Here is a 484,745-nt window from a genome sequence, read left to right on the forward strand (position 1 = left end):
ACCGTCTTGTCCTTCCTTTTTTCTCCTGCTGTCTTCTGTCTTTAATCCCACACAAGAAGACCCACATCAGTGGTCTGTCAAGTGTGCGTGTGTATGAGTGTGTGTGAAGATAGATACCAGTTGGTTTCATCGACTGCCTAGGTGGCAGAGTAGAGATGCTGAAAGCGCTGGAGTCCTGCCAGTGTGCCTGAATTTAAATACAGCTGGTTGGTAAACGCACACTGACAGAAGGAGACTACAGTGTCTGTTTTGTATCCACATGTCCTGCTCACAAGTGTCCCATCACTGACTTAAGGGCAGTAAGAAAGGATTATTTTCATTATCGATCAATCTGTCTGTTTTTACAATGAACTGATTCATTGTTCAGTCTGTAAAATGCCAGAATGTCCTACCTCGTTAAGAGAACTCTTCTCTTTCTTTCCTTCTTCTGGATTGTCTTTTAATGTTTCACTGGAACCTAAAACAAAGCGCCCCCATCAATGCAACCTTCCTTTTTGTTTAACACAAGGCTGTTTTTTTGGTATGAACACCCAATGAAACCCAAAGACATGCAATTTACAATGATATTAAACACATAAAAGCAGCAAATCCTCATGTTTGTGATGCCAGGACTAGTGAAGTTTGGGCCTTTTTTGCTTGACTCATAACTTAAAAAGGTGTTATTTGTGAGAAAAGTTCATTTTTGACCTTCAAATAAAAAATCGATCATCAGAATGGTTGAGCGTTAACTTTTCTGGAGATTAAATGCTCAGTTCAGTGTAAAAGACTTTAAATTGTAAAAGTCACCAAGTAAAGTAGACTTTGAGTTCTACAAGCTAAAGTGTTTTAACAACTTATAAGTATTTTATTGTAATTCACTGGTTACTCAGTTTTATCACTTTTGATTAAAGAAAAGTCACTTTGCAGTTGATCCCCACTCAAGGTCAGTTTACTTGTTCGGTCTGGAACTTTTGATCATATCACATTGTCCTCATTGACAGATAAAGTTGGCTTAGTTAGTGCACACTACGGTTTTTCAATCTTTCCAATATTCTGTAAAGTAAAATGATAATTGTTGGATTTGGGATAATTCTTCCTCTTGTCATTTCTGCCCCTGGGTTATTAGGCTGTACATTTTCCACTATTTTCCCTTTTCCGTGAGATTTTTTTAGACAAAATAATCATGAGATTATGCAAGAAAATAATCAAAGGATTAAACGGTAATAAAAACAATCATTAGTTGCTGTGATCCCTGTATCCTCTGGCTGACACCACTGTTTGCCTCCTATCTGTATCCCACCACTCTGCTGACTGACTGGAAGCCCATTTTAGACCTGTCTTTACCGCACACAAACATTTCCTCCTCAGTTCTTTATTTCATTTTTTTTTTTTTTTTTAACAATATTGCACCAGCACTTTCCTTGGCATTTGCATTGTGATTGCTGCCTGCAGGCAACACCTTTCCTCTTTTATTCCCATGGCTAATACGTATTTATATAGGAGTTTCTGATGTTTCACTTCCTCATCAAACAAGGTAACGATGCCAGTACTGTAAGCCTCTTTCATTCATCAAGCAACATTGGCATCAGCTGAGTGATAAATCCACCCAATAGCATGTGGGTGGTATGGGCTGCGTTCTCTGGGTGGTCATATTTGGGAAATGTGAAGTCCAATAAAGGTGTATAATTTAAAGGGCACTTTCACCAAGCGTATACCAGATGTACACAGAATGTCCTGAGGTAAGCAGCAGGTCCAACACTACATGTTGTATTTACGGTCTTCATATTCACTTTGGCAGGTCGGGTTAAAATTTAATGAATTTCCTTGGGAACGATTTGCAAATAAAGTTCAGCTCTTCCAGAAAATTACCATTTGGCAGAAGATTCCCTTGTGTTACTCGAGCTGGGAAGAAAGACAACGCACTCATTGTTTTGCTGGAAGATTTCCTCCAGACATCAGCGTTGGTTTTTCACTGTACGCAAACAGCTTATGGATCAGAGAGGAGTCCCACCGAGAGGAGTGAGTGACAGAGGGCAGCGGGGAAGAAAGAAAGGAGCGAATGAGTGTTCTGGCTTCTTGACCTCTTAGCATAAGAAGTCTTCTGAGTTCAAACTCCAGTGATTACAAGCTGAGCTGGTATTTAAAGTGGCCCTACCCCACCCCTCCCCTCCTCCTCGCCTCCACCCCCCCCGACCCCCCCCCCCCCCCCATTCACTTCAGACTCGTGTGAGCTGTGTGTGTATGTGTGACAATGTCTACGACTTGAATATAAGAGAACATGCTATATGAACCTTTGTGTGTGTGTGTGTGTGTGGGGGGGGGTGTGTGTGTGTGTGCAGGGGTTTAGTAGAGTAGGTGGGCAGGGTCAGGGGTTGCCTGGTGGGGTTCTGGAGCCGGTGGGCCTTCTCCATTGTTCAGGCTGAAGGAGCCAAAGGGGGGCAACGAGTATTGATGCCGAAGGTATTGCCTGCCTACGGTAGGGGGTTAGCAATAAGTGTGTGTGTGTGTGTGTGTGTGTGTGTGTGTGTGTGTGTGTGTGTGTGTGTGTGTGTCCCCTTATATGTATGTGGACCTTTGCTCCAGGAGGAACCCGCAAGGGGCGGGAAAGGGAAAGTAATTACAGATGATATAGGACCAAAGGGAGGAAATTGATTAAAGAAAATGGGTGACCAGGAAATAAGCAGGGATCTTTGTTTTCCCTTCAATTAAACTGAAATGTCTGAGTGGTCTCTCTTTGAGCTGCATGTGGTGGAGCAGGACTGTTGGGGGGATTCTTACTGGAAGTTGGGGGGTTTTACAGAGGCGATGTCGATAGATGGATGGGTCCCCTCTGGAGGCCGGCGCTCATGATGGCCTCCATCCGCTGCTGCATTCATGTGATTAAAGGATATTAGTTGTCTGCATTTGATAGACTTGAAGAATTAAAGGACAGTTTCACCTGCTTATCAACTTATTGTCATAGTGTTGGCCATCAATGAAGCACAGTCTTCAAAATCATTAGTTTTTTATCATTAGTCATGCAGGTGTACACAGTGCAGACATTAGACCCTGCCACCTATTACTTGTTGAAACTTTACAATACCTTATATTGCAACTTTACACATGTCCAACTTTCAGCTGTATGTTGTGACAAAACCGTGCTTATGGTCTGGCCAGGCTTAGGCACAAACCCCCACTTGGTCAGGGTTAGGAAAAGATGTTTTGGCCAGAAATACCTGTTTTGGTTGCCACAAACACAGCTGAAGATGTCCCACGGTTTGTCCCCACAATCAGGCCTGGAAACTTTCCTGAGGTCTGCTCAGAAATATCCATTGTTGACACACTTCCAAGTGTTGAAATGCTGTGGTCCCTTGTCGAACCCCACATCATCACCATGTAATGTGAGCATGATATGACACTTTTTGCAGAAATGTCAATATTGTTAGTGACACGTACAAATGTGGTTTTGCAGGAACGTCAACACCAGTAATCATCGTTGGCTGTATCCCTCCAACAAACACGTCTGAGTGAATTAAAATCAACTGGAGTATAAATGCGGACAATAGTGTCTCTACCTGGCTGGAAAAAATGACCCAGAGTCTCCCTTAAGAATGTCAAGTGGGTCTCATGCTTACAAATGTTGGTTCCACACCTCAAACAGCACCATTCCCGCTGCCTCTTGACATAAAACTCAGATCAGACAGACTTATTGCTTCAACTGTGTCAACTGTACTTTTTTCCTGTGATATACCCACTTCTGAGTTTACCTCTATCTGTTTTTTGGGGGGTGGCTGTGGCTCAGAGGGGGAGCCAGCATCTTTTTATTAGAAGGTTGCTGGTTCAATTCCTCTGGTCTGCATGTCAAAGTGGCCTTGGACAAGATACAGCACCCCACTCCTGATGTGCTGGTCGGCACCTTGCATGGCAGCCACCGCCATCAGCTGAATGTATGTACGAATTACTTCAAGTCCCTTTGGACAAAAGCCTCTCCTAATGCCCTAAATGTAAATGTTTTAGATAAAACGCTGTAATTGTTGTCTGACTGCTAGTGTTTTGCTTTGTTTGACATTGTTCTAGCATTGTTGTCCTGTTCTCAGATGTGAGCCAACACTTTGTTGGGTACCGTAGTATCATTATGAATGAAAACGATGGCCCAAACTTGAAAACATGATGTGAGAAACACGTAACAAAATGAATTTTCTTTTAACCCTTTGCGATCAGACTCTGGGAGAAAAATCAAATTATATTTGCTGTCGATTTGTCACTTTATCCCTGCATGTCTTTCATTGCTTTTCAGTGCCTTAATGAAGTACGTTACCCTGGCACTTTCTAACTGATACTGGTGAGCTCGGTGTAATCGGCTTGAGAGGTCAGCAAAGTAAAAATCTCCTTTACAGGCTGGAATCCCGATGCCATTATTACACTGTTAGCTATGGGTTTGATGGGTTTTATTTTACGTTTTGTTTGGAGAGCAGGATTTATACTGATCAGATTGTGCTGATGAAATAAAGTAAATTGAATTCAACTGAACTGGAAAGAAGTGCGGGTTCATGAGCATGTGGCTAAAGTTCACCGTACCCTCGTTTTAAACTTCCAAGTCATCCCTCTCTCGCTTGCTCATTTACTGTTGCTTCTCTGTTTCTTGCTTGGCAAATGTGAGTATACAGTATGAATAGTTTTACAAGGCCAAGGGAGAAATAACAGTGTTGGGTGGTGGTGGTGGTGGTGTGTGGGGTGGGGTGGGGTGGGGTGGTTGTGGGGGTGGTGGGGTAAAGAAAGAGAAAACAGGTTGTCAGTGTGGTTGAACAGCAAAATAGCATTTTCTCCCTCGGGCTCAGCCTCCACAGATGTTTCATTCAGGCCCCATGGCAGGGCCACTCTAAAAGTGCTCCAGCCCCGACACAATTCAGCTCCTTTGTGAGCTGAAGGAGAGAAGCTCAGCCCACTGTTTACTGCTCGTCCAGTCCCCCCACCCCCTGTCCCCCCGTCCCCCCTTGTCTAACCCCCCTCCTCATGTTAGCAGGCGGAACAATTGGGGAGGGCCTTGCCCAGAGCTGGGGCGGTGTGGCAGGTCAACAGAATGGGCTGTGAATCCTGTGCCTCTGAATCCTCCGGGTGGGTGGTCCGGCTCTCTCCCCTCTCTGTGTCTCTCTCACACACATAGAAACACACTCTCTCCTCTCCTCTCCTCTCCTCTCCTCTCCTCTCCTCTCCTCTCTACTCTCAGTGATTAGCTCATCCACCGGGCCAGGCCTGGTGCTGGTGCCTGGGCTCTGTGATGTGGTGATAGGTGGCCCTGAGAGGAAGCCAGGTGGGGGTCCTATTTTTTTTTGTTTTTTTTCTTTGAATTTTTTTCTTTTCTGGATTAGCGGACTCCCAGTCCAACTCGTCACTGCAAGCGGGCCCCGGACAGACCCGGTCAGGCCAGTCAGGCAGGAGGGGCCTGCGGTGGCCCACGTGGAGCCTGCCAGTGACTGGGTGGCAGTTAACACTAATCCCGCTGCTGATTACCACTGGCATGGGGAAATAAACAGTAATAAATGAACCTACAAGGCTGAGCACACATACAACCTTGCAACAACTCTGCCCACACAAGACAAGTAACGCTGACACACTTGTAAAGCGGCACACACACATTTATAGACAGTCAAAAAAATGGCAGTATTTCAGCAGCTTTTTTTATGTATACTTGTTAAAAACAGTAGAACAAGCAGACAGTTGGTCACCTATGTGTTCATACAATCATTAGACATGTCAGTTCATATAATAAAGGGTCAGTGGTCATTTTGTGAGGTACAAATTTTCCCCAGTAGCATAGAAATATATAAGTGAAGCTATTCTCTCCATTGCTTGAGCAGTAGAAACAATTTCTATCCAGTCTGTGTTAGAGATTCGGCCTGTAGCCATTTGTGTGTTGCAGCTTTTCTTAGCTGGTTTGGTCTAAGATTTAGTCTTTTGGCCTATAAAATGCCAGGATAGTGAAAAATACTGGTTATGATATACCAGAGCAAGAAAGATGTATTGGTCTGTTTTTTATCCAACCAACAATCCAAAACCCCAAAGATATTCATACACGACCAACATCATATCTTCACATTTCACAAGCCGCAACCAGTGAGACACAATGTCTTCAGCCACCACACCACTAAACGCACCACAATGTCCCTTAACAACATTAACATTCATCTTTAGAAAACTTTTTAAATTGTATTTTAAACCCACTGCAGTGCAACTTAATGTCATGATTCCTATATTTGTTCCATAACATTAGAGTCAGGGAACAAATTCAGGTAAAGTTGAAGTTAGTTCTACCTTCAGCAAGGCAAGAGGGCGGCTGTCTCATCCCCGTGTGGCGTCTTTCCCCTTAGTCACAGCAACATCTAGTGAGCAGAAGATAGTACTGCCAGCACTGGAAAATTTTCCTATTTTGCAACAGTTTCTTAAGAAACTATGACATACAACTGTTGATTGTATCTGTACAGTGTGTTGGTTGGATGAAATTGAAAACATAAATTGGCAGATTAATACTTTAAAAACTAAGATGCAAGATTTGTTTTCTCTCACAGATGTTAAAGCAATTTACCAAAGTGTTCAGTTCATGTTGACATTAAACCTTTTGTCAGACACAATAACCCACATCTGCTACCTCTCTTCTTGTTCTGCAGTGAGAGGAGAGTCTGAAGCAACCCAACCAGCAGAATGTTTCCTCTTACGTACACCATTTGAGCAACACTTTAAAGCATCCTGCTGTGGTCAGAGGCGTTGATCCTCTTTTTTAAAATTTTTTTTTTCTTGGTTCCTTTAGATGCATGCGACGCTCTGAGGCATTCAGGAAGAAAGGCAGCGTTTGAAAGCATCATCCTCGGCCAGAGAGCTTTGATGTAGGTAGAGTTTGGTCATTTTTCCTAACAGCTGCTGCCATCAAACAGACTAGAGATGCCATCCATCGGCCTTTCCTTCTTTATACTGGGTGAGGCTCCCTCTGTTTTTGTGTGTTACTTACATGCACCTGTTACACTGTAGCTAACACGAGTTCAATTCTGTTGTCAGTATGAAAGTGTGATGTTCTGTCCAGGTGAGGAAAGTAATTGTAGGAGGTAAGAATGCAGTAAAAAGCTTATATAAATGCTTTATTTCATAACGTGTCGTGTGTCTGGGTAAAACACAAGGCAAGCAGGGCCACACCTTAACATACAGTACTTACACTGCTGCTTCCCTTTGAGGTCTCACTTACTGCGATTGCTGTGAAGTACTGTACTGTGAGTCCTGTGATTTAAGGCTGGAGTGCACGGTCAGGTTCCAGATCGGCAAAGAAATTACTCTACAGTTTGTTTTGTGGTTATTAAGTACTTATTGTGTATACGCGGAGTTACAGAGTAATGTGAAAACATAAAACAAACCAAGAAAAACTTAAAGAAAGTTAGTTGAATCTGATGGTAAGAACTAAAAGTAGCCATGGTTTTTCACGCTAAAACTCATTTTTGGATTGTTCACCCGAGGCTGTGATGTTTCCTGCAGGTTTGGTTGTTGCTTCTGCCACAGCAGATGAGGCGACAGCATCCAACACGACTACCAGCGCTCTAGATGTACCTGCTAACCCAATCTCTGTTAATGACAGTAGCCCAATTACTGTAGCGGCCACCAACGATAGCGATATCAATAGGACCAGCAGTAATCCCAGTGTCTCCAATGACACCAGTAGTGTGAACGTCACCAACACCGACAACACCAACAACACAGACAGCACCAACAGCACCGACGCACCCTCAACCACGAAAGGTGAGAGCTATTATCTACCCCCCCCCCCCCCCCAAAAAAAACAGTTCAGTTTATTGTCTCTTCACCATTCTTTGTCTTAACTTTGTCCCTATCTGTGTAATTGTTTGCTTCACTGATTCAGGTAATGACACTTCTAATGTTGACCAAGTCTCCCAGAGTACAACGCCCACAGCTAAGCCTGAATCACCTGGTCCCCCTGAAATCACACCAACTCCCACCACGATGACAGATAAGGAAAAAAGTGAGTTGAGACCACAGATGAATAAACCAGAATGATTGTTGTTAACTGATTATTTGGGGCTATGTAGATTGCCGGGCTCACACAGACAACTCAAAATTCAATATCTGAGTTTAAATCAGATCCAGTGATGCATATTATTGATAATACTTAAAAGCCCAATCAATCAATAGTTTCATATAGCAGTATTTTTTAATGAACAACATCAACAGGATCAAAGGGTTATATACGATGAAAAGTGTCCTACGTAGTAACAGACGTGCAGAGAATCATCACCGAACTCCGTGGCTCTCCTGTGCTCTATGGAGAGTTTTAGCATCATTTAAAGCAATAGTATGCAGAAGCTGGCATATTGTTTGATTTGGTGCCCCCCACAGTTTGTGGGTGCAACACCACCGTCACGAGTTAACAGCTCTCACCGCTAGTAAAAGAAAAAGAAAAGCTCTCGTGCTGATGGATTTCATAAGTTTTAGTTAAAATGGTTATCATATATAAACAGGAATACTTAGAAAGAATTCCTATGTGGTATTCTTTCATGTCGGTATGTTCCCTGGTGGTCTAGTGGTTAGGATTCGGCGCTCTCACCGCCGCGGCCTGGGTTCGATTCCCGGTCAGGGAACTAGCTTACTGTTCTGTTTGTTTTGTTACATTAGCCTGATGTCACCGTTGCATTTTTAGCTCCTTTTGCTGCCCCCAAGTGGCCACGAGGATCTGTTACTGCAGCTTTTAGTTGAATGTGACTGTTTTATTAACATAAGGTGACAAATAACAACTCATTTATCCCAACCCTAAACTGGCTTTATATGAGCATTTTGACGTCATTATTTGATGTTAGTTTTTGCTCTTTTAAAAAGGTCCATTATCTCTTTTTGCACTGCTTACAGCCACCCCTACTCCGTCAAGTAAAGCCTCAGGCGACAAAACTGGTGAGTGACATCAAAATGTATAAAACCATGATAGGTTTTTGAAGTTATAGCTATACTTTCAGTTTGCTTGGATTAATCTCGATACTTCTGTCTTTGTATTATCTCCCTCAGGCATTATTATCCTCATTGTGATCATCCTCGTAGCTTTTGTAGTTGGACTTGTCTGCTTCTTCGCGAAGAAGAGAGGAAGGGTAAGTAGAGTAGCCTTTTGCGTCCTCTCGCAAACAAAGACTAGGTAACATTTTTCAGGTAATATGCACAATTGCTTTCTTCCCGAGAGCTAGATGAGAAGCTTAATACAACTCTCACGCCTGTTTTCTAAATGTGAAGTTAACAACCAGCAAAGATGGGACACAGTTCGCCTAAAGCTTGCTAATAAACACATCATATGATGTTTGTTTTATCTGCTAAGCTGAACTTATCAACCAACCAGTGGCTCTATTCCCAAAATGGCAAATTATTCCTCTCTTGATTAAGACATTGAAGCAATATTTAGAATATAATGTGTTTTTTTGTGCGAGTAAGTACAAATCCCAGGTTCCTGTAACAATAATCTGATATAATGTATCTTGTATCTCATATCTTGAAGTAAAGACAGACGTGTGCAGAAGTCAAAGAGCGTTTAACAGAGCTCAGAACAGTAGCATGCCAAGCTAACGTAACCGGAACCAGAGGCAATGTTCTGCTAACGCCTGGCCATTACTTGCAACTGGCTAAACCTCTGTGGAAGTGGCTGATGTGGCTTATGGAAAAAAGCAAGCCAACGTTTTCGCAGGAAAAATCAGCAGGCAACAGCATCAACACAAGATAGCCAACACGATTTAGCTAGCTAGCTTACTAGAACAACGGCAACAAGCCCAGGTCTGCGTCTTTCATGAAGCCTTTTATTTTTTTTTAAGCAGATGGTGACTAAGAGCCAGTCTGGCATTCATTTCCTCATCTTAGCTCTCTCCGTCTATGTCCTCTTCGACCTGAGTCCGGTTCCAATCTGCTCACCAAGGTCTAGTTATTGTGACCATTCTGTTGCGGTACTTGGAGCTGTGTGTGACACAGTGCTGTCAGCGGTTGTGTTCTGAGTTCGTACAGGCCTCAACCCAAGTTAAATGGGGCAAACAGGCAATTAGAAAAAACGGAGTGGCTGAGACAGAGATATCATTCACCCTATTACAAGTCAGGGAAGTACCCCAGTGATTTTGAAGCTGTTACAAAACGTTACTTTAAAATGTGTTTTTCTGTGTGTGTTCTGAATCCCTTCTTCCCACAGCGCTACTCTGTAGACTTCACTTCCAGACCGGATGAAGCCAACATCCCTCTCAGCACCATTGATCCCGAGGTGCCTGCTGATGCTGCACCTCAGAACGGTTAGTTCAACACAACCACTTGCATCAACAACCATATTACAGAGAAGATTTGACATTAACAACACTACAGTAAACAAATTGTGCTGCTCGATGGTTTTATATATATATATATATATTCCTCATCCATGTACCCTTTCAGGTCTGCAAACCTTTGCAAGTACAGAAACAGAAACTGCTGCAGAGGAGGGAAAAGAGCCAGAAGAACCAGCAGAAAAACCTGAGGTGAAGGACGAGCCGAAAGGTAAGAAACAGTCCTGTGACTGATCAGCAGCTCGTATTGTGTTGTTGCATCTGTGAAGCTCAGAGAAACAAGACAAGACAATAGTTTAGGTTGTAGCAAATCAAGTTGTGAACTTAAAAAAAAAAAAAGTGCTGTGGGCTAATTGTGTACAATTATCCTTCCGCTTTCTTAACATCAGTTAACTGAAGAAAAGGAAGTACAGTTTGTGACAGCTCGCTACTCGTCAGATTAGCACAGGTAGTGGCTGATAGATTCCTGCAGCTATAAAGTATACTTAAACCAGAGTACAATGCAGAAATGCAGAAATTGATTTTTCACCTTAATACAAAAGAAACCCAACAGATTTTTGGTTTTTACTTTTAGGTTTAACTTTCTGAAAGTTGTCACCACAACATGTGACTGTACATCAACTGATTCTAATCACAGTGAGTGTGAATTTTATCAGGAAATGTGAAAAAAAACAGCAGAATGACTCACACAGTGTTTGAAAAAAAGCGTGAATGCATCTAGATCAGTTCACAGAACATTTTGAAATGTCTGTGAGGGTAAAGTGTATACATCGTCGCACTTTGTTTCCTTCCTTTGAAAGGCGACAGGCTGAAAGTGCCGCCTGCATTACTCGTGTTCACCACTTGATGGAAATGGAAGCCAAGTTAACAAATTCCATGCTCACTCAGTTTGCCATATGTGTTGCCATTTAACCATGAAAATGAGAGTTGTTCTGTATGATCCTGATTCTGATTTTAAAAAAACACGTTTTATCTTTTTCTTTACACGTTGTAATCCAGTAATAATGTATAATCCAGGTACTGAGCAACAAAGCCTAAATATTTGTGAATTCAACAGAATCACTTATTCTATGATTTCTACTTCATATACTATATTTTTAATGCGCAATACATCATTATTTTGTTGTTGTTTTGACATTTTCATTGGATTTCTGAGAATGAGCGAAGTGTTCCTGTCCTACTTTAAGGTGTCTGCAGGCTGAACGAGAAAGGTAAAAGGGTAGAGTTCATGTCAGGGCCTGCCTCTCTGCCCTGAGCCACACTTTGTCTAAACGGACAGCGCTGACGGCCACTTTGAAAATCCTTTCAGATGGTTCCCTTCCTCTCATGGGAAGGAAATGTTATTTGTCAGCCTCAGATCAAGTGGGCAGCCAGATTTCTGATAAAGGTACCTGGGTATGACGAAAATCGGATTTGTCTGATGATGACTGCTTGTCCATCGCGTTTAACTCACTCGAGTGTTTCAATTGGTGAAGCGAACGCTGAAGAGAGCACACAGACATTTAGCAAATTGTGATTACAACATCTCTGATGAAAATTTCCCCCAAAGTCATTCTTCTAAACCGCCTACGTCAAATGTCTTGACATGTGATAAAACTGAAAAAAAAAAAAAAAAAAAAATCACCACGCCTCTGTTTAACACCTCAGCCACAACCTCAAACACCCCACTTTGTGCAACTACCGGTGACCTCATGGAAACGCTCACGCAGTCTGCCATTGATGTCAGCGCCCTTTTGACAAAAGATTTATTTGGGTTGATATCGAGTTAATGTGACCGTAGTGTTGTGAGCAGCACTAATGCCAAATACCATGGGCATCCATTATGGAAGCTGTTTGAAATGTTCCTGACTTGTTTCCCTCAGTGACGAAAGGCGTTTTTTAAACCACAGAATGACAGAAGCATGAAGAGAAGTGCTGCTGCGAAAACAAAATACCCTTCAGCAAAATGATGACTCAATGATTTAAAGTAACACTGGTCAACTAGTGTAACGTAAATGGAAAATCTGACTACGGGCTTCCACAAACAACGAACATGCCTAAAGTGTGAGGATACAAAAGTGACCAACAACAGGCCAAATATATCAATAGTTAGTCAACTTTCTTTTTAAAAAAAATCAGAATTAGTGCAACACATCCCTGAGAAATGATCTTGTCAGAAAAAAAGTTAAATCATCCATATGAATGAATGATCAGAGGCCAATATAACCCAGATGCCAGGAAGTTCCCATTTGGATACAGTTAAAGTAGGGACTGCTAGCCGTTTAGCTAACTTCGGTGCATTTAAATTTGTTTGAATGTTGATTTAAAGGATGGTGTGGAACTTGTTGTTAGTTTCCGTTAGCAGTAGGGGTCGACTGATATGGCATTTTCAGTTTCGGACTTATATTCATTTTGCAGTAAAATTCAACTGTTTGTGTCAAAATTTCAAACAGCCACTGATTAAATAAACCTAAGCGCAGCAACAAGTACTGTTGGTAAGTACAATTTTGAGCTACTTTACTTGAATATTTCCCTTTTCTGCTACTTTAAAATAGACAGGCAGATAGCCAAGTTAGCCTCGGGAAGAAATACACCTCTAAAACAAATTCACTTGTATTTCCTTTGTCTAAAGGTTGAGGAGTGTCTGGAGTCCAAAGTTTTATTTAGCTCTTCTTTATGGCTACACTTACAAGCCAAGCTCGCTGTAGTGTGTAGGCTATACGCACACAGCGGTGCTTAAGCGGTGACCTAAAATGATAACGCTAACATCCCGGTGTAAAGACTACAATGTTCACCATTTTGGTTTAGCTTCTTAGCATGCTAACATCTACTAATTAGCAATAAGCACAACTAGCCTACAGAATGTTATTAGTTTATTACTTGGTCATATTGGCCCATTAGTATTATTTATCAGATGATGGTGTTAGGGTAAATGTCAAGGGTTCAGCATGGATATCTGTAGCAAATTTCAAGACAGTCCATCCTATCGTTGTTAAGATATATACTTTGTGCTACACCTCAACGGCACCCAGCTGTTGTCTCCCAAGTGTTAATTAGCAAGCTTTAGAGGTGCTGGCAGGCAGATTCTTTTTCCGACTTTGGAGACAGCCAAGCTAGCAGTTTCACCCTGCTTCTAGCCCGTAGGCTAAGGTAACTGCGATCTGGCTCTGTTTGACTATTAATACATACACACTAGAGTGGTATCAGTACAATCTAACCCTTCAAAGGAGAGCATACAAGGAAATTTCCCAAACCATTTCTTTCAAGGACCGACTTCAGACAACATTCCCAGTCTCAGAATGAAGGAGAACACTAAGCTTATAGTCGGGTCAAGAGTCCACCTGTGATAAAGAGTCTAGTCATCCAGCATAAACCAGACAGACATGATGGTTCTCTGAAGACTGGAATGATGCCCGAGGAGCCATCTCACTCATGGCAGAATTATGTCTAGAACAACGGTCACCTTCCTCTCCCCTTCATCTCCGCTTTCCCTCCACCTAACCCTGGGTCAGATAATGACGGGGCCGCACTACTTTCCCACAGCCTCCAACAGCTGCATGGCTGAGGCTCATTAGGGAGCTGGTCAGTAATCAGCCGGCTCATTACCAACATGGTGGCCCCGCTCAAATGCCTTTGCCTTTGCCTTTGCCCGAGAGAAATCCTCCCCCCCCCGACTGTCAGAGAGGGCAAAACCACTTCAGGCTAAATGGGTGGAAAACACTGTTATTATGTGGGTGTTGAATACAGAGCGCAGTCGACTAAATATGAAATATGCAATGTCATAGAAGATTTAATGATGGAGAAATGTCTCAAGAAAGATTACACAATGAATTCATTGCAACAGTTTTAACTTCCTATTAAAATTAAATAACATAAATTGTGTTTTTTTTCCACTAAGCAGATCCATGCCAGGGTTGGAAATTACATTACATTCACTGTCAATCAGCTGTTTGGTCTTTAAAATGTCAGAAGAAATTGGGAAAAATGTTTCCTAGAGCTCAAGATGACGTCCTCAAATGTCTTGATGTTCCTAAAAAGCAAAAGATATTCAATAGTTCACAGCCCATCCACGCTGTTTTCACTCTCATGTGTCATACTATAATTCAGAGTGGAAAAACAGTATTGATGTTCTGCAGAACCTCTGAATAAAGCATTGTGCTGTGCTTTTCGTTGTCCTTCACAGCTGAGGCTGATAAAGCTGCCATTGATCCCAGCACTGAGTCTGCAGCTCTGCCGCTGCCCCCCGACAGCTCTGACGACAAACCCAAAGAGGACGTCGCTGAGGAGAGTCTTCCTCCTCCTCCGGCTCCTGCACCCGTGGAGCCGACCGTGGAGGAGAAAACTGATGACGAAGGCGCCATCTCCAACAAGACCTCAGTGGAGTCGCTGAAGGAGACAAACGAGAACAACAGCAACAACTCTGACTTCAGCCAACAGGGAGGTTGGTATTTAAAGTTCGTCCCCTTCAAATGGTCGCTGACATTCAGAGTCACGCAGAGTTTACAGTGCACATTCATTTATTGATTGTGTGTCTTCATCTATTCAGATCTGAAAGAAGATGGCAGTATCCTGTATAGTTTACAAAATTTACTGTAGACTCACATGATGATGTCGCACCCGTGACAGCTCCCTTGCCACGCTCGTATCTCAGTTTCAAACTTCCTGCGACGTGTCATTTCAACACATTTCCCCCTGACAAAAAAAGAGAACTTGCAGCTATGCGTCATTCACTCTGTTTTTTTTTCCCCAGGTAATTGTTTGATTGCTAAAATGTACATTTTTCTGAGACACGTCCATATTGGAGAAATTAGTTGCTGTGTCCCCAACATACTGGCTCAAAATGATTCCCTCCTCATGGTGCTATACTGTTAGAAATTGGAAGTCAACAGAACTTTGTGTACTTTCTGCATTAAAGGGTAAATCCACATATCAGAAGTCTTTTGTGGCTCCAGGGGGAAGCTGCATGTAATCTGACAAATTGCCTCCAGTGGTACAGTGGAACCAGAGATATCACCTTTTTTTATTCCAAGCATTCGTTTTCCTTTTCAAAACAACACCCTACATTACCCACAATGCAATGGAGCCATCAAGCGACATCACTGGAGGTAGTGAAACAGAAAGGCAGCTTCCTCTGGTGTAAAACAAAGCTTTTTACTACTTTTTACACATGTGCAGTAAGACTCCCCAGCACAGTGCATTTTTATATCATGAGGTTTAAAGTCTTCCTGTTGGTACCTTAGCTCATGATTCACATCTTAACATCTGATTCACCAAATGTCAACGCCTTGTTATTTGTGCTTTAACCAGATACCAAGTCAGACAACATCTTCTGGGACATTCCTCTCAACAGTCCACTGTGAGACACGCTGCCTCTCTGCCCCCGTGCTGTTCTTCAGGAACTCGGTGAGAAAGCGTTGGACTCTGCCGCAGCTGCTTCACTGCTCAGCCAGCTCAGGTGTTGGTAAAGGGAAAAACCCCGACCCTGACCCGCAGGTCAACAGTCGCTGTGCGACCACTGGGAGTGCTGTGTTACAGCTTCCTGTCCTGAATTCAGATATTAAAAATAGCTGAGTCATAACTGTTAAATCTAAAATTATAAGATGCGCTTGTCCCCACAATTGTAAATCACTCTGACAGTCTGACATCCAGTCGTTTATAAATACACACATCTAAAAACTGAGCCTCCCTGCTGGTTGAAAAAGTCAGTATCACAACATGCAGTATATCACTCTTTAAAACAGTTTGCTTTTACTTTTCATTGCTCGTCCCATTAATTCTTTTTAAAGGATTTCTGTGCATTAAGTTGCTATAGGTCTCAATCCATGCTCATTTACTTTGTTACCCTTTTGCTTTGTCTACACAAAACCACTTCTTTTGTACCAAAAACCGAATCTAAGGCTTTCATTCCGTCTTTCCCCTCTGGTTCCTCCTGCTCTCTCTTCCACTGATGGATGAGATTCTTCCTACACGAGTGCTAACACGGGCCCTCTCAGTCTAATCATCATGTGCTGCAGGATGTAAGGCCCACGCCTGCACCTGCACTCCCTCTCTCTGGCTATCTGCACAGAAAACACTCAGGGCCGAGGCCTGGAGCCCGAGGAATTCACGCTGCTCTTAACAGCTGATGATAAGCTCACATCTGAGAACCAAACCGCTCAGATGCCGCGTGTGAGCGGTCACGGATCATCTACGTTCTCTCAAAAACACCAGCTTCAGAAATCCCAAGCATCCCCTCTTCAGCAGAGGCTCTCAGTCGTAGGTCTTTATCTCTAAATACCCGCTTACATAGTGAGTGGTACGCTTTTACGATAACTAAACATGAGGGCAATAACCGTGAAATCTAATGAGGCATGTATTTGTATTCTAGTCATACATGTGATATGAAAAATGCACCCAAACACACATTTTACACAGCATTGTCATAGTAGTGAATGCACAGGTATTAGTAACAGCATTATATATGTTCCATTAAGCTTTCTAAATAAGCCATGACAGTCTGTGCACTGTATGCGTAGGAATAATCAGAAACATGAAACAGAAACATAAAAGTAAATGTTTGGCTGATGGTAAGAAATAATAATAATAATGCCAAGGTCCTGAAACTGAAGCAGCTAAACATAATTCAGTCTTTTAATTATTATTATTTGATCATATTTCTGCATTTACTATTGTGCTCATGACAAAATGTGATATATTATTCATATCATATAATATATGTTGTGTGATGTGATCAAGTTTTTTTTTCTCTTTTTGCTTCTAAAAAATAATATCAAATCCAGAAATATATGACATATGTGACTAATAGCTATATGTTAGTAAAAATATTGGATATCTCAAATCCTCTATGTTCAAACATGCTTTGCTGTCAGGAAACTAAAATCAGGATCATTCTCTCAGGACTTAAAGTAAGTTAACACTTTGCGTTTCCTCCGTTAACTTTCAACCAAAATCCACAACCTTTACCTACACCTTACAAAACCGATTGTCTAGTCTTGACTTCAACAAACATTGAATCCAGTGAACCCACCAGCGCCCTCGACACCCATCCTATGTCTACTATATCGTGCAAAAATGCAGCACTTGCCTGAACATAATCCAGGCAGAAACTTGTGTTTTGCAACACAACATTTTTGGGAAACAATACGTCAACGTAATTTATAGGTTTATGGCTTGCCTCGAGTTACTTTTGTTATTTATGTGTTACGGAGGAATTCTTCATAGAGTTGAAAGAAAAAACTAAGACGTTTGATCTTCTAAGGTTTTCAAATGTATTTGTCATTACAGCATGGTCATGTTATCCCCTCTTTATGATTTTTATGTCTTCACCTCTAACTCAATTTGAGTCCTGGAGGAGCTCATATTTTTGCTTTTTTTTTTTTTTAAATTGAAGTTTGCCTTTCTTAATTTGAAAAGATCAATTCAACACAACTTTAATATTCAATGATATTGATTCTATGAAGTGCAACTAATTATAACATGATCCAAGGTCAAGGAATCAATAACATGTTGACCTTAGTCGCAGTGATGTGTGGTTTCTAATAATTCCTGTACCTGACAGCATGTAACATAACAGCTGCGTAAAACCTGCTGGTAAGCTGTCGAACGTACTATCGATAGGGTTTCAGTTCCTTGTTCGTTTTAAAGCTGTTAGACAAAGTTATCTTTGTCTGTAGTCTGGAGGTGATATTGAAGTTCACCTCACAGACCGAATGAATGAATGAATCATGTCTCGAGTCAAGTGTGAGAAACTGCGAGAAATTTAACGGCTCGCAATTTGGAAATAAAAGAGAGGAGTAGAAGGAAAAAGTGAACTCTTCACTCATCCCCACCTGGTCTGGGGAAGTGATGAGCAAGCTGGAAAACTGAAGTTGAAAGGCTGCTCAGCGTTCTGCAGTTGTGGATAATGGATATGAGCTGACAGGCCATAAACCTAAACCAGCATAATTAGACCTGAGACTCCACTGTGTTATTTTCCAGTCAGAGCTCAGCTTTCATGTTTTGATGGCTAATGTCGGAGGAAAATGTCCACACCGCCTGGGATGAATATTTGAATATTTCACAGTGAAGAGGAGGCAAGTGAAGGAGAGTGACGGACTGAGATTTAATTGCGTGAGACAAACAAGGCTAGTAGTTACGTCAAAGCCGCTCGTTTCTATTTGCGGAGGCTCTTTTTGGAAGGGGCAGAGACAGGTCAGGAGACGAGGTTTACTTTTCTTTTGTTCTTTGTGTGTGGCTTCTTTCAGTGTCGTGATAAAGACTTAACACTTTCCAATATGAGTTGACTCATTTTGACATTGGAGCTATTTGTCTCCTTCTCCTGCTTCCCAGTGGGGGCAGAAGTCATAATTTCCTCGGGTGATACTGCAGGCGTAAACACAGATTTACGGCTGGCGGGATGACAACGTGACATGTGTTGAACGCGGGATCTTTATCTCAGTAATAACAGTGACGGGAAGCTTCCTGCTGGCGAGGTTTGATGTGGTTCAGATCGGCAGGTTCGGCCGTTCCACCTGGGCAGCTTTACAGGAGGGAGGGACTGTCGGAAAAAAACGCTAGGCTGACACTCCCATCACAATGGGAGAAGAGAACAGCTGGTGGAGGCCGGTTCTGCCTCTTCCTCTCACGACTTCCTACCACAAGATTTTGGGTCAGGAAACTTAAAAACTGCCGTTGCAAAGTGGTGAAGATAGCTTTCAGACTCGCATGATTAAAGGGGTGTGTCTGAGGGATCCGCTGCACATGCAGTTCTGAGGCTGAAGAATGAGTCATCACTTTTTTTTTTTCTAACAATTTTGGGGATTTTCATGTTCTAACAGAAACATAGGGATTTTAATTGCTTTGTGTTTATATACCTTTTTTTTTTACTTACCTTCAAAGTAAAGCACAGCCAAGTGTGCAAGACATGTACGTGCAGTTAAAAGTGAAGACAGGCCCTTTGATGGAACTTCACATTACATTATTTAAGTGTCCGTATCTGAATTCCACGGCTGAATCGACACACGATACGTACAATACAATACGCAACACCAGAACTTGGTGCCGTTCAGCATTAAGAGATATGGACAAAGAGCTATTAAAGTGTAAATACAGGCTTATGACAACCTGCATTCTTTTAAAAAGTGAATAAGACCTGAGATGTAATATCCAAAAGGAATGTTCAGTAATTGGATAATCACCAGTTTCGCATAGCAAGAAATAAAAAGAGCCGCCACGTTCATTCTCGTCGGTGTTTTGGGATATACAGTGACGCTCAGACACACCCTGAGATGAGAGCATGAGAGATGCATTCAGTTTGGTTCTTTCATCAGTGTCAACCTACAGCGCTTTGTAAGATGATAAGATGATCCACAGCGCTGGAACATGCCTAAACACTGGAGCAAGGTTAGATCAAGCCCATATCCAGGTTGCTTACAGCATTAATTGATTCTGTTAATTGCCATTGTCCACTTTTTTTTTAAATTGTGCTATCTCTGAAGGGTCCTTTCACTCAATCAAAATCCCATGGTAACAAGATGCTTATCTGCATTCTGAGAGCCATTAGTACCATTTATTTGAATTTTAAATGGCCTGGATTCAACGTTCTGTCGCCTGCACCGATAAAGGCTCGAGTGAGTGAGCATCATGATGGGCAAGCTAGGTGGCTAACCTATCTACTCAGATAGTGTTTAAATTAAAGTTGCAGTTTTACTGTAGGACGTACTGTGTTTTTTGGACATTTGATCGTCGAAATTGTAACGTTACGTGGTAGCTTTAATGGAAATAAGGTGTTAGTAGACAGAGCTGTCGGTAGAGTATCCTGCACATCCTGTGGCACAGGTCAAGCTGAACAGTTCAGGTTCACTTGTTAAAGGTCCAAAGTTTGAGTAATAAATGTTTACTAGTCATTCCAGGCATACAAGTGACCGCTATTGATCAATATAAATCTGCCAGAGTTGTCTGGCCTTTGACTTGTGAGGATGTCGCTCCCACCTAACGCCCTGTCAACATATTAGAAACTGATCCTCCAACAAAACAGTGCAGGGAGACGATCTGATTGTTCCGTCCAAACTATTCTGACACGTTTGTTTTGAAACTGAGCCCCTTATGAGGTCATGGTGTGCTTTTGTTGAAGAAAGAGGTCAGTGTGACAGTCTTTAAACTATAAGCATGATGTCATTACACATGTACACCAGGCTGATACCTTCATTTGTGTCTGTAAGCTTCCGGCTCTTTATCATAACCAAAGGGTGTGTCCTGGTCCTGCTTCGGTTCCTTGAACCGCGAGGCTCCTGGGTTGAAGTCCTCACCAAAGGTCAGGTCAGACAATCCTAATGAAAGGGTACACAGTGACTGCAGGAGAATAATGTGGCCCCAATGTCAGAGTCAACTGGCTCACATTCTTCGCCTGTCACTGAGCAAGTCTCTGCAGAGCTGGCTTTTGCGGCGGCTGCTGTGATGTGTTGATACATTTCAACAAAGACCGCTTAACATGACGGAAGCTGAAAAAAATGGAAAACAATATTTGAATGAAACATAGGGGCTCGTTCACCATTGAAAATGTTATTATTTGTATTATTTTGTATTATTTTATATGCAAGGATGAATTACTTCATTCTGAATCAAGCTAAGTTAATTCCAGGTGTTTGGAGGCAAAGTAAAAGTGAGCTGTCCCTGAACCTGACGTTCTTACTTTCCCTGATGCTCACCGTTACATCTTTATATTTTAAGACATGTCAGAGTACGTCAGGCCTTGACCTTCCCTGTTTACACCGTACACATTTTACAACAAGAGTGTCACATTTTCTAGATTCCTCCTTTGTACTTCACTTCACACTTTCGCTTGTGGCCCGCAAAATATTTATAGTGCTTAATTTAGTAGCGCGTGTTTCACTTCTCTGCGCCGTGCTCTCGACAAAGGAAACAGAGGATGGCAGGGGGGCTGCAGAGTGATAACAGTTTGTAGAGAATACAGAAATAGTGTCAGTGCTTCAGTCACATGAAGTGGAGTCACAGTAGGTTAGTCGTGAACAATCACATCCTTGACATTTTTTGATCTGTTGACTGTATTTTTCCTGCTCTTACCCAGTGCCTTATGTATTTTGTAACTCAGCTAGATAGGAAGCAGCTGTCTAGTTTATGTGAAAATGACAAGTTAGACTAGTTTAGAAATTTGTCATAATCACCTTGTGTTCAAGCCTTTTTAAGCCTTCTTTATGCTGCCGATTGCCTGGAGATGAGATTAGATGAACGTTAGCATGACGTCTCTTGTTTTGACATCACCCAAAAATGTGTGTCTGCAGGGCTCCACAGAAAATCGTTTACTTCTCGGTTCATTTGTAAAATAATTAGTGGGCTAAAATCTTTTTTGACATCATTGAAACAACTATGAAAGCAAACAGCAGGCGGGACAGTGGGTTTGGGGCTAAATGCTAGCATGGTCATAGGGATAATGCTCACATGCTGAGGGGAGAGGGTAAGGCATACTGGCCCACCTTGAGACATCAATGATAGGGATGATTTCAAACCCAAAGCGGGGTTCTGAGGGTCCTACCCCGAAAAGATTTGGGACTGTGTCTCCTGCATTCTGGTGACATTTAAGGAATGAAAAAACACAATTATAAGTGAAATTCAACAGTATTTATGTCAAATAATTTCCATTTTACTTTAAATTATTGGAAAACAACTCAGATTAGTTCATCCTAGAGTCTAAACCAGCATAAACCTGACAGCATAAAGACAAAAATGGGAGTGTCCTGGGAAAATTGGCGCCAGAGGAATATTTTTTCCCAAGAATTTACCCTCAAAGAACCTTCAATATCTGTTCCCAATGAATGCTGTCCATCCCATAGCTGTCAAGATATTTCCGTATAAACCAAAGTGGTTTGCATAGCATGAAGATGTAACCAATTTCAGTTCCACGCGCCCAGGTCTCACAGCAGCTGACCCTCTCAGTGACCTGCAACTCCCCCAGAATTCAAACCCCATGAGGTCTACAGTTGTACGGACAGTTTCCTCTCCTGTTGTCCTGCTTTAGAAACATTCCTGGCCTGGCTTTGCGCAGTTGGCAGGACTGCTGTGATCAAGAGGCCCGCTGACAGATGGATCTTCATTCACCTGCCGGTATCGCCTCCGGCATCGGCTGCACATTCCTCAGGCAGTGTCGAGCTGTCAGAGTCACACCGTGGCTTTATTACGTCTCAGTCTCTCATCATTCACACGCAGTTTAAAGTGAGCTCAGGTGGGATCTCAGATGATGCTCGGCGAAAGTTCCAAAAAAATGTTAAACCTGTAGTTTCCTTTCATGTGACGTGAGCTGACATGCGGACGTGTTTGATGTTGAAAAAGTCCATGTGGAAAGAAGGGAAAGATTGCTAAAGATTCTGCATGTTAAACCTGATGAGAATATATTCCACATTCTGCAACACCACCAGGCATTAATACAAGGTAACAAGTGGCACTGTACACAGATATTATTATATGAATATCACAACTTTCCATGATTCAACCAGACTGATGAAAGGGGCTGAGGGAGATACCTCTTTGTAATGTTGAAATTAGAATATAAAAAATCTCCAGTCATGAATTAAAGCAACAGTATGTAGAAATTGGCTTTTTGTGTGCGATTTAGCCCCAAAATGACAAACCGATTACACAATCACGCATATAACAAGCTCGTCTAAAAAATGGTGTTGCTGTGTTCTTAAAACTTCCAAACTGAAATAGAAATTGAGTCCAAGATTTGAAGATCAGATCAACAGATTATGGACGCTTTTAACCTGTTCAGTCTAATCACTTTGAAGACTGCACACACCACACACCAGTGTGGCTCAATAATGAACCAGGATCTCTTTTCTGGACTGGAAAACAAATCAAAGAGTATTTGCGGAGACAATGGTAACAAAGGCAGTGAAGTGTTAATTATTCAAGTATTCATCTTTTGGGGGCAGAACTAGCCCAGATACTAAATAATATATTTGGTGTGTGAATTCTGCTGTTTTTAATCAATATTCTTTTAAAAAAGACTTAAATATAACAGGTGATCCCAAGTGTTTAAAAGTTGTGTGTTTTAAATGGAATTTGTTTGAAATATTTGTAATAATTAAAGCTGAGCCATAAATTTCCATCTGGTATGAAAACACATCCTTCTGTGTTGTAGTTCAGGAAACTTAACCTTGAAGTTATCAATCCGTCAGTTCTGATGCGTTTTATCGCTCCAGTTGTTCTGACTTCTGTTTTCTGTTCACGCCCCCTGTTGCACAAATAGCTGCAATAAAGACATTCGTCACTCTGCAAAATACACACGAGTTGAGTCCGGTGACACATGATGCAACGCTCAGCTGTGTCCGACCACACCAACAGGGATTTTACAGGTGGAGCTTTAAGCAAAATCAAAAACCAAAATTTCTTGTTTGGTTCGGATGCCACGTTAAGTAGAGGACAACACAAAAGAACTTACTTAACCTCTAAAACCGTTTTCACAAAGTGTCATTGTTTCACCTGAAAGGCATTTGTGGGTTTTGTAGTCGTGGGTGACTGCAAAGGCCGAACATCCTCGCTTGGGATTCAGTTGAGCATTTTCTTCCACACTGCTAAATCCTCCGTGGAATGCCCGATCTTTCAGCAGCCAGGTTTCACTATCGGGGCTAACCAGGCCTCCACAGATCCCTATCTATCCCCGTGGCTCAACTCAGAATAGCTGTATAGACTGAGATCAATGTGAAGTCTTACCTGCAACCTGAGCCTCGACGGTCACGTTACTGGTCTAAAACCAAACGTCTTTATATTGGATGAAGTTCAGATGAACTCAGGTCAAATTTAAGATAGTCGGGGGGGGGTTAGTTAGCGAGAACAAAATACCACCTTGAAATAAACGATTGGATTTGTGCAACCAACCAGTTGAAAGACTCAGAAGCTGCGCTGAAGTGAAGGCTGCAAAGAGTAAAAAGAGCATTAACGGAAATAGTCATTTGTATATTTATTGAGACAAATATTTACATGAGTCTGAGGTGATGAATCACCGTCCTGTTGTCACGTCGGCCTCGGGGGCGACACTGTTTTTTTGCAGCCCCATAGTGGTTAAGCGTAAATCACATCAATAGAATCAGAGCGGGATTATGTCAGTTATCCTTTCCCTCAAACAGATGTTTCTCCATGGAGGTCAAAGGTCGTGGCAGAGGCCACATAAACTTGGCCAAAAGCAGACGTTGCCATTGAAAAAGCAGGTGATTGCAGGACATGTGACTGTGGGACAGGATACATCGTTTTCATCATCCTCTGCCCTTTTTTTTCTCTTTCTCTCTCGCTCTCTTTCAGGTTGAAGAGTGACCGCAGTGGAAAAAGGACACTTCTGTTCATTGCGTGTCGCCTCCCCGCATCAGAAAACAACATTTGTTGCAACACTGCAGGTTTTTCAAAGTTTCAAAAGCTTATTAGGTATTTTACTGATGACTGAATCCATTTGCTTAACAAATGGTCACAATTTTGTGAATTTCAAGACTAAATGTTAATATTTTTGGTTCAACTGTAGCACTTCCTTCTAAGCATTTATAAGCGGTATATAAAATCATGGTAAATGGTTTCTGACAAGCTGTAATGTAGTGTTGATCGTTTATTTGTCAACAGCTGTATGTCATCCTGTGGAAACTGGTGTATAAACTGAAAATGAATAACAATACATGAAAAAGAGTTGTAATATTATAGAATACGTCTTCATAGTTAAAGTTTGAATTGATAACAACTTATATGAAACTGCTTATAATCCTTATAGCTGCTTACAACTACATTGCAGTTTGTTGCAAACCATTTAATTAATGTGCTATTCTGTTTATAAATGAATAAATAGGGAGACGTAAAGTGTAACAGATGCAGTTAAATAATGTCTTATTAATGGTTACTGAAGAATGTAAATATACAAATGCTCTTATAATGCTGTGTAAGTCAAGGGTTCATTTGCAAAAAAAACAAGTATTTTCATTTTGATTTCTTTTCCTAAATAATGCTTTTGTTTTCATTTTTGTTATGTTATGGAAAAACAAGCATTATACTTTGTATATTCACTGCCAACTCTCCGGCCCAAGAGAACCTCGAATGCGGGTTCCGTACATGGTTACCTAAAACTTCTCTTTACATTATATACACTCAAAAAACTATTTCCTAAAAAACATTGCATTTATGTATTTCAATCGCATTCACAAATCAGATCTGCTTAAATTAAGTTATTCATTTATGCAGTATTATACATAAAAGTAATGCATTACAGATGGATTATTTTTATGTAAAGTAACATTGTATTAACTTCATTATTTAAGATTAAGTTGTTTAATTCATTCACATCAACTCAACACGATGATTTATGTTGAACTAATCTGATTGAAACACATGAAGTCAGTGTTTTAGGAGATTTTCTTCTTTTTTTTTTTGTTTCTTTTTTGAATTTTTGGTCACCTAACAGTATTTTTGGTATTTAATTGTAAAATATGGTAAAACTATAAAATAATATATGAATTAACAACACAATATAGGGTTGTAAGATTTGAATCAGTGTTGAAGGGAAGAAATATTATTGTTGTAAATGCTGCATTCTGCTTTTTAATGCTGTTTAAATTCAGAGGGTGTTTAAGTTTCCGTTATGCTAGAAAATTGCAATGATGTGAATGTAATTTGACTGTATTCATTAAAAAGGTATTGTAGCTATGTTTTTAATATTGATTGTGGCTGATACATGTAGGTTGGGCCACATTGTGTTTGTTCGTTGTTTGTAGCCCTGATGAAGACCTGAAGGTTTTTTTTGTTTTTTTTTCAATAACTGCTTTTTTATTGTTTCAGCCACTAAAATAAAGACTGAAATTCCCTTAGTTGTTTGGGCAGGTTTCTTCTTGTTCTAAGTGCCTGGATTGCCTCTGGTTTTTGATCATTTACCACCAGGAGGCTGAGAATTTCACAAAAGTTTAGCAACCCCATCAATGACAAGAGCTCTGGAGTGAATCGATCAAATATTTTGTAGGGTAGGCTACTTTGTGCTTCGAAAACCATTAAAAAATAATAATGTAACCATCCTATAACATCACAAAAGATTCAACAAAATATACAAAACTTTATCCACGAACAATATACACATGGCACCCACTGACATAAGTGCTCCATCGACTTGAGAAGAAATGATTATTGGATCAGTTAGCATTTGTCAAGTCCGGGATACTGTATTTCTGCTGCTCCCCTGCCGACTTTTACCAACCGCTGCTTTAGATCACCCCTGTCTCGCTTTACTCGAAGTGCCAACACGAGTTCCAGGTGCAAACACATTTAGTTCAAAGCGACTATGTTAAAAGAGAGGAATGCCCCGCCACTCCGCTGCCCACATTCATGGGTTGGTAGCTGGCTTTCTGATTTTGGAACCGGTGTTGTCTAAGAGAGGATGTGTAGTAAGGTCATTATAGGTGCTAATTAAACTTTCCAGAGAGACATGAATGGAGGGTGAATCATAGTTCTATCACGCCGTTTGTCAAACATTCAGCTCAGCTCTTCCACTGCTATTTCACACACAATCAAAGCACAATCGATTGCTGTGCGGGTTTTGAGCTCATCACTGAAGGACTTGCCTATATATATCTATATATGTATATATGGATCTAGATTCCTGTTTAATTTCATGAGCCATATAATATTTTTATAATTTCCATCTACAGTGGTGTGTTGCCCAGTGTTTGGTTCTGATCCAGCTACTATATCCAGCCTGTTTCCATGGGCTTCCGCTCTCCTTTAAAGACAAGTGATAGCACCGGCCTATATCAATCTGCCCGCAGGATGCTTTAATCCTCCATTAAGCGGATGAAATGTTGCACTGAGCCTGCGGTGCAGCAGTGACGGCAGGAGCGGATCTAAAATTTGTGCGCTCGCCCCTCAAACCTGACCGCAGTCATGGAGACCCTGCACCAAATCATCCAGTGCAGCGGAACACAAACCTCTTCCTCCTCGGAACTGGATCCAAATGTCTCAGGTCTCAGTATCCTCTATTTATACGCTGTGTATATTTACAACGGGCCGGATGATTAGGATGCTAGCGCGTAGTGAGGAGAATGTGGGGGGGGGGGCTGCAATCTTCTTCGGCTATTCTAAGGAGACAAGGAGTTGATCGGGGGTGAGACATCGCCCTGATGTCAGAGCTTGTTTTCAAAAAGAATCTGTCAGAGCTACTTTGGTGAGCTACTTCACACATTCTGCACTTGATCCTTTGAAATATTTTCCCTTATAACCTTAATATGATGAGGTGAGTGATACCAGTGAGGTTGAGATCTCTATTGAACAGGAGCCAGCGAGAGGAAACGTATGGAGGGAGACAAGCAGCAAACATGTCACCCATGCAGTCAATGCATCACATCAATAAAATCACATGCATCACATCAATTACAGTGACTAAAGCGTCAAGCTTAGACAGATGAGATGTTTGAAATAACATCATGTTTGGGATGCAGGGGTTCTCTACCTGGATGTTATCGTGAATCGATATTGTAATTGGTTCTATTACACAGTTCATTTCTTGCCCAAACTACTTTTTCCATATAGTTCACATTGAAGAGGATGAAATCTCCTGTAATGAAACACAAAGCGCAAAGATAAACCATTAACCGTGGATCTGCCCTCCACAGAAGTCAATGGGCAAGATTTGCGAATCGCCTGCAGACAAAATCAGATTTTGTCGAATGCCATGCACAAAATATGAAAGTGTAAAGACCTGGTTTTTGCATGAAAATCAATGAGACCAGTTTGCGTCTGCATTGTGGTTCACAATATCCCATTATTTCCACACTCAAAGTCATATAGGCACTTCTTGAACTGCATGTGGACACAGTTATGTGTCTGTTCTGATGCTGCAGATCTTTACCTGTAGTTGACCTTCTGCACCGGCTCTCGTGCACACACACACACACACACACACACACACACACACACGCTGACAGTGATACATATCTACCAGTGTCCTGCACAGCTGGATCGAGCGTCATAGGCTGTATGAATGATTGAGATGCTCTTGAGAGATAAACGTTATGGATACGCTCAGAATGTGAAGAATGATCACTCGAGCGTTTGCCTTTGAGAAGGAAAAACATCCATTAAAGCTTCTGTCAGTGTGCTGAGACGTGGAATGTTGTAATGATTTAAGTTTATTCTCTTATTAAACACTTGAAACAATTATATATTTTTATGTTGAGTATTTATGTTAGACAACTCACAACTGTGACATGAGTCCATGAGGATGAGTCAGTTGATGAACCACTGATAAACCAAAATATGCATTTGTTGACCTGGTGATAAAGTGCTTATCCTGTGAAGAAATTGTGAAAACAGCATTGACATGTCATCTTTTAAGATGAAATGGTACATTTTTTCTAGCTAATGGATGCCAATTTCATGTTATGTTGATCTCCACCTGTTGAATGTATGTGCAGTATTCACTCCATTGCTTGTGTTTATGTTAGACAAGTCACCGTTTTCTCATGAGGTCATATTTACAACCTGCGATCCATGATAGCAAATGATGATGGATGATCGTTGTGATGGTAAAACCAGCTTTGTTTGGTTTGTTTTGTGTTAGCCTGTGTTTCATTTTTGTCTCTCTGGCTAAAAGATAAACCCGACTCTTGCTAGCTTTCCTGTGAGGTTGCACTTATAGACACTGTAGTCCTTTGAGCTAAATGCTAACGTCATCAGCATGCTAACGTGCTCACAATGAAAATGCTACCATGCTGATGTTTTGCATGTATGTTCACCACGGTGCTAGCATGCAAAACATTTGATAATTGGTACTACAGTTGAGGGGTAATGGGCACAAACACATTTCGACCTGATTGTGGCGTCAACAAGCATTAAACCAACAAAAAACTTTGTCTTCTAAGTTGATAGGGCTAACTAGCTAGCAAAGAAGGAGCAACATTATCTTTGGAGTTGTGTTTGTGTCTACTTGATGAATGTAAGTCCAATATTCATCTTATTTTAACTGTTTTTGCTCTGTAGTTTTACCTCCTGATGGAAATATCGGGCTATTTATTTATTTTTAGAGCTTTGCTGAAAATGTACTTCATCCGAACATTATTTTAAAGATGAGAGTGAACCAAAGCAACAAGTTGCAGCAGCACAGCTGAACAATGAGATGATACCTCTCAGGCCGTGGGGAGCTGTAGGTCGTATGTTTCTCTGAATGTTTTTCACTACAAGCACATTGCCAAATTCATTTGATATAGTGCTATTGACAAAATATTGCTGCTTCACGGAAAGTTATCACAAATCATAAGGGCACACGAATGTCAATCTATCCAGATGTTTTCAGGTGAAGCATATCAGTCGGCCTGGACCAAAGAAGGACTGACAGACCAGCAATGCCAACCTCAGAGCACAGCCGAAAAGACTTCCAACCACGGTACTGATGTGTGAAAAACAGGACGCCTCATGATTAATGTATTATCAAACAAGGAAAAAGAGAACTCATTCTCCTAAAGAGCCTGACAAAAAAGATGACCTGAATAATCCGGATCTGAATGAGGCTTCAATTTGACGGACGTAACAACTGCACCGAGAGCAAAGAAAGAAAATCCCGACCTCTCCCCGAGTGGCTGTTAGGGAAACAGGAATGGGATCTACTTGGCTTTTGTTTTCCATCTATCATGAGGTCATTACTGCCTGCTGTCATCGTTAGCTGCCCCCTGGATGAAGAGTTTATGCTGGGCAGAAGGGCCTGGCCTCGACCCAGCCTCTCTCTCTGTTTACCTTAGATGCTCATTAAAGGCATGTCGTGCTTTTAATATCTAAATCGGACAAATCCAGACTAATGGCTTGATGAATGCCAGTCTTCTGCTTGAGAGAAGACACATTTAGCAGCTGTTCTCCTTTCCTTATCAACCGATCACTTAGAGCTGGAGAGATCATTCAGTTTCATTTAAAGGTTCAGGGAATCAAAAGAAAGAGATTTTAAAGTCATGGTCCAGATTTGTCGTTTTAGTTCCTCAGGTCTTGATATTTAGCCATGCACTTCTTCGCCATGGGAGCAATGTGAGCGAAATCCAGGAGTAACAGAGTATAAAAAGCTTGGTGTGTTTGTTTCTATAGTTACACCCCGCGGTGTGTGTGTCCCCTTTTTTATTCTTGGCCTGTCAAGTGAGGAGGGCAAGATTTATTTAGGGGATGCAATGAAAAGTGTGATACAGAATGCCTGGATGCATATGGCATCTCTGCTATTTGGCCCACACTTAGAGGCGGAAGGTTGCTGAGTGATTCACAGTGTTGTCCTAAAAGCATTATCGTGTCCAATAAACAGGGGAACTTTTACAGAATCGTAATTTCATTTATAATAGTTACGGTATCAAATAAGATTTAAATATTAATTGCATCTTTCAAATGATGAATCCTGCAGCTGATTTTAAATCTTGCAGTCTTTTGCTCCTGGAGATTAAGTCATCATAAGGCCTTGTTAACGTGATCACTTTACAGTTGCGTCTACGTATTTGAAAAATGTAACCGGCCGTAAGATTTGTCCTGCTGCGCCGTGACAAATCACCGCTGACATCAGTGGCAATCAAACTTTCAAAGGTTTTTAAAAATGCCAGCTATTGCGATTGAAAGAACTGTGTGAAAATGTTCGAGCAATGCGCACGGATCGCTTCATCAAGTGTCAGGCCCGACTCAAAAAGATGATCCATAAAAGGCGACTCGGTATTTTTATCTTAACATGACCTTGTGCACCATACTGAGTACACATTCTCACATTCTCACCGCATCCAGTGTGACTGCTTGATTTCTCCACGCTGTGCTTCGTCAGTATCCCTGCCGAAACAGCCCGTTTGATGTGTTTTCTTCATACATTTGTATAAATAAATTGAATTATGACACTAGAACAATTTTAAACATTTACTTGGGATACAAAAGTTTGTTTCTGCCCTCATGAAATATATTTAATTTGACCCTATAAGAAAAGAGGAAGCGTTTTCTAAGATAATGTATAATGCGACAAACAGCACAGTACTTTTTACTTCATCACATTTATTTGATAACCTAAGCTACATTAGAACCAAAGAAGAAGAAGCTTTGCAATAAATTTCCCAAAAAAGAAAAAGACCAGATCCAATAATTAGGCTGGCCATAATCAGTCGACCCAAAGTATACAGCAGAAACATACATGTGAATATATGTGTAATTTACCTTTATTTAAACTTTTGAGAGTTAATGCCTTAAAATTGCTTTTGATACCTCAGTACATTTGATGTCAGCTACTTTAAGACATCCACTCTATTTCTGTGGACAACTTTCACTTTTAATAGAGTTGTATTTTAACACGATATCTTTAAATTTCTTCAAGTTTGACACTTGGGTTCCGACTCCCGTCTCAAAACTCATCTGAGAGGATCCGAGTGGTGTTTTGAGCCGTGTTGTGTTTACTCTGCGTGTGTGAGACCAAACAGCGTCTATACACCTGTCCTGCCAGCTGATGTCAGGTTATTGTCCCTCAGTGTGGGACCAATGGCCACTCTGGTGCCGAGGCGTCTCACTGACACAACCTCAGAGGAGCTTTGGAGGATCACTTCACACGAGTCATGTATAGTCTGATTGTGCTCCATTTTTTGGTTTGTTGAAGCCTGAGTAAGAACTCAAGTCCTTGCGGAATTATTGGTATTTGACCTAGATTTGTCGTACTTGTACCCCTCAGCTGAGGGTTTTAAGAGGTCTGGGTGTCCACTGCAGAGTTATTCCCCTCAACCTGCGCTGGGATGCCAGATTTGGCCTTGAAATAGAGACTTTGATGGTCCTGTTATTAGTGATTGCTCACTTCATTCACATAGTTCTCATCCTGATGCCGTTTCACCCAGCCTCTAAAACAGGTTGTTAAATCACACAGGTCAGTGATGATACATCAGAGCATATTTAGCTGACCTCACAATGACATTTTAAGCAATTGCACAAACACTTCATATGGAGCAATGTCTTCATTATGCTTGGTGCATGGCATTTACCCCTCAGTGCACTGGTGCAATACACTCTGTACAATTAAATTCTTGTGTACACAGTAATTACAAGTGAATCATGAAGATATAATGGAATGATCAACTAACGCAAAAAAATTGTTATTTCCTAAATGTGCAATAAATACACTTTTAATTGTGTTAAATGTTAAATAAAATAGAGACAATAAAACAAATTTGATCACACAAGTTTAAGTTAGCTTTTGTGTTTAATTTTTGTCCCCCACTTTTCCTCAGTGAGAGAAGGGCAGAGGGGTGGGTGTTGGTTGAGGGAGCACTCTCACAGTCTCGTCCAATGGTCTAGCTTAAATTAGCCATGGGGGCAGGAGGCTCCCTCCCTGCGCTGACTGAAGGCGGGGCCTGCGCCTGTCACTGTCTACTGTTTCATTATTACCTGCACAGCCCTGCAGCATTCACCACACTTGTGTCTCTGTGTGGCCACACAGAAACAGAGAGAGACACAGAGGACACACTCCAAGGCCCAATTCATCAGAGAGACTTTTCTGTTTTTTATGCTTTTTCCCCACGTGGGACAAGAATCTGCCTGCTACTGCTGACTAAAATAAACTGCAAGGCAACTAGCAGCAGATATGGCTGCTTGTCTGCACAATTCCCCACTTTCACAAAAGTGGGCACTTTTGAGATGCCTGCTTGTGACATTTGCTGTCAGCTTTTCTTTAACCTCAGTAGATGCAGAGCCGTTTGACCCAGCTCACCTTTATCACCACAGATCTGGACCTAATGAAGACAACATCATCATTGCTAACAATGGGATCAGGGTGCCTTTTGGCAGGTCTGTGTTTCTGGACCCTCTGAACGACTTGGTAACAGACGTGCAGCCTGGTGACCGCTGCCACATCACAGTTTTGGACAATGACCCACTGGCCCAGAAACCTGGGATGCTGACCCCCAAAAAGTTCCCCTGTTCGTTCGGACCAGATGAAGTGAAATACACTCATTTTGGATCTCGGAGCCCCAGCAAGGATCGCGTGAAGCTGCAGCTTCGTTACGACTCCCAGACAGACACAGTTATCATCCCTTTCATGCTGGAAGTTGAAGTGGTTTTCCAGCAGCTTGAGATCCTCACCAGGAATATGCCTCTTAATGTTGAGAAGCTCAGCGGCGACAGCAACCCTATTGACAAAAAGGCTCTGGAGTTTTCCTTTGAGGACGAGGTCACACAGTGTAAGATCACCACTCTGGTCGGCGAAGGAGGTCTTCCCAGGTATGGCACAATTTTGAATAACCCGTCAAATGGCCTGATGGTTGACTGTGATGAGTTTGTGAAACAGGGCATTCGCTATAAGCACACAGCTAAAACCAATTCACCAAACAGAGACTATATTCCAATGATGGTAGAGCTGCAGGATAATGAAGGCAACACCATAATGCAAGAGTATTTCCAAATGATGGTTAGAATCAGAGAGGGTGCGGAGAACACCGCTCCTAAACCCAGCTTTGTTGCCATGATGATGATGGAGGTTGATCAGTTTGTGATGACAGCTATTACAAGCGACATGCTGGCCGCTGAAGATGTTGAATCAGACCCAGACGATTTAATCTTCAACATTACTTCACCACTGAGCCCCGAGCAGGGCTATATCATAAGCACTGATGACCAGAATCTGCCAATCACCTCTTTCTATCAGCGAGACATCAAAGATCTTAAAATAGCTTATAAGCCACCCTCAGAGGACTCAGAAGTAGAGAGGATTTTCCAGCTAGAGTTTGAAATCGTAGACACCGATGGCGCTGTATCGGATACATTTGCTTTTATGATTGTGGTGAAGCCTATGAATACCTTGGCTCCTGTGGCAACCAAAAATACAGGGCAGCTATTGTTTGAAGGGCAGTCCCGGGCTCTCTCCAGCTCCCAGAATTTAGAGATTAGTGATGAGGATAACCTGGAAGATGTGAAAATAACTGTTGTCGATGGCTTGAAGCATGGAGACCTGACCGTACTCGGTGCTCGCAGGAAGTTCTTTACGCCTGCTGATCTAGATGCAGGGATTGTGGTGTACCAGCACGATGGCAGCGACACCTACAGTGATAACATTATTTTTAGAATGACTGACGGCACTAATGAAGTGGAGTTTTTGTTTCCAATCACTATTGCTCCCACTGATGATGAGCCGCCTATAATAAATGCAAACACCGGCCTGGTGCTCTTCAAGAATGAAGTCATGCAGATATCTCCCTTCATCCTGAGCGCCACAGATATTGATTCAGAAGATTCCACCATTAAGTTTATCCTGGAGCCGCCTTACTCCAATGTAGGGGAGCTTCTGCTGAGGCAAGTGGAGCCCCCGTCTGACCCGTCTCTCTGGAAGTTCAGCGAGACAGATGAGATGTTTGAGCAGGTGGTGACTGAATGGTTTCAGCAGGATATTCTTGATGGAAAGCTGTTCTATCGTCACATCGGACCCCATAGCACCACCACGGTCATTGATCACTTTGTGTTCCGGGTCCAAGACGATAATGACCCTCCTAATCAATCAGGCGAGCACATGTTTACCATCAAAATCCATCCTGTCGATGACATCGCCCCAGAGCTTTTTCCAGGCACCACCCTTCACATGACAGTCCAAGAGTACGAGCTGACGCACTTCAAGAAAAAGTTCTTGTGTTATAGTGATCTTGATTCAGATGACAGGGACCTTAAGTACACCATTGTTAAGACCCCAACTGACACCGATGAGAACAATCCAGGCCCCTTAGGTGAAATTGTCCTGACTGACAGCCCTGACACTGTAATTACAGAGTTCACACAGGCCCAGATTAATCACCACAAAGTAGCTTACAAGCCTCCAAACCAGGAGCTGGGCATCACTCCAAAAGTGGCTCAGTTCACATTCATTGTGGAAGACACTGCTGGTAACACAGCAGAAGGACTTTTCACCATTTTCCTCCAGCCAGTTGATAACAAACCCCCACTTATCACCAACACAGGGTTCACTGTTATGGAGAGAAGCACATATGTCATCACTAAGAAAGAGCTGCATGCCACAGACACAGATACGGACGATGAAAATATTGTCTTCACCGTGACCCAGATTCCTGTGTATGGGCAGCTGCAGTACTTTGGGATTGAAATGTCAATCAGCGAAACATTCACACTTGAAGACATCGCAAGCGATCGCCTGACTTACACCCATGGTGGAGAGGAATCCCTCAGTGATGTCATCAAGCTCGATGTCAGTGACGGTTTTCATGAGGTCCCCATCATCATTAAGATCACCATCGAGCCAGTCGATGATGAGTCCCCCACGATCATGCTCCCAGAAGGTCTGCTCGGAGCATCCATCGATGTATTGGAGAACGGAGCAACGGAGATTACAAGCAATGTCATTCAGGGCCGTGATGAGGACACAGATGACCTCGTGCTCACTTTCATTGTTGAGGAGCCTCCAAGGCTGGGTGAAATCCTGGTCAATGGCGCTTCTGCTGAGAGATTCACCCAGGAAGACATCATTAACGGAGCAGTGGTGTACGTTCACACATCCGGTGAAATCGGACCACTCAAAGAACACGACTCCTTCAACCTTACTCTGTCCGATTTGTCAGAGCAGTGGGTTGTCGGCGGCAACAAGGTCCAAGGTGTGACCGTTCATGTCACCATCCTTCCTGTTGACAGCATCCCACCTATTGTCAGCGTTGTGGAGCAATTTGTTGTAGTGGAAGGAGAGAAGAATGTCATTACTCTGGACCACATCCAAGCCGAGGATATTGACACTGACAATGATGATATCCTGTGCACTATCATCGTCCAACCAACATCTGGCTATGTTGAGAACATCTCACCAGCTGCAGGCTCTGAGAAATCCAGAGCTGGAACGGCCATCACGGCCTTCAGCATCAAAGATGTTGGCCTCGGTCATATTTACTATGTCCAAAGTATCCACAAAGGGGTTGAACCTGTGGAAGATCGTTTCACCTTCCGCTGCTCAGATGGCATTAACTTCTCTGAGCGCCACTTCTTCCCCATAGTCATCATTCCAGCCAATGACGAGAAGCCTGAGATTTTCATCCGTGAGTTCATAGTAATGGAGGGCATGAGTCTGGTCATTGACACGCCAATTCTGAACGCGGCTGATGCTGACATCCCCGGGGACGAGCTGCACTTTGAGATCATCAAAAACCCCAAGCATGGTTCGATCGTTCAGCAGCTCAGCACTGGCACCGTCTCAGTGGAAAAATTCAACTTGGAACAGATCAAAGAGGCATCCAACATTGTCTATGAACACGATGACTCAGAGACCAAAGAGGACAGCTTTGAAATTAGGCTCTCAGATGGTAAACATAAAGTGGAAAAAACAGTTCTTATCATGGTTATTTCTGTCGACGACGAGACACCCAGGATGGCCATAAACGACGGCCTTGACGTTGAGATTGGCGAGACAAAAGTCATCAGTAACAGGGTTTTGAAGGCCACAGATCTCGACTCTGAGGACAAAGAGCTCACATATGTTGTGCGTTACGGCCCAGGCCAAGGATACCTCCAGCGTATAGGCAAGTTTGGTGATGTCGGAGGTAACATTACCCTCGGGATGAACTTCACACAGGACGAAATCGACAAACAGCTCATCCAGTATGTGCACACGGGCCAGGAGGGAATCCGTGACCTGCTGAAGTTTGATGTCACAGATGGCATCAATCCCCTTATTGACCGTTACTTTTACATCAACATCGGAAGCATTGACATGGTCTTTCCAGATGTTATCAACAAAGGTGTGACACTAAAAGAAGGAGGGAAAGTAACTCTTACCACCGACCTCCTCAGCACCACTGACATCAACAGTCCTGATGAATATCTCAGCTTTAGCATCACAAGAGCACCTAGCAGAGGACACTTGGAGAGCACCGACCACCCAGGTGTTCCCATTTCCACCTTCACCCAACTGCAGCTCGCTGGAAACAAGGTCTACTACATCCACACCTCCGACGATGAGATGAAAATGGACAGCTTTGAGTTTGAGGTGACAGACGGTTACAATCCCGTCTTCCGTACCTTCAGAGTGTCCATCACTGATGTAGATAATAAGAAACCTGTCTTGACTATAAACAAACTGGTGGTGGAGGAGGGAGAAACCAAGCTTATCACCCCGTTTGAGTTGACAGCTGAGGACAGGGACACCCCCGACAACCTACTGCGATTCATCGTCACCCAGGTGCCGGTGCACGGGCAGCTGCTTTTCAACAACACCAAACCAATCGCTACCTTTTCCAAGCAGGACCTAAACGAAAACCTTATCAGCTACAGGCACGACGGCACAGAGACCACCGAGGACAGCTTCTCCTTCACTGTCACAGATGGCACGCATACTGATTTTTATGTCTTCCCCGACACTGTGTACGAGACACGCAAGCCACAGATGATGACTATCCACGTCAACACTGTGGACAACGGTGTGCCCCAGATTGTGGTCAACAAAGCTGCTGCCTCGCTGAAGCTCCTCCAAACAGGCCACCTGGGCTTCCTGTTCACCAGCAAGGCCCTTCGATCAGAGGACCGTGACAGCAACCAAAGAGTCCTGAAATACACGGTGTCTGAGGCGCCCCTGCATGGCTACATCATCAACACCGCTCTCGGCAACGACAGCATCAAGAGCTTCACACAAGGTAGGCTGAAGTCCCGCCATCTAATCTTTTAACAGAGTTTTGAACATTTAAACTAATGCTATTAACAGTGGATTCAATGACCCTGTGTTATATGAAAAAGCTCAATTACAATTTGACGCTGCAGCTACTTTTTCACCTTAACAAAACATTTGAGCATTATTCACTTGTGTTTTGGTTTAATGGCTTGCACATTTAGTATTTTGGCTCAGTTTAACCTTCTCACCTGATTCCCAGCAGTAGCAGGAGGCTGTTTTCAGCAAAAAAAAGCTGTAATAGTGCCACTGTACACTGCCTGCACAGCACTAAACAGCAGATAGACAAAGTTAGCAGCTAATAAGATAATCAGATTTACTGTGCAATGATACTTGGAGCTTATAAAACAATTATTAATGATACTAATATGAATGCAACTATCTATAGTAATCATAATAACTACTGCAGCTTATATTTCTGTAATTGATGTTTCTGATAAAACAGAAAGTCGATTTATTAAAAATATCCATTACAGAAATATGATTTTACTATATAATAGTATCCTGAATGCTTCAACACACGTCACCCATGGCCCATATCACTTTAATTGCAGCTGAAGGGATGTAACCAGAACCTTGTAAAAGTGGCTGTCATCTTAACATTTTCAGCTAACACTCTATCTCTCTATATTTGTCATACCAACAGCTGATATCGATGACATGAAGATCTGTTACGTGCTGCTGGATAAGAGCAACGCCACGAGTGATATCTTCTACTTCACAATCGAAGACAACGGTAGGAATACTTTAATATGTCATACGCGTGTGCACTGACACCAAATTTACTTTGGAATCATTTGCCCGAAGGCTCCTCACTGGCTTGATCTGTCTTGTAATGGCTTCTTAAAATGAAAACCCCCTTGCGCTCTGTCAATCTCCCAAATGTTTGCATCACAAAGACTTAAGGCAGTTGGCCATGACTGACACCCAGTATAGAGCCACCGTCTCTTTGCGCCCGACTGGAAAGGGTACCAGGTTTAAAGAACAGGGGTCAAAGGGGACTAAAGCCAAACACTGACTGTGGGTCGGTAAAACTGACAGAGGAGGGGCTACCTCATGCTCTAAACTTTATTGTTAGAGTACAATAGGATCCTTTCCCCTCAGGGCAGGTTCAAATGTCTCCTTTCATCCTGTGCTTGAAGTGACCCTGAAATGCGCAAAGGTGTAGGAGTATTTAACAAGAGTATTTGGCAATGAAAAGGGTCGATTGCTGCCTGAATAGTGTCAAAAATGTGTTTGCAAGTCTGTCTATTCCCTGAATATTATATTTCCTTATAGTCCCCCTGTCATATGTGCCCTGCTTGTTAAATATTATTAATACCTACATGTATCTGTGAACAAGTTTCTTCTCCTGTTCATCCTAAAGAATTCTCTTTAAATGAACCACACGTGCATGGCACAGACGATGACGATGCACTGTATTGGGCTTGTCCCCTCTAACACTTTGGTAGATTTCCTTGAACGACGTCGTAAATATAGAAGATGCAAAGCAATAAATGCAACAGGTGGCGTTTGGCTATTTTCAGTATCAGCTATAAAACACAAAACAAGATTTGGAAATGTAATCAATGCAGCAGGGAAAGTGGAGTCTATAATTACGCTGGATTGAGGGCCGTGTCGGTGATAATACCACACAATCGCCATCAGGGCCATTGAGAAGGCAGGACTGGGAGGATGTGTCTTTTTGTCAAATTACTGTCTTTTCGTCAGCAAAGTGAAGTCTCTTATTAGCGTCAGCTGGCTCCCAGTAATTAACTTTTTCCCCAGACTGTTAGTGAAGTAGGTGATAATTAACTTGAATAAGCATCAGTAGCTCTGAAGGTGACTTGTTCAATCTATACAGCTCAGCAGTATTATTATTTCTTTACCTGACATTTGCGAGCTATCAATCTGCATGAAGCGACGCTGGTTAGCATTTTCTGTCTTTAAATGGAGGTGTAGCCACAGGAAGAGAGCGCAAGGGCTTCAATTAGCTCAACAGTCACTTTTCATACATTGTTTAAGCTTCCAGCCGAGTCCGCTGAACCAGGTGCAGCGGTGCAGGCTGGGACATAAAACAAAACCCTGTTTCTGGATGACCATGGTTCACATGTAGAGGCCACAGACGGCGCTGCTTTCAGCTCGCACTATAACAAGCTAGTAATTAATAGCGTATACATACATTATTCCACGTAATAGATCAACTTGTTTGCATAGGCCCACCTGCGCACTCGCTCACATAGGCACACACACACACACACACACACACACACACACAGAAACAAACACACAGGCACATCCGGAAAAAGATCAAATAACAGATAAAAAGTCACTTAAGCCAGGCGGGGAATCACTAATGTGAAGTGTTGAGGAGGTGACTCCTGGGGGCAGGCGGTATTAGCCTGGACGTGCAGGGACATGCAAGGGGAGAGCATGCGGATGGTCAGCCTATCTGCTTATCAATCTAAGTAGGTGAGCTCTTTGTGTGGGAAGCAAAACTCTGGGTCTTTAGAGATTTGCACTCAAGATAATCCCCTGAAACAGGGCTCTGTCAGCCCACTTAGTGTGCATTAGATAAATGTTTAAGAAATGTTTGCCATTGAAATGATTACAATTTTGAAGTGTGTAATACAAATACTGGCTAATTCTTTGGAGATACCTCTGTTGTAGTTTACAATGAGAGACCGACAGAGACGTAAACTAGCGCTGGATCCAAACAGTGACTCCCTGATCTGCGAATCTCCCTCTGTAACGCTTTTTTTTTTTCCTTGCTGTAAGTCAGGCTTAATTGTTCTGTTTTCAAACTATTCATCTAAGTAAGTTCTTATGTTTAACATAAGCTTGTGTGTGACCTCATTTTAGCTGCTTAAGGGTCTCAGCAGCCTGTAAAGGGTACCTGCCACTACATGCACTGATGCTTCACAAAATCCAACTCATTAAAACCTCAAGAGTATTTTAGCTTTGGTACACTTTAAAGGCATAAATGTTGCATGTATGTGTACTATGTACTGTGAGTATGCATCTGCAGATACACTTAGATCTTAATCTGAGGCTTTTAAGTATGTCTGAAGCAGCACTAGCGCGTGTGTGGTCAGCCACAGCTGAAGTGTGTCTTAGAGGTCAGGAGTGGACCCATTCAGTTTCACGCCGAGGATCTCAGCGTGGACCTGCCCGTCAGCGGTTAAATTCCAGACTTAGAGGAGAGAGTTGGTGTCGCTCTGTCAAGTCAGGGCACAACACGCAGGCGTCGGGGCTGATGACCTCTTTGCAGAAATGTGTTGAAGTTGCCTAAATCATTTACATGACAGAAGCAGAAAAAAACAGTGAGCACAGCTGAAAGAAGCTGCAATGCAGAATTCAAGTTTGGTCGTCGAGTCATTTATGATTAATTAAGTAATATACTGAGGTTGTACACTGGAACATTTGAGTCTTTTTGTGCCTAAACCTACCAGACATTAGGCACAGCACTGTCACAACATAATCATTATCGTGTTTTCATTTAGAATATCTGTTGAATTCTCACAAAACAGTTAGAAAAACAAATGTAGCTGTCTTGCCGTGGTGTGACAGTGACCTCAAACACAAACTGTAGTTCAGCTTGGGTGATTCCATCTCGCTGCTGGGAATTTCTTGTGAAAGAAAAGCAATAACCTGCATGCGAGTGACCCGGTCAGATACTCCCTGAAGCCATTCAAAGAGTGGGGCTACTGAGGCAATAAATACTTGTTTTTTACAAGTGGATACACAGCTGGCATATACCCTTGTCCATCAGACCTGGGCCCGGTGAGCCACAGGCTAAGAGAAGACACCCTTTACATACTGTCAGACGTGTTGAGACGTCATCTCTCAGTCTTAATGTCAGATCTTTAGATTCTGTAGTCAATTGGTCTTCAAAAATCCTGCCTCGTCTTGCCAATCTTAGGCGCAAGATAGCCTCCGATTTCACAGCAGTACTAATCAAACTCTGCTGATTACAGGCTGAGAAGAGAAAGAGAACAGAGCCTCTGCATTCACCGAAGTTGACTCGGCATTCTGTGCTTTTTGCAATAGCAACAATATAGTCTTCCAGCAGCGGAGAGGGATCATAGACCCCGGTGGGTTGAGTGTTATGTGATCATTCAGAGCCGGGAGAGGAATGCACTTCCTTGGAGACTCCAGACTCCAGGGCCACAGACAGAGCAGGGCCTGGAAGTGAAGTGGTATCCCGAGCAGACAGGTGTGTACGTGAGAGGGAAGGCTCCGGCGGGGGATCCCCTTTCAAAGACCCCCGTCACCCCACTCTGAGCTCCCGCAAGAAATCCAACCCAAACGCAGATAGCCCGATAACCTGCAGGCTTCCATTGCGAAAGGAGCCCGGGGCACATCCCCAGAGGGCGCAATGATATCAAGAACGGGAAAATGAACGCAAACGAGATGGATAGTTTGTATACTCTTGGCTGTACGACGGTTCGACTTCTGTGGATTTCCCTCAGCACAGTGGGTGTACTCTGGTGTACAGTGGGGGCTGCGTGCTGACTGACACGGCCATGTTACACCCTGACTTCCTAACTGTGTTTTTGGATCTTACATGTCACCCGTGTCAACAGTCACCAGGAGATTTACTGGCTAATGGTGCCACAGTCGGGGCCCCCTGTGATGGAGCTGAGGCCTCTCAGTCCCCCCGCCACCACACCCCACCCTGTTTTCACCCTTCCTTTTTCCTCCCCCTCCTCCAAGATGTGGTGTGTTCATCTTTTTACCTCTTCTCCATTTCTTCTCCTTTTCTTTCCTTGCAGGGTTTTCCCCCCCATATCCCTCTCAGTGAACCTTGTGTTCACCTAGTTCTCCGTCTTTCTTTTTCTTTTTTGTCCTTTTTCCTTCGTCTTTGATTTATTGTGGTCAGAAGGCTTCAGGGGTGGGGGAGTTATGATGTATGGCTACAGCAGTTATTCTTATCTGCTCTCATATGGCAAAGCTGTTGCTGCCCCTAGCCAAGCTGTCATTGAGTTACTTGCTTCCCCTGTCCTTTTCTTTTTAGTCAAGCTAGCAGCGTGGCCTCGGGGACGGCAATGTTGTTTGTTCAGATTCTGTGTCAAATTGCCTGAAACATCCCTGCAACTCTTGAAATGATTTTCTGTAAGATTTAGTGCAGACATCCATGATGATCAGAGGGCGATACCATTTCTTTTACTCTTGTGGTTTTGAGTAAAATGCCTTGAAGACAACTGAATTGACTGTCATGGAATTCACTTTAGATGTTTCTGTCCCCCTTGCGATGAATTTTGATATCTTTGGTCATCCACTAATTTTCCTTTAGTCACATCGCCATACTTACTTACTTACTTACTTACTTACTTACCTCAACTTTGAACATTTACTCGTGTTCAAGCCCTGTTGGCTCACAGAACGTTGTATCAGACCATAGACAGTATATCAGACTTGCACTTTAATAGATAAATGGTTTCGATCGGCCCGTCAAAGCCAGGACGGAGGAAAGTCTCAGAGTTCTTCTTCTCTGTCAGCACTGGAGAAAGGCCTGGTTGCCCCATTTCTTATTTTGGTATTGGGGGTTTAAGACTCTTTAAACCAATCACAATCATTTTGGGCTCACTAAAGTAGTGATAAATAGTGCTGGGGGGAACTTGATTTACATGCTGGTACACAAGCCCTGTCATTGATATGGCTAAATCCCTGCAAATTAAAGTTAACAGCTCCTAGGTTACTAAGGTTCGCATCATTAGCCACCAGGTCAGTGTTAGAGTAACTCGCCAGTTTCAGCACGTAGGTTGCCAGCATGGAGGTTGTAGCAGAAAGACACAGATGGGAGAAAGAAAAGGGGAATAATGTCTCAAATAGACACCCAACGACAGAGTTTATAGCAACAGTCCAGTACCATAGCTTCTGAGGAGGCTAAACATCTGAGCGTGCTGCAGAACATTATTGGATAACGTCTAATCTGTAGCTTCTTTTGGTTATCCCCGCTTTTCATGCATCCCTATATATCATACTACAAAAAGTACTTTGACGAAAGGGAGCAATTCCACGCATCACATTTGCTATGTTTTGAGATGGATCCAAAGTGTCGCAAGCATCTGTGTCACTATGCCAAACGGTACAAGCAGGGGTCAAAGAGGATGTGGCTGTCAAATCATGATTTACAACATCCGGCAGCGATCGAGCCACTGTGATGTGTCGATTTACAGCACATGCTGCCGCTGTCCGGAAGGAATGATAAGAGTTATTAATATATATAATCATGCAGCATTCCTGACACGGATACTTGGGATTACTGAGAGGAAGTTAGAGCTTCCACTATTTGAAAAATCTCCTTCCGTACCTAAGATGTTAAAATGATGTTAAAATTCAGCATTATACTTGCACTCCACTACAAATTAGGGGCAAATATTGTACCTTTTATTCCACTTCATTTATTTGATGATTTTAGTTACTGATGGTTTTAGTACCATATTTTTCTAATTCAGTTATTCTGAAGAAAAATGCTGAATATCAGTTCTGATGATTGACCGGGCAAAGAAGTGGTCAGCTCACGGTTTACATAAATATATGTGTAATTTAATATTACTCTTTTGAGTAATGGTACATTTAATATTAAGTACTTCAAGACTTTTACTCATGTACTAGTTAGGATGGGGACTTTTACTTAACCAAAGACATGTTTTAACACAATGTCCATACATTTGCTCAAGTATGACTTATGGGTACTTTTACAACACTGTTTAATAGACCATACTTAAAAAAACGGTATTTGAATGCCTCGCATAGCTGACTGGAACCTCCCCAGTATTTATATCAAGATGATTAATGAGGAAATATAATAATGGTGATGCTTGTCACTTGATGAGGATATTCTTAGAAGGTTGCTCTTCCTTGCATCATGCTGGTGAGCGTCAAAGCCTCACATTGACCTTCCTCTCCGATCATATCTCCGATCTGACCCACTATCCCACTGCATCTATGTATGGTGTTTTTGCAGGGCAGAGTTTTTTAATCAAATTCTCCACCAATATACCTTACCCTTTGTTGCATGCCTCTATGTGACTTACAGTGTTAAAATAAGCCGGGCAGCTTTTAATGAAGATCTCAAGGGCATCCAGTGAGTCTCACTCAGGTCCTAAATCAGGAAAACATTATTGTACTTCTCTGATATTTTCTGCCTGCCCTTGTCAGTGAAAATCATCAATCACGCTGGAGTTAATTTATGAAATGGCCGCTAACAGGGACATTTAAAAAACATGTGCGGCCTATAAAAGTTTTCAACCCAGCAGAAATTATGATGATTGTCAGTTTGAAAAGCTAATGGAAATGTGAGCCGAGCCGGGTGGCGACTGTATGTATTGGATTTGATGGCCAGTCTAATATTGTACGCGTGTCATAAAAATCGGACCGTTAATCATGTTTAAAATCACGTCAGAGCGGCTATTTTGACTTCTGTTTCCGCACAGGTCTTCTCTTTGAGCGAAGTTGAGCCATTTTCTCTCTGCGATGCCCTGGGAAGTCTGGCATCTTGATTATTTGCTGGTGTGTTGAGACTCAAACTGCCAGCCCCAGCGTCAGTGTCTGACAACATCTAACAATGGAAGTCAGAGAAAAAGGGAGATTCCTCTCTCTTACACTGGTGCGAACAATGTGGAGGCAGGCGGAGAGGCATGCCATGGTGGTAGATCTGGCCCACCCAGACTGCGGCCTGCTGTCCCCCTCAGTTGTTCGTCCCCTCAGCGAACAAAGCCGACACAGGGAGGAAGGGGAACGTGGAGAGAAAAGGGGGGGAGGGAGGTTCGTGGAGTACAGCTGTCACTCTGCTCCACATTATCTGGGAGTCTGGCGGGAAGGAAGGATTCATGACACACAGAGAGAGAGAAAGACAAAGGCAAAGAGACATGGAGAGGGAGCTTTGATTTGATGCTCTTGAGCTTGTTATTCCTCTGTCTGACTTCATGTTATGTCATGAGTTAACAGAGAATTAGAAGATACTTGAAAATGTCTACGAAAAGATGAGGGAGGGTGAAGAAGAGCGACATCGAGGGGACACTAGTTATTCTGGACAAAAGTAACCACCTGTAGCGCTTGTACAGCACAGAAACAGCACCTGTTGACCACACAGCGTAATAAACCCCACTGAGTGGTCCGGAAAATGGCAGATGTTACTTGTTCACTGGTCTCCGCAGTTCTGTTGGCCTCAGTGCGGTGTGGGCGTTCCTTGAATGCTGAAGGTTAACTATATTTAGTGTGTTAAGGAAAAAAAACCCACAGATTTCTTTCTGTTTGATGTGGAAACACAAAACTCGCTGTTGCTGTGGAGACTTTCAAGATGAGGCTGCACGTGACTAAATTAAAGCATTTGTTTTCGAATTGCAACAGATTTCAGCAACTACTAGTGAGTCCATCTGCAGATGGTTGGATTAAACTTACCGAAAAGACAGATCTGACTTTACTCTTTTATTGACAGAAATTTCCACCACACTACTTTACGCACGTTATTATACAATTCCACAGTGAATATCTGTAGACATCGTTCACACAGCAGCCATTTTCCTGTGACATCACACTGGCAAGCTTAATTGCTTGGATCGTTGTATGCTGCTGCTTTCTAGGTTGCGAGCCATGTAAACATTGGGAAACTGACAAATTGTTGTCAGTCACCACTTCCTGATTGATTGCTAACTGATAGTGAAGATTCGGAGGGACATTGGGCCATATTTCAATACAAAACAGCATATTTAATAACCTATTAGCCAGCGTTAGCATTTAGCGTTAGCACTTTCTTACTATTCAATTGCATCTAAGATGTGTGTTGATATTTTAGAATAAATACACACTTTCTCATGGTCATATCATGTGACACGATAAAACAGTCATGTTAACTAAGTGGTGTTAGCATATTGCTAACGTAACTTGTTGTCTAACTGAAGCCAATGTTTTTTTTATATATGTTTTCCGTATGTTGTTTTACTTTGAAATATGGCCCGATATTTTCATCAGATTCTTATGGATACGATGACCAGTCCTGCATTCCCATTATGTCATTTCACATGTCATGTCATGTTACACCTGTGCCTCCGGTTACCATGCAGGTATCAGGTAGCACTTTTTTTCCAATGAGTCATTGCTAAGGTATTCTGTTTTGACCATACAACGAGTCAATTGACTTTTGAAGTAAATATGGTCAGTGTTTAAATACTTGTGACAATATTTTCAGAAACTTTTATCATCCCGAGAAAGGACTTATTACTGCTTATTTACAGTTTATACAGTTCATACATACAACTCCCAAACGTTGGCAAGATAGCGTGTAGTTACAGGAGTACAACACGACAAACAAATGCTAAAGTATTCCCATTATCAGTACTTCTAAGCTTCTTAAAATCCTTTGTTTATGGGCTCTATAGGTGTCTGTTGCATCGCACAATATAGATAAACAAGTTGTGAAATGTCAAAGGAGAGGCTGTATTCTTGTCTCATTCATAAAACCTTCGTTGTTTTACTCCTTGTAGCGGTGCAGAAACCTAAAGCTGTCCGATTGCTCGATGCCAAAACAGAGGCGGCTTTTTGTCTCCGCCGTGTTCATTTGATAATCCGCGATGATATCCGCTGACTAAGCTTCTCCTCGTATCAGCTCCAAGCAGGGCCGGCTGCCAGGACACACTTTCTCTTTCCAGCACTGCAACAATCTGATAATTGAAGTTTGTCAAAGACAAAGACAGACATCAGGCCTCATCTAGGAGTTGTCGTGAACAGCTCAGCCATTCATGACGTGCAGACCGAGCAGAAGTCGTATTGGCCAGATGTTTTATATACATTTACTGTTTCTGCACTGAACACAACTAATTCACACGACACGATTTCTAAATGTGTCCCTCTATGCGTGAAGTGTTGAAACAACTGAAGAATCTGGGGCAAGCAAAAAAAGACACATGTTTCCTGTATTTTTAGCCGTGAGTGTTGGAAACTTGAGCATGGTTGAGGGTACAGTAGCGGTGCCCGCTGGGCGAGTTCGTGTGCTCCATGTTGCCTGCAATCATTTGACCCCGCTGTCCTCTTCAAGTCTATTCTGTATGGAGAAACTGCAAAGGACTTCTATGTTTACTGTCCCGTCTTCACATTTTCCAGCTAATGAAGTGTTGTCATTGCTGTCATTGTCCACTTGTTTGCTATGATTTCCATCTGAACGTGCCTCTGCGTCTCGGTGGCTTTGGGTTGCCCCTGTTGTGACTCGGCCTGGTTTGGCTCCAGTGTTGACATGTGGGTTCGAGGAAGTGGCCCCCTTCCCGTCCTGAATACCCACACTCCACCCCCCCGGTGTTTTCATTCTCCTCAGTCATGCAGCGTAAAGACTGCAGCCGCATTCGTCCTCACTGAGGCGCAACTGAGCTCACTGCTGGTTCATTGTGTGGACGGGCAGATGCTCCTCGCCATTGTTGTCTTTACTTTTTTTTTTCTTTTTTTTAAAACTGCTTTGACAGGTATGATATTCTGCTTACTATTTGTGGAAGAATGGACCGCTGAGTCTTTCCTCTGACCCACTGACGTCCCCTCGCTCCTCTTAGTCAGGTCAACAGGGCCGCTGTCAGTGTGACCAGCAGTGCACGACTAAAAGGAGAAAGCCCCCCCCCCTGATCCAAGAAACCCACTGATCTTGACCCATTTCTCATCCAAAGTCACAGGTCACTGGGCTCATCTCACCGATGGATAAGACACTCAAGCGCTTTTGCCGCTGTTGTTAAAACAAAAAACAAAAAACAAAACATCCAGACTGTGCGGCAGAACCTATAATCTTAAATATCTCTTAGGCAGTCAGTAACACGTCAGTGACCAAAACTGAGCTGACAGTTTGAGGGATTACATGAGTCATGAGATAGTATGGATTAAGGACAGGATTGGGTGTAAAGTTGCGGATCAGTGGCAGGTCACTCTGAGTGTTTTATGAGCACAAACTCTGTGACAGGCATTAAAAAGTACTTATGCTACATTGTAGGAGTCCTGTGATTAAAATGAGTCAAAGGAAAATCAGCATATCTGGGTTTTATTTATAACAAAACAAGTTTTTTTCTTGATTTGTAGAGTAGGTAGTGACTAAAGCTGTCAGGTAAATGCAGCGGAGTAAAAGGTTTAATATTTACCCCCGAAATGTGGCGGATTAGATACAAAGTGGCACGAACAAGTACCTCAGATTGTGCAGTAAATGTACCTTGTTTACATTCCTCCACGGGGTAGGAGAGTATCTGTCCTCTGTCTGGTCCCCCTTTTAAGTCTCTAACAGAGCCAGAAGAAATCTTGCTGTCCTGAAAACACTAAAAACGTCACCTTGTTGCAAGACGGGAGAGCAGCAGAGCTTGAACGTGACGGGGTGAGGCAGATTAAAAAAGGGGTCAGCTCATTAAAAAAATATATCCTTGGACAAATTTTTTCCGTAAGCAGACCGTGTGTATCTGTGATCTTACCCCACTTAGGGTTTATAGAATGAAAGAGCTTTAAGTAGAAGTGGATGAGAAATCAGAGGAAATAAGAAGCAGGTCTTCTCAAGGCCCCGTGAAGTGAGGTTTAGGGAAGCCCCGGGATTAAGTTATCATGTTTCCCTTCCAAAATTAAAATGCCCCTTTGATTCGTTTTATCTTTGAGCCCGGAGGAGATTGACGCTTATATGCCTCAGTGGCTCCTAACGTGAACTTAATAGATTGTTTCCTCATTGTACTGTGCAGCGGAGGACGTCTTTCAAATAAAGACCTGCTGTGATAAGCTCCTTTTTTTTTTTGTCTTTCAGGTGGAAACAAACTGAAGCCTCAGCCATTCCGGCTCAACTGGGCCTGGATCTCTCTGGAGAGGGAATACTATCTAGTGGACGAGGACGCCAAATTCCTGGAAGTGACGCTCAAACGCAGAGGCTACCTGGGGGAAACCTCCTTCGTCAGTAAGTGCTGAAGGCCGTTTGTTTAACATTTGAATGGATGTCCTTAACTTTACGGATTAACTCTATGGATTATTTTTTATTTTTTTACTTTGGTTTCCTTCTAGTGTCATCATCAGACTTTGTAGTGCTCCTGTTCCTGTCAGGAATTAATTGACATGAAGGATGATGACACTAAACAACATGCCCTTATTAAACTGACAATTTAACAAAGAATTATTGCCCCTTTAGCTGTTTCCGGAGCCCGTATGATATTATTTATGTGCAGTTTTAAAGGGCAGCCATGCTATAAACCGTCATCACATAACCCTCCCATTTAAAAATCTACGCAGATTCATGTTAAGGTCCTTGCAGGATGTCTTTCGTTTAATCCCCGCAGCGAAACTGAAGGAAACTTTTAAACCAGCACCACACCAAATAACAGCGCTTGGTCCCAAAAGGTGCTTGTTTGACTCCTCCGTTGTCTGAAAGAGGTGCGACTGAGAGCACATATAACCTTTCCTAGGAGAGGTCACGAGGAAATGTCAACATGCTGGTGGTTGTGGCTGCGTCAGACGTTTGCATGCAACAGATTTATCACAGCACCGTGTCATCACAAACGCTTCTGTCTTTGAAGATGTGAGAAAGGAAACCACTGACAACGCCTATAAATAACATTCATCCCAATCGCCAGAATTAATGTTGGCATTGTATGGAGTCTCTTTTATGCTTTGACAACACTTTGGTGAAGGTCTGCTTAAGTTAAAAAACACTTGGGTTGAGGCGAGGAAGAGATCCAGATTTGGGTTTAAAGACTCACTTTTGTTGCCAGAACACTGCAAATGTTGTCTCGAGACAGCAAATGAGAAAGTCTGTTTACATCTCTGCATCGATGCAGATTGTATCCATGTATAAATCAAAGCAACTGAAACTTCTACAGTATCTACAGTATGTAGATCATTATATTTATTGTCCGGAATTTGATTAGTGAAACACTGCAGGAGCCATGTTGACAAGACAACAGCTCAAACGACTCTTTTCACATCCCTTTCCTTCAGGCATTGGCACCGTGGATGGGACAGCGGTGAAGGACAAGGACTTCCGTGGCAAAGCCCAGAAGCAGGTCCAGTTCAACCCCGGCCAGACGACAGCAACATGGAAGGTGAAGATCTTCACAGACCAGGAGTTTGAAACCTCGGAGACCTTCGAGATCCAGCTGTCAGATCCAGTCATGGCCGTGCTGGAGTTTCCCGACACTGCAACAGTCGAGATTGTGGATCCTGGAGATGGTAGGAATCCAGCAATCAAGTTTTACCACCATAAACGACTTACTGAATCAAAGACATGAACAGCTTAGAGAGTTTCGCGTTCGCGATCACTCATCAGGCTGTGGTTGTCTTTCCACAACAGAGTCGACGGTCTTCATTCCTCAGGCAGAGTTCAAGATTGAGGAGGACGTCGGAGAGCTGGTAGTGCCTGTGCGGCGCTCAGGAGATGCCAGCCAGGAGCTCATGGTCGTCTGTTTCACTCAGCAAGGTGAGACGAAAGTGTCTGTAATTACTGTCTTAGAAAAGAAAGGATCCCAAGATTACATGTAAAGACACTTTTAATTTAGATAAATGTAGGTGACGCAGTAAAAGTAAATGTGGGAGCGCGCTAACCCACTTTTTCCTTAATTATTATTTTCACTTGCTATTTTCTATGTATTATATTACATAACATTATCTATATGTATGTATTTTATTACCATTTCCCTTTAAGATCTCATGCTACCAGCACTCCCGCAGGACTAGCTGAAGTTTCATGTTTACTGTCTCGTCCTTTCTCTCCTCCCATAATTCCTCAGCCACGGCCACAGGCACCATACCGAGCACCGTGCTGTCCTACTCCGATTACATCACCCGGCTGGAGGACCACACCAGCGTGCTGCGCTTTGACAAGGACGAGCGCGAGAAACTCTGCCGCATCATCATCATCGACGACTCCCTGTACGAGGAGGAAGAGAGCTTCAACGTCAGCCTCAGCATGCCCATGGGCGGGCAGGTGGGCGCCAACTTCCCGACCGCCAGGGTCACCATCCTGGCAGACAGCGATGACGGTGAGCCTAGTGGGATTTACCACAGTTTCTCAGGCTTGCAAGCTTCATGGGTCTCTGTGGATGGATGGATGGATGGATGGATGGATGGATGGATGGATGGATGGATGGATGGAAGGATGGATGGAAACAATAAATTCCTGACCCTCAAGTTTAAACTACCAACTACCAACAAACTTACACATGCTTTAGTAAATTCACATTTATAGACTTAAAAGCAGATAAAATGCATTTTGTCTTGTGTAGTGGGCTATAAAGATGCCAGATGGGCTGATTTATGATCAATTCAAACATTATTTTTGGAAGATGCTCTTTTCTTCAAGGATTTACGGCAATTTGATGTCCGACTTTGGGCTCTAAATTGACTTGACTCTGTTATGCACCATTTTTATATATATATATATATATATATATATATATATATATCTGTTAGCGTTTGGACAAGAAGCCGAAACCCTAGTGGAAAGTGTGTGTTTTTCAAAACCTTGCGCATATGCATAGACCAGGCCTGAGTTCTTGGTGGCAGTTATGGATGATCCTGTTGCTCCGTGACCCTTTGATGCTCTGCACACCATTAAGCCACCAAAGGTGCACAGACAGCCCGGTGACACCAGTCGCCAAATCAAAAGCCCTGGATACTGTACTTGCCTTAATGGCTTACAGAGTAAGTTGAGATCCATTACCCCTCCTGTGCCGGGGTCTGACTGCTTTGTTTACATTCTCTGCCTCATTTATCCACCATGCTCCGTCTGCCTGTGTCTGTCTGTCTGAGTGTTAGAGACAAGATAACAATGGACAGGTGTTTAGGGGGAGAACGGCGTGTAGCTGGATGTTATGCTACACTGTAGGCAGTCTGGCAGATAAAAGGACTTTAAACCTCGCTCTGCTCCTCGAGCGACCTCCGTCCTCATTGGCATTCAGGAGAGCTCAGGGGAAACAGAGGGCATCCCTTTGTCTGCAGGGGACCAAAAGGCAGGTGGTGGAGAGAGGAGGGCTATGCAGGGAATCCAAATGACTGGCATGTTTTTACTCTCTCCCCTGTTTTAAGGTATTCAGGGCTATGCTACCTGATGCCGTCACAGATACTCGTCTTACTAGATTTCAACTTGAGACAACGGGTAGTTTTTTTAAAAGCCGTAAATCACAAATGTGACAAAACTTAATGCTCAGATTCTTAAAATCCTTTAGGCCCCTCTCGTCTTTCTTTTACCACCAGTAACAGCCAGACTCGTGTTGTCATTTTGTGCTCCTCACACTCCTCCTCTATATCTCCGACCTTTCACCGGGGCTAATTTCCTGTACTCACTTGCTGTAGCGACAGACCTGCTCGCAGAGCAAGCATCCCTCCCGCCCAGTTTGGAGCAGGAGCACAATTGGACTTTATGTATAAATAATCAGCGTGCATTCCCAGACATGTGAAGAGACAAGAGAAGACTCCTCAGTGTAAACTTCTATTGTGGCATACTTCTTGGTGGGTCCTAAAGTAACACCCCACCATAAATCTGGTTCAGTGTGTGTGTGTGTGTGTGTGTGTGTGTGTGTGTGTGTACTACCATCTGCCTGCCTGAGTAAACTTGTGGTTTGGACTCTTTCCAGCGTCGAGCCTCCATTGTTACCGTATTTATCTGGGTCTTCCTCCCACTGATCTTTGAGGTTGCCATGTTGGCACTCATTCCCCTCACACAACCCCCTCCTTCTCATCCTCCCTATAGTACTAAATAGCCGGGTTGGAGGCTGAAAGGCATTGAAAGTGTGCCAGGAATCCTCCCCTCAGCATCAGTTGTCTGTCGCAGCGTCAGTCAACTTCTATATCAACCCAAGATCTGCCAACTCTGCCCACGGACCAATAATTGAACGCGACTACTACGCGACAGGAACATAACCTGCCAAATGTGATTTACGTATATAGTATATGTGTGAATACTGTCTTAAATAAATAAATGTATAATAAATAAATAAAAAATATAAATGTCACTTATTCAGCAATATCTTAGCTAACACTCGACACAATAAGCTCATGTTTGTCTCTACCAACACCAGGGTGTGTTTTATTGGCAACTGATTCTGCTAAGAGAAATAATGGACAGGTTTGGGGTTGCCAAGTCATGATAAATTCCTTGCTTACCCCACACTTCCTTTTCCTTTTTAGTTTTTCTACTCATCAGGATGGATCTATGCACACACCGTTTAGTTGGTGACTTGAAACCCTGATATTTAGTAATACTAATCTTTAATCCTGCATTATTACTAGAAAACAAAGAGATGTTTCCCAAAGTGGCAACTTGAATGTTGCTCTTGTTGATGGCTAATAGCTGATCTACAAAACCTTAATAATGTGCTGAGTATTAATAGTTTCTTCCACTAATTATGATTTAGAAACCCCTTTATAGAGGGTGCCCTTAAATTTCCCAGTTTCTATGTTCTTCTCTTTTTTGAGTCTGAATTAGGTCTGAATTTGCGCCTCCATCACTTGATCGCTGCGACCACTGGCTGGACAGAGTGTGATGACAACACACTTTATGCAGAAGTGAGGAGAGATAAATTGGCAGAGTGACGCAGAGGTCAGAATTCCTGCCCTCTGTCTTTGTAAAGAAGATGGTTGCCTCTGTGTCTCTGCCAAACCCTCACCATACTGCTTATCAGCCGCTCTATCATCAGAAACGGGGAACATCCCTCTGCGCGTACACACCCTAGTCCTAGTCTTCAGGTGTATCCGCAGCCCTTTGGCGTTGACTTCAGACAGAGCCGTCTGGATTTTGATGAGCGGGGGAGGGAGGATAACAGGGATGACAGCTCTCTTCCTGTGCTGAGTCAGAAATGAGGGTGTTTGTTTGGCTCATTCAAAATATGTCGTCTGAATGTAAAACTGACCAAAAAAAACACCCAACCTGGACTAAAAGCTGATGTTGCTCCGTCCTTCTAACAAGGGGACGTTTTGTTCTCACAACCAGGAAAAACTTGTGAAAATACAATATTCAGATAAATAAATGAATTTATAAATGAATAATAATATTTCTGTCTTTGATTTGATTGATTTCCACTCTCATAGAGCCCTCCCTGTATTTTGGGGAACCTGAGTACATCGTGGATGAGAGTTCGGGCTACGTTGAGGTGAAGGTCTGGAGGACTGGGACCGACCTGTCCAAGACGGCCACCGTCACCGTCCGCTCCAGGAAGAGTGAGCCCGTCTCTGCAGAAGGTGCGCTAAGCAGTCCGACACAGTGGCCAACACGTAGTCACGACTTCATCAAAGGCCTCGCTCATGGGTTTTCCTCTCTGTCTGACAGCTGGGCTGGACTACGTCGGCATAAGTCGCAACCTGGACTTTGCCCCTGGAGTGACCATGCAGACGTTCAGAGTGACCATCCTGGATGATCTGGGTCAGCCAGAGCTGGAGGGGCCGGAGACCTTTGACCTCGTGTTACGGATGCCTATGAATGCTGTGCTGGGAGAACCGAGCAAGACCACCATCACCATCAATGATACGTTCACTGACTGTGAGTGCCGGACAGACATATGAAACCTTATTATGTGAAGAACGTCCAAACCTGCAGTAACATTGCACTCTATTTTGTTTGAGTTGCTTTGAGTCAATTAGTTTCTTTTCATCTCCCTATTGAGTATTTATAAGCAGTGCGTAAATGAATAATAAATGGTAGGCTGCGCAATTCATTATAATATGATAAAAATCAAGTACAATGTCCAAATCACAGAAGCAATTCTGAATAATTTATATTTGAAATACTATGTTTTGCAATATATTGTTAGAGGTAACACAATAATAATATTATTATATAAATTATGTATATCATATACATTTACAATCCTTCAAAAATACACTTTAAAAAATCTGGTATGGGTCTAAAGTTGGTTTAGCAAATTTATGAATAATTGATCCAATTTAAGTCTCAAGATTTGACTTATAATGTTCTTAAACGTGTACTAATTGTTTTTACACAGTTTTTATAATCATCAGTTAGGTTGATAAAATAATAATGAATGAATCTTGAATCCGGCTTTACTTAAAAACGCTGAGAGATTCTCCTGTAACAACTTGACTTCTGTCTTTGCAGTGCCCAAGGTTCAGTTTAAGGAAGGGAGCTACAAGGTGGACGAGTCCGACGGGGAGGTGACAGCCATCGTGTACCGCAGTGGAGACATCAACATCAGGTCCACGGTGCGCTGCTACACCCGCCAAGGCTCCGCTCAGGTCATGATGGACTTCAGCGAAAGACCCAACACTGACGGATCGATCATTACTTTCCTGCCAGGTGAGACCTCCCCTCTGCTCCCTAAACGTCCCTTTATATCCTGCAGCAATTAACCTAAATACGTTAACCTTGCCTCGCCAGGGGAGAGCGAGAAGCCGTGTGTGGTTAGCCTGATGGACGACTCCATCCATGAAGAGGATGAGGAGTTCCGCCTCGTCCTGGGAACTCCCAAGAGCAAGTCTCAATATGGAGCTTCTATCGGGGAGCAGAAGGAGGCGCTGGTCACCGTCACAGATGTGAAAGACAGTACGTGCCAAATAACTAATTCAAACAAATGTAAAAAAAAATAATACAAAAATTGGACATCTATATATCGTAAAAAAAAAAAAAAACAGGTACAGTTACAGGTAGCAAAATTGATTTTGTGTGTTTCCTGTTTTGGTTCAAGAAGCCAAAAAAATGTCAGAGTCCAATCTAATTCTAACTTTCTTCCTGTTCTAGAGCCCATCATCCGTTTCTCTGAGATCAAGTACAGTGTGCGTGAACCGCAGATCAAAGGTGACGTGGCTGTTGTGAAGATTCCTATCCTGCGTGTTGGAGACACCTCCAAGGTCTCAGTGGTGAGGGTGCACACCAAGGACGGCTCTGCGACCTCTGGAGAGGACTACAACCCGCTGTCAGAGGGTGAGGACCTGCTTTAGTGCCTTGCACATTTGCCCCCTGATGTGAACTCGTTTTTTCATCGTTGCTCAATTCACTGTCTCTGTGTCTAAGACGTCGAGTTCAAGGAGGGCGAGAAGGAGCACTTCGTTGAGATTGAGATCCTGTACGACGGCCAGAGAGAGATGAGGGAGGCCTTCACCGTGCACATGAAGCCGGATGACAACATGGTGGCTGAGATACAGGTGACACAAAGGGCCACGCAAACAAATACAAACCAGTAGCAAGTTGTACATGCGTGCACGTACAGTGCCGCGTATCCACACACGTGAGAGCATGCGCCCTGTCATGTCAGCCTGTGTTAAAATAGCCAGGCAGCAGCTGGCATTGCTGTCAGCGCGCCTTGAACCACAGAGCCTTATAAAAAGCTTTTCCCTCTGGAATGAGATGCTGATGGGGAATGTCCCAGCAGAGCCAAACAGTAGACACGCCTATAAACAGAACTGGGACATTCTACCCATATACTGGACGTCAGACCTGTTCGGCTCGCATGACCGGTTCAGAGATGTTGAGTATCAAAACCTGAGGAGAGGAATGGTAAAAAATGTTTTTTTTAAAAATGATGTTGTACTGACAGATTTGTTTTGACACTGGTTCACCTCCACGACATTAAGATACAACCTGTATATTTTTTGCTGAGGCGTGTAACTACATTATCCCAAATGTTCCATAATTTTCGAGCAAGCAAAACACAACTAAACACAACATAACGCTTTGTCCACGAACATCTCTGCTCATCAGTGACGGTGGTTGTCTAACAATGAAGACAACAACTCCCATGACCCCGTGATTTTGAGAGAAGTGGTGTGCCGAAAATATATATATTGTGGTTTTTCTTGGAGTTGATAGTGTTCAGTGCAGTTATTTCTCAGGTTTTGAGGAGTCTGACTGTTTAACGTGGCCTTTCCTCCTCGTTCCAGATGAACAAGGCCATTGTCTACATCGAGGAGATGGACAGTGTGGCAGATGTCACCTTCCCTGCCGTGCCCCAGGTGGTTTCCCTGCTCATGTACGACGACACAGCTAAAACCAAAGACCAGCCCCACCCGCCCAATGGATACCCTGTCGTGTGCGTGACGGTGAGTGCAATTCTTCAGCCGCTTTCGGGAGCCACAGACACATACACACACACCTTCGGATTTGTTTGATCACTCAGTTGCCGTCTGTCTCGTCATCTCTCGCAGGCTTGCAACCCGAAGTACCACGACTTTGACAAAACCGGTTCCATCTGCACGGCGGAGCACATCAACGACACTCTCACTCAGTACCGCTGGCTGGTCAGCGCCCCCACCGGGTCGGATGGAGTGACCAGCCCCATGAGGGAGGTGGACACAAATACTTTCTTCACCAACACCAAGTCCATCACTTTGGATTCGATCTACTTCCAGGCCGGCTCAAGGGTTCAGTGTGCGGCGCGGGCTTTCAACGCCAATGGAGACGCCGGCCTGGAGCTTTCCAGCCCCATTGCTGTGATCAGTAAAGAGGAGGGTGAGTGAGGGACTGAAGGGAGAGCCGCACATTTAGTATGCTTTGTATCAAGATCATTGGTCTAACCGGCTTCCGACTCCCTGCAGGAATGTGTCAGCCTCGTGTCCAAGGCACTGTTGGAGCTGAACCTTTCTCTGCTAAGATCCGCTACACCGGTCCAGATGACCCAGACTTCCCCAACCTCATTAAACTGACTGTCAACATGCCTCACATGGACGGTGAGCAGTACACATTTGTTACTTCACATCACTGGTAAAAAAAAAAAAAAAACACCCAGAAACTTAACAAGCGCTTCACTCTTCATAGGCATGTTACCCGTCATCTCCACAAGACCTCTGTCCAACTTTGAGCTCACCCTCAGCCCGGACGGCACGCGCGTGGGCAACCACCGCTGCTCCAACTTGCTGGACTTCAACGAGATCCAAACCGGCCACGGCTTCATCACGGATGCAACGAAGAACCCCGAAATCATCGGCGAGACTTCGCCCTACCAGTACAACCCGGTCATGCGCTCCACCAACTCGCTGCGCTTCTACAGGAACCTCAACTTAGAGGCCTGCCTCTGGGAGTTCACCAGCTACTACGACATGTCAGAGCTGCTGAATGACTGCGGAGGCTCCATAGGCACAGATGGACAGGTAGGACGGACATACTGGAGATTTAAACGTTAAGATCAGTGGATACACTCAGAGAGATAAAGTAAATATGTGCTGAATGTATGTCAGCATCAAACTACAGCTACAGTCGTCATTGTTTTGATAGAGAAAAAGTGTCAGTGTCAGAAAATGACATACTGTGTTTTTAAATTAAATGATGAACAATCCAAATCAACTAAGTGGAAGAATGAAACGACCCCCTGAGCTTCTATTGTTGAGCTAATGTTAATGACAACTCTGGCGTGTACCTGGGCCGGCTAAATAATTACAGGTGAGCTGGCCGGCAGCAGTGACCCTCCAGCCAGCACTGAACACAGTCATCAAGCTTGTAGAACCACATAGTTTCACCGTGCCACTTTTCCGATGTGATCCTTTAACCCACACAGAGACACTTCTGTATCATCTCTTGTTTAGGTGCTGAACCTGGTCCAGTCCTACGTCACCCTGCGTGTCCCTCTCTTTGTGTCCTACGTCTTCCACTCTCCGGTGGCTGTGGGAGGCTGGCAGCACTTCGACCTGCAGTCAGAGCTCAAACTCACCTTCGTGTACGACACGGCGATTCTGTGGCAGGACGGCATCGGCAGCCCGCCTGAGGCTGAGCTACAAGGTGTGTTCTCGACCCAGCGCTGCTCCCTGCCGGTGCGGACAGAGGTCTGCGTGTGAAACACTTGTCAAACCGTGTTCTCTGCTCTCACAGGAGCCATGTACCCAACCAGCATGCGTATAAATGAGGAGGGACGTCTGGTGGTCAACTTCAAGACGGAGGCTCGCTTCAGGGGACAGTTTGTTATGTCTCACTCAGGTAAGATCGGCGCCCGTGCACTCACATACATCTCCCGAACCTATCACTCTATACAGCGACCTCCTATCGGGTTACCCTGTGGCCCGTATCCTCTCTTCATCTATTTCTGGAGCCTCCACATTAGGGGTCCTTCCTGTGTGAAAGTACCAGGGGTCATTTCGGCAAATGTCAGAATGACCCCGCAGCGTTTTGCGGCTAGGAAGCGAGTGACACGAACAATGTAGAAGGTCACTCCTTGGATAAAAAAAGGCAGACACCGTCGCTGGCTCTAGTTCGGATAGAATGCAGCTTTGAAGATTTACGACAGCATACACGTTCGTTTTCAGGAACCAGCGTGTCATCCATGGTGATGTGCGCCGACCACCCCGGGCTCACGTTCACGCTGTCCCTCGTCAGGACTGAGCCGACTTACAACCAGCCCATGCAGCAGTGGAGCTTCGTCTCGGACTTTGCCGTGAGTCCATATGCCGTCACAAAATTGCGGCGAAACGATTCTAAGCTTCATCATCAACATTCTCTCTTTCTCTCTGTGTGACCTGTAGGTGCGAGACTACTCTGGCACCTACACGGTGAAGGTGATCCCCTGCATTGCGTCACCCAATGGCGAGTTCAGCATCCCTCCTGTCTGCCACCCGAGAGAGCCGCTGACGTTTGACATGGACATTCGCTTCCAGCAGGTCAGCCTGGGTGTCCTGACGAAATAATCCGTGGACATCATGAGAACGCAGTTGTTTTTCTTTTTAGTATGACACTGCAAAACGACCATCTAAATCATTTAGACTGGTCATTCCTAACTTTTCCTATTTCCTAATAATAATAATAATAATAATAATATGAGTACAGAACAACTGATAACCTACAATTATCCAGATTTGTGAACGCAGTGATGCAGCATGTGATTTGAATTCATTTTGAACAAATCATATCCTGTGAATATTGCTTCACAGTTAACTTTTCCTGATATATTAGGAGCTTTTCATAAGATTGTCTGTCTCTGTTAAGAATTTTTTCGAATTCTGAACAATCAAACAAACTTAATTGGCCTCTATTTTGACAGATTCGGTGTTGGCTTGTGTTCATGTCTTCGCCATGCCCTTAACTTGAGCCACATTTTCAGCTTAAGTTGCTGGCAAGGCACCGCTGATCTAATAAACTTTAGGCTTTAAGTAAGAATGAGGAACAACCTTTTGTTATCTTCTGATAACAGGTTAATTTATCTCGTTATCTCAACTTAGCAAAGCTTGTTTTTTGTCGAGATACTAAGACCAATGAATCTCATGAGAAAAAGCTATTTTTTAATCTCGAGATTAAAAAACAATTCACTAGAGAACCTAAGATAAAGGAAGTTCAAAATAATAGCACCAAAAATGACAAGATATAGTCCTACTGTGAACATTTTCCTACACCCCTTAAAATCAAGAAGGTCTTGTGACCTCTGTGATGCGTTGGCGAGCCCTAGTGGTAGACTTTAAAATAAAGTAACAAGGTTTATTTGTTTCCAGTGACGATGAAAAATAGGCGCAAACTAGAATAAACCAGTTTAGGAAGATTCTCCATCAGAAATGTTGATTTGCCAAAGAAGAAAGGCACATGATGTCACCGTCATGGTAGATACTCAGTGTTAACAAACATTTACTATAGAATTACTTGCTAAGATGGGTCGTTTCTCTGCCACTTTCATTAATCCTCATGATCTGCTCTGTGACCCTGCTCTGTGCTGCAGGTGAGTGACCCGGTTGCAGCCGAGTTCAGCCTCAACACTCAGATGTTCCTGCTTTCCAAGAAGGAGTTGTGGTTGTCTGATGGCTCCATGGGCTTCGGAGAAGGAACTGACGCTGCATTCTCTGATGGTACTACAACACCGCCACCTAATGGATTTTGGTAAACATCACAGCTGAGGAACATTAACACTTGAGTCCCACTTACAAATCATCTGTCCTTTCCTTCAGGCTCCATGATCTACGGCCGTGTGATGGTGGACCCAGTCCAGAACCTGGGCGACTCCTTCTCCTGCAGCATCGAGAAAGTTTTCCTCTGCACCGGAGCAGACGGCTACGTTCCCAAGTACAACCCCACCAACAAGGAGTACGGCTGCCTGGCGGATGCTCCCTCTCTGCTGTACAGATTCAAGATCCTGGTAAGATGCAATGGATCCTCAAGAAAAAGAAAAAAAAAAACATTTGAGAGTAGTGTGGAAGAAAGAAAGTTGAGATCATATCTGGTTTCTGTGTGTGTGTGTGTTGTACAGGACAAGGCCCAGCCGGAGACTCAAGCTCAAGCATTTGGTGATGTTCATTTTAAGGCCACACTGGCTCAAGACACACCCGGAGCTCTTCCTCTGGTCAGGCAACCGGGATCGGATGGCTTCACACTCTCCTCGTCTCCGCTTTTCCAGGTCTGTGTGGTTCCTGAAATACAGTATATTCATGCAGAGCATTAACGAATAAGGAAACACACTCAAACATGTTTCTCCGGCAGGTGGCTGCTGGTCGAGAATGGTTCATCCACACCATTTACACCGTCCGCTCCAGAGAGAACGCCAACCGCAACATTGGCAAGCGCAGTGTGGAGTATCTCCATCACAGCGTGTCCTCTGTTGAGCAGCCAGAGGCCGCCCACCGCCAACGGCGTGCCGTCCGTGATGCCTCCGAACTGGCTCTGACTCAGGACATAGGTGTCGAAAACAACCGGGGCACCAACTTACAGCACATCGCTCTAGACCGAGCAGACCGCATGGTGGTCAGTCAGCGCCAGCCCTGGTCCCCTAACCGCGACTCCCTGTCGGAGCGCCCCTTGCTGGAGAGTTCTGGCAGAGAGCCGGCAGACACCTCCACCCTGCCCATGTTGGTGGGCCTCGCAGGTCTGATCCTCCTCATCTGCCTCATCGCCACCATCGTGGTCCTGCTGCTGCGGCGCAAGAAGAGGGAAAAGAAGACCCAGTTCCCTCCTTACACCACCTCGTCCTCCGCTGCCTACAACGGCTACAGTCAAGGCTCTGCGAGCATGTGGAGCAGCTCAGACAGCTCTGAGGTCTAGATGTGGACCCTCCCGACCTTACAACACCTGCCCCCCCCTTTTTTTTTTCAAAAAGACTGCGATAGTCTCCTCCACCGTCGTGCCTTCAAAGCCCAGCCATTGTAACACTGAACAGAGCCCAGTACAACCTGTGGACAGCACAATATGTCAGTGTTTAGGGCCTAAATGCAGAGAATGCACCAGAGTCTTCAGAGGCGTACTGATCTCTGATTGTGGTTAGTTCTTGCTGAAATGTACTAAAGGTTTCTGCCTTTTCTGCAGCCTGTTTTTAAATTTTCATGGATGTACGCAGAAACCCCTCAAAATGATTCACCCGCTTCACTGATTGTCAAGTTGTAAAATATCCCGCTTTATTCAATGTTTGAGAATGCATGAAAATCCCAATGTTGCGATTATTACCCATGAGTAAAAGGCAATCTTGTTTAATTTTAATTAAGTAAATAATTTTCTATGTTCCTCCTTTTAAAATAACTACCAAGTATTTTTTTTTATTCCTGTAATTCACTGTGTTCATTATTCTGTTTTGTGGCGAGTAGAGCAAAATGGACTGAATGTTAGTTGAAGCTGACCTTAATGAATGATAATGTGATAAATGATTTTTAGTATTGATATTTCACTGTCGCGCTTTAAGAAGCCTGCAGTAAACCTGCCCACTGCTGAGTCACAATACCAATATGGTGTCATTGAAAGGGATTGTAAATGTCATTTTAGTTTTGAGAATGCAGAAATTAACTTTTCTTTTTCTCTCTCTTTTTTTGTTTTTTAAACTTTTTTCCAAGTCAATGTGGCTGAAATCAGATGCAAAACTTTCTGTGTACATAACAATGTAGGACTATGAGAATAAGGTATTATTACACCCTGGCGAAACTTGAAAAATTATGAACTATACGTCTTTCTGGTTTGTTGATCAAGTCCTGAGTTAAAAAAAAAAAACACAAGTGCAGCATAAAAGTTATAATTGTTCTTCTACAGGTGACAGTATATTTTAATGTGCCAATTGTTAGCAGACTTTTATGGCTTCTGAATTTTGTGTCAATTTCAAGAGTTTGGATGTATGTACACTTCAACTGCCAAATATTAAATGTCCTTTTTTGAATCAGTGTCTTATTTACAAGAATGCAGACATTTATGTAAAAAAAAAAAAGGGAAGTTTATTTGTGACGTTCAAAAAGACATTTTCTACTTCACATAGGAAGATAAAAGAACAAATGTTTCCTTAAAAATAAAAAGGGTACATATTGTTTTGAGCAATGGAATGTGGTACAACCAACAGGCATAAATACATTTATTTCAATTTAGTACTAGTAAAAAAAAAAAAAAAAAAAAGGACTAGCAAACAACTAAACCAGCACAGCTGCAGTGTTTAGGTGAGTGTAACAAGGCAGGCTTGTAAAGGAGCACTTCCTAAAACCTAATACCACGACATCAGTCCATCAGAGGGTTTTTACACAGTACATCATCACAGCCTGCAGAGCAAACACAGACACTAGGACTAACGATACCGGAGCTGGCTGCCGCACTCCATTTCTCAAAGTCAAGTTAAGAAGCCGTTCACAACTTGAGCTTTTTCCGGCGTCCGCGACCGTCTTGGGTTCCCTCTGACTTCCGTTTCTGGGCCTGGTTGGAGGAGAAGATTATTAGTGATTTCTCATGGTGAGGGTTTCACAGTAGGAGATTTCCACAGTATAAAAACCCTTTCAGAAAATATAATTATTATTCTAATTATTAGTTTCAATGTCCTTTTGGTTAAAAAAAAACTTTATTATAATGTCACCAATATTTCCTGACAAACACGATGCTTGAGAGACACCTTAAATATTTGGATTGTTTGTATCTTTAATAACATGCGGCATAATTCAAAACTGTCTACATGCAAATGTAGGTCAGGTTTCATACCACAGTAAACCTTAAAACTGGTGCACTGCTGCAAACCTGTTCTTGAGCTACGATGTGATTATAAAACATTATTACTATAAACTTAAATGACTCAGTTGGCATCAATTAACAGGTAGCTTTCTCCTTGTGATATAAAATGAATTTGTAACTTACCGATGCACTCTTTGGGCCCCGTTTCTTTTTCTCAGCCTTCTCCCTCTCCTCGAGCTCCATGTTCTCCCTCTCTATCAGTGTGATCAGGGTGTTGCATCGCCTCTGGAGCTCCTGCGCATTAGCAACCATAATTTCAGATTTTAGGGCAACGTTATTGAAACATCATTCATACAAAACAGGAGAAATAGTACAGAGACGCTTAAATGTACCATGGCAGTCCTGGATTTGAGGAACCAGTCGAAGCGGAACTGAGGTGAGTTGCGGATGCACTGACGCAGCTCGTCATACACGCTCTCCTTGTCGAAGCCCAGCTTGTGAAGCATACAGATGAGGAAGCGGTCCTCCTCCTCTGTGTAGTTCTTCCCTTTGTTGGTGCCATAGGAAATACGGAGCTGATGGAAAGGAGCCTTGTAGCGTCCGATCTAGGCATGGAGATGAGAAACATATTGAGGGACCGTTAATTAAATCAGGAAGAGCAGATAGTGTGAAGAACATAATTAAGGGATCAGACTGAAACTCAGAGTTAAAGCGTTAAAGACAAGGCTTGATGAGACAGAGCCAATTAGTTGGTTTAATCAAGAACTTAACGGCCGAGTGGTTGACGGTCAGCTACCTTTGAATCCAGTGCTTTCTTTATGCTGATCCTCCTCTGGATCCTGGCCTCTCCTCTTTCTATCTGGGCCATGATCTTCTCGATATCCTGCAGCTCATTACAGCGCTCCCAGAATACAGCTGGAGGAACAAACACACACATGAAATCCTTGAGTATGTAAAAAGAAGTTTGGAGTAGTCTGTGCACTTGAGGATTAAAAAAAAAAAGTGTCATTACCTGAATATTCCATGACTTCTTCTGGAGTTTTCCCCTCAACCTCTCTGGCAATGTTCTCGATGTCATCTCTGCCCCACTTCTCGTTCGCCTTGATGAACTGGTTGAAGTCGCGTTTGTTCCAAATAGTAAATCCCTGAAATAAAAGGTTGATCAAAATGTGCAGATCCACACACATTTAATTTTGACTTGCAGCATATTATCCACAGATGGATTGTATTTACCTGTTGCAGCAGGTTCTCCTTCTCCTCCAGCTCCTCCTCTGTGAGAGCTTCAGCCTCGTCAATCTTTGCCTGCTCTTCCTTCTGCATTTGGGCTGAATTTGGCATGTCTGGATTACGGGGAACCTGACGAGAACATGCCACAGACTGATTTAGAGACCTATTCCAACCAAATTTTAACAAAGAGTCTCGTCTTAAAAAAAAAAAAAAAAAGTACCTTATATCCTATGGTCTTCCTGTAGAACAGAATTTCCTTTTCTAGAAGCTCAAAAAGACGTGGAGGGAAGAACTGGAAGTCCTGGACATTGGGCTGCTTGGGAGGACGAGGAGCCTGGGGAAGTCAACCAAACAAAGGTTATGCCATGAGCAGGATAAAATGCCACCCATCATGAGTACAATGTGACTACACATTCTGTTGCATTATTGCCTTAAATCCTGAGGGGGAATAAAAAGCAATTTGTCCATACCTTGGGTGCTTTGGGCTCACTGACTCGCAGAGCTTCTCTGAAGTAGGCATCCACAGCATAATTGGCTTTCCTTTCTCTCTTGGGTGGCTCAATCCAGTTGGTAATGACCTGAGTGAAGAAGCAAAAGTAGAAAACATGTAATGACTCAAAGGTTTGTGTTGTCAGAATAAGGCAATTAGAGCTGCAATGATTACGCAGTCAAAAATGTCAAAACACAAGCTGGTTCCAGCTTCTTAAATGAAAGTATTTGCAGCATATCTTTGTCTAGTTGGATATCCATGACTTTTACTGTCATTTTTTATTGTGAATTGGACAAAAGAAGCAACCTGAAGATGTCGATCTGGGTTCTAGGAAATTGTAATGAGAATTTTTCAAAATGTTTGACATTAAATAAACTGAAAGTTTAACTAAAAGTGACAATAATTGGCAGATCAAAATAAAATAATTATCTGCTGCAGTTCTAAAGGTGATTAAAGACTTAATACCAACATTGTTAGCCTTTTTACCTTCTTCTTCTCTCTATAATCTTCCCCTTCAAATGTGTACACGCTGCTGTTCTCGGTGTCCATTGTGAAGTTTCTCAGAGTGCTCTCGCCCAGTGAAGACAGCTTCTCCTTCATCTCCATAGTCTGGAATATATCAAGATCGGAGTTATGGCAAATTAAAAAAGCTGATACAAACCATAAAACACTGTCCCATAGATTTGCCTTGATTTCCCAGACTCACCTTCCTTTCACCTCTCTCCAGGATTGCATCAATGTCATCATCTGTGATCTCACTCTCTTTGGAGGCGAACACATGTGTGGCACCATGACGGATGATGGACAGCATCTCATCCTTGCCCAGCTTGTTAGCGCTAGGATCCACAAGTCTCCCTGTTGAACAATAACAAGATGGCTTAGTGGTTCACTTAAATCCATTCTGTACAAACATTTGACTTAAGGCTACTGATAACGACGGGTTACCTTGCTGGATGACGATGGAGTCCAGGCGAAGTTTCATCTCGGCCCTCTCCACGATCCTCTCCTCCACTGTGTTTTCAGTGATGAAACGGAAGACGCGTACCTGCTTCTGCTGACCGATTCTGTGAGCTCGGTCCTGAAATAAAGGTAACGTAACTGTTGAAGTCAATGCGATACACCGCCCACTCTAATGTTACAGGCAAGCAACATCTGATTCTGTAACTCCTCACTCCTGAATGAGCAATACTAACCATGGCCTGGAGGTCGACTTGTGGGTTCCAGTCTGAGTCATACAGGATGACGACATCTGCTGTGGCCAAGTTGATACCCAGTCCTCCAGCTCGGGTGCTCAACATGAAGATGAACTTGGAGCTGTTGGGCTCATTGTACGCATTGATAGAGATCTGAAAACAATATGAAGATAAACTCACATTTTACTCAACTAATTTAATGTTTCCTGGGGAAAAAAAAACCATGGTAATCAGATGACACCTTCTTATTCAAGAAAACAGCACTGCACCTGTCTCTCCTCGTGTGGCGTCTGTCCATCCAGGCGACAGTAGCCGTAGTTCCTCCACATACAATAGTCCTCCAAGATGTCCAGCACCCTGGTCATCTGACTGAAGATGAGCACACGAGAACCTAGAAAGAACAAAGAATATTAGTGGTTTCACACAGTTCTTAGACTGTCTGAAACAATCTATTATATGAATGTATAGACAGACCACAGATGGGCTTCAATCTATTCTGTCTGATCCAAGTCAAGTAAAAGATTACAAAACACTTGAGTATTTTCTTATTATCCCTCTGAACACTTAAAAACGCATATTCTCCTCTTCTTTTCTCCTTTTTAAATTGGGCTTGAAAATAAAACACATTGTTTAAATGAGACCAGTGGCCTTTTTATCTTGTGATCCCTGACAGAAAACACATTCTTAGCGGTTCCATTGAGTAATTCTTCCTTGCAATCTCACACTATTATTATCTTCTCACAATATTTTACAACAAAAACAAAGTTAGAGGTTTGTTAAAAAAATGAATACAGATCTGTGTAGCTCAACATCTTCTTTCCAACCTCATTCAACATCACATGATCGCTCAGAAGGTGCCCCGCCTTCACTTCACTACCTAACTGTATATAAAGTGGTTAAAAGAAGCTCCACTCCACTGAGCTACTTACACATTTAAACATGAGGAATAGCAATGTAATAATGTCATACTTTACATACAGCATCAGACACAGGGGACATTTTTCTGCAGAACTAAGGCTATTCATTTGATAGTTTAAGTACATTAAGCTGATCATAGTACTTTTACTTAATTAGGACTTTCAATTAAGTACTTAGTAGTATATCTAACTATAAATACTATAAATGTCATGTAATATCATCATGGCCATCTACATACCCTGCTGCTTCATCTTGGGTAGCAGCTTGTCCAGCACCACCATCTTGCCGCTGTTCACTACAAGGTGGAGGTCAGTTGTGTAGGGGGGACCAGGCTCGGCCCCGTCAAACAGGTACGGGTGATTGCAGCATTTCCTCAGCTGCATAAGCACGTTCAGCAGACGCATCTTGTCCATCTTGCCCGCAGAGTTCAGAATGTCAATGTCCTTCATCAGAATCTTGGTGTACCTGATGGGTTGTGACACGAATTAATATTACATACAAAACGTACAAGCAGCATCCAGGTTAATTCAAGCTGTGTGCACCAGTGAAGATGAGACGTACGGTAATTTAACGAATGATGCTTACCACTCTCGCTGCATCTTACTCAGGCCCACATACATCTTGATCTCTTTTTTCGGAAGCAGAGTCTTCTCTACGTCAGCTTTTATACGACGAAGCAAGAAAGGACGCAGTACCTACAGATAGAAAAGGTGGATGAAGAGAGTGCTATGATCTAAATAAGAGTGACGCTGCTTAAAATGTACATAGTAGTTGGAAAGTGACACAGGGAGCATTTAATACATACAGTGTGAAGACGTTCAACCAACTTCTGATCACCCAAGCAGTTGTTTGTGTCGAACCAGGAGTCGAAGTCCTTGGGGAAAAATGAAATTAGTGCCAGAATACCAACCACTTTTCTTTAAAACAACAGATTAGAATCAGGTCATTACAATGATTAACTTCTGCATGAACGTGGCCCTTGCAGTTACATCCTCTGACAATAATGTGAATTCCAATGAGATTTTTACCTCTGCTGAGTTGAAGACATCAGGCAACAGGAAGTTGAGCAGAGCCCACAGCTCGTGGAGGTTGTTTTGCAGAGGTGTTCCAGTCAGCAACAAGCGATTGGTGGTCTTAAATTCTCGCACAATTTCTGAGAGCTATAGGGGGAAATAAAAGTAATTTTTGCCTCATTAGCAAACCTTGTAAAACACTAGTTGGTTTTGACAGGTGTAAAGATCCATTTGACTTCATAAGCTGCCTGACCTTTGATTTTTCATTCTTGATCCTGTGGGCTTCGTCGATGACCAGGTATCTCCAGTTGAACTTCTTGAATACTGCCTTTTCAATGATGAGCATCTCATAGGATGTGACACACACGTCCCATTCTCCAGGCAGCAGCACGTCTCTGATCAGGGCAGTCTGAAATCAACGCAAAACCATTTTTGTTTTGTTATTTCTACCAGCTTGTTCACAGCTTAATATTGGTTGGAAGAGTATCACACAGCATACAACATTTGCATATTGGTGTCAGCGAGAATTTGAATTAACAACCGTCGAAGAAGTTGGAAAAATTGGCTACATCCCTCAGTGACAGTTTCTCTACTCTACTAGCTCAATAATTGATTAAATAATTTGAGTATTTCTTTAAAGGAAAAAGTCAACCTTCTCTTAAATGTGAATATTTTCTGGTTTCTTTCATCCTGTACAGCAGAAACTGCATATCAAAGGTTTTAAAGGCAAACAAATAAAATGATCTGAAGTGTTTATAAATAATTCTGGAAGTCAAGCTGGCATAACTTGGAATACATGTGATTCACCTAAATCTTACATCAGTTGTTTTGGCATAGGTCCAAATCTTTGAGCCCACACTAGAAACTTTATTTCATCACTTTTACACCAAGTACTAGAGCTAAGATGTTGTATGGCTCACCAAACTAATTCAGCATCATAAAATAAGCACATTTATATCAAGAAAACAGGAAACATTACAGTAGAATATCAATTCATGGTGAGCTTTTCCAGTTACGTTATGTGGCTTCTCGGACAGTTAAGATATTTTGACACAGCTTACCCTCTGTTCTCTGTCTCCTATCAGGCAGACTGCACGGAGAGAGGGCACCCATCTCTTGAACTCATTCATCCAGTTGTAGAGGGTGGACTTGGGCACCAACACCATGTGGGGACCAGGAATGTTTCTGTAGTGCTTCATGTAACCCAGCAGAGCAATAGTCTGCAGAGTCTTTCCCAAACCCTGTGAGTGTGAGATGGAGCGGTACATGTAAGAATGACAATATTGTGAGATTAAAAAGAAAAAAAATCAAGAAAGTCATTGTTTCTCGTCTTGAAAATCTAGGAGGCAACAGTTTTTACTTTGGCAAAGTACTGACCATTTCATCGGCGAGGATGCCGTTGATGCCGTTCTCATACAAAGAGATGAGCCAGTTCAGACCACGGACCTGGTAGTCCCTCATTTTTCCTGTTTTGACATCTAAAATAAGAGACAAAAAAACCCATAATCAACACCTCTGCTGATCATATATATTTACCTTATACTCAGGCTAAATTAAAAACAGATGAATGCTTACAGGAGGGAGAATCATCGAAGCGAGTGCAGACATTAGTAGTCTTGGTGCTCTCGCTCAGAAGCTCTTCATCCTCTTCTTGCTCTGTGCGGCGATGGCGATTGCTGTCAAACATGAAAACAAACAATATATCAAACTAACAATGGGAGTAGACCTCCTAAAATAAAATAAACCCGTTTCCTTGGATGTTTACTCACTCTCCAGCCGACAGCAGGTTCTGTTTCTCATCTTTCTTGATGCGAGGGCGTCCAGGCTTCATCTTCAGAGGGGAGGTGGGGGTCTTCTGCGCGGCTGGTTGGATGAAATGAGCAAACAGCTCTGTTTGCTTCAACAGGTACTCAAATCTGTTGGTCCGGTCTGTTTGCTATACACACAGGAAGACAACCTTGTTAATCTATTTATCCAAGAACAAAGCAAAGAGCGAAGAAACTTCAGTAGTAAAAAAAAAAAAAAAGGCATTCTTACCACTTTCTCCTCATAACCCGGAATCTCCTCTTTAGTTTTGGATGAGGAGGGGGATGCATCTTGACCATCAGGCCCAGCATCTGATGATGACTCTTTTCCAGCATCTGAAGAATCTGACTTCTCCTAGGGAGAAAAACGTTAACAGAAAACAATCTTGTTTAGTGGCTAGCCTCTAATCAGTCCAACAGCAACAGAGGAGAACAGACTAAACAAACCATCAGGGATGCTCTGTGGACTCTAGAGCGGAAGTTGGAGGGAGACGCATTAAGAAAAAATGCCTGGCTATCATGGATGACATCTTCCAGGAGCACTATCTCAAAACAACTGGAGCGCAAGTCAATCACTGCAGTCTCAGTCTTCTTCTGCTCTACTGTCAATTCATTATTAGACAAGCCCTTCACACTGTTTTTTGCTGCATTATATAATCCTAACACTGTTATTTGCAGAGTCAAGACAGCCAAAAAAGCAGGTTAATAATAACATTTCCTTTGGAAAGACTGACATATATACAGAAAGCGAAACAAGTTATGTTTGAAAGATCTGGGGACCATTTCCTTTTGCTATGAAATGTATGTGGAGAGGAGGAACCTCCTAGTATGATTAATCTAAAAGACGTAATTACATGTTTTGGGGATCTTTGAGTGTCCAAAAGTTCGCTTTTATTATGAGGTATCGTAGGCAACAAGTCCAGTTGCCTACGATACAGCATTTAGACTGTGATCTTGTACTTCTACTAAGGTTTCTCTGCATGGACTTAAAACAGCGTGCTTAATCCTATCTGATTTAGCTGCAATCCTTTAAAGTTGTATCGGATCCAAATGAAAACTTGACACAAACTTAAGCGGAAGCAGCATCCCTCTCCCGTTACAAAAGCCATAGCTGTCCCAGTGAAAACAAAGACGCGGATGGGACAGCTGAACCGGCTGCTGCTGTCTAACCAACATGTTTACACGACTTTTTTTTTTTTTCTAAAGGGTTATTCCTATCACAAGCAACTCGCCGGGTGAATTCGGCCTGTGGGTAAACAAAAGGCACGCTGGGACTTTCAATGGGACAATCGATGCGGGGCTAGCGGCGCTAAGCTAGTAGCCCGAGCGCTTATGAAACGGGCTGGCCTGTGTGCTGTAACGTTAGCTTCAGCCCCGAGTGGCTGGGACCGAGCTGCCGTTGTCATGAGCTAATGATAGCACCGCCGCTGCTAGCTAACTAGCTCAAACAGCCTGTGTTAACAACACTGGTAACTGAAAGTTTAACGCAGCGGTACATGTGAAGGAAGCACGGATGGGTATCAAACAGGGGGTTTCGGTGGTCATGACTTGTGCGACACGTCTGTGGAAGGTGTACGCGGTGCTAGGAAGAGACAATGCCCGGTTTAAACCATCTTACCTCCGCTCCTCCGGCTTCTTCAAGTTCAGTCTGTTCTTCTTCCCGCTGTTCCACGCAGCTTAGGCTTTCGGACATTTTAGTCGAATTAACACTTCGCCTCAGATAAATCGTCCGTTATTTGGTGCCTTGTGTGATCCCGTATAAGAGTCGCTGAAGATTTTCCGAACTTTCTCCCGAAAAACGACAACTATCTTGTTGTTTATAATGAAAGACACACCGGTTGGTCATACAGGCAGCACGTTCGCGCTAGGAAGCTTGTTGTCGAGTACCCGCGTTCACATCGCTCTATCGCGAGACTTGGTTATGCTATCTTCAGGGACTGTTGGGAAATTTGTGGTGGACCTCAGATGTGTTTAAATTCCCTTTAAATCTCGGATGAAAGCAAGCAAAACACAGAAATAACAAAAAATTTCGACGACATCAAATTTGATTATGCTATTATTAGTAGATAGATTGTTTGGTTAAACAGACAACAGTGTCAGCCTGACCGTAAATAAAACAAGTCAGTGCATACATTGTAAAATATATTGACTTTCCCTCTTAAAAGTGGAAATAATTTAACTGCATGCAACAATCGAATGCAAGTTCTCCAGATTGTGCAATATAAACAGAAGCTATTGTGCACTATAAATAGAATCTAACGCTTTTACATACATTTTACAAGAAGATCATTATATTATATATACTTTAAAGTCTGAATCTCGGCTTGATTAAAAAAGTAACACTGGCAATATGTAGATAAGCCATTGTACCGCACTTTAGATCATTTAAAATTGTATTATAGCTTGTTGATCAGTCAACTAAGCGCATACATTATGTACACATTTGAACTCATCATGAATACATTTTTCAATGTATATCTAAAGTAATTTGCAGTAATATGTGTCACTATTTTATCCCCAGTTTACTCATCAATTGTCCTTGTGTAAATAATTTTAAAAACAAAGAATATTCATAAGGATTTTACATTTTTATATATCTATTTCACGGTACACATTGGACCAAAAGCCAACTTCAAGGGAGATCTCCTTAGTTCAGACGAACGACAAGGGGTACGTGAATGCAGCACGGCGATTAAACAGAAACTGCTCAGAAATTACCCAATACCTTTGTGAGAATTTTACATCATTTTACTTTAGTCGCGCAAAATGTCTAAAAGGATAATTTACTGAGAACTACTGACTTCATTACCGAAAATTCATCAACTGCGTAACAGGCGCTGTTAAGACGAAAATTGCTTCACCTAAGGGTCCTACCAACATATCTGTCTACAGCAATGACGTCGGTGGTAGGTTAATCAGCTGATTTTGAGCGATCGAATGGACCAAAATAACACGGTTTTATCTGCTAAAAGAGGTTTAACGTCAGTCCACAATTGACGATGTTCTGATCGGACACGGCTGACATGCGTTATTTGGGTAAGTACAGATCGTAGAGCTTCTGAATCGAGCGTAAACATGGCTGTATTTATGCTAAGTCAGAGGGACCTGTCGTTACACAGCTAATGTGTGGCCTGTTTCGGTTCTTTTGTTCCGTTTTGTCGTTGTTGGGGGATTTTTCGTAACAATCATCGCTATGGATCGCGACAGCTGGATCCGATGACATATTCGCATTTAGCATTTAGGAGACGTTTCACCTGCCGGACCTTTAGAGAAATCCGCTACCGTTAGCGTTAGCATGCTAGCCGCCTAGCACAGATAGCGGTTGGTTGCTGTTGTTGGTGAGATAATGCGGGGGTCAGGAGCGCAGAAGCGTTACTAACGTGTAGTTGATGAAACAATACTTAATTTGAGTGGGTTTTCTAACGTTAGACATTTAAGAAACAAACACTAAAATCACATCATAATTAACCATCGCACCTTTAGTTTAGAAAATAACGCTAATGGCCAAAACCGATTAAAAAAAAAAAAAAAAAATCCTGTGACAGCTGCACTGAAACTACCTCAACCATACAACAGGAAAGCATATAAAATTAAGTATTTTATTTATAAATATACATGTTTTTATTATGTATATGTTTTTTTAAGTGGTTATTTGTGTTCAATGTGACTCTGTATTCAAATAAAGTCATTACTGTGTAAGGAAAACTTATTTTGCTCTACAGTTTTGACATTGATGAATTGAATGTGGTAGCCCATTCAAAAGATTAGCCAGTCAATTAGATGACTAATCAATGGAAAATGAATCTAGAAGAATTAAAACAAATATTTACTCTTTCCAATCAAAAGTGTTCAACTTTAAGAAGCACTTTCTACTATTTCCTGACACCTTTGAGTCATATTGATTAATGATAATGATCGGTTCACTTTGTCACCAATTGAAATGAATGTGTTGACATTTTTTGTGTTCTGCCATAGTGCGATTTTTTTCCTGCTCTACACAGCTGTACACACAAATACAAACTAATTATGTTGTACATTTGTGCAATATGTAGAGACCCAGTCATCAGGTGATGTGAAGCATCTTCCTCGCCTCAATAGTCCCATCACAGCAAAGCCTGTGAGCTCCACATTCCAGTTGCAGCACGCTGAAGCCGTGTGGTCTACCTGTGAATGCCTGTGCTTTTCAGTGAATGTGCGCAGCGTGTGGACTCCGCCGTTTGGAGTAGAAAGGAATCCATGGAACAATGGAGTATTTTTGCACAATGAGGCACTGGTTTGACTTGTGTTAGTAGGACAAGAGCAGGTGTAACTAATAACAATATAAATACGGCCCATGACGGATTTGTTATTACTGTTGTCAAGTGTGAGTGCAGAAGGTAGAAGGACCTTTTTTCTTTTTAAACAAGTGTCATTATTTCCTGCAGATTTCCATCATGGACAAGATTTTGGAGGGCCTTGTGAGCTCCAACCACTCTGTACCGGTGAAGAAAGCCATTGTGAAGAAGGTCGTGGAGGCAGCAGAGAAAGAGGTGACTGAGGAGCAGTGTCAGTCCCTGTTCACGCTCACCACCCGCCTCATCTTGCTCGGTGAAGATGCCTTCCAGAGGCAGATCGGCCTCCAGGTTCTGGATGCTTATGCACGTTACCACCGCCTGGAGTTCGAGCGGTTCTTCAGCAAAGACTTTGTCCTGAGTCTTCTCCAGCAGGGCTACGGCCAGCTGGACCGCAAAGACCCGGCCATTATAGACTACATTCACTGCTGCCTTCGGCTGCTCATCAGCTGCCCCTCGGTGCTGGAGATCTTCGGAGTGATCCAGGTGGAGGTTTTGAGGATGGTGTGTGAACGTCCGGAGCCTGCCCTTTGCGCCCGCCTGAACACTTTACTGTCAGACTTTGTGCAGTGCATCCCGAGGGATAAGTCCGGCGTCTTGTTCTGCCAGCAGCTGGTCAGGACCATCAGTTACTTCCACTGCTTTGCCAGCCAAGAGCGGGAGTTGAGAGAGTATGTAGGTCAGGTGACAAAGGTTAGCACACTGCTGCAGAACATCTGGAAGGCTGACCCAGCAACGCTGCTACCTTCGCTGCAAGAAGTCTTCGCTATTATCTCTTCCACAGGTGAGACTTCTTCCTCTTTCCCTTGCTTATTTTCCTCAATGGCAGTGATGCGTGGGATTGCATTTTAGAGGACCACAAATGAAACTTATTTCACGTCTTACACAAGAACTGGCTCTATTTTTCTCTCGAGTGACAGCACAGTGGATCCGTGGAATAGTTACAGATGTCGTATGTCTATGAACACATTGAGGTTTAAACCATAGGCTTATGTTGCCTACCAGTAACTGAAAAAGAGTATTTGGCAGCATGAAGCCCAGACTTATGCCCTTTCCTTCGATACATCTTGGCTTTAATACCAGGTTTTAAGTGCACAATTGAGATCCCAGGAACAGTTTCCCACCTTCTACTAAATCTACTGATTCAAAGAGGCCCCCCCCCCACACACACACACACACACACACACACACACACACACACACACATACACATACACACACGAGGGCAAACACTGATTAAGCATTCTGGGAGGAAGCTGAGTTCCATCTCCTGTCGATGGTACATTTTAGAGATCTCCTGAGCCTACCATGCAGCGTTGCAAGCGAGTGAACTGTGAAGCAGCGCGAAATAAACAAACAGCAGGCAGCAGTTTCGATTGAAGGGCCGTGTCGACGGCACGCGCCAGTGAGCGATGCAGGCAGAGCCGCTGTGAGCTGTAAGGTCACCCTGCCTCCATTTCAGTGACAGTTTTCAGGTGAACTAAGCTTTCTAAAGTCTTACTCATGCTGGGAAAGTTGCTGTCAAATCCAGATCTTCTCTCCTCTTCGCTTATTTTACACAATCACTTTAACATTGTATAGAAAATACAGGACATTTTGCTATGTAGTTTTTTAAAGTTTTCTCTTTGCCACTGTGTTATTCATATTCATAATCTAAATATTCTACTTCACTCAATATCGATAGATACTGAAGAACATTGATTGGTAGCGGGAGTAAAAAACGTCCAAAGGGACAAGACTGGCAAATGTCTTGACAGGAGACGGACAAAACAAAGGCAAAACTTAAAACTTGATGTTACCAAACAGCTCTTCCATAAATACAAACTTTGTGAAGTATAGACTTTGGGGTGCAGCCAGTGTTTTTTTTGTCAGTTAATGTGTAGATTATTTTCTTTCATTTAGGTAAGTCGTTGACAACTACTCGATTGATCGTTTCAACTCTACTACGGACGGTTTATAGTTTTGTTTCATTTTTGAGGCCCAAGTTTCTGGTGGTGTTGCTCTACATTATACCACAGCTGTAAACTTTGAGTGAAAATTCACGTTTGCACCCCTGATTTAGTGATATAAAAAGACAAGTTAGGCTTGTGTACTCATGAAGCATTTCTACCCTGATTTTTGTTTACATTTTCTTTTTGCAGACCCCTCCTTTGACCCATCCATCGCTCTGGCCAGCCTGGTCCAGCACATCCCAGTCCAGATGATCACAGTGCTCATCAAGAGTCTCACCACAGACCAAAACGTCAAAGATGCAAGCATGACTAAAGCACTCTGCAGGTGACGTCACACACCTTATCGCCCAGGATCAAATGATTTGTTTTATGTGCATCATTTACACCTTTAATCTTCACCTGTCCATCCAGGATGATCGACTGGCTGTCCTGGCCTCTGGCCCAGCATGTGGACACCTGGGTCATTGCTCTACTCAAAGGACTGGCTGCAGTTCAGAAGTTCACTATCCTCATAGATGTTACCCTGCTTAAGATTGAACTGGTTTGTATTCAGAACTCCTCATTTTGATTTATTGTGAACCTCAGCAAGAGAGATTTTACGCATCTTTTTAGAGCTACACAGATGTTGGACTGCAGTAATAATCAGAGTAGATTGCAGATATTTTATTATGGCTTGTGAAATGACTCACTTGAATTATCGAAGCAGTTCCCCAGACAATATGAATGTTTTAATGACATAAAGATCTATTTTTTTCAACCCGTAGGTATTCAGTCGTCTGTGGTACCCCCTCGTGCGGCAGGGGGCGCTAGCTGTGCTCTCCCACATGCTGCTGAGTTTCCAGCACTCTCCCGAGGCCTTCCATTTGGTAAGGGATCTCCTGACTCCTCACAGACCATTTCCCCCCTCATATGGCCACTTTATTGGTTTTCTCATTTTCGTCTCCTCTGGTTTAAATTACTTCAAAGCCGCATAGACTTCTTTTCCCAGAACCCCAGGCTCGGCGCCACTCGGCCACTAATGATGTGTGAAGCGCTTAAATGCCGAGCAATGGCCCTTGAGTTGGCCGATTTCATTAGTATCTAAAAACATGAATAGTCTCAAAAATACCCTGTTAATGAGACGGAACATGGGTATCCCTATGTGCAAGTCCCCTCCGGCTGACCATGCTGTAGATTTGCGCGATCAATATTAGCAGTGGTACCGTTCAACTTTCTCAACACTGCAATGTCCTCAACTTTTTCTTTCTTTTTCTCAACTTTTTTTTTCTTATTCTTTGATCTTCAACCCGCCCTCTCTCAGGTTGTTCCACACGTGGTGCATCTAGTCGACTCTTTGAGGACAGACGGTCTCTCCACCAGTAAAGCTTTCTTGCTGCAGTTCACTGAGCTCATACACTGCATGATGTACCAGTACTCCGGCTTCCCTGACCTCTATGACCACATACTAGAGGCCATCAAGGTAAAAGAGCGGGGGACACCTCACATTAAAAAAAAGTTCACATAAACATAGAGTAAATACATGATAGGAAGACATACATTCATGAAGTGTAAATATATCGATATTGTTGATTACCACCTACGCCAGAAGTTACATTGTATAAATAAAGCGGAGTTCACTTTACCTCTTGTGCTTCCTCCTTCTGTTATGCAGCTGATCATTTCAAATTGTCTTCTCAGGATCTCCCAAAACCCGGTGAAGATAAGATCAAGTTGGTGTTGAATCAAAGTGCCTGGACCTCCCAGTCCAACTCGTTTGCCTCGGGGCTTCTGAGGCAAGCTGGGAAGTCTGAGACGGGCAAGACCGGCCTGGTCAACCTTGGGAACACCTGCTACATGAACAGCATCATCCAGACCCTCTTCATGGCCACAGAGTGGGTCGCGCATGCAAACACAACACACACATACACTTGTCACATTTGTATACCATACTCTACAAAGACATAAACATGAAAAGTCTGCCTGTAACTTTGTGGGTTTATTTTTTCAGTTTCAGGCGGCACGTTTTATCATTACCTCTAAATGGCTCCAACACGCTCATGAAAAAGCTCCAGCTGCTCTTCGCATTCCTTGCACACACTCAGGTTAGTGTTGTCTGCTGTCACAGATCGCACAGAAAAGTATTACCGATGGCAACAGCAATTGATTTCCGAGTTTGTGTGTGCGATGCATGTGTGTTTCCTGCAGAGGGCAGCATACGCTCCCAGAAACTTCCTGGAAGCTTCTCGGCCTCCCTGGTTCAACGTGGGCTCTCAGCAGGACTGTTCTGAGTACCTCAGATTTCTTCTGGACAGGTACAGTCGCACTGCAAGCAGATCATATCAGTCAATAAGAATAAGATTGTGTCGTGTGAGCATTTAAGATTTTGAAACATAAAATGGCTTCTCCTTTATGGTTCCCCTTTGCAAGATGATTTAAAACGGGCAGCGTTGTGCAATGTTTGTGTGTCCTTACTACACACTAAAATGTCCTGTTCACCGTTCTATGTCTGAAAATGCACATGATTTTACAGTGCATGTGTTCAGAGGCCAATCCCTCAGAATCATTTTCTTCTCTCTCTGTCTGAGTAATAAATATGCACATCTGTAGCACTTCGGTTAACATTTTTACCAAATTCAACTGCATTGCCCTCTCTTAAGAACACATTTCTCTAAATGATGTGACTCAGTGCTTTCTGTTTCAAAGGAACATACATGGTACCCTATGACAGCAGTGACACAAATTTAAAATCAATTCTCAGCTGTGTTTTCACCTCGTACGTTGGGTGTCCCTGTCTGTTGATCTCAAGGTTACATGAAGAGGAGAAAACCATTCAGGTTCTTGAATCAGCTAAGCCAAAGATCGCCGCCTCTGTTGACACAAGCAGCAAAGACCCAACAGGTCAGACTTCTCCGGACGTGGGCCAAGAATTCTCTTTGGATCCAGCTGAAACCAAACCTGGGACTGACGAGAGGACTTTGATAGAAACGATGTTCGGTGGGAGTCTGATCACAGGTATTCGCTGTTTGCAGTGTAACTGCATCTCTGAGAAAGAGGAGCCTTTTACAGACCTTTCTTTGGCCTTCTGTCCTTCTGCCACCTCTCAGGGCAGCCCTCAACCCGAGGGGCCCTCGGAGGAGCCCAAGGTTCTCTGTCAGGGATCTGTCAATGGTGGCAGTGAAATTCCCGAGCCAGGCTCAGTCAAGTCCCCGGCTAGCAATGTCCATTTTGTGCCAGCGACAAATGAGCCTCCTCTCTCTGTGCCTGACCTGGTGAATTATTTCCTGGCTCCAGAGATTCTGGACGAAGAGAATGCCTACTTCTGTGAGAAGTGTAGCTCCCTCCAGCGGGCCGAGAGGACCCTGAAAGTGGTGTCGGCGCCTGAGTACTTAATCCTCACCCTGCTGCGATTCTCGTATGATGCCAAATGCCATGTCCGGAGGAAGATCCTGGAAAACGTCACCATCCCGCCACTCATGAGACTTCCTGTACATGCCCCCTCAAGGCCTACACAGTGTTCCTCTTCTACCTCCTCTCCGCTGCAAGTGGATTCTCCCGAGAGCAGCGAGAATCTGGCAAAGAAGCTCAAGCCGTCTCAAAAAGATGAGGAGGACGAAGAGAAGGAGAGGATAGATGGATCGGAGCACACAAACAGAGGAGGGGAGATGTCAGTCCAGTCGGTGCCCTATGTCCTCAGCTCCGTGGTGATGCATTCTGGCGTGTCGTCCGAGAGCGGCCACTACTACTCTTACGGTCGCAACATAAACGGAGCAGATGGAGCACAGCATCCAGCCAATCACTTCGCCCTCAAGGAGGATTTGGGAAACGGCCCGGCCGAGTGTAGCCTCTCCACTTGCTCAGCTCTCTCAATTCCTCCTGAGCAAGAAGACAAACTAGCTAATAGTAGCCAGGAGGCAAGAGATTGGCTCCTGTTCAACGATAGCAGAGTGACATTCTCATCCTTCCAATCAGTGCAGAACATTACTAATCGCTTCCCCAAGGACACAGCTTATGTGCTCATGTACAGGAGACAGGAGCTGCCGGGGCAGAGCGTAAATGGTGGACTGATGGCAAATGGAATGAGAGTTAGCGCTGAGCCTCCGCTGCAGAAAGATCTGCTGGATGCTATTATCAAGGACAACAAGCTGTATTTACAGGTATGAGGGGGGAGGTGGAAAACAAACATAGTCTCCCACACACACATCATGTTACCATTTGAGTTCAGTCTCTATAAAAATGTACCAATAAATGCAAGCCAACTATGAGGTGATTAGCATTAGAGCATGAGTGTAATCCGCTGCTAAGAATTTCAGTGGATATTTTGGCTGAAACGCTGTGCTTATTTTCATGCTTAACATGCATTTGACGTTTAACATCATTTACCGCGAACCCCTCTAAGTGTGAGGTTGTTGCGGGAGTCGAGGACTGTGCATGAGTCTCTCAGGTGGAAAGAAGCTGAGGGGAAACAGACAGAACTTTCCCAGATAACTAAGAGCCTGCACAGTACAGCAGACTTTTTTTTTTGCCTTCGACTGAACTCGAAGCCAAATCTGAGCCGTCCTGTTACCAGACGTGAGGTGTAATTTCACGAGTCATTGAACAGTGCAGTGTTGAGTTGACTTTCCGTTGCGCTTGCATAAAATGATGGGAGTAAATCGCCTCTAGGGGGTGCTGCAATAATGTTAACTGACAACACTGATGCACTCTGAGTCACGCAGACTCCGCCTGCGCTCCCTCACGTAGCAGAGGTTAAGTATTTGTTTTAGTTTGCACCTAAAGATAATCTAACGTGGAATTATTTCTCGTTCCTCAACGCTGTCAACAGGAACAGGAGCTCAACGCCCGGACCCAAGCTCTCCAGGCCCCTTCATCCTCCTGCTCTTTCAGGCCCAACGGTTCAGATGACAATAACCCACCGGGGAGCTGCGGCCCATCTGGTGGTGGAGGAGGAGGGGGAGGGGGCTTCAATACCATTAGTAGACTGGTCTTCTGAAAGAAAAAAAATGCGGCGGGAAACTCAGGTGAACTGGCCCTGAGGGAGTCCTGAACTGTCACACCTTAGATGCGATGTGCTTATAACCTCGTAAAAAGACACACACACACACACACACACACACACACACACGTGGAGCATATGCACTGATTTTGACCTTGGGTTTGATTTTCTTTTTAATTCTCATAGTTTGATCATAAAAGTCTTTATACAACATTTTCAGTCACCATTTGATAAATTCTTATTTATTTGGATTATTTGTTTTGTGATCTCAGCATTGTAATCTTGCATTTATCCTCATAATTTTAAAAACCTAAGGTACAGTTCTGTTTCCAACGAAGCGAGGATGCTGTGTAAAACATTATCTAAACAGACTGTGACTCTTTTGTAATCCTTTTTTCTTTTTTTTTTTAAACATAAACTCACTTGAAAACACCACACCACACATATATCTGCTTATTCTGAAATTGATGCCAGGAACACATTTCAAACATGTTTGGACAGGGGCAACACAATTCTGAGAAAGTTATGAATGCTCTACAAACACCTGTCTGGATGACTCAACGGCTTTAACAGGATAGTGTGATGATGTTCACCACTTTGTGAAACAGATGACTGTGTAAAAGATATTCCTACATGGTCTCATGTTAACTGTAATCGGTAAAAGTGCTTCATTTGTCAACATTCGCATTCTGTTTCTATTTACGTTTTACACAGTGTCACAATCTTTTTGGAATCAGGGATGTACAAAATACTCATTGACAGTGTGTGTGTGTGTGTGCGTGTGTGCGTGTGTGCGTGCGTGCGTGCGTGCGTGCGTGTGCTCTCTCCTTCAACAGAAAGAAATATGGCTACATATCATTTGATAGAAATAAATCCGTACATGATAAATCTGTAAAACTTGGTTCAGTTTAGAACATGTTCATATCATCTTGCCTGTCAGAGTGTTTGTTGTATTACCTCACACACAAACACACACATACACACACACACACACAGACATATGCAAATACATGCATGTGCAGTGCACAGTACAGAAGAAAGCATTCAGCTGTAAGATAAAGACTGTTTTGATTCGTCATAGTTCTGAACACACAGCTCACAACCTTTTTGTTGACTTTTCTGATTTGCATGCAGCTTTCCTTCACGAGCTGTGGAGTTTGTTTTTTCGAGATGTTTGAATCTTTCTTGCCGTGTGCTTTGGTGTTTTATAAGTTTCATATCCCATGCAATAAATGTACATATGACTTAAAAGTATCGTTCTGAAGAATCATGGAATACAAAACTATATGTGGATAACTATTTCCAAGATAAAGGCATTTTTAATATGATTATTTAATGCTGTTCTACCACTAGAAGAATAACTACATCGGTAACTGCTTGTTTAAACATATTTGACAGGAGTGAGCTGTTTGATGGCATATTTTAATGTATTCCTCTGATCTGACCATTCAGGGAGACTTGTTTTCATGCTGATTTTTTTATGTGCCTTTTGATATTTAATGCAGATTTTTGAAGAGGACTTTGTTAGCTGGAATGTGTTAATATTCATGATGGCTTCACTTTTCCTGGAGTGAAAGCAAATCAGTATCTGTTATACTGTCTAACACCACCAGGCAGGCAATTAAAGGTGGTGTTTTTTTAAAGTGGTGTTCTGGCAAAGAGGTGGGCAGATGTTGGGGGGACTAAACTCTAAATGTAATGGATAACACGTGATGATACAAATGCATAAAAAAATCAGAGGGTATGACTATTAAAAGGAAATTAATAAATACTCAGTTGAGCAATGGCGAGACAAAGCAGTGGGTGTTCTGTAGAAATCTAAAATACCAAAGGTATTGCTCAAGTGTACCTCAATGTCTGTGTCACCTTGCGTCTCCACTGCAGAGAATATATTGACCACTAGGAGTCACCTTTAGTACTAAGTCTCCACTTGAATAGATCACCTATTGTACATAATTTATATTCTTCCTTGCAGTATATACAGACCCTGACATCACCAGTGCCGAGTAACATATTACATTTTCTTACCAGTTAAATGATTCAAGCTGAAAATGGTTAAATGTTCGATTCAGTGCACTATTGTCAATTTCATACAGCAAACCTCAAGAATTCCACTCAGTAAAACATGCAAATGTTTGGTATGTGAGTGACTTTGTTGATTAAAACAACTACAGAACCGTACGTTGTTGCATAATTCGTCAAAACAAGCACATGCGTCATCCCGTTTCTGCTTTGCTTGCAAAATGTGTTTTTGCACGAATGGAAGTGAGCATAAACAGCAGCAACTGAAAAGAGAACTGGGAAATCACGTGCAATCACATATTGTGCCCACAGACATAGGACAAATGTCAAGCATATTGTTGAATAGCAGATTATCTGAAATGGTGCCATTTATTAGTAATCAGCTATTGATATGGTAAAAAACTATTGCAGTAGCACTAAAGCTTTCAAAGGGCACTTGGACGGGGAAAAAAATCAATGATTCTCAATTATTAATCAACCAAACCATTACTTTTCTCCTCACTTTTGTGCAAGTGTTAACTCCTGGGGACAGTACGACATTATAATTCTCTTTCAGTGTAATGTCATGTTTGGATTGTATCACATTTACGCAAGGTTTAGGTTTCAAATGCTGCATACTGTATGTGCACGTGTACATTTGGCATGATGGGAGATAAGGCCTGGTTTGTTCATCTGATGTGGGTACAAATGAATTCCGCACTACAACAAGAGACAACATTTAAGAAACAGCCTCTCTCTCTCACACACACACACACACACACAAAGGCCAATTAGACATACCAATTTCACAAAACCCCGATGCATCAAGAACATGACATACAAAGCCTCTTAGTGTTGTAATTCGTTGTGCTAAATATATGGTATCATGACAAAGAATTCACCCACTGGAATCAGTGTATCTTGTCTATACAGCCTTTAATTGCTCCCTATTTCCTCATCAATACAGTGGCTGTTGAAAGAGGTAATATGCCTGTGTGCAATGGCAAAGTCATTAATCGTAGACTAACAGGGAACATCCTTTGGGGGAAGTGTTTACCATTACAATAGCATTCCAATAAGATTCCTGAGATACCATTCTGTGTCCACGGGAAGCATGTGTTTGCTAGTGGATTAGACCAGTTGTAGGTGTTCAGTTCAATATATTGATCAGATATGGTAAACCAGATCAATATTAGACTAAGAAGTGTAACCTTTTTCTTCCCTCTATGTTGTTGGGCAGAAGCACTACAGATTTAACCATTTTAGAATACAGTTTAAAATAAAATCTTTCCCAGCTTAGTTTGAAGGCCATGTTAACGATGTAAAAAGACAGAAAATAGAGTATTTTTGTGAAACAGTTGTGTCAAGTGTGCAGTGTGCTCCTTAATATAACACTAAGATCAAATGATCTTTGTGGCGCGCCTTCAAGGAATAAACACGCATTGTGGATAGTGTAGTTCAGACGTGCAGACGTGTTTGGGACCTCTCCTTTCATAGTGAAGTGGGTCGCTTCTTTGTCCTTTCTTCGGCTGACTGAGGCCACTTTTTGTATTCACCCAGGGGCGCTCACAGCTCTACAACATCATGTTTCATCTGTGAAACCGCCCCTACGGTCATTTGTTATTTAGTGGGACGGAACACAAACGATTTTTGGACTACATGTCCCATGGTTGAAGGGCTACAGTTTTCCCTGCACGCCGCCGCCTCCCCATTCCGTCCTCCAAAACGATTGTTAAAGCGCGCGGAGCTACTAGGATGCCGCATCCGATGGGAACTTTCAAAACAAAACTCTCAATAAGGAACGTGAAGCGATTTTTGGGATGCAGTGTGCGTTATTAACATGAAAAAAAAAATCGAATGAAGATTCTGCGATCCACAATTAAAATACATTTGTTCTTTAAATTAAATGAAATCGATAATTGGCACAGCTAGCCATTATTTTTTTTAAAACATGACACAAATGGGCATTGGTAGTAAGGGCTGCTACATTTTGGAAATTCACACGTAACTAAATTCACTCAACATCAGTTCGTTAGCCGTTAACTGACGTGCCGATCAAGCGCAGTATTTTGAAAGCAGGATCACTTCATTTCCGGCTTCTTGTCGTTCGTGTCCGTTAACTTGACGCCGCCATGTTCCAGAGGAGGGTGAGTTGAGGGAAAGACGGAGCCACCCTGTCAATCATAATTAAGGAACCATGGGAGTAAACTGGTAGGGAAGCTCGGCGAAACCACTGTGTTTACGGTGAAGATTGTTCTAATTTTGCGCAAAAAACCCCCGACAACTATGCACCGGCACACTGTGGGACGTCTACATCTGATCTCGCCAACTGGGAATCGCTCCACTTTGACGGGAATTAGCATGAAGCGTTATATATAACAACAACAAAAAAAACTTAGCGACTTTCAGTTGCCTGCGCCTATTTTTTTTTTTGCCCCCACGGCGTTCCAGTTTAAACAAATTACCCAAGTCACCGTTGATATTTGTACAAAAGGCGGTGCCGCGGAGGTTTTTATGAACTCCAAGCTCAGGATATACCCGCTTATTTGACTACAACTCGTGGAAAAAATCTGGTCTGTGCATTTCAGAGTCCTGCCTTGTCGGCGAGTCGACTTTCGAAGGAGGAGTGACGGTATTTATCGCTGTTACAAACACTACGTTTGAACTTAAAAAAAAAATCTCTCTCTGTACAGTTGAACTTCGCCGTTTGAGCTTTCTGTTGTTTTCTTTTCATGTTTTATTCTCCCATCAGGTACGAGAAGACACTCCCAACCAAAAACACAAAACGAAGCCAAACACAAATCTCCGCTCCAACTCCAGGGAGAGCAAGAAAGGAGCAGATATGAGTGGGGGAGATGTGGTGTGCTCAGGGTGGCTGAGAAAGTCTCCTCCTGAAAAAAAGTTGAGACGTTACGTAAGTGCACCTTATGTCCTATTTCTTACACTGTTAAAAACAAAAAAAAAGTAACCTGACAGACAAAATGTGCCAGCTTTACCTTGGATACTTTTTCATGTGCACTGTTGGGCGCAGTGACGGACATGTGTAGGCCTCAGCTTGTGTGTGTGTGTGTGTGTGTGTTCGTGTGTGTTCATTTAAACAATTTTTAAGTTTTGCCCTTTCCTGAGCCTGGGGTTATTCTCTGATCTCCGTTCACTCTCTTGCTCTCTCTCTCTTTCTCCTGTACAATAAGAGTGACTTGCCCCATGAGTTAGCAGTTCAGGAGGCTATTGTTGTGCTCATTGGCACTTCCACAGGGGCTCACTGCTGTTGTTTTGGGTCAAACCTGAGACTTCTTCAATGGCTGCTTCATGCCACCACGCGTTAATCCAGTCTCACAGCGTTTTACCTCTGAGGATTTTGAATTCCTTGCACCAGTAGCACAATGCATTGATCATCCTGGGGAAAGCAATAGTGTGCAGTCACAGTCGGCACTCTCCTGTGTCAAAGGTGGTAGACGGTCATGCCAAGGGTTAAATGATTTACAAAAACAGCTGCGGAGTACATCAAAGGATTTCCCCATTCCTGCACATTTAAAATGGTGTTTGTAAAGCTGTTAGATGTGCGTAATGAAGTGTTGAGAAGCTGTTCGTCAGAGCTAGTGTAGCTATTGATGTTTACAGCCCAACCACATATTCAGGCTCACAGGGGTCACAAGAACAAAAACCATTAATATTACACACTGGCAGTGCATTACAACTGTTTTGCATGCGATTCTCTCTGCTTATTTGTTGTGAGTGGTTGACTACAGCACTGATGCATAAGCAAATAACTTCAGTCACACCCGTTAGCTGTCAAGTGTTTGCACTTTCCTCGAGGATCCGTGGATATCTCCATTATTGATCTTTGAATTACAAGACCTGCAACTCCAGAAGGAGGGATGTTCTCACAGAAACCACAGATCCAATGAAGTGTTGTTGTTGTTGTTGTTGTTGTTGTTGTTTTTATATATATATTCGGAGAACAATTAAACTAAAATCAAGCCAGAAAGCATGATTTTTGCAGGCCTTTTTCACATTCAATAGCTGTTTGATGAAGAGGAAGTCAAGAATCCTAGTCCAGTTGAGAACATTTTTTGTGTTCATGGTAATCTCACACAGCTTCACAACTCTGACTAGAGATGACATCTTATTTACTCTGCAGGAAACAATCAATATTGTTTTTGTGTCAGGGATCACCCTGATGTACAGCATGCGGTGCAGAGAACTTAACATACCCACTTCAGGACGGTCTGCCTTCCGCATCACTTGACATTGTCTCTGAAATCAAGCGTTGGCTGTATTCATCCAGAATTGTTCATTCTCAATAGAGTAAACAGCAGGCGAGTGGAGGACTTAATTGTTCTCGAGGGGATATGGCAACTAGCTGCTCCAGTTTCATAACTGCTTTCTGGACACAGGAGCAGAGAATAGCCAGGAGGCCATCTGACAGTATGTTACAAGGAGCTGGGGAAGTGCTCTGAAGCTGGTTTTAATAAGAAGAGTGGCTTACAGTTGATCATCAAACTATATTACTGTTTGTTCTTCTGGTGGCTTTTTATTACCTCTGCCAAGGGGGTAATGTGTGTGTCTGTTTGCTGGGTTGATTTGTTTGTCAGTGGGCTTAGACAAAAAACTTCTGAATAAATTCCCATGAAACTTGGATGAAAATAATGCATAGATCTTGATGAAAGAACAAGGTGTGTTTAGGTGTCTGGTGTCTATGAGTGAGTACGGGATTTAAGTGTTTTGTTTAATATTCGATTAGATTTGATTGAATTAAACGGGCTGTTGGGCCTTGGTGGAGGTATGCGCTCTACTGATTGTCATCCTAGTTTTTGAGATAGTGTGGATTGTGAAGTAGCCACCCTAAACCATTAAGTATCTAGATTAAAAACACTCTTTTACTCTTTCCTGAATAGATTACTTTTTCTCCATTGACAACTGTAGCTTTCTGATTCAATAATGTTTTCAGCACTTCTGTATAAAAAGAGTTAATCTGTTTATCTGATTTTGGTCATGTGATTAGCATATATTTTAAGTGTATGTTCAAATGTTTTTTTCCACTCTGAGTTGCCCAGCATTTAAAAAACTAAAAATACTAACTAACAAAAATGTGGGTGGCTGTCTGTGAAAGGTCATTGTGTTTGGTCACATGAGGCTTTGTAATCCATGGAATTGCTGACCATCCTTTTTTTTTTTTTTTGGCAGATGACAAATTAGTCTACTGTTACGTATCTGGGAAGTTACCACCAGCTGTTTGAGTTGATGTCCGAAGTAAAATCCAGAATTTCAAATCTGGTAATGAAGCATTGTGGCTTTAGGCTGGCAAGGATAAGTGGAATAATTTTGAGGTTGGATCTGGGAAATGTTTATGTTTCTGAATAATCTGACTTCTGTCATTTGATTAATCTATTTTTTTTAAACAATGTTGTTAGATAACTACTTTTAACTTCCTTGGATTACACAGCACAACAAAGCTTACTTTTTAGAGAAACAGCAAACTGCTCTTAGTATAGAAGTATGGTGGTATGTGTTAATGTTGGAGCAAAGGATTGTTTGGAAATGTACATATCATTAGCAGAACCATGTCTGGGGGTCAGTACTACCACAGTGATACTTCCTTGTCTGGTCATTTAACCAAGCACTTGTACAGTTTGAAACTTAAATATCTGAGGTTGTATACGTGTGTGTGTACGTGTGTTGTGCTGCATTTCGTGGCAATCTGTTGATGGGGTCCGTTGGCAAATTTAGGATGGCCAGTGAATAGCAGCCAGTCACTATGCAGTACAATCTTGTCTTTCTGTCAGATGCTGCTGTCTTAATGTGTCAGTAAGATCTCATGAGACCAAGAGAGCTGTTGTCTTCTCACACTTGTTAGTTAAGTGCATTTACCTGGGATCATGTATTTTTTAGATCACAACAGAACCTGATGAGCCTTTAACTATCCTCTTCCTTGTAGATACACTGTTTTCAACTTGATCATATTTTCGTCAGTTTGAACCCAGGCTTCCATGTCACTTTTTCAGCAGGTTTCTATTTATTTTAATCAGGTAATCAAGAAAAGTGTAGTAGTTACAAGAATTCAGATCTCTGCATTGAGTCCGATACAAGATGGGCACTCTATAGAACCATTACAATTGTGTGTAATCGTGCTATCGTCTCCAGACTGAGCAGGCGGTGGACGTCTAGAAGCCGGGGCCCCTGCTTACCTGATTAAGCACTTAGGGCAAAGTTTGCCCCTGAGGCTCTGCTGCTGATTGGAGCTCAAAGGTGAAGGCAGTTCAGCAGACCAGCCTGTGTCTGAGCAGCCCCGACCATCATAGAAAATGTTGCCTCTCTGTTCATTACCACGGAACTGTGTGCGACAAGGCAATAAAATTTTTTTTTAAAAATTGCCGTTATTCATCAAAACACCTAAGACTGAAAACTTACTGATATTTATATTTACAGATTAGAAGTAGTTCCTGCATTTTTACTGTTGATACATGCAGTCACATTTCTGTTAATTTATGTTTGAGGCCATAAATTGTTTTTGCACTCCATATCCTCCATATATCTGTGTGAGCATTTTTCTTTCGTAATGTGGCCTATTAGGTGATTAATTCATTGTTGTAGTCTGAACACTTCCTGGCACTTAATGTCTCATTCAGAGGCAGCATGAAGCTATCTAACCACAGTTGCTTTTGTAGGACTTTTCCCAGCCATAGTTTGTCATAACTGTATCCTCTGCGGTTTTTCATTTCATTGACACTGCATTTTCCATCTGGTTCTCTTTTTCCTCTTTCATTTCTCTTACCTTTCAATCTGTGAATTTCTGTCGAGGGCCACTTGTAAAAACATTTTAAAAAGGTACAGTTTGGAGACTGATATCTTCACAACATCTGTAGTCTGTGATCAGAGGGACCTAAGGAGATGGAGGGATGAAGTTGCAAGGTCATTTTCAGCACCACTCTGGTAGCAATAGGGCTACAACTAATGATTCTTTACATCATCACTTTCATACTTAATCAATTAATTGTTTAGTTTATAAATGTCAAGAAATTAGAAAAATGCTCAGTGCAGTTTTCCGGAACCCAAAATGACCTCATCGAATGTTTTTTCTTTTGTCTTTTCAACAATCCAAAACCCCCAAACCTATTTATTATCATAAATGGCAAAGAGAAGCAACAAATCCTGACACATAAGAAGCCAGAACCAGCTAATGTTGGACATATTTGTTTGAAACATAACTGAAATGCTGAATCTATTTATCAAAATTGTAAGCAATTCATTTTCTTTGTGTGAATGTGAGTATGACTATCTGTTTGTGTCAGCCCTGTGATAAACTGGTGACCTGTCCACTCCACCCTGTTGCACTCTGGGACAGGCTCCATACATGTAGGGGCAGGTGGGCCTGAGATGCCGTAATCGCTGGAATGTACTTTAACCATGTCTCATCCTGAGTGTCAAATAATATTGAATCAAACCATATAAACCAATCATTGCAATTGTTTTTCGATCTGCCAATCTGCCATTAGCTACGATCTATCTTCTATTTTTCTTACTGTGTAATTTTCTTGCTAAAAGTACAATTCTTCTAAACGTGTTAAGTAGAGAAAAGTTGTGTCATTGATTGATGTTTCAAGATTCATTGTTTTTGTAAAATAAGAAGGTTTATAACAAGATAAAGTGACAACAACAAAAAAATTGATATCTAGTTACAAAGGGAAAATATGCTATTATATCATGAAACATTTTTTTTATGATGTAAAAAGGATATTGTAGAAAGAGAGTGGTAGACATGGTGGCAAAAACTTGTTGCCATATTTAAAGGAATCCAGTTTTGCCAACATCTTTACGTTTAAAAGTGTCTCTGCTTTCAGTCTGCTTTAAAACTAAAAGCCATTTGTCATAGTGATATGCTTACATCCTGCATTTACTGTTCATCTTTATTTATTATGATCTGTGCTACCCAATGCCTATCTTTGAATAGTCAAGTATGTGTTAAACATAATCAGTTGATCATGCAGTGCAGTTCACACTCGTCAGGAATTTGGCTTTAGCAGAACATATTCAGTTTATCATCACCGTGGTAAATATGTAAGATTACAGTGATAATATTTCTTTTATTTTATTGCGCAGCCCTAATTTGGCTTGGCATTTCCTCAGTTCTTTCCTCCCACTGCACATATGGATCATTATATTCTGTGTTGTCCATTGGCATGTACCCATTGGAAGCAGATAAAGATTTTGAAATACACTTAGTCCAGCCCTTAATAGGGCCTCAGTACTGGAGCATGAGGCTGCAGGGTGGACCGGAAGAAGGAAAATATTGAACCCTGAAGGTCCTCCTCTGTAGCTGTAAAGGGAGACTGAGGACATGCTCCATGCTGGTCTTGACTCCTCTCAGCTGGAGGGAATGCATTTACAGTACACACCACTATGATCATAAGCCATGACTTCTGTCTGTGGCTGACTGGAAACTACTGTCATTTGCAAAGAAAAGAGAAACGTATGCCATGAATGTGTCAGCACGGTCAAACGAAAACAAAGGCATAGCTCTCTGATTAAGTAGAGGATTCATTAAATCTGCTTAGCAAGTGGAACAGAGAACAAACGCTCACTTTCTGTTACCCCCCCTCCTCTCCCCACATGCTTGAAGAAACAAACAAACAAGCAACCCAAACGGGATGCAACAGAGGCGTACTTGTGCAGCATTAGCCTCTTAGGCTAACAAAGAAAAATTACTGGACCATGTCCTGAGCGCCACAACAGCACAGCTCTCCATTTGGAGTGAGCAGACTAGTGCTGATCAGCCACAGCTTGAAAATGGATTGCATGGTGCCATTAATTATTTAATGTCCATTACAAACAAATAACCATTAAATATTTATATTTGTGCTATTACAGTAGTTATCCTTTACCGGCCCACTTTAGTCCCAGACACAGACTATTGTCACTGTGTCATACATAGTGGCATCATTTGCAACATGGCCAAATTAGTAACAAACACAGTTTCAAAGTAATGCGGAAGGGACTCACAAAAGTATCCCATAGTAGCAATTCAGTTGATTCCGTAATATTTTAAACTGTTTGATTGTCAAAGTGATACCTGTCACATATTAGCAGGACATTTGATTGAGTCTTTTTTCGCAGTTGAAAAAAATCTGTTATGAACTGCACTTATGCTTAGTCCTTTGTTTTAAAACACAATAGAAGTGAACCTCATCTTCATTTACTTATGGATAGTTATAGAGTGTAAGAGCCTGAAATTATGTCATTGCATTACAAAGAAAAACACAGCCACAAAAACAAAACAGCCAGTAAAAGCAAAGGCCTCTGAAACTTGGCAGTACATCATCTTTTTGTGACGTGGTAAATATCTCACCAGTCTTCTGCTGCTTTGCATAAGTGAGATTATATTACAATTTGGAAATAAACATCCAACCTATCTCTATCTTATGCAGTTGTCTTTATCGTATGTGTATTATCCATCATAGATATATGTGACAGCAGTTTTCAAGTGTCTTGAAAACATTAGTTGCATATATCACTCCAGTCAGCCAGAGGGGCTGTTCAGTATGTATAAATCAACCAAGCTAATCTATTTTGGAAATCTCATTGTCTCTCTGTGAAAAGAATGCGTATGCATGTTTCTGTTTTTGTACTTGCACAATTTAAGTTGTGAATCTACAAGGAGTTTTATACATCTGGCCCATGGTGTATTTGTTTCTCTGCTGTCCCTGTTGCCATGTGGTCACCATTTCCCTGCTTAGAGTCTGTGCAGCATTTATAAGTAGCATCTAGCAGGATCTGGTTGTCTGCATCAGAACAGTACTGATAGTTTGGAAGGCACAAATGTATATTTAACTAGCCTCAAGTTTGGTCCCCCAGCTTTTGTCCGAACTTTAACTCACTTATGCGGTTCCTTTCGCAATAAGTTATGTCTTTCATGTGAAGCCTTCAATACAGATTCTTAAGCAATAGAACTGTTATTCAAATGAGCACACCGCTCTTTTAAAATTTCAAAATGAGGCTGAAATCTAAGATGGTAGTTTAACTGCCATTGTGTTAGCTCTCTATCAAAAGCTGTACTATGCTGTATTTTGTTACGGATTAACTTGAATTTACATAGGCCACTTGCAGTTTATCGTTATTGGATGCTTTAAAATACTGTCATACAGGTTTACAAGAGGTTGTCTGAGAAGTAGCAGGGTCCCATTTCAAGGCTAATAAATTAAATGGTATTGGATTTGTGCATAGACACGTGCACTTGCCAATACTGATTTGAGCATTTTAATCAGTATGGGGAGAATCTCCCAATACCAATACATTGGAATGACCCAAGAAATTGTCCACAGGGGTATAAGTGTTCAATAAGCTTTGATTATCATATGTATTGCAATATTTTTGCATGTGACTGGTATGTAAGAATGAAGTCATTAAAAGAAAGAAGTGTCTTAGAAAGGTGTTTCTATACAACACACAATGATAAAATAGTCATTGTGACCACATTTGCATCGAGGTGGTATATATCCCTCTCAAAATGTTGTTGTATAATTCTTTAACCAAATGTGTTGCCTTAGTGGAGCACTGAGATTGTCAGATTTAATTGGTAGGTCATGGCTGACACGGAGCATTTTGTAAACAGATGTGTCTCTTTTTGCCTGGTGCAGCTGTTTACCGTCCGATGTGCCAAGTCCACCAGCAGGAGCATGGAGTGACTGTAGAGAACTGGTTCTCATTCAGACTTGGTTTGCCTGTCTGAAACTTCGGGAAAGGACTGTGAACAGTTTTCTGTTAGAATATGAGGCTGCTGAGTTGTAAAATGATCCTTTTGTGCTATTTGTCACGGTGCCAAGTCGAACAGTTTCAAGTGCAGCTATTATTAAACGCAGATGACAGAAACCTCTCCTATTTGCCAAGGCTAATTTTACACGTCATCATTTGTTGTTCCAGTTTCTTACGATTGATCAGGATGATTCTCATATACACTGTGACATAGATTTAAATTCAAAGATAAAAGTCTTACATATTTGCTCTACATTGTTTCTCATGTAAACTGTTAACTGTTCACCTAATGACATAAGCCATTAAAAATAGTATGTGTCATAAGGCAGCTTTCTATTTTCAGAATGTAGTTGTAGTCTTTTTTGGACATAGAACAGGACTCGTAGGAGAACACAGATGGCCAAAGATGGTCTACACTGACCAGGCAAAAAGGCTGTAGGCTCTTTGTTCCCATCAGATTGGCGTGCGTGCGTGTGTGTGTGTGTGTGTGTGTACGTGCGTGCGTGCGTGTGTGTGTGTGTGTGTGTCATTTCAAGAAAAACGGACAAACAGAACTTGGGCCAAATTTATGATAATGTGCATTCCCTGAATTCCTGCAAAGCAGGGGAAACAGCTTCCAGACTAATGGTGTAGGACTATAAAAATGTATGCAGTGACGTGTAGGCTGGGATATACCACACTGGCAATCAATAACTTTGTCATCATTGTTTAGGAGAATGAAGAGTAAGCAAACGGGATGAGAAAGGCTGGAGTGCTTCTCAAAGCAGCACCATTAGGCAGCCTCCAGTGAGAGCAGCTCTCTGTTCTCTCCCTCTTTCTTTCCGTTCCCAGTGCTTCTTGGCAGCCACAGACAGCTGGAATGTGAGGTTGCTCTGTGCTCCTCTTTGCTGGAGAGTTGGGGTGTGAACGCCTGGTCCTGGGCTGCTGCTGCTGGCCGTCCAGCTTCGGCTAGGATGGGCTGGACTCCACTGCACTGCACTGCACTGCACTGCACTGCAATGCACTGGCCAATTGTTGTTTCTGCAGCACCGGGAGGGAAGAAGAGCCGCTCCCTGGCGCCCCAGCAAGGCATGGCCGCCCCTTCCTGTGTGAGGCGCTGATGGCTACCAGATGGCGGGTGAAGAGAGGAGGAGGGGTCCTATATTCTCTCCCTCCATTCCTCTGTCTATCTTTTCTGGCTTTTATATTATCATTTTTTTGCGTTTACTCTTAAAAAAAATCATTTTTAAACTCTTAAGCTGAGTCTCCAGGGTACGTACATGGTCACAGATGACCTCACGCACCTGCTTGATGAAATAAGCTCTCACAGCATTGTTTTGAAGGTTGACCTGTGCATCCCTGTGCTGATATTAAATGATTTCTTTTGGCCGTGCTGCATTTAATCGTCTTATTAAAAAAAGACTTTGGCTTTGGGATGATAAAAAGCAGTTCATTAGTTGATCATGATTAGAAATGTAGGCTGTCTAATGAAGCAGGGTTACTGTGTAAGCTTGATAGCTGAGTATAATGAGGGAGACCTATGTCTTCATGTTGCAGAGCTTTGAGGTTTTCCAGAACCCTACAATCTGATATATTCTCAATTAATGCATTCATGGTTTGGTCTATAAAATCTCAAAGATTCCCAGGGTCCAGACTCCAAGGCGACAGCTTCAGCCCTCTTATTTTGTCTCACCAGCAGTTCAAAACCAAAAGAATTTCAGTTCATCATAACAGTTAAGAAAATTAGGGAATATTCACATTTTCAACCAAACCACTGTTGAGGTAACCATTTAATTTTTGGAATTCTTTCTTAGAAATAATGTGAGCATTCAGTTAATTAGCAAACAGGGATGGCAATCCTGTTGATTGACAGCTTGAATAATTAAACCTTGTGTGATTTTGATGTTGTGTAGTGTTTTTTAAATATTTTTATTGAGAAACAAAAAGTATAAACAGTGATCTAACAAAGTTTAAGATTTGTCTTTTTTCTTTGTAAACACAGAATAAAACCCCCCCACGCCCCCACCCAGGCTGGACCAAAAAAGTCACTATGAAACTAATGATGGACAACAGGTGTCTGAGTAGACATGTGTAGTGTTATCTTATGTATTCAAAGCCTTGTCAATCAATTTAAAAGTGATCGATATTTGTAATTCCATGGTTTGAATGTTGTTTGTGGTGTTTCCCTTCTTATTAACACATGTAAAGCCCAGTTGGATTGTGAAGAATTTTAAGTCAGCAGTGACACTTGACGTCACAAGTTACTTGATGTTGTCAGTGTAACCTTGCCTCAGGGCTTGAAGTCATGGACTGTAAAAAATATCGGCTGATGTGATGTTAATGATCAAGTCTGACAAAGGGAAGCTATTCCTGCTAGACGTCTTGTGACCCAGATCCTTTAAAACTTCCTCTTTATGGGGGGGTTAGTCCACTTTCTAGATGGGGAAATTTCTACAAATGTCAGAAATTCAGCAATAGAAATTCAGCTGTGTCAAAACTGCTGGATGTGGGCCCAAGAATGGAATAATGGCAAGGTGTACCAAATGATTCACAAAAGGGTGTATAAATGAGTTATTTTAAAAAGAACATTATCCAGAGAACTTTTGTTGTATTCTTCTGCTTAATCCTAGCCCTTGGAGAAATGTAAGTGCTTGAAAATGCTGAATGATAAGAGTGATCAGTTTGAGAGTAGTTTTTGAAGGTAGAAATATGTGCGACTGTATGTCACGTTTATATCTAAAGGTTCACCTGTTAAACCCCCCACCCCCACCCCCCCCACACACACACACACACACACACACACACACACACACACACACACACACACACACACACACACACACACACACACAGAGATGCAGCTGGCACTTTAGTTATGTGGTGCTGTGTGATCTGACCCCAGCCGCTGTGTCTGCAGCACCTTAATATAGCCCACTGCTGTCATGGGAGTTTTTGCCCCTCTTCTTTTGCTCTATGCTATATGTGCACCAATATGTATGCATGTTTGTGCCGGCCGAAGGACAGGCAGAGTTAGACAGAGGTGTGTTGGGGTGTCAGCTTTGAGACTAGATGCGAAATATTGCTACTGACCTGTGTAATTTCCCAAGTTGCTGTAACTCAGACAGGCACTCAATAAAATAGATGCTGTGTGTATGTGATCGGCATTCATTTGTCTTTTTATTTGGTTTGCAAACATTACTTTCTTTAAAATAATAGATAATCACTTTGTTTGTTCTAAGCTAAGAATCCTCAGAAGGAACAGATATGGACGGAGAAAGATGGATGGCTCTTTGCTATTCACCACTGGTCCCACTGTGGCCACCATCCCTGATTGCATTAGAGTTACTATGGTGCTGCCTGATATCTTTGGCCTGGCCTCAAGCCAGAGGACGCAGTTAAACGTGCACACATGTACACGCGCACACACAGAGATGCAGCAGAGACCCCTGCTCTCAGTGAGCGTTCGTTTCCAGCCTGATTGGGAGCTGAGAGTCTAGAGGACCTCCTCCCCTTGTCCACCTACTTTCTTGCTGTTTCTCTGAACTTTCCCCTGGCACGCTGCTCTTCTTTTTACACTTATTGCGGGTGTGTCTTGGAAACCTGTGGAATACCATCTTTGTCTCGACTCTAAGAACATGGCATTGGGATAACCAACAACTAACTGTTTGAAATCCAAGCAGAGCTCCAGGTTTGTTACTTGCCTTTTAATTATTTGTAATTATTATAAGAAAGCAGATTAATTTTTTTGAAAGTATACATTCAATAACCGGTCATGTTTGTAAAGGCAAGAGAAAATATAATTGGCAAAATTAAGAATTATAGAAAACGTTATGGCCTATTAATAATGGTAATGATGAAGGGGGTTTCTGCCACAAGCCTTTTATGATAAGCAGGTTTAGTTACAGGTGTTCAGTGTAATGGACACATTTGCAATTTAGCTGAGATTTAGGGGGCAGTTTGCTTCAGGAGTGAGAGCTTCCTCAACATCTGTTTTATATAATTATACTAATTAAGTATAATATGCACTAGCTGTTCCGCAGTGGTGTTGAAATCAGCTTTTACATAAACTCTTTTAGGTCTTAGAGACATACTTTGCACATGATTTGTTATGTGTTATAATCTTAATATATGTCACAGGCTGTTCTACTGTGACAGGTTTTTTTTTCACCCTGAACTGTTATGTACACATTTGGCTGGACTGCAGTGTTTGACTGTGCACAGGCCAATAGGCGCTGAAAGGAGAATTGTTTCAGCCCCTCACGTCAGTGGTCAAGGAACAGCGCGATCATGTGAACCAAGTCTGCCATGCCAAAGGAATGTGTTGAATTCTAACGATGCAGCTTTGACAAGTGCATGTGACTCCGTGTGAGAGCCTAGATTGGCGAGGGCAGGAGAAGCAAAGGCAGATAGGATGAACATGGGAGAGAGAGCAGGTAATCAAAAGGAAGAATGCAGTGGATAAAAATGTCAAGGTTGTAGAGGAGCAAAGCGTGCAACATTTTGACCTGTGTATTCTGGAAAAGAACATTAAAACTTAAAGACCAAACACCAAGGAGATACTGGGAGAATGTGATAAAGTTGTGTTTTGAGGACTAGCACATCCTGAAGTCAGATGAGCCGGTCTTTATCTGCAGTACAGCTCTGGTTCTCATGGCTGAGAGTAGGCTGCCATCTGCACTCACAAACCATCCTCAGAGTATGCAGATTGAATAGGGCACTGTATGAACATGGGTAATTAAGAACATTGAGTCTGGGAATCATTTTCAGCAAAGATTCCCATTGGTTATATAAAGGAGCCATAGTAATTGTTGTGTGTAAGTGAGGGTGTGTAACACTGAGTTTCTGTCAGTATGTTTCTTTACTAGAGGAGCAGTAAAACAGAGACAGTCAGATACTTGTTCCCTCCACAGGCAGCTGGTGTCTTCTGATTAAAACATAAATCATTACAGGTTATTTTGTCATCATGCACAAGAGTGAACTGCAGTTGTGTTTGCTCATCCTGTGAAGTGACAAGAAAAAAGTTTGTTGAAAAGCTGAGAGAGAAAGAGAAATGTGTGTATTTTTTGTTTGTTTGTTTTTACTATGAAAACTGGACTGGAGGGGACACATAGAATTCACCTATTTGAAGCACAAAACTACATTTCTACATGCCCTGAGCTTAATGTTGTTTCCTACTCTGTCGGGTAATAGGTAATGATTGGTGACCTGGATTTTGCCCTTGCCACCTCAAGCCAGTAAAAGTGCATTTACACAGTGCTGGAGGAGCAGTAACTGAGAAAGAAAGCATTACCTTAGTAATAGAGCAAATATTGACTGGCTATGACTGGTGCTTAGGAACCAATGACGTTTGTCATCAAGAGGCCTAATTTCACCCGGATTTGTGTTGTTTTACTGTATACTTACAATCACTACCGGGGTTTATGCCACTAAGTATGAGATTGAAAGCCCAGTCAGAATTAGAATATGTCATGTACAGACCTTGTTAAGAACAAACGGGACCATTTGGAAACAAATGTCATTCTGTGTGAAGGGGGTGAAATGAACACATAATACTTCGTTCAGGAGAAAAAAGTGTATTATGTAACTGCTACTCTAAGATAATGCATGCTTATTTTGCATCATTGAACTCTTTAGCCAATGTGAATATCGTAACCCCAAGGCTCACAAAACACTCTGTTTTGTCCCCCAAGCAAGCACTTCCTCTTACCAGTCGTGCTATTTATCCATCTAGAATTTAAGTTGAAAATGACTGTTGGTGAATGTGAATTGCCAGCTTTTGGAGATACCGGCCAGGGAGATGTCTGCCTTCCTTCCAATATTTGACAAGAAAAACTCAACATGTGTCTTTCATGAAATCATGACCAAGTTACTCAAGTTAATCCAAAGACTTTTTATGTGAGCTTTTTCATGTAGGAATTAATTTCTTTCTTCCCAAGTACACCAACCAACTGTATCACTGCTCAGAGAGAAGCATTTTTGCTCATGGAGGCTAGCTAACTATGTTATCTAGCTTACAGCTCATCTTAGGACAGTGCCATTGATAACACGCATGCTTCCTTCTACGTGATGTTCCTACATGAAAGTGCTTACAGCAGCGTCTATGGACTATCTGGGTAACTGGGTCATGATTTCTGGAAATAGAGATTGCTGTTGAGTTTTTGAAAATGACTTTGTGAGCTCCACAAGCTGAGTAGCTGACGGTTGTCAGCAACATGCACTTTTTTTTTTCTTTAAACCTAGCCCACCATTGCTGTCTCTTTGCTGCGTCCATCTCAATTTAACCAGCTTTGTCTGAATGATGTGTACACAATTTACAGCTTCTTTATTTTGTTAATCATGGTGGGTTGCTCGGCTTTTAATATTTGATTCGGCAGATTTTATTAAAATGAAACTGATGCTTTAGCAGATTACACAGTAATCTCTCTGCCTCTTTCTTGTATGGTTTTAAAACTTAAAATACACAAATGTATACATTTTTTATTGGGGTTTAAAGAGTTGGTTGAATAACACAGTCGTTCATGGACTAGAAAGGTTAGGAAACACAACCTTTTGAGAGAAGCTATGTGTGCTAGAGATGGTGAGTGCAGGTGAGTTGAGTACGAATGAGTGCAAGCTGTTAGAACAGATCTCCAGGCATGCAAGCACACACCCACAGAAGCGAGACCACAGCTAAAGAGAGGAAAGCATTTAAACCTGACATTGTTTTGGGACCGTTTGCGCAATGGTTGAGTTGGAAAAATATTTAGCATTGTTATCTTTGCTGCCTGTATTGGTGGCTTAAAATGAATGCGCACAAGGGATTCCACACATTCCTCCCTAAATGTGAATCATTGCGGGAATCGCTTGAACACGCATGCAGCACACAAACTATGAGGTATGCGTTCACACCACGCACATTCCCTTTCAGCTGAAAGTGAAGCAGTATCATCTGAATGTGACAATAGAGAGTGGAGGTGTGTACCAGTTTCAGGCCACTGGCTGAAAAAGGAGGCGTGTCTTTGACTGAGCAAGCCTCGGCATGCTCACAGCTCAGCTAGTAGAACAGGACTACAGATGTGGTTAATAAGCATGTTACGTATTTCTCATCTAAGAAGGACAGCTCATCAAAATATCATTCACAGAAGTAGCTTCATTCACTACAGTATTCACTAATTCTGCATCCTATGAGCTTCCTATTGATTTAATAATTTCATTGACTGGAAGGACTTGGAATCTGAATTGTACTTTGTGTTTTGCTGCTCTTCTTTTTTGAACGCTTGCAACACAGAAGTGCATATCAGAGTCCATTTGCTTATCTCTTTGTGCAGCATCTCAAGCCATATCCTAGTGGACAGACTGTAGCAAGAGAAGGGCTAATTAGATTAGGTCTAAGGCAACCTCTCACTGGCCACTAAATGTGATTTGGAATAATTTTCATTGGGCTGATTGGATTAGACTGCTGCTGCTCACTGTCTGGATAAGGATTTGGTGAGACGCGCACCCAGAGTGGACTAACACAGTATTAACAAGGTACCTATTATCCAGCCTTTTTAATCTTATTGAACTGTAATCAATCAAACACCCTTAAAACATACAAACTAAACTTTCTGTTTATTCATTCTGTTTCATTGATGTGTACAACATCAGAAGAAATTAACAAGCCAAACAATTGCACATAAAAGCACATAGGCCCACACACTCACCCACAGATGCGTTTCAGGCCTGATTATGGAGAAGTCATCCATCTCACCAGGCAGTGGTCCCCCTACAGGAAGCAGTGAGACCATCGTGAGTCTGCCGCTCAACCCACAACCTGCTGTAGTGTGAAACCTGCTGCTTCAGTCAGAGCTGCTAGTCTGTGCCACTGCAGGCTCCCAGTAAAGCATTAAATGCAAAGTCCACAATATAGATGGTGTATTTTGGTCTGACTTGAGCATGTGCAGGAGTGAATCAAAAGCCATGCTTGGTATTCGAAGTGGGATGGTGCACTTTTTGGCATGTGGTCATAGTGAGTTGAATAGTGGCTGATATTTTGGTCCTGCCCACCTATCTTGGGCCGACGTATTGTAGGTGGGCTGTAGTGTAGAAGCGATGTGCAGTGGAGGTTGGGGTGGGCAGTTGTTGCCAGGGGAGGTGGTGTGTTATTTTCAGTCCATTGTGTCTACTTCCTGTGGGTCAGGGGTTATTGGAGCAGGGTGTTGCAGACTTTATGGAGTAAAGAGGAGGGGAGGGAAGTCAGCAGGGTAGGCAGGAAAGTGGCCAGACTCAGTCGACAACAGTGACTGGTCAGCAGCTTGCTTACCTTGCCTCTCTCGCAATGTTTCTCGTTTTTACCCGCGCAAAGCTTGGACTCTTCAGAACCAGGTAAAGAGACATGAATCAGATTTTAACAAGTAGCGAGAATGTCATTTAGCATTTTGTTTAGATAATTTCCATAGTATGGTTGTTGTCCTTTTACAACTATTGTTAGCTTGTTGCTGTCAGCAGAAGGCTTGAGACTAACTTCAGCTGTCAAAAGGATATTGTCCAACGTCATTCTAGAGATGTTTATTTGGGGCGATAGGACACAAAAAAATATGGAAAACAGGAAGTGAATGGAAGTTTGACAACTCTTACATAACCTGAACAAGTGTTCTTTGGGGAATTGGGCTGTCATGACCATTGCTAGCTGCACTTTATTTGACCGTTATAATATTGGGAAGCTGGTGAGAGATCCATGCCTTGTTTCTCCACAGTGCACTTGTTTTTAAATATAAATTGGAGTGCTTGTTATTATCTTGCTCCTGTTGATTATTTTTAAACTGGGTAGTAGCTGCAAACAAGGACGTGTGTAGGCGGTTCTGGTGGAACTAGAGTAATGCTATTGCATGCATATATACTGTATATAAGCAGTAGGTAGCTGTATTTCATTTAAATCCAAAGAAGATCACTTTCGCTCACAAGTTGATATCGAAACCACTTCACCCAGCACATAAGTCAAACATTTGGCAGAAAACATTCTGTTTAATGTGAGCAAATCATCAACTTTGGTCATTGAGTTTTCACAGTGCAGATGTGATTTCCTTTCTGCATTGTCCATTCAAAGTGTAGATGGGTAACAGTATTTCATCAGAGTGTTTCAAAGAAAGACAGCCAGTCACTGACACAGTCCTGAATCCAGTCCCCAGTTCTCTGGACAACTTATGAGACCTTAGCGGTTGCAGCAAATGTTAATATAGAAGAGGTTCTAAAGTTAGCTCCCGACCGACCCCCAAACACAACCACAGTGACAAAAGGAGGCAAAACAGGAAATCTTTTTGCCCAGAGTGTGTGTTGGGACCAGATGACCAGGAAGATAAAAAGCGCTAACAAAGTGGAAACTTCCACTAAGGGATGTTATTTTGCCTTGTGTGTGTTTTTTTCTCTCCTGTTCTGTGTTTCACAAAGCCCCATGTTTCCTGGAAAACACAGTAAAAGGGTAGTTGGTTTAGTTTTGATGAAAAAGCTAATACTGAGAGTGCTGAACAGTTTCCTACATTATACGTAACGACTTACGCTTCTGTGCTCCCTCACTGATACATGATGTGAGGTTGTGTTAATGTTTAATCCCGCTCCCTGTGAGTTAATGCTTTACCCTGGGAGCATGGTGTTAGTCTCAACCTAACCTGTTTGAAAGCTGTATTGTGAGGCCAGGGGTTAGCGAAAATGTGTTTGGTGGAAAATTGATTGAATCATCCCTGTTTGCTGAAAATAAACAGGACCCACCACACTCAGCCACCACACAAAACAACTGCTGAGTCCTTAACTTGCTTGTGCACCCGTCTGCTACATCTTCTCCACCTTCACCCTCTCACTCCCTCTCTCTTGGTCTTTCCCTCCCTCTGTCTGCGGATACTCTAATGAATGATATGGAATGATTACTTGACTGAGAGTTCCTGTCCCCGCCCTAAGAGAAAGAGTTAGTAGAGCAACTACAGCAATTCAGCAATAACACAGTTGCATATCCAAGACATTGGAGTAAAAGTATCATAGTCCTCGACTTTAAACAATTGATGAGAAAAGCTCTCCAACAACGGCTCCGACAATATACTACCTGCTGTTGGAAAACCTTGGTAAGCATCAATATTTCTCTCTTTTTCTGTCAAGTCTTATTTTTTTTTAAAATTTTTTTTTTTAAGGAAAAAGCCAAAGTTTGATAAGTTTAAGCCATGCTAAATTATTCCAGAATGTGCCTCTCTGTCGTAGACCTAGTGGCATGGTGGTTGTGGTCTCTGATCTCAGCTAGAATATTTTGTTCTTGATGTAAAATAGTTTGAAAAGTCATGACATTGTCATATTATTAGGTCGCCTGCGAAAGCCTGTGAATCAAAAACACCTGTTTACCATTCAGATGGTCTTTCATGAGAATGTTGGTCTTTGTGTGCACTGTTTGCAAAGATAGCAGTGTGACTACCAAGGTCTGTGTTCTTTGGACAGTTACCGTAGATTGTTAGGGCTGGGGTCAGATGGCGCCTAGCTGGGTGAGAATTTCACAGCTGCACATGAAAGAAGAGCGACTGTGGGATGGTAGATTGAGGGAGCGAGTGAGAAATTGTTTTGATGATGAAGGGAGGGAACCGACTTGTTTTGATCGTCGCTGCTCCTTATGGATCGATGCGCTGCTAATGACCATGCATATAGGATGTGAGCATGCTGATGTATCTTAAACGATCAGGGGAGCTCTTTATGTAGATGCTGCCCCTGAAAGTTGGTGTTGCTTCACTTGCTGGCTTTGAAATATCTGGTAGTAAGAGAACTGGGAACATTCTGGATATTTTTAGCACACACAAAAAACAGGCACACTGTCTTTACATTACACAGCAGATGTCAGTTCACCAGTTTATTTCTAGCAAAGTAGGAATGCACAAGTGTTAACTCCATAGTGAGTGCCCAGCTGCATAAAACAACTGCTCTGTTTTTTTTTCCCTTTGCATGGAGCTCATTTGTTTGGCCTCAGAGCCTGCCCAGAGGTTGCTTTTTGGCTGCACCAGTTACTGGACCAAACCCCCATGAAATTGCTATCTGGTTGCAGAATAATTACATTTATGATTAATATATATTATAGTCATTTCTAATATTTTCATATTATCAAAATTAGCTTCCAGTGAGAAATCAGTCTCAAATCAAAAGCAGAAGCAGCAAATCAAAGGCAACACAGTTAGCTTACCAGAAGCCCACAACTTAAAAGACACTTATCCTGTGTGCATGAGGATGACCAACATACTGGTACTGGCAGCAACTCTTGACAGTTTCAGAGATGTTGGGTGTATTTTCTACAGAAATCCTTTATTTTGTTTTGAAAGAGGGGTTTCTTAGGATAGATAAGAGGAACTGAATGTGAAAGCAAAGCCGATCTTTTTGAGAAAAGCGACTCCTATTTAACAAAATCCTATCTTGAGGACATTTTTACAGTGAGCTAGTGTGGTTAACATGTGAGATCTAAATGAATGATAACAAGAACATAATTAAACTGATTTTTATTTGAATCACAGGGTTCTGATCTTGCAAAACACTAAAAAGCCATTTGACTCCATGGATGAACATGAGTAATTTTCAGCTCTCAACTCTTCACCTCTTGTTAATTATAGTTGTTTTCATTTTGTCCTTGTTGCCACACCCCCGCTCTGCACTATTATAAAGTAGATGATCAAAGTAAATTATTATTTATTTTCCAGAATGAGAAGACTAACATATCTCAACTGTACACGGACACAGAATGAGGAAGCATTGAAATCAATAAAAACTGTTGTTGCTTACAGTTCTTCAAAATCCTCGGTTATGGGTGCTTGTGCTTATTCATTGTTTAGTCCTCTTATAATACTTTGCAAAACATAAACATGGAAAATAAGAGCACACACAGCATATTATGCCTTGGTGTGATAAGGTTAGTCATTTGCAGTCCATTAAAAATGGTTGTCTAGTTTCTGGGGAATTTTGGAGCTTGAGCTTTGGTTCTTCTGGAAGAAATGAGACTTGAGATTCTCACTGTTGTGTGTCTCTGACCTGAGTGGGAAGATCGGGCGCTTGCACACAAAGCAAGGATGTGATTTTTCAGTTTGACAAAGATGTGTTCTTGTTTTCTCTTGGAGAGGAGAGAAATGAAGAGGGTTGACTCTCACATGGGAACAGCGCTATGCTGCGGACACGGATGACAGTTGATAAGTTCAGAACCATTTGGGAGTTACAATCATTGCTGTGGGTGTTTCTGAGATGGACATGTAAGAGTTCAAGAGGACACACACAGTCACACCTAAGCTAGGGTTGCTGTTACTTCATTCTTTTCGCCTGGGTGGTCCTATCTTTAGCTTGTTCACAATTTATTTTTTACTGTTAATTTCCTCTGCTGTTCTCAGCCTCATTCCTATTATGGGTGCAAAGAAAATTTACTCTTATTTTTCCTAATAAATTGTTTATGTGGACAATTGGTCTTTGTCGATTGGTGTCCTTGATTCAATATAATATGCTCATCTATACCGCTGTTGTTGAGAGCTTATTACTGCTGCATCTAGGGTTAAGAAGCAATTATGAAGAAAGGTTTGGTCTGCAAAGCTCTTATACGTGACTCTGGTTTCTCAGGGCTGCCACAGAACGTTGATTGTCTTGTGCCAAATAGTTTGCACTTGTTATTAAAAAAACAACATGACAAAAGCAAATTATTGCCCACAGCATGCAGTTGATAAACCACTGAAATGTTTAAATATCTGTGTCAAACCTGCGTTCTAAGAACAAATACAAAGCAGAGGAATGTATTGCACAGCAGCGTCTCAATATTGGATGGAAATCCTGGTAAGACCTTTTTTACATTATTATGCACTCTCTAAGCCCTTCTTATCACTTGACTGAGATCTTACTCTTAAGTAAGTCACTGACTAGTGCTTTTTGCAGCATTAGCAGAAGTGTTTGAGGTCAGTGGGCTGCCAAGGGAGAGCCTTTGTGAAGCATGCATGCAGAGGAAGCTGTACATGCTGTGGCATATCTGACCTTTTTTTATTGAGTGTGCAGCTGGGAAACAGAATCATAAAGTCTCCACAGGAAGCAGAGGCTCAGATCCAGGGAATAAGGATGGAAGCCTTCGGATGCAGCATTAGAATGAGAAATACAAGGAACCTGATGTTAAGAGCTTAGCACAGATCTTCAATTAGCAATGTAAATGAAGAAAGGAATATTCAGCTGCTGTAATCTGGGGACAAGGCTGCATTACTAGAACCATTAGGACAAGTGATGTGAGTAATGAGACAAGACACTCTTTAAAGCCCCCATGAAATGCTGTCTTTGTTTGCTTAATGTGATGTATTTCCTCTTGAAACAGGATGTCAGTTAGGGCACAACACAGGAAAAGATCATTCTAAATCAATGTCATTTAAGGCAAGTAAAGCAAGACAGCACAGGTTATCGCTTGATGTTAACCTTGATAAAATACTTGAGGGTCTAAGGATAGAGGGGGGTATGTGCTATAGATAAATGTAAAGCCCCCTGAAGGAAATTTGTGCTTCTCAGTCTTGACAATCATGACTTGACCTGTATTTTCACATTGAGAATATTGTTTTTATTCTGCAGTTTGTTTCAAAACTAGAGCCTGACGGATCGTGGTTCAGATTAGATTAGATTATTTCATTTATTGGCTGATAGGCACACATTTTTTGCATTGATCCCTCAAATGTCATAGTAAAATACTTGAAGCAGGATATTTTACATTTGAGCAACACATTTTATTGTCAAAAAGACATCCATGGACTGAAATCATAAACTTCACTGGGAACTGAATAATTATAAATTATCACAGGCATCTCTCTGCATTACAATCTCTTAAAACAAAGTCAGACAACATATGCTCTAACACAGTATATCAGTGATCAGCTAATATTAGGTGATTATATCAGTCAGGCTTTATTAAGAACAGGTGTTATCTCTTACGCTGCTCCGTTTCCTTCAGTCTAAAATCTTTGTCAGACAGGGTCACATCATCTCTGTGGCTTTGCAGTAAAACCAGCAAATGGAATATTAAATTGAAAAATAGTTGACAGTGGTGGTTGCCAAATTTGTAAAAACGAGCCATATTGTGACAAGAATGAACCTTCTTTGTTGGTTAAAGCAGTTATTCTATAGTGATTAGTTGGGGTGCACTCCCACTTCATTTTTGAAGTAGTACACCCACTAGTCTCCCCCTAGTCCCACCCCCTCTGATTTACCAGTGGCAGTTTAGAGGGTCTGGGGCAACCTGATTACATAGAACAGGAAGTCAGAAGTGGGAGAGGTCACAAACTACAGACCTTGACACACACTGCAGCACATGATAAAGTCAGAGGAGGCAAACAACAACAAAACAACACGACACTTGCTTACTCACTTTCAGAATCAGAAATACTACGAGAGAGACATAGAGCGGAAATCACTCATGGGGATATACATCTTATAAGGTAGGCTAGCAGTTTCTTATCTAAGCTCAGAAAACCTTAAATTGTAGATAATCTTTAAACATTTGTGAGAGTATTAAATAGCCTCTTTTGTTTTTTTTAACATGTTGAGCCATGTGTCGGTTAGGTTAGCGTTATGGGTAGAGGGATGGCCACACAAGATAACCAGGAAACTTTCCCTCTCAAATCACATGCATGTTTGTGTCTCTCTAAGAAGAATTTACTGTGCATAGAGGTAGGAATGATCCCATAGCACCAGTACTCTGGGATCATGGCAAAGCGCCTGTTCATTCATCAAAACTTGTTTAGACTGATTTTTTGATCCAGTTACACAATTTCCTTAGAAAAAGCAGAACACTGTATCATTTAAAAAGCCAGTGTTACCAGGATATGAAACTAAATGATGGTTCAATTTACACTGCTTGGGTTAAGTTGAATTTGACTTTAAATGTGAACTCACAGGATTATTGTTATTTACCAGACAAAAATTATACACAGTGCTTAATGCCATTGTGGGGAAATCCTCTGCTACTTTACCCACCAGCTGAAGTTGGTGGACATAGTTATAATAATTAAAGAAACAAGCTTCTAATAGAGGAAAGATCAAAGTAGTAAGAAATTCTAACTAATATTCACCTCAACTGTATGTCAGATACATGTCTTGTCATGTCTTATGTATCTCACCCAAAACAGTTTGTAAACAGATTTATTATTACTTTAAAAAAGTATTTTAAGGTCCAGTGTGCATGACCTTAACATGATTTTAACATTCATACTTATATTTTCATTAGTGTATAATCACTTGAAAATAAGGATTGTGTTTTATTTACCTTTTTGAATGAGCCTTTCATAGCCACAGAGGCAGACGGTCCTCTTCCACAGCGTCTGCCATGTTGCACCTTCATGTTTCTGCAGTAGCCCAGAATGGACAAACCAGACACTGGCTCTAGAGAGGACTCTTTCAGATTTTTGACAGCCACAGTAGGATCATCTACATGCTTAGAAGGGGAGGGTGAGGTGAGGGGTATTCAGTTGGCTGCAGTCTCTGCAGTCTTGTACACACTGGATATGTCCACATTCAGTATTTTCAAATAATCTGACAGAAATACTGTTTGTGATATAAGGGGGATTCTTCCACTCACGTACTGTGTCATCAGTGTAGATTTCAAAAAAAGAAACATTGTATCAGTGACAATAATTATTACCTATGTGTGTCCTTATATGTGTGAGTTCATTAGGAGGTAAACATAAAGACATCTGAGATCAGTTCTGATATGTGTCGTATATTTAGATTAGAGTGTTTGTTATGGTTGTATTATATAGTGCTATGTGGTTGTTTACTTTATTCACATTGTGAATAGAATATTGTGCTTTCCAAAAGTGCACAACAGGTCTAGCAATTCATTGAGCTTATCCAATAAGCCTCCATCATGCATGACTGTGATATTGAAAAAACAAATTAAGAGTGTGTTTACTTTGGGATCAGAAACTGTTGGTAAAAATTGACTATTAACCACTGTCCAGGATACTGGACCTCAGCACATCTTTGATGGATGTCCCCTCTCCTTCTAGCAGGCGGAGGGCTGATGACGTTAGCCGAACTGCCTCATTAAGCCAAAGGCCATGCACTCTTACTTGTACGTTAACTGCCCTCTCTGGTGCTCAAGGAAGTAAAAATAGCTGTTTAGCAAGAATCCCAGTCATGTCTGGCTAACAAAGACTGATTTATACAAGTTGCGGCACTAAGCATAGAGGATCTTTTGTCCCTCCCCTCCTTCTCCTTCTGCAGACCTCGTCACCAAGGCCATGAGCGCCGAAACCTCTGACGCTCTTGCTACGCCTCTCTTAGAACAGCCTTTGTTCAGTACAGTCCTACATCCTGATAGTGAGATTTAGGGAAGCACTGTGGTCTACAAGATTGCGTATTTGTTTACTGCATTTGGGTCAGATTGCAGTGTCATGGAAGTATTTTGGAATGTTGTTGCTTTTCTGCGTCAGCAAATGCCATTATTTAATATTCAGGTATTTGCTCAAATAATTCAAATATCACGTGCACTGTCTGAAATTGATTTCCTGTTTTTTTTTTGTTTTTTTTTTTCAAACCCTCTTTATGTCCAGACATGACCACCAGCATTTTATGGTAATTCTAAGTGCTGCATGTAGGCAACTGGGTGTGTTTCAGTTTGTTGAAGGCAGAAAAATACTGTCACACTGGTTACTGCAATATGTTTAATTTCCTGCTGGAGAGAGAGACTCTGTGAGTATAAAGCCAGTGCAGGAGATTTTCTTGTATATCAGCTGATCATAAAAAGGTGGTCTCATTTCTGTTTGTTCATAAAATATGGTCTGGTGGTCATTTCTGGTGGATTAAACAATAACACAAACTAATTTGCTCCGCTATCACCAAAATGATGACCCTCTCTCCCTCATCTTCACCCTGTGCTCATTCAGCGCCCTGTCTCTCCCTCGCCCTATCGCTTGCAATGTGTTTTTCTGAGGAACAAACAGAGAAGCTGTCCTAGTCAGGATGAGTCAGTGCAGCTGGGGTGCAGGTCATTTACCCACAGCCCACTCAGACGGGACAGATGGCCTGGCCACTCTGATGCTGCTAAGTGCTAACTGTGCATCCAGATTCTGTGAGCTAAGCTAATGCTAATACTTAATGGGTGAACTGGAGAAGAGAAAGCTCACTTAATGTTATTAGAGAATGGATTTACTGATTGTGGAGATGCATAATGTGGTGTGAAAAATGGTGAAACATATTACCAGTTGGATCAGTTAAGATATTGAGATTTTTTGGCTGTTTTTTTAAAATTTTTTTAAAATAATTTTATGTGACCTCAAAAACAGTCTTTGTGTTTCTTTACTTTAAAGTTAGTGCTTAAAATGACTTCAATACACATATTGAAGTCTAATGTTAATTGTCTTCATTATCTTTATTTGACTCTTTTCTTTATTCTGCTGTAACCTCCAATCATAGACAAAATCTTTTATCAAGGACAGCAACGAAAACACTCTCAGACAGCCCATAACACATTATATCATAGAACCTTAAAATGATCCAGCGTGTCTGTGCACTTCACTTCATCATGCTTATGTGGTTGTTTGTATGCTCTCTGCTGTACATCAAAACATCTGCACAGCTAACATGCAATCAGTACGGTACAAAGGTCACCATGGTTGTGTGTAAAGTTTATGCTAGATTTTTAAAATATTAAACCCTAGCTGTTTCTAAGAGAGTAAGTCTGAATGATAAAGTGTTGGCAATCTATTTATTGTCCTTGTAACCACCCTGCAATTGTCTTTGGTCCATTGCATTTAATGTGCAATGGAGGCACAGGTTGTGCCAGCATTAACATATACTGGCTGGCATACATACATTTTTGGAGACCGTGCCAGTGTCAAGAAACAGTGCACCTGTCACTGTCCTAAAGTCTTGCCTAATGTCCCAACTGCTGTGGCTGCATAAAGCTGGAAACCCAGAGGCCCATCTCAGTATAATTTACCATTAGAGATATGGAGAATGAGTTTAAGTATGCAGTTTAACAGCCTGTGATGACAGAAACTTCGCATTAGCAATTAGTGCACTTAAAGGCCTTTTAGGCTGCATTAAGCTATCTAAACCATGAAGCACAATTAGCCTTTTGAACACAGTAAAAATTGAATTGATGGAGCTTGCGTGTTGTTGGCAGGATGGTTCACCAGCAACTAGTTTCACATGTAACTCTTGTCAGAGGAGACTGATCTGGCCACACAGTTTTATTTTTAGTAGCTGCAGGCTTAAATATGAAGCTCATTTCCACGTCTGATGTGTTCTGTACTTTGCAGTGTCTTTAATCAGCACACAGTGGTGCCATATTGTCTCATTCATTCTCTAATTCTCCTTGGCTGGATTTTTGCATTGTATGGTAGCAAACATGACCTTTCTGAATATGGGAAAGTGGTGGCTCATTTCATTCTTTATATATGGCAGCAGTGATGATTTGATTCCAGTCAGTGTCTACAAGTAGTGCTTAAAAACATATTCTCACTCACATCTTCACTATACTCCTCTCTCTTGTTGAGAATTACGTAACGGATCAATACCACAACATTTGGCAAAAAGTGGTAGTTTTGCTCAGGGTTATGTGCAGGAGCATTTCTTTTGTCTGGTTTGAAAGTGCTTGTCACAATGTCCTATAATTGTCTGGCTGCTGGCTGCAGAGACAGACGTAAGAAGAATCAATTTGTCATCATTCCCTTAAGAGATGTTGTGAAGGTACTTATTTCATGTCTTTGTGCTGTACTGGAATAAGTAATGGGGCAGCTGAATTGGCTTTATAACCTTGCTTTTTCAAATTTCCAGCTGCAGTTGGACAGCGTCTTTTTAGAGTAAACCCGTCTTCTCACCTTGACAGTGTGACCCTGTTATATGGTGCAGACTTTTTATTGGTTCATTACTAGTGGATGATGGGCCAAAATAACAGATACTTTTGTGATATGCAGTTGAACAAAACCATTGTCCTCAACTGCTTTTTTGTAGGATTATATTAGTCCTCACTGTGGTTCATGGTGTTGTGTCCACCTTCTGTAGATGCAGAGGTTGGTGCTGGAGGCTGCAGCTAATCTTCTCCATCTTATCCTTTCTTCATCCCTTATTTGCGTATTTTCTCCTTTGTTACGCACTTCACCACCTCTCTCCACCACCTTTGCCTTTGTCACACTCCAGTGATGTTGGGTGAGGAGGCCTCTGACGGCAGCGTGACTCCACTCAGTTGGCATCTTCTCCTCCAACCCGCCCACCCTTCCCCTGTCATCGTCTTAGTCAGACCCTCAATGCCCTCTCTGTCTGGACCCCATAGGCTGTAGGACTTGGGTAGGCAAAGAGAGGGTGTCTTCCTGTGTCTCACCCTATCAGAAAACACCAGGGCACTTGAAAAAAAATGGGAGGGGGATGGCGAGGACAGCTGCCATGCTAGGGGAGCCCTCCCCAGTCCAGTATCGTCCCATGCTGTCCCATTCCCAACCCTGAGGCAGTGAACACTAGACTCCCACAAGCTGAAGTGGGCTCTGTGATTGTTGAGTGAGCTGAATAGCTCAGAATCTGGTTATTAAGGAAGACTAGAATGGATGTATATGTATCTTGTTGCCATTAAGCGCTGCAATCTGCTGGAATTTAGCCATTCATTCAACACAAGACTGGCTACAATGGAATATGCAAAACAAAAAGCAGGACTAGACGCCTCATCATGTTCTTCATGAGCCTTGACAGGAGGTATGTAATGATGGACAGCTACTCAGTATTTTGCAAAGGTCATCCGTTCATACTTTTCCAGTGTGTGTTTGTGGTGATGGATGGTTTTGAAATAGGGCTAACCCATATGTCTTTAAAATAGTATCACAATATGTTAAAGGTAAATCTTTCTCGATATTTTTATACTCCTCAAAAGCATTTCATACATGCTCGGACTGTGCAACAATTGTCAATGAAATTAACATTTTTGACCAAAGTACCTCAATAACGATATTGTGACAGATGCCAGGTTTTGTAAGACTATGAGAATAGGGCTGCAACTAATGGTCATTTTCATTATCAAATTGATTAATTGTAGCCATCACATTCATGATTAAGTGATTAGTTGTTTTGTAGGTAACATATTAAAAAAAAAATAAAAAATTATGAAAACTGCTCGTCACAATGTTCTAGAAAGTGACATCTTCATGTTGCTGCTTTTGTCCAGCCACCTGTCCAGAAGCCAAACACTCTTAATTTACTGCAATGAATCCCATATTAAAGCAGTTCATCCTTACATTTAATAAGCTGGAACCAGGAACAATGTGACACATTTCTTTTGAATGAATTGAAATGATTAATTGATCATCACAACAGTTGGCAATTAATTTTCTTTCAACCCACTAATCAGTGAATCTACGAATCATTCCAGCTCTGATGTAAACCGAATGCAAACCCGGTTACTGTGGTTGAGTTTCTGCTGGAGAAACCTGTTTTCTTTAGCCATGTGTCAAGTCTTGTACAAGAGTGCACATGCAAGACTGATTCCCAACAGTGGAATATTACTGTGGCAGCAATTCAAAGGGGTTTAAGTACAAGATGATTGATATTTTGTTGCAGTGCATCCTTGTCTCCAATATAAGTAAAACCAAAGTCCAACATCAAGTGAAAAAAAATAATAAGAAAATGAATCTAGGTCAGTTGACTTAGCTGATCTGTAGATTTTTAAATTCATACTTATTCAGTGCCCGTTCTCCCACCGTGCTATCAGTCCAAATGCTCTTGCAAAAAGGAAAAAGAACACTTCAGGCTGCAATGCACTTAAAATCTGGCCCCTCTGGTTATAAAATATGGTGGGAGGTGGAGGAGTAATCTGATTACTGCCCAGCTGCACATAATTGTGGATTTTACTGTAACTGAGTTACTGCAATGCATGCAAATGTGTTCCCTGACTTCCTGTCTTAACCTGATTTCTCCCGCTTTCCTTGTGTCTTGTGTACATATAAACATAGCAAGTGGGTATATGCATGTCAGTGAAACACACCATTTGCATCAGGTGATATTTGCTCTCTGTGTGTAAGTAGTTATGCTGGCCTGCCCACCAGGGAATTGTGTTGTGCTGCTTCTTACTCTGGGTAGCGCTTGCATATGTGTAAAATTATTTGCTTGCACGTGTCTGGTGCTAAAAGGGTTTTACAAACTGGTGGTACAAAACAACGCGGGTGTATAATTGTGCATGAAGAAAGCTGTGTGAAAGTCCACAGATGGAGAAGAGATGCTCAAGCAACCACACAGCTTGTCATCCTCGAGCTACTACTGTTTGTAACCAAGCTAATGTGGCAGTGAAGAAACAGTGGAGGCAGATTCTCTCTCAGGTTGCTCCTCTTTGAATCACAGAAACCGATCTTGGGATTGACCCTTAATATACCTGTAGAATTTGATTTCAGTTTCAGCATATTTTTTGAATTTCTAAAGTTTCAATTATTGTTGTATTATAACTTTGCCTGTCGTGCCTCCAAATGTACTTCTTATGGCTCATTATGTAATTTGTTCTTGGTATTTTATAGGGCAGTTTATGCTAATTATTTATATTTTTTCTGCCATTGCTACATGTATCTTTTCTTTGTAGCACTCTGAATTAATATTGTCCCATTTGGATAACTTATGTGATTTATATGCTTGATTTGTGTTTGTGATGTTAAGACACATTTTTCATAAAACATCCTTTCTACCACAGCCCAACAGGCTATTATTGGAGCAGGGATTGCTTATTACAGTATACCAGTGTGATGTATGTATTTGTGAATACTGTATGATATTAGCTGTACCTCTATTCTGTGATGTTTACTTCAAAGTTAGCTCAGATTCACATTGAATTTGAATCACCTTTACTGTTTTTGTTTCTTTTTATCTCTTGAAAATAATTGACCTGTTGTTTTCTCATTAATTTCTAAAGGAACCCATGACCGTTCAGCAGTTTTGTTAAAGAGGCCTCACTTGTGTCCGTCTTCAGCATGTACAGCTTTACCCAGTTGTCAACACACTCACCCTGGGCGGGCCTGGTCTCACTGTAACCCAAGCTCTTGGTCCTTCTGTTCCCTACAGGGTAACTTGACCCAAGATTGCTTTGTCATGTGCCAGAGAGAGAGGTCCCCTCTCCACACCCACTGTCTTTGTCAGACCCACACAACAGACACATCAGTGTTGTTTTTGCACATTCACTTTAGTTTTTATGGTTAATTTTGGTATTTAAGAGGGCCTGCATCATGAGGTTGTAGTTTTGAAAGGTCTAAGCCTCATTTGGTCTATGTAGGTGTGTTTGTGATTATGTAATGCAGTCCTTTTGAACTGCAGTGTGTGAAACATGGGCTGCATGTATGAGTGCACTATGTCACTGTGGGACATGAGCAGTGTTTTGTGTGCAACAGTGTGTGTTATTTCATGTGCATGCAGTTTAAAATCCAGGGGCTTTGCAGGTCTGTTTGCTTCTTCATTCTGTTTGTGGAAGGAAAGGTCTGATGCCCTTCATGCTGTCTAAGTCCGAGGCTTGGCCCACTAACAAAGGGCACCCTGTAGATGGAAAAACAGCCAAGAGCTGAAAAAAAACAAAGCCCACAGCATTATTAATACGGTTAAAATCTTACCCCAAAAACGACAACAAGGCTTTAGTTGGCATTCCTCACGCTCTGTTGGTATGCTTACTGATCTGTCTGATCTCAGCGGTGGTTGTTTGTCTACCGGGTCTGGTCTGTCATTTCAAACTCATATTTTAAACAGCACTGGCAAAGTTTGGTGTTTTCAGTTTATCATCTGAATTTCTAATTTAAAACAAAAAAAAATTAGTTCTGTACTTTTTGTATGCAGTGAAACTTGTACAAAGTGTCCATACATATCCTCTTGTCTTATGCTTTATGCTCAGACAAGTCTTCTTTTGAACTAAAATGAAAAGGTTCAGCCTAACTTCCATGACTCAGCAAAATCAAAAGTTTGTGACCCCCTCAAGTCTGCATTTGAATGATTCACTGATGGACATGCTCTCTTGATAAAACTACAAACACTATAAGTTGGAAAATACAATCTAGAAACAGCACAGTGTCTGTGTAGTGCTACAACTAAGGCCAGCAGAGGCTTTTTACCCTCACTGACCTTGCTGTTTTTAAACAGCAGCTCATGATATGACTGCTATGCATGATATGTAAACACATTCTGAAGCTGTATGGTTGGTTTTCCTAGCCAGTATAATGGCTCAGTATTTTCTAGTACTATGGCACAGTAAGTTCTCTTCAGCATGGGCTCAGTGATCTTTTAACTGATATATTACATTATCCCAAAGAAGGGATGCAAGTGGTCTGTCATTGCCTATCTTATTAATTAACTTGATGTACTTTAAGATTAGCATTGAATGACTAAATTGTCTTTTATTCGTGTTCACTGAGTGAAGTCACTCAATCACTCTTGAATTCAAACTCTTCTGTGTGCATTGCGGTGTCTTTTTCTCACAGAGAACACATCCCATTTGAAAGAAAAGCCCTAATTGCCTGTTTCTCTTTATAGATTTGGTTATTCACCCCCGATCAGGGTGCTAGACCAAACTATGTGGCTTTTGTTCTGGTTATCCCTGACACATATTTCTGGTTGCAGGCCTCTTCCCTATGGCTCTGAGTATTCTTCAGCAAGGGCAGTGCAGCTGGTAGAGAATACACACAGAGACACAAGCTATGCTAGGACACTTTGGCAAACTGGAAAAATAAAGCATTTGGCCAGCCTGTGGTCAGTCGGGAATGGAGCAGTCATTGTCAGAGCACATATATAACCTTTGGCCTCATTTCTGTACTCACCCTGCAGGCATGGAAGAAGCGGTGGTTTGTTCTTCGCAGTGGCCGTCTGACGGGCGACCCAGACGTGTTGGAGTACTACAAGAATGACCACGCCAAGAAGCCCATCCGCGTTATTGATCTCAACTTGTGTGAGCAGGTATGGTCCACTTTACCGTTAACCTACATAAGAGCCCAGAATCACAATTCTGCAAATGATTCATTCTTAAGTAAGTCCAGTCTAGTCACATTTATTGCATCGCATGTAATTATGTTTGTACATTTGGGGCATTTGCTTTGATTTGTAAAAACATTTCAGACACAGATTTAAGCCACTGTCTTACACAAGAATAAAGAAAAGTAAAACTTAACAAGTTGCACTGCTGATGTTTTTAAAATCCTCAACTTTGACTTTTATTTATTTTTGAAGGAAACTGTGGCTTAGGTGTATAACTTGAATGTAGTCATCCATGCCAAAGAACACAAACTGGTCCTAACTTTGAGCATGCTAAGAGGTTTTTTAAGTGCTAAGTATTCTTACTTGAAATGGTAAAGTTCCAGAGAGGAAAAGATGCAAATTTAGTTTGAAATTGTTCAACATCGTTAGGAGTAACCTAAAGTACCAATCTACAGTCTTCTGGCAATATAATAGTTTACATATTCAGTATTTAACATGCATGTCAACAGTTGAATTTTAATACCATTTACTGTACCTTAGACGTCAAATACGATCAGAAAAATCTACTGTCATATCTGGGAATCTCAGTTTGGAAAAGTATGGAGCATTGTAAAAGAAAATGTGTGGGAACCCTGAGTGGTATTTCTAAGGGCTTCAACTAACTATTTGGCCAGTAGAATTTCATTAAGTAGGGAAAATTTTGTTTTCTGAACCAAAAGTCCAAAATGCAAAGATAATCACTTTACCATCATAGAATACAAAGAAATTGTGTACATTTGCACAATTGAGAGACTGGAAGTTGAGAATGTTTTGCAGATTTGTTTGAATAATTAACTTGATCAAAGATGCTGACAATTAAGTTATTCATCAGACAACTAGTTATTTCAACGCTGCTTCTCACTGATGGCATGTTAAGACACATTTGTTGCTGCTTCAGGTGGATGCTGGGCTGACGTTCAACAAGAAGGACTTGGAGCACAGCTTCATATTCGACATCAAGACCATTGACCGCATCTTCTACCTGGTGGCTGACACCGAAGAGGAAATGAATAAGTGGGTTCGCTGCATTTGCGACATCTGTGGTTTTAACCCCACTGATGATGGTAAGGATGAGCATTTCATAGCAAGTTAGATGTCACTAGTTTTGCCCATCAGTATGGCTTCAATCTGCTATGGCAAACCTTTTCACATTAATTTGTTAACCATTTTGTGCCACTCAGTCAGATATTTCAGGAAATCTACTTTGAATAGCGTTCTGAAAAAATATTTCTTACAGAACAATACTGAATTAAGGTCACAATAAGTGGAAGAAGTGGATGAATACATCTGAACAGCCAAACAGCGGCGATCAATTGCCTTTAAAACTGTTGACCTTTTTCTCTGGCTGGTTATGACCAGAATTATAATTTGGTGATGACTAATGTTAGAATGATAACATGTCAGAATTTATGCTGATAGCCAGGAGTAACTAAAACCATTTAGGACTTCAACTGTCTGTGTGACTGTACAGTATGAATCATGAACTTTACCTGTTTCAGTAACCATTGTTGCTGCAATATCATACTGGAACCACATTGACTGTGTGTTCACAGTGATACAGCCCAGTGAGGACACACTGTCTAAGCCAGCCCTGTAGCATAACGCTAATTTCCAAATGAGCTTAGTAGTGAAAAGAGTCAACAAATATAGTGGTATCAGTACAGTTAAAGGATATATAATAATTGACTCAGCCTGATGCTGATGAAAAGACTGGTGATGTTTTGCAAAAAAAATAAAAAATACATTTAAAAATACAACCGAAACTGAAAAAACATAAAATCAGTTTGACCTAATCCGAGTCTCTGGGAGCGCCATGATTCCAAATTGATATGAAAAGACAATATTTACAACCTTGATGGCTTGCTGAGCTTGTGCACCCTCTGAAGCTGGGGTGTGCTCTTTTGCTCTTAGCTTTGCAGCTACAGAGAAGATTTCAGTTTTAAAAAGGATTTAAATAACCTCACTGATGATACACACCATATTGTAAGTAAAATATTCATTGTACTTCATCACCATCAGTAATATGTTTTATGAAACAGACAACTTGATTTTTAGCTCACAAGCTTATTAACGCTACATTTGATTTTTCTCTTTTGATGCCACCGTGCCACTGCCTCTCAGATATCTGCTTCTGAGGGAGTTAGGTGAACCAGCTGAATGTGCCAGTAGGTCTCTATTCAGCATGGTTCTCGGCCATGGTCTAATGATCCATGTGTTGATCCATGTGCTGTGTTGAGGCTCACGTTACCCCTGTTCTCAGTACTGGATAATCAAAGCATTGTGTGCCTGTCGGTCACACTGCCCCTCTTTCTTTCTTTCCCTCTTATCTGGTTCTCATTCTCTCTCGTTTGCATATTTTTTTTCCCTCTCTGTCTTTGAGCCTTATTTCATGCTTTGGTATTTGCACCCCAGTCTTGGCCTTCTAAGCTTCTATGTCTCCTCGATAAATGTCTAAGTCTTTTAGTATGATGAGAATTGGCATGAAACTTATTATCTGACAGATCACACTAAGATTCTTTCGGAGGAATGTACCTTTCAGACCTGGCGGCCGAGTCACTGATTATGCTGCATTCCAAGGTCGTCCTCTCCACAGTATTGTGACTTTGCCTCCACCTCAGTTACAAAGCTAGTGTTGCAGGGCAATGCTGATAACAACATTCATGGCACCTTTTCAACAGAATTATTGGAACTGGCTGTTAAAACTGTGATGTGCAAACACACAGTAAGCCCATTCAAGGAGAAACTGGGTCTGAAGACAAATATCCTTACAGAGAGACTTCCTCACAGTTCTTATTACAAAAGAATGTCCCTGGCTCTCCCTTTTGCGCTCGCTTGCACTTCTCTGCATGTGAGACCCAACTCCCACTCTTCTGTCGTGTGTGGCCACGCTAGAGTGCTTCATGGCTGGGCAGATATTAGAGGAGGGAACATTAGGACGGCCGGGGAATGAAGGCTTTGAGAGACCGTGTAGGAGGTATAGATGAGTATGAGCAGAGGGGATTTTCCTTTTTGCTGTATGAATCAGCACTTAAAGCTTCAACAAACAAATGGGAAAAAGGGAAGAAGATAGCAGAGGAAGAGAGAGGAGCAAATAATGCTCTGTAAAGATAGAAATGTACTTTTACAAGAAGAGAAAGAAGGGGGACCTTGTGTGAGATAAAACCATGTCAGTTATAGAATAGAGTGGGAGGAGAGCTGTGAAAAGGAGAAAAAAAGATGTGGAATGAAAACATAGATACATATTTCACAGAGCATACGCATCAGCCATGTTGGCTCTCAGTGGAGTACAACAATCAACTTGAGCAGAAGGGTTTGAAAAGGACTCTGAAATTTGAAAACCTTGTGTGACAAATCAGAGACCTTGAGGAAATGCTATCTGAGGATGAATATGTGGGGTTCTGACTCAAATCAAGCTTTTAAGGGGGTTTCATGTGTGTATGTGTTGAATATGAACAGCAAGATTAAACTACTAATTTGTGATGGTGGCTTTTTGGTGTGAATTACCAGAAGTGACTGCAGTGTGTTTCAACTTCACATTAAGCCAGTGGTGCTAGTGTTATTTAGGGGGATCCTGTCACACATTTATCTTCCACTCAGGCTGGACAGTGTACTGTAATCGAAATGGTTTAATTTCCCTCAGGAAATCCACCCAAGTGGGAAGTGAGGCTCCGGGTTCTTGTGGGTCTTTTGATCTATTAAGAAGGGGCCACTTGGTAGCTTCGATTTGCGGTTGACATTAATAAATGGAGTCCAGTGAGATATTCCAAAGTGATATCTAATATCTATCCTTATCATCAGCCCGCACACGTCAACAGCTCAAGTTTGGACATCTCAAAGTTGCAAAGTTCATATAGTGCAGTGTCAATCAAACTGGTGCTGGAGACTATATATTGTTACATTGGAAATGTGTTGCTAGGAAACAGCTTGGGTCCAAGTTTACCCTGCAAGAGTTGACATTGGCAAACACGGCATACTGTTTACTTTCATCATCAGTCACTAACATGACCTGCAGTGTGTCAGTGGGCAATACAAGCTCACATTGTAGTCATAGTTAGTGACTGTGGGGGTTTGAGAAATTGTGATAAGTTTTTGTCCACAATTTTCTGACATTTTGCAAAGTGAACAATTATTTGCCTAGTCATAAAAATATCTGCAAAATATTTGATTATGAAAATAATTGTTAATAGCCCTACTGGCTGATGATAATCTAATGTGGGCTTTGTGGCACCCTGATGAATAACTACAACATCATTAAACAATGTGTAAGCCTGATCAGTCATTCACAGACATCTGCTGAGCTGAGTCTGACAGATCTCAAGGCATCACATCTTTTGTGACCAGCTTAGTCACTAGACTATGGTCTGCAACAAGACCTAACTCATTGATTTTGTGGCCTTTTGTTGTGCAGAATGGCAGCATGGTTTAAAGTACTATTAGTATACTATACTAAAAGTAGATAATAAATAAACTGCTAAGGTCTTGAGAGGAGTTAACCTCAAGTTTTCCTGTCTCTCTCCTCCAGAGGCAGCAAAAGCAGCTCACCAGTCAGCCATCGGAGGCCTTGTGGTGGATACCCCCCCACATCCACTGGGTAATATAGTTGGTCCAGCAGCGGGACTGTCCAATGTGCCTCCTCCATACCAGCCGGTCAGTGTGCGGCACCTGGACTCTCAGTCCAGTTCAGAGGAGCCCCAGGATTACCTGTGGCTGGTCAACTGTGAGAGCAAAAAGCCTGAACCCAACAGGTGAGTTATTGTTTTGTGTGTATATAAGGCTTCTTATTCACTGTGCTGGAGCTCTAAACTTCTCTCTCTACATTTTTCCAGCCCATTTCCTTTTACTCTTTCTGTACATTTCATCTTTGCTCCCACTCTCGTTCCTCTCTCTGCTGTGTGGTGTGTAGCTCAGTTCAACTTCACTCTCCATCGGAGGGAGACCAGGAGTATTTGCTCTTGGAGGAGTGTGAGAGCAAGACTCTTCCTCCCCAGGCTAGTCTGTGAGTGGCCAGCCATCCAGCTGGAACTGCTTGCTTGTGTGTAGTGCCACACATGAGATACACAAACACTTGATACACTCTGCAGTGAATTTACTTGGCTTGTTACTACTGGATTTGGGGTGTTTTAAATAAGAACAGACCGAGTTGTTCTTACTCTAACACTGTATTAATTTTGTAATTGCCTGCATGTTCAGATATCATCCAACATTCACCAAGTACCTCAGTTCTTCACTTGATCCAAAAAGAGATTCTAACATGGCAAGGGTTGCCAAAGATTAGTGATAAGTTAACCTTTGTGTTTCTAATATTGATTTGAGCTGATTTTTTTGCTTCTTAAATTCTAATTTGGATATTTAATTCTCTTGTGCATATGTGTGTTGTCTTTCTAGAGCCCATGCTGAGTGTTCAAAGTCTACCTCTTCAGAGACGGACCTGAATGACAACCTCCCTTCACACCGCACGCCCACATCCTCCACCTCCTCAGCTAAACACACCTCGCACAACGGCTTCTTCCCTCAGCACCCGCCCCCTGCCTCCGCCTCATCCATCTACGACTCGCCTCCATCACGCGGTGCCTCGCTCTCAACTGACAGCGGCCTTTACCACCTCCCTCGCAGCTACTCCCAGGACACTGTGCTGCTCCCAAAGTCAGCCTCCTCCCCATCCGCCCATCTGGACGGCGGGGACGGCTCTGAGCTCTATGTCTTCAACACACCATCGAGGAAGCCCTCAATGGAGACACAGTTGCGCAACCTTTCCATCAGTTATGATATCCCACCCACACCTGGAGCAAACTGTACCTACCAGGTGCCTCGCACTGTGTCGACATCAGGGGTAGGAGGCTCAGAGGGGGGGGGAGATGTAGTCCCCCCTCCCCGACCGCCCAAGCCTTCGCTCGGTTCCACCTCAGGACCCCCACCGCCCCCTGCTGAGCGCTCACCTACGGACAACTATTTTGTGCCCCGTTCAGCATCAGAAACGGACGGAAACTACTGTGTGCCTACTAGTGCAGGGAATAAGGCTTTACGCAGCAACACTATTGGCACTGTCGACTGTTCACGCCTCCGCAAAGGTTTGTGTCGTGGAGACTACTGTTTTTTCTTTTGTTGTCATCTGAGTAGAAATTTCCCTTTATGAAATTAGAAAGTATGCTTTATGATCTCAAAATATATATCTGTAATAGTTCTAAAGAATACACACATTGACAAACCCACTGTATAACTGACCTTTATGTGCAGTGAAATTTTTCATCAACTAGACACCTTATTAAGTCCCTCTCTGCTCTTTTGCAAAGCTTTTATGTGGACATTCTGCACCGTTTTCACTTTCTTTTGATGGATGATAAGAGGCATCACTAGCGCACTTGGCATGTTTTCTTCCTGCTCCAATCCCTATTCTCACCTTTTACTAGTCTGTTCCGTTCTCAGTCCATTCAAATTGTCAAGAGCTTGTCAGACCTGAACAAAGAGCAGATAGTTCTCTGCAGATGTCTTCAAGGTCTTGACTGTTAGAGGAACTTAATGGTGGTTTGTGCAGTGGTTCTAGTCAGTCATGATAATCAGGTCCAACATTTAACAGCAAGCAAGCTACATGAAGAATCATTTTCATATGTCATAGTGGACAAACACATGCCTCCTGCTCCATCACTGAAACTACAGGTTTGTTTTTGTTTTACTATACCACCCTTAACCTTGGGGGCATCGGTCCTCTAAATCCTAAAATACCAGACATATTTGTGATTTTCAGATTATTGTATTATCTATTAAAATACATGTTTATGAGTTTATATAACTTCATAGCAAAATCTCTGCGCCATCATTACTTCAACTGTGTATCCGATGTAGAGATGATTCCACTTAAATCTGACAAATCAGAGCCTGAGAAGATCCTCTGAGTAAACCAGATTTTACATGGAACAGTTCAGTAAAAATAACGTGCTTCTAATGAAATATCACTGTTATAGTAGCCATCATCTTAAAATAGATGGAATGCACCTTTCTGTCAAGAAAAGACACACTTAAAGAGTAAGAGTGATTACAACACAGTATCCCTCTTCTTCTCCCTCTTGTGGTGACAAATGTCTCTACAGAAGTACTAGTGGTGAGATAATTGTTGACATGCACACAAGGAAGGCTTTGGTGAAACTCAGTAATCCTCTGCTAAAGACTGGTGAAAGCTGTCAAACTCGTGGTTGTTAATATAGATAGTGTTTTATCATGACCTGTTGTGTGAAATCACCTTGAATGGAGCTGAAGCTGTTCTGAATATCCTTCCTAAAGTGTGATTGGGCTGGGTTTTTTTTTGTTTTTTTTCCTGCTCTATATCTTTATTGATAATATTTATTTGTATCTGTTTAACAGTACAAGATTTCATTGGAGCCATATGAGACTGTATTTGGATTTATTTTGGGGGAGGTCACAGTATGATATTTGGAATGAAAGGAATGATATTTCTCATTGCAATTATTCCCCATCATGATCCTCCCACCACTTCCTTAGCTGACACTCTCATTTGCCTTACAATCTTTTCCTAGCACTGCTGTGGTTCCTTTGGCCATAAGTGGAATGCATTAGAGACTGCATCAGGGCCTAATGAGGATACAAAAAACAAACAAAAAAACAATAACGATGTGCTGCACAGTAGAGCTCTTGCTCCTGAGCTCTATCCCACTGAATAAGATAATCTTTATAGATTCATTCAAATGCACTCCAATTAGCCGTCTTTTGTATGTATCATTAGGGATATTCTGTCACATAAATGGTCTTGAAATATTGCATATAGCTCTGATATGAGAGGTGTAGGCTAATGTTGTATACTCTTGTTCATAATTGACAAATATGAGATCATTGTTAGATATCCGACTCGCTAAAGTAGCAGTCTGTGTATATTTGAAAATGTTGTTTGTTTTTTGCAGATTTTGGATCCCAGGACTGTTACGACATTCCTAGATCATTCCCCTCAGACAAAAGCTGCTCATTTGAGTTCAACGAAAACTTCCACAGTTACTTTGTAAGTGTTGTTCCAAGGTTTTGCTGGTTAATATACCCACAATTCTGTAGAACACTATTGTGCTGCAGGGGATGTTTTTATGTTATCACTATATAGGTTTTGATGGTTTTGATTGTTTATAGTGTTACATAGATTTCCAAATACACAAAAGTTGCCTGACATGCGTACATGAAAGCTTTGACTTTTCTCAAACTTTCCCACATTACCCAAGTGCTCACTGTGGATTCCTATCTCTACTCCATGCCAGAGAGAAGCATTATGGAGTAGAGATAAACAATCCTAGGGTGGCAGAGAAAGCAGTCTACATACATTATGGTGCTCTCTTTTTCTTAACTGCTGTCCAATAGGATACACTGCTACATAACCAAGCCTGAGTCCTTTTTTTTTTAAACTTATGTTTATTTTCTTGAGAATCTTTACAATAAAAGTTTTTTTACACTAATTTCCCTCACAAAAAGTACCATGCCTAAAATCAATTCTTTCTGTATGGGAACAAATTTATAATTAATACACTGGCTACCGTTAGTATCCAGGTTACCACGGCAGTGTTGATATTGTCGATAGAGAAATAATTCTAAAAGACTGTAAATGTGTGATTGTAAACTGTGAGATCTACAAAGCAGTATATAGCCGCTGACTTCTGATGTGTTTATATTGATATTTGTTCATTTGTAATTTTGTCATCTTAGTCTTTATCATTCCCAGCAACAGTTTTGCTTCTAGCCAGATCACTCTTTAACACTAAGGCTAGCAGTACTGCTGGTTTACTGCTAGCCTTTGCATAATGTATGCTGGCTAGTATCGAAGACTCTATCCATACTTTTTAGCATAGGTAGATTATTTTAGCTCAGCATAAACTGATCTGCTGTTGCCACAGTCAGTCTTTCTTCTGCTAATGAAGTTTTAGCCACCACCTATTTTGTAAAGATGTTTGCTAGTTCCCATGTGGCCTGAGTTCAGACGCAGCCTCATTCCAGCTATAATTGTTCTATCGTTTGTGAACATGTATGTATGATTTGTCACCCACAGAAAAACAAAGGAATGATGCCAGTGGGCAGCCAGTCCACAGAAGAGGTAGACCAGAACTATGTACCCATGAGTGCCAACTCCCCGTCACACCATCACTCAGGCAGTTTGTCAGAGCCGATGCATGAAGCGAACTATGTGCCCATGACCCCTAGCACCATGGAGTTCTCCTCCCTGGGAAAACAGGTCCCCCCACCTGCCCACATGGGCTTCCGCTCCAGTCCCAAGACCCCTCCTCGCAGGCCAATGATCAGCGACTGTCAGCCCCCACCTGTGGACCGAAATCTCAAACCTGACCGCAAAGGTGAGAGGGGCAGTGGGTGTACATGCATGTGTAGCCGTGACGCCGTTCATTGATAATTTGTAGGTTTGTCAAGTCTGTGATGCAGAGTTGATGTGTGCTGCAGTTTATTGTTGCACTAAACGTCCTTCGGCCCAGTATTCACTAATGCAACCACTGACCGTGCTTTGTCTCACACTCAGCTGCTATTCTCACAGTGCTGGCTCATGGTCATAAAGCCATCTGTACAAAATTACACTCTTCAGTTGCCATTATTAACTCGGAAAAAATGTTTGCTCGCATTTTGTGTCTTGGTTTGTCTGGTGTATCAGACACTGTCATCTTCCTCTGTGTCTGCCCTCGACCAGCTTATTTCGCCCCTTGATAAATTAGTTTAGTGCCTGCTACATCCTCTTACACCCAACACAGTAAGCTCCTTGTCAAAAGCACTTTTGTCCCTGAGCTCAAGAGGCCCTGTAGACCGTTTTGGAGGGGGCTGGCCCCTGTGCCATGGAGTGACTGAAGCCTGGAGTGGTCACCTCCATCCCCTTTGTTCCCGCCATCTGAATGGATCTCTTTGATGAAAGACCTAATAGCAAGGGGAATTACAATCTGGGCAGATTGAAAGGCTGAGCAATGGGCAGGGAGAGGAAGAAAATTGAAGGATGTCAGGGAGACAGGGAGTCATCACAAAGGCCAACCAAAGCCAGGGCTGCTGTTGACACTGAAGAAAATAGAACATGTGATGGAGTATTACATTTCCCAGAGGGGAATCCTCCCATGCTTGACTTGTGGTCTTTTTTTCTGTGACCTTTGACCCTGTCATCTCCAAATTCGGCATCAGCCATCTCTAGACTGCTATGACTAAGTGACTATGAGTTATAAAAAGATCCATATTAGTCCAACTCATCTGGCTGCTATATGCTATACTACAGGCCAACCATAACTCAAAATTTCAAATTGAAACTTGGATCTGAACTGACAAACACTGATTTTACCTTGTCTTGTAATCTTAATCTTAATCTTGATTTACTCCAGGCTTATGGAATTATTTCAAAAATAAAAACTCTGGTTAGAGGGAAAAAAAATCTGCTTTCAAAAACGTGTAACTATTGTTACAGAATTCTTCAGCATATAGCTCTTCATCCATTGGATGAAGAATAAAGTTTGCCCTCTAGAACCCACTTTCAGTAATGTTAAACTTGTCATCTTGAAAGCCTCCGAATTTGTCTTCCATTTTCGGGTTGGCATCATGTCGATGCATTTTAATTTTTATGTATGACACTTTAATGATTTGAAAGTTGCTATACAAATATGTCGGTAATTATAAGGTCATTGGTATTATGTTTTTTTTTTTCCACTCCTCCTATTACAAAATTAAATGTTTTTTTTTATTAATTCACTGGTTTGTTTATTGATTTTATTTGAAAGAGGCAGTTACAAGTAGGCATTGTTACATCTAAATAAAATGCCACAGATGCAACAAATATAGGACTTTGATGTGCTAATTTGTCCTTATCCATGGTTTGACCTTTTAGGCGTTAAATACATGATACAGGCTTAAAAACGAAAAAGCAGACATAGACTAGCAGCCACTACAATCAGTGTTTGTAAAAACAATGACTAAGAACACTAATTAAAAATAATGACAGAAAATAACACATTAAGACTTGTCAGCTTGGATCTTTGAGCTTCTTGTTCTGCTTGCAAGAGAGAATTCTAAACGTGGATAAAACAAATTTCAGTTTTCTTTGTATTGTATTTACAAGTATGGAAAGTACACCATAGTTAGAAACATTGCTACTGATAAACAGTGACATGATTTATATAAAAAAAATAAACTTGAAAGTGTGAATAAATGCTTTTTATAAATGAGCAGAATATCACATGCTCCTTTCGATTTTCTCTTGGGTATGATTAATTTCTTTATTTACCATGAGCCATGCAAAATTCATCTGTGCTGTGGACTAATTCAACTCACTACCAACCGTCTTCATCATGTGTACTGTTCCTCTCTCTCTCTGCTTTGGTGTTCTTCACCTTATGTTGTGAAGGCTTTGACATCTGTGGTCAAGGCCAGCGGACAGTCCTTACTTTATTAACACTGTGATACATGTTTCCCCTGAACTGATCATACTCTGAGATCGTGGCACAGTTTGGTGTTTGCTCTCGTCAGCTCTGCGGGAAAATGTTGTGATCAGTGTGTTAATGTAAAAGGAGCTGGCGTATGTGCCTCCTCAGTAAGTTCCTCTGCAGATTTGTGTGTGTTCTTCTCAACATGATTTCTCAGTGCACTCTCAGTGCTTATACACAGCTCATCGTGCATGCACAGCTGTGATGTCAGTCTTTGTGTGGGAAGCCGTGGTGCATGGAGTGAGGTGCATGTTGGGCAGTATGGGTCTGCTGTTGTCATGACAATCATTCTCTTCATAACTGTGCTGCACAAAAAAAGGTGATTGGGTGTACTTGACGGTGTAGTTTTATTGTTCAGCAAAGTGTCGTCTTTTGCTTTGCATGGCAGGCCAGTTGTTACCATAGGGCTTCATTTTGTGATCACCAAAAATTTTGTAATAAGCAAAGTCTTCTTTCACCAATCAGGTCAGAGTCCTAAAATAATAAGAGCAAAAGGTGTCGGTTTAGAGCGAACCGACTCTCAAACCGTAGGTGAATTCCCGAGGGGACGACGTAAGGGTAGGTACTCTACACTGAACTGCCATCTGAAAACTTTCCATTCTGTGTCCAAACTTTAACTCGACTCTTTGCATGCTATCTACAGTGTACTGTTGGATTTTTGTCGTTTCTGCTGGTTTTGTAAGATATTAACTGTGTGCAGACCAGAATCAATTAAATATTACCTTAATAACTCCTCAGCTGCCCAAATAGGTGGAAGAATATAACTTGGGTGTCAGAGCTGATGCATTAATCCAGTCTATTTTTTAAAAATCCCAGCAGGAGGTGGATGACTGTGTTCTTCATGCATGGTATATTTCATTCAGACCTCATGAACACTCAAGACTGAATACCTTTTAAAAATACACTATGACTACCATTTTACCTACATAACCCCTCATTCTGATATGCAGTCCATCAAGTAACTTACTAACATTTCTCTTCCCAAACATTTCTTGAAATGTTTTTGTTTGCCGTTTCACAAACAGTACTTTGCTTCCAAAACACACGGTCAGATGTAACAGCCACCATAGATATTGTCACAAAAACCCTCACACGGCTCTGGAAAGAAGCAGACACCTCTTCAGGAGGAAATTGAACAACGATATCATCTAATGAAAGAGAGACACACATAAATGTTCATAATCACTCTCTTGGTTGTGAACAGTGGCTTCCTTTTTTGTATTTTTATTTTCTATGCTTTAGTGTCAGAAGCCATGGATAATAAGCATCAATGGTGAGCTATTCTGTGAATTGGGATTTGATAATGTGAGCTGTTACACTGTACACAGTTTTGCGCTGTACTTTAGGCCCATTGTTTTCTTTTTATTGTTTTTTTTATGTTCCTAAATGAAGAAGATTGGTTCAAACGAGATTTCAATGATTTCAGACTCCATGTCTACACACATGCAGGAGTTGTTTACCTGCAACCAATTTCCCACCACAGTTTGCAGTAGACAAGATCAGCTTGTGATGCGGACATACTGTGGGTGATAGAAGTTACAGGGAGAAATGGAGGGAGAAATGCAAGGGAGTAGCTTAAAGTCTACTGGGATTGGATTGTTTTATTATGATTTACACCCAGATTTTGGAATTTCCTGCAGTTTTGTCTTTTAGGTTTAAAAAAAACAAACAAAACAAAACATGACAATCATCAGAAATGTAGCATTATAAATGTGCAAGTTAACGAAACAAACATTATTTCTGGTCTTGATTTTCATTACAATTTTTTTTTTTAATAAATTCAAACCACAAGATTAAAACCACATGCTGATGATCTCTATTTGATTAACATTAACCAAACTATTCTACTGCTGACCTTTTATCAGCCTTAGATTTATCTAGTTTAAGTATGTGTCTTAAGCAGAGACTGACAGGTATGTGTACCTTGCTTCAGGAAGACCCGCTCCACTGGAGATAAAACCACTGCCTGAATGGGAGGAGCCTTGTACGCCTGTCCGCTCACCTGTCACGCGGTCATTCGCTCGGGAGTAAGTATCTGAAATTATGAAGTCTTTCCTAAGTCTACATTTTGCTAACAACTAAGGGTGTGTTCACACTACTCCACTTTCCTATCAGCCATTTGGTTATTTTGTAGTTTGAAGTAAAGCAATGGAGGCTGTCTCAGAAGAGGCTCTGTGTCTCACATTTTATTGGGAATTGTGGAGTGCTTTTCAAAGTTGCTAAAAAATATGATTTTATTGCATGACACGAGACAATAACAATAAACTGCTGTTCTAGGTGACTAAAGCAGATGATGTTTGAATGTATTTCTGTTTATTTTTTAGGAAAAGGGTCATTTGGTGTGAACATTCCCTTTTTGTAGTTCATATAGTATACAGTTAACTAAGGAATTAGACACTAACACGTCATTCATTACTGTAGTCATTCTGTGACCCAAGTTGCACTGCTCATACAAACCAGTCTGGGCTGTGCCTCTGAGCTACATTGCATTGAATGCCATTTGTTGGCTTATCTGGGTTGAGGTCTATTTCTGTGCTTAGTGCTGCAGGGACTCATCTGGCTGCAGTGGTTTATAGCCGTGTCTGTTATCTCTGTATTATATTTTATGCTCACCAGAGACTGCATTTGCCTGGAAGTCAGTGTGTAAACATTGTGAATGCTGCTCAGTTTCTCTAGGTTTCCAATGCCAGCGAGACCCCCGTCAGTGCATAGTACGGCTTCCAGCACTGACTCCGAGGAGTGTGAGGAGAATTATGTACCCATGGACTCTAATATGTCCACAGATGAACCAGTATGTAACACACAACTGTCCTGTAATTATAAGAAGTTGCATTTCTTTAATACTCAAATCACAGATAATCGAAACTACTGAAAGAAAAATAGCTGAATTGAAGACTTGATTTTTATCGTGATATGTTTTTTACCTCATTATTATCATCTACACAGTAAGGTTTAACAAAAGATTTCCCACAAATTCACAAGTTTGAATGAGAAAGACAGAAAGTTTTCAGGGTTGAACACCTCGCGACCATGCCATGCTTTAATATTAGCATAATTAACATTTCTTATAGCATACATTAGTGTTAGGAAATGACTGGTTGCTGCAGATGGACTCCTCACCACTTCAACTCTTTTCTTTGTAGTTTCTTCTTGTCCTGCTGCTATGCTTCCTTTATTCTCTGTTTGTGTTCCGTTGCTTTTCAGGTATTGGGTTCTTTGAAAAAAATGCTCATTTTGTAAGACCCTTATTGTTGTGCAGGAGATCCCTTTTTGTGATTTGAGCATTGGTTAAAATGGAATCGTGTTCACGTATTTGAGTTATTCAGTAATGTCTTTGGAGAACAGAATTGGCTGATGTACCCAGATTAGTATTGGGTGTGTCAACCACTCACCAATTAACTGATGGGATATCATTCTGTCAACAGGGATTATTTCGTCCTGTTTTGTTTTGTTTTTCCTGCTGTAACAACCTAACTTTTTCCAACATTTGCTTTGATATTGTCTCCTGACTCCCTGGTCTTTCATCACTCAAATTTATTCCTTTCTCCCTAGTTTCTAATTTCTCTGGCTTCTCCGGGCTCTGGCTTTATCCATTTTCTTTTTCTTGCATTTTGTTCTTGACCATCTGCTGTTATTCTCTTTTCTTTTCTTTTGTTTCCACTTCCTTCTCACTCTGTGTAGAGAGGAGTCCTTCTACTGCACAGTCCCCATCACCCCTGTAAAGAGGGAGGTGGAGGAACTTGACACCGTAGAGGAGGTGAGCAGGGTTGCCAGGTTAGACATGCATGGCCTACCCTGTCAGAATGCCAGAGGCTACCAGTTTGGGATGTTATCATTGGATCAGAAATTCAGCAAGTGTTGGTATCACTTCCCAACACCAGAAACTGTGGCTTGGATACACAGTTTGCAGTGAATTTAAGATGTTTTCTACCATCACTTCCCTTACAGTTAGTGTGTCCTAGTTCTGTCACCATTGTAGTTATAATAATTCCACCCCACTTTTAGTTAGAAATTAACACTTTTCCATAGGACCAACATGTACCTTACTGATGTCACAATACCAGAAATTTGACCTTGTCTACCAATTCTAAAGGCCACAAAGTATTGTTAATGAACCAAGACTTTTTTTAACATACAACTGTAGAAAGCACCATAATGCAAATAATGATTAAAAACAGCAATCTGAATGATAAAAACCTTTTGAAAATTCATATTCAAATGTGTACCAATCAGAGTTGCTTGCAGATTATTTTTTTCATTGGACAGCTTGATCCAACTTTTGGCATGTTGGTTTGGTGCCCATTTTTGTTGGCTCCATCAGTGAAGTGGTGCATCCATGCTTCAGCCAACAAACCTGGCCAGTCTGGTGCCTGTCACAAATGATTTGTTTGTGTACTCTCTGAAGTTACACGATCTTATATAACCATGGTGGTGTTGTTGCTTCAGTATCACAATTGTTGACACGCCAGGATCATCATTGCAATTGACCAATCACATTTTTGTAATGGTGAAACTGTCCAGGAAAACGACTGGGGAAAAAAACGCTATCCGTTTGAATGTGGTTAACATTGTGAAATGGTCTATTTTAACCAAACAATGTTTTCTTAAACCTAAACAAATATTTTTATTGCCTTAACTTAACCAATCTGCAACAGACAGCTGGAGAAAAATAAACAAACAAAAAAAGCAAATAAACAAAATTGATCATTGAACTTATAGAAATTATAAATCTCCAGTATAACAATATGTTTCAAACAGGACACAAACCTGTCTCCAGGTTGAAAGTCTTGTACTAAACCCTTAAGCCACAATGGCTTGGTCCTACAATTACTGTTGTAGGAACAGCACCAACACAGCGATATCAGATAAATCCTCTGAAGTTGGCGCTGAATGCTGCTCTTGCTGGCAGGAGGTCCTTTGTAAAAAATACCAACTTCTGGTGAATCAAATGTCACTGAAATCTCCTGCCATCTTGGCAAACAAATGTTGGTTATTGTGACAATGCTAGATTGTGTTGAAATATGAGCTATGTTTCAATGTGACACTGCCTCAGTTTTCCTCTTCTGTCAGTAAAAGCATCCTTTCCTGGCTTATGTAGAACGTGAAGCTTAGTGCGCCCATGACAGCGGATGGTGGTAGCAGCCCTATGGTGAAGCCGAAGGGAGACAAGCAGGTGGAGTACCTGGATTTGGATCTTGACCCTGGCAAGTCTACCCCACCTAGGAAGGTAGGAATTTATTAACCCCCACATCTTGAGTCACTTGTCAATTGTGTGATTAAATGCTATATTAACATACCATTAATCTGATCTAGCTAATATGAGGGCTATGGTCTTCGGACAAATTATTTAGTGTGGTTCCTCCTTGGATGACTAGTGTAAATAATGCAGTGTGAGTTGTAGCTAGTGTGCCTCCCAGATGAAGTGCTTGTGTAAAGAAAAAACTTCAGTGCAGTATTGTTTTAAAATGGCATCTGGCTGTGGTCTATAGGTTCCCCTGTAATAATTTTTTTGGCCAGACTGTATGCCAATTAGTTCACCATTTTAGGAATTTTAACCAACCCTTCTTGACATTCTTTAGATGAAAAGCAATGGAACTGGCATGGCAGCATCAGATGAGCGTGTTGACTACGTGGTTGTGGACCAGCAACGGACACAGGCCCTTAAGAGCACCCGGGAGGCTTGGAACGATGGCCGTCAATCCACAGAGACAGACACCCCTTCAAAAGGTCCCAAGTGACCCTGTGGCCCCAAACGCCAACCCACCCTCCAGACTTCCAAGCCACTGGGCCTTTTACACTAGTGTAGGCTGTGGTTTGTGCTTTGGGATGGTCCAGCTATCACGTTCCACCTCGGTGAGATCCTTAGTGTGTAGGGGCCAGTGGAGCTTCATAGCCACTCAACTGTGTTTAGTTTACACTGCTGCACGGCCTAGGACAGCACTGTGTACAGTTGTAGGAAGGGGAGCAAGCCAGGAATAAGCTGTATGCAGAATAAAACAGGTGGAATGACTGGACTTGTCATCAGGGTTTGACTTGAGCAGACTCACAAACTTTGAACATTCACTGCCTCTGTTATTGGATTGGTTTTACTTCTTTTTTTTTTTCCTCTCTGTTGTTCACCTCTCAATTGCCGGTGAGCTGATCCAGACTAAACATGTCCTTGAATTATAATGCTGTTTGATGTTGTTTTGGAGTGTAAGTGAAATCACTTGATAACATGATCACGATACTTCATCAATACAACACTCTGCTAGTTAGCAGAGCTGGTTAGCAGTGTTGATTTTTTTTATTTTGTAATTGGGTTACGTTTCCATGGGTGCTGATCACAGGTCAGTTTTAAAATCGTGGCTTAAACTGACCTCGGTCTGTGTCAAAGGCAAACTTAAGACCCGATCACTATTATAACCCAGTACGACAAAGTTTCAGAGATTTATGACTTCTTCATTTGATGCAAAGGCAGTTGAACTTAATTTTACATCTAACCAAGTGCTCAATTTAAGCTTTGGATTTACTCAAGGTTTAATCCAGTGAACATGATTAGATTTTCCATTTACTTTGTATGTGGAAATGCTTCAATCTGTTATAATGGAAGTGCAAAGACTGTACAAAAGTGTTATGTATATAAACAGGAAAAGTGTCCTTTATTTGTATGGAATATCCAGCGTGTTTGACTCGAAGGTATGTGGATTCTGCAGGGTAGAATCCTGTGCCATTCTTTGGTGGTATCAGGACTTGTGATTAATGAATGAATTACTGTGAGTTTTTAAAGGAACATGACAGGTTTTCTATAAGTTATGCAAAGGTATCAAACTTAGGCTAGAGAGAGAGAAAATCAGGTACTCTATAAATGCATACTAATACAACTATCCATTTCTAATTTATTTCTCAAGTTATTTCATCAGGTGGATGTCATGTCCACTTTAGCTCAGTATTCGTGATTCATATGGAGGAACATTTGCTAAAGTCTGTTAAAATGCCTAATTTTACAAGCGCCGATCAATTAGGTTAACATGTTCATTGATATTCCTCATTTCTCTCACCTCTTAGGTTTAATTTATTTCAAATTGAACTTGCATACAGTTTGGGAAAATTGACTGCCTTGTGTAGTCAAGTTGATACATCTTTTATAGACAGTGCAAAAGTCTTCATGTGTGCATTGATCTGTGCTTTACTAACCTGTGAACTCTCACTCAGAAGTCCCAAGCATGTGCTACTACAAGGTAAAATCATTGCTGTACATATTCTGCCATCAATTAGATTGACATGTATCATTTGAAAAATGTGCCTACTAAGTTCATCTTCATTCTACTTCACTCTTTTCCTTATTGCAGTCTCTTTGTGATATGGTCTGCAAATCTGATGATGCTTTATCTTTTTTAATGAATCTCGACAGAAAATGTAAATTTTAAAAGTGGACTAAATAAAATCCAACCTCTTATGCATGTGTTGTCTATGATTTACATCATGATGGGGGAAATGAAATGGGAAAAGAGGAGCAGAAAGGAATAGATAGCAAGAAAAATAATCCAGTATCGAAGGTAAGATATTTTCCTTTGTGTGGTGAGTGTCCTTTTGTTTCCATTTTTCTTTCTTTTCATTAAAAAATAGTTTTGGGAGTTACAATAGACAATCAAATGATAACCAGCTAAATACAATTGTAGTTCTACTCCTTTTAAGCACATCACTTCCAATGTATTCAGTTGCCTTATATCGCACAAAACTGGCATTTGTGTTTTCTGATTTCCCCTTAGATTTTTGCAAAAGTATTAGTAAGTATTTAACTTAACTCTTAAGTGTTTGACTTCTGCAACTTAAAAAGGTAGCAGCACAAAATATACGTCAACAAATAAAATAGTTATACATGTCATTTTGGAAAATAATATTGTTTGCTGTCTGTATTATATAATTTATAAAACACAGGAAGCAGTGATGAGTTTTTATGTCACTTCTGCCGGCCATCTTTGTTTCATACGCAATTAAGGCGTAACGTTGAGGGCTGGTTTAGAATCTTCAAATTTAATTTACATGGTACAGCAACAGGTTTATATTGTGTTCATCTCCAAAGAAGAAACTATCTTCAAAAACTGGTAAGTGTATTTTACTAGTTTTGGCGTGCAGCGGTGGCATTATCTGATTATTTTCACTTTTTAATTTAAACTTTTATGTCTTTGAGATGACTAGCATTAATGTAACGCCAGTGTAAGCTAACGTTAGCCAACGTCGACGTAACAGACGTCTGAAATGTAAGTGCATGAGAGACAATAAACTGAACCGCTGTCATACAGAGTTTTTAAAATATATATACATTTAGTTATCAAGGGAAAGTTTTTTTTTGTTTGTTTTTTTTGTCTTGCCCTGTTGGCTATCATTTATGAAAAACTATATGAGGCAGCAACATAGCGACCAAATTCATAAAGGACAAACTTCTTGACTGTCAAAATAACTAGCTGTTTTTTTTCACAAACTTGTCTTAAATCAAAGTTTACATTTGTTTTTGGCAAGTGACCAATTAATCTACAATTTTAGGAAGCAAATCTTCCCAAAAAGCCCTTAAAATGACTAGTGTCAAATGAGTTAGCTAATAGCTATGTTAGCTTTTATTTGTAGGGGACAAGTTATAGCTAACATAGGTATTGGCTAATTAATTTAATTAAACAGCAGCCATTTTGCACTGATGTTGGTACTATTTATGGCAGGTGTCACTAATGACACTAATTAATGTTCAGTTCTATTTAGGTACAGAGTGGCTGCTGTGAAAAAATATGTGTAACATCTACTGATGGCTGCCTTCATTACAAGGTCATCCATCAGACATGAATCAAGTAATTCAGTCCAAGCCTCTAGAAGATCCCAGGTCATTTTTCTTTGTTTAAGTCACTATTTCCTTTCCAAGATGCTGCAGTATTACCTACAGTGTATGGTCTGTAAAGAAGTATGACACTGAATTGTATTAGTACTGAAATTATTGATATTCAGCCAGAAAAATGTAACCCAAAAATAACTCTGCTTATTTATTTCTTGAATTGTCATCAATTAGAAATGTAAGATACATAGGAGTAATTCATCCCCATCACTTTTCAACAGTTAAATATTGACAGCTGGGGGAAAAAAAAAAAAAAAATGAAATCATAAAATAAATTCAGAAGTCTTTATAACTTTGAAGTCCAAGTCGAGTCTCATTTACTTTCTGTCAAGTCCAATTGCAATTAAGTGGAACATTGACTCAAGTCTAAGTGACAGTCACAGGTGAGACAGGTCAACACTGAGCATGCTATTTGTATTTATTGGAAACAGCAGCTTGTTAAAAAAAAAACCTGACAACTATCAAAACCTCTCAGTAACAACGGGATGAGAATTAACCTACATGTAGTTGAAGGTAGGCATGGGAATATATAAAAATGTAATAAATGACAACAATAAATACAATAAATGATTATTGTATTCAAAACAATTGTTATTTACATAATTATCTGTGTAACCATATTATCGTTGCACTACAACATACTGGAATTAACTTTACCTTGCATTCTCTGACACAGAAAGGACACAGCTTTCAGATCACTCATGAGGATATTTGTGCATATCCTCATGCATGATTATCCTGTTAAGAAAATGTTATGTCCCTCATCCCTAGTTGAAAAACATGTTTTGTGGACCTTGTGAGGAGATTTGATTCACTAGAAATATCTTGAATGTTGTTTTCATGGTTAACATTACAGACATAGCAGAGGGCAGCAGTATTCTTTCTCTAGTTTATCACAGAGACTGTTTTCATCCAAGTTTTGCTAGGATTCAGTGTATTTTCACCCTTCACCTTACTGTTCATACTTTTCGCTACAGTTTTCATGATGGAGCTTTATGTAGCTCATTGTCTTGGGAGTGATGCCCCTAAGCCAAAATTCTCAGAATAGCAATTTAAAGCATGAGTCACCTTGAGTTTTACTAAAGCGACCACTAGATGGAGCTGTTGTTTGAAGAACTATGTGGCTGTACTTTGCCTATATGCTTTTCCATTTGCCCACACCCCTTTCAGTGCAGTGACTTCCCTTGCCGTCCTGCCGTTTGAGGCTCTGCAGTGCTATGCCAGCCTAAATTACACTTGCTGGTTCTTCACCATGAACTTCACAGGCCAAGCTGTTGTTCTCCCAGGTTACTGCGGTGAGGCTCTCATCCACCTCAAAAACCACGAGTTTGTAATTTAGGTGTCCATATGTGGATGTTTCTTCAAGAGTGCCCCAGAAGAGTTATTTGGGGTTATTGCACCACTCTTCTCAGTTTATTTGTATTTGTCTTAACCAACGTTTGCCTTATTTTGCTTTCTAAAGCACCAGATTTCAACACATTTATACTGTCTGTTACAATGTGTTGCAGTCCCACAGATGTTTTACTTCCACAAAGTACAGGGTTTGTTAGTCTTTGAAACAACATTCCCATCATGGGGTCCAAAGAGATTCCTAAATAGATTTCACAGAATTTGTCTTTTTGTCAAAATGCTTGTCTGATGCTTTAATAGGTCAACTAATTGAGCAACAGTTTCACTAACATTATCCTAAATTACCTGTTGGACCACATACTAAAGAAATGACAGCTTGAGTTTACCTCAATTAGACTGAGATGTCGCTGTTGGGGAGACATCATAGATGCAAGCAAAGCAACGCAGTACATAAAATAAGAATATCTCTCAGTTAAACGCATACCTTGACGCAGGCCCAACAGTCCACTTTCGTTCAGTCAAGTCTAATACAATATCAAATAAAACTAAATCAGCAAGATCCAGATTTTTATTTGAATCAGGATCAAATTGTTCAATAAGCATGGCAGAAACAACAGATAAGTCGGACCATCGCGTTTTACTGTACATCGTTAAATGTTAGTTACGGGCACAGGAAGGTAAATGGTTGCAGATTTCACACATCCCTGTCATGCAAATCAACCACCGATTGTGTACAAGGAAGCGACTGTATTTGTTGTTCATGCAACGTCGAGGTGACTCATTCTTCTCTCTCTTGTTGTCAGACTGAATTATGAGCCATACAAAAACAACAAAAAAATAAATACCAGTAATTATCAAATTGCAATTATGTTTTGTTTATGGATATAACAATATGAGTCACGATTTTTGTGGAAATTATGATTTCTGCATTTTATTTTTACAAAAAAGAAGAAAAGGAAATAATGGTAATGTGAATTTTGCCAGGGTCTCACAGCATGGCTTATTTATAGTGTTGTGTTGTACTATTCCAATTAATAGTAAAATAGTTCACTCAATCAACAGCAATATTTTTCATCATAGATCTAAACAAAACAGTCTGATTAGTGTATGCCTAGTTTGCAGTGCTATATATACGCTGTACATCCCATTTTAACCTTGATACTGGTGATATGTCTACACCTACCTTATAAGAAGGAAAACAGCACTGACGCATCACTCCCTCAGCTTGCTAATCATCATAGATTTATGTATTCAGTAAGTCTCTAGTTTACTCAGAGACACCATATGGGTTGACTGCCTTCACAGTCACATTTAATCCCATAAATGTGTAGTACTCCACATCATGAGATATACTCCATCCCACAGAAGTCTGTCTTTCACTGCACTGCCTATATGTAACCTTTTTAATAGCTTTGCAAATAACCTAATTAAAGCTCATATTGGGATGGAATTATGATTATTACTATGACACACAGCAGAATGTGAGACATTGCCATCAGGTGGCTTCATGCTCTGTTTAAATGGAATTTTTAAATTGTTCACGTCACTTTGTCAGATGTGGCTGATGGGCTGACAGGTTAGCATATGGCATTTGACAGTTTTAATTTTGTATTGCTGCTTTTTTAGTGTTCACTTGAGTGACTGATTCGTATGCTTGATGTGTGGGAACTAGATTACTGATAATGTCATCATCAAGGCCTATGCCAGGGTTATTTTCATCTAATTCTTGACCATGGGAACCTGAAGAAAATTTCCCACCCATGAGCATGTGTTCAAGTCTGCTTAATGATTTATAAATAATATACTGTTTTATCATTATTTCACCTATCATTTAGCACACTCTCAGATCTTGTCTCTCCTTCTGGACACCTATCTTTAAGAATAGGGCTGGGCGATACGGCCTAAAAACTGAATCTCTGATTTTTATGACACCAAAATTGATTTACGATTTTAATTGATTTTTTTATCTTCAAATGACAATGAAAATATTAAAAGCATTGCATTCATTTCAGTGCTTTTATTTTAAACAAATTTGCCCTGCCATTGTAAACAGTGCCCCTTCGAACTCACTTGAAAAAATAAATAAAAGTGCATCCTTTTGAAAAGAATCTGTCCCTTTTTGATGAATGCTTTTGTAAACATAAATTTGACATGTCAGATTGCTTGCTATTATAAAAACAGATCAGTTTCCATATTGGTATTGATAACGTGTTTAACTTTCATTAAATACTTTATCTTTCAAAAGGTGCCTTTTGTTTACAAAAAGGATTTTATATCCCTGAAAATATGTAAACAAAATTAAACATTTGCATGCATTGAATTGCATAGAAAACGTCACATGTTGGTAGATGTACAGGACATGAGGTGTGTGCTTTCTGTCTTTTTTTACACATTTTTGGCAAAGAAGATGAGCCTGTCTCCTACCTCTGGCTTGAGGCCCTGCAGTGGCTTCGTAACATATACCAGCATGTGCATGAACCTCCGGCTTTTCCACTGTATGCGGGCATCATGTCTTTAGCGCTATGCAACGTGACTGCATCCATAAAAGCTGTCCACTGGGCCCCTTTCTTCTCATATGGGACACGATGATTAAATGATCGTGCTAATGTTGGCTGCCTTTTAGCAGGTGTTTGTGGGCTGCCGTGGTCTTGTACATCTCGTAGTGAACAGCAAGTGTCCCACTGTGATGCATGCGTCTGTTTGAGATGTTGAAATAAATGGGTCGGTCCGCTGCCTTTAGTTGCCAAACTTAGCAGCGGATCGTGGCTTGTTCGAGGTCTGATGCCACAAAATGCTAACTACTGACGAGGCAGTGCCCTTTTGGGAATGGACTCATTGCTTGATGCCATGTTGTTGTGATCGTTTCTTTGTTCAAAGTAAATGCGGGGGGGGGGGGGGGGGTGGGGGAGGAAACTATGAGCTATGGGAGCCCATGGGGAATGGTGGCGAAGGAAGTTAAAGAGAACCACAAACTCGAATTAATTGATTTTACCAATTTAATGCCCAGCCCTACAATACAATATAAATGAAGAGTCAGAATGAGGGAGATCACTAGGAGCCAGGAATGTTTTGTAGTTTACAAAACTTTACCCAACTTTCAATCAGCATGGCTGAATTTTCATTTTTTGGGTGAACTTTTCCTTTAATGGTTATCATTTCACCTTCTGTATTTAGATCTTGTTAAGCATAAGTGCAAATGTATTTCAACAAATGAAACCGTTTTTCCTTCATTCAGTGAAAAGCTTTAAGTTGCTGCGAGAGAAGCATCTTAATCACTATTTGTGTGTCAAAGTGGGGATTGTTTCAAGTTAAAATACAAGGTGAGAGTGCCTTGTTTGTTTACACATATGCCTCTACCTTTACAGTCGTAACTATGTGCATCCTGGGGAGCCTCTATGCAGTATCCTTGGCAGTGTATGAGTAATGGAGCGGGGAGAGCATCTCTGGCTTCTCAACACAACCAGCAGAATAATTATGAGGTGAGCTCAGAGCTGTTCCTGGTCAGCAGGGAGCCTATTGGGCCTAGCCAGTCCTTTTGGACTTCTGCCTAGACTGACGGCAGTCTGTAAGATGGTCTGGGGTGCTGTTTTGTGGGGCCAGTTATAGAAGTATACATGTCTAGGGACAGCTGCCATGTGTTTTGGCCTAAATGTGGGTGGGAACAAAGACATGGGTTTATTATGTCATAGTATGAAAGCAAATGAAGGAGCTTTGTGCTTGATGCTCAAAATAATACATCATGCCTGGTTAATTAACACCATTAGTATGAGTGAAAAGTCAGCACTATAGGCCTCAGTAAATTATGCAGATGTGTGTCATATTAATGGGGAACACACTGTAAGTGCTGAAAATGAGCTTTCCTCAAGAGGTATGTTTGCCCTAGTAGGCATCATTGGGCGTCAGTTAATTGATGAGGTAGTGGCAGCTGCACGTGTCCTCCGCTGCAACTAGAGTGAAACCGATACTGATACCGATAGTTTAGAGTTTAAGAAATATAATAACAACAGATGAAACTGTTCACTTCATCATACAAACATATCACAGACAAGCTTTTTTGATGAAATTGTATCAAAGATATGTAGTGAGTGAGATTATTAACAGCTAGGGAAAAGGAAATATATCACAATGTGACAATTCAAATCTCTCTTCAGAGTGGGCCTGCAACAAGGTTGCAATCACATGAGATATTCACAGCAGGATAACCACCTGAGAATATCTCCCAGTTTCATGGTATACGTCTACAATTATTCTTATTTTTGTTAGTGACAATGAACCTTGAACAACTGTAAACAGATGGGTTTTATGAATGAACAAGAACTTTATAAATCAAGTGAAAATAAATATATAAAATTTTAATTTCAGTTCCTGAAAGCTCAAGGTGAAAGATCAAAATCTTTATGGATTGTTGTTTTAAATATTTGTTTTACTATTGTAGAAGAGTAGAAAACTAGAAAATGTGCACATTTGTACAGCTGGAAAAATATACATTTACTATTCATGTAGACAATGACTCAAATCACTTAATTGGTCATCCGAATTGTAGGGATGCACAATATATTACTCCAACAAATTACCTGACAAAGAATGGACCCTGCTAAATTTTGGTGTGGATCCAGACAAAGTGACACCTCCAGAATTTTTTATTCACTTACTGTTTCAACATATTGTTAATTTCTCAGGTAATTATGCATGGACCTTGATGAAAAAATAAGGTGTATTTATGTGGCTGGTATTAGACTAGTTTATTTGGTACACCAAGATAAAAGTAATGCAGTCTACTACAGCAGCCCTGCAATAAGTCCTACCATCCTGAGGTTATAATCTTCTGTTTTTCTGAGCAGTGTAAGTGTTGATTCAAATTTATGGTGTTTTTATGAGCTGTAGTTAAAGTATCCTCCAGGTTTTAACCTTAACTTTTGCTGGCATGCTCTTTGTGTGGGTCTTATTTCTTTTGGCGGGCTGGTGTATATTCTGTTGACTTCCCTTTTTATGTTTCTGTCTGACTCTTGTTTGAACTCTACTCAAACATATCTGTATCTCTGGAAAAATATCCTGAATCTTGGAGGTACTTCTGATCAAATGCATCTCATTTGCAGTATTTCCTGGCATCTACAGTTCTGTTTACCGCATCTGTCGCACTCCCTCATCTTCTAATTCTGGCAGCTGGTCTGTCATTCTCTTAACCCTCAACCCACCCAGTCAACCTCTCATCTTGCCCATGTGCCATCTATCTGTCCAGTTTTCTTTCTTTCCCTGCCTCTCCAGCTTTTCCCCTTTCCTCTCTGTTTCTAACCTCTAATCACATTAATTCTGAGCCGGTGCGGGGATGAATCTCAAACAACTTGCAACATAATATGGGCGTGCAGATACGCCAGACAAAATCAATTCCTCCTCCTTGTCCAACTCTTCAAGTCAGCCATACAGCAATATCCTCTTGACCACTTCCCCTCCAAAGCTACATTTTAGAATTTAAAAAATACACCTGTGGTTTAACAAACTTTAACAAGACTTTTTGTGTGATTTTTGTGCCTGATTCTGTGTGAAACTTGTTAACTAAGATGTTAAGCACAGGGTTGTGTAGATCTGTTTAAATATTCAAGACTCAGTAGTCCACCCTGGTCGGAGCAGATGTACAGATTGTACTGTAGAGGAACAAAGAAGGATATTTTTCTGCTTATGTTTTCTGTATATTTCTATATCAAAGACACCCCCCTGTTCCTGGTCAAGTTTCTATCACTCAGCAAGTACTTGGCCTCACCTGCCTGTGCCCTGTCTTTGACATTATACCGTGGATCCCACTTCCTGGCGATGAGCCAGATGAGAAAAAAAATGAGTGATTTCAACACCCCCCTTTCTCCTTTGCTCTCTCACTCTCACCAAAGCTGGCTCTAATCAGATTTTGTGCAGGCTTGAGGATTGAGGTTTTGTGTGCGACTGCGATGTCATCAGAAGAGATTTGGAGCAGTAAAACCATTACTGTATTGGAAAGAGTGGTAATTGTATTTAGAAAGCAGGATTCAATGGGGAATCGTAATTCAGCTTATGATTTGCGTCATTTTCCACTCTACAGTTTCACTGCATTTATTGCACATTTGCACAGGTCCATTAACTGAGCTGATGATTATTATATTACCAAGGATATAACTGCACAATTCCATTGCTCCAGATACTAACTTTATGTTGTATAACGAGGTGCTATTAATTTTTAATAGCTTAAGAAATTTGCCTGAAGATAATTCTAAATTTATCCCTCCTGATGATGCACTGTAATGCTTAGGCTAACATCAGTCACCTCACACACAATAGGACTAAATGTTGCTCAGCAGTTCAGGGAATTATCAGTTGAATTTTTCTAATAGTAAGCACTGCAGATTATATCCGTTTTTTGGGATGACTTAAATGAGAAGTTAATATTGGTGTAGTATCTGCTTGAAGATAGCATGGGCTTGTCTGCCTCAAGAGCCTTCACAGTGGGAGTTTCTTGACTCAAATACAGATTGGCTCCTTGTGTCTGGTCTTGGATGTGTCCGGATGTGTCTGGATTTGTTTCTGCCTGTCTTCACTTTTTGTTTTTTAGTGTGTCAGCTGTGCGTCTGTGGAGCTGGTTGTCTTACACAGCATCCTGGAGATGACCAGGCTGGCACAGTGTCAGCGGGTCTTGTGGCACTTTATTGTCAGGGAAAATTAAAGTCAGGGAAGTCCTTAAGTTCTTGAAAAGTCATGTCTGTAAGGCTTGTTGTCTATAAGCAGCTAACAAGTAACAGTAAGTTCAAGTTCAAGTTTCTTTATTAGTACCCAAAGGTAGATTTTGTTTGCAGTAGTAGAGTCCTCATACACCCATGTGGAAATAACAAAGAGGCACAATCATCCAACCTAGGACAGTGGAAATTAAAAATGGCAAATTAAGAAGTTCTTAAAAGTTCTTCTAAAGTTCTTACAGGTCCAGATCATTCTACAATATTGAAGTGAACTAAAATACTAATAGTAAGAAGAAAATAAACAAAATGAATAAAAAATTAGGCAAAAAAAATAAAATAAATACAGCAATGAGTAAATGGGTAAAAGCAGCAATAACTAATCACTTGTGCAAAATATAGCTATTACTTATTCCTCAGTGTAATGGCTGCAGGGACAAAGCTGTTTTTTTGTCTTTTTGTTCTGTGCCTAGGGATTGTAAATCTGCACTCAGAGGGGAGGAGCTGAAACTCAGTGTGCAATGGATGGGAACTAGCATTTAAAACACATGCTCCAGTGGTACTCCAATTTCAATCTGAATGTGACTTAAAAACACCCAAAGTCACAATATCAAAGTTGAATTTTTCAAGCATACACAAATCGTTTTTTTCATTTTGACAACATCCAAATGCTAGATAACCTTCAATTAAGTCTATTAATGCACATTTTAAGTGGGTTTATAGTTGTACTTGCGTATGGTTAGCAACTTACATCATCAATCACAATGTTCAGACAGAACAACAAGGATATGTCATGTTTCAAAAAAGAGAGGCTGAATTAGAGAGTGAGTGGGTCCAGCTCCAGCTGCAAGAAGTAGCTTAACCGTTTCGCAAAATCCATAGCTTTATGGGCAAAATTCGTGAACCAGCCTTGAGGTAATGAGTCCTACATATGCAAGAGTTTTCTGTGGATGTATACCCAGAGACATCATAAACAAGCATGATGGGGTAAAGAGTTGAGAGAGAGATCTACAGACGGAGAGAGTGGGATAAAATACAGTTGATATGTAGTAAATATCAAAAGGCTATGTAGAGAGCTGTTGGCTCAGACTGAGTGGGCTGATTGAACAGGAGCAGAGAGGTTTAGTTGCACCTGTTTATGTAGGATAATTCAGGATTGGTTCACATAATTAATTGCATAATTTTCTCAACAAATGTGTGAGCATAACTATGCCAGATTCAAAGTGAAAATAAGGAAATTAGACATAAGACCCTAAATTCCTTGATTAGAAGGCTATTTTGGGTTTCCAGTGCCTTTAATGTTCCCATTGATACTGAGATTCTTCATCGTTGCTCAGTCTCAAGGTAAATTCATTATATATTGATCATTTAGATTATATTTATGCAAATTACTGAATCAATTAATGTGAATAAACTGTTGGGCTGGAACTGTACTCGCTCTTGTGAGATACTGTAATGAGCTGGAAGCTGTATTACACAGCAACATCCTAACACTTATATGCATTGTAGATCATTAGTGCTGTGATTAGGTAAAAGCAGTCCGCAATGTGGCAATTCTCGTTGACACCTCATCAGATATAAGCTGCCTGAAGTGTTTTTGATGGCGCCTTGCTGGTGCTGTGTTTTCCCAGTGAAAACAGCTATCCATCTGTGTAATAGGCCTTGTCAAAAGTTTACTGAGAATCAGCAATTCACTTTCAGACTGGGCTGCATTTGCCATCGAAAGGAGCTCTGATAAGCTTTAAGAGCCCATTGAGGCAGTGAGCAGGCTTTGATGCATCGTGATATCTTGACAGTTGCTGTCCCCTTCTCACTGGGTTTCCTTTGTTAAGACTTTAAACTTTCCATTGTGTGTTATCTGCACACATTCTTCCTCCCCAATGCCATATTTACAAATATGAGCTGAATTCAGTCATATCTTAATTATTTGCTCTCATCCTTTCATTATTATAATCAACGTAACTTGCTGCCTTATTAAATAGCCTCCTATATTAACAGTTTCTAGTCCTGGAATTTGAGATAATTATCTGCCTTTTTAAAGTTCAGACATTGAACTTATTCACAGCTAAATTGCCAAGATACTCAGAGAATTTCAGCTTTCTGCTGCATTATAGTCCTTCTGTTACACCCGCAACATCTTAAAAGAACTTTTGTGCATGACCACCTTGAGTCCGGTTGGAAAGGGGGAACACCTAGCAATCAGGGGAACAAACTTTTACACAACACCAGCTCTCTCCATCGAATGTGAATGCCTGTATGTTCACTCTTGTTCTACTTCGGTTTCTATCACTTTCTGTCTTCACCTTCTTTGCCTCCTCCATCAGTAGGTTGTTTTTTTGCAATGTAGTTTCCACAGTTATTCAGTTGTGCCAGTTCAGTTGTGTTACCTGGGGATAGTGACCAAGCAAAACAATATTTTTTAACTGTCTCTCCCTAGTCTTGTGTTGCATCACAACAGCTCATTAATAAAATCATACCCATGCTTGCCTTTTGTGTACCTACAGAGTTTATTACCACAAATTTATGGGAAGAACATCCAAGGCTAAAAAGAAAAAAACTGCTTGTTCGATTGCAATCTATGGACATACATGAAGTGGACACATATTGCATTATTGATTTGTCTTGCCTTGAAGTGAAAACTAATGAAAAATACAGTTGTGTGCACATTGTGTTTAAGACATTGCTTCTTTTATACTTTCGACTACTATCTCCTGCTTATCTCCACTGAAAAACTGAGAAGAAAACATGGCTGATGCACTGTGGACATCCATTTGGAAAATTAGGTGCACACATCACTATGGCACTTTGAAATGGGCAAAAATCAAGCGAGAGTCAACAAATGTGTTGGACAGCTTGCCGTGCGCTTTCCAGATTTACAGAATGCAGGTTAGAACAGTTTGGAATGAAGAGTACAATACACAGGGTGTGATAGGGACTGATTAGCTTTAATCATGGTAAACTGTCTTTGAACTGAGTACAGATCTTGTTGGCATTGGTTTTTCACATAATGAGTGGGCTCTGACCTTGAACTTGATGTAAAGTCTCTATGCTGATTGGATATGCCACACTCTGACACAATAAATCACAATATACCCCAGTGCTACCTGACAAAAATGTCAGCATAATATTCCTATCTTGAAAAGAGAACCAGTATCTGATGACCTTTTTTTAAAAGAGGACATTTTGACACGTCCTGGTAGGACAAGCACAGCTGTGAATGATACAATTAATGTTGAATGAATTCTATATAAGCTTACTTCAGTAAACAGAGTTAATTAAATCAGATATCAGAATCACTTGGTTTTCCTACTGTGTCATTCTGAATTAGTAAGGCATGAGCGTACTTGGTTTGGGCGCAACAAATGTGTTGAGGTATTGGAATTGGTCTGCAGTATATTTGAAAAAAATGTTGATAACTGAATTACTTCTTCAGTTACAATTTTGATAAATTCATCAACCATTTGAGCATTTGTTCATAACTAGGATTCTGTGTTTCAACCGTCTTAAGTGTGAGGTATTGCTGTTGTGTCTTTCTCTTATTTGAAAGTTAACTGAGTATTTGGGGGTTTATACTATTTGTTGGACTAAACAAGCTATTTTAAGGATGTCACCTTGGGTTCCAATTTAGATTGGCATTGTTCAATATGTTTCTCAATATGAATGATTAAACCATAAAATGCTTGCGAGATTCATTGGTAAGAAAGATATAATTCCCTATTGATTCATCTGAAGGGAAGGTGAGATTGTCGTACCCTTGTATTATTAATTCACAATGGCGTTTGTAATTCTGCAGCCTTTCTGGACTGTTGTTTGATGTTTGCCCTGACCAAGAGCATACAAAGATTTAATCTTGAGTTGTTTTCGCTTTCTCTCTACTCAGAAAACATACTTACCAAATTAGATATCAGAAAATAATGTTTACTCCAAATTCTCATGGTAGCAAGCAAGAATGCAGTAACAAGGCACTGGCTTCTTAAGGCGGCTCCTACCCTCAAACAATAGACAGGTATTGTAAACAATGTGTATTGCGTGGAACATATGACATTCAATTTAAGATTACACAAAGAAAATGGAGAAGTGTATTTGGCTAAATGCATTGCATGCCTGGCCAATGAAGAGTCTGACGACTGAATCTATGGTAAATATGAGTGAAACAGAAGTGAATGTGAAGGTTTTGCCTTTTGTATCTGTCAACTCCTGTGTATTTTTTGCACTGTAATAATGTGACCTCATGTTCAAAATGTTATGAAACAGAGAAGCAAGTATTAGATAAATAGATAAAAGAACAACAAGAATGGCATCTGTATACTGAATATTTCATGTGCTGTTTGAACAGTGATGAGGTCAATTAGCTTACAAACAAAACGAAAGCATGAATTACATGAAGTAACCATGAACTTAAATCTCTCCTCACATCTGCAAATAAGCAATGTGATTGATGTATGTGGTGTTAAAAACATACTTATTACAATAAGTTTCAGCTTAATTGAAAAGTGGAAGTACACAATTACTTTGTGAAGCTGATGTAAACATTGTTGCTTTAGCTCTTTTCCTGTCTGTTCTGTCCAACACTCCTCTGGTGCTCTGAGCTCTGCTAGATGCATGGTTACCTTACCCTAACTAACAGCAGTCAGAGTAAGCAGCAATTAGCAGAACCTATGATGATATGTTGCCCATTATTTGTTTGAGTATGATTTCAACAGCTGGCCAATTATTTAATTTTGCACCTTTACGGTATATTAGGGCTTCAATAATTGTTGTAAGTATTGTTATTACCAATTGTCCGACTGTAATTTTGTGTTTTTTTTAATTTAGTCCAAATAATAGGATTGAAATTGGTTGTTTTATCTAGTACAAAAGGGTTAGGGTTGTGTCTATGTGTAATTTTGGTCCATATGGTATTAATATCATACGCAGTATATATCGGATGCATTTATGTATATGTTTGTGTGCATGTGGGCTTGTACCCAGTGTCCAGCCATCTAAAGTTATCAGATGGGGAGAGGGGGCTGAAAGAGAGGGCTACATTAGTTCATAGATTGAAAATAAATCACATCATACAGAACTGGGTCTTTTCTGAAGTTATAGGCTCCCACAACAAAAGCAGTTTAACACTTGGCCAATATGAATAGCAGTGAAACATCAGGACAGGAATATGTTTAGGGATACATTTTATGTGTCCCTGGCTTGGCACGCTGAAATGCCTTTTAAAATTGGAGTCTGTCCAATTGTCAGTGACAATGACGCTGATTTATTGGAGCAGAGGGAAGAGAAGCAGGACAGCGGCTATGTTTCCCTCTAAAGCTTTCCATTTGGTAAATGATGCTTAGGTGTTCACTTTCTTTGTTGACAGGGGCCTGAAGCACATTTGCATCTGCATTAATGCAGAGTGGGTACCATGACACTTTTGCCCGGATGCTCTCCTAATAATGAAAACATCTTTGGTTTTTAATGAATAATCAGTTCTTCAATAGCAGCTGATTTAAAGGTGTTTACATATAGTTGTATGGCACAGAGGAGTGATCGAGAGGCAGGAAGAAATTAGCAAGTTATGATCTGACATGAGAGGTGAGTGATATTAGTGTTTAACATCTCAATCCAAACGCAGGGTTTCCTGTTTCTTCTACAGACATGTGGAGTTTTACAGCAGAGCTCTCTCTTATTAGTCGTGTTTTATATATATCATCATCATTTATATATATATCATGTGCTATCATGCTATTGGTCCACCATTAAGGTAGAAGTGAAACTCCCACTATTGTGTTTTTCATACTATATGCTTTCAATACCCTGTTGCTGAGGCACAAAAGACAAACATTTGAACTATTCTAGCTGTACTTTATCCCCAGTAATTACTGCAGTTTATTATAAGCACATTAATGTATTTTGCTGTCATCATTGTTGCTCATAGGATATATTGCACAGAGTAAAGAAAAGTAAAATCATAATGTATAATGATTTGTAATTTTAATATTTTATTGAGAGCGTTGCTTATTGTCTTGTATGCTACAACATATTTCATATCAATTTGCTGTTACTGCTGTTGGCTGTTAATGCAAACCTTTCTTCTAAGAACTTACCTTGTTTTTGGTAAATGTATCATAAAGCACATTTCCATCACTACAACAAGATATTTGTCATAGTTGCAACAGTTTCTCTTTAAAGGCACAGTCAAGTGCTGTTTTTGCTCACATATGCACTATAATAGTATTTGCTTTGTTGTTTATTGTCTTGGTCCAATTTATAAATGTTCAGACTCTCAAGGATCAACTTAGGGTTCCCATGGTTGCACATAATTATTCAGTATTTCGTTTGTCTTGATGTGTTCTCCAGTTAGAGGCAGTGTTGATGATTCTTGCTGTTCATGTTTAACATAGAAAGGCTCCAATAGGATCACCCCCTGCTTATAATCTGTTGGTTGCAAAATATCTGTTTGTTAGATACAATTTAAAAAACAAATAATCTGTGTTATTTTATTATCGTTGCTTACTGCCAATTACAGATTTTGATGGCCATTATAAGAACTTGTTTATCTATCAGCATCAAGTATCAGCTCTAAAACCTGTAATTTAGATAGTTTGTAATGACAAGTAAAACCACAAGACGACCAACAAATTGATGTTAATTATCTAATATACAATTTGGTAGCTAAAATGAATATGAAATAAAAGCATATCGCTACAAACCAGCTGTGGAAACAGTTGAGACCATGACTGAGGACTACTGTTGAATCCTGATTAAGTGTGGGTTTTGACAAAGGGTAATAATATTTTGTAGAATCTAATTACAATTAGAAAAATGAAGTTGAAAGACTTGACACCTGCAGAGTAACAGAATATTCTGAAACTTCCATGGATTGTCAGGAAATTTGCATACATTTAACATGTATTTTCTTACAAATACTAAGACAAAGCATTGATTGGTTTAGTCGAATAATTTCCATTTGCAAATATAAAAAGACTGTACACAACAGGCCAACAAAAGACTACATTAGGGCTGCAAAATTATTGGAATAAGTGTAATATGTAAAATCGCAACATGGCTAAGTACAATATCTGAATATCCAAGAAGCTGCAACTTTTGGATAAAGGTGAAATGTTGACAGCACTTAACTTAAAATTGTTTTTATATTGTGTGTGTGCTGTGCTGCCAAACATCTGTAAGTCAGTGCATTTGATGTAAAAATCTGTTGGAAGGACCATATAAATCTATGTGAAAATAGTACAGGTATCCTCGTAATACATCAAACATATCATTCTGGCAAATTACATTTCAAACTATGCACAGTTAATAGAGGGGTGAGGACATGCTTATGTAAAGTTTGTTTCAAACAAAGTAAAATTTAAGTTTTGCGTGTGCATTGTATTTAATGTAAAGACCCACAGGAGGCAGCAGAGGTGGTAAGCTTACCACATCCTGATGCATTTCCTCTTCCGAATGGTTTAGTTTGCAAACAACAGCCAATCAGCTGTGCTTGCTCATTTGGTCCTTTGCCAGTGTTTCTTTTTATGTTGCAGCATTGCCACTTTGTTATAGCTGTCTGGATCCCCCACTGCCCTTTGGGACCTACCCAGGCATTTTACAACCTGCTAGACCAGTCCTGGCCACTGCTGGCCACAGCCTCAAACCATTTAATACATAGCTTCACAGCTGCCGCTTGATGTCCAACCCTGGTCCCTGCTTCCACCTTCTCTACACTGACCTTTTTCTGGAGGTGGTTTTTCCTCCAATTTCCGAAGAGGGAGGGTTAGTCCGACTGCCAGGCTGCGACTACAGCAGCCGTTCTCAGAATCTCTTGATGAAGCTCCAGTAAACAAAACAGAGAGGCTCCACAGAGGCTTTTTCAGAGCTGTTATTGGCTGTGCCATGGTACTGCTGTCTCTTCACTTCTGTCCTCTTTTCTTCCTTATGTGTACAGACAAATAAGGATGATGGACTAAGATGCTGACAGAAGTGACTAAGGCTTTCTTTTATAACAGGTAAGACACACTGCTGAGAATTATTGGTGCATCAGCTTCTCTATGTCTGTACCAGAGATATAATTTGTGAAGATATATCAAAATGTATGCAAATGTGCATGCAAACAATGCATCACAGGGACACTTTTGAAAGGTGTTTCATATTTCATCACTTACAAGTTGATTTCTATTGGTGAGAATGTCAGCAATTTGATAAGTTAATGTACACATCACTTCTGCATACAGGTTGTGAAATGTTATTCTCTTTTCAAAGTTAATGTCATTGATTGCTAAATTGTACCAAATCAAAACGCTTGACAAATTGAGAAATTAATTTATTGTTATGTAGTTGTATGAAACCTTCAGCAAGAATTTACCACAATTATTTTGTAGTGAATGTCTGCCTTACAGCTAACGAAAAAAACCCCAATGAGAATGGTAATTCAAGTGGATTATAATTTCATGTAGCTTTTGTACTCCACATACTGTACAACTTTCAAAGTCGTCAGATTGCTGTGCAAATCACATTATACAACTCTCGGGAGTGAGCACGAATTTGCCTCTCATCTGGGTTGTTGGCTTGTTTGCAGTCTCCAAAAACCAGTGTTAAAAAATCAGAGCTAAAACTGTATAAGCTCAGGATAGTAAGCACATCTGGGCGGTTAAAGAAAGGGTCCACCTTCATAGATTGATGGTAAGTTAAGAACAATTTTAAGATTAGTTTCTTGGCTAACCACAAACCATGGTACATTTCAAGCATATTTGATGCAATCTGCTGTAGTTTCAAAGCCTCTATTCTATAAACAGATGATTGCAATTTGTTTTGTCAGCTCAGCAAATATGTTCAAACTGCCAACCTGCTTTCCACTGAACATCCGAAAGCACTCAAGTAGAAAAGTAGAAAAGAGGAATAGTTTTTATTCTAGTTTTTATTTAAATCGTTGTTACACCATAATCAATGTTTACATGCATGCCTGCATAACCACATGCCCAATGAGTGTCTCTCACACACCTACATGTACACACAGTTACATATTCTGTTAAAGTAAACAGGGTCATGAGACAATAACCGAAGCTGACATACACACTCTAAGTGCAAAGAAGGCTATCTGAGGTGAGCAAACAGAGCATTTGTACTGTTGCACAATTGCTATCTAATTTAGAGCCCCTGCTTTTTAAGCCTGGTGCGTCCAAACGGCTGTCTAGTTGAGATGAACTGCTCCTTCTAGATGAGATAAAGCACACTCAGTGTTCTCCAGTAAGATAGATGAGCACATTTGCATGCCGGGCTGTCAGTTTCAGTGCTGCCAAGCCTCCTTCTTCCTTAATTTTTTTTTTAGGCTGCCTTTCTCTCTGCTTTTTCCAACGTCTGGCTCTGAAAAGCTTGTACTACATAAATTACTAGTGGTTAGGGGATGCCATGATGTCTAATGTATTATTCACAGTTGACTGACAATGGTCCTTAATTTTTTCCGCTTTAAATGTGACTGTAGTGAGTAAAGGGAGAGGGAGCCCATGCAAATAACACAATGGATTGTGGCTGATGAATAGGCCGTGATAGTAGGTTTCCCAGGCAGTTAGGCTAGAAGTTAATTCTGACAGAAATTACATATGCTGTCATTCAGAGTTGGCATCTTCATCATGTTCAGGCCTCATTACTGGAAAATAGATTTGTGATTGTCTATGGACAAATAGAATTTATATTAATAATGTCTGAATGTAATACTGTGTGTTATTGTCACTTTTAAAGGTTGAGGTTTATGATGTGTAAAGACCATATACCTTATACTCACTGTTTAATGATATGCTAAAGAACAGGTAGTACGGTATACATGTGGAGGAATATATGAATGATAAAGATGAGCTGCAGTGTCAGTGGGTTAAACATTGTGGGAACAATTATGAGAAAATGGATAATAAAAACACTGTTAGTCTAACACAACGATCTTCAGACTAGAGAAATGCAAAGTCAACAGTCTTAACTATTCTTATACCTTGCAAGCTTATGCACACAGTCATAAAAGGCTAAATGTTTTTTGTTGAATGAAGAAAGTCTTGTTAAGAATTAAACTCTTATTTTTCCAGGGCAAACCGGCTAAGATGTGCAACAACAGTAACAGAGATATGACAAAATATGACATAAAATCAAAAATAAGCAGAAGTTTGATAACAAAATAATGATTAAAAAAAGATATTACAGATCTTATAAAAGCTATCTTAACCATCACCCCCAAAATAAAACGGTGCTTAAAACCACCCAGGGTGTTTCTTAAACCATGAAATGACTAAATGCCGAGCCCCAAAACCTTATGAGACTAACACTAAGAAAATACCCCAAAACACTGGCAGTTTGTATTTTAGCTCTCTTTAACTCATATGTTTTGATGAAATTATGTATGATTTTATGGTTCTCTAAACAGCACCACATATCTCACAACATGTCCATAAGGGCTCTTTAGCTCACAGCTAAGCCGACCTCTCTATGATACTGTGCACTTACGAAACATACAGCTTGTGGACTACATTTTAAACAGTAATTACAGACTAATGAAGCTCATTATGTTTGGTCTTTGTTTTCTGTCTTAATCTTTACTATACACTGTTTTTATTGCAAGGCAATTAGGTGGCAATCTGGCAATGAAAATAGATCTATTAGTGAATAGATTTCACAATTTTTTTTGCTTTTAAAAATAGTCTACAAATTACCAGTGTTAATGTATATAATCTATTTAATTTGAAAAATGTTATCTTTTTTTCTGAATTGTCAGCATGCATTCAGTTTCAATCGAAAATGGAGCACTCTGTGTCACAGATCAGTTTGGAAGCCAGAGGGAAATATTTATGATGGAATTAAATTATTCTTTTTTCCCTCCTCAAACTTGAAAACAGAAGTTGCTGCATGAATATGTCAGAGATGAAATTGCAGCTGACTCTCAACATCTGAGACAGCCATCTGTGGCATTCCAGAGGTAGCCTTTCCTGTTTTGTTCTCCATATGCTTTGACTCTTATGAGATGAGTCGTTTGGAGTCAGAACGCAAGTCTCGTGCTGTAATAGAAATATAACTATGTCTCCTGAGCTCACGGCTCAGATTGACAATTACTAACAAATAGTTTTTGTTGATCACAGACTTAAGTCCCATTTGAGAGCACTGCCTACTAATTATCATGAATACTCATAAGTTTAAATGCAGAGGACTACAAGAAATGGTTAAAAATAGCTTCTCTATTACAGACTCAAACTATTCTTTAGACACAGTGTGGCATGTTGGTGTCAGATGGCGTTTCCACTATTCAGGCGATAAGTGAATAGTGTATATTTTTGCCATATGACAGTAAGTTAAGAGAATGCAAGGCATATTATGACTCCCTGTGGATTTAACTTTGATTTGAGTTTGTGGTATGGTGTGCAAATAGCGCTACCCCTCCAGGGAGAGATGTGGCATAGGAAAATGTTGAGAGATTAGTTTAACATTGAAGAGCCGCAAAACCACTCATTATTCATTCTTCTTCCTGTCAATGTGACGTATTACTGTCTCTTCCAGTCTTGACACGCTCTTACCAAATCCACAAGGGGCCTTTCGTTTAACTGCTGTTCCCTTCACGACGCTGTTAAATGGCTCATTAGTAAGGCTAAGGTGTCATGTACTGAAGGACAAATGTATTGGCTCTGCAGCTTCACCTGTTCTGTCATATACATAAAGACTGGAGAGCGGAGATTAGTGCTGCCATGTAGCTTAAAAAGTCAGATTGCTCTGAAATCTGGGAAGTGACACATCGAGGAGATTTTAATTTCCTTGTGAATGTAATTAAATAAATGTATTTTCTTGGTCCATGCATAAACATTTAATGTCTATTCCTATTGTCAAGGTCAACCAGAGAGGCAGACATATATACATAAACACATGTAATGACCTCAGTTATTCTACATTATCCAACTTTATGATGCATGTATCTCACGTAGGTTGAATTATACTACAGGGATATGGGGCTTTAAAAAATCTAAAATTGCACACTGTACAGAATACAGAATGTAACTATATGAGGTTTTCTGAGGTTCATAAATGTGCCTCTATGCTGGCAATTCAGTGAGACATGGGCTGCATACCAGGGTCAGTAGAACATAAATGTGAAATGATCTGACTGCAGATTCAAAATAGCTGAAGAGATATTAAGCAAGCGGGTGTTAAACTCACATGGTTTCCCTGCTGATTTAAGACTTTTACTCAATATTTAGGATGGGTGATATGTTGTTTCTCTGCAGGAATTATATAAAATCCTCAATGAAAATCAACCTTTTTAAGTCGGGGGAAAAAAGAAGTTTATAATACTAAAAAATTAAGGATGTTTTTAAATTTGCTCACTCTGTCTCAAAAGCCTGCAAAGACGCCTCGACTATTTAAAGGGGCTTTACCTAAAAAGTTTTGCAGCTTACATGGATAAATAATTTTTTGTTCTGGTCATGCGTGAGTGGATTGTATCTAAACGTAAAAAATGAAACCCACCCTGTCTCTCAAAGTTGCTGATACAAACCTGTGGACAATTTGTTTAAGTGATTTAATACTGCTGGTCTGTGGATTTCTTTGCTAAGGAATCAGATCGGATTTTCCATGACAGTCCAAACAATGTAACTATTTGCCCGTTCTTGAGTGTCTCATCTCAGTGTCTCTCTCCAGCAACACCAGCTAATGTTAGTAGGGTAGAAATGGAGTCTGGAGACTGGCTTCCAGCACAACACAGAACTTTTAGAGAGCCATGTTAAGAGTTTTACTAAATATTTGAGTAGGCCGGTATGTTGTTTATTTACAGGATAAAATATATAAACTATATAAACTTTAGGTTGGCAGATGCAAGTACTATGTATTTAAAAGCAAAACCACTGCAAGCTGTCTGATTTGGACACGTGGAAACTCTATCAAGTGTTTAAACTTTTCATAAAATGTTCTCTATCAAAGATTTTGAATGTGTTAGAGTTTACTCTCTCTGTTCAAAAATCTGCAAAGAAGCCAAATATAGACTATGTAATTAAAAATGAACACTAGTCTTCTGATTGTCCATTAGAAAACCTTTTCTTTTGAACATATTTTCATTCAGGATCTGGCCTTCATTGATTTGTGTAGTTTTTGTTTCTTTCTTAATTTTGTGTGGGCTGGATATAGTTGTATGCATGACACAAATTAAATATGGATTCATGTTGAGGCTTATGAAAAGTAGCCCAGTGCGTCAACTTTGTTTTTGTGTGCAAGCTGTTCCAGAAACAAAAATGTGTGGGAATGTATTCCTAATTGAAATCATGTCATGTACAGCACTATCACTGAATGGATCTGCAATGCAAAACACTTTCCTTGGCATGTTTGTCTCTGGAAATGGAAAGTTGTAACAAAACTTTGCACACGTCTTTTCTCCTGCTCTTTTCCCCATCCCTTTTCTATCCCATTATATTCTCTCTTTCTCTCTCTCTCTCTCTCTCTCTCTCTCTCTCTCTCTCTCTCTCTCTCTCTTGCTTTTTCTGTGTACGTCAGACCATTCTGTTCCTGTCGTTCTTCTTCGCTATCAGTTTAGAGGAAGAAATAGATTGTCTCCTTGCACCCGTAATCAATTTGTGTCAGCACACCAGGTTTCTCTCTGGAAGTGCCAGTGCTGGGTGCACACTTGGTATTCACGGAATGAAATAATGGGCCACCATAAATTCTGTAGAGAGCTGCTGTCTGTTTCACTTATGTTTAGGGTGATCTCCACGCGATAACTCTTGATAGCATCTTCTATAGTGGCACCCGTGTGCCTTTGTGACTTCCCTCGTCTTACACTTCAGTTTTCAAACCCTTATGTTGCTGGTGGTCTGTTGACAGTCAACAACTGGCAGTGTGTGACATCTGTGCATTTCAGTTCAGTTACATTGTGTCTTTGAAAATACAACAGGGATATTTTAAGTGTCTTTTATCACATGCTGTGATATTTCTGAGCACTTTGAATATAGTTGTTTTTTTTCTGTTTTTTTTTACCCTGAGGCAGAAAACAGCATTTAGGTAGACACGTAACCCCACTTTCACTTAGTCATTGAAATTCATGAGAAGGGGGATAAAAAACAAGGCTAATTTTTCAAGAGCAGGTTCACAAGCACCAGGTCATTTGTAAAACCTGTTCTGATGAATACACATGAAATAAATGTTAACTTTGCAGACAGGCTATTAATAAAATGCCTTACTGTTTGATTTAGAGGCAAGGCAAGGGTATTTGCCAAGGGAGGTGGGAATGCTATAAGTGGGCACAGAGAGCAGAAACCTTATCTCAGGCTAACTGATGTCTTTGGGCTCCTGGAGTCCCTCAGGTTGATTTGGACTTCTCTCTATCACGAGTGGTACACGCCAGGTGGATAAGCCCGGCCAATCCTGGATCAGTGAAACAATGCCATACTGGTGACATGTGGATCAATTGTATCCTCAAATTACTTATTAGGTGTACCAGATCTGGCTTGTTGGGAGCTAAATTAGATTAACCATGAGGGTTTAACCTAGAGGCCAGCAGAGGTGAGATGGTTTGTCTGGCCATCACACTGTCTCACAACTGATGGGTGGCTTTGATGATCAAAGACTTTATATTGAGACACTGATTTTATTTTTCACATAAGACAGTTCAACTTTTGATAGTTGGAAAAGCATTATTTGATTCATCAGCAACATACATACCTTAATCATGCTGAAATTGCCATGAGTGAATATTACTGGGAAAACAGTACAGATTTTTTATTTTTTTTATGTGAGGCTGCAGCAGTAGGAAGTGTTTGGTTTGCATTAGCAGTTATTTATTTACACTGCTCTACAGTTTGTGAGTGTCTTATCTTGTTAAATGCCTGGTGTGTCAGGTATTACTAGTGTTGCCTGTTGTAGCTTGTTAGTTGGTGGGGAAAATTTCAACACAACATCAACAGTAATTGCTATTTACACATCCAGCAAAAATGGAGCAACATTCACTTCAATCAGTATAATGTCCTCTTTTAGTTCTTTTTGGTCTCTCCCAACTCCTAATAGGGTGATATCTGGCATCTGCTAAATGATTTACAAGGTGCAACAGCTAGTCACAAATCTATTCTGATTGAACTGGATTATTGATTAGAATTACTTTAATGTTAGCATTTTGAAAATATATTGATTTAGAAAAATGTAATTCATGCTGCATTAGTTTCCCCACAATACACACTTTAAAATACAAAAACCTTGTGTGTGTTTATGTATAATTTTTAGAAGAAACTACATGATTTTTTTAAAAATTGAAAATAATAATAGAATTCTAATTTAGGATGGATTTTCAACTCTTTTTTATTTACAGTGGGTGGGTTAAAACATCTGAAGCCTGGAAGCAAAAATAATCAACAGGAAAAAAAATATTACACATTGACAGAGCCGGTGGTGGTGCCTGCAATCAGTAGGCCTCAAACATTGGCTATTGAGGCAGTGTTGATGCTTGAAGCTGTTAGTTTACTAAGCAGGGAAAAAGGCTGATGTTTACCTCTTACTGCCCCCAAACACTGCTCTGTGTAACCTGCTGTGTCTACTGTTTCCCTACCGACCTGAAAAACCCAGTGCGCAGAATTGCCCATCTGCTGGTCTGCTGGCATGTAGTGCAACCCAGTATGTGAGATTAGAAGATCAAGGGAGTGCATGTCTTTCCTCAACCCGCCTGCGAGCTAAGGTTGTGTGTGTATATGTGAGTGTGTGCTAAGTCTCTGTGAAAATGTTAAATCATTTGCTTGAAGCAAATATGCAACATAATGAGTGCAACACAAGAGATTTTTTTCACTTAAAATGAAACACTAAGTGACATTTATGCTTTTATTTATGTTATAATGATCCCTTTTTTTCCTATGTTATTTCAGGGTAAACGGCATGTAAACAGCATACCATGAAATTAATCTTTAACATTACTGTACATACCCTGAGGCAATAAGCAGGGGGTGAAATAATGTGATGTGCCATATTTCCATACAGAGAGAAGTGGGAGGCAGCTAAGAATTTAGTTGGGTGGGGGTAAATGAAGATAAGTTCAAAGCCACGTGGAATGTGCATAGCAATCCATTACACTGTCATGGAGGGGAGAGAGATTGCAGGCTCATTCTCACCAGGGGAATGTGCCAATTATTAGATAATGTTCAGAACAAGCCGTCATGGATTAAAGGTTTGCAAGAGTCAGGATGCTCTTCAAATGAAGATGGTTTGATTAACATATACTCAGCTTTTCCAACTACCACATGAAGTTAGAGGTTCAACGGAGGATTTCAGTCATATGCAAAACCTGCATGAGAAGTGCACTGTCACAATCAGAACTGCTGCACCTTTGACTTATATTTGAACAGATCTTTGCTGGGTATAGAGACCGACGACTTCTCAATACCGTTGGCTGATACCAGTCCTAATACTAGGGAGTGAAAAATTCCAAAATTGATATATGCGATAGATTACTGTTCATGATAAACTGCACTGGCTAAAATGACATCAGTCTACTGAAACTGTAAACTCTTACCCCAGATAAGCCAATATCAGCGTGTAACCCAAGATTCCTCCAGACATGTCTTTGTCACCTTCTGGCCATGACACGGCCAGCTAAGCTTATTGCAGCCGTTCTTGACAGTGCTCATGTTTCCACAGGTGTGCCTCAACATGTTTTGGAAGAGTCCCAGAAGCATTGTGTCTGCTGCTCAGAGTAGATTGAGCCAGGCAGGAATTCAGACTCAGGAAAGGCTTAGAGCTTCTGGTCAATTTTAAAAATAAAGACCTGTGTAGACTGGGGATCTGCAAACCAGCTAAGCCAAAATTATTAACAACAAATACACTTCAGACAAACAGACAAAAAACAAAACAATTTAACTACGAAGCTGACTCACTGATGGTAGAAGCACAAAAGAAAAGTAATTAAGCAAATCAACAGAAATGCTCCCAGTGGGGCATGAAGCTGTATAAACAGTGTCACACATGCAAGGCCACAGAGATGTGCGGGTTACATCGGCCAACCAATATATTGGTTGGGGTGTAGCATAAAGTGACAGTATTCTTTTAGTAAAGCTACCGACATTTGCATTTTTTATTTGAGGAATGAGAACAGTAGTGCAGTCTGACCAAATGTGTTTTACCTGGATGAGTAAAATGCTGTTTTATAGTAAACAGCAGAACATTAAATAACTACTAGGCTGATATTTTTTATTCGTTCCAAACATGTATCAGGAGAAGACATTAGTGAGTTCTCAAATGGAGAGATGAACAATTAATCTAAATACGATTAAAATCGCATTATGGCCAAGTGTAATATCCAAATCCCTTATGTGTCAGAACTGAGAGATCAGATTATAAATAAAGCAGTGTGGTGTTACAGAGATGCCCAAGCCTGTAAATCATACTCTTCATATGTAAGGGAACATTTGGTACCACAGCAAAAATCAAATCATCACTGAAATTCAAAAATTCAAATATTATCATTCTACCTAATGTGTGACTCACATTTATATTGCTATATCCATCAGAAGAATCAGAATATGATTTTAATTTTTTTGCATATCATTCAGTCCCATGCAAAAGTAAGGTTTCTCTGTATTACTCTGTTGTGTATCATTGTAGCTTGAACTTGATAATTGTTAATTTCTCCAGTTGACAGACTCATGAATATATACATATCACATTGCAAATAAATAAACTAATTAATGGGGGCATGCTGCTTTTTACAGTGGCACTCATGTTGCAGTCCTGTTTGTCGATGTTTAGTGCTGCACTGTCCTCTCTTTAGCCTCATAAATGAGCCATTGTGCAACATAATGTTGCTTTTGTGGCCCCCAAGGAAATTGTAGCTTTCAGGACAGTGGGTGATTGGGTTATCAGAAGCCCTCTGTCGCCATTGTGTACAATTTTAAAACCCTCAAGAGCTCAGTGCCATCATGCACTCACTCCAGTTGCATTAAAAACTGAATAATGCATTGAAAGTACTTTGTATTTTGTTCCCAAAACTATTGCTGTGCTGCTACTAATGAACAATAAATAATAAAATGCAATTCTAACAGTAAATATTTGGTGGAGTTGAGACAGAGCTGGTGTTGCCCCAGCCTGCTGTGTTTGTTATTAGTCATATTGTTTTGTTTTGTTTTTTTGTTTTTTTAAGGCTTAAATCTGTGTTTCTTCAGGCTATTTCTGTGGTAGTATTTATAATTACATTACATTTCTGTATTAATAACACTTGAATCATTGCACTCAGCAGGAGCAGCAATTAGAATACATTTTACTGTGTTTGCAACCTTACTTTGATTTGCTTAACTGATGAGCTGGCTTGTTATGTAATCACATGACCATCACATGACACGTCCAATAAACATATCTCTAAACCACAGCGAAGCCAGGGGGTAGTTAATATAAAAAGGATGTGTCATGAGGACAGTAAATAATGTAGATTGTAAATCTGACACATGGTACTGGAAACACATGTAAATAAACTGCAACCATTACATTTTATTGTAATTTTGTTTCCACAGGGCTGAGACAAACAATACATTTCTGATTAAATGTCTATTGCATCCTAAAATTTCATTTGATAATCATTAAGTTTTGATGAGTGACAAACTTTTATCAAACACTGTTTGCTTTGGTTACTAATAAACCCAGGTCAGGGTGGGAAAAGCTCTTTTGAGCATCCCTTTGAAAGAAAGAGTTATTGAGGGGTTTACTCCCAATTTGGGCTTCCAGAAAAACATAGAGCAAAAGAGAAAAATGGCCAGCATCACTGTGTCCTAAATCTTATCTCCTGTGAAGAAAAAGTCGTCTTCTATTTTTCATTATCGTCTCCAATAAGGGAACCAATCATGTTGACACCTGTATCACATTCTGGGACTTGTTGTCATTATCTTAGAAATTCACACATATTTTACCTTATTGGAAATAAAGAGAATAATTTGTTGTACTTGTTTGACAGAGACTGATATAACTATTAAGAGATAATATTCTGTGTGAAGACGATGAGTAAGAGTGTGTGCATGTGTATGTGTGCGTGTGTGTGTTCTCAAATCACATACCACTGCTCCTCCCATGGCAATTGCTGTTACTGTTTCTGCAGAGATACTTGTTTTACCAGAATATCGTCAGTCTCCTGTATAATTGGCATTCTGCTAAATGAGATGCATTAGCCTTGTAGAGAACATACTCTTCATCAGCTCCCTTTTAACAGGAGTGATTAACACATCTTCTTTAACAGTGCTTTAAGGAGGGACGGCTTTCATTTTGGCCTGCACTCAATTAGTCTCTTGGGAGATAATTTATCATTATCTTTAAGCAATACATGGTGACCATTATGACAATATTTCACAAAACTTAAAAAGAAAATGCTTTAAAGACCTTTGATGAAGTCTTTCTGTTAATGCATTAAATTGAGTGTTAAATTGCATGCACTCTGAAATGCTGTAGTAGGAACAAATGTTGCCCTTTCTCCATCTAACGAGACAGTAATTATGTTTCATCCTTAGAGCACCATAACTTTTTACCAAATTTCATGCAAACAATTGTCATGATATTTCACTAAAGAAAAAAACCACCATGAATGTTTGTGCTAAATTTTATGAGTGTAGCCAGGATTTGTTGTGATTATTCATTATGGACTAGAGATGTCAGTTTTGCTAATTTCTCTTTTCAATAACCATTGACTGATAACTATTGTTTGATTACTTTGGAAACAAGTGCAAAATGGCATAAGATACAAAAGGCCTTTCCCATTTAATTCAGCGGCCAGTTGACTCAATTGTCTGGTCAACCGTGTAAGCCCCTTGCGAGGCTGTCTGACAAAACCCCTTTCTTGTTGAGGAGGGCACTAGTCTGGTATTGCTGAAAGTTGGTATTACCGACTTCCAACCTAAATGCGTCCCAATGAATGTGCTTGGGAAAACATGGACAACAAATCATTTTGCCGCTGGGCCGGCAGTGGAGAAAGGACCACCATGGACTGCATCTCCCAGTCAGCACTGATGAAGTTGGAGGTAGTTGTGAAGTTAGCTTTTGTTTGTGAGAGCTAACTTCTGTCCTTTAAGTGCATCATCATTCTTTTCAAAGTGCTTTTCCATGTGTAGTCACAGTAGCTCCCAGTTGCATAATGTACTTGGGCTCGAGGTAATGTTATCAAACTAACTAAAATGTATTAAATCCCTCTGATTGACAGCATAAACAATATATGGGTTAAACGTTGGCATGCCTAGTCTGGACCAGAGTGATGGTAGACAGGGTAATGAATTGACCAACAAGAGTTGTACTACTAGTGTGGCCAAAATTCTACACTTGACCCTAGATGATAAATAGATAATATCATCAACAGGTTTGATTGTAGGACTCTCAATGTATTTTCTTATTTGAGACAGAAGAATTGGGTCACTTTAGTTCATGAAAAACAATAAAGGGTTGTAGAATTTGGCAGATGAGACTGTTCTTGAGGATACTCTCCAAAAGCATTAAGAAGGCACTGAAAACATTCTGTGAGGGTAACAAAAACATTTTACAAAACAACAGAAAATAATCTCTGCTTGAGTCCTGAATAAGCATCTTACAGACACAGTAGAAAATCCATAAACAACGGAGCAAATCACAAAATGGCATTCCCAATGGTCTACATGCATCTAGTTTATGTGAATAAAATAAACATGTCCTCATGATCTCAGCATTTTAGAACTTTTGTAGTGCACGTAGGCACAGGGAATGAGATAGATTGGAGCAACAAGGGTCTAGAAACAGCTCCTGAATGCTGCTGGGTCTGTTTTCATTTGAGGTATAACTCATCAAGCCTGTTGGCCCTATACCCGCCGATGAATGAAATCAGGCATGATGATGAAGCACAGTGTAGGTGACAATCTAATAAAATACACCACGGCCTTACATATACAATCATGTTACAGCTGGAAGCCTGGTCGATTGGTGAGCCTTTCCAAGTGCTGTCAGATGCAGTTACTGTATACAGTGTGATCAGCTGCATTTTAATTAAAGTATTTATTCATTGGGAAATACTCTGCTCTAGTAAACATTAGCATCTAGCCTGTGTGCAAACATGATGAACTAATGCCTTTAATCGAGGTGACAGCGAGCAGCATGTCAGCATATTATAACAGACCCCAAGGACAACCATGCTTCAAGAACAAATATTCAGACGAATGCGCTCCACATCCATAAACTGTGCAATTATCAAAACACATACAAGAGCAAAAGCACAAACAGTAAAAAAAAGTGCCTGCTAATCCAGAGTTGCTGCAGATATCAAAACGCCTGCAGAAGGGGAACGCATTTATGACAATTTAAATGTGCTGACAGACAACGACATTAAAGACTGAAAAAACACACAAGGGAAAAACACATGCTAAAAGAAAAACCTGGCAAAATAAGCTAATAACGGTTCCCAGGGAAGCCAGGGGAGAGTAATGGTATGAAAGAGCTCAGCTAGTGTGGCTTAGCATCAGAGAGATCATTCTTTATGTCGACTAAAAAAAAAAAAAACTCAAAATCTCAGGACATATGGCAAAAAAGATTGAGTACCACTGATGGGAAATATCAAAGTGTTGTCCAATTCACAGAGATTCACAAGTTAATACAAAATCTAAAATACATCAAGGCTTGTAACTTTGAAAGAGGTGATACTAGATTTACTGGACAAAATCACATCTTATTGACTGTTGAAGAAAATGATCCGAGTCTACCACAGATAAATCCAGAGTCTCAGGTCTCATTTATCATGTCACGTAACAATCCGCTCACATATGGCCAATGAAAAAGTGACTAATATATGTAAATTACTGCAAATTGTCATATGGATATGATATTGTACGAAATTAACAACTCCGCTCTCGTCAAGCTGTAATCACCTGCAATAAGACAGCTGAAATCCCATGGGCTTAATGTGGAACTCCAACCACTCCAACCGCAGCTCCCAGTGACTCTTTCTGCTTTATGAAGATATTTATTTCATTTTTTGTTGAAAGCTGTCCCTTGCTATGTATACAGTTGTGATTTTTAATGGAATTCTAAATATAAGGCATATTATTGTCAGTTTGCACGCAAACAAGACCTAAAGATGGGAGTGATTGGCTGAAATGAAAATGTCAACTTGTTATTGTGTTCAGCACACACTGTGTAGAATATGGAACAAAAGGATCCATTTAATGGATGGAGTTTGCTTTCAAACCCAAAGCATTTTGTAATAATGAGCATTTAGAGAAAATACATGTCTATTTTGTAACCTTGTATGAAGTAGCATGCTGTTGCTGAGCTGATGCTTCAGCATAGAAATAATGGCCTGTCAGAGTGCTGGCATTTTGCTGGATGTGTCATATCATGCAAATTCACAACTATTACACAGTATATGGCTATGCTTGTGAAATCAAATTGATTTGTCTCATTCAGCTGATTTGTCATTACCATGAACGTGTAATTGCTATGTACTGTGTATGTATTAACATGCTCATTAAATTTCATTCCAATTTGACCATTGGATTTTGACTATTGTAGTGCCTGATCAAAATAGCTCTGCTCACAGACTCATCGGGGCCGCCCCGATAATATCAAACATATTTGATATTAATGATTTATTATCTGGATGATTACATCTGTACTTTCTGAGCTGAAGAGGCTGACGATGCCGCCAAGCCACAGTATACATTGTAGCCCCTGAGTCTAACTTTAGCTAGCATATGACTTGACAGATACTTAAAATCTCAAACTAAAAACCTGTGTAAACTGCTTTATCCCAATTAACTGGATTCATATAACCATCTGCTGTCATTGCAATTTTTTTTTAAGACTGTTTCCCCATGAGGTCACATGAGGGGGGTCACATTTTCGCTGTTTTTACAAAGTTGATTAATATTCAGTTGAGCAGTTCTTGAGATTTAGTAAATTGTAAATGGACTGTATTTGATAGCTGTTATGCCCCCAGGAGTCCAGGAATTCAACCACTGTCCCTCTGATTGTGGACGACCACTCTAGCTCCTGAGCTGCAGCCACCCCAGTATGTGAATAACATGCAGACAGACAGATTTGCTGTTTTATAGTTAGTATACTTGTAGTTATGGCCTTTGCCTCAGAAAGAAGACAGACGTGTTAACTAAAATATCAGGATTAAAGATTGTTGACGCACAGCAGATCTTCTATGACTGCTTTTTTTGAGATGTGTTGTAATGGACTAAAGGAGCAAGTTTGACCGGACCACCAGGTGGATGGTTTGGTGGGATCAATAAAATAATTATGCACTATCCCCTGGGGTCCATGACTAATTGAATTAGATTTCATGATAAACTGATTATTAGTTGTTGATATATTTTTTTCTGAAGGGATGAACGAATGGGCAGACAGACCAATATTTCCATCTCCAGGCCCAAAAAGATGATTGATGATACAAAAAGATGATTTGGGAAAATCAGACAGATTGATGTAAAACTGTGTTTTTTTGCCCAGGCAATTACAGTCATTTTGTTTTCATTATTGCACATCAACAGAAAATTGTTTGTGTCTACAAGAAGGTACTGCAAGTACAACTGGGTTTTCAGCCATTCAATAAGATACAGAGTTGGTTCCCAGCAGCCACTTTATTGTTTTTTAACAATCAAAAATGTAGTGCAGTATCACAAGGAGATTGAGATGATGAGAAAAAAAAAGCTCATGCTGCAGAGAGACTGAAATGGGGAGGAGAGTGAGAGAGAGAATTGTGTATGAACAAAAGTGTCTGTGACATTGAAGACAGCTCATAGAAAAAAAGCAGACGTATTGCTGTCATCTCTCAACAAGACTTTAAAACCAGGCAGGCAGCAGGGGTCAACCAGTGGCCACTCCAAAAACTTTAACCAAACAAAGTCAGCACAAAACAATTGCAGTGATGTACAGTACAAATGAGTTCAGACTAAGCCACCTCAGATGCACTTTGGGGATAAGGTTTTTGTGTCTCTGTTTTTAAATCAAGCAATATTAGAGAGGCAGGAGTGTTGCCTCAACTCAGGGAGCTAGTCATTTCAACTTTTGTATTTCATTGCTTTTCTGACTGTGTCTTGACACAGTCAGCAGTACCAAAGGGTAATGCAGTATAACCTTTCCACAACTTCCCATTTCTACTTCTATAAGGCTGCCAGTAAATCTCTCTTGTTTTTGTTTGTGTCTGAGGCTTTTTTCTGGTTGTTCAATGGATATCAAAATAACTTTTGCAAACCAGTGGTTTCCAAACTTATTTTGTTGGGCCGCCCTTTTTGTAGATAACAATACCTTCAAGCCTCCTGCCCCCCCACACACATATATGTATTTTGCTTGCAAACTCCAATAGAATTTAATTTAATTTATCTAAAGCGAGTAGTTTTTTTGTTTGTAATTGCTCTAATCCCAGAGTTGTGTATTAAGGTCTTCCTCAACTTAATTATGTCAGAAGCTAATATTTTGAGAAACACAACACACTGTGCTCTCTCTTTGTTCCTCACATTGGTAAGGCCGAGAGCGAGATATGCTTCTTTATGTTTCGTTTTGGTAGTGGTCACATTGGATATCCTCTGCTTTATGTTTACCTGGGAGTCCTATTGGTGGTGCAGAGCCATACCTAATTTATTTAGCCTTGCCATGCCACCTGACATACAAAAATGACATATTTCATAATTCCTAAAAACAACACGACACAGACTCTACACTCCTTATACTACTTCTCCTCATTTCCTCCTTTGCACCTTGAATACTTACTGTAGCCACTGGAGGTCTTCGCATATGGTAAACGTAAATATGGATGGTAATAAGCTCCTTTATTTTTTCAACCTATATGGTACTTTTCTGATGAGGACAGGCTCGGCTCAGGCAAATCTTCACACATGTATTTTAGACATATTAATCTAAATTATTTTAACATTATGAAATCCTGCAGTAAAGGTTTCTGTATTGACATACTATTTGTGGCATAATTATCCAGTTCTGACATTTTGCTGTCTGGAAATGAGCCATGAACTTGATTTGCAGTGATAAGTGTGGGCCTTGATGGGTTTTGTGCTTGTTGTCCTACTATACAGTGGTGTCAACAAATTTTCCTAGAATGTGAGAAATTAAGCCTGTTCTCATATGTACCTGTCAGGCGCCTTTGTATTCTTTGTGTGTGTTTGTGTGTGTGTGTGTGTGTGTGTGTGTGTGTGTGTGTGTGTGTGTGTGTGTGTGTGTGTGTCTGTGTGTGTGTGTGTCTGTGTGTGTGAGAGTGTGAGTGTGTGTGCACTCACATGCATAGAAGCACAATCCACTTACACTTATCTTTTCATACTTAATGTTTTGAAGTATCTGGGAAACATGATTGTTTTCATCCCAAACTCATATTATTTTCTATTGGAACTTCTGTTTTGCCTCTTGCCTCTACATATTTCTGTAATATCTCTGTAATGCATGTGCCCCGAAGCTAGATAACAGCCTCTTCAAAGAATCCCTGCGGTTATAAGGGCTTATCATTCATAGCCTCGACATGGAACAGTAACCCATCCCATGTCTGATGGAACCACATGTGTGAAGTTAGTGTGCTGTCAAATCATTCCATTAAGTATCTGCCACTTCACCTGTCACTTATGATTTGTTGAGATTTTACAGACACACAGGAGACACACAGAGCATACTTATTTCATACTGTACAGCACATTTCACACTGGTTTCATAATGTTTAATATTATCATCATAAATATCCATGTGTGTTTTTTTTTTGTAGCTGCTGTCTTGGTTCTGTGCACTAAAAGTGCCCATCAAAAACTTTTATTGGGGCATTTTATTGAGGGTTTTAAAGTGAAGCTTTGCTTAATAACCTGGAAATTACAAAGCAAATCCACAAACCCAATAGTTCACAACCACAATAGTAGGAACATTTATTTTGTGACTTATATAGAATGTTAGAAAAGGTTAGGCTGCAAAATAACTGAGGGCAGAGTGAAATTGTGAACTGTAGAAAAAGAGATGGCATTGAGTTTATTTAGAAATTGCAATTTCAAACTTAACACAAACCCGTACAGCCTGCTGCGTGTGCTCAGAGCCATATACTTAAGTTTCTGTTGTCCATGATAGTCTCCCAAGGGATTCTTGTCTTGATACGGCCCCTTGAAGTGTGAAAGAGTACTACAGGCCATCAGCAAATACATTGCAGTTGCCACCCACACATCATCAGTTTTGGGCTGACAATAGACTCGCAGGCAAGAAACTCAAGGGAGAGAATTTTTGCATCAGTGCCTTAAGCTCCATAATGTCAGATGTAGTCTTGAGATGTATGTACGTACACTAAGTCTGTAAAAAGAAATGTGACAAATACGTCAGACTTTCAGACAACAGAGAGTTTGATTGTATATATGTCATAGGTGATGAATCATGAGTTACTCAGTTAAAAATGTAATGAGTCATGTAACGACTTTACTATTACTTCATCAAAGTGATATTACTCATTACTCTTTAATTACTTTTGATTTCTTTCTAACACATGTTTCAAACTGAGCATTAATCATGTCAGTGTTGACAGTGTTTTCCTTGCTGGTTAACGAGATTTACTCTGTACACTACTGTGTTCTGATTTCATAAGGAAAATATTATTACATTTTCAGCACCAAAAGACACTCTTGTCCAATGACATAGCCAATCTGTTGTCCCAGAGCGAATCACATTGATTTGATTAGCAGACGAGAGGTGATGCAAATTCAAGGAGAACAAATTTAAAACAATACTCTGTATTTTAGCTTACACTGCCCAATGAATGGAGCCTGTCTAGATGTAGAGACAGCTCATTATAAGCCATCCCACTCTTGATGGTGTTGCACCCATATTTTCCTGAAAAACCTTTCTGACCTTCGTCGTTTGGAAATATGCCAAAAAAATGTATCACTGTCAGTGAGAAGATGCAAAGTAAAGCGACAGATTGAATGTTCTATTCTATAAAGGAACTTTTTAAAAAAAAAAAAAGATAGTATCTCGGCCCATCAAATGTAACTAGTTACCCCATGACATTGTTAAGCAAGGTGTCTTTATGGTGAGTAAATCTGGCAAAAATGGTATGATGGAAAATCACCTTTATGCTGTGCTTTACCAAATAAAATACATAAACAAATCACAAGTGTGAACCTTAATTGGAACTAGATCCTGGTATTGGAGAACTCTCACTCTGGTTGGATGTATTTCTGTTCTTCTTGGGGTCTTGCTGTCTAAATATGCCAGTGCATTCAGGCTGGCTTGCTGTCAGGAGTGATCACACATTGTTATAATCATGGCGGGAGAAAAAAAAAAGTGTTTTTTGACGTAAGACATAACAATATGTGAACTGTGGAGTGCAGGGAAAATGACATTTATTGCTGCTCTTGTCGGCTGTGGCTGCCTGTTAATTGGTATTGCATCATGCGGCTGTCACTGTCGATGTTCTGTCTCTATTTTGGTCTGTTTGGGTTGATTGCATTTTGGATTGGGTCTAGTTGGAATGAGGCTAAATGTCTGAAGGTCCCTGTCTAATTGGGTCTCATTACAAAGAAAAAAAATCCATCCAGATCAAATTTGAGTAGTTTGAATACGCGGTTCCATAATCATTTTGAACTTGGGACGATTCTGTCAAAACAACTTACAAATACAAATGGAAAATGGGCCAGTAGAGTTCCATCATAACATAATACTGTCTCTTTTTTCTTCATGTCACTCTGCAGCATTTTCCTTCTCTGTGATGTCTGGAGGACAGTCAGTAGACGTGTACATAGACTGGTCCACCTGTCATCACAGGGAGCATTTAAAATGTGTTTTTCTATAGCAGCTCTTACATTTGACTTTCTCTGCAAGGATTAATTAATGTTTCTCCCCTGATAATGCACCAAGCCTCCTCCCTGCTCTCCTCCTGGCCACGCGGGACCCAACATGGGGCCTTTTTCAGTCCTGATGTTGAGTCTCTTTTTCCCACAGCAGCCTCAGGCACATACGCTAGAGACCTGTTTGCTAGGATGTGGGATAGTTTGTTACAGTTGCCTCACCACATCACTGTCCCTGTCCTCACCTCGATGCGGGGCACCCAATGGGCGTTTACCCTCCTTTTCAACTCACCAGGTGGTCTGCACCACTGACATGTCTAACTCTGTGGAAATGACTCTTCAAGGGCTGAGAAAGCCCTTAGAGATTATGACATTTTCTTTCATGAGAAAGTCAGTGTCAGAGACAGTCAGTCAGAGAGCAAAACAGAGCCAAGGTCTGAAACACAGCGCTGTCACCTTCAAAGGAGAAAGTTGGAGAGCTCTTGAGGGTTCAACCAAAACTGAACTGACCGCCAAGACCTGAAATGATGGGTCAGGAAGAACTATGTTCAGATTATTTACGCTGTTTCACCATGAAAATGTAAACTACAAAATCACAGTATTTATATTGTTGCGTTCATTTTCATCACCCTTGTTGATCTTGGTCGATGTGAGAGCATTAAAAGGAAAAAGAAATCTGAGGTGTTCCTTTGTTGTTTTTTCTGGATATTCAAGTTGAAATGTTCTTTTTAAGACTTTAAGACTTTGCTGTTCTGCCGATTATGTCTCTCTCTCTCTCTCTCTCTGTCCCCATTTCACTTTTTATCGCACTGCCTTGATCTACAAAAACCCTGCATACATTTACTGATGTTCTTGGTAAGTACAATGGTACTTTGCTTGATTAATTTAGTTCTTTAAGATATGGTTCATAACCTTTCTGCATTCATCTTCAATCTATAGTAAATATTAAAGTAAATTGTACATGCAAGATTTACGAGTCCATTAACTTTTGTGTTATAGAGGGAGGGGTTTCTGTTTTGTAGTCTACCCTCCTTGAAATAAACGTGGTGAACAAAATAATAGAAACACCTGTTGTGGCAGGAAGTGCATCATTGAATTTCCTCCGCAGTGGTAAGGGGAGGGAGTAGAGAAAATTAAGAACACCTGGGAGCTGGGGGAAGTGTAATGTCAGTTAGACAGCATGGAGGAGATCAGGAGGAAGCGAGGCTGAACCGGAGAAAACCCCAAACATAGTCTGTAAAAGAGTGTACAAGCTGGAAAGTACCAAAGCAACCCCGGAGTGTGTGCGAGGTCAGGTGGATGTCTTGTGGCACGGCACATGGAAACCAAAACTCGTCTCTGCTGAGAAACATTGCAGATAAGTGGTCTCTGCCTGTCATTCACCTTCCCTCAGTAAAAGGCTAACCTACAAACCCCTTACCCTGTTCGATGTCTCCATCTGCCCCTGTACACTTGCGTACATGTTACATACACACTTACATATTCCTTTGATGGCTAGTATGAACTGAAATTAACTGAACGCAATCTGCAACCATTCACTCATATTTTTTTTTTTATAGTGAATGCGATTTTTGTTCTTTTGTCATATGAACTGTGGATTTTGGGACTTCTATTGAGGTTTCATTGGATTTTGCCATATAAAATATGTGATTTATTGCTTGATGAACTTCTATTATTTCCTTAAACGGTTTAAGTGTTTTGATCCTTGGTTTGTCTGTGATTGATCATTAATTACTTAACATTTTATTTTCAGATGATATTGTGACCAGTGTTTAATTTTGGGTAGCCATCTTTTGTAGCTTGGGCCAAGGGCTAGCGGGATTTGGATTTTGTTCGTTATACAGATACCTTCAGATTCACATGTTTGTTTCTTTTCATATTTAAAGAAAAAAACAATAGGTTGAATTGTCTGGCACCCAATTTAAGACTTTAACCTCATGAGTATCTGTTTTCAGCCCCTGCGCTACACTGTCTATATAACGCAATATAGCCTAATTCCATAGATCCATATCGTTAATCAACAACTCTGAATATTAAAACAGAATATTATAACTTTCATGAAGATTGTTTTACCTCTTTTCTATCACATCCATAACTATTGTCATGCTAGGTCGAAGTAAGTATGATAACTTAAATGCCAAAGTATTTAAGTTGAGTTCCACAAACCTTACAAACTGTGTAGGTTTTGTCAATTCTCCCCTCGACTTCATGAAAATGCTGCCATACGGTAACTTTCAAAAAAGTCGTGCTGGTCTTAGGCTTGGTGCTAGCAATTGCAGCCATTTTGTCGCCGCTCAAACATAAACAACTTGCACATGTGTGTTCGGTGCGCATGCGTGTACAGCAGAGAATCAACATGCGCTTTCTGTAGCAATCTGCAGCAGGCGAACTGAATGTGAACTAATTTAAGTTTTACTATTCCGATTATTAACTTACCTGCATCGAGACATAATCATTCTAGAGAGAATTGCAATGCATTGAAGAATCGAACATTTTTCCCACCCCTACCCACCATTAATCAGTTTATTCCACAATCACCTCCCTCTTATCCAACTGATAAGCATACATCAATCTTCATCCTCACAATCGCCCCATCACTCCCCGCCACATAATGATATCAGCCCTCTCACTTCTTTAATCTTTCACATACTTCTTTCCATAAAGCATTATAATCCAATAACTAATGTATATATAAAACCACAAGTCACCCTATAAAGTAATGCAGTTGCACTAAATGAAAAAAGAACATAAAATATTTGTAAGAAAGAAAAACAGTAATATTAATCTGATAGCTGCAGACTCCCTGCAAAGGCCCTCAAGGAAAGCCCAGGTGGAACCAATCTCCCACTGCTTCTAACTCTGTTGACCATCTGTCCATGGATTGTTCTCTCTGCAGTCTCAGTGCTCTGTTTGCGTAGGTAACAAAGAGAACAATGGAACAGTTGGACCACATTTAATCCTCTAATTTTTATATACATCTATCTCTATCCATCTATATATATTTATCTGTATCTGTATATCAGTTTGAGCTGTCATCAAATAACTAAAACAAGTCATTTTAGAATACAAACATACAATGTAAATTGCTCCAAACTGTGACAAAGAGTACCTTAAACGTACTGTACATGGTGATAAATATCACACAGAGACTGTCAGAAATATCTTGTCCACTCCTCAGACCTTTTGCTTTGTGTTATCTTTCATCTGTCTTTCACATAAGCAGGAGTGTCTTGTAACCTTAACTGTTACATTCAGACGTGTCGCTAATGATGCACATGAAGAAAAGAAATACTTGTCTCCAAGAATATTCTTTTGTACTTCTTACTGTTATCTCACCTTTTTTGCTCACATAGAAAACTGATTTCATTCTTGCATTCATTGTGTGATAAGGAGAAAATCCATAATTGGCACCTTTATCCAAAGGAGTTATTTCTACAGCATGAGTTAATTAGAGCCATCTCCTGTGCAGGTAATTATTGGATATTTAATTACAGACTTATGATGTGACCATATTCAATTAATCATTATTCACAGTCATTTCTCAGAAACTGTCAAGCAGCTGGACAGTGAGCACTCCTTTTGTAAAGCTGCCTCCAGAGGTGAAGCTCTGCCAATGTTTGGCATCAAAATCCTGATAATACTCTGTTACTTGAATTTGCTTGAGTGCCACCACTGCAGTGCCAGCCACATCTAAGTGAAGCAGCTGGTCGCTTGCAAACAACCAATAAAACGAGGTGGCCGGCAGAGTGCCACAAGGAACTAGCTAGCCACTTCATGAAAGAAAAAATCAGGGAACCTGCAAACTCCATCACCCACTGTGTGAGAAGCTCATTATTCTTAGTACACAGTACAATAACTCCTTATTACAGTGCGACATTCATATCTTCAAGTGCTCTCACAATAATAGTTTTGCAAATGTTGCCAATATTGGTTTCCATCTGCCATTGATTGAAGTGTAATTTGAGCAGATACACCAGACATTTATTTAGCAATATACATACATATTTGTACAGTATTTAGCATGCTGTGCACATTTTTATGTATCGGTGAAAGACTGTGTGGGCTGATTCCTAGCCCTGCCTGCTCTCTTTGTAATTATCAATTAGACTTTATTTCCCAGGAGGACAATAATTCACTCCCACAGTGTGTGGTGGAAGGCCCCGATCCAGCTGCTGTGAGGGAACAAAGGCTAACCTCTATACTATTGCTGCAGTGTGACACTCAGAGAAAGGGAGAAATGAGCAGCTCATGTGTTATAAAACATGTTGTATGTGTGTTAAGTTTGCATACAGTCAAGTCCAAACATGATGCAGCGTTTTGAGAATAACTGAGAATTCTTTTGATTATGTTTTTTTACTGTTGCACATGATCAGTCTTTTTCTGGATATAGGTTGTATCCTGTACAGTCAAACCTGGTGATTAAAATGCATATGCAACTACAATCAGACAGCCAAGGTTAATTAGATGACATGTGATATATAGTTTGCTCCGACTGCTCAATAGTACCTTATCTTTTGCCCCATTTTTCATACTTTTTCTCAGGCCTCAGCCACATTAAGATGACTGAGACCCCTTTTCTTCTTTGAAAGGGTCCCGAAGGCACCCTGAATGAAGCTCAAACTCATCACTTTCTTTTGAGTGAAAAAAGTCAAGATGCATTATCTCTGTCAACTATCAACAATGGATCTTGCTGTCTCAGAGCATAGTGGACAGGTACTTTTGAAAAATGATGTGGCTAAAACAATAAAATAAACCTTTGGGTCTGCAGGGTTAGCATCTGATTGATATCGTTGAAGCTGGTGATTTGTTTCATTGTGTGTGTTTTTTTAAATGACTTGCCCTGCGTCTGGTGATACATGATCTCTTGGCAAAAATGCCTGTGTTTACAGTATTTTCTCTTTAAACAGTTTTAGGCACACTTGGATTAATAACTTCAAGCTCCAGGCCAGCACAATTTATAGCTAAATTAAAAGCCAATAATGGAGTGCAACTGTTTTGTAGTTAGATTTATTTGAATATTTGTTTTGACTCCTTATTTAATACAATCTCCACATGCACCTCCCAGGATTCTGCTTATTTATTGTGTGCTTTTGTTTATTTTCATCAGGGCTCAATTTGAGAAATTGTATTGACCAGAATGCAGGTTGTAACATGGATTAGATGAAGAAAATTCAAATGCACATTGATGAAATAGTAATTTAGCAAATTAGTTAAATAAAATCTGCCACAAATTACTATTTTTAATCAGTGCATATAGATTCAAATCCCAGTAGCAAAACATAGATGAGTATGTTCTATAATTTTGATTAAAAGTGACTGCACACTAAAAGTTAAGCTAATTTTGTGGGGGTCCAGTCTATGTTGGGTGGATCTGCTCATTACCAAAAACCTGGAGAATTTGAGCATTCAAGTTTCTGTCTACTTAAATGGGCACACAGGAAGATGTGCTGCAATTATTATTATTATTATTATTATTATTATTATTATTATTATTATCATTATTATTAGTAGTCATAGTCGGAGGAGGAGGAGGAGGAGTAGTAGTAGGAGTAGGAGGAGTAGTGGTATTATGCAGATATATAAACAAAAATATTGTGCAATGTACAATGTTTATTTATAGTTCTACAGCACAAGATTTTATCACACAATATTTGTTCTATCCTCTATGCAACTCACAAAACAACAATTTAATTATTAACTATGTGTAAATAAGTCAAAATGATTATTTGTAGTGGTTTGTGGATGGTAGTTTATGAGCCTCATAGCCTGAGAAAAGACGGTGCTGTGTAGCCTGATGGTATGGCAGGGGATACAGGGGAGACAGCAGCAGGCTGAACAGGCTGTGGCTGTGGTGTCTTTGCCTAGTTTGTTCCACAAGAATGCAACAACCTGCTGCACAAATAAAGTAAAGATAGTTGACTTCCTCCTGAAATTTTCATTATTGTTTCAAATCCAGTTGATGACGATGGTGTCAGCCACAAACTTTTCCACAAATCTCTCCAGAGCTTTCGCCAAAGTTCTCTCCATCACTTGGATTGCAGCCATGGGTGTGCATAATGAGCAGGAAGGGGCTGAGAACACAATTCAAGGTGGCTCAGGTGTTGAGCACCTGATTGGAGGAGGTGTGACTGCAAGCTGCCTTTGGTCTGTTTGTGAGGAAGTCTGATATCCAGTTGCAGAGTCATGCCCGAAGTGCAGAGTTTCAACCCAGTTTCATTTTAGAGGTAGTGAAATCCACAAAGAGCATTGTGCTATAGATGTTGTACAGGAGAGAATAAATGGCTGAATGTTGTACTGTTGGGAAAGGGCTGGCACATGTGTGAAGAACTTGATTAAACTTCTGCTCATCACCCACCTGATCAGCTACTTATGTTTAACATCATTAAGTACATAAAACATTACATTTTAGTTATACATACTGTATTAGGTGTTATAGAATTATAGTCAACTGATGCATTTTGATCATTTTGAATTGCTGTTGTCTACCACGGTTAAAACTGTTATATCTCAGTCCTTTGTTGTGTCAGCTGGAAAAGGCTGCTGCCCAGAGAAATCGCCTCAACTCCTGCCTCATTTTGTTGCAGGACCTCAGTGGTGGCTCATGTAAGCTCACCTTGACTTGACAATGTAATTCTCCTGTGACATTCTGGAAAGTCATTTTGGTTGATTAAAAACTGGTTTTCCGCACCAATAGCCAGAGTTGTCACTGGTTTCCTTTGGGTGGTGAGAAGGAAATGAAACTGCTATTGTGGCTCCTCCCGTCTACTGATAAGTGGATGGCTGAAGTACAGTAAACCTGAGAACAGCAATGCAGAAAAAAAACATTAGGATGAGTTCGTAACTTTCTAGACCTGTCAATCTTCCAACTCATACATCAAAATGAGAGTGTTCCCTTGAAAACAAAAACATGCTGTCCTTCGTTGACTTTGCAAAACACAAAAGACCGATCACTGTTTGTCTGCATTGATTAATCTCAGTTGTGATTGAGGTCCTTTTGCTGCAACAATGTTTCTTTTTTGTATTGTCTGTTGGGTGCAGCTCATCAGCCGCACTGACGTGAATACATTTTACTAGAAATCAAAGTTTGTCGACAGGAAATAGACAAAGAGAGAGAGAGAACAGAGAAACAGGACATCTAACCTTGATCAAGGGCCTCCATACTTGCAGATTTATGCAGGGCCACTGTCCGTTTGATGACCAGTATTGGATAATATGGTCAGGGAACTCAGCGAGCCTTTTTCCAACCCACCTGTAAAACTGTTTTGAAGTGTGTGATAGGTGGATGCCCTATGGTACCCTGAAAAAGTGAGGACTAGTGTCTGCATAAAGATAAATGTGCATTTTACAAAAGCGGGCTGAGAGAGAAAATCCTAAGATCAGGCTTTTAACTCCAGTAAGAGGAGTACAATTGGCATTGATTCCAGGGTCAAATAATTTTTCAGCAGTCATGGGTGGTTATTGATTCCAGCTCTGATCGGCAGTGATGGAATGAACCCTGGGAGGGCACGCTAATTTCGGCCCCTTTTTCAGCGTGATGCTTTGATGCAAGGTGAAGTTATTGCAGCCTAAATAGTTTGTAATCCGCCTTCTTTCAAGTTGTGCACAAACATGGTTAAGTTAACGGTCTGCTTGAAAGAGATTCTACAGTAAAACAAAAAAAGTAACCACAGTAATGTTGTCTGTCCCGGATGCTGCTTTCTACTTTTCCATTTCCCAGCGCTTTTGTTACATTTAACATGACACACCAGAAAAAAAATATGATCAATTCCTCTACTTGAAATGGGTCAGGAGACAATATCTTTTTTTAGCAGGTTTATCTACATCTAAAAACGGCTTATACATGCAGTTTTTTTGTGTAATAATGGTATAAGTGTGAGGCTAATATATTGCATCCTCCATTATGCACAACCAAGATTTATAATGAGCCAATCTACACTTACAGCAGCTGGAAGGATCAGGAGTGTTACCATATGTAAACTCCTCTCAGCTAATGTTTACAATTACAGTGGTAGCAAAGTGGAGATTGGTGGCCAGTTTGCATATCAAACGACACTGAGGAGGAACTCTTTGGCTTTGGTGCACTGGGATGTGTTTACTCAGCAAACAGGTTTAATTGAGAAAATAATTTTCCAGCTGCTGTGGATTAGTGTGTGTGTGTGCATGCATGTGTGTGTGCATTTACAGTATTCAGTACAAGGCTCCTAAATAATTAAAAGCCAGCCGAGAGGAAATTAATGGACCTAGGTTGTTAGTGGGCTCCATCATGATAAGACCACCAACCACACAATCCCTTTTAACAGACCTGTCAGGATTCCCTGCATGTGACAGCTGCCATTCTGTGTCCTCGTATCCAATTGATCCCCATACAGATTGCCTGCACAGAGAGCTGTGCAGGAACTGGAGAAATATCGACAAAATGTTGGGGGGACTCAGATGGAAGTACATATGCTATTGAGCAGGGAAGGCTTCCTTAGGGGTAGTCTTGAGTCTTTATCAATGTTACGGTATGGGATGGAATCAATGGGACGTGGCCTGAAGCTTCCGAACTGCCTCTGTTCATGAGGAGGTGTAGGTTTGACATCTCTGCCCCTTTTGTAGATGGGCATCGAGTAGTAAACTGTGTAGCTAAAAGCACTAATGGCCAAATGCTATTGAACAGGGCAGCTCATTTGCAAGTGCATGTGTGTGTGTGTGTGAGACATAGAAAGTGAGTTATTGAGAAAATAAATTGGGAAAGACATCCAGTACAAGAGAGTGTGAAAAGGGCAGAAAAAGTTACAGGATCTAGCAGTATCTTCAGATTTGATATATAGTTGCCCACAAAGGGCCTGTACCACTTCAGTACTTGTTTTTCAATACCACTCACACTTGGATTGAAACGATTGAATATACTTTCTTAACTCTGCTGTCCAATGTGACAAACTTACAGGTGCTTCCTCTCCACTTCCTCTTCCCCTCTCTTTCCCCCCCTTGAGTCGCCCTGTGGCCGAGGAGTCATTAGGAAGTGGACAGATGCACTTTGTCAGGGGGGCCACACAGTCCCCTGGCCTACAGGCTGAGTCTGGCTGAGCCTGACCTGCACAGTGTTTTCCTGACAGGAAAGCAAGAGTAGAACAAAGGATGAAACAAGGCGAAAAGGTGGGAGGCAGGGACAGGAAAGTGGGAGGAGAAAAATAGATATCAGTGGTAAGAAACATTGGTAATGTGGATTTGTTGCAAAGGACATAGAGGAGATAGATGTGTGCAGATCAAACTATTACTCTTGTGTGGTGCTTCTGTGATTTGTCTATAATTTCAGGAGAGCAGCTGGAGTTTGCATTCATCATAAAAAGGTAGTTACAGATAACCTTTGCCTTTATTCAAAAGTAATTATCCTATTTCTCTTATCTAAGATAATGTTATCCATTAGAGGGATTTAATTAGAACAAATGTGGCACTAGTGCTTGATATTTTCAAATCCCTGCTTTGTGCACAGCAAATTCTGAATATCAGTACTTTGTAGGAACTTATAAATCCATGATAGAAACTGCATGAGGTAGTGCAGTTACATGTTCTGCAGCCCCAAAGGAAAAGTTCGAACAGCACATACAGTAGAATGACTAGCTGCTCCCGTATCTGTGCCAGTTGTCAGAGCAATCAAGCACCCAGCTGGACTATCATTTGGTGCCACTGAGGTGGTTTGAAAAGTAATAGGATTTCTTGCCCTCCAGACACAAACTACTCCTTCTGTGTGTGTTTGACCAAGAGGAATGGAGAGATATAAGACAAGGAAGTCCTGGACAATGTGGTGCCTTTTCCTCATTGAAAACAAACTCATTGTTTCCCCTCAAGTGGAAACAGTTTTACTACCAAAATTGTTTTTTATGGCTTTTTCTCTTGTGTTTCAACCAAATTTTTTCCCATTATTTGTTACTTCGATAAGAGGAGTTATAAGAGCACGTTCAAGAGCATTACAGTCGCTACTATGCGTGCCTTCTTTGGCCTTTTCATAATCCATTTAATTTGTGCATGAGCACACAACTGAAGCACTTTCTAACATAGTTTGAATTTTGGTATCCTCTATAAAACTAATATGCTCATACCAACACTCACAGAGCCCCTTGGCTTACACAACACAAATAGAGCCGATGCACATTCAAATGAAATGTTTTAGTCCACATTTCTGGAGCTTCACAGTGAAACAGCATTGTTAGTTGGAGCACTGGAGTTCTCCCAAAAACCCAGAGTTGCTGGGGGCTTAAAAAACAACAACAAAACAAACCAAAAAAAACAAAAAAACAAAAAAAAACAAAACAAAAAAGAAACCCCACCTGAAATGACTCTGTACAGCTTGCCTGCCATGATCTAAGTCACCCAAGGCCCCAAGATCCCAATTTGATTTGAAGAAATCACTTTTTACACAATTTTTAAAGCTGAAATCTTAATCTTGGCTGCTGTACTCAGAGCTCCTCTGGTGCAGAAGAGGGTGCAGAAGCTCAATCATGCTTAGAGGGTGTAGATAACGTCTTTTCAACTGAATTTGGGATCTCCAAACACTCTCCGAATGGTGCCAATTTATTTATTTGCTTGTTTATTTTTGGTTGGGTTATTTTACGGTTTTAAAAAAGGCCCCATGTCAGTTGTTTGGGTGAATGCTGTATCATGTTAAGCTCCAGAAATGGTTGTAGACACCAAAACTTCACTTACCTTACATAATATTGAATGATGGGATTTGCAACTGCACAATACAAAAATACTATGACAGCCAGGTTTTGCCCAGGATATTACTTGGACGTGATATGTTATGCATATATCCATACATATTCCTTTGTTATCTTTTTAATTTGTCTCTTTCTCCTGGCATTGTGATGTGCTGCTCTTTTTAATAACCATGATGTAAATGTGCAACATTCTCAATCAATCACTGTTAGCCCAAATTAGGCATATCATGATTAATCTCTGTGATGCAACATATCCAAGTGGCTGAGTAATGATGCAACTATCAGTCCACTATAATATGCTGTGGGCATCTCAGGACAGTTGTCTTCCAACTCTCACAAGTAAGGCTTTATGAGCTCAGTAGTCAACATTGCCTCCAGAAATGGTCATGGTTTGGTCATGTGTGGCACTGATTGTTTGAACACTTTGTTGGTGAAATGTAGCAGTATGTGTAAGGATCACATCACAGTGTCCCAAGGGTGGTGTGACTGTCTCTCGCTGTGAAGCAGCTCATTCATCCCGAACATTTATCTAAAACTCAGACTCTAGTTACCAGGTCGAAGTGGGGAGACACCCAGTGAGGACGCCCACAGAGAGGCGTACTGGGATACATGCTGGAGGGGGATTCAGCTGGCCTGAAGATGTTTCTCTTGCTTCATGGATTGGACACTTGTCCATCAAAGCAGAAATGCCCTAAATCAGATTGCCTGATTCATAAGTGAACTAATTGTGGTGCCTCTGCTTAACTTACCTTTACTTTAGATGTCTGACTTTCTATGAAAGGCTCAGTCTGTTCTCAAAGTCTGATCCCCTTCTTTGAAGTGTGAATTTCAGTGGCTCCCACGTTGCTTGCAATTCAAAGCTCTAGAAGCAAAATATTCAAAAAGCCTTCTGTATCTGCAGCATTCACAATGCTCAGTTACAGTCTGACAATCTTTCTTAGGTGATCTTATTGCAGTGAAAGAAAATGTGTAATTTACCTTGTCTTATTTGTGTGGAATGTTGTTAATCAACACCATGTAACAGAATGTAGATTAATAATAATTTTGATAATTTGTTGACTGTTATAAAAGTCATACATTTTAAATGAAAAAGATTGGCTACTTTTAAATAATTTAAATTTAATCACGATGGGTTTTAGACTCAGACAGAAATATTTGAAGACATCACCTTAAGCTCTTTAAAATGGTAATAGGTTTTTTTTGGTATTTTTGACATTTTAGGAATTATTAACTGCTAGATTGAAATCATAATGAACAACTTAAAGGGTAAGTTAGGTGTAACCTTTATTAGATAATGAAATTATCATTAATAGCGGTCCTACAATTTTTACTGTCAATAATATGTACTATGACCTCATCCGACTGTCAGCTGTATAGGTGACTGAAGATTCAAGGACAGATGGATGATATATCAGTCGAAAAGTCTCACACCTAATTATAGACTTGTCATCGTGTGCTGCAGCATAGTGGTAAACAGTACTGACCGTTGCTCTGTTGAGAGGAGTCTTCTCCATTTTCATCTTGGATACACAGCAGGTATATCAGCGGAGGTGAACGGGTGAGAGGACATTGACAAAGCATTGCTCTTTTTTTCCTTGATTTGCATTTCCAGTTATCATTAATTTCCTTAATGTTCTGGTGTCACCTCTTTGAGATGCCTTGATATTGTCACTTTGCCCTTTCTTCACTCTCGTGACACATGAATTGCTGCGAAATCTTAAGTGTGATCATGCTCCATTGATGTTCCCCATGGCCATACCAACACTGAATTGTCTCCATTGCTCTGGAATCGCACCAGCTCCTAGTAACTACCACATGCCTCAGCAGATTCATGCTCCATTAGAGAAGCCGGATCTGCAGGCAACACAACCCCCTTTGTGTCCCAGTCTTATTTTTCTGAGTGCACTCCACTACTGTCTTGGATTCATAACCCATCTGTCCTCTGAAAAAACAATAATGAAGAAGTGGATTGTGAAATTTGATGACTGTTACTCTTGTGATCCCACATGTCTTACACTGAAATGAGTCTTCCTCTCCATGCACCGAGTTTCCATCCATGGTGTGTCAATTTACATTCATTATAGCCAGTGGAATCCCCAACCTGATATGTTTCATCAGTCATTTTTAAGCAGAGGCTGCGGCAGAAAGAGAATAGGCTTTGCTGTTTGGATAGTCACAATCTATTTGTATGCTGCAGGTCAATAACAACGGACCTTTTTAGATTTTTAATAGCCAGATTGTTAATCTGTAAAAATATAAGTTTGATTAATTGCACAATGCAGTGTGTTTATGATAACATTAACCCTGGGACAAAAGTCTATAACACATCCGACTACTAGAGAATTATGTCTTCAGTGCACAGCAACTATGTGTGTCTTTTGTGTGCTTTAACTCAAGTGAATTCCTTGCTTATAAACCATATTCTGTGGCAGGACAAGTTGAAGATTCACCTCCTTTCAAGTTAAGTCTGTCCTCCTCATGATATTAGAGAAAGTAGGTCTCATTATAGGAATGATTACAAGCAATTTGCAGACTCATTATTTTTGGGATTTAAGCAGCAACCAGTTTTTTTTTTGCATTGATTAAACTGTGCAACATGCAATTAAATTCATTTAAGTGCAGTTCTCTTGGCCCAAAAATGTGTCTGTAACTGCCCTACCACCCCCTCCACCTCTTGATGTGAAAAAATGTTTCATTGAACATGTTACATGAACGTGAAATGACAAGTTTTGTACAATGTCAATATGGTACATAGCCCATGCTATTCGTTTGTGGTTTTGCAGAAACATTACCTACTAACATTACATCCTGGCAACTTGGCTATGCATTAATAACAGCTTGCTAGATGTGTAATTTCTACTTAGTTCACTGGATTTGCTCTAGTACTTGACAGATTGAATCTGTATTATAGTGGATCAGTCTTGAGTCTGCTCCATGAGGTCAGTTGAGAATTCCCCAATATGACTTTTTTAAGCCCAAGCCCAGATGGAAAAACACTGGATTAGCTCCACTGCAGTGTTTACATCATGCTACATCAAAGGAATTTGATGATAAAGAACCGCATGTGGTTAAACCTGACAGAGCGCCAACCAGAGAAATTCTCTACCATCCTGTCTGTCTCAGCGTGAAGACTGGAAATTCTGTCTGTTGAGAATAAATTCAATCATTCTCCATTGTGGAGAAAATGCAGCAGGCGTTACTCTTCAGTTCAGGGCTCTATGTTTACCAAAGGTCAGGTCTATGAGAACACCAGCTATCCACTATATAAAAATCCTTGTTTCCAGTATTTTCACTTTGTTGTTCACAGATAGTTAAATCCATAAGGAAATTATTTTATACTCCACGGCCTAATATGTTGTTATCTTGTATTGAGTTAAAGGAGACAACAGGTTATAAATATAACTGCAGTTCCCACATGGAGCTGAAGTGAACAACAGTGCCTGGCCCAGTTCATAGCTCTTAAGAGGCTTTGGTCAAATACAGACCAGAAATAAGGGGAATGCTGTTGACTTGACATAAACATGTCTACAAGGGAGTGCAAGGCCTCCCATAACATACAAAGCACTTACTGATCCAAAAGGCAGAAAGTGCAGAAACTGGGTCTTCGAAGTGCTTCTAGTCCCACAGGTGCATACAGTGCGCTGACCCCTCTTCATCAAGCCTTTGTTACATTCACAACCTATTGATCGTCCAAGTCCTAGCGATACTCAGTCTCAAAATTTTTCATCTGTTGATGAAAAAAGAGGAAGAAAGCTGGATTTGCGTGTTGGCAACAATAAAAAACACCCCCACACACAGGTAAATAAAGAAACTGACAATACAACACATGCTGGGGCCTTTTTAAGTGCATTGTGTATCCCTGAAGTGGTGCTCGCCTTCTTCAAATAGAAAGAAGGAAAAAGAAATCAGCATGAGACGACAGCACAAGAGGGATGACTGGGAAATTTCACCCTTAAAGTATTCATGAATGTGAAAGCAGAAATGATCGGAGTAAAGACATACTTTCAATCAAAAATGTTTATCGAAAGTGTAGCTGGTAGAGTATGAATTACCTACTCTAATCATAACGTTTAACTTCTACACCCTATGTGAATGCTGTTTTGGTTGTTCAGTATGTTGTTCAAACAAGAAAAAACTTTTTTTTTTCAGTGGCAGTGGTGTGAATGATTGCCACCCAACACGGAGTGATCTGTATGTGCTGCGATGTGCACAGTGAAAACTGTGGAAGCATCTTTTATAGATGTGAGAGACTGGCTGCCAAATTGTCCCAGTGGTCCACTATTCCAGTTGTGTTATGCTGCTCACCTTATATCACTGAAGCATTTCATACATGGGCCAACAGATCTCTCAGGACCGCGTTAACATTGTAAGCGTAGGTGTTCACTGCTAAACTAATTTAATCCAGAGTGCAGTACACTCACTTTTAGTGATTCTGCACCTTCTGTTCACCTTATCACAAACTTGTTTCAGTGTGCTGCTTTGAAAGGGAAGCACGAATGGCGATGACTGATGACTGACAACTTTAACAAAAACAGGGGTACTCCTTCTTATTCCCATGTTCCCTTGTTCCACAGCCTCATCATTCACTCTTGCCTTTCTTTGTGCCTGTTATGTCCTCGAGAAACTTTTACTTGGTTTTACCATTAAAATCCTGAAAAAAGGTTTTTGCATGACACCCCTTAACTCAAGAAAATTGGCCAAGTGGCTCTATGTGTGAATGAAAACTTCTTTTATCAGCTATACATAGCTGTTAATAGCTACTTATCTGTTAATCAAGACCAGCTTGTCCTCCAGCTTGGTCATAGAAAGCAACCAAACACAATAGCTGTTGATTTGAATAATTACCTTGTAATTAAAGGCACATATGCTAATGATTAATAGTAGCCGGTGTATTGTTAAATTGAAAATTACTCACTGCACGGTTTAGATTATAAGACCCACTTTTACACACTAAGGAGCTTGCAGGTTCTTACAAAGGCAATCAGGGCTACAGGAAGCTTTAACTGCTTCAAAATAAAAGCCTCACTGCTGAGCTGTGCCTGTCACTTAAGCAAAGTGGTCATGCATGTACTGAGTGTGAGCCTTTTACGTTCACCTGGAGACACACTTGTAAGCTTAAACACCGATGCTTGAAACCCATAGTGCATATACACGGCTAGCCTTCACAGACAAATGGCACACACACACACACACACACACACACACACACACACTCTATCCCTCTGGCCATACTCTCCATCACTCAGAGTTATGGTAGCTACACTGTGCCTTCCGGAGCAGCCACAGACTCATCCCCATAGACCTGTCGTACATGGTTCAGTGCCTCATTTTCAATTGTTCTTTAGACCCTCATAAATCACCCTTGAATGTGTGTGTATCTGTGAGTCTGTATGTGTGTCTCTGTGTGTGTCTACATGTTGTGATCTCTACCAGCTGTTCACACATTAGCAGCATGGACTTGGGATACTTGACCCCCAAGCGTTCACCTGCCATGTTGCTCTTCATTTACACCTTTCAGCCCACTGTTAAAGGCTGAATTATGTGAACCTTTTAAGAGAGTTGTTTTTGTCTCACATTTCCCCTTTATGGTGAATCTCTTTGCTCTCTCAAATTCATTCATAAATTTCCAGGCTCATAAATTTTCAGCCTCCACCACTTCTGCTTTCCCACGCAGTTGACACTCCTCATTTTCTTGTCACCCTTTCCCACAAATCAGCCCTCTTCCTTCATTCTGTGAAGCAGCTGGCTGTTCTGTCCTGGTCTTAACTTCTTTCTCTCATTCTTCTCTCATTTTGGATTACTGTGCAACATATGGTAGCTAACTAGTGCTATACAATTTGTATTTAAACAATGTGTAGTTCTTAAATCTTCAGCAGATTATGGACAAGGATCCTGCAGAATATGATCCTTGTCACATTTTTTTCAATTATTCAGGTAGCAGCATCTGCCATTGCAAGAATATGAATCCTGCTCCTGGCCTAGTTGCATTTTAACTCAAAAGATTTTGCTTATGGTTTGTTCCATTGTTGCTGGTCGTTGCTCCCGTTCAGTCACTTTTTAAATGCACTCATTGCTCTCAGAAGTACTCAGGCTAGATATTTAGGATAGCTGCTGCAACTTCTGCATCTATCTAATAGATTTTAACCTTGTTTCTGAAACAGCTCTGCGGCTGGTTATTCTCATCGTATTCCAAATATTCAGCCAATTTCTTCTGCCATTCTCTCTGGCCAAAAATGCCTCAGGTCTTCATGCTCAGTTTGTAAGTTCTGCATACAGCGGTTGGTGTTTTCTTTTCCTGAGCTTTTTAATGGTAACTCATGGGATAACTGTCCTCGGTAGACCCTTTAACCCTCTTTAAACTCTACATACATACAACAGCCCTTTAGCTTTTTTAAAAGAAGCTAAGTATATATACACTTCTACAGTCTTTTCATGTAATGTTGATCTGGATCTAACCACCTCAAAACTACCAATATCTGATTTTTTTAAGCCACAAGAACTAAGTATTTTGCTTGGGTTGCTTTGTGTTTTCTTCAAAATGAAAAATATGGACTGTAGTCTTCTCTGGTGTCTGCCTTTTCAGTAATCAAGGATTGCTCAGTGCAGCCCCCTTGTGGGTTTTTATTGCTGTTCTCTGTGAACTTAGATAATTTATGCTAGCTGCACTCTGACAAATGTCTCTGTGTTGATTGAAATTGACATCAGACTGTGCACAAAGGATTTACCAAACCACCAGTCACTTTACCTAGCGTGAGATTCGTAGGGCTAAACATCATCCGACTACCAAGAGGGTGTCAGACTGAATAATGGAGTGGTGTAGTAGAAAAGAACATTTATTCTGAGTATCAGGCTATGCTTCCATTGCAGTGTCCCAAATCCAGGGCACCTCAATGAGGCGTGGGCAAGTGCAGCTCCTTCCCCAACTGCATTTATTCTGCCAGTCTGCCAAACAAACCTGCAACTTTTAACTGATCAGCCCTTATGTCTCCAACAATCAGGTTGTTGAAATAATAATAATTTAAAAAAAACAAAAACAATTTGCAGTGATAAAATCTTTTCTAACATTGAATCTCCAAGTACTTTTCAAAGATTAATGTCTTTTTTTCTTATTTTGTTTATGTGCATTATACAAGTTTAATTAATTTGGGGAAAGCACTTACAGTTTTATAATTTAAAAAGCTGGCAATGTTAATTTGGTCCAGTGGGGATTTGTCTGCTTGCATTTATATTGTTAACTTTACAAGAGGAGCAAGAAATGCTGAAACATCTCTCAGGATAAACTTAAATATTTGAAGAGTTTCCTGGCAGAGGTGTGACATTGGTCTAATGTGACTAGGCAACTTGCTTGTGGTATCTCAAATAAAGGAAAGTATTTTCTTCCACTGTCATGGAAATTTGAGGACGGCATAAACTGCTGAATGGACTATCTTGCCTACTTTTTGACTGTAGAGTGTGTTCTCACTTTGATGCAGTGTTGGATGACTGGTCTGACATTGACTTAAATTGTTGGACAAATTAGCAGCTCAATTTTCGGACACACTCTGATGCCGTTAGACTCTCACATTACATTAAAGCGAGCAGAATAAGGTTTAACATCACGACAACGCAAAACCCAAATCGGTTCCATTTGTGGAATTACATTAAAGAACATGATCATGATAGAAATTAGACATCAGAGATTAGATTACTTTAATAGGATCAAATAAGATGTTTTAAAGTCGTCTAAATGTGCCATGAAATCAAGTCACATTTATCATTTGATTAAGTCATTACATTTTCACATGATCAGACCTGCAATGACACCTCGTGAAGGCTTATCATCTTACTTTGTAGTGTTTATGCTTTAAAATGTTCTTCTGATCATATGTTTAAGCTTCTCTAATTAACAAAGAAGATATTTTTAATTAAGCTACAAATCCTTAACCACGTGGGTGAGTATAGCTATGTCCTAACTATGAGTACATTTGGTGTTTCTTTGATTGACTTGATATATATATTAGTCTAATTAAGAACAATCTCCTAACCATCTTATTAGAAACTGATTCCCTTCTAAATCCCATCAGCTACACTGCCATGTGTTGGTGGGTCTTCATTTATTCATGACTGTAATCTGATTACAAAATTCAGAACTCTGTTGTCATTTGATCAAACACATTAAGTTGTTTTTTTATGAGACACCAGGAGGCAAAATGTTTTATCTTCAAACTTGGCTTTAAAAGGAAGAGTAGCGAGGTTGACAGGCTTCAGAAGTACAAACACTATCCAAGGATAATCCCTCTTCTGTTTTTAATGTGGAGATGCTTCACATTTGCAACTGGGCTGCACGATTCTTGTCAGAGAAAACGAAAAGCAGTGACAATGAGGCATGGTCAGGTGACTTGGTTGCAGCTGGTCCTGTCTATCTTCAGGTTGGAGAGGGATAATAAGGAGGGAGATTGCTGCCAGCATGCAGTGTTCCTCACAGGGTATCTGCTCACTTTGTGGCAGCAACGATACGCTGTCAGAGTGTATGTTGTTTTCCTGCTGTGGCATTATGAGAAATAATGCAAATGCTTTTGGCAATTGTGTCCCAGGATGCTGTGTTTCAATAAGCCTGATAACTCAAGTCACTCAGAATTCTCCCAGCCAGAGGGAGAGTGTAGGTGTCATGTGGTGCAGGAGGAGGGCATGGTGGGGAAATATCAAACTGGTTGTACTGAACAAATCTGCAGGGAAGGTCACACATAGGGCAAGTCTAGGCAGTGCTATACTTACGATGCTTCCATAAGACCCTCTGCTCCTCACTTTCAGGAGCAAACCTTCTAACTATGGCTGAATGTTGCAGGTTGAGACCGTGAGGCATATGATTGATTGTCAGGTTGAGATCACACATTTAAACAGTCAAAGTTGGCCATCAATCATCGTCTGTCCTGCAGGGAAGGCACTGGCTTTACCATCTCTCTGTCTTACTCTCGCTCTCTCTCTCTCATACGTAACCTGTCCTGTTTTTTTGTTGTTTTTTTTGTTTCCCATTGAGATTCAGAATCTCGTTTACGAGGGAGTCACAACCATAAATCTCACATAAAGGAGCAAAAAACAACTTAAGACAAACAACCTAAAAATTTCAAGTAACAACCAGAGATCGCTTTGATGGTTCAGTGTTTTGTAATATTGTGAATGGTGTATCTGTCTCAGCCACTTCTGCACTATGTAACATCAGTCAGAGGGTAGGATCACAGCGACTTCAGATTTGTATTTTTGACAGTGATATTACATTTACAAACTCTGGGGGGTGCCAAATCCAACAAAATGCCAACTTCTGTGTCCTTTTTACACAGTTTCCTTTTAAAACTATTTTTTAAAATCTTCAATACAATACAATCAAATAATCAACTTTAAGATGTCTCTGTAGCATACACCAGGATGAAGGTGTATTTCGTCAAAGACAGCATGAGCTTGAGGAGAGACATGCATATCAACTGTTGAATCACTCAAATATTTACATAGCATATAATTCATAAATGTTTTAGGAGAACTAATAGAACATACTACTTAATGCGAAAAGGACAAACTAAACCTTGGATAGACAAGTTCAGCCTGAGTCTCGATCAGGTTCACACAAACTTGAGCACCCTTAGAAATGTTTCAGTTCTACTGGCAGAAAATGCTGATGATAGAAGAATGATTTAGGACCCTATGTATGTGAGGACCTCAAGATTTTTATTATGGCACTATACTTCCCTATTGATTAAATAACATTTATTTGAGCTACAGTGTTACGTGCACTAAATCCTTGAGTGAAATTACTCAGAGCAATGTGTCCGCTGTGATATAAAATCAATGCTCAGCTGGGGGAAAGAACTGCTAGAGTTAATGGTACCGTGTTTTAATTTAAGTTATAAATGCTGCAAACTCATTGTCTTCATTAAACTCATTTATACCTTTTCACCATATTCCCCTTTTTTTACTTATTGATTTAGTTTTGAATTCCATTTGTTGGAACAAACAAGATACATAGTTGAGGCACGAAGATGCCAGGCATATTTCCATTTTAAATTGCTCTGCACTGGAAGCAACAGCCATCTGAGTAAGAGGAATAAAAGTGTCACCCCCGCATTGGAATCAATCTTCTTCAAAGGCGAGGAAGAATATTCCAGGAGCCCCCTGGCTGTCTGTTACAGCCCATAAACAGACGATGGTACAGTGTGTGTGACCATGCATGTTTATGCTTCTGCAAGTCTGTATTTACAATATTTAACAAGGCTTTTAAATAATTAAAACAAGTAAATGGGGAACAAATGGCTCTGTGCAGTTTACTGGATTCTATCATGACAACAAACAATGACAGTAGTCTTTCAGCTCTTTCTGTAATGTTTGTGGTCATGATGGGAGATATTTACTCACAGAATGAAGTTATGCACATCAGCTGCCCAAATCAAAAGTGACACTGTGTATTTTTGATGAAGGCATGCTTTTGATAAAACCTCTCCTCTTTCTCTGCAGCTAACACTGGCCATCTCTTGTTGATATGATCAGATTTGTGTTGTTCTATTTGATTCCTGAAAATGCCACTTGGATCCTGTTTGCCCTTCGTCCAGCGGGGTACTCTCCATTGCGCTTGAGCTGAGTTTCTTTAGGACCTCTGGCGATCCGTTTATGGCCCCTATCAGCCTCACACATGCGCAAGTGCAATATTGACTTGCCCTGAGCCCTGATAACATCTCCATTTAATCCACAACCACCCAGTCTGAGAGAGGGGTTTAGTAAATGAGGGAGAGAGAAGGTAGAGGCTGTCACATCTTCCTCGGCTCACTGTTTTCCTTTTATCTTTAAGGTTTTGTATGTTACATTAATGGTCCCTAAACATGGTTTGTTTGGATACATTTAGTAAGTTGAGTGACACAGGCAGCCAAGAAAAGCTTCAACTAAGGTGCAGAAGCTGATGTGAAGGCCTGAAGGTGGGACACGTTTGGAGACCTTGTGGGGGTGACTTTGAGGCAGCCTTTTTTAAAAATATTCGACTCAAAAGATGGAGGCATCATATTGATCATTTAATTCAATATTTATTTTCTGATTGGATTTTAAATTTTAGTACAGAACACTCTCTTGCTTGTCATTTGATGCCAGTGTTTGCCCTTTTCAGCTGTGACAGCAGCATACGGATCGGCCAAACGCTTTTATAGAGTTTTAATGTCACCTTTCAGAAGTTGTCATTAATCTTGAGACTTAGTGTTTGGAATTGTTCCAGATTCTTTTTTTTCTTTAAGGCCGTGTAATCTCTGGCCTTCCTGCCACAACATATTATTAGGGGAAAAAAGAGCCTGATTTCAATCTAATTTCCTTGGTGTTGATGTCAGGTAAGAAAATAATGTTGAAAATGTCAAAGAAAACATTCAAGTTATAAGAGGTTGTTACATGACAAATGACATTCCCACATGTTAACGCCTTGTACATGGTGCATATGACATTTGATGTGGTAATTTTGAAATATAGAGCAAGCTGTTCTACATGTAGGCTAATTGAGGGTCATCATTCATAATACAGTGTAATAAATGAAGCAACATTATGTAATAAATTATGTAAAACTCAAAATTCTGTAATATCATGCAGATACATTGCAATTCCATACCTTATTGTTGAAAAGTTCAAGTATTTTACATTATAATAACTGTTGAATTATACAAAATACGCAATACAATACTTTCATACACAGCAGTGTTATTCGACAGCCTAATAATTAGATGCCACCACAGCAATGGCAGCTTTTTTTTTTTTTTTTTTGCTTCAATCTAGATTTGTATTTAAGAATTCAGTGCTACATGTGGTCAGTGAAAAGTATCACCCTAAATCATGGCTATGGCATGCTGAACTGACAGCAACTGGAGCTCCTTTGTGAAACCAAATGCCATAATGATTGGTCATGATTGCCACATTCATAATCTGTGATGAATGCCGACTGTGGTCAGGCCGTTTATGATATTTTTTATGACCTTGTGCCTCGTCTCTGCTTGAATATGAATACAAAAAAAAAACAAAAACAAAAAAAAAACAGCATTATGTGGTACAAGGTTGAAATCTCTGCTGCTGTTGGCTTCACAACAAAACAGGAAAAAAGCTGAAGACCTCTTATGCAGTCATCTATGGAAGTTTTATGAATAATGCAGTAAGCATAAGGATTGGGAGGTGGAGAGAGATTGTCAGTTTGAGCTTTAAACATAGAGCATTTGACAGCTGAGTGAACATGGACTGACTCTAGATCCCTGCTTTGACAAACACATTGTTCCCTTGACTGTGTGGCCAGTGTGGATTGAAATATTGTATAGTTTATATCTCTACACAGTATATATTGGTGCTTGGTTGGCACCATGACGAAAATTTACATTTACTGCCAATTTAACTGAGCAGTGACCTTGATGAGTGTTTTTTTATTTCTGGTGGTGATGTCAAGGGTTATAGGGGTTATGGGGAAATAATTGATTTCTTTCAATACCATGAATTTGATTTTTTTCCCTAGGTTTTAAAACGTTAGCAGTCACTAAGCCCTTGTCCCTGCTGACAACCAACGTTAATCTTTCATTTTTCCATTATGGAATACTAAAAAAGATTATGCTGATAAGTTTTACTTTTTCCCGTGATTATGTGACTTACTATAGTCCCACACCCGCAGAGCACCCTTGGTTGTGTGTGCACCCTCTTGAGAGGACTTCCAGATCATATTTAAGTGAGCCCCACTGTATATCTGGACTGCTGTGCAGTTTTAACCGTAGGCGCTGGAAGCCCTGCAGCTTCTCAGATTAGGAATTCGTCTCACTTGCCTGATAATTACATGCTGATTTTAACGGTTGTTTTTGAAGAGCCAGCCATTCTTAATGAAGCCTAAGCCAATGCCTAAAGCTTTCAATTGGAGTTCAATCCCCTCTCACTTAACACATTTGCCTACATAATTCAAATTCAGATCACCGATACTATGTACTTAACTTACTAACGATACTAAGTACAACTTACTACTGAACATGTGTCTGGTAGGCTCTATCAGTGTGTCAGGAGAGAATGGCCCTGCAAAATACGGCTGTGGGAACTTGTTTTGCATGTCGGGAGGTGACCCTGTATTAAAAAGGCTAAACCCCTGAAAAAAGAACTGGTTTGTACCATTGACAACAAGGTCAGGGTTAGGGTAACTTGCCATTTACAGCATGTAGGTCACTAGCTCTGAGGTTATTGTTTTTTACTGCAGTGGCAAGGAGTTTTGTCAATATTTTCAGGCTTTATTAGATAGTGAAACTGAGGAGTGACAGGAAACAGGATTAGAGAGACGGGGGATGACATGCAACAAAGGGCCACAGGACCCTGGGCGGCTGCAGCAAGGACAAAGTCTCTGTACGAGTAGCGCACTCTCTACCAACTGAGTCACTGGGGCACCCCAGGATTTTTTTAAATGGTAGCACACAGCATGCCACTGGGTGTCCAAGGTACTGCTGCTCTGTCTCTGCAGTAATTACAGCATACCACATTTGGAGGATGTGTGTCACAAGCACCCTTTCGTGTAATGGCCAAACATATGTTTGCATTAGTTAATGCTTATTTTCGTTTAAGTTTTGAAAGTTTTAAGACCAAGAAAGTTGGAACAAAAAAACTGAAACCAGATTGCGTCAGCAAGCGTCATCACTGATAAACTGGTTATGTGAAGGTAAATATAAACTTTACTCAGCATATTGCTGTCAGCCAGTTAGGTCTTTGTGTTTAGACTAATAGGTGTTGAAGTCAACTGATAGTGATACATTGCATGCTGGTCACATCTAATGAAAATACATTTTGGGTTTATTGCACTTTCTAAAAATGAGCTACAAAGTGTTTTAGAGCTCTTAAGTACTTCAAAACCGAACAACAATAAAAAAAAAAAAGGCAGGGACTGTAAACTGTAAAATCCATCAAAGAACAGTTAGGAGAACAATAAAACAGTGTATAATAAAACTACTTTGGAGGTGGCAACATAAAGCTTGAGCAAAAATATCAAGTAACATACAACTAAATTAGACAGGTTTATAAAACAAAGGCCTATTGTGGTGCTAACCTGTGCCCTACAAGACTAGATTGCAGATGTCCAGTTTTTGCAGTTGCAGATTCAGTTCTAATTAAGATATTGTTGAGTGAGCTCCCATCCATATTGCTTGCTGTTCATAGGACCAACAGGAAGTGAATGATGAATGTAAGAGGTTTTGGATTTTCATTGTTTCAGGGGAATAATCTTTTTAAAGCACCTTAAATGTTGCTTTGACTGACGTTGATTCAGTTCACCTTTAGACCTGCTTGAAGTTTGATGCAAGCTGCCCAATAGCCATAGCCATCAGAATTAGAATACTTTATTAATCCTCTGGGGAAAATTATTGTATCCATGGGCCTAGCCTAGGTTTTTTTTTGTTGTCGAATAAAGCATTTCTGTTTTGTTTTTTTTGTTATAAATGTCATCATTTATTTTGACATTCACACCTAAACTGGCATGAACTGCTTGTCTGTCTTGTGTGAACTACAAAAAAACCCACTGGGGAAAAAACTCCTACTTCCATTTGTTCTCCTTCCACTAGTCAATCAATCCTTTACAAGGACCTTGAAGATGACTTAAAATATGATTCAACAACTTTATAGTTGTTTTACAGCTGTGTGGCTTGACCACAAATGTGTTTTTCTCCCTTTTGTTCAATTTGACTGGGTAGATGTGAAAAGGGCAGTTTTATTTGAGGAACTATTTTTTTTTTGTCCAAATGAAATGTGCCCTGCCACCAAGTACAAGCGCATATGTGCTCAGATCAATCAAAACAAGTCACTGCTTTATATGTGATCAACAAAAACTTAAAATCATTTTATAGATTTGAAAGTGACCATTTAGTGTAGCTAAATTTGGAGGTTGATATCTCAAATGTAGATAATGAGCCATATTATGTATATATTTTTAAACACATTGTTTTAATGTGAGGTTGGCTTCTTTTCTCAGATTTTTTTTAGAATTCGTAATTAACATTTATGGAAGAACGAAGGATGAGGATGTATATTATATCCTACAATGTAATTTTAATTGGTAAATGACTAGATACATGTCATTGGGCAAACTGTTGCTTTTGTGCCCCTTACTGTAAATTTTACAGTCAGCACCTGACCTGAATGTCTTAATTGATAGGACACCTGAGGGTGACGAGCAAAGAAAAACACTTGTGTCAAATTTTAATTGACTTTTATGGCACAATAAGTTGCAGACCATGAATTGCTTATATTTTCCCCTAGATCAGAATAATATGCTCTGTAATTACAGTCACATCTAAATTTGAAGCACAACTGTTCCAATGAAAAGTAGGCTCCTCGTTCTCTATTTTCTACATTTTTCCTATTGTCAACAGATAAAAAGATTTCATGCCTGTGAGAATTACTGCAGCAGGACAGTGCCTATGGCAGAAATACTGCCATCATCATTGGAGAGCAAAGCAGGTGTTTTGGATTAGGAGCAGCAGACTTTGAGAACATAACGGCCCACGGCATCTTTCAACCATCCAGCCTGGACCACCCCAGGGAGGAAGAGAGTTGGAATAAAGGCCATGCTAATCCAGCTTGGGTTAAGGCTGCTCCTGGCTAACGTTTGGTCAAAGGAAGAGGAAATGGACAAAATGAGGCTTAAAATGGGCTGGGAAAATAACATGAAATCAGACTGTTGTGCCAACAGAGACCTGTCTCCACCACAACATCCGGATAAAACTGCTTCACTCGAGGGGTCGACCATGTTTTGAACCACCAAAGCGCAGTACTACAGCTAGCTGAGGTTAGGTGGATGGTGTTTCCCAGATGTTGAAATTTTGATATGAAGATGCCATCCATATTATCATTACCATCTTCTTGCTGCAGCTTATGTACACCCAATGCAGTCATGTGGCTCATTGATGTGTATTGAATAGTTATTGGACAACAATTAAGGTCAGTGTCACAGAGGAATAATCTGCAGTATATCAGGCTTTGTTCACACAGTCAATACTAGTAGTATACATTAATTGTTGCTTTTGGTCTTTTTAGGGTTTTTGTTGACAATTAAAAAGAGAGATGTCAATAGTGACAACCCGATCTCATCTTCATATGCCAGTGTAATTGAGTTTATGTGACATTATAAGTGTGAAATTGGCTGTGATTACATTGGATGGATGGATAAGTAGATGGATCTATAGAGTATCTGCTTTGTGATTTTTACTTTAAATGTTTGGAAAGTTCTTTGGCTCAATTTCCTGTGACAGTTGAGTTGTAACTGTTGCGTTGAGCAGTGCAGTATGGGGGAAACAACCTACAGGGCCTGTATCATGGAGTATAGTGCCAGTGCTTGTTATAACAATAAATTGGTTTCTTTGAGAATCCATCGTTGTAAGCTGAGAAGCTGCATTTCTCTCCACTGCTGTGAGTTACCCTTAACATTAACAGCTCCCTAAAACTCAAAGCTCTATGGCATGTCATCCATGTATCCCAGTAGTTCCGATTTTTGTGGAGCTCCTTGGATTTCTCTTATACCTCAAGTTCCTTTAAAACGGTTTGATGCCTTCAGGCAGCTATTCCCTCCCCCATCCACTTTCATCCACTCTTCCCTTTTGCTGGCTGGAAAGTAATAATAGAGAGAGCTCCCAAACACACTACTGCTCACAGCATGTATTGTATAGACTCAGTAGTCATGCAGATATCATCTACATGCATTTGCAAAGGCACACACTATCATTGCCTCCAGATATCAAGCTAGAAGCAGAGTCAATTACAGCAGGTTGGAACATCAAGGGCATAGAGATTTCACTTTAATGCTGCTTTGAAGAGAAATGTCAACAGCACGTTTGTGTGACTGTTAGTATTTCGCCCATATTTACATTGATGTTTTTGTGTTTAAGGATCTTAGCTTCGTTAATAATTATTTTTGTCAACACGGTGTGAAGTAAACCTCGAAGGGAACCTAATTCAAACAGTTGTTTTTGTTCAAGGCCAGGAGACACACAAACTGCCATCGATCATCTATATATTGACTTTCATGCAGGGGGAAATGTCTACAGGAAAAGTAAATTTGAAATGAACTTGGAAATATCCTGGAGAGCGCCCCCCCCCCCCCAACTGCTTCATCAATTATGGAGGTAGCAGTGCAGTTTGAGGTACAGCATGCATTGAAGCAGCAAAAGCAATAGGAGACAACTTTCCCAGTGTCCCACAACCCACTGCTCCCATTATCTGAAGCCATGAAGGTTAACAACAGCAAAACAACAGCACCGGCCATTATTATTCAATAAGTGCGGTCTACTGTGATGCCACTGTTGACTGTAGTATTTGTTTAACACTGTTAAAGGATATCAGAGATTCAATTAGATTTGTTGTTAAGAGCAGCATGTAAGAGCGCAGGTGTCTGTTCAGTTTTGTACCTTTACATCAGTGTCTGGAATGTTAGTAGTCAGCAGGGTGGGAATTTCACGGTGGCCCCACACTTTGGCCTTGATGCCCTGTGAAAAAAAAAATATCACTGTACGGCCACAGTGGCCCTGGCCCTGTTCAAGTTTCACGTAAAAAGCGCCAGTGCAGCGTAGTAGGCTTGCCTTGAATTACAGCCATGGCAGTGCACAGTAGTCACTGTTCCAGAATAGAACTTCAGTGAGCTTGCAGTTTGCGCAGGTGGAGTGTCATCATCATCGATGATCTCATGTGAAAGCTTGAGCCTCTCAAACAGCAGCAGCATCTCAAAACAGAAGAACGACACTTACAGCACAGGTAAGCAAGCAAGCTAAGACGGTTTTGATATAATACATAACTGACTTATGGGGTAGGATTTGACTGAACTTAACACTTACGGTTTAATAGCACTTACGGTTTAATAGCACTTACAATTGATGGGTATTTACCATTTTGTTATCTAAACCCAACTGGATACACTTGTCTTTGTCACGCTGAACTAGCAAGCTACCTACTTAGGATAATTAACGTCTCCTCAGGGGAAAAAAGGTCCTTGGCAAGCTGTCATTTACTACCTTAGGCTGTGAATGTAGCTAGTGTTTTTCCTGCTAAGCAGTTTTGATATTATAACCTACATGATGGACTTAAGTGGTGTTAGGTTGAACTAAACATCTATGTTTAACAAGCACTATTTGGTAGGACTATTTACCAATTTGTAGTCTAAAAATGTCTCACTGACATTAGTGCTACACTTGTCTGTGTCATGTTGATTAACTAGCGATAGCTAGCAAGCTAGTGCTAGTTATGAAAGAGTCTCTCCTCAGGGGGGAGAAAAGTTAGCAGCTAGAGCTAGCTAGCTACTGCCTGAGGCTGTGAATTAATTATCCCTTTCTTGCCACTCAAAATAACTGATATCAGCTAGTTGACCAAATTAAATTCTGGAACTTGGTTCCCAACAGGGTTACCTTAAACTGATGCTAACTAGCAGCTAACCACTTTCAAATAATGGGTCGCCAATCCTGTCAACTTGTCTTTCCAGAAATGCCAAGCTTCAAGAGAATTTGAGAAAAAAAATGAGAAACTCCTGCGGAAGTCTGCTGCTAAGTGCATGCGTCTCGATGGACTTATACTACAGTGAGTATCAAGTTATTCAATCCCATAATGACAAGTGTCTTTTACTAAGAGGAGCACACATTTTGATCTGCTGCAGATGTTTTGGATAATAATATACCACAGTATTTATGTTGTGCTGATTTGGTGTATTTCCTCAAGGGTTGCAGTATGTCAAGTGGCAAGGTGGTGGAGAGCTGGCTTGTCTAGGAGGAGACCAGACGTTCGACCATATGGGTCAAGACTGAACTCTAACCCTGACCTTCTTCAGATTGTCCGTCATCAAGTGATGAGTCTGATTGAATTAATACACTGCATTCACTCACACTCTGTCTCTCTCTTTCTCTCTCTCACACATACATACACTCTGTCTGTTTCTAATTCTTTTGTAAGATGTAATTTGAAATGTACTATTAACTTGATATTGATATATTTAATATTATATTTAATATTGATATTTAAGATTTAATACATAATGTTTTATTGCTTTCAAGTAGCAATTCCTTTGTAAGATGTACTTTTAAAAAAATGTTTTCTAATATAATATTAACTTGATATTGGTTTTAAAAAAAATCAAAACACATAATCCATGTCTTATTATAAACTAGGATGTTATGGTATCAATCTGAAAGGTAAAACCAGTGAATTTTACTCAATGGCCTTTGTGCTCTATCATGTGGCCTTGGTTCCCCTAAAAAAAAAAAAAAAAGAAGAAGACAGATAAAAAAAGAAGACAAAAGTGAAGGTCAGATGGCCTTGCCCCTAAAATGACAAAATTCCAGCCCTGATAGTCAGCGTGATTTGGATGTTTCATTAATTCAAAGGCATAACCCAAGGATGTCAAAGCTATCAAGTCTTTACATCAAGATACATCTTAACTCGACTGGGCACAAGGGGTGGGAATCTCAAGGCACCTTACAATTTGATTTGATTTAGATTCAGAGCATAAAGACACAATAGTAACATGCATCAACATATTAGATTTGTACACATGATTTATCTTTTCTAAATGTGACTACTTTAAATCTTACCTTTTAAAAGATATGGTGTTTGTAGTGATCCCTAATTGAAATAAACAGATGAATTTACTTCCATCTTCTTTGCTTGCGCTCAGTCATGCTTATCCAAATTCAAGAAGTACCATAATTTTACATCATGTTTATGTCAGAGTGAGAAGAAATAAGAGTGTTGATGTCACAATGTCTCTTTGTTATGTTGAGTAGAGACCTATTGAATTGAGCATGCTAATCAAATAGCTATAGTCCAAAGCTCCAAAGTCCAACCACCTCCAATCCTCTGGTGGTCCAAGCTCACAGTCCGGACCCCCTAGCTGCACAGCTAATTGTGCCAACTAACAGCAGCTGTGTACGTCTATTTGTTTTGAGAATCAATGGCTCTTGAATATTTCATCTTTACAACCTCAAGTTTACCTACATAAAACTCAGGTTTTCTAGATGTGCAATAGCTTTTGGCCAGCAAAAAAGAGCGGTGAATACAACATTTACATAGTATGACCTTTTAAGTTATTGTTAGCAAGTATATATAAGCATTTATTTGGAGTCATCTGACATCTGCCACCGTATGAATGCAAGTCCAATAATGTTTGATCTTTACCAACTTCTGAGGGAAATTTCATGCTCTTTAGCTACAAAATGCCTCACTGCTGGATATTTCAGGCTCACTCATTTTGTCTCAGTGTTGTTTGTTGCTGGGCAGTTAGTGTGTCGTGGAAAAATAATGCTGAAACATTGAAGTTGTGAGCCAGAAAATGAAAAAAATGAGGGAAAATAGCTTTAAAACTCCATGGAGCTTGTTTTGACTTCTGAATCTTTTATCCTGTGCACTTCCATGACATTACAATAGTCTGATTTCTTCTGTCAAATATCCATAACATAAACACAGAAATTCACAGAGAATAATAACATTTAAGATACTGGTATTTTTCTTGAGTTGAAGAAGAGATTTCTTGCTATAAAAGGTCCCTGCATTGCCCCCCCCCCCCCCTCCGCTGTGCAAGCTCTGCAGTGCTTCCCCTGTTAGGTGGTATAGTCTGTCGCCTGTGTGAACCACCTGATCAAAGCTTCAGCAGGCTCAAGGCAGCGAGGCCAGATCCTCTCTTCACAGCTATAACAAGGCTGAGAATATGAGGAAATAACTTTGCAGTCATGGTTACTCTCCAAAAAGTAAACAGATTGATATAAATTACATTAGTGAATACAAACACTCTATACATATACAGTATTTTAATGTGCTTTTGCTCAGTGTCTGAGACAATATAAAATATTTGAACTGAACATGGTTGAGGTGTTGTATTTGTGTGAAAGGTTTTTTTTCAGCACGTGTAAAGATGTACATTTTTTGACATGTTACAGTGGCTTCAATTAAGCTAGCATAGCAGTGTATTGGCAAATATTATTGAGTCTCTTGAACATGGCCAGACTTCTATTATAAATCTTTGATGATAGATTCTTTTGTTAGGGCGTAATCATGTCTTGTGCTTGTTGGCTGTTTCTAGGGAGTCCCAAAGCTTTATAGTGAATTCACTTTGAGGCAGCAGATTGGATTTAACACAAATAAAGGCAGTAGGTAGGGAAAATCCATTACAAAGTCTCTAAGTAGGCCTTATAAACGAGAACAGCATTGTATATCACAGAAAATCCTCTGTTGTGTTGAGTCTGACAGCGTAATAAATCAGTGTGGCTAATTAAATCAAGGTTATAAGAGTGGCTGGGAGTGGTGGTGTCCAGTTATCAAGATGTTACAGCGAGCAAAAATTGCTGATAGAGACAGTCATTTACGTCACCTGCTTTATGAATATTATTTCAAAATATTCACCCTGTCAGATTTGTAACAATGAAGCAGCAGATAGCCGATATGTCTGTTAACACTTCGACCATGAGAAAAACATAATCCACATACCAGCTTTGTGAACAAGTCCTAAAAGTGATTGGGCTGTCTCACTCTTGTCTTTCCAGAAAGCTTTTAACCCTGGTGATTAGCCTCTGTCAGGTCCCTCAAGTCTTTCCATGACACCTCTTTGGGCTTTTATCGCCCATTTGTTGCTTTTCATTCTGGATGCTGGGAGAAAAATCATCATTAGCTCCCGCCTTATCTACTCTTTATTTTACCCCTGTGATGAGCCTTGTCGCTGGGACTTGGCTGATAATGATTGGTGCAGCAGTGTAAGCTTAATGGCTTCTCTTTATCTTCAAAGGCTTTGATTCCTCATTGTTGTTGCTTAGCAGACAATTAAGGCATAAAGGCCTTATTGATGATGGATTTCTGAGTGTTTTTTTTAATTTTTTTTTTAAGGACACCGCTGAGCTGTAGCCCTGAATTAAAAATGCAGAGTGCAGTACAAATTATGACTCAAGGAACGTAGTTTATTTATGGTGTTTGTTGACTTATTTTTCAAATAGAGTCATGTAAAACATACATTTCTTTTTACTTCACTATTTTATTGTTATAGCAAACCTGAGGTTAATGACATGCTGTTGTACACTCTGTGAGCTGAGGTCCTTTACCTCACTTTCAAGCAAAGCATAGATATAAATGAACCTCATTTTTTGGATGACAACTTGAAAAATCTGTCCCTTTAACCACAACGTCAGATGATGATCAGACTGTTATTGACAGAACAGTTTATCACATGTTTGCCCCCTAAACTTCTTCCACTGGGGCTCCAATTGGAGAGTGTTTTGGGGGACACATCTTATAGCTGCAGCAACAGCTTGAGTGCAAAGCCAGGCTTTTTGGAGGAATAAACACCCAAAGTCACATCGCATTCTGCTCTGATCCCAAACTGTTTACTTTTTGAACTTTTGGGATTCAAAGGGTGTTTATCTTCACTCTCCTTTATTGACCCAGGGGGTTACCTCCATTGTTGGGTGTTTATGTGATGCACAAAAGATATCACATAGACGAGGGAAATAAAGAGACAGAGAGCCAGAGTCCATAGTGAGTGCTGAATTTAGTGAGAATTGACCTGAATTTAAATACAATGACAAACAGCCTCAGTACTATTGCCCGCTATCTTATGTACAATAATCTGGCTGTCTGGGTTGAATAAACACAAATGCTGCCGTGGTTAAACTTGCTTTGCTGTTGGTAAACACTTTGTCTGCGGCACAGAATGTTAAAGGCAGGGTAATGTTTTAAAGTTTTATTCACGTTAAGTTTAGTCTTGTTTGTTGATTTCCCTATCTCGTAAGTAGCAATGGTCGAAAAAATTAAATGCATTGCCTTTAATATTACTTGTGGATTGTTTGAAACATTTGGGATAATGTAAGTACACAACAACAACAAAAAAACATTACAAAGTTCTAGTAATTTTTAGACATTTGATGCAAAAATTTTACGTCTTTAAGTGAAAATCTCATTTTGAAAGATTAGATATACAGTATTTTATTTAAAATTGAAATTGGAGAAACTGTCCACTGGATGAATGTGGACTCAGGTGAGCACACTAACACCACCATCTCACAGCCAATTTCAGTAAAAGTAAGAGTGTTCCTTCTAACCCTAAATAGTAAGTCAACCCAGGCTCTTACTTTAAAAACACTTGCAATGTCCACCAGGACAAGGTAGAGGCTTATGTGTGTTAAAGAGTGATTATGTTACTTATTTATGTACTTGCAAACAGGGCATAAAAATAGTGTGTGTGGAACAGTTTCTTAACTAATTATAGCACTAATTAGCAAGTGTAGGCAGCTTAATTGGCACTGTGTATACTTGACTGGGGCTTGTCATGTCCTGACAGATGGTAATTGACTTTGATACCCTTGATCTGTGGATACCACAGCACTTGGTTGTACTATATGTGTGCCAGTACTGCACTGTTCTTTAATCTAAAAAATTAGTTTCTCAGTTCACAGTTGAGCATGTTCTGAAGAACTTGATTTAATCAATGCCAAATTAAAGCTATAGAGATATTCTTTCAGTCTTTATAGCTGCAGTGGATGAACTGTTTGGTGTGAGGTGGGAAATATATTCAGTTCAGAATATGTGATACTGCAGGGAAACGAGAACCATTTGTGTGAACAGATTTATTTTTTCAAGTCAAAAATGCAGGTTATTTAAGATAATTTGTGGAATTCACCATGTTGTCATCATCTTACGATTTTACCTGTGTTGCACCTGACAGTCTAACATTTAATGTAGGCTGTAATATTCTTGTCTAATATGTCCGTGACTGTGACATCATCTTGACAGCCTCTCATCCTAGTCATGGGCTGTTTTGCTTAAAGTGAAACTCTCACCAAAATGCAACCTAGGCTGTTTTGGTGAATGTGTATGAGCCAAATTTTCATTTAAACGTATAATTACGACGAAAGAAGCACTTTTAAGATAATCTGTACTTTCATTTTTGGGTAAGCTCTTTTTCAATGGGAGTTCAAGGGGCATTATTCTGCTAGCATCAGAATCGCTCTTTTTAAAACACTGAGAAGGCTTGACACAACATGAAACTTTGCTCGTAGTATCACCAGAGTCTCTACACATGAAGACGAACATTAAGAACATTGTTTGTGTACGCAGAGTTTACTAAAAAGGTTTTAAAAAGTATGTGATAGAATTGTGATTTTGATGCTAGAGTGCCCCTTGAACTCCCATTGAAAATGAGCTTGCCCAAAAATGAAAGTACGGTAAATCTTAAAAGTGCCTCTTTCATTGTAGTGATGTTTTTACAGGAAGGTTTGACTCACATACATTCACAAAAAAGCCTAGGTTGCTTTTTGGTGAGAGTTTCACTTTAAGATGTCTTTAGCATCTGACTTGTATATCAAACTTAGATATATTCTTTGTATTTGTAGAAAGAGACATACAGCCAAAGAAAATAGTCTAGAACAGAAAAATGTTTTGGCATGAGACCCATTGTGCTGCTCTGTCTTTCAGAGTTGAAAAGGAAGGGTTAAATGTTCCTGTTTGATTGTCTGTGTAATTGTCCGTGTATCCCTTCATAGCAATATGTCATGACATTTGCTTTGCAAATTGTCATGAAATCAGGTATATTTATTATCTATAAGGACCCTGATATTTCACATTCTCAATTTTTGCCTCTGACCAATAAAGCAAAGTATCTAAAAAAATGTACAATCACATCAATGGAGTTTGTTATCACATACTTTCATATTAACTAGCTAGTTCACACTCTCTGTGAGGATGAAATATAGGCATTTTAGATTGGATGGTATCCAAGGAAATGCTTGTTGCCCTGGTACCTCGCAAGCATACTGATCCGATACTAAGAGGTGGGGTCATTGTTTCATCGTCTGTGCTCTGATGTAGAACATGCTGTTGTTTTCTCAGCAGTCTTTTGTCTTGCAGGTACCATTTTTCGAGCAAAGCCTGTGTCCTTGTTGTTATAATTAACCACACATCTAAGCTATGCATAGTGAGTGTGTGATTGAACAAAAGAGAGAGAATGGAAGATAAGAGAGTGAATGGAGGAGCACGGGTAATCTAACGGTCACGAGTTTCTATCTGTGATCAATTAGGCAGTAATATACTATATAGGTTAGAGTCATATAATAGATGCAGCAGCTTACTATACCAAAAGCACTTCCTATTTTTTTTTTATTATTATTATTTTTTTTATAATTCAGTTCAATTCAAACCTTTGTTTTAAGCTTCAGAATTGAGATTTCTCTCATTTGATGTAACCAATTTATGATTTGTTTGGAGTAAATTCTATGACATTAGATTTAAAAGAGAGAGAGAGAACTAGAGTGATGGAGCTGACCTCCATCAACCTTTGCTGCACTGCACTTCACAAGAGTTTGAAGTCTGGCTAGCTATGCTTCTTCATGGAAGGAGGACCTCATATTCTCTGGTGTGCTGAAGGAACCCTGTGGCTGTCCCTCATTAGAAATTGCCTGTCAAACGACAGTTTGCAGCTTGGAAAATAAAACCCTACTGTGGTTAACTGTCCCACTGTTGCTCAGTCATGGAAAAAGTTTCTGTTATGAAATGCTGACTGACTCTGTCTCCCTTTATACTTCTGTGTCGCAATGCGTATGCATGTGCCAAATAAAGATGTTAGTAGAACAATCATTTTAGTTCTCTATAAATAAAATCTTTTGGAAGTCACTGATTTAAATATGAAAGGTGCTGTTAATTATGGATTTTCAGATACACAACATTAATAGTCCATTCTATGACCTGCTCAGAAAGGCTTTAACATTAACCTCACACACACACCGTTGAAGGTCATTGCTGGCAGGTGAAAAGAAAAGCATGGTGACAACATGTGTCATGGAGGCATGACTGTCCACATGTTCCTCAGGCTAACACTAGAGCTGGCAGTGACTGCTCTGGGACTGCAGTACAAAGGGAATTGGAAATTCTAGAAAAGTATGAATATTACTTTGGCTGATGTAATACTGTGTGTCATCCGTAAGAGACCTTTGAATCCACCTCTGCATGTGTCCTTTGTCTCTGAAAATTTAGTCACTATTGTTTGCACCCTATATTGCCACTATATTCATTTTTCCTTCACTTTCTTGGATACATAATGTTAAATATTTAGTACATTCAAGTCTCATACCTATGTCTGCGTCAGATGTTGGTTAAACTGAATGTAACTTGATGATCTGCCCTTTGCTTCTCCTGGGCTAATTAAAAAGGAGCAGTGAAAGCCCAAATGGACTTGGCTTTCATTATTTGGTTTGACAGCTCTGGATTAAAACATATCTCAAAAGTTTCCACCCCCTGCCACTGAGTGGAAGCATGGCAATTTACCATCACACCCGGACTGTTTTAACGCTAATAATATTCACAGTACACAGAACTGCCATTGTTGAAAACACTCACTGACTCTACCAGTGTAATTATCCCCAATCACCACAGATTGAAATGCTTTCCTGCATATTATCAAGTACATTAAAAGAAAGATTACTGGCTGTGATGGAAATCATGTATCCTGCAGGTGAACCAGAGGCAGAAGATGACAGTTTTCTGCTGCACTGTGTGTGGAAGTGATATGGTATGTGTTCTATATAATGTGATGATGGTGAAGATGCCAGTGACATGGATCGTTCAGCAACACTCACATGCCCGCTCTCTTTTTGTTCAAGCATGTGTGCCCCCCGTGTGTTCTAGACCCCTCCTTGCCTGACTTGTCTTCCTGTTGCAATAAGCTATTCTGTGTTAAGCTGTATTGTACTGTTGGAGTATCCTGAGTGCTTGTGTCAAGGAGGCTTGCATGCATTGCTTCAATCCTTTGAGCCATGCAAATAATTGTGTTCCTGACTGATGTCCCATGCATTTTTCATATCAGAGCTTGACTATGAGCAATGGGTAAAAAGTTTTTTTTTTTTCCCTCCCAGCATCTCCTGCCGCCACAGCACCATACAGTGTTTCTCACCTCCACACACCCTCTACCGTCACCTCATGCTTATCCCTCTACACGCACATTTCCAGCCTCTATCATTGAAATCAATGGAATTGATTCTCCTGGGGTTAATGGATTTTGCTGCCAAGGTGAGGAGGATGCACTTTAATCATGGCAGATCTTAAATATTTTATCAGGGAGAGCCAAAGGTTCAGAGCTGGAGCTGGCTATGTAGAGGCAGGAATGAGAGAGCTGGGAGAGAGGTTCACTGTGCATCTCAGCACTCTGGTGGAGCAGTGGGCCAAATGTTGCTCACTTTAGAAAACAGCAACAAAATGGTATCAGGAAGAGGATGACAGGATGGGCTCTTGTGTTCGTAGACAAACAAAGTGATGCAATTGAGTTTTGTTACTTGATAAGTATACAATGTCAGTCTGCACAGTGGTTTACAGAGAGGATTGAGTTTATCTGGGAAAAAATTGTTTTTATAATGTGTTTTCTTTTTCTTCTTCTTCTTTTTTTTTTTTTTTTGCATAGCTTTAGGATGGATAATTAACCATCATAACCAGTTGGAGGATTGAGGTTTGATGGAAATGCACTCAGCTATAAAATGTCTCATTTGTTTGAGTAAATATATAATAATAGAATATGACTTGAATGGCTAAATCTTATTTCCAACAAGGAAATAAATAATGTCTACCTGAGTCAGCCAGTGCAGTTTTCACCTCTGTGATACCCTCTACCACTGCTCCACTCAGGAGGGATTCCCTACTAATTCCTGCCGGTTTCTCTTCAAAGGGGATGAGCTGTGTCCTCATTCCCCTTCACCTCAGCACAAACACTCTGCGTTAGACTATGCGCTCCTGGTGTCCACCTTTATGTGGCAACACTTTTTTTTTCATTTCTGGGCCAGCTGCATTGACTGTGTCTGCCTTTTTTGCATATATTATGCTAACACTGTGTTCACCAAACAGCATCTTTTTTTCTTGTCTCAAGCTTCACAGCAAGAACTTAGATTTCACACTGTGGGAAATCTCTGCATTTCACACAGTGGGCGTTTCGCTGATTATTTATAGGCAAAAGATGTACCACATTTCAAGGTGGATTGTGATTTATAAAGGAAAACCAGCGTAAGATGCACCCGAAACTGCAACATTTCGCATATTTTTTACTTTGATATGTGCCAGATGTTTCCCTGTTCAGTGAAGGTGGTGTTTAGTCTAGAGATTTCACACCTTAAAGGTCATGTTGATAACATTTCTATGTAGAGGGCACATACAAAAGCAATACAGGTACAGGATAAAAGTATCTCTTTTCCTTTAAAACATTATTACTGAATGATGTGATACAACAATTTGTCAGTTCGAAAATGATTTTTTTTTTTTTTTTAATCTACTTGTAAGAATTCTGATAGTTGGTTCCAGTTTCTAATAGGGGTTAACAACCAATAATGTAACACTGATGGAATCACTTGGTATCTGTGTTTTGTCAGCATCTTTGTAGTTGCCATTTTGTGGGGAAAAAACCCCACACAGATAGCTAACATTAGCTAATGTTAGAAACATTAGTTACAACAAAGTGGCACTCACTTGAGGGGACAGCTGATTCAAACAACAGTGGTGTTGTGACATGAATGCAGTGGTATGTCAGAGTTGAAATACCACATTCAGTGGCCAAATGTTATCAACACCTTTTAAACACAGAAACTAGAAAATGTGTGACTCTGAAAACTGCGTGGAACACAAGAAAAGTGTAGAGAGTGAAAAACCGGCTGGGTAACATTTCATAAACTTTATGCGAATATTGATGACTTCTCGTAGCAATCCAAGCCAGCACCATTGCCTTCAAGGGACTTGAAACATTGATAACATTTTATTACAAATCTTTTGTAGTGCTGTAGGTATCAGGATGACATATCCTTATTTTTTTGTTCTATTATATATTTATATTTAGCTTCTGTTTTGTATTACACATAAAAAACGAGTTCTTTAATTTTAGAATGACACAAAGTATGCTTTTAAATAGTTTCAAGTTATAAAAAGTTCAACGGAAGGCCCCTTTTTTCATTTTGTCCCAAATTTTGTCCCAAAGGAACATATGGTGTCAGCAGTCATTTCATTTCACATTCCAGTGTTTAACTTTTACTGAAAATAGATGAGTGAAGTTAAATGTATGTTACATATCACATTTAAAACAACATGAGTTTACCAAAGTGCTTTATAAACAATGACAAATGAAAATGTGTTCAACAGAACAGACAATAAAAGATCTCGTATAAACCCAGAGTTCAAGATACAGTCCCTGAGCAATGGAAATGTGTTACAACCATTATGAGGGCCCACTACGGATTAGCAGTTTAAGTTTGATCAAAAGCCAAAGAAAAAAGGTTTGTGTTGAGCTGTGCTTTTAACGGCTCAGTAGATGTGGCAGATCTGATGTGGTGGGGCAGATTGTTCCGCAGGATGGGGCCTGCAAAAGCGGTCACACTTGAGTTCCCTCCGAGCCTGAGGGACAATCAGAAATGAGTGCAGAGGACCTGAGTGGTCAATGTGGGGTGTAGGGAATTAAAAGGCCAGATAAATACAAGAGAGTCAAACCATGGATTGCTTTAAAAGTATTCAGAATGGCAAAACTTTAGAATGAACTCTAAATAAATTGGACTGCTCTAAATACATAATACTAACTGCTTCAGTTCCACACACTGCTCTACACACCCCTTCCAATTATGAGCAGTCACTAGTGCAGCGATAAGGACGAGAGCCCTTGAATGAACCACAAAACCAAGATGGAGGTACAGCTATTAGGAATCAAATCATCTTTTCAAACATTAACCCCTGCACGTCCCCAAAGCCCTCATCTTTGATGTAATTAAAAATGTGCTAGCCTAATTCATCAATTTGAACAGTAGATCGCTTCAGCTTTGCAACTTTGGAATGAATTTGTCCACAGTCGACACAAGGGAGGGGCCTTAATGAAGCCAGGGTTCTCATCACAGGTCATCTAGCCATCACAGATTTTAAATTAAAATTCAGGATGAGTGAAAATGTAAAATAAATGAAAAAGCAGATAATACAATAGTCACCGTTCAGACCGACAACCCGTCACTCATTTCAGAGAGAATTTATGATCTAGATATAGAAAACCAGTAGCAGCATTACAGAGTAATGACAAGCTGTCATATACGTTTGTGCACCTTTGATATCAATGAATGTACAGCCAATTATCTAAAGCACAGCCACAAAAGACCAATCACAATACATGTATATTATTAAATATTTGTAATATTTTATTTCAATACATGTACCCATTGAATTGTAAATGAGGATAAGGGCTGATTTTCCATTTCTCTGGCAACAGTTCTGCACATAGAGTATGTGTGTGGTGCACTGTGCTAGCTGCACTTTGTCAAAGGTTTGAATTAACGTTGAGCCTGGATTGACATTCATGAGCACAGCCCCTGGCTTTATTCTACTGCCTGTACTGCAATCAGACTAAAATTATACATTAAAAAAAAAAAAAATTCCATAAAAATGAATGAAAACCACAAATGTACTTAGTTTTGTGCATATGAGTAAAGATAAAATGCAAATACATTCTTCATTGATATGGTCTAGGGTCTCACTTTCCACTGAGAAATAGTTTCCCATTGTTGATATCATTACGTAACAAATGTTAAATCAGTCCCAATATCATCACTTAATATAATAAGCAATGTCTCTACATTGGTACAATTGATACAACATTACTAACATTTAATCAAGCTTAATACGCTCAAGTCTGGAGAAATTAATTGCTCTGTATTATTAATGTGAAATGTGCATTGTTTGGTTCTTTAATGATTTTTATAATCTTTGGGTTGACACAAGAAAATATGCTTCTGCTTGCTTCTTCTTCTTCTCCTGTGTTATGTTTGAGCCTAAATATAGACGTAAGCCGACTCTCTTTCAGGTATTTTTGAAAAATGCTATGTTTTAATCCTTTTTTTAACCGATGACATAACAAAAATGGAGATAAGAAATCACAAACAACACTGCAGTTTAAAATTTACTTTGAATATTTTCTGTCAAAGAAGATTTAGAAAAGCACCTTACCACCTTTTGATCAAAAAGTTTTGAGCATATACGAACTATCAGAAATAAACACGGGAATGTGAGACTCAAGAGATCGCACAGTTGGATCAAAAACCTCCAAAACAAGGTTCAGTACACAGAAAGGCAGTCAAACAAGAAGCAATCCAAAGAGGGTGAGGCAAAAGGGTCAGTTCAAAGAACACAAGAAAGGATCTAAGAACCAGAGAACACAAGGAACTAAGGGTGTAAAGCGTGACACAAGGGGCGAAGACAAACTGGCACAGAGGACTGGGGGAACACAGACTAAACCCACGCGGGAGGCAGGAATAATTGGGCACTGGTGAAGCACATCAGGGCGAGGCAGACTTTCACAAAGGTGGGAAATACACAAGGGCAGGGAGTAGGGATCTGAGACAAGAGGAGAGGTGAGCAACACAAAATAAAACCAGAAGTATTGCAACAAAAATGTGACATAAAGAAAACGTGATCTAGATGCAGGACAAGAAACAAAGTGCATGCATTGAACATTCTGATGTTTTTAGGTTTACTGGAAACTGGATGTGGATATTTGTAAAATTCCAGCAAAATAAAAGCTCTCGAAGAAATGACCCTCATAGCATGCATCTCCTTAAACAATGAGATGAGCCCTGCCATGTTCTTTTGACCAATTGCTTTACCATCATCTGGATTTTTATTTCTTACAGTGCATGTGTCCTTGCACAAACATTTTCAACAGCAGCTCTTTTGATGTCAATTCTAACTGGAGCGTAGATGAAAGCCTAAAATGTTTTAGACTTGATGAACACACAACCTCCTACATCCTCTCTAAACCTGACAAGTTTAATCCCATCTCTTGAAGTCTACAGGAGCTGTTTATATTGCTGCTTAAGTCATATGGCCTTTTAGAATTTTGCACTTTTATATTTGGAAAAATGTCTTCAAAATTATAAATTGTCCACACATGTAAAAAAAAAAAAAGAAAAAAAGGTATTTGTCCAGCCCTACTTTTAAGACGACACAGGATATATGATATGCAAAATATTGATTTTGGTTGTTTGATTGCTTTAAAGTTAAACACAGAGATTTTGCAGAGTGCACTCTGTCTTCGTCTTCTGTCGGGACCAGATGAGTCACTGCATTTCATTATGGCTAAATATGACACATCATAATGAAAGCAGTTTCATGTTCTAGCTTAATTGACAGTGGTAAAGTAGCTTAGTCATAATTGCTGCATTTCCTACTCAGCAGAAGGTTTGAAGAATAAGACATCTGCACCCTGAGACAACACTGCAGACAGCAGTTGGAACATTGGAAACAGAAACGTTAAATTAAATATCATCTTAATCACAAAGGGAACGTCACACCAGGCCATGTTCATAATGTATTCTTCTTCTCTTATTCATATTCATTCATATCTGGTTTGAATCATTTTAGGGTTCAGAAAATGGTTCCCCCTTAACTAGATGTAATGCAACCGATGTCATGTTGAAGGACTATAATATATATAGTATGTAGTAAATTATTTGAATTGATTTGGTTGGAACTTGTCGTCCTCGTCGTATTAGAGTCGCATTTTGAAGAAGAATTTTGCATGAATAGATGTGACTTTTGAGAACTTGCACTTGCATGGATCATGGATTTATATGATTTGTTTTATTTTCTGGTAGCTTTTAAAGAAGAAAAAGCAATGGGCGTTGGCACCTGGGTTAAATGCAGGAAAGAGTAAGGCTGTCGCACCATGGACGTATACCCCGAGTACCTCATTAACTGAGCTCCAACATCAGAAGCTCTGCCTTACCCCAAGACTTAATAATGAGTTATGTGGAGCTGCATAGATGCAGTTTAAAGATGATATATGTTGTGTCAAACATGTTGCCCCATGAGGAGTAAGCTGAGCCGACACACATGAACGCTCAGCGAGTAATTGCTGAGGTTTGACCAGCACAACTTGTCTATGCTTCGTGTTAGTTAGTTTAATGGCTAATAGATGCTAAATGGTCATTAAAACAATTCATGTTACTGTGCACATCAGTATTGAATTCAACCATACCCATTTCCTACTCAGTTTTTGGCATATTGTTTAAAGAAAATCCCCCCATACTTTTTAGTCTCTGCTGACTCATTAAAATCTGCCTTCAAAAGATATATTTCCATTAAGAAAGCAGACCCAGGTGGAAGAAAACTTTAGGTAGAACTTTTGTGCCCATGCAGGGCTGTGGGATACCTTCTTAGAAAGCGATCTTTTATATGTTTATACATTGGATTTCAAGGTTTTTCAGTTACTAGTGACCTCACCTAAGTGTGAAGAAGAGTAATGGTTGAGTCCCAGGCTGAATATTTGAGCGATTTCACAAGTCTCCAACAGAGTCACGGCAGCCCACACCTCTTATAGTCTTCTCATCTCTCCCTCCTGCTGGAAATGATGGAAAGTCATGTGTGCTGGGAGGGATGGTTTCCATATGAAAAGGCAGCCGAAGACAGCTTGTCACTGGCGAAGAAATTCTCAACATGCAGGATTGCATGATAAGTCATGGCAGGGCTCAGCAGTTTTTAAAATTATATTCACAGTAAGTGCATTTATTTGCTCTATGGTTGTCTGATTTTGGGTTTCATCCTGCTTTGATCATATTTGGGTTATGACGTTTACTTCGAACAAAGAAAACCTGATCCAGCAGATAATTTCTGTCCCAACTGAGTTACCTCAGCAGCTGAAGGTGAACACTGTAGTTTTTCTACTCTGCTGGAGATAGTGATGAATGACAGAGGTGATAATTTAGTTTATTCTTACTTGAGTATCAATTTATGATTATATTTGTTATTCTTTAAATTTATCCATATATGATAGTCTAGCACACAACCAAAATTGTTCACAGCTTCCAATGTCCTTTTACGCTTTCCCAGTACCAGTCTTACTGTGGAAACTTAACTTAGCTGCTCCTGAGATATACACCTTCTCTAGAGTAGGACCAAAGCACAGCCACCCCATCACCAAGAGGCCTGAGGGGGTGACTACTTTCTCCAACCCGAACAAGTGTTTGTTGCGAAACTCATCTCATGTCTATGCAGGAAACCTGAGAGAAAGATGTCTTTTAAAGTCTCTGTGTGTTTAGCTCTCAGTACTTTGGTAGCTTCTGACTCTCTGTAGTCTGAAGTTTAGTTTCTCTCCAGTGTCCCTGTTCGTGCTCTTAGATATCTGCTGTGTTTTACCGCTTTTTAATGTTCGCTGTCAGCTGTTTCAGGGTCTGTGTTAAGTTACTGCTGGTGAAAAACCCAACAGTTCAATTTTTGATAACTGAATGACGGAACTGTAATTGTGAAGGATTTAAAGAAAATGCCAAAGTCCAAGCAGAGCTTTGCTGGATGACCTTGATTGTCCAGTTAGAGGTAATTTTGAGCTTGGTTCAACATTTTTGCTGGCCAGGCCTGCATTGTTTTAAATGTACACCTTGGGTGGCACCACTGATTTGACCCCAGATTAACTCAATTTATACAATTTACAGGGCGGAACCTTTTCATTCTTTGAACAAGAGAAGCGTAAGAAATACATTTTGCTAGTTAAACTGCCAGTGGTCAGCTTCTTGAATTGAATTGCTTGAATTTATCATCATGACGTAAGTGTTGATCGCACAGTTTAATGACATCATCCATCATCCATCCACCATGACACCATCAGCATTTAGACTGGTTACCGATAATATTTGCTTCCACTATGAAGCTCCGTCTGCCACAAGATATGAAACCTCCCAGGACTAAAAAGGTTCAGTTTGGGGTATAACTCTGTCTGCTTTTTAATGTCCCCATTATCGACTAAATACATTTATAAATGTCTTCTTTTTTCCTAAAATGTTCCTCTACTCCCTCGTCCGCTCTAACACCAACCTTTGCCGTAGTTACAAGATAAAGTTATGTTTTTTGGATTATGTGAATGATGACTGCAGTTTTACTGTAGGTTCAGAAGCACATTTTTATCTTTTAATTCATTCTCAATTTCCTAAAAAGTTAATGACTCAGTTAATGAATTTTACAAATAATTCTTACTTTAGAAGTTATAGCCAGTTATATCTTGTTTTCTCTATTACAATTTAATTGTTGGCTAATGTTTTGAAATAGTGTAATTTAATTTAATTAGTCTTTTTCTGCAAAAATATGCTTAGATCGTTTTATTGTTAATTTATACAAATCCAACAAGGCTGTCTTAGACACTGATAGAGTGTTAGTGTTAATTAGCTGCTGCCTCTGTAAATCAGATGCCAATTACACGCAAATGATACACTCAAATTGAATGAAAAGTGCAGAGCAAATGCATATATGGCCAGTGTTAGCAAAGGGTGCTTAAGGTTAAGTTTGCCGTCTTACAGTGTATGTTTAAAATCTTGTGCTTTCCATTTCATCTTCTTTGGCAAACAATAAATGAGGGACCGGATATAGAGGTTGCTAGAATAACAGTTTTTCATGCTGTCATGCTGTTTCTCTGCTGAAAAATGGTTTCAATTTGGATCACAGGGTGATACATCCGGGTTTGACTGCTTGTTAGTGCTCGTTCACCAATGTGATCAAGAGGATGCAAAACACTGGGCAGCATCAGCAACCTATCTGCCATTAGTATCATTAGCATTCACAGTCCAGTCCATTTATACAGTATTGGGCACTGCAACACAATGACTGAACAGTTTTATCCTCGTGTAGCCCAGCAGGGGCAAACCTGCACGCTGCCAGTCTGTAATTACCCGTCAGTGGCTTAACTAATCTGGATTGCATTGTGTAATGCTTCTGTGAGCCAGCTGCAGTGAGAGACATGCCCTACCCTAAGAATGGGCCAGACAAACAACAGGGGCACATGGAGCGGTGTATGCCTGCTGTCATTCTCTGACAGCAGGCATACACAGCTGACAGAGTGCAGGATCAGGGGGCTGCTCCTCTCAGCTGTCTCTGTGCACTACCCTCAACACCAGGCTGGCAAGCACGAGCTAAGAGTTGGCAGATTCATGAACGTGACTTAGTGCCATGCATTTTAAATACAAGTCGCTTTTTAAACATGTGTAAGGGAATGCAGTGAAAATAGACACTATGCTTGATTTTCATTTTTGTCTGTGTGTGTGTGTGTGTGTATTTATTTATATTTGTTTATGTTTGGAAGACATCCTGCTGGCCTGGTATGAGGCTCTCGCTTTGCAGCATCTCCACTGTGCCTCAGATGTAGATGACAGCTATGAATTGGAATCAGCCGATGTCTCTAGCTACAATATCCTTACTCCTTCCCTTATCCCCAGCTCTCGCCTTGTCCTGCAGGTGGCCTGACCTTTCCAAATAAAACTCATCCCTCTGCTGATCCCTTCTCGCAAAGCTCTAACGTGTAGCAATGTTGCACGTTCCTTTGACACACAAGACAAAGACAGAAGAGTTATTTTAATCTGTTATCTATAGAATAGAGGAATTTGTCTGCATCACATGTTTTGTGGATGGATCAGTCCTCTAATCTGCTTGGCTTTGTAGCCCAACACGGGTATTGAAGAGTGTTCCAAGAGGCCGTTTGAAAGAAGGCCAAACCTGAGGTTTGTCTATTTAAACATACAGCAGCTCCTGACACATGAGCCAGTGGTGTGGAGAATGAGAGGAGGCAGGAGATTTCAGGGAGCAGGTGTGAGATTTATGGTTTGTGGCTGACTTAATGCTGTGCACATTACCAGGTGACAGTATATATGTTGTATAACACAAGATTTATACTGCAGTGGTCTGGAGGGAGATTTGATGATGGCATTACTCTTAAGATTTAATCCTCCTGATTCCTAATCCTGAATCATTTCCCTGGCTACCTGGACTCAATATATAGATTTATTCTGTGCAAAGGCATTTATGTAAAAGTTTCTTGCTTTGCGATCATATACTTTCTAAGAGGAAGTTTATAAGTCTGTACCATTTATAAAGTTGTATTTACTGTAAGTAGTACTGTAATCAGTTGTCACCAACTATTAGATGCTAAAATCCTGTTCATTTTTAACAGCAAAGATGTCCCTGACCCTAACCATATACTGATAACTAAATCTGTAGACAGGCTTTCTGTCAAATATGTTTCCTAGGTGGTTTGGTCTGGGTTTTATTTTTTATTTTTTTATAGCACAGACATTTATGACTGATCATAGAAATATTACAAGAGTACTGCAGGCAGCAGTGTGTCTCTATGATGCTCTCAATCTCCCCCAACTTCTCATTACTACTTGTCATTTTGATCATGATGGTGACACTACTCAATGGAGTGTGTTCGCTCCAAGTTGGTGCAGAGTTGAGTATTTGCAGTGTACAGTTTAGAGAATATTATTGATCCAAGAGAAAAATGTGAATTTACAAATCTGTCTGCTACTTCAGCACCGGAGACAGTGACATGGATCAATACACAGCTCACTTCAGGGGTCTATTTAAACATTTTTAAACTGGTTTGATATGAGGCCTAAGACTGGACTGTATTATTGAATTGCACCACTAAATGTCACACGAGAGTCAGCTGTCCCTAAGATCACGTACACAGTAAAAGATAAGTTAGTGTTTTCCCTTTGTTTGTGGAAGACTTAAGTGAAGGTATGTGGCAGGTACCACAAGGAAATGTTAAATTGTTCTATTAAAGAAATTATTAATTTTCAATCGTTTGTTATTACAAAATCTACAAAGCTAGAGCCTATAATTAAAAAAAAAAAAAAGAAAACTCCCCCCAAACGTCAAAAGTTGGCAGGACCAACTACAACCAGATCAGGTAAGAGTCACTGAGTTAGCATTGATGCTGTCAGCATTTACTTTACATTACATGTCAACAGTAGCTTGGGTGTTGTCCCTAAGTCTTATAAAAACCCTATCAACAGTGTGCTGATTAACAGGGCGCAGAAATAACTAACAATAACAATTGTCTTGTTTTTGTTTTTTTTGGCTGCCACTTTTTTTTTGTTTTAACCAGAATTTGTTTGGAGGCTGGAGCTACTTGGTTAACAAGTCCATTGTAAGCTGAGTTTGACAATAGAGTTTAGATGGATCAAATTGTCGGTTCTAATAAGAGTCGAGCTTCACTCTTTCAGATGCTCTAAGACTGCCACCGTACACAGAATAATTCCTTTTGAAAATGATAATCTTTTCTGCAATGCTAAACATTATAATTTCATCCCAGTAGTGGTGAGAAAGTAAAAATAGCAAAACTGTGTCTTGATTTTACACCCAATCAACTATTTTGTTTTATGGAGAGCATTACAGTCTCAAGGGACTTCTAGTGAGGCTATAGATTTGTTTTCTCATTAAAAGCACTGGTACACTGTTTGCTTTGGAAGCTTGGTGTGATCTGGTTTGATTTACAGTATGGGTTTTCCAGCCATAAAAATTCTCATTACATATTGTATGTAATCAGTCATGGTTTGCATATTCTGAATGCACACTTTCTTACTGGGACTGTGAATGGTAAATGCGATCTCCAGACCTGTCTATAAATCACATTTGATATTCAAACCTATGGTTACATAAAGGTCCAGTGTGTAGGATTCAGGGACAGAATGTGTATATGTATGAATACAATATTGATAATTATGTTTTCATTAGTGTATAAACACCTGAACTTATCTTTATTATGAGTCCTTTATCATCTTCAGAGGGAGCAGGTTATCCTGCCACATAGTTTGTCATATTCTACCCCTATGTTTCTACAGTAGCTCAGTTTTGACAAACCAAACACTAGGTCTAGGAGGGCTTTTTGTGTACTTTTTTAATTTGTGAAGCTGGAAAACTAAGCTAAGCATAGGATCGGATACATAGATAGCAGTGCTGGTATATTTCAACCTGTCCTATCTCAGCAAATCACTGGCTCACTTGCATCTACAATTAGCAAATCATTTAGCTCAATTAGCCTACTGAAAACACTATTCTAATTTCTTTTCCTGAAGCTGGCAACTGCCCTCAGTATTACCACCTTAGATAGACTTGTGCAGTGGGGAATTAAGAGGAGAAATGAGAAAACGTATCAGTTTGTGTTCACTTGAGGCCCAAGTTGGCTTGTGTCCCAGCTCTAAACTCATTTAAAGTTTATATTGAATATTTCCATAAAGTTGATACATCAGATATCTCAGTCCATCACTAATGGTGTTGTCCTAAAGAGGGTTTGCCCGTACCACAATTGATTTAGGACTACATTACCTCGCTGGTTATATTGGAGAATCAGGCAACACACCTCATAGCTGATTGTTGGATCCCTGTGTTCACTAAGAATGACTTTTTTTTTGGTCTTGCAGGCCAAAAAAAGGCAAACGAGCACATAAAGCACCTGGCTGTATAGAACTTTGTGTAACAGTAGGGGGTTAGTTCAGTATTGACCTTTCCTGATGGACATTATGTTAGTTATGGAGGAACAATCCTGATGAAGAAATATCCAGACAATCTGCCGCGGGTAATGAAAATACTCCTGCTGTGTCTGTAAGAATGATCCATGGATGTTGGCACTGTGCTGTGTGTGTCTCTGGCAGCCGAGTAATTCAGAAACATTGTAGAAACAGCTAATCCATATCTATCCTGTACTTTCAACATTGCTGGTCCTCTCGAGGAGATTGAGTGCCCAAAGCCATTCTGTTTCTACTGTGTCTGAGGCACTGCTGGCATAGCTGGAGTCCTTCCCCTGTCAGAGAGACTGTTGTAAGTGAAGAAAAGGAAAAAGAATCACTTTGCAGCCTTTCCAGCACTTGTGCTATAAAAACTTATTTATGGGAGTAAATTTGTAATCAAAGCACAACTGGAGATTAACGATTACCCTAGCCCAGGCCAAGCGAGGAAGCCAGTTCCACACTGACATTCTGGACTCCAAAGCGTTAGAGTTTAGCAAATACTGTGCAGATCTTAATGGGCAATAGTGGAAGGAGCATTAAATTGTTTGTGTGAGGTTAAGAGTACATTTTTCTGCTTAACTGTCTCTTTGTCACATAGTTGTGTAAGTTGAATATTCACTGAATCACTGATGAGGCAAAAAGTGTGTTTTAATCGATCTGTTTTCATGCATATTTAAAATTTTGCGTATTTTTTTTTTTTTTTTTATGGCTGATGTGGAATCGATAGAGGTTAAACAAAAGAGTTAAATTGAAAATACACTTGGTGAATAAAACATGACGCACATGAACCATGTGACTTCAGTGTTCACTGAAGCTTCTTCTGCACTGGAGAGACAAAAAACATCAGCAGACCAAAACAGACTTGTAGGGTAGACTGTAACGTCCCATTCCACTGAAACGTTTCATCCCAGTCATAACATATAATGTTGGCAGTTAACATTTCTACAAACCACTGTTTCGTTCACCTTGCGAATCTGACCGATGTACAACAGTACTTGAGTCTAGTAACCTGAAGAAAAAGATTTCACCAATCATAGCACCGGATTCAAAACTACATGCCTTCACTTGACTGAGACAAATAACAATTGGGGATGATTGACAAGATGCATGATGATATTTCAAGAGACTTCGGATCCGCAAATTGACAGCAATATCGCAGTATTGCTGTTTATTCCCCTCTCCCACGCGTATGTCTCATTTTGTTTGTTCAAGCTGGTCATGCTTTTGCCATGATTTGCTGTTTTAACCAATGTATGTTCTCCTGCACTGTAAGGTGTCCTTGGGTGTCTTGAAAGGCACCTCCAAATAAAATGTATTATTATTATTATTAGCAACACTCTTGACCATGATTTTTATCTGTCTGGTTCTCCCTCCTCAGTCCGGCTGCCTGTTTCATCAAGTGAGGAATGTTCTTTGATCTCCTTTGGTAAACAGACTGGGTTGTGTGTGTGGAAAGTTTAGTTAAGTTGATGATCGATGCCAAGACATGATATTAAAAAGGCCCTTGGGCTGAATTATAGCTAAATTATTTAAGACCGCAACGTTCATGTAGGATGGAGGATGGACAGTAAGGTGGAGAGTTTTACCACTTTCTGTCAGTGAAACAAACATGGTATGAGATCGTGGTTTTGTCAGACAAAGAACACCCAGTGCAAGGAGAGACCTTCCAACCTCAGTCATGATGTGAATGAGAAAAGTGATTTCACATGCTAATTTTTTTCTCAAAATGTGAGGACTATACAGTATAACATTTTCATCATTTCTTGACAACTGTGTTTGTTTATGTTTAGTAGTTGACCAAGGCCATAACCTTTTTTTTTTGTCTTTAAAGAGTATTCATGTGCCTGGATGTACTTTACACTGGAAGAGTTGTGGATTGTTGTAGTCAGTCTCACTGTTGATATTGGCCATGAAGTGAACTTTTCATAGTGAAACTTCAATGAAAGAGATGGGTGACAGACTTGTTTTCTTCAGTAATGTATTCTGCTGAAGTCTGACTAAAGATAAGTGAAGAGGCAAGGTGCGTGTCAATCAAATCAAGTAGATATCAAGTGTTTTTAGTTCAAAAGCAAGTTTTTTCCACCATTCAGCAAGCAAACAGTCTGTGGAGACCACAGAAGGAATTTTGTACTGAAAAGACTTTCACTTCGTTTGTGTTTCTCACAGGAGTGCAAAATTTCATACCCGTATTTATTATTTATTAACACCAACACACTGCCACACTGCTTACAATTACACTGCTCAGTGTAAAATGTTATGTATATACAGTGTATATGAGTCTGAGTCTATTTCTTACCTCTTTATTTTATTGTTTATTTTTAATTATTATTTTTATAGTTTATTGCAATATTACAAAGAAGTGTCCCCGTTTTTGGGACAAATAAAGAAATTCTGATTCTGAAAGATAAAACTGAAAACAATGTGAATTTAGACCTTAAGTATATCTGCATTCACAGACTTTTTAGCATCTTATTAAAAAAAAAGTTTTTTTTTTTCAATATCAGTGTTGGGCTGGGTCAGTGGGATGATGTGAAGAATGTAGACTTTCTAGTTTCAAACCCTGTCAGATCCACATCCTCATTCCCCAAGCAACTGAGTGAATCTGACTTACAAGAAACTGGAAGTCAACAACTGGGATGTCAGTCAGCAGCAGTGCAGTAAAAAGAGAATGTTGTAACCTGACATGACATCACATGATGAGAAATCAATAGCCTCATCTCTCCACATTCTCTGAGAGGAAAAGGAGTGAAAAGGAAAAGATGGGGGTGGGGTGGGCGGGTGGACGTTATTAATGTGATGAGGATTCATGAGGACCTTGACAGACATTGATCGTTGGTCTCATTAGACCAGATGACACAGTTGAATATAAATAGTGTACAGAAAGACTGCATATTCTGATATGTTTTTATATATGGCACACCTTGAAAATGCAGAATTATCCTGCTTTGTGAGGACGCTGTAAGTTTTTTGACATTTATTCAGGTCTACTTTAATTTAACATTTGCAACCCCATATGTGCATTTAATGGATTATTGTTCACTGTGCTTAATCCTTCTATCTGTGTATGGTCTGCAAAAAGCTTTATTGTTAAAGCAATTTCAATATAAGCAACATATTTTTTTTTTTTTCAGTGAATTTAAAGTTAAAATGAGGCTTCATATCCTTGATAAATAGCAGCTACGGTAATATGCTGCTTTTAGCCATTTCCATTAGAATATTTCCTATACACATTTTGAATTACAGTCTTAGATAAGGTTGATAATAAACAGCATCATTTGAAAAAAAACGCCTAATGGGGGGTGGAAAAAATCTTTACTAATAGGGTCTGATAATCAACTTGTTTTGGTCTCGGCATCTTCCCAGATATTCCCACAATAATTCCCACATTCAGTCATAGATAGCCATCTGTCTGCCGAGTTAGTATTTCATTAGCAGTAATTATCGATACTGTACATGTCCACTCTGAAATTACACCTGCTGTGTTAAATGAGTGAAGTAGTTACCAAACAGGCTGCCTGCTGCCTGCAAAAGGAGCAGGTTTCATTGTTTCATTCTCTAGCCAGCATCTACTGGTAGGAACAACTATAAACACTATGGACTACTTCTTTGACACTGCTAGTTGAACTCATTGATTTGTATTATAGCTCTCCAAAGTGAAACCTAAATCTTTACAAAACATTATAATATTTATGATCTTTTAGGCTACACACTCACCAAATTGTCTTCCCAGATGTGTGCAGTGGCTTCTTTCTTTTTCTTTCTTTCTCGTAGTTTCAGAAATGTAGTTAGGATAAAACATGTTGAAATCGAAGAAAAGGCAGAGTAACTGTCGAGTAGTTGAATAATTTGATGGTTGATACACTCAGCATGCTGATTCTTGTAACCACTAGTAAAACATTAATGCACAATAGACGGTATACATGCAATAAAACAAACTGGAAATCAACATGTTACGCATGCAAATCAATAGATGTATAATTGTCATGCAGGAATTTAAGAGCTTGGTGCCAGCAAGGCAAGAGTGCCTTGACCAGTGTCTCTGACTCATCTTTCTCATCTCATCTCATCTTTGGCCACAGTGTGTATTTACACCATGCGATTGGGATGTCTCTCGCTGGGGCTTTTACTGCACTACAGCTGTGTAACCCTGGCACAGGCAACATACACCCCAGAGTGAATGGTGAATCAAGCTATTGGCTGTCCTCAGTTAATACTGTGAAGGAGTGTATCACAAACTCTAATGGGCCTGAAGTGCTGTTGGAATGGGTAAATGTGAGGATCTATTCTCCCGGCTTTGAGGCCGAATAGCTAAAAAGGGCATGTTTATTTTCTTCTCCTCTCCTCAGTGTACTTGTACTATTCTCCATCTCCAGTGCATTGTCTATTGATTTTCTCCAGCCCCCTCCATCAGTCAGGCTTTAATAAGACAACACATGTCGCCTTTAAAAGAAACGTATTAGAATGTTAATGGTTCACTCCACAGATCCGCTCGCCTCTCTGCTGTGTTGTGTGTGTTCGCGCAAACACGCGCACGCGATTGTGATTTTATGTGTGTATGTGCCACCACATTTTCATTAAAGCAGGTGAGGCCAACATTCATCTTGATGGTTTTAGGGAGTAAAGGGGATGGAAAACAAGGAAAATGTGGCAATAGGGGGATGAGGGAATAAGGATGGAAAGAGAAGCAGAAAGTGAAGAAGAAACCTCCTCGTGCAGAGTGGATTCATCTTCTGTCTTATTGCTCCTGTAGGGACCAATTTATCTTCATTTAGGGTTTTGGCACCAACCCCAATCCCGACCAGCCGCCTCAAGAAATGGAGATGAGCCCAACGTGGCTTTTTAGAACATGGAACTTGGACCTAGGATTTGACCAATGCTGTTTTTCTGAAGGGCAGATTATGTTGTTTGGTATATTGTATACACTTAACACATAACACAGAAAGGAATACAAACCCAATCTCTCATAACCTGCATAATTAACATGGCAGGTCCCCAAAGGGTTCATTAAACTGGCAAAAGACACTTTTAAAGACAGAAAAAACTGATTGCACTGTGTGATGGCTGTAAAAAATGTCACCATCCACAGATAGATTGATTACCTATAAACCTCAATTTCACTGTGCTGAAATGAAGGACGAATTGCTGTACACAGGAAATGTCTCCATTGCGCAACCACAACAGGACAAGGCATTGTTTCCAAGTAGCTCTGCCTAGGTTAATAACCATGGAAACTGTGCACGACAAAAGTAAAAGAGCCTGCTGATGGAGGAGGCAAAGAAGGCAAGAAGTGCAACTGGATGGGCATTCACTCAATGGAGAACACCTGTGTTATGTCAGTTTGTTCACACAAAACAGACACTCTTTGCACCCATGAGGTCAGTAAGTAACAAGTTGGAATTCTCTCAGTTGGGTTTTGCAATCGACAGTGGACAGCCATTAGCGGTAGCCATGTTGCTACTACTGCCTTCGTAGAAGCGGCGCCAACAGCTATACGACAGGAAAATGCGCTAATGTTATGGTGGATGTATATATGTATGTCGCTATTGCTCGGACAGATGCTTTCATTCAGCCATACCGGTTTGACCCAGAATCAGACCCAGAAGGAGAGGCTCCTGAAAAAGTACAGACTCTGCGGCTGCAGCAGGATGTTTCAGAATGGTTAGTGTGACTGAATGATGTTAGTTTGTTCTTATCTGTTGTTACAATTACTACCATATAGCTAATGGCTAACAGCTAGCGAAAGCTGTGTTTGTCTCCAACACAGTCTCCAAACTCTTGGACACTGTTCGCATCGTCTCTGTCTCAAGTCTGCACATGTTTCCAGACTTTTTACTGTGACAACCAAGCTCCATCGTAATATTATTAACATTAAACATTAAACTCACTTCAAATGCCATTGCATAGAGGACCGAAGCGGAGCTAACTAGTTAGCCAGGTTCAAGCTGACTTCAAGCTGATATCAAACCGAAGCGACAGTTACCTGTGGCTCGGGTACAGTTGCTGGGTCCGGTATGGTTGGGACTGATCCTTTTACGAGGGTCAGTGTCGAGGCAAAGCCAGCTTTGTATTGACCCTTGTTACTTGAAGCAGTCCGATGTGAAGTGGTTAGCACACACACACAAACTTACACGAACCGCAGGCGGCATGTCGCCATTAAAAAATGAAATGCAACCACCGTCTCTTCTGTTCTTCTGTAGCTGGGACAGAATATAGGCACTTATGTTGATTTTTACAACCAACAATAGAGCAATTTGCATGTCTAGCTCTGAGCGGCGACATTGCAAAACACTGCTATCTTACCGCTGGACACACTGAACTTCATCATCTCGGGGATGGCTGGCTTTTGTAAATGACTCCTTTTTTACGTAACTTAAGGAACTGAATCTGAATAGCCTGTAGGAGCGCTGTGTTACCAGTGGGTGGGCTGCAGGGATCATCATGCAGGAGTCGTTTGCTTTCCTCATTCTGGGAGTTGGCAGGTTCATGGAGGACCAGCTTATATATGTAGAGACCAGAGAAATGTGTTTTTCATAATATGGGACCTTTAAAGAGTTTTAATGAGGTTTTCACGAAGTGTTCAATACCTTTCTTCATAGTGGGTTTCAATACTTTCTTTATAAATATTTTACCAATGCAATCAGTGATACTCATTATATCCTCCATCTCAACAAGCACTCAGGGTCGTAGGTAGCCTGACCATTGAAGGCTTTAAAAACCAGCAGTAAAATCTAAAAATCAATTACAAACAGTGAGGGGCAGCAGGGACGTGACGTTTTCTATCAGCTTCAGTCTTTGGATGTTGCTCCTGCTGATAGCAGAATAAAGTGCATTGTAGTAATCAAGTCTGGAGGAGATAAACGCACGGATGACCTTTTCTAGATTTGGGGAAGAAAGCTGTGACCTGATCTTGATCAAGTGTTTCAGTTGGACAAAGCAGGATTGCACCACTTTAGTCACCTCAGCATCAAAAGCCACCAAAAATAACACCCAGGTTAACTGATTGCATCCTCATGTGGTGACAATTTGATGTTTTTATAGCTCATATATACAGGATTTGTGAAAACTACCTCATCAAAAGCAGTCAGCAAACCCCTGTTTTAGCAGATTTAAAACAATTTTTTTTGCTCTGTCTTCACATTGATTGATGCTGCATTTTTTTGTATTTCATAATACATTTTGTAGGTGTTTACCTCCATTAGGAGTTTGAGTCTGCTGCCTTATGTGTCTTATTGAGCTTCAGCTGAGACCACAACAGCCTCTCCATTCAGCAGGCTATGAATTAAAATTGATTTTATATATGTCTTAGTGTAACATCATGACCTTCGTGGCCAAATAACTAACAATAACCTTCACTGTACGAGTGGGTGGACAGGCAGCAAGGGGAACACATAAAGACACAGAAGAAGAGAGCTGCATTATTCTGTCAGTGTAGCTCTTCATTACAAATATTTGCTGATTAGAAAAAAAAAAATCTTTTGTTGTGTCCTTTTGTAAATCTTTGCAGTTTTTTTTTTTTTTGTAGATGCAGATACATTTTAAATAACAGAAACATCTATTATCGCTTTAACTTTCCCTCGTTAACCTGTTGATTTAACCCTGTTGTGAAGTTGACATGTTGGGTTGTAATCAGCAGTTAAAAAACTCATGCTGCATGATGCTGGCATTAACCGTATGGAGCTCAGCAGTCAGATGCTTGTTAATTGTTTTTCTTCTCAAAAAGTGGAAGGGAAGGGGTGGTGGACTGGCAAGGGGAGGCTGGAGGGGAAGACGGAGACGGATGTCAGAAATCAAAAGATCCCCTGCTGCCATGTCTGGATGCAGCATTGGCTACGCAGTAAGAGGAGGAAAAGAAAGAGAGAGGAGACAGTGTCTTTCTGACTGTGTTGTGCTGTGCAGTCGGGTCTAGGTGCCCTACTGACAGCCCGAGATTGATGGATAGAGCTGTGTATCGTACATAACATCAATTCTGTCCTGCTTTCTCTTTCATTCTGAATCTCACTCCCTCATCCACCCCTTCGTTTCCCCTCTCCTGCACTACCTCTCTCTCTCTCTCTCTCTCTCTCTCTCTCTCTCTCTCTCTCTCTCTCTCCCCCTTCCTCCCTCCCTCCTGCCGCTGCTCCAGGTCCCTTGCCTGTCCCTCTCTTCCGTATTAGTTTCCAAAAGGCATCTTTAATGCTGCCAGAGAGCGCGCTGTGAGGCAGCAAGAAAGCGAGGCGAACGGATTGCTATCTTTGTGACAGCTTCTCTGCTTGGCAGGCTGTGTGTGAGCCGGGGAACTGGACTGGACTGTGGTGTTTCGAGGAGGTGGGAGAGGAGGTGGAGGAGCAGGAGGGAGAAGTGAGGGGCAGGCTGGACAGATGGAGGACGGCACCCAACACCTGGGACACTGCATGGTGGACATGAAGGAGCTGAGCGCCAACCCTGAAGGACTGACCGCTGCCGGTGAGCTGACTGCACTGTGTTGTCTGTCTGTTTCTTAATCTGTCTCCTCTGGCTCTGTCCTTCTTTACACAGTTAAACTCTGTGACACCTAATCTGCTGTTAGATTGGATTCTGTCTCAACATCCCACTGTCTCAATAAATGCCTGTCCCATTGACATCTAGTTTTTGCATATTTTCCTTCTATTTTTGTTTGCCGTGGTGCTCTTTCTCTCTCAAGCACAGAAAGAGAGAGAGAGAGAGAGAGAGAGAGAGAGCGAGAGAGAGTGTGTGTGTGTGTGTGTTAGAGCTCTCTCTAACGCTCTCTGTGTTAGAGAGCGAGTGAGAGAGACAGAGAGAGAGAGAGAGAGAGAGAGAGAGAGAAGGGTGGAGGTACCTGTGAGAGTGGGAGAGGGAAAGAATTTTAAATGCACGATGATCAATAACCAAGTGACTGGATTTAATGCAGTTTTATTGTGTTATCTGGATAACCCTCACCTCAGGGTCATATTGTTACAATAATTACAAGGGAACAGTAATTATTCATGCCATCAACATCACGTGATTTTCAAAAGAAAAAAGAGCACGCTTTGTTATCCCGGGGTTTCACTGATTTTTTTTTTGGGACAATTTTTTGCATCAACGTCATGTTGATAACTTAAATTTCCCAAGGAGTTCTGCCAGTGGATTGATTAAAAAACTTAGTGGCCACCTTTCTGCGGGTTTCCAATTAAGTGTGCACTTGAGTTTGGTTTAATTAAAATCCCATATTGTCTCAGAATGTGGTCAAGTCAGCCTCAACTAGCTCTGGGCAACACTGAATTGGATTCAGTGACAGAAAAAAGTTTGAAGAACACGGTTTTATTGACTACAAATGCCTATTTGTACATATGTGTGTGCTTGATTCTGCTTGATTTTTTTCACTACAGTCATATTCCATGTTGCCTGAATGTGTTGTCACTAATGAGCACTGGCAGAGGCAAAGTAGATGTCTCAGTGCCCATCACAACAGGAGAATGCTAAAGAGATTATCCATATCAGCGATGCCACAAAGCCTGCTCTCCAAGTTTAATACCTTTGCTCACGAAAAGGACAGACACTGCATGCAGCACCACTAAGCATTTGCATTGGAATGCGAGCTCAACACCATCATATTCCCCATAGGGATGAGTAAATGGAGCTGTACAAAGAGGAATGAAAGTGGAATTCATGACGCCTTGTCTCTTTTACCTCGAACCACGCCGATACACATTGAATGGGTTTACATGCACAAGTACACCTGCAAACACACGCAAGCATGCACACACGCATGCATGGATGCACACACACACACATACAAGCAAGCAAATAACAAAACGAGTGCACAACACCGTAGCATGCATTCACACACAGCCACACACTCATGCTCGTAGTCAAACAGTTATGACCTGATGACGAACCCTAGATATTCTCTTCGATAAAATCATGCAGTCACAGTTTGGAGATGACATCTGACAGGTGTGGGAGTATAACAGTAATGACAAACACCTCACTGTACCTCTTCTTTTCTTTCCCCTGAGCATCCCGGGAGACAAAAGGGAAGAGCAAAGCACATAATTACCATGTTTGGCACGAAAGACAGGTTGACAGCCCCGCATTATCAGTCGCAAGGTGAAATGGTTTATCTCCTCCTTCTTGACACAAGAGAAAAGTGGGACCCAACAAGGTGCTGCTCGGTACTTATTAAGACAGGACTGAATTGGCATTTTACAAAGTCCCCTCCGCAAGGGGAAGAATTGTTTTAACTGTTCATACCTGCCTATGGGCAAGGTTTTAATGGAAGCGGCAACATAATTGATGTCGTTTTGATGGCACATTGTCTGACATGATGAAACTATCGTGGAGCAAAAAGTCTCACTCCATGCCCTTGATATCCCTCCACACTCCATCTCCCATCGACGCGACAGTCAAGACCTCCTCAGCACACCCAACTGATTCACAACACTTCATTAAATGCTGGCAACAAAACCATCTGTCCCCTCTCAATCTCCCAGGGCAGTAATGTGACGATAACTCACTCTCCCATTCAGCACCACTTGTCCTAATAGGAAGCCTGTTTGTGCAAACATCAATCGAGTTAGAGGTACGTTAGCTCGGCTGATGACTGCATCATCAGAAAGCATGTGCAGGTGTTGTTTCTACATTTGAAACTGCAGAATAGAGAAGAATGGAGGAGGGCAGGATAGGATAAAAGGAGCTAGAAGAAAAAATATTGCATTTGGTGTGTGTTTGCCTGCAAGTGTATGTGCATGCATATGTAGGGACGTTGAGTAGATTTGATGGCGCTTGTGATTTTGGTACAAAATGGTTTATTGAGAGACAGCCAGTCAAATCCCATGGTCAGGCAGCCACATAAGTAAATTATCATCGAAAAAACCAAACTAGATAATGTTCAAAATATACACAGCATTTGTTCCTAGGCACAGGCTCTTACAGGTAATATCTATTCATGAAGAGGATAAGAAGGAGTGATTAAGAAAGTGTACCATCCCCTCTATGAGGGGTTTATCAGAGCTCTCTTTGGAAATTGGCCGATTTTTTTTAGTTGAGCCTGTAGCATATGATGGGGACCGGAGCAGCGACAGGCAGTATTTTGGAGCTTTTCCACAATTATTTTTTGTGGAGTCAGGAATAAGCAGCAATCCCATGTGAAATCTGTGTGCATACTCCCCAACATTTCCTACTTCCATTCCTCCTTTCAGAGTCTCTCCTAGAAGCTAGTCGGTGGTTATCACACCATGCAGTGGGTGAGGAAGCAGGGCAATGAGAAGGGAAGAGGGTTAAATGATCATCTGCAAGACAGACAATTTAAGTCCCCGTACATTAATTAACTCTGTCATTCCAGAGAAATCACCTAGTCTGCTCGGATCCTAATAAATTACTCTCTCCTCTCCCTTCAGCGTGCCTTTTCCCCCGCTGATACCACCCGCAGACAGGAGGGGGGTGATAGATTGGAGGTACAGTGGGGCTGTGCTGTTATTTCTAGAGCCAGATGAAACTGCAGTATAGCGGGCGGGCACACCTCATTTGCGGCAGGCCCCTCTGGGAGTTACATCTGCATGTACCGCCTGCCTGCCTGCCTGCCTGCCTGCCTGCCTGCCTGCCTGCCGACCTGCTTGCCTGCTTGCCGCCTGCTGCCTTGCTGAGCTTATTACCATATTCATAATGCCAGCGGATATCGATTTTAAATACCACACCTGTTCCACTTTTCTCCACATCCTTATCCACACAATGGAGCTGCATCACCTGTGATCTTCATATGCTAAAGGAGATGTGATTGAGGTGGACAGTACAGGTGGTTGACCTCTGCCCATGTAATGGGTAATTATTGTAATTAGGCACTGTTTATTTGTTTTGGTCAGCCTGATTCTCACCGGGGGGTTAATGACATGCAGCGTGTTCAGTGCTCCAAGACGAGCATGATGTCACAGTCTACATAACAGGTGTTCTGTCCTCAGGTTGCTCTGCATAATTTCTCTGAGATTTTAATAACTGTGGAGTCACTGTGACTATATGAACAACAGTCTCCAGCGCTACTATGTTAAATGTACCATAGTTGGTATTCGTTCTCGAAGTTGCAGCATAACCTGTGTTGCCTGTCTTACAATCAAAGCATCAGGCATGATCCTTCTATAAATACTTGACACACTGTCAAGCTGTGCTCTAAAATTCAGACATCTTTTAACTCCAGCCTTTTTCCTGCTTGACTATCAAGCATATCAAGTTGCTGTGCCACATGTGCCTGTCTCATGATCAGTATCCCAAACCCATATCAGACCTAGACTTAAGCTTTAAATCTTATCTGCATTCAATTATTTCTGCAATGACAGACATTTTTCGCTGCTTTCTACCACTCTAGATAAGTCGTGTCTAGCCCAGATGGAGTCCTCCAAAGTAACTGGGCTGTTCAACTGACAGTCCCCTATGACGGCACCAGAGACAGGACCCGGCAGCTGGCACTGTCTCAGCTCACCTAGCTAAAGGGCTTCCTGTTGCCACCACACAACATGTCAGGCAGGCTTATTAAAGTTTCATCAGTGCTCACAAGGAGGCCATAGTGCTGACAACACGAAGAGACATGACCCCTGAGGAATGGGATGGTGATGAGAATAATGTAAAAACCAGATAGCGACATAGAAAATGTATTTACATACATTATTAGCCTATTTGTGCAACCGTGTGTGTGTGTGTGTGTGTGTGTGTGTGTGTGTGTGTGTGTGTGCACTTGATTAATTAGACGTTTAGTGTACTTGTATGCATGACAGATATTGCACCAATTTTGCATAAGCCTGTTTATTTAAATGTCCTGACAAGCACTGCAGCTGACACAGCCAAATTCTGTGAAACTTGAGAAAACACTGGCAAACTGAGACTTTACTCACAATTCTGTTAACATATGCGTTGAATCTCGATATGCACTGCAAGTCGCTGCTTGGGTTTTTCAACAACGTGCCATGTACTGGGCTTTCCTTGCCTCAGTAGACATGTGACTCTCAGGAGGGCTCCGGGAAATGCTAATGATTTCTGTAATTTAGTATGCTTGTTAATCATTAGCAATCCCTGTAACATTGTTTGTTTTGCAGGAATTTAAATGAACATTCCAAAGAGAATTGAAACTTCTGAAGACTTGTTTTGACCACGACTGAATTCATTTATGCTGAACTCGAGATTTTTGAAATCATTTCAGATTTACAAAGCAAACTTATGAGCGTGTGTGAAATAAAATGTGTGGTTGTCCCGATAATAAAATCGAAAATAAATCAACCGGGACACCACAGACAGTATAATTAAGTAGAAAGTCTACATTACTGTATGAAAATTAAGATCTCTGAAGTCAAGCTTCATTATGCACTTTTTATTATGTATAATGTCTATGTATTATTCATTTACACTTCCATTACACACTTTGTAAAAGTATGGAGGAGCATATATAAGAGATAAAAATCTAACCTTCTTTACTTCAATAAAGAGCCTGGAGAATTTTAAAACTAAGGATCATATATTATATTCTGACCCAAACATATTTCAGAAGATTTCTGTGATCTGAGGGAGTCTACATTTAGTTTCCAAAAGATGGAAACTACAGCTCCAAGACATACAAAGAAACAAACACCTTTGGAGATGAACTGATAGTTACAGTAAGGAAAACTAATTTTAACTTTATATTATTAATTAATTGTATAAAGATATTATGATAGATTATTTTATATATATTTTCTCTCTATCTGCGTACACATGGTATGGTAGAGTACAGTACTGTACATTTTTATCCCAATAATCAACCAAATGTGCTGAAAACTCTAAAAGTGGCACTAAATCTTTTAAATCTTTACCTTACAATTTTTTTTTTTAATGAGAGACAAAATGTTTGGTAAACCGATCTGCGATTTTGGAATAACTTGAAAGATGTGGCAATTCAAAATAAATGAGTAAAGTATAGGACTGTACAGCAGCTGGCCAAACGGGTTTTGAAGTCACCCATGTGAGGGTATTCACAACTATCCTGATTCACTATTATCAACTTATTGTTAACTTATTTATTTATTGTCCCATCCCTACAATTGGAGAAGTGTACCTCTAACCTTTTTTCTTTAAGTCTGAAAATCCTCCTTTCTTTGTCAGTGGGACATCCCAGGAACACTGCTGTTTGATAACTGTTAATTATACAAATGTTTTGACTGTATATTTGCCCCACCCTGAGGTTTCCTTCTCTGATAATATTTTCTTGTCAAGTCTTCTCTTCACAGAGATTCAGTGGTTAGTGTTGTGTGGTTAGGATAGACAGGATAGATGGATGTCTTCTGAGCATGCAGTCTTGTTTGCCCTGTTTGTTACCTTACTGTTGCATCATGTTGTTGTATGATAGCTGTTTAGTCAGATCTAAGCAGGCTTGTTCTCTGTAAAGACCTTGAACACATGCTTTGTGATGAAAGGCTTTACAAATAAATGAACCTGATTCGACATTAAAGCCAAATAAAAGTTGTTAATCATTTTCATTCTCTGTGAAGGATCCTCATTATATAAAATGACTATTACCTAAAGTCACGTGGCTCCCATACATCAGTAAGCAACAAGTATCCATGGCCCATTAGCGGGGTTGATGAGCCTTAGAGGGGCCAATTGTGTCCAAGCACCCCAGGAAGAGAAAAAAAAAACGCCATTTAGTGGTTTGGAGCCCCTTTACATGTTGCACCATTGTGCAGGTGTTTCGTCTTTTCTGGCATTTGAATGGTTGTGTGTCGGCCTGGGAAGGTGATAAATGAGAGACAGCGTCGGTGACAGATGATACAAGCCGTCAGTCCTCTACTCATCATTACGGCATAAGCCCTCAAGGACAATGGATTTCCAGAAACTTGTTCTGACACTCACAACAAATGCAGTGTGTTTGCATAATCTAAACAAACAGTGGCATCTATCAATGTGGCATTTTGGGAGTCTGTCATGCTCCTACCTACAATGCTATCTCAAAAGACTTTTTTTTTTTTTTTTTACTGATTAAAATAATTTCTGTCACTACATTCTTGCCACATTGGTAAAATGGATTCAGCCCCTCAGTCTGTTTGTATTCTGTCATTCTGCTGTGTGGTTGAGAGCCTGATCAGTATATGGTTGGCCTATATTAACAGCCAGTTTTGGCATATCACATATATCAGTATTCTATGATTACATGTTGTTTGATAACCACATTTGAGGGATCACTGTAAAAAAATATTTGTATACTGGTAAATGTTTTTTTTGTCCCCCCCCCATATATATTATATAGGTGATTGTGCAAGTAAAAGGTCTTTAAAGGTAAAAAGCCCAAAGTCTGCGCCAATGAAAGTTCCTCACTCCCACAGAAAACACTGCTCCTGAAACACCTTGTCAGTAGTCCTGCCTTTTAATTCTGTGACTTCTTGACACTAAGTCACCATGTCAAACGTTTACATAATTTATGCCTATATTCACGATCAAGGTGAAGCTGACTGGAAGCTGAAAAGACGTCAGAGCCGAAATTGTGAGCCCAAAAATGAGCTCACTATGTCTCCTTAAACATTGACACGAACATCAGCCCCAAAAATCATTATGATTAGCCCTTTTGATTTACTCTACTTCTTTAGGTCTCAAACATTTAGTTGATTTAAATGAATAGTCAACTGTGAGGAAAAATATTCACCCATAATCTTGATTTTTAAAAAAATCTTTCAAGCACGGAAAGCATGCTGATTATTTATGGATAGCTGCTTTCTTTCTTTTAAATCTGAAAATACATGTATTCCTTTGTTTCCTCCTGTTGGAATGTTTTCCTCTCCGTGCTTTTATTTCAGCTCCACTTCATCTTTCTTTCTCTCTCTTTCTCGCAGGTGTTATTCTGACACCCAAGCTGCCTCAGGTGGAGTTCAGCCTTGGTAAGTCTCGTGTTTACTCTGTGATTCAAGGGTCATTTTACCTCAGCACTGAGTACTATCCCACACTCTTCTGACATTCTTGTAAGCACATTAGATAAAGGACAGACAGACACGCTTGCACGGCTACACGCTTTTATTAATGTCAAATCTCTTTCCTCTGGCCCAGAAAACACAGTCAAGGTTTATGGCCTAAAATAAATCCATATGTAACAGTTGTAAACACACACCAACACACAGTCACTTGCTGACAGTTACACTAATGCAGAAGTCAGTCAGAATTAGTAGCATATCTGCAGACATCCTTAATCTTTTCTCAATTCTGACACATTCACACACCCCAAGTGTGGTTGGAAGGGACAACACAAAAAAAGGGCAGAGAGAAAACATTGGACAGAAAGGAGACGGGGTGCTTTTGAACTTTTCGTCGAGATGGCCTCATTCATTTTTTATTCAGCTGGGATGTTGGATTTCTATTTCCAGACAATTCATTGTGGCTCAGGTCAAGTTTCCTAAAGCGATAATCCAAGACAGAAATATTTATTCCTGTGGTCTTTGACAGATGAGATTGATGGCACCAAAGACTAGCCTCTTGGCTCCCCTGTTTCTATCTTTGAGGCAACTGCAAAAAAGGCTTCCCACTGCCAACAACAAACTGAAGAATGACTGAAGACAAAATATGCCAGGCTACAATTTCTCTGTACTATCAGGAAAGTTGATCATTCTAAGAATGTGTCCTCCTCAGTGTCACTAAATGACTTTTATGACCAGGGCAGTGCTCAGCGTAAAGTCCTCTTTCCTTTTTCAAGGTGTTTCAAATGTGTGCTGGTACCTCATGATTCTGAACACTCCTAATAGTCTGATTGCCATTTCTGTACATAGATGCAAAATTGCAGTGAGCCATAGCGACATGTGATCAGAGATCATTGTGTGAAGCTCAATAGTAGAGTCATTATACTTAAAACATGCACATACTCACACAGCTGGATGTGTGTGTGCACCTATAGTAGATACGGGCACATCATTATATTCTGCAAAAAATCAAGCAGGGCCTTTGTAGTGCTTGTTTTGGTTCCTCAGTGTCCATTCGGTTTGAATCAAGACTCAAATGCTACTATAGCTTTAGGGTTTGCACTTGAGTAGAAAGACTATTTGAATGTAAATTTTCTGTCATGGCATAAAATAGAGCTGACAGCTGGCGAAGGGAAATGCCATGTTCCTCTTCAAACTGCCCTAGTTGAATGTGTGCTCATGTATGCTAAATGTACAGTGCATCTGCGGAACCGTTCTCAGATCTAGCAAACCCTCGATGACATGGTTGAATTTATGAAATTTTAACAAGATGTGTGCTTAGTTTTTATTCAATATTTATTGATCTTGATGAAAGAAATGCAGAAGAAGTTGAATTACTTTAACACTGTTGAAGGTTACATGTTTTAGTTCATGCTCAAATGTTCTTTACAAAGGATTGTTCTCAACAAAAATCAAATGCTATTTTTCTCATAAGTAAATGCCCCGTATTCACATGTCTTTAAAAAGGTGGTTGCTAACACTTGAGACTACAGAGTTTGTCAAGGACATTAAACATCATCACGCACAACACAGAGACTGTCAACTCTCTAGTTGTAAATTCTTCTAGCTTTAGCTTTCCATGTTATAGATTGATCAATTCATAAGAAAGTGTTGGCAGTATGTTGTAGTATGAAGCTTAGTGGTGATGCTTCTGCAATGTAGCTTGTTTAACTTAGCTTTATACTTCTTGCGTCTGTATTTCAGGCTTCAAAAATAATAGAAAGTGTTCTATGTATGTGACGATGCACAAGTACAAAATATTTCATAGACTCTTTGTTGAGGGAACCCAGGGGATGCTAACTTCTGGGTTAGCCTAAAAGAATACATCATCCCTGTCACTCTCAGTGCCATGCCCTTAACCTTTGTAAGGACTCAGCAGCTGCTAGCTAGTGAGCGACTCAACAATAGATCTGGAGAAAGGCAAGCCAAAACTTAAATCATGCAGCAATTTTCATGTACAGTGGGAAGCTCAGTGCGGTTTAAATGAAAATTATCGAGGACAGAGAAGAGAAAGGCCCATTGACAAAGTGCTCTGTCACAACAAGCAGACAGGAAGAAATTTGAGCCTCAGTCTGACAGCCCACACAAACTATTCAGTGGCAAAGATATAATAATAATAATTGAAAGCAGAAAGAAAATAATAGAAGGTTTTGAAGCTGCTTTTGAGAGAAGTGACAGTCAGAGCAAATCTCAAGTACTCAGGAAGCTGCTTCCATCAACTAGGAGACAAACAACAAAGGCAGCCTCACCAGACTTTGAGCTGACCCCCAGTATAGACGAGCTGGATCGAGAAGTCTGGGTGGTTTGTAGCTTTTTAGCATGGTAAAGACACATTCCAGAGAAGTAGTGTTTAGTGCCTCCATAAATAAGCAAGAAAACCTTAAAGTAATCTTTTCAGTACACTCAGAAGCATGCATTGATTTGAGGAGAGGCGTTTCATTTTTTGAATTCCTGTTTAAACTCTGGCTCCAGTTTTCTGAATGAGCTGCTGCCGAGGTGAAATAATTATGCTGTATAAAGAGTATTTGTTGATTGTTAATTGTGTTTGTGTGTGGTTGTGTGTAGGAGTAGTGCCCAAATTATGCAATTACCTTTGCAGCTAATTGACATTTAATTATATCACTGTAGACAAACGTGGTATTTAGAGGCATAAGCCTATACTTAGATGGTAATGATTAAAGGGTCACTCCACTGACTTTACTTGTCACAGGGAATACCGCTCAGCCTGTAAGAACAACTGCTTAATGTTTTCTATGGCTCTGGAGCAAGATTTTTAAAGTTTGGCAAAAATGACCCTGAAGATGTTGTCAGGGTTACCTCGACTTTGTGCTGAGACTGGAAATGTTTTACTGTGTATATGTAGTTGGAAGAAATGACCAGTTAGTAAGCAGCGTCTTAGAATGTTTCAGGTGCAGTGTGTAGGATTGTGGCAGATCTGTTGGAAGAAGGGGAATATCATTTTCACAATAATGTTTTCATTAATGTATAATCACCTGAAAGAATCTTGTTACCTTAGAATGAACCTTTTATGCATACAGAGTGAGATTCTACAGCAGGTCAAGATGGACAGTCCAAACTCTGGCCCTTGACTGGGCTCTTGCGTTTGTGAGGGTCGAGGCGAGGGGGTGTTCAGTTCTTTGCGGTCGGCAACCAAACTACTAAATCCCACTAAATCTTACACGCATGATCTTTTATGCTGTGTTCTGGACAAGTCAGAACTAAACATTTGGAAAGCTGCTTCAGGAGCCAAATTCCTACTTCTAAACTCAGGGCACTTCCATCTGCCCTGACTTTGTTAGGAAATGGTTGCCTATGGGGAATGCACTAGGTGTATTTTTAGAGAACGGTATTTTTATTAGGCTCGCAAATTAAATATTTAGCATAAAAGGGCCAAATAGAATGTATAATGGTGTTCGCTGCTTGTGTAGTTTTCCCTCTTTCAGTCCCTTTATATGTGTGAGAAGAGTGCAGTGCCATGGGTTCAAATTTGTGTACAGCTGCCAAAGAAACAATGTTTGTTGCGGTCAGCCAAGGTTTTTGTGGGCTTTTGGCTGTGTGCACCTGGAATGACTGGAGGTCGGATGTTTGAAATTTCAGCTCAGAAATTCCAACCTCTAACTTTGATCAGAACGCAGCGCAAGTAAAATTGATATCCAGTTGCGGGGTAACGGATCCTCTGCTTTTGCTTCGTGTGAGTTGAATCTGTCTTTTTGTGAGATCACAAACTGTATGTAAGCGTAATAGTAAATTATTGGACTGCATCTTTAAACAAAAAATCCTGCCATCAATAAAAAATCTGGTCAGGTGAATTTCAAGACCATCAAGTCAAAATAATACAAACTTAATAGCGACTTCACTGTAAAAAATAGACTGCATGGATGCAGTAAAATAAAGTTGTTAACTGTTTATCAGGCTCCTCACTTGCTGGTTTTCTACCTCTGCAGCTTATTTTTCAAACTAAAAAAATGTAGGATATTTTTGTGCAAAAATCAAGCAAAAGCTGCCGTTCTCTTTCTACGGAGACTCTTGCAGACCTCTTCTGTTTATCAAGTAATGCTCTTGCTTCTCTATTGTCGTGAGAAGCAGGAACAGTAGATTTTGACAAGATTTCTTTCCAAGGTGAATTTTTGATACTGTTCAACTGTGTTGGAGCTGCGGTGTTACAAGACAGGAAGTATAAAAATACATAGTAAATATTCAAATCCACATTCACTTCCCTGTATTTTTCGCATGAAAAGTACTTTGAATTAAACATGTCAAACGTGAAGCTCCCTTCACATAACAATATAGCAAATTACAGGCTTTATTTTACAGTCTTTGTAAGGATTTAACATCATATGCTTGACAATCTGTTCAGCAGGTGAAGGATGTATTTATCACAACACGACAGCCCTAATTTTCCCTCCGTTTTCCCCAGACCCACAGGCAAACAGGTGTGCAAAATGGCGGCACATGCAAATAATGTTGTCAAATTAATTGAAGCATTGAAATAATTATCATGATGAATGAAGCGTCTTGCGGCGATGAGCATATATTCCTGTCTCCTGTGGCAACTCCCAGGGCTCCACTCTCGATTAAATGGAATTTAGAATCATTGTGGGGTCTCACAGGCCCACTGCATTAAAACTCATTTTCAGCAAATTCATCTTGAAAGAGCTCAGCATATTCCAATCACACAAAATAAATACAGCATAGTAATTGAAGCCACCAAGGATGGGCAAACATTATTACTCCAATTGCTCAATTGTTATGGTAATTTAGAAATCAGTCTCAGTATACTTTGGTAGCTGAGTCGTTTTACTAAAATTGCAAGTCACGTCACTGTTGAATTAATTTCCACCTAAGCTAAGGCAGGTAATTCACTAATAAATTACCACAAAATCTCCAAACATAATGTTCTTTAAGGCACTTTAAATTTGGACACTCTCTCTTCCTGCTCTCACTTTAATAGTCTTTCCCTCCTTCCATGTCACTCCCTCATTATCTCCCCTCTCACTCAGGCTTCCTCCCTCAAACTCTAAATGCCTCTCTCAGGGACTTCCATGTCCTTTCTCTCCGTCGCCCTCTTTATTTCCTTTTCCTGCCACCCCCACCAAGCAAAATAATAGCTCTGACCTTAGAGGGTCAGTTGAACTGTCATATCCCTGTAAGAGAGCCAGTGCAGTGATGCATGGTTGGGCACCCAGTCCCATTTCAATCACCAGTGTGGCTGTGGTTAACTGTGCAGTGGCAAAGGGAAGATCCCCCAGGCCAGTCAAATATACGTCTCCTGAAGGGACTGATGGGGACGATCAGCAGCTTATCTGCAGTATCCCATCCTAGGTATTGTGCGTAGTGGACTGCCGGGAACCAAAAATTAAAAAAGAAAATTGTGAGAATCCAGACAGCCAGTGTTATTCAGACATATGTGAAGAAACTCATGGCAGAGGTGATGAAATGATGAAACAGAGTGAAATGAATTAGATCAGTCTCTTTGGAAACCATTGTGGCCACTGGTGATTAGTGTATGAGCGTGTGTGTGAACGTCATTGTATGTGGACATGCATAAACAGTTAAGCACCTTTTACAGCTACAGTATTTACACCACAGATCCCTGATTTTAACCTCAATCCAGTCACCCCTCATTTATTTTAGAATCTCACAAAATTTTAGGGTCACAATGCCTGACAATCTGACTCTTGGACAAATTGGTCTCCGAGCAGTTTAAGTTGTTCAAAGGTTTCCCACATAATTGTGATCAAAAGATTCATTAAATGTTTTATTTTTCAAGCAGTATCTTTCACGATGCGGTAAACTATAACTGTGCTTTGTGCTTTGATGGAAATAAAATCAAACATTGCAACAAAACAGACCATATAGTCCATATTCCCAGCCACCCATTGGCTTCTTCTGTATTTCTTCTTTCTATTTGTTCAAAGTAGAAAGTTCAAAGTAAGCCTTTCTTCTTTTGTTGGATGCTGCTACCCTGCATGAATAAAACTTTACTGGAGTTGTCAGTGGTCAAAAAAAACGACCCGGGGTTCTGTGTTTATGTTGTGAGCATAGAAGTGATTTTGGCTGTGCAGAGGATGATTAAAAGGTGTTGTGTGCATGAGAAAAATGGTACTGTCTCGCTCAGCTTTATGCACAAATGCAGTGAAGCATTTGTCTCCTTCTCAGTCATACGTATGCCCCTTATACATGTGTATATGCACCAACAGGATAAGCAATTCCTTCATCAATCTAAATAAATCCACCACTTATGAGGTGGTTTTAATGCAGCTAATATCACCAAGTAGTTAAACATGTAATAAAAATGTATGAACGCATGCAGCTGAGCCCATACACTAATTAAGACCCCACTTCACGTCAACCTTATCCATGTTTCATTTATTCTCTTCCGTTACCTCCTGCGGTTTTCACGGAAAACGTGGCAGATGTAGATCAATGCTTCTTAATCCCATTTCTATTGAGTCTGAGTGGTTTTAAATCGTACAAGGTGCAGTGCTACATTATTGCCTGGGGATCCAAGGTAAACTCATACATATTAGATGGTCGCAATTAAAATTATCCAAGGTTTTTTTTTAGTCTTGTTACAGAGAGCCCTGCTCTACCAGAGATGTGAATGTAATGGATCATAATCAGAATGAAGACCTACCCAAGTAACTTTATTTTTGCTGTAAAAACTCCTTATGCGGACAATAAATCCATAAAATATATAGACCCTACAATATCTAAACTCTAGTCTGGTAAGAAAATAATTTTCTCCCACCAGCATGCCCCTCTTTTTATATCACTAGCAGAGCAGCATCAGTAATACATGCTTCAAGGTTCGCCTTGTAATGGCTGCATTACACTGAAGTCCATTTAGACCAAGTTATTCCCTTCATGATTCACTCTGTGCTCCCCTGCTGTGCCCTGACACCCAGACTGTTTAAGCAGTTCTCAGCCAAACTCTGAGTTGTTAGCTTCACTTAAGCACTTTTCAGTTTAATTTTACAAAATTAGGTATTGTATTGTGAATACTATTAAGTGCGTCTCATGATGAGACATACCCTGGAGACTTGGATGAATTGCAGATTTTATTAAGTCCAATGCAGTCAAAGTTCTGGTTTAAATGTAAGAGATGGGAATTGTTATCTGTATCCGCCACATGGTCCGTTTAGACTCTATCTAGATAAGATACCTACAAATATACTTTTAAAAAGAAATTGAGCAAAAATACGATAGTTATTGGCTCCAGGGTCAGTTTATCCAATGATGACTTCTTGTCTTTTTAGTTTGTGTATGTTTGATGTTTGTTGCAAAAAAGCAAAAATTCCAGTTTATTTAATCTATTATTATTCATGTACTACCATAGATGCTTTTCACATGCAGCCAAGCTCTTTTTCTGTGTGGCATTATATTTGCTGTAAGATATATTTGTCCATCAATTCCTTTTTCTAACCACTCACTGATTTTTTTATTAGGTCTGTTTTGTATTTAGTAATTCTTTTTTGGAAAAAGTAACATTTTCTGCTTTTCTAGTGTTTCCAGTGTGTGTTTGTGTCCCTGCCACTGACATACTGCTAGCCACTGTTCAGGACCAGCTGGTTCATGGAAATTGGTGGTCTTCTTGTTCATGCATGTTCCCAGTAGAACTACCAGCATAATACATTGAACTACTAACATCCTGAGCTCCTTTATAAGAGAAAACTGTCCTTGCTCTTATCTCGCTTTCAGGATTGGATGGACCAGTTATTTTGTTCCCTTTGTTCACAAAGTAAAAACACCACAAAATCATTACTTATATTGTGATTTTTCACAACAAATAGAATAATTCCGGCAGCGGTCTCAGTGTGCAAAGTTTCTGTACTTTTTTTTTTTATTGGATTACATATTAATGCATGGAAAAGAGCAGACTTTGTGTACAAAGGCTTTCACTGCCGCTCACTATACTGGATGAGCCACTCTTTGCTGTAGCTATCTTGGGCTTTTGCAACTAGCAGCAGTTAGCAAGTAACTCAGTTTGCCGTGGAGCTAAGTAGCCCTTTCAGCTGACAGCAGTCTGACTGAAACACAGACTCAGCAGGTGGAGTCACTGCAGGCTCGGTCAACTGGCTTCCCAGTGAATGATGGGACACCAGACTGGGGGCTGAACAGAGATCAGAGACCACCAGAAGCCAGTCTGAAAACAGTGGGTACAGTACAGAGGTGATTCCTATCTGCTCCTACCAGGACTAAGATTCGAAGTGGCTGAGGAGCGAGAGGGTCAGGCATTTTTGAATTTCTTAAAATTCTGGCCATATCGTCTGCATTGCCTCTCTTAGCTGTTGTTATAGTGTAAAGCACATGTATTGTTTCTAGTGTTATCTTGTGTGTAAATTGTGTAAAATGCTGTTGATAGAATATTATGTTTCATAGACCAGATAATAACAACATACGCATAAAGACTGAGTTCTAAATATGTCTTTTAATATTGTCTTAAGCCCTGAATATTTTACACTGTGTCAGTAAACCTTAAACCAAATATTTCTCCGCTGTATTTGATGCTGCGCTTCCAGTTTCACATAAAGAATGTTGAAAAGGAATAGTAAAGTCACAGATTATAAAAAAAAAGGCTTTGAATGTTTTATGTGGAAAGTTCTCTTTTATTCATCTGCTCTCTTGCAGACAAGAGTGCGATAAATGCTCATTAAATCCCTGCTTGGTTTGTGTTCACTCATATAAAAAAAGCCAAGGACAGTCACCTTGACTGCGTTATCAGCATTCCAGTACAATGGGGAAATATGCGGTTTGGTTTTACAGCAGGTGAAGAGGTGTGGGTTTGTGGATGAGCGTGTGCTGGACACTGTAACTGTTGTAATAAATCACCAAAAAAAGGTACAACTTGAAATGATTCACAGATGCATATGAGAAAAAAACATGACTGTGTAGTTTTCCTAAATTCTTTGCCTAAAACACCAGGTAAATTAGGCTAAAACGCCGCTTAATCCGAGAAAAGAAAGGTCTTCAGAAGTCTGGTTGTTTGATGCCCTGCTCCTGAACCCTTCGTTTCTTTCACCAACTTTATTCTGGCTTTTTCAGTCTATATAAAAATACCTCCCACAGAAAAAAAAAACAAAAAAAAACACTTTCATCTTCAGTTCCTGCTCAGTTGCTTAATATTTAAAAATCAAGCCCATGAAGTTGCAGCTGAACACAAAGAAGCAATCATCTGCCCTCGCTGTTCTTCTTAATGGAATTGCACCCACTGAGTGATATTATCCAGACGTTTTTTTGCAGAGTAATGTGTGAAACTGACCAGGCATTGCGAGTGGATCAATTGCTGTTTACATGCCAGAATTGTGCAGCGTGGATAAAATGCAGCTCTTGGACAGGATCCAAGGAGGTTGCTGAACACAAATTTGTCATCTCTGTAGTGGAGTGTATACAAATGTTCATTAATATAATAAATTCAGAGCCATATGGTGTAATTTACTGGGTATCAGGCCGGATGAGTCACATCCAGAATGTGTTTTGAAAAGCTTTGTTCCTGTACAAGGTTGCATCTCAGAAACAAAAAATGAATCAAGCCGATATGTTGCTGTTTGATTAGGTCAAAAGTGCAACTACACAAACAACTTTATATGTGACTTGACCAAATAGATGACGAGGACAGATGCTATAGTTTTTAGCTCTAATGGGGTCAGTGAGTGTTATCTTTTTGAAACCAGGAAGCTTCGGTTTCCTATAATGGAATTGCGGGATGTGAAGTCTTCCTGTCCTTGGAAGAGGACTGAGTGACAAGCTGCTTTGTTGTCGGAAAATGAAAGCTCTAATAAAACTGATATCTCACTGCCAAAAGGAATTCTAACCCTTTCTGCACATTTTTAATCAACTGCTGAGGCAACATTTTTTATCTAGAATATTTATGTGTATCATATTTATTTGCTCATACGGAGAGTGAGGACAGTTGATTTGACTCCTTTTGTGATGATGCAGCTCTTTAATGTCTGGTGACATCTAATCTGACAGGAGATATTTATAAATCCTCTACCTTGAGCTGTTTTCTTGTCCTGTCTTCTCATATGTCTATTTACCATGTTTCTCTCATTTATTATCACATTCTCTCTATTTGTGACCCAGTGTCGTGTGATTTGTGTCCATCATGATGGATTATATCCCCTTCTCATCTCTGATTTTCATCCTCCCCTTCTCCCCCCCTGCTCTCCCTCTCCATCGTCTCTTCCTCCCTCTCCCCCTCTCTGCCTCTCTTCCTCTCTGTAGCCTGTAATGATCTTGTGGCCTCAGGCAGAGACAGGAAGCCCAATGCTTTGGTCCAGGTGGCTGTCATAGATCCCCACAAGCAGCACCTCGTCTCTCATGCCTGCACAGAGATAGTGGAGGTAAGGCTGCACACGCACGCACACACGCGCACACACACGCACACACACGTGCACCATCCTCTCTCTGGCGCTCTCCGACCTTTGATGTTTGTTGTTCTGCTGTGTCTCTGGGTCACTGGATCCTGGTTGGTGTTCTCTCCATCTACGTCCCTCCATCTCTGTCTGCCCTCCTTTTTCTCAACCTTTTTCCCCACATTGGACTCATTGGACTGGAACAGACAATGAGCGTTAACCTTCTATTTCCTGTGACAGTCCAGACATCTCAAAGACTTGTTGTGTGACTCTAAATCAGTACCATCTCTCAGCATGTACAGTATTTTGCGGTTTTAAGTGTGCTGGTGGTCCCACTGGTTGAGAGTGTTTTTGTGCTCTTTGACTTCCAAGGCAACAGGCACACAAGTGTTTTTTTTTTTTTTTGGTGGCAACAGCTGCCCCCTGTCCCACTGTGGAACGCCCCCACTTACACACATTTATGCGCGCACACACATACACATACACACAGACAGACGCACATTTTTTTTCCCTTTCCTCATATGAAGGAAAAGTTTCCTGACGCACATTATTTTTCCAGCTAATCCAGTAAAGCTAAATTACCATAACCGTCACTTTCAAAGGCTTCATTTCAACTGCTTTTTCCCACAATCCTGTCAAGGGAACAGCGCTGTGTGTGTGTGTGTGTGTGTGTGTGTGTGTGTGTGTGCGTGTGTGTGTGTGTGTGTGCGTGTTTGAGCGTGTGTGTAGAAACACAGGATGTGGTAGGATACTGTATGCTGGCTCAGCCGGCTCTGCAGACACTCAGAGTGCCGCTGGAGTTTTGATTTCATGGCTGTAATGTTGAGGATTTGGAGCTGAGGATATGGACTGCTTTCGACTCTCCAAAAACAGGGTACGTGCACTATCTGTGTGTTTTTACAAGTCTGCTTTGAGAGAGAGGTTTGCAACCTTATAAGAGGTGTTTAAGATAGTCTTAGGAGTTTTCTCTGCCATATACAACTTTTATTAGTCTGCATGGTATAATAAAGGTGATGATCCCTTATTTAACATTTCACACAGAAAATGAGATCAGTAATATTAGTGTTATTGGTCCTCAGGGGTTGAAATGTAAAAACATTTACATGACTTTGAGAGTCTGTCTGAATGAAGTGCTGGTGTGTGTTAGAGGATCAGAGGTGACTTGTCAGAACAGTGGGACAGTGGTAACCAGCGGGATCTCCCACTCATAAATTGCCATCCAACATGCACAACAGCGGATGTTCATTTATGTCCGTGGCTGGGAGGACCAGAGTGTGTGTTTGTGGACTTTTTTTGTTACCTGTCAGCTACATCCGTCCAGTATGAACACTGACATTTCCAGGACCAGAGGTCCTCACGGAGACCAAATGCTCATTCTAATGATGCAAAAGGTCAATGTTAGAGTTACGGTTAGGCAGTAATTGGTTATGGTTGAGGCTAACATTGGGGTTTGTGTAACCTTGCCCACCATTAATAGAAGTCAATTCAATGTCAACAAGCATAACTGTGAAAACCTGTGTGTGTGTGTGTGTGTGTGTGTGTGTGTGTGTGTGTGTGTGTGTGTGTGTGTGTGTGTGTGTGTGTGTGTGTGTGTGTGTATGTGTGTGTGCACTGGGGAGCCCCATTGTGTGTACCATGAATCTGAATCTGAAGACAGCCCAACTGCCGATCTCATGTTTGTCACATTCCCGGGATGCCAGCTCTCAACAGCTGCCAGTGACTTTGCTGGACACTGACTGGATTGGTGGATGCATGAGGGCTTCAGCATTAGTCCTACCCATGTGATGGGTGTCTTATCAGGAATCCACTGTATATGATATAAGGGTTTAATTTTGAATATAAATGATGGATCATGCCAGCTGCTAGGTAGCCCTTTCTAGTCCCACCCATGAATCACTAGATAGGGGTCAGATAAAAGGAACAGGATAGCATTTAATCATGTTGGATCTGGACTTTACTGCTTCACAGTTAAAATAAATGACCTCCAAGCATTAATTATTTATAAAGTCAAAGTTTTACTGAATACAGAATATTCCAAATGGAAGTAATGACAGTGTTTAGAGCAAATCTGTCTGTCAAGTACAGACTGTTTCTGAATATATGTTAAATTACTAACTGCTACATTACCAAAGAATAAATCAGTGTTTTTCCATTAATAGATGGTGTCAGTTGACAGTCTCCCACAATGTATACAACAGAAATGAGTTAGCTACTTAATGCTGAAATCTAGGGTGAAGAATGAGAATTGTAGACAGTGTTGCTACAGCCTCGAGTGAACAAGGAAAACAAAAACATTATGTAACTGACCACATGAAAAACACTTAATTGGTGTTGTTTTAGAATTGTGAACCTGGAAGATTGTTTACTTGCATGTAACAGAAGAAGGTTAAACAAAAAATCTACTCGGTTTCAGTGTAGCTTAATTGGTTGGGTAAAAAATCGTCTCGGGCAGCCTGTGAAATTTGAGGCAACATCATGTACAATTTTAGTTGTTTCCCCTTTTGGCTTAGATTATATTCTAATGAGTCATCCCCTCTTATCATTTTTACATTTCAGAATTTCATTCAATCATATCTTTCAAATTTTACCTGTTGTCATACAGTAAGTAGACATTTTATTTTTAGTATTTATGGATGAAAATTAGTCCTAATTTGGTTAGTTTTTTGATAACTTGGAGGTTTCGAGGCTCTGATCGGGCTAATAGACATCTATCAAATGTGGCAACACTGATTGATGGTAGACTGGCATTGCTAGACCAATTTGTAAATGCAAATTAGTTGAGAACTTCTCAGTTCATCTGTGTTTGCCAAGGGGCATTATCAGCGAGCACAGACCAAAAAGCCCATGGACAGAATAAATTGATGGATCTATTGGATCCCATTGAGCAGTAGTTTAGGGAAGCTAGCTAGCTACTTTATTACAAAGATCACTGTGAATCAAGATGCGCTGATTTGCTTTAATTGGTGTTAAATATTGTCAGATCAACCCTTCAACTCCTAGCCAGCTTACTTCTGTCCATGATAACCACAGATGCATTCAGCTGAAAGTCACCTGTTAACATAACCACTTGTTAAACGGGTACACCACCACTGCAGTAGTACCTTTAACTTACGCAAGTCGGAACAATCTTTTAAATTGCTGATGTTAGTGAATGAAGTTTCAGCAACTGGGATGATTATTTCTTATTTATCTTATTCTGAAACAAATGTAGATGGAATAAATGGAAGTTTACCCAGTGCTAGCCCAAGGTGGTATCAAACCATAGACTGTATATTAAGTCAATGTGTCAAACCCACCTAATAGTAGATAAACACGTGTGATTGAGTAATCAAAAACAAAGACAGAGTTAAATAGAGAGGGGCCTGACACACCTGCCAGAGCAAATCAAACATGAGCTTGATCATCTGGTTCTCAGGTTGGATGGCACAACACAAAACAGTTCAGGACATACATATTTTATACTAAATAGCAGTCGTTAATGCTTGAGCGCTGTTTAATCTATGTGTTATTTATACACTGCATGGAATAGAATGAGACACAGTGCCATATTTTTACAAAAGGCAGACCCTTTTATCTCCACAGAGTGAGTGTATGTCTCAATGTTGACTCTGTATCTTAATCTACTGTTGGTAAAACAGAAAGAACCAGTGACAACTTAAGTAGAAAATCTAAAGCCCTCTAAATCTCTGTAAAGTGCAATAGAAAGCATCTTTGACAAATTGTATTTGAAGCAGGCTTTACAGAACTGCTATCTTGTATCTGGTAGGAAAATCCTGTTCCTGAAACACGGGCAGTGGGTCCACAAGTGGTGGTACTCGAGGGGATTTGACGTCATGCAAATAAAACGGATAAAACAGCCTTTGATGTCATGCCAGTCAAGCGAATAGCCCCTTTGCTTGAAACAAGTCGAAAAGTCTAGTCTGTGTGTGTGTGTGTGTGTGTGTGTGTGTGTGTGTGTGTGTGTGTGTGTGTGTGTGTGTGTGTGTGTGTGTGTTTGTGTATTTCTGTGGGGGTAATTATGAGTGGTCAAGGGAGGGGTGAAAAAAAAAACCCTGCACTGTCGGGAGACTCGAGCCAGAATTTTTGTACTTCCCCTCCAACCCAATCACACACAAACACACGCACAACCTCTAATGGCCCAAATTGGCCATTCCACCGAGGTTTGCCACCCAAACGGACAAAAAGACAAGAGAGGGGCAGCTGTCTCCCATAGCATATGTTGACCACTTGTATGACAGGCTGGCTTACTTCTCTGTGTAAATGGAGACAGGCTTACCACTTTAGCTCATCTCAGCCCATCAGTAGCACTAAGAAGATTCAGCCGCAGTTGAGGCTGCCAAGCATGCTGGTAAGTCTGAATGAGGCCTATTCAGTGTGCCAGTGAGGGAGGTGTAAAGGGGCTGTGTGTGAGTGTGTGTGTGTGTGTGTGTGTGTGTACCTGCACATTCTTGGGTATAATGGCTCTGTCTGTGTTTTTGTCAGTGTACAGTACTGATACATATCCAGATTTGCACTGAGCTCAAAGCAGCGCACTGGTCCCTCTGTGTCTGTACCAGCTGTGCTGAATCGGGCTGTGTGTTCAGGATGTTGCTGTACACAAACCACAAAGCTTCATGGCTGGGCGGCCGAATGGTACCGGGCATCAAGACTGGTATTACCATGTCTAGAGAGGCTGAAACAAGAAGGGAAAGACTTGTTTTATTTCCCCTCCGTCAGCGCATGGAAGATTTTTGAAGGCTCAGTGGGGTTAGTGGTGCGGTGAGGAGGTGGGTCTGCTAGTTCCCTCTGTGTGTGTTTTTGTGTGTGCTGCTGAACACATTCTCTCTTTGTGTGTGTTTGTGTTAAGAACACCGCTGTTTTTAGGGCACTTCATGTGTCGACTCCCAATCCTCCGACTCATCTTCATTCTAGTCAAGGGCTCTTGGCTTGTTTGTGTGTCAGTCTTACCTGAGCTGCAGTTATGCTGATTTAGCATTCATATAGCATTTAGTTTTGTCTATGAATAACAAATGAATGCGTGTAGGATTTCTGAGGCAGTAATCGGCCATTATGCAGGCATCCATGAAAAGACGATTGCCTCCACACAGACTCTAAACCACATATTCATTCAGATAGAGAAACGTAGGGTGTGGTATCCATTTCCAAACATTGTTGACTGAACTAAGGTATGACTAGGATCAAAAGTGTCTATTTTAGTACATTTGTGGTTTGGAAGCTGTGTGTTGGCATCAGTTTTCATCAGTGCTGCTATATACTGTACATGTGATTAAGTCAATACGCTGCGTCTGATGTTGACAGTCTGTCTTATCGTTTATAGACTTTGAATGAAATCACATGTTGATGTTATTAGTTTGTTTTTTTGAGATCACAAGTTATTTATGTCATTGTTACAGGACACCAACAGCTCATTTTTTAATGATATAAATAACAAACTTGAGACAACAAGATTCAGTCCAAGTTTAACTTACCAAGTAAAGTTTCAGTTTTCATTAATTTAGCTGGTCCTGCATGATTTTATCTCGACATAATGAAATAAATAAATGGTGATCTCGGGAAAACAAAGTTTGTTATCTGGAGATCTTGACAGATTTATCTCTTTATATCGGGGAAACAACAGGAAGGAAAAACTTGTCATGGGAAGATAGAGGAAACAATAAGTTTGATCTATGAATGTTTAGGGCTTCCCTAATACATTTTGAAAGTATTTATCAGGATAATCATTATTTATTTCATGTATACAAACCAGCCTCACAGAAGTTCCTTTGCTGATTTTTTTTTATTTATTTATTTATTTTTAACTCGAGGGTGTGACCAATTCTTATACATGTCTGCCAGTCTGTCTGTGTCCGTCTCATTACCACTCCCCAGCCTGTCCCCACACAGTCCCGAAGGACTGCGTTCTACAGACGCCCATCAGCGCAGAGGAAGAGGAAGTCCCCAGTGTAAACACAGAATGCTTTGAAATGGTTCAAGCAGACAACACCAAATGGCTAAACAATCTCCCCAGAAAAGCCCCTCAGCTTATGTCGGGATTTATTGCAGATTCTACACAAGCCCATAATTTCTGAGAGTTTATTTTCAGTGGCATGTAGTCCAGTTCGTACAGTATCAGATTAAATTTAGGGAAAAGAATGACTAAGAGAGATTACCTGAAATGGTTCTTGGGCTAGAGTTGTGGACCTGAGCTTTCTGAATCTCTCAGGATAACACAACATAACTGAACTTAAGATCACTAAAAAATCTTTTCAGACTGCCAGGTGATACAGTTTCATTTTTGTAAATACAATTCTTTAAACAATTTCAAGTTTCTTACAACAAGAATCTCCTGTCTCAAGAACACTCTTTTATGTCCCTTTTTTCAGAGTGTTCTTGAAACAAGTGACGTGTTTTAGATGCTGGCAGAGAGACCTGTCTTATTTCCTGAAGCACTGTGTTTATAGGAAATTCAAGTGACACACAGGTCCTCACTCTACTGGCACTGCAGAGGTCTTAGAGAGAGGTTTAAATCTAAAGTAAATGTCAGCAACACCCTTGTTAAGGTGGACATTTTTTACAGTGTAATGAAAGCAAGGCCTCTGAGGCCCATGGCAAAAACCCTGTAGTTCAACCGCTTTGGGAATTAAAAATGATGACTGGATCTTGTGATTTCAGGAAAGTTGTGAGTGACTATGACTGAATGCTATGCAGCCCTCCGGCATGTTTGAAGACCCAACACTGGCTGCTGTGAGCACTGGTTTAATCCCATTGCCACCCCGTCACTGTGCCAGTTTACCTGTCAACAATTGTTGCTCCTGGCCTGCAGTTTCAGTTGGGAAGACTGTAGTTATGCCTGAGCTCCAGGTAGACCCACTAGGGAGAGCTCTATCTACTCCTCCTCTGTGCCCAGGAGAGGCAGCAGGGGAGCAGGGAGAAATGCCGTGAGGAGGAGGAGGGAGGAGGACAGACTGAGCCCAGCTGTTGGCTCATTTACCAACCCAAGCCTCCCTCTCTCCCTCTCCCTCTATGGCTTCCTGCTTTCTTATTTTGAACATGTGTGTTGTGGTGAAAATGTGCATGAGGGTACAGACAGTCACATATGCACACACACTAACACTCACACATTATCTTACCCTGTTTCTGTGGCGTCCCTCTCTCCGACAGGCGAACAAAGACCCGCTGTTTCTGACGGGGGTGACCTTCCCTTCAGAGTATCCTGCTAGCCCGGAGACACTAGTCAAGCTGACTGTGTATGATGCAAAGGACAAGAGCCAGGAATCAGTGAGTAAACAGTTGTTGTGTTTCTAAGTGTTTGTCGCATGTTTGTATGTTGTGAATCCTGTGTGTGTGTGTGTGTGTGTGTGTGTGTGTGTGTGTGTGTGTGTGTGTGTGTGTGTGTGTGTGTGTGTGTGTGTGTGAGAGAGAGAGAGAGAGAGAGAGAGAGAGAGAGAGAGAGAGAGAGAGAGAGAGAGAGAGAGAGAATGATGAGAATGTGCTCAAAGCCAGTTGTGGAGCAATCATCTCTCAAATGTTGGTTGCAGCACTGAGCTTCAAACTTTACAGGGGATGAACATGAAACACTGGGAGAAATCTGCTGCAGAATCTCATTATGTTTAAATTTATCCTACAGATTCTGAGGTGCAAAGAGTTATGTGCTGATTTATAGCAGACTGTGGATTATGGCACTTTCTCAGTAATCATTTGACTAAGTCAGTCTGAGACCAAGACCTTTTGCCTTGAGTTTTGAAGGAAAAGGGTGTGCAGCCTTCGATGAGCATCTGAGCATGGCAGCTCATCTTCTAGTGTCGATCCCCTGAGAAAACCAGCAAACACATCAGTGGGAATGGGAAAGACAACCCGACATAGAATTCTGAATGGTCCGGGTTCTCTGACTCAGACATTTAAAACAGACTTTATAACAGGCTCTTCAGTGTGGGTGTATGCATGATCTTAATCAAGCACCCCACTTAACCCTGAGTGCTTAAATCATAAGTAGGCATTACTTACTATGAAACACTCATGAGCTTTATAATGAGTAAGTCTTCATTAAAGGGGTTGGTATTTGCAGATGTATCACATTGAGGTTTCTGATTCTGTGCCAATAGTTGAAACAAACCTTCAGTATCATTTTGAATGGCAAAAGTCAGTTTTTGTGCGCTAACAGTGTGACTGTTAAATTCTTTTGTAGCTTCAAACAAATCCATTTCCACAATGGTGGGTAGGCTGTGCAATTTGTTGCATGTTTTGGCCTGAAACTGTGTTTTCCCACCTGCTGTCACAGTTATTGCACACCCAAGTACCAATATCGATATCATACTCTTCAAAAACACTAAACCTTTTCATGTATGATGAGTTTGTGCTAATTTAACGTGTATATGATAATGAATTAAATGAATTAATGGTGTAGTGTGGTGGCTATAGGAGTGCACAGGTCAAATGGTGATGGTTATCTTCAGTTACTGCTTTAGTGTTTAAACTTCACCAGGCTTTACTGAAGTATGAAAACAGGCTTCTGTGTCTCTATAAACACCGGACTGGTTCAGCCATCTGCACATATTTCTTGTTTATTGAGTGAAATTGTTCAGGAAGCGTCCTCAGGATGCATCCCAAGCTCCAACAGACATCTGGGGACATTTTTCCTTGAAGCAACTCCAAACACAGCTTCCTCTGGATAATTGAAGTAATATATGAATTTGTGTCAATGGGATTATTATGGGAAGCTGTCAGTTGATGCAGTTGCATAAACAGCCAGACCATTCCTTTTCCTTCAGAATAAAGACATAGATGATCATGAATGCAAATGAAACATTTATCATTTTATAGGTTATTTAGTTATAGCCTACATAGTCTGTCATTCCATTGGACTTGTGCAAAGGAACATATGTCTCCTGACACATAATTCAACTGAAGTAAGGTCATCATCTAGTCTTGCATCCATATTGGGTGTGCCAGATCTTAGTATTTGGGACGATGTGTGTTTGGGACTCTGCATCCTGGAGACAATAATCTCCATCGAGATGTGGGCCTGGGCTCCTGTCTCCTGGTAACAGAGGAACAGAGGGTAGCTGATTTGAGGCTGATTTGTGGCAAACTCCACCTGCTGATAATGTATTCTTCCAGCTATTAATGTATTCATCCTGCTCCAGCTCTTTTCTAGACTGGGCTGCACTGTGCTGGAATACCTTTGGTTGCCAAATCTGCAAAAACTAGATTCTGAGCATGTTCTCATAGTTTGCTGTTGTACTTGATCCTTTAAACAATTAAGGGATAAAGTGATTATTGACAAATTATTTGCAAAAAATAGATGCTGAAACATAAAATATGTCGATCAGTTTACTTTAATATGACTTTTATTTTGTAGCACACCATTTACTTGTTTTTTCCTGGAATGGATCTAACTGGGGTCTCTTGCTGTATCATCATTTACCTCTTTGAATTCAGCTGTGGAACATACAGTAATCCCGATGAAATTTACTTAAATGGGAACACAATGGTTTATTCTAAGGTGTGTATTGAATATTCATGTTGAACAACACCAATGTGAGCTCATCACTGTATAAACTCTCTGTTCATTGTCTGCCTCCTTCCTGGGAGTATTTCTTGTGCTGTGCCATTGTGCTGCCACCTGAGGTTTTACTAAAATATACAAGTGGACAGGCCAGCCTGGATACAAAGATATTTTACTGATTGCCTGATAAAATATTTACTACCTAAATTCAAGTGTGAAAAACAGTTAGATTAAAACTATTCTCCTAGGTAGCTGCTTCCGTACAATATACAGTGTAATATACAGGCACAGGATATGAAAATGTATTAACTGCTTTAGAGTCTGGCATCTCAAATGTCTTTCATGCTGTCCCTCACACTTTCCACATGTGAGTGATAGTTCTCAGTAGCTCCTGTCAGTCTGTCAAGAATATAACTGATACACAACACAGCATTTCACTCAAGCTTGGCTTAAAGCACTTAAAGGTCCAGTGCATAAGATTTAGCACCAGAAATGGAGGATAACAATGATTATGTTGACAATTATGTTTACAGTCATTTATACTAAGAATAATTTGTTTTTGGTACCATAGACAGAGCCTTCAATAACTACAAAGTGAGCAGGTCTTCTGCATTAATATACTATTTAGACATGGAGATGCTCAACCTTGTTTACAGTTTTGCCCAGTGGCCGCTGGTAGGATTGCAGCTATTAAGAAAATCCCTTGCAGCCCAGAAAGTTTTTTCTGTACCAGCATGACAAACTCTAATGTGCGTATTCAGTGGGCTGCGTAACCAGGAAGTACAGCTAGAAGCAGGAAACTTTGTTATGTTGTCATATGTGCCAAGCAAGACATTCTGAATGGGCTGAATAGGTGCCATCTTTGCACAAGGGGCCTACTTCTTTTTCTGAAATCCACGGTCCTTTTCCACAGAGTCTATCGTGTGTCATATGTTTCTATAGTAGCCCAGAACTTACAAGCCAAACACTGAGTGTAGAAATGGCCAATCATGTTTTTTTTTCTTTTTTTTTTGCATTTTAGTGGCCATTGTAGGGAAGGGTGAGGCGAGGGGTGTTCAGTTGGTTGCAAACAAAGAGTTAGAAAAAATTGTCTTGTGTTTTTGTAGCCATTTCAGAAATTCCATCTCCCTTTCTCTTGATGGACCTCATGTAGCGGCCTTACAATACTGGAAGACCTTTATTTCCTCTTTTTTTTTTACCCAAGCACCAGTGCTCTCATGCTGCGGTTGGCTTTTAGATTTTTTGGCTCCGCTCGGCTGGGCACAGCGTGCTTGTCTGGGTCTCATTAGAGAGTCTTTAAGTGACACAGGCATGACCCTGAACACGAGCTGGCACAATGCGTCAGCCCCCAGCCGCTTAAGTGGCAGATCGGGAATCACTCAGCCTAGGCTCACTCAATTAATGTTGGGTTTTTTTCAGAGAGAGCGTGTATGGGGGCAATTTGCTGTGTTTGCGTGTGTGTGTATGTGTTTTACAAATCAGCTGTCAAAAGTTTTACATATCACTTTCAGCTCCTGTCGCAGATGTTGTGCCACGAGTTGATCACTGCAATGGAAAGCAGATAGCACACATGGTAACCACTCAATATGTATTGGAATTTTTATTTATTTATTTATTTATTTTTTGAGATCCCACGTTGTCTGTTCTTGAGAAGAGTTTTAGAGTGGAAATGAGAAGGGAAGAAAATGTAACAGTGAGGGGGAGGGAACTGATGGAGTGAGTTTTATACATGACTGCTTTAACATTCGTAGGGGACCGGAGAATTTCATAGTAGGATGATTTCCCTCTGCCTTGGGCTTCCCATTTAGATATTCTAAGATGACACTGGCTGCATGGTCATGAATATTTGAGAACACACACTGGGCTGAGAGGACGATAAGTGAGGGAGTGGAGGTGTGAGAAGGAGCGCAACGGGGTTAGATATCTCTCAGGTGTAAGTGATCCCCCCCCCCCCCCCAAAGCCCTGGTTGTCAAAGGATGACAGGCTAGCCTTACTTTGTCACTGATGTCTTACCTGCAGCTGCACTCTGAATGCCTCCCAGGGGCAATAAATTCCCTTTTCAGCTCGCATCCTGATCTCTGAATCAAGAAATATTCACTCTGGCTGAAAAGAAGTTCTTTCACAGAGATCACTTCATTTAAAGCAGTTTTATCAAAGGCTCAGCCAAATCTTTGAGCTTAATGCCTTAAACAAAGATGATTCAACTATAACTAATTTGCTGCAGCTTGTCTCATTGTTGAAAGCCGCATCAGGCAGTCACGGTAGAGAGCACAAAATGATTGTGATTACATTTCAAATACAGGCTAGACATTCAAGTGTAAAACAGCTTTTACCTGCATTGCTGGTTGGAGTGGAAGATGGGGTCAGACGAGCCATTTAGGGCTCTTGGATTAAGTTTCAGTGGCCAATCATTAACTTGAGGCTCATCCCAGAGAGGTGAGATAAACAGAGGCCTCGACTAGAGGCATACGAAAGCGACAAATACTATTCTTTGTGTGTGTGTGTGTGTGTGTTGCGTGCATTATGTTTGTGTTCACTTACCCCTTTGAAGATGCTTGAAGTCACCCTACTAATGACAGACCTGTGGTTTGTTGTCAGTGCAAACCTATTACTGAGTGTTCTTGTGGTATAAAGGGATAGGACAGCTGCCTCTGGAAGAGCTCCTCTCTCTAATCACAGCCTCATTTGTCCTGCCTTTGCTCTCTGCAATCTGGAATGAATGTGTAATGCAGTTTTCAGTTTGCATTGCTATTACCGGCCATGGTGGGGAATTTTGATTGGTTCCTGCGATGTGCACGGTAGTGTGACAAACAAAAGACCTCATCTGAGTAAAACAGGAAAATGGCGCATGTCCGGTCATTCCCATAAAGCCGCCATAAAATGTATTCAATCAAATAAAACACAAGCACAGGGGTTTTTACTGTGTTGCTATAATGGCCATCTCCTTCTCTGGCTGCCACAAGCACCCTGATGAACACACACATACACACTCACACATCTGCACTAAAAGGAGAAAGCAAGATATCTTTGATTCAGGGGGCAACAGAGAAAGAGCTGATCAAAGTTCCATCTCAAACTGCTGACCTGCTTGACACACACACACACACACATATGCAGGATACACACACACACACACACACACACACACACACACACACACACACACAGGCTGAGAAAATTGGATAGATGTTGTATGAGTGGAATCCCAAAGCTTGGTGGAATGAGGAATTGTTGGATTTTTTTATTTTATTTTTTTTTGTGCTGTGGGTCCCATGTTTGAACTTTTTATATCAGATCAGATATGATTTGGAAAAAGACAATTCATTTGGTCTCCCTCCCTATGAAATAACAATCAAGACTTTGGGTTCGAAATCATGAACAGGATGAGCTTACTCCAGTTGTTTGAATCCTGGAAGCATTTTATTATCCGTAAACAAATATTGTGCAGCAAGAAACCAAAGAGGACATTATAACAGCGCTGTACTTATTTGAATACACATTCACAATCACCCGGTGTATCATAAGGAAGAGACACAATGATATAAGCCAATGGTTTGGGCTAGGCTCAGGCCACCATCGTCAGTGACTAAAAATCATCGACAACTGAACCCTGTACCATCGTACTGAAAAGCAGTGTGTCCCCTCAGAAATTCCGTCTGGAAAACTCGGGAGAGAAAATGAAAAGTTTGTTATTTATTATTAATATTTTCTGATTAAATCTGCTCAGTTAGGCAAACCGAGGATGCTTGGTTACATTTGTGGCACCAGTGTTTCTTTTCTGCAGGCTGTGTTCCTCTCAATCGTTCCCTCATTATTTGTGTTTTCTTAGCTTAGCTTCCCAGTATAGATGGTCAACTGTTTCAAGCTTCTGAGGCTGAACACAACTAAGTTACGGACATGTGGTGCAGAGACGAAGATCCTTTTGAATGCAGCACAGGGATGTATGTAGGTGGTGACGGTCGACAGTTTTCTTGCCTGGTTGAGATTGTTGGGTCAGAGCGACAGCAGCGACAGCTGTGGCTACAGTGATGTGCTAATGAGCAACCTCCTGCCTTAGGCAACTATAAGGAGGCACGCTACCACAAAATCACATATTCATTCATAACAGTCATTCAGTGTGGACATCCTGATGTGCCAGACACTGCACGACCCTAGGTGTTACTCAGAAATTCACAAGCAAAATTACTTTTCTCGCTTGTTAGAAAATAATTACAACAGTGACAACAATACCATTTACAACTTTGCATTGACCGTTGCAAACTCCCTTATTATGCTTATTCTACCTAATTTAAGAACTGTATGCAGATATTAGCCACATCTCAGGAGGCAGATTGAGCAGCCACTGTTCCATGGTGAATTGTCGCTCCAATTATGAACTGCTGAAGTATGGAGAATCCCAGCCTCAGTTAATCCTGCCCTGTCAATAATCATGATGTGTAAAAGGCGGTGTCTTGACATATTTTTGGCGCAGCCACTTGCTTTTAGCTGGATGAGTGTCAATGTGGTGGGAATTTTCTGTAAGTGCACAAGTTAACTGCCAGAAAGGGGGGGGGGGGAGAAAATAGAAGCAGACAGTGAGAGAGGGCTAGAGGACACACACGCACACGCACTTGCATGCACACACAAACACACAGAAACACACTTTTACAAGAACCAATCTCAGAGATATACAAGAAAGGTCTTGGTAGTGATTGGGTGGACAGCTGAGCAGTGATAACCTACGAGAGTAACAGTCCTCAGATAAGGACTGTCTCCTGTCTGATGGCCACTTTGCTTCCCTCACCGTCATTGTGCCAATGTCAGCCAATGTCACAAGTGCTGAAAAGTAGTGCTGTTCAAGTCGGCAATACTAAAATTAGTCAAACTAGTGACCTCTTGCTTTTTCTCGCTCCCTGGGAGTCTTGCCAAGCAGAAAATGTGAAATGATTTAATGGTACTGTTGGTATTGGATCTGCTGCTGTAATGGATGCATACTTTTCATGCCCAATTAAAGTTATGTCAACACAGAAAAACACAGAGGCTATGAATATATAACAGTGTTCCAATCTTTATTAAAATATATCTTTCTATTTTTTGTTTCTGCAAAACGCAGCTATATTCAGAGCCTCCTTTATGATAATTGTCTTTATAATCTCTCAGCAATGTTTTCATTATTGCTTGGGAAATTTGTCAGAATCAGCTTTATTGACCAAGTGAGTATACAGTACATTCACAGAATTGGACTATACTACTTTTAGCTTGATCTTAGTGTGCTTACACAGGAGTCGACATAACAGATGAGAAAAAAGTCAACAAAGGCAAAGAATATGCAGAAATGTTATGTACACAGGTATGTGTAAATACATATAAAGAATATATAAAAAGCACCAATATTTGATTTTTTTATACATAGCTTGAGTTCAGTTATTGCTTTAATGTAACCTTTAACATGAGTAGCACCTTTTTATCATTGTGCGTTCAGGGTGTGAACATGGTGCTTTCTTTGAGTGAGGCACTTCCACACCTGTGACTGTGAAGGGAATCGAATCACCAAACCTGTGATAAATGGCCGACTCTTTGGCCACAGAAGCCTTCATAAGTCTGATAGCCTGAGCTGCTGGCCACTGAGAAGCTCCACTGGTACAGCTGGGGTTAAGGGTCTTGCCCAGGAGCACCACAGCGATAAAATGAGGGTGGATAAGCGCTGCTCTTTAACCTTTCCAGCAGATTTAGTCTGCTGGGTTTCAGGATTAAACCAGCTGCTTTTTCCTACGTCCTGCTCACACGTACTTATTAAAACAAGATTTTTTTTTATGTTTTGGCCTTTCCTGTGCACTGAAAATTGAGCCTTTGGAAAACTTCCTGGGTTAAGACATTCAGAAACTGTATTGTCAGTTTTTAAGCCTGAACGGACAGAAACATAGATTTTTGGAAACAGTGACACAGACACACGCGTTTATCAGTGTATGTGGCATCATAAAATAATGCAAACTCAAAGAGTATATGGTATGGTATTGTTGTATGGTGCACAGTGTTTGTGTTTGTACGGTGAGATTGGAGATTATATTTATAAACAGATACTGATGGTTCAAGAATGGAAAGAGAGACAAAAAAGGATACTGACAACATTTTCTCGACTAAATAGGTTCTGTGAAGAGCACTCATGTTTCCCTGCCTCTTTCAAAGTATGTTCTGTAGCTAAGTGACTGACAGGTGTGTTGATTGGAAAGAGATGATTTTTGAAATGTTGCTAAAACTTGAAAACAAGATCTCCTTTTCTTGGTAACTAATTTCCGAAAAAAGGATATGTATATGTGGACAAGGCCTCACACTGTATAGGAAAACAGAATATGGCATGCCCGACGGAAACATTAAGAGGCTATTCAATAATCCTCAAAATGGGTGACTCAGAGATCCACCTTAAAGATATTAATGTGTGCAAATTAACAAATTCTACCTTGACTTTCATCAGCAGGTGAGTTGAATTGTCTGACCTTTCAGTCAGTCAAACGCTCGTGAATTCATTTCTGAAAAGTTAGCAGAGGTGTGACTTCTGCCAATCACACCAGAGGGCTCTGTGGATGGTGACAGGTTTGACATTTGTCAATCACGACAATGCCAAGCGAGCCACATGGATGTGAGCAAGTCATAACAGAGGGAACTTGAGGGGCGGCTAAGGGCATCACTTGTGGGCGTGTGTGAGAGGGGAAGAATGAAATTCTTGGCTTTCAGCATGCAGCTGTGACGCGTAGTAAAACTTTCACTTTCACCAGGGAGAAGAGCTGCAGTCTCAGTGATTATGATATGATATACTGTACATAGAAGTTCCATTTTTGCCACTCTCGCATTCTACACATTCCAACTGGTCATGAATTATCCTCATTTATGAGCATTTAATTTTCCTCCTCTACCCAGGCAACAAAGAAGGCATTTGATTGATTGCACAATTACACTTGTGTGAACTTCTGTGAACCTTTAGTTGCCTCTTCAAATCTGGGAATTGCCTCTCTTTTATTTTCCCTGCAGCTGTCGGGCAATACAGTGTGTCTTTAGAAATCCTCTTTTAAAAATTCTTCTTGATTCCAGCTCATTTTACGGAGTTAAATTTTGTGTGCTTTGACAGCCTCACTAATTATTCTCTGCATTACTGAGCCACTGATTTTGTTTTTAACACTGTGCCTATGAGTGTTGCCAATGGCCTACGTGTTTCAGCCCCATTATATGCAAAAGTGAGATGATAAAACATAAGGCGAGAAAGGAGAGAGGAACCTGTTTTGCCTTGTATGATAATTGGTGTAGCAGAAATAAAACACCTCTGGAAGAGACTTTTGCTCTAAGTGCTTGAGCTACATTAAAGCAGCTGGAGGGCACTGAGGCCTGTCGCAGGGAAAATGTATGGATAAGTGGCAGATATTAGAGGGGTAACGCCTGTCTTGTTTGTGAACACAGCCTGCAAATCAAGCTCATCATTAAGACACCATGGCAGCTTTTAATATTATGGATTCAGAATATATGCTTTATGGCATGGCTCCAAAACCTGAATGGGATTTGCCTTTCATAAGCGTGTTTGACATAGTAATGAATTAAAGTGCTTCTTCGCTGTGAAGTTCCAAACAGATGTGGTGAGATTGCCCTCAAAGCCCTGAAAGAACATCTCTGCCTGCCTTTTCTTATTAAAAAGAAAATCCTGTTAACTTTAGCACACTTGTAAAAGTGTTGGAGCCAGACGGATGACAATTGAGGGGGAATAAATGGTCTCCGACCCTGGAGAATAGAAGGTTTAAACTCTCTAAAGCATTTTTATTGACAACTGAGCACTCGCTCTGCCATGTCAGGTTAACACTACATATGTCTCTCATGGCATCTGAAAAGCCCTGTGGACAGGCTATTAGGAGCGTAACATGTCACGCTGAAGTGATGTGTTCGAAAATATCTCAGGATCTCTCCTCTGAAGTGCTTTCTCACTGTAATGATATCATTTCCAGTGGCTGACAATACTTCAAGCTCCTGTTTACTGTATTTAGGAAGGCACCAGATAATTACTTTGTTTTCCCACATTGTTTCCCCCCACTGCGTTGTCATGCGCTTCAATAAAGTGACTCATTGTGCCAATGAATATTTACAATAGTTGGAAATTAAGTGCACTCTAGGTTTTGTTGAGGGTGCGTGCAGTCATTTGTGAAAATAGTTGTTGGAATAGTGCACACTCATTAAAAGCAACCAACTAAATCTAAGAAGAGAAACTAATTACTTATAAAACTGCTGAGCAGATGTCTGGTGCTGGTGCCATGAGGAGACGCCCTTTCTATCCAGGGTAAAGCCACATGTTAACCCAAGTGGAGTGCACCAGTAAACAGTCTATTTAAATACGAGTTTTTATCACAATGCCTCACTGGAGACGTGAGTTTAGCGCCAATGAATTGAGTGTGTTTTTATTAATATTTATTTTATTGGTACAACTTGTAACTCTTGTAAAGACACTGCATTTACAGGTGATTTAGTAACATTTTGAAAAAATTGTAACCGCACTCTAACACATGTAAACACGCAACAAAAGCAACTTGCATAAGGGTACAGAAAATAAAGGGAAGGACCAAACTAATCAGTGTGAATGTACAGTTGTGCTCATGAATGCACAATAAAACAAAAGTGCTGTCAATATTCATATGTACAGATGAGTAAATAAAGAAGGACGCAGAAAAATGGACAAAACAAATAAGAAAAGAATTAAAGGACTCCCTCTACATTTTAGGAAATACACTTAGTCACTGGCTTGCCAAGAGTTTTGATGAGAAGATCAATACCACTCTCACATTTCTCTGCTCAATATGAAGCTGGAAACAGCCACTGCTTTGCTCAGCCTGGCATAAATACCGGAAACTAGGGAAAACCACCAGCCTGGCTCCATCCAAGGTAGCAAAATCCGCTTGAAGCTCATTAATTAACTCATTCTAACTTGTTTGTTTTAACTAGAACGCAAATAAAAGTGTAAAAACAACAGCACGGTAACATGGCAGCCAACTTCTAACAGCAGCACAGTAGAGACAAAGTCTTTATGTTTTTACCTTAACAATAAGATAACGGTATACACTCTTTAAATGTGCATCAGGGAGACTGAAATTCACTTTACCATTTCAGTAACGGGTCACTAAATAAAGAAGCTTCCAACATTGTTGATACAGTGGTACATACTGCAGTTCATTTTCAGTTGGATTTAGTTTTAGATTTGTTAAAAGATATAATATGTAGGAATTCTGATTACATTAGATAAAAACGACTCGACCTTTGTTATAATTTGGTGGTTTGTATAATCACATCATCCCATTTGTTCCCAACAATGTTCAAACCCAGATAAATCCACAGTTTACTCAAGGGAATCTGGCGAACACAATGCGAATAAACCTTTAAAACAGCACCTCATCTGTGAGCATTTGTGCCTGAATCACATCAGATTAGCACTGGTGGTTGTTTAATGGTGTATACATCAACAGTGGAGCGAGTTCGATGGCAGAAACATTTGTTTTCATTTGCATTACTCATGCAGTGTTTATCTGCCCTAAACAGCCAGTTTACTGTACTGTACTGTCGGTAAACTAATGTTAGCAAACAACGATGTCTGTATGGTGAAAATCAGGACAACTCCCTGGGAGTTCCTTCTCTTCCTCTCCCCTCCCCCTCTCTGTTGTTCTTGAAATACATTACACTTATTGCAAATATTTATTTAAGGTGTCAAAATCACATTGCTGTCTAATTTAAGCTAAACTAAGTTAACTGGCTGCTGGCTCGGGCTATATCGGCTCCACAAACATGTTAGTGGTATCAATCCTCTCATGAAACCCACAAAGCAAAAAAAAGCATATTTACTAAAATGTTAAACTATTCCTTTAAAGAATAAGACAGGTGCATCACTACATTCATATGGATTATGGACTTTTACAATACTATTCAGGCTAACTCTCACATAATCTATTACTGTGCATGTATGTTACAGTATTTCCTTTTGGCACATAGCTGACATGCATATAAATGAAGCACTTCAAATTGCCTTATCAAGCACCAGGTAACCACTTGATGCTCTAAGTGCACCTTTCCAGGAAACTACCTCTTTGTCATAACCCTTCCCAAAACCCCGTCGCCTGTATAATCCTACTCCAATCTCCTCAAGGTGGGATTTGTCTGGATCAATTTCATAATGCATTATTCATTTGAGAATTTAATCAAATATCTCCTCTACCAATCAGCCCAACCCATACTTCTCCTAACCCTGCCTCGCTTCTCCACCCATCATATCAGTGATTGTTAGTGTCACCTGCAATAGCAGATTATCAGCCAAATGAATTACTGGGTCACGGGTGAATTAGACGCTCGGCTGACTGTAATCTTTTTTTCTCCGGCAAAAGTAGCTTAGTGTAAGTTAGTTTTTCTTTTTCTTTTTCTTTTTTTTGAGAGGGAGAGGAAGAGAGAAAAAAAAGTGCTCGAGAAAATCCCCTTTCTGCCTGGCTTCCCGCGGGTTTCTGCAGTGTAATGGTTTCCTTTGAGAGGCACTGGTGGAAAGTGCTGATGCTTGTTGGCTGTGTGTGTGTGTGTGTGTGTGTGTGTGTGTGTGTGTGTGTGTGTGTGTGTGTGTGTGTGTGTGTGTGTGTGTGTGTGTGTGTGTGTGTGTGTGTGTGTGTGTGTGTGTGTGTGTGCGTGTGTCTGTGTGAAGACAGCTATTTTCCATGGCTAACTGAGCCACTGATGAGCTTGCCAGCCAGGCCAGGGTCTTGCACAGTGTGTGAGTGTTTTTTTGGTGTGTCTGCACATGTGTAAGCCTGTGGGCAAGCAGCATTCATAATCGAGTGTGTAGGTGTCAATCCACAGTGTAGTTGTTCTGGGTGAGTGCAATTAAAACCCTACAGTAGGTAGATTAAGATGGATGTAATAGAGCATTTTATGACAGTAATTCATAACTTTCCATATCTGGCTGATCATCGCAGCGTGCCAACATTTAAGTACATCACCACTTGCACAGCAGTCTTCCTTCCACGTTTGTTGATGAAGATAATGACTATGCTTTTACCCTCCTCTCCTCACTCAGGAGGACTGAAAAATAAATGAGTGTGGGGCAGCGGCTTGTCGCTGCTTTGTTGTTGCCTTCTCTTTAGCGCAGATGGAATTATATGATAATCAGAAATCAGCCAACATTGTTCCCCCTTTACATACCCAAAAAGGGTGGGAAGCTTTTAAAACTCTCAAAGAGCCATTTTTTCCACTCCCCAGGAAATACAAATATATTTGTTTTGATCTTATCTTATTTTTGTATGCACTATTCATGAAGGTACACACACAAAAAAAAATGCACAGTGTCTGAATCTATTCATCTGCTATCTCATAGCCACCAAGGACAAATTCTACTTTCACATAAGCAGTATATATTTAGTTCAAAAGGCTCTGTTGTTGGTGTTGTTCCACATCAACTGGCAAATATGTCATTTAGGCAACTAATATGTCTGTGGTGCGCTGAGGAACAAAAATAGCTTGCGGCTGTTGCGTTTTTCCCACTCTCTCCTGTATCTTGTTGTTTACTAAGTCAAGGTGATGCTAGCCGTCTGAAATTGCAGATTCTGTACGGACTTAGCTTTACGTTATCCAAAGGGAGAGGAAGGGGCAGGAGAGATTCTTCTGAAACACCCACACAGCAGGAGCGAGTGTGCTGCCAGAGCTTTTAAGCTACAGTTTGCAGCCACCACTTGCACCATAAATGAACCACAAACACTCACTGACGTCCCTGATACTGTGTAGTGTTTTGTTCATTTATATATTTTTTTCACAGAGCAAATGATGTCAAAGACACTTCAAAGTAAAACATTACACATGTTTAAACGCAACACACAGTGAGAAAACGGACCATAGTTACACATAAGTGCAGGGATTTATTTTCTCATAAAAGTTTATGCCTGATGGTATTCATCTATAGTAAGGATAGTGAGTAGTACTAAAGCTCTACCTGCTGCTGGAGAAATATTGAAGGAAGATCTGTCCACCCACACAGAGCTTTGACTTCTATCCGCTCCAACTCGCAATGTATGGCTGCAAAATCCACATGGTTGTGTTTGAGTCTTGCACACTAAGGGATCAAAGCTCCCAGCCCCACTAGTTGCCCTGCATGTATCCTGAGGGCAGAGCTCTTTGTGTTCCAACATACATGTTCAGCAAGGATTCAGCATGCCTCGAATTGACTGTACAGTGAAGTCATTGAGGAGCTGGCTCTCTAGATTATTACGGGGCATCAATCCCTGTCTGTCTGCCTGTCTAGGATGTTAACCACCTCTGGGCTGCACCACTGATCTCCGTAATTGTCTTGCACTCTTCAAAGGGAGCTGAGAGTTGGTTTGATCCGAGCTGTTTACTTTCACAGCCCCTATAGCCCTGCTCTCTGAAGAAGAGAGCTATCAACCACTTCAGGCATGAGCTAGCATATTATAGTGCTATTACTGTGCGTGTGTGAGAGAGAGAGAGAGAGAGAGAGAGAGAGAGAGAGAGAGAGAGAGAGAGAAACTCAACCATAGCCTGTAGCCTTACAGGCCTGGGGGCAACCTAGCAGCTTCTTGCTGTTACATAAGGACAGGGAATTGCAACCTGCACATTGCCTGTTATCTATCCATGGGTATTACTACACTGAACCCTATGATGTAACTCTGCTGTGCACACAATCATGCGCTTCATCAGCTATTGTTTGTCTAAGAAAATGCTTTCCTGCTGCCGGACACTGACAGCTTCATATCAATGCTATGACCAAGATAGCACAGTTGATGTGAACAACAGGATGTTAAGTTAGCAGCATACTATGTGGGTGTTAAAAAGATAAAGAGCATCCTTTCACGGCTCTGCATGCAACTTCTCTCCATCGCTGCATTTGTGGGCTCGACTTGAACCACAGAGTCAGAGAAGGGGAAGTTTGCTAACCACAGTCTCCATCAGGTTGAGCTGATAGCAGCTCGCACTAAGTAGCTGATTATGAAGGATAATTACTCCGAGATGCTCGGTGCTCACATGCAAACAAAATTGACGGACAGTGTTTCCCGGATGTCAATGTGAAGAGAACAATCACATTATCATCACATCTTGTTGTTGCTGCTTACATTCCCTACCCCTGCCATTATTTCTTTGGTGTATACTTGTGTATCAACACACACACACACACACTTAGCATTGATATGAAACTGTCAGTATATATATATATATATATATATATATATATATATATATATATATATATATATATATATATATATATATATATATATATATATATATATATATATATATATATATATATATATATATATATATATATATATATATATATAATATATATATATATATATATATATATATATATATATATATATATATATATATATATATATATATATATATATATATATATATATATATATATATTTTTTTTATTTTTTTTTTATTTATCCAATTATGTTTCATTCCTAACTTTTACATTCAGTTTCAACATTCGTTTTGCTGCAGTCTAACAGCATACAAAGTTACACCCAGGTGAACACATTCATTTGCCCCTTGTCGGACACTATGCTATGGTGTGTGTTGAAGTTAAAGCCTCTGGCTTGTTGATACTTTTCCATCCGTCTCTGTTAAAGCAGCTCGGACATCATTCAGTCGGTGCTGAGTTTGAAAGAGAGACTGAAACAAAAACATCATAAAAAAAGTGACCACCTTTAGTGGCTTCAATGGCACAAACGAAGCCTTGTCAGCCACCTGGTCAATACAGCGCAACTCTCAACAGATTTAAAATCTCAACTATTTAAAACAAAATTGAACGTCTTCTGGATGTAGTCTCATGAGATGTGTGATCTACTATTCCATGTTTTTCTGGCATGTCCATGATGACAAAAGTGACCCACTAGACAGAAAAACATTGAGGCATACCGGTATCATGGCAGTGGGAAGAGTCAAGCACCTATTTTTGGCTGCTTTACCTACATTCAATACAACCTGCATAAACATGCTAATTTCGGTGTAAAAGTGGTATAATAGTGAAGTACCTAAGCTGTTCCAAAAAAAGAGATCATATTACTTATTACTTATAATTGCATTCACTTGGCACTTGGCACTCCATTTAATCCCATGAATCACACTTATTCAAATTAAGGATTTTGTTTGAAGATTTTTTTATATTTTTGGGACGATGACAAAAAAATGTGATGACAGACATCTGAAGCTTCATTTGAAAACCTCAGTAGAGGCTTAAAAGGATATTTGGTATGCACTCTGTATCCTATTCCTGTCTAAAATTATATATGTTCCGCATGTGTCCGGCATGAAAGAACATGTTTACTTTTGCTTTGCAACCTGCTGTTAGATTAGATTTTCAACCTATGAAGTCAATGTATGATTATGTGGATCAGTCTTATTTGCTGACAGAAAGGGAAAAGCATCTGTTAAAGTGAAACTCTATCAAAACTACTTCAAGTTTGCCGTGCTGTAATCTAAATATGGTAGTGAAGTCGGTAGAGGGGATTTGAATGGGGCTGTACAGTCTTTGGACCTGCTACCAAGTCATGTTTACAGACTGCAAGTGAGGGAGCCTTGATTTTTATCACCTAGTCTGCAGTGGAGTTAGCCATTAAATTTTATGGACCAAAGAAGTGAGCGAGTGAGGGTGAAGGCATTGGTAGTGTGCTTCCAGTTTACCAAGGGCAGGCTGCATGTGCCACAGCGTGAGTTTCTCTTTCACCCTTCCAGCAGCTTTGTCTGTGAGATATAGACATGGACCCGGGAATCTGATCTAGTGTTACTGGAGCACATCCTTATCGTTCTGTGCGCCTGGTGTAGTACTTGGAGGCTGCCTGGAGAAAACCTGAGCTGCCTGAGTGTTGGCCCAGCACCAAAAGTATGCAGCCAGAACATGATTAAGTAAGCAAGAGCAGGGATGGAGGGAGGGAGATGTGAAAAACTAACAGAGCGGTAGGAAGGGCTTCTTTTTAGGGGCAAGCATTGACAAGCTGAAAGAATGTATGTGAGAGCAGGTATGAACGCTGTTTTCTCTTGCCTGTCTGTGACAGAGAGACGCAGATATTTGAAAACCTTAAAGTGTTTTTGAGAGGAAAAGGGATATTAACTTGTCCGCCGCTCTGCAGCATTTATCATACTTGGCTTTATAGATTTCTCTATACTTACTGTAACTGCAGGAAAAGCGATTGTAAAAGGAGTTTCCCAGCTCTCTCAGCAGTCACCTCTCAGTGAGTATTTACCTTTGTGGCCAAAAAAGTCCATCCTATTTTGTGTGTTTGTCAAATGTTTCAGTCAGGTGCAAGAATATATTTTTGGTTACTATAGTGTTGGCACAGAATGTTTGTCTTTTTAGATATCAGCAGGAGAGTATTTTCAGTGCAATTAAACATATTCATCTACCAATGACAGCCACTCACAGCGCTGACAGAAAGCTGCATCTATACTTTCTTTTAGCTCCCTCTGTGTTTGGATTACATGTCATTTTGCTGAATTGTCTGCAGAGGCATACATGAAATGTGACATTATCTGATTGAAAAGCTAATTTCACAGGCCCAGAAAAAAAAATCCTGCTCTGGCATACTGCGGGGACGCGATGGTAAAAATAGCACGCAAGAGAGTCGGGCAAATTCGTTCAATGGAAAATCTCCAGCCCCCCCAAAATATGGAGACTTTGTATTCTGTGCAGTGCTATGAAAGATGGCATAATAGGCTCGGATAATGATTGAGTTTGTTGTCACTGAGGCTCATATTTCAGCGCAGCGAGCTGTATTCCTCAAACAGCTGGCTAATTAAACTAGCAAATGCATTAAGTATTGACAAAACTGCACCATTGTAGGAACAATTTCAGCTTCGCTCAGATATTAAAATATTGATTTAGTTTGTAATCATAATGCACAGTAATGTATCCCTTGTTGTTGCTTCACGTCTTTAATTCGGTTTGGATATGGATTTTTTTTCTTAAAGCCTTCATGTGTTCTCACGGTATTTTACACTTGTCTGACTCCACAGTGAGATAAGAATTATCACTGAATTATGTGAGCACAGAAGTTAAGTCATGGAAAGCTATGCCAATTAAGAGCTCACTTCCAAGATTTTACACTCAATAATCTTACTGGAGTTGAAAAAGATTAGAAGTTTAGCTTTCATTTTTATCAAAACTAGACCCAGAGGGCATTCATCTCTCCCCGTTTCGGTTTCATGTTTGCCAGAGTCACACCTTTTGTTTTACAGTAGGTGCCTTTGATGCATTTCAAAAAAGCAGGCAAAAATAGTACAAGCGATTAATAAGGCATGCAAAGGCAACAAAAACACTGGAACACATCAAAGTATTTTGTATCTAAGTACAAATCAGTGTTATTACGCTCAGATAAGCCTGCCTCACATTGCTTGGAGTACACACACACACTGCCTTAGGATCAGCATGAGTAACAAAACAAGAAGTACACAGCATCTGGAGCCTGCTACCATTTCCCAGACAGGTCAGACTATATTAAAACAATCCCTTAGGAGCTGATTATATCCAACAGATCTCTCAGATGCAGAGCTGTCCATATTGGAGCATAAGACAACACTCATTGTTTCAGTGCATGTTTTGGAGTAGAATTTTTGAAGATATAAAACACTTTCAGACTAGGCCAGTCGTGAAAATAAAGATGGGGTCGGTCCAACATGAAGAGAATTCTCATTCTTGAAACCTCTTTCTCTTATAGCGAATTGTGAAAGACTTCCATTCAAAACGGGGGGGGGGGGGCGCCTTCCTGTAAACTCTGGGCAGAGTAACTCTGCTAAGCCTCACCATAAATAGACTTGAGAAAACATGCTAGCGTAGCAACAATACGGCTAAAAACAACTCATAATGCAAGACTCTTACATAACACCACCTGCACTTCTTCAAATGTAATTTCCAGAAGAATGTACTGTCTTATATTTACGTTGAAACGGTAAAATTCTTTGTCTTCTGTATTCATTGTCTTTGTACAAGTGAGAGACAATGTCAGCGTTGTTTGGTTGTCCCTTTCATGTAAGCTGTTGGGGATGCAATGAAGAAATAGATGGGGAAGGGCAAAAGGGGGTGAGCTCAGGTCTGGCTGCATCTCTGTCTGTCTGCAGAACTTCCTTTTTTTTCTTTTTAACAGATCAGAAGCAGGGGAATGAGGTCAAGGTAGAGAGCCATGAAAAGAATAAGTCAGGGAAGAATGCGAGGACAGTGTCGAGGGTAGGCAGCTAAAAATGAGAACCCACCCGGGGAAAACACAGCCGCCTGTTTCTGTCCATGCTTGTCTGAGTTTGGAGGTGACTGTTCGTCTAAGATCCCATGTGTCGCTGTCTGCATGAAAACGTCAGCTGCCACCGTCATTTGTTCAATGATCTTTCCATGGGCTAACACATCCACCGCCTTCAGATTCACACGAGGTCCATGAATAATGTGTGTGCGCCTGTGCAGTGGTAATAGTGTTCAACCAGCTGTGAGTGCTGGTAAAAAAAAAAAAATAGAAAAAGCTAAAAAGCAGGAATTAAGAAGTACTTAAGCTTTTTCCCTTTGCACATTTTCCTGTGGTAGGTAGCTTGTGCTCCTCTCTCTAAATATCGGACCAATCCCTGCCAGTCTCACTTTGCTTTCCAGGAACTCACACTTTGCATGCCCTAAAATATGTCAAACATTTTCAACTTCAAAGTGAGGCATTAAAACGTATAATAACAAATGCCAGTTTCAGTGTGCTTGATTCGTATTTCGAATGAGCTTTGATCTAGGATTTTCCCTACATTTCTGTACCTGTAAGATTCAAGCTATTGTATTGTAGTCGTTTGTTAAGAGTGGGAGGGCACACAAAATAAAGCAGCAAAACACATCACCGATGGATGGATTCGGCAACACAACAGGTGCACATAGATACTGGTGCGGACTCAGAAAAAGCAGATTGTTAGCACACTACGAAGCATCTTAGGTAATATTTGGCAGATATTAGTCTGATTCTGGTTTCCACTTGGCACCCAGGTCATCAATCCTCATGGTAATGAATGCAAGCGAGAACTCTTTATATCCAGTGTTTCCACCCACGCTCTCTAATTCCACCCCCCACCCCCATCCCCATATTAAGAAATCAGGCTGACAACTCATCACCATGACCTCCAGTGCTCATGCCGTGTGTTTGTACATTACAGTTTGTACGGTAGATGTCTGGGTGGGTGTGCGTGTCCATGTGTGCTCACTTGTTTGTGTGCAGCGTGTCTCATTGTGTTTGCTTGTCTACCTGCTTGGGGTGATAAGGGGCTGGTGTGGAGTGTGCCCTTTGTTCTGCCAGAATTACTCATCCCCTCTGTGTCAACATGGGTAAATTAAACCCCTCTTAATCCAAGGTTTGAGCCCAGATAGTTAAAACCTAAGCTCAGTGTCACTGATGTCGCCCTGTGGGTTTGTTCGTTGTTGTCCTCAAGTCTCAAAGTAGATCGATGCGCTCCTTTCCCTGCGTCCCTCTGAGGTAGCTGCATGTGTCGGTAAATATTTGAGTTCGTTAAAATGTGCAAAGAGCATCTCAACAAGGCTCTCCTGTGATCCTCAAGCATGTCAGTATGTGTTTTGAAGTGTTTATCGGTATGCTAACACACTCCTACAGACATATACCTTGCACCGTGTGGTTGGATTTCATGTTAACTCAAGGAGCCATAACAAGTGTTTCTTTTCCTGTTGGCCATCTGAGTCACAGGCTGCAACCGAAGTGTGACACACAAGTCTGTCTCTGTTTCGCTCCGTCTCCCCCCCACCCCTCGCTCCCTCCCTCCCCCTCTCGCTGTCTCTCTCTCTCTCTTTCTCTGTATTCTTTTATATCTCTCTCCCCTTTCTGTGTTGGTATCTTGGTTCTTTACCCATTAATTGTTTGCCTTCCTTCCCCTCTGTCTTTTCCTCTTCTGTGTTGTTCCACCCTCCTCCTCCCTCTCTCTTCCCCTTCTCCACCTCGACTGCTTGCATTTGTTGACTCCCTCCCCTCTTATCTCTCTCTCTCTCTCTCTCTCTCTCTCTCTCTCTCTCTCTCTCTCTTGCTCTTGCTCTTGCTCTCTCTCTCTCTCTCTCTCTCTCTCTCTCTCTCTCTCTCTCTCTCTCTCTCTCTCTTTCTCTCTCTCTCTCTCTCTCTCTCTCTCTCTTGCTCTCGCTCTCTCTCTCTCCCCCTCGCTGGTCTCACTTACTGTCAAGCCAGCCACAGCAGCAACAGCGGTAGTGCCAGTAGCTCACTCTAGCCAGTTTTCAGTCACAGCGGAGGCTGCGGTGTGTGTGTGTGTGTGTGTGTGTGTGTGTGTGTCTACATGTTTTTGTGTTTACAATGTACATGTATGTACGAGCCAGTGCGACTGCTGCTCTCTGAAACCCGTTTATATTGCATACATGGAGTTACTCTAACTGAGGACTGGAGGAAGACATGAAGGGAGAACGACCTGGAGCTCATTGAGAGGAAGAAAGAAGACAGTCTCTCTTTCCTGTATTTCAGTCTCTCTCTCTCTCTTTCTGTCCGCCTCTCCTCATTTCTCTCCTCTCACTGTCTTGCTGGCTAACTCGCTTGCTGCTACAAGGATTTTGTGCAGCAGAACTGTAAGTGGACTTCCGTGTGTGTGTGTGTGTGTGTTGTTGCATACAGTATGCGTGATCTCAGCCTGTGTGTCAATTTTAACTTACTGTGTCCATATTTTGTGCCTGAGTGCACACATCTGCATGTTAGAATAAATGGCATGTCATGACATCTCTAAAGACTTAATTAGGCCAATTTGTGAAGCCCTATTTGCTGTGAAGGAGCAGTGTATTCATGTAGACACTACTGACCTCCATGGTATGAATCTGTTCATATCCATAAATCTTTGCCAGATGGGTATTATCCAGCAAGTGCCAAAACTGTCACTGCTGCCATTTGTATAAAATGTCATTTGTTGGCATAGCATGTGAATGAAGGTCCTCTCCTCCAGGTATTCTCTGCAGTCTGTGTGTGTGAGAGAGAGTGACTGAGAGACAGTTCAGGAGAGAGGGGATGATTGAGAGAGTTAGTGTGTGTGTGTGTGTGTGTGTGTGTGTGTGTGTGTGTGTGTGTGTGTGTGTGTGTGTGTGACTCTGTCACTCAGAGCGTGGAGAAAATCAATAGATCTACAGCTTGAGTTGGACCGTTTACCTCTGCCAAGTGATGGGCAGACGCTGTGGCCTTCAGAGGTCCACAGACAACTGCTTGGGATTGCCTGTAGATGTATGTCAGCTTTTGGTGCTCCTGCACAAGTGTCTTTCATTTTTCGTCTATGATTGATCTTTTGTGTGTGTGTGTGTGTGTGTGTGTGTGTGTGTGTGTGTGTGTGTGTGTGTGTACAAGAACACTCGTGTTCGGTCAGCAATGTGTATTTATCTCTGGAGCTCCTGTAAAATGTCTCCCCGGCAAGAGACTGTCACTTTTTTCTTGAAAACTAGCGAAGGAGATCATAGATCAAAAGTTTCTCGTTTTACTTGCAACCGCCGTGGCCAATAGGACCGGTTAAGAGAACGAGCAATAGCAGGCGAAAAGATGGATAGAAAAAAGAGCGAGCCGAAGCATGTAAGGAGGGAACGGAGCGGGACCATCATAATCAATCCTCCATGATCCTGGAAGAGCATCATTTGTCTTCTTTTCTCACTCCACTCCTCCTCTAGCCCCCATCTTTCTCTCATTTTCTATGGTGCAGCCACTTTGATCTTGCATAAGAAGACGGTCTCCAGAGCTTCATTACTTTTAAAGCCTTCATCGTGAGGGGCCATAAAAAGATGCTAAGGAATGGATTTCTAAGACCATTTACCAGACGTTCTGTACCGGCTTGCGAGTAATGGCTACATAGGGATATAATGTTCCTCCACGGTGTGTAATGGCCTTCTGTGCCTGGTGCTCTGGGTTATCAGGGCAAACGTGGACTGGCTATGATACGTCAGTGCTGAGGAATATGACGTTGTGCATATTAAGTGGTGCCTACCGGGATCCTGCCTCTGTTTAATTTATAAGGACATGTAACCATGCTACATGAAAGTTGTAACTAAATGTGATGCTTGGGGTACATCTAAGCAGCTTCTTAAATCTTTCACCGTGTTTTGATATGTTTTTTTTTCATAGCACTGTTGACTGACCTTGTGTTGTAGTCACTTCCTCTTCCTCTTTGTGTGCACACGCATGCGTCTGTGTCTCTGTTTGCCTACTTGTGAGCAGGCCAAGTGGGGGAATGTGTTTGAGGCTCTGTTTTGTAGTAAGCATGTGGGGATTCGTATGGGGTGGCAGGAAAACGCTCGAGGAGGAAATGATTGAGAGAAAAGGTCAGTGGACAGGATGCCCTTTTTTCTAAAATCTGATACAGGAGACTGCAGAGAGAGACCAAAAGAAAATGGAGAGAAAGAGCAGAGTGGCGGTAGGAAGCGGGAGGGACTTAGATTAGAGGTGAAAATGTAGCCAGATAGCCAAACAATCAAAGAAAACAGAACAAAGGTGAAGAAAAACAGCATGCTAGTAGAACTAACTTGAAATATCATATTTCCAGCCAGAAACCAAACTCTAAAGTGACTACTGTGGATTTTGTGATGGGGAATCCAACAGTCAAATGGCCCTTTACCACAGCTGCCATGTGACCCATAACTTGATGACACTGTTACATGTCCTGAGTGAAGGTTTTTACAGTTTCTCACAGAAGAGATGCATCAAAGCCTTTCATTTTCTGCCCATTACTTTTTTTTTGGGTGGGGGGGGGGGGGATTTTTATTTGTATTTTTGAGTTCACAGAGGTCACATTAAGCAGATTTTCAGGTTCATACTTTTATTTGGGGGTCCTGGTAGAATAGATTTACATACATTAATTTTCAAAAACCACATTATTTTTCTCATGGTGCATTGCTGTTGCATCCCTTTTCACACTGTGTCTTGAACTCTTTGGTGAGAGTTGGACTTGCGCATTACTTAATGGGCAGGATGGAGCCAGTCACAGGCAGAGCAGGGCAGGTCATGCTGAGCAATGTAGTGTGATCTATAAAAACACTGCTACAGCAGTAGCAACTGTACATCTGCTGACTGACTGGATTGTATATATTTTATGAGAAATATATAATTGCAAAAGAATAATGGAGATTATATCACTCATGACACCATGTAGACCATCATGGCATAAAACCAATGACCCTAAAATAGACTAGTCTAAAAGTAGCCTAACCATTTATGCTAAAAAAAAATTAATAATCAGATCAAAACGTGACGTTAGAATTGAAAATCAAACCAAATTTAGGATTTGGAGAATCATGACACCCTTAATAAAAATATATATTCATATAACACCTGTTACATAGCAAGGCATTTAAATAAGTAGGCTTAACTCCAAACCAGATGTTTCAGGCAGTGCAGGAGCAGAGTTTTCTATGGGAAAGATCTGTTCCATCCCAGTCGGGGTCCATTTGACCGGTAGATGCCAATCTGTGTAAATCGACAAGGAAGCATGTCATGCACATGTAGCACTATTGACTGCTGTGAATGGCAATCTATTTACTTGATAATTAATTCCATCCAACGCTGCCTGTTTTGCTTTGATAATCAATAAACGCAATATGTCATTTTTGTCATAAACTGAATATCTTTTGGTTTGGGATGATAATCTGATAAAACAAGGGCATTTTAGACACCATGTGGGTTACTGACTAATTGTAAAGGGTATTTCATTGACTTGGGATTGGTGAGTTGAGAAAATGGTCAGCGGAGTAATCAGTAATGAAAAATAATCATTACCTGAGCTAGTCAGGACTGTGCTGTATCGGATCAGTGCATCCCATTTTCACAGGCTGGCTTAATTTGTGCTCTTTTCTCTATGAGATGAAGAAGAAAGTCTGAGTGTCTGGAAGCTTGATGGTGTTTGCTTACAATAGCTGGATCTCATTTGCATTCATTACAAAAACGGACACAATCCTGTTTTCATCTTCTGAGATATAGCCTTTGACATCTATCTAAAGTAAGACTGGGGCAATATGCAAATAGTCTTGTTTTGAATTATCACTGTGAACCATCACTTGCACCAATATTAAAGCTTAGAAATAAAGAAAACACTGAAGTTTGCTAGTTGAAATGATACTGTAGAATCTGAGTGGAGTGTGAACAGGCTGCAGATACTTTAATTAAGATTTTCGTTCCTCAATATGATAAAGTAAGTGGTATCACCTCTAGTACCTGTTAATTACCTGTTTTAATTTTGTGTGGAGTGGGCCGTGTCCTTGGCAGGGTCTCTCCTGCAGCAGAAACAAGCATGTCGATGGTGTTATTTGCAGGTGCAGGACTTTTCTGCTTGTGTGTGTGTGGATGTGCCTGCATCTTGACATGCCCGTGAGAGAGCGTGTGTGTGTGTTTTCTACAAATGTGGATCATCTCTCTTCGTTATTGATGAGCTCGTCCCCTACCTCACTCTCCATGACCCAGTTCTTGTGCACTGACACCCCCTGTTCACATCATGCCTGCAGCAAACACATGTTGTCAGAGCTGTGAGAAAGGGGAGACAGAGGGTAAAAGAGAGATGGAAAAGCAGAGTCGATTGTACTTGTATGTCACCGTTCCTCGGTGATCACACGTTTCATAAATATGAAATTAGAAGGATCCCTTCTGTAGTTCAAATAATGAATACTTAGAAACTGAATTATATGCATGACAGGTAAATGAAGAGATCTACTTTGCCCGTTGTTAACCACCTCTGTTTTTTTCTGTCTGGGTCTACAGAGCACCTTCCTGGGTAGTGCCACATTTTCAGTAGGCGATCTGCTGAGGGCTAAAGATGAACGTCTGACCTTGAGTCTCAGGTAAGTGCATGTTTCTGTCATACCCTGTTCAGTGCTTTATGCGTCCCTCCAGGCTAAATAAAACTTTAGAGTCTGAACATTAGGCCCCTTCACACTAGAACTGACAGACCAACTTAAACATCAAACTGAAACAAGTAAGGAAAAGAAACCTTCCCACAGATGTTGCAACAGCAGCTCCAGGAGCATTGCAGTATTTGCCAGGGTTTTTTGCGTGAGAGATGCTGTGCAAGTGTGTGGGAATACAGTACTCTGATCTGCTTTTTTTGTTTTTGTGTTAAATGGGGTTGGGAATAAGTGTTTTTTTTTTTTTCTGGTCAAATGAATGGACTGAAAAGGAATACCTCTGACTTGTTTAAAAGGTGGGCCGAAAATACAGCATTTTATTATTTTAAAGACATTGCTATGTGTTTTATAGATATTATATACAAAGACTGAACACCAAATCAAGCCTTCCCCTAAAAGTGTTGCAGGTATGCTTAGTAAAGGTCACGAGCATGAATATGCCCCCTCCTTTTAGTCATTTAACATAGAAAAAAAAATGTATAACCAAGAGCACTACATTCCTTAAAGACATGACAATAAGGATATAATCAGTAAACTGCCACAAAGAGGATTGGTGGTTTTGCCTTTGGTAGGATCGCTCTCACACACCAGATACGCTGTGCTCCTGAATATGATTAATGATCTGTCCATCTCATGAGGTGCTTGACGTGATTGCAAAGAAGTAGGATGGCACCAAGGCTTGACCAACAGAAAATGGTATTTGGCTGGTAGGTTTTGTTTTGTACATGTAGCAAGAGACTGTTTTTGGAGGAAAGATTAACTGTCAAAACAATTACAAATGCAATTGATACACTGATTGATTGAAAAGTGTGTTTAATGATAATATATAATACTTTTCCCCATTTAGAGAAAGAGGAAACAGTGCTGACCAGTTAATTGGGATAACAGTGTAGGTTTATGCAGGAGTGTTAAGTCAATAGTGCCACTCAGATCAGGCAATCAAGAATACACATACACAGAATATTCACAGACTAAAATAACCCATTTAAAACAACAACTTATGGTTTTCTTCCCTCATCTAATTGCTTCTGTTGAATATTTTTTTCACCAAGTTGAGGCTGCCACTGCATTGGAAACACACCACCAATAACACCGCCACCTTAACCCATATGGCATTAGGTTTAACATGTGGCTCAAGACTTCCTGAAAATCTTGTCTTTTCTGACCTTCAGTGGTTTACCTCTTCAACTTGTTGCAGTGATGTACAAGTGTACTACAGGACGCATGACATCACTGTTGGCTGTGGTTACTGGTGCAGCAGATCCGACTTCTCTCACCAACCGCTTTCACTGTCTATGTCAGCTCTGGCCAGAGGAGACACAGACTTGAATGTGTCAACCACAGAGGGCAGTGACACATTGCTTCTCTTTTGTTGTTAATTTACTCTATAAGCCAGTGCTAATTACTACTGCTGCTGTTCACTGGCAGGCTGCGGCCACTATATTTGAAGCTAATTCTTCAGGTGTCTCTCAGTAAAGTGTGTTGTAACATATGGTATATTTCATCATATGTTGACATCAGTGGCAACTGGTGAAGTCCAAAAATTTGGGAGGCAAGACGAAAACCAGCCCACTGTGTCATTATTTCATAAATGATTAAAAGTTCTGGTCATGTTTTATTTCAACCAATGACTATTTTGTCCCTCGTCCCTCGCAAGAATAGATTAAGGGAGCTACCTCCTCTGCCGCAGTGGACCAGCCTTCCCCTGGTTGACATGAGTGGAATACAGAGATAACAAAAGCCCCATGTCTCGGCCCCATTGACTGAAATCCTGTTTTTTCTTAAATACTTGTCGCCAAGAAAGGATATTTTCCTCCCAGACAGAGTCATCACATATGGCCTGCTTGACTGAGGAATTGCATTGCAGATGCTAGGTTACCACGGTGACCAGGCACATGGTTCTACAAAAGTTGTGAATAATGGCGCCACAGTAAAGGATCATTTGGCAGATTTTGGCTCTTAGGTGGTCCCAGTTCTGGACTGGACTAAGCAGAGTATCAGCCCAAATGATCCTGTAGTGTGAAGGGTTTACGGACATAATCTGGATCGGGGTAAGTCAGTCACAGTTCAGGGTGCTGAGCAGTCAGTCTTTATAATGACATTGTTATAAATGGTGCACAGTTTTCTTGTTTTTGCACTGATTATTAATATTTTTTATAAATTTGGCATAAGTTTTACATTGAATTGTTCTACTCTTTGTACAGAGGGCAGCATGTACATTTGTCCCAGGGATATACAAGTCTTTTTGCATATAGAGCAAGGAAGTGGGATGAATTTAGAGAAACTTCAGGCTTCATGACCAAAGAGTAATTTATATCCTGTGGACACTTCTGTTCCTGTTCTCACGCTGTCTGTTTCTGGCTCGTCTACATGAGTGCTCTCTCATTCTCTCTGCTGCGGGTCTGCATCACACCTTATGAGGCTGTCAATTGATGGTTTTTATAATGTGTCATTTTAGGAGGTGCTGCAGCCCCTTCAGCACCCATAGTTCATGACATCAGTGTCGCAGCCTTCTCAATTTTAGATGTGTGTTTGATACTTGGTGGTAAATCCTGTAAAGGAACAGGAATTGAATATTGACCAGAAATCTACAATAGCCAGTGAGAGCGAGCTGACTGGACTGAAGTGTCACCAACCAGCTATTGTGAAGGACAGAAACATGGCTGCAAACAGCAGAAAAAAAGAGACTTTATCTTCTGTGTCAGATGGACAGTAGAAAAGGAAGACAAGCTTGTTTTGCAAAAAACAAGAAAGTACAAACAAAAGTACAACCAGCTAAACACAGCTGTCCGCCTCCATGTTCGGTTTTATTCTGAAGTCACAATTTATCACCCAGATTTCTGTGAGATCCAAGTAGCTGAAATTGTTACTCTGAAATTGTCAAGTAGAAACACGTCGGTGTATCGTTCTGCATCTTAGCTGACTAGTCTGATGTGGTCTTTCGCACAATGACAATATTAAAATCTTTTGATCTTTCTATATGTTTATTTGGTCTTGCTTTGGTCAATCACTCCCATCAGAATGACAGTAGCTATGCACAATGCTGTGTTGTTTTCATGTAATTACCATGTGTGATCCAGTGTTGGGGATACTTTTCCCACACAGGTAAACTCTAAAGATGAAGTGTTTCTGTCTCATCTGTTTGTATTGTCAAGACAAAATGTCCCTTTACCATCACATTCATAGTTGTGTGTGAAAAAATGCCCCTTTGGTGGTCCTCTTTCCTTCTTTCCTTTTCTTCCCTCTTTTGTTATGCTTTTCATTTCCTGTAGGTGAGCCCGGTCACTGGGCATAATTGTATCTTGCACGATTGACTGTATGAGCCTCAGTAAGAATAGAGATTACCCCCCTCGGTGTGTTTGCGCATTTGTGTGTGTGCATACACACATTCAAGCAGGTGCTCGTCTTGTCTTTTTTCCCTCCTCTGTAGTCACACTGCACTGTTGTGTTTCTAGTCCCTTTTGTTGTTGGATAGTGTATTTTTTATTCCTAAGGATAACATGAAGTCCTCCCATGATACTTACAATGCTGCCACAAGGCTTTTAATAACAGGGAGGAAAAAAAAAAGTTTTGAAAATATCAACAGTTCTCTTCAGCATGTAGAGGTAGCTCTTACTGGGCTTGCTGTCTTTATCACCATTTCTGTACTGTAGCTCTCACCACCTACACATACTAAATACAACACGTTCAGCTACATTGTTTGCAGTGATTCCAAATGTGGTGGTCCCAGGATTAATCAAAGGAGTCATGAAATGAGGTAGGAAAGCAAAACATTCTGACATATAAATCATATTGATTTTTCTCAGAAATTAGCCTCAGGCGTTTTAATTATTTCCATAAAACAAATCAAAGATGAGCGGATCCAAGTAGACATTCCTTCTTTTTGAGGGGTCACAATTGAAAAAATTGTTGGAGCGCTTGCTTTAGGGCGTATTTAAATGATTACAAAAAATCTGAAAAAAAGTTAAATTTAACCAAAATTAAAGTATTGTGTTACTTTGTAGTACAATGACCTGATGCTGTTTAACAGCAAAATATTTTTCAAGCATGTCAGTTTAAAGGATCACAGGGAGGAACCTGTAATGTGCTAAAAACTGACAGCTACCATGTTCACAATCTTCTCATACACACACAGTTGTAATGGCCTGACGATCTGTTGTTGGTGTGGTGTTGGAGCTCGAATGTGTTACTCTGCACAGTCACTGATGCATGTGTAACACATACAGACACACAGAGGAAGCTGTTTGTTTGTTGGTTCATCCAGTGAGAAAACATTTCAAAGATGAGCAGCTTTTCATGAGCATGTATGATTCATTCAGGGCTTCTTGACCTGTGGATGAGCCTGTGATTCACAGTTCAAATTAGTTCTGCTGGCCAAGCAGCTCGGATGCTGCAGCACTGACATCGGCAGGAGTGCAATTCATTCTGCCAGTTAAGGAACAGACGCTTCATTTTAATACAATGCTCTAATCCCCACTTGCTTAGTTGTTGCAGAAAGTCTGTTAATTTGAGCTCAGCAGAGGGAAAGTGGGACTACTTTATCTCCATGAGGCATGGTTGATTCCCTTCAGTGGATCTCAAAGCCAATATGACTTTTACCAACTTCTCTTTATACACTCTACATTTACATTGGTGCTGAGCATTTGTAGAGAGGAAATTGGTATTTGACCAGCACCAGTGTGTGTATGTGACTATTGCTTTTTCTTTGGCCCCTCGGTAAAGTTCACTCGGCTACAGGGCTGTCCACCTCAAAGCTCATCCCTTATTCACATGAATTCTCTTTGCATTTCAGCTCCTCTCTCAGGTCTCAGGCTCAGATTTGATGTGCGGCTGGTTGGGATGTTTGTCACGGATTGTTTTTGTTTCCTGTAAGGCACGACCAGTTTGATTTGGGTCACTTTTTTTTTCCAAGGCTTCCTGACAGTGTCGCAGTGAATGCATAGGAGTGGAGGATACATTGACTCAGCCCTCGTGCAGATCCTCCTCTTTTGTAGGCACCAGAAGCCATTGAAGTGGTGATGAGTAAACTTTATCTCCCTGCAGTTTCAAACTAACAGCTGGCTCACCAAGGTGCTCTCACTTACCAGCATACAAAAAGAAGTAGCAATATGAAACATAGACATAAACTTAACACAGCCCCCCGAAAAAAAGGGCTAGTTGGAGAATGGAGAGTTGTTTCTTTGAAGTCTGGACCTTTACTAATCAAAGAGCAGACATCTGATTTAAAGAGAATTATTGATGCTTTGTTTGAACAGTGCACAAAGCCAGCTCAAGTTTGCCAGACAAAAACTACATGTTGAATGTCTTATTTAAAGGCTGTGGTCTTTTTGAATTTGTTAGTAAAGATGGGAATTAATTTAAACAAAATTGAAAGCTGGAGGCTGAAGATAAGAAATCTGTCACTTCTTGTGTGAAATTATCTGTGTGCTGAACAGAGGGAAAAAAAACCTCAATACTGAAGACATCTAAAAGGAAATTAGTTTCAACAAAGGTGGCGTGATATACTCAATCTGTTCGCAGGTGTTTCTACATGGCTGCATGATTTTATGTGTAAGCATTTGTTTGTTGAGGGTAAACTCGCATCAGAGCAGTGTGTCTGCAGTGTTCTCCTGCCTCGGGTTATGCCTCCAACAACTCAAATGTAATCACCTCCCAGCAGAGTGCTTTCTGTAACTTGGAGGTAACATTAGAGCAACATCATGCCCTACTTTTTAGAATATATATGTCTATTTCTATACTGCTAATGACTGTCCACTGCGCACAAATAACAGAACATTCCCAAGCATGAACAAACTGTTTGGCCACTTTGGGGCTGCAGAACAAGCTGTAAACACAACGTTGTCTTATCACCATATAAAGCTAGGCAAACAGTGTTAGCAAACAGCTGCTTACATTTCATTCAGAGTCATGTTTTTACCCACCTGATAAATGTCCAATATTTACTCTTGTATTTGCTCTACTAATTCCTGAGGGAAGTATCACGTTCTTTTGAGACCAAAGGAGAGCAATTAGACTAAATTGCAAAACCGAAATAATGAGCTGTAAGATGCTAAAATGCTCAGACCAAAGAGGAAATTATTATCTTTCAGGCTCAAGCAACCCATTTTCATAATATCTTATCATTTTTGCCTTGAAAGAGACAGGCACTAAAAGGGAGTGTTTAGACAGAGAGTGAACAGAGGTGCTGTAACAATAGCCAGTATGAGAAAAATGTTTTTTTTAATTTTCTTTCTTACATTTAGCATGGTAACATGTGAGACACAAATGAGTGTGGTATTGGACCTTTACTAGTGAAATACATACTCTCTGTGTGTGCACTCACCATTAACCTTGCTCCACACTGTTCGCTGCCTCAATATAGGACTGTGAACACTGACCTCCATGCTGCTTTTGCCCTGGTACCTGCAATGGGCTTGTAGTAAATCTCTCTCTGGTTGTGTGTTATATGGACTTAGACTCCTTGCCTGATTCCCTTGAGGCTATTACTCACACAGAGTGAAGGAGTTACTGTACCTTAGAAATGCTCCCATATCGTGAGTGACGCATCACATAGCCATAGTCAGAAGTGTCTGTTTACGATGCAACAAGTAACCACTATAATAACTGGGTTCTTTGCAGCCAGAGAGGCATACAGTACGTAATCAGTGTAATTCATTGTACTGTATCGTCATGCTGACTAATGGTCTTACTGTTTGCATAAGCATTGTAGCCATTAAAAGCAGTGTAACAAATTATTTAGATAGTCTGCTCTTTCCCATAGATTTATTCATGAAATGTAATTTTGTTGCATTTGATGACAAAATCAAGTGAGAAATCCGTTTGTATCCCCTTCAGTTTTTTGTCCTGCCTCTACACTTGCTCTGTAGACATTTTTATTGAATAACTTGAGAAAGGTTGTACCTGCTTTTCCCTCCAGCATAGAGTTTGGCTTTTATTTGCAGGCACGCACATTCTAAATCTAGCTTGGTTTAAATGGGGACCCAGGACGAGCAGAACAACCAGCGCGCTACAGGAGCTGCAAGGATGTCAGCACTGCAGAGGTCTCTCAATAATGCATGTTATGTATACACATGGGAGGAAAGATTATTATCTCCAAAAAGGGAGGTGAGCCTCCTTCACCACACTACAGATGAAAACAGTGTTGTCTAAATGTGACAATGGGTAATGTGAAAATGATGAATACAGTGTATACAAGTGCACAAAAAGAATATACAGTAAAAGTATGTGTTTGCAAATTAGTGACACACCCTTTAGATTTCATTTTGCTGCTCAAGGCTTTGTTTTCTCTTGCCCTCTCAGCATCTCACGCTGTACTTCCATTTTGCTCGTCTTGTTATCTCAAAAACTTTATACACTCTGTAGGAGAGGCACTCTATGACCCAGTTCTACAGCACAGTTTGAGATTTGATTTTGATATGAATTTGTATGCTTGTGTTAGTGTGCTTGTGTGTCTGCGTGCTCATGTGTATGCATTGGAGATTTACCATGGTGAGGCTACATTATCTCAGGCCAGTGCCTCTGCAGCCTGGCTTCATGGCTTATTCATCCATTCCCATTGGATAGACCCTCTCTTTACTGTCCCACCAGGAACAGTTTAGCCTGCTACCATGATATCACAATTTTACCACCCCAGAGCCTTCACTATCGCCCCTGTCCCAATTCTCACCCTTATCCAAAGGCAGCTAACTCTCCCATACACTGTATCCCCAGTGACTGATTCTATCAGAGCTTCACTAAAAGCCTGAAGATCAACTATCTGATCCAGTTATACTGAAGAAAAATTGAATGTGTTTGGCTGTGTGTATGAGTTTTAGGGTGCACTCACACCCAGGTGCGTTTGACCCCTAAAGTCCAAAGTTCATTTGACTAGTGTGAGCACTCCATACCATGCTCAAGCATGGTACACTTTTTTGGCCCTGGCACAGTTGGAAGAGGTGTGCTTCTTCACGATAAGGTTGCTTATGTACAAGCACACACACTGGTGGACGTTAGGTAAAATCCTGCGTATTACCCGCCTTGCATAATTAAGAAATCCATTAACGTGAGAGAGCCGTCAATGACCAAAACAGCACAAAATAAGCCACAATAAGTCAGCAAAGTGTCATGTTCTCTGTGGTGTTCTTTCTCGCCTGCAAATATTTGTCATCGGAAATGTTTACATCAACAGTGACGTAAATTTACCGTAGTATGCTACAATATACAAATTTTTGATGTGGGTATCTTATCACATTACAATTATAATTTGTACATACCAAGCAGGACTGGCAAAGAAACAGTGCCAGCTTGCAGAGCTCAAAGAGGCCCAAGGGGTCTCCGGGTCGCAGTACAGCACTGACCGGCTCACTGACAAGAGGTCACATTCACCAGTTTCATCTCAGCTACCTGTCTGGTCTGATAAAATACATTAATACTTTAAAACACTAGAATACAAACAAACAAACTAACCTACAGAGGCAGTGTTGGACCAGCAGCTCCCATGTTCTCTTTTGTTTTTTTTGTTTTTTTTCACAGTAGTTTTGTGGATTTGTGAAGAGCACAGATGGACAGAACAGCTTCAGTTCCACGTTGATAAATCCTTCATATATAACAGTCTGTCTGTACGGGGAGAAATCAGTATACTCATCCCACGTTACCTTTGTCACACTGTCGTTATAATTTTTTGGTCACATAATACAAGGTGGTGATAAACATAAACATTTCTGCCATTGTCAAGGGTTGTGACATGACTCCAGTTTTGCGCTGCATGATTGGTGGTTGCCTTCATTTGTGTTGCAAAAGCTCTGAAAAATCCAACTCGTTATGGAAAAAAATGATGTTGCTTTTCTGTCTGAAAGCCCTTGTGAGAAAAACAACTGTTAAAAAAAAAAGAAAAATGTCTACACCTCCAGTGTGTAAAGACAAATAACAGAATTTGTGTGCATTTGGTTGTAGAGTCCTTCATGTGCCAGGGGAATTCTAAATTAATTATCTCCATATTGTAAACCGGTATTTAAATAACTTTTGTGTGAATATGTTGGAGTGTGTGCCAAATGTAAAGCAGTCGTGCTAATTACACTCCTCTGCAGAGTGATTCTTCTTCCCTCCCTTGTGACAGTGTGACACACACTTACGCATTTTTCACTGTGTAGTCATTTAGCTGCTTAAAACCAGAAGATAGTACGTCTAGAAAAAATGAAAATGAAATTAAATGAGGATGATAATTATTGAGCATATAAATGTTGTTATTTGTGGATTTTTATCAGTGTTGCGGTGAATAGAGGAACATATGTACTGAAGTACTTGGGGGATACTAAAGGACAATTAGGGTCTTGGTATTTCAGCTTATGGCTGATTGAAAATGTTTTTATCTGTATTATGCACATGGTCTGAGTACGTTTGAGAGAGAGGAGTCATTGAATACAATGCATTCCATGCAGGTGGTATGGGTTTACACGCACATCACTTTGCATGCACAAACGCAGGGATAACTATGCACACACATACACATTATATACGGATGCCCATATAGAATTGCTTCACGTATACTACATACGGTAATACAAACACACACAACCACACACCACATATGTATGTAAAGTAGGGAGGAGAGGCACTCAGTTGGGTTGAAATAAATGCACATATGGCCTCCTCATTTTTTCTCCTTCAATACTAAAATGCCTCTTTTCCGCGCAGTTCTTCTGCATAATCTGTGAGATCCCCCAGGCTTTTGGGCTCATGGGCAGAATATGAAAATAACTAACTCGGCCAATGCTGCACCGTGGCAGCAAAATGCAACTCTGACTAAAAATGAAGAGAAAAGGGAAACTGACAGGCCTCCTTAATTACCTGCCATGAGTAATTCCAATTTCAATAAACAACATCAGGGATAACTCCAGGCGTAAGATAGAGCTGTTAACCTAACGTCTGTATTTAAGTAAGGTAATGCCGCCACAGTAAGATGTATTAGTCCGGGTCAATCATTCATCAGGTACTTCCTATAGCTGTGCTCTTTGCAACAAAACACATATAGGTCGAATAGATGAGAAAATTAGGTGTTCTAGGAGCCAAAGATGAGGAGGGAAATTTAATAAATCTGGCCCGACATGGTGCTGAGGCATGCTAGGGGCACAGCTCACTAAGTGATGAGAGGATGATAATGAGGACAAAATGGAGGGAGGAAGAGCAGAAGTGAATAGGTGTATAAAACCATGTCTCACAGGTTTGGGTTTGGGTTTTTTGCCATCCCCTATTTTTGCTCTGAGATTAAATTGTGGTGTTCCATCATTCAAGCACCCTGCTGGGGCAATGTAAGAGAAAGAGTGCAATGCAATCTTTCCTTTTGCTCCAGCTCCAATATGTGCACCATAGATGGTGAGGTCATATATAATATCCTGTCTGCCTCGCTGTTTAAAATATCCTCAATAATGCAATGCCGTGACGTTTGTAGGCACACACTAGCTTTAAATGTTAAAATGTTTGTATTTCCTGCAGGGTGAATTGTACAATTATGTGCTGCTTCTTTAGATACTTCTGAAAGGTAGCCTAATTAGACTAATTAATTAGGGGTTATGCAGACGATTTAATCTTTTTTTAAGCTTCATGTTAGTGTAAAATTACAAATTGCATGTATTCTATAAATAGAAAAAAAGTGAATAATAAAGACAGAACTTTTCATAACCCTTTGCACAGCATGCTTTTTACATGCACACAAGCTTTGTTCCGTTGATGTTTCATGATACTCTCATCTGGTAGCTTTTAATTTATCTCATTTCTGTGAAGTTTAGATCCTTTCATTTTTCATGTTCCTCCGTATTTTGGGGGTTGAATGTGTCGATCTTGTAGCCTGCAGATGTGAATAGTTGAACAAAACATGAGAATTACATACATGAACATAGGGTGACAGCCATGCTTACCAGAAGGGGAAATACATATGTGCACAGTCCTAGTCTTTCTTTATTATGTTCCCTTGAGTGGGTGTACCATATGTGTGAGAGGGAGTTTAAAGGTGAAATATACAACTTATCCCCCTATTGATTCCAGTAGGTAGTATTGTTTACACTGTTGTCACAAAGTCAAATGGATAATTTATGTTTTTCTCAGACAACCAGCTACCACTAATACAGGACAAAACTTGAGGATATTCATTCATTTAATCTCTGGTAGAGACATTCAAGCAGATACTAATAGTGCAAGGCTGCCAGCCTGACCAGATTGCCAGCCCATTACACTGTGCAATGGCATTAACTTAATAAAGAAATGTTGAAAGAAAAAAGTTGTATTTTGCCAATTTAAATTAGATTATAGATTAGATTTTAATCAGATTATACATTTATTAATTAATTCTTATTCATTTACTGTCATTTTTTGTCATTGTGACTGTATTTGTCTTGGTGTCTGATTTTTGGGGGATCCCTGAAGTTGCCTAGTTCGAGCATCTCAACAAACAAAATATATTGGACTTCTGTTTGTCCAATCATACGTGCTGCATATTCACTGTGACATGTATCCTCTATTAGCATAACAAGATGCTCATGTTGACTCGTAATGTTGACACAGTTCAGAGTAAACTGGGAGTTAGGCTACACTGCAGGGATCGTCTCTATTATTGTGTTCATCCACAATTATATAAATGGTCACTAAGGTCTGGTCACTCAGTGTGTGTGTGTCTGTGTGTGTGCAAAAGGAGTTGGGATGTATGCATAAATGTGTGTCTGACACTGGCATGCAAGTGCATGCAACACAGTGGCTGCAAGATGTGTAGCCAAATCCTCCATTAAATAGCCGCAGCTGACTGTGTCTTCCCAAAGTCCCACTGAGACCACCTTCATTCTAGGTCGAGACACATATATATATATATACATATATACATATATATATATATATATACATATATATATATACATATATATATATACACATATATATATATATATATATATATATATATATATACACATATATATATATACATATATATATACATATATACAAAACAAAATGTCCTTTTCATTCAAAACAAAAATGCGCTTGCAGCTTGATATGACGATTTCAGTGCATTAATTTTTGTTGTTCTTACCTCTGAATTTTGAGGAAATGTCTCTTCAAAATTCCTATACTTCGTTGTTTCAAATTGGAAATCTTCATCACAGCTATAGTCTCCTTGCATACTAAGCACATGGGTCTTGTGCTGGTTGGAGGGAGAATGAGTGCAAATTTTTCAGTCCATTCTTCTCCGATTTTCACTGTCAACTTTTCTTTTAGCAGTGAACTTAGAACACGCCATTTTCGTGCAATCTAGGCTCCTACAGCAAAATGTCACTATGCGAACTGCTCCAGAAACGAAAATGAAAGTTAGAAATTGCTCTCGCAGCAGTGAGTGACCCAGCTGTCTCGGTGTACTGCACACGTGCCAACCCAACCAAAACACATGGTGAAGGAATAACAGTTCAGGGGCCACAAATAGGTGGCTGGCTGGCCAGATGCGGCCCGGGGGGCAGCTACTGAGGACCACTGAACTAGACTATATATATTTTAACTTTTTTTCATGTCCAGGAAAGTCAAAGTGCAGAATTTCTATTATTATAACAGTGTACATATATTGATTTGCATAAAGTTCACATTCCTATGCTGCTCCCTGTTAGTCTGAAGTGATTTCTTTTAGGAAGACACATAACTTTGCAGAATCCGATCCCGCTGTCTTTTTAACACCCTGAGACGGAGCCCATGCAGAATGTTAACTGCTTGCCTTGTCTATACCAATGACCCGTCTCAACACAGCTCTTAAATCCCTTTTATTCACTGAAAACGAGAAAAATGCTCTGTGCTGCCTGCCGTAACCTGATTTGAAAGGCCAGTTTTGATAGCAGATTTATGACTGACCTTTCTTACGGTGTTTTTTAAAGCAACTTTGACTCAGATAAGGAGCCTTAACCTTAGAACTGCTTGGTGTGGTCTATATTGCCAACTGCACATGCAGTGATCAGCCATAAAATAACATGAATAATTGTGTAGATAAATAAAATCACTGACTGGTGAAGTGAAAAACATTGATCATCTTGTTACAATGCAGTACTCTGCTGGGAAAACATTCACTTCATTGCATTTATCGATAGACGGCAAACTGTTCCAGAATGTTCCAAAGAACTTGACAAAAAGCTCAAGGCATCGACCTAGACTCCCCAGATCCCAATCCAATCAAGCATGCATGGGACTTGCCTGACCAATTCTGATCCATGGAGGCCCCCAGGAACAACCCACAGGACTCTTGGGATTCACTGCCAATGCCCTGGTGCCAGTCACCACAGGACAGACCCAGAGGTCCTGTGCCCAGGACTCGATGGGTCAACGCAAAGTCTGATCCAAGATAGGGCCTCAGCAGGTCATACTTGATCCAGCACATCCCCCAGATGCTTGATTGGATTGGGATCTGGGGAGTTTTGAGACTGTGTCAACACCTCAAGCTTTTTGTCGGATTACTCAGGCCATTCCTTGGCAGTTTTTGTGGTGTGGCAGGGTGCATTTTCCTGCTTGTTTGGGGGGAGGGGGGGTTGTTTTTACTGTAATGGTTGATCGTTGTACAAACTGTGTTCAAACTGATAGACATCTAAACTATTTTGAATTAGCTTTGTATTTTTATCCATGTGGACCGGCTGTTATGTGTGTATCCGCCACAGCCAACTTGTTTGTATGTTTATGGAATGGTGGCATTTTCTAAGTGTATTCGCCACCTGTAAAGCTTTTTATGAATAAGATCTAGACGTGAGCTTTTCAGCACACACTTGCAATTGTATTCACCTGGACGCCCACCCAGCGACATAGTCTAATAAGATGCTGATCCCTGTATTTTTAAGTGGCAGCTGTCCTTGGCGTATCAGTTGAAGATTTGAGATATTATTTTTTTAAGGTCACAGTAGGGCTTTATCAAAAGATTGTGTTGTGAAAATGCTCCTGTAGTTCTTGTACTATCAAATTCTCTCCATCTGTCTTAACAAATTTTCCTCTCTGTAAATAGTTCATATGAAAGTTAGTCAGTTTAGTAGGGAACTGACCTAAAGATTATAAAAAGACACACATATAAACTAATTTCTACCAACACAGCTTACCCTGGCACAGTATCGTTGCAGCTTTCCAGTTAACAGTCGCACAAAAAACACATGACTCCAGGAAGGAAAAAAATGTCCTTTTTACACATCTTTCTTAATCGCATTGTCTGGCTTCTCCTCTGGTGCTTAGCGGCAGTGCTAATACCAGGGATTGTGACCTGTAGTTTCCCCAATATATGCCCACCCCCCTTGGCTGTTGCAGTCCCTCCTGACCAGCCTGCTGCTGCTGCTCTTCTTGTGTTATTCTCTTCCTCCGCTGCATGCCAGAGTGTCTGTGGGCTGCAGAGATCGGACAGGCTTGGTATTCGAAGGGCAAGCTGCCCCCCCACAAGCTGCCCTTCGACAAACGCCACCTTGCCAAAACCGAGTCATTTTAGCTTGATGTGTATGTAGGGGCAGCCCTCCCTATAGTCACTCTGCCTGTCCGCTCTGCATATCCTTATAGGCTGTGAGCTGAAGGGGTCGTTGTGTTTAAAGGGGAAAGCACTGCTCACCACCACCAGCAACGCAGACATGCCAGCGCACATGTATGGAGCCTACGTGCAACTCATAAATCAGCCTTAAGTCTCTGCAGGAAAGTGAATAAGAGTTTGTCCCATAATGTTGAGTTATTCCTTTGAGCATGAATATGTCCACATCGAGCCGAACGGAGCCGAGATGCTGTTCGTTGGCTTTTTGTTCAAGAGCAATTACAGGACAAAAACCATCTGTTTGACACAGATGAAAGGAGACCCTGTGTTTTGTCAGCTCTTTTACAGTTTGTTGAAAAATAATTATGAAGCCTTAGTGGCTCTCTGTGGGGGCATCTACTCTCTCCCCCTCTCTCTCTCTCTCTCTCTCTCTCTCTCTCTCTCTCTCTCTCTCTCTCTCTCTCTCTCTCTCTCTCTCTCTCTCTCTCTCTCTCGCTGTGTCTGAGTCATTAGACTTGAAACAGATTATGTGATTTACTCCTCAGTTTTCAGAATCGGATGTATGTGTGCAAACTTTTTTTTTTTTTTTTTAATGTTTTTAAGTGCGGCTTGCTAGCTTAGTTTGACCCCCTACCACTTAAATGTTGATAATGTAGTATCCATTGAGTGAGCGTTGAAGGAGGTCGTCATCCGGGCATACAGCGCCTTTTGTCACTGCTCAACCTGCCCTCTCCTACTCAAATGTCGTTTCCACCCACGCTCATTCAATTGTCATTGATCTGCACTTAGCTTCTCAATGACTTCACACTGAATGTATGCCAACAGTGTTCAATGGCAGAAACGTATGCACACATCAGGATCAACTAAGAACTGAAATATCTACATACATATCTTCACTGTGACGCTTTCCACACGAGAGCTCATGTTTACTGTGCTACAGTGATTATTAAATTAAATTGTATATGTATCTGCAGCTCAATGTATTAGAATCAGACAATGAATACTGTGCTTGTATATGGCCTTAAATCCATCTTTAATTGTTTGGCACACAATAACTGTCATGTATATTCATTTAAAGGAATCTTTACAGCAGCAATGGTTAATGATGCTACACCAGTGTGTGTTCCCTTTGTGCTGACCTATACCACCAGGCTTTATATGTCAGTCCCAGTTTGTGTGCCTGTGTGTGTGTGTGTATCTTGGCAAGCACAGACACAACTGTGATGGAACTGACAGGCCAACCCAGTCCCCTAACCACTTGGTTAGGATTAGGAAAAGATCCTGATTTGGCTAACCTGGTTCTGTCACGGGCACGGCTTGAAATTGTTCAAAAGTCTTGCCAAAACTACCCCGTTCTCTGGTTTTTCATTTTGAAAATGTTGAGAGGCCATCTCAAGCAGTGGTCTCTCGCTCCATTGTCTTGCTACCACCATCTCTTCCACGTATTTAAATCAGAGTCAGCTCATATACATGTATTGAAGTGCTGATATTGTACCTAAGACGAGCACAAATTTAAGCTCATCCATGGTCATCTGTCACAAAGAATATTGTTTAGTGTGGGCTTGACAGGCAGTCCTAATTTTATAATGATAACCTGAGTGATGTAAAGGGAATATATAATGCACTCACTGCTTCAACAGACCAAATATTACTACATTATGAATTAATGTAAATATGGTTAAAATCACAAATACCGGCAGATAAATGCCATAGGAATATTTTAAAGTGTTATAGACAGAATATTTAGTGATGCAGTGATGAACATAATATTTTTAATCGATAAAGTTTAGTGTAACTCAGATGTGATTCATGATATCAGGTGGTGAGGTGGCTGCTAGAGGGACAACCAATGCACCTCGGTATTTTGAGTTAACCTGACCTTTTCAGTCTTGTTAGCATTGCACAACCCCCACTGCTCTCTCAACCAGCGCATGAACACTCTGACCTCTTCTGACATTATGTAGCTATGCTCCTTCGCTCAAAATAAAGCTTGCAGAGTTTTTATAAGTCTCTATAGGCCTACGGTAAACACACCAAGGATTCAACAAGCATATCTTGATTCTATTCTCGGCTACCACATCCACATCAGAAAAAATTATTCTGCAGTGTTAAATTTGATTGAAACTGTCCTCTCAGTTCTCCGCCACACTAATGTTCTAAACTAAACAGGATGTCATTGATCTGTTTTCGATCTCAATATTTGAGTTGATTTCAAATTTTGGGTGTCCGATTTGACCAAGAATCAATCTTCAATTCAAAACGATTCTCAAATCATAATTGATTATCAATTCAATGAATAGAAAAGGGGGCACTATTTTCAGTCTTTTGCTGAAGTTAATTTAGTCCGTAACCATTAATATATGATCTGCAGCCCTTTTCTTAATGTTAACAGCAATAAGTAACGTGTTTAATTTTAAAGCATGCATGCATGTTTGTTGATAACAAAATAACCCTTATTTTGTTATGTGTGCTCTGCTGTGTTTTTAATGTCCAGCAGTGAGAGCAGCCTCTCTGCGGCACTGTTAGTTCCGGGGGGAGTTTTTGAGCAGGGTTATTTTTGTCACCACAGAGTTTGTTCAACATGTGGAATGCTGCCGTGTGTTTGTTGGCTTGTTAGCGGTTGTCATCTGATCTTGTTTGTTACCGCTGCTCCACTCCGTTACCATTACGTCGTAACATCTTGTGACAGCATAAAAAGTGTTCACAAACACGTGGCCTTCGTCTTGCAAAGGTAATTATCCGGTCACTGAATAGAATAACTGTTTCAACCGCTGCCTTGTTTGACTTCAACTTCAACATAACTCTAGTGTGTGAGCATTAAATCAGGTGCTGCAACACCCTCACAGTTAAGTTTCAACCTTGCATGTTCCTTGAACATCATGCTACTTATTAATATTTCGAAAATCAAAGTTGACATTTATGAATAGATTCTGAATCGTGGGAGAATTCTGATTCTTGAAAAACAAATTTATTTGTGGAAATCTTCTACCTGCCATAGTAGCTTGTATTTTAGTAAAGCCCAGTTTTTCAGAGGAAGGTTTGGTAACGTGTGGCCCATTTGTGGAGAACAAAATTATACAGAAATGCTTTTGGTCTTGCAGCTATTGCACTTAACAAAACAAGTGATGCTGTACTTCACCCTATGCATCTCACTTCACTTTTGAATGTGTAGGCGAGTTTTTGAATGAGACCTTCTTAAGAGTTCTTATACTTTGATACTGCTTTGGATGTTTTGATCCTATATTTTCTTTGATGTCATTTCAATCTGTATCGCTCTCATGTCCTTTTTCTTTAGCTCCCATCTGCGTAACAATTTCACCCATGGGTACTAATAAAGAAACACTGAACCTTTAACCTTGAACTCAGGGGGTTGTCTGATTGAGGTGTGAGAGATCGCTTGCTACATCAGCTTTCTCTTCATCTCCCCCATCTGTATTTTCTTGAAAAAATGTATAGACATTATGCACAATCATCACCAAGCAGCTAGTTTCAGCTCCAGTCTGGACTGATGTGATTGCTTAAACAAATAGCATCATTTATGGATGTTTTCTCACCTTGCTTCTGCTGTGAAAACAGCTTATCCTAGACTGTTTCTGACACCAGTAAAGCCTTAACATAAACTAAATGTAGCGTGAAGACAGTTCTTGTCATGCAAGAATACGGTAGTGTGTGTGTGTGTGTGTGTGTGTGTGTGTGTGTGTGTGTGTGTGTGTGTGTGTGTGTGATGGAACTGGAACAAATAGGATGCGTCTTGCCCCTGACAGAGCTTCTATTCTGCTTATTACAGATGTATTGCAGCAGACAAACAGATTTTTTATTTTTTTTATTTTTTTTTTACATTGCATAAATATACATGTTGTAGAGATCGATCCCACTGGTGTGTTGCAAATAAATAAGCTTGCTTTGATTGAAAACTGAAGGATTACTCAAAATTCAAGTATAGAAATTCCTGAGCATTCCACTGTCACAAAAAATCTACTTTATTTTAGACTCAGACTGAATATACAGTACATTTTCTGCGGACGTGTCTTTCATCAAGAGGAAAGCAGGGCAGGTTTTTCTCTGGGAGGATACTTGAAGTGGACCAGTCTAGCCGGAGAGTGTGTGCTCAGTTAAGTGTCCCCTGGTGATTCTGTCCAGCTCTATGAACAATGCCTGCAGTGTAGTCTTATTGATTGAGTCAGTCTTCCAGTCGGAAAAATGTTCTATTAGAGCCAAGTCACATGATAATGTCATTCATCCCTAATGAAAATCAGGACTCTCAGTATCAGTTCTTATGCTGGCATTCCCCATTATTACAGTCCCGTGTCCTAACATCTGTCCTCAGTGAAAACTAGCCAGTGCTATATTTAGCCCACCCGTCCAGCTTTATATAGGTCAAGAATCCCATCTACACTTCCACTGCTATACTTCAAGGCTGTAGCATTCTTGTTGCTTGTGTAGGACCCTGGCCATTAGCTTTCTATGACCACTCCCGATCCATAGGCCTGGTGCACTTGTGAGGCATCTGGAAGGACTCCCAAACTTATTCACCTGTGGACAAAATCCAGAGCAAAAATCTAAATAGTTTCTCCTGGTCCTGCTGTGTATTTTTTAGTGTCCCACAGCTGAAGCAAAGGCCCTTGTGAGGGGAACAATCCAATGGTGTTGGCGCTTCATTTCTGTGGCTGTCAGGTGTTTTCCGCTGTGTGGCTCCCCACAGAGAAAAGCTCCTGACAGCCACAGAAGTACTGCTGCTTTGAAGTTTTTTGATGAACTTTCCCCACCCACAGGCTGCTAAATTCAGACCTTTGAAAATGTTGTACAATTGTCCGTCCCCTGGCATCACTTTTTTGATTCACAAGGCAGCAAGCAAACTCCCGCACACTGTCTAACTTGGCAAAAATAGATTTATTTGCAGCGTTTAGGCACTAGACCTTCAGAAGGCTCATGAAATAGAAACAAAAAGCAGAGTGGGCACTTGCTTGTCCAGGTTTACTCTTATAGTTGTCGGTCTTTGTCCATCTGACTGTCTTCAGTCTTGCAAGATCTTTACATATCATCATCATTATGTACAGATCTTCACCACCTCTGCCATTTCAATTCCTTTCAGCAAAACTAGGTTTGTATGAACAAAGACAGAACAGCTCCTGAACATTACCTATTGTATATTTTCACCGACCATTGTATTCCCCTGCAAGTCTTTCACACCACAGTGTAACTGCTTGTTTCACCAAACACAAATTCCCAAATTCAGCATCTGTAGCTGCCATCTAACTACCAAACAAGCACATAGTAACAGTAGTTACGATAGTGACTATGGTAATAGTGGCAAATACTAATGATAACAATTGATGAAAACTAGGGTGCAAACAAACAACAGTGCTCAGGATTCTGCCTGTAAAGCAACACACACACATTTAGCTCAATCACTGGGCTCAATATGTTTACCCAAACTAGACTAACTGGGAAAGTGTGGTGGTTTTAGGTATGACTCGTTTGATTTGAAATCACCATTTTCTGTACTAGCTCAAGTTAAATTTAGCAGACATTATCCTTTCTACTTTCTTTTGGCTCATTTTTCTGATCCTCATTGTAATAGTTGTTGCCTTGGCCCACAAACTGCAATGTGACGGGCAGTTATATAGACAGTTAAAGTCTATGCTACAGAGACAAACTGTCATAAGGTGCAGAGTGTCAGTTCACTTAATTTGTCTGCTGATATGTTTTGAACAGACAGTCCAGTCGATTTTTATTGGGCAAATTGAGTTTTCTGCTTGTGTGTTTTCATCCTAGAAATAAAATGAGTTAGGTTTACAACTAAGTTAGCACAATAAAGCAGCGAGTGCTAATTCATTCAGTCTTATTTAAGATTAAGTTCCATGTTTTATTTTGGTAAATAAATGTGTCCCTAAAGAGAGAATATGGTTGTCCAGTTATCATTCTGAAGAAGTTGGTGTAAGAGTTGAATGTCGGGAGGAGATGTATTTTATACAGATCATTTACAGGCTACAATGTGAAATGTGTTTGTTAAAAGGCATGTGAGGCTTTCAAAAGAAAATAACTGTTAAATGTAAGGCACTTCCCTGATAACTAATTATTTTTTGAGATGTGCCAAATTCATAGTGGACATTTTAGGCATATTATTTTTGTCACATTAACAAAGCTGTCTGATTAAGTGTTGTCATAAAAGAGATCCTGGGCCAATTAGATTTTTAAAAAAAGATGGGCTCGCAGGCAAAGAACAATCTGCAGATTTGTTTCCATGCCAGCGCTAACAGACGGAAAGAGAGGGATGGAGGAGGAGGAGGGGATGTGGGAGGGAGACGAGCTTCTTTTTCATCCACAGCTCTCACCAGAACCTTCAAAGTTAATTTGAGGTCAGTTAGTGTGCATGCTGAAAATTTAGAGAAAAAAAAAAGTTTGTGTCACTGCAGACCAGACATCCTCTCAGGGAGATGATGTCTGCAATGCCATTTTCTGAACTAGATTTTTGCAGAATTGGTACAGTAGACCAGCAGTGTGGTGATGGAACAAAATCAAATCACTAGAATGAGCTGCTGAAGAGCTCTTTTCCACTCTAATGTATATAGATTGTATCTGAACAGGTGCTGAGTTTACGTTACATTTGGCCGCAAATCAAAAAAAAAAAAAAAAAAGAAATCACAATATACTTGATGTCTCAAAGGCATAAACCAATTATCTTGAAGCAATTCTATCAAAGTCTCTTCTGTCTGTTTAAATGGAGAGTTTCATTAGTGGATTGAGGCAGAGCAATCTAAAGAGTAGAGGGCCGCTGTAACCCCCAAGGTTTGCCTTGGGAGGACCATCACTGAATGTGATGCATGTTAATCTCCATTTCCTCGATTATGTGTGGGCCAACGTCGGTACATACTGTTTGTTCAAAGTCAGGGTGACTTTCTTATCCCGTGCTTCAGTCCTCTGTTGCACGGAGAGACGATGAGGAATGGGGGGAAACGGAAAGATGAGCAGAGAAGTAAACACTGAGACAGGTGTCTGGCAAGGGACGATGATTAGATTTATAAACCAACCAATGTTGTTTTCTCTGCGTGGGGACTGCTGCAAGACATTTAGCGCTAACGGATGCTCCCAGCGTCCCACCACAGAGGTACTTATCCCTCCATCTCCCTCCTTACTATCCCAAATCCTCCTCTTCTGTACTCCCTTACATCCCTCCCTACCTCTCCTCAGCATCACTGCTTCCCTTTCCTCTTATCCCATGGGTGCGATTCGATTTTCTCCCTCGTGTCCGACCAAGATGGATTGGCCTTGAAAGCATCCTTTCTGCTTCCATCACCATCCTTGTGCTATCTCCTCCTTAGTCAGGGGTGTGTCATCCTTTCCCCCCTGTCTCCCCAGACCATTGGCTGGCACATACCATCCAATATTTTCTCCAGCTGAAGTGGAACTGAACACATTAGGGATGGGTCTGTTAAGGTGATCATCTTGCTCGCAAAAAGGCCCAGGGACCATTTTTCTTCATTTGAGGGCGTCTGTCTTGCTGCCAATACTATGGATTTTCTATCAGCTCCTTAATCATTCCTCCATGATTGGGAAAGTGATTGGTCGGGCTGCCTGATATGAAAACTGTAGTATCAATTTCGTGTCTGTCAGGGCACATAGCCTGGGTTATTAGACAGCCATTTGAACTGTTATACGAAATGTTCCTTCCTTCACCCCGGCCGACTTCCCGCTGGAGCAGGCTCAACTTCATTCTACATGCAGACGCTGCTGCATAATCTGTCAGGGAAAGAAATCGCCGCAGTCCAAGCGTCTTATTTCCTGATTGCACTTTTTAAGTCAAACAGATTTATAATTTCACAACCTGTTCAAGGCTGGAAATTAGCTTATTAGATTTGGGGAGTCTGGGGGCCCAAAATGGAGATGAGTACTTTTTTTATGTCCTTGGAGGCGTAGTAGTCAGAGGAAAAGATCACTTAACAGGAAATACTTTTATTCATCAGATTAGATAAAGATGCTTACTCTATCTCATTCTCTCCCTGTTTCCCTGTAGGTCATCTGATGGTGTGTGCGCAGCAGGAACAGTGGTGGTGAGTCGTCTGAAGATGGGGGAGATGGAAGAGGTTGACGTAGATCACATCACCACCGACATACCGTCGCATAAGGTAAAAGCAGCAGAGACAAAGCTGGAGACTAGGTGCTCCAGATGCCTTGTGCTAATGCTAGGATTAGACTGGCACTGCTCAAGTCCTTCAATGAGATTAGATAAACTTCAGTAAACCCTAATGGGGATTTAGAGTGTGTGTGTGTGGTGTATGTGAGTAGGTTTGATTTGTGATGTCTCTCACTGTCATATATTTAAAAAACAGGTTAAACACAGACTGACCAAATTAGCATTCTGATACACATACACTTGACTTATTTGTACAGGATTTTGTAACCAGTCCTGCATCCTTCCTTCATCTGACCATGCAGAAGGTATTTCTTGAATGTGGCTTTCCTACCGCTTCCACAACCCCCGTCGCCACTCTAATCTCATACAATACATACGGCTTAACTGGGCTCTGAAGTGACTCACGTAATCAGGGGGGAGAGTAAGAGGAAGAAAAAGCATTCTCCTTCAGAGTTTGACAGTAAACTGAAGATTGTGTCAACCGAATGGGGTGCCATCACACCAGGAATGAAGTTGTATGTACTCTTATTTCACTTAATTTTCTGCACACTCCTAATTGAGCCAGATTTGTTGAACATTTGTCGAGTGAATGTGTGCTTTTGAGACAGAGCTGGCTATTAAAAAGTAAAGAAGGAGCTTTAATGATGTTTCTGATCTGTAAAGGGGAACATTCTGATTTTCTATCAGCACAGCCAAGCTTTGCAAGGCAGCATGGAGACTTGCAGTCCTTGCCTGCTTTTGATTTCCTATGTACTCGTGTGCATGTGTGTGTGTGTGTGTGTGTGCGTGTGTATGTATGAATCACTGTCTTATATAATTGACCAAGGGCTTCTACATGGCTGACTGGCTTTCACTTCTGCCCACCCCTGTTGCTGGTGCAGGGAGGTTCCCTGCTAGGCTCCAGAGTGTCACTGACAATCTGCCCATGTCGCCTTGATGAATGTGTTGCTGTGTGGGTGTGTGTGCGTGTATGTGTTGTCACAGCACATTTCCCCTTGTGTGTGCTGTTTCTGTTGTAGGAGATGAGGGGAGGAAAGAGGGAAGGGATATGACAAACATTAGGGAGGGCTCACTTGAGACTTAAGACTCACTTGTGGGGAAGTTCTTCTTCAATTTACCTCAGTTGTGTCATGTCTTTGTGCCTGAACATACTGTGTGTGTGTGTGTGTGTGTGTGTGTGTGTGTGTGTGTGTGTGTGTGTTTGTGGGAGGGTCTGGGGCACTTGTTTGATCATTCCCCGTCATTGCTTGGGTGGCTGCTGCTTATGAATATCTCGCTGACCCTGAAAAAAGCAGTCAGCTGAAACAAGAAAGAGAGTCTAGTCACCTTTGATCTGGTCTCTTTACATATTTTAGTCATCAAAGACTCACTGAGCACATGCTGTCCACTTCCTACAATTGCAATGAGACTCCTTTAACAGCTGTGGCCCTTGGCTCATTGTTATCACATATCTTGCTTATATGCTAAAATTTCCAAATGCTAGTTTTTGGACCTCACCTGACACGTTTATGTGAGCATGGGCTTTGGTTCAGTGTCTTTTTTTTATTCTGGATCAGTTTCTAAGCAAGGACAGGTGATGGATCGTTAAAGTCCTTTTCTGTGGACAAGGTTGGCTGTCTAGCTGTCCTAAATAGTTCATCAGACAGCGCACAGCTGACATACAAGGAGCACAAAAGATTGTTAGTTGTCAGTATTGCTTTGATGAGGAGTCCCAGAGTTAATGCATCAGGAGGCATCGAGAGTTTTCAGTATCAAAAGCAGAGGTGTCATTGTGACACAGACATATTTGACTTTTATGAATAGTAGAGAGTACAGATAAAGGGACGGTTTAACACTTTCTGTGAAATTAACTTGACAGTTTTATAGCACCAACATTATGCTACATTAAAAACGGACAACATCAAAATAACATAGTGAATCCACAGTTTGTTAATCTGCTATAACTTAACCTGTAATCATGAGCATGTACAGTACAGCTACATTACATTTATTTAAAGCTGAAGCGTCTATTCTTATTCTCATGAGAAGGGCCATGTGGATACAACTAAAAAATTGCAAGAATCCTGCTTGTACTGCACATCTGCTTCATCATACGTGCTGAACTGCTTCAACCTGAGACAGATTTATGTTTGCAGAGTTATGTTTGCCAAAGACAGAGTTATGTTCGCCAAACACATTGGTTAGCCCTCTTCCCTTTTCTCAGGAGTAGGTGAGACCAAAAAGATTTTTTTTTTGTTTTTTTTTTTTATTAGCTTACCTGCCCAGTGCTACACTTTAATACAAGAACAGTGCTGTTTCTCAATAACCGTGTCTTCTACATGGATTTACAAGGAGTTTCTTTCTGCGACCTGCAGTTTAAATCATTCTCAGAGCCTTGTATCATGTATGTAACCACCTTGAGAATTTTTAAGACCACAAGATTTCCTTTTTTGAAAAAGTTAAGCAGAAACATTCAAGTAAACCAGAGACAGCGATTTGGACACATGGAGCGAGCGTTAGCTAAAAGCTGCCGTAAGTGTTATTGTCGTTTTAGCTAACTTCCGTCTGTTTTGCAGTTAGTCATCCCCTCCCTCCTCTCTATATCACCACACTTGAATGACTCATTTCTTTTTTACAAGGCAGCTTTCTTTGCCTTCTTCAAGCATTGTTCTCCTCTCTGTATAATTGGCTGTATAAGCATCACAGGGAGCACTAGGATCAGCATCTTTTCCTGTTCTGCCATTGGCAGTAAACTGGAGGATCCTGTTGTCTGCACATTTAGGGGCAGGCAGGACTGCCTCTTTATAGAGTTGTTCTCTGTCCTGATTGGATAAAATGGTCAGAGACAGACATGGGCTACTGACCAAACACTTTGATTACTGTTAGAATATAGAGCTATTTAATACTTATTTTAATAAGAAAACAACGCTTACAGCAACTTTAATTAGGGAGCTAGCTAGCTGCAACTAATAAAATCTGCCAGTGATAGATGTTACTGGTGAAATTAGCAGTCGCCAGACAGAAGCTAGAAATTGCTTTTACCTATGTCTGCCTGAAATCCAAGACCTTTTGATTAAAAAAAAAGAGAAAGCATTTCAAGCAGTGAATCGGTCACTGGTATCGTTGTGAACTGCATACATGCGATGTAAAATGGAAAGTCTCACAGGGGAAGCAACAGTAACAAAGGGAACTTTCCAACAATCAATCATGATTAACCGTGATTGAAAATATTAAAGCAAAATGGGTTTGGGAAATTTCCACTTTGCTTAATTACACCAAATTGAACTGTACATAGTGGTAAATGTAGCATGAGAGTGTTTCAGGAGGAGGAGTTCACTGAAGAAACGGAAATATAGCCAACAAAAATGATAGGTCTGTTACCCAATAACACATTGTAATTTAGATATTAAAATTGTGTGGTTCCCCATCTGTGTGAGATAAGATGAATCTCATCAATCAAGAGCACACATACAGATACAGAAAAAAGAAAGTATAGTTTTTTAGTTTTAATTATTTCATTTGTAATCTCATTTTCATCTTCATCTTAACAAGCATACTGTAATGTCATTGTTCCTTCAATGAAAGTGTAGTTTCGGTGCTGTATGACATCGCACAGAATTTTATGAGAAAATGAGAAAACTATACTATGGTGAGTTGATGAGGACTGCAATGGCAGTGGAGGTTATAAATTGCCAACCCAGGGAGCGAATTCACAGCAGGTGACAGCTGTAGGAAAACACCTGCTGTGACATCACTGATTACAGCAATGGCAGAATTGAAAAACAACTAAAAAGGGAGCGGTGGAGCAGCAGCAGCTGTCTCCTCTGTGTGATTTATACAGGTGTAGTCTTTATATATACACTGTAGTAATTGTAATGTACATACCGTAGATACTGAAAGAAATGCACTGACAAATCAGACTAATGCAAACCAAACATCACTACACTATTCATGCATTTTTTTCATTTTTACAGTGGTGATCTGAAAATCTGTTGCTTCAAAATCAGTGAAAACTAAATGATGTTGTCTCGCCATCTTGGATCAAGCTTGTCTAACACAGTACTTGGGGTCCAACAATAATGTTCTAATTATTCGCACATGTATTCATATGTATATTTTTCATACCCAAACCACCACAAAGCACTACAAACAGGAAATATCGGTCACATGCTTTAATTGCTTATGGCTGCAGTCACGAGTAATAATCATGATCAAAGCCCAGTTGCTGCTTGGAACAATATCATCACTGTTGTTGTCTCAACAAGAATGTTTCGACGTTAAGTAATTTTTCTGTTTCTCTGCTTCTGTCCTTTTTCCTCAGTGTCCCGTGGTTTGTGAGTCTGCGTCCCATGCCTGCATCGACAGAGAAAATAATCCACTGACAGGGCCAGGTATGTTTCACTCCTGTAAATTTACCAGTCTTTGCTCATTAGGAAAGGGGGGGCAGACAAATATTTTCTTTTCTTCCTACTTATTTAGATTTTGTGTCCTTGTCCACTTGAAGTAAAAAGAGTCATTTTTACAGGACAACATTTCAAAAACTCACCTTGTGACTGGGCTTCAAAGGAGAGCTTGCAGTACTTCACAGACTCTTTTGTAGTGTTTATGATATCCTCCAGCATCCTTGTATATACAAACCAGTTGATGTGTACAATTGACCTTTAACTGCCTTTGAAAATTCTTACCATGAACAAGATTTAAAGCATCTTTTATGTATAATATTTGATTAAATAATTTAATATTTTTCCTGCTTATATGTTTTAAGGCAGCAAGAAAGAGTATTGGAAGGTAACTGACAATGAAGAAAACACTCGAGGTCCTTTGTGGACTCACTAAAGACAAGCAAAAGATGCCACACCAGCTATGTGAGACTAATTCGGTGGCGACACAGAAAGCTAGCACTCTCGCTTGTAGAAGAAGAGAGAATTGTAGAGGGAAAATGAAAGACATGTAGACAGAAAGGGAATAGACTTGAAAAGGTCACGACTCTTGCTGTGTTGAAACTTCACAGCCCTTGTTCTGAAGAGACTCGGGGAAACTAGTTTTCGTTTTTTCATCCCATGCATTCATTTGTTCCACAGATCCATTTTCTCCTTTATTCAGATTCCCACCACCTCTCTAAGCTCCTCAGCAGCCCCACGCCTGTTGTCATGGTGTCATTGTGGCTCACTGTTTCTGCTGTGATTAGCTAGTGAGCTGCAGCCACATTTGCAGGTGCACATCTGCAGCCCGTCAAAACAATACCTTCCCTGCAGACCCCGCCTGATTGAGTAATGCAATTTCGTCTTCCACTTTTATTACCTTTCAAAATGAGCATGCAGAGAGCGGGGAGAGAGGGGAGCCCACGCACAGCACATCTCAGGAAGTCATTTTCTTAAGAGGTGTCGGGAAGGGAAACAGAAGCTTCTGATTGGTGGTCAGATTAGTGTGCTGACTGAGGGGAGTTCAGGGGTTAATCTGCTTCTCCGACGGTGGTGGAAGTCAGCAACTGTCGCTCTTCCGATTAAGGTTGTGTCGTCACCCCACTTCTCTCCATGTGTCCCTTGCTCCCCATTTATTTCAGTCATCCATTTCACTTTCTCTAATCCCCATGCCAACAATGTGAAATATCCTATTTCATTCAGTCGCAATTATGAATCCTTTCAGGGGTCATTCCAGGGCCGGACTTAATCTAAATCATCATTAATTCCAACATCAACTTCAGCATCCTAGAAAATATTAATAAGCCTCTCTATAGCCTCGTTTGGCATACAGTTATTGTCCTTAAGGGAAAAAATACCTGAAAACACCTTGATGTATCCTTGCTGTTTTGAAGCTGAACATGCATTTGATAGTAAATAGAGATATGCGCTGAACACAGAGATAAATACCTTTCGTACAGAGAGTCAGAGATGTCTTTAGATGTTCAAGAATATTTCCACACTGACTCTCAGAAATTCCTTACCAGATTCAGATGGTACTCATCATTGTGTTTATATATCGTTATAGTCCATTTCAATCTTTCTAACCTTTCATATTTTTCACCTTTACATTCAATGTGTAGTATTATATGATATATTTATTTTATCATAATACCACAAATTAACCAAATCAGCAACCCATTAGTTAATCTGTTAATACTTTATACTTACTTAATATCCTTGCCACATCTGTCGCCTCATGCCCATTCATTCCTTTTGAAGTACAAGAAGCTGAAACAGCTGGTTGTTTTACTCTAGAGGAAATCCCACAAAAGCAGCAAATGATGTCTTATAAAGAACAGAATCTACAGTACATGCTAAAAGTCAACAGTCTCCTAACCTATGGATGAATATAAAACCCTTGTCACAAGCCACCCTGTTTCATTGTGTAATTAGTAGGACAGAGAACTCCATAAAGAGGCAAAACAGACAGAAAGTGAGCTAAAATGCCAACTACATAGCAGCCTTAACTTGAATGTAACTTGACATCATTGTAACTGAGGGAGACCTCAATGGCTCTTTGAGGTCAAGGAAATAAAATGTAGGATGGACAATGGAGGTCAGTTGAAGAAAATTCACATTTGTCTTGTTGGCACATTTTTTACTGTCCACAAGACTTGGTTTTTTTGTTTGTTTGGTTTTTTTTTATTTAAATGGTTACTTAAACCTCACTCTCTGAAACATATACTAGACATCAGCGCATCCCATGTCATTGCATCTTATAATAGTGTCCTCTTACTTACTCCCACTGTGGTGCACCTTCTTGAACCCATCTGCATTGAAGGGCATCACTGAACTTAAACACTGGGGGAGAAATGACGTCGCACCACAAGGATTAATGACTCGGGCACTTAGACAGATGACTTTGATAAAAGGACAGTCTGGGGCCAGATCAGGCGACAGCGCTGTATGAAGGGTTTGGTAGTGGGAGCCTTCTCTGTTGTGTCACCAATAGCAGAAGCGTAACTCCCACTTTTAAATTCAAGCAAAAAACATTTTACTGGTGCCCTGCATGTTTGACTGCCTAGAGCAAGATTGTCAACGTCTCACCCTGGGTGCTTCGGCTCCGACTTACTGAGTGACTTCCTTTATGACTGCAGCTCTGGAAACGAAAAGGGGTAGTAAACACTGTTCAAGGCGCACAGCTTTCTTGCCCTCTGCTGCCAGCATGCAGATAAGAGCATTAGAGCTGTTTTTCGTTTCCAGCCTTCGATTGCTGCTATTAGCCACTCTCTGCGAAAATGAAGAAGATGGTTCTGCGTCTGAATAGGTTTTTATGGGCAAAGTGGATAGTGGAGTTAGCAAGGAAAGTTTCAGAATAATTTTGCCCGACTGTTGTATAATAAACAAGCAATTAAAATGGAAATGGAGGAAATAAAGGGGCAAAGATTAAGAGAACAAGGTCTCTATATTTCAGTATGTATTCTAGTCTGCTCTGCTGCCACTGAAGTAGAAAGAAAGTGAGAGAAGGCCTTGGAAGACAAGAAACGCCTTATCTATGGCAGACACAGGTATTGATTATAGAATTTAATTTGTGCTTCATACCTCATGTGACTTTGAAAGATTTTCAGTCATACTTGACATTGCCAGCTGTCTGGTTCAGATCCTCCGTTTTCTCTAAAGTGTAAAGAAGTTTGATACATCTTTGATGAGAAAGAACCCGATGTGTTTTTTGCTGCCCCAGATGGTTCAATACACCTTTCTTCCCTGCCTTTGTCTCCCTTTCTCAGTGTTCAAGAACCCAGTATGCAAGGTGTACAGATTTCAAACAGTGGACAGCAAGTGGATGCTTGTGCGCGAACAAATGGAGGAATGCACATTGTCCTTCAGCATCCCAAAACAGCTACTCTCCCTGTATATTCAGGAGGACATGAGCAGGTAAGTGGCTTTAAAATCACACTGTAGATCCTATGGATGTCACTGCCAGCTTTCTCATGTATCAGACAGCTCATCTGCCATTTGTGTCAGCATTGACTAACGAGTCAATGGAGAACAATCAAAAGTTCAAAGTAATACTCCTAACCGGTGCTGCCTCATTATGTGTACAGTAGGTACGTGTCATTTCTAGACCGACCCAGCTCATGTAAATGATTATTTAAAAGTTCCGCCTGTATTTGGAGAGGAGTGAATTATTCAGGTCTGCTTAACACTTCAAAAGAGGCGCCTATATCCGTGTATCGAGAGAAAGAAAAACATTCGACACACTCGTGCACACCTTTCTCCCTGTCCTCTCACAAAGCATTGCAGGAAAGCTCCTGGAACATCCTGCCACAAGTGCTGAATCAGACAAAAACTTTCAGATTTACAATTAGGAATGCACAACAACATGAAATATTAGCATCATTAAATGTGCCTTTTCTGCCAATATGATGATATGCCAATAAGATGACATTTTAATTATCCACATGTGACGCAAACTGTTGACTAAGTAGTTTTCCTATTTTGCCTATTGAATGTGTACATTTTGAAAAGCTTTGTATGTCAGCATCTGCCAGTGGGCCATCACGATAAAGGTAGCTATAATAAAATGCCAAATCTGCAATTCTCTGCAATAATGAGGAAAAAAATATGTGCATATTTTGGCACCAGCAGTCGGCCAAATTGGTTGGGAAATATTAGATTTCTGCAAAAATCCAATATTTTGCATCCTCAAGCTATAAAATTTCAGTCCTGGTTAGTCAGGTGACACCTGCAGAGCAAGGTTAACACTTTAGCCTCTGAGTTTAGACACTCCTCGAGCAGCTCCTTTGGCAGAAGTACAGCTCAAGAACAACGGATCCGTTTACAGTGCAGCCAAACTCATGTTTTAATAAAAAAGTCAGTCAATAATTGGCACTTTTCCATCATGCCATGAGCAACCACGGTCTTACTAAATTCCAACAGTGCAAGCAGTCTCTCAGGTTACAGTACCGTTGATTACCTTGCAGAGGAGCAACTCTTTCCACTTTGTGCTGTGTCTCCTTTTTATTACTCTCTTCAATGTGTACATGTGGTCCACGCCAAAAATTTTGAATTTCGTGTTCTGGGTTATAAGTTTCTTTTTTAAAAATCTGGTACGTACAGTAACTCCAATTAAAATCCTGTCCAGTTAATACTGTGTGAGAATGAGTTCGTGTTAAGACAAGGTCAGAAGGAGGTGATGTTTCACTAGTCTCTGTGTGTGCGCCCCTAATTAGATCAAAGAGTTCCTTCCCTCAGGGTTCACCACTGTCTGTCAAGGCAGATCATTACTCAGCCGGGCTGTTGTCCCTAGCAACCCCTTCTCATACATAAAACACAAACCCATCTATACACACACAAACACAACATACAGCTGAAGCTTTATAGGCACAAAAAGATGATCAGAATTTGATGAACTCAATATTTGGATGAGTTTCATTTGTGATCAAAGTGTGCACCTAAAAAAACTAAAATGTGAAGGACACATTTGCATGCACAAACCCTCAAAACCACACACAAATACGTAGAAACAATCTCACAGCTGTTGTTGACTGACTGACTCGATAGGCTTTGTTGTCAGTTTACCTGTCCATTCACATTTCGAGCTCGTGGCTCCCACATGGCGTTTCTCAAAATCTCGAGCCCTACTTTCTGTTAAAAAAGATAATCTGCATGACAAAGTGATAATTCCAAATCGCAACTAAATTTAGAAGACAATTATATAATATTTATTAAAACTCTTATCTGTATGACACAGCTCATGAGCAAACAGCAGCCTCTGAAACCATGACTACCATATACAACATTTGTTTATTAACAGGCATGTGTACTGTATCTCCAGCTTGGTCGCTTAAGCACCTCTCCTGTAATCCTCTTTAAATGTTGTCTTTCTCCACAGTGCTTCTCCATTTAGCCGATTCTGTCAGCACAGCCACACACTGGTGCTAGCTCGATGCTTTTAATGATTCAGTTAGTGCTGCAAAGTTGTGAGTGCAGCGGCGGATGGTGGGTGGCTTAGTTTGCCTCAGCACTCTCCGATAATCTCGGATGTTTCTTCCTTCTGTTTGTTCGCTTTGATGTCTATGGTCTTGTTCTAATCTAACTCTGCGAACACAGAGGTGGCTGATTTTTCTGCCTTCCTCCAGTGAAGATGCTGTGAAGCCTCTAGTGTGTGGGCGCCTGTGCGTGTGTGTGTGTAAAGATAATTAAGGCATGCGTAAAGTGCCAGTGCATGGGTGTCGATTAAACCCCATTCATTAAGAGCTGTCAGGTTTCTCATTAAAGGAAAAAAAAAATGATGTCCCCTTTCCTGTTAATAAACAAGTAGTGTGATTGTGTATCAAGATCGTCCAGGTACGTATTGACATCAGGCTTCCCTGTTTTGCAATTGTTGTGTACATTAAGGATCTGAATTAATGATGGTGCTTGTGGGATGCAGCAGGATTTTTTTTTTCAGAAGGAGCTGCATGTGTTGTAGAAGAAGGATTTGCTTTTCAGTCCTCTCACGCAGTTTTTATTGACCCCTCACACAAAGCCCTCTGTGATTAAATTGAACAGGCACTATAACGCACCATGAAATAAAGGTGCCCACATGACAGGCCTTTGCTCTTCAGGAAATGTATTGTGTTATCCCAGCCATCCGTCAATTTTAACACATTGCTGTGCTTGATATTTGTCCATTGTCTCATTTTCTTAAATCTACATTGTGTTTTAGTCAAAATAAATGGCTAAACTATGTCAGCTGTATGAGAGTAGTATAGTTATTAATCCTACTTTTGCCCAATTCAGTGTTACCAGGATGTACTATTGTCTAATGAGCATGGTTTGTTCATATGTAACATAACATAAGACCACAAGTGTTGATATTGTCAGAATAACTCAAAAGTTTTTTTACTGAGGTCTTGCTTCATAACTAATTAACAAGTAGAACCTGGATGGGTTGTCATTAGCCCCATTCACACTGCCTTTTGCATGCAGGAATCCTGCGCCAATTATCCGCCTCTGTGTGAAAGTTTCAAATGCAGCGAGGGATGAAATTTCGCTCCGGCGCTGATCCGCCTCTGGAGGTAGTATCAGGGCCCTATTATTGGCAAACCGAACCAGTGTGAACGGATAAGCCGGCGGCGTGGAGCGGAAGCATGTCGATCGTACAGTCTGATAACTGCACAGGTCCCTCACTCAACTTAATAAAGAGAAATTTCCCACACAGCAACGTTACGTGACCAAACAAAAGTAATGCTTTAACTGTAACTGTCTTACTTGGAACTTATATGAGGAAGAAAAAATACCGCAGCTGTACGTGGAGAAGCACCCATCCTCCTGTCTGTCCGATCAGGAGCTCAATCACCACACATTATAACAGCATCCATATGATTATAAACTGTCTGCGGGTTAAGATTGCAAGGGGGGACACTGGGGAAACACCTTGAAAACACACCATCATGACATGTACCATCACGCCTCTTTAGGAGCCGCAGCGTCTGTGTTTTTATGAATTACACAGCGGTTCATCTTTAAGGCAGGGAGATGCTTCTCTCTGTGTGAATGACCATTGGCGGAGAACTGGTGAACCAACACTGTGGAAATAATGCGGCGTCTCTGTGTAAAAAGGGCTAGTGTCAAACTAATAGCAAGCAAGATCTCACTTTAAAATGGATTAAATATTGGTTGTATTCTGAGTTACAAAAGATGCTTAAAGGTAAGGAAGGAGATTCTGGCAAAATATAGTTGATTTAGTCATTTAAACCTTATAAGATGTACCGTCATATTTCAGCTCTCAGATTCCCTTGCTTGTATCACACCTTGCCCCAATCACACCTTTACTCTTTCTAAACAATAGCACTCTAATTAAGGAGTTGATACTATATCTCTCCAGGCCCCATCCCACTGTCTTGTCACCCTCATTTAGCAAGCAGATATGTTTGTCTATTATTTAATCCATTATCTATTATTTAGGCCAGGATCGTCCTTCTTGACCTCCACTCCAGACTTCGCGACACAAAATAACAGGTTTCTCATGAGAGAAAGAAGTGTAGTTTGATACCGTGATGCTCAAAAGGCACCGGCTGAGAGGTACATTCAGAGGATATTGATTATTGTGAATGGTTGCAATCTCTTAAAGAGAATTGTGGCAATTTAGTACCATGAAAATGTGATATATATACCCAAAAATGTAAGAACATCACCCCTTGATTGGTTAAAATTGCCCACTTATGGAATTAGCGGCTTCTTCAACTAAAGTGAGCATGCTGAAAACAATATGTTTGATTGAAACTAGAGAGAAATGTGGCATGGGCACACTCAGACCTCATGAGCTGGGAAATCTATCTTACTGCTGTTGTCCTGGTATCATTATCTTGTTCAGCTCTAGACTACCAATAGCATGCATCAATGAGAGAGCTGTGATTTTTCATCTAAGTTGTTTGCTTTTCGCTTTTTATGAATTGATGCAAAATTCTTATCATTTCAAAAGTAGGAGTTTTGAGCACTCTCATTTACAAAGATCCTAATCTCATCTCCAAGACTGTTTAACATACCCTTTGAATAAACATGTGTATTCATTATTGGTCTCTGTTTAAATCCCTTTATAATTAAGAATTTCAAACTCTATTTATATGCAGGCAGGGAAGGGAGGAAGGAGGTGTTATGTATGCCTGTTCTGCTGCCCATAGTTCTTTAAGTTTATTGTGTTCATGGTAATATGGAATGTACTTTCATTGTGAGGAGGTTTCCTGTCTATCTTCCTCTGACATAAGCATAACTTACTTACAACCACCTACAGAGCATGTTGGCAGAGTTGCCCAGCATGTGGCTCCTCTCTGCCTTGAGGTTGTTTCCAATTTTGTTTGAAAATGTACAAGAGGCGAGAAGTGAGGAAAATGTCTCATATGTGATCTACCATTTGTTTTACAGCCAGTTCAGTTGTCGTTGGCCAAGAAACCTGCATCATTTCTCACTTACCTCTTGTGTTACCAACCCTTGCAAGATAGTTTTTGTGGAATTTGTCTTGGGTTTAATTCATCCCTTCCTAAATTTCAGCCGTTCCCCCAATAGATTGGAGGTAAATTGAATTTCCCACAATAATCCAACTACAACTGGATTTTGAGGCAGTATTTTTTTCTCTTCTTATTATTGTGGCAAGGATGTATACTAAGCAGGACATTTTACAAGTTAAAATCTGCTTGTCAGTGCTGTCTGGTGGTCAGTCTATGTAAACCTATTGCAGCATTTCTGTACTTTACCCAATCACCAGAATAAATGTCGGCAATAGACATTTCTGCAAACCATAGATTTGTTGGAAATTTAGGTTCAGTTATCTATTTCATATTATAAACATGCTCATCTGGTCAGGTTTAGGCACAAAAATCACTAGATTAGAGTTAGTAAACGATCCTAGTTTGGCAATGTCCTGAGGTCTGTTTAAAAGGTTTGTTAATAATATGGTGTAAGTCTTACAATTATTGAAACACAGTCTCGGAGACTTCTCCCCAATATGTTAACCACAAACCCCCTCACATCTGGATATGACAGTCAGATATGACATACATCCTAGAAATGTCGATATGTTATGTGGCCTATGACACGTTCAAATGTGAATGCATCAATGATTTGCAGAAGTGTTTTCTGCCAGCATTTTATTCTGGTGACTGGGCTAATGTTTTTCTGTTTCATATTATCAGCACATATATAGAGACATCAATTCAGTCAGCCAACTCGTGGAATTTATTAAAATGCAACTTTAGAAGATATATAGCATCAGTGGGTGACATGTAGGATCTGATCCCATCACTTCCCCAAAGATAAAAATTCAGCACAGCACTACGGAACGACAATACTAACTCGCCTTCTAGAAGAAAGCACGCCAAGAACCTACAGGTTGATGCTCGGGTGCAGGTCGGGCTTTTGAAATGCTAATAACAGCAGCAGTAGCAGCCACTAACAGCATACCATTCAGGTGAACAGTGTGGCAGCGGGCAGACAACTAAAGAGTGAGCAGAGTACTGATGGCTGAACTTCACACTGTTTTTGATGTATCATGCACTGAGAAGACTGTGAGGGTAGCTGTGGACTTGAGACGGACAGCCTGAACCAGCTATCAGGCTTCACTTCATTAAGCCTGTATTGGCCAATGCATCACTCTAGCTGTAGTGCTTTAACTTTACGCACCAGATGGTTTGTTCCACATGACCAACAGAGATATCCTCTCTGGAAACGGTTTGGAAAAAGTTTGGGTCCTTTCAAATAATACTTGGCAGGTGATTGGATGAACCATCTGTCGATCACCGTCTATCACAGGCAGACTTCAACCAGTCAGGTCAACGAGCCGTGAAGGAGAGCACTACCACCAGTAGAGCCTGTGGGTAAATCAAGCTGTTGCTGAAGTCAGTAAAGAGAAGAGCGCAAACACCTTTTCCATCGAGAAACCGCCTCAATGCCGTTCTTTGTCATCGTGTCATCTAACCTCTTAATGAGCCACTATTGATGATTTCAAACAAACAGTCTCTGGCTGGCTGTCACACATAAACCACGACTGTTGCTTCCAGTAGTTTCTCATAGAGCAATGATTAGATAAACCAGTGTGGTTCTGCGACAAATACATACAGAAGCCTGGCAAGATGGATTCTTGATTCATGAATCCAGGTGGTAGTGCTTAGAGTATTATAATACATTTAAGATTTCCACCACATGATGTCTTTCCCTGGATGATTCACAGACTTGCTGCACTGAAGACAAAGAAATAGTCCCTATGAAACTGTGGACAGCATGAGTGGAAACCCACAAGAGACACATATTAAAATATATTTGCTTTCTTAGTTTTTTTTTCCTTGTTAGTTTGTTTTTCGTGTGGATAATTTGTCTGAACCCACACCATTAAACTGTGGTGGGTTTGATCATACATATGACCTTGACTCATTCTGTCTCCTTGTCTCTGGCACCATTTCTATCACTGCTGCGTATTGAAATACATCAAAGTAATCTAAAAATATTGTACTTACCTGGAGGAAACAGGGAAACAGTCAGGAGAGGCTTTCAGCACCTAATGCTTTGTTGTCATAGTTAAACTACAAAAAAGAAATAACTACTACATTATGCATTCAAGCAATTATGCCTGGTCTTAACAACAAGTCGAGCCAACAAGCATTTTTACACACAGGCTTTCATTTGAAGACGTACAGTGTACAAAATGTATGAGGTGTAATCACTGAAAATTGGGCTCATTATCATGAAAGCAATGCATAGGCCCATCCATTTGTTTTCCTGAATACTATATTGAACCTCCTTCAACCTCTAATCTCTATAATATCACTGCAATTCACTTTTAAATGATGCTGGAGGGCTGGTTTCTGAATGATATCTCTCTATCTGATGTCACCATTCACATGCAAATAATGAGCCAATGAAAGACACTGTTCTTCCTAGTAGGAAATCAGCCCCCCATCCACACACATAAACACAGACATACACTCCATACACCAACTATTGTTACCCAAAGAATGAGCACAGATGATTTTGGCCTTGGGCAGCTGGCACATAGATGAAACAGAGGCAACTGATCGCCCCAGTGACACCAGTAAAGACTGTTTCATAAGTAATGGCCGAAGAATGGTAGGAGCAGGGGAGGAATTTGATAGGGCAGAGTGGATAAGTGGGCACCAGCTACTAGCCTGAGGTTCAGAAATGTGTTTATCTGGCTCAGCACAGGGTGCTACGGGATGTAACTGTGTGTTGCATGTGTGTCTGGTTCAGTGTGTGCAAGCTTGTGTTTATGTTAATCATCTGCTAAACTAGAAAGTTGAGATAGGAGGTTTGGGAAGCATGTGTGACCCAAAAAACTGGATGTAGCATTACATTACACTCAATAGTTTTTCGTCCTTAAATAAGATTGTTTTATGTAAACGTTCTTTTGTTTTATGTAAATGTAATGTCTACTGTTTTAAACACAGAAGCAAGCCAAGATTTGTGGACTTCATCAATGATCTGTTTAACAGCCATTAAGACCACAGAGGTCCTAATGGATCTGTGTTTATCTGCAGGGTGCAGGACCTGAGGGAGCTGGGGGAGCTGTCTCCTCACTGGGACAACTTAAGAAAAGAGGTGATGACACGATATGGAGGAATCATCAACTCCTACCAGGAGACTCTGGCTGAACTGGACAAGATTACTGGTACGACTGCACCTGCTGCTAACCTTTCCTTTCATAGCTGTATCAACAAATGTTCTCACAAAGGTGTTTTTTTTGTTTGTTTTTTTGTTTTTTTTAGAAAAAGTTTACTGTGCACATCCAAGCACCTTAAATAATAGGGGCTAGACAGAAGTTCTAGTAACAATAGATAATGCTCCCTTCCTACACTTATCGTGTCCAAAACATTGAATGGAAGTAATATATGTTAATAGGAGAATTATCTAACGCGCAGACTCTGTGTTTGTATTGCAAAAAGATGTTTTGCTCCGAATCACACAAACACACATGGTTATGAAATTGGAGATGTTTGGTGCGTGGGAGTCATTGTTCAGATATGGTTCTGCTCCGGCAGATGAAAATCCTTTTGTTCTCTTCTAATCATCATTTGTCCTTGGATGTTCAGGAATTTTTTATCATTTTCTTTTATCTCTCCAAAGGATTGAGAGTCAACACATCATTGTATTGCGAAAAAGTGGAAGTAGAGGCTAACTTGTGCAAGTGTCTCTACATGCTTTATCAATTGACTAACTCTCTTTTCATTAGTGGTTCAAGTAGTCTCCTACTGTATGTGTCTTCCATAAATACAGAGGGTTATACAGGGGTAATAAGGAGTGGGTTAGGTGTTGATTCTGTTTTAACCTGATCAACCCGATCTGAACTTTAAGTTGAAATATGGATTCTGGCTGATTTCAGTCAATAGCAAAGCTTAGCGAGAGGTTGTTTCATTTATCTACTTTCTGTTAAAGAGTTTCCATAGCAACCCAAGTTTCTTCAGGGGCAATTGAAATGTGTGTGCCCATGTGCTCTTCTGCATTTTGTGAAATTAACCGTTTGTAGAGCACATAATAACTGACACACATCTCACAAACATGAGTCTTGCATCTCATTTACAAATAATCAGTGTTCTGCTCGGTATGCAGAAATCTTTTGCACACTTACTGCAGATGTTTTACATAATAAAATGAATCAATTCAGTTAGATGTGAACACAGAAAGTAATTAGGCTGTTTCTGTTTTGCCGCTGTCGTTGAACAAGGAAACATCGGACGTGTGATTTAACCACAGAATGCCACTGATGAGCAGGTGTTTGAGATATATTTAGAAATATGTAGGTGATGTTTTTGTTGTGTTTATTTATCACTCAAAAGCAAGAGGAACACTCACACTACATACCAACAGTGTTCATTTTATGTACACAGCAGGCATTGTCCTTGCCCTCAAAGAAACAAACTCCTTTTATTGCACCAAACAACAGATGTTAGGTGTTTGTATTACCGTACCGTAATTATCTGCCGTTGTCCTCAACTTAACTCATTAAATTGTTACTAATGAAAATCTTAGCAGGAACAACAAAACAGACGTTTAAAAGCTCATACGCTGATCGATCACTCTGCATTTGGTCCTTTTCCCCTCTACAATCTCTTCCAATGCATATATTAACTTGCTGTGGACATAGGAACATTATGGCTACTGATTAATTTTACTCTGATATACTCTCATCCCTATAATGAGATATTTGTCTCTGCTGCTTTTTGCTTTGCACAGCTGATAAGAGATGATGGTGGCTAAGCCTCTGCACTGCCTGCCTGAGCTCTGAGGGAGGGAGTTAAGGACGAGGTGAAATGGATAATGTGGTCTTGGTCATTATGGTTCCTGACAAGTCCCTTGTGTGTCCCAGATGCTGCAATACGTGTAGGATTCCCTGTCTGACTCACCAATCTAATCCAGCCCTGCATTTACTTAAAAGGATGATAGACGCTGCTAAAACAAGTCAGGCTGGCAGGCTGCTGCTGCTAGATTAATTATTGATAAGTAATATCATTAAAACAAAGGTGAAGAATAAAGTTGGAGTAAAGCAGAGTGTGGTGTGGAGGTGGTTTGATTTTGAAGACCAGGAAAGGGAGCAGGGAAGGTTCAGGGGAGACAAGCACAAGATGATTACAGAAACACGACAAATGGTGACCAAAAAAAAGCAGTGAGTGGCATTTGTGTAAGAACTAGGCTCGGAAAATATATATTGCGCTTTATATTATTGGCACTTGTTCGCTTGGAGCGTCCAGCAAAAGGCACTGGGTGATGGATGCTGAGTTAAGACCAGAAAAGTGTTGTGTTGCCCTGTTAAGTTAACACACAAAGACAACAAGTAGTCTCGGTAAAATTCTTTAGCTGTCCATTTTCTCCTGCTTTGAGTTTGTCTCTGAAACGTACTTCATGTCTGTATATTAAAGTACCGCAAGACACAAAATACAAAGAATTAGGGTCTTTTAAATGTTGAATTATGCTTTCAATGTAGCTCGTTTTGCAGACTTCACGTGGCTCTGAGGATTGCTGTCCTTAAATAGGATTATTTATGCATTTATATTTGAGGCTGGCTAATGCATGTATAATTTAAGGTCAAACCTGAATCAGAGGGATTTTCATGCGCAAAAGAAGAATCAGTGGTCTGTGTACATTTCAGGGGTCAGATGTCGGTTTTTCCGTATTTTGCTGTTATTCAATTTGTTTTCATAAGAACAGTAAAGCTGGAGAAACTGCAGGTAGTAGAATAAGATTAAGAGGAAGAGAAGCAGTCCATTGGGAGGACGAGACAGCGTCCCCATGTTCATGTTCAGCACCCTCACTGATTCCATTTTATCCATTTTTAATGATGAGCTGACCTCAGCAAACACTTCAAATGCTCTAATAACTGTATTCCATTCATAAATTAATCATCCCCGCTTTCATTGTTTACCAGCCGGCGAATTAAAGGCACAGGCGTAATCCTGTTAGCGCGGTGTTTGTTGGACCTCCGATACTGCCAGCACTTCTCAGCACAAAACTGTCAGTCACTCTTAAACTCCACTTATGGGATAACTACAGCTTAATGCCCAGAGCTTCGTATTGTAGATTAAGGCTCATATCTTACTTTCTCTCTTTAGTATCTGTATTAGAACAGTAGTCTCTGCAGTATGTTGCCTCCAGGAGAGGATGTTCAGATGTGGTCTGCACAAATATTTTGCAGGTTACTACAGTAAGCATCCAAACATATTAATAGAAAAGAAAGGCCCTTAAAATTAATTACTGAAGATGATTTAGATGTTTATTAAAGGGCATTGTACTTTTAAACATGACTCATTGGCTCACACAGCATGTGTCCAATCCTCCTCTATGTCTACAACGTATCTAACTGTGAATTGATTAAAAAAAAAGAAGCCTGCTGTGCTCTTATTGCCACGGACCAAGAAGATGAAACAGTTAAACAGATCTGCACTGATCTGACAGACCTCACTTACAAGCCACTGTTTTTTGTTTTTTTTTTGGGGGGGATGCTGTATTTCTTGATCTTGTTTTTTCCTCTCAGCTTGTCCTCAGGCACTCAGCCAGAAATATCTAAAAGCATAGGATATTGGTTACTCAACTTCTGAAGGTTTTAAAAGACTAGATAAAAGTGACTAAGAGCAAAGAAATGACAGGAAAAATTAAAAGAAAAGATAGTGGGCAGATGTTGGTCAGGCCAGCTGGCAACCAGCCCTTCTGTCACATAGCCAGCCCACCTGGGCAAACAGATGGGGATCTGATATGACTAATTCATCTAACCGACAACGGTCACTAGCTCGATTAGCCTGGTCCCCAGAGCTCTACAGCCAACTGTGGAAGCCCACTGAGAAGCCTTGACAGCCTGACCAGTAACTTCATTGTTAACCTGTTAACAGCTCATCCTTCTCTGAGCAAATAAATGTGTTGACGTACACTGAAGACAATAGTTTAATTCTAAATGAGTGAATACATGTACACAAACAGTTTACTTCACACTAGAGGTTTGGCACTATGGATGGAAACAGTATACAGATTGAAAAAACTGAAAAAACAGTTGAAGATGGATTATGTCATAAACATTGATGGTCACCAGCAGATGAAGACTATTGACTTGGCCTGACATTGATGTTTCTGTTTTTTTAATTTTCAATGGATATTTGAGCTGCCTAGGCAGGACAAAAAAATTAGCACCAGCCACCAAATAAAATATGAAAATATGCAAGTGGCTGGGAGATTTCCTTCACTTCCCAGCCAGAAAAACAAAAGTGATATATTGGTGGTAAAATCTAAACATTCACTTTTCATTTGGCCATTGGACAATAAAGTAATTTGTTTACCCTGTCTCTAGAAGACCCATTTTAACAACTTTGTGATCCTCGCATTTTTATTTCGCGCCATTATCTCATTCTGATTCAAGGCCAGATACATGCAAAATTAATTACATTCCCTTCAGTCTCAACTGTACTGTGTGTTTAATTGTAATTAGCGAGTACTAACATGCTCAACTAAGGTGGTGAACCTAGTTAATATTACCTACTAAACATTAACATGTCGCTGTGCACATGTTAGCATGCTGATATTAACATTTAGCTCACAGCACATTGTGCCTAAGTGGAGCATCATGGAGCCAGTGGCATGCCTGTAAACTGTTGGTCATGTTAAGCAAATGATCACATCGCTTGCCCTCTGGGGCCTCTTGTAGGATGCATGTCTTGGCTAGTTGAGATCATATGTGCTAATGGTACAAAGGTGTACTTAGGACTGTATGAATTATTGAACGTCTTAATGTTTCTCTGGTGCTCATATTGAGTGCACTGACTAAGAAAATGATTTGCGAAAATGGCGAACAAATACGTGCTGTGGCTTTCATTGAGTTTGCAGCTGCAATCTGTGTGCATTTGTCTGGTTTCTAAGGCAGCAGCTCATTAGGCAGTCAGCTCCTGGTCTGCGCCTGGTACTGAACCTCCAGACGCTCAGATTGTATATTCAGTGGTTAGAAATGGCATCTGTTTACATTTGCACGTCTATAAGCAGCAGCAAATCTGTTACCACCTTAGGAAGATGACATGATTGATTTCCAGTGCTTGAGAATAATAAGCCACATCACTGTCAAAAGTGTTATCCATTTCTCAGCAGCTTCAGGTAATGGAGTTGCAGTTGTTTTCTTGTTTAGCCAACTTGCCAAAACGTAAAAAATCTGTGGAGGGTAAAAGGCTTTCTCACCAGGGTGATATGTGAAAATAAGCCTTCTGCAGCACTGAAGCTTTGATTGATGCAAACTGGTCTGTTGTTTCAAGTGTAATTAAGAACAGGACGTAAAAGTGTTTACTGCTCCATTTGTAGCTCATCTCCAATGCCTGAGTTCATCTGACTTATACCACAAATCAGATGGAAGACATGGAAGGTGTACATACTGATTTAGTCTTTTTGTCAGTATGCTGCAATGAACATACATTGTGAGCTTTAGTGCAGGGAACATACGCAAAGTATGTTTATGTAAAACCACATCTGTTTATGTTGCAACCTCTCTTTAGGTTCAGTTTTCAAATCTCTGTTGTCACAACGCTGTGCTTGTGCTCTGCTTAGGTTTAGGCACAACAAACTTAGGGTCAGGGAAACATCATCACATGCAAACGTCATTTTTCACTACAAACACAGCTTGAAACTGTCTTGAGTTCTCCTTTATGAATAACCAGTGGTGTTACTTTCACAAATGTGAAAAATGTCCAGTGGTTTCATGCTTACAAATGCCGAAAACAAGGATTCAAAGGTCAAAGGTCGTCTGTAACTCCTCTCTGTCTCCCAATGTGAAAGTATTAACAAACATGTATTGTGAACTTGGATGTGTGCTGTATGCAATAATCATCACATAACAGTAATTCATTATGATAACAATATTGCTAGTCATAATATTTAAATGTAAAATCTAAAAAAGTAGCAGAATGTCAGTCTTTTTTTTTTTTCATTTTTACTGTGGTACAAATATGAAATGATTTACTTTTGTCAAGAAATTGTCAGTCTTTTAGAGAATCATAAGTGTTTAATTAAATCCCTGCTTCATATTCATTTTGCTGTCAAACATTCACAGTTAGAGATAACAACAGGTCTACAGTCACAGCATGTTTAAAAACATCTCTTTCTGTTATTATTTGTTGATACTAGTAAAGTAATGAATATATTTGTTGTCCTGCTGTAACGCCAATTGATACATCTCTCCTCATGAAAGTTTTTATTCATCAGCAACAATGGTGTGTGTCAAGTGATCACAGCACAGCTGACAACACATCACAAAAGATAATGTCAAAAACAAAGAAAAGGAAATCTTGCCGACCACAGTTGTTACAAAGAGATAGAAAAATATTATTAAAGTAATCTCAAGTAATCCTTAAGTAATTCCTTAAATAGGTATTAAACATATCTGATAGGCCTAATAAATTAATTATAAAAATAGTATGATATAAAATGTATAGATCCACACATGCATGTTTTAATATTTCCTTCACTTCCATAAAAACATTTTTAAATTTGTTACAGTACAATTTGGGTTAATGAATTACATCATGTTCATCACACACCATCATCCTCTGTGACCACTGCATGCAAGCTGGAAATCATGAAAGTTGTACTGGAGCAGTTTTGACTAAACCTTAATGCTTGAGATAGAAAATAAAAGTCAGGTTATTGGCTTACAAGGGGATTTAATTAAAAGTTTCGATGCCAGACTTGATTATGAATCTTTGTTATATGAGAATTTTTGTTCCTCTGTTAAGTCTGTTCTGAATAGCTTCCCCTTTTTTAGTGACTTACCTCCGCTGGCAAACATCACAACACTTCTAAATTGCCTCTGTTGCATGATTGTTCTTGAAAGCCTAGCCTCATTTCAAAGAGGCCCATCAACCCTATTTACATATTTGAGATTGGAGCAGCCAACATGGAGTGTCAGTTTGTGATTTTGAGCTTAATTATAAGCCACAAACAAAGAATAGCGTTTGGCAGAACATTTTAATTGGACGTTTTGAGCAAAGTAACGACTGCAAAGGGCATAAAATCCTGTGCTTAAAGGATTACATTGTACTTTAGAAGATGTCATAAGCAGCTGATTGAAAAAAAAACTTGAGATAATTGTCGCGCTCTAATTGATACATTATCAGTCTGATATGTATAGACGAGTGTTAAATGGTCTTGCATGGGCATTTAGAAGTGGAATGGTTTGGAGGTTTAACATCCTTTTCATCTTAAACCAATGGCAAAGTATTTTCTTTGGGAACATTTGGATTTATTAGCTTGAAACTTTGTACTGTAATTTGTTTATTGTAGTCCAAACCTTGGTCATTAAGCACCCACTCAGTGGAGACAATATAAAATAGTGTTACATTCTGTCCCAACACTTTCCTTTGAATATTGTCATTATCAAGTTGTGAATACCCCCACATCCTTCCAGTGCATAATTGAATCTGCACTGCAGCTACTTCTGCAATCGCTAATTTAAATGGATTTTAATTTGGTGCAATGTATTCCCTGTTGTCACTCAGTTGTTCATTAAATAGATCCCAAGTCATTCAGTTGACTTGGGATTCATTCAAGGCTTTTTTTCTTTCACTGAAAAAATCAAAGACAACATTTGAACATCAATCTAATTTATAGTCTTATCTTTGCTTATCTGTTCCTGTGTCTATATATGCACATGAACAAGGTGATTAGGAGAATAGCCATATAATGCAGTCATGTTGTTAAGAGTATAGCTGTAGCAGACGCTGAGGCCTTTCGTTAACACAGCCAGCTTTCATTGTGATGTTTCTATCTTGGAAACTTCCATTCAGTGTGTTTATGACAATATGACTTTTATTTGTTGTGGTTTCTTTTTCCAGGACGTTCATTCAAGCCAAGCTGCTGCAAAGCCCAGAAATCTCTGGAGTTCATCCCAATAAACCTGCACACCCAGAGGATGAGGGTGACGTGCCCCAGAAAAACAGGTATTACGCTCTTTTTAGACCTATTATTACACCTCGCACTGAAACCGAGTAGCAGTAGCTGCTTTTTTTGGCTATTTTGGGAAAAGTGGAAACTAGTTGCAGACACAGCATTGACATACCGTCAGCTTTCAGTTTGATATGGTGAAACAGTTGCTTCATGCAGTTGCTAAATAACATTATCAGTTGGCAGCCCAGTATATACTCTCTTTTTGCTCTGGGAGAAATGTCTGGCTCTTTAACTGCCAAATGCCAAATCACCTAGTTGCTAACTTTGCCTGCCATTTGAGGATGAACATTGCATTTATGGTGGGTTTTTTAGAGTCTTCTTTAGTGAAGCTGACTGCCTGCTTGGGCTGAAAATGACACTATGGGAGCAAGTTGTGGGCCAGACTGCTGAACAATGAGCTGAATCACGCTATGAAACTCCATAATGGGAAACAGCAGATTGAGGTTTTAATTCTCTGTAGATTTATCACTACATGTGTTTCCTTTTACATTGTCACAATGTTTTTTATTGTCGTTTCATACATTGTACATTTAAAAATAATCAAAGCAATTAAAGTTGTTTAAAACCACTTTAAAAACCTGCCCATAAGAAACATGGTTCAAAAGCTTTCTTATCAGAAACTTCTGGACAGAAAAAGCAGCTATTTCAGACAGGTGGTTTCATATGACACAGATTCCCACAAGCTGCTGCGGTTGTCACCTACTGTTGTCTTTCTATGCCTGACTTCTCCATCTGTCAGAGACACTCAGAGGGCTCAGACAGGGTGGTTCTAGGTCATCACCCGGGCTGAAAGGTGAGAATTAACTTGGCCTGAGAAAGATAGACAAAACACTAATTAAGCCCTTTGCGTATCTCCGGAGAGGGAGACGAGCCTGTCTCCTCCACCGCTGCTCTCTAGCTGGCAGGGCCTGTTATTGCCCTGGAACTGTCTCAGTCTATTAAGGCGACTAACTGCTGCCTCACTATCTGTGAGTGGGCTCTATTTCAACTATGGACCCGATGATTGATGAAAACTTGTAGAGAGACAAACCTTGACATAAGCTGAGTTTTTTTTCCAGTGAAGACGTCAGGGATGACAGTTAAAATACGTAAAATCAAGTCATCATACAACCCCTGCATCTGGCACTGGCAGAGAAGGGGGGATAAAATCTAGATGAAAGGAGCCTTAGAGGAGTTTGTCAATTGATTGATAGACATGGTGATAATTACCCACCGTGGGCCCAATTCACACCTTGACTGAGTTCCAGGCAGTGGTGCTTTAGCTGATCTGCACGTTGTAGACTAAAGCAGGACCAGCAGGATACACACAGCTCCCATCGGCTTCATGATGCTAATTAAGAAGTCTGGTGCATCTGGTGCATGTATTAATGGTGTTTTAAGGAAAAGACATTAACATCAGAATTTTTGAATACCTTACTGATTTTTTTCAAAATGTTCAAAACTCAGTACAGCGTGGCAGGAATTTGTTATTCCATTAGTAGAGGGATACCTGCTTGGAGGTGTGTCTTCAACTAATGGATCACTTGTCTTGAGTAGTGGTCAAAGGAAAAGCTGGGATTACTTTTTCCTCAGCAAACTGTGGTAGTAAGTTAGGACTTGTCATTTTTCCACACTTGGAGATTGTGTTGGACCAAACTTCAGACTACCTCTCGCCATTGGTAGCCTGTCCAACATTGTCCCACACATACACCTTCTTTGTTCCACATTTGGTTTCCTGGGATCTGGTCACTCAAATGTTAATGTGAAATTTGCTGAATGGTTTTGCTACAATTAAAGCCTCATCCGACAAGAATGTTGTTACAAAATGACCATTTAGTCTGAATATCTGTCCACCTTCTGGTTTAATTCACTGTAATTTGTTAGTAAATTACTATTGTGTTGCACATTTTGTTCGACTTAAAAAGGAAAAAAAACGTTGAATAAATGATTGCAGTCAGTCACGCTCAGGAAACACTTCAACTTGCTCCTTAATGGAGTCGAGTCTCCAACTGTGGTCAATTGCTCTATTGTTCCATTTGATTTTCTGAAGCGATGCATTTCATTGAGCTTGGGTATGCAATCCAGTCGACAATGCTAAACCATTCATTTTCATTTTGTCTATTTATCATCCAGCAAGAAGAGGAAATCGAGAGGAGAAAAAACACTTTGAGCTGAAACTGTATTCATTTGTTCTGCTGTGAATGGCTTTCTTCTGTCTCCAAAATGACAACTGCAAAATATTTACTGCCTAAAATGCTCAGCTTGGCAAAGCTGAATTGAAAGTATTGTTCAGTTTTCATTTGGGTCATGTAAAAGGATACTTTGTCATTGTAAAACAGGATTGTGGAGTGGGTTAAGTATGAATAATAACCACTCATCCAGACTACCACAACCAGAGTCCTGTTATAGAAAGCACCTGTCCTCTCACTACTTAAACAGCTTGTTCGGCTGTTGATTTACTGAGAAAAGGATGGTGTGAGAGGAAGAGTGGGCAGATCAAGCACAAATTGGTCATTGTGCTTGATGTTTTAACACCCGCCATTGTATTTCAGTGTTCCTCTGGTGTGGGAAAACCAATTAAGGGAACTTGGACATCTGAAAACTCCCGGGGCCAAACGCGTGTCGGACAGGGAGCCTCATGGTCAGGCGCATGGATAATTAATGGTAGAAGCAGTGGGTAGGAGCGAAGCCCCTACATCAAACCACCATTGGTCTATTGTGGTGTCGTTAGGGGATGGCCACACTGTCATTCACATTTCTGTGACACAGCTCGGAGCTGCGTTTTGTCATTAATTTCAATTTTTCAAGCATTGTTTTTTCCTATGGTAGAGCTGTGCACTGCTGCCTTCCCGGGGGTGTTCATTAGCTGACCTGGCTCTCAACCACACCAAAATATTCAACCCTATAAACCCCTGTCCACCCCCTCTCCTCCCTGTTTTTTTGGATTTAATTGTCAGCTCATCCATTACTCATTCAAAACAAGGCCTGTTGTAAGCACCTCTGTGCCCACCTAGCCGTCTGTGAAGTGTTTATTTACTTTTGACGACGGTGTGCAAATTGAAATGAAGCACTGTGACATTGGCCGTCCTTCTGGTTTAACATGGGACCAACACTACATTAAGAGCGAAAGACGGCTGGAGAGAGATGACTAGTAATAGAGTGATGTAGACACAATATAAATGAACCTGAAATACGTGCGCCAAAAAAAAAAAAAAAAAAAAAAAAAAACACATTTACTGGCACAGTGCATAATAATGTCATGCCTCATTTCTTTGCATAAATACAGTGTGGGCTTAAAAGTGCTGTGTGCAGGTTACAAAAGGTAATCTCACCATATAACTTTAAAAATCTAATGTGTACTAATGCCCAGGAATAGCTGCATGGTATATTCATAAATATTTAATCAATCCTCATGTCAGGTACCAGTAACTGTTGATAAAAGTATCCCTGTGGAGAATAATTTTACAAAAAACTCCATTTAAAATGAAGTTGACATCTATTTGGAATAAAAAATAAACACGCTTTGACTTGGATAATATCTTGTTTTAATCTAATTTTCTCACCTCAAGGTCCATTTCGTGCCGATGTTTCCAAGATGCTTTATTATACATGTCATGGGTTTTAACCTGTCAAATCTATTTTCTCTCTCTGCAGATGCATTCTATGACATTGTCACCGTCGGTGCGCCGGCAGCCCACTTCCAGGGCTTCAAATGTGGTGGTCTGCAGCGTCTCCTTAGCAGATATGAAGCAGAGAAAAAGAGGTAAGACATTTAATTCCTTGCAAACATGTGCACCGTGGTGTTTCGAGGGAGCATGGGTGATTTAATACAGGACACATGCTGGGGTGGAAACCGGCTTGTATTGACAAAAGAATTTAACTTGGGCATAATTGATAGTGACAAACAAATTTGTCCCTGGCCTGTGGACTTGATTTTCCAAGCTCCATACAGTTACTTACAGCCGAGCAATGCTGAATTTAGACTGGAACTCCACTGCCTCTGACAGCTCAATTTGACTGGAGGCAACAGGCATGATGGAAAAGGTTTGGTGAGTCAGAAGTTCCTCTGTACGGCTTCTTTTCCCTAGCAAGCATTTTTTTATTCTTCCCTCTGAAGTTGTACGTTAACTTGTCACTGAATAGCTGAACAATTTGCTGCAACTTCCCCGCTCGCTCTCAAAATTCTCTTAAATTCAAAACCAATTGAGTCAACCAAGTCATCAATATTGTTAGCACAAAAACCTGAAATGTACACGTCTACAATAAGCTCTACAAGCATCAATCAATTTCCCTGTTAAATATTTAACAAGCAAAAATAACTGTCACTTCTAAGAAAAGCTATTTTTGTAATATGATGGTTTTGCTCGGACCAGTGCTCAGTCTAGAGATATTTTGTGAGCTGTTGTCAGTGACACACCGGGAGCATCATATTGAGTTTTGTGTTAGATTGAGTTCACTCTGTGGCTGTGAACCAGCTCTCTGCTTGATCACTAGATGGAAGAAATCTGTCTTGAGTGTTTCCTTTACTGACCGAAGCTGCTCGCTGCACGCATACTCAGGGTTGACTGACTAAAATTGAAATAAAATGAAAAACCATGCTACTGAGATTGTATTTACACACAGAGAAAACAAAGGTTAATGTAAATGCATTGACTAAAAGTGCACTGAGGCAACATACCTGTGTGACTTCCTTGAGCCTGAGATCAGCAGTATACTGTCATTTTTGCTGTCTTTGCCCTTTGGATGCAGGCTGAAGGTATATGTCACTGGAGTTCAGTATGTGGTCAGTTGAGTGATGCCAGAAGAAATGAAGGGTGATTTTTCCCAAAGCTCCCCATAGAGTGCAAAGTCATTACAGACCATGCCAGATCCAATTAGTTACAGAGTTTGCAGCTCAAGAAAGAGGGAAAGAGAGGCAAGAGGGATGAGGGCTGAGGTGTGGGTATGAAATGGATAAGTTGATGGGAAAATAGTTGGGAGCCTGTGCTGATAATAAAATATAAAAAAAGGGCTTCTTTACGCTAAAGTGCACAAGTGACTTTGCTGAAGATGGTCAGCTTTATCTGCTAGCATGAACTATGATAAGGTTAGCATATTTTCGAGAATCCACTGAAGTGAAATCATTTCCTTTGAATGAAAGATTAGACTTCAGAAAGAATTCTCCAGGGAGACAGAGCTTTTTGTTTCATATTTGACTTAGCTAATGACTCACTGTAGCTTAAATTTTCCAATTTTCCGCCTGGCTAACTGACTACGGTCTGCACTGAGCCTTATCCATGTTTGACCTGGAATGCAGTCATTTGTCAGTCGGCGTCAGAAATTGGAATAAAGTCCGCCCGTCTGCGATTTTGCAGTTTTCGCAGTGGTCATTTTAATGAAGGTTCGTGTTTAGTTTAAATGAGGAACATTCATTATGTCATGGTTTCACTTGCTTTTATAATGCATGCGCTAAACGTCTGACCAAACTTTTAGCCTAGAACGACCCGAGCAGGGTTTCTCAGTGGTGTTTGAATGTGTAGAGCTGTAGTCGTGTGTGTGTGTTCAGTCGAGAGTCACTTAATTGGACGGAAAGTCAGCTTATTTTAGCAGAGCAAAGATACACGTGTGTGCGCACACAGAGGCAGTCACTCTTTATCGTCGTCTCGCCTTTCAGAAGCGGCCTTTTGTAATCACATTTCATTAAAAACGGAACAATCGGTGAGATGTGAGACTTGGCTATTCATTGTGATATTAATTCATCAAAGAGAATATGGAAAGGGACTGAGGAAGGGGGGGAAAAAAAAGGAAAACCTGCGCACAGAGGTGTTACCAGGAGGGCAATAAAAGAGCTATTCGTCTTTGTTCCCTGGACACTGGAAGAGAGGGAGGGGGGTTCTTTCCGGATCCATTAAAAACCTGCATCGGCCAAACTTGGCAATGACCAGAGTATGCAATGTAGTTTGTCTCTCAGGATGGGCCAGGAAAGAGTTTAATCAATAGCTACACTTAGTATTCCTTCAGAAACCCTGCACATGTACACACAGGGCAAGAGCATTTATCTTTCATTAATGCATGCAGTCCCACTTAAATGGCTGTTTTAAAAGTCACTGGATTTTTATCCGTTTTTAATTGAACCCTGTAGACAGAGCTGTGGATTTGCTGAGGTGGCCTAATCTTTCATTAACAGCCTCTTCTGAATTATTCAGCTAATCTGCATAACGATGCAACCCCCCTGTTTTTGGACACAGGTTTTTATTGAATCTGAGCGTTGACAGTCTTTTCCTGCTTGGACTGATACTGTGTCTGTGTCGTTTTATTGCAAATGTTTGGGAGAGAGAGGTATGTATGGTGGTTTTTCAGTGAAATGTTAGCTGTCCTGTCCGTAAGGTCAGCTGTATTTAGTAGGTGCAGAAGCTGTTTAGTGGGGCTCCTCGAATCCTGTCTGCCTTAAATGAGAGGAAGGAAGCTTTGTCATTTTGCCAGGCGTCCTGGTCAAGCAGAACAGCCCAATGACACATTTCTGGGACACTTGGAGTGGTTGAAATGACATTGCACACACTTAATAGAGTCTCTCGGGGCCGATGTTCAGATTTAATGTGACTAGCAGCATGTTGTCCAACAAAATAACTTCCTCCCAGGATTACAGTGTGTGTTCAGTGACAGGACATTGGCAGTGGCTTGGACACCATGCTGATGGACAGCAGCTTGTTAGTTCTTTGCCTGCTCTGGAGTCAGCCTGCTCCAGGTTCTGTTTTGTGATGGCGATGGACGCTGGCAGTAGCCCTGAGACTTATCTGGTCTTAGATCAGGGTTTCTCGCTTGTGTCTGAGTCACTGAGGAAAACTTTGGCTGTAATTCTGAAAACTGATGTGAGATCAGTGCCCAGTGGAGGATTCAACAGCAGATGGAGTTTGTTAGATCAGATTCTCCAGCATGTATCTATAGCAAAGACTATATTTTCACTGTGGTATGGCAGTGGCCTGGTGCTAGAACCTTGATTAAAGCATGCTGTCTAAATGACGAAGGAGGCTTTGGCAGTCACCTGGAGTGCTGCAGGGCTCTCTGCTGACGTAGCTGCATTTTACTCCTGCTGGCTGTCAGCAGCAAGCCACAAGCTTTTCATTAATTTCCTCTCCACTATTAATTAGCCATGCGCTGGAGATGCTGGCTTAATTAGGCCGCTGGGCCCAGTGGTTTCCACCCTCTCATTACTGTTATAACCAATTCCTATTGATAATGTAGGTAAACCAAAGAGGAAGTTCATCCTGGACAAAGCTGCTGGTTTAAGTAATCTGTTAGCTGACTATAGTCTCCTCATCGACTGGTTTACCTGATGAACAGTTGGGCCGCAAAGGTGTCAGCACGGATACTTTTTCCTGGAGATCCAGTGCCGTTTGTTGTGTGAAACTTGAATCATGAGAAAATTAAGGGTAATCATTTCATGAGTCAAAGGGCAGTGTGCATATTGTGCTGAGGGAGTGGCAGCACACCTTCGGTATTTTCATGGCTTGAGGCGCGTCATGTACCCAGGGTGCACATGGAAATGAGGCAGGATTAAGAAGAATACATTATCATACATTTTCAGTGAATGTGTTGGGGTCCGACAGCAATTCCTTCTAAAAGCATTATGATGTACTGATGGCATGTAATGGAATCTGGAGGAGCTTCATCTAAGAGGAAACTAATCTTCTATGGAAGAAGTGTTGCTCCTACAAATAGCAGTTGATTTAAATTCTTGTGTCTGAGCATACAGGACATTTACTATTGTTTTCTGTCTCAATGCACAACTTCATTTGAATCAGAAATGGTTGCGTTTTATTAGCTAACATACCCCACTAAAGTCACTGCTGCCAAACGCAAACAAAACCATCTTTTTACACAGGTCTTTACATTTTTGTGTGGACTAAAAATGACCATGAAGAAACTGAATGTGAGCCACAAACAGTTATTGAGGAGTTTTTACAACAAATACTTCTATTTAGTCACTCAGTTCTGGAACCTTAGCCAGCCACAGTTACATGACCAGTCATGATTCTGCTCCACTGTTCCACATCATGCTGTTTGTCACGGCCTCAGGGTAACCTCTGCTGCACGCATCTTGAGGACTGTGCGCTGCCCTCACTGCATTGACTAGTAGTAAAAGTATACAAAATGGTTTCCTGGTCCTTATTAAGACAATGAGTCATTAGTCCTTGTTTATAATTAACTGTACATGTGCTCTTCAATGGAATATGTGCAACTAAGCCTCTTTCATGCAGTGGTGCTCCAATTTTGAGATAAATGAAATAAATGACCATTTGTGGGCATTAGCAAGCTATTATCATAAAGCTGCATTTCATCATACATGTAAGCAACCAGTTCACATGACATGCTCTATAGTTCATATATGGAACTTTACTCCACTGAGTCTCTTAGATCTAACATGAAGTATACACAAATATCTATGAATAGCATGACGATGATTAAATAGTAACATGGTTGATCACACAACTCACATTCACATTATGCACATCTGTATAGTGTAAGCAGAGATTGTATGCATTTTAAAGCAGTGCTTTGTGTAACATTCCCCAGCAATGCTTCTCTTGTAAGGACTTACATTTGAAGTTCAGAGAGCCCCTGAACCTTTTATTTTATTTTTAAAGGATTTTCCGCTTTCTCTAGGATCATCATAGATAATATAGCGCTACACGCCATAACAATACTATTGATATCAAACGCTCCAATTGGTTTGATCAAACTTCTTAAGAACAAAATGTTTAGCTTGAAAGAAATTCACCAAGATTTCAGCATGAAATTAGTCTTTAAACAAGCAGTGAATAACAAGTTCCTCTTTTGGGGCTGCTTTAATCATAAGTGAAGAGAAGGAGGCCTTCATGAGTTCACGCATGCTGTGAGTTCACTTGAGGCTAAGTTCTGCCAACGTAGAATCTAGACAGACAGGTGGGTGGATTTTCTGCTCCTGTATTTATTTATTTATTTATTTATTAATACTGGAGATCACACACTCCAATGACAGCAAAGACTGTAGCCTCAGACATTACCCGAGGGTTCAATCACCACCTGTCTGACACATATTCAACAACAGATACTTCTGCAGCACTGTTGTATTTTTCTTGTATTTTGTATTTTTGCGCTCAACAGCAGCTTTATTGGCATCATGTTTTAAAAAGTTGGCACACAGCACTCCCAAATTTCATCAGGAATGGAAGACATACCCGAGGCTTGAAACGACAATCAGATGCAATCATCCCCTTTGGCCTTTCATCAAGTTTGCATTCACAGATTTATGCTGTTTTACCTCTGCATGGTTTGCTGTCATGGTAGACCCGTTTGGACTGACAGCAATGCTGATGAGGCAATTAAAGTTCTTTGCCTTAGCCAGCCTTAGAGGGGATCAATTCTGTCCTCTAGCATCAGGTGGCAGGTCCCAACATTCATTATTTCCTGCATAGGCTCCCTAATGGGATTGGATTTGTACTTATGAGTCAACAGCGCTGTTATTGAATCTCAGTGGCTGAAGCAATTATGCTCTTCCAATAACCTTCTCCTTTGCCTCTTTTCTGGAGTATTTCTATTGTTGCAGACCTGTGAGATTTTTTATTTATTTATTTATTTTTTTGTCTTTAGTTCTGCATAACGTAATAAGACGAATGTGAGCACACAGAGGATTTAAGCGGCTTTAGTGACTTTACTTTGTTGCACTAGATTATTCAATTACAGTCTCCTCTGTGCCTGTAATCTTGTTTCACTTAAAGGTATGGTTATGGAAGTGGGCATAACAGAATTTTCATGTTAGGAAGCAATGTTGGTGTTTGGTATGGGTTGAGTTTTTGAACTGTTTGCCCTGTGTCTCGCTCACTTAGTGATTCCTTTGATAAGCTTTGAGCTTGTGGGTGGTAATTCTCCGGGGGACTCATTAGCTGTAATGACAAGGCCAAGATTTTAAAGTCTGCCAGTCAAAGACATAGTAAGTGGCTAGTAGCTACTACAGCAAGGCTAATTTGTTAAGGCCTTCATACTTATTGATACATCAGGTAGTGCTGTTCCACGCAGGGCGACTTCTAAAGAAGCACTGACTCTTTTTCCATCGCTGCAAAATATTAGGAGCGCTGCAGAGAATACTGTATTTTGCCAGCCTTTTGTATGTGCACCTCCCTTCCTTCCTCCCACCCTCTCTCCCGCCCTCTCCCTCTCTGTCTCTTATGTCAATTATGCCTTAGGATCTGGCTCTAGGGTCTGGCCTACATAGAGGCTTGCAGAGCTGACTCTAAACTAGCTGGGAGGGTTGCAAATGACTTCTTCGCTCCGTGCTACGTCTGATGGCGGGAAGTCAGTGGAAACTCATTGAAAGTCACTGGAACTTTACCCGAGGAGAATGTTTGATTGGAGTGATTTGCCCTGAATCTAGGAACTGACAAAAGGTGTTTTTGTCTGAGATTAAATAGCTCCCTGGAAATGAGGAAGGGATTAATTATTCATAAAGCGAAATAGGGTTGACATTGGACTGCAGGTCCATTTTGACAGTTCAGGCAGAGTACCTGGAAAGCGTTGCCGTTGTACATTTTCAACACAGCAAAAGTAGCAACACATAAAGAAAAGTGCTCAGAAAATCAATGCACCACCTTGTAATGTTTATAGTAAATAAAACCCAATTATTTGTCTCCCAGTACTATCAATAATATTCATTTGACATTGTTATGTGACGATCCCTGCCTGTAACACATTTTTCGATCTGATGAGTTTTTGTGAAGCATTTCTGCTGTCATGACAACACCAGTTATATTTCTGTCCCTTTCACAAAGATCCAGAGCCACACTGTGTCTAATTTGTATCCATGCTGTCAGGAACTGATTTACACCTGTGATGCAAGCTAAATACAATTAGCTGAATTTGCTAGCTGTTAGGAAAGGTTGCATTTGTTATTCGCAGCAGGGCATTCAAGCTTAATTTGGGTGTCACAAGTGGCGTTTAGAGCTGCTGCAGCGTAGTGCACAAAGAATCTAAGCATGCTCCACAACAACCATCAAAAGAAACCGTGTTGACGTCATCAGTATCAGCATGTTATTCTTTTCTACATCATAATTACTCTTTCTCTTCCTCCAAGCCTCTTTCCATTTGATTGCTTCCTCTCCCACATTTTTGCAGAATGACAAATCATTCCAGTTTAAATGCTCGTCAGTTGAGTGCCTGGCCTGATGCTCTTACCTGGCCATAATTCTTAAACACAAAGGCCAATTCAGATCAAATTTAGAAATGTTGTACATGTCGCAAAACTTCACATGTATGTAAAATTTTGTACAATTCTACAGTAACAATATAATCAATTATTCCTGCAAATGTGTGTTTTGTTTTGTTTTTTAGGTAAATTAAATTTAGTACACAAGTACATCATGAGCTTGCACACAAGATATCGCCAACAGATAATGGTACAAAGAGCGCAGCCCTGTGGCCGCTAATAATGTGCCGCCATAATGTATTACGATAAATACATAGACATTAAGATCCATCCATGCTTGCAAAGAACTGACAGCTCAGTCCAGAGTGGCTTCAGTCTCACTACAAGCAGCTGTGGCCCAGTTCTTTTTCAATCAGGTTTTGGCCACGTCCATATGTGATGTCAAAATTGTATCCAGTCCTTGACCATGAAGCTGCTGATCTGTCAAATGTGAATTGATGTGTTATTTTTTTTCCACCACAGCTTCAGCACTGCCTACCAATGTATCTACTACTCTCCAGAGCACACAGCCAAAGCTCAGGAGGTACTCAGTACCGTGAGCCTCCTCCAGCCCCTCATCACAAGCTTAGCAGACCAGCTCCTCCAGGCTGCCCAGGAGCACTCATCCCCTGGACTGAGGGATGCACTCAAGAACCTTTCTGACAAGGTGAGGCAGCCCCCAAACCCTCCACCCACCCTCACTTCTCTCTGAACAGTCCCTTTATCCCTCTTGGCCCAAGATGCTGCAAAACATTGACCACCTCTTCTATTCTTTGAGTATATTACTAAACATGCCTCAGCCTGAAAAACCTTTTAGATTAATACCGTAGTTAACTACGGTGAAAAGTTTTTTTTAAGATCACATTCCTCTAAAAACAACCTCACTGTTTGCTCTGGTGTTTTGCTTCTGAGCCCATAACCAAAGGTTTTCTCATTAGAGTTGGAATCTGAAGTCTTTTCAGGCTAAACTGACTGCAACGATCTTAATATTTACCCTGTCCGAGGCGTTATCCTCTGAGAGTGACATTGTACCAGCCCTGGTAAATATTACTATGCTAGTTTCATCGCAAACAAAACTGCAAAATGTATGAATTCTCAAAATAAGTTCAAAACTTTAAATCAAGCAGTTGCTGCGACACAGTCACACACACACGCACACACCAAACAGACAACCTCAGGAAAAACCCATAACTCATCATAAAAATGCCAAACTAACAAAAGTGAATAGCAGCATGGAGGTTTATGGAGTTGGGGCGTTTTTATCAGTATAATTAATGAATTACATCTGGTGCTGTCAGATTGCAATCTGTTGTGGGAGAGATTGTTTTTGCCACAGTGGAATAGAGCCCAATCAGCCTGCTTAATTGGTACATTCGCTCTGTCACCACTTCCTCTCATCCTTGATTAGACACGCACACACTGGCCAAGTAAACCCCTGGCCTGGTCAGCACAAGCAGGACTGCTCTCTGATTAAAATCTCAAGCTGTGTTTGTGTGTATATGTGTGTGTGGTTGAGGGGAAGAGGAGGTGTGAAACTGTGGATGTGTGTTTGAAAGCTGAAGTGACATCACTCTCTTCAAGACCCAAATCAACCAACCGTCGCACGGTGTGTATCATTATTTCTTTCTTCACATATGGTCTTCCATCATGGAAAACAGCTTCTTTTGTACAGTCACAGATATGTACAGTACACACCTGTGCACACAGGAGTGAAGCCCTGTCAGTTTTATATAAACTGGCAAGTTTTCTGCTTCAGAATTTCATTTTGTTTACGACACAGTGTGATTGATCTAGAATAATGAAACCATAAGTATTTACACTGGTTCCCTATAAACCTCGCTATCACTACATCATTTAGTCTGCTAAATGGAAAGGAAGGTTACCTGCCAGTCCATTTCTATTTTAGACTGAATGGTAGAATAAACTCACACTTTGTCTGTTGACACTTTAAATACCCAAAAATCAATTTTTTTCTTCAAAAGGAATCATTTGACAATTTAAGGAATAAGCAAATCTTTCCTCATTGAGAATTAGGTTAGAAGTTAGATTCCACGCTCATACAGTGTCCATTAGATATAAAGCTACAGCTGGTTAGCCAATTTCAGACGTTGTGACTTAATTTCTTTGTTGTATTATCAAAGACCAATGTTCTCATGCAAATTAGTTTTTATTGTCACGTTAACTTTCAAGGCAGCAGTTCCCTTGACCAAAGACAATTTTCTGTTTATTTACTGGATAGACGTGAGAGTTCAGTCAATCTTCACATCAACCTCCTAACAAGATAGTTTTGCCAGATGTTCAATTATTTGTTTAACATTATGTAGAATATACCAGAGCAGTAAAGAATTAACGAGACATCAGATTCATAAAATAAAAAATGAATCTGCAACAACTTGAGAATTGATTCATTTTTTACTCAAATGCCAATATTCCTGGTCCCTCAAATGTGTTAAATCTTGTCTTCTTTTATTCACCAACTGTTTTTGTGATTAAGACTGTTGCTTGAATTGAATAAGCTATTGAAAACCTGGAAAACTGTAAACGACGAAGGAATTGGCAGATTATTTGATAATTAGATAATCATTAGTCACAGCCCACAACACCCTTCATCTTGAGGCATTTGACTGGACAGTGAATCCAATCCAGAATCTAAAATGGGACAAAAAGGGATGAAGGACCCACACACACACTCACACATATCATCAGACAGGTATTTGATATCCTTTGTACAGACTTATAAATAAAGTCAGATGCATTTGAGAATGCGTCTCTGCTGTGTGTGTGTGTGTGTGCGTGTGTGAAGAGTCTTCAATAAAGACAGTGAGTCACACCTTCAGAGACTCTGGGAAACATGAAACACCTGCAGAGAGAATCAGGGGGATGTAAGAACCTTTTTCATCAAGTACTCGCTGCCTCTGACTTTTTTCCCTGTTTAGTTCAGACCACCCAACTCAAGGCCTAATGTAATATTTCACTCCTGAAAACATTTCCTGGGCACATTTTGATTAGCCTTGGACACGGCAGATGCGCTGTTGCTTCTCTAAGGTGATGATTCTGTTGATGATGATGATAATAATTTCACTCTGATGATAATCACAGTGTAAAGCCAGTTGCAATGCATCTCCCCTCCCTCCAGCTGTGTCCAAGGATAAGTGATATGTCTGCACTGTGTAGCGGTTACCTGAGAAGAGCTGTGGGTTTGATCGTCTATGTGTGATTATGTTAAATTATACGGTGTATAGAGGTCATATACGCAGTAGTGAGTAAGTGTCCTCACAGCCAAGTGCTGTTGGAATCTGACCAGCTCTATCCATTCAGCCTGCCTTCACCTCCCAAGTGAAGTTACATTGAGTGAAAAAAGCTCTATTTTTAACTCAGCCAAAAATCCGCTCATCCTTCAGGGTAAAACCATTCGAAATCATTCGGGGTGAATAGATTCTAACAGTCTTCTTCTTCTTCTTCTTTAGATCAAACGCGAATTATTTTTTAGCAGTTGCAGTCCACAGAGGCATTTTCTGACTTGCAACTCTGCTCAGTAGAGATCATATCAGCAGATAGACTGAAGAAAGACTAGCAGCAGAATTTCTCCCTCAGGATTTTATGTGTTTCAGATCTCTAAAACAGGTAGGTGTGGATGAGTTACACTACGGAGTCGTTGTGGAGCAAAGTTGCTTTAGTTTAGCCTTAGTAAGAGAATAAAGGTGCAGTGCTTTTATCCTTTGCCTGAAGGGGTGCACCTCGGATACCACACTTTGAAGATAATATCCATATGGATCCTGCAGTACAGAGTATCATTAAAATGTTCTGCACCTAGCTGTAGTCCTGATCTTAGGGCCCTGACACATCAGGGCAATGGTCAGCCGTCGGTCAGTGCCAGGAACATCAGTGGCCCCAGCTTTTTGCAGGGCGATGCACCCTGCACCGTTAACACTTGTCATCCCCTTTTCAGGGCTTTTGGGCAGTTGAGAAGGTTGAATCTGCAGCTGAGCCCATCATTGTGAGAAATCGCACTGATTGGCTGTTCAGCATAGCAAACCTGTGCACAAGGAGAGTAATGGGACAAGAAAAGGAAATCCTTCTTGAGACTTTTCACCTTGGCTGCAGTATTAGACGTATTCTCGATTAGAAGTGGCTAAATTAGCAGGAGCTGTGTAAAAATGTTAGGCAAACGCCTGTTTAATCATAATGATCACAACAATGGTTTCTAAATCCATGATCCTGATTTCTTTTCATGCAGGCGCAGAATGTACAAGCTAGTTGGCTGCTGTCGTTGTGTTCGAGTGCAGCTTTGGGGCTGAGATGCAGAGCACATTGGATTCACAGCTGTTCTTCAATAATGCTTTGAGGGTACATGCCCTGGTGTCATTCTCAACCTTGTCCATTTGTTAGTTGGTTGGTTTGGCAGCAGGATTACACAATGAAAAAAATCCATCTTGTTTAGGTTGCAGGTATCTGTACGTGAGTACAATGGGGACTGTTGGGTCTCGGCAGTGGTATGTGCGCCACTTGGTAACATTCTAGTTATGAATACGATTGATTTTTTATGTTTTTTTTATTTTTTATCAAAATTTAATGTATGAGCACCGGCTCAGTCGAATACATGAGTTCTGTGGCTCTGTCGTTACGTGCAAATATGCTCCAGATTGTGTTAAACCCAGTGTGTGTCTTTGTTCACTCATCTCAGAAAAGATAATGAATAATACATGTTCTCATAGATTGCAAATTAACATTGAGGTCAGATAAGCAGAGTTCAATTTGAATATGAATTTACATTTTTGAAATCTCCGCTCCTGTTAAGTGTTTTGGTTTCTGTATGAAGTATGGCTCATTTTTTAGTCATTTGGACAATATTTATCTTTTAAAACGATGTTTGCTTTGTATTCATTTGTGTGCATTACAGAATAGTATTCCAGCAGAAATGCTTGTTCACAGGCAATTACACACAGTCTTATCCATAGATTTTAGCTCTCACATCACTGACTTACATTGACAGAACTCATTTGGATCCATGCAAGGCAATTAAAATGGATATGAATTAATTTCAATGGTGTTTTCAATGTAGTCATAATTTGCTTTTTCTACTCATACATTCATCAGATACACCATTTCTGTGGACATCGCAAGAGCAGAAAAGTTAAACCGGGCTCGGATGGAACAGTTGTGCATTCTTAGTAATTGAAACTGACTTGAATGCATCATACTGCAAGAGAAAACGCTGTGATAGATACACTGTTAATGTGAAAGATAGTCAAGGTAACAGACATGGCATGTCAGTTTTAGGAGCAACAGTTGAATAAGGAGAGATCACTCAGAAGTGTTTGACAAAAGATGGAGCTTTCCTAATGGATGTGAAGCAGCTTCAGCAAGCACTGGTTAAATATGAAGACAGGAGGTCATGACCCACACAAAAAAATACTGAACGGATTTCCATAAAACTTGGATGGAGACTGGATCTTGGCCCAGAATAGTAATGCACGGATCTTACATGGAAAAAATCAAGTGTATTTGGGTGGCCACTATCTATAAGAGAGGACTATCTTAGATCTAGTGAGCTGAAAATATTGTTTAGATTTAGTGATATGGGCTTATTAGGTTTAATATTGGATAAAGCTTGACTGAATTAATGGGGACTTAAGCAGGTTGAAAAATAAATGGTATAAATACACATAAAAAATCTGTTTAAAAAAAGAGTAGTGAAAAAAATCTACATATATGCGACTAGAAACACCAATTACTTCTTGGTTACTAAAAGACAACGTGGAGCCACAGAAACAATCATGATGTGACAACTATGTTGCAGATAGTTGGCTATTGAGCTATTATCCATGTAAACAGTGCTTGTGTAGGCGTAGTTTTGTAGTGATCGGAGTGTTACAATAACAGACTGAAAATGCTGCTGAATTAACACCGAACGTCACAGCATCACAGTGTGAACAATAACTTACTAATGTCAGAATTACAATGAATCCCTTTGCTTAGAGAAAAATTAACAACATGCTCAGAGACTGACAATCATTGGATAAACGGAACTGAATAAAACAACCATGAATCATCATGTCCTTTCTTTGTTCATCTTGATTGTCCCAGTTGGGCTCAAGAAACCTGAGCAGAAATGGACAAACCCTTCTGGTTGTGAGTCATGTGCTACATTTACATTTAGGGTCTTTAGCAGATGCTTTTGTCCAAAGTGACTTGCAGTAATTCATACATACATTCATACACTGATGGTGGAGGCTGCCGTGCAATGTGTCGACCAGCATCAGGAGCAGTTTGGGGTTCCGTATCTTGCCCAAGGACACTTTGACATGCAGACCAGGGGAATCGAACCAGTCAGTTGACAATAACAAGATGCTGGCTCATGTAAAAATATGCTACACAAATGATGTTTTTGAGTTTTTAGTTTATGCCTCTCAAAGCCTCTGTTGAGAAGTGAAAATCTATAAAACATTTACACAAGCAGCCTGTTGAAGTGGGTCAAGAGTCATCAGTGCGTCAGGTGTCACAAGCCAAGAACAGTCCAGAATCACCTCCTCACTTCCACACAAAGCCTCTGTGGTAAAAGACATCTACTGCACAGTTATCCGCTTCTTTGCGGACTAAGTCGTCTCTTCATCTTGTGGCTGCCTCAACAAGCTCACTATTCAGTCCACATCGTAGAGCGGGAGACGGGTGCTTGTTTGACAAATACATGTATAGAATGACCTTGCAGGCTTCTTTTCACGGAGGGCTTGGCTCGTGTTTTGTTTGCCATGGTAATAAAATTGCTTATTGCAGTGCTAACTCAATTACTCTCGAGAGCCCTTATCATTACTTACGCGGTGGCGGCAGCGAGCGCGAGGCTGCTCGGTGCCGGGATCATCATCAACTTACAGTAGCTGGTGAATTTGAGATCAAAAGAGGTGTACTCCTCGGAGAAGCAGGCTGGAGGAGGAGTAATTGAATTGTTTGTTGTTTGTCGCTGTTTTTGTTGCTCACCGGCTGTGCTGCGGTAATGGAGAGCAGCTACTTTATGGTGAAGGAGTGTGTTCATTTTCTCTGTTTCTTCTCACTTCCTCTGTAAATACTTACCCGCTTCTCAAGCTCACTACCACCGGTATTTTCTTCTACCCACTCACTCCGCCAATGTGACAATCTCTCTCTATCCCTCTCACTTACTGTGTCTCTTTTACTTTTTCGCCGCTTACATTTTCATTTGTTTTGCCATCCCACAATAACTCTCGGTGTCTCTCTTTTTTCCCATTCACTCTTTGCTACAGACAGAACAATTTGTTCACACACTTAAGGATGAATTGGTCAAGAGTGCACTGCTAGCACTACACGCAGCGCGGCCCGGGTACGTTTCCAAGAACCAGAAGCAGACCCCAGTGCAGGGAGGTCAGCATCAAGGTCACATCCATCAGGGCAGCGACCAAAATCAGAGCCCAGTCCAGGGACTTCCAGGCCACAGTCCAGCCACGTCGGTCACTGAGACCACAGCCGTGTGTAACAATGTGGACGGGTCACAGACCACAACCAGAGGAGATGGTGGGCCGAAGCACCAAGACTCTATTCCGCACCATAAAGAGTACGACGAGGAGGAATGGGTAAGTAGTACAGCTTTTCTAAGTCATTAATAAGACTTTCAAATCTCTCAATTTATCTATTTTTAGTTCAACATGACAAACTGGTATTTTTACTGATGGTCCTCAGAATAGAGCACACACAAGGAGATAAATTATTATTGTATTCCAGATAATAATTACTTGCTAAATTAGACTGCAGACCAAAAAAAATCTCTTTGCTTCTGATGACAGCTTTTCTCAGGACTTCCAACATTTCACCATGACAAACTGACTGCAGATGATTATTTTGTATCTTTGCACTGAATCTAAGCCATGATGGGTTTTTTCCATTGAAGTGTGTGCGAATGTTCGTTGGTGTGTTTGCCACAATGACAGCAGGAGTTTATCATGATTTCTGCACACCAGTGACTAATTATCTCTCTAAATATTCCTCACCATTATAACATGTTCACGCCAAGCAGCAAAGACCAAAATACACCCCGCCACTTACTGTACACACACGATTGGATTGTCAGTTTTGGACAGACACAAAAAAGTGAAAGCACCTATTCGTCGGCTAACAGTTAGAATTCAGGATAAGAAAAGCAAAGCTGGAAACAATCCAAATGCTTTGAAAGTAATCTCAGAATATCCAGAAAGCAATTTCCTTTTGACCTTTTGGACTTAAAGCCGGTTCAGACTGTGAAGGGAAACACCTTTTTGTTCTATTTTCTGGACACAAGGGAGTTATTTTTATGGCTTGGGCTGCTTCTCTTTCGGTTTTTATTAGACATTTTGGTTTCCCTTTGTTTCACTGTCTGAAACACAGTGACAAAGAGCGAGATCCAATGAGAGAGGCTGATCTGACGGCTGATTGTGTGTTGGTCTCCTTTAGGACAGGGTGTGGGCCAACGTGGCCAAATGTCTCAACTGTGTAATTGCCATGGTGGATAAACTCCAGGAGGAAGACAACAGCAAGCCGGAGCCTGTCCCCGAGCAGCAGCAGCTAGCGGATGTTATCACCTCACACAACCCTGGTAAATGACTGTTTTTGTGAAGCCCGATCATCTCTGTTAAATGTGGGTTTGTTTATGCAGTAAATGGATGTGATTTGGCACATTGGTAGTTAACTGACCATTACAGTGAAGCCTGTTATATTATTACACTTGTTGTCTGATGTTGGCTGGTTGAAATCTGCAATGTCCAGCCGCTGGACAAAAACATTGCACACCTGATTATAGCCCAACAAAATGAAGGTTATGTTTTACTATAATGGACGTCCATCCTCCCCTTCACTTTCAGTTCCATAAATCAGCTCTTTAACGTGCTGTTATTGTTTTTGTTTTTTCCTCACCCTAGGAATTTCAGTCTTACTTGCAGTTTCTGGTCTTTATAAAGAGAAAAGACAAGGTACTAGTACCTGTCCATCAATGATACTATTGACCAATTTATCCAACCTGTTCAGAAGTATTATAGTGAATTTAATTTGCTATTTAAGATTAAATAAGATGGATATAAATAATTCAAACATTCTCTTCTGATCACTTCAAAGAGTAATAAACTGACAAGCCAGACTAGTTAAGTCAAATGTCTTCTAGTCAAGCTACCTATTTCCTGTTGAATCAAGGTGGAAGTCAAAACAGTGACTTGAGTCAATTTGTGTCAAAATAACAATGTCTACATCACTCGCAAGTCATTGTCGAACTGTGCACTGGAACCAAGGATGAGTAATGACAACAGTGGTGACCACTATGGACAAGATAGACGCTGCTTTATCATACACAGCATGTATTATCAGTACCAGCTAACATTTAGTATGTTTTTACATCGCTCTTGAAAACCTGGCAGAACCAGTATGTTGGCATGGCTATGAATCAAAGTCCACCTCGAAATTTTGAAATTTTCAGGTTCCCCCTGGTTAGAGTGGAGGCAGACTGAAGATGGAAACACAGTGTGTCGAGTGAACAACTGAGTCTGAAATCAGGCAAAGCCTAATGCTTATGTGGAATCATCAAATACACTTAATTTTTCGTACTCTATGAAAAGATCCGTCCTAGATATACCTTGCACCCTTTGTACTTACCTGCAGAGTAATCTCAAAATCTCTCTGGAATAAAACATCCTACAACTGCACCAACGGGCGGGACAGCACAGTGCTTATTGTAGATTTGATTGTTGTAGTTGTAGCTTTCTGCATGATTAGTGCCACAATTGGAATTAAATGTCTTCATATTTGGTAATTAAAGCTATTAATTAAAGTCTTTGATATGCAGACGACCTGCTGTGTGTAAAAATGCTTCGTCCTGTGAGGATTTAGACTTCAACTGTTTCATCTCATTTATCTATCAAAGTCAAAAAAAGAGTTTATAATTGATCACTGTTTATCGAACACATTTCTTCTCACTTAAGAGAATCTTGTTTCTCCTCAGTTCAACACAAACTTCAAGTATAAGTGACTCCATGTGTTGCATAATGCCGAATTAGCTATCCTTCATTATCACTGGCAACATATTGCGATAGTATTGTGACATATCTGAGAGTTCCCTCTCTGTTCCACAAAACAGCAGCTTATTTTAGCTTAATAAGCTTTGGCTTTGTGGCTAAGAAATTATATAAGTAATTTAAATCAAATATAATTTCACTGTGAGGGAAATTATACTGAGCAGTCAGTGTTTATCAGTGTTTCTGTAGCGTCAGTTGAAAGCAGTGAGACGAGACTCTGGTCCAACTTAGCGGCTCCCTGCTGTTTAAGCATTAGCAAAAGAGAAACTTAAATTGTTGCCAGAGAAGTGGATGAAAGCAATATTTGATATGCAGAGCCATTCACTGTTGACCACAAGCTGCCCAGTTTCCTCTTACGTCCAATGAAATCCTGCCTCAAGCTTGTGTCCAGACAAGTGCCCAGCCTGCTGCAACTGCCAACTGGCACACAGAGCAGCAGCATTATTCTGACCGAGCGACAGGGAGAGGCTCTGCATGTGTGTTTAGGTGTGTGTGTGTGTGTGTGTGTGTGTGTGTGTGTGTGTGTGTGTGTGTGTGTGTGTGTGTGTGTGTGTGTGTGTGTAGTCACAGTCAAATGCACACTCAGGCATCTGTGTCTGTGCCCGAGTGTTGCTGCATTTGTAACATTATGTGTCCGCATGTGCAAGTATGTCTGCATGTGTGTGTGTCTGTCTGTCCAACTGAGCTGGCAGGTAAGAACAAGACCATCCGCTCAGTGTTGAGTCTAAAAGATAAGCTCAGTCCCCCCCAAGCACCTTTATTAAGACGCTGAACAGGCTCAGAGCAAGTGGTCATCTGCTTGTCTAAATACAAACACGGATGGAATAATGAGAGAGGCTTTATCTCCTTGCGTAGACCGTTGAAGCCCGGGCTTTTGATGACAAGGCGTTGTGGGGGTTTGGATGTTTGGACAGGTGGGCTGGCGAAGAGATGACAGCTGGAGTTCTGTTTCCTCCTTCTCTGTGCAGAGGCGGTATTTGCAGAACGAGATAAGACATGATTTCTCTGACAAGGCAAGGGCAATGCTGATGTGCTATACATTCTTGGTCGTACCCAACTGTGCTTGTGTGTTTGAGCGTGCATATCCTTACTTTTCTCCTCAAGAACTTTTCAGCGCGTTGAGGCTGAACAGAATACATGGTGAAAAACTCATTTTTGGACTTTACCTAATCAACACTGCCCCCTGCTGGCTAGCGAGGAGCTCATCAGAAACACTGGTTTTGGATGGAGGAAAAGCATAAGGCACCATGAAATCAGGATACAGCTGTGTTCTTATTCCTACAGGCTGTTTCTAGGCAGGTTTTGATTATGCAGAGTGATGAAACAAAGTATGCTCAAAGAAGCCAGTGCACATACTGAATCTGCTTGATCTCTGAATGTGCTGTGGCCATACACCTTTATTGTCTCACAATGGAATACACAAGGGCAACAAAGCAGCTAAACACAGCTGCAAAAGTTGATAAAGCTTTGATGTATGATATAAAATCAATGGACAATTAATCTAATGTACAGTGCACAGTGTATATCAGAGATTCCTAACCAGGAGCTGATGTATCCTCTTAGGGCATAAATGGAAAGCTCAACTAATTAACCAAACTAACTCAACCACCTTGATTTAATTACAAGATAAATCCATTTCCAGGCTTCAACATGAATTTAGATTTTTTTTTTCTCACTTGCCAAGTCAAGAAATCTCCTTGCCTGAAGTCAAGTTTTACTTAACCCTGAACAAATTGTGTATTAGTGGTTATCAAACAACAACAAAGGCAGAAGTTAATTGACTTGTTTAATCCTAACTGCCTTACTCTCCAACTGAGAAGTACATAGTTGGACTTTTGCCCACATCCTCTTAAATGCCACTCAACTGATCCAATTTTTTTAGTATAACGGAAATGTTTTTACCTGCTGCTGTTTCACTGCGAGTGTTTGAACAACAACAACATGACTGTTTTCTTGCTTCTGGGCAGTACTTATTGTTAGGCCCTGATTTATTTGAGTCAAATGGGACAGTTAACAAATACGATTACAGCTTGATATGATGCCGATCCACCAGAAAAAAAAAACCAGATAGCTGCTCGTCAACCAGAGCTGGTAATAACACATCAGTACCAAGTGTTTCTACTGAGTGAGTGATTTTTAGTTAACAAGAGATTACAGAAGTTGGAATAGCGGGTTAAATTAAATGTGTTAAAGGTTGTCTAAATTGCTAGTATTTGTCATAGCTTGCCAAAACCTTACAAATGGTGCAATGCCACTGCCAAATGGAGCACAGTCATCAACTTTCACTTCTGAGTAATCTCACTCTGTTATGTTCCTGTTTCACAAGGAATTATACAACAGCAAGGAAGTAGATAAGTGTTAGAAGTGGGGTTTTTAATGACCTACAGTTAAGTGGGAGGTATTTATTGGGCATTTGGGCAGGACGGGTTCCTAATAGGGCTGCAAATTGAATGAATAAAAGTCAAATGTGTGACAAAGCAGCATTAAAACACATTCATGACCCCAACAAATGTCACATCGTCCTGGTTTTGATATTTGGTAGTGAAAATTAAAATGTCGATGCAAAAATGATCTTTCCCACTAATCATGAATCTTATTTCCAAATCTGTGAAGGTAATTGTGATGTGATGTTTTGTCTTTCTTTCTTCCTTTTTCTTTTTTTTTTAACAATACTGTGCAGGCCAGGTTCCCATTTGTTTCTTTTTTTCTTTCTTTTTTGGTGCACTCAGTTCGGTATTTTCCTGACCTTGAAATTTTCTTTGTCTTACTGTGTGGTATTTTGATGAGCACACAGTGCACAGGTGGGAGGTTCATTCAAATTAGACAGCGTGAAACAAGGCGAGTTGTGGGTATGTTGGTCAACTTTTTGTTTTGCATACAACATGTCAGAACCACGTCTGTTTCTGAGCAGAAGTCTTGCCACAGTCAATGCATCGACTTCTCACTAAACCAAACCTTTTGCACAAATGGCCCACAATATCAAAATAATGCTGACAATGTTAACAAACTATCTTCATTCAACAATCACCATCCAGCAAATGGGTTTAATCGGCTTTAAAAAATGTAACATTAGATGTGGTTTAAGCCGCAACTCCATTAAAAAAAAAATCTGCATTTGGATGATTCTTATGCTATCTGATGTTCACAGCTGTGTGATACGGAATGAAAATCTTCTCCTTCAGTTCATTAAATCCCTGCAGCCATCTGAAGGCAGCAGGACAGATGAGTTGATAAATCTGCAGCCCGCCGATGTGACAAATGTCGAGACAGAGTGCGATGCTATTACACAGTGCAGCACTGTTACACACGGCCGTTCACAGTGTTTGCCTTCATTTAATTACATGCGAACAACATCAGGCCACTACAAAACAACCACGCACACCTGTATACACATCAGATCAGTCAGTTATAATGATATATTATGTGGGTTTTTTTCAGCTCATTGATTATGTAAATCATTGTCTCCCTTCCAAGACAAGCATAATGTTGATGTTTTATTCTTGATAATCATTATGCTGCAAATGCTTATGTGTCACATCACTTATGATACGATGTTATCAATTTAGGACCTAATGTGTAGAATTCTGACAGAAACAATGCTAGATTATTGCGATCATGTAAACTGTGGCTTCAACAAACTCATTTTTTTTTATTATTTATTTGTTTTGTAATGTTAGTAAGTGACTGTTGACAAATCCACACCGTCTGCCTTTGGCTGCAGATTTGTGGTGCTTTGTGTTAACATTGTGCCACGAAGACAATAATATGATTTCCTGTAGGAGAGATATTACTATCATACTTCACCGATAAGTACAACCCTTTCAAAGCTATGAGACCACTGATGTGATTTGTTTGGATTGAATTTGTTGTTGTTATTTATAATTATGGCCGCACCCTCTGATCTATATTTCTAGTTCCCTCAGTTGTTCCCACTTTGCACTGCTGCACGACTGAAATGAAATATATCTTAATAGGTCCAAGGTGTTGCCCTTGAGACAACAGCAGCACTCAAAGTAAAAAAAAAAAGTGCATTTACTGCATCAAAGGTGTAAAAGTGATATCATGCACTGACCAAACATTTGCCAATTATTGGTGTGCCAAACAATGAAAGAAAAAATGTGGCCACATCCCGACAATAAAACTTGATGACCCATGCTCTCCATGCAGTTTGTTTTCGGTTCTGTTTTCAAATGTTCTTTCCTGTAAACCCTCTTCATTTTCAAGAGAGCATGAATGGCTGAACCGGTTTTCGGCACCCGGATAAACACTGTATTTCTTTTGGCTGAGAACACAAGCGTAAAGGAAGTTGTTTTTTTTTAATCTGCAAGCACATCATATCTATCATTCCATCTGTCTCAACACCTCCACTCCTCTTTGACCCCACTCCAATCTTCCTCTGCAGGCGACTGGAGAGAGCAGCTGCGTCCGCCAGTGACCAGGTTAAAGGAGTGTGTGATGGAGGTGGTGGAGAAGGCCAAGAGAGCCATGACCTTTGTGCTCCTGCAGGAGGCAGCCTGCAGCATACCACAGGGCTTCTTCCTCCAGCAAAGGCGAGACGTGGTCTTCAGTCAGGCAGTAGGTGGCCACACTGAGTTTCTAAACACTTTTTAGAAATCCTCTTGTCTTGCTGTAGAAGTCTACTTGTCAGAGTTAAGCTGAGGTTGAAGTTGTTGTCCTTTGTTCTTGTATTGAGAGTACAAAAATGTTAGAATGTAAATGCATCTATCTTCACAATCCAATCACAGGTTTCTCTTTGTAAGTATGAATCACTTGAACCACTTGTTTTAAAGTGTAGCCAGCTGAGCTGTAAAGCACTGTGTTATCTCAATAGTGTGTTCTTTGTGGCTCAAAGTGCAAAGCAATCAGTGATGTACAAACTCCAATGGCATTTAGACTTTTTCCCACACATCAGTAGATATTCATTTACAATTGAACTCATAAGACCTTTTGAAGTATTTTTCTTTGGTAGGACTGTAGATTCACCAGATTGTGTCTAGATTATTATCTGATGTGTGTGAGCCAGAGAATAGGTAGCAAATACTACACTGATTACTTCACTAAACTCAAAACAAACAGCTACCAAAGCTTTGACAACATTCCTCATGAGTGGAGAATTACAACTCAAACGTCACAGAATGATTTACATGCATATAGTTTGTGGCTGCTTAGCTGTTTTTGCCAATGACAATTTACAGGAGATGTGGTTCGTGTGTGTGTGTGTGTGTGTGTGTGTGTGTGTGTGTGTGTGTGTGTGTGTGTGTGTGTGTGTGTGTGTGTGTGTGTGTGTGTGTGTGTGTGTGTGTTTGTTTGTTTGTTTAACAGCTGGCAGCCTTAGCCTGTGGGTTTGTCATGAGGCTATATGCAGGAATGCAAGACAAAGGCTTCCTGAGGCAGCTCCACCTGGTTGGCCTGGTGGCCCAGTTTGAGAGCCTGCTCAGCACCTACAGTGAGTAAATGTGTAAGAATAAAATCACAGCTGGCAACCTCAAAACCTCTAGCAGGCACAGCTGTCAGCTTTATGTGTTTTCAAGGAAGGAAAAAAGACTAATATAGTGCTTTGGTTTAGGTGAGCCTGGCTAATGTGATGAATGATTTTGAGGCTGTAATAAATCACAGTAGCAGCAAGGTGAAGAGTCACTGCAATTGCATAACAACTTTATTACAGCACTTATTAGGTTTTATACAACATGTTCCGGGAGTAGGCTGACTTGAAACTAAATTAAGGGGAAGGCCCTTGAAAAATACGAGCACACCTTTACTAGTAACCCGTAACACATAATCACAGCCCTCATCATGCTGGTCTGCTAAAGTTCAAGATCATTCATCATCCAGAACACGAGTTGACTCAAATTGTGAAATGTCAGAGGGTCACTCTGACATGTTCAAATCTTCTTAACCACGCTCACCATGTTTTGAGTAGCTATGTCGATGTGTGATGAGCAAGAACCAAATCTCTGCTAATCTGGTTGAATCAAACTGTTTAAGGTGAAGAGATTGGGATGCTGGAGGACATGGAGGTTGGAATCTCAGACCTTCAGAGAGTCGTGTTCCAGATCACAGAGGCCAAGACAGATGACCTCAGTGACCTCCAGCCTTTAGTGTGTGGCCGAAGGTAAAAGACATTATCTCCTTCCCTGTCTGTTTTTTTTTTTGCTTACACATGTTCAGTTAGTCTGCGTGATAATTGCTATATCCTAAAGACAAAGCACATGAATACTCCAACCTATGAACACACACAAAAAAAATTGCCATTAAAGGTTGTAAGATATTGCATCAGTAATGCGCTACAGCGATGTATCACTTTTATCAGTAAAGAAAATAACATCAGCACATTACTAAACAGATTTGGGTGACATTATTACATTAACTATGTCAGGAAAAGCATTACCACCCGACCTGCTTATTAGCAATGTCATATACAGCATCAAATATGTCATATACAAGTTTTTATCATTCAGTGTCTTTTAAGAGACTTTGTAATATAAATCTGTCATGATAAATCCAGTGCTGATTGTCCACACTGTGATTATTGATCTATTTTCCATGTCGAAAACAGTTATTGTTTTTGTTAGCAGAGCCTTGAGGGCTCTGGGCTATACAATATCACCTACCACTGGATTTGTAATGAACTGCAATAAACCTGAGCTTTGGATTGCATGGATTCGCATATAGTCTTCCTATAGAGCCTCTGACTGTAATTATTACAGGCACAGGTGATTTATTGGTCTCTTGGGTGGTATTTCCTAACAACAGTGGGTGTGTTTCTGCAGACACTGAAATTAAAGCAAAGTCTGGTACTGAGGGCTGTTATGGTGTGCAATGTTTGGGCCAAACAAAGTCCCAAGGGAGCTGCAAAACTGACAAATGAGTGTGATGGTGCACTGCGCTGCCCAGCTGTACTGTGCTGACAGTCACAAGGAAGTAGCTCTGACTTCTAAGTGTTGGTGAACTTTAATCCACGTGTTTAAAATCATTTGTTCAGGAAGTCTCATACCACAGCAGTTTGTAGAGTCTGCGTCATGATCACTTACACCCTCCCCCTCCCTGCAATCATAAATCAGGAATTCACTTCTAGGACGTTTGCCACAACAAGGTCAAGACTTTATTTGAGCTTGGTCAGGTGCGCATTATGCCAAATGTGATAAGATGATACACTCGTCTTGATCCACCCTTCCCCCTCCGTGGCAATCTGTATTGCACACTTATGATCTCTCTTCCTTATGTACATATACACACATCTTTCTATCTTCTTACAGCTTGCTCAGGCCTGTCTTAAGTGCCGAACTGTATCATCACCCAAATATATCAAATTCCGCAGCATTGCAAAACGTATCGAATACCAGTTAAATCATCTTTTCTCTTTTACCTTTCATTTCTCTTTCTCTCTCCCCGCATTCAGAGACCACTTCACTGTTGAAGTGCCATTACCACGACTGGTTTTTCAGACCTTGCCAGAGGAGATCAGGGGGGGCAAACCTCTACGAGTATTCCCGGTGCTGTTTAACGTTGGCATCAATGAGCAGCAAACTATAGCTGAGAGGTACTGTAGCCACTCTGAAGTACTTCATCATCTGTTGCGCTTAAGGACAAGCAGTCTTTTTCTGTGAGATTGTTAACCAAGACCTGTGTGGTCTCAAAGTAATCAAGATCACATAGAGCTCTTGATTCATGCATGGCATATTCTGAATTCCAAAATTCTTATAATATGCATCTATATCTAGAAAATTGATCAAAATAATCGTTCTGTACAGTGCGTGTTCAGAACTCCACTGGCATTCAACTTATTTTGTAACTACATTGCATTTAATCAGTGTTAATTGGTTGAAAATGTTTCAGGTTTTCTCTTAAAGCAATAAAAAAATCCTCCTGAAGGAGCTATTTTCAGTTTTATCACATTGCTTTTAACCAAATGCAGCATTCACAGCTCCTCGTTGCAATGATAGACTCCTGCGTGTCGTTGATGCGGCACCATAACTGCCTTCATTCTCTGTGTGTTCCTCTCAGGTTTGGAGATATCTCTCTACAAGAAAGAATAAACCAGAGGAACTTTGAGATGTTAGAGGCCTATTACAAATCATTAAGTGAAAAGGTGCCACTAGAATGTAAGTGCACAATATCTTCATTTATTTTACCAACAGCAAATAGTCTTTATCTTTGCAAGTCTTTCCTGTCGCAGAAAAGCAGCTCACATGCGCAGTCACGAAGACGTGTAGAAAGCAGGATTTGTACGTGATTGTTCATTTGTTTTTGTATGCACTGATATCTTATGAAGTTTACCACATCAAGACAGTGCGAGATGTGAGTTGTTTTGTCTGCTTGCGCACATTAATCTAACAGCATCTGAACGACGCTTTGAGTAGCAGCCTGATGTCATAAGCTTTTATCTGTATCAGAACAAAACAGGAAACAGAACCACTTACTGGCAATGTGTTTTGTGGTCCCTATTAACAGGTCTACCATGTTTTCAGACACAGACTGACATAAAGGAATTACTTGAAACCCTGGGCCAGAATGTAGTTACAAAGAAGAAGAAGAATGTGGAGATACTATGGATTGCTGGAACGGTGAGCAGCAGTGTTGTAACATGTAAATCTGTTCTTGTCAACGAATAAATGAACTTTCTCCTGCAGTCTAGTATTACATTTGTGGCATGTTGATATTTGATGCGCTTTAATGACTGTGACGAGCCAAACACACCATAACTTCCTGAGCATGATGATGGATTGACTCTGGAATATCATCCTGTGTAAACACGGAAATACTGTCAGCTTAGCTAAATTTCAGCATCTGTCCGTGAACTAGTATACATGTTCTCACAGTGCTTGTGACAGAATCCACTGCAAGAATCTGTTAAAGCAAGGTGAGTCTACAGACGTGCTCATGGTGTGGCTCTGTCAAGTTACCATGCTCACATTTGCTCATAAGCACTAAACACAAAGTCTAGCAGAGGCTTATGGGAATGTCATTACTTTTGCAAGTATTTGGTGTAGGTACTGAACAGATAAAACGTTTTGAGCTGATGACCAAAGTTATTGTAATTAATTTTCCAGGGATCATGAATGTCTCTGCAAAGATTTTTGGCAATCCAATAGTTGTTGAGTTAAAGAAAAAAAATAAATAAATTGGTCAAACTTGCACATCAGAAAACATGTATAATTGGTATCCATGTATGTAAAAGTTTTTTTTTCTCTTCCTGTAATAAGATGTGTAATTTTAAAGGGTAATTATGGTATTTTTAAACATGGGTCCTACTTTTACACATTTGGTGTCTAAGTGATTTATATAAATATTGTATTTTGTAATCGGTGCTGTAGATTGCATCAGACGGCGGCCGCAGAATGGGCTGCAATGACAACAAAGTAATTCTCCGGTGCAACTGTGCCCGTTTAAGGACGTCCACTAAAAGTGCTTTTTAGTTTTTGCCCCTGACAACATTATGGAAAGGATCCCTACAGAGACAGACCCTGTTGTGAAAGCGTAAGATCCAAATCCACCAAACTCCACTGACAAAAAAAATAATTCTACCTTGCAGAAAAAAGGAGTTTCTGGTTTACTGCTGCCTTCATCAGTTAGTTTGTTTGTGTTATTGTGTGACTGGTGTTCTAAGGGTTGAGTCAAAGCTGAATCAATGACAAATCTTTTTGTACCTTTTAATCATTTTGACCCCAAAATATGTCATGTCATGTCATGTCATGTCACGACATTGTCCATAACCGCTTGTCCCTTTTGATGGGGTTGCGGGGTGTTGCTGCTGGAGCCAATCCCAGCCTTGTCTCAGGGCAAGGGCAGGGTACTCAATGGACAAGTCGCCAGCTCATCGCAGGGCCCTCACTGATGAGCAATGTGGGGTTCAGTAGCTCGCTCAAGGACACTTCGGCATGATGCTCAGCTTCGACATGGAGCCGGGATTTGAACCAGCGACCTTCCGATCACTAGTCAACCTGCTCTACCCACTGAGCTTCAGCCGCCCCACTCCAAAATACGTAAAAAATAAATAAATAAAATAGGGCCCTTGTATAAAAATACCAGAATTACCCTTTAAGTCCTTGTCAGATCAAAATACACAAAGTCACTTTCACTGTCAAAAAAGGGATCAGGTTGTGTTAATGATGCATGGAAACACTGCATTTGTTCACATTCTTCCAGATCTGCCGCAGGTTAAATGGCATCAGGTTTACCAGCTGTAAAAGTGCCAAAGACCGGACATCCATGTCTGTCACATTAGAGCAGTGTGCCCTCCTACGCGATGAACACCAGCTCAGCAAGGATTTCTTCATCCGTGCTCTGGACTGTATGCGGAGGTAAGACTGTAATAAAACACTACATAAAACTTATTAAACTTATGGGTGAAAGTTATTATTCCAACCAATACTAAACAATTATCATTTAAGAAGTAAGTCGTCCAGACAACATTAAGATATTAGCCTTGTTTCCATCAACATACTGTTATGAACAAATGTTTTTTGCCTTTTTTTAAAAGAAAGAGTAGTGAACATTTAATTCACATGATCGATCAGATGTTCGCTCATCGCTCCACACAGATCTTATGTAACCTGCGACACACTGGTACATGAAACAGAAAAGACAATTTTCATATCTCTCTTTCAAGGCATTCACCTTGTTTCCCACGTATCTCAATCAAGCAACTCTGAAGATAATCACACATCTGCAATGGATGGAAACAAGCATTCGATCGTGTTTTCTTTGTGCAATTTTCTTTAAATTCGGTGAACATTTTGTTATACATTTGGATGGAAACCTGGCTATTTTTATTCAACATTGATTAAGTAGTATGTGGCCCTGCAGATTGTTTTGGTTTTAATTGCTCAAGATCTGTCTCATTCTGCCACCACCCCAAATACAATGGGTGCTCAAAACAATTAAATAGATTTAGAAATGTAAGCCTTTCCAGTGGCAAAAGGCCTAGTTAATCTGGATAATCCACAGACCTCAGTCTGAACCTTTTAAAATGGAACTACTTGATGAGAAAAATAACTTGTTACTATTAAAGCGATTGACAATAAAATCTATGGATTTTCCAGAGTAACAAGCCATACAAAGAGACACCATTCGTTGTCAGTGTATTTGACTCTCAGCGAGTCTTCAGGAGGGAGATCTCTGAGCTGAGCTCTTGAAACCGAAACAATCCACATGTCTAGATACAACTGGAGGACACTGAGAGAGAAATGAGTGAAATCACCCTTTAATCAATAAGATAATGATAAGAATGATCACCAGTGTTATTAAAAATGTCTGGCAAGAGTAATAACTTACGCCCACAGCACGTCATGTGAGCAAAAGCCCCCATTCATCACACACATTATGTTCACTGTGTCTGCACTTTATCCCTGTTAGACGTGCCAGTATAAACATCATCATGTGTTCCCTCCTCCATCACCACCTTCCCTCACACACTCAGAGACAGCCACGCATGTTCCTATCAGTGCTGCAGGGATGCTGCTGCCTTTAGTGTTTGTGTTTGTGTTTGCCGGCAGGGTAAACATCTACATCTGCATCTGTCTAGATCTGATAAGTTCGATTTTCAAGAAGTGCATATCTGAAGTGCCTGTGGTAATGACCTGTAGAGGCCAGCTGATGGCAGCTGCGTTAGATGAATGGCCACGACTCAGTCACTCAATATATTCTACAACTAATCATGGTCAAATACAGTGTATACGCTAGACTTGGTAATTTAGTAAATTTAGTCATACTTTTAAGTTACAAAATAGACAGTTTTATAAAGTAAGGCAACAAATCAGCACAACTAATAAATCCAACAGGCGTGATGGACATTTTACCTTTCACAAACATTGACAACTAAAACACACAAACCGTTCTGATGTACATTCACTGTAGACACACAAAGCCATGTGGTTAGGACTCTGTGGACTGTATCCTGGTGTTTCCTTGGAAGGTCAGTGAGGAGTTTACCAGGAAAAGAGTTATGGATGATACTGTCGCTCGGTGGAGCTATCGCAAGTAACAAAGTCATATTACTTGACACACTGACGGCACTTCGGAACCGTTAGCTAAGTGGGCTAAGCAATAATAAAAGTGTTGACTCAATCCAGTTGCTAATCTAAGTCTTCATAATGATAAGCTGTACCCAAGAGCCAAGAAAGAGGATTAGTGTGCTGTTGCCAAGAAAAACACCACTTTCAGTAAAGAGATGGTGGATACGTATCCAGTCTTTTCCATCTTTGTGGCTATTTTCAAAAAGAGCACACTGTTGAATATAATCAAAGGTACAAAGTGAAACACAGTAAGCAACTAAAACCTGAGGAACATGCATAAATAACGGTGTACTACAAAAACTCTAAAAAAAAAACCAGTGTTTTCATATCAACTTTTACAAAATGATCTCATGCACTCATGCAATGACTATGCACTTTAATAACAGGCTTGTCATGTCTTCTTTTCTCAGTAATCTAACTTTAATAACAAAGCTCCCCAATCAGTTTTTGTGTCAGAAAGTGGTGCTTTTTAATAGACTGGATGTTTTTCGTATCCAGAACTGTCACATTAACAACTATTTATCCCTATGATTACATCAGCTGGCAGGACAATTACAGCTGGCAAAGCATTTAAGTAGCTCTCAGCATGTGTGTAAACATCATACTAAAACGTTCCTCTGAATTTAAGTGTGGCAGACTATCATTATCACTTCCTGATGTCTGAGAAATGTGGACATATATGATTCAGCTCCCGCAGGGCGGGGTTGGAGCAGAAGTGCCAGAGTAATTCACTGTCTTACTGCAGGAGCTTCTTACAAACAGTAGTTAGAATACAGTACCTACAGTGAGAAGAAAGCTGCATCTTTGTACCGTCCATTAATCTGCAACGATGTCCTCCAGGCACAATGAAGTGAGCCTCTTCAACTGTCTTGAGTTTTCAATCCCCTCTAACACCAGCTCACCATCGAGCAATGGCAACAATTTTATAATCACGTTAAATAAAGTAAACAGGTATATTTCATTCAAAATTAACTACGACTGTGGACCTAATTAAACCTTGATACTCAGTAAAAAGATTATTCTTTAAGGAGAAGAAGAATTTAACATCAGTTTACAGCTGAACTCAAGTGAGGTGAGACAGATAGAGTTGGCTACACTTCATCTTACATGTATAGTATGTAGCATTTTCACTTTAAAAGGCTGAAAAATGACTACGCCTTTGTTTTTTACATTTTGAGCTTGTGTACATTCCCAAATGTTTCCAACAAGGTTGAGACCCAGAGAAATCAAGTAACGGCACATTTCATTTAGCCGACGGTTGCAACAGTATAACTTCCAGGAAAACATCAGATGATGTCACAGAGCGATGAAGGAAATCGGCAAATGCGACTAAACTGAATGTGTCACATAATGTACATTTTCATTAGAAGTGATGGTTGTTTAACAATGAAGACAACAACTTGAAAACACATTTTGTTTTGTTTTGATAGAGGTACTCATGTCATTAGAAATAAAGTATTATACGCAAATATTTTAGCTGGTTGATTTTGTCGTTCTTCAACATTTTCATCATTTGGCTGTCTGGCACTATATTTGTCTTACTAAAATATTAGCTGCTCTGAAACTGGTTTGGATTTAATATATAGGTAGGCACTTGTTTTGGAGTTTAATGTTTTTAAATTGTTAAAAAGAAATGTTTCTGTGTGGTCAAGTATATTTTTAAAAACCTAACTAATAGCAGCACATTTATCATGATTAAAGATGGTGTCGGTGATGTTTAACAATGTCAGTGATGTTTAAAAAAGTTGCTAATTAGCTTTAGTTTGCAACAGTTGGAAGGTTTCATATTTTTTCTTTAATATGAACGGCGACTTCACTGAGCATTTAAGGTAACTGTGCTTGTTGTCATGAGAAGACGCTGAGTACCTGTCCCTCATATTCGTCCATTAATTTATTTGACAGAAGGTGTCTTGAATCAGAAATGCGGGAGGCTTTGATGACATGAATAAGACAGGTTCAAGACCAGTTCACCTGTTTTTTTAGACAGCGGCTTTGTTCGTTTTCCCAGCTGTAAATGAGTCTTTATGAACCAGTTACAGCTGCATGTACAGCTGTGCTTGATTGTACGTGATTGGAAGTTTGAATATCACAAAGACAAACAAACACAGATCAAGCACCAATAATTGAGTCTGTTCTTCTTTTCAGATGAGCCATTAGGTATTTCATACATGCCGTCTCTATGACTCAACTAAAACCCTCAGGCATGTGCTTGTCCATCCTTTCCAGTACTCTGAACAGTGAGTCAGCTCAGTCAAATACAGTGTGAACATAGTGAAATTTCATCCAAAGGGAAATCAATACGGTAGAGCAAAGTGTCAAGTTTGACAAAAACCTGTTAACCCACTAAGATGAGACTTCTGCACCAGACTTGAAGTGAGCGCATTATCAGCTGGATCAGATGTAATGAAAACACATACTGCACCAAACCTCCTCGCTTTTTTAATGCATGAAACTGCATGCCTCTTCTCTCCATCCTCTGCCATCTCAGCTTCTCGTGAGCCCGTTCCGTTCTCATTTTTTTCTCCGTGCTTGTCTCTGGAAAAAGCTACTAATGGCGATGTACCTCAGTGGGCTCTCTGGTGCAGCCTGCACTGGCTCTCGAGTGGTCAGTCTGTGCCAGAAGTCGCACTTGGACTGCATCCGGGCTGTTTTAACACCGCAGCGTTTTGATCTATGTCTTGTTCGTTCTGTTTCACTCTGATGGGCGCCCCTGCAGTCAGCTGACCCAGGGAGACATTGGGCAGTGGGAGGACCCTGAGGCTGGCGCCGTGACAGAGAACAAACCAGCGTCACGACACTTTTACCCCATTGCCCTGCTGCTCGTTAGCTCCCACTTACTGGTTGTGTGGCTCATTTTAAGTCTTGTTTTTCTGCTTGCAAAATATCAATAAATTGCTGATAACACCATTTCTACTCACTCCTTTCTTCTGTGTTGTGCTGGTTATTCTTTATTGAGTGGCGGTGGTGTGATTTGATTGGCTTTCACGTATAAGGTTAATTAGCGCAAGTGGTTTAATATTGACGTCCAAGATGTAAATCCCAGAGCCATGGTGAAAGGATTGGGGAAAATTGATTCCAGTCAGATTGTATTAGATTAAATAACTGGTAATTAAATGTTTACTCTGTCCTGATTTTACTAACTCTAAATTAGTCTTCCATCCTGGGACATGAGTAAACTTTCCTAAGACTAAAGAAAAGTTTGACATTAAAGTATTCTCTGTGTCTGTGTCGCCCAGCCTCAAACCCAGCTGTAGATTAATGCCTAGTTGGTGCACTGGTGAGTATTTATGGCAGTGGGATGGTGAAGGCTGCGTGGGATTGGTTTAAAAAAACTACAGTGCCTTTGTTAACTGTAATAAAAGAGCATGTGAGCCAGTGCCATGGCAACAACAAGGAATACATTCTCACACACAAACAGCACTTGTTAGTAACATCGATTCATTGGTGCTTTCGTTCTGTTTATGAGATTTGTTATTTGTTTTATCTTTGATGAGTAACATCACATGAAACTATTTTGAGTTGACGAACAGAGGCTAATTTATTTTGATGATTACTTTGCTCCGAGGGGTTAAACAGTGGCACATTAACACACACAGAGCAGAGCACATTTTCACATCTGGGTGATGCATGTGGCACTGTTTGTAAATGGATGAGTTAAACATAAGCCTTTTCACCATTTGCTACAGTGCAGCTGACATTCAAATCACGCCTCTGGTTGTTTCTGGTCTTTGCAACATACTGACACTGCTGTTTCAGAAGCAAACAATCTATTCTGTCGTCTTTCGCCTTTTCTCCGTCTCTAACTCTCAACTGCTCAGTCACATGAATGTTTATGTGTTCTGTGACTCTCCATGTAGCTCTTGGCACATGTATGCATTATTTTCAGAGAGACTTCTCCACTTTGATAACGTAGTACTAACACAGTAGTAACGTAAATTATACTTTTTGAGCAAATTGAGAAACATATTTACCCATCTGAAAACATAAGGGAACATAAAGGACTTCACTCCAAATACAAAATATATCATAAGTTAAGCTTGACTTGACTTGATCATTGAAAAGGGGTCAACTTAAACAAATTGCGTGTTTTGGAAATCCATGCGTCTGTGTACAAAGTTCAGTGTTTCTCTTTGTCGTCCTAAATTTACCTGCGTTTTGGATATTTGCATGTGTTTCCTTAAGCTGCAGTGCCTGGAGTGCCCTCTCTGTCTCTAAGTGATATAGCACTTAGTATTACCTGCAGTTTCATATTGACAGTCCTGCCCTTAAACTCAAGCAGATTGCTTTGCTGTCAGTGCATGTGCAAGTCACACATGGTTCAGAAGAAACGCGTGTGAGACTCCCAACTCCTCCACCCAAACTGTTTTAGGGGCTAAAGCATTGGAAAACTACCTCACAGTCTCTCTGCTTTACACTGGTGCCCTCTCACAGTTTGTCCTAATGTCATGTCATGTCATTTTCCGTAACCGCTTATCCCTTTCCATGGGGTCGCGGGGTGTTGCTGCTGGAGCCCATCCCAGCTTCAGTTTGTTCTAATGCCTTAACACAGTGTCGCAATCCAACAAAACCAGTACAGACCTTCGGCAGAAACCACATTTGTGAGAGATGACATGTTAATTAATTGTGAAGAGTGAGTCACAGATGAGCTGATTCATGTCTGAGGTGTTTTACACCATAACACATACTTGAAGCTTACGATCCTGGAGAGCAACACAACACATCTAAGCCTGTGACTCTTGCCCCACAGTATATGCTTGCAAACAGTAACATAGTCTTTTAATGTGTGACTGAAGCAGTAGCAGACACAAGTTAATACAGTGTCAAACCTAAGTATATAAGCTAGGTCTTGGATAGCCATGTAGCTAGAATAAGAAGGTTTTATAATTTCAAATCAAAAGGAGAACTTTTAAATGTCGCCTAAATTGTGTGATGCTCTTTCTCACACAATCTGAACTGGAATGTGTTGAAAGTCAATGTCAAGAGTGTGCTTAGAAAAAGTCAGTCAGTTTGCAGCTGATATCACACAGTGTTGAAAACCAAATAATCACATTAAGACTTTACTTGGGAAGGTAATTTGCAGTGCAAATGCTGGATGGTTGTGTAAAGAAGCAGCTGAATAAGCACGAAGATGTGGAATTAAGTGATTAGTCTTTTAAATAGAGATTACGCCGAAAGGCATCGCTAATTAACCCTATCACCTAGATTCATACATCGTGCAAGAGAGTGGTCCCTGTTGAACGCATTCCTGTTAACTTGTTGGTGTCATCAAAACTGCAGAAAAATAGACCGAGAAAAAAATCCTCTTTCTCTTCGTCCGGCAGTCGATTTGCATTGTGGAGGTATTTGCAGTCTGCACACTGGTCGTATCTGTGGTCAGTTTCAGCTGTAAATATTTAAAGATTTATAATTAAACATGTCCGCTCATCCTATCTGTCATTCCTGTTCCTGCTTATTTTACAGCAACTTCTTGTGGTCACTGCTAGTTTTGTGTACACTCAGGCTGCCATGTTATTTCTGTAGGTAAATCAGATGTCCAAGCAAAAATTGGTGAAAGTGTTGCCATGCATTTTAGACGAATGAGATGTATAAACTTTGAAAATAACATCATGATTTAAGACAGTTAAATTGTTTGGCTATGCATGACGCAGGAGTTTTCTACCAGAAAGTTATTGGAGACAAACTTTGTGTTTCGGTCTATACACTTATCTAGTCCATTCATCTAATCCAATAAATAATATATCTGCATAATGAGTGCTTTTATCTGTGGTACTTTAAGTATATTTTGATGCTAATATGGAATAAATGTTTTGAATGCAATATAACTTGGAACAAACATTTCTGCAGAGTGATATCAAGCCCTGTTTTGTTTTGTGATTTTTCCATATAAAACAGCCAAATTACCTCATTCATCAAAAACACAAATCAGTATTTCAGGAAGCCAAATTAGAGCCAATAAAGAGAAAACATTCAGCTGTGTCTTGGGTGAGAGGCCTCTTTTAAAGGCTTGCGCCAAACAATTAAAAAACTCATTCATGTTTACTTTTTTCTTTTCTTTTCTTTTCTTTTCTTTTCCTCCCTCATTCCTCTTCACCCTCTTTATTTGCTCACCAGAGAAGGATGTCGGATTGAGAACGTTCAAAAGAATATTAGATGCAGAAAATATGCCTTCAACATGTTGCAGCTGATGGCCTTTCCCAAGTGCTACCGACCACCAGAGGGGACTTACGGCAAAGTTGACTCCTGAGGACATGTTGTGTAAACCACTCGGTAGAACATTTTGTTTGTAACCACAAAAACTTGCTGGATGTGATATTTTGCTGTTCGTTTAGTTTTTGGGCTGCTCTGTTATGTGTTCGTTGAATCCCATCGTGTTACTTTTAAAGTCAGTGCACTTTCCTTTTCTGCCTTGTTTATTCTTCCTGGCCTTAGCAGTGATTAAGAAAACAACTGTGAGGGCAAACCATTCTTAAAGATAAAGATCTGTTTGTGACTGTGCAGAATATGAATGGTCTTTTTGAAGACCTCAAGCTGTTCAACTTGCATTTGTTTGCATGACGAATCCCCCCCAATACAGAACGATCCACAGAACGGTGATGATCGTGTGCTGACAGATCACGAGACAAGCTAGCTAATGGACCTTCACCTTGAGACTGTTTTTAGATGAAATAAACTGTTCCTAGGGTCCCAAAAGTGCCTTCCATGGAGACGAACTATTTGTCCATTCCATGTTTAGATGCTCTGAACTTTACAGGATGAAAGTGTAAGACTCAAAACTGAAAGCATTTCCTGCTCGACAGGAGTGCGGCCATTGCTGCAGTTTGTGAGCATTTGATCTCTCCAGGGTCCAAATGTTTCCAGTGTTGTTTTTGACTGTTAAAGATGTATTTTCTTTCAGTTGGACTGAACAAGTAACATATCAGTATTTCAAAGCACATGTTGAATCTTGTTGATATCTCATCCCATTCACTTAAATCTGCTGTAAGCGCCGTCGTGGTTTCAGCCAACTTCCTGTCAGTTTTGCAGTCAGAGATCCTCTCCCTCGTCTCTACGCCACCACGACTGCACAATTCCCTTCTTTCATTCGAGGCTGCTCTCTTGCCTCGCCTTTTTCTTTTGTTTTCCAAATATGTTTCATTGTTTGGCATGTTTGGCTGTGCAAGCTGTAACCTGTAGCGCTGGAATTGGTAGCAGTCCCTGTGCCACCAGTGCCAGTAAACAGCACATTCACAGGCGGACAGGAACGCCTCTTTATGGAGTTCTCTGTCCTGATTGGATAAAGTGGGCAGGGATACCAGGAAATGTCCTCCGTCTTTTGCTCTGCACGAGCAGGAGGAGGAGGAACACAAGTTACTGACCAAACACTCTATAGTAGTGTTTACTGTTGGAACACAGCTATTCAACACTCATTTTGATGATGAAATAACGCTTACAGCGGCTTTAATGGTTGCACATTAGCTTTTTCCATAATATTTTTATATCTCAAGGTACAGGCCATCAATACCATATGAAGTACAGGTGGGTATTTTACTATGGTGAGAATATTGGACCATCATTTCTGGATTCTATATAACAAATTCCATTATTTATTTTTGTATTCTCAAATGATTTTGTATACCAAGAGTTGTAACCTTGTACTCTGATGCATGTTTAAAATGTCTTTGTTGTATTATAAAATGGATGATTACTGTTTGCTATTTGAAATAAAATAAATGATTTAATGTGGATATTTGTGATTGTATAAAGATGTGCATGTGTCGTGTTTTGCATTGATGTTCACATTGAATTTCACAGGCGAGCGTTGAATTGAACACGTAAGTGAACCGTTCAACGTTTCATCATTTAATTCAAGGTTAATCTGTATAATTTACCTTAACTGTAAAATTGTTAATTATGATACATTTACATTTCATATCAGGTACTTCATCTGAAGTAATATTCATGTGGGTGACTTTCACTTTTATCTAAGTAACATCATAAAGTGATAGTTTTACTTTTACTCAAGTATAACTGTTGAGTACTCTACTGATTATGTTGGGGTCGAATCTATCTATCGATCTGTTTATCTATCTTAAAATGATCAGCATTCTGACGCCCCTTTTACCTTTCATCTGACTAGTTTTCCAGCGCTGAATGACGACTGCCTGGTCAAATACTCCTTCAGTACAAGTTGCCAGCTTTTGATGCCGCAATGGTCTTCAGCAACAGCTGAACTGGAGACAGGAGCCACACCTGAGGCCATATTTTTCTTTATTTCATTGATTACTGACGGTTAGCTTGCCAGGCAAACACCGTGAATTGACTGGGCTCTGTCTCTGTGTTGCAACACAGGACAGCCATTCACACAGACAGGTGGCTGAGTCAGAGAGGGAAGGAGATTAAAATAATTAAATCAAAATGCTCATTTCTGTAATTAGGAAATAAAACCCGTCTTTAGATTTTCGAGAAGCCTCATTACAGCAAACCATTCCCACATGTGTCCGATATGGCAGAGCAGCATTACAATCCCAAATTTTTTTCCTGCCGACTGTTAAAGTCTTCCACTTAACCCCCTCCAAAGGGAAATCAACAGCCTTAATCATTATCTGCATTGTACAATTGTGCGGTCTGCAAAAAAATAGAGAAGCTGAGAATCGACTGGATAAGCTAATAGTAACAGCAGGCTATGGTCCTTTTTGACAGATTTTCTGAATTCCCATGTTTTGGGGGTTTTTTTGGTTGTTTTTTTTTGTGCCCTGTGCATTGTTGTTGTCTTGATAATCCCTCAAACTCAAGCATCTGTTTGTGAAACCTGATTTTCTGGATTGTATTTGATGTGTCATCGGTATCTCAAGCACCAAAGCCCCACCCAACATAGCTGCTTGAATTCTTTTAAACTTCCCGCGGAGTCATCATTGTTTAGTTTTGCTCTACATCTCACTTACACACCAGTATCAGGGACCAACAATGCAAAAAAGTTGGCTGTTTTGAACATATTTCAGTTCTATTTTTGAGGTTGTAACTTCCTGGAAAAGCATTAAAAGTGTCGATGACTCATTCTGCACTCGGAGGCAAACACAAGTTCAAAGTGGAGTGTCACCATAAGTGTGTGTTGCCAGGGAGCGGAATTCACCGAAATCACAAAAATTTTATACATCTATTTGATGGCACAAAACATTTGCTTTTGTTTCCTCTGCGGCCCCTCAGCTGCTCTACCCTGAACACAGATATCTTTATTTGTTACTTAGCCAACTGCAAACAAAGGTGTTGATAACCAGCAGCTTCTCAGTGAGTGACCGTGGAGAATGACGACAGAGGCCAGTTGGGGTACCGAAGAGATTTATGGGATTTCCTGCTAGACAAACACTGGTAGCTTTGCTGCTAAAGTAATAATAAAAATAACCTTTATTTATATATAAAGTAGGCGCTAACTGCTGCTAAATGTAGTTAGCTGCCGTTAGCTTGGTAAGCGGTTGTTGCTGACTCAGCCCCGGGTATCAAACCTAGCAAGCAAACTACCTCTGTGCTGTGTTCCCTTCGTCAAACTAGCCTCCATCTTCTCGGAGTCAGTGTTCACCGGCAGCGTCAGCATCGGCAGTTAGGGGGCGGGACTTATCATACATTCAACGCTATTGGCTGCTGCCTGTTATTTACAGGAAATACGCAACCAAGTCGAAGCAGCAAGCACTCTGTTGGCCGTTTTGTGGGGGAAGTGTCAGTGTGAATGTCCACTAACAGTGACTTTAACCAACAAAGAAACACATCATGAGAGCACCTTTAACAAACACATGAGAAAGATTCAATAAGTAAAATGAAAGATGGTACAGTTGTGGTATTAATTACTGGAGTGGGCAAATATTCTCAGATACTGGAGTTCATCAGGCATAGACTGTATTATAGGTGTTACATTCAGTAGTGTTTAACAGTGAGCTCAATATTATACATTCTTTTAACACAGTACATGCCGCTACTGTATGCTGCTGATAGGTCTTATGTGAAAGGCAAAGTGATACACATGTATACAGTAGTTACACATACAATGAGATTTAGATTTAGAAATGTATATTACACATCAGATTTAGTGTGGTAGTCATATATATATTTTAAAAAATACAGGACGGCATGGTTTGTCACAGGTTGATGCAGTTACAATGTGATATTTACAAAATAAAAACAGCCCCAATTCTGTACAAATATAAACAAAGTCAGACACTCACAGCTTATATTATTTACATCATATCACGTGTTATGAAGCTTTTCCCGTTCAGTCATTTCTTCCAAAAGGGTATTTAGTCTTTCCAGGAATATTGTAATATTGTTAAGTGAATATGCTTCACATGGTGGACAGCCAACCTAGGATTCAAAAGAGACAAACATCATTTCAAAACGAATCCTGAAATGTCTTTTTTTGTTTGTTTGTTTGTTCTTAAATAAAACACTTTTTTTTTTTTTAGACACACTTTGATATTTATAAAGATAACTTACAGGCTCTGCTTTAGGCAGGTTTTCAGTGAAAAAATAGACACATTCTGTATAACGATTCTTAATATCTTCTTCATCGGTGACCATCATCAACTCCAACATGTAACATCTGAGTGACATCATTTTACATTTTTCCTAGGAGAGAGAAATGTGTCAGTATGAACACACACATACATAAACAGTTACAACATCAAATAACACAAATCAAGACATTCTATATATTCTTCCTTGAGCTGGTTCTTAGTACCTCAGTACCACTTCTCTCCTCTAAATTGACATTAATGTGCTGCATGACAAACAGAGAAAGTATCTGAAGGTAATGTTGTTGCTTAATTCTAAAAAGTGAAGATTAGAGCATTATTCTGTGTTTTCCTTGATATCAATCCAAAGACATAAATAGCAATTATTCCTCTGTCTGCCCCCCAATGCATTCTGAATCCCAAGCCCTGTCCGAAGCTTAGCCCATTTATTTAATGTATTTACTATATTTTAAAGTTCTGTTTGTTTTATTTACAGTCTACAGCTGTGCTTGCTCTCTCTGTGGCTATAATTTGGCACAGTGGTGCTTTGAAGGTTCAGACATGTCCTCTGATGTACTTACTTTGACTTCATGAGCTAAAGGAGCGTACAGCATGACATCAGAGTTCTGAAAAAAGGAGCAGGAGCAAATGTAAACAAAACCGCACAAATTACAGTTTTGAAAATAAACAAAACATATATAAGAAATTTATTTCTCAGTGTAAAACAAAGTTATCGTATCATGAGTAGTGAAAGGTGAACACAACCACACTATATTTGATGTGATACCTTCTCTCACCTTAATGTCTTCCTCCAGCCCCTGCAAACAAACCTTAGCGTGTCCTGGGTAATAAAGCATGGGAGCTGCACACATAGACGTACTCAAGAAGCTTTAAGAGAGTGAAAATACAATGATTACAATGTTATTCACGAAGATAAAGAAAAAAGACATCTTACTGGTGTTTTGGCTTCTTAAAACAGTCGTCATGAAAGCAGACGTGTTTGACAATTAGAGTGTATTCTACTGACCCACTTCTTTTTTTCACTCCTGACTCAGCTACTCTGACTCAGTTGCATTTTGCAGACAAATACTTTACTCACCACTCACTCAGTTTGTGGGCTTGTTGCACTTGTTACATAAAAGCTGGCCCTTCAATCTACGTGAGTGGTACAAAAAGTTCTGATCATTTCAGCTGGCAGCCGTGACACTACTGTAAACATTCGCAATGCAATGCCACTAAAAGTGCTTATGTTTTAACGATATCGAAAGAATCCCTTCAGAGATAGTTATTTTTATATAACCAGAAACAGCTGATGTATTGCTCTCTTCAGAGCCACCAAACGATCATTTTAACTCACAGAACACGGGAGCTGCTGTACTTCTGCGCCCACAACTGTTAGGTTTGTTTGTGTTATTGTGTTATTTTGATCCAAACCAACATGTCAACACGTGATCTTGGGCTTAACAAAAAAAAAAAAAAAAAAAGTCCATCTCTGGTTCCTTTTTCTATAATGTTGTCAGATGCTTAGAATAACAAACTCAGCTCTGTCAGTGACAAAAACACCCACTTATAGCTGAGGGACTTGACAATCAAAGTTTCCCACAAGGATTACGTTGCAGCCCTTGCGGCTTGTGTCATGCCTGCTAGCTTGAGGAATCTTCTGGGCCAGTTCCAAAACATACAGTTCCTGTAAGGTTAAATAGTATCTTTCAGTAGGCTTTAATTCCTCCTCCGATTTGGCTGGCTGGTAGTGGGTGGGGCTAATCAATGAACCCAGAGGCCCAGGTGTGATCATTAGGCTGGGTAACTGTGTTCAGGGTGGATTTTAGTGCCGACCCAGTGTGAACCTCTGGTGTGTGAGGCCTGACATGGGAACAACTGTTTTTGCTCGAGGGGAGCTTGGCGGTCTGAGCTTGGCGGTCTGAGCTTGGCGTTTGGCTTTTTGTGGAGCAAAGGTAAACCCACACCATATACTGCCAGCCAGCCTGTCCTTCACGCATCTGTGTTTGCCCCAGACACCCATATTTAGACTGCAAAGTAAAGTAAAAAGAGCTCCTACGTTTAACATACGGTGATTTCCAAGCATTCCCTCAGTTAATATGTGATGAGTGTGATAACTTATATTTAACTTTTGCACACACAAGTCACACACTGTATGCCTACCTCAGAATTAAGAAACAAAGCCAGACCTGAGTTTTGTGGCTCTCTCGGCACAGGTTACAGGTCGACAGGAACTGGATGCCTTTCTAGAATAAACACAAGGAAATGTTAGCGGGTCAGCATTCTGGTAATCTTGTCAAGCTGGAAGGAGTCTGTTGAGAGAAGAAGTCCTGGTTAACAGAGTCAATGTTAACTTTAGGCTACACCATTTCAGAGTGGAGCGCTAAAGAGTTTGTTATAACTGGATGATTCTGTCGCCATCCTAAGACAAAATATATGGCAACCCGGGCATCCTGAACACATAACCGAGCAGGTCACCCAACAGCCAGAACATCAGTGGCGACAGGTGTGCGGCTGAACTCTTAACAGATCATCAGAGCTTTCCTTCAGGTCCAGGGTGTGATATTAGTTTCTCAGGATTGCGAAGGCAGGACCAGCTTTACTCTCTCATTTAACTTTCAACACGAGTCAAGCAGCAGGCTCGTCACTCACTTGCTTTGGCAACACGTGCACACATCTGTCAGACCCATTTTTTGGGAAGCTGAGGTTTTCTCAACTAACCTCTGTTTCTCAACATGCTGCTGTCTGGTTTCCCTGCAGGCCTTAATTTTGTAATCTGTTTCTTTCACAATATTTCCATATTTCTTTTAACTGGCATGGCAGAGCAAAGTACTTGACATAAAACAGAGGACTTGTAGACACTTTGGACTCCTCCCAGTGTTTGATGAAGCAATGGAGGTGCCAAAGCAGAGCAAGCTGGAGGCCAGACGCTCAGGCTGGTTTTTAATTTTGTGTCTTTTTACATAATTAAGTATGCTTGTATTGACTTTTTTCACCAGACTGTACCCGGACATTGCATCTACACACATTTTAAGGGTGGGGATGTTTCTGCAATGAGTAAAAACCCACATTAGATACTGTGGCAATACCAAACTGTATATTACTGATAGTTACAATATTTATTTAGTACAATAAATCACTGTCAAATAAACCACTTTAAACCTGCAATATACAATCACATCAATGAATGGCTGCTATCTGTAATTCCAAAGAGTCAGATATGAATAGATAAAGACAGATATTGAGACAACAATGTACTGCTGGACAGAAATGTAGACTCCCCCACCCAGACTATCATTTTGCATCCCATTGTGGTCATTTTGCATAATGCAGAGTTTATTTGGCATCTCTTTGCACTAATAAGGGGTGTCTATGTTGTTTATGTTTCAAACCTTAGCTGTACTTTTGCATCTTTTTGCTGTGGTATTTGCTTATTTGAGATCGATTTGCTTCCCTTTTGGGTCATTTAGCATCTCTCAGGTAATTCTGGTCTCTTTGTGGTCATTTTGCATCCCTTTATAGTAATTTTGGATCCTTTTTTTGTCATTTTGCATCCCCTTTGGATAATGTTGCATCCCCTTATGGTCATCTTGCATGTCTTAGTTGTACTTTTGGGTCTGTTCCTTGTTGTTGAATGTTTTTGTTTGCAGTGGTTTTTGTCTCTTTGTGGTCCTTTTGTGATACTAACATTACCTAACTGGACCCATGCAAGCCGGGCCCCACCTCTACCTAGATCAGAGCCTGTAACAACAAAATGTCTTTAGATTATTCTGAGAATGGTGGCAATGTCCTGAGGGCAGTGACAGTCATCAGTGTGCGGTGATGAAAGACATTTGTGAGCCAGTGTAAGTGTGTGAATCACACTGAGAACTATGTTATTAAAAAGTCTTTGATTTAATTAATGGGTACTAGACTGAGGCGTGTACTGCACACTTCATTGTTCTGCTCTTTTGTTTCCATCCAGGTGATGTGTCATAAACCTGTCACTATTGACAGCAATGTAGTTAAATTTTGTTGTGTTTTTTTATTAGGTGACTCCTTGGGCAATGCAGAACTCCTGGGTTGTCCTGGGTTAAGGTGTGTTACCCTGACAGAAGGTTGGAAGAGGTAGAGTTGCACCTAACATCTTGAAATGCTGATTGTGATTTAGTTTGGAAAATGTGTCACAATTCTGTAACAAGCTCATGTCTTCAAATTATTTGTTTGTCTGCTTTCCACCAACAATTCAAAAATGTTAAAGTAATGATGATGATACAAAAGAGCTACAGGTTGAATATTCTCACGTGTAAAAAGCTGGGACAGCAAATATTTGGTATTTTTTTCCCTTTATAAATGATCAATTTGTAGTCAGCTCTTCTTCACTGTTTACTGACTACTATATTTGGCAGTAACACAATGCAGCACTTACTGTAAGCTGACTTACGTTTGACAAGTGCTCAATCTGGGATAGTGGCATAGTTGAGATGTTTAAGCTGCCTGTGCGGATCAACTCTGACAGCAGTTGTGTGAAAAGTAAAGAGGAACCAGAAATCATTGTCACTTTACTTTGAGGCAAACACATCTTTTATTTTAGCGTAGTTAGTGTTTTCTCATTGTAAAGTATGTTCCTGTTGGTATGCTTTGATTCCTATATAACTCTTCACTCAGCCGATGGTCTCGGCCTCACAGACGCTCTTTGCCAGATTGTTCTTCGGCACTCATGCACGACTCTCCAGCATTTTTCCTACCTTTCCTACCTTCCCGTTGCGAACCCTGCCTGCCTCTGACCAACCCATCTCGTCTGTTCCCAGGTAAACGCACCGGCTTTCTGTCCCCAGCTTTGAGATTGGTCACTGCATCCTCGGTTACTGTTTAACATGTGGCTGCCTGATGAGTCAGGTTCCCCATGGCTTCCTGTGGCTCAGAGACTGTCACTGTGTTGCCACATTTCCTATCATAATGACACAGAGATTTGTCTGGGACCCAAATGCTGCGCACAGAACTGCCTCTATGTTACAATAGAATACACTACATAAAATAAAACAGCATCAGCTGTGTGAGTCACAGCAAATTCTGCACACACGTCACAAAAACCCCACAATGAAACCGTTGCAAAATCCCTTAAGCCTCACGCAGCTTTGTTCAAAACTTTGATTGGAGTTGGCACAAATGAATTTTTAAAAACGACTGAGTTTACTGTCGGAGGACATGTGATGGATTGGCCAATTACTTCTGAAACTGAAAACAGTAAGTTATCTAACCCCAACTGCTATCAAGCATTAAGACTGCACTCTGGGGCAATGTAAAAAAAAAAAGGTCATGTGGTTCTGATAGGTCCAGATTTAGCCTGTCCCAAAGTGATGGGTGCATCAGGGTGAGAAGAGAGGTGGATGAAGTGATGCACCCATCACTCCTGGTGCCTACCACACAAGTCTGCGGGGGCGCTGCTATGATCTGGGATTGCTTCAGTTGATCAGATCTCAGCAACAATATGTGTCCAAAAAACGAGGCCAGCTGATGACATGAGTATGCTGAATGACCAGGGTTTTTCCATCAGTGCCTTTTTCCTTCCCTGATGGCACGCGCATATTCCAAGATGAGCCAGTGCCACAGACCATCAGGATCAATTGGTGGAAGAGTGTCTCAGAGAGCATGAAACATTGTTTCCACACATGGACTGGCCTCCGCAGAGTTCAGAACTTAAGCCCATTGTGAATCTTTTCCATGCGCTGGAAAAGACTTTACGCTGCAGCCCGACGCTCCCCTCATCAATACAAGAAAGATGTGAAAAATGAATGCAACTCTGGACGGAAGTAAATGCTGTGACATCCATAAGCTTATCAGAACAATGCACAAAGAGTGTGCCCAATCTAAGGTCTGGAACCATCCCTGTAGTTCTGACAACATTCAGAATGATAGTTGTCATCACACCGCTGCACAAACGTTCCTATTTCAAAGAAACAGATTGACGGGCTTTTGTCTTTGTGCAGAAGTCCAAGGATGACAGTGTTGTGAGAAAATGTGAAAACAAGGTTCCCAGAGTGGCTGTTTGGACATTCATTCGTGCACAGTGTGATATGAACCTAAGAACAAACACACACAGGTAGGGCACCTGTGCTGACTGATCTGGAGTATGAAAGAATGTCATTAACTCTGACACACTGACTTCGACTGGTTAAAAGAAGGAACGCTTGTTCCTCCGCCTGCTGACTCACCGGTTTCCCAGCGTGATTCAGCACACCATATCAGCTGGTCCACCAGAGACGTATCTGTATCATTACTCGTCGTTAAACCTCATCGCCAACTATTCCTGGTATCACGCGTGCTGCAGTTGGGTCCTAACACAACACCGTTACAGGAGGACCGAGCGACAGGAATCAGAATGAACCCCCCTGCCTCAGACCGATGGGAAAAAACTGTATTACCGGTGCTGTGATGTGTAGATGTAGCCCAAAGAAAATCCCATCCTGACATGTTTTAAGACATAGAAAAACTTGATCTTGACATTGATCTTCCACAAAATTGCACACCTTGATGCCCCAAAATCAGACTGAATGTAAAAAAAGACTTTCTCAGCAGATGAATGTGAAAACAGGCCGCTAGTATCAAACTCTGCACACACCTCACGGAGCTCCATCATCAAAGTGAGAGAACAATAAGCGACACGTGTTTTTGGGGACATTCAGTTGCTTGGTTATGTAAAAATCTGTCAAACACATGGAGTGGAGCACTGACGACAATATGTCTCTCTCAAACGCAATATAGTTCATTTAAAAGTGCTTTTTTGTAAGAAATAAATTTTTGAGTGTCATTCCCTAATAATGACACTGTGGGATGACAGCTGATCGACCTACAATCCCGAAGTGTCAGTGATTGACGAGTTTGGAATGAGACTCCAGTACGTTTCTCTAACAGCTGTAGTGACATTAACTGTAATTGAGCATATTAACATGTTACACATAAAACCTAACAAGCACATTGACAGCTTCAATAAAATGCTGCTTTTAAGATAATACTGATGTGTGATGTGAGTCAGTAATTAGAAACCGATGACAAGACAACGCCCTGAAAGTGGCCGCGCTGCATTGTAAGTACTTTTCATACTGTTGACACCTGTGGGTTTTACTGATGTAAGATGATAATTAATGTTATTGGTGGATCATGAATCAATTTTGTCCCATTATGAGACATCAATCATTAGAATGTCTGGTAGTCCCAGACAATAAAAAATGAAAGGACGATTGAAGGAAGTGATTTTTGCAGCAGAAAGGCCACTCAGAGCCACGACACAGACACCTGCAGGTTTTTGTCTTCAGACCTCAGGATGCAAATGAAAAGAGAGGAGCTGTGAAATGTGATAAGGAATATCTGCAGACAAGATATCACAGTTTTCACATTCATCTGCTGAACGAGGTTTCAGATCTCAAATCTCTGTTGAACACGTGTTTCTTTAAATTTTTATAGTAATTAACAGCAAAAAACAAAACAAAAACACAACCTCCAAAAATAAACAGAAACAAAATAAAATGAAAAAAGAGAGGAGATAGAAAAGTAAAAGAAAAAATGAAACAGCAGTGATGATGAAAGTGTGTGTGTGTGTGCGTGTGCGTGTGTGTGTGTGTGTGAGTGCATCTTGTACACAACATCTGTCCTACACCAGGCTATCAAGGCACTTCGTCACCTTGTCAGTGTACCTCGAATATACTCTGTTCCACCTCTCCAAGCAGCCACGAGTGTAAGCCTGTCCATTTCAAATACTTCTTCTATTGTTTCATACCACGGATATAATTCTGGTATATATCCTTGTCAGCTGCATCAGTGCGGTTAGGCGCAACATATTCAAGACCTTTTGCTCCTTTAATTTTGTCTTGTGATGCACATTAATTATTTTCGAATGTCAGGGATTCCTTAATGTCAAGAATGTCTTTAATGGCTTTCTCCACCTCTTCCCAGAAATACTTTATAACCGGACATGTAAACAAAAATATATGTGTATAATTTGTGTTACTTTCCCCACTTCCTCTCCAACAACCAGATCCTGCCACAGAAGAGATCCCTCCAGTGATATGTGGGGTAATGAAATATCTCTGACTCTTTTTCCCATTTTTCCTTTACTTTAAGTGTCAATTTTTGCAATATTTTGTATAAACATGAAAATTTTGTCCTACCTTTATTTTGGTTTTCTACCAAATATTGTAATAATTCATTCATTTATTTCCTCTTCTATATTTTTCTTGATGTAACTCCTTACCTGTACATATATATATATATATATATATATATATATATATATATATATATATATATATATATATATATATATATATATTTTAAAAGTATTCTTGCTCTAGACCACACCTAGAGCCTACATGTTGAACACATGTTGGCAGAGGATGTTTACAGCTGGTCTGGAGGGCCAGCTGTGGCTCAATATGCAAAGGCTGTAACTTGAAACCTCCTGTGCACAACTGCTGAATGAGAATGGACCCCAGAGTGAAGCAGGAGCCACCGTGTGTACGTTCACAGAATGTAGAAGTAGATGCAATTTTAAGGAAAAAGTGATGGGAAAGAAACTTTGTGCTAAAACTTTATGATGCGAATTATTATTCCAGGAGCAGCATTCGTTTAAAAACCTGCCCGGAGGAAATCTTTAAAACGCTGCATTAACACTAATTCATAAACACAAGCAGTGATGGAAATGAACTAATGACACTTACACAAGGTCCAGCACTGAGGTTGAGTACAGTAATGTGTGTGTATGTGTGTGTGTGAGTGTGTGTGTGTGTGTGTGTGTGTGTGAGAGAGAGAGAGAGGGAGGGAGTGTATGCATACAAACATACACAAATTCAAATAAACATATATACATGCATATGTTTGTATATATGTCTGTGTGTATATATATATATGTGTGTGTGTGTGTGTGTACATATGTATAATCTATGTATTACTCCGTGATCTATGAGTACATGTTGTTGAGGAGATTAACACAAAAGCTGACAGTGATTTACCGAACCTCATATAAACGTTTATTTTCCCGCACATTAAACATCTGTCTGTGGATGTCTGGTGTGTTTGCGTGTGTGTGTGTGTGTGTGTGTGTGTGTGTGTGTGTGTGTGTCAGATAAACACGGCAGGAGGAGCCTGCTGATCACGTCCTCTGCACAAACCGAAAGTGAAACTAACCCGGTGACCGCTGCTGTTTTGATATGTTTTTTTCTCGTTTGTTTGCTTGTTTGTTTGTTTGTTTGTTTGTTTGCCCGATCACGTCACCCGATGACGGACAGCAGCCGATGTGTCCTCCTGCGGATCACCGACCTGACATACCCCGGCCGATCATTACGCATGAGCCTATTTATGTCCAGCCGGTCTGAACTTTGTCACCCTCAGACTTATTAGACGAATATGGTTCCTGTACTCCCACTACAAGTCCAGACCTGAGGTCTGAGGTTAAGCTACAGGTTGGTCACACCACCCACCCACCCACGCACACACAGCCACACACGCGCGCGCTCAAAGTCAGCTTACCGCTCGCTGGTCTCCGGGGCATGTGGGCTGGACGAATATCACCGGGAGCGCCTTCATGAAGTCTGTCGTCTATGATCTGCGCAGCGGCAGCGGTCGCTCTCCCAGCCGGCGGTGCCACAGGCCAAGATCACATTTTTGCATTTCCTTTATCCCGCGAAAGCTCAGTGGTGTCATTGATCCCAGTCCAGTAATATGAACACCTAAGAGGAGCGAGCGAGCGGGCCAGATGTCGGGCCAGAGACCGACTCACACCCACCCTACTGTTCCATGTCGCCCTCAAGTTACTCCTCCTCCCAGTCGTCACTTTGTTACACACCGTGCGTGTCAGGGCAGATTGTTTTTTAACCGCAGGGATTAATATCACTCTCTCGTCAAGTTAACAAAAAACATCCATTCAGCCCACAACGCCCACTCGATTATTTCATTTATTGGTTTATTTTACGCGGACAGGTCTCGGCAAACGCAGCTGATTACCGGGATCAGACCGACTTGTTTCTGCAGATTGTTGCGTTGCAGTGAAGCGGGTCGAAGCTCACGGATCAGCGCCGCGAACTGCAGCTTCACTCTCACTCCACGGTCAAGATTCAATACACTGGTTTCCGGAGTGGAACCAGAGCTGGATCAATAACCAGAGCTGGGCCGAGCTGAGCTGCAGCAGGTATCATGTTCATCTGTGTCTTTGCTGATTTCATGTACTGTCTGGCAAAACACAGCTCCAGTCAGGGAGACTCAGTTATTTATAGGATTTGATGCGTAATGAAGTGGGAAAGATTATTTCATGCGCCAGGGCTCCAGAAATCCCGCTCAGTCTGAACTGTACTGATCCTGATGATCATGGGACATTCCTGCGTACATGGTCAAAGAATGTAGAAGCCCATTTCTGCCGACTACAGAAAAAAACAAGATGTAGGATATTGACGAAATGATAAGATCTTTGAAAAAAAATTCCAAATCTTGTGATTGAGCGGAAATTGTGAAACAAAAAGTAAAAGTTTAAGAAAGAGTCAGAGATTAAAAATATGATAGAAGTTTAACTTTCCTCAGTTATGATTTTGTTTCTCATATTCATGTTTCCTCATAATGTTGACTTAGTTCTCATGATTACAACTTTTTGTCACAAACTTTTATTGGAATTTTGATATTTACCTCATAGTTGTTTTGTTATTTTTTTTTTTTCACAAATGGACTTCCATAAAAACATATCTACATGAGAACACATCATAAGTACAAAAAGGACAAAAAGACGAGCTTCCCAGTTGAGGCAGCTCTTCTACAGAAAGCGTTGTTCAGCGTTGAGTCACCTTCCCAGGGAGCCTGACGCTTTGGTTTGGTATTTGGGCGTCAGGGGTGCAGCTGCAGTCGAGGCTCCCGAGTACTGTAGAATTGGGGAGAGCCAGAGAGGCAAACGCGTATCTGAGAAACTGTTCTTCTGTGTGAAGACATTCAGAAGACCATCTAGAGAAAAGCCTGGGGTGCTTGTTTGAGGTTCAGGAGCAAACAAACGCTCAACAACTTCACCACAAAAACAAGGTTTACAGCTTATTTTGGGGCGTCCTGGTTTGTCGATCCAGCCCCTGAATGTGACAATAAAAGCAGCGAGGTCATCCCAGGACTGTCCACAGCACCCACTGAACATTCACCTGACCGAAAACATCAGTCTCCCACTGGGAAAATGGACATGAACACCCCCTCGTCAGGTCAAAACAACAACTCTTTTAATGCACAACACAAACATGGTGGATGAAAGTAAACGTCTGGGACAGGAAGAAGATTCTTTAATATTTCAAATTCTGCACATCAATATTTTGCTTACATGTAATTTGTGTATTGTGGAACTGCTGTCGAGGCAGAGTGACTTTGTTGACTTTGTATTGACCGATCTCATCTTCTTCTCTCCACATTGTTTCTATTCCACTGACTGAGCTGTTAGAAAAAGTTGATATTCAGAATTGTGTTGGCACTAATATGGATATCCAGCTCTGGTTATAATAACTATATGCTTTAATTCTTCTTTCATTCGTTCCCTACTTGTAACAACTCAACACCTGCAGAGGATCGTTGGGATCTATGCGACTCTCCTCCACCTGTCAGCCTGCTCCAGTCTCTGTCTGAGCTCAGGCGCTCCCGTCCAGTTTGAGACCAGCCATGGTATCGGCAGCCTTTTCCTCTTTGCCTTCTTCTTCCTCCTCCTCCTCGTCATCTTCCTCTTCCTCCTCCTCATCATCATCCTCCTCCTCCTCATCGTCCTCATCATCCTCGTCCTCATCGTCATAGTTGTCCTGCTGGTCTCGGCCTCCAGCAGCTAAGTTCTTCCAGTAAGAGTCATACCCCGACGCCCCGTCGTCGTAGTCGTCGTAATCGTCATCAGCACCAGCCTGGCGGCCGAATTTCAACGTGCGAGCTGCAGAGAGCAAAAGTGTGACGTTGTTAAACATTTAATCACTGAAAACTGTTTTCCTGAGAAATACCTGCCGATTGGTAAAATAGCCAGATGCTGCCGTTGTGAACACTCATGATGAAAAATAATGATTCTATACGCTGCATGACCGACAAATACTTTGGATCATTTTCTGAAGTAACATCTGTGTTCCTTCTCTGGTAGCTGGAAGTGGCACAACGTCTTGCTTGTTTTTGTAATGACATGAGAACAATACAAACACATTGTTTTGCATGAAAACAAAATAGTAGTGGGACAAAAATAATAAACAAATGAAACCTTTCACACTTTGTTTCATGTTGGACAAATATGTCATTTATGGCAGCAATCTTTGTTTGGATAAAAGAGAAAATGGCTCAGAAGAAGATAAGAATGATTGTGTGCAGCACAATCATTTCTTTGTTGTCTCTAGTAACTTCAGAACAGCAGTAACTGTTAATCACTTTTTTTGAAAGACCGCGTGTTGTGAGTGCTTATTTTTAGGAAAACAGGTGTTTCCTGGCACACACTTGACTCTGGCATTCGAAAGTAGTCAAGCAAGAACTCACTGAGAAAAACGCTGCTGTTCAAGGACCAGAAAATCAAGTTGCACCACAGTTTGACAGGGAACATCCAAGTTTCCTGGTCTGGATGATGTGATTTAATGGCAACATGCAAATCACTGCTGAGTTTTAATGCAGCAGCTCACTGTACAATCATGTGATCTCTTCACACGTATTCAAACTGTACTTTTCAACAAAGCTCTTCAGGCAGAGCAGAGCTTTTGTCTGACTCTAGCCCTGTTTGTCACTCTCAGATGCCTACAAGTCCAAAGATAACAGTCGGCTGAGAACAGGGGTTTGAGAGAGGTCAACTCTGATAACGGAGAGATCTTGGAGTGAAAAGTGGACTTCTAAATGTTTCATTAAATTATCATTTCTACGGTCAAGAATAAGCCTTCAAGCTCAGTGAAGCAACTGCATCACATTAGACCTACAATAGGTTACCATGCTATCCTGCAATGTTGTATTTGAAGTCAAATGAGATATGGTTCTGAGTGCCTTTGAATCAGAAGCACCTCGTTTTGTCGAGAAAACATGTTGATGTAGTATAGTACAGTATCTTGGCAGGTAGACTTCAGTAACAGGTGAGTGAGGAAACACAGGAGCCACAGACACTAGGAGAGAAATTTGCTCGATAGACATTTTATGGGAAATGAAATGCTCATTTCTCGAAAATGTTGTTTCAAACAGTTTCTGTTTCGTTTTTGTTTGTTTTTTAAGTCAAGGCTGTTGTAACTTCCTCCAAAAGGGCGGGTTTACTGGAAACTGAGTCTTCATGCCATTTGAGCGGTTTTGTGTGTGAGACTCACTGGACATGCTGAGGTCTTTGGTCTCCTGGGTCTCGTGACCACACTTTGGGCAGGGTGGACTTTTTCCTTTCTCCTGTTTGAAGACCTTGCTCTTGGCGTGGTCGTCGCAGTAACAGGCCTGAGAGGACACAGATGAGGGGTTAACAGGACACACATTAGCTTGATGTATAGCTTTATTTTGGTATGAAATATGAGAATGAAACTCAGTGACTGTTCAGGCTTGTTTGAGTTCATTCATCATCGAGTCTTCCTTTTCTCTGGAGCCTCTCACCTGCCCTTTTAAGGATTTACAGCTCTCTGTTCTCCTGTACCATGTGATAAAGCTCTTTAGACCATCTCCTCTTTCATTTTACGTCTCTGTGACAACCAAACTGTTTTCTTAGAAAGCTCGCATTAGCTGTATGTACGTATGTAACAGTTAGGACTCAGAAAATAAAGTTTTTTCTTCGGTGGGAAAAAAATTAAACCTCAAGTTCCTTCATAAACAAGTTCAAGGCCAAGACTCCGGGTGTATTCATTCCTCTTCTCCCAGGGTAAAAGATGGAAACAAATTCCACCTTAAGAGAAATGCATGCTAAAGTTCAGCGGGAGTCTTTTTTTTTTTTTTTTTTTTATTAGTACAAGATGTGTTTCCTTGCTGGAGGATTTCTCCTGTGGTACAAACAAAATTCCGAAAAGGTTTGAATGTTTGAATGAAAAGGCGAATGTTCCAAACAGGGGGTTTTGTGATCAATCACAACTTTCCAAAAGACAATAAGTCTTTTGATTCTGGGCCCAACTTGTTTGAGTTTACTCCAAAAAGGGAGAAACAAATCAGTTTTACTTATGTTTTCAAAGTGTCCCGATTTTGAGATTGGAAATCGGAACTGAGGTTGTAATTCGGTTGCTGGACATTATTACCGTCACCTGATGTCTTCTTGCCTAGTCATTTCAACAACACAAGCACTTTGGAGAATAGAGATAAAATGTGCTAACTTTTGTTTTTCTGAGGTTATCACCCACCTCTAACCCTAACACTGATTGGGGGCGGCAACTTTGACCTAATTTTGAGAGCTCACTTTGACCAACTGGGTCACTCTTCCTACTGTTAGTGGAACATTTTCTATTTTCATTTAGTTTCAATTGGTTTGTTTACTGCATGCCAGGGACATTTCCTGTCGCGGAGAAAGATAAAAGCAGCAGAACGTCAGAGGGGGATTTTCATTTGACTCCGTCTCATCAGTGAGGAGACGCGGGTTGCACAAACAATTTGTGATGTGAGCCGATAAGATGGTTGTCGCTTTACAAGAAAATGCTCAGTGCAGCCTAAGGAGCAGATAGACGTGTTCATAGTGATTTGGACACAATAAGCTCCCTTCACTGTGACTTCTTGATGTTCTCCTCACCTTACAGCGCAGGCAGGAGTGTTGCCCCAGTCTATTACAGGAAACACCTAAAATGGGAGGCAAAAGGCAAAACAAAATCACGTTCGCACCTCTGCACACACACCCTCCAGATATTATTCTCTGGAACCGATAAGATACACTCCACTTTCTCCATCAACCACAGAAATTACATTGTGAAAGCAAAAGCGAATGACTCACATTTATATGTTTCTGCCTGAAGGACTTGGCAGCTTGCCTGGTGCTCAAACTGATCATCCTCACACAAGAAGTTTTGACAAAACGAGCAGCGGAAGATTCGGCCTCCTACTCAGGAAGTTTAAACAGTCAGTGGTGATCTTTGGTGTGACTCTGACATGCCTGGATTAATTTTGATAAAACTCACCATGATCCCACACACTGCGCTCACACTCAATGCAGTCTGCATCTGTCAGGGGACACGCACATGCATGAGTGCTCAGACATTTCCTGCCATGGCACACCCACGCTTCGCAGAAGTCACATACTGCCCCCTAGTGGAAGACGACGACAAGGTTAAAACAAAGACTTTGCCCTGAATTATTTTTCTATAGTGACTATAAAAAAAAAAAATTAACCTTGACCATAAAGAAATAAATTGCAGTTTACTGTAAAACCTGCAACATGCTTTTGTTGTTTAGTAGGTAGTGCTCACTGATCACTGAGCAACAAGTTCATTCATCACGAGCATGCTGTTATCAGTTTACATAATAATTCTGGGAAACTATTATACTCAATTACAGCACTATCTTATAAAGTCATATCACTGATGGTCATCAATATGAGGTCCAGAGTGCACAATATTGCAACATGTGCACAAAGTACGTCACTGCAGCATGACAATAGAGGTATAATTGGTATTTGTTCTCGCAATGAAGAGATCAGTGCACGTTTGTTCAGACATTACCGCCAAGTGCTGTTTGCACAGATTTCACAACTTCCTGGGCGTTGCTGTCTGTGCAAATTACCTAGACAATTTCATTGCTTTGATGTCTGAATCTGTATGATACTGCAGGACAGGCAGTTTGCCGATTTAAGGTCAAGGCGACTTTTACTTTCTCCCGTAAAAGGAATTTCTTTTGGATTACAGAAAATATGCAATAAAAACCTACTGGCTGAATAAAGGCACACTTTAAATCACTGGCCTGAACTAAAACAACCAAACATATAACTAATAATTATCGTTCAACACTTCAACTAATTACTTTTGTGAATATTGTACATCCCTACAACAACCAAATGCTCCCATTAGGTTTGATAGGTCAATGGGTGACTGCACAAACAACCGTTCTCGCTGTGTGGCTGTATCCATCCTAACTTACCACCATGGCCATTCCAGTGGTGTGGATCCCAGGATGTTTGATCACACAGTCTGATGACTTCATGCATTTGGTTTTGCCTGACAACACAAACATTACAAAGTTTAAATTTGTAGCAATTTACATTACACACTTTTTTATTGGCCGTAAATGAGCAGACCGTAACATGACGTGAAAAGAATTAGACCACCCCGGTCCCTTTTTGGATTGTTTATAAAAGCCTGTAGATGATTTATTAAGTTGATTAATGCTGCTGGACTGTGGATTTCTTTCTGAAAGATTCAGGTCAGATTTCCCACAACAGTCCAGATGATGTTACTTCATGCTTGTTTTCAATTACAGACTAAAATGAATAACGAAATGAGTGAATAAACTCACAATTTGTCCTGTACTGATGGTAGTTGCAACTACTACAGAAAAGATCCGGCTGTCTTTGTCTACTTCCACGTTAAGTTTGAGAAAAGAACTCCATGATGAAGTCGGGAAGGTTATCTCAGCTCGACAATAGATTTTATTTCTTTTTATGTAGCCTATGACTGATACACCTGTGTCTTATTCCTCTATGCCATAGATCTCCATTTTTGTTTTAAAAAGAAAATCCATCAGTTACTACAGTGTTGCTCTGGGTGACACCATACAAGCCAACTCTCAACTTTTTCACTGCCCTCTCTTGGTTTCTTCTCGGGTCACAATTTTCCTGTATTTCCACCAATTTCTGACTAGTTTTCACAGCTTTTCCCCCTTTTAGTTAACATGACCTGTTTCTGGTACTGTACAGCCTACTGTTCTGCTGCGCCTACACCTCCATTATGACTGAGAAATGGAGAAAAGAAAGAAATAGTCCAGCGAAAGAATTCCTGTTTCTCGCAGAAAATTTAAAAATGAAACTGCCGTGAATTTAGCAATTTTGAATTTTTGGCAGTGTGTGAACAGACTCTCTCAAAACATGAGTGAATGAATGAATGAATCAAAAGTGATGATGCTTATGCTAGAGATACATGCTAGTTCATACATGCTAGAGGGGCAAATGATTTTATGTTGCTTTCTGAGAAATTTAAGTTGCAGTGTATTTATTATGGTGTTGGGAATGGTCTCTGTAAAAAGAGCTTAAATTAATCTCTGCTCAGATCTTCACAATAGACGGAAATTTCAGCTTGGAAATCTGCCAAGGACCAGTGGAATCTGCCAGTGGCTGTGAGATAACCATAGCTCACACCTCAACACTTGTAAAGTAGGAGGCGTCTCCAGTGCCATTTTGTGAATCCTCCGTTTTAATTTTCTGTGTTCCTTCTCGTGTGAAATATGGCTGTATGTTGTGCTGACCAGATCAATACAGAATACAGTTTGGAAGGAGATGATCAAATCACAAATATGTGTTGATATAAAAGAAAATATTTGGGAGCTGCGAGACTTCAGTGTACTCCACAGTAAGCCACTCAGGGAAGTCTGTGTACGTATTATTTTGTTATTTGTATTTATTTTAAAGTCACCAGAATGCAGTAAACAAAGTCTCTAAACCTCAGATCTCTGCTTTGGTTTTGAAATCCTTTCCTATCTCGTTTTAAGGCTGTCGAGTGTGGGTGACACGTCCGGTAAATACTCAGTAAGGCACCTAATCCATGGCTGAAAACGTTCTCCTGTTTGAGTAACGATTGGTAAAACTACACTGCTCAGTTTTTTAGATAAATTACTTGTAAAATTGTATTTATTAATGATCTATTTTAGAGATCTATGCCCTCACGGTAGGGACGCTTTAGGTCAGGCTGAAAAACTAACAACAGGCTTTGGACACTGGCAAGGGTTTAAGAGATGACCTAACGTCCTGTAGAGTTTGTTTCATGATAAAACGTATTTAATGACACACACTAAAGAGGTAACAGTGCAATGTACTCACCACACTGAGCGCAGATAGGCAGCTTCTGCACTGAGTTGCAAAAGTAGCAGAACGCTCTGTTCTTCTGTTTTCTACCAGGGGACATTACAAAGACAGAAAAACATATTTATGACCAGTTACAGATTCCTTTAACATCTGAGTTATTATTATCTAATGCCACACAGTCGCTTACCTCTGACATTTTTCACACTCCTACGAAACAGAGGACAAGAGAGTCATAATGTTAGACACAGTGCTTACAAATGTATGACACTTGGACGCCTGTGGATTCGTGTTTTATTACGCACCATGGTAACGTTGCAGGGGTGCTTGGCCACCTCCACATGATCCCGGTTGGCTCGGCTCTGTTTCTCTCGCTCCTTACGGTTCTCAGCCTTTTTACGGGCGCCGGTTTTCTTTTTGGGCATTTCTGCTTCGACAGGGCCGCCGTCCACAGAGCTAACGGCTAGTCTGACGTCGAGTTAGCTGCGAAAACACAAAACATTAACAGTTGCTGCTGAAGCGGATGGGTTAGCTAGCTAGTTTACCTGAGTGCAGTCGAGCTAACCGAGGATAACTAGGACTTACTTTAAGTTTTTTATTCGACTTTCATAGTCGATAACGACGCGTGGAATCGTGCCGGTAACGTAATGCTAGATGGCTAACACACGTGACGTATAACGAAACGGCGATTAAACGACAATTTTTTACCGGTTTGTAACGTTTTAGTGACCGTTGTCTGGTCGACCAGCCCGCGGTGACAGTTGTGAAGCTGCCACGAAGAGTCACATGTTAGCTTAATTAAAATAACTTAAAGCTAAAGCCGTTTACATGTAATATGTAGATAGGCTAGCAGTAAAAGTGTCATTTAATAAATACGAGTTTGATTTGCAATTTGTTTTTAGTTGTTTTTTTGTATTTTTTTTTCTTTTTACCGAAATGACGATCAGCCCGTCTTCCTCTAGGTCCGGTCTGGAAACTCGGTCGGCTGAAACACAACGCTGTTTGGTTCCTACTTCTGCAGCGGTGCTCCACAGGTGCAATAAATAAAATACAAAAAATAACTTTTGTGCTTAATACCATGTCATTTACAGAAACGAAACCACAATAAGGTTGTGCTCGAAAGGAATTGTCATTGTAAAATGGGGCACAATGTAGTTTGGGAAAATAAATTCAAACTCAAATTTTCAATATTCACAATATTAATAAATTAGTAATACAAACTCAGAAATATTTATTATTTCCGTTCCTAAATAAACAAGCTGTTTTCAGAGCGAAAATAAGTTCCTCAGAACACTTTTTGAAGCCTAAAAAGTTGGTCTGCCACATGTTTATTCAGTCATGAAAGCAAAAAGAGTTTGTTTATTTAGTTTATTTAGGCATTAAAAAGACAGTCAATGATTTACTCAGAGGACAACTTGTTTACTGAGTTATGGAAAAGTAATTATTTCTGAGTTTGTATTACTTATTAATATTGTGAATGTTGAAATTCCGAGTCTGGATTTCTTTTCCAAAGCTACATAGTGACAATATAATGAGCATTTCAAGGGGCAGTATGTTGGAGCTGCAGTTAAAACATTCACAGCTAACTAAAATGGTCACAGAATGTGAATAAATTGAAGTGTTGACATTATAACTTCTATTGTATTGTATTTCAGAGATATCCACTGATGTATGGATGCTAACCAGCTATTCCCTCCACTCCCGGTCCAAAGCTCCTGTGCTAGTGGCGTAAATACCAATAGTTCCCTTGGTCCTTTCAACCTCAGTCTGAACCACCAGCTGCACGGCTAACTGAGCTAAGGGCAGCTACAGTTACTTGCATTTAGCAGTTATGCTGGGATTTTGCATTTCTGTCACAACTGGGGTACCTGCTTGAAGGTGTGTCTTAGACCAGTGACCCGCTTGTTCTGATTCCTGCAACACTATCCAAGCATCACCGCTACCAAAGTGGCAAAAAGTAAAAAGCAAATCACTTTGGCTCGGTTTGACTCGGTGTGCCGAAAAGTCCTAGTGGGAAAACAGCATTGGTCTGGTTATAAACCACTCTCTGTTTGATTTGAGTATAAATTTGTCAGGTGGCCAATTTCTTACATTCACTCTCTATCTTCTGTCTGTTGCTCCTGTTTCTTATTTTTGCATTTTTGAAGGTCTACTTTGAACCTGGTTGCGATCCACCACCACAAAGTAATCCTTGTAATTCTTCCCCCTTGGTCTTAAGATTTTTTTTCAGGTGTGTATTTCACCTTTTAATTGTGTATGTTTTTATTTTATTTTATTTTGATGCATCAAAACACAAACAAAAAAATGTAAAAAGCAATTCATAGATTTTCTAAGACTAAACTCCAGTGAAAGTCTATAATACATCATGTGACACCCTCCTCCAGGCTCCTTATTTACAACCAGTAAACAAAAACCCAAAAGGAATCCAGCATTTTCTAGAGTTTGTCAATGTATCATATCCAGTAATCAATAACAATGTATATGTATATATCAACAATGTATATGTTATCCAGCAGTCTACATGGTTTCAGACTGGTTTGGCCCTTCCACACGTCACGGGGCCGTCTCGGGCAGCTTGTCCACGCCCCGGTCACGTGCGGATGAGCGGCGAGCCAATCCGGAGCGAGGGCTGGACGCAGCCAACAACAACACACGGCGTCGTCTCCTCCTGCAGGTGGTGGTGTGTGGACACACACTCACTTTTGGGACACTTCGTTTGTGGAGGGATGCGGCTCTCTGGCGCTGCTTAATGTTATTATGCAAGCTGGACGCTTGCTCCTGTAAAAAGCGGGACGTGGTGGTTGGAGCTTCCCAGTGAGGAGGAGCAGCAGGAGGTGGTGGTGGTGGAGGAGGAGGAGGAGACCCCGGAGCTCCTCATCCATCCCCGAAACCAGCGGACACAATCACGATGGCACCGTCCCTCATCCGAGCTTGCCGCAGTCTGGCTCTCTCGACGTGGCTGCTGTCGTTCTGCTTCGTCCACCTGCTGTGTCTGGACTTCACGGTGGCGGAGAAAGAGGAGTGGTACACGGCGTTCGTCAACATCACCTACCTGGACCCCGTCACGTCGGAGGTCAGGACGGAGAAAACCGAGTGCGGTCGCTACGGAGAGCACTCGCCCAAGAGGGAAGCCAGAGGTGTGGTGCTGGTGCCGACCCTCCCGCAGGACAGACAGGCGTGCGACCCGAGCGTCAGGTTCCCCGCCGCGTCTCCCAGCACCGCCTGGGTGGCGCTGGTGGCTGCGGGGAACTGCACGTACCGAGAGAAGATCCACAACGTCGAGACCCACAACGCTTCTGCAGTTGTCATATACAATGTGGGCTCCAGCGGTGCCAACGACACCATAACAATGCCACATCCAGGTAAGAGGCTGCCTGTCCAGCCTGAGGCAAGTCCTCCCCTGCTGCTGAGGGTGGAGGTGGAGAGGGGGTGATGGAGGCCTGGGAGTGTGGAGTTAGTGTCTTACTAAAGGTGCACTGTGTAGTTCAGAGGGTGTGTATCCTTTTTTTTTTTTTTCTTTAGCCTAAATAATTTGATTTTCACGAATCTATAAACTGAAGAAACAAACTGACCCTTAAGGAGAACACAGTCTGCACTGTTATTTATTTAAAAAAAACAAAACAAAAAAACATCAAATACCATTTTATTACAGGATATTAAAATAATCCCGACTTCTTTCTTTAAAAGAAAGCTTCTTTGAGCTCTGATTTGTCCTGCAGAATTGGTGTGGGATGAAATATGAAGGGTTAGACACTCAGTTTAGTTCAATATATCTTAGTTTAGTTGACCAAACTCAAATACACAAGTATAAAAATGCATTGTCAGGGATAACGTGACAGTATTCAGCACCAATTTCTACCATAATTCAAAAACATAACTGAGCTATAATCTAGCTTCAAACAGTGTTCCGGGGACCTTGTTTTCCTCTGTGAACAGCTTGTTTCTTCAGTTATATAATAGATATTTCTGAGTTTGAGTTATTGCCTCATTAACACCGTAAATATTAAGACTCTGACTTTGAATTTCTCCTCCAAAACTACATAGTGCCCCTTTAAGGGCTGGACACCTCTGGACAAGATTAATCTTTTTCATTTGCCTGCTGAGGTCCCAGAGCTGTTCTGCAACTGTGTAACCAGCAAAATCATCAATTAGATTCTTGGTGAAGTAGAAAAGTGGACCGATCCGCCGATCGTCTGTGGGTGCAACCTTTGAAAGCCCAGTCATGATTTGGGAAGATGTGAACTGGCTGTTGTTGAAAGTGTTTTGATATTAGTTTTGGGTGAGACTCACAGAGTAACTGATGAAGTGAAACATTGTCAAATGTCTGCGATAGTGTAGAACACAGAACTATGAACGCATTGCACGACAGTCATCTAAGGATATATCACGATGTCTGTCTAACTGAAGAATGCAAAATTTCAGTCTCCTAAATTTCTAATAATCCGTGTCGGCCCTGAAAAAGACGATATCGGTCGACCCCTGCTATTCAAGGTATTGAAAAAATATTAATTAGAAGCATTTAAGGCAGATCAGTCAGTCTAACAAAACATTTCATTGTCAGTGAACTGAAACAGTAAACTTGACTTGATATTTAGTAATTATAAAGCACCCCAAGGGTATTTTTCTGCACTGTGTATCTTTAAAACCAAAACCTTTTCATATCAGCTGATATCAACAGCACGTATAAATGCCGATGGGAATATTTCTGTGTTAGATCAATATCTGACCAGCATAATGGCCAACGGATATACTGGACAGGCTTACTTACATTTGATGCCAGCTATTGGTTCTTGAATGTGCTCGATATTCGTTGCAGCAGACATACAAATCAATCGTAGCTGAAACAGTATTGATGATCAATACCCAGCGTCATACACGTGCCATATGTTGCATTCTTAAATAACTACATATCCCTGAACACACACATTTCAGATTCAGTTGAACATTCTTTCATGGTGTCTATTGCCAAGAGAAATTATTTTATGCATTAATCAGAACAAAATGACATGAAGAAGAACACATTATGTATTTATTTGTTTATTAGACAGCTTTATTAGACAGCTGTACCAGAGTCAGCAGTGCAAAGTTTACATGTGTACTCTCTAGGCAGGTTAAAATGAATTACACAGTATATAAAACACAGTAACAGGACAACACACAACAACAGCAATGAGGTTTCACCAGATGAAGTGTCAACTTGTTGTGAAGAAGAAAAACTTCAAACCTGAAGCACAAAGAGAGAAGATCAGAGTGTTAATTAGTGTTTTTAACACCGTGCTAATCAAGCAGCTCACACAAGCTGACAGCCGAGTACAGTGCCAGTTTTCCCAGTAAACAATACAAATACCAAGTATTTTTTATTTCATTGTTTCATGTTCAGTGTATCTGCTATACTTCAACAGATGCCTAAAAATGCATCACTAAGCACTAAACCACAATTACAAATAAATGATAGTTGTTCTTAACACACAGGGAAATGTTGCCCACAGATGGCAAACTGTGACCGAAACTTCGCTCATTTGTTTAGCAAATTGTGTGTGAAATTGAGAGTCTTCCCTTCACACGTGTCTTCATGAATATGAATTAAGAAAAGACCAACTATAATCATCATGTATACATACAATTTAAAATATACGAGACAAGCACAAGGTTAATAACCCCTCAAGACAAAGCTTAAGAACATCAAAACCAGGTCACGCACCCAAACAGAATTGTGTAAATAAACCTTCTGATGTGATCCGTGCCGAATGTCTTCATAATAATCCGCCTTCCAAGGAGGCACATCTCCTTTGTTTGCAGGAGGCTGTGCAGGCTGATGCAGAGATAATTGGACAAACAAGCCGAGTAATTTGTTTGCTACCTGTTCATGACAACCTTTTGTTGATTTGTCCAGTATGACATGCAGGTCAGAAATACAACAGGTCACATTGAAATGTCTTATTTACAAATGATGTGACACAAAGACAAAGTTTAGTTCAAGTAGAATATCAATATAATTGAATTCAATTAATTCCCACGACTGAGGTTGTCATTTGTGAAACGATTTCTTGTCAGCTTCACTTTTATTGTTTCACGTTGATTTTTTTTTTCTCACTAAAGTCACTGAGCATTTTTCTGCAGCTGTCCACCCACAATAATCAACATGAAAGAAGATCTAAGTCTCTCAGTTTTTTCTTCGGCCTTCAGTTACTTCACCATTCAGGTGACTCACCGGTTGCCTACTTTATTATCAAAGTTTCATGGTCTGTATGCAGCATGAAAGCAAGATCTGCAAGCAAGAGCCCAACCAGTGCTGAAACTTTGGTGCAATGTCGATACTAATATTTGGAGCTGATATTCTTTTACACACAGAATATGTACATAAATGCACATTTTGATCCCCCAAACACACGTGACAAAGATGTGCATGTAACAGAGGCCAGATATTATTCAGTTTAATAATAAACTTGATTGTCTGAGTGCACTGAAATGATAAACCTAACTGAGAACTGGAATAGTCTAAACCACAAACACAATATTGACCAGGCACTACTGCAAACACTGCACAGGGCTGAAAAATAGTTAGTACCAATGTCATTATTGGTATGATATTTTTTAGTTAGTTTAAAAAAAATGGATTTAAATGTCAATCACAAGATCTTAGGAAATTAAAGTGTATAGCAGAACTCTGTTTTGTAAAGATGTAAACACAGTATTATTTAAGTGTAAGCTATCTGTAAAGAAAAGTACAAATGTTTTGATGTTTGATTACTACAATAACATCACAGAGGCTTACACAGCGTTTGTACTACCGAGAAAAGAAATAACCCCGTTGCAAAAACTCCTCTCTTATCTTTCTGAATAATGCGATGCCTTATTGATCTTTGGGATTTTTTTATATTGTTTCACTGATCCTGGGAGTGCGGGATAATCCGTTTTTTGCTCACATGCTCCTCATCAGCACACAAACCTGCTGACACAGGTTCAGATGTCAGTTCTGCTTTGTAAAGTGGTCGCTCTTCTCATATTGCCCCTCTACTCTCCTCTTCCTATTTAAAATGTTGTTTTTCCAAACAAATCAGGCTATTGTACATTCCTCTTTCCAATTTATTTGCAAATATTTCTAAGCAGTTGTAATATTTTGGTTTTTTTTTAGTTTTGGAATAACTCTTGACTTCACTCCTATTCTATTATGAGCATCCGTTTCTGAACACATTATTTGTGAGAAATAAAAGTAACTTGAAGGCTTTTTACAGTAGTTGTGAGTAAAACCTTGTTTTCCACTTGATTTGTATTTCCATTGGAAATGGGCGTTCAGCTCGGTGGTAGTTTTTCATAAAGGTATGTCAGTCCTGTGCCAGACAACAACAGCAAGTAGTGCTGAAGGCTGTTTGACAAAAGGATCCCTACAGAAACAGATGTTCAAACAAAAGTGTAAAACACCCGATGACGTCATTGTCACATTTTTAATTGATCAGTTTCTGTGTTTTCCACAGGTTTAGGGATTTCTTGAGTGCACACATTCGGTGAGCAGTTAGAAAAGAAAATTTCACTTTTTTCGATTACAAATATCCAATTTCACATCATATTGGACCTTTATTATGTCTGTGTGTGAAACATTGGAAATAATAGTGCAGATAATACACAACACACAAAAACCTTAATGGTAAAACTTACTAAAGAAGTTCACTGGGAACTAACTTCAACCATTAGATCTGGGAAAAGTCATGAAGTTAAGTTAGTTTTTAGTTTTAGTTTGTTTTGGTTTTTTGCTTGTCTTTCACTTATAATGGAATGTATTTCATTAATACATTGCTATTTTTCTTCAAGTAAATGGACTGCCATCTGTTAAGGGGGTCAACAGTATTTGACCATTAAACAACCTCTATTCCTCGTCTGTTCAGGGCAAAGCAATCAAAGGCTCCAGTGCGCATCGCATTACCTGCAACAAAACATAAAGAGACACCAGGCTATTTTAAAGACCTGCCCTGCTACGAACCATGACCTCAATATAAACTCAGACACTTTAAGAATCAGCTGCAGGGAGAGGTGTGATCTGTAGCTCCTAGAGAGGAGGCTGGTAACAGAGAGTACTGTGACAAAGGAAAAGGCCTTAATGTGTTTGACTGAATGAGAGGCTGCCAAAGAAAGAGTGGAGCACTTTCCTGTCCAGATCCAACACAGCTGGGCTGTAAAATCCACAGTTGTCAGAGCCAGAAACCTCTAACAGCCTGGCTTTATTATTTAAGGCTGAGTGGTGTCAGAGTCATGTTCAACCTTGGACCGTAAAGCCGGGTCAGATACTGTGGATTTATCAGATCTGACAGTGTGGGTTTATTCCACTGTTTTAAACTTTGCAGCCATTCTCCTGTCAAAGCGCAAAACGTTACCACTGAAATATCCAATCACAAATAATCTACAAAATGAGTTGTATAGAATCAAAGGGAATATGTTTATTCATTTAAATTCTTTACCTCCTCCATCAGCTGGTTTCTTTTTTCTTCTTTGGCCACCTAGAGTTTCCACAGTTATCCCAGTTGTTCCACTGTTATCTGGGGTTAGCGACCAGAAAAAACAATGGCTCTTCCTGTGTCTGTTGCGCAGTGGTAGACTGGCTTTCATTGTTCCATAATTCATTCTTAATTTTTGCGGTAAAAATGCCAGTCTAGATTGCAGCCATTACACTGGGCAATCAGTATTTACTCCAGAGTGATAAGTCAAAGAAAAATGCGGTTGGGTACGACAAAGGTCTAACACATCTTTTGCTGCGGTGTCTGGCATTGGGTAAATTGTCAGTGAATCTTTCAGGTCCTGTGGGTTGGCGGTTGGGTCCTCCATTAATAGTTGTTCCTGCACATCCCACAGATGCTTGGCAGATTGGGAATCTGGGGATCGTATGAATGCCTTGTCATGTTCCTGAGCAGTTTTTGTGGCGTGGCAGGGAACACTGTCCTGCTGGGTCGGCACTGCCATCGGGGAGTGACATAACCAGGAGGTTGTTTACGTGGTCTGCATCAGTATTTGGGTTGGTGCTGTGTGTACAGTGGCTTCTACATGAATGACAGAGCCCAAGGTTTCCCAGGAGAACATTGCATTATAACAAGATGATCAATGTTAATCACTTCACCTGTCAGTGGTTTTAGTGTTGTGGCTGATCGGCGTACATTACGGCAGTCGACCTATTTCAGCTGGAACGAGGACGTGTTGCCGCTCTGTTTACTGTACACATTCAAAAGTGGAATTAACCTCCTCATTTATCTCTTTGCGAGGAAGCTAATAGGCGTAATTTCCCCAAAATGTCAAACATTATAAGCTTTTTGTGTACTCTTGCATGATGAAGTCATGGTGTGGCCTGCTTTGTATAACTGTTACTGTTGATTGTTAATAAAGCGTTTACCAGTTAATTCTGTAGTAATCTGACTTAGTGTTGTCCACGCTGCAGCAGACCAAAAGCCTGCACTTTAAATGAACAGGTTGGTATCCACTAAATGTACCCATTCACTATTTATTTCTCATTGGCTCCACATCTTTTCACAGGTTCAGCCTCAGTCTCAGACATTACCCTCCTGTTTTAGCAGCAGCTATTTTTGTCTGCCCCGACTGCGTCACAGTGAACTGAGGAGGGAGATAAGAGTCAAGGCTTAGGGAACTCTTACATGCCTTGTTATTCCTTTCCTTATTTCTGTTGGCTGAGGAAACTGAAGATGGCCTCACATGGACATTTTTAAAAGTCTGTAGTCTGGAAATCATTAGCCTTTTGACATGAGACATGGAGATAAAACTGTGTTATATTGCAGAGATGTGAACTTGTGGAGATGAAAACTTGTAATCTTTGACGAATAAAGAAATAATTAACTGTGAATCAGGTTCATTTGCTGTAGATTTCCTACACTGTAATCTTATGCAAGTCTGTCTAGTGGTTCTGGGGGAATAGAAGTCGCTGGTCCTTTTGTCTAAGTTGGATTTTGCTGGAGGTGGAGGAACTTTTTGGAAATATTTCTTGTGATCATTGTTCCATCGCAGATATTTTCAAGACTGGTTGGGCACAAATTGCCTTACAAATGTAAGATTTCCACTGGAATCTGTACTCACTTATTTATAAAATGCCACTGGCTACAGCTGCACAGGCGTTGAAGCCATCTATCGCCTGGTTAGGGTAAGGTAATAGAATACACATGTTGCAGCGCTGTAAAACACTGTGGAAGAGTGTTTTCACCTTAATGATGCTTACATTCATGTTTACTTGTGGCCAGGGGATTTGTTCAGTTCACTGTATTCTCTTGCAATAATTTACCCATTTTAATGGCCCTCTATGTATGTTCTGTGTGGCGCTTGAAGCCATTTGTTAGTTTATGTAGCGGACCTCATTTCTAGACGTTGGCAGTGTTGCTCTCTGTTAGCAGAGCGGAGATGGGCGCTGAGAAATGGCATTAAGTCACGTCCTTTGGACTGCTGTGGAAAATCTGACCCGAAAGAGACGCGGAAGGTCTCATTATTACATCACATCATGTATGTCCAATTAGAAAGTGAATAATACATGTAAATTGTTACACATTGTAAAGTCTTTCCCCAGTATTGGTACGGTGGACATTAGGCTACCGGAAACAAAACCGTTGAGATCCATGCAATTACTCTCCCGATTCCAAAATTAGTTGGGACACTAAACACAGATAAAACAGAATATAAAAAGGTGTATATCCTTTTTGACATATACTTAAAGATGATATCTTTAATGTTTTATCTCATCTACTTCATTGACTTTTGTAAATAAATGTTTATTCTGAATTTTATGCCAGCAACACACTTCAGACAAGTCAGAACAGGAGCAGCAAAAGACTGAGAAAGTTGTGAAATGCTTAAAACACGTTTGGAATATTCCACAGGTAAACAGGTTTACTGGTAACAGGTGATAGGTCATCATGACTTGTTATGGAAGGGCCATCCTCCAACAGCTCTGTCGATCACAAGTAAGGATGGGGTGATGTTCACCTCTTTGTAAAACACATGATTGTATGACGGTTATCACAACATGGGCAACACTTTGGTAGCGTCCAATTGTTTCTGGAATCAGGGTAGGGAAGACTGGAGCATTAACTGGTGTTATTTACGGAAGCCAGGTTATTTATTTCTTCCAATTCATTTTAGAAAAACTCTGCAGATGGCTTACTCACCTTACTTACATTTTTATGCCAGTAAGAAAAAACATTGGCAGAAACTCCAGTGAAGAAGAGACTCAGCTCGGGGGCCTGAGAGTCTGAACAGACGATGTTGTTCAGCGGCATATTACCATCTGTTTGCTGTCCAAACACAAGCATTTGTTTTCTCTGTCATTGTTTGTTGCAGGGTTTGCTTTAGAAGCTTGAACATACATAAGCTCATTTTGAGGGAGCAGCCACCATATCACAAGGATAAACCTTTGTGTTAACAGTGGGGATGCTGGCAGCTCGTGTGGCTGTGTGGTTGTGGATGGGAAGAGATCTGTCTATGTTTGCAGATAAACAACCATATTTGTTTATTCTTTTTTCTTATAATTGTAATTTTTAAAGTTCTTATTCTTGCATATGCTTGAAAATAACATATTTTTGAAGACACCATTTTGGTCTTGCTTCTCAACCCTTGTCATATAAAATGTAGCAGCTGTGCAGATTTGACAACAAACCTGTTACATAAAGGGATTTGTGAGCACGATTGCAATAATGCTTTGGAGCTACATCTGGAAATGTAGCATATCTGAAGTATTCAAAGCCTTTGAAAAAAAAAAAAAACACCATATTTTCTGCCAGTCTTTAAAAGTTCAGCCCAGAAAATCATTTTAAAATAACTCTGTGCAGACTTGTGTGCGGTGCATGAGGATTTGCTGGAGCACTGTGCATCTGGCAGGGGAGGTGCAGTTGGTGATGGCAAGTTGAATAAAGCCACTCTTTATGGCGACTGATAGATGAAGTGAGACACCACAGGGAGCCACTGTGACTCCACGCAGCCATAAACAGGCGGCAGAAGGAATATGATGTAACAGTTTATCAGGCTGTGGATATACTGTACGGCTGAGAGGGGAGAGCTTTGTTATTTCCTCATTGGTTCTTGAAACTACCAAATCAATTAAGCATTATGTCCCGTGTGTCATTCCCTCAATACTGACAACTTAAATTATCCAGTTGAGCATGATTGTGGATTATTTCAGACAGGTACAGATAAATAATATTTCTATTTCTAAATGACCTCAGCATGTCTTTGTTACCTCACTACTGTATTTTTTGGGTACTTATCCCCAGACCTATTTACAGCTATCATAACTTCTGTGACAAGTGAATATATGGGCTGGCAATCTGATGATTTCAGATCATGATTGATCCTGTGAGCAAGTCTCTGGAGGCCCCAGAATCCCAAATTGATTTTAAAATATGTTATTTACACCCTCGATACACAGTTGAGCTTGAGCAGCTTTTAGCTTTTGGCTAAAAAAAATAAGTTTTAACAAGCTCTCTGGAGCCATTTTATGGTTTCTTCAGATGTTTGTTTACCTTTTAAAGCAAATTTAATTGAAAAATTAGTTGAATTCATTTGTTACAGCAAAAATAATAGTTGTTGCCTAGTTTGTGAACATTGTGTCACTGTAGAAAAAGTACACAATGTTTTTGTTCTTTTTTAATTGTCAGCGGTAGATATATAAAGTAGCCTGTGCAGTGAGGTTTCTATAAAGAGCTGAGTGTCTGTCTTTTAGCTCTAGAGGCAGAAGGTGAGGCTTATCTGACACCCCGGGAGGCCAAACTAGTGAGAGGAATTAGCTGAAAGGGTGGGGAGAAGTACTGTCTGATGCTAATGCAAACACCAACAGCCCCCAATGGGAGTGTTTTCTATTACGCAAACCCGAAGAAATCCTGTTCTGTGAACACGTTCTTCCTCCAAGACATTTCCCTTGCAAGAGTTCAAAGATGCCTGATGACTCTGCAATGCAAAATCCTTCATCGTGCACGGCATGCAAAGCAACAGAAGGTTGCTTGCAGGAAGCCTCTTACACAGAGAGTGAGGCTTTAGTGGTTGAGTCCTGCCTAAGCTCCAGGGACTGGAGTTTTCACACCTGCTCTGCTTTAAAGCACAAATCTTTATACGCCAGGAATGGAGGTTGAAAGTCTGCCTTCTTAATGTTTAAGTAGATTTCTGAGCATTACTTTGCATATTACATTACATTGCATGTTACTGTGATTATTAAGGAACCAAAGCTGTACGCAGTAATAGCATTGTGGCATTAGTATGGAAAGGATTATATGTTTTGGTTACATTTGATGTGTAAGAACGGTTGGAGTAATAGGGTGTACGCTAAGCCTACTGTTACGTATTTGGTCTTTAAGAAATCGTGGTTTCTGTTGTTCTGTTATAGGGGTTTTGTTTTTCAGCTGTTTTGCTTAAAAATTTATTTCTCTCACTGGCAGTTTCACTTTATATTAGCTTTACCATTTTGACATAATTGGGGTGCAGCTTAAGATGGTTTTGATTATCAATTAATCTTCAGAATATTTTTTTTGATAACACTGATAAGCATTTTGATCAGAAAAAGTGAGAAATGTCGATCCATAGCCCAAATATTTTCCATCAACTATTATGTATGATATTGAAAGGGATCAAAGACTCACATGTGTCACCAGCAGATATTTATCAAAATTGTTTGAAAAATTATTTTTCTGTTGATTGATTAATCAATTAATTTACTTATTATTGCAGCTGTATACATTATGCACAAATACTTACAAACTTGTATTCATCTCCTCACATTTCTCATTTCTTTAAATATTTAGTCCCTGTACAATATACTGTACATGCTTTCTCCACGCAAGAAATAATTATGTGAGTACAAATACTGCACAATATTGTTTTCTATAAAACATATTTGAAGATTTTTATTTTTTTTTTAAAAGTCAAATTGTATTTAAACAAAGGATAGACCTATTATTGAAACTGATATTAAGCAGTGATCTGATCATGAGTATCAGTGGGCTTTTTTTTTGTGTCAAATTGCCTGTTAAATAATACAAATTAAAAAATGTTCTGCTTTGGCTCTGATGCAGCATCCCCTCTCTGTCCATAGTCACCACTCTGTAGTACTCAGTGTCCTGCCAACACTATCGGATTGGTTACATGTCACAAGTAATATCTATCAACACTGAATAATCTGAATCTGAAATACAGACATCTACAATTCTCAAATACATGAAGTAGCAGAAAATGGAAATAGTCAAGTAGAGTGCCTCAGAATTCTACCTAACTACTATCACACGTTATTCTTAATTTCAACGCTAAGATTGGTCCGCCTGATCTAACCTGGTGCTTCCTGTGCTGTGTGTCTGTGTGTGCAGGTACAGGTGATGTGGTGGCCATCATGATCCCAGAGCACAAAGGTCGTGAGATTCTGGCCTTGCTGGAGCAGCACATCATGGTCACGTTGCACATCACTATCGGAACCCGCAACCTGCAGAAGTACGTGAGCAGAACGTCGGTCGTGTTTGTCTCCATCTCCTTCATCGTCCTCATGATCATCTCCCTCGCCTGGCTCATCTTCTACTACATCCAGAGGTTCCGCTACGCTAATGCACGAGACCGCAACCAGGTAAGACTGTGTTTAACATAACTATGAGCTGATGTTTATCTGCCTGAAAGGGATACGCTCGGTGCTCTGTGCTCCTGCAATTTTCCATCTGCTGTGGGGCATAAGGCTGTAAGGCCAGAATTAACCTGACAGCTGGCTGAACAGAGAGACGGCAAACCAGTGAACCATCAACCAACTCCGCTTTCTGGCCCCGTGAGCCGACAGTGCAAATACCTTCTATTGCCATCTCTTTATTATGAATGGCTGCCTCTGACGTTCTTGTGACGTCCGTAATGACAATTCATCATGGTGCCTGTTATGATAGGAGCCGGTGCCGTGACAACCACTGTTTGTGTTCTCAGTTTGAATTATGTTGATTTATGCTGTATAAAGAATTCAGCTGTATTGAACAAATCTGCTCTTAATTTATTCCCATGGTACAATAGCAAAAGCAAGTTGGTGTGTTGGATAATTACTACACTTGCCTGTCAATTCAGTTAATCTGTTCTCATCTGCTCGCAGACCTTTTCTAATGTCTTTTTTTCTTTTTTTCTGCAAAGAAACTGGTTAGAAAGCTTTTTTTAATTGTCCCTCAAACAAGTCAATTGATCCTGTCCCTGTCACAGTCCAGAAATAGACCTTAAACACCACATTTACAAATTTCCTGTTAATTTACCCACAGTAAACCAGCAGTAACATTTGTCCCATTCATAGCCACCTGTGTAAAACACTTAAAAGACACTGTGTTAATGAGACAGTTTGTCAGATTCCAGGAAATCAATGTCTCAAACACATATTTTAAGACACATTTGGCCTCGTTCCTGCCACCTGCTCCCTTTAAACTCCCATCCTGACAGCCACAGTTGAGGATGTCTCATGACCTGATCTCTAATTTTAAAAAAGTCACATTAAAAGTAACTGGTGTCACAGTGTTTGTCCCCTGGATCTAGTTCTCTCCATTTCATTAGTTTTCTAGCTGTGATTCAGTGGTGATGTTTTAAAGTTGTTGTTGATGTTGTCTCTCCTTCATTCATCTCCAGTAAATCAAATGTTAAGAAGCGAAATCGACAAATCCGAATGTAATGTTCAACCTGAAATTTCTATCTTGGTTCCCAGTCACATTAACATAAGGGCTGGTGATCTTACAAAGAAGAATTTGATTCCAGTCAACAGAATTTACTGTATACGAACAGACCATAGACATACTTGCAAAATGCTGAGCCGCTTGTATGTTTTTTGTGTCTGCTATTAAAAACCTGCTGGTGTCAGTGATACGGTTATTTTATGTCTGCAGAGACGTTTGGGAGACGCTGCCAAAAAGGCCATCAGTAAGCTGCAAGTACGCACCATTAAGAAAGGAGACAAGGTAAAAAATGATGTACTGCAAACACACAGCAAATGTCGCAGACTGCAAAGCATGTTTAGCTTTACAATAGGGGCTGCACAATTAGTCATAGTATAATATAGTATACATTCATTTTGAGAAATGTTAACGCTATTCAAATTATATTGTGCTTATTTCATTTAGACATGTTTGAGAACTAATTTGTTTGTCATTTTGCCATCTTTTCTGTTCTGTGTTCTGCGTTTTAGGAGACGGAGTCAGACTTTGACAACTGTGCAGTTTGCATTGAAGGTTATAAGCCCAATGATGTTGTCAGGATATTACCATGCAGGTATAGTTTGTGTGCGTGATCTTTGTTGTAACTTGGAAACTAGTGCCTATTTGTTGTTTACATGAAGCTTCACAAAGAAAGCTACAGAAATCTATGCTTTTCTCTGTACTTTTAATTTTAGTTCTTTTTTTTTTCTTAATCTCGCACAGTTTAAAATAACACACAAAATAACAATCATAACAAATAAAACTGTGGGAAGAAGCTTGGTGGGCTTATTTTAAGCCTCCACCTAAATAATATCACAACTAACACAAATTTATAGAAAAAACATGATTAACATGCAGAGCTGGTAAACTAGTAGTTACAAAATACATATAGCAACAACAGTAATGTGTGTGGTTTATCTGTGCACTGCCCTCTTGTTTGCTCAGGCATGTCTTCCACAAGCACTGTGTAGACCCGTGGCTACAAGACCACCGGACGTGTCCCATGTGTAAAATGAACATCCTCAAAGCTTTGGGAATCCCAGTAAGCTCCTTTACATAAATGCGTAATTAAAACATGCATCCTCTGTTAACACTCACAGCGTGCATGGGAGTTCTTATGAAAGACATCTTTGTCATGTTCCAGCTCAACGCAGACTGTTCAGACGACGTTCCTCCAGACTATGAGGCATCTGTCGGGGGTCCACCCACCAACGCCATCAGTGGGGCGAGTGAGATCACGGTTAACGAGAGCTCTGTGGTTCTGGATCCAACCGGACGAGCGATAGGCCTCCAGCAGCTCCATCCTGATGCAGAGCCAGAACATGAGGCAGGAGGGGAGAGCCACATCATCGCCAGCAGTGAGTACAGATGTCACAGCGTGGAGTTCATAAACTGAATTTTTGACATAAAGCTTAGCTGGAAAATTTAATCCAGGCATCAACACATGCTCTACAGTATGTGTCCTTAGCTTAATAGCTGAAGACAAATTTTGCAAGGAGACACACGTGGAACAAGATCTTCTGTCCTCACAGCTCTCTAACAGTTTACTGCCTCTGGTTTTATAACCAGTAAGTCGGTCTTGTCATTTGAGGGCTGAAAAGTTTATTCTGAGGTTTAAATCAGGCCAGCAGCCACCTGGTCAATGTTCCCCAGTTCAGATCCTCAGGGGAAACACAGGAGGGTAAGAATAGTGTTCCCTCTGCAGGAACTCACAACCTAACCTACATACACTCAAATACTTGTTGTGCTGAAGTATGTTGTGCATTTTGGTACCTTCTGCAAACACCTGACAGCTGTTACTTTGGCGGACGACTGTTACACATCTGCTAACCATCAGCTCTAGCGTGATTCCATGCACATGCTCATACACGAGTTTGTCGGCTATTAAGTGTCTGAAGCCAAAATATTTTCCAGGAGCAGGGATGTAGCCAGAGTTTCAAACGTTTTTTTTAGTCACATGTGTTTATAACAACAAATAAATGAAAATGAATGAATAAAAAGTAAATCTGAAAATGTTTAAACAATCAAAGATGTATAATAAATCTAATTAAATGTTCTATAAATAACCAAACCCTCTCTGGAGAGTAACTGTAACTTAACCGGATTGAAAACAGAAATGAACTAGAATGGAATTCATTAGAGCATAAACCTCCGCCAAGGCCCAACGGTCTCCTTTAATTCAGTCAAGCCTGGTTCTGTATCAGAAAAAAACATATTTAAATCTGCAAAATTGACTTTTTTGGGGATCTGCAATAAATTGTACTCACTCATAGCAACCACATAAATATGCCTTATATTTTTAAATCAAAATCCATGCATTAGAATACATTTGGAAAGTTAACAAAATTGGCTCATCAAAACAACAAAAAATGCTCATCATTATGTTTATAATCCCTCAGTGGTAAAGACGGTGAGAAAACATTCCTTGGTCCGTCTCTTTATTCGGATCTTTGTGAAGTTTTATGAGGTCTGTTTCGATCAATGACACTGAAAATCTGTCCAGTAGTTTTTGTGTAATCCTGCTGACAAACCAACCAAGAGACATAAAACATAACCTCCTTAGTGGAAATAAAAATTGAATTAAAGGAAAATACGAAACCATAATAATCGGGTCTGCCGTGGACATTTTTACAAAATGCCTCTCGTCTATCCAGCTCGATGTAATTACACTTCCCAGTGGTTTTATTGTTGTGCCTTTGGTTTTGTGACCACTCTGAAGTCTTGTTACGGTCACAGCGAAGGGTTTATAATTAAACCTTTAAACGTCGTTTGAAGACCTGGAAGAGCAGAATGGGACGGTAAAGACGTAGAGTAAGCTGTGCCAAAGTACTGCTGCATGTCAGCACGACACACTGGCTCCAACCCTTTCTGCTTCCAGGCACAAACGCTGTCCACACACACAATTACTGAGTCTAACTCCGGACACAGCCAATAATGATGGACGGCACAGCTGATTACACAGCTTACTTGTCTTATAGCGTGTGTCCTCCCTCCCTGCACTCCTCCTTAATGTCAACTGTGAATGTGCAGTACAGAAAGCACAACATAACATTTCCTGACCCTTTTCTTTGTATTGAAGGTCGGCTTTAGTTGTTATTCTGTTTGATAGTGTTATTTGTAAGAGTTGAGAGATGGAGGAGATGTAAGCCCACTGTGTTCTGGAAGATGATCAAATTTCATATTTGAAAAAATGTAGAGTCAACATGTTTAGCCACTGATAAAAACAATAATAGTGTTGTTTTGAATACCTTGTGTTTCTAAGTCATATTACTCACTAATACTAAAAGTATTCATTGAAAGAAATTAAACAAAAAGAAATTGCTAACTATTTTGATAATCAGTTAATTGTTTTTAAAATCGTTTTAAACATTTGCAGACTTGAGCTTCTCAAATGTGAAGATTTGCAACTTTGGGGTATCTTTGCCCAAGAAAGTAGATCCTGACCGATCCTGGCTGGCTGATATTATCTGCTAATACAGATCTATCAGTATCTCTGTATATGTTTTCCAATAAACAACGATATGCATATTTGCATATGCATTCTATTTTTATAGATTATCATGAAGAAAAAGATGTTTTGGGTGATTTAAGGTTATTAAAATTCCCATCCATATTTACTGATTTAGTGCAATGTCATTTTAGACAATGAGCATTATTGTTTAACTATAAAATAAAGTGTTTGTTTATCACATTTGAGGGATCATTGCAAAAAAAATGTTTACACTTGCTTATATACCGATATCTATATTTTACTACAGTACTATCAGCTGGGCTCTACCATGAGGATTAAACACTTAATGCACACACAAAATAATCAGTAGGAGGCAGCTCTGATATTTCTGACCCCACAAGAATGAACCCATTTTTTGTTTGATGGCACCACTTGGTGGTAAAACTATAAGGCTAGTATTTTGTTCTGCTGAATGCTGGACATTAAAATAATGCATCATTGTGATGTAGTACGTTCTTATTATCCTTAAAAGGGCTCTTCCCCTTTCAGAAGAAGCTGTTAGCACAAAGAGTTATGTTTACTTTTGTGTGCTTGACAAGCCGTAGATCAGCTCGCCACAAGTAGGTATTCTCCTTGAGACTAATTAGTATGTAAATTGGATGCAGTTTGTCGTATGTCACAGCACTATTGAGCTTACAGAGACAGTGTCACTGAAAGGCAGTTAGCAAGAGATGAACAAGCCGATCTGTCAGGATTTCTGCTGCCGGGGTTTGGCAGTGATGGAGGGCAGATTGTGCTGTGTCCTTAGCCTGAATAATGAGCGCTGTCGTTAATGGTGCTGCAGCAATCATTCTTCCCAGTCAGCCATTTACTGGGTGTGTGCTGCAATCATGGTACCAGAAAAAGACCTGACAAGTGGGACTTGCTTGTTGCTGTCTGTTTTTATTTTTTTATTTTTTGCCTGGGTGTTCACCTAAAGGGTTATTGCCCTGAAAAGATTCCTATTTGTTAAAGAGGCATTTACTTTCCTTTTGTAGAAATTCAGTCAAAGCTGATATGAGCCTGCAGCAATCTAAATGTTTCAGTATGATCAAAATGAACTGGATTATAAGACATGTTGTCTGACCTCATCTGAAGGCATAAGTACTTTTAAATGGCCCGTCACCATCATAATCACTGTTTCCATCCAAATTTAGCACAATTTCTTAACAAATTCCAAGAAATTCCGCAAATGAAAATGCAAATTTATCCACTTTTTCTTTCACTACTCTTCCATGAATATTAGGAGTTCAGCAGATTAGGATAAACAGGCAGTGGACAATTCTCTAGTATATCTATGTTTGTTTTATTAAAAACATATGTCTCTTTAGTGGCATTTGTTGAGTCTGCTTCCATCGCATGTCATTGTATTTTCCTTTTACCAGTACAGCAACCAACTCAGCAAAAGTTTAAACATTTTTTGGGTTGAAGGTGCACATTTTTTCCCTAATCTTTCAACTTTTCTTCTTCAACCTACAACTACTTGTTTAAATTAACTCCTTCTATGCTCATAGTTTTCACCACTTTATACTACTTGCTCAACACCAAACAGCAGACTGACAAAGATAGCGAATAGGGCGAAAAGAGAATGAATAATGTCTTTCAATCACTGGGTGGTCAGAAACACTTAAAATGAATGATAATGGTTCATCTTAACTGCTGAATTTGTTAAAAAAAAAAAAAAAATGTTGTTGTCCATAACATGTTTCTGCTGCCTCTATGTGTCCAAAAAATCAGTCAGTGCATGTTTAAAGACATAATATGATTATTTTCTGTATTCAAATGTTTCCAACAACGTTCAAACCCAGAGAAAAATGTAATTTTATTAAATGTGGCAGTCCATTTTATGTTGTAGTCCATCATATTAGTTCCCGGAAAAACAAGGGAAACATCATGTGATGTGTCAAAGAGTGATGAAAGAAGTCATTCAATGTGAATAAAACAGGAATTAAACTTTAACACATTACCTCATCAGATATCTGCCTGAGTCACAACAGATAGAATTTCATCTGCAATGGTGATTGGCAACCGTCATGCCATGTTACTTTATGATTCCTTCAAACTACATCTACTTCTGTTTTTACTGTTTTCATTGAGTGACTCCCAGCTGCAGAACATAAACACTGTGAGTTCAGAGACACTGGCATAACTGCTTCCCACAGCCTTATCCTCAGTAATGAATTACCTCCCTGTCTCCTCCCTCAGGTGAGCACCAGCCTCCGCTCAGCAGTGACTCAGACACTTCCATCATCATGGGCGTGGAGATAGGCATATCTGAGGTTGACCTGTCCATGGAGCAGGAATGTACAATGGCCAAATCCTGAGCCAACTGAAGCTGAGACAAAAACATGAATCACTAAGGGAAAGGAAGACGGGAGCAGGACGGAGTGATCGTGTGGGGCCCCCCGGAGAGATTCGCCACATGTTCGGCCCCTGGAGGACGTGACTCCTCAGAAGCAAATGAGCAATACAACACAGCAGCACAAAAACACCCAGCTCTGTCTCTACTGTGTCTGTGGACATGTTGCTCGCTCGTTTTCCAGCAGTCACACCTCGTCATTTTTGTTTGGTTTGACTCCCATGGTGACCAGACAGCCAAGCACAGCTCTCACATTGTGGTGGCTCCCATGTTATCTTTTCGTCATCCTCACACCTAGCATCTTGTTGTCGTAGCCCCTCACATTACTGAGGAGGCTAATGTAGTTTCTCCTCACTCTGGCAACCTGAACCTGCTGCTGGACACAATGTAAGCACAGGAGCAGCAGGGCCTCCTTAATGCCAGATTCCAGCTTTAATTATCATAAAAAATATTCATAGATTGTTCAACTTATTGGTACAAGATCACTGCCAACATATTCCAGAAATCAGTTTTACTCATGTGATGGATACATTGCATGTTTAGAGCCTTTATCAGCAGTCCCCAACATGTTGGTGTGAAATCCCACCAGCGACTTTTTGACTTGAAGCATTAGTCTTTAAGTTCATGTGGTCATGTGACATATACGAGGAGTTGGAATATGTATGCACACGTTATGCTGTAATTTCTACGTGTAACTGTTTCTGTTACGGTTTCGTGAAACCTTGATTTCTAACTTCTATTTTACCAGCTGAATATTCCTGTTGCTGAGAGGAAATAACCGAACACAAGGTAGATGTTTCTGTCCTCACATCTGACAATCATAGCTTGCCACAAGCAGTTTTGAAGTGATGTCACCCACTGCCCTACTGAAACTGCTGCTGATGTACAAGTTATCACAACACATGACGCCAGTGATCGCTCCCTGCTGTCCGTCAGGAGGGAGGCGATCGTATCTGTGATCACACTGCTGCTAAATACAGCTGGCAACAGCAGTTGTCACTACCAAATCCTGGCAGTGTGAACACACTGTAGACAAACTTCCTACACTCGTCAAGCCAGCCAATATAAATATGTCAACAAGTCCTTGTGCCAAGATTATCAGTAGTATTTGAAGCATTGTAGTGTTTTGTTTTGGGTTTTTTTTTTAGCTTTTTTTATGCAGGCTGATTCACTTGGCTGTTAGACTAGACTGGCATGATCCTGTTGACAATACAAAACTGAAGAAATAACACAAGGATGTAGAATTAGATGGATTATGTGAGTGTTGTCACAATAAATTAATTTTACATTTAGATACAACACCAGTAGAAGAAAAAATACTCAATACCTCTTTCGCTACCACGGCATAGAGAAAAGAAGTCCAAGCACACAAAATACGATTATTGAGAGAAAAGCCACTGAACACATGCCAACACCTTTTGAATAATGTGAATATCTGTGCTGCATTGGGTTAAAATCTGATTGTAGATCTGTTTTTTAAAGATTAGGTACCTTCAGTACAATCAAATACAGATGTTGTTTCATTTTAAACACATGGTATTGAAAAGGTATTGAAGTATCGACACTATTGACGACCTTAGATGATTTAAAACGAAAGAGGGACTGTCCAAGGAGGGAGCTGTGTAGTACCTGACAAATGAGATGTGTTGTGATATGGTCAGGGTTTTCATTGAGGCACTAAAAGCTCCAAGCATGGGATTTCCATTTTTATTTATTTTTTTTAATGGCATGAGAAGCTTACGGCATGAAAATGTTTACAGTTGTGGAATACTTGAGATGTTTATGTTGGACTGCCTCCACACTCAGCCGGCTAATTTTAGAAAATTACATTCATGAAGCCGTGTGTGTTCTTGGTTAGAGGTGGCTGGACCTCTAACTGGACTCCTTCCTTCCTCCCGTCTATCTTTCTATCTTTCTTTCTCTGGGTTTGACTTTTTTTTTCTTTGCTGGGTTAGAAAGCAGCTGTTAAAAGCTCAAGAATAAAACATGTTTTAACCACAAGTAGATCTGTTGAAATTGTAAACCCGGAGTTGAGCTGCAATTTTCAGAGTCGTAGAGAAAATCCTCTTATTTTGATTTCCATGTCATTTAGAGTTTGCATTCCAATTTCTACCACCAGGAATATCAAGGTCAAAAACAGCAACAAAGTCAATGAACACAAAGCGCTTTGAGAACATGCAGTCAACGGCTCCATTTTCATTGGTGAGCACCAAAACAAGACAAAGATAAGAATATACATGCATTTCTTAAATGTAGCCGGCTTAGTGTGGGGACATCCTCCCGGACCCCCATGGTGACGCTGACTGTTAAATGACACTCATCATGTCGTACAGTTTGTAGTACAGTTAATTATTTTGTTGTTCTGTTCTGCTCCTGTCAGTCACCCCCCTAATTACTTTCTCTGTGTTGCTGTGTGTATTGGATCTGTCTCCTCTCACATTCCTGTAAACTTGCACACTGATGAAGCACAGACCCGCTGACCGAGTCGATGGAGCCAGTGGAATTTAACTGGGCTTTTTTTCACTCCCAGTCATTGTTTCCATCATGTCCTGCAGCCACGTGGGACCCTGTTATATAACCCGCACATGTGCACACTCCCCTGTTTTGGGTCAATCATTGAAGGATCGTTGAATGTAGGGGCAAATGTTTTCAGTGTTTTCATGAAATCGTCAGTTTAGGAGGGGCACGATGTTCCCTTTTTTTTTTTTTTTGAGAGACTATATGTTCTTTTCTGTAGCAGCTTTGGTTCTGACATGTTTTATAGTGAAAGGTTCCCTGCAGTTGGGGGGAAAAAGCTTGACAGTTTTCGCATTACCTCACTTTATACTCAGCTATTAGCATATACAAACCAGTTCTGCAGTTCTGCGATTTGACTTAAACGTCTAGTAGCATTCATGAATGTACATTTTCAGACAATAGAGTGGTAAAAGTCAGCCTGGTTTACCTCTAGCTATACATGTGGATATGAAGGCAGAGGGATGCTTGTGATTCCTGCCAGCACATTATAAATACAGATGATTGAGTATCAGCCAGCCTAATCTGGACCTTTAAGCCTCTTGTGTCACATGGATAACGAGACAGCACAATGCATAAAATAACCTAGAAAACGCGCCACCGTCGATATATCTGTTGCTCTTCTTGTCTTTTCTTACTCGCTCTCAAACAACCCACGCTTTAAGTCTTCTGCCATCTCGACTCCTTCTCACATTTTTTTTGCACACGAACACAAACTCTCCATCTGTCTCCGTTTGATCGTTTGTTTGGTTGGCGTAGCAACAAGATAAAGATAAAGCAAAGCACATCCGTTTTCAGAGCCCGAACGGTCGATTCTGGCTGAATGCTGCCTAACAGAGCGAGTTTGTCTCCAGGTGGATTAAGGCCTTTCTTTTTACAGAGAACACTTATGAGACTAAGCTAGGACGCGACTCCATTTTGTCTGTTTACAGTGTTTCAATGACAACTCTTTGGTAGGGATTTTAAAACTCAAAAGACCTTGGTGTACTACATGTAATAGCATTCAGTGTACTTATGAAGCAACAGAAGATTGTGGACTCTAATTGAATCTGCAACACTGCACAACACTTTATTTTATGTCTGTTATTTCCTAATAATTTCCAACACGTTTCCTGGAAAGAGCTTCCTAATATGGTGCTAATTATGAGGTAAATACAATTATAGTAGATACAACTGTTCAAAGTAATGCTGTCACAATGTCAGGTGACATGATTATCATGGCCAAACTAATTCACAACACCAATTTTATTGTGAAATCTATAGAAATTTGAGAAAAAGTTGAAAAATGAAAAATGCTTGAAATCAAATATATCTTCAGCTTTGTTAACTGTGTGTTTTGTATCAGTTGAACAAAGTCTTTATTTACTTATAATTAGTGCCAAATGATGTTGTTCTTTTAAGGAAATCATTTGAAAATATTCTAAATCTACTCTGTAAAATAAAGTGTGAGCAAAACTAGTTTTATTACAGGTAGTTAATCAAAGCTGTCATGTATTTGGTTCGGTTCCCTCGTCAGATGTGTTTTCTTCTGTTTGTGTAAACTTTCCTATAATGCACTTTATCCCTGCGGTGAATGGGGAGCGGCTACAACGAGCGACTTGAGAAAGTCTTTTTAATGTACAGCTTTAGAGGAAGAGGGCTACAGTATTGAACATGGCACATGACTCAGCTGATGCTTATTGTATAATGTTGTGCTCTCTTTCCTGTGTTATTGTGTGTACTGTATGTGGGGTGGTGGTGTCGGGGGATATCGATATATTGTACACTATACCCAGCAGAAAAAAACAGCATTGCTATTTTGTAATATAAAAGAATTGCAAGTATGATCAGCAATGTCTCCATCCTTTTATTGTACCATGGTGCAGGTGTCTATGATTGTGAGTTATAATACATTTGAATCAGGTTTTTTTAAACTTTGATAAACTGGTTTGTTCTACATAAGCACAGGAAAAGCTAAAAAAAAATCTGTTTTTAGCTACATAATGAACAATATCAAAGGTTGTGAGCTTGCATAAAGATGTATAGATCGAAGACAGCAGCTACCAAATGCTACTCTCATTTACTATATCGCAGAAGTAATCTGATAAAACGAAATCTCTGATACCGTTTGGTTCAGGTCTTGTGAATGGCCTGATAAATATATGTCAGGGTATATTTCACATAAACATAGGAGGGTTGTTTTGAATGGAAAGAGTGGGAGGTGTTTCCTGACTGAGGAGGACGAACTACACTTAAAACTGTTTTATGACAAAGAAATGACGAGTCAGTTATCTTAAAGTTATAGTATAGTTTGACTATTATAAGATACTGTGAGATACGAGCCAAACTCTTAATTATGAGTCAAATAAACATTTAATAATGGGGTAAAATTGTAGGTGGACATCTCATGTGTCAGAAATGTGTTTCCGGAGAGATCCACAGCAGCTGCTCAGTAATGGAATCACACAAAGTCACTGCAGCATGAACGAAATATCAACTATACGGAAAATGTATATAATTCCATGTGGAGAGGCTCTGTTTATGTTCTGTCTACAATGAGTAATGATGTCCTCAGTGGAAAGCTGTAGAGCTGGCTAACAGATGTTTGGACAGTGTCAGTGAGCTGCCACAAGGTGGCGCACTTATCCTTTATCTTGAGTCAATCTACAGGGTAAAACCTTGAGTTTCCAAATAAATGCAGTAAATATATAAAGATTCTTCATTTACTATTATCAAGGACAAGAGAGGGAAATCTTTACATTTACATGAGAAGCTGGAACCAGCAGGTGTTCAACACTGAGTCTGTTTGTTTTGAACGATTTTCAGAATTACTGGCAATTAATTTTAATTCGATCAGCTAATCCATTGCAGGTCTGATAAAATAGTTACAAGTATAGCAGACTTGAACAACTACAATAGTAAAATGCATTAACACATTAATGCGAAAGCATCTGATCTTATGGTTAAACACTGACAGGGAGCACTTTTCTGAAGTACTTTTACTTCAGTTTAAGTGATAATTCTTAATTACATAGGAAACTTTTTCTTTTCTTCTTTTTTTTTCAGAAAAGTTAGTTATTTTTTCCACTACTGGTTGTATTAGCAGCATTGTAAAAGGTGCACAAATACCAGCAATTAAATAAAGCCATAATTGTGCAAATGTAAAGATATTGTGTTATGATAGCAGGCCTTATTGAGTAAACTAAGAGTTGGTGGTGTTTAATATACTTGAGTCTCAAAAGCATTTTTCTATCAATAATTGTACGTGAGCTCCAGAAGACAATATTACGAAACAAGCACCCAACAGTCAGGCCAAACACCTCTCAGGTGAGTTAAAACAAGAAGGCAGAACGGAAAATGTAAAAACACAAAAAGTCAATATGAGTCATTACAAATAGAAGGGAATAAACACGACGGAACAGGCAAAATCACAAAAAGAAAGAGAGAGAAAAATCAACAGACGACATCACATCGGGGAAAAACAGGATTATAAAAAGATCAAAGATAACAAATAAAGGCGAAATGGAACACTGATTTTTTTTTAATAGAATTGATATTTTTATCCGATTGATGATTAATTAAATTAATTCAAATGCGCTCTACTCTGGCTCTGATGCAGCATGCAGTCTGCAGAGTAATTGATTTAAGTTATCGTAAATAAAAGTTCAGAGTATAAAGTTCAATACTGCCTCCAAAACAAAGTGAAGTGGAAGTAGCAGAAAATGGAAATACTCAAGTGAAGTACCTGAGAAGTGCTCTTAGCTGCAGTACAGCTGTAAGGTGTCTTCTGTCCTGCAGGGGGCAGTGATGGGCCCAGTGGCCTGTAAACTGTCAGAAACCGTAGAAGAAGAAGTAAAACTGGGAAAGAGGAGGAGGTGAGGGATCACTGCAGGCTCCGGACCTCTGCGGCACAATGGGTCGCAGTGAGGAGCTCAGTGACTTCCAGCGGGGCACCGTGGTCGGCTGCCACCTGTGTAAGAAGTCGGTCCGGGAGATTTCGGCCCTGTTGAACCTGCCCCGGTCCACCGTGAGTGCCGTCATCCTCAAGTGGAAACGCGGAGGGATAACGACGGCTCTGCCCCGGAGCGGCCGGCCGCACAAGCTCAAAGAGGAGGACCGTCAAGTGCTGGAGAAAGTGGCGCTGGGGAACTGCCTGCCCTCGGTGGAGGCTCTCACCACCGAGTTTCAGACCGCCTCCGGGGCCAAAGTGAGCTCCAGGACCGTCCGCCGGGAGCTCCACGAGATGGGCTTCCGTGGGCGGGTCTCCACGTACAGCAGGTCTGCAGGTGAGCTCAAGGAGGTGTGTGGGATGGAGGCGGGGTGGGGGCCAGCTGTCAGCATGAAAAGTTTCCCAACAGTGTCCTGATACTTCTGGCAGCATCACATCACACCTGTCTGTGAGCCGGAGCATCTCACGCCCCTCTTCATCCAGCTGCTCTGCGGACAGATTTCCACAGGATTTATTTTGGAGGTCTTGGCTGCAGAGATTCGTTCTCATTCACTGTTTAACGTTTTAATCAGCCAGTAATTCAAAACTTCTCCAAATCACAACATGCATCCAGACAAAACATGTAGAAGTAGACTCCTGCACGGGACACATGGCTTGGTTTGTTTATTTAAAAAACAAAACAAAACAAACAAACAAAAACCCTAACTAAAAATCATTTCAGTTCAAATGTAAGGATTTGCTTCTTTCATGTTTTATGTAATAACATACCTGTAAATCTTTTCGTTTTGGACCAAATAACACAACAAGCAATCTGATTATTTCCTTTTTTTTAAATTTTTTTTTTTAGCTTTAAGTAAGTGTGATCTTACTTTTATTTATATTTCTTTAGTCATTTGCGGCGCTGTGTAAAACTAGATCTTGACAATCGCTTATTTCTCAACTATTAAATGAATCTGCACGTATTTTGATAATCCACTGTTGTGTTGTGCCTCAAACTGAATATCTTTGGTTTGTGAACAAAATGAAACATTTGTGACACCAACGACTGATTAACTCATCTGGAAAATAATCACCAGATAAATTGAAAGTCTTTATTGAGGCTGGGTCACACCTGATAGGAAACAACACAGGGCCTGTATTGGTTATTATTTTACTTCCTGCTTATTTTCTAAGAAATCTGCAGATGATTAAATTACCCAGTGTCATGCAGCAGACTTTGCCTGGTTAGAAATCTGGCCTTACTTGGTAATAAAAATAAAAAAACATGGTTGTGTCAAAGTTTGCCTCCCTGTTCACTTTGTTCTTTCCCCTCCCTCAGCCTGGACCCAGATTGAGCTTGTAGTCACTCACGCAGCTGATTACCTGCTGATTAATCTGTACTGTGTGTTTCTTCACTCCTCCTTTCTGTTATACTGTACGTGCCTCACAAGGCTCCATCTTACACTGAAACCACAGGTCATTAATATTCTGCCTCTGCTCTACTTGAAAACTTTTCTGCAGCTTTTTATAAACTTGGCTGCAGTTTTTTTTTGTTCCAGTTCAGCCCCACAAGCAGTAGTGAGGTCAGGCAGCGATTCTGGCTGATATGAGCTGGCGCACAGTCTGCATTCCACTTCATCCCGAGTGTGTTGGGCAGAGATGAGTTCAGGGCTCTGCGCTGTTCGGTCAAGCTCGACCTCAACAGACTGAGAAAACATTTCTGTTATGGAATGAGCTTTGTGCACCGGGGCACCGCTGTGTTGAAAACCAGAGAGAGCCTGTTGAGACAGAGTTAGTAACTTCTTATCATCTAAAATCTTATTATGATACAGTTTGGTGAAGATTTCAGCTGTCAAGTATTGTGTCCACTATGATATTTTTTTTATATCAGTTGCTATTTTTTAGTGATTTTGAGTAAACATTTTTTTAATACTAATAATCATGATCTGTGTCCATAGATTATTATGATTGGATTATTATAGCAGCTCTTGTGTCTCTTCGATCTGAGCAGGGGAGAAAGCGGAGACGAGGCAGTCAGGTGAAGATGGAGCCAACGTGGACGTGTCTCGCCTGGACCTGCGTGTCGGCTGTGTCATCACAGCTCTGCCGCTTCCAGACGCCGACAGTCTTTACGTGCAGCAGGTGGACGTCGGAGAGGCTGCTCCCAGGACAGTGGTCAGCGAGCTCGTCAAGCACGTACCTGTGGACCAGGTACAGTATTGCACCATATCTCACATGGTGTTTGATGGAGTCTCATGAGATTGTGATGTACTATTTAGGCTCCAACTAACAGTTACTTGTCTTCTTAGTTTATCGTCTGTAAATCTTTGTCGATGGCGTTGTGTGCTGTTGGTCGTGGCCATAGTTTTACATGATCTGGGCCCTTTTAGCTTAGCATCATTATTGAAAACTGTCACATTACACCTTCCTGTCTACATTTTAAACAATAGTGTGTTTCACAGTTTGCAGCAACAGTCCGGGCAAGGCTGTTTCCTGTTTCAACATGACAGTGTCACCCTGCACGAAGCAAAGTCCATAAAAATAGTTTGGTCCGGAAGAACGCGACAGGCTTGTACAGAGACAGTAAATCTAAAAGCCAAATCTAGTTTTAAGTTTTGAAGTTTCAAATTGTCGTAGTTACAGTTTATTCTCCAATTGTGTCAAGCGTTCAAGGGTGAAATATTTTGTATCGTGGGTTTAATAAAAATCTCTTTGACGGTCTGTTAAACTTCGACAGGTATTGTACTGTATATCTGCCAAGAGATGAAAATTTAAAAGTAGCACTTAAACCCTTTTTAAAACAACTTATCATAACAATAAGAACAATTCCAGATTCACAACAATCAAAAGATTTCACTCAATGAATGGTACTTTTATGATTATTGGTATCATATATTTGATTAATGATGGAGGTCTCTTCTTCTCAGCTCTTGGCAGAAGCAGCCTCTGGTCGTCTTTTAAATTTGGCAAAACAGAGAAGCATCAAGCCTCAAAAGCTTTCCTATTTCTGGTTTGAGGACAAGAACTCAAACCATAAACCTCTCGGACACTGTTATTATAGACTATTATAGACTTATAGAGGGATTAGAAGTAGTATAATTATATAAATATTAGTTGGAGATGGTTTCGGTGTACCTCAAAATTGGGGTCTTAAAATGTTTTTTATAATTGAGCTATGACGATGTCATCTTCTGTCCGTCGTACAGATGCAGAACCGCATGGTCGTCCTGCTTTGTAACCAGAAGCCGGCCAAGACGAGAGGAGTGCTGTCGCAGGCCGTGGTCATGTGTGCCAGCTCGCCAGAAAAGGTGGAAATCCTCGATCCTCCGGGTGGAGCGGCACCAGGGGACAGAGTCACTGTCCAGGGCTTCCCAGGTACACTTACAGATTCATCAGCGACATGAAGCTTAAATTTCATAACAAACATATTGCTGTCTTCTAGGAAATGACTGATCTTGTTGAACCATTTCACTGCCTAGAAATAAAAATCGTGATTTTATACAGCGCAGTGTGCCTCCAATATTTTTTTTTGGCAAAATCACACCTTTGGGAGGATTTTGAAACACTGACTGCGAGCCAGGCTTTACTGCCAAACCTCAGTGATCTCTTGTGGCTGAATGAGAGCGAAATCCCTGCAGCCAGTTTCCATAATCTTGTGGAAAGCTTTCCCAGGAGGTTGGAGGAAGCTTGTTACTGCTCGAGTCGGTTATGCAAGAATGTCGGTCCTAAACCCATAAATCCTGTGTTTGTGATGGGTAAGTGGAGAACGGGGGAGGGTTCTTCTGACCCATCGAGCTGATTTTCTTGTTTTGCAGGTGAACCGGACAAAGAGCTGAACCCCAGGACGAAGGTGTGGGAGCAGATTCAGCCAGATCTGCGCACGGACAGCCAGTGTGTTGCCACGTACAAGGGAGCTGCTTTTGAAGTTGCCGGCAAGGGAGCGTGCAGAGCCCAAACTCTGAGCGACGCCGAAATCAAATAAACTAACAGAGCTGCCGGAAATAGCTACGTGAAAATCCCTGCAGTCAGACAGGATCCAAAGTGAGGACGCCCAGGATTTTGGAGAGTCCAACAGGCACATGGGTGTCGTGTTTGAGTGTTCACTGTACTTTTGTGTGCTGTCAGTGAAGAAAAAGTGACGGTGGAGCGCGTGTTGCCCTCCGTTGGACAGACATGAACATCACTGTTCCATTTTTATTATGAATATCTTGAAAGTTCTGTGTTTGGCCACAGGAGGGCGCTACAGTTACCATACTAATGTACAGTACCTGCATGGAGAGAATGCAGAAGTGAGACAGAGACACAGGCAGCACACAGTCATAACCAGCACGGTGAAAAGAAAACTTGAGTTATTTCAAAGAATCCCTTTTGTTTGGGAAACATTTGATAAGATTTAAGGTTTTCCCATGATGCCACACAGTTTTCTTTTCCACTGAACCGTGGATGAAACTCAACAGTGCAGAATTCCCTTTCAAGATGGGGACATTTAATAGGTTTGCTTTCTCATCACTAGATGTAAATGAGTTGGAAATGAGCTGGGAAATTACTAAAGTGAGTAATTTGAGGGACTTTTTCCTGACTATATATATTGTAAACATGTGTACAGTCAGTTCTTTGAGCTTCTTTGGTTTAAGTCTGATGATGGAAATGAGTCAGTGTATTATGTATATTGGCATAAATAGCCTGTGGGAAGTTTTATCTGGAGGCTGTATTATGTCTGAAATCAAGACATTCCTACTTTTGTTACTTTGTTTCCCTGTAAATTACAAAACTGACAGTTCTGAATCGTTGATTTGAATATAAAGACAAATGTTTGTTATTTACTGTTGCATCAACAGATGTTTTGTATTCAGCCAGCTGTTGCGGATAGTAAAACCATAGCTTTTATACATACCTCCACAAGAAACATATCTGTGTCTCAGTATCTATCATGTTCTGCTCATAAACTTATTTGTTATCGAGGGGGAAAGCATAAAATAAACCATGAACGTGTCTTTGTTTTCAAAGAAACGGTCTTTGTTTTTGACCCGAAACGAACGCCACAAACACGCCAGGTTCTTCTTCCTTCTTTTAAAAGGAAGAACTGAAAACTGAGATCACGTAAAGAATGTGGATGTGATTCAGGAACTAAGAAGTGGAACAGTTAGTCAGGGACACATTGTTTCTGGTGATTGTGTGTGTGATGATTACATATCACGGGCAACAGTACAGACATTAGATCTTTTGTCCCAGGAAAATCCATTTTACATGTTTAAAAGCAGGACCTATCTGTCTCAGTGTGTGAATACTTACTGGTGCTGATCCTATTTATCACGATGTAGTCATTGTGCACTACAGCTTTCATGAGTAGGCTGACACTACAGGCCGCCGTCAGTGTTAACTTTGATATTAACAGGTTGTGGTGTGTTCATGTTGATGTCATGTCTCCCCTCTGACCCTCCCACAGTACAATCCACGCCATGCACAAACCCAGAGAGGAAACCAGACTGGAGTTAGAGGAGTTAAGGTGCATCACTCATTTTCTGACAACAACAGCAACCAGCGTGGAGGAGTCAGCGCGTGGCCTTGTGAGGCTAGTCAACACAGTGCGGTTTACATGAGGGGAAAGTCAGTAAACAACCACCTGAGGCCACATTGCAGCTGATCTGACTCAACCTGTGAGTGAAGTGCTGCTCCCCCTCTACCTGCATCCTGTTTTTGAAAGCGCAGGAAACCCAACAAAACTCTTTTCTGCACGGCTGCCTCATCGAATATGCGTGGTATTTTGTAGTCATACACAAATACGGCATACTCTCCTGATCTGTTCTGTTTTCACTTTCCTAGTATAACGTAATTATGGACTTATCTGCTTTATAATGTTGCTAAAATCAGAAGAGTTAGAATGGGCACTCACATTAGAGCGCATACCTCCACTAGCAGGCCTCTTGAATTCAATCCAGCCTGATCCATTGTCAAACTCAACAGTCCTGTATCGCTCTAAATTTTAGAACATCCACAGCTGCTTAATCACAATTCAAGATCCCCCAGATGTGTCGCATCCAACAACCGGGACAACAAAACAATGCAGACGGTATCATAATCTCCCCCGTGTTCCTATAGTCCCCTTTTAATTCTATCAAACCTAATCCAGTATTGAAAAAAAAACCTGTTTAAAACCTCTTAATCTGGATTTAATCTGCATCAAACGCTACTCAATCACACATGCTAGCCGCATAAACACAGCAGATGTTTTTCCACCAGGATCCGTACTCTGTTCCCTGAGAAATGAATGAAACTGTTGGAGATCAAACAATGTTTAAGAACAGAAACAATTTTGAGTAGCACAAAGCAAATGTAGGACAGGAGTATGAGTACCTTGTGGAGGTATGTTTATCCAGATGTGTAGCCTTGTTGCCCCGGGGCAGGGCAGGTTGTAGCAGGTTAATCTGGCCCCTCTGGTGTCATTTGAAGGATTCGATGGAAACAAACCAGGAGATGTTCGTGCTGCACCTCAAAGAGTTTCCAGCCGCCATGTTTATAGACTAAGAGTAGCTCACTACTCAGTAACATGAGTGAGTTTGTCAGTGGAAAGATCGAGCAGACGTGCTCATCAGTGAACAAACAACAACAATCATGTTGGTCAACAAGAGAAAATGATCATACTGTGGAGGAACAAAGAAGTCAGGATTGACCCTCATATAAAATACAAGAAAAAATTGTTTTTTACTCCTACCACATTTAATACAAAGATTGTTCCCTGTCAAAAAACTGCCATAGAAATACTAAATATGAATATTATTTTTATCCTTCACTGGGTTACAGTTATCAAGCAACATCAGTCCTGATAATAATAACTAACAAATATTCACTCATATTCAGGATTTTAACTCCTCAAACACTAGTTTGTTCACATGATACCACTGTTTTTAAATGAAGAACACAAATAATTTGTAAAAATGTTGTTTTGGAATAACTTTGTACTGAAGTCTGTATTTTATCAGTTGTATGAGGATTAGATTTTATTATGAGTCAAAGCCCCCTATAGGACAAAGAGAAATAGCATGTGTTTGGCTTATGGGACAAAATACAGGTAAATTCGAGGATTTAAAACTGAAAATGAATCAATAAATGGTCGTTATTATCAGGACTGATGTTGGCTGAAAAATGTAACCCGGTGAAAGTTGAAAATAATATTAATATATCATATTTTAATTACATTTTTTTGTCATGGAATATTTTATTCTGTACTAAATGTATTTTTGTATTAGTTGCATACGGGTTAGGTTTTATTTTGAGGCAAAGCTCCCTGTAAAACACAAGGGAAATAGCATGTATTTGGACAATAAGTGGCTCTATCGAGTGAAAAACAGCAACAACAAAAAAAAAACTCATCCAGGACCACAGATAACCACCTAACTATAACCCAAATCCTGATAAAATACAACATGAACCGTTCTAATGAGTTTTATTCAGTTTTAGCTGTCTGTCTCTAACAAATATGAGCTGAGGTAGAAATTTAAAACAAAAAACAAAAACGACCATCTTGGCCAAAGTGATCCAAAAGTGAAAGTGACAGAAACATGGAGTGTACCTATAGTTTCGTGGTGGTTAATGTGAGGGTAAATTAAATGTGTCGAAGGTGATTTTTGGTTTTGAATTCAGGTGTTACGTCCCCACGTGCCTCCTCCTCCCGCCGCTGACGTCGCGCGGTGGCCTGCCCGTGACGCGCTCGACGTGTTTTGCGTGCGGCAGCGCTTCAGCTGAGGAGGAGGAGGAGGAGGAGGACTGCTGTGTTATTGACGGGTTAACTGCTCTAGTATCGTCTTTACGCCTCATCACGCGGACGGTCATTGCACCTGGGAGAACCTACAGACTGTCTGCTGCTCGTTTTAATCACCTTTAACACGTTTTTTGTCCGCGGACACCGGGGCGGACCGACTGACCGACTGACGGACGGACGGGATCGCACCTGCCACACCGGAGCATGCACAACAAAGACTGATCCAGCAGCAGCAGCACACCGAGCCAGGCTGCCGTGCCAAACCTGCGAGAGAGTCATTTATTTAACACGCCTGGAAGCTGGTGCTGCAAAGGAGGAGACGCTTGGTGTCGGGAGCTCCACACCGCGGGCCGAGCTGCAACGGCGGGTTTAATTATAGCAACACTTGCACGCGCGTCCTTACTTTATCGCTCGGACATCCAGTGGTAGGCGATAATCTGAAGGGTCGAAGGGGGGGGGGGAGAAAAAAAAGAGGAGGAGATCAGGGCCTTCATCGGCGTTTTTTTTTAAAAAGAAATATTTTAATCATCGAGCAGTTTTGATGGTCGCCATCAGCAGTCCCGTGTGTTCAATGTTCCCTTAAAACACCACGGGAGAATAATGTGGGTCAGTCCCGAAGATGTGTTGCTGGCGGGCGCATTATGGATCACCGAGAGAGCGAATCCATATTTCATCCTCCAGAAACGGAAAGGCCACGGAGAAGGAGGCGGAGGACTGGCGGGTGAGTCCTGTTGTGGATCAATGAATGTTATATGGTAATGTTTAATGTTAATCCAAAGATTGTTGATGATGTCAGGTGGAGTGTGTTGTGTTGATCTGGAGCCACATGGACGGATAATGTGAAAGGGTGTCACATGACTAATCAACCGCCACAGGTGGCCTTTCACCTGGATGTGACTGACACGCCAGTTTCCTTCACTTTGATTGATTTATTCACACTCTCCTAAAAAGGAAGCTCCACCTTTGGCCAGTCAAACAAAACAAAGTCCAGCACCTCTACTGTCTGATCCTCCAGAGATGGGGGTTAAAAAAAAAAATGACTGCCTTGGGGGGGAATCAGCTTTTTAAACCATTACCACAATGCAGATAATAGCAGTGGCAGTCCATGTGCAGCTGCTAATGGCTCAACAACAGAGAGTCTGTTTGACCACCAGCCAGAGACACGGTCTGTTTGCTCGCTCATGCTGAATCATTCCCCTTCTTCTTATTCTTCTTCTTCTCCTTCCTCCTTCTCTCACTCCCAGCTCCTCCTCCCTCCTGTTATTTCATCCAAAATGGGTCAAGCAGCAGGGGCAGGAGGAAGAGAAAGAGGAGAAGAAGAAGAAGGAGGAGGAGGAGGAGGAGGAGGACAGGTTGACAGTTGATGTCCTGTTTTCTCTTTTGAAATTCAGTTCATTCTTTGACCTGAATTCGGATGGTTGCAGGCACTTTCCTTGATATGCTGTTCAGTGTCTTAGAGGAGGTGATCGTACATGTTTTGGTACGGGACGGCCTCAATGGATGAGATCGTCACGGTTCTGATGGTGACACTGAAAAGACGGGATGAAGAGGAGGATGGCTTGCATAAATGAGCTACCAGGCCTCTATAATTCCCTCCCCTTGTATGCGTCTCTCATACTGTAATGAAATAGCAGAAGGCCACATGCTGTAGTTGCTCTGCGGTATTCTCTTCAAACAAAATTGAATTAATAATATTGAAGGTCAGAGTTTGACACAGGGCCCCATGATCGAGCAATAAAGCAAGCAGGGCCGACTTCAAAGCCCTCATCATGTCATATTTCCATCTTCCAAAACAAATCTGTAACTGGAATCTAGAGAGCGTACCTCCGCAAAGGCCCAGCAGTCTCCTTTAATTCAATCAAGCCTAGTCAGACATCAGACTCTCATTTTTTACACCACCTATAACTGCTTACCCATAATCTAGTATCTGCATCAACTTGGTCTCAGCTGCGTAAATATGTCAGTTTTTTTAAGATCAAGATCCGTCCATTGTTCACTGAGAAATCAATAAGAAAACGTGCTATTGGGCAGTTTTGAAGAAAGTGAGGGGAAAAATATACTGAATATTATACTGTAATACTGAAATCCGTCCCTTTATCCAGATCCAGATCAGAAGTTAATGCGCTCTATTCTGGGCCTGGACACATCTTCTGTCCAAGTTTAGCGGAAATCCGTTCAGCAGTTTTTGTGCAATCCTGCTTACAAACCAACAAACCAACCAGCAAAACAAAAGGACAAGAGTGAAAACACAACTTCCTTAATTAAGTGATCAGAAAACCAGTCGCCACTCAGCGTCTTGCAGTATGTGCAGCCATGTATATTTAACATGCCGTGTATGAGGTCAGATATCACAGATTGCAGCAGCAGGTACGAAGATTATTTCAAGGCATCCTCTGCTTGTGAAAGTGACGCCTCCATCGTGCTCGATCAGTGTGTATCAGCTCAGTTTCTTTTCCCTGCCGAGAATTTGTCCGCCAGTGTCAACGATCGTCGCGTTAAATCTCGGTCTGACTCAGCAGCAAGCGATAGGGACAGAAACCATAAATCATGTCAATCTTCGTCTCGGGCTTTGAGAAACGCTGACATTTGTCGCAATTTTCTGACATTATATGGACCAAACAACACTGTGAATTAAGGTCTGCAGCCTCCTCCTCAGTCTCGGTGGAGTCTTTACTGTGGCAACACAAAGTGTGCTAAGTGGTGCTGGGGGATGATGTCATTGTTATGTAAATGCTGAGCTTGCTGGCTTGTGCCGCGTGCCAGTTGGCACTCAGTGCCCAGTGACACTGGCACGGCCCATCAGCACTTCTTCCAGGGAGAGGGGAGATCATCAGTAGCACCAGGACCAGGAGCTTCACACGGAGTCGTGCACAAATCTGTTAAGGCAAATGTATACAGAAGCTGCATGAGTAGAGATGGACAGTTGCAGAATTTATGCAGTTCCCCCAGAGGAGAGCTAAGAAATAATTCATCCCGGAGTGTATCTCTCCTTCTGGGGTTTTGAACTTGTCAGAAATAGAGCGCTGGTCACCGTCCGAGCTCCTCCAAAAACCAAAAAAGTCAAACAGAAGACAGTTTAAAGAGTTCTGGCCTGGATCGTAATCTGATATTCAAATCTTAGGCACTCTTTTTGCAGAAAGGTTAAGGAGCATTTATTCAGATGGAAAATAATTCTTAAAAATACTGACAATGCATGTTATTGTTAGGATTTTTTGCCTTTTTCACAGCATCTTCATCACTTTGTTTGAGCTTCCTGCTGAGCACTTTTTCTGTCTAGTAATCATCATGAATCCCTCCAGTAATGCTCACGTTTAGAAACATTTTCTCCGTGCGTGACATTTGATCGCCTGTCGCCGTAACTTCTGAGGAGGCATCAGATGATGCAGCATACTGAGGAAGGAAGTCAAAGAGCGTGACTAAACGTAATGCTATAAAACTTTAAATCATCACCGCATGGGTGAACATTTCTGACATGAAATTACAGAAAGTACATACTCTGACTGAAGAGCTTGTATGGTAGTGCAGGTGATGTTCATTAACGGTGTCTGTACCAGTTAAGAGGAAGAAAAAGTGAGATATAATTGTGATTTTAAAGCTACCCTGTGGAGTCTGTGTCCGATAGAAGCACTATGGAGCGATGTGTTTTCTTTTTTTTTTTACATGTAGGTCAAAGCAAAAGCAGCAAAGAAGAGGACTGCAAAGCTGGGAAACGTGCCCATCAACAATCAGGTTACAAACTTTCAGAAAACAATCTTCGACGTTGGAAAATGCTGACCGTGACTCAAAAAATTGGGGCGGGCTGGATGAAAAACCGACCTGCTGCGTCATATGATAGAACACCTATAGCTAGAAAAGTTATTCTATAAATGATACTGAGATTTTTTTTAAAAAGTTTTATTTCAACCAATTACAGTTTTATCTCTCTTGCCTCCCAAAAACAGATCGGGGAACAACCGCCTCCTCTACGTCAATGGCGCGGCCTCCCTGAACACACTGTAACGTCGTTTGAAACAGGGTTTAAAAGACACTTAAAACTACAGTTTGACCTCACAAAGCTGCCTTGTAGGACGTACCCGCTCAGTTTTGCTTCATATTGTAATTTGCATGACACATTAAACCCTGATAAGCTGCCAGCTTAAACAGTCACTTCTCATCCAAATGAGTTTGCGTGTACAGTAACGGTAGTTTGAGGGACGGCGCAGAGGCACAGCTGAAGGGACACAAAGGAAGCGTCACATCACATCAACATCTTTGTGGACGTGTTGCCAGTGTCTTCAGAGGAGGAGTGAGGACAACAGAACTGTTAATCAGACTGTAAATAAACTCCGAACCAGGCCGTTGTGTCCGTTGTTACACAATGAGGTTTAGAGCATTACAATTGCAAAATGCTTTGAGTCACAGAACAACACCATATTTCACAATCCAGCTGCTAATGAGTGCATGATTGGCTGGCAGCGCGTCACGTCAAACGGATCCTGACCCTCTTCTTTGTAGGCCACCTTGTGATCCTGAGCGTCATGACTCGTGTTGAACGTCAGCGGGTGTTGAGACACAGATGTGGAGACGCTGTAAAAACTGCATTTCGCTGCATACGAGCCCGGGACGTTGCATACGACCCGGGCTCGTCTCAGGTTTCTGTAATCTGAAACGCTATTGATTTTAAAGTCTGAGATGGAGATGTGGCCCTTTGTGTGCTCAGCAACCCCACCCCCACCACCACCACCACCTCCCCCAGGCTGTTTTTTTTGGCATAAAGAAAAAGAGAACAAGGAGCTTTTCTTCTCATGTTGCTGGTTGGAGTGAAAAACAGTGATGCTCGTCTAAAAGTGTTTTTGTTTTGGAGCTCTGATTGTGTCCTTGTTTCTGCAAATAGAGCACAAAGCGTCACATGATTTTATCGCTTGCTCTGTTCACAACATGAGTGTTTTCCTCCCCAGAAATAACAAATGGAACATGTGCCATTACAGCTGTCTTTTTGGTAGGATATGCACCCACTCTGTGAGAGCAGAGGTGTGACTCACGTGGTTTGATGACTTAATTCTGCTGAGGCATGTGACGCCCGGGGCTGCCGGTTGCACAGAAACAACAAACGGCTTTTATTTTATTTTTTTCCCCACTTTCCAGGTGTTTCACTTGTATCAGCAGACAGAGGATGGATGTGAAGTGGTCTTACACCTTTTAGCGGTCCCCTTTCTTGTGCCTAACCCCTCAGTTTCCTGCGTTAAACCTCAGCTCACACGTCGTGGGCTGAACCTGCACATCTGAAGTTTTAAATGCTCGCATTTGCTGTGTCACTATTTTTGGAGGAAGAGCTGTTCAATAACGCATTTGAACCGTCTCTGAGGTCAGCGTGGGAGCAACTGTTGAACTTTTCGTCTCTGACTTTTTTGTTTGTCTGTTTGTTTTAACCTTGTGATTGTCTCTTGTCAAACGGGAAGTTGTCTTCGCGCCCAACAGCATTTTTAAAAAACTGTTGTTGCTCACAAAGGCACGAAACCAAAGTGTCAGGCTGTATTAGCGCATTAGTTTCAGTCTGATTGAGCTGAATGTGTCTTTTATTGACGTCTTTAGCCCCCGTGGACGGAGTTAAGTGATTAGTCAAGTTAATGTGTTCATGGTAGTTCTCATGACATAACCTTTGGCATGTCAGTAGACACCAAACTGTAGGTGAGGTTTGGATACAGCTATTTGTTGAGGCCACAGTGTCTTTATTGTTACTGTTTTGCATAAAATGGTTAGAGGCACTGAAAAGAAGCATTGTCAAAAGTACAATTGAGATATCTGGAGAGGAGCACAGGAGTGCAGGACAGACAAGTAGAGGGAATGTAGCTGTAGTCCAGGGGAGCTGAAAGATGGAGGATCACTGAGTCCTTTATCGAGACATTTTTCTCTGAAAGTAAGAAAACATTTCAGCAGCTCCCGTCACTTGTCTCCTCTCTCTCCCCTCCTCCCCCTCATCCTCTCACTGTGTGACTCATGCAGTGTTTGCCCCGATGAGCTGCTGAACACAAAAATAACCCGTCTCTCATGGCAGTTGAGCGTATACCTACTCCACACCGAGGAGGATATTCACAGTCACCGACAGCTCTGCAGCCTCCTGGAAAACGGTGTCAAAATTTCAGTGGATAGAGCCAACCTGCAATGGAGCATAGACCCACTTTCTAATTAGGAACCCTCTCCAAAAAAAGTTTGTTTTTTTTCAGTTGAGACCGCTCTCGGATAGTTTTAAGCCATTATTTAGAACAGCTTTTTGTGGATTCCAGGCTGTGAAAATCTCTTGGCTGGTGAGTTGTTATTAGTAAAGTAATTAACAAAGTCATATTGTCATAAATAAAGGATCAAAGGATTATCACATCATATGCCAGCAGCCAAATCTAGTCTAGTAAATGTTAGTGAATCATTTACACTAAAGGGATCTTACAGTAGTACATCATCTGCAGTTATGAGTGATAATCAGTTGTTAAAGGTGTCCCACGGAGGAACTGCCTGTGTTTGCATCCAGTGTTTACTTAAAAGCTTTGTGTGTCTAAATATGTTGAATGAATTTCCTTGCTTATAAATTATAAGATGTAAAACCTGCATTATTAACATTTATTGCTGCGTTCCAAAGCTAATCGACGGTCATAATATGCCGGTTCAGTTGTTACTTTAGTAGATACTTAAAGCTGCTACAAGAAGCCGTTGATTTGTTGGTTCTGTCGGCCCCTGTGGACAAAAGCGGTAGTGTTTCCAACGCCTTGTGTCAGAAGATCTTGATCTGGCTGCCATGTATGTTTCTATTTCTCTTTTCTAAATCACAGCTTTCTGCTGGATGCATGGCGATGAGGTAATATATCTTGGATGAAGAGTTTAACACGTTTCAGTCTCCTCATGTGGCGCTGAAAGGCCGCGGTGCCCTCAGAGCACGACATTAGCGTTGAAGCGTTGATCATTGATTAACAGTTTGTTGTCTTCGTCCATGTGCTTGGGACTGTGTTCCTAAAGTTTTTCCTGAGGTGATGTATTTATTTGTGGCCATGTAAGATTAATTATTTAATATCTTAAGGAGGGGGAAACAAAGCAAGCTTTGTTTGAGTGTTGTACCACCAGGCTAGAGGAGAAGAGCAGCATCTTTCATCAGCCTGCAAGAGAGAGGCCTTTTTATGAGACTGAGACTGTTTCATTACCAGGTAACAACTTTGCACTTAATACAGGAGTTATTCGATTTGTGCAACGTCAGACGTGGCTAAAGGAGACCTATTATGCTCATTTCAGTGTCATAACTATGTTTTGGGTTTTTACTAAAACAGGTTTACAATCTGTAATGTTCAAACAACACATTAGTTCCCTCATACTGTCTAGCGCAGCAGCCTGTAATTGGTCGGCTCACACACGCCTGAACCATCACTACTCACCGGGTGTCTAGTCAGCTCTGCAGTTTCTAGTTAGCTTCACTTCGATCCTGAATACAGGCACATATTATGTGACACGGTGATGCAGTGTGATGTCAAGAAGCCTCAGAACTGACTGTGACGAGTATTTTCTTCGGGAGAGGAGCTCCTGTTGGTGTGGACCTTGGGGTTTTTAACTTTCAAGACCTCATGTACAAAAACCTATGAAACATCAATGGCAAGGAGATAAAGCATAAAAGCATAATAAATCTCCTTTCAATCATTTTTTTGTTTCACCACAACCTACAATTATTCCCAGCCTTTCCTTTGTCCACAACAGCACACTCAAAGATTTTTCTGTAATTAGCATGCAAGCTGTCCGGTTTGAGTTCGTTTTGTCACATTTCCAGTGTGAAAATGAGCTGAAAACATCCTGGAACACATCTTCTTTTTTTTTTTTTTTGCTTGCAAGCGGCCGTCTTCTTTTCCTGCCTTTGTTTTCCCCCCGGCGGATTCATGCGCGCGCACTAGAAACAACAGCAGCAATTTCACAACTCTGTATTCAGTTCCTTCAAGAGAAACACTGGCATCTGTTAAACCTTTATTTCATTCCATTTGCACATTTATCCACTTCCTCAGGTGACTTTTTCTCTTTTTATCACCCTCTCAGCCTTTCAATTACTGTCGCACTCTCTGATATCAGCCTTCATTCATCAGCCGGCTTCAAATGAGACAGCCAAATGTAGTTACCGCATCCAACGATGCAACGTAATCAAACCAGGCTTACACATAGTTGCACAGAATATGTGTAGATCACTGGTCGAACGAGTCTAACAAGTAAACACATGCGCTTAATGTCAAGCCACAGGGTGTTTTTTCATGCACTCAAATCTTAAACCACAAGACCTCATGAGCTTCCCCTTATCTGAAGCATGACAGTCCGAAAGTGTCAAGGCACTCTAATTTGATCAGCATCACACAAAGGTCATTTATGGTTGTTACATGTCTGCTGTGTTTTGTTTCACAGTGGAAAAAATCTATAAGTTGACCTGCGTCATGAGCTAATTAAAGAGTGTGATGTGTTTAATGGTATTTTTGGACTGACACAATAAGTTCTTTTGTTCAGCCTTGGTCAGATATCAAGTGTGTCTGTTTCACTAAAAACAACAATATTGTGGGCTCTTTCAGGTTTGCTGGTTGGGACCCTGGACGTCGTCTTGGACTCCAGTGCTCGAGTGGCCCCGTATCGGATCCTGTACCAGACTCCAGACTCGTTAGCATACTGGACCATTGCTCATGGTATGTGGGGCTAAAAACTGTGAGAAAATAAAGCAAAGGACGCCACTAAAATCCACTCCAAGCTGCACATTTTAGTTATACAGGTACGAGCTATTCCACCATAGTCCCCCGTCGTATTTGAAATCCCCTGCACATCCCTCCCCTCCCAGCCACCAATCAACACATGATGCCTTTCAGCCGCCGAATGCCAAGCATTACATCATGCCCCGGTGGTTTTAAAGGGCAGGATTACAGGAACGTGTGCAGGAATCGATACTCAAATATGAGTGGATGCTATTTTTTTATTTTTTTATTTCAGCTTGACAGATTTTCATTATGATGTCTTGTCAACAGCTTCACAGTAATGTAATTTGCATATTCAGAGTGTTTTACAAACGTGTCTGTGGCAGTAAGTCATGCAAATTTGCAGCAACACTCAAGACTGATTTAAACACGCTGCTCTGTTTTCATTTTTACTGTGAAAATGAATTGATCCTCTCCTCTAGATATCAAGAAAAGCTGTGACACATCCAACACAAGACCACGGCGGCAATAATTATTTTCTTGAGTCGTTTAATTCCGTGAAGTCGACATACTGTATTTAAATTGCTTGTTTTCTCTGAGCAGCAAGTTATCACAGTCGAAAAGCTCAAACTGGTGACGTCTCTGGCATTTTTATCTTTAAACCTGACTTAAAGCAATGCTTCCTAACATTGTGTGTAAAACGTACCCACACATCCCTGTCAGATTAAGTCGAGCACCCCTTCATCAGCACCACCAGTTATATTTCCAAAGTATTTATTTGAATTGAGTGATCTATTTCAACTGTTAATCTATTACTTAAATGTCACTGAGGACAGTAAAGAGAGAGGTCACAGCTGACTCGAATGTGGATGTATCTCAACTTGAGAACTGTAGGTGTCGTTGTCACTGGGGACGATGGGGACACTTTCTGAAATGGCCAGTTTTCGCTGCGTTTTTTTTAAAGCATAATTTGTTAAAAGAAAAAAAAGAAATGTGTTTTTTTCAAACTAGCTTGCACCAAGAAGTGTTCAAATGAGAATGTATCGCTTTCCATTAGCGCCTTTCTTTGTAACTGGCTGCTGGTGTGAAATGATGATAAAATATTAACCCAGAAGGCTGCTACATGCTCTACGATAGGAGCGAAGGCTTATCAACAACCTTTTAACGAGTGCAGAAAAACTGTTATTGTTCATCAGATGATAGACGTGAATTAGAATGGAATGAATCAGATGGACTGATTACGAGGTCTGCAGACATTAAGACATCATTGCATATTTTATGCTGAAGTCTACACAGTAAGTTATATGTTAGCTTGAATAGTTTCTAATGTCTCCTCCCCTTTTTTCCTCTTGGACATCACGTTGTCTAAAATCACACATCTTACTTTAAACTCTGTTCTGGCAAACTCTTTTCCCTCAGCAGGACAGTTTTTTTCCAATACATATTCCTGAGTTTGTATTGTTACCTTGTTAACATTGTGAAAATTAGATTTTGGGGTTTTAATTTATTTTCTAAAATAACATAATGCACCGAGCGTGCTGAACTCCTTTCCATTTATACATGTACAGCAGTACAGTGCAGTGTGTTTTGTTTTGCTCTGCACTACCATGATTTTAATGCTTCATTTGCATATACGTGGGAGTTGAGTGCCAGATCAATACAACCCACACTTGTCGGGTATGCACAGAAATGAATCAGGATGATGTTTTGGAAAATTATGCTGTCAAGCTGTAATTAGCTGCAGGTTTAAATCCAATGAAGACAGGGTGTATGTGTAACCGTGTATTTAATTTAGCAGTTCCGTACATGAAATTAGTTCTATTTGTGTTTCCCCTCTCTGAAATGGAGGCCCACACAGGACTAGCCTGGCCTTGAAATAGCAATTGATCCCCACTCCGCCTCCCTCTCCTGCTCCTCCACCCCTCCCAGTCCTTAATTCCTCAGCCCAGAGATAGCAGGAGAGTGGAGCAGTCTGCCAGACGAGGCTAATTCACTGAATGTGCACTCACTGAAGGGCTGCTTGCAGCAGAGTTGGGGGATAATGGTGCGCAGTGGCGGCCATTACTGCAATCAATTCCTCCTGCGGCCAGAACAAAACTCAGTTTTAACCTCACTGATCGCTGATTACAGTCACAAAATGGTCATTTTAGTGCATCTGTTTAAACAGAAGATGGATGATGTGCATTTCACTTTCCTCTATGCTCTTCACATGTGACTTCTGCCTGTCGTCCAGCTTGACCTCAACTCCCAACTCAATGTTGAAGAATACGAAATAATACAAAATGCCTTGCGTTTCCATTAAATCACATGCAGCCCAGATCTACATCACGAGTACCCACATTACGCTGTCCATCATGCTCCTCATGTGAGCCCAGCGGTTGAGTGCACTGACGTTCCCTCCTCACTCCTCTGCAGGAACCTCCCGCAAAGAGATCACAGAGCACTGGGAGTGGCTGGAACACAACCTGCTGCAGACTCTCTCCATCTTTGAGAACGAGAACGACATCACCACCTTTGTCAAAGGAAAGGTCCAGGTAACCGAACCACAATCAAAGCTACACTGATTGCTAAACAGACGTACAAATGATAAATAAGTTTAACAAATCACAAAATTAAAAGAAAAGACAGAATAACAGAACGCATGAATGACTTAAATTAGAATTGATTTTGATTGTTTCAAGACGGTAACAATTGGAATACAAAATTAATACTCATATACCAAAAAAAAGTTTAACTTGTATGGCAAAATTGTGTCTAAATATCATGCTCAGAGAGAGAGAGTGTGTATGATGGGAGTCCAAACCACAACTATGACGACGACAGTGGTGAACAATATCGCTGCAGTCGCTTTCAGAGCGATTTAATGTACAACAGAAACATCGACAGCCGGTCAGAGCCCATCTGAATTTACAGAGCAACGAATTCACGACTTATGAAATGCTTAATTTGAGATGAGGCGTCAGATTAAACATTAAAAACTTTACCTGAGACAGACTGTCAAAGGGTCTTTTGTCTTTACTGACGTTCTTCTTTGACAATAACGGATAATCGATGTATAAAGTCATTTGATTTTAGCTATCGTTGTTCCCTGGTGGCGACAGCACTTTGGATGAGAAAAAGATCAGAATTTTATGAGGCGATGGTGCAGTTCTTTTTATTTGAAGAGAGCAGTGTAGAGAGCGACACAGCTGCTGTTACTTTTAAAACTGTACAAAAATAGGGCTCTCATTCAGACCTGAAAAAAGTTTCGACCATTTGCTGCCGGCAGGATGAGGCTGAGGCAGACACGCAGAGCTGTAGTAGCCGTGCTTGCTGCATGTAACCACGTAGAGAATGACAATTTGGACTGTAACTTCAAAACATCGGTGATATATAGACATGCGTCGGCTCATCTCCTCACAATCCCAATCTTTCATGTCCCAGGCAGCTCATCACCTCATTCTGTCTCTTTCCATCTCGCCTCAGGGGATCATCGCAGAGTACAACAAGAACCACGACGTCAAAGAGGACGACGACACAGACAAGTTCAAGGAGGCCAGCGCCAAGTTTCGAAAGCTGTTCGGGATGCCGGACGAGGAGAAGCTGGTCAACTATTACTCCTGCAGCTACTGGAAGGGCAAGGTGCCTCGACAGGGGTGGCTCTACCTCAGCATCAACCACCTCTGCTTCTACTCCTACTTACTAGGAAAAGAAGGTTGGATTTATTCTGAAAACAGTCATTTACTATACTATATATACCGTCTGTATTCTGATATTTCTTTGAGTTTTACCCAGTTGTAATTTTGTTGAAACAAAGTAGCTGTTTGGCAAAAACCTGGCAAAAAGATCTTTTATTGACATTTGTAATAGCCTTAAACCACAGAGGCACAGTATTCTCATATTGTAGTCTTAAGATAAATGTCAGATACTCCAAAATATAATGAAGTGGAAAAAAAAAATGTATTCATGATTCAAGCCGAGTGAAGACATTTTTTTTTTTTTTTCACGTTTGTATTTGTCTTTCTGTAATCGTCAGCCAAACTGGTGGTGCGTTGGGCCGATATCACCCAGCTGGAGAAGAGCGCCACCCTCCTGTTGCCAGACGCGATCAAGGTGAGCACCCGCATCAACGAGCACGTCTTCTCCGTCTTCCTCAACATCAACGAGACCTTCAAGCTGGCGGAGCAGCTGGCCAACATCGCCATGCGTCAGCTCCTCGACAACAAAGGCTTCGAACAGGACCGCTCGCTGCCCAAGCTCAAGAAGAAATCGCCCAAGAAGGTGTCGGCGCTCAAGAGGTTAGAAAAGAGCTGGACACTTGTGCTCATGAATTATAAATGCTGTCCAAGCACGTTTATGACATGCAGCCAATTAAACATTAACATGTTATGGATTGTAGAGTAGTTGGTTAACTATGACGGAGGGTGAAAGTCTAAAATGGCGTTGGGTGTTAAGTTTTAGCAAAAGCTGCAAAAGCACAATACATGTGTTTTAGAAAATAAAAGGATCTTGTGGCTTTAAAATCCAGCAGATCTCTGCAGCCCTTGAGAACAGCCTCAAGAACCTAATTTTCTTTGGTCAAATGCTTTTTCTGTGAGCATGACTTGGTATTACTGCAGTGCATCTGTTGTTGTGATTGCTCTTGCATAACACCTCTGTGATCTACACAGATACTTTATTGTCTTGATTGAAATCATTCATTTATCCATATTATGTAACACTGGAAAATTAAACTATTCACTGGACTGTAATGGTCAATTAAACAGGGTATATTTAACAGGATATACAGTGTTATTATCCATGGGAGGAAGTACGAATGTTAGGGTGTAAGTGACCATTTCATCCTCATCTAATATGATTCGTTGCGGTGCGTTTTCCATCCTTTCAGGGATTTGGATGCCAGAGCTAAGAGCGAGCGTTACCGGGCGCTCTTCCGTCTCCCCAAAGATGAGAAACTGGACGGACACACAGACTGCACCCTGTGGACGCCCTTCAACAAGATGCACATCCTGGGACAGATGTTTGTTTCCACCAACTACATCTGCTTCACCAGCAAGGAAGAGACGCTGTGCAGCCTCATCATCCCACTACGAGAGGTGAGTCGGCCCGTCTAAATGCGTCTGTTTAGGAGGCGCTTGCAAGATGAAAGATTGCAGAGTTACTGTAATTGAAAAGAAAGGTAGCTGAGCCTTTTTCTTAGTGTCTTTTTCAGCACTTCAATCAAAACTGCAGTGTAGCTGAAGTAAACCGCTAAGACACGTCAATGTGTCTGATAATGTTGTCTGGTAGGGGGCTGTCACTACCCATCTGCTCAAGAAAGACAGACGGACACACACACGCGCACACGCACACACACACACACACAAACACAAACACACACACAAACACACACACAAACAACAAACATTGTGTTCAAATTGCAGCTGTCATGCTGAATCACATCCAAACATTTAACCATTTTGTTTACAGATGGCTCTGGACTGGGTTTCATCAGGAGTTTGTAAATCCATTAGAAGACAGTCAGACAAAAATTAATATACTATTTTCATATATGATATACCAATAATCTGTTCTGACTATTGGTTAAAAAAGTTCTGTAAAATTTGCATCCCAAGGTTGGTTAGCATAATTTATAAGTAGGCAACATTTGACCCATGTGAAGGTGTTTAATTGGTCCTTAATGAGAATGTTGATTTCCAACCCTTGTGTTGGTCATTTATTTATCATGTGTATATATATATTAACAGTGATTATAAATGTCCTTCCAGGTGACAATTGTTGAGAAGGCGGACAGCTCCAACGTGCTGCCCAGCCCGCTCTCCATCAGCACCAAGAATCGTATGACCTTCCTGTTTGCTAACCTGAAGGACCGAGACTTCCTGGTCCAGAGGATTTCTGACTTCCTGCAGCAGACCACCTCCAAGATCTACCTGGAGAGGGAGCTGACCGGCAGCCTGAACAGCTCAGACGATGAGGTGAGACATCTGTGTGGTTACTATACTGTGATTAAGAATGAAGTCTAGGAAATAATCTGAATATTCTACCGGTGGTGGCGACCAGTGTCCATTTTAAAAACGTACACTAACACCAACGTGTATCCCCTCCAGGTTTACTCCCAGCACGGATCTCTGCTCTCCAGCAGCCCTCAGCCCTCTTTGGGCTCAGAAAGCGAGCGCACGTTTAACCTGAACGACAGCAGCGTGCCGACCGCCACACAGGCCCTCATGACCATGTACCGCCGCCGATCACCTGAGGAGTTCAATCCCAAACTGGTGGGTTAATGCACCTTAGTCGAGTACAAATTAAAAGCATTTAATCTTGTCAAGCAGGGAACGGCACAATAGAACACTGTGTCTAACTTATTCTGCTTCTTTTAAAGACCATTTCTCCTCCTAAATTCTATGTTTTGCTCTTCCATAATTGCCATTTCCCCACCATTACACTGCAAAGAGAATAAGCTGCTTCCAACTGCAACATAGCATGAATATTTTTCCCGCAAGTGTGTATGAATAAAGCCTTTTTGTTAACTTCACTCCAATGTGAACTTGATTCTGCATTAAACAATATTACAGCATTCATGCTTTGTTGAGTGTGCAAGAAAATAATCTATTAAAATATTAAGTATTTTTGTCCAGGATTAAAGCAGGATTACAGTAATTGTGGTTGAGCCACTGCATCTCATGAAATTGTTTCCCTCTCTGCTCAGGCGAAGGAGTTCCTGAAGGAGCAAGCGTGGAAGAACCACTTTACAGAGTTTGGTCAGGGGGTGTGTATGTACCGCACTGAGAAGACGAAGGAGCTGGTCCTCAAAGGGATTCCTGAGAGCATGAGAGGAGAGCTCTGGCTGCTATTTTCTGGTGAGGAAAAGTTCAGGGAAGCCCGAGACAAACGCGAGCTGAGCAAAGCACACGCTGAGCCTACAGTACTACAGATGATTCAGTCGTGCACTGAATGCAGACCACACCCTGCATACTACGTGCTCACACTGGATCAAAACACCACGTGATGCGTATTATTATGCAGGTGTCAATCCACAGAAACCCTGTTAACAAAACTCCGTCTAGCTCACATATCGTTTTTACTCTTTATTATAATAGTAGAGTGTATACATCTGATTCATCTTGAATGCATGTTTGATACAATAACGTCTTGTTAACAGCAAATTCACAGGTCAAATTACACTGCATCCCAAACTAATCTGCGATTCTAGCAAAAGCAACACAGCCCATAAAACCAAATAATAGGTTTGGACTACTCTGTTTATGTGTGTGTTTGTTGTCTACGTATATCTTTCGACCGCTGAAATTTCTTACAGATAAAAACAAGTCTGCCGTCATCACACGTTTTTATAAGTTCAATGTTGTGGTTATTGGAGGTAAACCAATAAATAAAATAAAATGAATTAAATACATGATGTTAGAACAAAATAAACATTTTAATAACCAATATGAGATGTGAGCACTTGGATATAAAGCTGTCTTTGAATGTTAACATACAGCATCTTTATGCACAAAGCATGTGTGCTTTCATTGTTGGGTACAGTTTTCTGTGCACAATAATCCCACTGCTGCACTCAGAGAGAAGCAGTGTGGTCACTTGCAAAGAATTCAGTTACCATCCTGCTGACATGACAGAAGTTATTTTGAATATCCGGAGGAACTGGGGTTTGCAGAAGTACAAGAGATCTCACTTGAATTTGTGTGAATCAGCTCTTTCAGAAAACAAACTCACACACGTATAATTTTCCATCAGCGCTTGAACACAACATTTTAGACTTGGCCACCAAGCATCAGTTGAATGTAGAATTCCCGCCACTCGCAGTCCGTACAGTCAGCAGATCTTGTGATCGTCATTCTTTAACTTATCCAGGTATGCAACAAGCTCCAGGCTTTCCTGTTCAGAGGCGCGGTCATGTAGCAGCTTGTGCTCACACTCACCTGAGAGGAGCCAGGTGACAAACTGCTCCTCCCTCTCTCTCCCCAGTGACCCACTTATGACTCCCTCAGCTGTTGTCATAGCTGCACTGTGTTCAGCTTAGTCACACTTACCTGCACATTCTCTCAGGAGTGTTCCTGCCTGTAGTGCCTTAAGGAAAATACTTACCAAGCTTATTTTAAACATTGTTTGTCTGTGTCTGTTTGTGGAACAAACGTTGTAAAAACCAGTTTGGTGAGCTGGTTTACTTGAGGTATCAGGACAACTGTGGAGAGTAAAATATGGATCCGTGTCAAACCTGGAATATGGACTGATTTTCTCCACATTATACTCTAGCTAAGAATATATTAAGCACACATGCACAGTGTGTTTTGAGAATTAAAGCCTTTAAACCTATTCTAGTAGTGAGCCAAAATAAAATTATGAAGCTTTTAATGTTTTCAGTGCTCTCTTCAAATCAGAAGAGACGTTTTTAAGACGGAAATACCAAAATAAAACAACCTTGATGTGACATTGAGGATTGTAAATCATCCTTTGAGGGAGCTGGTTGAGTCTACTGTTTCTCCTTGAAGATGTCATACTGCTGACAAGATGTATCACATGCATCAAATAACATCGAGTTGACCAGAACCAGAAGTAATTGTAATCAAAACGGCAACAACAACAAGAGGCAATGACAAAAAGTAAGATAATACGAAATACAAGCAGTTTTAAATGTTAAATCTATAATGTGTTTTTCACAGGGGCAATCAATGAGATGGCCACCCACCCGGGATACTACGAGGACCTGGTTGAGAAGTCTATGGGCAAATACAACCTGGCAACAGAGGAGATCGAGAGGGACCTGCACCGCTCTCTCCCCGAGCACCCGGCCTTCCAGAATGAGATGGGCATCGCCGCACTCCGCAGGGTCCTCACAGCCTACGCGTTCAGAAACCCAAACATTGGATACTGTCAGGTACGCGCACTCTTTGTTTTTGATTTTGACATGAACTGACAGAAACCTTGCAGCCCTTGACAACATTTGGAATTTCCATCCTCTCTCTCGACACCGCAGGCGATGAATATTGTTACATCTGTGTTGCTGCTCTACGCCAAAGAAGAGGAGGCGTTCTGGCTGCTAGTGGCGCTCTGCGAGAGGATGCTGCCCGACTACTACAACACCAGGGTTGTAGGTCAGTATGTGCATACGTGTATGTGGTTTTTAGGGTGTTTTTGATTTGACAATATTCCATTTTATTCAACATCCTCTCTTTTGCCCACAGGGGCTTTAGTGGATCAGGGGGTGTTCGAGGAGCTGGCCCGCGAGTACGTCCCTCAGCTGTACGACTGCATGCAGGACCTCGGGGTCATCTCCACCATCTCGCTGTCCTGGTTCCTCACCCTCTTCCTGTCCGTCATGCCGTTCGAGAGCGCGGTGGTGGTGGTGGACTGCTTCTTCTACGACGGCATCAAGGTCATCTTTCAGCTGGCTCTCTCCGTGCTGCACGCCAACATCCACCAGTTACTGGGCTGCAAGGATGATGGCGAGGCCATGACCGTGCTGGGCAGGTAGGACGGAGGAAAAAAAAGGGATGAAATATCTTGAATTTGGGTGTCTTTTCGAGCCTTATTCCCTTATCATTCATCAGTCTCTATCACTGCTGGAACACAGATATTACTCAACCTTCAGACTGATTCACCATTTGCTATTTGTCTGTTCTAGATACTTGGACAGCGTGACCAATAAGGACAGCCCACTCCCTCCCATCCCCCACCTGCACTCCTTACTTACTGACAATGGAGAACCACATCCAGAGGTCGACATCTTTAAACTGGTCCGCAGCTCCTATGAGGTATTTAACCCGGGTGATGATGTGTGTTTCTAAAACTGCTTCGTTCTCGTTGTTTGTGGTCTTTTTGCTGTTTTTTTTTTTTTTTTTTTTTGCTTTCTTAGACATGAAGGGGGAAAAACAACAAACCTGAGCGTGTGACTCATCATAGCAAGTTTTGTCTCCCCCTTCTTCTGTGCAAAAGTCACTATTTTCTTTTCTCAAGGAAGCTCTAATGTCACAACTCAATTCAATTATGTATGTTTTTAGTTGAAATGATTTTAAAAATGCAAGAACAAACTTATGAAATAGTCTAAATGTAATACTGATGTCTCTTTATGACCTACATAAATAAGAAAAAAAACATCAGCAAGAAGATTTTAGAACATTTTTTCATGTGCTGAACATGAATTGAACAACAAAGACTATTACAGTTATCCAGTTGCTGTAGGCATATGTGTCAAGTCGGTGTATGAATGTTACTAAGACAATTGTCAAATTATAGTTATTTTTCTCGCATAGCCAGAAAAGAGATACATGTTTCGTTTAAGGAAGAAAAACAGCTTCTTTCTTCGTACACTTTCACAAGATGAGAGTCTTTTTGAGAGGAGGCTGTGGTGCTCGTCCATCCTTTCGTCCACAGGGGCTGCCAGGATCAACCAAAAATAAGTTTCTTGCAGCTGCTTTTAATTTCAAACTTCTCACAACTTCTCTCTCCGTTTCTCCTTTTTTGTGCCAGAAATTTGGTTCGATCCGTGCCGACGTGATTGAACAGATGCGTTTCAAACAGAGACTGCGGGTCATCCAAACCATTGAAGACACAACGAAACGCAACGTGGTAAGAATCCACTGACCTTGTCTAATAGAAACAGATGTGAGATTGTTTAAATGTACGGTGAACACAGATGTACGGTGACATCTTCAGAAGTCTCTTCTGCCATTATTGTCTATCTTCTATTTTGAATTAATGTGAGCATATGTATGTTTCAGGTGAGGACAATTGTGACAGAGACTGCCTTCAGTATTGACGAGTTGGAGGAGCTGTATGTGCTCTTCAAGGTGAGTTACAGCTTACATATTCATGTTGTGGGATCTTGTAAAAAGGACCATTGCACTTTGTTTGTTTACCTCCAGCTCCCACTCACTCACTGTTCTGTCACCATGCTGAGGTGAGGCACAGACAGGAAAATGGAAAAGAAAGCCTTTCAGTCTCTACAGAGAAAATGAATGATAGCCGCCCTCAAGGCCTGAACATCAGCGCTCCCGCTGTTTTCCTCTTGCCACCCGTGAAGATTTGATTTGACGCTTTTGTTCATGCAACAGTGTTCATAATAATTCAAACTAGTCAAGAGTTTTTTTTCAAAGATGCCGTCAAAGCATGTGCTGATTTGCATTAAACTGTACTGCAGATCTCACCCCTCTCTTCCCCTCCTCAGGCGGAGCACCTGACCAGCTGTTACTGGGGCGGCAGCAGCAACCCTACAGAGCGCCACGACCCCAGCCTGCCCTACCTGGAGCAGTACCGCATCGACGTGGAGCAGTTCAAAGGCCTGTTCAACCTGCTGTTCCCCTGGGCCAACGGCGCCCACTCAGACCCCCTGGCTCTGCGCTTCTTCCGTCTCCTGGACCAAAACGGAGACACCCTCATCAATTTTCGGGAGTTCATCAGCGGCCTGGGTGAGTAGAATGAGGTTTTGTGTGTGTGTGTGTGTGTGTGTCCTCGCTCAAACGTGTCCGTTTCCGCTAATGCTTGTTGTGTTTTTAGGTGTTCTGTGTCACGGGGACCTCACCGAGAAGCTGAAGCTCCTCTACAAGATGCACGTCATACCCGGTGAGTGCGCAGCGACGCGCTTCATCCGTCTTTAGCGAGCTACAGAATAAATTAATGGAGCAGCTGGATTACAGAAAAGAGGTGGCTGAGTGCGGGGGGGAAAAAAAAAAAGCCTTTGAGCTCGTTGTCTCACTTCACCAGACAAATCACTTTCTGGAGATGAACTTTGTCTTGTTTTCTTAATGAGATCACCGGCAGAAAATAAATGCTGACAGATTTTTAAAATTATTTTCTCCCAGAAATCAGCCACGAACAGGAAGAGCCGGACTCTGCTTTTGAGGCCACCCAGTACTTCTTTGAAGACATCACGCCAGAAACGTCTATCGGTAAGAACCTGAGACGCACTATATTATTTCACCTTACTGCACAGTAAACATTTTACAATCTCACACCATACAGGGTGCTCCAGGCTTTAAACCCCTCCTTCTCGCCATTGTGGCATTTCATAAACAAACATCGCACATCACCCACAACACCTGCAGTGGACCCGATAAACTCAGAATAAAATAAAAATGATCTTGATCAGGTTTCCCCAAATGCTGACAGTGGTGAAGGCACAAAGCAAAAAAGTTAAATTATGCGTGTAAAGCACTCTTCGCAGCCAGGGGTATCTTGTGTTGAATATACAGAAGGGAGAGAAACTGCTTGTAACACCTTGATGTGATATGAAAGCTGTTAATTAAACTTGGTAACTTTTTGAATGATCAAGAACCAGCAGAATGAAGTCTGGAAGCAAAGAACAAAACAGTATCTCTTTTGATACGATCCTCTTCTCTTTAAAACATGGAGGATGCTGCTAAATCATGGGAATTGGATCATCTAATCATTTTGACTGTCCTCTCTACACAGGTCACGACTCAAAGTGCAGAAGCGAGAAGGATGACGGCTTCGTCCGAGTTACCTTTAAGACTGAAAAAGGTGAGCGGCACAGTCAGGTATTGCAAAACATGAAAGCATCAGAGTATAGATTAGAAACGGTGCACTATGTTGTTCCACTTGCCTAAAATGAGCTACAAGTTTAATATAATTTAAAGCAACAAAATGTAACTTCCTGGAGAAAGAAGGTTGATTAGTCTCATCCCCAGATCATCAAATGCTCAAGTCGGACAACCCAGAGCGTCAGTTAGCGATCTGGGGATGAGACTCAACAATCACCTCACACTGTATTGCTTTAGAAGACATCAGACATTAAGGTTGTTGACATGTTTTTTTTTTTATACATCTCACAGTGAAGAAACTGAACACTCCTGAATACCGCCATTACCTGAAACTGTGGAACGAGGAGACCAAACCTAAGAGAGAAAACACAAAAGACCTCCCAAAGCTCAATCAGGTAACATTTCATCCCTCTGTCAGTTTTTATCTACACGGTGTGAAAACCTAGTAATTACAGACTGATGCCTTTTTTGTTTTTATGTCCTCCAGAGCCAGTTCATCGAGCTTTGCAAGACGCTGTACAGCATGTTCAGTGAGGATGTTGCAGAACAGGAGCTCTATCACGCCACGGCGACAGTCACCAGTCTGCTGCTGGAAATGGGAGAAGTGGGAAAGCTCTTCTCCTCCTCTGGCAGAAAGGAGCTCATCACAGAGGGCAAGCCAGAGCCGAGCATGTGTCGGAGAGATGCTGCTGAACCTAAAACCTCTCAGGAGGCCGTGTCCGGCGGCGTGTTCCAGCAGCAGGACCCAGGCGACGCTTTTGTCCCCGCAGATTTGGAGAACAAGCCGAGCCAAGACGAGGGGAGCGAGCAGCTGCCGCCTATGCAAGACATCAAGCTGGAGGACTCGTCTCCCAAAGACATGGGCACATCGTCCGCCATGCTCATCTCGGACGACGAAACCAAAGATGACACCTCGATGTCATCTTACTCGGTGCTCAGCGCAGGCTCCCACGAGCTGGATGAAAAGCTGCAGTGCGAGGACATCGCGGACGACACAGTGCTGGTGCGCAGCGACAGCGTCTCCAACGGGGAGAGAGGTAACCGGCCTCGCGGCTGCGGACCCCACGACAGGGGGCTGCCTCACAGCACCAGCATCGATAAAGACTGGGCCATCACGTTTGAGCAGTTCCTGGCCTCGGTGCTCACCGAGCAGGCTCTGGTGCACTATTTTGAGAAACCGGTGGAGGTGGCAGCTCGAATAACCAACGCCAAGAATGTGCGCAAGGTCGGGCGCCCTCGGCTGTCAACAAGTGACTATGAGATCTCGCTATCCGGCTGAGGCCTTTTTAACAGAGACCTCACATAAGACTTTCGCTGTTTTAAAAGGGAAACAGGATTATCCAGTCATTGGTGTAAAAAATGTCTGAGTTTTAGAGGACAATGAAGGTTCAATGTAAAATGTGAGTGTATGATAGTGGAATGAATGTGACCAAAAACTGCTCTGTGATGTATTTTACCAGATGTGAAAGACTTTTATTATAACAATCACTAGATTCTGTCCAACCGAGAGGGAAGAGGACATCAATACCAAGGTTTGCCCCGATGAAATGAGTGTGAACATGTAGTAGCTGTACTTTATAAGACATTATGCATAGGTGTTAATATTGTAATCTCTAGCTCTTCTTAGGCTATGTAGATGTAAATGTCCACAGACACAGTACAGACCTAACCTGGGATATTGATAGTCTACGTGCGATCACCTAACTTTATCAAACTATTGCTTCTGTACTTTACGACTCCATATGTTGTTGATCACTTTTCAGTCCGTCGTCGAGCGATAGTACGGACACGTACAAAACAAAAGCTGTGAGAATTCAACGAGAAACTGAATTTTCATATGTAACTGTGTAAACTCTACTTCAGCTAAAGCAGAAACTGTTTTCTTTTTCCACACACACACACACATATACCTATGACTTCCTGGACATTCACTCCACAGCCTGATGTTTCCAATAACAACTCCAGTGCGCTTTCTCTAGTAACTAGTAATCAATACAAAACAACTTAGACAATAACAGAAAAAATGACACAAACACATTTTTCACTCGGAAAGAAAACGACTCACAGGTGATTCTTTAGGAAGCTGTGTGTGCTACGATGTGATGATTACACTAAAAGATGCTGTTGAATGAAAAGCCTGCACTTTATGTTTACAACATAATGTGATCCACTAATATGTATTAGCTTGCCATTTGCCTCTCGACTGTTGTCTGCACTCCCAACTCAAACTTTGCCTTTTTTTTTGGGCTCTGTACATTTTCACATTGCTGCTTTCAACTTTGTTTTTATGTGAATATTGTTTTTTTTTTATTATTATTATTTTAAATGTCCAGGAGTTACTCCTCTGGATTCTGATGCATTGTGTATCACTCCATCTAATTAAAGTTACAGTATGATTGATTCGATACTGCACAGTACAACGCCTCTGGCCGTTTTCATTTACCAGCAGGACACTGAGTGTTACTGCCATCTGGTGGAGAATAGTTGTGCCACCAGACATTAAGTTTCGACCTTGATACAATACCTTGAAAGTATTTATATTCAGTACCATTTTTGATACCACTGGGATAAAAGGGACTCAACATTGAGGTCATAACAATGACATCAAACTGTTTGTTTTCTTGGCTGGTGGCAGAACACAGCAGAGAGACTAGTGAACATTAAATATCACACTTTAGAAACATTTGTTTTTTCTCTATTTGAATCAGGCCTATAAAAATACTGTAGTGTTACATACTGTATGTTGGAGAGAAGAGCGCATGAGGAAGCGTAGCTGGTGTCACGGTTGTGCAGAAAATGAGCATTGATACAGATTTAAATATTCAGAATTGCTATGAATCAATAATTTTAACAGTACTAAACACACTCTTTTGAACTAGTATGAATATATATTAGAAAGTTCACAATACACCTATTTCATTATTCATTTATTTATTTATTTGTTCACCAAATTAGAAACTGGTGCCTTACAGTAACTCAAATGTAAGTGGATTCAGTGACGTGAGCTGGAAGTGAGCTTTCTGTCTTGGTCGCACTCACATTAATAAAGAGCCAGTGACAGAATGTAGCCAGTACATTTACCCAAGTGCTGTACTTGTACAATATTTCCCTTACCAGGAAAAAACAAACTCTTCATCTTTTCTCCACTGTGTTTATTTGACAGCTAAGGTTTGTCATTACTTTGTGGGTAAAAATTTTAAACCGAAAACCTTTACTTTACTAGTTTATAAACTATGATGTATTGTTATGGATTTACCCAGTCAAGTAGTCAAAATAGTCTCCACATTGACTAACTACAGTACAGGGAAATGCCACTTGAATGTTAAAACATTTGTAACAAAAATATAATTACTTTCATTGATTAATCTGTCGATTTTTTTTTTTCTCGATTAATCAGTTGTTCAGTCTATAGGAGGGGGAAAAAAACAGCGATTAGGGTTTCACAAAGCCCAAGAAGGTTTTTAACTAAAATGTTAAATGCATAAAAAAAAAAAAAAAAAAATCTGCACTATGTTCTTGTAACAAATGTATTTTTAGACTCTGGTACAGTTTAATTACAGTGGCAAAGGATCTGAATGACTAAATGACTAAATTCTTCCTCCCAGAGGACTGAAAACACTTTCATCTGCTTCAGATAAAGTTTCTTCTTTACACAACTGCAACAACTGCATTCCTTTTTTAAGCTTACATTTCATCAGGTATTGAGGATTTCCTTCCCTTTACCTTCCTCCTCACTCTTCACAAACAGCCGGCTCAGACAAAACATACATTTTAATAACAGCCATGGACAGTGGCTTGTGTCCTTTATAGAGAGAGTGAAACAACATGCTCCTAGAAGTCATCTGTATTAAACGTGGTTACAGGACCTCTCTCTCTCTCTCTCTCTCTCTCTCTCTCTCTCTCTCTCTCTCTCTCTCTCTCTCTCTCTCTCTCTCTCTCTCTCTCTGTAGCCCAAACACTCTGGGGTTGTGGCTCAGGTTAACCAATCACAGCAGCTCACTAATAAACAAGATTGAAAAGAGGCTTCCCTACTGGGACACATGACAAATCTATAAATGATTAATCTATCAGAAATGACACTTACTGGACCAGGACTAATGAGATATTGCATATACGTCAATCAATCATCTCTCAATCTTGACGCTCAAATGAATCTTCCTAAGTGATGGCAAATTAAGAAGCTTGAGAGACTTTTGTTCGGACCTGTTCCACTATCCTGACCACACAAAATTATCTGTTTTCTTCAGTGTTTATTCTTATTGTGGTTTTCAAGTTATCATTAAACACTCATGCTCCTGTTTGTTGAGTACACCTAATCTAATCTAACACAGCAGGCCTGTAATAAAGCCCCATTGGGCTTTTAAGGTTCAGTTGAACCATTCAAGAGATGTGTTGATTCAAGTTTTACGAGTGTACTTTTTGGTGTTGTTTGATTGCGTTTTATTACACAAAGATTTGTATCTTTTTTTTTGTTTTCTTTTTTAGATTATTTTTGGGGGGAATGGTGTCCATCAGACAGGAAGCAGGGCACAGAGAGGGGAAGACATGCAGGAAAGAGCCCGCTGAAAACCATCCTCCGTACCTCTGCACACACTTTAGCACGTAAACTCTCCGGGCACCCAGACTAAGAATTTTTTCTTACTTTATACTCATTGATATCCAGTGAATGGTGTGGCCAAAATATTAAACACTCCTTTCACTATAACACAACGACTCATAAACCTATACGGCCTACAAACTAAGATAAAGTTGAATCCACACCTCTAAAAGCAGTTAAATTTACCTGGACACACCTAATAAACATGCGAATGAGTGCTTGTGGGAATAAGGTCACATTTTCCTCACTTTGAACTTCTTTCTCTGATTCGCCTGTGATTCTCAAACTCTTTTAGGAGCTCCGTAAGGTTGATTTTAGGGCAAGCTGTTGTGAAACATGCCCCTTCACTGCTGCCAAACTGCTGAGAGGCCACACATGGTGTGATGCAAAGCCCTTATCTGCTCCACAGTGAACTTCAGTCACTAGTTCACGTCACTGTACTCTAACGCAATGTCTTGTTCCTCTTAAGTTCTTTCACAAAAATATGAGCCGTGTCTACATGCACAACAAAAAAAAAAAGTTTTCTAACACAGCTGATGCTGTGTGATACAGCAGCACTAATACAAGTGTAACCGGGCAGCCTGGTGCGAGCTTTGACTCCTACCAATCAGCTGCAAACACTCTGTCTCACACACCTTTTTTTTTTCTTTAATCATTGGCTGAGAGTGAATACAAGCCTCCAATGGACTCATCTGACGGTGTTTCACTCTGACTGTTGTTAAGTGCTGACCACTTGGTCTAATGACAAAATACTTCAAATTAAGTTGGTGAAAGAAGTTTTTTCAAAATTCTACTTACTGTCCTGAATGTGAACATGGATATAGTGACTGTACCTGAAGCCAAGAAAATAACTTTTACAAATATTAATGAAAGTTTCCAGACAGTTTTGTGAAAACACCTCTATTTGGATATAAAGATATTGATGTTACAGCCACAGACCGGGGAAGTACAACAGTTGTTTTTCTAAAATATGCCTGCACTGTGGGGTAAATTGAACATTGACTTTCTGACGGTCGGTGGACTTTGAATGGACTCGTGCGTACAGGAGTACACAGTAACGCCTCTCCGTGGACGTCGTAAAAAAAAAGAAAAAAGCCAGGCTGACGATATATAAATACAGCACGAAAGATGCATCTCTCCTTTCTGTGGAGTCAGGCCCTTTATGGATTATAATCCGGCCAATCAGATCCTGCCCGGTAACAAACAACTGAGGATCAAAAGGAACCTTTAAATCTCAGACACACAATGTAAGTATGTTTTTATATCATCGGCCTGCACTTTGAGTGCTGGCTCATAAAAGGCATCACCATTGATGAACCATTCAGTTTAAGAGACGAGTGAAGTGTCCGAGGTTAATGTTTATATCGTGGGTTTGTTGGTGATTTGTGTCTCTGTGTGATTGTGCAAACCTTTAACTCCAGCGTTAGGAAACATGGTGGGACTTAAACCCTCAGATGTTCCTCCACCACTGGGGGTGAAGATGGCGAGTGCTGGGCTGGCAGCCTGTTGGGCTGATATTGTCACATTTCCTCTGGACACAGCCAAAGTCAGACTACAGGTATCTGCTCTGAAAAATAAAAGCAGCAAACCGTTCATCTCCAGTGTCGTACAGCATGTTTTCCCTCACACTTAAAGCAATACACATGACATTACACTGTGATAATGATCTTGAGCTAATCTAATTTTTGGACACTTTGGAACACACTGTTGACTGAGCAGCTTGACTTCATCATCCAAAACAGAAAATCAATCACAGTCATTCACTCTTCTGTTGCTGTAGGCTGCATGTTTTCTACCTCTGTTCTGTAAAAGCTGGTTTTAGCCTCTAGCACAATCTGTGACCCCAGATACAGGGAGAGAAGACGGCGGTGGGAGGCATCCGCTACAGAGGCGTGTTCGGGACGATCAGCACCATGATCAGAACAGAGGGACCCAGGTCTCTGTACAACGGGCTGGTGGCGGGGCTGCAGAGACAGATGTGCTTCGCCTCCATCAGGATCGGCCTCTACGACAGCGTCAAGAACTTCTACACTGGGGGCAAAGACAGTCAGTGATACGTTTATAAACAAATCAACCTATCGCAAATCAGGCTTTCCCCGCTGACAGACATGGTTTATAGATTTCAAATGTCCCACTGTCAGAATCCAAAACCCTCACATAAAGAATGAATATCAACTCAAAGTAAGTTTGGTTCACAGAGCCCAAAACTACAAGCTTCCCTCAGAGGACTTTACAAACCATACGACATCTCACAACTTTCATATTCAGACCCTCTATTCAGATTAGGAACATCTGGATACATATAAACATCTATTAATCAACAACAATCTTTAGTTAATAGATATTGACAATGAGAAGCTTATAAACTTCATCAGATGTTTATAGATAAACTACACAGTATTCATTAAACATTAACAAAGTGTATTAAACATCTGTCTGCAACTTTACATCAAACAACTGCTTAATAAAGGTGTTACAGAGCATTTCATATTTTGCTAACAGGGAAGTGACTGTTCAGTGAGGTATCTGATATTAAATTTACTTAAGTATCAAAAGTCATGTTCTGGCAATAAATGTACTGAAGTGTTAAGATACAGGTAAAACTAAATGCATACATGCATTTACATGTTGACCATTATGACTCTGGCTGATAATCAGCATTATCTTGTTTATTGGAATCAGTGGGGTTTTATTGTTTTTGGGTTTTTTTCCCATTGCAGATAAAACAGATCTTTTAAAAAAAAAAAAAAAAAAGTTCCACTTTGGCTGTGATGCAGTATGCACCTAAACAATAACCAAATAAACCGAGTGGAGTAAAAGTACAGTATTTGTCTCCAAAATGTTTGTCAATGCAAAATGTTGCCAAAACAGCTGCTGTATGAACAGTATGGATAGAAGTAATGGAGCAGAGATGGAATGTAACTGAGTACTGTACTTCAGTACAATTTTGAGGTAATTGTACTTTAACTTTTCTTTATTGATTTGGTTTGTAGTAGTTTGGCAGATTGCATTCTGCATCTGAGCTCTAGGAGAGCATTTTTAAAACAAGAAAAACAACAAAAAAAAAAAAACACAGACTCCAATAAAATCAGAAAAATGCTGAACATTCAATAATCAGTTGACATGTAAATATTTGTATAATTTTACTTAAATAAAATGTTCTTACTCTTACTACTTACCTTAAGTGCACGACATGTTATTTTATATAAATATGTTACAAGACTTTCAGTGTGATGTAAGAAAATTTGAGGGTGGTAACACTGATAAAATAAATAAGGCACAAGCATCTCAAAACTGCACTTAATAAGAGTAATTAAATACTAAATACATTGGTTGTTCCTGTGCTTCTTTCTCCAGACCCTAATGTGCTGATACGGATCCTGGCCGGCTGCACCACAGGCGCCATGGCAGTGTCGTTTGCACAGCCCACAGACGTGGTCAAGGTTCGATTTCAGGCCCAGATGAACCTGGACGGCGTGGCCCGTCGCTACACTGGCACCATGCAGGCCTACAAACACATCTTCCAGAACGAGGGCGTGCGTGGACTCTGGAAAGGTGCCACTTAGGAAAAGCCCGAGAAATGATTTTGTAACTGACAAGTTATAATTAGTCAAACATACATCTCGTTAATCTTCTTTCCTCAGGCACACTACCCAACATCACAAGAAATGCGCTTGTCAACTGCACAGAGCTGGTAACATACGACCTGATCAAGGAGGCCATCCTCAGGCACAACCTGATGTCAGGTGAGTGGGAGAGCTCATGCATGTGTGCCTGGGCTAACACTGACACACACACACACACACGCACACACACACACACACGCACACACACACACACAATGGCATCACACAGAGACAGCTGATTGGGCAGAAATCCACACACCCTCTCACCCTTTCAACTCCACCAAGGCTGATAACAGCACACATGCTGGTACAGAACAAAGTGTATTTTCCCTCCTCGGTGCTGTAAATACAGTAGTTATTATGATTTATCTCAATCATATATATTGCCTCGTCCACGGTGTTGCACAATCTGCTGACATGTGTGTTTCCTTACAGTTAAAGTGAGAACAAAGGCCCTCTGGTCCCCATCATTCATACTCTTGTGTTGTTGGGTTTTTTTTTTTATCTCCACAGATAACCTGCCCTGCCACTTTGTTTCTGCGTTTGGCGCAGGCTTTGTTACCACAGTGATCGCTTCCCCGGTAGATGTGGTGAAAACTAGGTACATGAACTCCCCACCAGGCCAGTACAAGAGCGCTATCAACTGTGCCTGGACCATGATGACAAAAGAGGGGCCGACGGCTTTCTACAAAGGGTGAGCATTTCCTCTCAGGCCCCGACATACTGGTTAGTTTAGGAGTTCTGAGGTCGTTATATAAATTACAAACTCTTTTTGTGTTTCTTGCAGATTTGTGCCCTCGTTTCTGAGGCTGGGATCGTGGAACGTTGTGATGTTTGTCTCATTCGAACAAATCAAGAGAGCCATGATGGTCACGAAGAAGAGGATCGAAGACCCAAACTGAGTTCCACATTTTTACGTTTGACTGAGAAACTTGAGCCAACACTGGGTTGGAACGACACTGAAAAAAAAAAACCCAAAAACCTAATGAATATCATATCACATTTTAGTTTTATTCTTTTTTTGTCCCGTGGTGACAAAGAAGAAAATCCTTTGTTGAAAAAGGAACATTAGACGATCTATCTTGTGCTTCAACTTTGTGTTGAACTGATGTATTAAAGAAATGCAGTTTTGTATTTAGAATTTTTCAAAAAATGTTGTGATGATCTCCTCTGGGAAGTTGAGTTTGTACTTTGAGTCCTGTAAATCTGAATCTGTCAATTATAAAAAAAGATATGCCGTTTTATCTCCTACATTCCTAATTTTATGTTTATAATGCGTCACAATGAATCCAATCAAAATTGAATGGGAGTCAATGGTGGGAGCAATAAATGAGACATAGGTACACAATAGGTTTAAATGCTTTTGTGCTCAAAAAACTCATACTGTCCCGTGCAGCAGCTCTGTATTCCCCCTCTGTCCGAAACTCTGTTAGCTCCCGTCTCTTAAAGCCCCCTCCCTCCAGAATACCCAGTCTGCTCTGATTGGTCAGCTGACACTTGCCTGACCCAACAACCCTAACAACAGAACAGCTGTGTTTAATCCAATTTTACAAGCCAAACTAGCCCCAAGGCATTCATTATGCACTTGTGTGATGTCGCAGAGTCACAGAATTAAAAGGCGGGACTAACGACAAGGCGTGTTCTTCTTCTGTGGGAGGAGCTTCTGTGTAACTTTCAAGATCTGTTACATGCTTTAAGAACATTTGTAAAACACTGAGGGAAAGGATAAAAGAAAAGCAAAATAGCTCTGCTTCGAGTTGTGATGACCTGTAAAGCTACATCTGCCAGTCTTACATTACAGGCAGCTTTAAAACAGAGCAACTTTCTATGTAAATCAGCTTTATGTAAACCCTTAATATATTTGACTTGTTTTTACAGACCCTGTGCTTGTTTTTTGATTTCTGCCACATGAGACACATTTCAAAGCGTCAAAGTGTGCATTTATTAACTTCCATTAAGACTTGTTAATCATCAAAAAGCAAATCACAGCTGAGAAATAACGTCATAAAAAAAAAACACTTCAGTCTTTCGACAAATAAATGTATACTAATAAAGTCAAACAACTATTTTGAGTTCCACATCACCTATATTACAGAATACAGATGACATCAATAGGGACACATTAACACATGCAAACATTTTCCCTTAAATTAAAGGGTAATTAATTTTTAGGCATCAAAGTGTGATAACAGCTCTTTAGGAGTACTTCTACATACGTGAAAAAAAGTAGTATAAAGTCTATTTTGGCTGTATGTATTCTGATAAATTTCCTTATCAGTTGCATTGTGGGTAATGTAGGCACTGGGTTTTCAGAAAAGCAAGAAGAATGCATGGAATAAGAGGCAATTTCTCTGGATCTGTATCTATTTTGATCATTTGCTTTCAATGGGAGGGCAGTGCTACACAAGTGGACTGCTTTTCAACCTACATTACCCACAAGGCAACTTTGCAACTGGATGACATCACTTGAGGCAGTTTATCAGACAACATACAGCTTGCTCTGGAGCCACAACTAGTTTCATACTTCTTTATTTCCACGTATGCAGTCATACTCCCCAAGACCTCTAAACACACTAAAATGTGTGTAATTGGTGAAGTTACCCTTTATGGGTTTTTTTGTTTTTTTTTGTATGCCATGGTATCTGGAGATAAAAATCGTATTCCTGAGTGGGGGGAAAAAACTGTGACAACACAAAAGTCTTGTTTACATAAATACGAACAAGAGCTACAAATATGGTCGCTGTTTTTAATCATAATTCATAACTATAACTGTCTTTTATCTGGAACAATTTGGCTGCTTGCTCAGTGAAAGTGCTTTAACGCTTACAAACAACAGACCAGTCCTCTGCAGCAGCTCTCATTTAACTTTTACAAAGCTTCATTACACACTGGAATGGTCATTTTTCTGAGGTATAGGGATGTTAGATTTGTGCTCTTTTTTAAAAACCCTTAAGTATCACTGTGACAAAATAAACCAAGCATTACGGACAAATCACAAAATCAAACATAGGAGAAATTATTTGTTCGAATCGTTGAGGAATATGAGTGATCGATCTGCTTCAGTCTGCTCTGATGCTTCTTCTGTTGATTGAACAATATCAGAAGTCATGGAGAAGTCGGGGAAGATTTCTCAATACTAGTTTTTTTCCAAACTGGCAGTCAATGTGAGGGATACTTCAGGGTCCTGTAGATGAGTTTTGACAATATTATGGAATTTTTCTCTGTACTGATTGAACTCCATGATACTTTCTGGTTCTTCTGCCACCCAGAATTTATCAAATTCATATGCCAGATAACCTAAATGAGAAGAAACACATATATTAGAGAATTCTTTGTCAATACAGACAAAAGATTTTACTTTCCCATCAGATCATCTTGTATTTTTCAAGGAGATGGAAAGAATTACGATGTTGAAAAATACAAAAAAAATATATGTTTTTACTCACAGTATAGCTGATGAAAGTCCTGGAGCTCAGGTGTGCCCTGCACTGTGTTGTAGAAATGGGGTTTCAAAGCACCGCTCTTCAGGAGGCTGTAGGCCATCTCTGTCAAGTTGATCCCGACTATGGCATATGAATATCTGAAAAATGGTGAATACTAAATTATCCTAGTCTCATAATACACGATAATGCAATTATTTCAGGAAGATCTAACTTTTCATACAATACTGACAGAAAATACAGATATGTGTCTCACCCCAGTTTAGGATGGTTTGCATGTGACAACACCTGACGAGCCTCCTCTGTGTAATTTTCACTGAAAAAACTGTAACAGAGAAAAAATATTTCAGCACAATTATTTTTAAACATGGAGACCTTACAAGATTTTGTTTTACCCCCAAGTGTATGGTTCTAAATATGGAGCTGAATATGTATTCAAATAATCAAAAAAATTCAAATGGGTGGTGATCAAAATATACTCTTTGAACCCTCCAATGACTCTTGGAGTTTTAAAATCCCAAGTGATAAAAATGTATGTAATAACCCTTGGTTCAGTTTTACTTGGTTTTATGAATAAAGAATGTAAAAGGCCTGCTGACTGTGCAGATTTCCTTGTCAGTTGCGACTGCATTTCAGGCTCCCACTGACTGACAAAGGGACAGCTGGGGAATATATTTTGTTTGCCTTGTCAGCTCTCTATATCTGTGTTGTATCTCACCATGTCTCTATATTTTGCTGCTTGTTGTTACTGTGGTTTGATGTTAACGAATATATGTCAAACATGCATTTCCATCATAGATACATTGAGGCCAAAAGATGGTAATGATTTCTCAGTGCTGTAGCTCTTTATAACTGAGTTAATAAATGTCTCATTGTTATTCATTGAGGACTCACACAAGGTTGATCAGGCCCAGCATGCCCATTCCTCTGAAGTCAGTCTTGGGGTCATCTCCTTGGAATCCAATGTCTCCCCACTGCTTAGTGATCCTGGACTCCAGTTTGACAGTTGGCATCAACAGGTCCCACAGCTGATGGTACAAATAATTCAAGAGTTTCATATTTTAGCTGCAGTTTACACAGCCTCAACTACTTTCAGTGTGTATTTTATATTGACAGAGCATGTTAGTTCATGGTATTTAGTCTTTGAAAAACGATGTATCTGTCGGTCAAATCAACTCTCATTTTGCTCAGTGCAGCAGGTGAGGGTTTTAACACATACTGAACTTTGGACCTTTTTTTCTGTATCCACGCAACTAAAACATATACAGTGACTGCTTTACTGATGTATGGATCCAGAAGCAGGAACACACACCTTCAACAGCATGGCCTCATGTGCTTGGTTGTCCGAGCTGAAGACTTCTTTTCTCAAGTCTTCCACAGACACATACAAGCTGCTGTGTCCTGTTATCTGTAGCAGACAGATGTGTAGGCTTCCCTTGAACCTGAAGAGGTAAGAAGATTGAATAAATAATTAATAAATTGATTTAAAAAAATACACTCAACCAAGTATGATCTGGAAATCAAAGAATCACCAGTGACAAGCACCATCAAAATAACAGATAAGACGTGAACTTACAGTGGATCTTTCTGGGGTTTGACATTCTTCACTTTCATAATTTGATCCACACACTGCTCTAATTTATCCTTGTCAGTGTCCAAAGCTCCTCTTAAAACCTACAGAGGAAGAAAGCAAAGAAAGGTACAAGGTAGTCACAGAATAAGAATGATTTAGTGCGCTACAAACAGAGAAAAACGGCTGCTATATGATTTAACCATCTATCCATCCATCTAACCCTACCACCAACAATGCAAAAAATACTTTCCAAATTCAATCTCAGCTGCAATGAAAAAGATGACTAGGCACTTCTGCTTCTACCATGAATGAACTGTTGATTGGAAAATGTTTCACTAGCTGTAATCACAGATGGCAACTAGAGTCAATTTATCTATGCTTGGCAAGTATATTGAAAGATAACAACTGATTAGGCTCACAGAGTATGTCTTTATTTGAGTTCACACATACAACACCCAGCAGATAATGAACAGGTCAGTAAAGGTGTTTCCTATACACTTCTTCTATGTGGGCCCATGAGTTATGACGTATCCATTTTTTCATATATATTTTATATATATATATATATATATATATATATATATATATATATATATATATATATATATATATATATATATATATATATATATATATTAACCTAACCTATGTGTGCTTGTGTTTGCCAACATGCCAACATTCCTAGAGGCCAAACCGATATCTTTGACCAACTAACAGTCCAAAAACTCAGCATGCAAATCCTGATTTTCAGAAATGATTTCTCTAAATGACATTACCAAAATGGTTGATGGATTAGCAAGTTTTTACCAAAGCTTTCATGTGTTTTTCTTACAGTAGCTATATCAAGAAATGTATAATTCCTTGTTATATTGAAAGTTATTCGTAAACCAGCCTCTGACGTTGACCACATACTTGACAGAGCCAAGGAGCAATCCCTAGGAAACTATTCCCATCTTATTTTTTGTTTAAAAATGAAGGATAAAAGTAAAACATTTTACTACCTTGCTCTTTGACGACCGTAGAGAATATTCTGCAACAGGACACAGGAAACAGATTAATAGAATGTTGAAACTGTGCGCCAGGCAGGAAAGGTAGACCAGATTTCAGATGACTTAATTCACCTGCTTTCGTTGTCCTTGTTGCCCCGGGTTTGTATCCAGAACATATTCTCTGCAGCTCACACGTCCCTGTTGCTTGCCTGATGAGCCACTTCAGCCAGTATCTCAGGAAGGATGTGTAGACGTATTGCCAGATGTACCCCAGCATTTTCTATAGCATGGACAGAGAAAACATGCATCAGTATAATGTCCCAGACATCTGACAGTCTAATATACAGTCTTACACACATTTTTAACATTTGTCTAATAAACCATTTTAGATGCCTGAGCTGGGTGCTTGACTCAGCTTGTCACTTATGGTGGATTACCCTATGCCAGAGTTCATTAGCACCTCTTCAATTTATATTCTAGGGAGCAAGAAATGTCCTCAGCAGTAAACATCCGGGCAGAATAAAGTTAATGTGTGATAAAATCCAATGAACAGCCATCCAATAAATCTAATTAAAATGCTCCTGATTTGATTAATCTGTGAGTCTATGCAGGATTGGAAATCAGACAGGGAAAGGAAACACATTTGAGAAGCTGGAGCCATCAAATATTCAGAATGTTTGATTGAAAAGTTGCAGCTTTTCTGTTTCCCCTGCTACAACGGTATCTACTTTTAATACAATTGTGCAGTCGGACCTAAAAAAGATAATACTACGTTTAGCATGAAATATAACAATCTGCAAAATAAGTTTGGATTACAAGTGCAAAGTCACATAAAATGTACATACTCAAGTGAAGATAATGTCGGGATAATGTCGATGTCAACAGGGGTGGCTAACGGGGGGAGGCTAGCCAACTACAGAACAGCCAAAACAATAGCACTGAAGTAGCTAGCATGCTAACTTCAGACAAACGTGGCCATTCAGTTTATTTTGCCTACGTCGGCGGGTCTGTTGGCACTTTAGCCAGATATCTGCTCACTGCATCTTAGTGTTAGCAGACTACCAGCTATTCAGCACTGATTTAAATAAACCAACAGGGCTAACTGGCTTAAAAAGTCAGATGACAGTTAACCGGTCCAGACAACAGGTTGTCACTGTATTCGTTGTTAGCTAACTTAGCTAACGTATGTCAACCTCAGGTTGCGCCACCAGCATTGCTGTGGTTCATAGTATTAACAACAAGCAAGAAGCTGAAGGGAATCTTACCCTGCTGTCGCAGACATGTTGTCGGACAGAGATATATGCAAACTTACCCTGACTTGTTAGCAATCAGACGAGCTGTAAGGTTGGCGACGCTTCTCTTGACAACAGTCTGGCTGTGGTGCGTTCAAGTTCCGACGAGACAAACAGATATTCCACTATAACGCGTATCTTGGAAATTGAAGATTTTTGGGATAACCAGAATATTTTAATTTCACAATTACATCTGAATTCTTGGAATCGTTTTCAGAGGGACTGATTGTGCAATTTCAGCCACAAAAGTGGACAGACTCTGAGAAATTTGTGTTGCAATTATGGTTGACATAATGTCGTTGAATATAGCACACGCCAGCATGTCAACGACGCATCCAATGCTGCCGCAGCGCCACCTACCGCCCAAACCTCACTACTGCCTGCACCACTGTGCACTACATGGAGGGAAAACGGATAACCGGCCATTGAAACCATATGCTTGAATGTGGATCTAGATAAATCTATAAACCCATTTAATAATCCGCAGTCAAATTCATCAAATCAAGACAGACATTAATTTTGTTGAAAATTATTATACACCAAATCCTCAAATATGATTGGGTTCAGCCAAGTATTTGCTTTTCCCAATTTAACCACAAGATGATGCCAGATCTACAATATGACCGGTTGTGTTACTTTGAAGGGGCACTATGTGGTTTTGGAGAAGAAATTCATACTCACAATTTCCCATGAGTTTGTCCTTTATAGTCAGTTTGTTCATTAAGTTTATTTAGTCATGAAAAGAAAGACAGTTTGTTATTTAGTTTTTCTATGAAGATCTTAACATTTCTTCCCAAAAATACATAGTGCACCTTTAAACTGAAAGTCTATTTTTTTTTCTAAACAGATCAATCATTTCTTCAGCCGACAGGTATTTGAATAAGTGTTCAGTAATCCATGAACACCATCAGGCTAATATTGATTTTTACACGTTTTGTGTCACAATGTCTAGCCACTGTAATCGAGGCAACAGACCACACATCTTTCTCTCCAAATAACTGTGTCACCGTTTTACTTGCAGCACACAAGCACTCACCCGGAAGCAGAATTCTGGCATACCAACAATCTGTGCACGCTATCCTGAGTTGCCCACCAGTGGTGCACTCGACTGTAATTAAATCTCAGTCTACCTTCTCACCTAATCAGTCCCTCTGGGCTTTTAGAAGCAGGAGGTCCATCCCATACAATTACTGTGCACCAAGAGGAGCTCCTATCTCAGGCCCCGGCTATATTTTAAGTCCCCAAAGTAGCCATTTAGATCATAATAACAGTCTGGGAGATAAGATAAGGCCGAGCTAGGAAGTAGCCCATATTGCTGATATTAAATTAATCACAATCATTTTTATATCACTGCAGGCTCAATGAAGAATAATCAATATCCATGGACGGGCCCAGGTTGGCATGAGGCTGACATGACTGATAGGGCGATCAAACCTCCAAAGATGTATAAGAGAAAATTGAGGCGGTGGATATTTGATATGATACAATATTTCTAACCAGGTCTTCCAAATTAATTCTAAACACGTTGTTTGTCGGTGACTTAAACATACGTTCTCTGATTCTGAGTCCCTGTCAGCAGGATGGTAATTTTGTAAAACCCTTCCTAAATGCATATGCCTTCATCAAAATGTTTTGTTTGTTTGTTTGTTTGTCTTTTGATCTGCAGTAAAGTGTGAAGATCTTTACTTAGGAAAAGGTACTAATACCACCCTGCAAAAATCCTGCATTGAAAATGTTATTTAAGTAAAAATCAATTAAGGCAATTTATCAGAAGGCTCTCAGTGTCTGTTGTACTATTATATATCAATACCCATGCATGAATATGAACATGGGATGCATTGTTTACTTTTTTGTTAAAAAAAAAAAAGTAAATCTATTTTCTCCAATATTCAATTGATTCTGAAAAATTATGATATCATGTCTATCACAAGATCTCATGACCAAGATTGGCACTTTCGCAATGCTCGTTTTGTCCAACCAGTTGTACTGACTTCAAGATTGATTAAAAGAAAAGATTATCAGAATAATTTAAAGTGTGTGCCCCATGTGTGGAGACTGAGTCCTCGGCAGTGGCCCATGTTTGATTCCAGCCTGTGGCCGTTTGCTGCTTGTCACCCCATCTCTCTCTCTCTCTCTCTCTCTCTCTCTCTCCTTCCTTTCCTTGTCTGATTGTCTGTCTGTCGGCATTCTGCTCAGTTTCTTCGACATGAGGAGCTCTCCTGTGGAAGCAACCTGTCCTCTGTGACACTAGAGGGAGCTTTCTAACATTTAACACGAAAAAAACAATACACCCTGCTGATGCGAGTCACTCAGTGTTGACTGAGGGTATTTAAACTCATTCTTCTTGTCAGGTAAATCCCGACCGAACACACTGACTCATGTTCTCAGTGCACAACTGAGGATAAAACCAAGATCCAGTTTTAGTGTTTACTCCATAATAGAGAGTGAATATATTATCTTCTGAATCATCCTGTGGTCTCTTGAGACTTCTAAGGCAACTATTGACCTCCATCTTTGGCAATTCTACACGAGCAAGTAACATAGGAAGAAACATATTTCCAACATCCAGCAATATGTTAATATAGAAAAAAGATGATGTTTATCTTTTAAAAACAATTTGATAGTCCAGGCTATCGATAAATCTATAACCACCCAGGAAAATCTTTATAAATACAAACATGTCCACAAGAACACATTAACAAAACAGTCAGTGCATTCATGCATGCCGTCCAGCTTACACTCAAGTGTCAGACACAAGAGATTATTCACTCTATTGGCTTTTGAAGAATGTTTTGCTTGTTTTGATCGTTTCTCCAACAAAAAAAAAAAAAAAAAAAAACATTGCGGCATGATATAATGGAGGTCATCCCCAGTGAAGACATCAGATACCACCATGCTCCTCAGCTGATGCTCTCTACTGTATAATGTTTGGGACCCTTTCTTATCCTGACCTATACTCACCGTCTTAATCAATTATGAAGGTATTTCATCTAGCAGACCTCTTAAAACCTCAGAAGGAAAAATCTCTCATTTTACACATGGAGTTTGGAATGGAAAAAGTACTTGATTCCATTCAGATGCAGTGTGTAATCTGCAAAGTAACTAGTAACTAAAGCTGTAAAATAAATGTAGTGAGTAAAAAAGTACAATATTTGCCTGCAAATATAGTGGAGCAGAAGTATGAGGTAGAAACTCAAGGAAATAGTCAAGTACCTCAAAACTGTACTTAAGTAACAACCTCAGAGGAAAATCTTGCAATTTCCAAATGCAGTTTGGAATGTAGAGGTACCTGATTACATCCAGATGGAGCATGTAATGTGCAAAGTAACTAGTAACTAATACATGTAGTGAGTAAAAGGTACAATACACATTGCCTGCAAAATATAGTGGAGAAAAGTATAAGTACCTCAAGATTCTACTTACATACAGCACTTGAGTAAATGTACTTAGTTACATTCCATCAGTGCACACTTTCAAATCTCCTGATCATGAAGGTTTTTTTTTATCCAGCAGACCCCTTATTAAAATCTATCATTTCCCGGATGCAGTTTTGAAGGTAAAGGTGTAGCTTCTCTTCAACAACACAGCCTGATGCTCCTTCAGGCATCTCTCCATGCAGTCACGTCCTGTAAACAACACACGTGTCCTCTCACGAATCCATCTCTAAATGACACAGAAAGGCACAGCTGAATAAAAACCACACATCCTCTGGGGTGTACAGGCGGCCTGCACGCAGACAAATGATAACGCTGCATGGAGCTAAAAGTAATCAATTTGCAAGTGATGCTCCTGTGGATGCCTGCGGCTGATACAGCACTGCCTCCCTCCACCCGCACCCGCCCCTCCTCCCCATTCATCCATTCATCTGGTTTACTCTGCAGCACCACGCTGCCTGGACCTGCTCAGTCTGGGATAGCTGCACACACCATGAGAGGTCCATTTTGTGGGGGGAAAGCTGCACTTTTTCTTGGCATGAGGGAACGCTTGGCGGAGACCTCAGAGGCAGCAGCAGCAGCATCCCCAGCAGCATCCATCGGTCGGACGGCGGTGACTCATTGCGCACGGTCGGTCAGTCAGTCAGTCAGTCAGGGCGCTTGAATTTTTGCGCTCTGCCGTGGAGGATCGATACCTCTAAGACCCAAATTGTGGTGGAAGGCGTGGCTTGGTGTCACCGACACAGGGTTGCTTTTTTTTTTGTTTTCCTTCCCCATATGCATTTCTAGGGTTTAGCCTCATCTCACTGACACCGACGCGCACACGGCACCCTAAAGACACGGGACGCAACGCGACTCTGCAGGTAAGCGAACCCTGCTCTCTCCCATCGCACTGTGCTCTCCCTTTGTGTCAGATGTTCAATTTGTCCGCAAGGTCATATCAAATCAGTAAATATCGGTGGCCTCTGAGATGTCGGGGTGGGACGGGACCGCGGATGCAGGCTGGTACAGAACATGACATAGATGTTAATTGGGGCCCCCCCCCCCCCGAATGGGTCGTGTTTAATGTCTGCAATGTGTGCCGTTGTGCATGAATTCACATTCTGCATGCACTCTTTCTAAACTGCTGCAGGCAACAACAAAAAAAAGAAAAGAAAAAAAAAGAAGAAGAAATCCCAGACACCAGGGCGTTTTGAATTGTTGATGTCTAATTTACAGTCAGGCTACGCTTTCCATAAATATTTGCGCTCTGACAACAGACACGCAGATGCTTAGTGGGAGAGCACACACAAATGGGCTACACCTGTCCCTGACCCAAAACAAAAGCCTTGCTGTTCTGTTTTTATTCAAGTCACACCATCATGTGCACAAAAAAAAAAAAGGTAGGTGATCACTGTCACAGTAAGACTCACAGCACTCATTCTACACATAAATGTGATCTGATTGGTGTGAAATCTGCTCTGTTTGTCGTTGTGGGGGGGACTTGAGATGATGCTTCTGGTTGTGAGGAGGGAGGGAAAAAGCTCAAAGAGACAAGGCAGATGAAGTGCACATTATGCGGAATGGATTATCATCAGTAAATGGAAATGGACAGCCTGCTCTCCTGTGAGACTGATGCCTCTCCCCCCCCTCTGGATGTGGCTGCCCTGTTTGACTGAAGTCCTGATCCCAGCGCGATTCATTTGTCTGTCTCTGAAGGATCAGATATTTCAGACGTCTGCTGAGTGCTGGCACATTACTTGCAGAATTGGCCCAGATGCTTTGACACTTTTAGGAGACGGACTGAGATGGAGTCATTCATCAGGCCTGTGTGAGGAGATTTGTGAAACTGTAGGTCAATGACTAGGATTCATACAAGATTGATTACGAGACAAAAAAGCCAGACACACACACACACACACACACACACACACACACACACACACACACACACACACACACACACACACATCTCTGGCTTTCAAACCTTTTCTGTTAATTTGCAGTGACAGGAAGAGGTCTCAAACAGATGAGTAATTGTTTTCAGGCAACGCTTTCAGCCCATTTGGGTTATTTTGTAGAAATGTTCGACAATTTCAACGAATCACTGTGATGTCACTGGAATTTCTAACTGTGATACCTTAAAAAAACATCGATGTTCAGCACCACTTGGTGCAACATAAAGGGGCTCATCATTTTTTAAAAGATGAACATTGGAAGGCTGCACCAGGGCAAGATACAAGCTTTCATTCTTGGCCAATAACAGCAGAAAGACTATCAAATATTAAATATCACACTTGTTTAAGAAACATTCATTGTCTCGTTAGGTCAGGCCTTCACAAATACTGTGTTTTTGTTGCTTTCAGAGAGACAAGAGCATGAGAAAGTGCAGCTGGTATTGGTGTGTTGATACTCCAGAAAATGAGTGCTGAAACCATTTCAAATATATAAAATCGATTTTATATCAATATATCGATGTTAGTGCTCTTGTACCGTACATTAATGTTATAAAATGCATTATTGCATAATAAAATACAATAAAACTTTGTTCTGTAGTAATCCATGTCATAGCAGTATCACATATAAAGATAATGTATATAAGAACTTATCCATATAAAAAAAGTACGTAAATGGCCCCTAAACTTGATGATGCCCTAAAAACAACGGTTATTGCACACTGGGGTCAGGTGGTTGTTTAGATGGGGTGAGTGAAAAAGCTGTTTTTTAATTTATTTTAATCAAAAGTATGTTCTATTCGTTGGCTTTTTTCAGCCTGCATATGTCGATATTTTATTTCTCTACTTTTGTTCAAGGATCATAAACTTTGCTTTTCTTTCGCCTGATAGCATTTCTGTATTCTCTTTAGGGAATCCCTCCCAGGTTGTACTAGTTTGACATGGGCTTAACTTCTTTAATGGCAGTTCACACAACATATCAAAGATACATTTCTATGGTTATCTGAATGTTGTGTGTGTGTACCTTGATTTATTTCCACAGCATCTTATCACAAGCAGGTTTCGAGGAGCATGGAAGAGACAGGAAACACACACTAGATCTAACAGATCAACAATCAATGATCAATCAATTAAAGATAAATAAAGAGAAGTAGCACTATGAAATTATGTATAGTAAAGTCTTTAGTGTTATTAATTTGATCATTACCCTAGGAATCACATATGTATTAATCTTAATTCAAAGCACAAGTTAAATTAGGCAAATATAGGTCGTTGATTGTTCTGGTGCTTCGCCTTTATTCTAACACTGATTATGTAAATTCATGTTAATGACTGTTCAAAGAAACTACCTGGAATGTTAGACTGAATTTGCATAATGCTCACATATGCCTGGGCTGCTCTGCAAGTCTGGTCTGATTCTTTTTGTCTAATTCAAGATTGAAGGTAATGAAGAGTTCAGCTCCGTCATTGAAAACAAACTGAGTCTGTTTTTGTTTCCCTCCTTTAGGAAATCGCGTGGCGTGACTGGCAAATCTGCGCCTGTTTTCCTCCTTGGATTACGACAATATTTAAAGACTGAAACAGTGAATCCGGCATGGGAACTAACCCAAAAAGGACAGTGACTGTCCAGATGGTGCCTCAGCTGGCTGTGGTGGACACGCTGGGCAATAAGGAGCCAAATGCCAACTGGGCTAAAGAGCCCAACCTCAAACTCTCTCAGGTTTGTCCAAACCCCACACTCCCATCTCCTGACCACAAACAGGATATCTCACCTCTGACTGCTTCTCCCACTAACACCATCCAGCATACCCAAAAAACAGCCTCCAAGGGGGGTGAAGCATTGAGCAGCGATGTGTCAGACAAGCCAGTTCCGACTAATGGAAATAAATCAGAGCGTGGGATGGGCGGAGACAAACCGGTGCCAGCGCTGCCCTCCACAGGCCAAGGTGTGGGTGAGGCAGGATGCGACCAGAGGGATTCTAACGCTAATGTGAAAATGTTAAGCCTGGCAGATGAAAAGGCAATCTGTAAGGCTGCTGTGTTGCCTGCTCTTTCAGCAACAAAGGTCGACACGCAGACCAACGACTGCAGAATAAAAGGGCCAAGTGCTGCAGAGGAGGGGAGTGCACAGCTGACATCTTCACCCAAAGCCACAGCAGGAGAGGACAGTAATAAACATGCTTCTCCAAATCATAGAAATCTTAACACCGCCTGTGAATTGAGGCATACGGCATCCAAGCCACAAAACGATAAAAATGGGAGCGCTTCAGCTCCCGAGAACAAGAACACTGCTGCGCCACAGAAAGCTCCTGAGCCCGATCATATACGTCGCTGCTCACAAAGCTCTGTCGGTCTGCAAGAGACGCCCGAACCTAAACAAAGCGTGGAAGCTACCGCAGCTCCGCTTAGCTCCAGTACACCTGCGTCTAACGGTAAAGATGCGGACGCCAGGTTTACAAACAAGAATTCAAGTTCAGCACATCCGGAGAAGGATTTGCCACCAGTAAAGCAACCACAAGTCTCCTCAGATAAACATCAGCCGGTGTCCTCGCAGACAGACTCCTCCGCTCTGCCCACGGCTTCGCCAAAGATGGCGGCACAAGGGCAGGTGGCTGAGGGAGTCAGGCAGACTGACACAGCTGCCTTTGAAGGGCAGCAGCTCTGCAAGCTGTACCGAGAGGCTGCGACGATGACCGTAACCCCGTCATGCACCCCGGTCAAGCAGCGTCAGGACATGGAGGTTCAGGCGGTGGCTAACACGTGCAGCAAGGCCGTGGCCACGAGTCCGAGCCTGCTGCCCTTCGCCATGACCCGCAGGCCGAGCGGTGGTGGTGCAGTCCCCAGAGAGGAGGTGCAGAGCCTGGCTGTAGTCTACCAGGTCGACAGGAGCGTTGGGCTGCATCAGATGAACATAAGTACTCTGCCCGCCTCCTCTGATCCGAGGTCAGAGAGACTCACTGTTGAGGCGGAGATGTGCCCAAACCAGACTGCCGGTGTTGTTTTCCACTCAGATGCTCTGCCTCAGCAGCAAGATAAAGGGTTAGAAGCGAAGCCTAAAGACCCCAGCTTGTCTCTCTGCAACACCCAGCCAGTTTATCAAATCAACATCGAGCACAGCAAGGAGAAAGGAGAGACAGGTAACTCCCAGTCTAAAGAGGAAGTTCAGACATCCGCAGTGAAAGCAGCCGCTGCTGAAGCTCCCTCTCTCAAATCAGGAACACCCCCAGAGACAGCCGTTGCTACCAAGCCCGGATCTGCTGACAGTAACAAGGCTGCGCTGTCTCAGGCTGCTGTTACAACCAAACCCAGCCAGGCCCTGCCAACAACAACAGCAACAAGCACTACATCAAAGTCAGGTCCAACTAAAAATAAAGCCGGGAGCCCTAAAGAGAAGGCTAAAGCTGGGGGGAAAACGAAGGGGGCAAAGTCCGGCAAGCAGAAAATAGAGCCAGAGAGAAAAGAGGAAGAGGATGACCAGAAGGAGAAAGGAAAGAGCGTCCATGACGTCGTCTGGGATGAGCAAGGGATGACGTGGGAGGTCTACGGCGCCTCTGTGGACCCGGAGTCCCTCGGTTTCGCCATCCAGAGCCACTTGCAGTGCAAAATCAAGGAGCAAGAGCGGAAACTAATTGTCCGGACCTCCCTCCGGAAGTCAGTCTCCGCCGCCGAGTCGCCACAACATGGCAGGAAGAACAAAAGGAGGCAGCAGAACATTTTCAGGTCAATGCTGCAAAATGTCAGACGGCCCAACTGCTGTGTGCGTCCCCCTCCCTCCTCCGTCCTCGAGTAGCACAGCACGGCGGTAGCCAATGTCGGACTCCTCCCTTTTTTCCTAGAGGTCAAACTGTCCTCCCGTCGTCACCAGTGCAATGCCAAGTGAAACATTTATTGGGGGGGGGCGTCGATCCCTGTAAGTATACCAGAGTGTTGTAGCATAAAGAGTCAAACTATTTGTGATGTATGTGATCAAAGAAGGTAGTAAAATATAAAATATGAAATGTAAAATGAACAACTCAAGACTTATTTTCTAGAAATAGCTATTACAAAAAAGAGAGAGAAAAACATTTTTGAATAACAAGGCAATAAAGGCAATAATAGTGAAACGCATGTATATTAGTCACAAGATGTAATGTATGACCTAAGATGAAGTCCGAACCTTCTCAGTAAACGGCACTGATCGCGAGGTCGACATGTTACTTACTGTCAGAATATTTGTGCAAATATATTACAACCAACATCTCATTACATTTGGTGCATTTGTTATACGTTTCTGAGGTGTTTTGGGGCCCTATATTTATAAGACTGCTGTATTTTCCTTTTCGTGCAATTTTTTTTTTTTTTTAAAGTGAGTGATTACGTTGTGCCAAAAGGGACTGTATGCATACATGCACTGTTTAATCTCTGTTCATCTTTGGTTTTCTATTAAAACAACAAAAATCTAAGTTGAGCTTTACATATTCCTCATTTCTGACCTTTAGAGAAGGACTTCAGCAACAAAGTCTCCAGAATGAATGGTAACTAAGTGAATTTTTGCAAAAAATCACGAATAGAGACGGTTCCACTTCCTGTAACAAAAATAGCCTGATTTGGTCACCATATACAACTGGAAGTGTCCACAGGTCTCCTTAAATCAGCCAGCTTTATGGCAACATGGCTGGAATTGTCCTCAGATGTCCTCTAAAAATATCCAGTGGTGGGACTCAATATGTGGTCTGCTGTTTGGCAGCCATATTGGCTGGTAATAGCATAACCACCATCCCCTCCTCCCCCTTATAAAAAAGGTGGCTAAAAGGCATATAATGTGCACGTGATATGCCATGTTTGATACTCATTTCAACCTTGGACGGATCTATTTTAGAAAGTTTCCTGCTAACATTATATCTTGGCGAATGGGCTGACTTCAGGCAGGTTCAGCTGCCCTGTCCTGATGATGTTAAAGCTTCTTTTCTGAGGTTTGTTTACTTGACAAAGCGGTTGAAAGCTTACTATGCGTAGGTTATGGTGGCATCTAGTGGTGAGGCTGCAACCAACTGAATAACCCTCGCCTCAACTTCCTCTGCAGTGGCCACTAAAAAGAATGCGAAAAGAGAATAAGTATATGGTTTGTCCGTTGAGAGACACTCTGGTGCAACATATCAAGTCCCGTACTACCTCTGTAGATATAAAAGGTTTATCAAATAAATTATGTAAAAATAATGTTACATTTCTGCAACCGGGATCATTAACAGATGCATCAGTATATCAAGCAGCACTGATGTTTGTGTGGCAGCCAAGTGTGCATGTCAGTTGATGTGAGAGCAGCAGGCGACATCAGCACCGTCCACAGAAGATGTGAGGCAGGGACAGACTGCAGCGGAGAGTAAAGGTATAGTAGGCTGTAAGCTGTAGGCTGATCAATCAGTGTCAAACTTAACGAGACTGTTTCTGATCTCTAACGAGGGCATGGCGTTTGTTGGGGGGGAGACTAAACAAAGAAAGTTTTAGCATCTGGGCCTGGACAAGAAGATTTGATGATCAGTGCAGGTTTTTGCAGGAATGCACTAATCAGCATGGCTTATACGGAATACCTCCAAGTATAGGATGGTTTCAGTTTTATCTGTATGGAGAGAGGGAATCTTCACGATAATAACCATTAATAAATGGTAAATTTATAGTTAAGTAAATTTTAGTTAATAGTCACTTCACTGTTAACCAACAGTTATATTTATAAAACATTTATTAAGGCACAGTTGAAACTGATGTAAATATTGTAAACCTATATTCAGTGTCAATTGTATGCAATTTAATAGAGATCAGTGTGAGATCATGTGCTCCTCTGATTTAATTAACATTCCCAAGTTAATTATGGAGCTCTCCTGAGATAGATAGATAGATAGATAGATAGATAGATAGATAGATAGATAGATAGATAGATAGATAGATAGATAGATAGATAGATAGATAGATAGATAGATAGATAGACGATGTAGTTCATCTTTAAACATTTTGATGTCCCTTATACAATTGCAACTGATGTTTATAAACCTTGGTTTAATAAACGGTTTATAAAGCACTTCATTATCTGTTTCTTTAAGAGTGAAATAACTGTTAACTAGTGTTTAATTCCCCAAAAAATCAACACACGTGTATTTGAAAAACATTTTTTTAATACTCGTGCATGACAACTTATAACAAGGTTTATAATGTATTATCAGCAGTGGAACAATTCATCTCTAAAATCAGTACTCATTAAAACAATAAAATAAACATGGGCTTTATAGTCAGCCCATGTTTATAATGCATATAATGCGTATATAATATGAGTGCTTATGAGTATGATTCTACGTAACTATAGATACTTTATATTGCATTATAGGCATGGGCTTCATAGAACTGATACCAAAGGAAACACATACATTAACTATCAAAACTTATCACCAGTTATAAAGACATGTATAGAATTGCTCTAACTTGTCGTTACAGGTTATAAAGTCTACATTTTTGAAAGAACATATTGTGTTACAAACATCAATGATATGCTATAGCATGACATGAGCTTTTAGGGAAAAACCTTCTTAAGTTGTCTTGCACATTCACAAGACATCATGATGCCTTATAAAAACTATGAATGTGCTTATAACAGCTTATAAACATGGCGTTCATTGAAAGTGTTACCGAAATGGTCTATTTCTCATTGTTTACTGTCAGATACCAGAGTGAGATCTGAGTGCCCAGAGACACTAAAACAGACAGCAGCTAATATTTAAAAACTTAATGTTATTCAGGTGTTGAGATGCCAAGAACAAATACGTAAACTAAATCAAAGAGAAGATGCCAGTTGTCTTGATCTTCCAAAATGGCACCAGAAAGTAAGTTAGGCGCAGGGCTCCAAACACCCACTCAGCGTTTTCTGGTTGATTTTTTTGGCACTTGAAGTTTTCTTAATTACAAGTTTCCAACTTGTAAACAGTGTAAACGCGTTAACGTCCAAGCTGACATCCAACTAAGACGAGGACACTTTTCCTGAAGCTCAGATATATCCGACTTGGCATCTAATGGTGCAGAAGAAACCAAACAAACATGGACGCCACATGTCAGCCAAAGACGGCCATTTGAAATAATTAGAGCCTCGACACGTGTGAGTGTGCTGAAGGTGTGGAAGTATTTTTAGTCTTGAAGCAGGTATTAAGAACATCATGAAAGCTCAGGATTGATTTCAAATCAGCGCAGAAACATTCAGTAATGATTAGGCAACAGACAGGCGCTGAGAAAAAATATTTATTTGAAAAAAACTGCAAACAAAATAATGACAACAATCATATGAGGGTTCATTGTTTATTGGCAATTTTGTCTTTTCATGCCTCTGATGGGATTCATGGCCTTGTGGGTCCTTTTATACTGATTGGCAGTCAGCACGTCATTAAAGATTAAAGATTTTGAGGCAAAGACACAATTAGAGCTGCAATGATTAGCTGATTCATTATTAATGGACAGAAAATAAATAAGCAGCTATCTCGATAACGATTAATCATAATTCAAGCAGACATGTCAAACGTTATGCAGTTCCAGCCTCTGAACTCTGAGGATCTGTCGTCTTTTTGTGTCTTACATTATCATAAATTGAGTATATGATTTTTGGGACTGTTGTTTGGACAGAACAAAAGAAATGATGACATCAACTTTGGTTTCCGAGAAATGTTACTGTAATATGATGTTTAGTAGACCAAATTATTAACGGATGACAAAAAAAAAAAAAAAAATCTAAAAATGAATTAGTAATGGAGATGATTGTTGGGTGCAAGCCTCGACCCTGTACTCAGTGTCAATTATATTTTAATAGAGTATCAGTGTGAGATCATCTGCTCCTCTGATTTAATTACCGTTCCCAGGTTAGTTGTGGAGCTCCTCTGAGTTTTGTCAGATAATGTTCCTACCCTCCATGGTTAAGTGTAGTAACATTATAATAACAATGTAATGTACTACCATTTTTTTGACTAAAATGCTTCATACGCATAAGAATATCTCCCGAAAAAACATTATTTAATGGCCAAAACGTCCTTTCAGTGCGCATTTACTCCCCTGACTGGGTTAACGCTGATTTCAGCCGACTGCTTTTATTGTCTTAACACGCATGCCACTTCCTGTTAGTATCAGGACGAGATAGCAGGGGAAAAGAGTCCTCTGTAGTCATAATCTCTGCGCTATGAAATGTCACAACCTGTAAGTCTGCTCTGACTGAAGCGCCTAATCCTAATGCCTTTTCCTTGATCCGCTGGGATCAGAGGACACAACGTCTGAGTTGTACTTATATCTGTCCCATCCTACCTGCTCAGATTTGTGTAAAAACAAGAGTCGGTGAATGTTTCTGGAAGTAGCAGTGAGTCCCTGTGACCTCATTACATAAATAGTGGCTTATTTAAAGGGGCCATTCACCCAAAAATAAAAAATACACATTTTTCCTCTTACCTCAGTGTTACATATTGATCTACCACAAATTGGTGTGAGCTGCTCAGTTCTGGAGATAAAATAATAGATTTGAAAAACTTAACAGCAATTTTTCTTTGACCAGTTACTCAGGATAACCCATAGACCTTGTTGTCGGCATTTCTTTAGGAACTCTTTTTCTCTCTACTGTAAGCATCCTCATGGACGAGAGGCTTGTAACAACCCAGGATGTAAACACTGGCGAGCTTTAACGTTAGCTGTCTCAGCTAGCCTATGTAATCGGTGGTGTCTATCTATCCAAGTGTTGTGTTTTATTTGATGAAGAAGCTTGGTCCAGGATATCTTTGTGGAGATCTGCATTTATTCTGATCAAAAGGGTGAATAACAAAATCGTCCGGGGGAATAATGATATCAAACTTGAGCTCCTACACAGGCATTATGTTAGCATATTACACGTCACGTTTAAGACAGCAAGCAAACTTATAAATGAAATTCAAGAGCAAGGCTAGAACAGAGAAATGTCTGACAGCAATGTTGCTTACCTCTCCAATGGGGTACGATATCAAAAGGGGAGAGGTGAAGGTCCAAAATGTTCCACATATCATCTGTGGAACAAATCATATCACATTAGATTCTGGATATGTAACTTAAGGTTACATAGTGTATGGTTATAAATATTTAGGCATCCAGATGTGCACCCCCTGGACTGACTGAGACTGAGCTCTCTCAGACTTCACTCAAACATGCTGCGACGTGTTCACTGTCATCACATCAAGTCTGTGAATTTGTGAGACTGCGCGGCTGACATAAGATGATAGACGGGCCCAAAGACTGCAGTGATAAAATGTGTTTGTTTACCTCTGTAACCTGTACTTCTACATATTTCTCTTGTTATGATGTGGCAGCAGAAAGTTTAGCAGCTTTAGGCCCCTTGAGGCCTGAATGAATTGTGGGTTTGGACAGCCCTGGGTACGTGCCGACTTTTTGCGAATGTGACCGCAAAGTCTGCGAGGTTTCAAGAGAGGTGACGTCTGGACATTTGGATAAAGCCCTTGTTGCAGTTATCAAGCCCTTTGGTCCATGATCAAACTGCACATTCCCTGTGGTAGAAGGAGAAGGACGTTAGATCCTGCATGAAACTGCTCAAAACAAATTCTGTGGATTGTCCTGAACGATGATTTCTGGAAACATTGCCGACATTTTTTTTTTTAGCACCACGAACCGAGTGCCTCTAGTTCTGTTATAATTAAGAGAAAGCAGACATCTCGAAGGCTGCTATCTCCCAAACGAGGGAACTCTAGGTAGATGCTCAGCACCACCAGTAAGAGGAAAAATAATGTATTTATAATTTTCGGGGAGAACTGTCCCTTTAAGACATGTCTTACACGAAATGCTGATGGATGGGTGTCAAACTGTCATCACTAATCCGTAGACTCACATTAAATACCAAATTCAGCCTCAGGTAGATCAACGTGTCTCTCTCTTCCTCTGCTGCTTGCTGTTCCAGTCTCGGCCAGCTTCTCCTTTCTGCACGGACTCTGTCCATTTCTGTCCGCTCGGTCACCGGCCTAACTCCTGATTCTTTCACCCTGGCTTTAATTAGCCGTGTTTTAATTTTTAATAACCCCCTACCCACTGTGCCGTTATGCCTGGTTCCCATTTGGAAGTGCAGATTAGATTCGGCCACAGGCGGTGTGGTTAGCACAGGGGGAGATTTATTCCAGTGACAAGGAGCATGGAGAGGGATTTCAAAGGCACATGGACAAATACCACCCGCTGCTGCAGTTACCAGAGGACAGCTTTCAATATTCACCTCACTGGCTGTGTGCTCCATGTCTTCCAAGGATATTTTAATTAACACAGGCCTTACACTCTATATTCTTATACGGGAAGAGATATCCAGCAGTGGAGCATACTGTTGACTCAGTGGTCTATGGATGTTAGTCTTACAAATCTACTGAGCTGGAATCTGCTCGCACTTCTGATGCGGGTCATTTCCAACTTTTTTAGATGAGACGCTGGGGCCTTTTCTCCTTGTTTACTGGTTTTATGCTAAGCTACGCTAACCGGCAGCTGGTTCCAGCTACATATTTATCACAAAGACATGACAGTAGTATCAGTCTTTTCATCTAACTCTGCAAGAAAGCTCCACAATGTGCAAGTATTCTTCTGTCCTTCCCTACCCCGTCTTTGGCAGCTGCATAGCCACAGGTGGACCTACATGTGCCATCTAAATCTAAATATGGCATGCCTAGGAAAATTAAAACATAGAAATCATTCATGACAAAAAAAGCTAACTAGCTTAGGCCTAGAGCGTTCATTAAAAATACAATGTAAAAAAAATTCAAGTTATTTAAGAGGCCATGCAGACAACAGCTGTCAGAAAAGGGCAGTTGAGGGAAAACATTTGCCGATGTCAGAGATCCTGGGATCTTGACCAAAACCGACCACTCTAGCCACGGCCCCCCGGACAGGACGCTGCTGTTACTGTTACGGATCTTCAGCAACACACCACAAGCAGATGTTTTGGTGAGTAGGCCACTGCAGATGCCACAAGTCAAGGTTTGACATTGCCGCAACGGTCGTGCTTGAAAGCAGCGCAGCAATTTTCATTTTTTTACTGTTTATTGCAGTACAGAAAGCAGAAGTGATTTTGCAGCTCGCCTAGATTTTATAATAAGGCGTTTAATACTGTTCAGGTTGATCTACAAATTTCTTCTTACTTTGGTTCACGCTCACCTTGTATCCCACAGGCCCACCTAAATTAATATTTCTGGCTATGCTGCAGGTCTGTGGCACTCAGGCTTAAGCACATTAGTTCCTGCTGATGACATACATCGTTCATAAGTGGGTCGCAAACATGTCATTTATTTTTAATGACGGCACAATCATTTCCGACAACACCTGGGCGCTGCAACTTTCAAACAAACGTTACTTTACAGTGAATAAATAGTCCAATTGCTGAGGATTAATACACATTAGATGCACTTTGCAGGGTCATGTACAAGACAGATCAGGTTTTGGTTATGATTATCGGAATCAAGTCATTGCTGGCTTTGGTGTTTTCATGGGATTTGTTGACAAAACAATACTGTCATTAAACACAAAACGCACAGTGATGCACATTTTGCTTTGCATATAAACGCACTGATTGCCATTCTAGTAATTCTGTGTTTTGTTTATGGTCCTAAAATAAGTGATGAGCAGCTCCTCTCTGCAGCTCAATCCCATCGTTTAACGCTCTTTGCTTCTTTATCTAATATGCAAATATATACTGATTCCATCACGATTGAATGCAAAAGCATGAGTCATGTTTCCATTTTGTATTTTTTTTTTTTTTTTTTTTTGGCTTTAAGATCATAACTTATAGCCTGTAACGATGTGCTGTTAATAGTTATTCCAGTGATTAAATCTCTGACTGTGACAGTTCAGCACCAATACACAGCTTGAGAGCGAAATAATAATCTCTCAAGTGTTACCACTTAACAAGGAATCTCCCAGGCTGTGTCAGAAGCTAAAATTAAAGACTGATAGTCCGAGAGAGGAAGCAGGAGCCCCCTGTTACAGCCCGAGGGCCTCCCCTGACTCACGCTGAGATGTTGAAGCGTAATGAAGCCGGTACTCTGAGCCAGGGCCGAACAGGCTGCAGGGACACTGACAGAGAAGATTTTAAAGAAAGAGGTTGTCGTTTTTTAATGCCGTCTTAAATGTTTACTGGATTTTGTTACTTAGAAAAAAGGGGAATCGTGCGCTCAGGCTCTTTTCCAAGGTCACTGTCAGATTGAATTGAATTGATAAGGTTACGTATTTAACCTGCAGATCTTTTATTGATTCCTGAATCAAATTTAAGCGAGGCCATGTTTACCTAGAGTTGGATGATTGCCTAATCTAAAAATCTTAATGTTTGAGGACACTGTGGCGGGGAATTCTTAAGCAGGAAAACGTTAGACTCTCTCTTGCCATGACTTAGTCCTATTTGGATGTCAACACTCACCATGTGTGGATCAGTAATAGCATCCTCGGATTCTGGAGGGAATTCAGGGCAGCGGCAACATTTTGGAGCTATAATTGAAGTCCCACAGATAAGTTGCTGTCCTGGTACTGGGATTTGAGATCTGCTCGCAGTGACCCAGTTCTAGCCTCACAAACACGTTAGCTTTTACAGCTCATATAGAAAACCCCTTATAGGAGGCCTGCAGATGCTACAGTCCTTGGATGGAAACCATGACAATCATCCAGGATAAACATCTATCCACTCACAGATCATTTGTGGCCTGTTAGATACACTTTTATCATGGGGAATGAGTGTTAATTACTATTTACAGATCACATTTTCAGATTGTGGAGTGGGTAATTAGGGGAGGCTGGTGATCACGTAATTCTTCATCAGCCAGGCTTCCAGAACTGCTCTGAATGACTCCAGATTTCAACCGTTTCTGTGCTCTTCTTTTTTCCACAATCGTTTTTCATCCTCTGTGAGCCTCTTTCTCTGCCTTTAACTCCAGCTCCCCGTTTCTCTCTGTCCCCGACGCCCTTTTCTTCTCTTTGAGGATGATATCATAACGAAGCATCCTAAGCCAGCGAAAGCGAGGTGATTAAAAGCTTCTGCTGGCGTCCACTCTGCACAATATTTCCCGTAAAGCGGTCTGCTGTACTTGCTCCTCTCCCCCTTATTCATCCTCCTATCGTACTAGCCAGATAGCTGGAAGTGAGGCTTGTCCTCCTGATGGCTGCTCGGGTTCCCGGTGGAATATGTGGCCTACATTTGTTTGTGGTGCAATGAGAGTGTTCCTTTATCAAACAATCGCAGTTTTGTGCAGCTCACCCCTTGTCTTTCCTCAAACATTTGCCGTTCTGTTGCGTTTTTTCTCTCTCTCTCTCTCTCTCTCTCTCTGTTTGTCATGCATCCAGCATTTTAAGAGCTCATCATTGATTTGCTCACCATTCGGCTTGTCAGCGCGCGCCCCCGTAACCTTTGTCACAGAGTGTACACGTGCAAAGATGCACGTTTGAGACAAGCACACACACACACATACATACATACTGCGTACTGCATACTATGTACTGTACACACAAAGGTCACCTTCCTGGGCTTCATTAGAGACTGCTTTATTGTGGCTGACAGATGTGCCCATAAATCATAGGTCCCCTGGTGGAGTCGAGAAGATACAAAACAAACTGATAAAGGTGAAACACAGAGAGGAAGAGAGGGGGAGAGAGGGATAGATGGGAAGAGGGACGGACAGGAGAATTTATACACATATCAATGTACTTCGGCTACAGACAGTGTCTTGAGTGGTGGATTTCAAACCCGTCACACTACCCAAAAGAATGATTTTTTTATGGCGAGACAGCGGCTTTTGTTACATCGCTGTCTTTTGTCACGGAGACAAAATGGGAGAAATGTTCTTATCTTGAGAGGGAATGAAGTGTTGAAGTCGAGACTGACTGATTTCTGATTCAGACTCTGAAACATCCAACGTGAATCCAAGGAGACGATTCAGATAATCTGGCCCGATCGAGCATCTTTTTGAGCATCTTCTGAGACGAAGATCCTCCCTGTGAAGCTCATTACCTCTGACCTCTGCTTTTGTTACAGAGCGGCCCCTGTCACTCTGCATTGTCTGCACTG

The 484,745-nt window shown here is 40.7% G+C and overlaps 13 protein-coding genes, 1 long non-coding RNA gene and 1 other non-coding gene across 36 annotated transcripts; 11 read left to right on the forward strand and 4 right to left on the reverse strand.

The window, feature by feature from the left end:
* The first annotated feature begins 6,773 nt into the window (after positions 1-6,773).
* si:dkey-27h10.2 (flocculation protein FLO11) lies at positions 6,774-26,104 on the forward strand. Its single transcript, XM_037116379.1, has 10 exons — positions 6,774-6,928; positions 7,477-7,737; positions 7,859-7,978; positions 8,860-8,901; positions 9,013-9,092; positions 10,166-10,262; positions 10,402-10,503; positions 14,455-14,712; positions 15,579-15,674; positions 24,564-26,104. Exons 1-9 carry the CDS (start codon positions 6,895-6,897, stop codon positions 15,629-15,631), a joined length of 1,047 nt encoding a protein of 348 aa, XP_036972274.1. The 5' UTR covers positions 6,774-6,894; the 3' UTR covers positions 15,632-15,674; positions 24,564-26,104.
* On the forward strand, positions 8,523-8,594 carry trnae-cuc. The gene has a single exon. It is a non-coding gene; the product is annotated as a tRNA-Glu (tRNA).
* A 6,743-nt stretch (positions 26,105-32,847) lies between the features above and the next one.
* On the forward strand, positions 32,848-64,105 carry frem3 (Fras1 related extracellular matrix 3). The gene is made up of 24 exons (XM_037110312.1): positions 32,848-37,876; positions 38,555-38,644; positions 49,646-49,792; positions 50,827-51,057; positions 51,179-51,304; positions 51,615-51,866; positions 54,913-55,062; positions 55,151-55,360; positions 55,937-56,134; positions 56,216-56,380; positions 56,576-56,758; positions 56,849-56,979; positions 57,715-57,873; positions 57,979-58,282; positions 58,369-58,500; positions 58,589-58,920; positions 59,353-59,545; positions 59,636-59,740; positions 60,067-60,194; positions 60,283-60,417; positions 61,464-61,590; positions 61,690-61,877; positions 61,989-62,135; positions 62,219-64,105. Exons 1-24 carry the CDS (start codon positions 32,848-32,850, stop codon positions 62,774-62,776), a joined length of 9,420 nt encoding a protein of 3,139 aa, XP_036966207.1. The 3' UTR covers positions 62,777-64,105.
* On the reverse strand, positions 64,079-72,981 carry smarca5 (SWI/SNF related, matrix associated, actin dependent regulator of chromatin, subfamily a, member 5). Its single transcript, XM_037110321.1, has 24 exons — positions 72,907-72,981; positions 71,521-71,643; positions 71,253-71,419; positions 71,059-71,159; positions 70,861-70,961; positions 70,545-70,724; positions 69,737-69,892; positions 69,499-69,630; positions 69,276-69,344; positions 69,056-69,165; positions 68,709-68,935; positions 67,822-67,943; positions 67,553-67,705; positions 67,305-67,437; positions 67,066-67,214; positions 66,846-66,968; positions 66,340-66,447; positions 66,090-66,203; positions 65,876-65,998; positions 65,655-65,787; positions 65,439-65,557; positions 65,035-65,247; positions 64,826-64,936; positions 64,079-64,393 (listed from the first exon to the last, which is right to left on the reverse strand). The coding sequence occupies exons 1-24, from the start codon at positions 72,979-72,981 to the stop codon at positions 64,328-64,330; spliced, it is 3,108 nt and encodes a 1,035-aa protein (XP_036966216.1). The 3' UTR covers positions 64,079-64,327.
* A 1,067-nt stretch (positions 72,982-74,048) lies between these two features.
* usp38 (ubiquitin specific peptidase 38) lies at positions 74,049-84,724 on the forward strand. Of its 2 annotated transcripts, XM_037116157.1 has the most exons (11): positions 74,049-74,324; positions 75,713-76,403; positions 77,761-77,896; positions 77,983-78,112; positions 78,336-78,437; positions 78,872-79,030; positions 79,249-79,442; positions 79,559-79,652; positions 79,756-79,862; positions 80,357-81,704; positions 82,373-82,540. In XM_037116157.1, the coding sequence occupies exons 2-11, from the start codon at positions 75,722-75,724 to the stop codon at positions 82,538-82,540; spliced, it is 3,120 nt and encodes a 1,039-aa protein (XP_036972052.1). In that variant the 5' UTR covers positions 74,049-74,324; positions 75,713-75,721. The 2 variants fall into 2 exon arrangements, with proteins under 2 accessions (XP_036972052.1, XP_036972053.1); XM_037116158.1 differs by lacking the exon at positions 74,049-74,324 and having other exon boundaries at positions 75,722-76,403; positions 82,373-84,724.
* A 1,858-nt stretch (positions 84,725-86,582) lies between these two features.
* gab1 (GRB2-associated binding protein 1) lies at positions 86,583-138,092 on the forward strand. 6 transcript variants are annotated; one of them, XM_037116166.1, is made up of 14 exons: positions 86,583-86,691; positions 87,133-87,176; positions 87,297-87,458; positions 119,021-119,149; positions 120,105-120,270; positions 123,729-123,951; positions 124,592-125,274; positions 127,117-127,211; positions 128,241-128,541; positions 131,116-131,208; positions 132,584-132,677; positions 133,318-133,441; positions 135,749-135,877; positions 136,230-138,092. In XM_037116166.1, the coding sequence occupies exons 3-14, from the start codon at positions 87,387-87,389 to the stop codon at positions 136,386-136,388; spliced, it is 2,268 nt and encodes a 755-aa protein (XP_036972061.1). In that variant the 5' UTR covers positions 86,583-86,691; positions 87,133-87,176; positions 87,297-87,386; the 3' UTR covers positions 136,389-138,092. The 6 variants fall into 6 exon arrangements, with proteins under 6 accessions (XP_036972061.1, XP_036972054.1, XP_036972087.1 ...); XM_037116176.1 differs by lacking the exon at positions 86,583-86,691 and adding an exon at positions 86,739-86,755; XM_037116159.1 differs by lacking the exon at positions 86,583-86,691 and having other exon boundaries at positions 86,698-87,176.
* A 512-nt stretch (positions 138,093-138,604) lies between these two features.
* On the forward strand, positions 138,605-382,052 carry inpp4b (inositol polyphosphate-4-phosphatase type II B). 10 transcript variants are annotated; one of them, XR_005075785.1, is made up of 26 exons: positions 138,605-138,737; positions 144,229-144,342; positions 155,477-155,537; positions 233,509-233,694; positions 241,053-241,097; positions 251,394-251,512; positions 258,665-258,781; positions 284,745-284,824; positions 307,393-307,504; positions 311,813-311,882; positions 315,182-315,329; positions 323,426-323,556; positions 331,238-331,342; positions 334,983-335,091; positions 343,009-343,192; positions 349,782-350,108; positions 350,962-351,103; positions 356,971-357,143; positions 357,891-358,014; positions 358,554-358,680; positions 359,968-360,108; positions 360,573-360,670; positions 361,020-361,132; positions 362,715-362,869; positions 379,092-379,167; positions 379,851-382,052. XR_005075785.1 is itself a non-coding variant. In XM_037102456.1 (26 exons), the coding sequence occupies exons 4-25, from the start codon at positions 233,610-233,612 to the stop codon at positions 379,093-379,095; spliced, it is 2,709 nt and encodes a 902-aa protein (XP_036958351.1). In that variant the 5' UTR covers positions 138,605-138,737; positions 144,229-144,342; positions 155,477-155,537; positions 233,509-233,609; the 3' UTR covers positions 379,096-379,137; positions 379,708-382,052. The 10 variants fall into 10 exon arrangements, 9 of the variants coding, with proteins under 9 accessions (XP_036958351.1, XP_036958337.1, XP_036958333.1 ...); XM_037102456.1 differs by having other exon boundaries at positions 379,092-379,137; positions 379,708-382,052; XM_037102442.1 differs by having other exon boundaries at positions 379,092-382,052.
* A 4,270-nt stretch (positions 382,053-386,322) lies between these two features.
* znf330 (zinc finger protein 330) lies at positions 386,323-394,003 on the reverse strand. 2 transcript variants are annotated; one of them, XM_037102528.1, is made up of 10 exons: positions 393,880-394,003; positions 393,253-393,430; positions 393,138-393,157; positions 392,966-393,036; positions 391,075-391,151; positions 390,120-390,246; positions 389,936-390,040; positions 389,738-389,784; positions 388,353-388,470; positions 386,323-386,965 (listed from the first exon to the last, which is right to left on the reverse strand). In XM_037102528.1, the coding sequence occupies exons 2-10, from the start codon at positions 393,370-393,372 to the stop codon at positions 386,679-386,681; spliced, it is 972 nt and encodes a 323-aa protein (XP_036958423.1). In that variant the 5' UTR covers positions 393,373-393,430; positions 393,880-394,003; the 3' UTR covers positions 386,323-386,678. The 2 variants fall into 2 exon arrangements, with proteins under 2 accessions (XP_036958423.1, XP_036958430.1); XM_037102535.1 differs by lacking the exon at positions 393,880-394,003 and adding an exon at positions 393,533-393,850.
* Positions 393,863-418,801, forward strand: rnf150a (ring finger protein 150a). Of its 5 annotated transcripts, none has more exons than XM_037102498.1 (8): positions 393,863-393,981; positions 394,603-396,309; positions 407,278-407,528; positions 408,802-408,873; positions 409,101-409,183; positions 409,555-409,651; positions 409,754-409,967; positions 414,305-418,801. In XM_037102498.1, the coding sequence occupies exons 2-8, from the start codon at positions 395,856-395,858 to the stop codon at positions 414,421-414,423; spliced, it is 1,290 nt and encodes a 429-aa protein (XP_036958393.1). In that variant the 5' UTR covers positions 393,863-393,981; positions 394,603-395,855; the 3' UTR covers positions 414,424-418,801. The 5 variants fall into 5 exon arrangements, with proteins under 5 accessions (XP_036958393.1, XP_036958401.1, XP_036958408.1 ...); XM_037102506.1 differs by lacking the exon at positions 393,863-393,981 and having other exon boundaries at positions 394,149-395,177; positions 395,461-396,309; XM_037102513.1 differs by lacking the exon at positions 393,863-393,981 and having other exon boundaries at positions 394,149-395,177; positions 395,464-396,309.
* Positions 418,802-420,554: 1,753 nt separating this feature from the next.
* Positions 420,555-425,889, forward strand: LOC119021937 (aminoacyl tRNA synthase complex-interacting multifunctional protein 1-like). Its single transcript, XM_037102545.1, has 4 exons — positions 420,555-421,237; positions 422,891-423,090; positions 424,086-424,254; positions 424,695-425,889. Exons 1-4 carry the CDS (start codon positions 420,865-420,867, stop codon positions 424,859-424,861), a joined length of 909 nt encoding a protein of 302 aa, XP_036958440.1. The 5' UTR covers positions 420,555-420,864; the 3' UTR covers positions 424,862-425,889.
* A 2,711-nt stretch (positions 425,890-428,600) lies between these two features.
* tbc1d9 (TBC1 domain family, member 9 (with GRAM domain)) lies at positions 428,601-452,221 on the forward strand. The gene is made up of 21 exons (XM_037102714.1): positions 428,601-429,359; positions 437,197-437,307; positions 439,726-439,844; positions 440,776-441,004; positions 441,326-441,587; positions 442,178-442,385; positions 443,058-443,264; positions 443,397-443,561; positions 443,996-444,146; positions 445,968-446,182; positions 446,282-446,399; positions 446,490-446,775; positions 446,930-447,059; positions 447,775-447,873; positions 448,026-448,094; positions 448,472-448,712; positions 448,801-448,866; positions 449,106-449,192; positions 449,716-449,784; positions 450,096-450,199; positions 450,292-452,221. Exons 1-21 carry the CDS (start codon positions 429,239-429,241, stop codon positions 451,081-451,083), a joined length of 3,849 nt encoding a protein of 1,282 aa, XP_036958609.1. The 5' UTR covers positions 428,601-429,238; the 3' UTR covers positions 451,084-452,221.
* Positions 452,222-455,486: 3,265 nt separating this feature from the next.
* ucp1 (uncoupling protein 1) lies at positions 455,487-459,280 on the forward strand. The gene is made up of 7 exons (XM_037107903.1): positions 455,487-455,648; positions 455,823-455,959; positions 456,249-456,447; positions 457,759-457,956; positions 458,046-458,147; positions 458,541-458,721; positions 458,815-459,280. Exons 2-7 carry the CDS (start codon positions 455,834-455,836, stop codon positions 458,927-458,929), a joined length of 921 nt encoding a protein of 306 aa, XP_036963798.1. The 5' UTR covers positions 455,487-455,648; positions 455,823-455,833; the 3' UTR covers positions 458,930-459,280.
* A 665-nt stretch (positions 459,281-459,945) lies between these two features.
* elmod2 (ELMO/CED-12 domain containing 2) lies at positions 459,946-465,485 on the reverse strand. Of its 2 annotated transcripts, none has more exons than XM_037107911.1 (9): positions 465,342-465,485; positions 464,162-464,309; positions 464,042-464,070; positions 463,044-463,141; positions 462,780-462,909; positions 462,362-462,495; positions 461,724-461,792; positions 461,474-461,607; positions 459,946-461,324 (listed from the first exon to the last, which is right to left on the reverse strand). In XM_037107911.1, the coding sequence occupies exons 2-9, from the start codon at positions 464,304-464,306 to the stop codon at positions 461,164-461,166; spliced, it is 900 nt and encodes a 299-aa protein (XP_036963806.1). In that variant the 5' UTR covers positions 464,307-464,309; positions 465,342-465,485; the 3' UTR covers positions 459,946-461,163. The 2 variants fall into 2 exon arrangements, with proteins under 2 accessions (XP_036963806.1, XP_036963813.1); XM_037107918.1 differs by lacking the exon at positions 465,342-465,485 and adding an exon at positions 465,295-465,318.
* Positions 465,486-469,035: 3,550 nt separating this feature from the next.
* Positions 469,036-475,057, forward strand: gprin3 (GPRIN family member 3). Its single transcript, XM_037104558.1, has 2 exons — positions 469,036-469,618; positions 472,197-475,057. Exon 2 carries the CDS (start codon positions 472,284-472,286, stop codon positions 474,477-474,479), a length of 2,196 nt encoding a protein of 731 aa, XP_036960453.1. The 5' UTR covers positions 469,036-469,618; positions 472,197-472,283; the 3' UTR covers positions 474,480-475,057.
* Positions 475,058-479,454: 4,397 nt separating this feature from the next.
* LOC119020596 lies at positions 479,455-480,517 on the reverse strand. The gene is made up of 2 exons (XR_005075377.1): positions 479,972-480,517; positions 479,455-479,718 (listed from the first exon to the last, which is right to left on the reverse strand). It is a non-coding gene; the product is annotated as an uncharacterized LOC119020596 (long non-coding RNA).
* Positions 480,518-484,745: the final 4,228 nt, after the last annotated feature.

The sequence above is a fragment of the Acanthopagrus latus genome, chromosome 1 (assembly GCF_904848185.1).
Source record: "Acanthopagrus latus isolate v.2019 chromosome 1, fAcaLat1.1, whole genome shotgun sequence".
Taxonomy (NCBI): Eukaryota; Metazoa; Chordata; class Actinopteri; order Spariformes; family Sparidae; genus Acanthopagrus; species Acanthopagrus latus.

Coding starts and splice junctions, on each gene's coding strand:
- ucp1 (XM_037107903.1), top strand. CDS start 455,834: ATGGTGGGACTTAAACCCTCAGATGTTCCTCCACCACTGGGGGTGAAG. Junction 456,448..457,758: donor CTACACTGGGGGCAAAGACA/GTCAGTGATACG, acceptor TTCTTTCTCCAG/ACCCTAATGTGCTGATACGG. Junction 458,148..458,540: donor CAGGCACAACCTGATGTCAG/GTGAGTGGGAGA, acceptor TTATCTCCACAG/ATAACCTGCCCTGCCACTTT.
- gab1 (XM_037116166.1), top strand. CDS start 87,387: ATGAGTGGGGGAGATGTGGTGTGCTCAGGGTGGCTGAGAAAGTCTCCT. Junction 87,459..119,020: donor AAAAAAAGTTGAGACGTTAC/GTAAGTGCACCT, acceptor CTCACCCTGCAG/GCATGGAAGAAGCGGTGGTT. Junction 135,878..136,229: donor AGTCTACCCCACCTAGGAAG/GTAGGAATTTAT, acceptor GACATTCTTTAG/ATGAAAAGCAATGGAACTGG.
- frem3 (XM_037110312.1), top strand. CDS start 32,848: ATGGCTGCTTGTCTGCACAATTCCCCACTTTCACAAAAGTGGGCACTT. Junction 49,793..50,826: donor GGGGGAAACCTCCTTCGTCA/GTAAGTGCTGAA, acceptor CCTTTCCTTCAG/GCATTGGCACCGTGGATGGG. Junction 61,878..61,988: donor TGTACAGATTCAAGATCCTG/GTAAGATGCAAT, acceptor TGTGTTGTACAG/GACAAGGCCCAGCCGGAGAC.
- si:dkey-27h10.2 (XM_037116379.1), top strand. CDS start 6,895: ATGCCATCCATCGGCCTTTCCTTCTTTATACTGG. Junction 6,929..7,476: donor CCTTTCCTTCTTTATACTGG/GTGAGGCTCCCT, acceptor TGTTTCCTGCAG/GTTTGGTTGTTGCTTCTGCC. Junction 10,504..14,454: donor GGTGAAGGACGAGCCGAAAG/GTAAGAAACAGT, acceptor TGTCCTTCACAG/CTGAGGCTGATAAAGCTGCC.
- tbc1d9 (XM_037102714.1), top strand. CDS start 429,239: ATGTGGGTCAGTCCCGAAGATGTGTTGCTGGCGGGCGCATTATGGATC. Junction 429,360..437,196: donor AGGAGGCGGAGGACTGGCGG/GTGAGTCCTGTT, acceptor GGGCTCTTTCAG/GTTTGCTGGTTGGGACCCTG. Junction 447,060..447,774: donor TGGTCCGCAGCTCCTATGAG/GTATTTAACCCG, acceptor TTTTTGTGCCAG/AAATTTGGTTCGATCCGTGC.
- rnf150a (XM_037102498.1), top strand. CDS start 395,856: ATGGCACCGTCCCTCATCCGAGCTTGCCGCAGTCTGGCTCTCTCGACG. Junction 407,529..408,801: donor ATGCACGAGACCGCAACCAG/GTAAGACTGTGT, acceptor TTATGTCTGCAG/AGACGTTTGGGAGACGCTGC. Junction 409,968..414,304: donor GAGCCACATCATCGCCAGCA/GTGAGTACAGAT, acceptor CTCCTCCCTCAG/GTGAGCACCAGCCTCCGCTC.
- inpp4b (XM_037102429.1), top strand. CDS start 233,610: ATGGAGGACGGCACCCAACACCTGGGACACTGCATGGTGGACATGAAG. Junction 350,109..350,961: donor AGTACGACGAGGAGGAATGG/GTAAGTAGTACA, acceptor GGTCTCCTTTAG/GACAGGGTGTGGGCCAACGT. Junction 357,144..357,890: donor ACGTGGTCTTCAGTCAGGCA/GTAGGTGGCCAC, acceptor TTTGTTTAACAG/CTGGCAGCCTTAGCCTGTGG.
- LOC119021937 (XM_037102545.1), top strand. CDS start 420,865: ATGGGTCGCAGTGAGGAGCTCAGTGACTTCCAGCGGGGCACCGTGGTC. Junction 423,091..424,085: donor AGCACGTACCTGTGGACCAG/GTACAGTATTGC, acceptor TCCGTCGTACAG/ATGCAGAACCGCATGGTCGT. Junction 424,255..424,694: donor CACTGTCCAGGGCTTCCCAG/GTACACTTACAG, acceptor CTTGTTTTGCAG/GTGAACCGGACAAAGAGCTG.
- gprin3 (XM_037104558.1), top strand. CDS start 472,284: ATGGGAACTAACCCAAAAAGGACAGTGACTGTCCAGATGGTGCCTCAG.
- elmod2 (XM_037107911.1), bottom strand. CDS start 464,306: ATGCTGGGGTACATCTGGCAATACGTCTACACATCCTTCCTGAGATAC. Junction 464,071..464,161: donor AACAAGGACAACGAAAGCAG/GTGAATTAAGTC, acceptor GTCCTGTTGCAG/AATATTCTCTACGGTCGTCA. Junction 461,608..461,723: donor GCAAACCATCCTAAACTGGG/GTGAGACACATA, acceptor ACCATTTTTCAG/ATATTCATATGCCATAGTCG.
- znf330 (XM_037102528.1), bottom strand. CDS start 393,372: ATGCCCAAAAAGAAAACCGGCGCCCGTAAAAAGGCTGAGAACCGTAAG. Junction 393,158..393,252: donor ACCCCTGCAACGTTACCATG/GTGCGTAATAAA, acceptor TCTGTTTCGTAG/GAGTGTGAAAAATGTCAGAG. Junction 386,966..388,352: donor CAAAGACCTCAGCATGTCCA/GTGAGTCTCACA, acceptor TGCTCTCTGCAG/CTCGCACGTTGAAATTCGGC.
- smarca5 (XM_037110321.1), bottom strand. CDS start 72,981: ATGTCCGAAAGCCTAAGCTGCGTGGAACAGCGGGAAGAAGAACAGACT. Junction 71,160..71,252: donor AACCTGCTGTCGGCTGGAGA/GTGAGTAAACAT, acceptor CATGTTTGACAG/CAATCGCCATCGCCGCACAG. Junction 68,936..69,055: donor AGTAAGATGCAGCGAGAGTG/GTAAGCATCATT, acceptor ACAACCCATCAG/GTACACCAAGATTCTGATGA.
- usp38 (XM_037116157.1), top strand. CDS start 75,722: ATGGACAAGATTTTGGAGGGCCTTGTGAGCTCCAACCACTCTGTACCG. Junction 79,031..79,248: donor ACATACTAGAGGCCATCAAG/GTAAAAGAGCGG, acceptor TTGTCTTCTCAG/GATCTCCCAAAACCCGGTGA. Junction 81,705..82,372: donor ACAACAAGCTGTATTTACAG/GTATGAGGGGGG, acceptor CGCTGTCAACAG/GAACAGGAGCTCAACGCCCG.